Source organism: Ruditapes philippinarum, unplaced genomic scaffold (assembly GCF_026571515.1).
Source record: "Ruditapes philippinarum isolate M1 unplaced genomic scaffold, ASM2657151v2 ctg550_1_1_1_1, whole genome shotgun sequence".
NCBI lineage: Eukaryota > Metazoa > Mollusca > Bivalvia > Venerida > Veneridae > Ruditapes > Ruditapes philippinarum.
The window spans coordinates 2697-579412 of NW_026854566.1; the positions used below are offsets into that span (position 1 = coordinate 2697).

Below are 576716 nucleotides of genomic sequence, written 5' to 3' on the forward strand. Positions count from 1 at the left end.
AAAAGAAGAAAATGTATATAGCGTTTGTAGATTTTAAAAAGGCGTTCGATGTGGTATACAGAAATGGTATATGGTTCAAGTTAATTTCTTATGGTGCATCATCAAAAATTGTAAATATGCTTAAAGTCATGTATGAGAATGTAAAAGCATGTGTCAAAGTAAATGGCTGTTTAACTGATTATTTCGACACATACATGGGAGTAAAGCAAGGAGAACCATTATCTCCTCTATTATTTCTGTTTTTTATTAATGATATGCGAATTCAACTTAGCGAAGACACTTTAGATACATTTACTGTTGACGAATTACAGATATTTCTATTGCTATTTGCTGACGATACTGCTTTATTTTCTTACTCTGTGGATGGTTTACAGCATTTGTTAAACAAACTACATCAATACTGTGCAAAGTGGGGTATTATGGTAAATACGAACAAAACTGTAGTAATGCTTTTTAAAAATGGAAATAGGAATGAAAATGTTGATGTATTTTATAATAATGAGAAATTGAATTTTGTTAAATCATTTACATATCTTGGTGTTACTCTATCTTCAAATGGTAAATTTTATCAAACACAGAAAGCCTTATCAAAGCAGGCAAACAAAGCACTATATTCATTAAATGCGCTGTTTGACAAAGTGCAAATGGATATTTCTGAAAAGATAAAATTGTTTGATGCTATGGTATTACCAATTTTAAATTATGGTTCTGAAATTTGGGGCCTTCATAAAGCTCCAGATATTGAGCGTATTCATATCAAGTTTTTAAAGCAAATATTAAATGTCCGACAACAAACTGTAAATGCAACCGTTTATGGTGAACTAGGTAGATTTCCTTTGTATGTGTATAGAAAAATAAGAATTTTGAAATATTGGCAAAGGTTGAAGAATAATCGAGATTCTTTGATTTAAAAAGTGTATGAAATGGTAGATGTTAATGGTATTATTGTGAATAGATGGTCTTTGGAAGTTAAAGAACTATTAGATGATCTTGGCTTCTCGTATATGTGGAACTACGTTGATATCTCAAATGGTCAATTGCAACAATTAATACAAAGAGTAAAAGATCAATATATTCAAATGTGGTATAATAGTATACATAGTATGTCAAAATTAGATACATATTGCTTATTTAAAAACGAATTTTCCTCAGAGAAATATCTTATATGTATTAATAATATAAATTACAGGAATGCATTGCGTAGATTTAGATGTTCTGCACATGACTTGTTGATTGAAGAAGGCAGACATCGGAATATTGATAGAACAATAGAAAATGCACTAAATGTAACATGAATGTGATTGAAAACGAAATACCATTTCTTGATGGTATGTCCATATTATAGATCAATAAGAATGGAAAATCTGCCAAAATATTACAATTCTTGGCCAAGTATACAGAAATTTTAAAAATTTGATGAAATGTGAAAATAAATGTAATTCTTAACAAACTTGCAAAATATATCTATCTGGCAAATTGCAAACGTGGAAATGTACAATTAAACGATGAATTATAGTAACGTTAACGATATATTATACTTTTATACAAATTATATAAAGTACACATTTGTAAATATGTATTCGTCAAGTCGTTACAATATGTACTTACTGTCTTAACTGTATAATTGTCATAAAAATAATTATTTTATTTTCTCAATAATTGTCTACATGAACTAAATTCTTAAAATACAAATAAACATGTCAATCACCCTGTTTATGAAACACGTATGTACTAATAATTTACATATTAAATGTATATCCTGTACTATAGATTGTATATATATTTTGTTAACAGCTTTTCGAATGTCTTTTTAATATGTTTGTGTGATAAATTATGTTATACTTTTCTCATAATTATGTTACTCTTTACCGCCATACATTGTTACAACGTATTGGCGATGAACATGTATATATGTTTGTGCCAAATAAAATGTTTGTTCTGTTCTGTTCTGTATAACTTCCTGTACTGAGACAATGACACTCGGAAATTTCTGTAATTGATGTACATTATCGAGTTTACCCGAACATTATATGATTCTGTAGAACTTGTCTTAAATGAATAGTCAGATGTATATGTTTGTGTAGGAAAGAGAATGACAGAAGGAAATTTATTTTTCTTTTCCAAAATACTCCTAACTTCTGCATACGATCACTTTTTATGCTCACGTTATATATGTTAACGTACATTTAATAATGATAACTATGTTATTATATTATTATGTCTAAAGGCATTAAGGCTTAAAGTTATTTTATTTTGATTTACTTAAACACCATGTTTGGAAAAAAGAGCGTTGTTTTCTAAAGTAGAAGTTTTGAGCCTGTGGCAATTTTTTTCGCATGATTCACATAACTGTCTTCAGCATAATACATACAGTACTAATACTGTACATAAGTACCTGAGTTCCTTTATCATATGTCGAAGACTATTTTCGTTGTATATTTTATTTTCTGTTAAATATTACATACAAAACCCCATGCCGAAGTATTCACGTACGTGAACTTATTCGGTTATGTAAAACGGTAAACATTTAATTCCGGTTTAAATAATATCTGTGTGACTTGCTGGTTTATCAATAAAACGACAAAATTTCGGAAGATGACATCATGAAAACCATGTACACCATATTTTTTACCGCGTTTACACCGATAGTTGTTCGTCTTTTTGATGGATAATTCTATTCTTAGAGGATTAAATGGTTTCTTCCATTCTTTTACATGTAACAAAATGAAAGCATGACATTTGTAGAAAGAAAGTCATATTTTAGATCGAAAATTGCCCGATAACAACATGGTGATATATTAATATATATTAATGATATATTCTTTTCATGTACAATGTGCTAAACAATCTCAGTTTTATAATGTATTTTACAAATCAGACAAATGTCAGACATGAATATTATTGTGTTAGATGAGACTCCTGCTTAGGATTATATCACCCCTCTGCCTTTTATGAATGAACCGGTATAATTTATTCCAGCACTTTTAAGTGTTGACATTTGAGTGGGACTAAAAAAAAAGGATTGGAGCACCACACTAAATACCGTATTCCGGTACATACCGGGCAAGGCGCTTGAATCATAAAATACTAAAATCTTGCCTTTTTACCCAACGGAATGAACTGAAATAGGCCTTATTCATCTTTTCACACCGATTCATATATGATAATGAATGAAAAATGTAAAAATCGGCGAAAAAAAACGATATTTGTCTATTTAGCGATCATGATTTCTGCAAGCGTCTAGAGGTATTGCTCCAATCCTGTATTGAGTTAAATCCTTGACATTTGAGTACCGCTAAAACCGGTGCTAGAGGCAGTGAGGGATGTTGGATTTTTAAAGTTATCCCTCATGTACATATTCAATCAAACAGAGTGTGAAATTTTCATGCAATTATGTGATTTTAATGCTTCCGAGACTTTTTTTCAGATATGTATGTATCACCACAGCAGATGTCACAGCTTTCCACAGCTTCATAGTACTACATGTGCCGTGTGGCAGCCGTAATTAGTTGCCTCGTACTTCAGTGTTGTTATATTTTTGTCTAGTCCTTAATCATTGATTTCCAGCGCTTTTAAGTGGCAGAAGTAACTGTTTCCGGGTAGTTTATCACTGCGAAAAAGACATGGATATACGGAAGTGTACGGAATTCCGTTTATCATTGATATACGTGTAAGAATACGGGAAACTTAAAATACGGAGATGTACGGGACCGTATATTATATCAGTCCGTATATGACTAGTATACGAACTCCGTACATTCGTAATATACGGGAATTTTGATGTACGAAGTCCGTATTTTACTAATATACGGAATTTTTATGACAAGTCCGTATATTACTAAAAATACGAAATTCCGTATTCGTGCAAATACGGATTCTGTATAAAGAAATAGCGAATGATAGCGTCAGTGCACAGAACGTGTAAGACATCCACATGTAGCATGCAGAAGCGGTATTCTAGCTCAATACCGTTGGGTAATAGCGAATACTTGACAATTGCAATTGACGATTAGATAGTACGTTTTTGTATTTTGCATCTATGGTGAATCATGTTATTTTGTAATTTCTTTTTCATTATCATTATAATATTTTATGATGATGAGCCAAACATGAGAAAATGATAAATTTAAAATTGTAATGTTCAAAACATGAATTAATTATATTGAAATCGTGAATCTGTGAAGCTGAAATCGTGAAAGTTAAAAAAATTGTGAAATCACCAAGATAAATTCGGGATTGTCCACACAGCATTTAAATTTTACTTTAATATATCTCCTACAAAAAATAGGCTATACATAATATAATACTTGTACTTTCATATGTAAATAAAATCAACAATGATATCTCATTCATTCATTCATTCATTCATTCATTCATTCATTCATTCATTCATTCATTCATTCATTCATTCATTCATTCATTCATTCATTCATTCATTCATTCATTCATTCATTCATTCTTTCATTCATTCATTCATTCATTCATTCATTCATTCATTCATCCATCCATCATTCATTCACTGAATCAATCAATCAACCAATCATTCATTCATCTATTTATTCAATTTTTCATTCATTCATTCATTCATTCATTCATTCATTCATTCATTCATTCATTCATTCATTCATTCATCCATCCATCCATCCATCCATCCATCATTCATTCATTCATTCATTCATTCATTCATTCATTCATTCATTCACTCACTCACTGAATCAATCAACCAATCATTCATTCATTTATTCATACATTCATTCATCACTCATTTATTCTTATATTTATTTATTTATTTATTTATTTATTTATTTATTTATTTATTTATTTATTTATTTATTTACTTAATCTCTTATTTCAGGAAACATAAAAATTTGCGTTTTTGTACACATGTTTTGCATAAAAATCTTATGAAGTTCCGAATTTCCAAATTTTGATTCTTTCCGCGCGGTCTCATTTATGACATAATATTGTGTAATAGCCACGTGCTGTATTGCGATAATCGAAGCCAATACTGATAAAGCCGGATATTGATCCGGATATTGATCATAAACGCAGCAGGGTATAACGAGTGTCGCTTTTCTCTGATTACGTAAGTCAGCGCAATTGGTGTTGAATGTCTTAACGGTAATTTTTACTGTTTATTTCTAATGTAATTCATGTACGAAATAAAGGAATTAAATTGTGATCTCATAATAGAGTCTCTATGTGATTTTGTTGATCCAGATATTATAAAGACTCGAACCTGACATGTTAAAATAAAACAGACATAGCTGCTGTATTCTTTCAAATGTTTTTGCAGCGTCGTGTTGTTGTTATCCTTTTATCTGGCGGAATTCGTCATTTAAACAAGACACAATTAAGATTTATCTTAAAGTAAATTTTGAAGTACCCTGCTGCCAGGTACAATTATATTTAAGTTAACAAGCTAGAATCAGATGGATGTCACTGGGGAGTATGTACATGCATTGTTGATTGATGATGTCAAATTATTCGAAATAACATTTCTTGAAAAATATCATCATCATCTCCCGAGTTTTCTCGTCTCCCATCAGCCGTGTTTCTGCATAAACGGTGACTTGAACAGGACAGGGGAACATGGCCGTGCTATGTAAATTAACATTTGTACCCTGATTAAAATAAAATTATGTATCTTTGAAACAGTTTTTGTATGAGTAAATTTCTGTTAAAAAAAAATATCGTAGTTTGTTTTAAAAAATCATGTTAAGAACATACTAAATTATATATTGATAGTAAAATCACTTTTTAAATTGGACTTTCGAATTTTTACCTATACTCAAAATATTCTTAAACTGATAAAGTTTAATTTCAATTATGAAATCCGCAGATAATGTGAATGGATCTTTATATTTCAATTTTTTAATTTATTTTAATGACATGTGTAAGCTTATTTTACAAATCTAATTTTACAACATATCAAATATACCCGGCCCAATGGGCCTATAAATCACCTCCAATAAACATAAAATATTTACATAAAGTCATAAGTGATTATATGAGCCCTGCTATGACAAAACCAACATAATGGGTTTGCGACTAGCATGGATTCAGAACAGCCTGCGCCTCCGCGCAGTCTGATCAGGATCTATGCTGTTCGCTGTCAGTTTCTCTACTTGTAATAGGGTTGGTAAGATCACAGCATGGATCCTGATCAGACTGCGCGGATGCGCAGGCTGGTCTGGATCCATGCTGGTCTCAAACCCATTATGTTGGTTTTGTCATGACGCGGCTCATTATAAACAAACTCATTTGTAAAAATCATAGATATAACGTAATTTAGAAGTATTGTATATAATCATTGTGTAATAAATAGTTCATAAGATATGTGATTTATCCTATAACTGTATCTATAAATGCTTTGTCGTATTTCACAGTGTGAGAGAAATGTGAAGTCTGACCGAAACTTGAACCGGGGACTCTGATTGAGCTATTCGGCCGCTTACAATTCTTTTCCTGAACAGTGGCATAATCCCCTGCTTTATTAAAATTCACAGATTTACAGCAATATGCGAACTAAAACTCTTAAGCTATATGCAGCCATGGTGCTATCTGACCATTTTCTCCTCTTAATAGTGAACAGTTCTGAACCGTGACACATATGTCAATATTGTTCATGTACTAAAGTCAATAATAATTACAATTTTCAATGAGTATTTCATGTAATTGTATCACGTGAATCCTATCAACCAATCAGAAATAGCGCGGGCGAAATGAAAAAAGAAAAAAAAAACGCGATTGGAAATGGATGGTTAATAAAATTCAGAATATTGCAAAACAAGGTCGGTTAAAAGTTATTTTTTATCGTTGTTATATCACTATGCGATCAATAAAATAGTTGCATTTTGTGAACAACAGCTTATTTCAGGGTTAAACTGATTTGTTTTTAGAAAACTTTAACACTTTTTAATCTGTTTCGCTATTCAATATGGCCGCCGGATTAGATAATTAAAGCAGGATTATATCCCCAAATTTAGACTCTGAGGATACGAGTTTGATTTTGATTTCTAAACTGTATCTTGTTTAATAAATAATTTGTTTGAAAAATGCAAAAACCAAATAAAGAAAAGGTTATTTCTAAAATACGTTAATCATAACTTCCCTTAGGGTAAAAAAGACACCACGTTAAAAATTACGACATTTAAACATCGAAGATGTCAAGGTATTACAGCCCCTGGACATGGTAGTACAAAAGGATTAATCAGTGTGTGTGACACGACCTATGTATGCTTGATTGGTCAACTGATTGGACTTTATAATAATCTTGAGCGATCTCAATTATCACTTAAAATCAGGGGTGCGAGTCAATGCGCAATCAAGCAAGCTGAAAAGACACACTCAGATTCTATTTGTTTTAATAGTACTTTATGAACTAGATAGCCGAAAAATAGGTTATTTTTTATCTATTCAATTAGGGTATTTTGAAAGACCCTGATTCAAAATAATAACAACAATTATGAGATTTAACAGATAAGCATATTTTAAAAGAAAATTGTTTAGTACTTCTAAAAAATATGTTTATAAATTTTTAGATAAAGTTGTCTTTCTCAGTCTTGAGTTTTCAACGAGCAGAATACTTGTTTTATATTCACAGTTTTTATTTTTATACAAATCCCCATTATTTGATGCAAATATAAGTCACTTTAAAGACTCCGCTCTTTTCATTTTTATTCACTTTTTTTTTAAGTTTCTGTACACATGTTTCTATATATTTCTTATTTATATTAACTATATATAAATTAATACAAATCTGAAACAAAAATAGCAAACAAATATTTCTTTTTTCATTTATATCATCATACATTTAGATGAATAAAAAAAAGAAAATATTTGTCAGAATTTTTTATTTACATTAATACAAAGAATGACAGATAAATACCCTTGATGTCAAAAGATATGCTTATATTTACATTGATACGAAGCTTAGTGTCGGTGTAAGAATTTTAAAACTCGTGCATATAAAATATAGCAACGAACCAGAAGTTTTAAAACGGTTTTGTTTGTATTGTTTTAGCATAATTAGTAATTAGCAAGATCGAGTTTACTCGCAATTCAGGACAGACAACTCTTTTTTCATTCGATATTCTTGGTTATTTATCTACGTTGTTCAGGATAGCACAGATTTTAAATTGTATATACATGAACTGAGTTTTCAACATTTATATTGGATTTTTTATTGGACAAATAATTAAAATTTAAATATTTGTTTCTTATTATAATCAAAACATTTTATTTAGTTTTTAAGATAAACATTACGCATAAGGTGATATCGCATGGGTCAGTCACAAACACGCGCCTGTTTGAGGAAACAGTTATTAAATATTTCGTTATACATAAATTAACTGTATAGAGCCTTTGTACATCACAATTTTTTTCGTCATTCCACATTTTGACTTATATTTCACATAAAGCGATATGGTAACACACGCACGCACGAACACACAAACATACATAACATTTTAGAGTCTGGCATTTTCCCCGAAATCTGGACAAGAGGTTGTATAATACCATTACATAAAAAGGGAAATAAAGAAAATGTACAAAATTACAGAGGAATAACTTTATTAAGCCATCTTGGTAAATTGTTTACTAGTATTTTAAATCAAAGAATAACTAAATGGTGTGATGAAAATAATATTATCTCTGATGCGCAGTTTGGTTTTAAAAAAGGTAGTTCGACTACAGAAGCTGTTTTTATATTGCATTCTATAATTGAAAAATATTTGAACCAGAAAAAAAGATTGTATTGTGCTTTTATTGATTTAAAACGCTGTTTTGATTCTATATACAGGAATGCACTTTGGTTTAAGATGTATTATGCTGGTTTAAATGGTAAATTATTAAGAATAATAAGAAGTATGTACAGCTCTGTTAAATCTTGTGTTAAGTCCTGTGGTAACTATTCTGATTTTTTCGATATTTCGATTGGATTACGTCAAGGAGAGATAATCTCCCCAGTTATGTTTTCCTTGTTTATTGAAGATCTAGAACTCTATTTGCAAAATAACTTAAATTCTGGTATAGATCTTCAAGACATTTGCCTAATTTTACTTTTATTTGCTGATGATATGGTATTAATTGATGAAAATCCTCTAGATCTCCAAAATTCATTAAATAAGCTTCATGAATACTGTAATAAATGGGGATTAGAAGTTAATGTTAACAAAACCAAAATCGTTGTTTTTCGTAAGAGGGGTGGTTTAAGAGCAGGAGAAAACTGGTTATATGGTCAAGATAATATAGAAATCGTAAATGATTTTAATTATCTAGGTGTCACATTGAATTATACAGGAAATTTTAACTTAAATACTCAAACTTTGTATGGTAAAAGTTTAAAAGCCCTAAATAATTAAGTGGCAAATTTGAAAAAATATGAAACAAAACCAAAAATAGCCCTACAGTTGTTCGACTCTTTTATTGGTTCTATTTTAATGTATGCAAGTGAAGTATGGGGTTTTCACAAATCAAAAAAGTTAGAAAATATTCATTTGAAATTTTGTAAAACTATTCTTGGTGTTAGAAAATCTACTAGTAACGTAGCTGTGTATGGTGAACTTGGAAGATATCCGTTGTATATAAACAGATATGTCCGAATTGTAAAATTTGGTTTAAGATAATAAGTTCAAGTAATATTATTATAACTACAATTGTTAACTCATGTATGTCTGATATAAATATAGGGTATACAAACTGGTTTGCAAATGTACGAAGTCTTTTAGAAAAATACGGTTTTTTTTGATGTATGGTTAAACCCTTTAAGCGTTAATCAAAATTGTTTTATTGTCGTTTTTAAACAGAAGATTAATAGATGAATATTTACAAGAATGGAGAGCTAGTATTAATTGTAATGATGTATTATTTTTATATAAATCAGTAAAGGACAGTTTTGAAATGTCACCTTATTTAGAAAATATTGTATCAAGAAAACTAAGAATAGCTTTGACAAAACTGCGTATTTCAGCTCATAATCTTAGAATACAGACAGGTAGATATTCACGTGAAAGAGTAGAGCGTAATTTAAGATATTGTTTAATTTGCAATACAAATGAAATTGAGGACGAGTTCCATTTTTGTGTTTAAGTGTCCTGCATATGAAAATTTAAGAAATATATATATTAAGAATTATTATAGAAATAGACCAAGTATGTATAAGTTTACTCAATTATTAAAAAGTGATAAAAATAAAGAAACAATTATGCTTTGTACATATATTAATGAAGCTTTCAAATTAAGATATCAGATTATTAATGCTTAATATGTATTTCAACCTACTTTTATGTATACCTAAACAGATCCAACTAATGAAAGTTTTATTGTGTATACTACTGTGTGATGTAATATCCATTATGCTTTAATATTTGTGTCATCTCTATTTTGTTTTGTCCATCCAATATAATTATTACGTTTACTTTCATGTCATTGTATTTTTCATGTCATTATATATGTATGCTTGTATATATGTTAATCACGAGAAACTTGTAGTTTAAGTGAAATAAACGTTCTTCTTCTTCTTCTTCTTCTTCATAACTACACATGCACATAAAAGTGAACACGTTCCTACAGTATTAACACTCGCACATGTGATCACTTATGAAATATTTTCAATGTGATCTTTATCAGTTTATGATGAAGTTATATTATGATTTTTTCAGGACAGTGTACAGCGTGTTTAAATCTTCCAGAAATGCAGCTGTGCCCTCTTAACAGCAATTATAGATGAAGCAAAGTATGGTAGCAAGTAATATAGATGTAAGTTAACGTATATAAATTGTTGTATTTTGTGAATAAAATAAGACAATTACACGGACGTACTGTCTGTAAAGAAGAGTTACACATACTGATATATTCCCATCCGTACTGACATCATGTATTTTAATCTTACCAAGGAAAAGTCAAATTTCCTTAATTACACGCATTTATTTTGACATGAATAAATGTGGTTAGTTATAGATACATTTGTTCTCTTTTATATCTTGTTGGTGGAATGATGTCATAAAATGATGTCAATTAAGGCATATAAGCATTTTGCTTCGCATTTGAAAATGCTAAAACATCCTTGCTTTTAATATGCAAAATCAAATATATAAAAATATATACAACTCCAACACACACAATTGTTTGATATTGATGCGCTGTGCATGCGACTTTATTATATTAAATTAGTTTTCTTTCTAAACATATTACTGTATCAAAAAAATATGTGTTTTCTTCTTTAGTTTAATCACTTTTATATATGTTAATGATAGTAATTTTTTTATTTACTACGTGCGTAAGCGATAAGTACGCCGCTTTGATAATGTGAGAGTGACTTAACATTTTCTTTTGTGCATGTACACTAAAGTTAACAACCTTTGTCTGACTAGGTAAAACAGGGTTTTCAGAAGCGAATATAATGTAAGATAAGAAACAGAATTGAAATGTCTTGATGGCAAAGCTAGTAAAGTCATTCGAATGTCATACACATTAAATTTTATCACGAGTTCGAGCCTCAAAAGTTGTCTCACCTTTTTATGCGTTTTTCTTACCATATATTTTTTAAATTTTACATTAGAAAAATGGAATTGGAATAGAAAGGTAGTTTTGTTATGATATTTAATAATTTAGATATACATGCACGGATGATAGTGATTTTATCCTGTATAGTGTGTAGTATGTAGAAGTCATAGTACTTTTGCAGTGCAGGAGTATTTCGCGCAAACGTAACTATAGTTAAACAGTCTGTGTACAGTATCATGCATTCCGTATAAATTTGCACCAACTTGCTAAAATAGGCTAAATACAGCTCCATTTAAAACAAAATGATAAGTTAATAGAAAATAGCACAGCATTTATAATCTTTGCAATAAAAAATACAAAAACTGTCTTACTTGATTGATAATTATAAAGCAATACTTTTGGGAAAAAGGTGCAATTCGAGCCTAGCTGTATTGCAGATATTTACCACAACTTTACCTACTGCATTACGCTGAGAGTTGGTAAATTTGTTGATAATTTAATTTATATAGCTAGCCTGTTTGAAGATAATAAACACAATATGATAGCTGTTTTAAACCTGGATGGTGGACTTGACCACCTCGTAATTAATTATTATACTAAACGCACAGTACTTGTGCGCACGTGAAACATATCATGATATGGCGTTGATACGTAAATGTTTCACGTGCGCACGTAATACTGTCGCATTCGCATGTATTAACTAAAATATTTCCTATGTTATTTTATGCAGTTGTCACATATGATACGTATATTTCTGAATTTGATTTCATACAATCAGATTAGTGCTATAGGCAAGGGAGGATATTTTGATTTATAATTTTTGTGGGAATTATCACTTTATTTTTAGTGATGGCACACTGTAAGAGATTCTTTTGTCAACTAACCTAGTTAAAACAGTCTTAACAATAAAAAAATATTAATATACACTATGTATATTTGAAGGTATTCATTCGTTGCTGTGAAGTTGTGATGAGATAGTTTTTGAAACAATTGAAACTGAAACAAACAATAATCCAAATTTGTTAAGATTTACTTTTTTATATAAATGGGAAGTATAGCTGGGTATCCCGCCTTTTACTTAACTGGATATCATTGTGCAAACACGGATCTACATTTGAGTAGCAAAATATCTGTACATTTTAAACCATTTTTTTTTTCAAACGAATTGACTCCTACTAACGATACTAATATACATCGTAAAACGATCAAAAAAATTATGTCAGCACTTTTTCCCAATGCAATGTTATTTTGTTTACATATATTTTTAATAAATAAAATACTCTTTTACATAGAACAAAGATACCATTATAATTTATATTACAAGTGTGAAATAATATATTCGTAAGAGTTTCATAACAAAAAACATATAACTTATCATCCGTCAAAGATTAATCATTTCATTTAAATCCTGTGTTAATGGTTGCTTATAAATGACATCTTTATTCGAATGATATAAGATAATTTTGAAATTTGCGTAAGAAAAAAAATTGTATATATGTATACGCTTAAAAAAATGCTTGTGTATAGACTTTTTGAAAGTTGTGAAAACTATTTTATGACACTATTTAAACAGGATTATAAACTCTCTTTTTCAGATACACACGAGTATACACACATGCCGAAGAAGATTGTAATATCTGGAGAAAACATTTCCTACGTCACGAAAATACACACTGTCACACTGGCCTATAAGATGATTGATATATTAAAAGTGCTTTTAAGAACAGTGTTTGAATGACGAATTTCTGAAAATACGGATTTTTAATTTTAATGCTTACTATTAAAACTTTCTGTAATTATCAATTTGTGCCATGGACTCATTTTCCTAAAATAACATGTGAATGTTAACACAAGCAAATAATATGAATGTTCTTTTAAAATGTTTTATGGATGTAATATTAAGTGGCTCATATGAATCATTGTTAAGATAAATCGAAAGAACTTCAATTTAGCATAGTTTGTTCTAGATTTAAAACAACATGCAATTCATAAAGTTACGGCTTGAAAATATCGAGAAATGTACATGTATAATTCGATCTCTAAAGAAAATATCGCGGTGCGGATGTTCTACACCGTGATACGTATTTCATGACTCTGTATTGCAACATACCGGTATATCGCCGTTCCGTTGCAACGCTACATTAATGTGTCCCTCTGGAATAAGTATGACTATTGTAGCGAAGACATGTTTATTTGGTTATATATATGTATACATATTGAATATATGTTTATGAAATAATAAATATTAAAAGTGACTCGATTGGTTTTTACTTTATTATTTGAAAATACTCCAATTGTGAAGATATAGTTCATAAGCATATGACTTTACAGTTCCAATTCACAATGTGTAATCAAACATGTTTTATTGTACAAGCCTGCATTTCGGTCATGTTTACGTGTTACTTATATGTAAAATGCATGCTTTTGATAGTATCTGTACCTTCTTTTATCTCGATAATACAGTTCTGTATACCTGTGTACAACTAAAAAATGCAATTCCGTATATCCCCTGTATATAATTGAAAATACGATTCCGTATATCACCTGTATATGTAGAAAATACGATTCGTATATCTTCTGTATTATGTAGAAAATACGATTCCGTATATCATCTGTATATGTGGAAAATACGATTCCGTATATTATCTGTATATGTGGGAAAATACGAGTCTGTATATCATCTGTATATGTAGAATATACGGTTCCGTATATCCTCTGTATACGTAGAAAATACGAGTCCGTATATCCTCTGTATATGTAGAAAATACGGTCTCGTATATCCTTGGTATATTTATAGTATACTAGGGATAACAACCTTGATAAAGTCCGTATACGGGATTTTATTCTCCGTATACTTCAAACATACGAACAAATATACGTACATGTATATGGTGCAAATACGGAATTCCGTATATGCCTGATGCATATACGGACTTCCCGTATACTCGGTGTTCCCTATACGGACTCGTATACTTGGTCCGTATATTCGACAAATACATCCCGTACACGCCCGTATATGTCAAAAATACGGGACCGTATATTCCCATATATCAGTATATTTTTCGCAGTGTATCGGGAAACCCGGCGGAGTCCCCAAGAAGCTAGTATATTCCGGGCCTTACCTGCATTTGCCAACTTTGCTTCGTGTACATGCCACTACATGCATACATGTTTTACTTACTAGTTTTGACAATATACTTTAATGTTTCTCCAGTTGATTGTGAACCATATAATTAATAAAAGGTAAGTTGATTAGATGGGATAATCCTTCTTTTGCTGTTTACAATTATTAATTTTAAGGGTAGCGCATACACAGCTCTAATTACCGTCTTCATTTGCTTGTTAAAATTCGTATATGAACTTAAGTGTTTACCTTGTGTTCACTTTTAAAATTATAATTTCTGAACAGTATTTTATAAGATTTTTAACTTAATGTTAAAAAGGAATATAAAATTGTAGACTGCTAGGTTTTATAGTACGACGGCAAAACATTTCTACAATTTATAAAATGCAGCTTTAAAATGAATATCTTTAAAGATCCTGAATGTCATTAAGGATTGTAACAATATTTAAATGAAATCTTATTTATGTATCAAATTATTCTCCTAAATGAATTTCCAAAAATGTCGGATAATATGTTTAATAATGTAATACAAAATGCTAATACGCATTAAAGATAATCATTAAAATATATTTATTCATTTCTTATTGAATCATTTTGCTCAGACTTTATCGAACATAAAATTTCTAATTACCCCCCTTTATTTTCATTAAATGTAAATTCGGAATTCATGGTGTTAAGAACTTACAATGTTGATAAATCTTTACTTGAGCGTCATATTTATGATTTAAAAATGAGTTTCAGGATCTTTAAACAAAGACGCGATTGCAGAAATGAATAACTGGATAGGAACAAACCACTCGAATGCCTGTATTACTATAACTAAATAAACTTTGAAACAAAAAACATTGGATGATTTTGTGTGTTCATTTACTCAAAAAAATTTTATGATATATTTTGATATAGCTGTTTGTCATTGTTTGTTACTGTTCGTGTTTATTACCATGCTGAATATACAATACAGATGTAATCGGTTATCAGATAGGATCACGTGTGGACATTATGCTGTTAGTCACTTGGCTTCTTGATCATCTTGCTGTCTCCAAGGATTTTTAATTATTCATAACATCTAGAGCATGATAGAATATTTAAGATGTTCAAAACATATTCCATAATTACATAGGTGGTTTAACCACCTTACCAACGAAAGTCACAATTAATTTACCAGAGCACATTTCAGCCACCCACATTTTCTTGGACAGGCTGTCAAGCAGCTTTGCAGTACTACATGTAGTTGCATTCACTCTAAATTGCAACGTGCTGATAACTTCAGTACATGCTAGGGCAAAGGTACTATTCGAAATATGGTACGATCAATCACAGTGAAAATGACTTTCACCATCCGAGATTCGAACCCCGGGTATCCAGATTTACTTCGAGCCGAACGGTACGGATACTCTCAATTTCAAGCATGCGCATGTTTTTTATATTGACTTGGACTGCCTTCACCCTCTATGTCTTCATTATCTTTGCAGACGTTGGAATATGTAAGTATAATAATTATTGAATCAATCGTTGCTTACATTTTCAATATGTGAATCAACGAAATTATATGACCAGAGAACCACCGCAAAAAATATTTATCGTATCTTTCCTACATTAAATATACAATTGAAAATTCAAAAATCTGGAGACAAAGTGATCCCTCGGAAGCATTAATCACAACAAAATGTCACGAGAACTTCAGACTCGGTTTGATTGAGTCTGTACATGAGGGATAATGAATATGTGCAACATCCCTCATCCCCCCCCCTGGCACCGGCTTGAGCGGTACTCTATTCTTAGTCACAGGGGGTCTACACGGGGCGCGAAGCTAGATTTAAAGAAATAAAACGGTGCGGTCACAGGACGAAAACACGCTTATTAGCAAGGGCGCAGGCGAAGTTTAATAGATAAAACTTTGCCTCTGCTAATAAGAGTGTTTTCGTCAAACGACCCCGCCAAGCGAAAAGTCGATAAATAACAAGTTAAAATGGTGGGGCGCGTAGCGAAAACACTAGCGGGCGCTAATATGTGTGTTTTCGCTGTGCGCCCCGCCGTTTTATTCTTAAATCTTGTCTCGCTCATTAAACTTCGCCCCGCGCTCTTGCTAAATTAGCGTGTTTTCGTCCCGCGACCCCCGCCGTTTTAACTTGTTAATTCTAGCTTGGTGGGGTCGCGGCGAAAACACGAATGGCACAAATCAACCATCATAGTTTTACCTACGATACGAAAATGTCACAATCAAATAATCAATAAAGTATTATGCAGAAACTGTGAATATTATGAAAGAAACCCTAACATAAGTATCTAGTCAGTGAATCTAATGTTTGCTTATCAAACTGTTAGGGTCTTTTTCGGGATTAAAAGAATACGCACGATTTCATCGTTCTCTGTTTCTGAGGCGCTTGAACAAGTGTGCAGTCTCGTGCAACTTGGCCGAAATTTATTTTATGAAATCCCAATAAAAGTACATGTGTTTGTCATATATTTAATATTTGTTTCAGATATAAATGTTGTTATCCAGTTGAGAACTTATTCTTAAACTGATTAGATTTGATAGAATTAATGTACTGTGCCGCTATGATAATGTGAGATTGACGTTGCAATTTTTGTGTACAATCTTTGTCTGAATAGGTAAAACAGGGTATTTCGAAATTGAATATGATTCAAAATCAGAAAATAGAATTTGAAAAGTCTCAAAGTTGTTTAAAGTCACTAGGATGCCATACAAATTAAATTGTATCATGAGTTCGAGCCACACAAGTTGTCAAACCTTTTTTTCCTTTTTCTTTCCCTATTTTTATTTTTACATGAGATGCAAATTAATTGGAATATAAAGGCAGATTTGTTATAATTTCGAATAATTTATATATACCGGAAATAATAATTTTTATTCTGTGCAGTGTGTATTATTATATACAAGTACAATGTAGTACTTTTGCAGTGCACAAGTTTTTCGTGCCAACTTAACTATAGTTGAAACAATTTATGTACATGTATGCATTCCGTATCAGGTTGCACCAACTTGCTAGATATAGCAACATTTTTTAAAACAAAAGTGAAATGAGAAGTTAATAGAAAAAATAACACAGCGCTAATAATCTTTACAAGAAAAAAAGAAATTCTTAATCGATTGATAATTATACAAAACAATTTGGGACCGAACCTGGCTGTCTTGCATATGATATGTAACTAAAAATTTACCACACAACTTTACCTACTGTGTTACGCCGCCAGTTGGTAAATTTGTCGATATTTTAATTTATATGGCAAGCCTGCTTGACTTAAGATAATAAACACAACATGATAACTGTTTTACACCGTTAAAGTGGACTTGACCACCGTGCCACTAAATAATTATCCGAAACGCACAGTAGATTCAAATATATCAATACAGGTGATTAGCTACGGTATACGCACATTTATACAGATAAGTAATTTATTTCGACATGCATTTTCATCACGAACACTATTAAATAAACGATATAAAATCAAACATGTGTTATGCTTTCATCTAGAAGATGCGTATGATTTTTTCGATTTTCCTCACATTCAAACAACAGTTCAACAGTACCGGTATTAGGTTTCATATGCTGTTACACTTACAGAGAGTGAAATCCGGGAGTTTTTCAACAACCCCCACCCCCTCATTGTTGGGAACATGATTTTGTTTTCAAAATAAGATCATAGGGCATGATGCTATCGACTTTGTACTACGTACAGCGACAGATGCTTGTGTGTTTTCCCAAGAAAAACGTTGATAAAGTGGTAACAACGTACAGACTGTGACCTATGCATATTACTATGGAATACCGTTAGGGCCATCGTAGTTATACTTTATAATCCAGAGGGCAACAATAAGACAGTGCGATAGAACAACGAGGACAATACAACAGTGCGATGCCGACAATGCGATGCCGAAAGTGCGATAATGCAATGGCGACAATACGATAGTGCGATGGTACTAGAAATTTACATCTATACATAATTTTATCTATATAATTATCTAAAATAAGAGGTCAGCAATTTTCAGTAGTTTAACTAGTCAGCAGTTTTTCGCATGACGAACATGAATCAATCTTGAAGAGCACATCTATCTTGCTCTTGCTACATATCCATTTAATCGAATATCCAACTACCAATACCTACCAATTTTACGCTCCTTGCACTATACACCGTTAATTTTCATCAATATATAAGATGGGGCATTTTTTGAATACTTAGTAAACCGAGCGCCCGAACTATTTCTAAAAGACAGTAAATAAATATGATGAGGATCAAACATTGCTATACTAGACTTTGTGTCCACATATTATATATATATATATATGCAATGTAGTTCTCAAAAACAGCTTAAAACTTGCGATGTAAAAGAAAGAAATATTTTGTTACAAGTATCAAACAAATTACAACGCATTTCAAAGTTTAAAAGTAGCGTTGGCTTATAGAATTGTCAATACATGTACGCAAAATGAATATTGATTTTAATCAATTAAAATGCTATTTTTAGCGATGTCAGGATATACAGTAAAATACATACAGATATACAGTACGATTGCGATAGCAACCGATCAGAAAATACCACAGAGCTTGCAGCCCTTTGATTATAACTTGGGGACAATACTCCGCCTTTCAAGGAATGGCACTTCTGTGTCACATTGAAGGTTCCATGATACCCGCGGTTTGAATACATCTGCGGATGTTTCTAAAATCAAATTTTCACCCTTTCATGTTAAAATGCTGAATTCTGCTTTAGACGGTGCCAGGGGGCGTAGACGGTAGTTTGCACTTGACATTACCGTCCATAAACAGGGTCAATCAATCCAAGTCTGCAAACATTTTCAAGTTTGAAGTGTTTGGCCTTGAGGGATGACCATTTCTGTGCTTTCATAACGCGCCGATTAATACGTGCAAATTCATTTTTCTTTTTTACATTTGAAGACAATTATTGATTGATCGAAAAAAAAATCTGGAAACATAGTGATCCACCGGAAGCATTAATCACAACAAAATTACATGAAATTTGCAGACTCAGTTTGATTGAGTCAATACATGAGGGAAAATGAACAAGTGCAACATCCCTTCACGCCTAGATATTTATAGCACAGAAAACAATAAAATAAGATAATTAAAATCGGAAATTTTACATTATATACTTTTAACAAGTAAATTATTAACTGTGAAACGGGTGCCCTTTTGATTAACTATACTCACAACTTTTCACAGTAAATTGGCAATAGTCGATGTCACGCGTTATACAAACATATAAACACCGGGTCAAGTAAAGGTCAATGGTTTAATTTACGATCTTGATTGAAATTTGAAAGTACAAAAAATACAACATTTCTTCTGTTTTTCGAATGTTCGTATTCGTTTTTCGATGTTCGATTTCGAATATTCAAATATATTTCCCGCGGGCCCGTATATTAATTCTTGAATCAATCGTTGCTTACATTTTTCAATATGTATAACGAATCAACGAAAATTACATGACGAGGGAACCACCGCAAACATACTTTCTTTTTTCCTTGTTGGTTTTGTTTATCATATTTTACAGAAAAAAATTATTAACAAATTATCGACGGGAAAATATGGGGACAGGGAACATATTCGAATGATGGACCCGATCAATTGTTTTTAATAACTCAGACATGTGTTTTTGAAGGTACTGGAAACTTCTGATATTTTCTCTGTCATTGTAATTCTTTCTCGTTTGTGTGTAGGAAAACGAGCAGTATTTTGTTGTTTTTTTTTACCCGAAACTAATGGCATTTTTGGTAGCTTTGTATGTATTTGTGACTCTCCGAATGGAGGTTGAAAAAGTTTTAAAAATCAAGCTTTTAACAGTTGGCGCCAAAACAAAATAAATTTTGTTTGTTTGAAAAAATTTCTAAACGCATGACAGACACTTTGTCATTTTTGAAAATGCCATAGCTTGCACGGCGTGGTAAGTGATATTTTTTTTAAGGAATCGGGCGGATTCTAGAGTATGCTGCACCTTCATGAAGATTGCCCATATTGGTATATTTTAGGTGTGATTTTGGATGGGTGAGGGTAAATATAAATTGCTGTCAGTCATTTTTTAAGGAGAAATGCATTCAAACTATTATTTTCTTCAATGTATGTCATAAATCATTGAATAATGCTGTGCAACTGGTTATCTGCCTGTGAAACAGATTTTGAAATATTTTGAATTGTGTTTCTAGCCACACAGAATTACAAAATTGTTCATTTTTAGGTCCCCAGCCCCCTTCGTGTTTTGATTTAATGCAAATTGATGAGTACTCTTTAAGGGGCGGTAACTTTTCCATTTTTCGCTTCAACTAGAACATTTCCCCTTTCTTAAATTGAAGTTAATATCCTAAACAAATGATAGTTTAGCGCAGGATTGATTCCGTATGATTTTGATGATGGCCACTTAATTCTTACACTCCTGCCAATCCTGGTAAATATAGTACCATCAGAATAAAATTGAAAATTAAAACATTCCACAGACCATTTTTTAATGACACTAAAACATTTTATAAAAATTGACTATATTTTCCTTTGGATAGATCTAGCAATTTAATAATTAAAAAAAAAATTCAAAGAAAAAAAAATGTTTTTTATTGATAATATTTTGCCATGGCAAACTTTTTTGTAATTGCCATGGACTTGCCATGGTAAATTTTTGCCATTGAATTGCCATTGCAAATTTTTGCCATGGAATTACCATGGCAAATTTGCCATGGCAGAAATTTGCCATGGCATTTCTATGGCAAAAATTTGCCATGGCAAAATGAAAAAATTAGAGATTGCAATAAAAACATAACAATAGCACCAATAACATGTCATAGGATAAGTTTTAGAATGTTTTGAGATGTTTTAGAAAAATAATTGCCATGGCAAATTTGCCATGGTAAAAGTAGGAAAAATCTTGCCATGGCAATTCTAATTTGCCATGTCAAATTATTTGCCATGGCAAAATGCCGAAATACCATGGCAAAACACACTTTGCCATGGCAAATGCAAACTTTCAATGCATTTTTACAAAAAAGTATTAAAGATAGAAAAACATAAGATATTAACTTTTAAACCATTTAGTAAATATGACAATTTAAGATAGTTTTCATTTTTTTAAAGTGCGTAAAAATAGGGGTTGAATTTGCCAAAAACTGGCGCGGCAAAAAGAAACCGGCAGCTATTTTAAACTAAAGGGAAGAACAACCTTAATGTGTAGATGGTAGTAAAGGAAGGAATTTTTGCTGCAACCAAATTTAACAGAATTATGGCCCTTTGTTGATTTTTTCACTATATACCATATAGAAATTTTGTGAATGCAACTTCTTTTAAACCGGATGGCAGATTTTGCAAAAACTTCCAGGGATGAACAACCTTAATGTGTAGATGGTAGTAAAGCAAGGAATTTTTGCTGCGACCAAATTTAAGAGAATTATGGCTCTTTGTTGATTTTTTCACTGTATACTATGTAGAAATTTTGTGAACGCAACTCGTCTTAAACCGGATGGCAGATTTTGCTTAAACTTCCAGGGATGAGCAACTTTAATGTGTAGATGGTAGTAAAGGAAGAAATTTTTGCTGCGACCAAATTTAAGAGAATTAAGGCCTTTTGTTGATTTTAAGTTTTCAACTTGTGGCACATGTAGTCCAAAAAATATTTGACCTAGAGTCATAAGATTGACAGAACAGTGGCGTGTGGGGGCATCCGTGTCCTATGGACACATTTCTAGTTTCTTTATCTTATTGATACATGCATAACAAATATGTTATCTGTATTATGCTAGAATAATCAGCAGAAATAGTTTGCATTTCAAATACCCCAGGCAAGTGATTGCTTTTCAAAGATTCGGCCAATGAAACAGTTACTTCAAACCAAACAGTTATACATGTATTTGGTTAATCGTCATTAAATGAAGGCAGTTGTTATTGAACGCCGCCTTTCCTAGTTGATCTTGTTTATCATATCATATGGTAACACGACCGGAATATTTACAGCCCCGAAAGACTGCCGTATCTCTTCACCACGCAGATGCATGTTTGAGCCTGTTAATGGACGGTGCTGTTGTGCTAAGTTCAAACTACCGTTCATGACCACTAGCACCGGGGAATTAGTTTTTGTTTTTATTCATATAAAAGATCACAAGTGTGATTTTAATGAAGTTTTAATTAAATTGTGTAAAACTAACAATTGTTAGTTTAAACAATTACTGTGTTCGAACCGTGTGGCCAGCACTGTTGGAAGTAAAATGTTTTTCTTTATATTTGATACAAACAAACCTGGAAACAAAGTGATCCCTCGGAAGCATTAATCACAACAAATTACTAGAGAATTGCAGATTCGGTTTGATTGAGTCTGTACATAAGATATAATGTAAAGTGTAACATCCCTCACGCCCCCTAGCACCGACTTGAGCGGTACTCAATTCTCAACACTTAATATTGCTTGCAGAAAAAAATAACAACACTTTTTACAGCCACCACACAGCACTTGCCACCTACTGTTGTGAAGTATAAAAATCTGGAAGCAAATTGATCCCTCAATATCAGATAACTGTCTGCATTGGGCGATATTAGCAAATGATGTTGCAATGAAAAGGGGATATTTTTGGGATGGTACTTATTACAAATGCTATACAGCGGACGCGGTGGCGCTATTAAAGGCCGGGATAATTTTTGTAATGTATGATTTGAAATACAAATAAGTCATTTATTTTCAGAAATTTATATAACTTTAAATATTTAAAAGTGAGGTTTCTATGAATCCTTCATAAACTGGGTGATTGTGACAAAATAACTAAGCTTGTGAGTATGAATTGTGTAATAGTTAAGAAATACTGAGAGAAAGGAAGAGAAGGGTTTTGAAAATGTTCAAAATAACTATACAACATCAAACAAACTCAGAGTATCATTTCAAAAATTTTTAAATTATATTTTGTTTTGCCATCATTTCTTTGTTTTAATAGCATATTTTATTTTAAATGTATAATCGGAAGAAGAATTGTACATGCGTGTCACGCTTTAACTTGGACAATCGATGAACATGCTCAATTAAACGGAGCATATCACATAAAACTTACTCCGAAATTAAGAATATCCGGCTAATCTGTAGTTACAATCAAACGTTTACAGCTACAGACCAACAGGTTGTCTAATCTGCTGTGACAGGTAGTGCACCGTGGAGCTGTAACGATAAAGTTTGTTTGTCTGGGTAAAAAAACCTGCATGTGTCGAGTTCCGGATAATAAATGATATTTATGGGTGTTATAAAGGTCTTCCAAGAAAACTCTATTTTCATAGAGAGATTAAAAAGAATATCCGCGTTCTATGAATTTGTAAGGTTGTTCCTATAACTCCGTGTCCAAAATTAAATCGTCGGTTAACTTGTTTATTAACTTGGAAACAGTTTGTAAATAGATCTAATTGGTGATTTAACAATTTGCTGTTTTAAGTCTACTCACGTTTCCCCTTGTTATAAGATTATAAACACACGTATGTGTTTATAAGATCGTGCGAAGAAATTACATTAATAACATTCAAATGTAATTGATGCGTTAAATTCAATCAAAGTTTTTCCGTATTTTAAACTCCACTACCCCCAAAAATATCAACAAAAAGGCAGGTTTTAAAGGAAATTCTCTGAGGTCTAAAAGCCCCAAAACATTAAATTTGTTTTTTAACAGTGAATTGATCAATAAATGAAAGGTAAGTTATACGTTGAAGGTGTTGAGTATCAGACATAACAACAAACCATGAACTAATTTTATTTGGAAGTTATTGGCAGGTGTCGGTATTACATATATTAATATAGCAGATAACAAAATGTTTTCGCACAAACTATTATCATTCGTCATATAAATGTTCACTTTGTCTAAATCACTTTGATGTTTATTCATTTGTTTTCATGCAACTTTACATAAGAGTAGCCAAATGATACATTTCTTGTTGTTTTTTTTATCAATATTAGAACTACTTTATATGGAAAGACCAATCCACTTTAAAACAAACATTCATTAAATGGTCTTTAAACTATTTTTTAAAGAAACTCAGACGAGCCCCTTTAAACGTTTTTATCCATTATTAACAGTACTCTGTTGTCTCTGTTTTATACATATATTAGACAATGTGTGGACACGGTTATTTTTGTTTTCCGTTGAACTACAACTTGTTCTGTTCTTCATCATGGTGTAAATATATTTTCGGGATCATAGATTATAAAACAATTTAGTCCTGAACACAGAATACTTTTGTGTTCGGTTATTGTACTGTGCGGCGGAGGGGGAAGTCGTGAAATATTCTCATCTTTCAATATCTTTTGCCGGGTCTACTTTTTTTACATACATGTATTAGTTTCCTCGTTCATTTCAAAATATTTTTATTTTTAAAAAGTTTTATTTTAATTTAATGAAAATTAGCATGAATTTGAAGGCATTCTGCTTTTAAATTTTGATACCTATATACGGGTTATTTGTTTTTCGAAGACAGTTAAGTTTGTCTCTCGCTTACTATGTTTGTATTTTTACAAAGGAAAGTTTACAAAGGCAATCACGCTCTATTTTTGTTATAGATAAAAATATCTATTGCAAAGAAAAAACTTAAGGCTTTAACAGCCTGGCTTGTGAATTAATTTCCGATGAAAAAAGTAAAATTCTCAACCTCTGAGACAGATAACACTTGAACGAGATCGACGGCCAAAAATTTTTTTACTTGAGAAATATTTCTGATATCGTAATTTGATATCTCAAATTATATATTTTAATGAGCTGAAAAATTAGAATAGAGAAAAACTTTTTATTTCAGTTGGTATGTCTAAATACAGCTTTCAACAAAGAAAATACATTTTGTCTTCTTTTTTATCTTTTATTGAATTTTCTTCTTTTAAATTGTTAGAAAGAATGAATTTGAAATTCAAACTACTTTACAGCAAATTTCGTAACGAAATATATTGACAAACAGTACGTTATAGTACGTTTCAATTTCATTTAATTTAAAATTAAATTGGGCAAAATTGTGAAATCTACCAAGAATTCAGCGAAAAATATCTGATATATTCACATTGTGAAATTACTTAAACAATTGTACGAGTTTGATTTAATCTAAACATGTCAAGAGAAACACAGTGGCTGTTTCATTTTAAGTTTAAGAAGGTCGAATTCATTTAATTTAAAAGAGCATGTGTTTTTATTTATGTTAAAATTACATTAAATTCAAAATTGCGCTCGCTTTAGCGTAAATATAGTGTTTGATTATTCAAACATAACTCGATATCAGATGAAATTTAACATTTCACATTTTATGACATTTGCTATAATTATATGTTCTCAATATCTCCCTCTTACAGTATGTAAATGTGCTTATGGTAAGAAAAACTTTCTATTTCCATATGTACATGTTTATATACAATTTACACTCAACTTAAGGCCAACTCATTTACTATTCTACCGCGCGAAATGTCTTTAGTTTATTCTTTGTTCTCGCATTTGATTGAATAAAATATTCCACCTGGAAGCTTAAAACCTTAGAAATATCCTCGACTGCATCAGTGGACCAATTTCCCTTCTTCTCCAAAGACAATACACTTACAAGAGATAGATAAAGTATATAAAGGGATGCAACCAATACATTAAATTGTGTATAGATGAGACACGGTTACTCTTCCTACTGGTAAACTTCCACTCAACAAGTGACTTTGGCTATCAGAAGGCCCCTGTCTTTGAGTATAATAATATTATGCATGGTCGTAAAGGTAATACATGTAATGATATGCACATTGCGAAGATGCCATTCGACTTGATTCAGTGACATTTCCAAAAAAAGAATAAAGGTGTTATAATGAATTTTTGTTATTATCTAGACACAATTTAAGTCATTGTAACATGACGAATTATCAATTAATAGAGAAAAAAATTATTGGAATCAAGACGTCTTCTGGTATAAGTAGTTACTGGTATAAGTTGTTATTTTCTTAACTATTAAAACCTCTTGAATATTTTATCCGATTTAATCATATTCAGTTTTATAGTATATGAATTGAAAGAACGAAAAACAATTCTTAACTTTTCAAAATAAGCAATTGAAAAGAAATTTATGAAATCCTTTTTCAAGTTTTTAACATGAACGAACAACATAATTCGGAAGGCATGAGGCTTTTTAGCAATGTAAAATTGATGAAAAAGTTAGCCTACAAAATCATGATAACGAAGAACAGCACTGTCTGTTTAGAATCTGTTTCTTTGAAATTTCTGTTGTTGATAAACGCAAAATTGACGTCAAAATCTTTTCCGCCATCCGTTGGTGCTGTTTCAAAATAATAAATTATTACATTAGCACTATTTCTAAATATGTAAAACAAAAACAGGTTATATTTAATGTGATAAACGTTGATGTGATTTAGAAAAGTAGCACAAACACCAGAAAAATTAAGCAACCATCAGAGGGATGGTTAATAATGTATCTATATACAAAAAGAAAGTATATGTTTACTTACATGAATCTTTTTCATTCATAAATGAAATTCGTCCGAGAAAACAAATGTATTCAGGTTTACATGTACATGTCCCAAAGTAAACAAAAGATGGCAAATAACATGATCTTATTAATCCCGACCCACAGCATGAAATCAATCATTTACATTGTCTGCCGCTGTAACCGTCTGTTGCAAGGTATAAAATGCATGAATATGAATTTCCATTTAAACAAAACTCAATATAATGGGTCAATATAATGACTTATTGTTATAAACAATGATAGATCAAACACCAGTAATTGTATTATGATTATCTGAATTTGACGTTAACACGATAAATAAAATTTCTAAGTTGCATGAATGCTGAAAGAAAACAAAAGCAAACTGAAAACAAACACATAACTTGTAATGCAAACGATGAAAATAAGATGAAGAAAGAACCTTTTAACGTAAACTATTTTACTGGCCGGAATTGTATTCAAATATAGCAAAGATGTTAAACAAAAAGTGTCAGTTACCGTCGTAGAGGCATCTGTGGTCGAGTGGTTAAGATTGTTAACTTTAAGCAACTTGTACCTCACCGCTATGAGTTTGAGACATGAAATGGACTTTGGATTCTTTCATGTGAGAGAGTTATGCAGTTATTGGCGTGGCTAGTTTGTGTAGTGGAACGTTGCCTTGCCTTGTTGATCATTTTTCTCATTTTTTACAATGATTTTATCAACACTCAATTTCATTGAAGCCAAACTTAATATAATGAAATAATAATGAATAAACATTTTAGAGGATGACATTACTAGCATTTTGTGATAACTGATAGTTAAAAAAGCATTGAAATCTAAATCAAATATGATAACTTGCGAAACAACCCTTCTACAAATTATTTCATTACAAGTATCCTAGCATAAAAGACTCCTGCCTTTGAATATCGCAGTAGTTCCTTCGAAAGAGGCAAAACATAAACATGTTTCAACGTTTAGTTACCTTACTGTTTATCACTGCAGTGCTGTCGGAACCAGAATGTTCCAGATTCCACTATGAGGAACAAACTTTAAACAAAATGATTCGACAGGAAATAGCCATGGAAAAACTGCAGGCGGATATGGCGGCAACGCAGCAGCAAGTGTTTGACACCCTGGGAAAGCTGACAGAAACAACACAGCAGCTTAGTGACGACTGGAATAATGAAAAGATAAAATTGGAACGTGAAACAAACGACTTCATGGAGGGAACCAATAAAAGCATTCAGAATGAAATGGCAAAGTTGAAACGTGTGACCAACGAAATGACAGAGGAAACAAATAGAAGTATTCGAAACTTTGCTGCTGATTTAGAAAAACTGAAAGGTAAAATTATCCTTAACTTAGTTGACATTATTTTTAAGCTGATGGTAAAAGAGATAGTGATTGTATACAGTGTTGTATTCATCAACAAGTGTTCCTTCAATTAAAAGAAAAATAGTTTTTCAACAAATTTTATTTAAGTTAGTAAAAATAATGAGTATTAAAGATGAATATAAACTTTGTTTAATCTATTGATATCATATATTTCAATTTAAACATGATTTTGTCACCCACCACATGTTGTTTACAAACATTTAAATTACATTTATCTAGGGCCCACAGTCGCATTCAGAAGTAAGGACCTTGTTGACCTTACACCAAGTTCTGGGGAAACGCTTGTGTTTAAGACGACGACGTTGAACGAAGGTCTCGGGTATGATAACAAGAGTGGGATATTTACAGCACCTGTAGCGGGAACATATACGTTTTCTGTGCAGTTTTGTGTTAGGTATGGGAAAGAAATGTATTTTGCTATAGTTGCGGATGGTGTTGAAATAAAGAAAGGGTGGTTCTATGAAGAGAAATATAATAAATGTTATGCTACAGACACTGTTGCCGAACTTCAAAAAAATTCAAAAGTTTACATAAAGTGTTCTGTCAGAAGTAGCTTATTAGTATTTTCAAGTGACTACTGGAATACATTTTCCGGTGTACTGGTGAAATCGTAAAATTTCAATTTGAAAAAAGAACTTAACGTTACATGTATTTTATATATATATATATTGTTTTTTGTTTCTTTCACCTGATGTATATGTTATATGTTGATGCTGCACATCAAAGACGCCGCCAAATGATGTTAACAGTCAATCAGCATTGAAAATCGTTCTCCATTACAGTTGAATATCCGAAGCACAAATCAATTTTGTCTCCATGTTCTTGGTATATGCTCTTTGTTAAATAATTAAGATGCATATTTTTGTGAAAAAGTAGAACCTACTGCATAAATTCACAAAGTAATGCTATGTCTGAAATTCTGAAATGTTTGTTGCCACAAAGATTGAAACTTCTGGTCGGAGCAAAATAAATTGGAAAATAAATAAAATTGAAATGATTGATATACTTAAAATAAATCTAAGACAATGTCCTATGCTTAATGAGGGTCCTTGGTGTTAAGACATAGAAATCAGCTGTCGCTGTCGAGTACAAACCCCAGACATGTCATCAATGTCCCTAAATGGTTGATAGTAATGCTATGATAATTAATGACAAAGTAATGATAATTTACCCCCATGCAATTAGGAGTATTAGCCAAAGATACGATTTTTATCTAAAGGTAAGGCACTGTACGGCGGCCAATGTTTACCTTTACGAACACTAACCTGAGACAATATGAAAAGGAGGTTAACTCTTTTCAATTTTTTTATTTCATGATTTTTCTTGTATTTTGAATGTAGCAAAAATAATATAACTTAGGATCGAGTATTACAAAGAAGTTTCCATTTATTTAGGGTATGATATATCAAAAACATACACAAAATATGTACACCGACAAGCTGACTCATTTACATGATTTTAGTTCAATTTGTGACAAAACCGTTGAAGCCATTTAAACACTTCACTCTCGAGACCCCTTTCTGAAGTTCAACAGTACCGGTGTAGAATAAGAAAACACGGTCGTGGCCTGAGTAAGTCTCAAACCCACAACCCTGTGTTGAATAGCAAACAACTTACCCACTAGGCATTTGCTTTCTTTTCTATTTTAATTCAAACAAAAAACGGAAATGCATGCATATTTGATCAGACATATAATTAAATATTAGCTAAACACATACCTTATTTGTTAATAAAGGTCATCTTGACATGAAGTAGCCCCTGTTGCCAAGCCATTACACTATACAGGATAATCTTTACATATATTCAATAGGAAGTATAAAGAAGTAGTGAATATTTCACGAATTAAAGCGCTCTAAGAGATGCAACTTATATTGTCAACTGTTTAGGAATGAAACGCGTTTATTTCCCTTGTATTATCTTACCGGTTTATTTTATTATTACACAAACTCACAAAAGAATGTAGTTCGTTTCAGGACGGAATCTTCAAATCTTCTATGAATAACATACTAAAATGAATGGTTCAATACACTGCTTATCTGTTCATTTCACTTGTTGCTCTTTTGTAGATAATGTAAATGGTATTCTTGCATGTTTGCAATATCCTTTTTATTTAACAAATTTCACGTTTTATCGTCTATAAAGCATAACTTTGATAATTACACTGTATTTCACTGACATAAATCTAATTTTAATAATAATGTTTATTCATTTTAACAAAAATGCTTTTAAAATTTTAAAGAACTTAAGTAGAACAACATTCTTCTCAAATTTTTCAGGTATGACCATCCTTATGCGATACCTTCCTAAAACAGATTATTTACCACTAGATATCATTGTGTAAATGAGGCACAAGTTTCATATAATGGTATCGATGAAGAAACATTTCATTTACCTATGAAGGTATTTATTATTCACTGTAATTATTACAAAATGAATCTTATGTTGTTTACTTGCTGTAAACTTAAAATGGAAATAAAAGTTTGAAAACCTTGTAGAAATATAATTTACAGGTATTCAACATTTTTTCTTATTTTAAACATTCTAAAGATAACCATTGATAATGTTCTTATAACATTTTCATTTTGTTATGTTAATAGTTCAGTAAATTTAGATATATTTTATCTTTTCCTAAAATATATATTTATAAGCTGCTTTCCCAAAGCATTGTACATTGGACAGTCTAACTATACATGAAATCAATTAAGAGCAAATATTACATTTACTTTCTAAATATAAGGAATTGCTTCAGGTTTATGCCATCTACCAGTTCCTACTTTTTTATGTGAAGAAGTCCTGAAACAAGAAAAAGATTTCCTAAGCCATTGACAGATATGATCGAAAGCCAAAATCACAAAACAATACACAACTTGCTCTTGCTCTTGGAGAAGCTCATAGTGCTGTATGCCAATTTTGTGTTAATCTTTATTTTACTACTGCTAAACTATATTTACATCTCCAACATATAGATTAATCCATACGGTTGACTTATTTTGTACTACGAGGTATAGTCAAAAAGTTCCCGGGCTCTTACGATAACTTTGTTATTTTGTGTATGTTTATATAATGACATATATCAAATTTAGAGAAATCGCTGCATGAATATATAAGAGTCAGTGCTTTTCATAAATGTAACACATATTTAACATCCCGTTAATGTTACACACTATGTCACGTACGGAGCACTTCGGCGACGCCGACGACGCTAACGACGTTCAGGTGACGTTCATATTTTAGAAACAACTTACCGTCACGTTCATGCTTTTTCAAAATAGTCCCCATTGTGTTCAATACACTTACTGTGCCGCTGTACCCACTTCCGGTAAATGTCTGCATACCACTCTGGAGTGTAACTTCTTATTGCGGACCTCACGGCATATTTGATCTCATCTTCTGTATCAAAACTCCGACCCCTCAAATCTGCTTTCAGTCTAGGGAAAACACAAAAGTCTAAGGGGGCGAGATCGGGGCTATAAGGGGGATGACGTAGCCGCTCATATCCTAAGAAGTCAATAGTAAGGAGTGTCTCGTCTGCGCGGTGTGCTGGAGCGTTATCTTGATGAAAAATGAAATTTTCGACGTCGCACCCTGCTCGCTTTTTCCTGATAGCGTTCGTTAGATCCCCCCGCACAACCTGTTAATAACAAATTCATTTTATGTGAAACTACCACAAATGCGGCAAATTATAAAAATAATAGTTTCTTTCACTTTTTGTTATATTTTATATACTTTTCACCTTACATATAAATAAACATAGAAATTTAGTAAAAACATTTCATGCAACATAATTAATGCTTACCTTTTGATAGTACTCTTTGTTGACTGTCGCCGATCTTGGCACCGCATGTTGCAACAGCATACCCTGGCTATCCATGAAGAAAATATACATAACTTTCTTTGCCGGCTTGCATGTTTTCGCCTTCTTGGGGGGGAGGTGATGAAGGTCGCTTCCACACCATCGACTCTCGTTTACTCTCCGGGACGTAAAAGTTCACCCACGTCTCATCCGTAGTGATAATACGCCTTAGGAATCGTTCGCCGTCTCTATCACATCGCCGTAAAAATTCTCGGGAAGCGTCTACACGGGTTGCTTTGTTTTCATCTGTAAGTAACCTAGGTACCCAGCGGGCGCATACCTTATTTATGTTTAAATCCTTCGTCACTATCTTATGTTTGTTTATTTGTTTGTTTCATTTTACGCCTTTTCCCAACAGTATTTCAGTCATATAGGCAGGTAGTTTCCTAACCATCGTTCCTTGAGAGTTACACCAGTACTAGACTACCTTCCTCCGCACTAAACTACCAAAACATCTCCCGGGGATCGAACCCACGCCAGAGAGGTAACTGGATTAGAAGTCATCGACTCAAACCCCTCGACCACGGAGGCGGTTCACTATCTTATGTACAGTTCTATGACAAAGCCCGGCGGTATATAATCAATCGACTTTCTCCGATCTTTGGCGATGACGTCCTTCACATCTTGGATTAAGCGCTGATCGTTACCCGGTCTTCCGCTTCGTGCACTATCGGTAATTTCCGTCTGACCTTCCCTAAAACGCTTGTGCCAGTCAAACACAAGTGTCCTAGAACAATTATGAACACCCTCCTTCTGATTCAAAAACTTCCAGGTATCAGTCGGAGTCATTCCAGACATCGCACAGAATTTTATAACTGCCCGCTGCTCCGTACGTTTTTCTGAGGTAGACATTTTTTCGTATAGAAATTTTCACGTGGCTTGAATAATCGTGCACAAAATGAATGGCGATACGTCATCCGATCACGCTGATTTTTTGCAGTTGTTTACTAGCAACGTTCAGCTGACGTAACGTACAAAAGTCACGCCGTTCCGGCGCCAGTATTTTGAGACATTCATGAAAGAGTATTATTCACTTCTAGAAAATCAAATTAATTCTGAAATGCCCCGTACACGGGTTGTGGGCATGTTTCATGTGAAAAATAATTTCCAAATATTTACTAAATTGATTTTTTTTCATACATGTTGCTACTCAAATTAGTTAAAAATATCTTCATGGTAAATTTCATGACAAGCGGACGTCAATAATCTTTTTAAACAGACCAGTCCGGGAACTTTTTGACTATACCTCGTACTTGGCTTAATAATTTGTAACCAGTATTTTATATCGTTAACAGGTCTCATTGCGTTAAAAGATTTTTTCCTACTTCTCCATTGATGAAATTATTTTGTGTTTGTCTTTTAACTCCCAACAACTTCTTACCATATTTTAAATTTATATTTTCCAAAACATGACTATCATGTTATACCCATAGTTCAAATCCAGAACTGACATAGATTACATTGTAATTTGTAAAGCCTAAAATTACTTAAACAAAATAAAACTATAATAATTACAATTATACTTTTTACGGCCTCATAACATTTTACTGCGAAAACACGTGTGAAACTTGTGACGGGTAATGCACCGTGAAGCTATAGTTTGTTTGTACCTACGGATTAGTTGTGAAAAAAACACATTTGCCAAGTTCCGGATGACATTTATTATTTAAGGGTCTTATAAGGGTCTTCCGGGAAAACTCTATTTTTAAAAAAAGATTAAAAATTATCCGCGTTCTTTGAATTTGTAAGGTCGTTCCTATATCCCTGTGTCCAAAATTCAATCTTCGATATACTTGTTTTCTAACCTTTTCATATGCACTTGAAAGGACAGTTTGTAAATAGATCTAATTTGTGATTTAACACATCGATGTTTCTCCTTGAAATTAGATAATAAACACATGTCTTTTGAAGATCATGTAAGAAAATTACATTAAACACATTCAAATGAAATTGATGCGTGAAATTCAATCAAAACTTTTCCGAATTTTACCCCCCCCCCCCCCCCCAGATAAAAGAAGAAAATAATCAACAAAAAGCAGATTTTAAAGGAACTCCTTCGAGGTCTAAAACCCCCAAAACATTAATTTTGAATTTTTTAACAGATATCAAATGTTAAACTTAATTAAAGTGGGATGGTCAATAAATGAAAGGTGTATTATAAGTTAAAAGTGTTGAGTATCAGACATAACAACAAACCATGAACTAATTTTATTTGGATCTTATTGGCAAATGTGAGATACATTATCCTATATTACATATATCTATATAGCAGATATTAAAACGTTCTTAAACCAAATACTATAATTCATTATTCATTAGATAAATGTTCATTCTAGATCACTAAGAACTTTTTTCATGCAACTTTAATAAGAGTATCCAAGTGATACATTCCTATTGTTTTATCAATATTTGAAATATGTTTACTATGTATGATAAATATGACCATTGGAGACCACTCCACTAGAAAACAAACCTTAATTAAATGGTTTTCAAACTATTTTTTTTAATTATGTTAAAGGAACTCAGGCGAGTCCCTTTAAGTGTTTTGTGTCCATTGTAAACCTCTATTTTAAACGTAGAATAGACAAAACAAGCGATGTGCAGACACGTTATTTTAGTTTTCCGTTGACCTACAACTTGCGGTGTCCTTCATCTCGGTGTAAATACATTTTTCAAGTCCTTATGGATTATTGATTTTAAAACATTTTAGTAATAAACACAGATTACTTCTTAGGTAGGCACTAGAGAGGGGCTTAAGATATTCTCATATATATCTTTTGCCGGGTCTACTAATCTTTTTAATATTATTTGTTTTTGTTTTTCATTGCTTTTAGGTTACCTCCGCGTTTCTAGTGTTTTCAATCTGTTCAATAATACGTAATTGAACAGTGGATATATGCATTTCTGAAATAGTTTACCCGTTTTACAGTGGAAGAATAGATATATCAAAAGAATGATTTGTGATAAAAAAAAAGTTGTTGATTATTTGATTTGTCATAGAAACAACCAGTTATAAACAAGGTTTAAAGTGGCATGCCTTCAGATGAGCCTAAAAAATAAGACTTTAAGAAACATTTTAAAAAGCAAGTTATAATTAACATGTTATAAGCGATTAATGGTTGGTTTTACAGTATTTATCACCATGTTTCAGCTGCGTGACTAACGTAATAAGGGCTATTTGCGGACATTTTTTGCCTCTTTTTGCTAATTAACATGGGTAGTAAATGCCATTTGCAATGAGTAAATTATGTTATTCGTTCACTTCACAATATTTTTTATTTTAAATTAGTTTTTTTAATTGCATGAAAATTAGTTGAATCTGTAGGCATGCTGCTTTAAATGCTGCTACATTCTGAAGTTTTCGAGGATAGTAAATTTTGTTTCTCGCTTTTCATGTTTGTATTTTACATAGGGAATCACTCTTTATAACAAAGATATCTATTACAAAAACAACAAACTTAGGGCCTTGACAGCTTTGCTTTTGAATTAACTGTCAATGAAGTCAGTAAAGATTTCAAACTCAGGGACTGTTAACTCGAAAACGAGCTTGATGACCAACAATTGATTTTTCTTTAAATATTTCTGTTATCGTGTTTTAAAATCATGCAAAGTTTAAATAAATTGTTTTCTTCAGCTTCTTTCATTCTCATTTGAAGTAACTAGTCTAAGAGCATTTGCCAAAATTTTTTTTTTCTTGAACAAAGCGGTGGGTCGAGGACTTTTGCAATTTAATCTCTCAAGAGCTGAGAAATAAAATGAATATTTTATCACAGTAGGCCGGTCTTACTACGGTTGCAACAAAAGAAAAACAATTGATTAATACTATTGAAAAATTACCAGAAAAAGAGACCTATCTACATTAACGCTTTTTGTTTCCTTGTACTAGAATAGCAACGGAAATTGCAGAATTGAAATTGGAGCGTAGCACCGGTGGTGTTCATGGTAGGAGTTGAGTTGCGGCGCGTAATCTTCTCGCTTCAAACTGTCATTAAAACATTTAGAAATGGTATCATAACAACTTCAGCATGGAATTTCAAATCCTATTTATGCTAAATATGAATCATTAAAACTTTATTTTCTTTTTCTTGATATTTTTTAGAAATAATAAATTGAAAATTCAAAGTACTTTACACCAAATATCGTATCAATATATACACTTTATTGAAGAAGTGTACATTTACAGTACGTTTCAATTTCTTTTTATTAAGAAATAAATCGGGCAAAATTGTGAAATCCATCAAAAACATGAACTTAGAATTCAAAGAAATAATCTAATATATTCATTTTGTGAAATTACTTAAACCATTGTACGGGTTTGATTTAATCTTAACATGTCAAAAGAACCACAGTGGCTGTTTTATTTTTTGTTTGAGGAGGTTGAATTCATTAAACGAGCATGTGTTTTATTTACGTTAAAATAACATTAAATTCAACAGTGCGTCCGCTTTAGTGTAAATCGTTTTTTACTATTTTAACATAACGCGATATCAGATGGAATTTAACATTTCACAATTTATGAGATTTTTTATAATTTTATGTTGTCAATATCTCCCTGTTTCAGGATGTAAATGTGCTTATGGTAAGATAAACATTCCGTTTGTACATGTATATATATGCTTAACACTCCACTTAAGTCCAGCTCAATTACGAATTTATTGCGCAAAATGCCTTTAGTTCATTCTATGATCTCGCTTTTGACTGAATGTGGAAATATTCCACCAAGAAGCTTAAAACATTAGAAGTAGCCTCGTCTACATCGGTATGACAATGTCCCTATAATCACGTTCTTCATCTCCAAAGACAATACAAATATAAGTACGAAACACGAGGCTATCTGATTTGTACGAGGAGCGTAGCCCCCGAGTGTAAATCAGATTACCGAGTGTTTTGGTGTTCTTTCTCTTTTGTATCATAGTCAAACATAACAACACGTTCCAGAATATGTTGCCAGAATATGAAACCCCGAAAAAAGTAACCAGTGAACGAGCATCTAAATATGATATTTCTGCCGCTTTCCCTTTCTCTGCCGTCACAATTAGTAAACTGATACCTGCACTCCAGTTAATGCACTGTGCATGTATATGTATACGATTAAACTCTGACACTTTTCCAACAGAAAGGTCCCCAAACTATGATACAAGATATAGTTAATCTATATAAAGGGATACAACGAACACATTAAACTGTGCAAAAATTAGACACGGTTACTTCCCCTCCTTGTATGCTTTCAGTTTATTTTCAACTCCACAAGTGACATGAAATATAACAAGGTCCCTGTCATTAAGTATACTATCATTTTGCATTGTCGTATGGGTAATAATAATATACACATAGTTAAGATTCTTTAAGATAACAATTTACAAACAGGTGTCATAATAATGTAAACAAATATTAAGTTATTATTTTTGTAATAGTAATATGTTGTACACATGATTTACTCAGTGACAGAGATATATAATATAAAAAATGATATTTTGATATTTTGTTCACTCTGCTGTTGTAGAATGTCATGCCAATTTATGAAATCCTTCGTCTTTAAAGTTTTTAAGATGAACGAACAGCATAATTCACTAGACATGAAGCTTTTAACCACTTGAAATTGATGAAAAATATAGCCTACAAAACCATGATAACAAATAACAGCACTGTCTGATTAGAACCTGTTTCTTTGAAAGTTTCTGTTGTTGATTAACGCAAAATTGACGTCAAATTTATCTTTTGCGCCATCCTTTGGTGAAATTTCAAAATAATAAAATGATAACATTAACACTATTTCAAAATATGTAACACAAGAACAAGTTCTATATAATGTGATAAACGTTGATGTGATTTAGAAAAGTAGCTCGAAAAAAAGAAAAAAAGCAGCCATCAAGGGGATGGTTAATAATATATTGATATACAAAGAGAAAGTATTATGTTCACTAACATGAAACTTTTCATTCACAGATGGACTTTCATCTGAGAAACACCATATTCAGGTCTTCATGTATTTGTTCCACAGAAAACAATAGATGGCAAATAACCTGATACTAACAAGCCCTGCACACGGCAAGAAATCAATCATTTACATTTTATGCCAGAAATAAAAAGAACGTAGTAATCGTCTTTTGCAAAGTATAAACTTCGTGAATATGAATAAAACAAACAAGAATAAAGATCAACAAGGCAAAGGCAACGTTCACAGGACGCAGCCCCCGACACATCCAAGTAGGACACCGAGAAAACACCAAACAAAAACATGGTCTATTATAACAAAAATACAATATAATGGTATAATGGGTCATAATAATGATTAATCAATATAAACAATAATGAATTAAAGACCTCAAACATCATAAACTATCATGACTATCTGAATCTTGCCTTAACAATATAAATAAAATTTCTAAATTGCAGAATACTGCAAAAGAAACATATAACTCGCAATGCAAAAGATGTAAATTATGATGAACAATAATCTTTAAACGTAAACCACTCTACAGGCCAGCAAGGATTTTTTTAATTTTTCACTAAAGGTGTGTCAATTATCGTCTAAGGGTCATTCGTGGTCGAATCGTTAAGGTTGTTGACTTGCAGTTGTTGACAACTTGCACCTCTTCGCTGTGAGTTTGAGTCATGAAATGGACTTTGGATTCTTCCAAGTTGTGCAATTATTTGCGGTGAACGTTGCCCTGTCTTGTTGATCTTTGTTCTCATCGTTTACAATGATGTTATCAACACACAATGTCATTATAGCCAAACTTAATATTATGAAACAGTCATCAATAAATGTATGAAAGGAACAAATAAATTACAAGCATTATGTGATAACTGACAGGAAAGACTGGGATAAATCAGAACATGTTATTTTAGGCTAACAATTATTAAGATAAAAAACATTGAACAGTCTAAGTACTAAAATAATGAACCGATCTAAATAAGATTAAATAACTTGCGAAACAACCCTTCTACAAATTATTTCATTACAAATATCTCATAAAAGACTCACTACAATGACGACAGAGGAGACAACATATAATTATGTTTCAAAGATTAAATGCATTACTGTTTATCAGTGCAGTGCTATCTGAACCAGAATGTTCAAGATTCCACTACGAGGAACAGACTTTAAACAAAATGATTCGACAGGAAATAGCCATTGAAAAACTACAGGCGAATATGGCGGAAACTCAGCAGCAAGTGCTTGATGCCCTAGGAAACCTGACAGAAACAACCCAGCAGCTTCGAGATTTGAATAATGAAAGGACAAAATTGAAACGTGTTACTGACGAGCTGACGGAAGAAGCCAATAAAAATATTCGAAACTATGCTGCTAAAATAGAAAAACTGAAAGGTAAAACTACTTAAATTATAATTGACCTAGAATTAGCATTATTTGTAAGCTGCTGGAAAAAAGATAGTGATTAATTGTATTTAATACCTTAAATTAAAGAAAGACAATTTTTGAATTGTGATATTCAATGAAATTTTAACTTGTTCCTGCCAGGATGCTAAGTACCAAGTTCAATCCCAGTTTAGTCAGTTAGTCAGAGAATAAGTAAAAATAATGATACATGAAGATGACAAATGAAAACAAACTTTTTTTAATCTATTGATAACATATATTTTAATTTAAACATGCTTTTGTCACCCACCACATTTTGTTTACAAACATTTAAATTACATTTATCTAGGACCCACAGTCACATTCAGATGTAAGGACCTTGTTAATTTAACACCGAATGCTGGAGAAACACTTGTGTTTAAGACAACGACGTTGAACAAAGGTCTCGGTTATGATAACAAGAGCGGGATATTCACAGCACCAGTCGCGGGAACATATACGTTTTCTGTGCATTTTTGTGTTGCTGGTGGGAAAAATATGTATTATGCAATAGTTGCAGATGGTGTTGAAATAAAGAAAGGATGGTTCTGTGATTTGAAATGGAATACATGTTACACTACAGACACTGTTACCGTACTTCATAAAGATTCAAAAGTTTACGTAAAGTATTCTCACAGCAGTAGTTTATTAGTAACTACGAGTATCTACTGGAATACATTTTCAGGTGTACTGGTGAAATCATAAAACTTCAAGTTGGAAAAGAAATTTTACGCAAGCAATGTTTATTTTCTTTTTTTTTCACATGATGTGTATGTTATTTCATTAACATTGATTTCATTCTATATCATAGACATAAATCAAGTGTCATATAAAAAATAATACATTTTCAGTTCAGTTTTGAGAAAAATGCATATACGCACTCGTTTATTCTTTTCAGAAAAATTGTATAAAAAACTTATGACCTTTATTTGATATCAATGTCCTGACTGTAAAATCACATTGTTATTCTTTTCTTGTATAATTAAGAGAGACTTTCAATAACAAAAATGTATCTGTGTGCTAAATAAGGATCCATACGCCGTAAAGGCATGGAAAGAAGCTGTCGCTACAGAGTACAATCGCGTCATATCCCTAAAGTGATAATTTTTGAAGCACGAAATTATGATAATTTACCTCCGTGCAATTTCCACAAAGATATGAATTTTCATTCAAAAGTAAGTCACTGTAAGGCGACCAATGTGTACCGTAGTGACTAATTCATGGGGGTTAACCCTTTTTTTATTCTGTTCATTTCATGATTTCTGTTGGGTTTTGAATTTAGCAATGTATTTAGCAAGGTATTTTATTCAAATCTTTTCAAAATTGTTTGAAAAAAAAAACAACTTAAATTGAGAATATAGTTGAAAAAAATCGATCAATAGAAGGTCTTTGGAGACCAGTGACCGTCGAAGACCGGAGACGGTCGATTAGAAAGTCACCCGTCATATCATTCATAATATATGGCTTGTTAATACACTCTGTAGGTGTTTTTTATTAAGTGAAATAAAACAATGATTTCTTTTTTAACATACCATTGTGTGAATAAATCCATGCAAAATTTAAAGTAGGCATACAGGTTGCAGATGCCAGTACAAATGTTTTAATTTTATAGATTTTCGTTATTATAAATATTTTTTTTTGTTAAATTTTAGAAAGACATGAAAGGAACTTTGAAAATTTTATTTTCAAACACATTAAGTTTTTCCATCAAATAATGAAAGAAAATTAGAGACACCGTAGTAGTATACACATATTAGGAATCAGCCCGGTTAATTTTCGTATTCTTTGTTCTATAGTAAATCAGTCACATTTGAGGCTTTATTCTGGATTCCACTGTTCTTGATGAATTATTTACTGTCTTCAACTTTGAACATTAGCTTTAAGTCCAATGAGGCCCAAAATATAATAGGTTAGCCATCTACTTTTTCAGAAATCTTCATTCTGTTGTAACACTGTTTAAATTCACCACTTTAAAAACTCATGACTGCTGGTGGGTAATACATGTACATCTTTAATCCTGCCGCCAACAAATGAGTTCCTGGAGAATACACAAAAAACTTTTAAAGGCATCATATAACACACAAAAACTACACATATGCAATAGTTAAACTTTTATTATGACCAATCTAACTAGAGATGACTTAAATTGGGCCACTTCAAAATTATAAAGAACTTCTAGGCTACGGGTTGGGTCTAATTCCGTACCGGGTTGAGACCATTAGTGTTATGTACATAATTAGGTGCTTTTGGTCATTCTGAAATAAAATGTAAAGGATAGTTCAAACAAATCTAAAATAAAATGTAAAGGATAACTCTGAAATAAAATGTAAGGGACTATAGGTTGTATAATGTAAAGGGTAGTTTTAAAATAAAAAAAATGTATAGGCATGAGAATATTTTTTTAACTTTTAGTTTAATTTGTAAATGATTACAAAATATTTAAAGACAGATATAAAAGTAAAGGAGACATCTAAAGAAAAAGCTATCGTACTTTGAAAAACAATATGTTATAATTAAATTTCAATGTTTACAAAATAGGTACTTTCTTAGCTACAATAATTAATTATTATGTCATTGTAATGCAAGCATTGCTAACATTACATCTTGTATTTAAAACTTAGAAAAAGCATAATTTTGCATGTTTATCTTCGGCTTAGTATCTTTTTGAAAGATTCTTTTTGTTTTATTACTACACCAACTCACAAAAGAATGGGTTTGGTTTTAGGGGGAATATTCAAATCTTCTGTAAATTATAACGAACTAAAATGAATGGTAGATAGACTGCTTAATCTGTTCATTTTACTTGTTGTTCTTTTGTAGATAAGGTAAAGTGTAATCCTGCACGTTTGTAATATATTGTTTATGGCCCCGAAGGGAGGCATAATAAAATCGAACTGTCTGTCTGTCCGTCTGTCTGTCAGTGCGTCCCGACTTTATTTGTATCCGGACTGTAACTTTGTAATACATGTACATTGAAGGATTTTAAAATAACTATGTATAAATGTCAACCACATCATGACGATGTGTCGCGTCCAAGAACCAAGTCCATACCTCAAAGGTCAAGGTCACACTAACATTTTGAAGTTTCATATTATCGCAATTAGAGTTAATAGTTACACACATTCGTGTCCGGACTGTAACTTTGTCATGCATTAAAGGATTTTAAAATTACTGTCTAGGTATAAATGTCTACCACATCAAGACGATGTGTCACGTCCATGAATTAGTCCCTACCTCAAAGATCAAGGTCACACTAACATTTAGAAGTGTCACTTTATCACAATAAAAGTTTATAAGTACACGCATGTGTGTCCGGACTGTAACTTTGTCAGTCATCAAAGGATTTTAGAATAACTTGGCATAAATGTCTACCACATCAAGACGATGTGTTACATCAAAGAATCATGTCCCTACCTTCAAGGTCAAGGTCACACTTATAGTTTGAAGGTACTCATTCTCTCGAGAAGAGTTTGAATATACACATTCATGTCAAGACTATAACTGCATGGAAGGATTTTAAAATAACGTGGCATAAATGTCTACCACATCAAGACGATGTGTCGCGTTAAAGAATCATGTCACTACCTTCAATGTCAAGGTCACTGTTATAGCTTGAAGGTACTCATTCTCTCGAGAAGAGTTTATAGAAACACATTCATGTCCAGCCTGTAACTGCATAAAAAGAATTTTCAAATAATTGGCACAAATGTCTACCACATCCAAACAATATGTCGCGGTCAAGGCTCATATCACTATGTCCGTCCGTGCGTCCCCACTTACACAACAATCATGTCCAGACCGTAACTGTGTCATGCATTGAGGGATTTTGAAATAACTTGGCACAAATGTTAATCACATAACAACGTTTGTCGCGTCTAAAAACCACGGCCCTTCTTCAAAGGTCAAGGTCACACTTATATTTAAAAGGTTCACATTATCACAAGTAGAGATTATAGGTACACACATGCATGTCCGTACTTTAACTTTGTCATATATATGGGATTTTAAAATAGACTGGCACAAATGTCTACCACATCAAGACGATGTGTTGCATCCAAGAACCACGTCCCTACCTTTAAGGTCAAGGTTACTACTACATTCTGAAGTTTTGCTTAATCACAATAAGAGTTTATAAGTACACTCATCTGTGTCCGGGCTGTAACTGTGTCATGCATCAAAGGATTTTAGCATATCTTGGAATAAATGTCTACCACATCAAGACGATGTGTTGCGTAAAACACCATGTCCCTACTGACAAAGCATGAAGCTTTTTCGGGGAACATTCGTTACTTGCGTGACAGCTTTAAATACTCTTGCATAATTTTGACATCAATAATGTTTATTCATTTTAATAATTATGCTTTCAAGATAAGTTTCATAAGATATCAACATTTTTAAGATTTTAAGTAGAACAACATTCTTCCAAATGTATTACAGGTATGACCATACTAATGCGATAAATCCTAAACAGAATTTCAGTTTAACATCATTGTGTAAATGAGGCACAAGTTCAAATGAAGAAACATTACATTTAACTATTAAGGTATTTATTATTCACTACAATTATTTTAAAATGAATCTTATGGTGTTTACTTGCTGTAAAACTTAAAATGGAAATGAAAGTTTGAAAACCTTGCAAATATAATTTATAAGTATTCAATATTTGTCCTTAACTCTAACATTTTAAAGATAACCATTGATAATTTTCTTAAAACATTTTCATTTTGCGATGTTAACAATTAAATAAATTTAGGTATATTTCATCTTTTCCAAAACTATTCATTTATAAGCTGTTTTCTCAAAACAGTGTACATTAGACATTCTAAAAATACACGAAATTCAATTGAGATCAACTATTGCATTGTCTTTAATTACAAGGAATTGCTTCAGATTTGTGCCATCTACCAGTTTCTTCTTTTAATATATGCCAAAAAGATCTGAAACGTGATAAAGATTTCCTAAACTATTCAATATTAGCCATTGACAGATATTATTTAAAACCAAAATCACAAAAAAGTACATAACTTTTTTGCTCTGGATGAAGCACAAAGTGTATACCAATTTTGTATAAATTATGTTAATCTTTGTTTTACTACTGCTAAAATATATTAGCATCTCCAACATTTCCAACACCCAGATTAATCTATACATCATTGAAACCTAGGATTGTAACTAAAACGTTTCAGACATAGACGATACCATTGAATTGGGTTTAAGTTCTAAATCTCTACACATAAGATAATTCTATGATAAACAAGATCAACAAGGATAAGCGGCGTTCAATGAACGCAAATGACAAAAACACTTTGACATATATTTTACTACTTGACTGAACAACCTTTTTCCAGTATTTTATAACGTTAACAGCTCTCATTGTTTTAAAAGATTTTAACCTAGTTATCAATCGATAAAATTATTATTATTATATCTCCTAACCACTTTTTACAATATTTTAAATGTATATTTTCTAACGCATGACTATCAAGTAATATCCATATGTGTGATCCAGAACTGACATATATTACTTTGTATTAGTAAAGTCTGAAACAACTAAAACAAGATATGATTATAACACTAGCACCTTTTTATGACCTAATAGCACGTTACTGTGAAACACGATTGTTCGCGGAATTCAGCGAAGTAACATCGGGCGTACTTATACATGCATATAGTACTATTGTCATCAAAGTTTATTCTAACAATCTCATTTGAGTAATCAAAATCATCAAAATAACTTTTGATATAGGCCCAGCACGTGAAACATCTTCGAATCATTGATGATTGTTTCTTACATATTAAGAACTATATGTGTATTATGCAGAAGCAAATCAGAGTTAGTAATTTGGCTTATTTCGCTCAAGATGACCAGTCTCTCGAGAATCTGCTATAACGAAAGCTGCTTAGTAATACCATAAAAAGTTAAACAAATGATTATTTACTCTGCACCATCGAAAAATGTGTATTTCTTTTATTGCCCCTCATCTGTGTGCAAGAGACATTTGATTCATTCATTTATCTTAGGTGCCCATTTGTGCCAAAAATAACTCATTGCAAGTAATCCAGTAAAGCTGGAAAGACCCTATATGGATTTTAAAGTATTGGTGCGATGTAAAACCCTACCAAAAAAGGCAAAAACTATTATATATAAAAGCTTCTGATATTTTACCTGACTGTGTGTATGAATGGTGTAATAGTTAAGAAATACTGAGAGAAAAGAAGGGAAAAGGTTTGAAAATTTTCAATATAACTATACAATTTCATACTAGCATACAAAATTCAGTCAATATTTGATTTTTAAATGTATAATCGGAAGAAGACTTGTAAGGGGATGTCACGCTATAGCTTGTGACCATCAATGAACAGGCTCAATTAAATGGAGCATCTCATTAGAATAGTTTTTTCTCTCAACTTATCCATAGGTACAATCAAACGTTTACAGTTACAGCTCGGAAAATAAGCCCAACAGGTTGAGTAATTTATTGTGGCGTGTAATGCATAATGAAGCTATAACGGTAAAAGTTTGTTTGTACCTACGGATTAACTGGATAAAACACATTGGCCGAGTTACGGATATATCTTTTATTTATGGGTCTAATAAGGGTCTTCTGAGGAAACTCTATTTTTAGAGAGATTAAAAGATTATCCGCGTTCTATGAAATTGTGAAATTTTGTTCCTATAACTCTATGTGTAACATTCAATCTTCGATATACTTGTTTTCTAACCTTTCCATATGCACTTGGAAGAACATTTTGTAAATATATCTAATTGGTGATTTAACATTTTACTATTTTAAGTCTACTCATAGTTACCCTTGAAATTAGATAAAAACACATGTGTTTTGAAGAACATGTGAAGAAATTACATTAAAATGGATTCAATGTAATTGATGCATGAAATTCAATAAAAACTTTTCCGAATTTTAAACCCCCCCCTCCCCCCCCCCCAAAAAAGGGGAGAGAAAAAATCAACAAGAGAGCAGGTTTTAAAGAAACTCCTCTGAGATCTAACAGTCCCGAAATATAAATTTTGATTTTTTTAAACAGATATCAAATTTTCCCTTAAAGTAAATTGGTCAATAAATGAAAGGTGCGCTTTATATTGAAAGTGTTGAGTATCAGACATAAAAACAATCCGTGAACTAATTTTATTTGGAACTTATTGGCAAGTGTGAGATACATGGTCCGGTATTACATAAATTCATATAGCAGATAATAAAACGTTTTTAAACAAAATACTATTATTCATCAGATAAATGGTCATTCTAAATTATTAAGAACTTTATCATCAACTTTTTTCATGCAACTTTAATAAGAGTATCCAAGTGATACATTCCTATTGTTTTATCAATATTTGAAATATGTATACTATGTATGATAAATGTGACCATTGGAGACCACTCCACTATAAAACAAACCTAAATTAAATGGTCTTCAAATTTTTAAATAATGTTAAAGGAACTCAGGCGAGTCCCTTTTAGTGTTTAATGTCCATTGTAAACTTCTATTTTAAACATAGAATAGACAAAACAAGCGATGTGCAGACACGTTATTTTAGTTTATCATTGACCTACAACTTGCGGTGTCCTACATCTTGATGTAAATACATTTTTCAAGTTCTTCTGGATCATTGATTTTAAAACATTTTAGTAATAAACACAGATTACTTCTTGGGTAGCTAGAGAGGGGCTTAAGATATTCTCATATATATCTTTTGCCGGGTCTACTAATCTTTTTAATAGTATTTGTTTTTGTTTTTCATTGCTTTTAGGTTACCTTCGCGTTTCCAGTGCTTTTAATCTATTCAATTATACGTAATTGAACAGTGGATATATGCATTTCTGTTCAAAATAGATTTCCCGTTAAACAGTGGAAGAATAGATATATCAAAAGAATAATTTGTGATAAAAAAAGTTCTTGATTATTTGATTTGTCATAGAAACAATCAGTTAAACAAGGTTTAAAGTGGCATGCCTTCAGATAAGCTTAGAAAAAGACTTTAAAGGGATAAGGGATATTCCGGCACAATAATGAATATTAAAATGATCCAATGTACTCAAATAAAGCGTAAAGGACTTTTCTTGAAGTTTCAGCATGAATTTCTGTTTAAATTCTATATATTTTGGGTTTGAAGCATAAATATATCTATATATGTTGTACAAAATTTTGACGCCAATAAAATCATCAAGTAGTTTTTAAACAAGTCAAGTTACTTGAACAAACCCTTGAAGTTACATAGACAGATAATGTGGATATTGTATGATTGAAACAAGACTAAGTCATTCATTTGACATGATTTTTAACGTTTCCAGAGTTCACTTCGACAACTATTGTGAAATGGTAGCGCTCTAACCTGACCCACGCGTCAAGTTATTCTTTATATGGAAAATGTTTTGTTCCTTTGACTGTCTAATATATTCATTTTTAGGGCATTTACAGAATAATGAATTAAAAATTCAAAACTAAGAAATGAAACTTTTGTCTTAAAGAAACATTTTAAAAAATAATATCAAGTTATAATTAACATGTTATAAGCGATGAATAGTTGGTTTTATAGTATTTATCACCAGGTTTCAGCTGCGTGACTAACACAATAATTGCTATTTTCGAACATTATTTCCTCTTTTTTGCTATTTTGCATGGGTAGTAAATGTCATTTGCAATGTGTAAAGTACTTTATTTGTTCACTACACAATGTTTTTACTTTGAATTACTTTTGTTTTAATTGCATGAACATTAGTTGAATATGTAGGGATGCTGCTTTAAATGCTGCTATCTTCTGAAGTTTTCGAGGACAGTAAATTTTGTTTCTCGCTTACTATGTTTGCAGAGGCAATCTCTTTATAACAAAGATATCTATTACAAAAACAACAATCTTAAGGCCATCTTAGCTTTGTTTGTGAATTAACTGCAAATGAAATCAGTAAAGGATTCAATCTCAGGGACAGTTTACTCGAAAACGAGCTTGATGACCAAGAATTGATTTTTCTTGAAATATTTCGGTTATCATGTTTTAAAATCATGCAAAGTTTAAATAAATTGTATTCTACAACTTCTTTCATTATTATTTGACGTAACTAGAGCATTTGCTATTAAGTATGTGTTCAACGAAGCGGAGGGACGAAGACTTTTGCAATTTAATCTCTCTAAACATATTTTAATGAGCTGAGAAAAAAAACAGTAGGAATGTCTAACTACGGTTGCAACTAAAGAAAAAACAATTGATAAAAATTATCGAAAATTCGCCAGAATAAAATACCTATCTACATTAATACTGTTTTTTTCGTCTTCTTACAAGTACAAGAGAAGCACCAGAAATTGCAAAACTGAAATTGGAACGAAGCACTGGTGGTGTTCAAGTTAGGAATTGAGTTGCGGCGCGTAATGATTTCGCTTCGTACTGTCATTAAAACATTTAGAAATGGTATCATAACAACTTCAGCATGAATGATGCAAAATATGAATTATTAAAACTTAATTTTTCATTTTCTTAATTTTTTTAGAAACAATAAATTGAAAATTCAAAGTACTTTACAGCAAAACTCGTAACGAAATATACACTGTATTGAAGAAGTGTACATTACAGTACGCTTCAATGTAATTTTATTAAGAAAAAAATAGGGCAAAATTGTGAAATCCATCTAAAACATGAACTCAGAATTCTATGAAATAATCTAATATATTCAATTTGTGAAATTACTTAAACAATTGTACGGGTTTGATTTAATCTAAACAGTCGAATGAACTGCAGTGTCTGTTTTATTTTAAGTTTAAGGAGGTTGAATACATTAAAAGAGCATTTTTTACGTTTAAATTACATTATATTCAACATTGCGTCCGCTTTAGCGTAAATATAGTAGTGTTTGATTATTCAAACATCACTCGATATCAGATGAAATTTAACATTTCACATTTTATGACATTTATTATAATGTTACGTTGTCGATATCTCTCCCTGTTTCAGGATGTAAATATATATAGATATATATATGGAATATTCCACCAAAAAGCTAAAACCCGTAGAAGTATCCTTGATTACATCAGAGTGACAATTTCCCTATAATACACGCTTTTCATCTCCAAAGACAACAATTTTATGAGCGATAGTAAAGTATATAAAGGGATGCAACCAATACATTAAACTGTGTAAAGATGAGACACGGTGACTCTTTCTTCTGGTAAGCTTTCACTTAACAAGTGGCTTTGGCTTTCAGAATGCCCCTGTCTTGGAGTAAACTATTTTTATGGATTGTCATAAAGGTAAAACATGTAATGATATGCACAATGCGAAGATGCCATTCGACTTGATTCAGTGTCATTTTACAAAAAAAAGAATACAGGTGTTATAATGAATTTATTATTTAGACAAATTTTAAGTCATTCATTTTGTAAAATATTGTACACATTGGAATTACCGTTTAATAAAGAAAACAAATGGAAACAAGACGTCTTTTGGTATAAGTAGATACTGATATAAGTTGGTATTTTCTTAACTATTAAAACATCTTGAATATTTAATCCGATTGATCATATTCTGCTTTTAAATTGCAAAGTATATAAATTGAAAGGACGATAAACAATTCTTAGCTTTTCAAAATAAGCAATTGAAAAGACATTTATGAAATCCTTTTTCAAGTTTCTATCTTGAACTTACAACATAATTCGATAGGCATGAGGCTTTATTAACCATGTGAAATTGATGAAAAAGTTAGCCGACAAAATCATGATAACGAAGAACAGCACTGTCTGTTTAGAATCTGTTTCTTTGAAATTTCTGTTGTTGATTAACGCAAAATTGACGTCAAATTTATCTTTTCCGCCATCAGTTGGTGTTGTTCCAAAATAATAAATGATAACATTAGCACTATTTCAAAATATGTAAAACAAGAACAGGTTATACCTAATGTGATAAACATTGATGTGATCTAGGAAAGTAGCATAAAAACAGAAAAATTTAGCAGCCACCAGAGGGATGGTTAATAATATATCTATATACAAAAAGAAAGTATATGTTTACTTACATGATACTTTATCATACATAAATGAAATTCGTCCGAGAAAAGAACACCTTATCTAGGTAAACATGTATTCATACGAAAGTAAACAATACATGGCATATAACAGGGTCCTATTAATCTCGGCCCACAGCATGCAATCAATCATTTACATTGTATGCCGCTGTAATCGTCTGTTGCAAGGTATAAACTGTATGAATATGAATGTCCATTATAACAAAACTCAATATAATGGGTCAATATAATGACTTATTGTTATAAACAATAATAGCCCAAACACCATTAATTGTGTTATGACTATCTGAATTTGACGTCAACACGATAAATGTAATTTCTGAAAGAAAACAAAAACAAACTGAAAACAAACACATAACTCGTAATGCAAACGATGAAAAATAAGATGAACAAAGAATCTTTTAACGTACACTAGTTTACTGGCCGGTATTGTATTCAAATATAGCAAAGATGTTTAATTCAAGGTGTGTCAGTTACCGTCGTAGAGGCATCTGTGGTCGAGTGGTTAAGATTGTTAACTTTAAACAACTTGTACCCCACCGCTATGAGTTTGAGACATGAAATGGACTTTGGATTCTTTCATGTGATAAAGTTATGCAGTTATTGGCGTGGCTAGTTTGTGTCGTTGAACGTTGCTTTGCCTTGTTGATCATTTTTCTCATTTTTTACAATGATTTTATCAACACTCAATTTCATTGAAGCCTAACTTAATATAATGAAATAATAATGAATAAACATATAAGAGGATGACATTACTAGCATTTTGTGATAACTGATAGTTAAAAAAGCATTGAATGATTCTAAATTACTCAAAGAATGAACAAATCTAAATCAAATATGATAACTTGTGAAACAACCCTTCTACAAATTATTTCATTACAAGTATCCTAGCATAAAAGACTCCTGCCTTTGAAGATCGCAGTTGTTCCTTCGAAAGAGGCAAAACATAAACATGTTTCAACGTTTAGTTACCTTACTGTTTATCACTGCAGTGCTGTCGGAACCAGAATGTTCCAGATTCCACTATGAGGAACAAACTTTAAACAAAATGATTCGACAGGAAATAGCCATGGAAAAACTGCAGGCGGATATGGCGGCAACGCAGCAGCAAGTGCTTGACACCCTGGGAAAGCTGACAGAAACAACACAGCAGCTTAGTGACGACTGGAATAATGAAAAGATAAAATTGGAACGTGAAACAAACGACTTCATGGAGGGAACCAATAAAAGCATTCAGAATGAAATGGCAAAGTTGAAACGTGTGACCAACGAAATGACAGAGGAAACAAATAGAAGTATTCGAAACTTTGCTGCTGATTTAGAAAAACTGAAAGGTAAAATTATCCTTAACTTAGTTGACATTATTTTTAAGCTGATGGTAAAAGAGATAGTGATTGTATACAGTGTTGTATTCATCAACAAGTGTTCCTTCAATTAAAATAAAAAATAGTTTTTCAACAAATTGTACTTGTTAAGGAGTTAGTAAAAATAATGAATATTAAAGATGAATATAAACTTTGTTTAATCTATTGATAACATATATTTCAATTTAAACATGCTTTTGTCACCCACAACATATTGTTTACAAACATTTAAATTACATTTATCTAGGACCCACAGTCGCATTCAGAAGTAATGACCTTGTTGACCATTCACCAAGTTCTGGGGAAACGCTTGTGTTTAAGACGACGACGTTGAACGAAGGTCTCGGGTATGATAACAAGAGCGGGATATTTACAGCACCTGTAGCGGGAACATATACGTTTTCTGTGCAGCTTTGTGTTGATGGTGGGAAAGATATGTATTATGCAATAGTTGCGGATGGTGTTGATATAAAGAAAGGATGGTTCTGTGATGAGAAATGGAAGACATGTTACACTACAGACACTGTTGCCGTACTTCAAAAAGATTCAAAAGTTAACGTAAAGTGTTCTGCCGGTAGTAGTACATTAAGAGCTACAGGTAACTACTGGAATACGTTTTCAGGTGTACTGGTGCAATTATAAACCTTCAATTTGAAAATGGAACGTTATGCTAACATGTATTTTATGTTAATATTCTTGTTTGTGTTTCTTTCGCATTAAGTATATGTTATTACCTTGATTTCAATGTATCCTCAAGGTACTTTATACCGGGAGGTACTTTGTACCAGGAATGTCCAGATATTACAAATAATACTTACATAAAAAGTTTCTTTTGTATGCAAGTGTTTTTTCACATTGATTTATGCAAAATATGGCATTTATTGAAGAAAATTACGGTGAAGTTTTAATAATTCTATTCACATAAATGTGTTTTACGCATAAAAGCCAATAGTATTACTAACGATTTGGAACCATCATGACATTTTGAATGTGTGTGCAAATGCTTATCAAAAATTGTTACCCTTTTACTGTGTGATAAATCTTGAATAGAACTTTAGTATCATTAGCAGCAATTTACCATTGACACAATGTTTTTTTTTTACTTTTTACTGATTGTTTAAAAGTCATTCCTGGCTTTAATTACTTAGAACAAAGATGGCTGCAATTCATACTAGGTAATTAACAGAATTATCTTTTTGGTGTATAGTTAAAATTCCTTTTGGATAATTGTTATTTATATAAAAAATGGTAGCTTCTACAGCAAATAACTATTTTATCTTAGATTTTTTCTGTATTATATGATGGTGGGCCTAATAAGGCTTACACTTACCGGTAGATAGTACAACCAGGATATGTCAATTATATTGCATTTTATTTACGCAAATGAAGAATATAATGCGGTGTCAGATCAGTTTGGAGAAAAATTGATACACGCATTGTTTATATCGTATAATAAACATATGACCTTGAACTTGTATCAATGTAATAAAACATGATTCAAATATAGAAGTTACACAAAATGCTATTGGTGTTGAAATGATTATGTAAAATCACATTGTGATCATATTGTGGTAAAATTTATTCATAATGAGGGTCCATCCGCCGTTAAGGCATAGAAAGCACCTCTCGCTGCCGAGTACAAACCCCGGACATGTAATCAGTCATGCCTTTAAAGGGTTAATTGTAAAGCACGAAGTAATAATAATTTAACTCAATGCAATTTTCAAGGAGTATTAGCCAAAGATATGAGTTTTCATCCAAAAGTAAGTCACTGTACGGTGCACCTAAATGAACAGTAACCTGAGAAGTATTAAAAGGAGATAACCCTTTTTATTTCATGATTTCTGTCGGGTTTTGAATTTAGCTAAGCAATACAACAAGGGCCGAGTATTACAGAAAGAGTTCCATTTATTTCGTGTATGGAACATCAAAAGCACATACTTATTATATTAAAAGACAAGCTGACACATTGTCTTGACTTTAGGTCGAATTGTGTGACAAAACCCTGAAGCCAATTTTAACCACACACTCTCCAGACCGTTTCCTGTAACTCAACAGTACCGTTGAAGTATAAAGAACACAGTCGTGACCTGAGTAAGTCTCGAACCCACAACACTGTTTTGATAAGCAGCACCGTTAAAAGCTAATCATTCGCTTTCTTTAAATATTTAACGGAAAAACATGCATATTTTGTCAGACATATAATCAAATGTTAGCTAGACACATGCCTAATTAATAAAGGCCATCTTGACATTACATAGCCCCTGCTGCCAACTCTTCCAAATAAACAAGAAGGTGTTAACTTAGATATTCAATAGGAATAATAAACGACTACGAGAAAATATTTCGTTTCAAACATCCCTATAGGCTATCTGCTGTCCATGGGCATTGTCCCTACCAAATAAAATAAACCACTCAAGTTATCGTATAAACAATGTTAACAGACCCACACCGTATCATCGGCGGCAGTGATGGCAGATCACTGCAGTGATGGCAGATATCTGAAAATTACCGATCGATACAGGTAGGTTATGAATTTGATTGGTTTGATTATATTACACAAATACGGCCCATTTCTTTGGTCCATTGAATGGAGATACAGTAAGGTAATTTTGGACTCGTTTTTTCCCTGTTTTAAGACTATTTTGAGCAGGTAAAAAGTGACAGCCTCGGAAAAATCCGTGAAAATGTCAGTTTTTTGTTCAAAATATCTCAAGTTTTAAGTAAATGACAGGATTTCCTGTTATCAATATAGACGTTCATCCATTGGGGTCACGCAAGCCAAATATCTACCCCGTGAGTCTTTTCTTGAAAGTTTTACAGACGCTCAATCTTGTCCGGTCGAAGAAAAAATGCTGCCGTTGTAGGCAGATACATATTATAAATGCTGCCGTCGATGGCAGAAATACCATGAAAGTGGCTAACATTCTGACAGAAAATCAAGTTCAGTCTTTTATCAATTCCTCTTTTCTTTGCGTCCTTTTAGTCGGAATTGAGACGTTAAACTATCATTTCTAATATTTTCTCAAGATAGAAAAGTTATTAATGCGGTATGTGCATCGAAAAAACAGCTTTTTAGCAACATGTAGTTACAATACAAGTACGACAAAATTGCACTATAAATAGAGAAATGAACATGAAAAACTTCATTTTTCTATATTCATGCATGTGTGCTTGATCTGTTGTGTCTGTCAGTAACATGCATACAATACTATATGTATCTTAAGTTTAGCAGCGCACTCCCTTTTTAAGACATAACGCCAATTGCATATTACAGCAAGTTGTGGATATTCATTTGCTAGCATATGACATTATTTTCTCGAGGTAATAATGTTCATCGCTTTATGACAAATAAAGGCTGAAATTTACTTAATCGGCGCAGATTGTAAGTTATTAAATTGATGTAATAAAGGGGAGACTATTAACCTCGCAACTGGCATCAGTGTATCATAAAACAATGTATGTTAATGTAAAATGGAAAGATAATATTATTGACAGTTCAAATATTTTCCTATATTATCTTATCAAGTTCATGAAAAACACGACAACGTGGATTCATGTCTTTAAAGTTTCATGTTTGTAATAGTGTTGTAGTTTGCCTTTGAATTACATTTACCATGCATGCTAAACTATTAACAACAGTTCTAACATCACATGCTCCCATTTTAACAATATATTTTTTCATTCATTTTAGTTGTAACCATGACAACTTATAAAGATGAACCTTTCAATGATTAAGACGAGGCAATGGCTCCATTAGATGGCTCGTTTCTTGCCGAATCTTTAAAGGAGACTGTTAATAGTGAGATATTTGACTTTGACACTTGTGGCAGAGGTAATAAGACCAAAGTCTTACTGAAAAGACATCTAAGAAAACATTCCAGCAAGGAAACATTTGAATGCACAAGATGTACACAGTATTGGAGCCATTGCCTCACTGTAGATTTATTTTTCACTACAGCGAAACATATTTTCCGTATTTTTGAATGGTGTCTTGTCGGACTACTTTCATTCCTAATTCAGGTAATATACAAAATTAAAGGAGAAGTCTTATGAATTGAAAGGTCAAAAAAGAGAAAAAGTATACAACAAACCAAAAATTCTAGCTTTTTTCCTATAAATACAGGATTTATTTTCATCTTGTGATATGAATCATCGAAAGGTTCATCTTTATAAGTTGTCATGGTTACAACTAAAATGAATGAAAAAATATAGAGTTAAATGGGAGCACGTGATGTTAGAACTGTTGTTAATAGTTTAGCATACTAAATGTAATTCAAAGGCAAACTACAACACTATTACAAACATGAAAATTTAAAGAAATGAATCCACGTTGTCGTGTTTTTCATGAACTTGATAATATAGGAAAATATTTGAACTGTCAATAATATTATCTTTCCATTTTACATTAACATACATTGTTTTATGATACACTGATGCCAGTTGCGAGGTTAATAGTCTCCCCTTTATTACATCAATTTAATAACTTACAATCTGCGCCGATTAAGTAAATTTCAGCCTTTATTTGTCATAAAGCGATGAACATTATTACCTCGAGAAAATAATGTCATATATCCACAACTTGCTGTAATATGCAATTGGCGTTATGTCTTAAAAAGGGAGTGCGCTGCTAAACTTAAGATACATATAGTATTGTATGCATGTTACTGACAGACACAACAGATCAAGCACACATTTTGTTTAGTTTATTTCATTTCTCTATTTATAGTGCAATTTTGTCGTACTTGTATTGTAACTACATGTTGCTAAAAAGCTTTTTTTTCGATGCACATACCGCATTAATAACTTTTCTATCTTGAGAAAATATTAGAAACGATAGTTTAACGTCTCAATTCCGACTAAAAGGTCGCAAAGAAAAGAGGAATTGATAAAAGATTGAACTTGATTTTCTGTCAGAATGTTAGCCACTTTCATGGTATTTCTGCCATCGACGGCAGCATTTATAATATGTATCTGCCTACAACGGCAGCATTTTTTCTTCGACCGGACAAGATTGAGCGTCTGTAAAACTTTCAAGAAAAGACTCACGGGGTAGATATTTGGCTTGCGTGACCCCAATGGATGAACGTCTATATTGATAACAGGAAATCCTGCCATTTACTTAAAACTTGAGATATTTTGAACAGAAAACAGACATTTTCACGGATTTTTCCGAGGCTGTCACTTTTAACCTGCTCAAAATAGTCTTAAAACAGGAAAAAACGAGTCCAAAATTACCTTACAGTATCTCCATTCAATGGACAATAGTTTTATAGCAAAGAAATGGGCCGTATTTGTGTAATATAATAAAACCAACCAAATTCATAACCTACCTGTATCGATCGGTAATTTTCAGATATCTGCCATCACTGCAGAGATCTGCCATCACTGCCGCCGGTAATACGGTGTGAGACCGTTGTATGTACAAACTGACCAATTCTAAAAATAATTATCCCCACAAAAGGCGATAACTTGGTCAAAATTAATGTCTGATTTATGGGCCTTAGAAGGTGCTGTTATAATATAATTCTAAAGACATGTATTAAGTTTTAAGTGAACACTACAGTATTTTTAAAGATTAATGTTGCATTTAAAACTTTAAACATAACTTTTTCTTAGTTTAAAAATTCATAGTGTAATCTTATTGGTTAATTATCTCGTAAGCACGACTTAGATATCTCGTTCCCACGACATAGTATCTCGTTGCCACGATATAGTATCTCGTGGCAACGACATAGTATCTCGTTCCCACGATTTAACTATATCGTGGCCACGACGTAGTAACTCGTGGCCACGTCATAGTATATCGTGACCACGACTTAATGATCTCGTGGCAACCCTGAAGCCAATTTTAACCACACACTCTCCAGACCGTTTCCTGTTTGTTTGTTTGTTTGTTTGTTTCATTTTACGCCTTTTCCTGTAACTCAACAGTACCGTTAAAAACACAGTCGTGGCCACGTCATAGTATATCGTGACCACGACTTAATGATCTCGTGGCAACGACTTAGTAACTCGTGGCCACGTCATAGTATCTCGTTCCCACGACTTAACTATCTCTTGGCTTCGACTTAGTATCTCGTGCGCACGAGATAAATAAAAAAACACATGTTACCTTTGAACCATCGTAATACACAAACTTACAACGGATTGGATTTCGCTTCAAGGGGAATATTCAAATCTTATGTAACTAACATACTAAAATGACTGGTAAAATACTCTACTTTACCTGTATTCCTGCACGTTTGTTATTTTAGTTAAACTGCTTTTAAGAATAGTTTCGTAAAGTATCAGTATTTTAAAGACTTTAACAAGAACAATATTTTCGTAAATGTTTTAAGGTATGACAATCCTAATACGATACCTCCTTACTGAAGAGTATTTGTTTTAGGCAACGACGAGGAATCGAATACGAGCGTCAAACTTTACTTCTATTTCTCTTTGTTTTATTTCTTAATTCTTGTCTACTATTCACTTTCTTCATACAGTATTGCAAACTTTTTATTCAGAAATATTTATTGTCCTTGCATTTAAGTGTAAAAATGTAAAAAAGTAGCTTAGCAATAGTATGATTGTTCATCGCGGTATTATTTCGTAAATGTTCAGTTACTATAAAACAAATGTGATGACACAATATTAGATGATTAAGTCTTAATATTCCTGCTTGAATAATATTGAATCAACTTTAGGATATGCTGCCTGCTTTTTATATTTGTCTTTTGACGTCATATCTGTGTATTGCAGGCTTCACAACCTCTTATCCCCTTTCAAAATTTCATTTTATTTAGTTCCGCCCTTTGTTTTCTCGTTTAGGGCACACGATTTCTTTTACTTGGGGACCATTTGCCGCTTTTCATGGAATGGCACGAGTGTCACATTAAAGGTTCCATGATAACCGCCGTATGAATACATCTGCGGATGTTCTTAAATTCAAAATTTCACCATAACCACATTACATGTTGAATTCAGCTTAAGCCGGTGCTAGGGGGCATGGACGGTAACTTGCACTTTCTATTACCCTCCATGAAAAGGCTAAATCAAACCAAGCCTGCAACATTTTGAATTTTGTCTTTTGGGCTTTCTTTAGGGATTCTTATTTCTCTCTATTTTATCGCCACATCAGCGTTGTTTGTGCCGTTTGGAGCCTGAAAATCTCGCCCGTACATTCAATCAGGGATGTTATATTTCCAATCCTTAAAGATCGTTCAGCACGACATTATTGTTGTGTTTGTGGTACTTTAAGGTTTTACTTTTTGGCATTTTTCTAGTTGGGTTGTTCCAATATTCCTACTTGAATAATGATGAATCACCCTTAAGATATTTTGCCTGCTTTTTAAATTTGTCTTTTGGCGTCATATCTGTGATATGCAGACGATGCCATTTCAAAATTCAATTCTATTTAGTTCCACCCATGTTTTCTCGTTTAGGGCACACGCTTTTGTTTACTTGGGGACCATACAACGCTTTTAATAGAATGACACGAAAGTGTCTCATTCAAGGTTCCATGATAACCGCCGTATGAACGCATCTGCGGATGTTTCAAATTCAAAATTTCTGTTGAATTCTGGTTAAGCCGGTGCTAGGGGGCGTGGACGGTTAATTGCTCTTTCCATTACCGTCCATGAACAGTCTCAATCAAACCGAGCCTGCAACTTTAAATTTTGTCTTGTTGGGCTTTCTTTAGGAATTCTTATTTCTCTATATTGTGTGATTTCTTACTCCCCCCCCCCCCTGTCAATTTGATCAAAATACCTTTAATTCAGTGTATCTAAAACAAACCTAATATCTTTTTACTTAAAAGTATGTGGTATGTTAAGGCAGTTTACTCCAAATGCTTTGCCTAGCATTACTTTAAAAAGTATTAAAAGGCACACCTTAGAAATAGAATATTTTTAATTTTTTAATTCTAATAATTGAATAATAGACTTGGGGTATGTGGGATGTTAACAATTGAGAAAAGGAGCGCTGAACGTACAGAAATGTGTCGCGTAAAGCTTAAAGGTATCAAAAAGGAAACAGATATGTATTTTAACGTCGATATAAAACATTATTTCACTGTAATATATCAATCGCCAACAGAGCAATAGAAAACTAAAGATAGTTTAAATGACAAATAAGTTTATTTGTATAATATGTTGTTATAAATAACTAGAACTGCGCGAGTCGGATGTGTCGCCTTGTGAACAATATAGTTTAGGAGAAATGGCCAAGACAAAAATGAAATATGAACATTAACAAAGGGCATTAACTCAAAAAATAAGAAGAAGTGCATAGCAGCAGTTTCTGTGCACTGCACTTGTTATCAATAAGATCTATCATTCTATGAAGTTTCCAGTCCATATTTTTTTTATAATTTATGAGAAATGGCCTGGACAAAAATAAAGTATGAAAATTAATAAAGGGTAATGACTCAAAAATAAGAAATGCAGAGTACCGGTTCTTGTACACTGCACTTTTCTAATTGAGATCTATCATCCTATGAAGTTTCATGTCCATAGCTTTCATACTTGGGGAGAAATTACCTGGACAAAAATAAAGTATGAAAATTAACAAAGGGCAATAACTCAAAAAATAAGAAATGCAGATTACCGGTTCTTGTGCACTGCACTTCTTTTTAATGAGATCTATCATCCTATGAAGTTTCAAGTCCATAGCTTTTATACATAAGGAGAAATGACCCGGACAAAAATAAAGTATGCAAATTAACAAAGGGCAATAACTCAAAAATTAGGAAGTGCAGAGTACCGGTTCTTGTGCACTGCACTTTTTCTTAATGAGATTTTTTTATCATATGAAGTTTCAAGTCTATAGCTGTTATAGTTGAAGAGAAATGGTCCGGACAAAAGTATGAAACTTTACAAAGGGAAATAACTCAAAAATTAAGAAGTGCAGAGTACCGGTCCTTGTGCACTGCACTTCGGGTTATTGAAAGAATCATGCATACAAAGTTTGTAGTCAATCCGACGTATAGTGACTGAGTTATGCTCCGGACAAGCTTTAGGGGACGCCGACAACGACGCCGACACCGCAGACGCCGCCGACACCGCAGACAAAAGTAACCCGTATATGTCGCCTTTTCAAGGCCACACAAAAATGCTACATTTCTGAGGAATGATGGGCCATTAAATATTCTAGAACTACTACAGCATTGATTTGGGTGTATTGGGTTCAAATTGTCAAATTGGGCGACATATTTTCATCTTTATTTTATAGCTTAGATTCCTGTTTAGAAAGAAAAAAATGTTAAAATATTTATTATATAATTATTTAAAGTATCTTTAGCTAAATAATGCTAAAATTACAAACACAATTGGTTGCTGATAGTGAGTAGTGAGAAAAATGACAAAGATACATGTATTTAATATTTAAAGAAAAAAGCGTTGTATTGTAGGCATTGTAAATGAAATAAGTAAATTTTTCAAACTCAGGAGCAGATAACTCGAAAATGAGCTTGGTCACCCATACTTGTTTTCGCTTGAAATATTTCTTTTTCATGTTTTAAAATCATGCAAAGTTTTGATAAATTCTAATGTACGTTGGTTTATTCTAAGTAACTATAGCATATACGCCATTGAATTTGTGATAAGTTTGTTGGCGGATCGAAGACTTTTGCAATTTAATCTCTCAAAATATTTTCTAAAACGCCCGAAATACACTTTCTATAACTGTAGGCAGGTTTCATCCAAGAGATAGATAAAGGATATAAAGGGATGTAACTGTGCATCAATGAGAAACTGTTACTTCCCCTTCTGGTAAGCTTTCAGTTTATTTTCCTCTCCAAAGTGACTTTGATTATCAGAAGGTCCCGGTCATGGAGTATACTTTCATTATGCATTGTCGCATGGCAAATAATATTATAAACATTTTTAAGATGCTTTAAGATGACATTTTACAAAAAAGGTTACAGGTGTCCTAATTATGTAAACACATTTTAGATTATTATTTTGTAATAGTAAAATATTGTACACATAATTTACTCTGTGGCAGAGAAATATAATATAAAAATTGGAAAGTAAAGACTTCTGATATCAGTTGGTATTCTACCCCATGGTCTTAAATGAAGTGTCAAAATTGACAGAATTATTAATAGTTTTTGAAATAAGCAACTGATGAAATAATGAAATTGTTCAATAACAATCTATCTCTCCTAAAGTTTTTTTTTTCTTTATTTCCTTTACCCTGCTGTTATATAATGTCGTGGCAATATATGAAAGCATTCGTCTTTAAAAAATTTAACATGAACGAACAACATAATTCAATAGACATGAAGCTTTTTCTTCACCAAGTGAAATTTATGAAAAAGTTAGCCTACAAAATCATGGTAACGAAGAACATCACTGTCTGATTAGAATCTGTTTCTTTGAAAGTTTCTGTTGTTTATTAACGCCAAATTGACGTCAAATTTATCTTTTGCGCCATCCTTTGGTGCAATTTAAAAAAAACAATGATAACAGTAACACTATTTCAAAATATGTAACACAAGAACAGGTTCTATCTAATGTGATAAACGTTGATTTGATTAAGGAAAGTAGCATGTAAACAGAAAAAAAGCAGCCATCAAGGGGATGGTTAATAATCTATTGATATACAAAGAGAAAGTATATGTTTACTTACGTGAAACTTTTCAGTCACAAATGGATTTTCATCTAAGAAACACCATATTCAGGTCTACATGTATTTGTACCAAAGAATAAAAAATAGATGGCAAATAGCTTAATACTAACAAGCCCTGCCCACGGCATGAAATCAATCATTTACATTTTATGCCAGAAATAGAAAGAACGCTGTAATCGTCTTTTGCAAAGGATAAACTTTGTGAATATGAATGTCTATTGTAACAAAACTACAATATAATGGTATAATGGGTCATTATAATGATTAATTGTTATAAACAATAATGAATCAAATACCTCAACATCATTAACTATCATGACTATCTGAATCTTGCCCCTACAAGATAAATAAAATTTCAAAGTTGCAGGAATACTGCAAAAGAAACATATAACTCGCAATGCAAAAGATGTAAATCATGATGAACAATAATCTTTTAACGTAAACAGCTCAACATGCCAGCAAAGATTTCAACTTTTTAGGTAAAGTTGTCTCAATTATCGTCTTGGGGTCATTCGTGGTCGAATGGTTAAGGTTGTTGACCTGCAGTTGTTAACAACTTGCACCTCTTCGCTGTGAGTCATGAAATGGACTTTGGATTCTTCCGTGTGAGAAAGTTGTGCAATTATTTGCGTGGCTAGTATGTGTCGGTGAACGTTGCCCTGTCTTCTTGATCTTTGTTCTCATTTTTTACAATGATGTTATCAGCACACAATGTCATTATAGCCAAACTTAATATTATGAAACAGTAATCAATAAATGTATGAACGGAACAAATAAATTACAAGCATTATGTGATAACTGATAGGAAAGAATGGGATAAAATCAGAACATGTTATTTTAGGCTAACAATTATTAAGATAAAAAAACATTGAACAGTCTAAGTCCTCAAAGAATGAACCGATCTAGAATAGTTTAATAACTTGCGAAACAACCCTTCTACAAATTATTTCATTACAAAAATATCTCATAAAAGACTCCCGCATTTGAATTTCTCACTTTATCGAGGACAGGGGAGGCAAAATATAAACATGTTTCAACGTTTAGTTGCTTTACTATTTATTACTGCAGTGCTATCGGAACCAGAATGTTCTAGATTCCATTATGAGGAACAAACTTTAAACAAAATGATTCGACAGGAAATAGCCATGGAGAAACTGCAGGCGGATATGGCGGCAACTCAGCAGCAAGTGCTTGACGCCCTTGGAAAGTTAACGTAAACAACTAAGCAGCTTAGTGACGACTGGAATAATGAAAAGGTAAAACTGGAGCATGTTGCAAATGTGTCGGCGGAGGAAACCAATAAAAGTGTTAGAACCTTTGCTGCTACTGAAATTGAAAAACTTAAAGGTAACTCATTTAAAGTCATACTGCACTTTCAAATTAATCATTTTTTGCTAATATCATTGTTACTGAGAGCTCTTTTGGTTCAGAAAACAGTTACAATCACCCGTAGTATAAAATGTTTCCTTTTAAAATTTGTCTTTGACAGCTGCCAGTGATATACAGACTTTATAATCTATGGTTCTCTTCCAAAATTTATTTAATTTAGTTCAACTTACTATTTTGTTTCGTTATGGCTACTCTTAAACCTGTGAACAGTATGTCGGATTTCATGTTATGACACGAAATACACACTGAAGATTGATTATTGTCATATGAACACATCTGTAGATCTATCTGATTAAAACTTTGATAAAAAAAAATGGCATTGGTACAGAGTGTGAACGGTAGCTTCTACTCTATAAACATGCTCAATCTAATAGGCTAATAGAGAGAAATAACCAATTCATAAAAAAATCCGAAACGGCAAAACTTAAAAAATTGCAAGCTCGGTTTGGTTAAGCCTGTTCATGGACGTACGAGTTCTTAATGTTTTTAACTTATGCCGTGTTGAGCGACCTTTTATAATAAAAAAACATTGTATTGGAAGCATAAAGCGTTTATTTAATCTTCTGTTTCTGTTAATCAAACTATCATGATAACATTTTATTTTTGTTATTGTCCTTTTGTTGCGTTCTAGTTTCATTTCAAAAAGAAGGTCGAATTCACAAAGTAGGAACTAATTCGTTGGAATAATATCATTCGTTAAATTATACAAATCCTATAATTAAAGCGTCTTGGTAATATTACGTGCCTTAAAACATATATTGATACAAACCAGAAGACGACAAATGAGCGATGGTGGCAGACAAATTTTGAGATGTAATGACAATGAGATATTATTTTAACATAATGTCATTTGGTCATCCATTAAAAGTACGTTATACAAGAATTACAATCTAAGGTATCAGTTGTGGTAAAAGATTTAGATCCATTAAAAACAGTTAAATGCAGTTCTTCATACATCAAAAGTACTTTATGAAATGTTTTAGACAAAATTACAAATTGCACCAACAAGAATGAAAAAAATAGCAAAAATAAATAGTCACTGTACTTTTCCCTCTATGCGATCTATCCATTTATGAAGTTTCATATTCATATGTCTAATATAGCGGACCAAAAAACGAAAAGTGAAAAATACAAAAGAGTACTAAAGTTTCTCACAGAAGTTTTCGGTTTTTTTGGTCCAGTCAGTGTGACGGTGTGACGCCGGAAGGAGGACCGGACAGACAGCCAAAAGGAAGGAAAATTGTCCGGAATAACTTCAAATCTACCTCTCACGGCTTTCTGTAAGAAAAAGAAAGAAAAATGAAAAAAATGAAAAGTAAAATAAGATAACGGGTATATGTAACGCTTTTTAAGTGCTTGTTGCAATTTTGTCCGTAAATAATCTTCTTTTACATTCTTATACTTTCTTTTAACCTAGGGCCCTCGGTTGTATTTAGAAGTAAGGACATAGCAGACTTATCATCGACTGCAGGTGAAACGTTTGTGTTTAAGACGACGTCTTTGAACCAAGGTCTCGGCTATAGTAACAAGACAGGGATACTCACAGCACCTGTAGCAGGAACATATATGTTTTCAATTCAGTTATGTGTAACAGTAAATAAAGAACTGTTTTACGCACTGGTTGTTGATAATGAAAATGTAAGAATAGGATCGTTCGGTGACCACAGTTGGACTACTTGTTACAATACAAACACCATTGTTGTTCTAACAAAAGGATCAAATGTACACGTACAATGCTTTACATCTCCATGTCGATTATACAGTTCCAGTAAATACTGGAATATATTTTCCGGTGTACTGCTGAACTCATAGACCATCATTTAGAAGGCGGAACATGACGTTTTCATGTATTATATATCTATTCGGAATTATTATTATAGTATTTCGAAGTTTTATCAAAAATAGTTATGACAGTTTTAGTCAGTGTATCGAAATATGAACAGAAAACATTAATTGTCCCCCGCCTTTTCGAAGAAAAAAGGGGGATATAGAAATAGGCTCCGTCCGTCTGTCCGTCTGTCCGTCCGTCCGTCTGTCCGAGCAGACGAGAGCTACATTATGAGGTTTAGGTTTATGTACAGGCACTCTGTATGGGGTTCATTCCGTAGAGACATGTATTATGTGGATAAAAATGCTCTTATGGGGTTAAAAAATTTGCTCTTGTGGGGTTAAGAGATCAAAGGAATAACCCCACAAACACGTCTGCTAAGTACGTCCGTCTGTCCGTCCGTCACACTTTCGTGTCCGGTCCATAACTTTGTCATTTATGAAAGGAATTTGAAATAACTTGGCACAAATGTTTAGTATAATAAGACGATGTGTCATGCGCAACAACCAGACCCCTACCTCCAGGGTCAATGTCACACTTGCTCATTCAAGGTCAAAATTGCCTATTTGAGGGTATATGTCGTGTCCGGTCCATAACTTTCTTATCTATGAAGGGATTTTGTAAATACTTGCCATAATTGTTTACAATAATCAGACGATGTGTCATGCGCAAAAACCAGTCACCTACCTTCAAGGTCAAGGTCACACTTGGAGGTCAAATATTAACATAGTCTGTTACAGGGTATATTTCGTGTCCGGTCCATAACTTTCTTATCTATGAAGGGATTTTGTAAATACTTGCCATCATTGTTCACAATTATCAGACGATGTGTCATGCGGAAAAAGCAGTCACCTACCTTCAAGGTCAAGGTCACACTTGGAGGTCAAATATTAACATAGTCTGTTACAGGGTATATTTCGTGTCCGGTCCATAACTTTCTTATCTATGAAGGGTTTTTGTAAATACTTGCCATAATTGTTCATAATAATCAGACGATGCGTCATGCGCAAAAACCAGTTGCCTACTTCAACGTCAAGGTCACACTTGGAGGTCAAATATTAACATAGTCTGTTACAGGGTATATTTCGTGTCCGGTCCATAACTTTGTTATTTATCAAAGGAATTTGAGATAACTTGGCACAAATGTTTGTTATAATAAGACGATGTGTCACGCGCAAAAACCAGACCCGTACCTTCAGGGTCAAGGTCGTACTTGTTCATTCAAGGTCAACATTGTCTATTTGAGGGTATATGTCGTGTCCAGTCCATAACTTTCTTATCTATGAAGGACTTTTGTAAATACTTGCCATAATTGTTAACAATAATCAGATGATGTGTCATGCGCAAAAACCGGTCACCTACCTCCAAGGTCAAGGTCACACTTGGAGGTCAAATACTTACATAGTCTGTTACAGGGTATATTTTGTGTCAGGTCTATAATTTTTTCATAGATCAAAGGATTGTGAAAATACTTCGCACAAATAGTCACTATAATAAGAGGATGTGTCATGCGCAACACCTGCATCCCTACCTCCAAGGTCAAGGTCACACTTAGAGGTCAAAAATTAACATAGTCTGTTATAGGGTATATTTTGTGTTGAATCTAGAACTTCTTCATAGTTCAAGGGATTTTGAAATAACTTGGCACAAATAGTCACAATAATAACACCTGCTCCCCTACCTCCAAGGTCAAGTTCACACTTAGAGGTCAAAGCTTAACATGATAGATTTTTAAATTCCGTGTTTCATTTTATTTTTTTAACAAATTTATTGTTACATTTGCAGATCTAGCATTGATCATAATTTTGGACTGAATGTCCTGAGATCCATACCTCAATCTTTTGAAATAGCACAATTTTATGCTTCATATAAAACTCCCGGGGCGGGGGACGTTGGTAACTCTGTTACAAATTCTTGTTTTATATATATATATATATATATATATATATATATATATATATATATATATATATATATATATATATATATATATATATATATATACAGTCACATTCCTCCATTTACGGGGCATCGGTCTATTTGAGACCATACTTGTGGGGTTTATATTTAATGTGGGGCATACATAAGGCCTCGCAACTCTGGCATGTTTAAAACGATGTAATAAATGACTGGTAAAATACTCATAATGCATTTGTTGATTTCACTTGTTGTTGTTGTTGTTGTTTTTCGTAGATAATGAATATTGTATTCCTGTACATTTGTAATATCGTTTTTCATTGAACAAACTTTCACATTTATATCATCTTAAATTTAACGAATGTTGCTTAATATATACATAAATAATATTTATCTATTTTAGTTAAAATGCTTTTAAGAATAGTTTTGTAAAATATCAAAACATTAAAGACTTTAACTAGAACAATATTCTCGTAAATGTTTTAAAGGTATAACAATCCTAACATGATACCTCCTTACTAAAGAGTATTTGTTTTAGGCAACGACGGGGAATCGAATACAACGAGCGTCAAACTTTACTTCTATTTCTCTTTGTTTTATTTCTTTATTATTGTCTACATTATAAAATTTCTTCAAACAGTATTGGAAACTTTGTTTTATTCAGAAATATTTATTGTCCTTGCATTTAAGTGTAAAAAAGTAGGAAAAAGTAGCTAAGCAACAGAATGATTGTTCATCGCGGTATTTTCCCGTAAATGTTCAGTTATTATAAAAGCAAACGTGATGCCACAATATAAGATGATTTAGTCTTGTGTGATTTCTTAACCCTCATCCTGTCAATTGGATCAAAATACCTTTAATTAAATTTATCTAAAACAACCCTCATTTATTTTTACTTAAAACTATGGGGTATGTTAAGGCTGTTTCCTCCAAATGCTTGGCCTAGCTCTACTTTAAAAAGTATTTAAAGGCACATTATGCCTTAGAAATCGAATATTTTTAATTCTTTAGAAATGGAACACATGTTTTATATAATGATTGAATAATGACTTGGAGTATTGGGGATGTTAACAACTGAGAAAAGGAGCTACAGTTATGAGTCGCTTAAAGATAGCAAAAAGTAAACAAATGAGCATTTTGACTTCCATACAAAACATTAATTCACTAAAACATGCCTATTGCCGAAAGAGCAATTGAAAACTAAAAATAGTTTAAATGACAAATGGTTATAATTTGTAACAAGTTTTTTTTTAATAGAAAGAAAACATTTCTGAGTCATGATGTGTCATTAAATATTCTAGAAAAACTACAGCATTGAAATGGGAGTCGTGGGTTCAAACACTTACTGGACGACAGTTTTTCTTCATTTTTTATAACTTATATTCCTGTTTAGAAAGAAACAATGATACATTTTTAATTATATAATTATTAAAAGTATCTATAGCTAAATAATGCTTAAATAACGAACACACTTGGTAGCAGATATTTTCAAAGTATAATAAATAAAAACAAAAAGATTAAATATTTAATTTGACAAGATCAATATACTTTTGCTTTGGGGAAAATTATAAAGAAAACATCTAGATTTCGTAGATATTAGTGGTATTGTCAATAAGTCACACTTACTAGGGAAATTATCAAACACGTGTTTAAAATGGATGGGTAGGGAGACAAAGACAATTGACAAAGATATGTATTATAAAGAAAAAAGCGTAAGGTCTTGCATGTGAATTAATTGCGAATAAAAAAGTAAAATTTTCAAACTCAAAAGCAGATAACTCGAAAACGAGCTTGGTGACCAACAACTGTTTTCGCTTGAAATATTTCTGTTATCATGCAAAATGTTTATAAATTCTATTGTACGGTGTATTTTTTCTAAGTGACTGTAGCATATACGCCATCGAATTTGTGACAAGTTTGAAAGCGGTTCGAAGACTTTTGCAATCACTTTTAATCACTTAAAACATTTTTTAAAACGTCGAGAAAATAAAATGAATTTGAAATGAATGACACAGTAGGCAGGTTTCACCTAGAGATGGATAAAGTATATAAAGGGATGTATACATTAAAATGTGCATAAATGAGACACGGTTACTTCCCCTCCTTGTATGCTTTCAGTTTATTTTCCACTCAACAAGTGACATCAAGTATCAGAAGGTCCCTGTCATAGAGTATAATATCATTTTACATTGTCGTATGGGTAATTAGAATATATACATTGTTAGGATGCTTTAGATTAAATTTTACAAAAAGATAACAGGTGCCATAATTATGTAAGTTTTTCTTTTTGTAATAGTAACATATTGTACACATGATTTACTCAGTGACGAAGAAATATAATATACAATTGGAAATAAAACGTCTTCTGATTAAAGTTGGTATTTTACACCATGGTCTTAAACGAAGTATAATAATTGACAGGATGATAAATAATTCTTAGGTTTTTTTAAATAAGCAACTGATGAGCTAAGGAAATTAGTAAAGAACAATCTATCTCTGCCAAAGTTTATTTCGTTCACTCTGCTGTTTTAGAATGTCATACCAATTTATGAAATTTTTCGTCTTTAAAGTTTTGAACATGAACGAAAAACATAATTCAGTAGGCATGAAGCTTTTTCTTAACCACGTGAAATTGATGAAAAAGTAGGCCTTCAAAAGCATGATAACGAATAACAGCACTGGCTGATTAGAACCTGTTTCTTTAAAAGTTTGTGTTGTTGATTAACGCAAAATTGACGTCAAATTTATCCTTCCGCCATCCTTTGGTGCAATTTCAAAATAATAAATGATTACATTAACACTATTACATAATATGTAACACACGAACAGGTTCTATCTAATGTGATAAACGTTGATGTGATTTGGAAAAGTAGCACGAAAACAGAACAAATAAGCACCTATCAGGGGGTGGTTAATAATATATCTATATACAAAAGGAATGTATATGTTTACTTACATGAAACTTTTCATTCACAAATGAAATTCGCCAGGGGAATAAGCACCCCATTCAGCTCTACATGTATTCGTTAGAAATTAAACAATATATAGCAAATAACTTGATCCTATAAGGCCGACCCACAGCATCAATTATTTACATTGTTTGCCAGATATAAAAGATGGCTGTAATCGTCTCTTGGAAAGGATAAACTGCATGGTTATAGCAAAACCCATAAAATGGGTCACTATTAGATAAATGGTATAAAATATAATGGACCAATCACCTTAAACATCATAAATTATCATGACTATCTGAATCTGACCCAAAAAGATCAATTAAATTTCTAAGTTGCAGGAATGCTTAAAGAAAACAAAAGCAATCTGATAACAAACACATAACTTGTAATTCAAACGATGTAAAATTAAATAAATCAGATTCTTAAAACGTAGACTATTATTACTGGCCGGTATTGTATTCAAATATAACAAAGATGTTAAACTAAGGATGTGTCACAGTTACTGTCGTAGAGGAATCCGTGATCGAGTGGTTAAAATTGTTGATTTAAATCAACTTGCACCTCACCGCGGTGAGTTTGAGTCATGACATAGACTTTCATGTGAAACAGTTTTGCAGTTATTGGTATGGCTAGACTGTGTTGGTAAACGTCACCTTGTCTTGTTGATCTTTGTTCTCATTCTTTTACCATGATTGTATCAATACACAATTTTATTTAAGACAAACTTAATATATATTTTGAAAGAATAATCAATAAATTTAAGAAAGGAACAGATAATATACAAATACATTACTAGCATTTTGTGACAACTGATATAAAATCAGAAAAACATTATTTTACGCTTACAATTAATAATTAAAAAGTATGTTATGATTATTACTTCTTAAAAAATGAAACAACCCAAATCAGATATTATAACTTGCGAAACAACCCTTCTTCAAATTATTTCATTACAGGTTTCTTATAAAAGAATCCAAGATTTGAACTCATCTCATTCGTTTCTTCGAAAGTGGCAAAATATAAACATGTTTCAACGTTTAGTTGCTTTAATGTTTATCACTGCAGTAATATCAGAACCAGAATGTTCTAAATTTCACTATGAGGAGCAAACTTTAAATAAAATGATTCGGCAGGAAATAGCCATGGAGAAACTGCAGGCGGACATGGCAGCAACTCAGCAACAAGTGCTTGACACTCTTGGAAAGCTGACAGAAACAACCCAGCAGTTAAAAGACGACTGGAATAATGAAAAGACAAATTTGAAACGTGTAACTAACGAGTTGATGCGAGAAACCAATAAAAGTGTTAGGAATTTTGCTGCTGAAATGGAAAAACTGAAAGGTAAAACTACTTAGAAATAGACTTTACTTAGAATTTACATTATTTGTAAGCTGCCGGAAAAAGATATTATTTAGTAACTAAACTTTCAATTTAAAGAAAAATAGTTTTTTATTAAGATTTTTAATTAAATATTTACTTGTACTTGTCAGGATGCTTTGTACCAAGTTTAATCCTATGTAAAGTGTAAGTAAAAGTAATTATATATGAACACAAACCTTGTTAAATATATAAATATTGTCCCACAATATTGACCTGGCACATTTGCATTTGACCCTATTGTTGGTAAAGTCCGTAAAACTTACGATATATTTTTATATCTTTATGAATGTATATTACTTCTTAATTAAGAATCGCTCAAAGCGCAGACGATAAAGTTTAAGAATATAGACGTCACCTCGTAGGTTTCGCAACATTTATTTTTTTTTATTTCAAAATTGCTATTCTCAGTGAAAAATGTTTGTTTATGTTTTATCTGTGTAGTACTTTTTAATAATTGCATATATAACGTGTATGCGCTTAAGCATGTACGATTGCATATCAAAAGGCTAACCGTGGAAAGATATGCGTTCTAAAGGAAAACATCAGATTGTCAGTACGTCTGAGTATAAACGGAAACATCCTTAACACCTTTATCAACACATAAGAACATCAGTATGGGCAATACGACTGACATTGCCTGTGAAACCGACAAGTCGATTTGTATTGTAAACGAGCTATACTTTTTTTTATTAAAGATCATGTAATTTAAATAAAATATAATATAAGTGTATAAAACAACTTCTTTAAATACACTGTATACTCTAAATCCAGTTGTACAACGATTTAAAATAATTCTCGCAAATAAATAGGAAAAAAATATATATTTTCATAACGTGTTGTTGGTTATGGATCGAACCAGAGACCTTCAGATCTAACTATATCAATATATTCGTTAGATAGCAGCTTTTATCCAAGACGTTGAACGAAGGTCTCGGGTATGATAACAAGAGCGGGATATTCACAGCACCTGTAGCGGGAACATATACGTTTTCTGTGCAGTTTTGCTGGTGGGAAAGATATGTATTATGCAATAGTTGCGGATGGTGTAGAAATAAAGAAAGGAGTTTTCTATGATGAGAAATATGATAAATGTTACGCTACAGACACTGTTGCCGTACTTCAAAAAGATTCAAAAGTTTATGTGAAGTGTTCTTACAGCAGTAGTTCATTAACAACTGGAAGTAACTACTGGAATACATTTGCAGGTGTACTGGTGAAATCATAAAAGTTCAATTTGAAAAAGAAACTTTACGCTCACATGTTTTTTTATGTTTATATGTTTGTTTTTGTTTCTTTCCATGAAAGAATATGTTTTTCATTACATTGATTACATTGTAATATCTCCTGACATAATCAAATGGCATTTCCTTTAGTAAACGTAAATCAAAGAAAATAATACATTTTTCATTTTCAGTTTGGAGAAGATTAATTTTTACGCCTCGGAGTTTTTTTTTTCCAAATTTAATGGTATAATTAATTTATTAAATGTTCAATATAAATAAATAACATGAATTCTTTAAAAAAAAATTGCGCAGTACAACTTAAGGTATGGGAAACTGGTATAAAATATTTTTTTTATCTTTTTATGGTAAAATTTAGTTAGACTTTCAATAGAAAAAATGTCCCTGTGTATAATCCTGTAATAAATGTATAAATGAGGGTCCATCCGCCGTTTAAGGCATAGAAAGCACTCTCGCTACAGAGTACAAACCTCGGACAATGTCATCAAGTCATCTCCCACAAGAGATCATTTTAAATCACAAAGTAATGATAATGTACCTCCATGCAATTTCTACGGAGCCAAAGATATGATTTTTTATCCCAAGTAAGTCACTGTACTAGTGTGTATGGCGGCAAATGTGTATCTTAATGATCAGTCGCGTGAGACTGTATGAAAAGGAGATCTTTTCAAAGCCTTTTTAATCTTGCTTTGGGGATTTGAATTAAGAAGAACAATACAACTAAGGCCCGAGTATTACAAACATGTTTCCATCTATTTCGGAGATGGTACATCAAAAACATACACACATTTTGTACACAGACAAGCTGACTCATTTACTTGATTGTAATTCCATTTGTGACAAAATCTTGAAGGAAATTTAAACCACTCACTCTCGAGGCCGATTCCTGTAACTCAACAGTGGTGAAGTATTAAAAAACACAGTCGTGGCCTGAGTAGGTATCGAATAGGGCTGTGCATTGCCATTTTTTTCTGTCACGATATTTGTTTTTCAAAACGATGCGATTTTTACGTATGTAAATTCATTTCTTTGAAAAAAATCGAAAGCATTTTGCCCATTTTTTATGTTGCGAAAGCATACGTATCACGGGTTTTCTTTACTTTTTTTCTTAAAATATATAAAAAATTGGCCATTTGTTTTCAGCATTTAAATTTCGAAAATAATATTTAAAAATATTACAAAACAAAAAAAAAAACTCTTTAACTTTTTGTTATAATTTGGGTTTTCCCCCATTTTTTTATCTTTTTAAAAATTTACTTTTCTGATTACTTGAGGGTTAAAAGGGAAATTTTAAATTTAAAACCCTAAAAAGCAAAATTTTATAATTTTACTTTTCCCATTTTTAAAAGCTAAACCCACTACTTTTTAAAAATGGCAGTTTAACAATTTTTAGTCTTTTTAATACACCCCAAAAAAGATTTTTTTTGTTGGAAAAAAAAAAAGGAACAAGTGATCTATACAATTAGGTCAACAACTGTGAAAATGACAGTTTATAAGTTTCAGTCTCAGTTTTCTCGAAAGATTTGTGCTCAACCCCAGAGTAATTTGCAAACACTCCACGTCCTGTCTTCCACATTATACAACACTGTCTGATGGTTCCCCAAAAACTACAATGTTCCCAAAACTGTGACTGATATGACCAGGGAGGATTGACTGTAATTTCCCCGTTTACATATTTTGCAGTCTTCATGTTTTCTGTTTGTTGTTTGTTTTGCTTTTGTTGTTTTTTTTTTATGGGAAAAATGATGTCAACGGAAATGAAAGTATAAAATTACGTGACGAGATATCACATGGGGAATTATCCGGGGGGGAACCTACCCCAACCCTGGGGGGTTGAGAAGCAAAGGAACAACTTAACCCAAAAACCCGGCAAAAATTCGGCTTTCCCCCTTTTAAAACAACCCGGTTTTAAAAAAAAAAATTTTTTTTTTTTTTTATCAGGAAAATAAATTAAATGTTAGCTAGACACTGGCCCAATTTGTTAATAAAGGTCATCTTGACATAACTAGGCCCCCGCTGCCAACTTTTCTTCCAAATATACGGAAAGGTGGGTTTAAAATAATTATAATTTAATTTAAAAAGAAAAGAAAAAAATTTAAAGCCTCTAAGGGGTCAACTATATTTGGGAAAAAAGTGTAATAATAAAAAACGGGTTTTTCCCCTTATATTATTTTGAAGTTAAAAATTATAATTTTTTTTTATTACATCAGTTTCCCAAACTTTTCAACGAATTGGGATTTTGCCCTTTAGGGGGAAAAAATTCAAATCTGCTGAAACTAAAAATATAAAAAAGACTTTGGGAAAAAAACTGTAAATTTATCGGTTCATTTTTACTTGTTGTTGGTCGGGTTGGGCTTCAAACCAAATTGCCCCCCACCGCTTTTGGGTTCGAACCCGACAGGGACTTTTGGGTTTTTTCGTGGGGAGGAAGCATTCCAGCTACTTAGGAAAGTCGGTGGTTTTTCTCAGGTGCCCGTTCGTGCCTGAAATAATGCACGGAAGGGCACCTGAGGTCTTCCTCCACCAGTAAAGCTGGAACGTCGCCACATGACCTATACTGTGTCGGTGTGACGTAAAACCCAGTCAAACAAACAAAACAAACACTTGTTATTGTTGTTGTTGTTGTTTTGCGTAGATAATGGAAATCGTATTCCTGCACGTTGGTAATATCCTTTTTTTCATTGACCAAATTACACCTTTTATCATCTATAAATTTAATGACTGGATCAAGAATATGTATTTATTTTAATCACATTGCTTTAAATAACAGTTTCGTTAGATATCAAAATGTTAAAGACATTAACTAGAACAATATTCTCATAAATGCAACGAAGAGGAATCGAATACAACGAGCGTCTAACTTTTTTTTATTCTCTTTATTTTATTTCTTTATTCTTGTCTATATTATTGAATTTTCAAACAGTATTTTATTCAGAAATATTTATGGTCCTTGCATTTAAGTGAAACAAAGTAGAAAAAGTAGCTTAACAACAGAACGATTGTTCATCGCGGTATTTTCCCGTAATTGTTCAGTTACTATAAATTATTTTAAAAGCAAACGTGATGCCATAATATTAGATGATTTAGTCTTGTGTGATTTCTTAACCCTCATCCTGTCAATTGAATCAAAATACCTTTAATTAAATGTATCTAGAACAACCCTCATTTATTTTTACTTAAAACTATGGGTTATGTTAAGGCTGATTACTCCAAATGCTTGGCCTAGCTCTACTTTAAAAAGTATTTAAAGGCACATTATGCCTTAGAAATCGAATATTTTTAATTCTTTAGAAATGGAACACATGTTTTATATAATGATTGAATAATGTCTTGGAGTATTGGGGATGATAACAATTGAGAAAAGGAGCGCTGAACTACAGCAATGTGTCGCGTAAAGGTAGCAAAAAGGAAGAAAAATAGTATTTTGACTTCCATACAAAACATTATTCACTATAATATACCAGTTGCAAACAGAGCAATAGAAAACTAAAGATAGTTTAAATGACATTTGGGAATATTTTTGTAACAAGTTTTTTTTTAAATAGAAATGAAGCATTTCTGAGACATGATGTGTCATAAAATATTCTAAAATTACTCATTGAAATGGGACTCGTGGGTTCAAACACCTACTGGGCGACATTTTTTCTTCATTTTTATATCTTATATTCCTGTTAAGAAAGAAAAAAAATGATTAAATTTTTTAATTATATAATTATTAAATGTATCTATAGTTAAATAATGCTAAAATAACAAACACACTTGGTAGCAGTCATTTTCAAAGTATAATAGATAAAAACAAAAAGATTAGATGTTTAATTTGACAAGATCAATGGGGAAAATTATAAAAAAGCCTCTAGATTAAGTAGATATTAGTGGTATTGTCAATAAGTCACACTTACTAGGGAAATCATCAAACACGTGTTTAAAATGGATGGGTAGGGAGACAAAGACAATTGACAAAGATATGTATTATAAAGAAAAAAGCGTAAGGTTTTGCTTGTGAATTAATTGCGAATGAAATAAGTAAAATTTTCAAACTCAAGAGCAGATAACTCGAAAACGAGCTTGGTGACCAACAACTGGTTTCGCTTGAAATAATTCTGTTATCATGTTTTAAATCATGCAAAATGTTGATAAATTTTATTGTACGGTGTATTTTTTCTAAGTGACTGTAGCATATACGCCATTGAATTTGTGACAAGTTTGAAGGCGGTTCGAAGACTTTTGCAATAAATTTTAATCACTCAAAACATTTTTTAATACGCCGAGAAAATAAAATGAATTTGAAATGAATGAAACAGTAGACAGGTTTCTGAAAGGATATAAAGGGATGTAACCAATACATTAAACTGTGCATAAATGAGACACGGTTACTTCCCCTCCTTGTATGCTTTCAGTTTATTTTCCACTCAACAAGTGACATCAAGCATCTTAAGGTCCCTGTCTCGGGGTATAATATCATTTTACAAACTTGGTAGCAGTTATTTTGCTTTATTTTTAAGTATAATAGATAAAAACAAAAAGATTAAATGTTTAATTTGACAAGATCAATATACTTTTGCTTTGGGGAAAATTATAAAAAAACATCTAGATTAAGTAGATATTAGTGGTATTGTCAATAAGTCACAGTTACTAGGAAAATTATCAAACACGTGTTTAAAATGGATGGGTAGGGAGACAAAGACAAATGACAAAAATATTTATTATATAAAAAAAGCGTAAGGCCTTGCTTGTGAATTAATTGCGAATAAAAAAGTAAAATTTTCAAACTCAAAAGCAGATAACTCGAAAACGAGCTTGGTGACCAACAACTGTTTTCGCTTGAAATATTTCTGTTATTATGTTTTAAATCATGCAAAATGTTGATAAATTCTATTGTACGGTGTATTTTGTAACTGTAGCATATACGCCATCGAATTTGTGACAAGTTTGAAGGCGGTTCGAAGACTTTTGCAATAAATTTTTATCACTCGAAACATTTTTTAAAACGCCGAGAAAATAAAATGAATTTGAAATGAATGAAACAGTAGATAGGTTTCACCTAGAGATGGATAAAGTATGTAAAGGGATGTAGCCAATACATTAAAATGTGCATAAATGAGACACGGTTACTTCCCCTCCTTGTATGCTTTCAGTTTATTTTTCACTCAACAAGTGACATCAAGTATCAGAAGGTCCCTGTCATCGAGTATAATATCATTTAACATTGTCGTATGGGTAATTATAATATATATTACATTGTTAAAATGCTTTAGATTACATTTTACAAACAGATAACAGGTGTCATAATTATGTAAGTAATTCTTTTTGTAATAGTAGCATAGTGGTACACATGATTTACTCAGTGACGAAGAATATAAATAATAAAAGTTGGGAAATGAAACGTCTTCTGATTTAAGTTGGTATTTTACACCATGGTCTTAAACGAAGTATAAAAATTTACAGGATGATAAATAATTCTTAGGTTTCTTAAATAAGCAACTGATGAGCTAAGGAAATTAGTAAAGAACAATTTATCTCTGCCAAAGTTTATTTCGTTCACTTTGCTGTTTTAGAATGTCATAACAATTTATAAAATTGTTCGTCTTTAAAGTTTTGAACATGATAGAAAAACATAATTCAGTAGTCATGAAGCTTTTTCTTAACCACGTGAAATTGATGAAAAAGTTAGCCTTCAAAAGCATGATAACGAATAACAGCACTGTCTGATTAAAACCTGTTTCTTTAAAAGTTTCTGTTGTTGATTAACGCAAAATTGACGTCAAAGTTATCCTTTCGCCATCCTTTGGTGCAATTTCAAAATAATAAATGATTACATTAAAACTATTACATAATATGTAACACACGAACAGGTTCTATCTAATGAGATAAACGTTGATGTGTTTTAGAAAAGTAGCACGAAAACAGAACAAATAAGCAGCCACCAGGGGGTGGTTAATAATATATCTATATACAAAAGGAAAGTATATGTTTACTTACGTGAAACTTTTCATTCACAAATGGATTTTTATCTGGGAAACACCATATTTAGGTCTACATGTATTTGTACCAAAGAAAAAAAATAGATGGCAAATAACTTAATACTAACAAGCCCTGCACACGGCATGAAATCAATCATTTACATTTTATGCCAGAAATAAAAAGAACGCTGTAATCGGCTTTTGCAAAGGATAAACTTCGTGAATATGAATGTCTATTGTAACAAAAATACAATATAATGGTAAAATGGGTCATTATAATGATTAATTGTTATAAACAATAACACGGGGGAGAATCACGCCGTTCGTTTCCCAAACAAACAAGATGGCGGATGCAGCCAAAAAGTAAGTCCATGTGAGAAAGTCGTGCAATTATTTGCGTGGCTAGTATGTGTCGGTGAACGTTGCCCTGTCTTGTTGATCTTTGTTCTCATTGTTTACAATGATGTTATCAACACACAATGTCATTATAGCCAAACTTAATATTATGAAACAGTAATCAATAAATGTATGAAAGGAACAAATGAATTACAAGCATTATGTGATAACTGATAGGAAAGAATGGGATAAAATCAGAACATGTTATTTTAGGCTAACATTTATTATAAAAAACATTGAACAGTTTAAGTCCTGAATGAATGAACCGATCTAAAATAGATTTAATAACTTGAGAAACAACCCTTCTACAAATTATTTCATTACAAATATCTCATTAAAGACTCCCGCATTTGAATTTCTCACTTTATCGACGACAGGGAAGGCAAAATATAAACATGTTTCAACGTTTAGTTGCTTTACTATTTATTACTGCAGTGCTATCGGAACCAGAATGTTCTAGATTCCATTATGAGGAACAAACTTTAAACAGAATGATTCGACAGGAAATAGCCATGGAAAAACTGCAGGCGGATATGGCGGCAACTCAGCAGCAAGTGCTTGACGCCCTTGGAAAGTTAACAGAAACAACCAAGCAGCTTAGAGAAGAAAAGATAAAATTGGAGCATGTTGCAAATGTGTCGGCGGAGGGAACCAATAAAAGTGTTCGAAACTTTTCTGCTGCAGAAATTGAAAAACTTAAAGGTAAAACTTTTTAAAGTTACAATTTGCTTCAGTTGCAAACTTCAGATAAAAGAGATAGACATGCATTGCATTCAACAACAAGTCTTTATTGCTTAAAATGTTTTAAAGAAAGATATTTAAACTACATCTATATTTACTTGTGCTTGTCAGAAACTATCGATGGAACCTGTGGTACACATTCACTTTTTATTTAAGGCACATAAAAATATTTAATTTTTTTTTCTTCAAAATCTTAAGAAGTTAAGATAGGTAGTAAAGTAACACATTTATTTTACGGTTCCTCGTAACACACGTAAATGCAAGTCAAACTTTTTGACTTTTTGTCACTTTACAAATTTAATAAAAAATAATTAGATTGGTAAATGTAAAATTACGATTTTCATAATTTTACGTGATTTTTTATGTCATTGTTCTAAAACGCCCTGGTTGAATGATATTGTAAACTAGCTGTAAATAAACAATCGACAACGTATCATTCTGTTTGACACTAACCGTCTTGCCAATCCACTTACAAGTGAACATGCAATACCAAGTGTTTTATAATATGTAATACATGGGTAATTAATTTTTATCATTAACACCTTTCTGTTTCAATTTAAATTACTAACACAGAAGTCGTAAAATGATACCTTAAACAGAGAACTTTTGTATACTGTTTTTTTATCAACGAATTATTAGTCCCGCATATTTTCGTATATCTGTTATGAATAGTAATTCACGTTTTGAGTAATAACCACTTTAAGTATTCCCAAAATTACTGTTTAAGTCTACTAAAGCATTAAAGTATAATATATTGTAGTCATCGTTATTGCGATTTCGCCCTACGCAGATAAGCATGCGAGAAATGCGGCATGCATCTCTATTGAAAACCCGTTTGGTAAAAAGGTCTATAATACATTTAATACGTCGATGGTCAATATACTAATTACCAAGTTTAATCTCATCCTGAATTAACTTTTAGAGAATCAATAAATAATGATAAATGAAAAGTAAAGATGGACAAAAATTTAAAATCTATTTGTGACATATATTTCAATTTACTTATATTTTTCTCCGCATATTGTTCACACACGTAGTATTATATTTTTCAGGACCCACAGTCGCATTCAGAAGTAAGGACCTTGTTGATAAAACACCAAGTGCTGGGGACACACTTGTGTTTAAGACGACGACGTTGAACGAAGGTCTCGGTTATGATAACAAGAGCGGGATATTTACAGCACCAGTAGCGGGAACATATACGTTTTCAGTACAGTTATATGTTCACCCTGAGCATAATATGTACTATGCAATAATTGCGGACAGTGTAGAGATCAACAAAGGGTTGTTCGCTGATAAAGCATACATGAAAAGTTACACCGCAGAGACTGTTGCTGTTCTCCAAAAAGATTCAAAAGTTTACATGAAATGTTCTAGTGGTTCAGGAAATTTATTAACCTCAGATGCTGCATGGAATACATTTTCAGGTGTACTGGTTCACTTATAAACCTTTAATTTGAAAAAGGGATTAATGCATTTTATGTTACACCCCCCCCCCCCCCCACAAATGTAATTTCATTGACATTGATTTCAAGGTATATCTTTACGTAAAGTTACGTTCTATGGCATTTCATTTACGTAAATGACTAAATTACACTTTGTCAGTTTGATACACGTTTAAGTTTAATACACGCACTACTCAAGCCTTTTCAAACAAATCGTATTATAATAGCAGACTGAGGGGGCTTAAATTCATATCAATGTAATAAATAACATTTATTTTTGAAGTGTAAACATAGAAAAGACGCAATATACTATTGGTATTGAAAACTGTACAATCCCGTTGTGTTCCTATTAATGTCAAATTAGGAGATAGTTGTAATAACAGAGATGTCTTTTTAATTTAACGCATATGTATAATGAAAGAACAAAGAATGAAACATTTAAATAACAAATTAGCCAAACGCCCCCTTTTTAGGAGAATAAATCATGATTTACAGCAAACACAACACGTTTTCTGAAAGGTGCAATCATCCTAACTTCTTTGGTGTACGATTTGTTTCGAAATAAAACAAATTGTCTATCTATTTCAGATAGCACAATCTTATTTAAATACCTTTTACATTTTTATGCATAAATCACAATTTAATCTCGTATGTGTATGTATGACGTGCATGCTGATATTTTATTGACAACATACCTGTATATAATGAAATAAAGTTTTGTTTTCTAATTTCTATTTCTTAATTATTATTTTCAACAATTAAGTGAAAATCAATATGTTCACTAAATAACTTGTACTTTTTATTGATACCTTCCTAATATTCAAAACATGATGTGTCGTCTTATTTTATTTGATGGTTGGGGCTACTGTAAACTAATTGCAAAGAGGTATAAAATTCTATATGTAAGAGTCGATTCCTCGATCGCACTAAAAACAACGCTATTGTACAAAAATTGCAGACTTCGTTGGATTAAGTATGTCCCAGATAGCTAATCTCACAAAATCCTTCATGTCTCCTTGTATATCTTGTTGCGTGTTGCGAAGTGTCTATGATTTCTGAAAGGTTTCGAATTCAACATTAAAAATATAACTTAAGACAGAACTTAATATGCACTCTAAGGGATAAAACTCGTATTGTAAACTATGTATTAAGAACACACGGGTATTCCCCTTGTGTTATTAAAAGTGAGATTCATAATCAGTTTATTAATCACGATAACAATACTAACTTTACATTTAATAGTATAAGGTTTTCTTTATAGAGAAGAAAATCAAATAAACCAGCTTGTTATTGGTTTATGACTAATTCTCATTTCGTAAATAAATACGTTATTTTTTTATTTCTTAGGATTTACTATATGAACTTGTCTGAGTTTTTAAAGATTACATACAATATATGAAAATGGCAGTCACAGTATAAAAATAACACCTGGATTGTGGGTAACAGTAAAAATATCATCCCGAGGAAAATACACCCGAGGCGTGGTGGTCATAGTAACTCTAGTGATGCGCTATTGTGGTAAACTTCGAAAATAACAATGAACCGAGAAGAAAAAGGGCGGCCATTTAATCATTTTTATTCAGAAAATAGACCACGTGACCAGATTTTATACTCAGTCTGTTAAAAAGTAATGTTACCCCTGTAACAGTATAAATTTCTTGGTCACGTGGTACACTTGTATAAACACCCAGACGCCTATGGGAAATTAACATTACGAAAAAAGTGAGGGGAAATAATATGATATATTGTTTTATCTGTTCATTTTACTTTTTTTATTTAAAAAAATAAATAAAACTTATTCTTCACGTTTTTACTATTTTTTTTTTTCTTTTTTCTTTTTAAATTTAAACTATTTGCCGTAAAACTTTACCTCATTTTTTTCGGGGTCCCTATAATTCCCAGGTATTATGCATATTATTAAACAGTTTCAAGTGCCTCCTTGACCTCATGCACCTGCCAGTACTTTAACTATGCATTTTTATCGAAATGCTACATATACGATAGAGAAAACTTTTTAGTTTATTCAAATTAAGAGCAAAGGAAATGATTTCCCCATTTTACTTTTAGTAGACAATTGTCTTTGTTAAACAACCATTGAGATATTTGATAAATGTCATAGGGTGAATCTTCACTTTCAGACGGGGCTAGGTATAGATATACTACAAAATAAAAATAACTATTGTTTTTGCTTTTGAAACTGTTAAAATGTAACTGCCTTGGAAATATTAGAACACAACTTCATTCACTTGGCAGCAGATAGGTGTTAATTCCCATGTTGTGTACATAAACATTAAATTGAATAAACTACGATGTAATTGACATGTCTTTGCTACAATATTCAGCGTAATCTCCCGAATTCTATTTTTCTAACTTGTGTTATCTGTGTTGAACAGTTAAGTACCACCGAAATATAAGGCACCGGTATATCACTATGGCATTAATAATTCTAATTTAATCAAAATCTAAAATAGCGTGATTTCGTAAGATATATGTTATAAAGTATGACTGATAAGAATTTTATAGATTTTATGTAAATCAACATTCTCCTTAATGTTTAAAGTATGACCATTCTAATGCGATACCTCCATACTGAAAGTATTCGTTTTATTAATAAGTAAGGTTACAACACAACGAGTAATCGAATAAGATATCATTGTTTTTCTTCATAAATAGAGGACACTGAGTAGAAAAAGAGTAGAAAAGGGTAGCTAAGCAACAAAATGATTGTTCATCGCGGTATTATTTCGTTAATGTTCAGTTACTATAAAATCAAACATGAAATGACCACAACTGAAATTTTAGATTTAATTTGGGCAATGGTACAAACCACCTGTAGTCAACCTGCAACAGCTGGAACAAGTTCGGCACCACGAAATTTTCTTCAAACTCGCATTAGACGCCTTACTGGTAGTACGGAGAGAAATATTGAGGCTACCATCCGGGCACATGGCGGTTACACACGTTATAAAAAAATGTCTATAAAATGTCATTTTAGATTACGTAATTGTCAGCATTTATCAAAATCATCCACCAGAAAATATTTTGTAAATGCTCCAACACTATACTTATAAACACATTTGTTTATGCTTTAATAATTTGGTTAAGAATAAACTGAACTCATACATTTACTGGTCGATGTTTACTTGATTGGTATCGCAACTTATCAAAAATTAAATATTTTTTAGCTCAAATTTAAATCCCTCATTTTTCAAAGACAAAAGGGTTTTAATACAAAACCAATTTTTAAATTTTTTCCCGGGGGGTGCTTTTAAATTTTTTTCCCGGTGTCTTTAAATAAAAATTTTTAAAAACCCCAAATAATTTTTTTATATTTTTTGTGGTATTTTTCATTTAGCACACTAACCAGGAAATTGATCAAAGAGAAAATAACAAAGATATTTATTTCTATAAAGAAAAGCCTAAGGGCATTGACGACATTGGTTGTGAACTTATTGCTCTTGAAAAGAGTCGGGGGTAGTTAACTCAAATGATTTGGAGCGAAGTACCAGCGGTGCTTAGTTCTCTTGCGTAATTTTCTCGCTAAGTTATGTCATTAAAACATTTAGAACCGGTGGATTAACAACTATAGCATGACAAAATGCTTTAATTCTCCACCCCTTTACACGACATGTAAAACTTTTTTCTGTTAGAAACAATAAATTGAAAATTTTAAGTACTTTACAGCAAATAATAACGTAACGAAATATATTGACGAAGTGTTCGTTTCAATTTCATTTTATTAAGAATTAAATGGGGCAAACTGTGAAATCCACCTATAACATGTTCTCAGTAATAAAGTAATCTAATATATTCATTTTGTAAAATTACCTGAACAATTGTAGAGGATAGATATAATCAAAACTTTTCAAAAGAACTACAGTGTCTGTTTTATTTTAAGTTAAAGGTTGTATTCCTTAAAAACGTGTTTTTATGGAAGTTAAATTTACATTATATTAAACATTGCGTCCGCTTTAGCGCGAATCTTTTTTGACTCGGTATTAGATGAACTTTCTCATTTCACATATTATGGCATTTGATGTAATTTTATGTTGTAAGATATCCCTGTTTCAGTACGTTAATGAGCTGATTGTGTAACACTTGTGATAAGATAATCATTATTTATGCGCATTTATATATACGCTTAACACTATTTAAGGCCCACTCAATTTACGAATCTACCCAAGCGAAATGTATTTAGTTTATTCTTTGTTCTCGTTCTTGACTGTATGAAATAAATTAAATACTTCACCAAGAAGCTTAAAACCATAGAAGTATCCTCGACTACATCAGTGTGACAATTTCCCCTATAATACACGCTCTTCATCAGTCAGTCATGTCCAAAGACAATAAAATTAAAGTATTGTTAAAGGGATGCAACCAATACATTAAATTATGCATAGATGAGACACGGTTACTCCCCCTTCTGGTAAGCTTCCACTCAACAAGTGGCTTTGGCTATCAGAGTCCACTGTCTTGGAGTATAATAATATTATGCATGGTCGTAAAGGTAATACATGTAATGATATGTACATTGCGAAGATGCCATTCGATTTCATTCAGTGCGATTTTACAAAAAGAATACAGGTGTTTTAATGAATTTATTATTTAAATAAATTTTAAGTCATTTTTTTTGTAAAATATTGTACACATGACTAATTACCGTTTACTAGTAAGAGAAAAAAAATGGAAACAAGACGTCTTCAGGTATAAGTAAATACTGATATAAGATGTTATTTTCTTAGCTTGAATTTTTTTATCCGATTTATCATATTCAGTTTTATTGTATATAAATTGAAAGAACGATAAACAATTCTTAATAAGCAGTTCAAAAGACATTTATGAAATCCTTTTTCAAGTTTATAACATGAACATAATTCGGTAGGCATGAGGCTTTTTTTAACAATGTAAAATTGTTGAAAAAGTTAGCCTACAAAATTATGATAACGAAGAACAGCACTGTCTGTTTAGAATCTGTTTCTTTGAAAGTTTCTGTTGTTGATTAACGCAAAATTGACGTCAAATTTATCTTTTCGCAATCCTTTGGTGCTGTTTCAAAATAATAAATGATTACATTAGCACTATTTCAAAATATGTAAAACAAGAACAGGTTCTATCTTATGTGATAAACGTTGATTTGATTTAGGAAAGTAACACGGAATCAGAAAAATAAGCAGCCACCAAGGTGGTGGTTAATAATATATCTATATACACAAGAAAGTATATGTTAACTTATATGAAACTTTTTCATTCATAAATGAAATTCGTCCGAGGAAAAGGCACCGTATTCAGGTTTACATGCACAAAAGTAAACAATAGATGGCAAACAACATGATCCTATTAAGCCCGGCCACAGCATGGAATCTATCATTAACATTGTCTGCCGCTGTAATCGTCTGTTGCATAGTATAAACTGCATGAATATGAATGTCCATTATAACAAAACTCAATATAATGGGTCAATATAATGATTAATTGTTATAAACAATGATAGATCAAACACCATCAATTGTGTTATGATTATCTGAATTTGACGTCAAGTTGCAGGAAAGCTAAAAGAAAACAAAAGCAAACTGAAATCAAACACATAACTCGTAATGCAAACGATGAAAAATAAGATGAACAAAGAATCTTTTAACATAAACTATTTTACTGGCCGGTATTGTATTCAAATATAGCAAAGTTGTTAAACCAAAGGTGTGTCAGTAACCGTCGTAGTGGTTCATGTTGTTCACTGAAGCCAAACTTAATATAATGAAACAATAATAAATAAACATATTAGAGGATAAGATGATACAAAGACATTACTAGCATTTTGTGATAACTGATAGTTGAAAAAGCATTGAATGATTCTAAATACCTCAAAGAACAACTCTAAATCAGATATGATAACTTGCGAAGAAACCCTTCTACAAATTATTTCATTACAAGTATCCTAGTATAAAAGACTCCTGCCTTTGAAGATCGCATTTGTTTCTTCGAAAGAGGCAAAACATAAACATGTTACTGTTTATCACTGCAGTGCTGTCGGAACCAGAATGTTCAAGATTCCACTATGAGGAACAAACTTTAAACAAAATGATTTGACAGGAAATAGCCATGGAAAAACTGCAAGCGGATATGGCGGCAACTCAGCAGCAAGTGCTTGACACCCTGGGAAAGCTGACAGAAACAACCCAACAGCTTAGTGACGACTGGAATAATGAAAAGATAAAGTTGGAACGTGAAACAAACGACTTTATGGAGGAAACCAATAAAAGCATTCAGAATGAAATGGCAAAGTTGAAACGTGTGACCAACGAAATGACAGGGGAAACAAATAGAAGTATTCGAAACTTTGCTGCTGATTTAGAAAAAACTGAAAGGTAAAATTATATTTAACTTAGTTGACATTATTTTTAAGCTGATAGTAAAAGAGATAGTGATTGTATTTAGTGTTGCATTCATCAACAAGTGTTCCTTCAATTAAAATAAAAAATAGTTTTTCAACAAATTGTACTTGTTAAGGAGTTAGTAAAAATAATGAATATTAAAGATGAATATAAACTTTGTTTAATCTATTGATAACATATATTTCAATTTAAACATGCTTTTGTCACCCACCACATGTTGTTTACAAACATTTAAATTACATTTATCTAGGGCCCACAGTCGCATTCAGAAGTAATGACCTTGTTGACCATTCACCAAGTTCTGGGGAAACGCTTGTGTTTAAGACGACGACGTTGAACGAAGGTCTCGGGTATGATAACAAGAGTGGGATATTTACAGCACCTGTAGCGGGAACATATACGTTTTCTGTGCAGCTTTGTGTTGATGGTGGAAAAGATATGTATTATGCAATAGTTGCGGATGGTGTTGATATAAAGAAAGGATTTTTCTGTGATAAGGATTGGGATGCATGTTACACTACAGACACTGTTGCCGTACTTCACAAAGATTCAAAAGTTTACGTAAAGTGTTCTTACAGCAGTAATGTTTTAGTAACTTCGAATAACTACTGGAATACATTTTCAGGTGTACTGGTGAAATCATGAAACTTCAATTTGAAAAAGGAACTTTACGCTAACATTTATTTTATGTTTATTTTCTTGTTTTTTTTTTTTGTTTCTTTCACTTGATGTATATGTGATTTCATTTCCGTGTATTGCATTGTATATCACTGACATAAATCAATTGGAGAATAAATAAAGAAAATAATACATTTTCAGTTCAGTTTGGTGAAAATAGGAAATACGCATATACGCAATCGTTTTTTCTTTTCAGATAAATCGTATAATAAAGTAATGACCTTAATTACATATCTGTTCGATGTAATAGATAACATGATTCTAAACAAAGAAATTGTGCAATACACTATTGGTATAGAAAACTGTACAATCACGTTGTTGTCTTTTTATGATACAATTTAGAGACACTTTCGATATAAAAATGTCTCTATGTGTATATGTACGATGCTTTATGAGGGTCCTCGAAGTAAAGACATAGAAAGCAACCCTCTCTGCCGAGTACAAACCCGGAAATATTATCAGTCATGCCCTTAAAGGTTGAATATTAAAACATGGAGTAAGGATAGCCAAATATATGAATTTCTATCCAAAAGAAATTCATTGTAAGGCGGTCAATGTGTACCTAAATGAACAGTAATGTGAGACAAGATGAAAAGGAGGTAACCCTTTCTAATCTTTTTATTTCATGATTTCTCTTGGATCTTGAATTTAGCGAATTAATACAACTTAGGACCGAGTAATTCAAAGAGGATTTACATTTATTTCGGGTATAATACATCAAAAACACATAATTATATAAATAGACAAGCTGTCTCATTTACTTGATGTTAGGTCGATTGGTGACGTAACCTTTAAGCTAATTGCTGTAACTCAACAGTACCGGTGTAGTATAAGAAAACACGGTACTGGTCTGAGTGAGTCTCAACCCCACAACCCTGTGTTGAGAAAGTAAAAAACTTGCCCGCTAGGCATTTGGTTTCTTTTTTAACAATAAAACGGAAATAAAGGTATATTTTAACAGACATATAAGTAAATGCTAGCTAGATATATGCCTTATTAAAATTTTGTTAATAAAGCCCATCCTGACATAATTTAACCCCTGCTGCCAACTCTTTCAAATATACATGATGGTGTTTGCATATATATTCAAATGGAAGAAAATATTTCGTTCTAAAAAGCGCTCTACAACTCATATTGTAAACTGTGTAGTATTAAAACACGGTTATTCCCCTTGTGTTTTATATAATCGATTTGTTTCATCAATACACAAACTTAAGATATATTTAAATCTTCTGTAAAAAACGCAACTTCAATGACTGGTACAATAGACTACTATCTGTTCCTTTTACTTGTTGTTGTTGTTGTTGTTTCGTAGATATTGAAAATTGTAATCCTGCAAGTTCGTTTTTTTTTTTCATTGAACAATTTTACGTGTTTTCATTTATAAATCTAACGACTGTTTCAAAATTTATTCATCAAGAATATTTATTTATTTTAGTTGTAATGCTTTTAAGAAAAGCTTCGTGAGATATCAAAATTTTAAAGAACTTTACTTGAACAAAATTATCTTTAATGTTTAAGGTATGACCATCCTAATGCAATACTTACTTACTGAAGAGTATTCGTTTTAAGTAAAGTTACGACACAGACTTACTATTAACAGAATCCATAATAACTGCCGTATGAACACGTCTGTGGATGTTTCTGAATTCAAAATGTCACAATTTTCGTGGATGTTGAATTCTGTTTAAGCCGGCCGGTACTAGGGGCGTGGACGGTAACTTCATTTTCCAGTACCGTCTATGAACAGGCTCAATCAAACCGAGCATGGAACATTTTCAATTTTGCCTTGTTGGGCTTTCTTCAGGGATTCTGTTTTTTTCTATATTCTTGTCTCTATATGCATTATTGAATTTCTTCCAACAGTATTGGAATTTTTTTTTTATTCAGAAACGTTTATGGTCCTTGCATATACGTGTAAAAAAGAGTAGAAAAAAGTAGCTTAGCAACAAAATGGTTGTTCTTCGCGGTATTTTTTCCGTAAATGATCAGTTATTGTGAAGGCAAATATGATGACACAATATTAGATTTCTTAACCGTCCTGCCTCTGGCAATTGGATCAAACATATTTAATTAAATGTATCTAAAACAACCCTCATTTCTATTTACTTAATACATGTTTTATGTGGTATTTTAAGGCAGTTTACTCCAAATGCATTACCTCCACTTTGAAAAGTATTCAAAGGCACATTATGCCTAAGAAATCCAATATTTGTTTAATTCTTTAGAAATAGCAAACATATTTTAATAATGTTTTAATAACAGACTTGGAGTATGTTCGATGTTTAACCAACTTGAAGAAAGGAGCGCTGCACGTGCAGTAAAGGTAGCAAAAAGTAAACAAAGAAGTTGTTTGACTTCCATACAAAATACTAATTCGCTATGAATACGCCAATTACCAACAGAGCAATGGGGATAAAAAAGATAGTTTATATGGCAAATAAGTATATTTTTGGAAACTGTTACAAGATACCAAAATAAGAAATTTATAAGGAATTAAAAACATGATGCATTGGGCATGATGACCTTTAAAGATTCTAAAACTACTACAACATTGAAAATGCGGGACGTGGATTCAAACACCATTTGGGACAAAAGGAATTCTTCATTTTTTATATCTTAGACCCTTTTTGGAAACGAGTGTTAAAATTTTAACTATATAATTATTAAAGGTATTCTAGCTTAATAATTCGAAAATTACGAATTATCAAATTATATTTGACAAGTTAAATATACTTAAGCTTTGGCTAGATAAAGTAGATCTTAGTGGCATTGTCAATTAGGCACACTAATCAGGAAAATGGTCAGTGTTTAAAATTTGTTGGATAGGGTGTATATATTTTTTTGCATTTTTTGAAACATTTTGACTACAAACAATTATTTAGCTTCAGTTTTATGTTAGAAGAATAGCATAATTTGTTTCATAACAATACTTCAAAGAAATACATGTTTTATAACAATGATAATACAGATTACTGATAGTTTTCTTATTTCTGAAAAAATAGTCCAATAAATGTTCAAGATTTGTGTAGAAAAATGTTCAAAAGCGTTCAAAACAGTACGGTAAATATTGTAAATTTTGTTCAAATTTTGCATAAGGTTTCCATGGAAAGAAATACAAGTTTTGTTGTTTATGTTTGTGTTCCGGATAGTGCCCATTTGTGCTATATTACACCAATTTAGTTCTGTTTTCTTTTTTATCCCAAGATTATAATCCTTTTACAAAACTTTCATGGTGGTTAAAAGTACAATATAAATAACAGTAAGTGAAATAATAAATAAATATAAAATTTAAATATAGAAATATTATGTCCCAGATTTCAGATTCTATCGAACACCAAAATGTCGAATTGTGTTAATTCTCAGCTTTAAAAATGTAATAAAAAAATCATCAATATTTTAAACAATTTTATATTCATTAAATATCGGTCCAGTAAACAATAAACGCATTCAAAACAATAGCGTGGAAGTAAAAATAAAACTCTTGAAACACTGCCCATTAGTGTGATCATACTTTAGTTTTTTATTCGTCTGTTATTACCGTGTACTTATAAATCATGAAATGATCAATATCATTGCAAGTTTACTATTTCGTTGTATTTACTTTTCTTTTCTTTGGGTTTATTTACACTATTATAAAGCACCGCCGAAAATAGAGTAGTTTCTATTTTTAAACGACTTTGTTAAAGAGACGGTCGATTAAATAAATAAAACTCGAAAGAGCCGTATATTTATCAAAAACTGACAAGTTTTGTAAGCATTTTATCATAACAATAGAATTATAAAATTCTGATGACAAAATGTACAAGTATATCTTAAAATAGAGTGATTCAAGATACCCCAGAGTTTTTATGTGTGTACACATTAAATTATTTTAGTCTTGTACAAAGAGAAACGTAATATTAATATAAAAGAAAATGTTAATGTTAGACCAAGGCGGTTTAGAAGTTAACAATAAATTATTCTTAAATATTAATCTTACTTATGTATCTCTAAATCTCTATTAACAAAATAGAATGGTGAGTGAAACTGACTTCTGTACCTAAAACTTAAGTGAAGTTGAAATAAAACATTTATTTAATGTGTAACATTTATTTCGTATAAAATACAGTTTAATGCAACAGAAGTTCAAAACAATGCCAATTATTAGAATACTTCTATATAACAGAATAGATATAATATTTTGCAATGTTGGTTAAGTAACACCGAAACATAAGAAAAAATATACTATAATTTTATCTTATTGTTTTACACGTGTGTTGTTAATGACACTTGTACATCTTCAATATATATTTCGCATTTTTTTAAGAAAACACATCAAACGAATTTTATTAACAAGAATTATATATTTTTTAAACAAGGCAGTTACTTGTTGAAACCACAATCGGATTAAATGAGATTTTTTTCAATGACTCGTTGAAATGCTATAAAGAATTACATATTATTCACTTAAAGTCACTTTTGTATAGATCTCTTTTTTTACTAAAATCGATATTTGTCACATCTATAGAAAGGCGTTATTGATGTATTTAAAATGTTACAAAGTTGTATTCTTACAAAGCAGGAGTGTAAATACACGGGCTTCTTGTTAGAGCGATAGAGTGTTTGCTCGTTCGAGATATGTTATTAATTCTTTCCCATAGTAGTTAGAGGCCCTGCTATTGTAATGGTATATAAATTATATTTTGTATTAGCTACGCTTGAAACAATTTTATTATCATGACCTTGCGGGTATTTTGGTGAAAAGATTTCCAAATATTTTTTTTAATACAAGTATAGCGGTATAAACTATTATCATAATTGTTATAATTGTTATGTTGTTATGAATATCATTATATTTATCATTATATCTATAATTGTCATCATAGTGATAATCATCATCATCCTCATCATTACCACCACCATCATTACCACCACCACCATCACCACCATCATCATCATCATCATCATCATCATCATCATCATCATCATCCTCATCATTATCATTACCATCATCATCACCACCACCACCATCATTACCACCACCACCATCACCACCATCATCATCATCATCATCATCATCATCATCATCATTATCATTACCATCATCATCACCACCACCATCATCATTATCATTACCATCATCATCACCACCACCATCATCATTATCATTATCATTACCATCATCATCACCACCACCATCATCATTATCATTATCATTACCATCATCATCACCACCACCATCATCATTATCATTATCATTACCATCATCATCACCACCACCATCATCATTATCATTATCATTACCATCATCATCACCACCACCATCATCATTATCATTACCATCATCACCACCACCACCACCATCATCATCATTATCATTACCATCATCATCACCACCACCATCATCATCATCATTATCATTATTATTAACATGAAATTATTATACAAAAATGTCACAGGTTACATGAATGATAAGACAGAAAAATGGAGGCATTTAATGCAATACTTAATGCAAGTATCTATCAAATATGTCCCACTTGGAATAAATGAAAATAGTTTGACATACGCCGTTTCTAAACGATAAATCATAATTTTTACGATATTTCTGATTTATCTATCTTCAAATCAAGTTTCGTACAAATACACATGAAAATTCGGTCAATTTATTTTTACCCCAAGGATGGGCATATCCGATAAGTATTTCCCTCACTACTTAAAAAATGGGCCTAAGTAACGCGCGCGTTCTCATGCAAATGCAGACGATGTCCTCTCGTCTGATACTGCACGCGCATGTCTGCTGCACAGAAGCTGTCTTATTTCATTAACAAATAAACTATTTCTCTAATATTATTCCATCAGTTGCGTTCGAGGTAAGGAACGATTCTCTATTGTGGGAAATGCCTGAATTCATCACGATATATCAAAATTGGTATATAATAAGGCAATTAACATTATTGTAAAAATACCAACAATAAATACTACAGCTAAAATACGGGAACTTGTTTCAACAAACAGAACTGATAATCAGCTATAAATTAAAAATTTAAAAAGTGACGGTATATAAATTGATTTAACTAATACCAGTTTTGTATTCTATTCTTTAATGTAAACTTGACAAGTCGATATGGAAAAGTGATATTTACTAACTTCAGTATATTTGCAAAAGGCAGGCAAATATTATTTCAATAAGTGTTTGAATCATCTATTATATTTAAAGCGGAAATACCTTCAATTATATTTAACTGTGTGTACTAAAATAGCCAGCAATTGAACATGTATTGTATAAAAGGTTGAAATTTGAGAAAGTTAGAGAGTAAATACGATAGCCTTCTAGGTTGTATGCATTATACATTTTGAATGATGCAAATAAAGACATTTAAAAAAGTGTATGAATGATAAAAAAACAATTAGTAAATTATTCAATTAATGGAATAGAATCTAGTACTATGACATATAGATTTTCAAGCCGACGATATTTTTTCTTTTGAGAATATAAGATGAAAGGATAACTACTCAAAGGACAAAATTATTTAAAAAAAATACAACGTGTTTGAAAATAGAAAAAATCAAGAAAAGAAGTAAATAAATTGTTTTAAAGAGAAAAAGATCTTTAGACAGACTGGAATCTTTTTACCATTTTCCTGCATTTATAAAAGGAATAACTTTCCCTCAAAACAGAGAAAGGTAAATGACTTTAGATTTGATAATTATTTTGTTAGTTTTTATGAATAGATGATATTTGAAATTTACCCGACCCCATTTTTATATACTAGGGACCTAACTGCTTTAAATAGGGGAACTTCCATTTTCGTTGAATAAATAAATAAAAACGTGGAAAATGTTGAGACTAATTACCTGATTAATGTAGGTGTGAAGGTTTATAGCATATATTTTCATTAAGAAACAAATGGACGGACAGATAAACAGACAGATATCTTTTATTCATAATCTAGTTCTGGAGTAGATGCACGAGAGAATAACGTGATTTAATCATTTTAAGAAATGTAGGTGCATGTACACGTACGGCAGTTTGCATGCAGCTTTAAACACAAATATAAATTGCATAAAAAAAGGTTTACAAGTTATTTATTCCAAAGGGAATTTCTAAAAATGTGAAAATGTGAAATTGTCCATTTTGAATAGGTGATCATCAAACAAAGCTACGTTTATATGTACACATTATAATTTTGAAAGAAGTTAACACTTTAATGGCCAAATTATGTTACATGCATATTCATTTCAATGATTTTGCTATCACTTCCTTATATTCATTTATTAAACAAAATTTTGAATAAAAAAGTGCCTCTGTATAGAAACAATCAAGGATATCGTTTAAGGGCCTGAACAATGCTCTTTTTATATAAAAAAATTGGAAATTCTTTTTCGAGATTTGTGTAGCATTTGATTCAGTTTTGAACCAAAAAAAAATGCTTACAAAATTCCAAATATTACCAATCCTATTCAAAGTATATTTCTTTTTTATATTAAAAACATTTTGTATATTTATTTTTCATTGTAAGTACAATATGTAAGAATGTCAAATTTTCAAGAATGTTTCAGGCTTTGAAACCCGAGTAGAGCTCATTTGCTAACTATAATAAGTTAAATAATGTTACATGGCAAAAAAACAAAAACCTTGCAAATTGCTGTAGAAAAAAATATTTTAATTATCGATACTTACTATTCTGCTAATAAAATTTTTCATTTTATTTGAAGCGAGAAACTTTATTTCCCATTTTAAAAGGGCGTTCGTGGCCGAGTGGTTAAAGCCGTGACTTCAAATTACTTGCCACTCACAGCTATAGGTTCAAATCTCGTCAAGGATTACAGATTCTTTTATGTGAGGAAACTATCAAGCTATCTTACGGAAAGTAGGTGGTTTTACTGAGGAGTCCGTTTGTGCCTTAAATAAAGCACGGAAGCACATCTGAGGTTTTCCTCCACCAGTAAAGCTTGAAAACTGCCGTATGACCTATACTGTGTTGGTGGGACGTAAAACTCAACCAAAAAACCCATGCCATTTTTATTGGTAATCCCTAGGTTGAGGTTCAAATCAAATTGCATACGCAATATCGTTTGTTGATTTAATTATATTACATGTGCTAGTTTGGACATAAAATGACCATAGAGTTATCAACACAAAATACAGAATGAATAAGTCCTTACTATTTTTATTTTTTTTTTGTAAATAAGTTAGATTTTCCAAAAGTTTATTGAAACAGTATTTGTATCGGAATATTGAAATTGTAATAGTAAGAATTATAAAGTAAAGTTTGTATTTCAAACCAACATAATATGTGTATCGAAGCGACGTTGTACTGCTTCTAAGTTAAGATCCCTGTAATGGAATCGGGGTTTTCCGTGCCACATCGGCATAATACGTAACTTATCGTTACATGGGGATCCTTTCGCCCGTTTCCGTAAACAGATTTTTTTTTCTCTAAATGAATAGAATTATGATCCGGACATTTTTATCAAATATATGGGTTTTTTGTTGTTTGTTTGTTTTTGTTGTTGTTTTTTTTTTAAATGAAAATGAAATGAACAAAAATGAATGTTGTTCATAACGGATAATTCGTAAGAACTCCGTTGCTGTGAAACCAGTTACATGTATCTTACATAAACACAATAGCATGCTTTACTTGCGCACACAGATGATGTTCTGTCCATTATAGAATAATATGGAGATGTTGGCAGTGATCTAGTATAAGATATATATTGTTAGTACTGGTACAGAACCGTAACTGAATGGATAAAATACTGTTGATTATATTATAACGGACAAAATAAAATAATCAAAACGTATTTATCATATAAATAGACATGTGATAAGTATTAAATAAAGAAAATGACAGTTAAATAGGATACTGTTAAAAGTCCGAACAGGATGGGTTTTTTTTAATCAGACTACAAGGAGATGAGAATGATAGGGTTAAATCCGAATATGAATTTGTTTTTAGTTATAATTTGCTGTTGTTTTTATATCAGAATATAATTTGGGGTGGCGGAGGTAAATCAGTATTTGCTTGATTTATTTTAATCCTATTTTTTGTACATACCAATATAAATGGTTTAAATCTCAATATAAATGGTTTCAATCCAAATATAAATGGTTTTCAATTCCAATATACAATTTAAATGGTTTCAGAGGTTTCAATCCAAGTATAAATGGTTTAAATTTCAATATGGTTTTCGATTTCAATTCCAATATAGACGGTTTCAATGGTTTCAATCCCTATGTAAATGGTAATGGTTTTCGATTCCAATATGAATGTTTATAATTCCAATATTCAGATGTGGTTATACAAAAAAAACAACATTGTTCAATGAAAACAAAATAAGACAGTTATGCCGAAAGACCGTCAAAGAATAGTCTAAAATCTTGTATCGTGAGTGAATGTTATTAGTTTTAGTGGGGAAATTGATCTCGTAAATGTTATAGCGGAAATGCTCAGCATCACGTGTACTTTTATATTGCTTCAATGTTTCACGTAAATTTAAACGAGTTAATTTTAAAATTATTTTTTGCCGCGTTTTTTTCTCATTTAAAGTGCGATTTGAAGGTCAGCACGTATTTGCTTGGTAATAAGTTCTCACGGGTAAGTCATTTAAAAGTATGACTTCAAATTTTAGCGTGTATTTTGCTGACCTAACAGTTATTTATTGAGTAACATTATTTTTGTCAAATCACGTTGCAATATTTTTTTCAAATTTCTGCTAAGCCTAACTTTGGTTAATGTGTACTAACTAAATGAAATTTACTTAACCAGTCGTCTATCCAGTATAACTATAAGCAGTTTAGAAAAATACTTTGGTTTTGGTTGAAAAATAATGTTGATCATTAAATAGGTTAATGTTTAATAATACGTCTTAACAAAAATAATTGGTCGGGTGTATGCGGCCCGCTTAACCATTTTTTTTTTATTAAACACTAACCTATACATGATGTTGTTGTTTTTTAATTTGATCACTTATTTCATCAAATAACACAGTTCTGAACCAGACAAGCCTGCAAGTCGATGCAGTCTATCTAGGCTATACGTAGCTCAGATTTTTCAATTTTGATATCTGAAATCCCTTAAATTTTGAATTCCAAATTCCAAAGCGCTCATTCTTTAGTGCGAGTTCAAGTGTTTCAATAAGCTCATAGCTTCCAACACAATCAAACTAAAATAAATCATTATAAACTAAACTACAGCATGGCTTATCCATTTCACCAATTCAACATAAAATGGACTATGTCACTTAGATAACTTTATTATGACAAGTGATAGCCTTACAAATTAATTTCTTCATGATAATTACAAGTTGGGCAAATAACCCGACACTGTTCAAGTTATAAATAATTATCTATAATTATTCTGATTCTTAAATTTCATTTAAAGTCATCCCGAAGGTACGATGTGTTTTATTCAATGAAATGTACGATGATATCTTATAGTTTCATAAAACATCGCGTACTATCAAAAACAAGTTAATCTATTTTAGTTCGCGTACCGTAATATTTTTAAATATCATTCAATTTCAACAAAGAAAGAATAATCAATTTGTTAACGTCGAAATATAATACCAGTCTGTGCCAGATACTATTCATAATCTCTATATAACCCTTTTAGATAAAAAAAAAAATAAAAAAATTATTTTTTTCAAATTGTACGATATCAAAATTTCACATTCTTCAATGATATTGCAAGATATTTCAGTCCAATTTATGAAATATGGATGAGGAGATGGAAAGCACGTTTTTCAGTAAGAATATAAACGCATGCATGGTATTCGTTAAGAACATATTATGATTTAAGTTTCCTGATTCACTCTTCCTTTTCACGGCCTCAATGTTCGTATTGAGTTGAAACTCTTAATCGAAATAACAACAAATCAATCAATAAATAAATAGTTCCATTAAACAATCTAGCAGTCAATTAGTAATTAAAAAATAATATTTATAATTAAAACTTTACAAAGCTTAAGTATGAAATTGAGTAATGAATATTATTAGTGTTAGCGCCTCAAGACTTTTGTTTATTATTTATATATCACCACCCATTTAGTTTTTATTAGAATCTTTTCCCCAGATTTTCAAATATTTGCCGACCAATTAAGACAAAAACAACTTATTGCTACGAGTATGTCAATTTCAGTCCTAGTTTAGAACTTAAGATAAACATTTTGTATTAGGTTACGTAGTAATTCTTGGCGAATGACGCTTCTACTGTCGTTAACTTCCGTCTAGAAAATGCTGATCAAAGCCAAGTTTTTTTTTTCGCTCTTTTGGTTGTTTCTTTGAATACTTTTCTTTTCCTTTCTTGTATAACTTATAAACACTGAGCAAGAATCATTTCAACTTTTGAAATATCCGGTTTTCGAAAATGATAGTCTGTATATGGAGCATTCTTCCATTTTATTAATTTTGATTTGTTTTTGTTTGGCTTTGTTAATGTTGTATCGATTTGTCTTGTACCTTTTGTAACCATACACCTTTTTACGATCAAATACAATATTTGATACATATTTTGCTTAATCGCAGAAGGTCATGATCTTTAAACGATTTTATAATTTATTCGTCAACAAAAAATAGGGTAACCATATTATCAATTAATACAGCAATCAAAGTATTAGAACAGAAATAGTTTTTGAAAATGAATACCTTAAAATTAAACACAGAAAGACTCCTGTTTCTAATTTAATCTTGTTTCCCCCTCAAAACATAGAATAAGTTCCAAATCAAGCTATTATGTTGCAAAAAGTGAGTTTATTATTTGGAAAGTAAAATTATCTTGTTGATAAAGGCATATCCTCTGTCAGAATGATTGGTGTTTTTTATATCAAATGTTTAATTTTCGGCTAAAATTACCACTACGGTATGCTCGGAAGAATGCTAAGCATTACGGAGTTCTCACTACAGACTAGTGTGCTTAACGCTGATGTTTGTTGTCGAAAGATATAAAATGGCATACCCTAAATATAATTCACTAGATTGAAAAAAATACCATATGTTTTTCTCTCATCTTTTTACTTTCACAGAATATTAATTTGAAAAGTATTGGTAGTGTTCGGTTTAACATTGTTATTTATTTTTATTTATTCACCGGCGGATAGGCACCCGACTAACCGGACCGGATTTTCACTTGATTGGAAAAATACCATATGTTTCTCTCCCATCTTTTTTGTCTTTCACAGAACGTTAATTTGAAAAGTATTGGTAGTGTTCGGTTTAACATTGTTATTTATTTTTATTTATTCACCGGCTGATAGGCACCCGACTAACCGGTCTGGATACGGTCTCGGCATCACAGACTTTTAACGTCAGTTTTACCGTCTTTTCTGCCAGTAACCGCTAGTTTCTTTGAAGTATGTCACATTATCATAGGATATAAGTAAGTGTTGAAGAACGATTGGCGTAAGATATTATGTTTTTTTTTATCTAAATATCACAGAAAACATGTGCCTCGCCAAGAACGTCAACTCATGAGCACTACATATTTACACTTAGATATTTATTTCTGCGGTGGTATTATAAGAGCCGAAGAAAATAATAAAATTATATGTAATAAAAATTATTACAAAAAGGGTTTTCAAAAGGGATAGTGTTTCCAAAAATCCTTTTATGCTTCCTGCTCAATCCGTTACATTTATTTTATGTACTTTATTACGTAAATGAAAAGGTTACAAATATTGTTTAAACTAAATTCGGAATTCTATTTCGTGCGCATTGTTTTTCACTTGCAGAATATTAAATGAAAATTATATTCTTATAAAGGTATGATTCACCTTCAGACTAGGTCGCGTCATGGTCACTGATTGATAGACAAAAAGAAAGGACACACCATTAAGCTTTCCTTCCTGCGTCTCTTCATTGTCAACTGAACTTTTGTAATATGAACGAAAATGAATATATAATAGTACACAAACCGTCTCTATCTTTTATTTCAAGATTGTAAAAAAATTAATTCTTGGGTAACGGTTTTGTTTTTTCCAAAACTCTTGTAAGTTATCACTGATCGAGCGAGCGGTTCCAAGCCACCTTTTAGATATTCTTTCTTGTTGGCATGATTTCGCATGGCTCGTTTATCACCAGAGGAAACAAATTTCACTGGTTAACTGCCATACGATGATTTATAAATCCAAAACAGTTTTTTTTAAACTTTTTCATGACATATCTCCGTGAAGTTCAGGTCAAATTAAATCCTCTTTTTGTTTTATAAGAAATAAATCAATTTTTATTGCCAACCCTCTGTCATTGTGTTTCCGTAACATTTTTCCTCTTTCTCTTTGTGTTTCATCTTGTTTGTCTTAATTTTTTTGTTTGTTTATGTTCTCTTTGTTCTAATTTTACATGTATGCTTTAGGTTCAAAAGTTCCTTGGTTAAAATTTTGTTCGTTTGGGTTTTTACTTTTCTCATTTGTTTTCTTTAGTTCTCATCCTGTGTCATGTGTTGTCATTTTGTGTCCTTATTTCTCAATTCGTATGAATTTAATTTTATATCTTTGGTGTACATTTCATAACTTTGGGGCAAAAGTTGTGCATTTTGCTCTCATTTTTTGTTATGATAAAAATATGTGGGACATATTTATATATCAGACATACGATACGATAAAAGATAACACCGCTATTCGTAATTTTGGGAGATTGTCTTATTTGCCTTCAATTCAGAGACAATTCTAGCTCGCCGGCAAAAATATTTCTCAAAAAAAAACTACATAAAAACAACAATAAAATCCGAAGTTAGTATTTGTGTAGAGGAAGATTATATGTGCGACTTTATTTTTTATCGACAAATCTAAATTGTTGACTTAAAAACATCATACGTGGTGGTGTTGGTAGTTTTTACTCCGGATCACGGAGCCACATTGAATTAACCAGAAGTTAGTTCAGCCACTGCATCGTTCCTTGGCAGGCTGTCAAGCAAATTACCAGTATTATAGTTACCCTCACTTTCGCAAGGAACATGGCAGAGCGGCGGTGCGAGTAAATGTAGAAAAGATTTCATAATCAATTAAAACGAAAGTGAAGGGGGCGGCGACCTAGTGGTTGAGGCGTTTGCCCTACTCGGGTCACAACTATGTTTCTTCATATGATACCAGCGTTGGTTGGTTCCAGGAAGCAGACTCGAAAGTGATTAATATAAGTTACATGCAAGAATTTGTTCAAAAATGGAGCTTAAATAATTATGTTTAAACCAACGAATGTGACCTGCACCGTCCGGGAATCAATCCCGAGTCATTTTATACATGCCTTAATACTTGTTGTTCTTCGGTCAAAAAAAGGACTTGCACTTAAATAATTATACCCTGTTGTGATATAACAAAATATTCTAGTAAAGGTTTTACATGCAAGTTTTGTCTTCAGCTTCGATATGCACATCGTTTTATTTTGAAAAACAAACATATCTACAAAGACGTATTGTCAAGTAGTTACAATTTCTTTCGTTGGTTACGAAGATACAAAACGGAAACGAAAGTGCTTAAGGACGAACAGAAAACCAGGTGCGTAACATAATAAGCCGAAATTATTCTTAGCGAATAACAATCGAATAGTTTTACAGTAAATGTATGAAACTTACGATTATCTAAGTTGCAATAAATTACACTGATATTTCTGGTGTAATTAAATAAAGAAATAATTTAATTGATGCATTACCAGGTGTTAATGGTAAACATTTTCAAGATAAATCTTTGCAACATAATGTTACAGACATGACTAGGTAGAGAAATAGCAAGGTTAATACAAACCTGATTTAAAATAGGACATGTAGGAAGACCTGCAGGAGTAATATTTGAAGAATAACGTGTTGCCTACTATGTCATATGTAATAGTCACGCGATGGTATGAGCGCATTTTTAGAAGAATTAAGTGCATTTAGATCGCATTGGTTAGCCAGCACAATTTTACCTCATACAATCCAAACATTAGAACATATCCTGGAAATGGGTACACGAACGTTTTACTACGCGCCATTTAGCTAGGTACTAGTATGTCGCCATTTTGACAACATCATCTTTAACGATCCTAAAGCGCGATTTGAAGTACGTCGTATTATTGAAAGATGATTACTCCATCTTCTAACTTAACCCATTACGTGATATACACGCCTTTTAACGTTTTTTTTCACCCCCCCCCCCCTTTTGTTGTCTCTTATGGTGAAAAATTGCCTTATTTATTTAGGTCCCAACACTTGTTTTTGTTTGAGAAATGTTGTTAAAAAAAGTGACCACTTTTTCGGCGCGGCCCCCCAACCAAGAAAATTTTGGACTTGTGAGAGGCTATAAATGACCCCAGATTGATCATAACGTAACGTGTAACCAACGCTGAAAAGCATCTGACTCTATCTCAATCCATTGAGAAGTTGCAGCACTTTGAAATCAATTTTGATGGAAAAAATCAACGCAAAATAGTGATTTTTGGCAATTTTGAGATGTCCCCTCGCTGCCATGGTAACAGAAAATTTAAGCCTGAGCATGTTGTTGCAAGGGCAATGGTCCACTCAACATTTGTGCCAAGTTTGATTAGTGTTGAAGCAGTTTTTATAGTATTATAGCAATTTGAACTTGTAACGGGAGACTTTTCAATGAAAACAGCCATTTTTCACAAAATGCTCATAAAGTAATGGGTTAAGGACCAAAAACAGGCAGCGTGTTCCCATCGCCCTGAAATTGTTGAAACTGTACAGTAAAGTCAACCACAATTTTTTCTAAAACCGATACATGGGTATCTTAATGCCAGCTTACCAGAAAATGCTGTAACAAAATACTGGTCACAAATCACGCAAGCAAACGTTTTGTAGCCAACAGAAATGTAAGTGTAAAGAAGATTATTTTGTTGTTTTTTTATTCAGTTGTTAGGAGTGTTACTAACAAAGAATATTGTAATATTGTAGGATTAAAGAGAGGGTTAAAAAGAGGCGCCATTACATTTGTATGCAAGGCAATATATTCATACCTAAATTCACCAAGCAAATATGAAAAAATTGTCTGATTAAATCTGTATTTTACCTCCTGCTGGATCTTGTAATCCGGAGTAAACGAATGTGATTGACGCAAACATGCGACATTTATATCACCATGTTTAAATAGCCTGCCGCTTCTCAATATTTGTAAGTATTACAGTATCAAGTACAACGTATGTCAAGGGAAGAAGATCCTATTACATTTACGTTAAGATTATGTCCAGTTTACCATTAAAACAGCTGTGAATCTCTGTGTTAAGAAATACAAAAATAACATTTCATTTTCCACTCCCTGGTAATCGCAGACATAAAAGCACTTCCAGTATTCATTATAAAAAAATGTTTGAATTGAATTAGCGATGCATAGAATAATTGTTTTTTTTTTGTAATTCTGTTGTTGTTGTTGTTGTAGTTTGTGTGTGTTTTTTGTTGTGTTTTGGGAACGGCGGTTATTCCACCACAGTATCATAATAAATCACAAGAAAAGCATTGATGCAAAGCATCAAAGGGCGACGCCAAAAGAATTTAATCCAGGTTTGCACCTAAATACTTAACAAAAGATGTGTACTTTATAGCAGTACCATTTCATGTGATCTGGAGGCTAGGCCCAGTTTAAGTTGAAACTTAAACCAAAAAGAAAAGACTCTGTCTTGCCAAGATGCAAAGACAATTTATAGTCAATTAACTAATCTTACGATTTATTTTACCAAATACAAGGATACCTGAGTCATCATCATATAATCACAGGCACGAGTATCGGACCTGGGAAGAAAAAGTATGACCAGATTGATAAAAAAACTGTGTTCATCTTAAAATTGTCAAAAACCAAAAAAAAAAAAAATGTAAATAATGACCCCCTTTAAAAATATACTATTAATTTAAAGTATATTTTTAAAGGGGGTCATTATTTACATTTTTTTGATTTGTGACAATTTTAAGATGAACACTAGTTTTTTTTATCAATCTGGTCATATTTTTTCTTCGCAGGTCTGATACTTGTGCCTGTGCATATAATAAAAGCTTATTGCTTAGGTTGCAGACATGTCATTGACATATATTAGACATAAAAGAGGACCTAAAATGAACATCAGGGGGACACCATAGGTACTCAGAGCAGTAGTAGAAGGAGTACCAGCCACATCAACCAGCTGCTATCAGAGATAAGACTTGATCCATGTAAGAATGTCATTACATATGGCAGATGCTTGAAGTTCCATGAAGAAGAAGAAAAAGAACTTCTTCATGTGCAGTATAGTGTGATCAACTGTATCAAATGCTTTTTGTAGATCTAAAAGTATCATGCAATACTGCCTTTGTCCATTTCAAATAAAATACAATCTATTAAATGAATCAAACATGTGTCAGTTGAAAAACCACTTCTAAACCCTGACTTAAACTGCCTGACCATGACTCGAACCCATGACTTTCAGAAGACCAACTGAGCTATCCGGCCGGCTACACATTTTCTCTTGAATAATGAAATAGTTCTAAACCACAACATATTTCCCCACTCTATTGGTTTTATGACCTTGAATTTCTGATGTTTACAGTGCATAGTGAATTAAACTCATGGTTATATGCAGTCACTGGATGAGAAAAACTTTCAGCTTGACCAGAACTCAAACCTGTGACCCACAGAATAATGTACCGCGGCTGTAAGCGATTGAACTATCTGGCCGCTTACACATTTTCTGGCCTGAATAGTGAACAGTTCTAAACCGTGACAGATATTTAGATTTTTAAATTAACAGATAATTAATTCTTAATTAATAAATAAGAAATAAAAACCTTACATACTCATAGTCAAAATTAAAATAACAATTTATATATTATGTATAATTATTTTTACTAAAAAGGGCTTAGACAGTAAACTATTAGTTGTGCCATTATTTATAACAGGTCAATTAATTTGAAAGTGAACATAACTGTGCTAATACATGTACAATATTTATTTTTTGTACGGATAAAAAACTAACCCTTTTTCTATGATAAGAAATTTTATGAAGGCTGATTTGTATTTTGCATCAAGGGCACTGGGCGAAAAATTGAAAATGCAACAAACACACCACTTTGTGTCTGGCACCCGGTTACTTTTTTATACTTTGTTGGTTTTCATGTGGCAAAAATCACCCGCTATAAAATTTAGTGTACAAATTTATTCAAGGGCAAGTAACAAGACTACTCTATGAAAAGTCTGTTGTCGGGTTGACTCAGTAGACCTAAGCTTGGAAATTGAGACCGGTGTCCCTCCATTACAAATAGATAAGACAGAAGTTGTCCTTTTCAATCTATGCACATGTTAGAAAAAAATTAGAATAACCATTCAAAATATGATTTTTTGAGACTTTATCAATTATATTGCTTGATCCAAGTTTCAGGACATTTTCAATCAATACATGTATTATCATTTATAACTTTAAATGAAAGTTTCATCCCTTTAATCATAATGACATAACTGTAACTCTTTAAATTCAGAAATATTATAAGTCTCATCATATCAATATACTAAGATATACATGTATGCACATAACATTAATAATTCCCAGTTTCTATTAAATAAATATGAAATCCTAACATTAACATTGGTACTAATGGATGGAATTCAAAATCTAGTAGAATATATAAACTCTGTTATAGATACTATTATTAGCCAGCTAACACTGGGTATAAACAACTATAACCTGTAGACTGATCAATACATGTATTATCATTTATAAATTTAAATGCAAGTCTCATCCATCATAACTGTAAGTCTTTAAATACAGAAATGCACATTATATCCATATACTATGATACACTAGTATGCACATTACATTAATAATTCTCAGGTTCCATTAAAAAAAATATTACATCCTATTAACAGGAATTCATAATCTTGTAGAAAGAAAACAATTATGATATTGTATAGTATAAAAGTAAAAAAAATCTCAAATAGTCTATATCATGTGATACAGATTAAGTTGTGTTAGTGTCTAAACATTAAATGCATATCTCTTACAGTAACAAATACTGTCCCTCTTTTAACCTTCCATTAGACTTTACTATACAATGTATAACTAACTGCATATAATGTAATCAAGTGTTTAAAATGAGCACCTATATGTATAGCTTAAATATTCTACCTTTCATTTTTACCAAAGGTTATTTTAGTAACAATTCATATACAAACACATAGAAAATAATAATTTCACATAGTGATTAGAAGATGCCTCTAGCAGAATACCTATAGGTATGTACATGTACCAACTGAACAAACTAGAAAAATCTGGTCTAGGGTATATCAAGCCAGTAAAAATATATATCAATATTCACTCATCAGGGCCTCTCTGCTTTTGATGACCTTACAACTGGTAAATTTTATAAAAAAAACAAAAAATAGTAAGTAATACTAAATATAGAGTAGACAGAAAAGAACAAATAATTTAGTAAACATGAGTTACTTCCCCTTAAAAGAGAGAAAACCTGAAACCCAAAAGAACACCCTAAACATTAAAATTACGAAATGTTGCAGGCTCAGTCAGTTTTATTAAGCCATGCAAATTAATGGTAAAGTATTCATAAAAAAATAGATGACCATCAGTTATTGCAGAAAATCGGATAGCTTTCAACATCCGGATACTGGTACACTTTGTAAAAACAAACATTCTGTGCAACAGATCAACGTAATATGGATAAAATCAATAGGATAATCGTTAACAACAGTCCATTACCTATCTTTATACTCATTTGCAGGTGAACTTTCTTCTTGTAAGAACATTTTGAAAATATATAAATGAATTAACGAATGGATACGGCATCAATGTAGACCACAACGATATTCGAAATCCGGGTTTTAGTATTGTCAATAAAACTAAGGGACAAGCTGTTAAACTGAGCCTGCAATTTCGTGAAAATAATATCACAATGCACATGCTTTTTATATAAAGTTATTAAATACAAATATAACGACATATTTGTTTACTTGATTTTTACGAATCAAAATAAATCTAATTAACTCAACATGAAATTAACTGCTAATAATAACAGCTCCTTCCATAGGCAAAAATAAAAAGCATTCCATATAAGACGACGCCGCTCACCGGCGTCGCCAATAATACTTTTTGAAGGTTTAAATGATTTTTAAATGTGCAAATCGTTCCCTGCCTGATTCTAAATAATTAAACATACACAATTATTTTGAGTGTGTGACCATGCTCTAATGTATCTAGACAGACAGACAGACAGACAGACAGACAGTGTATGTATAATGTCAGCTGTTATAATATGAATTCCTTCTAGATTTGGCATGACGAAGATAAAAATGTGTTTACGTGGATTCATCAGCTTTAGCTACATTTTAAGAAAATGTAGATTTTCTCAATTTTTGGTTTTATTTTTGCATTTCATTTCAGTATGTTTTCAATTATTTTCATTTGGACCTCTAAATTCTATAAATTTAACTATAGATAATTGTTTTGAAAATGATATTTACGTTATATACGCTCAAAAATATCATGCATTTGAGCCGCGTCACGACATAATCAAGGTAATGCGTTTGCGACCAGCATGGATCCAGACCAGCCTGCGCATTCGCGCAGTCTGATCAGGATCCATGTTGTTCGCTGTCAGTTTCTCTACTTGTTATAGAGTTTGTAAGCGAACAGCATGGATCCTGATCAGACTGCGCTGATGCCGGGTTTGGACGGACCCAGCGGGTCGAAAACCCTTTATTTTGGTTTTTTGTCGGGGCGGGGGCCCAAATTTTTATTCCATAATACGATTTGTCGTAAAATTTTTTTAAAATAACAAAATCAAATTTAAAAACAGTAGTAAATTACAGGGCATCCAAATGGAAGATAGTGTAGCATCTCTAAATAGAATATTTTCTATAAAATAATTTGTTTTAGTAAATTTTTCCCCCCCCTCAAAATTTTTCTTGCATCCCAAACCCAAAGACTTTTTAAATTAACATTTTTTTTACCTCAATTTTTTCCAAATTTTACAATAAAAAAAATTGATAAAATTGGTTACTGAAACGGAAAAAAAAAGGGCTTATTTATATTTTTTAAAATTGTGGCTGTTTTCCCTTTTGAGTAAAATTGTTTTGATGGGCGCTAATGGGTAACCCAGCAGGTGGCATTGTTTAGATTGTTTTTGTAGTGGGCGGCGTCCTGTAGGCGTCGCGTTCTCATTTTGGTTTAGCAAAATAAGTTCAATACTTTCGAACTATTGCACAGTAGTTTGCTTTTGACGTCTTTATGGACAACCTATGTCTTTACCTGTCGACTTTGAAGTGAAATAAAATTATTTATTTTGTTATATTCTTTTTTTGAGAAACTGAAAAAAGTTCACACACAAATATTTTATGCGGTTTTATGCGGACATGATTAAGCATTTTTGAATGATGGCAGAAAAACTTTCGGTACTAAAGAACATGACAAATATTTTTTAAGTTGATAATTAGTGGCGGAATGAATGAATGGTTAAGACTTCGGGAGGGTATTCGTGGATTAAAACCTCGTCAGAGGCAAACCGATGGTTCCTTTAGCAAGAAACTTAAAATTATTGCTCAGTACTGGTTTGACCCAGGAAAAGATTCGAGAGTGAATCTATAAGCTTATAGCTTACTTCTCATTCGAACTAAAATAAATGCTGTATACTAAATACTTGATTAAACACTTTAAGTGTTGTTGAATACGATTAATCTCTAAGCCATTAGCATGAATCAGATAATGCTTAGAAAAAAAACTGATAGGGTATAGTATCGTTCATTGATACACATGCATCATTTCAGGAAATTCCGGTTGATGTTCTCATTCAGAGTCGAAAAGGTTGTCAATTGCATAGAATATACTATATTATTGCCCTATACTAGGAGTTTCTGCGAGCTCAGGTATTTTCTAGAAGTCTAAAGGACAATACGGAGGCTATCAAATTACTTCTTGCAAGAATATAGTTATTTATATACTCGATTAACAAAACAAATAACCTCAAAAGAATGGTTTTGTTTAAGGACTCCTTTTGTTGTAGGATATCTGAAAACAACTTAACAACCAGTCGATATTTAAAATTGCAGTGCATTGAAAGATAACAAATCGTGCAAAACTCTTTCTTTACAAAATGGTATTTCAAATTTTTAGCCATTTTTTTATTTTGACCACGAGCAACGGAAAAGAAACTTTAACAAGATTCATACTCATTTCATTACATTTATAGAATGTTTGAGCTGCAAATATATTCAGCCATTCGTCAATCAAACTTTCACAATATGAATAGTTTGCTTTTTAAAGGCCATTTTATAACAGTCACTTTTGTAATTGAACTGATTTTTCTTTTTGTGAGATGAAAGTTTTAATGCATAACAATTGCCAACTGTTAAGCTTTATATTTATATTAAAATATTTTCCAAGACAGATTCTTCACTATCTTTTTGTGCCCCCACTTTAGTGGCGGGCATTTAGATTTACCCTTGTCCGTCCGTCCGTCCGTCCGTCCTTCCGTCCGTCCGTCCGTCCGTTCACTTTTGTGTCGCACGTAACTCAAAAAGTATTTGACCTAGAGTCATGAAACATTACAGGAATGTTGATCAGCATGTGTAGTTGTGCACCTGGGTATTTTCGTCTGGATATTTTAAGTATTTTCAGAGTTATTGCCCTTGACTTAGTAAAATTTAGCAATTTTCAACTTGGGTCGCACGTAACTCAAAAAGTATTTCACCTAGAGTCATGAAACTGTACAGGAATGTTGATCAGCATGTGTAGTTGTGCACCTGGGTATTTTTGTCTAGATATTTTTAGTATTTTCAGAGTTATTGCCCTTGACTTAGTAAAATTTTGCAATTTTCAACTTGTGTCGCACGTAACTCAAAACGTATTTCACCTAGAGTCATGAAACTTCACAGGAATATTGATCAGCATGTGCAGTTGTGCACCAGGTATTTTTGTCTTTATTTATATAGTATTTTTAGAGTTATGGCCCTTGACTTAGACATTTTTTGCAGTTTTCAACTTGTGTCGCAAGTTACTCAAAAAGGATTTGACATAGAGTCATTAAACCTTATGGGCAGGTTGCTCAGCATATTTAGATTTGCACCTGGGGTTTCGCTTGTGGATTTATCCAGTATTTGTAGAGTTATTTCCCTTGACTTAGTAAAAAGATTGACAGAACAGTGGCGCGGTGGGGGCACCCGTGTCCTATGGACACATTTCTAGTTTGTAATTAATTAAACGCTGCAGTTTAAACAACATAATTATAGTGTTCTATATTTATATGAATTAAAGAACGCTTGTCAGAAAAATTATTATTTGTTGAAAATATATTAAGGCAAAACCATCAGTAAATCAACTTGCAGTACATAAAATAGTGTGGAGACGTTGGCAGTGAAGTAGTAGATGATATTGTTAGTACTGGTACAGAATCTGTGTCTAATATCGTAACTGTATGGATAGAGTACTGTTTATTATAAATTATGCATAAACGTCAACGGACAAAATAATGTGTACATCTTAGCATTTTCTAAAAATATAGATACAGTATAGATAAGTATTTAATGAAGAAAAATGACGGAGTTAAATAGGATACTGCTTAAATGATGTTTTTTTTTTAATCAGACTACCAGGTGATGAGAGTTATAGGATTATATTCGAATATGAACTTGTTTTTAGTTATAATACGCTGTTGTTTTTAAGTCAGAATATAATTGGAGGTGGTGGACGTAAATCAGTATTTGCTTGATTTATTTTAATCCTATTTTGTTTGTACATACCAATATAACTGGTTTAAAGCTCAATATAAATGATTCCAATCCAAATATAAATGTTTTTTTAATTCCAATATACAATGTAAATGGTTTCAGAGGTTTCAATCCAAGTATAAATGGTTTAAATTTCAATATGGTTTTCGATTTCAATTCCAATATAGACGGTTTCAATGGTGTCAATCCCTATGTAAATGGTAATGGTTTTCGATTCCAATACGAATGTTTTTAATATTAGTATAAAATATTTTAAATCAGATGTTGTAATAGAAAAAAAAGCATTGTTCAAAACAAAATAAGACATGGTGTTATGCAGAAACGACCGTCAAAGAATATTCTAAAATCTTGTATCGTGGGTGAGTGTTATTAGTTTTGGTGGGGAAATTGATCTCGTAAATGTAATAGCGGAAATGCTCAGCATCACGTGCACTTTTGTATTGCTTCAACGTTTCACGTAAATTTAAACGAGTTAATTTTAAAATTATTTTTGTCGCGTTTTTCTCATTTAAAGTGCGATTTGAAGGTCAGCACGTATTTGCTTTGTAATCAATTCTCACGGGTTACTGACTTAAAAGTTTGACTTCAAATTTTAGCGTGTATTTTGCTGACCTTACAGTTATATGATGTTGTGTTGGTTTTTCCTTTTTAAATTAAACATTTATTTCATCAAATAACACTGTTCTGAAATCAGAACATTCCCTTTTTCTTCTCTTTTTTCAGGTAAAAATATTGCTTCCGATAAATTAAAGACATGTAGTTGGAATGTTGCTAGCCTATCTATATTTTAATATCTACATTTTAATATCTATATTTCGATATCGAATATTCTCAGACTCGAATTTACTGTATACTGACAAAAAAGGCTTTCAGATAACTTTGCATGCGAATTTTGTTTAAAAAACATTTAATTTTGGGGGAAAAATAGAATAGGGCATAACAATGTTTTACTAAATATCCAAAAACTTTAATTCGTATGAAAATTGAATGCAAAGCGAGTTTTGAGCAAACAACAAAAACTGTTAAAACAGCATTTTAATTACGCATAAAGCCACCGACGAATGTATAGCCATCCCGGATAACGCACATACCTATCCAAGAGCTATATTCGTTAAGTATAAATCGTCACCTGAGAGCAATAACGTAATAAGTCCTTCTAAATTTTAATAGCAGTTAATAAGTTATTGCACTAAGGTGACGAAATGATGATTATGATGATTGGAATGATGAAAATGATGTACTGACGACGATGATGATAATGTACAATAATTATTGAAACACCTGTTTGTTATATATGAAAAAAATACAATTATATGCTAAAAATGAAGATAGATAGATACTTTTAGATAGACTAAAAATAAAAATTAATAATTTTGAAGTCCAGCTTGAACAAACCGGAAAGTAACTAGATTTTGTCACCAGACTTGAACCAGACAAGCCTGCAAGTCGGTGCAGCCTGTCCAGGCTCTTAGTAGCTCACATTTTTTAATTTTGATATCTCAAAATCCTTAAATTTTGAGTTCCAAATCCAGAGCGCTTGTTCTTTAGTAATGGTTGGTTCCTAGAACGGATTCGAGTGTTTCAATAAGCTCATAGCTTCCAACACAATCGAAATAAAATCAATCATTATAAACTAAACTAGAGCATGGCTTATCCATTTCACCAATTCAACATAAAATGGACTATGTCTCTTAGATAACTTTATTATGACAAGTGATATCCGTACAAATTAATTTCTTCATGATAATTACAAGTTGGGCAAATAACCCGACACTGTTCAAGTTATAAATAATTATCTATAATTATTCTGATTCTTAAATTTCATTTAAAGTCATCCCGAAGTTACGATGTGTTTTATTCAATGAAATGTACGATGATATCTTATCGTTTTATAAAACATCGCGTACTATCAAAAACCAGTTAATCTATTTTAGTCCGCGTACCGTAATATTTTTAAATATCATTCAATTTCAACAAAGAAGGAATAATCAATTTGTTAACGTCGAAATATAATACCAGTCTGTGCCAGATACTATTCATAATCTCTATATTACACTATTAAATAATAAAAAAAAAACGTTTTATTTTTTTTTCAAATTGTACGATATCAAAATTTTACATTCTTCGATGATATTGCAAGATATTTCAGTCCAATTTATGAAATATGGATGGGGAGATGGAAAGCACGTTTTACAGTTAGAATATAAACGCATGCATGGTATTCGTGAAGAACATATTATGATTTTAGTTTCCTGATTCACTTTTCCTTTCCACGGCCCCGATGTTCGGTATTGAATTGAAACTCTTAATCGACATACCAACAAACAAGTAAATAAATAAATAAATAAATAAATAGTTCCATCAATCAATCGAGCAGTCAATTAATAATTTAAAAAAATAATTAAAACATTACAAGGCTTAAGTATGATAGCGATAAGGGTAATGGAGTAATGAATATTATTGTTAGAGCCTCAAGACGTGTTTATTATTTATAAATCTCTACCCATTTAGGATTAAAAGAATCTTTTCCCCAGAGTTTCAAATATTTCCGACAAGTAAAGACAATGCTACGAGTATGTTACTCATTTTGTTCAATTTCATTCCGAGTTTAGATTAAAATTTTGTAAAAGGTTACGTAGTAATTCTTGGCAGTAATTCTTGGCGAATGACGATTCTACTGTCGTTAACCTCCGTCTAGAAAATGCTGATCAAAGCAAAGTTTTTTCTCGCTCTTTTCGTTGTTGCTATGAACGTTTTTTTTTTCTTTTCTGGTATAATTTATATATACTGAGCAAGAAACATTTCAACTTTTGAAAATATCCGGTTTTTAGAAAATGAAAGTCTGTATATGGAGCATTCTTCCATTTTATTTATTTTGATTTGTTTTTGTTTGGCTTTGTTAATGTTGCATCGGATTGTCTTGTACCTTTTGTAACCATACATTTTTTTACGATCAAATACAATATTTGAGTTGAATAGATGTATACACGAATACATATAAACAAATGTTGTAAATACCTATTTTGCTTAATCTCAGAAGGTCATGATCTTTAAACGATTTTATAATTTATTAGTCAAAAACAAAATAGGGTAACACTATTATCAATTTAAACAGCAATCAAAGTATCAGAATAGAAATAGTTTTTGAAAATGAATACCTTAAAATTAAACACAAAAAGACTCCTGTTTCTCATTTAATCTTGTTTCCCCTCAAAACATAGAATAAGTTCCAAATCAAGCTATTATGTTGCAAAAAGTGAGTTTATTATTTGGAAAGTAAAATTATCTTGTTGATAAAGGCATATTCTCTGTCAGAATGATTGGTGTTTTTTATATCAAATGTTTAATTTTCGGCTAAAATTACCACTACGGTATGCTCGGGAGAATTCTAAGCATTACGGCGTTCTTACTACAGACTAGTGTGCTTAACGCTGATGTTTGTTGTCGAAAGATATAAAAATGGCATACCCTAAATATAATTCACTAGATTGAAAAAAATACCATATGTTTTGCTCTCATCTTTTTACTTTCACAGAATATTAATTTGAAAAGTATTGGTAGTGTAAAAAGTGTTCGGTCTAACATTGTCATTTAGTCATTCACCGGCGGATAGGCATCTGACTAACCGGTCTGGATACGGTCTTAGTATCACAGACTTTTAATGGCAGTTTTACCTTCTTTAATGCCAGTAACTACTAGTTAAGTATGTCTCATAATCATATGATATAAGTAAGTGTCGAAGAACGATTGGCGTAAGATATTATGGGTTTTTTTTGTTTTTTTTTCTTCAGAAAACATGTGCCTCGCCAAGAACGTCAACTCATGAGCACTACATATTTACACTTAGATATTTATTTCTGTGGTGGTATTATAGGAGCCGAAGAAAATAATAAAATTACATTTGATACAAATTATTACAAACAGGGTTTTCAAAAGGGGTAGTGTTTCAAAAATGCTTTTAAGTTTCCTGCTCAATCCGTTACATTTATTTTATGTACTTCATTAAATAAATGAAAAGATTACAAATATTGTTTAAACTAAATTCGAAATTATTTTTCGTGCGCATTTTTTTCACTTGCGGAATATTAAAAGGAAACTATATTCTTATAAAGGTATGATTCAACTTCAAACTAGGTCGCGTCATGTGATAGACAAAAAGAAAGGACAAACCATTAAGCTTTCCTTCCTGCGTCTCTTCATTGTCAACTGTACTTTTTTAATATGAACGAAAATGAATATAAAATAGTACACAAACCGTCTCTATCTTTTATTTCAAGATTGTAAAAAGATTTTAATTCTTGGATACCGGTTAAGTTTTTCCAAAACTCTTACTTATCACTGATCGAGCGAGCAGTTCCAAGCCACCTTTTAGATATTTTTTCTTGTTGGCATGATTTTGCATTGCGCATGGCTTGTTTATCACCAGAGGAAACATATTTAACTGGTTAACTGCCATACGATGATTTATAAATCCAAAACAGTTTTGTAAGACTTTTTCATGACATATCTCTGTGAAGTTCAGGTCAAATTAAATCCTCTTTTTGCTTTATAAGAAATAAATCAATTTTTATTGCCAACCCTCTGTCATTATGTTTCCGTAACATTTCTCGTCTTTCTCTTTGTGTTTCATCTTTTTTGTCTTAATATTTTGTTTGTTTATGTTCTCTTTGTTCTTATTTTACATGTATGCTTTAGGTTCAAAATTTGTTCCTTGGTTACAATTTTGTTCGTTTGCGTTTTTACTTTTCTCATTTGTTTTCTTTAGTTCTCATCCTGTGTCATGTGTTTTTTAAATTTTTTCCGCCCTTAACGTATGAATTTAATTTTATATCTTTAGTTTACATTTCATGACTTTGGGGCAAAAGTTGTGCCTTTTGCTCTAATTGTTTGTTATGATAAAAATATGTGGGACATATTTATATCAGACATACGATACGATAAAAGATAACACCGCTATTGATTTTGGGAGGTTGTCTTATTTGCCTTCGATTCAGAGACAAATCTAGCTCGCCGGCAAAAATATTTCTAAAAAAAAACTACATAAAAAACAACAATAAAATCCGAAGTTAGTTTTAATGTAGAGGAAGATTATATGTGCGACTTTATTTTTATCGACAAATCTAAATTGTTGAATTAAAAACATCATACGTGGTGGTGGTGGTAGTTTTTACTCCGGATCACGGAGCCACATTGAATTAATCAGAGCACAGTTCAGCCACTGCATCGTTCCTGGTCAGGCTGTCAAGCAGTTTACCAGTACTACATTGTACTAAGGAACATGCCAGAGCGCAGGGCGAGTGAACGTAGAAAAGATTTCATAATCAATCATAACGAAAGTGAATGGGGCGGCGACCTAGGGGTTGAGGCGTTTGCCTCACAACCCAGAGATTTGAGCCATACTCGGGTCACAACAATGTTTCTTCATATGATTCCAGCATTGGTTGGTTCCAGGAAGCAGACTCGAAAGTGATTAATATAAGTTGCAAGAACTTGTTCCGAAATGGAGCTTAAAAAATTATGTTTAAACCAACGAAAGTGACCTGCACCGTCCGGGAATCAAACCCGGGCCATATAATATATGCCTTAATACTTGTTGTTCTTCGGTCAAGAAAAGGACTTGTACTTAAATAATTATACCCTGTTGTGATATAACAAAATATTCTTGTAAAAGGCTTACGCTCGAACATGCAAGTTCTGTCTTCAGCTTCGATATGCACATCGTTTTATTATGAAAATCAAACATATCTACAAAGAAGTATCGGTTCAAAGGGTAATGAGCATCACAAACATTTTGAAGTTCTTATATTATGGCCTTAAAGGGACTCCACTGAGGTTTAAAAGCCAAAAAACATAACATTAGAATTTCTTACATAAATGAACTTGGGCGCTTTAAACAGAAATATATGCAAAGATAGTTAAGAAATATACTTTAAAATAAATCGAAAATCATAGTTTTATGCTTTTCTTAGCCTATGTTGAGTGAAAGCGTTTAAACGCTTTTCACTTTGGGTCATTTTTTTACAATTTGAATAATTATTTTGGAAATTTAAAACGAAGTGCGCGAATGATCTGAAAGTTTGCACAAAGATTCGTGGTCTACACACTACATCAAATGGTACATTTATCTGGAAAAAAATATTTTCAGTCCGATCATGTCAAAAAACCTCAGTGGAGTCCCTATAGATAGATAGTCTAAATCTGCGATGCGCTCCGCACTTTGACTCATTATAGTAATAACTCCTGTCAAGAAGTTTCAATTTCTTTTGTCGGTTACAAAGAACATAATAAGCCGAAATTATTTTGAGCGAATAACAATCGAATAGTTTCACTGTAAATGTATAAAAATTACGATTATCTAAATTGCAATAAATTATATAGATTTAATTGTGTAATAAAATATCCAAAAAAAATTAATTGATGCATTACCAGGTGTTAATGGTAAACATTTTCAAGATAAATCTTTGCAACATTATGTTACAGGCATGACTAGGTAGAGAAATAGCAAGGTAAATAAAAACCTGATTTAGAATAAGAAGACCTGCAGATAAAGTATTTGACGAATAACAAGTTGCCTATGAACAATCCTTTTATGTCATATTCAATAGTCACGAGATGGTATGGGTGCATTTTAGTAAGTTTAACTGCACCAAGGTCACATGCGTTAGCAAAGATTACAGCATATCCTGGTAATGTGTACACGTACGTTTGACTACGCGGCATTTAGCTAGGTATGTCGGCATGTTGACAAGATAATCTTTAACGATCCTAAAGCGCAATTTGAAGTACGTCGTGTTATTGAAAGATGATTACTCCATTATCTAACTTAATGACCAAATACAGGCAGCGTGTTCCCATCGCCCTGAAATTGTTGAAACTGTACAGTAAAGTCAAACACATGTTTTCTAAAACCGATATATGGGTTGGGTGTCTTAATGCCATCTTACCAGAAAATGCTGAAACAAAATACTGGTCACAAATCACGCAAGCAAACGTTTTGTAGCCAAAATAAATGTAAATGTAAAGAAGGTTATTTGTGTTGTTTCTTTATTCATTTGTTAAGAGTATTACTGACAAAGTATTTTATAATATTGTAGGAATAAAGAGAGGGTTAAAAAGAGGCGCCAATACATTTGTATGCAAGGCCATATATTCACACCTTAATTCACCAAGCAAATATGAAAAACTTGTCTGATTAAATCTGTATTTTATCTTCTGCTGGATCTTGTTATCCGGAGTAAACGAATGTGATTGACGCAAACATGCGACATTAATATCACCATTTTTAAATAGCCTGCGTGAAAAATTTAACCTCACTTCTCAATATTTGTAAGTATTGCGGTATCAAGTACAACGTATGTCAAGGGAAGAAGATCCTATTACATTTACGTTAAGATTATGTCCAGTTTACCATTAAAACAGCTGTGAATCTCTGTGTTGAGAAATACAAAAATAACATTTCGTTTTCCACTCCCTGGTAAACGCAGACATAAAAGCACTTCCAGTATTCATTATAAAAAAGTTGTATGAATTGAATTAGCGCTGCATAGAATAATTGTTTTTTTTGTAATTCTGTTGTTGTTGTTGTTGTTGTTGTAGTTTGTGTGTGTTTTTGTTATGTTTCGGGAACGGCGGTTATTCCATCACAATATCATAATATATCATAAAACTTTTTGATGTGCAAATCGGTCTCTGTCTGATTCTAAATAATTTAATATACAAAGTTATTTTGAGCGAGTGACCAAGCTAAAATGTATGCTTTCAAACTCTGTTAGACAGACAGACAGACAGTGTATGTATAATGTCAGTTGTTACAATATGAATTCCTTCTAGATTTGGCATGTCGAAGATAGAAAATGTGTTAACGTGAATTCATCAGCTTTAGTAAACTTTAAGAAAATGTAGATTTTCTCAATTATTTATTTATTTTTGCATTTCATTTCAGTATGTTTTCAGTTATTTTCAGTTGGATCTCTAAAGTTTAAAAGTTTAACTTTAGACATTTGTTTTGAAAATGAAACTGTATGTTCTGATATTTACGTTATATACACTCAAAAATAGCACTTCATTTGATTTCAAGAAGGGCTTATTGAAATATGAGCCGTGTCACGACAAAACCAACATAATGGGTTTGCGACCAGCATGGATCCAGACCAGCCTGCGCATCCGCGCAGTCTGATCAGGATCATTGCTGTTCGCTATCAATTTCTCCACTTGTTATTGAGTTTGTAAGCGAACAGCATGGATCCTGATCAGACTGCGCAGATGCGCAGGCTGGTCTGGATCCATGCTGGTCGCAAACCTATTATGTTGGTTTTGTCGTGACGCGGCTCAAATATCATTCTCATGAATGAAGATTCACGTGCGTGAATTTCCTTAAAATAAACAAATCTAATATGAAAACAGTAGATAAATCTATCAGGGCATATCAAATGGAAGATAGTGTAGCCTCTCTCAATAGTAATATTATATCTATAAACATAATTTGTTTATTCAGTCAATATTTCCCTCCTCAGAAATATTTCTTACATGCCACCCGAAGAGCGTTTTACAAACTTAACATATTTTTTACCACAAATTATCTCGAATTTCAAGAATAGAAAAAAATGTTTCGAAGTTGGTTAATGTTACGGAAATAAATATGCTTCATTTATGATATTTCCAATTGTAGGCTGCTTTGCCCTTGAGTATTCAATTGTTTTTTATCGGAGCTAATGGGTACCCAGCAGGTGGCATTGTTTAGCTTGTTTTTGTTTTGTAGTGGGCGGCGTCCTGTAGGCTTTCTCATTTTGGATCAGAAAAATCAGTTCAATATTCTCGAACTATCGCACAGTAGTTTTCTCTTCATGTCTTTATGGACAACCTAGGCCTTTATCTGTTGTCGTGTAAAGTATTAAAAAAAATATTTTGTTTTTTTTTCGTGAAACTGAAAATAAAGTTCACACACGTATACTTTATGCATGCTTAAAAGATGGCAGAAAGACTTTCAGTACTGCGTTTTTTTCAAACCCGTTAGGGGCAAACCGATGGTTCCTTTAGCAAGAAACTTAAATTATTGCTCGGTTTTGAGAGTGAGTCTATAAGCTTATAGCTTCCTTTACAATCGAACTAAAATAAATGATGTATACTAAATACTTGATTAAACACTTTAAGTGTTGTTGAGTAGGATCAATCCTAGCAATTAGCATGAATCAGATAATGCTTAGAAAAAATGATAGGGTATAGTATCGTTCATTGATACACATGCAACATTTCAGTAAATTCCGGTTGATGTTCTCATTCAGAGTCGAAAAGGTTGTCAATTGCATAGAATATACTATAAAATTGCCCTTTACCAGGAATTTCTGCGAGCTCATGTATTTTCTAGAAGCCTACAGGATAAAACGGGGGCTATCATATTACTTTTTGCAAGAATAAAACTATTTATATACTCGATTCAAAAGAATGGTTTTGTTTAAGGACGCGTTTTGTTGTCGGATATCTGAAAACAACTTAACAACCAGTCGATATTGAAAATTGCTGTGCAATAAAAGATAACAAATCGTGCAAAACTCTTTCTTTGTAAAAGGGTATTTCAAATATTTAGCCATTTTTTATTTTGATCACTAGCAACGGAAAAGAAACTTCAACAAGATTCATACTCATTTCATGAACTTTTATAGAATGTATAAAATATTTTCAACCATTCATCAATCCAACTTTCACAACATAAATACTTTGCCTTTTTTAAAGTCCATTTTATAACAGTCACTTTTGAAATTGAACTGATTTTTCTTTTTGTAAAATGAAAGTATTGATAAATAACAATTACTCACAGTTTAGCTTTATATTTATATTAAAAATATTTTCCAAGACAGAATCTTCACTATCTTTTTTGTAATTAATTAAACGCTGCAGATTAAACAACATAATTATAGTGTTATATATTTATATGAATTAAAGAACGCTTGTCAGACAAATTATTATTAGTTGAAAATATATTAAGGCAAAACCATCAGTAAATCAACTTGCAGTGCATTTTAGTTCAACATATGAAGTTTCCTATAAATATTGTTCAAGTGTAAATCTTGACTTCCAAATTACTTATTGCTTTGTGGGTGGTTATGGCTACGCTACAACTACGATCCTTTTTCTACATGAAATATATTTAAAACGATTCAAAAGTGTATAGGCATAATAACCTTATACATTTAATTTATTATTTTTGTTTATACAATATCAAAATGCCTTTGATGTTATTATTATTTTAATGTTCAGCTCATCGCAATGGTTGTTTTTGCAGTTTTATTTACCACGCTGAGGTTGTTAACAGTTCTCGCACTGTTTTAAAACAAAATAATTTGCTATGATTTGTTCATAAGTAAAATCTAAAATATACCATTAAAACAATTCATTTCTTTATAATAAAAAAATACGGATATAAATATAAGACAATCATGGTAATCCCAAACACAATAAAACATATTGAGATTTTGTAAATAAAGTTTTTCTTATGTCGTAAAACATATCGTAAATCTGTCTTTCCTAGCGTTAATTATACATAATTCCCAGACTTTTTGAAAGATCTTTGGATAATTGCCATCGACATATAAAACAGCATGTTGATTAATTGCTATTTTTGGTTTTTGTTTCAACAGAATCGTTATTTTCCCTCAATACTATTTGTCCTTATCTACACTTTCAAATAACAAATTTGAGTTGTTGGTAAATATTTTTGTATATTAAATAACAATAAGAAAATAATTACATGTAATTCAATTCTTTTGGGTGAAAATTTATGTTACAAGTATTTGCTGTAATGCTTCCAACCTTGAGATGGGATTATATATGGTCAATAATTAGTACTAAGATTAAATAAGTATTTTAGTTATTAGCTGTTACAGTAAAGAAAATGTAAAATGTGAAAAGATTAATTTTCTGGACTTTCTCAAAGAAGTGTCTTTTCCTTTGCAAGTTCTCAGTATCTCAAATATTTTTTGCCATTAACTAATGTACTTGTACTTGTATGTTCAATGACCACTTAATGACCAATAACAGGAGTCAGATTTCCCACTCCCCCGAAGTATTCTTAAAATCTTAAACAAAAATAGAAAAGCTGACGATTTCAAGAATTCATATTGCTATGATTCGAATAACTTTACTACTTTTAATACACAGATTACACTATTTGATACTCGGTAATGCTATTAAATTGTGACGTAATTCTTATTAGGTATTTTTGTTCCTGTAGTTACATAGATGTTATACGCTGTGAAGAAAACATAGAAAAGCCAACAAGAGATAATTGCAATAAGAACTTGTTACGAATAAAACGCTCTTGACATATTTTGAATTAATGCAAAGCATTTAATACAATTCGAATACAATAAAGAATAAATAAAGAACTGCTTGATATAATGAGATGTGATATGATAGTTGTTTAAGATATTTATGTAGAAGTTAAATTTCATAATAATGATACCTTTATTTTATTTTATTTTTACAATATACTACAGTAATAAAGCTAATAACTGATAGACATTCGTAATGACTATTTATGCAAAGCAGTGTCATAAATCTACTTGAAATTATATATTTACAGGTGCCAATAATAAGGAATTTGAAGAAGTCTATCGCACATTGTTAATTTTTCACGAAATTTTGCACGTTATTTTGACACGCCTATCAATCAACGTCAATAAGTACGTTAATTATAAGTACATGGAAATGTATCATTATTGTAGTAAGTAAGGACATTCAGTGCATTTTAGTTTCGATATGTTGTTATTAGAACCTCTTATTTAGAGATAATATCAAATGACTTTATAAAAATAAAGAAGTTTTAACTGTTCGAGGACGTTTTTTTTTAAGTCTATTAAAGCCTATAATTATTTGTCACTTTCAATAATAACTTTAAGTATATTAAGTACCTAAGTTACATGAATTGCATCATTATTGTGATAAGTAAGAAATGCTTTTAGTTTTGATATGTGGTTATTGGAACCTATTTTGAAAACATGTAAAATGGCTTTGTTAAAATAAAGAAGTGTTCTTTGCTGTCATGGTTTTGGGTTATTGACGGTATTTTCCATTTCTAATAGTATCTTTTTTTTTCGATTATATTTATATGCGTAATTCGATTTCTAATTAAAAAAAAATCTTTAAGAGGTGGAGGAAGCTTCAGATGTCCCCTCGTGAATAATTATTGGCACGAGCAGGCACCGAAGAAGAATTATCGATATCGATCTTCCGAAAACTAGCTTGTTACCTCACATGAAAAATCCAAAGCCCCTCATGTGGTCCTAATCTAGAGCGGTGAGGGGTAATTGAATTGTAGTCGGCGACCGTTACCACTTGGAAACGAAGGCTCCTCCGTCAAATTCAAGCCATGATAGTGTTTCTTTTAGGTAAAAATCGATTTCAATTCTTTAATATCAGGTAGTTAATAAAATATTTAAACAAATTGAAAAACAAAACGTGCATTATTAAATTAGGCTAAAGCCATGTATATTAAGCATTGCAATTATGTGAACTATATATCAACAAGTAAAATGGTTTCCTGCGGGGAACATTTTTCATGATATAAAGATATTTCATTTAACTATTTTCAACACCGTTTTGGCAGAGGGGAATAAATAAACGTTTATATCAGGAATATAGTTGACAATAATCGAGCAACATAGAAGAAGGTCTTTCGAAACTGGTGACCGTTGATGACCGGAGAAGGTCGAACATAAAACAATTATTTCTTTTTAAGAAAATGATTAAATAGGCCTACCATATTATGAATAATTAAAAGCAAAAAAAAATAATAAAGTAAACACACAAGTTTACGCAGAAAATAATTCTATCTATTATGGCAGATGCCACTACGAATATTTTAATTTTGTAGATTTTCAGTATAAACAATTTATTGTTTGTAAAATTTGAGATACATATATTGAGCTTTGCCTTTATTTTAGTCATGAGTATTTGGTTGGAGGCTGCTTCTTGAATTGAACCATTGTAACAGATACAGTTGTATTAACATACAAATAGGTCTTATGATACTATAGGACTGCGATGTCTAGTCATGAATAAATCACACTTTCTTGTTTATTGCTTTACACCCAATATTATTACTATTTAGGTAAAACACACATACACATTATATCAAGGGTATAGTGTTTGGATGAACTTTCGGATGTGTGTAGGATCTGCATATATCTGGGCGTTTCTCGGAACACTGTAAACTTGTACACTGCTGTAACATTTAAATCTTACAACCAGCAATAACAACACAAACTACACAGAATTTCAACTAAAATAAATACAGTCTGGTTGTCTCAACACTTCACATTATTTTTATTTTTTTTTTTTTTTTAAAAAAGAAGAAAAAATACTTGGTTTTATTTTTAAGTAACTTTGTAGATATGTCCAGTATGTTAGATTTGTTGTAAAGTTATGTATAGTCTCTTATAACTCATCTATGAGTGGCATTTATGTACAATGTCGTAGGTTTTATATTTGTATTATTTTAATATTGTACATGATGATGAGACTTTAATAAACTATCTTATCTTATCTTATCTTATATTAAAGAAACAATGATAATTTTCAAATAAATCATTCAAGTTTTTCCACCTTAAACGGTAAAATAATTATAGAAAATTAGAAATATCACGTAATAGGTTTTTGTTCTTAATTAGGTTTAATTCTGACTAATTCCTTAGAGGTAATTCCGTAAAGTAACGACAAACGGTATTTAGCCAGGTTATCGAAAAGGTCAATTAACCAATCGTGTACGGTTTACAGATCACATGCTCCTCCATGTACCGAAAACTGGTCACGTGCTCCTCCATGCCTCAAAAGTAAAACGCGTACCAATACCCTGCGGTCTCCGGACCGCAGGGAATGAATTAGCGTATGCTTATGTGAAGAAATTAATTTATGTTGTTGTTTTTTTCTTATAAATTAAAAGATTTATTTTAAACTAACGGAGAAACAATTTCAAACGCATGCACGTTTATATCTTTTGTAATTTAAAACCTTTTATCTCTTAGTAATTTTAAACCTTTTATCTTATGTCTGTTGTCTTTGGATAACTTTATTTGAGTGATTGTTTATATTTAATTGTCAATAGCTGCGAAAACGGTAGTATTGAAATACAAACATGGTCTTATCCTATCTTGATTTTTTATATTATTTCTCTAAAAAAAAAGGTGCCAAAATTTGATTTTGTAATATTCGTTTTTTAATATCATTTGCACAACACGAATATCACTGAGTTAGTTTCCTTAAAATAAACAAACTCAATATGAAAACAGTAGATAAGTCTCATCAAGACGTATCAAATGATAGAAAGATTACTAGACTCTCTTAGTTACTGTAGTAAGATTATATAAATAAACATATTGTGTTTATTCTGTAGATATTTCCCTCTATAATTTGATATAACATAAACCATCGGATGGTTCATTAATAAAACAACTGTCTGTTTTGGTTTCTTTTTATCTCAAACATTTAACATAATTTTAATAATTTTATTGTGAATAATTTTTGTTGTGATAAGTAAGCAAACGCAGTGCATGCTAACTATTTGAAGGAGTTTAGATAAGTATGTCAAATTAATACTTTTAATTGCTTATTAGGAGTATCACTAATTGTTTTTGTAATTTTTTTTGACATTTATCAGATATGTTTATTATATAGCTACATGCAACTCTTTTAGAAAATAACTATAACAATTTTCAACAATCAACAAACCTCAATTCTGAGTATGACTTGCTGGAAGCAAAAGTAATAACATTTTGTCACGGGAGTAGGGCCAGGCTATCTTAGGAATATGTGCAGTCTTTATATCAAACCTTACTGTTGGTAAATAAATATTGTACTTTGTCAATGAAAACCTATCTAAATTTCATAAACTCAGTCTAATCAAAATTAAAATTTGGACAAATCCTTTGAAGAGATACAGTAGGTTCAGGTTTAAAATGTTGGTTAATACAAGCATTTATAACTTATCATCAGCATAAGTCAGACTTGTCTAGACACTTTGCAACAAATAGCATAATAAGTAAAAGATATTACGATTGATGTGTTATTCCTCTACTGCATTATTCAATATTGTCTTGCATAGTGAGTCTTTTAGAAACAGATATGATAGTTTCAAAATTGATTTGCAGACTCAATCAGCATAACGTCACATTTTCAAAACATTCAAAAATATTCTTTAAAAGGAATAACAAAGATGTGAATTCAAGCATTGTTTATATCGTTTGTTTTGTGCTACTGGCTTTAATGATTTTTTCTTGTTATGTTCGGTACTATCAATAAAAAAAATTCCATAATCAATGACTTGTATTGTATTTGGGAAATATTAATTGTTTTACAGTTTATTTAATTTGATGAAAATACAAACAATTAAAAAAACGAAAATCCTCAACCGTTCGTTTTTGTAGGTTATATTATTTGTCTTGACAGTAAATTATAGCACTTCATTCTTTGCAGAAAAAAAATATATTCTGCAACCTGTATATAACTGACACTTGTTTTCGAGTGAATCTTATAAGCATCTTCAAGAAAAATTATATTTGTCACTATAGACAAAGAAGAAGAAAACCGGTGATAGCTTGCCAATAAACACTGGTTATGGACTACTTGTATATGCGGCTGTTATTTTTTCACCCTCGATTATACAGTTTACAAAGCCTTATAAAAAGCATTATTATTTATATTTTTCATAATTTTTTTTTTCATATAATACCGAAATAATATCTCACATACACTAACGCTACATATTTGATCCATATCAATAAATAAATATTTTGAGAAAACGGCGCCAATCCGGAAGCAGCCTAATGACGTCATCCTAAGTATACAACTCATTCATAAAGGCTGACGTCATTTTATACATACATGAATGATAAATGGGGCACTGATGTAAACACAATACAATCCATTCCATTGTTGTTGAAAACTTGATTAAATAATATTTTTCTTAATATTTCTTTTGTTTAATAATTTCTATATCTTTGCAACAGTAGGGTGCGAAAATCGGACACCGTTATACGAAAATCGGTACCGGAAGTTATATCCGCTTGATAAAATAATTCTTTAAAAGCATTTTCACCTAAATCACCAATCTTTCCTTTGAATGTCGCTAAAATTAATATGCAACAATCTATATTATATTCATAAATGATAAATACATGTGCAGCATTTTGTTACAGATATTATAACAGTAAAATGAAAATTATGCCACCATTATTCATGGGTTTCCTGGGAACCGCACAGTTTCATCATACTTATCTGTATTTAAAATGTCTCTTGGTGCTATATAATCACATATGTCCGCCCCTTATGTTTATGTAACATTAAAATAATAAGAATCTGATATATTATCGAGTTTAAAACTATTCACTAGAATGTCCTTCATTTATCTTTAGATGATTTTCTGCAAATATTTATAAGTATTTCGGATAAATGTCAAAATACTGGTTGTGTTTACATATTCCACTAGTATGAGCTCATGATGCATCGTAAGTATTGGTTGTCAGTCTGCAATGCTCGTTCGCATTCCTAGTAAGTTTTGTTAACAAAATAATGTGGTATAGAGCTTAATATCACATTCTCATTCGCGACCAATAGTTTTAAAATCCTTAGAAATGCATGTGCCTATAAACGATATAAAATGATATTTATTATATGAATACAAAGCAAATTGTATATTTTATTGATTTTTTTTTTTGGGGGATAATTTTTACTCATTTTATCGTTAAAGGAAGTGTTCCTTTTGCGGAAATACGTCTTACATTTTTTTTAATCTACTATTTTCTTTTTCATAAGGTTGAATTCCACAGTTTCAAGATGTATTCACCTATATTTTCTTCCATACGAGGAATTTCAATTGAAAACCACTGAACCTATTCTTGTATAGGTTATTGATCATACGCACCTTATTTGTGAAATCTTATTTTTAATATAATTTTAGTGATGAGTATTTGAGCGTTTTTGAATACAAACAGGTATCAAAACATACTACATTGCTACTGACATGAGCTGTTGTACAAACCGTCTGAAATCGCGATTATGTAATGACATTCTGTAATTGCACAAATATTTCGTTCTTACAAACGTCTAAAGTATAATACGGATACTATCAGATTTCTTTATCTCTAGAATTAAATTAGATACAACTCGTAGTAGAGTGCTCTTAAAAAGGACCTTATTTGTTTTCGAAATTGGGAATAACTTTAAACTCATCCATTATGTACCGATATCTTTGTGAAGCAACAATGGATAAAATATCGTCAAAGACAAATGAAAACCATCTAACAATATGCAAGAGTATTGAAAATTGTCTGATGAAATTGACTTCTTTTTCTTTGCAAGAGACAAACAAGACACTCAAGTACCGGCTTATTTCATTTATGGAAAAAAGTAATAGGCCTGCAAATATTTTCAACAACTAATCAAAGAAAGATTAACATGTTTTTTTTTTTTTTTTTTTTTTTTTTTTTTTTTTTTTTTTTTTTTTTTTTTTGTCTCACTCTATCCTAGATCAAATTTGGCGAGAAATAAGGCCATATTGCAAATTTATTTTCTATATTCAGTAAGCAATATATTTTTATTATTTTATTATTTCACAATTTTTTTTCCAAATTTGAATATCTATGGGCTTTTTTGTGAATATCTAAAGAGTAAATATTATTCTATAGAAATATTTATAGGTGAATATTAAAGAAAGCTATATATCCTGTCATTTATACATAACATGTGTTATAAATACATGACAATTTATTAATGCATTACATATTTGAAACATTTTCAGTATTAAAGCTATCACAAAAAAAATCAGTGTAGTTTTGTAAATGTCAAGGTTTAAGATGTTGTTTTTGATGTCTTCTGGCTGCCCTACATGTGTGATTTGGATTGTATCGGGGGCTAAGTTCTGTGAACGTTGCTTTATTTTGTTGGTCTTTATTTTCATTTTTTAAAGCTTTATACCTTCTTTGATTAATTTCATGGGTAAAATATGGAATATACCATTCAATTTATTTTGACCATACAATAATAAATAGATTTAGTAACAGCTTTTGTCAATGCTTGAAAAATGATTGTTTTCATTGTCAGTAAATTAAGGTCTAGAAACAGATAAATGAATGAAAAGTGCGATTACCTAACTGACAATTAATAACACCATTCAGACTTCGCGAAGCGCTTTATTCTAATGCCATGAAATATCGTAATTCTATTAAAGTGATCTTTTCCAAGTTATAATTATATACTATTCCCTTACATTAAGTACAACTTTGGATGCTTTCCATGCACATGTAAAACACCATTGCGAATAATTGCTATTGACTTCATTGCTACGATTCTACGTATGGCGCAATTTTTTTATTATACACATATATTCCATACTATATCATTATGAATTGCAGAAACGGTATCCTCTCCTTGTAGAACATTGTTTCAGCAAATGTTTTTAATGTGTCAATTACCGTACTAGTGTTTCAAATAAATTTTACATTTATAAAGTTTATTAATCTATGAAAAAAGCTCTAAAGAATGTGCAGACTATGCAAGTTTAAGGCGCTCTGTTTAAAGAGTAATGGTGTTAGTAATGTAGTTATCTTGTCAGGTCTCAGGGCCTTGGATATTATTTTGACCAATATCTGTTTTAAAACAGTTAAAGTGAGTCGTTTGACTTCAAACCTTCAAACAGCAGCTAAATGTTACACACACATATAAAGTGTTTCAAGTTCCATATCGCAACATGAATTCAAGTACAACTTTTAATTTCAACGATCTGCTAATGACAGTTTTATCTGACATACAGAGCTTCCATGCGTAAATTATTAGCAAATCTAATCCGAAAGACATATTTATGAATTAACAGTACAATAGTCTAACTAATATTCATTCATATAAAAATATAACAACTGGCTCGGTCAGTGCTTGCATTTTGTTTTGATCTGATAAACAGACTCAATATGAAAACAGTAGATCAAGTCGGATCAAAGCATATCGAATGGAAGTTAGATTTCATACCATAATTGTTACAATATATAAAAAACATAATGTGTTTATTCAGTACATATTTCCCTCTAAAAATAGATTTTATCACCCCATACAAATCTTTGTTAAAAAAAGATCATCTAGTTTGCTTCTGCTGATCTCAAAAGTTTTACTTAAATGTCAAATTAACAAAGACTAAATAAAGTCAACGTTACGTTTTTGGAGGATTTTAGATAGATATAAACAATACTATAAACTCGGATAAAACATATATGTTTAACTTAATGTTTCAAATAAATACTTCAAAGGCTTATTATGAATCTTGCTTACAATATCTTTAACTTTGTTTGACATTTAGCAGTAGCATGCATATGTTTTATACAGCTACACGTAACTCCAGAAAGGGAAATATTACAATTTTTAGGAATGATTAACTTGAATTACTGTAACCTTCATTCTGGAAATAACTTGCTTAGGAGTGTTTGGATTTTGTCAGGAAATAGACCAAGTCCAGCCTAAATATATATCTTCACTGCCTTGCTAGGCTCTATACTGTTTAAATTTTGACAATCAGCTCCTTTAAAATATAATTTGACTGTTTCAAATTCAAAGCTGGACAAACCCATTGTACAGATTCAGCATGTGAAGGTTTAAAATGTAAGTTACACTAAAAGCTTGTAATTTATAATCAAGATAAATCAGACATGTCTAGAAACTTAGAACAAATAACATAACAAGAATGAGATATCACAGTTCATATGTCATTCCTCTATTTCATATGTAACATTGTCTTGATGTAATATCCTCAGAGTTAGTTACAAAGTTGATTTGCAAACTCATTCAGCATATATTATCAATTTCAAACATTCGTCTTTAGAAGGAATATATAATAATTATTTCATTATTCATTTTTTGTGTTGTCCTATAGTTTTCTGCATTAAAATGTCAAATGACTTATATTATTGGAAAATGAATTATTCCTTTTACTAAAATAATAAAAATCAAATACCCGTATATTCCTTTTTATCAAATTGACTTGTGAATATTTCATTTATGATTCATTTGACGGTGGCAGAATGTTTACACATGAATAATAGATAATTAATATGATTTTGTTAAAGTAGAATTTTAAACCCAATTACTTTTAACTTGTAATTTTTATGTTATATCAATGAAAAGATCATTTCCGCAAAGTGATGAATATTTAAAAGCTAAATTAATGAAGATTTCTGGAACATAGAACTCCTCAACCTTTTTTGTAGGTTAGTTGTCTTAAGAATGAGTTTTAACCAAAATTATATCAATCACTTTTTACTGTAATCTGTACAACACAGATATTTGGTTTTCAATGAATCTTAATTGATGCACGAAGTAAGCGTCTTAAAGAAAAATACATTTTGTATTAAATACTGCGAATGCACAACGATCTGTAACATTTATCAAAGATTTTATCTGCACATCTCATTAAAAAAGTTCGTATCTATTGCATCATGTAAAGAATTATACAGAAGATATCCTAATAGTATCTGCTTTGAATTCCCTCTATCTTTTTTTAGTAAAAAGTAAATGTATAGTCAGTTTAGAGAACTTATCAGAATAACTTTAAGAAAGACCTTATTTTATTAACGAATAATTGTTGATATTGATATATGCGGGGCAGCAATAGCTACAATATCGTCAAATACACATCAAATTGGTTTGTTATTATGCAAGAGAGAACAACAGATTGTTTGTTGTCATTAATTATTTTATATTTCCTTAGCAAGAGACATACAAGACACTCAGGCACCGAAGTTAAACCTTATTTAGTGCCATTAATTGACGAGAATAATAGCCCTGCAAGTATTTTTGGCCAATTTGCAACTTTCTTAAATACAAAAAGAAACACTTTGTAACACTGAGTTAGCAATATGCAAAAATTATTCCTAACAATAAAATTCTCACCTCAACCATCAATCCTTCCTTCGAATGTCGCTTAACTTTATTTGACTTGTGTAAGACGTAACAATCTTATGGATAAACATAAATTATATAAAGGTTTATAATCAATTTGTAAGACGTTTGTTACACATATCCAACATTTCGCTACAGACAAAATATCAGTATAATGGCATTTTTGCCATCATAACTTCATGTTTTGCGCGGAATCGCACAGAACTTGTGCCTTTCTTCAAATGTCTCTTGATTCTACATCGTCCGACTCTATGTTTATATAACATTAAAATTATAAGAATCTGATATATTTTATAAGTCAAATCTTTTCACTTGAATGTCCTTCATTTGTTTTAATAAATGACATTCTGCAAATGTATAAAAGAATTTAGGATAATTGTCAAAATACTGGTTGTGTCTATATTTTCCACCAGAATGTGTTCTCGATACATGGTAAGTATTCGTTGTCAGTCCGCAATGCTCTTTCGCATTCTCAGTAAGTTTAAAAGAAAATAATTTGTTATCAAACTTAATATCACATGCGCATTCTTGTTTTTTTTTTTTTTTTTTTTTTTTTTTTTTTCTTGACGAAATCATTACTGTAACAGATATCATACTTATTAAACGGATAGCTCTTTAATCCTTAGAAATGAATGAGGATCTATAAGATATAAAATATATGAAAACATGTCAAATTGTTTATTTTATTTATAATTTTATTTACATTTTACTCAATTTATAGTCAAAAGAAGTGTTTCTTTTGCTTACTTATGTATTGAAAATTTGTAAAAAATGTGTATTTTTACTTTTCATAAGGTTGAATTGAACGGTTGCGAGATCTTTTCATCTGTTTTTTTTTACATTTGTACCAAGAAATTTCAATTGAAAGGTACTTAACCTATTCTTCTATAGCGTTATTTTAATGCGTAAATTATTTTGAAATCTTATTTGTAATATTATTTTAGCGATGAGCATTTGAGCATAATTGTATTTAATCAGGCGTCAAAACATACCACAAGGCACTTGGCATCAGCTGTTGTAAAATCTTTTTTAAAAATTGTGAAAATGTTATGACCTTTCTGAAATTCCACATATTTTTCTATCTTACAAACGTATAAAGTATAATACAGATGCTATCATATTCCTTTATTTCTATAATAAAATTAAATACAACTGGTAATAAAGAGCTCTTAAAAAGCTTTAAGAAGGACCTTATATTTTTCGAAATTGAGAATAGCTTTAAACTCATCCATAATGTACCGATATCTTTGTGAAGCAACAATGGATGAAATATCGTCAAAGACAAATGAAAACCAACTAACATGCAAGAGTATTGAAAATTGTCTGATGTAATTCACTCCTTTTTTCTTTGCAAGAGACAAACAAGACACTCAAGTACCGGCTTATTTCATTTATGGAAAAATGTAATAGGCATGTAAATATTCAACAATTAATCAAAAAAAGATTGCTTTTTGTCTTACTCTATCTTAGACCAAATTTGGTGAGAAATAAGGCTATATTGCAAAATACTGGAAACTGTTTTCAAAAGATCCTTATATAAATACACATTGCTGTCCTACTTGGGTGACTTGATTGTGTCGGAGGCTACGTTCTGTGAACGTTGCTTTGCCTTATTTATCTTTATTTTCATTTTTTAAAAGCTTTATACCTACTTTGATTTCTTTCATTCAATTTGGTAAAATCTGGAATATACCATTCAATTTCTTTTTACAATACAAGTATAAATAGATTAAGTGACAGCTTTTGTCAATGCATGAACATTTTCTGTTTTCATTGTCAGTATATCAGGGTCTAGAAACAGATAGATGAATGCAAATCGCGATAAGCGAACAGACAATAAACACCAGTCAGACCTTGCAAAAAGCTTTTTTCTAACGCCATAAAATATCGTAAATGTGTTAAAGAAGTTATAACTATAAACTATTGTCGTACATTAAGTACATCGTTGGATGCTTTCCATGCACATATAAAACAACATTGAAAATAATTGCTATTGGCGTTATTGCTACGATTCTTCTGTTTGCGCAAAAATGTTGATTTACTTCAATACTATATCAAAATGCATTGTAGAAAAGGTAGCTACTCCTTATTGGACACTGTTTCAGCAAAAGCACATCAAAATCAGTTCAAACGTTTTCATGTAGGTTAAAAATGTTTTAAATGACTAGTACATGTATGTAATATTATCCATGAAATCTTGATAGGGAAAACATATGTAAATTACTATTTGTTTCAATATTTTCAAATAAAGTTAATGAATCTGTGGAATGCTCTAAAGTATGTGCAGACTAAGGAAAATTTTAGCCTCGGTGTTTTAAGAGTTATGATTTTGATAATGTAGTTGTTTTGTCAGGTCTAAGAACCTTGGATAAATCTGTTGACCAATATCTGTTTAAAAAACAAAGTTTACCGTTCGACTCTTTCTTCAAACAGCAGCAAAAAGTAAAATACATATCTAACAAAAAATTGTTTCAAATGGCAATGTTTATTAAAATGCAACTCTTACATTTCAACTTTCTGCTAATGACAGTTTTATCTGATATAAATAGTGCTTCCATGCGTAAATTATCAGCAAATCAAATCCTGAATAGATATTTATGAATGAACATTACAATTATCTAATGTTTATCACGATTTTACTTTTGAAATGTGGTTATTGGAACCTTTTTTATGAAAATGTAAAATGGCTTTGTTGAATTTAAAAAAGTATTCTTAATTAGCATGTTTATTTTTCTGTTTTGTTTGTGTGTTTTTTTGTTTCTTTTTGTGTTTTTTTTTGTGTTTTTTTTATTGTTTTATGTTTTCTTTTTGTTATTGGCGATAGCTTTTTTCACTTCCGTCGTTTTGTTTCGGATAGCATGTGTAAAAATTCTTTTTCCCATCAGAACACAAAAAAATAAGAGTTGAAGGTATTTAGAAATATTTTTCGCTTACACTGCTTTAACATCACATTATGCCTGAGCGTATATTACATGGTTATCACCTAAAGACAATACTGCTAAACGTGATAACTTTTGGAAACTATTATATGACAGTTAAAAAAAGCTGTTGCAAAAAAATCATAATGGGCCTTAAAAAGGTGGAGTCGACACAATTTTTGTCAGCAAAAGCGTTTTCAGACAAAGTAGAATACATTTATACCTGTAAATAAATTGAAGCTTGCAAGAACCTTTAAAGTAAAGCATTTTCCATAAGGTCTTTTTAACATTGGCTTTTTAATGTTTGTTTATTTCTTTGTTTTGTTAGATTTTCAGTCACACTAACACATTTAAATTTTAAAACGACTTTCCAGCTTAATTAATAGAGGAAGGCCTCAGATGTCCTCTCGTGAATTATTTTGAACACGAGAAGGCATCTAAGGAGAATAACGATCAGTCTTATGTAAACTAGCTTCAAAATTTCCTCATGTTCAAAAACCAAGGCACCTCAAAGATTTCGAATCTACAGCGGTGGGGGCAAATGATTTGTTGTCGACGGCCTTAACCTTTCTGCAACGTAGACCCTTGGTTATTTACGTCTTTCAAATTCAAGTCACGACAGTGTTTCGTTTAGGTAATAATTGTGTTTATTTATTTAACACAATATATAATAACTGTACTAGTTTTCAATTGTTTAGTTTTATGTAGCGAGTCAAATATTTGAAAAAGTTGTAAAACAAATAAGTATCTTATTTTATTGGACTAAAGTCATGTATATTCAGAATTGCAATTATACAAATACGATATTAATGAACATGCGTATGCTTTTGTAAAGAAATAAAAAAAAAAATATTCAATAAATAATTTTTAAAATAACGAAGACTACACTTTCAAACGCATTTACGTATTTCACTCATGGAAACTTTTTATTTTATGCCATCGTGTAACATTATTTGAGTAATTGTTTATATTTGGTTGCCAATATATGCGAGAATGGCTGCATTGAAATATCAACGTGGTCTAAGCTTATCTTGATTTTTTTTTTAATTTATACTTGGAAAAAGGTGCCAAAATTTGATTATGTAACATTCGTTTTTTATATCGTTTGCACAACACGAAAATATCTCGGTGAGTTTCATTAAAATAAACAAACTCAATATGAAAACAGTAGATAAGTCGCATCAAGGCATATCGAAAATAAGATAGATTACTAGACTCTTTTAATAGTAACATTATATAAATCAACATATTGTGTTTATTCAATTGATGTTTCATTTTAACAATAGGTATTAACAAATACAACTGAATAATTCTTTTATAAAATAAATCGCCCTGTGTTGGTTCTATTTATCTAAAAATAACTCAAATGTCAGGTTAAGAAAAAATAAATTAACACAACGTTGGCTAACGTTATTAAAGGATTTAATATAGGTAAAGACACTTCTGTAGACTCAGATAAAACAAATTATCGGCAATAATTGTCCATTTCTGTTGAAAAAGTAAAAATCTTAAATGCTTATTTTGAATCTATTGTGAACACATATGTACGTTATACTGCTATATGTAAATCTGCGCAAATTCAAACAGGGAAAGCTCTTACAATTTATGAATGTAACCTAACTCCTGAAACTTAACTTGCTGAAAGCGAAAGTGATTAAATTTTGTCAACATATAGAGCCAGGTTAGCCTGAATTATGGCTCTATACTGTTGGTAGTTTAATAAATGTTTGTATTTTGTCACTGACATCCCTTACAATTTAAATAAACTGATCAAAATTCCAAGCTGGGAATACCCATTGCACGGCAACAGCAGGTTACGGTTTAAAATGCTGGTACATATAAGCACAATCGTAAATCAGACCTGTCTAGACACTTTGCTACATATAGCATTATAAGTATAAGATATCATGGTTGATATGTTATTCCTCTACTGCATTATTCAATATTGACATTATGCTGCATCGTGCATTATTTCGAGTCAGAGATGGTAGTTACAAAATTGATTTGCAAACTCAATCAGCATAAAGTATCATTTTAAGTAAATCTTCTTTGAGAGAAATATATGAGATGTGAATTTACGCACTATTTTGTTGTTTGTTTAATTGTATATTGCTATTGACTTTAGTCAAATGACCTATTGTCAAATGAACTAGAATAAGAGGAAACACATATATACCTATTTCCATAATGTATCAAAAGGACCTTTGAATTACCTTACTTTTTCGCGTTTTATTTCCTTTATGTTGCAGTTGACTGCAAATGTTATGTTTATTTTTGCTTTGTTAAATTGGAAAAAAATTGTACTGTATACCCGCTGAATAAACTCGCTAAAGTTACTATAAATGGAAAACAAGTTTCCGTAATATTTTATTTTGAAAATCTAAATTGAATAATTATTATTTCCTAGTGATAAAAATACAGAAGATTAAGTAAAAGAAGATTTGTGGCACATAGAACACCTCAACTTTTTGTTATTGTTGTTTTAGGTTGTCTTGCCAATTCCATATAACGGTTAGCGTATATTGTTTCCAAATGACATCAGTAAGTATATACTGCACCCAGTACAAGACCATAACTTGTTTTTCCATTAAATCAAAATTGATGTAGGAAATAAGCATCTTCAAGAAAGTCATTTGTTCAAACTTCTGTGAATTTACAGTGACCTGTCAGATATATAATAGATTTTGTATGGTGTATCTATTGCAATAATCTAAAGTATATTACTGCGGCTATCAGGTTTCTTGTATCAGGAATTCAGTTAATTATATACTCCATATTGAGAACTTTCAGGATTGTCCTTATTTTATTTACAAGAAACAATAACAATCGTGTAAACATCGTCAAAGACGCATTAAAAAGGATTATTATTATGCAAGAGAGAATTGCAAATGATTAAATGTCATTAATTATTTTATATCTTCTTAGCAAGAGACAAACAAGAATCTCAGGCACCGGCTTAAGCAGATTTTACTCTTATTTAATTTCATTAATGGAATATAAAGATAGGCCTGCAAGTAATTTCAACAATCAATTTATGCCATATTTGCAACATCTTAAGTATAGATTTAAAAAAAAAAAACATTTCATTATATTAAGTTTGCTATTTTATAACATCCATTCTTAGATCTATAGTATCCGTCTTTCTTTTCTTTGAATGTCGCTGAATCTTATTTGGCGTGTGTTAGTCGTAACATTCTAATAGATATCCATAAATGATACATAGACTTATAAACAATGTCAATACGTTAGTAATATATTTGCAACACCTTTGTATTTGTATTTATAATTCCTCGTAATATTTTCTATGCAAACGTTGGCATTTCAAGCCTATCCCAAGTCGACAGAGAAAGAATACACTTTTGTTCGGTTTGGATCGATGAATGTAAAAAATGGTCTTTGGAGTATAAATGGAGATAACCTCTATTCCTTACTAAAATTCCTCTTCTTTTTTCAAAAACAAACAATCGATAATTTTGTCATAGAACCAGAAAAAAGGACAGAATTACAGAATTTTTACTCCACAAATTACAACTATTTAATATCTTCTTCATATTTCCCTCTTATCTACAATCTCTAAGCTATAAAAACAAAGCCCTGTTGCTATGCACATAAAAATGACACAGACACATGCTAAATAAATACATGCAACCCAAATCTACATTTTCAATTAAATTAATGAAAGATAAACTTTTAATACAATAAAACAATTTCAAAAATTTTAATATAACCTCGCGGTACGCTTAAAGCCATCCGGGTGGGGAAATTTTATCAGGCCAATTTCCTGATAAACATATTTTCTTTATTCTCTTTTAGTTTAAGTATTGACTGGCAGAAGTTCAAGCTTCTCGATGTTTTACCTGTACGAGTTTCATTCATTAATAATGCTTCATTTAAACGCTGACTCCACAAATTTCTCCTATTACTAATAATAAATCTACATACAAACTGGACATCTTAACCATTGGTCAAGTAATAAAAATGTTTCTCCAAATAAGGATTCATGTTTCACTACGATTAGGAAAAAAACCGTATAAATTTAGCCCGCATCCCGCAAACCGCAGTTTCGGATAGCAGACTTCAATACATGTATTTTGTTCTTATTTCAGAATTTATGTCAGTTTTCTCTAAGAATCAGATCCCGAGTTATTTCAAAGGTCGGTTATAAAATAAACTCAAATAAAAAAGAACAAGCACAACAATATGGAGTGCATTATTGAAATTACAAACAACAAAAAATTTAAGCAAACAGAAAACCGGCCTAATATAAGTATAGCCATTTTTGGCGTCATTGTTTTACGTTTTTGCGCGGATTCGCATATTTTCTCAAAATGTCTCTTGCTGCTATATAGACAGAAATGTCCATCTTATTGTTAATGTAACATTATAATGAAAGGGAATGTCTTTTGTCTTACCTTGAGAATTCCTGAGAAAAAAAAACATAAAAATATGTCAGATAAATTTAAAAATATAGATCATTGCTTATATATTCCCCCAGTGAGAGTTCATGATACGTCATCAGCATTTCGTAGTCTGTGAAAAAGTACATGTCTATATTACAGGCTAGAAAATCAAACAACTGTTATTTCAATGAGTTCAAGTTTACGTGTAATCACTGGATACCACCTTCTGTTGTGAAGCCCATTGTATATTGTGAATATATAATGACCTTTCTGTAATACAGATATTTTCTACCTAGTAAAATGCAGAAGCTATCCTTAAATTGTAGTCATCAAAAATACAGTTATTAAGAACTTTTGAAAAAAAGGTTAAAGAAGAACCTCGTTTGTTCTTTGAAGATTTGATAAGAACATAACAGTTATCCGTTAAAATGTGCGGATATTGTTCGAGAGCAACAATGGATAAATATCACCAAAGAGACATGAAATACCACTAACATTATGCAAAAGCACCGAAAAATGTCTGTCATTGATTTCTTTCCCTTTGCAAGAGACAAATAAGATACTCAGACATCTGATTATACAGCGTTCAGCCTTATTTTATTTCATTAACCGAATAGAGTAATAGGCCTTCAAAATATATTCAACAATTTATAAAAGTACATTTTTGTCTAACTTTGTCTGAATCCAATTTTGTCTGGTAAAACGCTATATTGTGAAATGTTAGACATTGTTACTCTAAAGATCTTTTATAAAAGCATACAATGACTTCTTTTTATTGTGTTAATTTTTTTATTTTATGTTCAATATTTATTATTTATATTAATCACCTTTTTTGCATATTTCGGAATAGAATTTCAGTCTTTTTATGTAAGTCAATGGTAAAGGCAACCATATATTCTGTGTCTTTAATGAAATTAATGATAAACAAAAGTAAGAATATATGTGTGTTATAAATACATTTCATTATGGTTATGCAATACATGTTTTTTAAAATCTTTCTTTGATTTCATGATAACATTAATAAGATGATCACAAGAAACTTCAATGCAGTTTTGTAAATGTTGAGGTAAAATAAAACAATTGTTTAATAATCCCTTTAATTTAATTCCATTCCATGTTAAAATCTTCGATCAAACATTCGATTTCTTTTCACTTTACAGTACTTAATATATTTTGTCGATATGTAAAGGTTTATTGTTTTTAATTGTAAGCAAATCAATGTCTGGAAGCGATTATCTGGCAATAATCCACATTCATAATATGAGAATAAGATTTTTCTAGCGCTATAATATATTGTTAATCTATTTTGGGTGATATATTTGCAAGTACTTATTATAAACTTTTCCTACACATTTGGTACATCTTTGCACATATAAAACAAAAATTGTGTTTAATTGTTATAGGCTTTATTGCTTTATTACGATTCTGTTTCCACAGAAATGTTGATTTACTTCTCAATACCATGATATATCACAGAAACCGTAACTACTCTTTCTTTGTGGAAGATTGTGTCAGCAAAAGCGTATGAAGTTCATTTCAAACGTTTTGCTGCAGCTAAGAGATGTATAGATTCCAGACATTCGAACCCATTAAGTCGCAAATTATAATCACGCAGGGATAAATGGTGGCTGCAATTCTGATGCCTTAACCCTTGATAGCAACCCCTCAGCCACAAGAGTTAACACATTTTGAGGCTTCCTTTAACCTGCTTCCTGTAACCTATCAAGATAATATTAAGAAATCATCAAGAAAATAAGTATATAACTATAAATATATTGAAACATAATTCATATTCAGGAATATTTCTCCTGAAAAAAGTTCCATACATAGTTTGATTTTTATTTAACCATAACAAATACCAAGAGCAAAGAATTACTCAGCACAAGAATTAATTTAAATGATTTCTTACAGTGAAGATATAGTTAAATTTTCGTAGAGCAATGAATAACAACTGAATGCGTTTTAGAAAAAAGGCCATATAGATGCGTTCTTATAGAATAACTTAATGTGTTTATTAAGTAAAGAAATAATTGCAAGATTTGTTCACCTATATCTATTAAATGTTTACCATTGGAAGGAGTTTCAATTGAAAACCACTGAATCTATTCTTCTATAGGTTATTGATGGTACGCCTATTATTTCGGAAATCAAATTTGTGATAAAATTTTAGCGATGAGCATTTGAGCATTATTGTATTCAAACAGGCGTCAAAACATACCACAAGGCACTTGACATCAGCTGTTTTAAAAATCCTTTTATAATTTTGAATATGTAATGACCTATCTTTAATTGCACATATTTTTTCTATGTTACAAACGTTTAAAGTATAATTAAATTAAATACAGCTCGAAATAAAGAGCTCATAAAAAGCTAAAGAAGGACACTATTTGTTTTCGAAATTGGGAATGACTTTAAACTCATCCATTATGTGCCGAAATCTTTGTGAAGCAACAAAGGATAAAATATCGTCAAAGACAAATGAAAAACAACTAACTTTATGCAAGAGTATTGAAAATTGTCTGATGTAACTGGTTTCTTTTTCCTTTGCAAGAGACAAACAAGACACTCAAGTACCTGCTTATACAGCATTATGCCTTTTTTTCATTAATGGAAAAAAGTAATCGGCCTGTAAATATTTTCAACAATTAATCAAAAGAAAGATTATCATGTTTTTTGTCTTACTCTATCCTAGACCAAATTTGGCAAGATATAAGGCATATTGCAAAATACTGGAAACTGTTTTCAAGAGATCCTTTGATAAATATACATTACATTGACTCCTTAATGAATATTGAGTTTATTAATTTAATTTCTATATTCAGTAAACAATATATTTTAATCATTATTTTACATTTTTTTATTCCAAATCTGAATATCAATGTTTTTGCAAATATCTAGAGAGTTATATCATTCTATAGAAATATTTATAGGTGAATAATAAAGAGAGCTATATATCCTGCCTCATACGAGTATATATTTTTTGAAAATGTTTTATTTCATGATTTCAGTTTTAAAGCTGCATTCCCAATGAGTCAAAATATTTCAATAAAATCAAACTTGAGCAAAATGTACTAACATGTAAGGAAAAGTAAAGAGTTTCAAGATTCAAGAAATATTTTACATATTATGTGCAATTTATGACTGATTTTTCAGTACTTACAACTATATTCGTTAGACTATTTATGCATATTTTAACCAATGTTTTGATTATTTACGTGGTTTGTAAGTGTCACTGATAATGTGTAAATGCCTTCCTTTTGGTTACTTCACAATTCAAATTCATGAAGGTTAAAAATGTTTTAAATGCCTAGTATGTGATGTTATCCGTAAAATCTTTATAGGGAAAACATGTGTAATTTACGTTATTTTCAATATTTTTAAATAATGTTAATGAATCTGTGAGAAAGCTTTCATTATGTGCTGACTAAGCAAAAATTTAGGCACGGTGTTTTAAGAGTCATGATGTTGATAATGTAGTTGTTTTGTCAAGTCTAAGAACCTTGTCAATATCTGTTTAAAACAGTTAAAGTGTACCGTTCGACTCTTTCTTAAAACAGCAGCCAATAATAAAACACACATGTAAAAAAATGTTTCAAATGGCAATATTAATTTAGATGCAACTTTTACTTATCAACAATCTGCTACTGCAGTAATGACAATTTTATCTGACATATAGAGTTTCCATGCGTAAATTATCATCAAATCAAATCCTGAACACATATTTATGAATGCACAAATCAATTATCTTATGTTAATCACGAGTTTACTTTTGATATGTAGTTATTGAAACCTATTTTAGGAAAATGTAAAATGGCTTTATTGAATAAAAAAGTGTTCTTAATTAGCGTGTCAACAGCGATTTTTGTCAGCAAAAGCGTTTTCAGACAAACTGGTAGCTTGTAAGAACCTTTGGCGTAGAGCATTTTGCCTTATGTGTCTATAACAGAGGTTTTTTCAATGTTTGATTGTTTTGTTAGATTTTCAATCACACTAACACATTGAAATTTTATTACGACTTTCCAGCCTAATTAATAGAGGAAGACCTCAGATGTCCTCTCGTAAATTATTTTAAAAACAGCACGAGAGGCATCTAAATAGAATAACGACCAATCTTATGTAAACTAGCTTCAAAGTTTCCTCATATTCTAAAACCAAAGAACTTCACAGATTTCGAATCTACAGCGATGGGGGCAAATGATTTGTTGTCGGCGGCCTTGACTACTCTGCAACATAGGCCCTTGGTTTTGGACGTGTTTCATATTCAAGCCACGACAGTGTGTCGTTTAGGTAAAAATTGTGTTCATTTAACATGTTTTAAAATAACTGTAGTAGTTTCAATTGTCTAGTTTCAGGTAGTGAGTCAAATATTTGAAGAAGTTGTAAAACAAATACGAACATTATTTTATTGGACTAGAGTCATGTATATTCAAAATTGCAATTATACAAACACGATATTTATGAACATACGCATGCTTTTGTGAAGACATTAATTATGATTTTCTTTCTGAGGGGAGGAGGTTCTATTTCATGAAATAAATAATTTTTATTAAAATAACGAAGACAACACTTTCAAACGCATTTACGTTTTTAACTCATGGAAATCTTCTATTTTATGCCATTGCGTAACATTATTTGAGTAATTGTTTATATTTGGTTGCCAATATCTGCGAGAATGGCTGCATTGAAATACCAATACCATTGAAAAAAAGTGCCAGAATTTGATTTTGTAACATTCGTTTTTTATATCATTTACACAACACGAAAATATCTCGGTGAGTTTCATTAAAATAAACAAACTCAATATGAAAACAGTAGATAAGTCGCATCAAGACATATCAAATGGAAGATAGATTACTAGACTCTTTTTATAGTATTATTATATAAATAAACATATTGTGTTTATTCAATTGATGTTTCACCTTAACAACAGGTATTAACATATACAACTGAATAATTCTTTGATAAAAAAATCGCCCTGTTTTTGGTTCTATTTATCTGAAAAAAATACTCAAATATCATGTTTAGAAACAATAAATTAATACAACTTTGGCTTACGTAATTGAAGGATTTTATATAGGTATAGACACTTCTGTAGACTCATATAAAACGAATTATTCAAATATTATTCAGTCGTCGGCATAAATGGCCCATTTTTGTTGACAAAGTAAAAATTTGAATCTATTGTGAACACATATGTGCGTTATACTGCTAAATGTTAATCTGCGTTCGTTTAAACAGAAAAGCTCTTACAATTTATGAATGTAACCTAAATCCTGAATTTTAACTTGCTGGAAGCGTAAATGATTAAACGTTGTTAACATATAGAGCCGGGTTAGCCAAACTGTTGGTAGATTAATAAATGTTTGTATTTTGACACTGACATCCCTTACAATTTATATAAACTGATCAAAATTCCAAGCTGGGAAAACCCATTGCACGTAAACAGCAGGTTAAGGTTTAAAATAATGGTAATTATAAGCGCAATCGTAAATCAGACCTGTCTAGACACTTTGCTACATATAGCATTATAAGTATAAGATATCATGGTTGATATGTTATTCCTCTACTGCATTATTCAATATTGACATTATGCTGCATCGTGCATTATTTCGAGTCAGAGATGGTAGTTACAAAATTGATTTGCAAACTCAATCAGCATAAAGTATCATTTTAAGTAAATTGTCTTTGAGAGGAATATATGAGAGGTGAATTCACGCACTATTTGGTTGTTTGTTTGTTTGTATATTGCTATTGACTTTAGTCAAATGACCTATTGTCAAATGAACTAAAATAAGAAGAAACACATATATACCTATTTCCCTAATGTATCAAAAGGACCTTTGAATTACCTTACTATTTCGCATTTTATTTCCTTTATGATGCAGTTGACGGTTACTGGGTGTTTGCAAATGTTATGTTTATTTTTGCTTTGTTGAATTGGAAGGAATTGTACTGTATACCCGCTGAATAAACTCGCTAAAGTTACTATAAATGGAAAACACGGTTCAGAAATATTTTACTTTGAAAATCTAAATTGTATAATTACCATTTCCTAGTGATAAAATATAAAAGATTAAGTAAAAGAAGATATGTGGAACATTACACACCTAAACTTTTTGTTATTGTTGTTTTAGGTTGTTAGTCTTGCCAATTCCTTGTAACAGTTAGCGTACATTGTTTCCAAATGATATTAATAAGTATATACTGCACCCAGTACAAGACCATAACTTGTTTTCCATTGAATCTAAATTGATGTAGGATCTTCAAGAAGCAGTCATTTGTTCAAAATTCTGTGAATTTACAGTGACCTGTCAGATATATAAAAGATTTTATATGGTGTATATATTGCAATAATCTAAAGTATATTACAGCGGCTATCAGGTTTCTTGTATCAGGAATTCAGTTAATTATATACTCCATATTGAGAACTTTCAGGATTGTCCTTATTTTATTTACAAGAAAAAATAACAATCGTGTAAACATCGTCAAAGACGCATTAAAAGGACTGTAATTATACAAGAGAGAATTGCAAATGGTTTGATGTCATTAATTGTTTTATATTTCCTTAGCAAGAGACAAACAAGACAATCAGGCACCGGCTAAACCAGATTTAACTCCTATTTAATTTCATTAATGGATTAGAAAAAAAGGCCTACAAGTAATTTCAACAATTTATTCATGCCATATTTGCAACATCTTAAACATAGATTTTTTAAAAAAAACCTTTCATTCTGTTGAATTTGCTATCATGTAAAATCCATTCTCATATCTAAAGCATCCGTCTTTCTTACCTTTGAATGTCGCTAAATCTAATTTGGCGTGTGTTACACGTAACATTCTAATAGATATCCATAAATGAGTAATAGACTTATAAACAATGTCAATACATTTGAAACATATATGCAGCACCTTTGTATTTGTATTTATATGTCCTCGTAATATTTCCTATGCAAACGTTGGCATTTCAAGCCTTTCCCAAGGTGACAGAGAAAGAATACACTTTTGTTCGGTTTGGATCGATGAACGTAAAAACCAAAACGTATCATTTTGTCTTTGGGGTATAAATGGAGATAATCTCTTTTCCTTACTAAAATTCCTCTTCTATTTTCAAAAACAATCATGCTTGCTGTTGCTAGGCAAATAAAAATAACACAGACACATTCTAAATAATTACATGCAACCTAAATCTACATTTTCAATTAAATTAATAAAAGATAAACTTTAAATGCAATAAAACAATTTCAAAAATTTAAATAAAACCTCGCGGTCTCGGTTAAAGCCATCCGGATGGGGAAATTTTATCAGGCCAATTTCCTGATAAACATATTTTCTTTCTTCTCTTTTAGTATAAGTAATGATTGGCAGAAGTTCAAGCTTCTCGATGTTTTACCTGCACAAGTTTCATTCATAAATAATGCTTCATTTAGACGCTGACTCCACAAATTTCTCCTATTACTTATAATAAATCGACATAAAAACTGGACATAATAATCATTGGTCAAGTAATACAAATGTTTCCCCAAATAAGGATTCATGTTTCACAAAGATTCGGAAAAAAAATTATAAATTTTGCCCGCATCCCGCAAACCGCAGTTTCGGATAGCGGACTTCAATATTTTGTTCTTATTTCAAAATATATATCAGCCTTCTCTAAGAATCAGATCCCGAATTATTCCCAAGGTCGGTTATAAAATAAACTCAAATAAAAACAAAAATTAAAACAAGCAGAAAACTAGCCTAATACGAGTATAAGTATAGCCATTTTTGGCGTCATTGTTTTACGTTTTTGCGCGGATTCGCATATTTTCTCAAAATGTCTCTTGATGCTATATAGACAAAAATGTCCATCTTATTGTTAATGTAACATTACAATGAAAAGGAATGTCTTTTGTCTTACCTTGAGACTTCCTGAGAAAATAACATAAAAATATGTCGGATAAATTTAAAAATATAGATCATTGCTTTATATATTCCTCCAGTGAGAGTTCATGATACGTCATTAGCATTTCGTAGTCTATGAACAAGTAATGAATATATTATAGGCTTGAAAAACAAACAACCGTTATTTCAATGATTTCAAGTTTACGTGTAATCACTGGTTACCACCTTCTGTTGTGAAGCCCATTTTAAATTGTGAATCTGTAGTACAGATATTTTCTACCTTACAACCATGTTATAGTAAAATACAGACGCTATCCTTAAATTTAAGTAATCATAAAAGCCGTTATTTAGAACTTTTATAAAAGGTTAAAAAAATAACCTCATTTGTTCTTTGAAGATATTATGGCAACATAACACTTAACCATTAAACATGTGCCGATATTGTTTTGGAGCAGCAATGGATAAAACATCGCCAAAGAGATATTAAATACCACTAACATTATGCAAGAGCACTGAAAAATGTCTGTCATTGATTTCTTTCCCTTTGCAAGAGACAAATAAGATACTCAGACAACTGCTTATACAGCGTTCAGGCTTATTTTATTTCATTAACCGAATGGAGTAATAGGCCTGCAAAATATATTCAACTATTTATCAAAGGAACTTTTTGTCTAACTTTGTCTGAATCCAACTTTGTCTGGTAATAAAGCTATATTGTAAAATATTAGACATTGTTACTCAAACGATCTTTTATAAAAGCATACAATGACTTCTTTTTATTGTGTTAATTGGTTTTATTCTATGTTCAATATATATTATTTATTTTAATCACTTTTTTGCATCTTTCGGAATAGAATATCAGTCTTTTAATGTAAGTCAATAGTAAACTTAAGGCAACCATATATGCTGTGTCTTTAAGAAATTAATGATAAACAAAAGTAAGAATATATGTGTGTTATAAATACATTTCATTATGGTTATGCAATACATGTTTTTTAAAAGCTTTCTTTGATTTCATGATAACATTAATAAGATGATCACAAGAAACTTCCATGCAGTTTTGTAAATTTTAAGGTAAAATAAAACAGTTGTTTAATAATCTTTTTAATTTGATTTCATTCCATGTTAAAATCAAACATTCGATTTCTTTTGAGTGTAAAGTACTAAATATATTTTGTCGATATGTAAAGATTTATTGTTTTTAATTGTAAGCAAATCAATGTCTGGAAGCGATTATCTGGCAATAATCCACATTCAGAATTTGAGAATAAGATTTTTCTAGCGCTATGATATATTGTAAATCTATTTTAGGTGATATATTTGCAAGTACTCATTATAAACTTTTCCTATACATTTGGTACATCTTTGGATACTTTCCATGCACATATAAAACAAAAATTGTGATTAATTGCTATAGGCTTTATTGCTTTATTACGATTCTGTTTCCACAGAAATGTTGATTTACTTCTCAATACCATTATATATCACAGATACCGTAACTACTCTTTCTTTGTGGGCGATTGTGTCAGCAAAAGCGTATGAAGATCATTTCAAACGTTTTGCTGCAGCTAAAAGATGTATAGATTCCAGACATTCGAACCCATTAAGTCGCAACTTATGATCACGCAACTTATCAAGAAAATATTAAGAAAACCTCAAGAAAATAAGTATATAACTATAAATATATTGAAACATAATTCATATTCAGGAATATTTCTCCTGAAAAAAGTTGCATACATAGTTTGATTTTTATATTTAACCATAACAAATACTAAGAGAATTACTTGATTTTCTAAGCACAAGAATTAATTTAAATGATTTCTTAGAGCGAAGATATAGTTAAAAAATTCGTGGAGCAATGAATAACAACTGAATGTGTTTTAGAAAAAAGGCCATATAAATGCGTTCTTATAGAATAACTTAATGTGTTTATTAACTAAAGAAATATTATTCAACAAAAGAAGTAGCATAACAACACTCCAAAACTTAAGTAATATAATACTATGTAAACAGTTATTTCTATTTCATACAAATCTTGTCGCAAACGAATGAAAGTAGAAATCTGTTTGAATAAACTTCATTGTATACATAACTAAAATGGCGAAATCTATTTAAAAGCAAGTAATTGTGTATAAGGTACAAAATGGTCATAATTGATATCTGACTTAAAATTATCAAACGTCCCGTAGATTACAGACTTTTGCGACAAATTCAAAAAATAAAAAAGCAAACATGTATAAAATTATCAAATAGTAGTAAGTCATCAACTTGAAATGTAATATTGTTAAGGACTTTTATCAGTTCAATTTGAAGTTGTGTTGCAGTAACAGCATTAAGAACAGTTTGTGAAGCAGTAATATTTCAAAATAACCGCTTAAATTGTCAAGTTTAACAATAACAAACTGCAATAATCGTATTTTAATAAGTTGTCTTTTGACATTATGTTTCTTACAGCATTTTCTTTAAGACATAAACTTAAAGCCTCTTAACATGTTTACTTGTCTTTTTTATATCGAACGTTAATTGTCCCTGAATATTAAAGGCAAATAATTTAGATATTTAAAAAACCAACGTTTATCCAGAAGCCCCAGTCATAGTATATGTATTTTCGTGCTTCCCGTACTTTGATATGGTTGGCTGCGACCCCTAACGGTTATGACGTTTGGTGACACACTATACCAGAAATAGATTTTTAAAAAAAACTATTGTTGTCAAATAACTATACTTGTCAGGTTCGCGATTTTATTGATTTTACGAGACTATGAGCATGCGAGATGTGTTATTGTTTCTCACGCTAATCAGCATAACCGATATTGGAATGCCGAGGTATTTACCGATGATTTTGTAACATTATAAGGTAAACTAATTCGTTTGTCACAGCATCTTTGGCTCCCCTTTTTTGTTTTACGTAATTCACCAAACATTAATACGTATAAAGGCTTTAAACTAGCACGAATGTCGTGTCCTTTGCAATTAATGTATATTTTATGGGTCTATTTATTTTGTAGCTTTTTTCCTCCTTATAAGTGGATAAAAGCAAAATTGCATAAATCTCAATGTCCCTTATCTATTTTATTTAGAATGTGATGAACTCATCATTAAATTGTCTAGCCGGGGTTCTTTTAAATAAGACATATCTTTTTGGTGCCATGTCGTTTTAAAACCATGGAATTTTTTTAACAAGAAAAAGTAAGTTTGTTAAAAACGAAACAACAATTTGTTGTCGCTTTATGTATTTTCGCATATGTCTTAAGCAAACAAAAAGCGGACAGTTAAGAAAATATGGCAACACATCCGACACAAAATGGGGTGTGTTTATGTATGTTATTTGTCGTGCCTTGAAATAGTTGCCTTTTCGCATAAATTCGGGTTTGCTTTTTTGCTTTTTAGTATTTATCTTTTCGAATAATTGTGTTTATGCTTTTTTGCAATGATGCTTTCCCGCATTTTGCATGTGCACATGTGCCAAATGCCAATGTATGTTAAGAAAATGACTTTAATTGTAACGTGCTTACTAACTGCAATAGTTTGAAAAAGAATTAACATGTTTTCTATACAATATTATGTTATTACATAATGTAAGCTCTCTCCATTGGTACTGATGTGTGCTCGTACAATCCGAACGCAAAAATGCCATATAAATAAAAGGAGAGAGCAACATTGCTTCTATTCGACAATGTCTCATAGCAAAAATGCGCGAAAAGCAACAATGTGATAGTGTGGAATTTGAACAATATGAATTAAATCATGAAGTGACAACAAATTTTAACTGAGACAAAGATTGAATTCAAAAATACGTCACATTTTATGTGTCTTATTGTCGACGTATTTGCCGTCCTTTTGTATATTCGATATTAAAATACATTGAACAAAAACTCGAAGAATTGAAGACAGGATAATGTTTAATTCTCTACGTTTCTTCGCATTTACGGAATATGTGGCGAAATAATGTATTATTTTGGCGTAATGCAGCCACCATCGTTATAATGAGACAGTTGTACGCATTATGCAATAAAAATTTCACGATGTTTTAAATTAGAGTTCTGTCTGGGTTTATTTGTTTGTTTGTTTGCTTGATTGTTTTTAGAGAAAAGAGAATATCATACAGCGGCTTATAAAGAGCACTTATATAAAAAACAAATACAAATGAAATATAAATAGCTTAAAAAGAACAGTTAAATTTAAATAGGTATTAGTTTAAATCATTCAAGTTTCTGTATATTGTCTTTTAGAGTATTCGACGTTTATATTACAGCAATAAATTGAAATAACATTTTAAACTATCTCACGAGTAAAAATAAACACACACTCACACATAACTTATACGATTGATATTTTACTAATATATTCAATTAGTTTTTGCACTAAGTATTTTATTATTCTTTACAGTATATAGTGATTTATGTTTGGAGTTATATACGACCAATAACCGATGTTTCAATTACTTTCCTTGCGATGATAACACTTAGTCTTGTGCTTCGTCGGTTTTTGAATAAGGTTACGTATGGACAATCTTTAGTGGTTGAACAAATAGCGTTATCATCATCATTTTTTTGTACTAAATCACTACGTTTTATGAAGAAAGCAAATGGAATTCAAAACCTAGTACAAAAAATTAACGTCTTATCTGATAAAAGCTGTCTAATTTTTCAATTAATCAGCTTTAAACAAGGAGAATTGTTTCCTCATGATTTATTTTCATTTCATTTTAGATGGGATTCATATAATTATTAAACAATATTGTTAAGATTAATTGAAATTTTGACTTCTAATTAGTGTATCTTTTAGAGTAAATCGCTTTGATCATTTGGTGGTGTAAGGTAGGTAAATAAACCAATAAATGTAATTAATACATCGAATCTGTTAAGTGTTATAATCGGATACCTACGCGCAGTTTACAAAAGGAACTTTTTATTTGCGCATATTTGCTAAAATATTTTATTTATTTAATTTGAATGAGAAAAAAGATTTGGAAAGTCATTATGAGATTGTAAATCTGACAATAAGCATCAAGGTCAAACACGCTTCACGTACTTTATCCCTACAAAAGGGAAATAAGGCTGTAAAAGGACATTTGTCATATTTAAAAACATTTTTTTCATTTTTAAAGACGATAAATTGTTTGTTTTTTATCAATGTCGTGTATTCAGGTTCAGATGTATCTATGTAAAAAACAACTAAGATTTCCGTCGCAAGTACATGAGCTTTTACAGCTTTGATCATCTGTATACCTCTTAAGACGGTGCTTACAGGCATGAGAGATGTTGCACTTTTACATTATCTCTCATGAATAGACTCGATCAAACCCAGTCTGCAATTTTCATAGTATAATGTAAAAAAATTGTTTTTGTTGCCTTCGAGGGATTACCCTTTTTCTACTTAATTAAGCGCATTGTTCCTTATTCTGTGAGTAAAATCTTGTTATAATGACTCAGCTACTTGAAAGACATGCTGATGAAATGATCCTTGTACTATCTCTGGCTCTCGCATGTATCCGAGCAGTTAAAAGAACTGTTACGGGGGAATCTTTATGCTTTTGCATAGATCAGAACGATAAAGTTATCAACTTTTATGGGGTGTGTTTTTATGAAAATGAATCTATCGACTTTTGATTTAAAGAGGGTCGTTCTAAAAGATCATGTTACCTAATATAACACAAATGCTCGGAAGTTCAAGGATCCGAATTTGAAAGTGATTAATATGACTTGCGAAAAGAAAAATTCATAAATGAATGTGTCAAATCTAAATATGACACATTTTTCCCTTTTAAACTTTACGCCAAGCCTGTCTATTATGCTTTAATGAGGAGCGGAACATTTCGTCAAATTCATATGAAACGTGTTATCTGCTACATGTAAATTATGCTAATTTGAATCAGTAACTATGAAATAAGGTTATTTTCAAAAGGAACAAAGGATCACTGACATGGTAACACTGTTTCATAGCATTCGAAATGTACTACAAGAACGCCAGAATTTTACAAAACGATTATTGAGCGTGCTTACATTTGGCGATACATAACGTTTTGAAAATGCAACACTTTCTTTTTCAACTGTAATAAAATGTTTAATCGGCAAACATACTAAAGTAATTTTTAAAATATTTGATGTTTACTGTCCGTTTAGGATAATTATTAAATGATGTAGCGGTCAAGTCCACTATTACGGTGTAAAACAATATCATATTGTGTTTATTATCTTTAGGCACGCAGGCTTGATATATGAATTAAAATATCAACAAATTAATCAACTGTCAGCGTAACGTAGTAGGTAACGTTGTCAGTTATTTTTCTAGTTAAATATCAATGCAGGACAGGCTCAGATTGTACTTTTTTCTCAAAAAAAATTCTATATATAAACAATCAAATACTGTCAACTGACCCCATTCTTACATAAATTTATACAGCAAAATTGTTTTTATTAACTTTTCGAAATATGATTATTGTGTATTATGTAAGTAAACTAAGCTAGAAGACAACACAATATTGACTTGCCTTGCGATTCAACAATAAGTTCTTACTTTAGCCTACAATTTTAAGATCGATTAAAAGCTTAAATTGAATTACAATGACATGTTAATATAACCGGACTACCATTAAGATATCATGTTTCTTTAGACTGATGAAAGATTATACAGTTGTTAAAGAGATAAGACAATCAACATCAATTTTCGAAGTTTGATTGTTCATTGTTGGGTTTCTATGTACGGAAATGTAGGTTACAATGTAATGATTTAAGAGTGCTTTGTAAAAATAGGTGTCAAGATGATCTTTTTCAGCTTTAATCATATATTCACGATCCGAAAATAATATCAATGCTTCGAAAAGAAATTAGCATCAATCATTGTAAAAGATAAAACATAGATAAGAGGTGCTGTGTTTACTTAAGGCAAAGTATTTAAGTCAAGTCATTGTAGGATTACTTTGCCATGGTCTAACAAAAAGACAGTATATTTGATTAGTCACATATTATCTTTAGAAAAATGTAAATATATGAACAATGAAAAGTGTATAGGCAAATACCTTTTCATTGGCATATTGAATTCTTATGAATGCGATGTTGTACTTTTAATATAAAAGGTTTCTTTGTCGTGTATATTCAATCCAGTACTCTTTTTACACAACAATCCTCATTTCCTATTGGACATTTGTTTTTGACTTGTATTTCACCTTAAATCTTGAGAATTTTGTCAATTTAAGAAATTAAAAATGTATTCGTAACTATATTATTATTGTTAAACTGCAAGTTTTGTTTTCGAAAGTATTACTGCATACTTATAATAGTGGAGAAAATGCTGCCAAAGGGTTCGTAGTATCCAATCTATCTAACGATAAAATATGACCCTCTTTGCAACAATAGTACAAATCATCCCTGAATTGAATACCTGACATGTTATTTAAGCCGTATCCGCTTTTCTTTGAACAATAAAGTATATAACAAAATACTTATTAATAAAACCATTAAATATGCCTCGGGCATCTTATCCTAGCACTATTTTAAACTGTTGATCAATAAATTGCAGAACTATGTGAAAATATTAATGAAATAAATGTGGAATGGAGAAAGAGAATATCTGAAGCTTAAATTGATTTAAAAGTTGTGGTTTGTGTACCAGAAGATACTGAAAAAGTCTATGGTGTTGGAGTTATAAATGAGATTACATGCTAAGATTAATGCAACCAAATTTATTTTCGACTATTTGTAGGAGAAATCCGTATTAATTACTGTATGGCAAGGACTCCAGATCAGATGCGTAAAAATATTAACATTGAGTAGAATGTCAGATTGTATTGATGTATTTATGTATGTTGTGCAGTCATGTAGTTTTTCCTAGTTTTCAAGTTACTTGTTCAATACTCCATTTCCAAATAGAAAATACACTCATGTTACGCAATCTTTAAGTATCGTTAGGAGAGTTAATGAGTGGTTTCTATGAAGCACCATCAATATTCCGGTCTACTGACTACCATACATTATCAGTCTGCCTTATATTATAACATTATTTACCTACCAAATGAGAATTTATGTGAAAGAATGCCTTTTGTATTGTAAGACATAAGCAGTGTGCAGGTTTTGAATGAAAACGAATGCTGTTTTTTTAATATTTGCGTATGATTTAAATGATAAAACCACATAACGCATAATAACTTTGTGGTTGGTTTACCTGCGTGTGCACCATTGAAAGAAAAAATATAATAATGAGAGACTTTATAAGTTTTTTTAATATCATTTTAAGGAATCAGTATCAAAAGAAAACAACTATCATATAAATGTTATTTTTGTAGAATAGGAATGAAATATCAAACTGAGCCTGCAACATTTTAAATTTTTCTTTTTTGGGCATACCTTAGGGAATCCAATTTTTCTCTATTCTGCATATAATTGTAGATACAAACTGCATTAACTTTGTCTGTATAATGGAAATTCACTTGAAAACGTGAAACCGTCAGGTGAAACATTTAAAAAATTAGTCCATAAAACACTTTTTCTTGTTAAATGTGCTATATAATGTCAAATTCATTTTAGGTTACACTTTTGTCAAAATACTACTGTAATGAATACATTTTCTTAATAAAAACAGGTTTGATCAATTTGCACATGTTTTGTTTCATTATTTGCATATATTTTTAATGTTTTTCTTTTATAATTTCAATGAATTTAATGAATTGCAAAGTATTGGAATAGATTAAATACGTCACTTGTTTTCTGTATTTTATTTTCTTTAACAAAAGGATTTGTAATATTGTATTGATATTTCTTCCATAAATAGAGTACAACTTTATGGGATTCGTATCAAAATATTTACACAGATCCAACCTATGACGTCATTTGGTATATTTGTTTTTTTCCAAATCAGACACTACATTTTTATAATAACAAGTATATTTCCCTCATCCTGTAAATTCTGTGTAATGCCCGCCCTTATTAAAGAAGTATTATATTTTAGTATGAACTGCTTCAATTTAACCTTAATCCAAAGTGGCTTGAACTTTTATAGTTTTTATTACAACTGTATATGAAATATTTTTTAAAGAACACAAATAAATTTTAACAATTAAATTGTCTATACTCATACTGTTACAAAATAGTTATAAAAGCAGTGATAACTTTCTATTTTACGCAAGACATTACGACTGGATTATTTATTGATTGATTGAAAAGAAAGTAAGTGATTTATTTAAAACATTTCTGCATTGGACATACGATGTACCAACTTTTCAATGTATCATTTCAGCATGAAAAGTGTCTTATCAAATACTGAAAATCAAACAATTATGCAAATAATGATAAAAGCTGTTCAATTAATATGGACGTTGCATCTTCGCGGACTAATAATATTGAATTGTAAGAACTACTTATTACATAGTAGACACCCTTCTAAAATATGTTATACAATACCAATGTAAATATGCTTGTTTTAGTCGGGAAAAGTATTTTTCACTTAGTTTGCCAATATAATTTTAATTATCAAAACACATATTTTATTTGAACAAAAACATCTTATTTTGAAGCAGATAGGCACTCCTAATGGCAAATTTTAAAACTCTTTAATTGGTTTAAGCATATTAAATTTGAATATCATTACCATAACTCGTATATAACCCGACATTATGGCATCCTTATTGATGTATAATTTGTTAACGTAATTAATTGCAAAGCGGTTATGTCCTACAGTTTACTAGCAATTAACGTTTCAAATGCTTAATTGTTTGGATTTATCGCAATAGGGAATAATTCCAATTAGCACATAACCGTATTCATTATCGGTTACTTAAGATCATATTGAACAACATTTGTTGCTATGTTTTGAGACAGTAGCCATCTATTGAAATGTTTATTTACGTCAGAGCTTTTGCGTACATTGGTATGACAAACATTCATTCGATACAGTAATATTATCCTTTGGGGAATGACTGATTCTGCTTAGCATTTTTACACAAATGCACGAATATTCGGACACAATATATTGTCAAAAATGCAACCATGTATTACAAGCTTTACAAGCTCAACTTGGATTCGGAAAGAAGATAGAAGTATCGTGTAAACATTTCATTAACTTAAAACTAAATTGTTCAAAACAACATCTTTATGAAAATTGCAGAGTCTTGTATTGAAGATCGATTTTTTCTTTTTCAGACTGTCAATTATTTGGATATACCATACTGTATTAGCTACCAGGTAAGTCCAATAAAGTTTCTTCAGTTCGATATATCCCTTCATTACATTATACAAAGAAATGTTGAAATAACGTTAAGCCTATCAACATCTTCATTTTACAAGCAAATTGATAGTTTACTTTATCCCATACAATATATTTGTGTATCTATCTACTAGTATTCATTATGCTTTTATCAACTATACTCTGCGTTTCATGGAATAGAACAAACGTGTCACATTTAAAGTTCCATGAAAAAAGCGATGTATGCATAAATGTGCAGAAGTTTTCAAATGAAAAACAAATCGCCTTACAAGTGTTTAAATGTTTAAAAGTCTGCTTAAACCGGTGCTATTGGAAGTAGACAGTAGCCGGCATTTTTATCTACAGTCCATGTACAGGCTCCAACCGAGCCTAAAAATTTTGTTTTTCAATTTTGCAGTCCTAGATGTTCTTTATGGATTCCTTTTTATTTTCAAATCAGGAGAACTATTATTGAACAATTCTTTTATAACGAGTAATTAACATGGACAATGTTATAGACTTCAATTTATTCCAATTGAGTTGATTTATATACGACAGTGGTCTGTGTAAACTATAATGTGCGCCCTTAAACACAGGCTTGGCAAAATTCAATATTATACAGGAGAAAAATGTATAAACTATTTCACACTAGCTTGACAATATTTATCCTATTGTTCAACACAATATTTTAGTTCTATAGGCAGGTGTAACTTGCTTTAAAGAACGTCACTAAAGCCACATCAATATAAAACCCAATGTTTGAATAAACTTAGGAACTGTTGATTTAATATATTTATTATATGTCCTTAAATTAACGGAAAAGGTCATTCTTGTGGTCTTCAAAATTGTTTTATTATTTATAATAAGCTAATAAATATAGAAAAGGTTTTTGCGCTTCTCACTAGTAAATAGGACGTGTATGTGTTCTACAGGTCACTTCGACAGTGTTTAAGCTTAGGTACACAACGATTGTAAAAACCAGTAAACTAAAAATTCTTTTTCCCATGCTTGCTATTGTTGATAAACTTAAAATGTCTACCTCACGATACACAATATCTTGACAATTTCTTTTCTAAAAATAAAAAACTTACTTTGTTTGTTTACCAAGTTTTTAAATCTTCTATTTGATGTTCTCCTTCATTTACCTAATGTTGATCCTTTCTGTATTTTATTTTTATTCACATGTGTGAACGTGTGTGCGTGTGTGTGCGATTTGGTGCGCGTGCGTGAGTGCATGTGTGTTAAGTACCGTTATGGTTGGAGGTAAACAGCATTCTATCTGATTGACTAAGGAATGGTATTCATAAAGGTGATGTATTTTGACTATAATGGTAAGCATGCTTGCTTAGAGTTCTGTGTTTATTTTATCCGTGCTATTCTCTTCCATTTGGCGTGTGAATGTGTTTTGCCTCTCCTCGACAGATGATTATTATTATCATCTAAACGCCAAACGGTCTTGTTGAGAGGTGTTATATCGTATATGGGCAAAATATGGAATTTCAAAATACATTTGAGCCGCGTCATGACAAAACCAACATAGTGCGTTTGCGACCAGCATGGATACAGACCAGCCTGCGCGTCCGCGCAGTCTGATCAGGATCCATGCTGTTCGCTATCAGTTTCTCTACTTGTTATAGGGTTTGTAAGCGAACAACAACGATCCTGATCAGACTGCGCGGATGCGCAGGCTGGTCTGGATCCATGCTGGTCGCAAACCCATTATGTTGGTTTTGTCGTGACACGGCTCATTTACAGAATTAAACACTTCCAAACTCGCTGCTTCATTTAATGAATATATATATTTTTCAAACGATGAGTAAAAACGTATTTGTTATAATATATTTAACATGTGTACACTGATGTGTATTTACAAGGATGTTTATTTATATGATTGTTTATCTACACTGATAACGGGCAATTGCATCATTTAATCAGTTCTTGTTCGTAATATCAAATCATTGGTTATAAACTGATTCAATATTTTATTTGCTTTTGTTTAACAAGTGAAAGCTATTTTGTGTGAAATAAGCACCGTCAGCTTGCTCTTTGATCTCGAGGCAGTGTGTTTTCTAAAACCTGTTTTCAAACAACATTTATGGTTATAAAGTATGATATATAGTGTAATTAGTTGATCATATTTATGTTATTGAATAAGCAACCAGATATCTTTTGTAAATAAATACAATGGATCATCTTGAAATGTTTCCTAATCGTCTACCGTTTGAAATAAGATATTAATGGAAGCTGCTGAGTTCTTTTCAATTTTATTCAGGTAAAACAGAAAAGTGATTGATGGAATTATCTATTTATATGTGTGTAATTCCTTTTCTTGGATTGATCGTTGAACAACTTTTCAATAAATTAAACCAATCGCACTCAGCACTTTATCTGGAATATAAATATGTATGTTTTTAAAATGGATTTTCATTAGTCAGTCGCAAAATTTACATTATTGCAACTGCAAATTGATTATATTTAAACGCAAGCAAACTTGTGACTATTTCAAATTTCCTTTTAAAGACTCACGTGGTATATGACATGAGGGATTAGTTTGTTTCCAGATTGTATCAACGGAATGGTTTACTATTAAACCATTGCCTAGCGTCTCAGTTTTATGCATTTTCAACCGGTTTTTCAAAAGTCTTATTTTATCTGTAGTTGGTTAAATGAAAACAATCTTTCCTTCAATAAATTGTTTTTTCCAATTGTTCACAACTTTATATTTACTATTTCATTAAATGTTATTCATATTAAAAGGTGCATAAAAATGGAACTTTAATCAGAAAATATATTTCCATTTGTTTCTATTTTTCCCAAGACCCCACTTTGAATGATATGAAGAAATGTTTCTCAAGTTATTTCGTTGTGTTTTTTTTTTTTATTTCTCACCTCCCCCACCTTCCCCTGTCCAAAGACCCCTTTCCCGGCTACATTTTTCCTTTTGTTTGGTATTTTTATTAATTTTTATATATTATTTATATCCCTTGTAGGTTTCTATGATTTCCTATTTTGGATTATCTATTTTCTATTTTGAATTATCTATTATAACTACCCGTCCGTGATTTTCCCTCTCCTGTTTTTATTCGGATACAGCTGAGCTCCTTACTGATCGCCTGATGTTGCTGTTTTGTGCAGGAAAAACCGTTTATTGAATGACCCCATTCTTTGTTGATCTTTGTTTTCATTTATTGAATTGGTATGACAATAAATAAAATGCTACAATATATTTTAATGTGATTTTTTTAAATCGTCAAGTTTGAAGAAAAAAATATATGTATATTTCATTTTGTTCATTCAAAATGACCGTGTTAATTCCATTTCATTTTAGGAAGGTTTTAAATGTAACACACAGTTGTGTTTTACCCTTTTATTATAAAAATATATTTGTAATATTCATTGTTTAAAATGCATCGACGTTATTGATGGGTATTGCTCTGTCAATAAGAACAAACTTTTGTACCACGTTCATTTTAATGCTTTTTCAACAAGATGTAGTTTTCTCCCGTAACAATCGGATATTCAAAAACTCATACTATTCGTTTCATGGGATTTCACCGTTCTTTTCAACAATTTAACAAGTTCTCTCGTTTTAATAACTTTATCATTACCACACGTTATCTTGGAAACGCCAATTTCTATTTGTTAGTCAAATATTTGACCGGTATAACAATTTCAATGACAATGTATCTCGGAATATTATCAAAAATGCTTGCTCATCCATCTAACATGTTTTCCAATTTCTCGCAGCTCACATGTAATCCAATTTCTCCCAGATAGAAAATATTGTTTTTCATTTGTTTAAGTGAGTATGTGTTGAGATATCAATAGATTGCTATATGCTACATAATTATGTAAAACTTATGTCTATTATTGAGTTTCACCAATTATTTTTTGTTTTGTTTTGGGTTTGTTTGTTTGTTTTTACTGTTGTTGTTTTGTTTTGTTTTTCATAAAAAACACATACATTTTTTACTTGGGGGACTATATGCCGCTATTTATTGACTAGCACTAACGTGTCATATTGAAGATGCCATGATAACCGCCATCTGACACATCTGCGTATGTTTCAAAATTTAATTATTTTCCAGTTCATGTTCTGCTTGAGCCGGTACTAGGGAGTGGGGACGGTAGCTTTCAATTTCTAATACTGTCCATAAAAAGGCTCAATCAAACCGAACCTGCAACATTTTCAATTTATTTTTCCGCTTTCTTTAAGGTTTCTTTTTTCTCTATTTTGAAATGCCGCAATTAAAATAACTAAAACTAACAAACCATCCATCCGTTTGATTTATAGTGAAAAGCAATCTTCTCCCTTTTTACTTCTATCTGTGTATATATTACCAATAAGCGTAGAATTTAATTTGTCGGCAGGCTTTCTATCTTATGCTGTGCCATCGGCATTATTAGTAATGTAATTTGCATCCCTGTGTTTTGTAGACAGTGTCCTACAGCCTTTATACAATTATTTTGTATGAAGAAGCTGCGTTATTGAATTTTTATATTTCCTCGTGAATGAGTTTCAGTCTTTATGAATTTATTTCATTCCCTTAAAATATGTTTTCGTTGGCAAAGACCGAGAGTATAAACTTTTTAATTTTTTGTTAGAGTTTTTGACATTTAATGAGCAAAAATGGAAATCTTTAAGAACGTCGAAAATTAAATATGTTGTAGCCTCGGTTTTTTTAGCCAGCCTGTTGGACAGAAGTGGTAATTGCAAGCTACTATCAATGCTACCTAGCACCGACAGAATCGAGCATTCAGACAGGAAAATGGCGAATTTCGGCTTAAGAAACATCCGCAGGTGTGTGGATCTAAAGATGTGTGATAGCTGACCGAGACTGATTTCTTTCTCTTTCTCGGGTCTTCCTTATAACATTCCAAAGCATGCACATTATATCTAATAATGATCAAGAAAATGAAAATAAATCTGATAATATTAAACAAGATCAACAAGGAAAGGCGGCGTTCAATGAACGCAACCCCCACACGACCAAACAACAAGAAGTTCAACCAGACGAGACGACGTTCACAGATAATTCCGGTAGGTCTATCCTAAATATGTATTCAAATGATTCTCATAAGTTCAAGAAAATAATAGTGAATGTTTGGTTACAATATAAATATTTGTTTTATAAGTTTTTCCTTCCAATAAGAATGACAAAATAGAGAGAAATAGAATCCTTGAACTAAGTTTATGGGGCACTTCAATAAACAAAACTAGATGCCCCAGAAGTTACAATGCTATTCCCAAGACATTTGACCATTTGTGCCAGAGGTCCATTTTCCAAACACATTTGTTTATTATAAACGAAGACTGGTCATTCTTAATATAAACATATCGTGATGGACTCCAGAAGTGAAGTGATTTATTAGAAATGTAATAAATCAAACAATTTGCGTTTATTTATATTGCTTGCTACTTGACATCATATACATTTGTTTCACTGACCTATTTCCTTTCATTTATGTACAATTTCTTGAACGATCGATTCAAGAAAGGATTTCTATATCGCTCAATTTACCAGCAATAACAAAACCTGAAATAAAACCAGACATATGCCACCAGATTTTATATGTCCATATATTAGATTATACTCACCAGTTTGTTGAAATCGTAGACACCACAGCACACTTCAGAATATTCTAGAAAAAAAAATTAAATGTCTTGTATCGCTGATGGTTTCATTGATGATATTACCCTTTGTGACTGAAGGATTGCCTCTAATGGTGAAACCATCAAAATGGCAGTCATAGTTTATCCCTGCATGATCATAAGAGGCGACTAAATAGGTTCTAACAACTGGAGTCCGTGCATCTTTTAGCTCCAGCACGTCAGCTGGCTATAACCCCTGGTGTTGCTTTAAGTTTGCAAAACCCGAGGTTAGCCAAATTCAACTTTCTAGTTTTGGCGCCATATGATCTTAAATGTGTTGCATCGTAAAACAAAACAAAACAAATCATTGATGCTGTCATACTGAAACTTTTTAATGATGTTTGAATAAAATATTTACAGCCCTCCTGTTTCTCTGTTAGCTGAATCCTAACTTCCAGTCATTTATTGCAATGATTTATTTGTTATTTGAGTCAAGATTCGCAATAAATCACCAAGAGCTGTTGACACGTTTAGGTTTTCTTGTATTTTATATTTATTTTCAAAATAAACAAATAATTATCCTAAAAGGTTTCGTATGGTGGCTGATTTCTGCCATTCGTGTTTTCGCCCCGCGGCCCCGCCATTTTAATTTGTTATTTCTCAACTTTTTGCTTATTTTGCTTATTAGCGTGTTTTCGCTCCGCAACCCCGCCATTTAAACTTGTTAATTCTCGACTTTTCGCTTGGCGGGGTCCTGGGACGAAAAAACGCTAATTAGCGGGGGCGCGGGGCAAAGATTTATTTCATTAAACTTCGCCCCGCGCCCCCGCCGTTTTATTTCTTAATTCTCGCTCCACGCCCGCGCGGGTCGAAGTTTTATTTTGTTAAACTTCGCCGCGCGCCCCGCTTATTAGCGTGTTTTCGCTCCGCGACCCCGCCATTTAAACTTGTTAATTCTCGACTTTTCGCTTGGCGGGGTCGCGGGACGAAAACACGCTAATTAGCGGGGGCGCGGGGCGAAGTTTTATTTTATTTAGCTTCGCCCCGCGCCCCCGCCGTTTTATTTCTTAATTCTCGCTCCACGCCCGCGCGGGGCGAAGTTTTATTTTGTTAAACTTCGCCGCGCGCCCCCGCTTATTAGCGTGTTTTCGCTCCGCGACCCCGCCATTTAAACTTGTTAATTCTCGACTTTTCGCTTGGCGGGGTCGCGGGACGAAAACACGCTAATTAGCGGGAACGCGGGGCGAAGTTTTATTTATTAAACTTTGCCGCGTGCCCCTGCTTATTAGCGTGTTTTCGCTCCGCGACTAGACTCGGATGCTGGATGTGATATTATATTATACTGGAAAAATAAGTGTATGTTGAAAAGTGAAACATTTATTTTTTTCAATGAAATATGCATTTGCTTTTACCTCCCGTTTGTAATATTTTCTTTGCAAGACTGGAGAAATATGTAAGTACAACACTATTAGTATTTTATCTAAAGAAAAACGTGTTGAGTTTGGCAAAATACTGATTATTCTCTAGAAGAAATACATATTTTATATTAAATTTCGTTAAAAGGGAACGCATACAGATTTATTTCGTTTGTTTATTATATGTTGTGTTTTGATTTTACAAATTTTCTATAATAAGTGATGAAAACAAATAACATGTTTGGACAACAGAGTCGGTTAATGTCATCAAATTCTCAATGATTTTGATGTATTAATTTAGCTGTTTGTAAGACAACTATAAAGAAACCGGCAAATGTACTTTACAAACGCGACCGATCAATAGCTGCACTGTTAGCTACTCATTCATTATGAGTACTATAAATTTCCATAAAAAAAGAATGGTTTTCTCATGGTTGAAAAAAACGGTCAATGTCATTTATTATATTAAGTATGGCAAGGCTAAAAGTAATTAGCTTTGGAATGGTTCAAAATGATTAATAATCAACAATCCTATAAAACGTATAAAATCATATTTTATTTTATTTTTCCATGATCAGTTAGCTAGATATTGAATGATTTATAATCAGCTTCGCATGTTTAACTTGTAATTATAATGATTTATTATAAACAATGTAAACTATTTACATATCTGGTCAAATGGTTGTGTGTTACTGGGGATAATTTGTAAACATTCACCGGCGTTTTATACCGTTTTATAGAGATAGTTCATGTATTGTGCATAAACTAACAGAGGCTCCCTTTTTGCTAGATTTTTTTTTATCAGACAAAACTGAATCCTTAGCCTGCTGGCGGCATCTGTTTCTACCCATAAAACATGTGCTGACTAAGATCATACTGCACTTTTCGCTTTTTACATGAGTGCACCTCTCGCTATTTACATAAGAGCACTTTTTGCTTTTTGAAATTTTCAAAGTTACCCTTAAAAATAATTTATGTTCTTGTCCAGCATTTCCGTAATAAAATTTGGCATCGCAAGTGTGATAAAATTACAAAAGTGTGGTTTTACGGCTGCATTTATTTTGACTCATAAACTATATCGTGCGCTTAAGTGATCAAGAATATTAATAAAAAATATTTGAAAAAATATAAATATCTTAAACATTGACAAAATTAAATCAAGAATTTTAAAAAGATTTATACAGAAATATTTAAACAATTTATAAATCTTGGACGGTTAATCAAGAATTTTTAATACGAAAAAAGGATGCCACAACTTAATAGTTAATTTTCCTGAATATGAGATTTGCTTGTATTGTTTATCTGGTCATTTGGAATCATTCGTTCCAAACATTTTTAATTCCATTTTATTTAGAGACTCCGTGCCTTTGTGATTTTCCAAACCTAAATAATATGCTTTTCCCATTATGGTAAGACGTAAACCAAATTGTATCTGAAACAGTTAAGAGAAGCAATCCAATTTCTTGTTTTGGAAGCTATGGATAGAAATGAAAACAAAATCAACGAAACTAAAAAGGTGTCTGTGTTAATTTGATACATGGCATGTTGTAGACGAATAGAGTGCTGGCAAACCTTCATCAAATTCTATTTAAGATAAACATATATTGTTCACAAGATATACAGCTTTCCTCGTCATAGACTCCAATTGTTTAATGGTAGAAACGAAAGTTACTGTAAGATATTTTATTCTTAACAATAACAGGTACGAGAGATGAACCGCTTCCAATACAGTGGAGGTAAATTGTTAACTAATCACAGACCTACCGTAGAGTTACTTATACAGTGGCTAGCTCTTGATGTCTCAATACAAGTAACTAAATTCAGATACGCTGCTGCTGGTAGCATATTGCTGATTGTTTTATAAAAAATATTTATTTGAAAATGATTGCATTGGATTGGATAAATTGACTGGCTAGAATAGAATGGAGTTTCTAGTAAAATGTAAACTATCGCAGATCTGTCATAAAATGAGATTGTGACATTAATTCTCTGAAAAGTATTACAAAAACACACTGTAAGCAAAGGTGCTGCTGAGGCAGTGCATATGGTGACAAATATCTAATCATAAAAATAGTGCAATGATAATGAATGGATTAAGTGACAGGCGGCATCTAAAATTCGACTTTTGTTTGTTTTAAATTTGACTTTTGAATACACAATTTGACTATAGGAATGTTCAATAACATGAAATAAAGTTTTAATCGATCTCTAAATATAAATATATTTATTATGGCATGGAATAACAATAAATTTGAACGGAAATAACAATATCTCCTATGGGTTAGTATAGTTATATTATCATTAATACATGTTTACTACCTGATAAAATGTAAATAATGTTATACATGGGTAATGTACTATAATAATATTGTTTAGATTAGTTTTATTCTAGCATTTTATTCTCTGTTTAAAGGGACTCCACTGATGTTTAAAAGCCAAACAAAACATAAAATTTAAATTTCTTACAAATATCAGCTGAGGCACTTAAAACAGAAATTTTTTCCCCTCCAAATAAACAAAAGACATATACCCAGAAATAAATTGAAATTTGTACTTTTGTGCTATTTTCATCCGATTAAAGTGAAAACGTTGCTACGTTTTTCATTTTTTGGTCGTTTTTCACAGTTATAATAATTATTCTGGGAAAATGGAATGAGCGAGTGATATGACATTTCGCACACAAGTTTTTGTGTTAGACATATCTGAAATGATATATTTTAGTAGAGTCCCTTTAAGTTAAATAATTATTTTCTATAGGATCCAAATTTCTGTTGTTGGAGACTAACATCGACTGCATAGTCGTTATTATTGTTATTAGTATAATAACGTAACACAAACGAATATGTGTTTACATAAATAAAAATATAAAAAAGATAATAAATAATAATAATTTTATAAAAAAGATGAGAACTTGGTCAGTTTAATATATAACATAGGCATTTTGAAGTCATAAAGTAAAAACAAAAGGACATCCATGCTGTTGAAGGTATTAACGCACAATTAAATGAAATGCTAAATTTCGAGCTGAAATAAAAAAAGAATTAAAATGTTTGTACATAATCATTGTTATGTTAAACAATTTATTATTTTAACTTTTGTATTTTTTTCTTTTGTTTGTTTATTATATGCATAACTTATGAAATGTATGTTATTGATTGGAATACATGGTGCATCAACTTTAAAGCATCAGTAAAATTTAAAATCGTATAACTATATAAATTCATATTTCGTTTTTTTTCTTTATATTTCTTAATTTGTGAAAAAAATAATCTGTTTGGTGATTGGAAATGCACATTTGCGGCAAACACAACAAATAATAAATGACAGTTATAACATATTTTTCTGTTTGCTATTGCACATAATATATAACACATTGTTACCCAAAATTCGACGGCAGTTTTGTGATTAAGTTTAGCTGTATACTAGACAAATAATGGTAATAATCAGAAGGATATCTTTCCATGCTGTTGCCCTTGCTTTTGAAGTATCCTAATTATGTTATTCAATACTCATAATAAGAATGAATCGCATCAGGATTAAGGTGGTGGTACATATCGTGGGGTATATTGAAAATTCATAATTATATCATGCCCTAAATCACTCTACAAGTGTCGCATTTTGATAACATTGACATTATATTTGATTTATCTCTTCATTTCTTACATTCTTAAGCATATTTTAATACTGATAAGTATTGGATGTCATCAATGCAAGTCTCTCTTTTTTTGTAAAAGCACTGTGTACTATTTCTTTCTTTAATGGAATTGTAAAATTGTGCGCACTTTGATAGTTTTATTGCAAAATCATCCATTCTTATAACACCAATATTGTGCTCTTAACATGTTTTATTTATAGAATGAACGCGGATACTTCAAACCTGATGCTGGCAATATAGTGGTACTATTTAATTCTTTAATCAGGGAATATTGTTGTAATGAATCAGTATAAAACCCTTGTACTCGATAGTTTTATTATTAACAAATAAAGATTTATTGTCTTTGTATTGAACTTTAGTTACAAATGGTTTTAAAAACAACACATTGAATCATGCCAATAAAATATAATTGTAAACAGAGAGTCAGATACAGATTACAAACAAACAGATCCTATATCAAATGATCATAAACCACAATTTATAGTGCTTGTTTTATATTCCATATGACATTCATCGCAATTGAGATTGTTTGCAAGTATTTATTTTTTTCTAAATTCTTTAAGGTGTCTAGAAATAAATGCCGTTACTAAATACAAGCATTGTTTTACAGCATCTTGATTATAAACATTGCTTGTAGCAATTATGAAATGTACTGCTTTTAAATAATTATGTAAATTTCATTTTTTTTTCTAGCATTGATTTACATGGATCGACTGAAACAATTTAAATTATTTTCATTTTTCCACTAAAATATAAGTTTAAAAGCTGACAATTAAGTATTGATTATTTCACCCAATAAGTATGTTTATAATTTGGTACTATGCGGACATTAATAAACAATACAATCGTAGTTAATTGATTTTAAAAAAAATGAGTTCGAATGTTTGTTGTGAAGACTTCCTCAAGAATGTCTTAAATATATACTGATGAAAATATTTTAGATTTGAACAAATTTCTAAATAAATAAGTATGCGAAACATAAAGAAATGAATGAGCGTTGAAAACTTTACTGTTGTTTTTTTTAATTAAACGAGTAGATTAAGGAGAGTTGTATACCAGTACCAAAAAGAAAAGAATTGTCTCCTTGTCAAAAAGGAGCCGCTGTTCTTTCACCTCTAGGTAGGGAGGAAAGGGGAGTTAAACAGGTTAAATGGTTTTGATCTTGTTTGGAAATGATTATGTCAATGAAAAAATTCAGACTTGTCATTTAGACAGGAAATGTATTGGTGATACATCTGTCATGGTCGGTGATGTATTTGTACGAATGATTATAGCTGCTTGGGTGATGAAGGCATGACCGATGTAACATGGTGTTAGTATTACTTCTTGTAACAGTTTTACTTGTAGAAAATTACCTCTGAGTTGTGGAGTCGTTATAAATATACTGCATTGTACTCATTGGTGAGTTATGTAACATTCTAAAGTCTGGTTTTCAGAGTTGTTCTAGCTGGTATATTATCTTTTGTTTTTTGTATAACATAACCTCATTTGTGCCATCATTTGCTTCAATAAATGATATATCTGGTGACACTTTTAAAAGGCTCTCAAATAGGTTTTCAGTGGCAAGTCTAAAAATGTTTCTAATGTTTCTACTTTTCAGTGTTTTGTTAAGAAATGCAATATTTCCTATAAATGTTATATATTTCATGTCTATTGCTAGCTTTTAACAATTATCAACACAGTTTTATCACGCTATGGTGTCATTAACTAAATCTGTCTGCAGCTAGTAGCAGTGGCGCAAAAACCAAGATAAAATACTCAAAGCAATGTTAATCATTTAGCCAATTGTCACGTTTATAGGATACCTAAATTATATAATGAGTTAACATGACAAAAATGATTTTGCAGCAGAGATCAACAGAACGTTGGCTAAGGTGGGGGGGGGGGGCGTGGACGGTAGTTTACACTTTCCAGTGCCGTCCACGGACATTCTCAATCAAACAGAGAAAAACTAAAACCTTAAAGAAAAACACGAGTGTGCAACATTTTCAATTTTGCCGTTTTATTTTTTCATACGGCTTCTATTCCACTCTGTTTAAATTATTTTCTTTTTAATCTGAAAAAGAATATTTTTAGTTCAACATAGATCACCTATTTACACAAGTTTCACTATATTAGCTTTTCTGCAATTATACCTTTCTAAATGGCCTACTTTTCTGTCTTTATCACTATCAGATTTGTTATTTCATTTTGACTTTCATGAATCAATTTATTTTAATAGCTAATATTTGATATGTCACGATAATTTATTGTTTAATTGTCTGCTTTTCGTGACCGTGATGCGACAATAATGTCCTTATTTACATATACAATTCTCTAGATAGTCTGTTACATAGAGGTTTGAGAAATGTTAGGAGATAATGAAATATATTCATTCAATTATTCAAATAAAAGTTCATCTACTTAAAATATAAAAACACATTGTACCAAAACAAATTAAAGTGGGATGGTGGATTTGAATGTCATATCGATTTATATTAATAAACTACGTTAATTTCTCTGGAATAGAAGAAACGTATAAACAGGTTAACACTTAAACCAGGCTAAATACTTCTATTTCTGTATTTTAATATGGGCAAAACTATATCATCCTAAGGAAGAATTTTCACAAAAGAAATACTAAATTAATAGCGATCAATGCAGACCATGATCAGACGCCACAGATGTGCCGGCTGATCTTAGTCTGCACTGGTTTTATGAGTAGATTCATTTTTATTTAATCAAAATGTTTAAAAATCATATATACCAATTGAGTACTTTACGACTCTATAACGGATTTCTTGATACTGTAAAAAGGTTTTATTTGAATATGCTATGTATATTATAGGAACTTACTTCAAGATCGTGCAAATATGATTTTTTAATATCTCCAAGTATTGCAATATTTAAATTTATATCACAAAATGTTAACATACGCTCACACTAATTGCAAAATATTACATGGTTAAGATTTTTTATATGTAGCTACATATGTAATTAAAAATTCCATATATAATTTTTCTTTCTTCTAGTTATTTCTATAATGTCATTCCCAAGTTGACAAACTAAATCAGGTTTGTTATCTAGATATTGGATTGAAGCTTTGGGAATATACTATTAATTACATTATGTTTTCAAGATAAAAGTAGCTTCTTTGCTTTTGAGAACAAGGTTATTTGTACTTTAAAGTATGACCATTTGTTAATGTCAAAGCAAGTGCTAGGGACATTAGGTGAATTACTTTGAACCCAAGCGAAGATTAAATGAACGGGAAATTTAAATTCATGACTTTTTGCTAATATTCATATACATTGATATCATGATTGACGATGATTGTGTTAATTTGTAACAGACATATTGTAGACGACTATCTGTATTCAAATGTTATTTAATATAAACACAGTGAATTGTTCACAAAATATATAGCTATCCCCCTCAATGATTATTATCTTGCGTACACAGAGGCGGTAGATTGTTAACTTCTCAAAGAACTGCCGCAGTGACTCCTTGTTATTTCAATACAAGTCATGAAATATTGCTTCTCAAACTATGCTTACTGTAGTGTTTTACAAATTCAAGAATTGAGTACTCAAAAACAGTTGGCATGTGGCGCGTAACGGCTCCGGCCTCAGCTTATGTTCCTTTTTTTATCTATTTCAGTATACTTATCCTGTCCATTCATGATAATTTATTCGGGGTACCTTTGAATGATAAAAGATAAATGTAAACAAGTCATATTCCTATAAAGTTGGTTAATTTTTAACTTGATTGACATTTTTTTAATATTTTATGTGAGAAATGTTTTCGTTTCTGACATTGATTTTATCAATGCAATTCAATATTGCATAGTCTTTGTTTTTAATAAAGCGCTGTATTCTAAATCATTTTGCACATTATACCATTTGATAGTTTTAATGTATAATAATTCATTCTAATAACACTGATATTGTGCCCTTAACACATTTATTTATAGAATAAACGCGGATACTTCAAACTAGATGCCGAGTGAAAAGTGGCACTTCTAAATTCTTTAATCAGGGAATATTCTTGTAATGCATTAGTATAAAACTATTGTACTTGATAGTTTATTACAAACAAATGAAGATTAATTGTTCTTTTATTGAATTCTAGTTACAGATGGTTTATAAACAAAGCATTGAATGATGCCAATAACCGTAGTTGTAAACATCAGCAAATTACAGGTCCTATTTCAAACAAACTTCATTCGCAATATTTAGAGCATTCCCCATTTTTTTCAGATGATATATAGGCAATTTGTCATATATATGATTTTTGTCTGCATTGTGAAATCTTATGTTGATTATTTATTATGATGACTTAGTTAAGGAAACAACAATATGTTTCAATGACGGGCATAACATATTTGCGGCATACGCAACCAATTGAAAGTGACAATAATAACACATATTTTCTGTTAACTGATGTTGCATATAGCATGCAAAACTCTTATTACAAAAACTCAGTGGTATTTTTGCGATTTAGACAAATGTATTCTAGACAAATAGCAATGTGAGAGTGAAATACATATTACAGCAATAAAGATCTTGATCAAAAAATCATATGTCTGTAGTGTATGTAATCATATTGAATATGACATTCATTTAAATACATTCTTGATTATTTACATGTTTGTTTCTACATTTACAAATATACTGTATTTAGTGTATTTCAAAATAATTCGGTTCAACGAAAGAATTGTTTACAACAAGTTTAATGTTGAAGATGAGACACAAACATTTGTATGTGAAACAGTTACAAGATCCAGTGTTTCAAATAAGCTAAATCCTGTATATAGCTTTTTTTTCTTCAGCCATTAGAATTAAGCATTTTAGAGCCATTAAAACCATTTATTAACGATGTTTTCCAAGAGGAAAAATTCGGTCATGGTAGTTCAGGACAGCTGTTTTAATTGTTTCCATCTTTTATACACAGCTATTTAAACACGATATGCTTTGTTTATTTTTTCTATCGTTTTTCAAAACAGCCGTGCAAAGAAAAACGAATTGTTTTCTTTTTTTCTTATTCTGTTAGAGTACATAATGACATTGAAGGATAAAATATTTTATTCACTTTATAAGTTTAACATTGTTTAATAATACCATTATAATTATCCAATTAAGATATCATATTTCAATTAAATGTTATTATATTTTTCTGTTGAATGAAATGCAGACTTCCTTTAGAATGTATCAAGAATATAACTTCGTGACAATTTTTAAGACTTTGAGAAATAACTGAAAGAATTAAACGTGCACGAACGAATGATATATTTTAGCTAGTATACTGTGCATTCCCAATCGCATTTGAATAGACAAGCTTTAACATGGAGAAGTGGGTGGCGGAATAGAAACTTTGTATGTCAAAACCAGACGAAAAAGGACTTTGTATGCTAATCTTATATTTCATTTGTGATGTCTTATGAAGGGAAGGTGAAGTATAAAGGATTATAGCAATCTAAAATCATTACAATAGCTCACTCCACTAAGGCAAAAAAGTCTAAAATCATACAAATTGGAAATGCTTACAAAAATCAACTGACGGCTCTTTAAACGGAAAACATATGCAACAGATAATCAAGAAATATACTCAAATTGAAATTCAACTTTAAGTTCTATTATTAACCCCATTTAAGCTGAAAGCTTTTAAACGCTTTTTTCACTCTTGGATATTCTGAGAAAACCAGAGTGAACGAATGATGTTCAGGTTGTCATCAAATGGTACACAAATCTCGAAAAAAATGTCCAATACTGTCATGGTAAAATTTTTCAGTGAAGTCTTGTTTAATTAGACGCAAAGTATATCAAATGGCAAAAGTGTTATGAAAGTGTGTACTAAGGTTTCATGGCTTCGAATGAATCATTCGCAACCGATGTAACATTGTATTTCATTGAGTTTTGTAAGTGTTTTACTTGTATAAAGTAATAAGAGTTGCGGGGTGGGTGGTGGTGAAGAAGTGTGTAGGGTTTCATGGCTGTTTTGGGATGAATATGTCGCGACCGATTTAACATTATATTTTATTGTGTTTTGTAAGTGTTATGCTTGTAGTTGAGTTGCGGAGTGGTTGCAGTTTTATTTCTTCTTAGTGATTGCTATGTCGTTTGAAGTCCTACTGTCTCTTTTTATATATTTTAATTGGCTATTTATCGTTTTTTTAACTTGTACACGATACAATGAATATAAACTAACACGACAATTCCTTAACATTTACTTGCAATTCGTTTACAATTTAAGTTTCTCAGCGTCAGTTATGCTGAAATACCTTATCACATCTTTGTATTCATACTATTGTGTTCGAGGACTTTATCCCATGATCAGCGGAAATGGCCGAAAAAATTGCGAGTGCAAACTTCATATTGCAAACATATATTGAAAACATAACCTTTGATCAATTCAAATCACCAAGACAATTATACGAGCTAGTCAAATAATAAGTTTTGTTTTCTTTTTTATCACAAAGATAATTGTGTTAAATGCTTATAATGTTCACGAATTGCATTGAACCAACTGCCGTAAGAAAAAAATCAATGATTGTTATGAAATGGTTCTGCTTATGACATAGATAAAACTTATTAGAAATTAATTAGTAATCCCTTTGACTAACAGTTGTAATGATCTTTAAGCAAAGGTCGAAGGAATTGAAAATATCTGTATATTTGCTTATACTTCGCTCGCAAAACAATTGTTTTGAATATTTGTTCACTCTTGCTAAAAGACATTTTTGCATTAGCATTGCTACATACAGCAAAATTAATGAATATATAATGAAATATAAATGATAATTCATAATCTGAATGCATTATAAATGACAATTCATTATCTGAATTACTAATGATAATGCTCTGTCGTTGAAAAGGACATTTCCATTTGTTTTGTGTTTTCATATGTTTATAAAATTTACGTCATTTTTAATCATAATCAACGGTGCTATGTTTATCAAAGTAGTATTTCGAGAGAATTTAACTGACAGATAGCAAAACTGTTTGAAAAAGCAAATTTCGGTATTCACCATCTGGAACATGTTTAAAGATGCAATGTAAACTGACGGAACTCACGTGAAACCCAGGTTTTCACGAATTACTTCATCTTCACTTCAATCAGGTGTTAAAATCTATCTGTTTACATTAATTTTGTATATAGTAAGATATGTAGCCACGCTGATTGCTGTAGATTTATAAATTGTCAGTTCCTTTTTCTCATTCTATTTTCCTCTGCTGTAGAGTATAAGAAGATAAAGGTTATCTATGAATGTTAAGACACTTAATCGCATATAATATTCATACAACTGTTACCTTATCATCCAAAACTTTATGAATTTATATACATTTTCTGTTGTTGAATGACTTCAGTGTTGATATATTTTTCTGGTCATTTTAATACCTTATTGTGTTGAAGATTGAATACTGTTTAAAATGATTTGATTTGAAATGGGTACATTTTCCATAACTATTTCAAAACTATTTGATAAAAAACAATAGGAATATTCTTATAAAATATTGCTTGACAAAAATGATGATTAAATTCTAAATGATTTTGAATAAAACATTTATACGGTTGATAATAATATTTTGTTCCAGAACATTTTATTATCTTTTTTATTAATAGATGTTATATTGGATCACGTTACCTCTTACTTGCCAACACCAACTATGTATAATTCTTTCATGTTTTTTTTGTTACGTCTGATACTATGTACTATCAATGTAGTAATTTATTCTGCAAAGTCAGTCATTAATCGCACATATCATATAAATTATTACTGATATCTTGAATCTATTATTACTCTTCTTTAATTATCAGTTCATTTTTCTAAAGTTTTTTTTTCTTGATTTTTTTGGCTCATCTGGAGACATGCAGCTCGAAGTTAATGTATATTGCAAGTCCAATTTTAACAAAAATATTCCGTGTTGTTTTGTCATATTTTATTTAACTCTTTGATTGTGTTTGATTGTATGAGTTTTGTTAAGGGATGCGGATTTTGTTGTTGTTGTTGCCTTTGTTGTTGTTGTTTTTCGACATTACTGAATAGGCATATTTTAAGGTATCTGTATTTATTTGCCACAGACGTGTTGCAGACAAATAGAGTGGCAACTCTTAATCAACTTTAATTAAACAAAAACATACAAGATGTATTACCTTCCTCGCAGTCGATCAGTCAATTGCCTATGCTTAGAATCCTTACAAAATCTAATTCTTGAGTACCAGGTAAGCTAGGAAAACGTCTAATACCGCGGAAGTTAATTAATTACAGACCTTCCGTAGATAGATTGAGTGACAACTTGTTATCTCCGTAACTAATTATAGATCCACAGTGTAAGCAAAATAAACTACGTGAATACAATGATGAATAGGGGCTATAGTTTTTTTGTAACTTTTATGTTATTGCGCAATTAAGGTTAATATTATTGTGTATCATTGTAAGTGTTTATTTTTTTGTAATTCTACTGAGCCTTTATGATATATTTTATTTATTTTAATTGTGGTTATGTTAGTATGCTGTAACGGTTTTACTTATTTGTGTGTGTTAATATGGATATATCATCGTCAGATAAGGGGTTATACATAAATCATTGTCTTATAAGGGCTTTTGTTCATTTTATGAGAAGATATATTGCTGTTGTGTCAACAAAGATTATGTTTTTGTAGTCTAACTATACACTGCAAAAACTGGAACGATATTTTCACTGATAAATTACGCCTCGCATGAGGATCAGATTAGCGAGGCCTGGGATTACTAATCATATTCTATTCCTATTGTGCCACGCGGGCTGGTATCAATATTTTAAATAACCTGTTTGTCTTTGCAAAATAGAAAAAGTAATAATGAAAATACAGTTGTTTTTTTTATCAAATACAAATGTTAAAAGCTAAATTTTCGTGCTGATTTTCTTATCAAAGCTACCTCGTTTGTAATTTTGAAAAAGCAGCAAATATAAATTGCTAATATGTATGTATAGTTAACTTTTACTTTTTGTTGCAATCATGTTGTTTGATAGAGCGAAATGTTGCCTTTCAAAATATTATCATGTTTTTTATTGTCATTTTTTGTCTCAAAAAGGCACAAGTGATTAAAAGATTTGTTTGGATTTGTGAGCTTATTTATGATAGTTACCTCAAAAATTGAGATCAAATGTATTAACTGTATTTCTGAAATGTTTCGGCACACATTTAAAAAACAATAGCTCCCGTTTATCTCGTATTTTATTCATATGACATATAAAATATACAATTATTGTACAATTTGTCAAATTAAACGCAAAGTAAGGTACGAAAATAGTACCAAGATAATGGTTTCGATCAGTATTTTATCCCATAATTGTCAACTGTTTATCACATTTTTTTACTTATTAAGCTTTTTATTTTTAGATATTGTCTACAGAAAACCATATTTGGAATCCTAATACAAATCAAACCTTGCCATACTCTCAGCTTTGTTGCAAAGCAAATCTTTTCGTTCCAATAATTCTCGTAAGTTTTCGTATTTATTGAAGGAACACGGCCCACTTCAAACCTTATGTTGCCAGATAAGTGCGTCTCATTGAACCTCACACTTGCTTGTACTCGACACTTTTATTATTAAAAAACTTAAGATTTATTGTTATGATCACAATTCAATTCTAGATACAGTACTAACAAACTTAACGTTTCCAATAAAAGATTCAGTTGTAAACTCATTCAAGCAAATATTTTTATTCACGTCCTTGTATAAATATATAGAATACAAAACAAAATAGATCTGAATTGCAATATATTGTATCATTTGCTTACATTGTCGACATTATTTAAAGATATTTTTTAAAAAAAATAATATATTGTAAATTTAAGCAAACAGTGCGAATTATGTCATATTCAAATAAACGGTCGTGAATTGTAATGTATTGTATAAAATGTGTTCACATTATTTGTTTGTTTATTGTGTTGTTTTTTGTTTGTTTTTTGTGTTTTGTTGTTTTATTTTTCATTCTTTCTTTTTGCTTTGCTTTTTAGACTCTACCTATGTAACCAACATCAGTCTGTGCAGCCGTGCCGTGCTTTTCATGGTCTGGACTGTTTGCTTTTCAGTCAGTATGTTTTGAATTATTGAGATTAAATAACATTGGACAAGTCTATTTAAGATATTAAGCATGATAACGATTGAAACGATTGAGTTGTCTTATGAGTGAACAAGTCTTAAATTGTAATAAATGGGTGGCAATGATTTACATAAAGTTATTGCCCACCCGCTTAGTTCAAAAGGAGAGATTAAAATTAATACTCCAGGAGTCTTTAGTTCGATCCTCGAGCGAGGCGTAATGTGTCCGTGACAATTGATCTCTGAGATTGAGTCTTTTGATTTTTGATTTTGATTCTGAGATTGAGATTGCATTTGTCTTAGAAATCATCTAGGATACGTTGTCGAGTACTTGCGGAGAATTACTGGTTAGTAATTTAGTTGATCTCTGAGATTGAGTCTTTTGATTTTTGATTTTTGATTTTGATTCTGAGATTGAGATTGCATTTGTCTTAGAAATCATCTAGGATACGTTGTCGAGTACTTGCGGAGAATTACTGGTTAGTAATTTAGAAAAACCAGTTCAGTAGATCAACCACCGATATACCATGAAAATCTTTGTTACATTCGGCGTAAAATGCAGAAAAAAAATTATAGTACTTGACTTTTGGTGAAAACTGTTGCAGTATCTCAACGTTGTTTGCATCATTTAAAAATATTTTTTAATATAGAGATCAGTTGTAAATCCCTGCAAAGTGTGATAAATTTCCTTCCTGATTTGTCATTTTGGATATTTTCAAAACGTCTTCATATTAATTCAGATTTATTTATAACAATATCAAGTGTTATTGTAGAATTTAATTACTGTACAAAGGAAGTCCAGCGCAATATATCATAAAATTATTGATGTGTGTTTTTTTTCTTCAATTGGAGTATCGGATATGTAATTTCGATAAATCAAATATCAAATCTTCGAAACTCTAATGTATAAAGTGTATGCTGTAGTGCTGAAATAAAACACGATTGACTTTTTGTTTTCGTTATCGTCTTATAATGATATACATTTCATATTTCATAAAAGCCGTTAAAGTGGGGAAAAAGTATAATTTGCTCTATTACTTTTTATAGATTAAAGATTCTTTACTACATATTAATATTTTCAATAAATTCAATGTTGTCCGTTGTTTTTATTTTATGAACACATTCAATAGAAAAGCCGAGTCTTATACTTTTAAAATTGCCCCTTAGGGATCTGAGTAATCTTTTTTTCTAGAGTTTCTGGAAGTTGTTTTTGGTCAACAATTGCTGTATTGTACCATATCCTCGACTTTCAAGCAATCCATATGCCTAAGCCAAATAGCATTTGTAAAGCCAAATGTTAACGCGGTGAAAATTGTCCGCTTTTTTAAACTTGGTATAACAATATGCTGGGGTATTTGACGCATTGGCTGCGATGTCTTAACAAATTATACTTGGTAGGGGAAATGAATTGTTTGATTATGGATCATTCAAATGTAAAATGTATAAAGCGAGAACAGACGTAGAAAAAAGAAAAGGAAAAAGTTCCAAGACTGGCTTTTTGAAAATAATTTTAACCGGCATGAGGTTCAATATGCATGAGTTTAAGACGGTGTAACCAGTGTAAGTTTATTATACCTATCTCTTCTGTGATTATACAGGTCGAGACCTGTATTTTGCCATATTTTGTGGTTTTGATTTGACAAAATTTGCAAGATAACATTTCAATGCTTTATCATTGCTTTCATATTCCTTTCTTGTTGATTTATATTGCTTTACACAGGACCAAAGGGCATATAAATATTCATACCTTTAAAAAGAAATACGCTTAAAATTTAGATGTTTGACAGATACTAGAATTAAGACTTAAATATAAGTATAATAAAGTATAATTTATGAATTAAAATCAAAAGTAAAACATATTGTATATGTCAAATGTTTAAGTACTGCTTGATATAAGACTTAGATATAATATGAAACACCATTTATCAACGATTTCATATTTTCATTCTCAATATTAAATTATTGTTTTGCGCATGCAACTTTAATTGCACCCGAAATTTGTCTACTAAAAGAATCTACTATCCAAAAGATACGTATACGTTTAGAAAAGAAATCTAATATAATTCAGCTTTTTTTTGTTCGTGACATTTGCAATCATTCATTTTACATTAGTAAAAACATCTTATTGGAAAAACTATATGTTTCCTCTTGAAGACTTGAGTCTGCATTATAAGAACACTTCAGCCAAGATTAACACAGAAAATGGATAACAGTATTATACACTGATAGAGATAAGGAAACGATTTGTAACAGTTACTTAAAATACGTCTGAAATCTCGGCACAATTAATCTCTTTTGATACTTGCACAAGAAGAGAAAAAATGAAATTAACACATTATTGGTTCTGACAAAACCTCATTTGATTAGTCTGTTCCCATCAGCAAGTATGTATACAATTTACATAAGCAGGCCGATTATACCACCTGACGTAGAGAAGAAGATGAAAAAATGCACGACTGTGAAAGCATGAGATTCACATGAGTTTTAAATGTTTACATTTCCACTGCTTACATGATTCATCAGATACAGAGATGAATAAAGTTGTTATTGCTGCTATCGGAATTTGCTCTTCATACCCAGAAATCAAAATACCTTTCTATCAAAAAGTCCATGTTTGTTGTCTTTGAAATTTTAAACACAATACTTTATCTAGCACAGTGCTTGTTAATCTGTCTTTTGTATGTTTTTTTTCACAGGTAAAAGGTGTTATTCCTGTTAGATAACCATTTTCTTAGCAAGTGTGACCTACTTCTAATCAAATATAATGTTTAAATAAATTTTCGAGATCAATGGACCTTTTCAGGTTTAACAATTTTATTTAAATTAGCTGACTGGCTATCCAAATGCTACCCTTGGTTAAAACATGGTCACTGGTTGACTTTGTTTACACCATCGAACACATGGTTTTGTTTATGATATTGTACCTAACAATGAATAGAAAAGGCGGAGCTAAACTTTTCACAGATAAATAACGCCTCGCCCGGGTTCGAATCAGCGAACCCTGGAATACTAATCCGATACCAACCCTATTGAGCTACGCGAGCTGGACACAACATTATAAATTAACTAATTGTGTGTGCAAAATAGAAAATGGCAAAATCTCGATTTATCATGGTTACGTGTTTTAACTGATCCAAGCTATCTTGTTTGCAGAAAATATGAGTTACTTATACGTATGTATAATAAACATTTATCTATCCCAGAGAACTTAAGCGAAAATGAAATAAACGCAAAATTTTTTATTGATGATTGTTTGCTAATATACATACACATTGATATCATGTATTGACTGTGTAAATTCGTAACAGACAAATTGTAGACGACTATCTGTATTCAAATATCATTGAATATAAACACAGTGAATTGTTAACAATATATATAGCTATCCTCCTCATTGATTATGTACTGGCTTACACAGAGGCGGTAGACTGTTAACTTCTAAAAGAACTGCCGAAGTGACTACATGTTATTTCAATACTAGTCATAAGGTATTGCTTCTGAAACTTTGCTTACTGTAGTATATAACAAATAAAATAATTGAGTACTCAAAAACAGTTTGCAACCGGCGCGGCGTCATCGGACCTCGCCTTATGTTCGTTTTTTATCTATTTCAGTAAACTTATCCTGTCTGTCCATTTATGATAATTTGTTCGGGATACTACTGAATAATTATAGATAAATGTAAAATTTATTATAGTCTTATACATTGAACCGATTTGTCAGAAAGGGTTAATTTTTAACTGGATTGACTTTTTTATACGAGTATTTTATGTGATAAATATTTTCGTTTCTGACAGTCTGAAGAAGTTTCTCAATTTTATGATCTATTGAATTTCATCAATGCAGTTCAATAATTTTACAATTTTAATAAAGCACTGTATTCTAACACGTTTTGCACATTGTACCATTTGATTTAATGTATAATAATTCATTCTAATAACACTGATATTGTGGCCTTACCACATCTATTTATAGAATGAACGCGGATACTTCAAACTTGATTCCGAGTGAAAAGTGGCACTTCTAAATTCTTTAATCAGGGAATATTCTTATAATGCATCAGTATAAAACTCTTGTACTCGAACGTTTTATTACAAACAAATGAAGATTTATCGTCTTTTTATTGAATTCTAGTTACAGATGGTTTTTAGTTGATAGTTTATTACAAACAAATGAAGATTAATTTTTCTTTTATTGAATTCTAGTTACAAATGGTTTTATAAACAAAGCATTGAATGATGCCAATAACCGTAGTTGTAAATATCAGCAAATTACAGGTCCTATTTCAAACAAACTTCATTCGCAATATTCAGAGCATGCACCATTTTTTTATATGATATATACGCAATTTGTCATATATATGATTTTTGTCTGCATTGTGAGATCATATGTTGATTATTTATTATGATGACTTAGTTAAGGAAACAACAATATGTTTCAATGACGGGCATGACATATTTGCGGCATACGCAACAAATTGAACGTGGCAGTAATAACACATATTTTCTGTTAACTGAGGCTGCATATAACATGCAAAACATTATACCAAAAACTCAGTGGTATCTTTGCGATTTAGACAAAAATGTGTTCTTGACAAATGGCAATGTGAGAGTGAAATACATATAACAGCAATAAAGATTCTGATCAAATGAATATGTCTGTAGTGTATGTAATCATATTAAATATGACATTCATTTAAATTCATTCTTGATTATTTACATGTTTGTTTCTAAATTTTTTTCAATATAGTGTATTTAGTGTATTTAAAAATAATTCGGTTAAACAAAAGAATTGTTGACAGCAAGTTTAATGTTGAAGATGATACACAAATATTTGTATGTTATTCAGTTACTTAATACAGAGTTTCCAATACGTCAAATCGTATATTTAGCTTTTTATATTTTTCTTCAGTCATTAAAATATCTTTGTAGATCCATAACTACTATTCAATTGACGAAGCTTTCCAAGAGGAAAAATTCGATCATGATAGTTCAGGACAGCTGTTTTTACTGTATCCATCTTTTCTATACAGCTATTTAAACACGATATGCTTTGTTTCTTTTTTCTATCTTTTTCAAAGCAGCTGTGCAAAGAAAAGAATTGTTTTTGTTAGTTTCGTTACTATGTTAGCGTACATGATGACATTCAAGAGATATTATTTTCACTTTATATCTTCAACATAGTGAGATAGTACCAGGACAAAACTCCAATGAAGATATGATAGTTCAATTAAATGTTGTTGAGATGCAGACTTCCTTTAGAATGTGTCGTGTATATATTTTTATTACAAATTATAAAATAGGAAAAAACCAAGAGCAACAAGGAAAGGTGGCATTCAATGAACGCAGGATCACCGAGAAACATCCCAGCAAGACACATAACAGGACATTTCGATAAAAATCGATTAAACTTTCATTAATGAATGTATTCCAAATTGCATTTGAATAGACAAGCTTTAACATGGAGAAGTGGGTGGCGAAAGAGAAACTTTGTACGTCAAAACCAGACGAACAAGGATAATCTGATATTTCACTTGTGATTTCATTTGAAGGGAAGTGAAATATAAAGGACTATAGCAATCTAAAATCATTACAGCAGCCTATAATCATACAAATTGGAAATTCTTACAAAAATCAACTGAAGGCACTTAAAACGAAAAAAATAATTATGCAACAAATAATCAAGAAATATACTCTGAGTTAAATTGAAATTCGACTTTAAGTGCTGTAATTAACCACATTTAAGTTGAAAGATTTAAAACGCTTTTCATTCTTGGATATTTTTACATATAATAAAATAAATAATTCTCGAAAAACCGGAGTGAAAGAATGATGTTCAGATTGTCATCAAATGGTACACAAATCTCGAATAAAATGTCCAATACTGTTATGTCAAATTTTTCAGTGAAGTTAATAAGACACAAAGTCTATGAAATGGCATAAGTGTTTGAACTAAGGTTTCATGGATGAATCAATCCCGACCGATTTAACATTGTATTTTCTTGTGTTGTAAGTATTATACTTTTAAAAAGTAATAAGAGTTGCGGAGTGGGTGGTGGTGAAGATGTGTGTAGGGTTTCATGGCTGTTTTTGGCTACGAATACGATTTTTGGCTATGGATAAGTCGCGACCGATTAAATCTTGCATTTCATTGTGTTTTGTAAGTGTTATGCTTGAAGTGAGTTAATGGAATTGCAGAGTGGTTACAGTTTTATTCCTTGTTAATAATTGCTATGTCGTTTGAAATTCTACTGTCTGTTTGTCTTTTTTATATTTTACTTGGCTATTTATCGTTTTTTGAACTTGTACACGATACAATGAACATAAACTAACTCGACCAATCCAAGCATTTACATGCAATTTGATTCTCGTATTATTCGTATTGCAAACATACATACAAAGTGAACATTTCATTAAAATCAATTACAAAGATACAAGAAAATACAACAATAAGTATATTTCTTTCTTCTTTTTTATTCACAAATTTAATTGTGTTCAATGCTTATATCATTCACGAATTACATTGAACCAACTGCTGTAAGACAAAAAATAGAAATTAAAAGCAATATTTGATATGAAGTGTTTCTGCTAAAGGCATAGATAAAACATGTTAATTAATAAACAGTCTCTTCGATTAAGAGTTTGAAATGCCCTTTAAGCAAATTTCGCAGGAGTTGCAAATATCTGTATATATGCTAATACTTCGCTAGCAAAACTACAGTATTAAATATTTGTTCACTCTTGCTTAAAGACATTTTTGTATCAGCATTGCTACATACAACGAAATCAATGAATAGATAATGAAAGAAATAAATAAAATTAAATAAAAATGCATTATCTCATTGCAAATAATGATGCTCTGTCGATGAAAAGGGCATTTCCATTTGTTTTCAAATGTTTATAACATTTACGTCATTCTTAACTATTATCAACGGTGCTAAGTTTATTACAGTATTTCGAGAAAATTTAACCGACAGATAGCAAAACTGTTTGAAAAAGCAAATTTCGGTATTCACCATCTGGAACATGTTGAAAGAAGCAATGTAAACTAACGGAACTCACGTGAAACCCGGGTTTTCACGAATTACTTCATCTTCACTTCAATCAGGTGTTAAAATCTGTCTGTTTATATAAATTTTGTATATATGTAGTCACGCTGATTGCTACAGATTTATAAATTGTCAGTTCTCTTTTTCTTATTCTATTTTCCTCTGCTGTAGAGTATAAGAAAAATTAAGGTTATCTATGAATGTTAAGACACTCACTCGCATATAATATTCATACACCTGTTACCTTATCATCCATGTTCCAAAACTTTATTAATTCATATACAGTTTTCTGTTGTTGAAAGACTTAAAATGATTTGGTCTGCAATGGGCACATTTTCAATAAGTATTTCTAATATTGAAAATAATCAATAGGAATGTATCATTTAGACATTCTTAAATAATTTTAAATATTGCTTTTTTATTTTATTTTTATTATCTGCTATACTATTATATGTAATATATGGGAGTCCGCCGTCTATGGTTTATTAACTGATACTGACTACGGTGAAAACTGATAATAGCTTAAATGCTGAAAGATTTAATATTGGATAAATTGGATACTCTTTACTTGCCAACACCAACTATGTATAATTCCTTCATGTTTTCTTGTTACGTCTGATACTATGTAATATCAATTTAGTTATTTATTCTGAAAAGTCAGTCATTAATCGCACATAACATTTAACTTATTTCTGAAAACTTGAATCTTTTACTTTTCTGAAATCATCAGTACATTTTTGTTAAGTTTGATTTTCTTGTTTTTTTTTTATTGGCTCATCTGGAGACATGCAGCTCGAAGTAAATGTATATTGCAAGTCGAATCTGAACAAAAATATTCTGTGTTGTTTTATTATTATTGTATTTAAAACTCTGTGATTGTATTTGTTTGAGTTCTGTTAAGGAGTTCGGGTTTTTTTGTTGCCTTTTTTGCTGTTGCTGTTTTATTTTGTTTTTGTTCGGCATTACTGAATAGGCATATTTTAAGGTATTTGTATTATTTGCCACAGACGTGTTGTAGACAAATAGAGTGGCAACTCTTAATCAACTTTAATTAAACAAAAACATACAAGATGTATTACCTTCCTCGCAGTCGATCAGTCAATTGTCTATGCTTAGAATCCTTACAAAATCTAATTCTTGAGTACCAGGTAAGAAAGGAAAACGTCTTATACCGTGGAAGTTAATTAATTACAGACCTTCCGTAGATAGATTGAGTGACATCTTGTTATCTCAGTAACTAAATTTAGATCCACATTGTAAGCAAAATAAACTACGTGATACAATGATTCAGACGCTTATAGGGGCTATTGTTTTTGTTGATTTCTTTTTGTTACTTTTTTATTATTGGTCTAGTAAGGGTAATGTTATTATGTATATTTCTTATTGTGATTTTTTGTCATGTTATTAGCATTAATGGTACATTATATTCTGCTATTTGTAGATATGTTAATGCGCTGTAACGGGTTATTTTTTTGTGTTAGCATGGATATATCATCGTCTGAGGTTATACATGTATCATTGTCTTATACGGGGTTATATTTTATTTTATTAGGAGTTATATTGTTGTTGTGTCAATAAAATTTATGTTATTTTTGTTGCAGCCATATCTTTTGATGGAGGGAAATGTTGCCTTTCAAAAACTTTTTTATTATCATTTATTGTCTCAGAAAGGCAAAGGTGATAAAAACAATTTGTTTAAATTTGTGAGCTTATGTATGATAGCTACCTCAAAAGATGACATCAAATGTATTAACTGTTTTCCTGAAATGTTGCGGCACACATTTAAAAAAAACAATAGGGCCGTTGATCTCGTATTTTATTCATTTGGCATATAAAATATACAATTATTGTAAAATTTTGCTAGTTTTCTTGTCAAATTACGCAGCAAGGTACGAAAATAAAACCAAGACAACGGTTTCGATCAGTATTTTATTTCATTATCACGTTTATAAACATATTAAGCTTTCTTGGTTTAGGTATTGTATACAGAACCATATTTGGAATCTTAATACAAATCAAACATTGCGATGCTCTCAGCTTTGTTACAAAGCAAAGCTATTCGTTTCAATAAATCTCATAAGTTTTATTATTTATTGAAGGAACACGACCACTTCAAACCTTATGTTGCCAGATAAGTGCATCTCAATGAACGTCACACTTGTTTGTACTCGACATTTCTATTATTAATAAAATGAAGATTTATTGTTATAATCGCAATCTAATTCTAGATGTAGTACAGATAAACTTTACGTTTCCAATAAAAGACTCAGTTGCAAACATATTCAAGCAATATTTTGATAAACGTCCTTATATAAATATATAGAATACGAAAGAAAAATAGATCATTTTCTTACTTTGCTGACATTATTTAAAGTTTTTTTAAATGTATGAAATTCTAAACATACAATGCGAATAATGTCTTATTAAATACATGTATAACAACAAATGGACTTATATAGTAACATATCGTATAAAATGTGCTCTCATTGTTTACTGTTTTTTGTTGTGTTTTTTTGTTGTGTTTTCTTTGTTGTTTTTGTGTTGTTTTTTTTTTTTTTTGTTGTTTTTTTTTTCATTCTAATTGCTTTGCTTTTTGGAATCTACCTATGTAACCAACATCAGCCGGTACAGCCGTGCCGTGCTAATCATGGTCTGCAATGTTCGCTATTCAGTCAGTATGTCTGAAAATGATGAATCATTTTGTCCAGATTTAAAGTAATGGACAAATTTATTTAAGATATTAAGCATGATAACGATTGAGATGTCTTATGAGTGTACGAGTCTTAAACTAAAATTAATGGGTGACAATGATTTATATAAAGTTATTGCCCACCCGCTTATTTCAAAAGTAGAGCTTAAAACTGATACTCCTGGGGTATTTGGTTCGATCACCGAGCGAAGCGTATTATTTCCGTGGCAATTGGTGTCTGACATTGAGTCTAATGGACATTTGTCTTAGAAATCATCTAGGATTTATTGTCGAGTGCTTGTGGAGAATTACTGGAAAGCCAGTTAAGTAGATCGATCACTGAGATATGACGAACAACTTTGTTACTTTCGGAGTAAAATCCAGAAAAACAAATGAACAAATAAAGTAATGGTAGAACCTGACATTAAGTAAAAATCTGTTGCAAATAACGTTGCTTGCTTCATTCAAAAATATTTTTTTAATAGAGAGATCAGTTGTTAATCCTTGCAAAGTGTTATAAATTTCATTCCTGATTTGTCATTTTGGATATTTTTCAAAGCGTCTTCATATTTCAGATTTATTTATTTGCAAAGCAAGTGCTATTGTAAAATTTAATTACTGTAAAACAGAAGTTCAGCGCAATATGTCATGAATTATTAATCTTTGTTTTTCATTCAATTGGAGCGACGATATGTTCTTTAATTTAACGTGTAAACTATAGTGCTGAAATAAAAGAATGAATCTTTGTTTACTGATATCCTCTAATAATTATTTACATATACGTATTTCTAAACAGCCTTTAGAAACAGAGGAAAAGGTACAATTTGCTCTCTAACTTTATAAATTTAAGATACTTTTCATAAATTCGATATTGTCCAGTGATTTTTTTTTCTAAACACATTCAATACAAATCGAGTCTTTTAATGTATTTCGATTGCTCCAGAGGGATCTGAGTAATCTTTCTTTTTTTTAGAATTTCTAGAAGATTTTTGTTCTTAGCCAAATTTAACAACTGCTGTATTGTATAATTTCCTTGATGTTCAAGCAATCCATATGCCTAAAACAAATAGCATTTTATAAAGCCAACTTTTAATGCGGGTGAAAACTGTCCGCTTTTAAACCTGGTATTACAATACAATGTTAGGGTATTCAAGGCATTGGCTGCGCTGTCTTAACTTGTCATACTTGGTCGGGGAAATGAATTGTTTGATTTCTTATCGTTCAAATATAAAATTTATAAAACGAGAAAGAATGTAGTAGAAAGAAAAGGAAAAGTTTTCAAGGCTGGCTTTTTGAAAATAGCTTGACCGGCTTTAGAATGAATATGCATGGGGTAAAGACGTTGTAACCAGCATAAGCTAATCCATGATCTCTCTTCTATGGTTATAAAGTCAAGACATTACTTTGCTTTATTTTGTTGTTTTGATTTGATGAAATTGCAAGATTGCATTTCAGTGCTTACCATTGTTTTCTAATTGACTAAGTTATACTTTATAAATGCTTCCTTATTGCTTTATTACTGCGTTAATATTATTTTCTTATTAATTTATATGGCTATACACATGACTTAAGGGCAAATAAATATGTATACATTTTAAGAAAAGATACATTAAAGATTTCGATGTTTCGACTGACCCTAAAATTGTGTCATAACTGTAAAAATAATTAAAGATAAAAAGCAAAACAGATTGTACATCTTTAAAATGTCAAAGAACTGTTTTTATGAACAGAAATACTGTTTGGTGTTTTATTCTATTTGAAAATCAATTACAGCTTTTTTATTTAACTTGTCTAATAACAGTGCTGGAGCCGACACTTGCTTTTCAGGAATAAAAAGTACTACAGGCCACTTAGTCATAATTTAAAAAAGGACTAGACTAGACAGGACCTAGATATAATTTGGAACAACTTTTTCAACCATTTCATATTTTCATTCTTAAAATCATATATTTATTATGCCTTCTTCATCTCATTATGTAACTTTCACTGCTTCCATAATTTGTCTACCAAAGGAATCTACTATTCTAACGAAAACACTGTTTACGTATAGTGAAAAACTACCAATGCGACTCAGTTTTTGTTTGTGACATTTGCAATCAGTCATTTTAGATTAGTAAAAAAGATTCTTAGTGGAAAAAACACTATGTTTCCTCTAGAAGACTTGTGTCTGCATTAGAAGAACACTTCAGCCAAGGTTAACACAGAAAATGGATAACAGTATTATACACTGATAGAGATAAGGAAACGATTTGTAACAGTCACTGAAAATACGTCTGAAATCTCGGCACAATTAATCTCTTTTGATACTTGCACAAGAAGAGAAAAAATGAAATTAACACATTATTTGTTCCGACAAAAACTCATTTTGATTAGTCTGTTGCCATCAGCAAGTATGTACACAATTTACATAAGCAGGCCGATTATACCACCTGACGTAGAGAAGAAGGTGAAAAAATGCACAACCGTGAAAGCACGAGATTCACATGAGTTTTAAATGTTTACATTTCCACTGCTTACATGATTCATCTCATACAGAGATGAATAAAGTTGTTATTGCTGCTATCGGAATTTGCTCTTCATACCTAGAAATGAAAATGCCTTTCTATTAAAAAGTCCATCTTTGTTGAAATTTTGAACAAAATACTTTATCTTGCACAGTGTTTGTTAATCTGTCTTTTTTATTTCACAGGTAACAGGTGTTATTGCTGTTAGATATACTGCAGATGGTCGTGAAATGTAATCAAGATATCAACAAAACTAAATAATGGTGAGTTCTTAGATGTCATTATAAATGAGTGTAGTATGTTGAATTGTCATGACTTACATGTTTTATCTTGTTTGAATCTTGTAATAATAAGCAGTGTATGATTTACAGTTAATTTACCAGTCTTGGTATGACGTAAAACATTACACATGAGAAACATGCAGAATTATTCTCAGACATTTTGAATAAAAAATTACAAAATGTAGCTTCTGATGATATAAAGTATATACTTAGCTTAACTAGACTAATTTATTCTATACGTTACTTAGTATTTACTTAGCTTGACTAGACTTGACTAGACTAAATTGATTCAAGTTCTAACTTAAGTTGTTATTATTGATTGCCATCTTGTCTATGTTGTCAAAGCGTCTCCTGAAATTGGATTTATGGACAGACATAAGCAGGTGATAAGTGTTAAACAATGACTGTATTTGTAAATTTTGAGAATGCAGTGTACCCTATTCTTGTAAATGTTTAGACACGTTTAAGGTCCGTTTATTTATAATGTCTTTATATTATCTTTTACAATTCTTAGTTTTACGTAAATAACATACATAACATAATAATATAATGATGTTGTTGTATTAGTAGATATTTTTAACTATTTATTTACGAAGGCTTAAACGTAAATACCTTTCTGGAAAAGGCGATGATTTTTTAAACATGGTAGCGTTTTGTTGAGTCATTTATAAATGGAATTGTTAAAACAAATTAAGAGGTGGGTCTAAAAATATGCAAAGAACAAATGGAGAGAGAGAAAAAAGCAAACAAAATATATGTTTTGGCACAAACTACGGTAAGATAAAGAAAAAGAGGTAAAAGCAAGAAAGGCTGCTTTTTTAAAATACTTCAAATATATTATCAATCAGTACTAAACATTAATAAAAATTGGTCCCACTCATTGCTGAAATCGTCGAGATTGTTTGGTATTTTCTTTTTTGTTTGACAACTCTATATATTATATTTAGCAAAGTAGAGAATATATAACATAATCTTTTTGTGAATGAAAAAAATGACGAAAATGTGTCTTGATTTTATGAATACCAATTTCAACTTACCAATTAAAGAATTCATTCCAAAGATTTGTGTTTGTTGAAAAGTCCAAAATATATATATTCTATACTATCTGAAATCACAAAGGCTAGATATAGACTAAGGTATATTAATCAACTTTGACATCAAAATTGTTAAAGGAGCTTCACTCCACTAAGGTCCGAAAGCTTGAAAAGCATATAATTTGAAAATGTAACACAGATAAACTAGGACATTGAAAACAGAAAAATATAAAAAGGATAATGAAGAAATTACTTGAAATTTATTTGAAAATTGATGTTTATTTCGATTCATATTCCGATTTGAGCTTAAGGCGATTAATTATTTCAGGTAATTTTGAAGAATGAAAATGTAAATTGATAAAAAAAACGGAGTGATAGATCTGAAATACGAACAAAGTGACTTGCATGTGTCTACATGAATTGAAATTAAAAAATATTTTTAAAAAAATCCTGTCGCGTTATGTCAAAAAACCATGAGTTGAGGTCCTTGAAGATAACTACTATTTAGTTCAATAATTATAAGTAAAAGTTGTAAAGGCATTATATTGCTAGTTTCCATACAGTTGAAAAAGATATTGACGTGGAGATAACCTTCGTGATTTTGTTACAATAAAGATGAAAGAAAAATGAAAAAAAGGATGATTCAAGAATAACTTGCAGAAAGATTTAAAAAGCCGGTGCACTCTTTCACATATTCTGCACTTTGTTTTAATAGCTCACAAATGACCTTTCTTGTTATATCCTGTACGTACTGTATTTTATAATATTTCCTGTTCAATATTGAAATTATCAATAAGGAAAAAAATTATTGAATATTAGCTATATTTAGAATTTTATCTGATATTGTTACCATATTAGAATTTAATCTGATATGATTTTGTATCCTACTTGTCACTTTGACACACTGATTTAGTATCACTTAGATTAGAAACTAGGTAATACTTCATTTATTACAAAAGGGTCAGGTTCAACTGAACAGATATGAAATATTACGACAGGGGAAGAAAAATGACTTTTTAATATCTGAATTTATCTATTGTGATGAAATAAAAAGCCTTTTTGAAAATGTGTATACTTATCCCAACATTATTTTTATTAAAGACGAGTAAAGATTACAAAAGTATTTTTTTCTTTACTTGTTAACAGTTTTGTTATTGCTATTGTATTTCATATATTATATAAAAACAATTATTTCTTTATATGATATGTAAATACAAATATGTACGTTTTGTAGGAGTCTATTCAAAAGAAAGGACGCACTTTTTCTTTTTTGTTTTCACTTATACTTCTGTGTCACGGTGAGAAATAGGACCTTAAACTATATCTGATAAAATTCAAAATATTGTATTCGAGATGCTCAGATTTTATACTATATGTTTGTTTAGTTGTGAAATAGTTAAAATAAACCATTAGGTCGGCCGAAAGAACAAAACTGAAAATGTTGCAGAGTTCGGTTTGATTGGGCTTGTTTATGGACTGCAGTGGCAAATGCTAGCTATCGTTCGCATCCTCTAGCACACGCTGAAGCAAACATCAACATTTAAACATAAAAATAATGTTAAATTAGGCTTTATTTTGTAATGCTAAACTAAAACGTTTACCAATATATAAAATTTACCTTCAAAGCTATCGAAAAATTTTGATAGGTAATATTTTTGGTATTGAAGTATTTGTGTTTTAAGAACTAATTTGTCTAATCGTGTATAACAATAGGCATACTGTTCATAGTAGTATGATGATATAATACGTGTCAAGATGGAAGGAACACATACATACTTACATATGCTATCTTCTAGTATATAGTTAAATAGAGATAAGAGAAATATTAGTCATAAACTTGTCAATAGTCACGTGATAAACAAAGTTTAAAGTGACTAATGATTGCTTAGTGGTTATCAGGTGAAGACAATAACATTTAAATGGATTGAGTATTGAATTGAAATCATCGGTTTTATATATATATAATAATTTAATCAGTGTTTTAACTACAAGGTACTGTTTCACAGAGGGTCAAAGTGATAACAACAAAGATTAAATTGAATAACAATTAAAGCGATAGATCACTTAAAAAGTAAATCAATGTCAATAATAAGGCAAACATAATCACACAACAATAAGTGGGGCTTAGCAATGTGAATAGATAAAAGGAAGAACAACAATTGGTAAGGGAGTTTAATGTGTATTGTTTGGACATAACTGATTTATGAATTTAAAGGTAAAACTTACCAATCTTTTACAATAGTAACAATCTATAATAGTTGTTTTTGACATATTTTTGTACTGTTTACTCCTTAGCATACAGGTTTGCCCTGCTTTGAATTTGAAGCAATCTATCTAGAGTTTAAGACAGTACAATATTAAAACACTTAAAATGAACTATCAACAGTATAGTGTCTGTTTAGACTGCCAGCGATTCGTCCAATTTGTGTATGACATCTGTGCACTGTCCAATGGAATCTAGTATTGTACATGTATCCAACAAAATATAGTTTTTATGATTGAATGCTTCATTTACAAATATACTTAATTATATACTAATGATAAAAACTTATTATTAATCTCTCAAGATGCATGTATCAGATAAAAGAAATATTTTTTTATTATTTATGTATTTCTGCCTGTTCAAAGTTAATATTATGCCATTTTCAATATTCTAAGAATTTGATTTAAACAACTGTTCATCGGTAAACAGAAATAAATTACTGCCAAAACTAACAATAAAAAGTCAGTAAGTAATAAAATAATGATGTATTTGTCTGACTGCCTTTTAAGTTAAAATTATTGCAGTGTTTTTATCTCCATTATGGAGTTATATTGAACAAAATGAATACGTATATTTCACTTCACTTGTTTATCACCTTCTATTATCTGTAATGACTGTAATACTAAACCACAATACCATCCTTAATGTGTTGTAATAAGAAAGTCTGATAGTTGTAACATTTATTATATTTAACATTACAACTGTGAATCGATGTTCATCTCCAAGGCAATTTATCTTGTTGAATTATATGTCTATAAAAGGACTTTAGCATGTTATTTAAATTCAAATGATTCAGATTGCATGTTTAATGGAGTATGAGAAATGTGCATTGTGAACGAAGTACGAGAATTAAGCATCCCTTAAAGCCAATAAACAGAATTACAAATGTTTTATCTTGGTGTGTTGCTTAAAATGAATTAAACTGATACGCAACTCCATTGTTGTCGTCACTAAATTCCGTGCCTTGTGTTTTGCATGCGAAGTTAATAACGTTTGTGATTCAAATATTATGCTTCTAAAGTAACCAAATCGATGATATTGAATTTCTTTGAAAAACGTTAATCATTCAATTTTTCGTAAAAGACGAATAATTTTTACTTTGACTACTTTAATATTGTTAGACCTGGCTTATATTTATGTTTTTAGGATCTCTATTTGGCCTAATGGTTAAACTCGCTGACATGAAAATTAATGTTGTTCCTTTTCCATTGCTACTTTAGTTTTGCCAGTAATGTTGAGTTCTTTTTTATTTTAATTTTCAAGCAGAATAACTTAGTATACTTTAAGTATTATTTTTTTAACTTTTACCTTAACGATGTCAGCAACAGCTGAAACGAATATGTCTTTTCATTTCCTCTAGCATGCACTTTAATTATAGAAATAACCAAATCATCTATTTTTCCGGTGGGGGGACAATGACCTTAATTTATTATCAGAAGTCACGAAACAATTTGAAAACAACGCTTTAAAAGTGCCTCTTTAAAATAGTTATTGCATTCTTGCAAAAAGTACGTTCTCTTGGTTAAGAATATTACCTCAAAACACGAAACTTCTAAGAATAATAATACAATACAAATGCATGCTTTTAAAAGTTGGAGAATCATGTGTAAGAATAAACATGATAAGAATAAAGATGTTTACAAAATACCGTATTAGGGCGTACATCGAAATACCGCACTGTATACCCAATTAGGGCCAATAACAAAATTATGCAATGTGCATACAGCTAGGACCTTTAGCGAAATACAAACGAGTTATGAGAATTTGAGAACATGTAGTGTTTTTACGTTCATTTCAGAGTGTCGCAATTGTGAGCCTTGAAGATCAGAACAGAATAAGAATTGAGAAATATCAGGAGTGTCAGACCCTCATATCTCTGGAGGCATCGAATAAAAGCGGTAAGTAAGAATCATTTCCAGATAGCCATTTCACCACAGTATAACTCCATACTGAAAACAGTATGAACTTGTTACTTTTGTAATCATAAATCATTACCTTTTTTGTATCTTTTAATAGATTCCGAAAAAGTACTCATACAGATTAATTATATTCCGCTTCCTTTGTTCTTTGACCATTGGTATTAGTATAGCGAGTAAGTGTTTGTATGGAACTCAAAAATGTTTTCTCTTAAAGATTATTTTTCTCTTCTTCTTGTTTATTCTTCTTTTTCGTTTTCTTCTTGCTTTTAACTTTTTAATCATCATTTAAGAATATGGAAGAGATTTTAATCACTTTGTTTATTTAAGAATTGCAAAGAGACAGTATATTTATTATCAGCAAGGAACCAACGTTGTTACAACTTTTAAATAATCGAAATGATTTCCCAGAAGGGTTTTTACTTTGAATTTATTGATAACACTTGTTGATAGTTACAGTACCTATCTTCTAAACATATGCATTGAACGTTAATGAAATTTCTATTCTAAGGTAAAAATAAATATTATTTTTATGGAAACAAAGCAAAATATAAATTAAACAAGTAAAATAGATGTTCCAACAACTTAGTATTAGATTTTATATACGGGAATTATTTTAGCTATAGCTGATATTTTAGTGATATCCTAATTGGTATATTTAATCTTTTTTCAATAGAGGGGTAACTGGGGGATCTTTTCTACCATGGCCAATGTTACCCTATTTACAACAACAACAACAACATAAACTTTATTAAGCTCAAGCCATGATAACAAGCCTGTGAGCATACAGCGAATGACACAAAGAAAAATACCTTGTGGGGTCACGTGACAGATTGTTTGCTTAACGGGGTTGACAATAGTGATAGTGTGTTACTCCATTTATTATTTTGAAAAGGACTATAAATTTTTGTCCGGGAATGTTCCATTTTTGGATATTGGGTGGCTAAAACTAATTTAATAGTCTACACTTTTTAATAGTTATTTGAATTTTGAACACTATAAACACCATTTTATATTGTTTTTAAATGAAACAGAGTTTAATTGTATTTGTGCAGCCTGAAGTATATCACTGCATCGAAACCGCGCTATACCCAAAAGGTAGTGTAATCGTCCGCTGTGTAAAAGCCAGGTAACTTCGCGTAAAATGTGTTAAGTAATATAAATAATTTGATAAATGATTATCAACGAATGCTTAGTTAAAATATTCAAAAGATGGATATATACTGTTTTGAAACATCTGGAAGTATTCACCATTTGATCATAAAAGTATCAGTTTAGCTAATTTAGCAGAAGACCGAGAAATGCATAATGCTATTAATGTGGATGCCCCTTAAAACAAGCAAAACGTAACAAAGCAAAAATTAATACATATCTGTGTCAATGTAATACTTGATAAAGAGCACAAAGTAACTATGTTGAGGATTTTTAATGTTTGAATAGTCTTATCATTAGCATTATTGACATAATGTTAGTTTACAGAGCTTTTTCTTGGTGAATAACAAAAGGTCAAATAGCTTTACCTTAATACCATTTTTTCATATTTAATTTAAATAGTTAAACATATGAATGTATTTTGAATTTGTCGTCTGCATAATTATTTTTATTTCTTTTGTTAAAGTACTTTTATTGATAATTCATTCTAAGAACGTGACCGCGACTCAGCAATATTTGATATAACATAAACAATTATTTAGTCGCATATGAAATTCATTGAGTCTGTCTTTAAATTAATTTTATTATTCAGAAACATGACGTATTTATAAACAAGATTTATTTCCTAAATTGCCACAGATTAAATTTTAAAAAATCAGTTAGAAACAATGTTTTGAACGAGACAATTTATTCTAAATTAGAAACATTATATACAAAAACACCCACGATGTTTTTCACAGACCTACGAAATGAGAACATGATAGTGCATTAAGGCAATGGACTGAGGACATACTAAATAATTGAATAATTCTATTTGATAATTTGCTGTTTAGTGTGTCTAATTCATTTGAATTTTTTAATTCTATATAAAGAGATATTCTACATTGAAATTTAATTCATATATATAAAGATTTACCCTAAATATCAAATAAAGCATGTAATATGTGGACGATATGTTGTAAAAATGTATTTATTTCATATGTGGATATATTTCTCAACTTAATATCATTAAACGCCGGAATGTTTTCTGAAGAAAATTTTCATTGTAAATCGGTTAGTTTAATTTGATTAACATTTTGGACCATTGTATTATTTCCCAGGACAAAAATAATAATTTGTTTATTGAGAATTTGTCAAAAAATAAACAATCCCATAGTTTTTATTGTGTCTATACCTATTGTCTGTTTTCGAAAATGTTAAATCAACAACCACTTACTCGTGTTACTTGTATATTAAAAATATTTTAAATTATTGACGTAACTCTTTGTTCATACTAGTATGAATTACATGATGTTCATGTTTGTCAATGTAATAGATGATGTAATAGATATTAAAAATGTTTTTCCTTTTTGTTTTTGATTGTATTCATATTGCGTATATATGGTGGATTGAAATAAAATATTGTTGAAACTAATATTCCTCTCAAATAAGAAATTAACGTGGTAAGCATTGGTGTGATACAAAATATAGAAAAAATAACTTTTTGAACTCTCTAGGTTAACAATACACTTTGTTTTTGAAGTTATAAATTTTCGGAATATTTATGATAATAAGTAGTTTTGATAATTATAATTGATAAATAGAACAATTATCATTAGCATAACTATGTTAAATTGATGTTTTTCGTTGGCATGGTAAAGGTCATACCATAATTTTTATTCAGAATTTATATTCTGTCAAATATTAAGGTAAACACAGAATCGAACATTTTTTATTAGCGTATTCATCATGTTTTTATCAAAAGCACATCAAATAACCCTTTCATTGTTGCAAAACTGTAAAATAGAACTGAATAAATGACCACCTATCTTTATATGTTAAGCAATCATGATGAAAGCGATATGCTTCTTGAAACTTATTGAATGTTGTATTGAATATTTAGGAAAAAAAGATATGGTGAGTAGCAATTTAAGAAAGAACAAAACAAAATTGCTTCTTACCATATCTTTTTTTCTAAATATTCAATACAACATTCAATAAGTTCCTTTGTGACAGCACTTGTATTCCAAAACTTAATAAACTATCCTCCATGTCCAAATATTTGCGCTGCTATATGAAATATTAATAACATTTTAATTGTAGCTATAGTCAAGTGATATTTGTCTCAAGAAGTAAGCAAACTGTGTCTATGTTTAACGTATGGTAATTCTAGTTGTGTAAAGAACAAACTTTTGTACACATCTACTCGAGAACAAAATTGTGTACATATCTACTTGTCAAATTTAATGATTTTACGCGTTATCTACATATAATTTGATTTTTCTGGCATTAAATGACTATTTATAATTTACATTGTATAATTATTGCCATTATCTTGCAAAAAGAAAAACGATAATTATCATTATTATAATACATGGCGCAATTTTATGTTATTAGTATTGTTTGGGCCATTTATATTGAAATTGTAGTATTATTTTTTACAGAACACTTTTTTACTGTGCCAGATTAGGATCGATGAGATGTCCTTTAAAATAACTAAGGATTCTACAATCAAGAATTTTCTTTTACATTTTCGTGTGTTTACTTGCAACCAACGCCTTAAAGTGTATGCAATTCTCTGAAAATCAGATTCATTCATAATTTGTAAGAAATATATCACTGAAAAGCTTTGTTTGTTTTACACTTGATATATTTGATTTGTAATCAGGAATGTAAATACCAAACCAAAATTAGCATTCAAATCTAAACAAGGCGCATATTACGTGTCTTGATTATTGCTAAGATTTACACTTAATGAACTTTATTTATGGCGTTAAACTAAACTACGTTAAACTAATGTTTAATGACCTTTGTAAGGTACTGCCCTCTCTCATCTTTCTCATAATGAATTATTATGAAATTACAACGATAACTCCCTTCTAGACACAACTGACAGAAATTAAATGTTTTTGACTCCTCAATTTTATACAGCAATGATCTTAATTCAAATCGATGAAATATTTTTCATTCAGATTTCAGTTTTTTTTCTGCACACTAATCTATTTTGACCAAAGTTGAAGGGCAAGCGGTTTTTTACATACAAATAAAGTTATAATTTATATATCTATCTGTATCCTGCCGAAATGGATTAGAGATTTTATACCATCTGCATTTTTCATTGGACATCAGAGATGTTGACATGACTGTTTCATTTGCTCCATCATAAAATGTCGTCGCTATAGAATATACTTTGTAGTTAAGAGATCTCTTTATCTAGAAAGATCAAGTTAACGTCTTAGTAAACAATGCCGGTTTATTCAGCTTCATGCTAATTTCGTTAATGTAAAGTGACATTTCTTGTGGGAATGTGTCATTTGTTTTAGTCTTGTTATATTACAAAATTGAAACATTACATTTGTATTGCAAATCTTCTGGATATAAGGGTTTTACTTTTAGTGCATTACGTATAAAGATAGTTTGCTGCACATTTGTAACTGCTTGCCAGCTCTTGCCTGAAATAATGGCACGGAATGGCACCTAAGGTCTTCCTCCACAAGTAAAGCTGGAACGTCACTATACGAGGTATACTGTGTCGGTGCGACATATATCACAATCAAACAAACGAACGAAATTGTAACCGCTTATTTCTGAACTGAAAAGAATCATATTATATATATATGCATGACGTCTTCTATGTATATAGATAAAATTTAATATCATGCAATATCGTTGAAGTAATGTAGGCTCGGATCGTGAAGTGAATTTCCATTTTGTCACATGACACATATGATGTTAGTCTAGCTTAGATTTTTTAATCAACATTTAACGTATGAAAGTGATTTTAATCACTTTGTTTGTTTAATGCGATGTATTTCAAAGAGGGGTTGTTTATATTATCAGCAAAGAACCAATGTTGTTAAAACGTTAATTGTAAACTTTGAAATAATTAAAATGATTTCCCTGGAGTGTTATTTTTACTTGAAAGTTTATTTTTGACACTTGTTTATATTTACTAGATATGAATGGATATGCATTCAATATGACATTGGAGGATGAGCTATAAACTATTTAAGCATAAACAGTTATACTCTATCGTAGCAAGAGTCCCGATGCTTGAAGTTATATTCATGCATTAAAACTGCACATGCATATGTGCATTAACAGAGAAAAGGGTATTCATTAACGGATGAAATCACGAGAGCACACACTGTTATTACACGTTTTATAATAGTGTGGCCCATGCATTAAAAGATAATTGACTGCATTGATAGTTTTCCAAACATTACTGTCATATGACATCGCATGCGCATGTAAAAGGAATAACGAAACAGGTTTCTTTACGAAACAAAAAAGACAAATAACGAAAAGGTTAATATTAACTGTTTTCTGTCATTTAAGGAAAGCCTGCTGAACCTCGACTTGCGTCACCGATCTTCTGCAAATGCGAGAATAAAGATTCAGTAGCTCTTACATGTGGTTAATTATAATGATTTTGGATGTACTGCTTTTTATATTAGAAAATTCTTCATAATTATGTTGATGAAGAAAAATGTTTTTTCTTCAAAAGCTTATCAAGACGGTCATGCTTAGGAGAAAAATAAGTTAAACAGTATTGCCATCTAGTATAATTGTTTAAGTTTAACTTTTTAGTTTAAGTTGACATGTGTTAATGTCATTTTTACTTCGTATTAAACGTGTTAATCTAATTGTTTTTTTTATATCATGACATAAGGTTCTTTTGCACAATTATAATACATATTAGCGGTGTTATTTTAAATCCAACAAAAGAAATCAAGAGAAAGCGCAGACATCGTATAAGTGATTATATTGTTTTCTGTGTCAAAATAGTTTTTGATGTCGAAAGAATTGATTATAAATGAAAAAAAAAAAAGATTTCTTAATGTTTTCATTGTATCAATATAGCATATACGAGATGGTGTATTAACTTATAAAATCATAAAAGTCGCAAACAATCATTCATTTTTTCATTATTCAAACCTATGTTCGATTTGTCGTCTGCACGATTATCAAGGATGTATGTATTTCTGTTATTTATTTGTCCTTAGTGTAATTTATTTGTCCTTAGTGTAATTTATTTGTCCTAAGGCACTAAGTTCATTGTCTTTAAGCTCGTGTTGTTGACTTTTAAATGAGTTAGTAGGTTTTCTCTCAGGAGAAAACATCGTTGGCGGTTTTTATATATAATGTTTCTAATTTTGAATAATTTGTCTCATAAAAACCCTTTTTCTTAACAGATTTATTCGAAATTTAATCTTCGATAATACGGTAAATTCATCTTTGTTGACTGCAGGTTTCAGCAGGGAAAAACATTAAGTTACACACTCAATTAACTTAAAATGCCACAAAAATAAATGTTTATTTTGCATCATTTTGCAGTTATCTGAGATTACATTAATAGTTCAATAAACTCCACTTTTGACGATATTTCATGGACATCGTTCTATCCAGATATCGTAATATCCAAGAAACAACCAATTTGACAACAAGAGTCTGGACCGTAGCAATAGCATCGTTATAAACGATATCGTTATAAATGAAGTTTACTGTATTTTGTCTTACTATTTAATCATAAAAAGTGTCTGTTCTAAACTTAATCGTTGTTTAAAGTACAAAACCTTTTGTCTCTTTTTAATTTTGAAATTAATGATACGTTATAATACTTCTTTTGGCTGATATAAGCTCACAAAGTCTGAATTCTGGCTGATTTGATTAGGCATTTGCCTTAATAAAGATTTAATTGAAGGTTTTTAAAGGGTTTTTTGTAATGTGTGTGTATCAAAAATATTTCATTATGACTTATACCTTTACCGATTTTGATACTTTATTAGAGATAAGTAATAACCCATATAAATAAACAATTAACGAAAAAATATGAACGATAAATGCAAATAAATACTGATGCCATGGTATGTAACATTTTTTTTAAGAATACCACATCAAACAACAGAGCATGTTACAGGATTTAAGGGCCCAGTTACACAGACGGTCGGTCCCCAATCGGTCATTTAATTTTAAATTTACTCGCTGTTATGATCGGTTGTCATGCGTGATTTTATTTCTGGTTTTCTGTGTACACGGCCTTCGGTGACAGAAAGCAAACTCAAACGGGAATGGGTCGATGATTAAATTCTGAAATACTTTTGGTTTTTATCGTTTGTAAATCGGAGCTAAATCGGGCGTAACGCTGATTAATCGGTGTTTGATAGCTAGTAATCAATGGTTCAACACTTTCCGTCAGATTCATATTTGGTTATCTTTGTCCGATCGGCGATATCGGTGATTAAGAGCTTGCATATCTCGTGATATAGGTTGCTGTCGGTTATTTGTAAAATATTTTCACCGATCGAGAATTTTAAACATGTTTATTAATCCCAATCGGTAATTTTTCATTGATGAAACTTATCTTTCCCAAATAGCAGTTGATAGGTGGAAAACAGGTGACCAATAGGTGATATCGGTGTTAAATACGTTGTCATCGGTTCACTCCATAATTTGGCTAAAAAAACTACCGATCAATCACCAATGGCTCTGTGTAACTGGGGTGTAAGTTCATATTTATGTTTTCAGTATATTCATTTTGATCTTGATTAACAGTTTGAAATAGTTCAAAAAAATAGTTAATTAACTGATTATCGCATGTTCGGATGGAGTTTGTTTATACATTTTCAAGGACAATGCAAACAACATAGAAGAAAAGATTTTTTTTCAATTCTTAAAAAGTTTTCTGCATTTTCTGTGTTGCGAAATTGACCAATAGGCAACAAGTTTTAATATGTATACAGGTAGGTCAAAACCTTATCCAAGTGTCATTTTGTATCCTTTGAGACCGTTGACTATACTAATACTTTTAGTTTTTTATGATTGAACACAGCTTAAACCGGTGCTGGCGTGTGAAAGATGTATCGCTTCACAATGTCTTTCATGAATGGACTTAAGAAAACTGAATTTCCGAGTTGTACTATTTTATTTTTTTTTTCAAGGAAATAAGAATCTTTCATTAATGAATTGAATTGTCCCACTGTATTTAAATGATTGCATTTCAGTTCTTTATCTTCTCAGAATTATGTTATCAAAAATCAGTTAATTGTATTACATATTTTGGTCCCTTATAGATTTTCATAGAATCAAAAATTATTTGATACAAAACAGACTGTTAATAAAGAAATTAACAACCAAAATATAATCCCACTTAGTTATCATATTCTCTTTATCTTCTTCGAAAATTGATAATTTAAAGTCATCACTCTAAATCAAAATCTAATTGGAACAGCTATAATTTGAATGGGTTCGTCATTCTCTTTCTCTCAAGTAATTTTACCATTTTTAAAATTAAATACATTACATGTGTATATTAAGGAAGATATTTTTTTCATTTATGATTGATATGATCACAAAAATAAAATGATAAAACAATTTAATAGTACTGGAATATAGTTATGCTTTTATGCACATTAATACAATTTATAGTTATTGCCGTTATGATCAAGGCATTATTAATCAGCATTGTTTGAAAACATGTAGGAAACAGCAGTATTGTTTTTTACAAATAGCTTCGACAATTTAAGGCTAATAAAATACTGATCCTTTACTAAGATCTTTTTCAATTAGGCACTTCATATATTTATGTGACAATGTATAAACTTGTAATTAAAGTACTTATATGCAGTGCTTTACAATTAAGATAAATGGAAATGTCAAGGAAAACATTTGTTTAAGACTTGATCTATTTATTTCGTAATGGAAAATGTAAAACACCAAACTTTACTTAACATATAACTTAACTACATATGGTACTTAACATATAACTTAACTACAAAATTTCATCTATGTGTATCCGTTACATAACTTATATATTACATTTCTTGATCACAACAAGATTTTGATGGGCATAGTGTCACTTTAAAATACATGTATGCAATGTGTATATATGGTCACAAACAAGTTTTGTAAATATACAAAAAGTACCATAATTCAAAACTCTATCGGGACATTTTCCGAATATTTGACATCATGACGCCTTTTCTAAAGAAAAGTTATATAAACCGATATATAAAATATATGTATATGTTATGTTATGTTATGTCATATTATATTGTACATGTATGATTCTATATTTATTATATTATATATTTATTAAACTTTCAGTTGAAGAAATGCTATGTAAGCATTGAAAGCGCTGCCGAAAATATTGAAAATATGGAGTTTGTTATTTCTTTATATTATCATTTTATTTATAATATACATATGTTTAAACTTTTTCTCACAATTCTTATAGCACAAAACCATCACTACGTACGTATTTAAAATATGAAACTTTAAAACAGATATAACAAACAAAATTGCATCTATGTTTATCCGTTACAAATTGCATAGCAAAAACTGCAACCATTCTATTTACCATTCACAAAACAAATCTGCACTCATCCATTGAGCTAGATGACGGTAAGAATAACAAATACGTCTTTTCAAAAGATAATCTCCAGCTTTTAACTTGTTTCAACCGTTGCGTGAAACCTGTCCGATTTGCTATCAAATTTGACTTTAGCATTGTTTTAAAATTAAATTTTGTTTAAGTAGAAAGGAAATAGTTTCTCTGTTTCAACGTAAGTTAATCCTACATATGTTAGATACAATATTGTGTAACGATAGATTCTCGCGACCAAGCGTAAAGGGCACAAAAACAGCATTTATTCCGTACATTAAATATCTGCAGAAGCCTTTGGACTTATTTAATCTCTTGCACTGTGGATGCGTCCTCATGTTCTTGCAGATGTTGATATACAATAAAAGATGCCTTCACCCTCTTATGTATGATTCTAATTCTCTGACATTTTATGACCTTTTATAATATATATTATTATTTTGCAATTATCATCAAGGCATTATTAAACCGACGCAATTTTGTGTAATCAGCATCGTTTAAACATAATAGTGGTATTGTTTGTAGAAATTACTTTGCCACATAAAGGCTAATAAATTATTGGTTTTCTTTCAATCAGGCATTTCATATATTATTAATTTATGTGTATATGTGTTTATACTTTTAATTCAAATACTTATATGCAATGCTCTACAATTATGAGATAAATGCTGATTACAAAAGAAAATATCACGACAGAAAACATTTATTTGTTTTAGACTTGATATATTCATTTGTTAAATATCAAACAAGCACAAGACAAAATTAAGCGTATATTGCATACCCTGGTAATAATTAAATTTTACACTTAATGAAACATTATAAATAGCATCAAACATTTAAATCATGTTTTTTAATCATTTTTTTCCTGAATGTATTTATTCTAATAAATTGCAATTTCCATCGATATTTTAGGACTATAAAATAAATTTCAAGATCATTTATATGTAATATTTTCAAAAGGCTTTAAATTAATACAAACAATTTTCCAAACAAAACCCATCCCTTGTTTTAGCATAAAATGGTTGTCTTCGCTAGGGAATATAGTTCATTTTATTCATAATATATACAAAACAATTAAAAACACATAAGTCTACATCAATCAAAGTAATGTTTTATTTTAAATTGCCCCATGATTCAACTTCATGTTTAAGTTCCATAACATTAAGTAATATTTCTATTTTTATTTTTTTTATTAGACAATCGTGACATTAATATTATGCTTGAACACAGCTGCTTTCTTTGTTTCAGCAAAACATATTTACATTCGATGAAGACATATTATAATTTATTTTGTATATAATGATATTTAAATAAATACAAAACATTTTTCTAGATAAATCAAGTTACTGTTCTTATACGCATTGCCTGTTGATTCAACTTCATGATGACTTCATTAATGTCTGGATTCCAGATATTTGCTTTGTGTACATAGCATTTCATGTCAGTTTAGAGAGCTAAAAAATGATGCACATTTATGAACATACTCAGTAAAGCCGAGTCTGTCAATAACTTGATTTATGTCATTGCTCTGGAGCGATCTCCCTTAATGCTGCACATTTGTAACGACGGTTCTCATTTGATATTCATGGCGATTATATTATAAATAAACATGGCTGCAGTAAATCTAATATGTAATTTTTATTTAAATCAAAGAAAGCATTTAAGCTGTGTAATAAATTTGTTATAATATTTTTTACCGTTTATATGATTATGTATAAACAGTTGTTGGCTATTATTTAACCGTTTTCAGATCATAAAGTCAAATACTCTTGACAGTTAGAATGTAACATATCGTAAGACAGAGCCAGGAGCAGTGAAAATTGTTGTATTTGTCATTTAGGTTTCGTTAGCAAGAGAATAAATTTCCTTCAATAACGACACACGTACTATTGTTTCTGCAATTTTAAAAGCAAATAAAATAGTCTGCAATTCGTACATGCATTCTTTACAGAAATTGTCTCCGATTCATTTTCGTTTTCATTGCTCCGGGGATCCGTTTTTTATTTTATTATATGAAACAAAACCTTAAAGAAAATATGTAGCTTTATTAGAAGAAGAAAGATTTATTTGAAAGATATATGTATGTCTAGTAAAACTTTCCGAAAAAATAAATTTCTTATTTTAAACACGTTAAACTTGCCTGAAGTAGACATAATGCCTCAGTGAAAAAGTACCATACTCGCATTATTTTTATTTTTCAGACAAAGCCTATAAGAATTCAAGTTCCTGAAATGAATGAAATGAATGAGAGCATTTGTTTTTGGTTGTTATATTAAAATGTAAACAAAATCTTTAAAGACTATTACGTGCACAAACGTTTTGGTCTTTGGTCATTTATTTTGCCCATTTAATCGATTTATTAACGTTTAATAAAACTGCATTACATCTTAATAATATAATTTAAACACAATGACCGTAAATCAAAATCACCTTGAAAGTAATTTGTTTCTATAAAGAACAAAAAAAACTTCTTCTTTTCTTCTCCAATTTTAGTATGTTTTCTGCCTATCAAGTGATATTATTGCATACGCATTTCCTTAGAAGGGAGCGCAATTGTCCGCCAACTTATTTTGTCTTATAAATTGACTTGATTAATAAAAAGTGATCTTTTCTACTGAAATAGTCTTGTTGCTTAAGTCTTGATGTATTTTCATGTATTCTTCAAACGTCTGTATATAAATGATATGGTTAATCCTCATTCAATTCCGAGTGTTTTTGTTGTTTTACTGATGGTCAACGACCAAGGTTTAATTATGTACGATTATATGTGTATTTTATATAATCTTCCACACAATTTATATAAGCATTTCAATTAATATATCATCTATAAATAATAATTGCAAGATGATTACTACACATTGTCTCCACATTCAATTTAGATTTATTGAAAGACTCGAAAAAATTTTAAAGGTCTTTATTTTATTTTAAGTGTTCTTTGACGATTTTCACATCCCTTATGTGCTCTACCTCGGGGGTTTTGTTAATTGTAGCTCTGAAATGCTAATTTCTCAAAATTTTATGTTGCTATATCAGTAACAAAGAGCTTGAATTTATGTTTCGAGCCAAGTTTATCTTGAATAATCCTTACTGCATTACTGGCACCCTCATTATCTTTGTGTTGGACGTGTACAGTTTATTCCTTTATTTATGTCCTAAAATATGCATCATATTTTTTTTTACTTACCTCTAAACTAGCACATGTTATGACGTGCAAAAATTTATTTCATTCTAATATCTTCAAAATCTTCCTAGCAAAGTAGTGACCGAAATATTTGAAATGTATCTAGTAATTTATCTAGTATGTGTCTGCAGAAAAAATAGTTGATTTACTATAATTGTTGGCAAGAGCCATTCACATTTTAAATTACTGATAAGAAATGAAAGTTCGACGGCGTCCTTTTATGTTTTTTTTTTTAAGTTCGGATGAAAGTAAATGTTATCTAAATGTTAAAAGCATAAGCATTTTATAAAGATATAGTTTTCTCTTTTTTTGTATTTGTCAAAGTTTCTCTCATCATTTCCTTATGACGGAACAAAAAAGCAAACAAATTGAATTTAGGTTGTCTTTATTAGATGTGATAGGGTCATTGTTCTTTTTAAATTCTTTAAAACGAGTCACGGTGCATTCTTATTTCATAATCACATTTTCAGAACTATTTAAGGATTCGATTTTTTTGTTTTGTAAACAACAACAATTATTTGGGATGTAAATATATAACGTGTGAGCGTCAGACAAGTTTCTAATAGAATTTAGTCTAAACTTAAGTTTGCAGTCATGTACATATTATACGACATGTGTACATATACTGAATCTTCTCATCCCTTCTAGATGGTATAAAAAGCGATATGTTTCGAATAAAATGAATAACTTTCAGTTTAAGTTCATTTCCCATTAAAAACGTGATTTCATCGATAATAGAGGAATGAAATGTTGCACAATTAATTTTCCTTGACAAACAGACACAATCAATTCTATTCTGCGATTGTAATTGTTTAATTATTTGATTGCACCGTTGTCTGGGAAGTTGCTGTTTACTCAAAAGTGTGTTTTGTTAATTGATGCGTTTAAGTTTATAATCTTGTCCTTCGGATTATTGATATTGCAATGAAGAACCAAGTAATCTTTCAGACTGTGCTTCTGGGCATTCGGTAATTTCACAATTTCATATTTAAGTGATGTTTTACTTAGTTTATTTCTAATCAAATAAACGATATTCAAACGGTAAATAAAATTATCTTCTTTGGAAATGATACTATAATAATTACGAATGTTAAAGGTTAAAATACATGATCTGTTATTACTTTTAAAGTCAGATAGGTATATCTGTAAAATCTTTCTTTTGATAGGAAAAGAACAAAGCTGTATTGGAAAGATATCTTTTATTAAAAACATGCCCCACTAAACTCAATTTGTCACACGTTGAATATAAGGTTTAAGCACGTTTATATACATTCATGAGCTCAGAGTTTTTATAATATTTTCTGTGTTAAATACAATGTGTTTTATACAATGTGTTAAACAAGCAGACGAATAAAAAAATATTTACAATTTATTTAAGAATTTCCAGGTAATAATACCATTGTCTGACTCAAAACTTCAGATCTCTAGAGTACTAAATATCTATTTCTGAAATTTCAAAAAGACATTGTTCCTTGCATTATACAACAAAATACAACCGACCATAAAATGTAAATTTTGAATATGCACAAACATTTATATCTATCAGACATTCATTTATATAAATGTTCTATTTATATAAATGTTCTGTACAAAAAGGACTGATGATAATTATTTTGTAATGAAAAGATATTTTAAATAAGACAGATATAGCGATTGCATTAAATAAATAATGGGTTGTATTTATATAATCGTTTGTAAATATGTATATTCAGAATACAAATGAGGCTCTCTTGCATTGTTATAAATCTAATTGTTTTTGACATTATTTGTATGAAAACAAGATCTATAAAACTGAGTCTGTGTACCTTTCAGTGAAAGCGGTTCGGTTATTAAAACTTCAGATTGATTTTAGTTCTGCTTTTTATATATTGAATTGTTGGTAAGCGGTGCTAAAAAAGAAATACTTTCAAAATTGTAGTTTCAAATAGAAACCTTTGTTTATTGAAAAAAAGAAAACATAATGGTTGCATTTTATTAATCAGCTAAACTTTCTTTTCAGTATAAAATATCCATACATTATCTAGGTATATATCTGTCTAATTATCACTGTTTTTATACAAATTATGGTAACAATTAAGTCTATCTCATAGATATCTCATTCTATTAAAAATGACATATTCGCGTTACTGAAATCAGATCAAATGTGCAAAAACCACAGAAAAGATGTAAGTTACAAATTGCACCCACACAAAAATTACGAAGAATTCCATGAAAACTGTCATCGATCAATCGAGGCTAATGAGCTATGAAAAATACTAAATGAATGTTTTTGTGTGTTTATCTGAGTAAGTCTGTGTTCGAATTAGAATTATACTATATACTGAGAGTTATTTTTGCATACATTACAAATCTTGCTTAATGGTATCATAAAATGACAAATACATATTTTCCCACTCTTTTTTATTCAATATTGTAATAAAATCAAAAGCACGCACCTTTAATAAAGTGTAGTGTTTCCTGTCGGAAACAGACAGAACCTAGTCGTAATATTGATAATAAATTATACATTACAATACCTAGAAATCCCAGAAGGTAGGCACTTTTGCACAATGTTAACACTTACTGTCATGAAGATTTAATATTCTATGTATTTTATTAAATTTAAATCATATCAAAATTAGGATAAAGTTTTACACATAAATAGACGGGAAACCTACGTATACGGGTTTGCTGATTTGCTTGTTTATGAGCAGAATTGTTTCGTGTTTGAAAACTTTAATAGTTTTAAATAATTATTGAACAATTCATCGTTTAGTTATCGTTGTTATTGTTTATATAGATTATACTTACTTTTATAACGATTATAAGAGAGATTAAGCAAGTGATTGTTAATTGTTAACATTAGTTAATTTAATCAAGTCGATGTGCAATGATCAAGGCTTCAACTATTATGTCGACTTCGTTAATGAACTGTGACAGTAATCTTTTCTTTTCCTAGTCTTTGAATATTTGCTTATATCAGTAAACATTACATCACAATGTGAAGATACAAAACTGATGTTTTACTTCATAGTCTTTGTGACTTTTACAAAAATACTGGCTTAGGAATTTTGCATTTTAGTTCTTGTATCAAAAGTAGAAAGTACATATATTTGATATTGTCCCGCTAAATAGAATTTGACAAACATAATCACCGTTAATATTTTGTTATGTGTAACTTATCCAAAAAATTTTGGATTTTTTTCCAAATAAGTATCACCTAGTAATGAAAAGAAACTTATCCAAAAAAGGGAAACTTATCCAAAATAAGTGCAACATATCAAAAAGGGAAACTTATCCAAAAAAAAGGAAACTTATCCAAAAAGGGGAAACTTACCCAAAAAAGGGAAACTTACCCAAAAGAGTGCATGTACATTGCATGAACTAGTTTCGTATAGCAATGTTTGAAATAAGGTTATTATTTCATCAATGAAAAATAGAACTGATTCAGAAATTCAGAAACGTCTTCATTCATTTTACTTATAATTACGAAATACAAGAAAAATACACTTAAATTGTATATAATTTTCAAATAAATCCCTATCACCTTTTTATATGTAATCGTTTTATATGCATATTTGATTTTTAACATAAAAACATGTGCGGACAAATATTCCCATAAAGTATAATTACTGTGCGGCGAGATAATATTACATTCCGCATGCTCATAGCCTCGAAGTCAGTTAATGGCACCTTACCAGCGATCCTGACTAACAATTGGAATACAATCTTTTTTATTTTCTTAGCGTGTCTCCTTACTTCATAACTGTCATGGGTCGAGGCCACATGCCCATATCAAAGTACGCAAGGCACGAAAACACAAAGACGAAAAGGGATTTATGAATAAACGTTCTGTTTACTTTGCATTTGATGTTACAATGTATGTGACAATATATGTATGTGTATATATTAAAATCTAAAACATATGAATATGAATAAACGTTGTATATATATACACAACCTTTATATATATTCATATGTTTTAGGTTTGTTTTATATTTTGATTGATATTTACAGTTTTGTATAATGTTTAAGCGTGTTTATTCATTATAACATTTCACATGTCTGTTTAAACAGCAAACAGAAGAAAAACTATGATATCAAATGTGTGGATGATATATTTGTCATTCAACGAGATTTTTGAAAAAAATATACTATTCTTCAAAAACGATAACTTATCAGAAATTCAAATTTTAGGCAAGTATTTAATGATTTAATGAAACATTAGTCGTAACTGAATCTAGTGCACGTTATAATCAGAATTATGAAGCTCAAAACGAGAAAAGGGAAAATTGCGAAATACAACTGTAAGAGATATTTACAAATACATTAAATCTTAGTTTATTAGAGAAATAATATTCAGTTGCAAAGTAAAGCGGAATGCACTTAAGTCATTGTTAATGTTTTGTTCGGAATTTGACAGATCAATTCTTTATAAAGTAATAAAATATGCATAATCGACTTAATTCAGAGAAATATAACTGCGCAAGCGTATTTCGTCATTTTAATTCGATAAACATTTTTGAAAGATTTTTTTCCGTATTGCAAATGGGTGAAATATCTTAGAGACAGATAGGACAGTTTCTAAAGTGAATTTATTTCATTTATGTTTATTTGAATTAATGAGTCGGTTTAGTTGATAAGAGCAAAGAAAGAAATAGAAATGTACTTCGGCATGAACATATATTATTAGACATGATCTTGACTTGAACATAACAGTTATTACAGCAAAGACATAAAAAGAATGTAATTTGGCATGAACATATAATTCAACATGATCTTGTCTTAAACATAACAGTAATTATATAAATATGATATACATTAAATACAGCAGAAATAAAAATACAAATATACAAATGTAACAATCATTATTATCGATTATATAAATTATTCATGTTTTCCTTTATGACACTAAATGATTTATTACAAAATATTGCTTCTTTATTCAAAGTGTTTTTACAACATGTATGAAAAGTTCAATGAGTTTTTACATGACAGACTGTATATCATCACCTGGTTAGGTTGTAATATATTTTCTAACAAATTAAAACAAAATTGTGTTCATCTTCTATACCATAAAGGTTGCCAAAACGTACATTTCTTTCAAATCGGACAATTCTCTGTCAGTCTCTGTATTTAAATAGTGCAAAGACAACCTTTCTTCAGCTTTTGATCTGCTTCATTTAGAAAAATACATTTTAGTTGTTTGATATTTCAAATTTATAAGTCTTGGTCTAAATATTGGAATAAAGTTATGAAATATCATTAAATACTATTTCTTGGAGTAATAGGTTAACTTTGGAACCCAAATTATTTACATTTGTATTCGTTCATGTTTCATAATAAACATTATGCTTTTTAAGTGAAATTTACAAATCCTTGTCTTATTAACAATCAGTTTCACCATACAAAGCATCATTGCATAAAGACAAGAAAAAGATCATCTGAAAGTTCAGCAAATCTTAGTGTTATTGTTCTGAATATTTGTCTGATAAAATTTATTTTATTGCATATTGATAATTTTATGTAATAAATTAAATGTAAAGTACATTAAGGTTTCTCATTTATGGACAGCAAATATGTCTCTGCATTTCCAGGCAGGCTTTCTCCGTTATGACATTTTATTTAATAAATAAGGTATAAAGAAAACCAATGTTTCTCAACGATGGAAAACAAATAAAAGTGTCTGTATTTCTGGGAAAACTATATATCTTTTGTTGGAATATGTACCATTTGAAATGATACTGATTCAGATATCAAAGAGAAATCTAACATAAGCCATTTATTTTCAGTTCATAAGATTCTGAAGTAAAAATGATTCTTTTCTGTTATAGTCTAGGAACCAAAATTGACATGTAAATTTATAACCGAGAAAGACAAATTTTATTGGAAGGAATTCGTAAATGAAAATGAATTAGATTGCGTGACAAAACATATACAGTTTGTATGGTTAAAATTACATAGAAATATACAGTAATATATTAAAAAATATTATTCGTGATACGAAAATCGAAAAATATAAGATATTTAGAGTCACGTTTTTATTGAAAGGTATGTTTTTTCTTGCCATAAACATATGAACGATTTCTTACTCGATAAAAATATTTAACGATCAGACTCATAAAAGCTTGATATACCGTTATACACTTATGTTTCTTCTGTTCAAACGATTGTTTTAATTTTGACAAAGAATTTTTTTTTTCTAAAATATCTGTATACAAAAATGTCTGTATGTTTCCTTTAGAATCAATGCTAGGTACATATGCAAGAAATCAATTATTTATAAATGGTCACAACCATTACTTAAATTAACAGCCTGTTATTTTGTTCCGGGACATTTTATTATGTATAATTAAAATATTCATGTACAGAGACATTTTATGTTACAATTCTTTCGAGCAACATTCATAATTGTACTGTTTATACTAGTAATTATTGTTTTAAATATTTCATTACATATAGCTTTATAACCTTTAAAAATGTTGTGCTGTCGTCAACAAGACAAGAAAAAATGTGTATGAATTTATCTATCTATTTATAGTTTCAAGTTATGCTTTATTAGATGAAGATATATAGGAGTTAGAACTATCTATATATATAGTTTTAGGCTTTAGTGTATGGTTGACTTCTTTAATGCAGCTATAACATTATTTCTATGAGTTTTAGTTACTACTTTTTTATTTCAGTTATCGAATCATCGGATAATGCCAAAATAGCATTATGCCTTTGGGATCAAGCATCAAAAGAGTGTTTTGTCTATCTTTTGTTTATTTTGTCCTATTTTTTTACAAATCAAAAGATGACATTTTTCTACTAGCAAATGAAAACTTTCAGTAGCCACTTTCTATATTACTTCAATCACTTTGATGTCTTCTCTCAACAGATTCTCGGTTCTTGTACCATTGACCTTCCGGTGATCATATTGAAATACTTGACCTTCTAACTCGGATTAATACTTTTCATATTAACTTGCAATTTTGTTGTTGTTGTTTTCAGACAATGGCTGCGAACGTGTTTGGGATAGTCTCTTGTGTTGGCCACCTACTGAAAATGGAACTGTGGCATCCATGCCTTGTCCAAACTATGTAAATGGGTTTAAAATAAGTGGTAAGTATCAATATATGCTTTGTTTATACATTGTATATTACTTCTGTTATTTTCACTATAGAGGATAATGTACATTAACCTCATTCAAGTAATTAAGCAATTTTAATTATGACCGCATTGTTTGTATACTGTTCTCGTATTATTATATACATGTTTCTCTTTGTTAAGCTTTTGCAAGGTACATACATGTAGTGCTACAGAATATCCCTTTTCCGCAATTCGATGGGGTAATTTTTTATACAAATGTAATCAATAAATCAAATCCAATATATTTAAGCTGAACTTAAGTTCTGCATGGCATTTCAGGTACTATTCAAGGTATTTTAGCGTTTAAAGAGCACGTCCTACGTATTTTTTCCTCGATAACTTCAATGTATCCTTAAAACCAATTGTTGCCCTTGACAATAATATTTAGGAAGAAAAATTGTACCGTTAACATTACAAAATTGTAATTAGATTTAGTGGGCACGACTGAGGCTTAATGTTCCTTCAAACATCTAGTATAAATAAGGGTATGAATAGTCAATCATTAGAAAAATAGATACATTTGTACATTGAACTGATATCAAATTGTAAATTTACTTCTCTTTGAAAAGTCCAACATTTAAAAGTATATTAAAAGCAAATATATGCTTTATTGAAAATAAGGTGATATCAATAATTTTAAATTTATTTAGAAAATAGCTTTTTTTTCTTAAGATTGCGATGAATCATATACATCGGCTGCCGTGCGGCATAAACAGAGTGTAAGATACTCAGTATTCTAGGACTTCACAGCTCTAAAATTTTGTAGGTCTTTCTAGGTCTTTGTAGGTTATTTCCTTGTCAGTCATGTGTATTTCTATGTTGTCCTCGACCGCTTTTGAGGCTATTTGAAGTAAATATATAAAATCTACTACAAAAGACAACATAAATTATATATGCATTTCTACAGGGCTGGCAACAAGAACATGTGACAGCACGGGTGAATGGTGGGTCAATCCGTTAACGAACGGCACCTGGACGAACTTTACTCTTTGCGCAGATAGAAATTCTGACAACCTGTACGATGTTCCGAAGATTATTGCGGTATGATGTAATTAATGATGTGTGGTAGAAATTGCCTTTTTGAAGCAAAATGAATTTAATCTTGAGCATAACTTTAACACAGACATATTTTAACAATAATTTTCACTTATTCTTACTAAATATAAAACTGTTTAGAACTATCAAAAATCTCATTAGTGTTTCTAAAAAGTAAATAAAAATCAACCGTAGTTTTGCTTTTTCGCTTGTTCTTTCGTTTGTTCGTTCGTTTATGTGTGATTTTTAGTGTTCTAAATTACAACCATGAAATACAATTATTATTTAAGTAATAGTGAGACAAAACTCTAACAATTTAAGCTGCTAAAAAGAGACTAAGCCGTTGTTCTACACGCAGTTTATCAAAGAAAGAAAGAATAAATGATTAGATAAACATGACAAATAATGAGGCTTAATTTTCATATCTAGGCATTCTTATTTTGGCGAAGAGTAGGCCACATACTTTAAGTTAAACATTCGCCTCTTAAGCAATCTTTAAACCTATTACTCCATTATGTTGCTCTACATTAATTAAATTTTCTAAATGCATTGCAATAATAAAATGCATTTAAATAAGACTTACGGTCATCAATGTTTGTAATATTTAACATCATCCACATATATTTGTTAAAGTAATATGCCATTTCATAGTATTTGTAGATAGTGCCCATTATTAAGACATTTCAACAGCTTAACTAATTGGCATTTTAGCATTAATTTTGACATGTTATCTGCTTTAAGAGGCTTACAATTGCAATACTAAATAAATGCTACAAATTACGAATATCTGCGGACTAATGGCGGAGGTTTAGCATATGACAAATCTAAGATAGAAATGGACAATATATATTAGTCTAAGCACGCACATTTCTAATTTGATCTCAGATTTATCATGTAACGCGGGGTAATTTCCTTTAAGCGGATACAAAGGACATATTTGGTTTATACAGAATTTATTTTAGTTCGATTGTGCAGGAAGCTATAAGCTTATAAACGCACTTTCGAATCCGTTCCTGGAACCAACCAGTACTGAGCAATGAGTGTAAAGTTTCTTGCTCAAGGAAACAACGACTTGCCCCTGTCAGGGTTTGAACCCATGCGGCTAGCGATCATTAGATTACTAGTCCGAAGCGTTAACCACTCGGCCATGCCGCCACAAAGGAAATATTTGTGCTCGTTATATTTATAAAATAATTGACTGGTGTTTTTATTCAGTAGTTTCCGTTAAATTACGGATTTCCGCTTGCTCCTCGGTGGTGTTCGAGATTGTCCGATATTTATTTTATTTTTTGTTTCAGTATGAATGTTTTTTGTTTTAAAATAGAAGACAAACGAAATGGTATGGTATCCATAAATCGATCTAGTTGGAGAGATGATTTTGTGGGAGATTGATTACATTAAAAGCAATCTATATGACATATGAGAAGTGTATGAGGTTAAAAATATTTCCGTTCTAGATCGGTTGTTCTCGTGTATTTTCGTAATTTAAAGAAACGTGATATAGTACATTTATTTGACATACAATTAAGTGTGCGACAATTATGTCAAGACGAAACAATCAATAATAAGGACAGTTATGTTACTATATACCTCTAAATTAAATGCTTCAATATGAAATGCCTTCTATTCATCATCATCATTAAAAGAAACAGCATCATCAACAACAGCATCGCCATCTTCATCATCATCATCATCATCATCATATTCATCATTTAATTCATTTTGACACACACATTATTATGTAAACAGATTGGATTAAGTTTGTAATTTTCTACTTTAGATGTTAGCATCAGATATATAACAATATCTCTTTTTTGTCGTCACTATTTCCGAGAGATCTTTCTTTTTTAACTACTATGAGTGGTAAGTGCTGCGGCAGCACTTTTATTCGGAGAAAAGAATGTATACTGATTGAGACGGTGCTAGGGGTTGGTGTGAGAGATGTAGCTATTGGCATTGCGTTTCTTGAACTGTGTCTACAAAAGTGCATTCAGTTTTTATTGTTCTCGATGGGTCTACTACCTTATCAAAATATTTTAACATAATGATTGTTACACATTCTAATATATCACATTTATCATTCATAGTTTACTAAAGACATTTTGAACTTACATTATGGTGGATATAAACAGATTTTGACATCATGATGAATGTATATATGACGTATTTCAGGCACATATGGGTCGTATTCAACTAATGTACAACATTGGATACGGGATCTCACTTGTCTCCCTTCTTCTGGCAGTCGCAATCATGATCTACTTCAAGTAAGATACAAAATATTTATTCTTTTATAAATTTACATTTGTTTGTGTTTATAGAGATGAGGGTTATGTTTAAATATTGAATTCTGTTTAAACAGATGCTAAGGACAGTAGCTTGCAAAATTGCAGTTACCACTTCTGTCCAGAAAAAGGCTAAATCAAACTTAGACTGCAGAAATTTTAATTTTGCTGTTTTATGCGTTTTTAGGATAATCCGCTTTTGCCTATCTTATCTAAAAGATTTTTTATTCATTTCCTTTTTTTCCAATGTCTGTTTGCGTATATTATTCTGCATAGAAACTCGTGTGCCTTGATGTGAAGAGATTTCCAACTGCTTACGGAGTGTTGATGATTTTTTAAGTGTCTGCCTGTGCCTGTTAATTGACATTTGAAATCTTCTACGACCACGAAAGTGTCGCCAGCTGGTGTTTATTTTACTTAAACCTAACTCTGTTGATGTCAACTAACTCTACCGATGCGACAAGTGCAGGCCAAGATCAGTCGGCATATCTGTGCTTTCTGGGTATTGCTTGCATTGTTTGCTATTCAGTCAGAATTTATCTGAAAATTTCCTTACAAATGGTGAATTGTTTTGTCCAGACTGAAAGATTAACATTTCCATTTAATATATTTAATATGGTAAGGGTAAAATATGAAAAACAATGAAGGGAGGCATTCAATAAACGCATCCCAAAACGAAAGACCACCGACAACGAGCCCAGCACAACATGGGATTCCGAACACATAACGTAGTATAAGAATGTTTAGAATAACAACAATGCGAAACTGAACAACACATAGTCCTGAGAATTTTTGCCCAATACTTCACTTGTATTTTTATTTATTTCTTGTCCTTCGTGGTCATTGATTATAGCATATTTAGTGGAATTAAGCTTGCTTACGGAACGTGGGTGGTCTTCTTATCATGTGCTCGTTCTTACCTGAAATAATGCACGGAGTTAATTTCCTCCACTAGTAAAATTGGTAAGTCTATTGTATTGGTGCGTCGTGACACCAAACCAGAATATGTGAAGTCTGTTAGCCGAAATCTAATAAAACAGTACCTTTAGTTTTAATTGTTGAAATACAAGTGATTTCATCTGGGACGGAGAAACCTCTGTATAAATTCATAACAATAGTTACTTATTCCATAGGAAGTTGCATGTGAAGAAGAGAAATATAACGTACTAAATCGATCTCAGTAGTTTGCCTATTTTATGTTACATTAGTTCTTTTAAATCCCAACTTTCTATTTCATTTTCAGTACAAATTATTGAAATACCGTTTTCTATTATGCTTAACTTTGTTGCAAAATCACTTGTCCGGGCATCAGGTGCTTTAAAACATTCAATTAGCTATCTTCTCATGTAAAGGAAATGTAAATTATAAAACTTATTTTAAAAAATCCATCAGAAAATATCCCTTTATGTGTGTTAATCCAAATTTTATAATATCTGACATTGATACAAAAAAATGATATATCTGTTTTCTACGAAAGAACCTACAAAATATAGAATATAATGTCTCAAAAGTACTTGATTTTACACCCATAAAAGGATATTTTTTCAGATTAATTTATTTTATAAAATAAGTGTCCTTTTGTACGCAGAAATTGATGTAAATTGTGAAAAGTGTCGTCAAGGTATCCAAATAAATGTATAGAGATTATTATTTTTTAGTTTGGAATATCAAATCACTTTATTATAGCTGTAGATAAAATGTCTGTTTGTTATATAACACAAGTGCTCAGCTCATCTCTTTGTAATGAAACATAAGACAAAAGTAATACTATAATAATTATTTGTAAATGTTATTATATAAATGTACATTTCTTGCTGGATTTGCTTTTCAACAAACACAAAAGTTTCTTTCCAAAAATACAGTATGTACATGCGTAAATGGTAGTATATTTTATTGGTTATAAAGACTTTTGATATGATATATCATTGCCTATCGGCTCGGGTTATATATACAAGCAACTGTTAATAATCACATAACCTCTCAGGAATCTTTACAACGAATTTATAATACAGCAAACTCCCGTTTCGGAGACAGAAGTGGGCTTTCTTTGTAAATTGACAGCAGCAGTATATATAAAACTATATAAACCTCATGATTGTCAAATGAAAAGCGACGTTACAAAATTGCAGTTATTGTCTTATAAACTAAAATGGTCAAAAATATTAACTGCTGTAAATATATACCATAAAATTACATGTTTCAAAGAATCAAAGTTTGATACTTCAATATGCTTTTTAACAATTTCAGACGTCTTCATTGTCCCAGAAACACCATTCACATCAATTTGTTCGTCTCGTTCATCTTCCGTGCTATCATTTCATTCGTCAAAGAGAACGCTCTTGTCAATCAAGTCGGCTTTAGTTTTGATGTAGAAGTCGCAACAAATGGCAATGTACGTTTCTTGGAAGACAGTTCGGTACGTATTGTCCACAGTTGATTTAACGTCGTAGAAATATTGTGTTGTCTGCATTGGTATTTTCTAGATTAAAACCTCATTTTATACTGGTTTTATATTGCTACATTAATTTTTAAAGGGTTTTCGTGACTTGTACTAAAACGACATTATCAATACATGTACAATAAACACGTAAAAGAGACAAAATCATAAGATAACATCCCACGGGAAATTAATTACTTCGAAAAAGGTTAGATAATTTCAGAAAATCAAAGAAATATACGTAATTAATGCTTGACTGTTAGAAATTTCTATAGATCTATCTTATTTCCTTAAATGTCCACTTACCGTCTGCTCTTGTCATCTGCTGCTAATTACATTGCTTTTAAGTTTCACCGGAACAACATCGGACAGATCGTATTAGGGATTACGTAATGACCTCAATTAGTCAGATGTTTTAAACGAGACTGGGGATTACTGTTTCTGTTTTTTCTGTTCTATGTCATAGACAACCATAAAAGCAATTTGGCTTCATTTTCATTTGAATATATGAATGTATCTTTGCAAATTTGTTTTCCCTGTGTGTTACATAATGGTTTACTTAAAAGGTTATTTAATCATGAATGTGTATGTATAACAACAATATCTTATGGCTTGGGCGGATGACATCACTGAATACGTCATTGAAGGATATGATGGTCTATTCAGACATGATGTATCAGTTGCGTTTAGGAAAACCCAGCGAAGCAGAGTTACTATAAAATTCAATATCTGATATTTATTCGGAAAACATTGAGAAAGAAAGATGTTCCTCACAGCTTTTGTTTACATTTACACTAATTTCGAAATATGTGACGCGGAAAGTGACGGAACTGAACAAAAAATTCCAAATTACCCTGTAATATTAATAACTCAGATTATAACTGCCTGGCGCAAACATTATCTTTATGGGGTCAAAGTCAGACTATTTCATTATTTCAGGAAAACATGTAAAATAAAATAGGATCCAAAACTCGAATACTTTGCTTGAAATTCGGTAAATTTAGGTTATGAGATTCATGGTTCCTGTCAAAATAATCAGGTCAATGAATTAAAAAAAAACAGACAAAAATAAAAGAATTTCAGCTGCCTCGCTTACGTCTTAGCAAAAGGGAAGACAATCTTTAAGCGGATTTCCGGCAGGCCATTAACCCTACCAACGACCATAAACATCTCTCACATGTTATTGCGCACTGCAATAAAAACACAAAAGTTGGTTTTTATTTCGATTGAAATTGTCGGCCAATGTTTTAGAAAGAAATTCAGAAACAGGTTAAGGACAAGCAAAAAAAATATTTTAGACTTGTAACTATAAAACCTTTCTGAAATAATGAGTCAACGGCCTCTGTATAAATTCGACGTCAATAAAAGAAGCATGTTTCAAATTTCAAAAGGTGTTGAAATGGCAAAACAATTTTTAAAGAAAAATATACGTTTTGGTAAAACGTCATGTATTTATTCTCTCTTTTCTAATATAGGACATGTTTGCTCAGCCTGATAAAGGCATATTGTTATGTTTTTAGTTAATGAATATGTCAGGCTAAAAATAGCAAAAAAGTGAGCGTTATTGTAAATTAGGAGTAAACATATGGTAAATTGCGAGTGAAAGCTATCAGTAACCAAGGTTAAAGTTATTGTAAATTGCGGATTAATGTTATTGTAAATTGCGAGTCAATATAATTGTAAATTGCGAACATTATTGTAAGTTGCGAGTACATGTAAACATTATTGTAAATTGAGAATAATATTAATATTACATTGTATTTGATTAAAGCCATAATTATATTTATTATTTCGTTTCTTTTTTATTCAGCACTGGCAATGCAAAACGTTCTTTTCGATGTTTAATTACATTCTTGGTGCCAACTACATGTGGATCTTTACAGAAGGGATATATCTACACATGCTGATTACAGTTGCAATGTTCTCGGAAAAATCTGGAATTAAAAAGCTCGTCTTGTTTGGATGGGGTAAGTGTGACATCGTGGCCTTGATTTTTTTGCTTCTTGTGATGATCTTCGTGAAACTCAAATCAATCATCCAAGGTTATTGCCCCATGTCCCGACGTTTCAAGTGGTGAACGCATGCACAGATCCTATCAATTCTTTTCTATTTTTATATCAATAGTTTCATGTTTGAGTATGAAGTATTTGCATGTCAATGTTGGACACAATTGTAAACGTCGTCTCTAAGGAAGTATTTTCAAACAAGAGGTTTAAAAATGATATTAAAAATGACCCCCAACGTACCGTAAGACATTATGTTTTTTCGTTTTTCTGCAGTGTCATTCCTATATCTGTTTAATCTATTATACTTCAAAGCAGTGTTATTGATTATATCTGATCTATTTAAAAATTAACAATGCATTGGGTTTCTCTTCGTACTTTAGTCAGAGTTTCGATAAAAAGTGTTGTCTGAAAGCCAGTCTGGTTTTTTGTTCAAATTTGATTGGACGATTCAAATAACAATTTCAAATTGACCAATCAAAAAGCGTCGAGCATGCAGACTGGGGTTTTTATGCTTCATAATCTCTTTTTTTTTCAGGCACGCCGATTTTGTTTGTAATACCATGGGTTATAGTACGTGCAACTTTAGAAGACGTGTTGTAAGTTTTTTTTAATATTGATTTTCAGATCGACTTATTTTTACTATAGATTTTTAACTATCTGCAAATAGTGTCAGTCCTTCACTCCACGTCGGGTTGTTTACATTGCAATGTAATTCAATACATCTTGTTTGCTTTTATTGTAACGTTTGCTTAATATAGCAAATATATTTACTGAATGTAGTAATTTCTTCTGGGAAAAAGAGAAGCATACATTTAAGATATTGTTTATTTGATGTGATATTGTTTAAACACTATTTTCCTACTATTTTCACATGCTTACATAACAAACAACCATAATAATGATTTACTCTGAGTGGTGTCCAAAGTCATAAATTAGGTACAAATTATTATTGCAGAGAAAAAATAAAGGAGTCGATTATAGACTTGCTAGGAAAGGTTCTAATGTCATGATTTGTTACAAACGCGCACGAATCTTTTGTTTAGTCAGAATATAATCTACTATTGTTTGATAAAAACGGCAATGTAGCGTGACACAGTCACATAGTCACTGTGCGGGAGGGGGGGGGAGAAGCAGGGGACCTTAATTTAAACTATTTTCTTAGTTCTATGTGGCAAATACACAATTCCAAATATTTCAAAATCTTTTACACATGAAGTGAACTAGTTGCTGAGCATTATTCTAGAATACATTTCCTACACATAAACAAGAAAGAATTACAATGAAAGAGATATGAAAATTGTTTAGCCAGAATCTTCGTCACATCAATACATTTTGCCGGGGCTAGTGTTCGAATATGTCCCCTTGCATTGATTTTAAATGTGTATAATCATCATTTTTACGACACGACTTTGGCTTGAATATTCGTTATGTTCAATGGCGCCTAGTACAAGATATACAGTTACTGTCAAGGTGTTAAACACGCAGACACATTACATTATTGGCCGCCGTACAGTGTCACCTACTTTTGGCTCATAATTCATATCTTTGGCTAATACTCCGTGGAAATTGCATGGAGATAAATTATCACCACTTTGTGCCTCAAAATTATCCCTTATGTTACTATTAAAAGGTCAGCACATTTAGGAAATCTTTTGACAGAAAAAAAACCTTACTGATTTAATGTTTGAAATTAATTAATACTATTTGGGAAAAAAGTCTAACCCTCCATTTCCTTTTCTAACATTTTAAAGCGCAGCTGGTACGGCCTTTGAATAATTAATTTTAAGCAAATTTGAAATAATTAATTTTATTATATAAGCGAATCTGTGTTGTTATTTGTCTTGATATAAGTCATTCATTACAACTGAAACACACACTTCAGATGCACAAATATCACAATCTTCTTGACATAACCGAACTGAAAATAAGATAAGTATAATTTTAATGTGTCTTTTTTAACATTTACAGATGTTGGAATACGCATCCTACACATGGGTACTTCTGGATGATCCGAGGTCCAATGGTTGTGGCCATGGTTGTAAGTACTCGAACACCCGTCGATTTATCAATTCAAGTAATACTTTATCCATATACTCTGCACATGAAAAGCCTTATAAGTAATTTTAATATTCTAACGAGTAATGGCGGCGTGACGAAGTGGTTAACGCATCGGACTAGTAATCTAAGGCTGGCCACGTGGGTTCAAACCCTGTCAGCCGTTGTTTCCGTGAGCAAGAAACTTCACAGTGGTTGGTTCCAAGGACGGATTCGAGAATGTTTCAATAATCTCACACTCGAACTAAAATCAATTCGCATAAACTAAATGAGTATTTGCGTTTGTCAAATTAGTAATGTGTTTGTCCAAAAGAATACCAGCATATCTTACATTTGACTATTTATAACGTCATATTTCCTGTTATGTATGTGATAAAGTTATTCGTCTCCAAAATAAAAAAGACATGATACTAAAGTAATTGATTTGGAAATCAAAGCTGAAGTTAAAGCACTAAACCGAGTTATAAGTCTGAAGGGATTATAACAAGTTGGTCAAGAAGGGAATTTTCTCTATATTAAACAAACTCTTTTGACACAATGTATCGTCATGTCACTCAAAATTGTTAAAATGTATATTTCTTTAATTTCATCATTTTTTCCGTAAATTTTTTAACATTAACACTAAAATTGTCATAATATAATGCGCTTCTAATATAATTTTGTAAAACTTCGGCAAATTTCGTAACTTTCCGTATCATACACACTAACACATTTAAGGTCATGTGGCGCCGAAACAGGGAAGATGATTTTGGCTTACCTTAGGTGTTACAAATTTAAAGCAACACCAAGGGCAAATCCTGTGTTAGAGATGTTAAATATTCTTAACAAATATTTATGTTTTAAATGAATATAAGTAGCGAAAATTAAATTCAGACGGAAATTAACGTCGATTGCCGAATTCAGATGAATACTAACTGTCAGACTAAAAGTAAAGAAAATTGCCGACTTTATAGAGCTTTTGGTGTATGATATACGTTTTTTAATCTTAAACATTCTTCATATTTTTCAGGTCAACTTTTTCATATTTCTCAACATTATAAGAGTTTTATTCACCAAGCTGAACGCATTTAAAACCCCGGATGTTAAAAGGTACCGGTATAGGTATGTAGTTGAATGCAATTCTAACATTTAGCGCTACTAAACTTCGTTTTCGAATCTTAGATATCTACTTAGGCGATAGCTTTTACTACTGTTAGAAACGTTTCTTTTTTCATTGAGAAGATGTGGCAGATTGTTGTGCTTTTTCCGGCTTTATTGCGCAAGAGCAAGAGTTAGAAATACGTTAAACATGATCTTATCTTCGACGTTGCTTGTTTGTAGTTATATTTTAAATGTTACAAAATAAACTGTAAATAAAATGTATATACAATGTTATATAAATAGCTGAAAAATATCTAATTGTACAAGATTTCATCAACATCTTTCGATTATTAGTTCGAACCTCATGCTACTGTTGGTTTTGCCTTCTTTACGACTTTCATATAGAGGGCAGTTATTTATGGACAATTCGTTTAAAAAAACGAAGATCAAAACCTTTCAGTTAGATCAGCGGAAAATTCTTTTGATTTCCTGAATTTAATATCATTTCATTGACGTGACAAAATTTAATGTTGTCTAAAGCCCAAGTTGTGGAAATATAATGGTCGAAATGTCCGCCATGTTTTTTACTTAAATCCTGCTATGTTCAAACGTTGCTAACTCTATCCCCAAAATAAAAAAATTGAAGTAGGACCATTACATTATGATTATATATTACTGCTCATCCAGCTTAACGTTGCCACATATGTTTTGTTGTTATAAGTTATAAATATTTGTCTTGGATCATTCTTAAGAAATATCAAAGGCAGATTTTACATCTATAAGCAGATAAGATAAGAGAAGAGAAAAAATTTGGTAAGATATAAAAAAAAATGTTATGAACGTGATTTTCACAAAAAGCATGTGCAACAGCTTGCCTCACAATACATGTTTTATAATTTTTAACATAATATTTGATTATATATTTGCATGAAAATTATATTATCTTACAAGATGATTTATATCATTTATTTTTAATCAATATTTTTTGCTTTTGATAATTATTGCCACACTCTTTACTCCTTGGTAATTTAATACCAAAAGCATGTGAGAAAAGTATGTCTGTCTAACAATATATGGGCTTTATGTAATACTTGCACGAGATTAGAATGGGTGTCACAATAATTAGGTCACGAGAATTAGGTCACAAGAATTAGGTCACGAGAATTAGGTCACGAAACATGTAATAATTTCACGTCCCGTAAGTATTTTCGAGCGCATGATTTTGTTTTGGCATTTTGAGACTAAGGATATAAGTATGATATTAATATTTTTACAAGTAATTTGTCTATAAACACTCTTGAAATATGACCAAACATGTGTTGGATAGTGTTTTAGATAGTAGATAGATAATAGGGCATGTGGAAAGCTTTATGTAAAATTGTATCTTGATAAATCATTTAGCTAGTTTTATATTTTCTTTAAAAATATGCGGTAAAATGAGACAAACAGTCAGTTACAAATAGTTTATTAGATTTCCAATTGAAAACAAATAGTAATGATATAACTATTTTGATGTCTGGGTGGATTTTTACCGACAAGATAAATAGATTTCTAACATGTAAAAGAAAATCCGCTTCTGTTGCGAGATTCGAACCAATACAGGTCTGGGGCAATTACTTTAATCAGCGACACTAAATCATTGTAAGCAACAGATGCCGTTTTAATATTTTCGAAGAAAAAAAATGTTTTAAAATAAATGATGAAAAAAAATACACTGTCGACTTCTCTGTTATAAAATTAGATCATTTTGCTCCATGAATTCCAAAAATAGTCAAAAAAAAGAAAACCCAGAGGATCGCCCAGCACAACAAAATTGAAAATGTTGCAGACTCGTTTTTGTTCACGGACGGACGTGTTACGTACCAGAAAACTCCTGCTCAGTGGTGCCCCTTTGCTTCGCTACACATCCAATCAAATCTGAGGCACTAGCTCAGTCGGTATAGAAGAATATCTAATCCATAGAATGACAGGGCAAACTTTATTCGAATTTGTTCCCCAAAATATTGCATTTAAATGTTTAATTTGTATAGATATAAATTTAGATAACATGGGAAATTATTTTTATGATTTATTTCTGCAGGAAATTGGCCAAGTCAACGTTAGTCCTTATTCCTTTATTTGGGGTCCATTACATCGTGTTCATTGGCCTACCAGATGACGTTGATGAAACTACCGAATTAGTGAAACTATACTGGGAAATGTTCTTCAATTCTTTCCAGGTTATTTTATTATCATTAGTTATAGTAGTTCCATTATGATCATAATTGTTATAGTTATCGATATCATTATTATTATTTTGTTATTATTATTATTATTATTATTATTATTATTATTATTATTATTGTCATTATCATTATCATTATTATTATCATTATTAGTAGTAGTAGTAGTAGTAGTGTTATTATTATTATTATCATTATTATTATTATTATTGCTATCATTGCCATCATCATTATTATTATTATATTATATTTAGTATTATTATCATCATTATAATAATAATTATTATTATTTTTATTATCATCATTATTATTATCATCATCATCATTTTAAGTAGGGCTTAATGTTATATTTACAAAATTTATAATCCAAATTGTCATCATTTTCTTTGTTATGGAACTTATATTTCAAAAACAGTATGATCACATTTATCATTAAAAAAATATATTTCATGTAGATCTATACCTTGTAAATATAACATTATTTTTTTTAAAATCAGTTCTTCAAAAGATGTCCAAATCCGTCTTTATTCAACCAGATATTATAATTTTTTAATCAGTAAGTGTCCAGAACACGGACATAGTAAAGATTGTCTACAGCATACCGACCAATATTATATGACATCATAAACACAATACAGCTGGTAATTAATGGTAATAGACTCATCACTTAAACCAATTCTAGCAACAACCGCATCGACTATCTCTAGAAAAAAATAATCTAGCTTTAAAGAACACCTTAAAGACAAGAAAGTATTTTCAATAATTGGCGGACAATTCTCTTTTTATATTTTTTTTCAGGGTTTCCTAGTCAGTCTGTTGTTCTGTTTTCTAAACGGAGAGGTAAAGAAGCACATCCATTTCAGACTTTTGTAATTCGTTAACATGTTCTTCAAAAAATCCCAGATAGTTTTTTCTAAAGTTATTGAGATGGTTTTGTATGTAGGCTATACCATACAGCGCAAACTGTCTTTATATGGTCCATTAGTTGTCGGTATAGCTGAGTTACGGACGGTGAGCGACAATTTTTGCCGTAAATTGAACGTGTGGAAATCTGTTTAGTCTGAAATCAGAATACAATCTTGCCATGTGTTATAGATGTACTCAAGTTTGAAAATAACTGGATAACTATTGTATCCTGCAGTCAGTAGACTTCGTGTCTTTCTATCAAAAGACTTGATAAACGTAGAATTTTCATTATAGTTTCGGTGGCTACTACATATTATAATTTATTTAATCACGGACAATTTAGAAGTAAAGTTTTAGCCTAATTTGAACACAGAGCATTTCTACATCATAAAAACAACAACTTTCAATTCGTTCTTCTTTCATGGAGTGTAAAAAGCACAAGATGTAAATTGAGCTCTTTAACACAGTACGTTTCTGTATAAATACCAGTTTTATATATATTATATAGACAGCAGCTATTTTATTACGTGTTCATGCGAACAAAAATCGACAGTTCTGATTCTATTTTAAAGGTACAAACAGAAATAAAGAAGAAATGGAAACGTTACATAATAAAGCGCGGTGGAAGTGGATTCAGACGGGCGGGACGAGAAACTATGACGTCATATGTCTCACGCGCGCGCGGTTCTGTTGCGTCAACAAGTGCCACAATGGAAAAAGACATACCAAATGGCAAAACACGGAACAACACAGATAAAAATACTCTTAACGGGGGCTCGTCTTCAGATAATTCAGTACATAATGAACAAAATGGACTTGTTATAGGCGACCATGAAGCCCACCCGATGATTGAAATAACTCCACCTGCCGCGCAGCATTACAGAAACGAAGATTCGCCATTAATGTTTAACAATAATGAAAACATAAAACATGAAGAGCCACTAACCAAAGATTGAATAGATATGCTCTCATATAAATAAAGGTATTCATCTTCCCGGAACTGATGCCGATTACACAGTTACGTCAGTTCCTGTTTATATTTTTCTTATCTGTGATAGACACACGTGTTTAAACGTGAATTTGGTAACAAAGATATTATCTTATGATTTATATACATAGAGTCAGTGATGATTTCACCAAAATGTGGCATCATGAATAGTAGATAAACCTACAGAAGATAGGTGGCGTAATTAAGAGGTGCATATTTTGGCGCTAAAATTACGGCCACATAAAAAAGTGCATAGATCTGTCTTCGAGCTTTGAACAAAGGTTGCTTAACAATGATAGCACAAACGGACTTTCAAGTCATGATGAGATGATATAACAATATGCTAACGTACTCGAATGAATATAGAAATACCACACATCCTAAGTAAATCTAAAATATAAATTTTGTCTTTTTGTGTGTTATTAATTAAAAATGAAGTAGCAAGTAATGCTGTACAGTAATTGTTATATATGATAGCGTTCACGGATTTTATAGTAGCATTGCACTGTGTTCTATGTTTTTATAGATCTTATACAGAGATGATTTAAATTGTAAACAGATGTTTCTTAATTGTAAAGGTGCCCGTGATGTTACCGTAGTAAATTGCGGTAAATGGTTTAAAAAAAAAGTTCACCAAAAATACACCTTTACCGTACATATACAGAAGTATGATAATGTGCACGGATCAAAACTGGTATGGTTATCTAGTTATCCACTTCAATTTATTGGGCGTATTTCTGGCAATGTAAATAGAAAGAAATAGTGTAGATAACTATAATTCTTCTTTGGCGGGATAAAAGATTAATAATTTTGTGATTTAATTTTATTGAATTCACAAAATTTATTACCTAGGATCTAAAACACCATTTCTTTACTGCTATTAAGTAAATGAGGTCGTCGCTGTTAATGGTGGTCCGTTGGGATCATCGTTCTTTCAACACACGGATAGGTGTTTCTATGTTACGATTGTACGATGGCCCAAATGAAACACCATACTTTACACTACTATCTTAGCGTGTACGAAGACAAAAGTTTGATGGACTAAATAATACTCTATATATTATAATCATTGTTGTTAATTTATGAACATTGTGTATATAAATATGTATTATTTATGGTTTTACATTTCAGAATTTTATAAATAAATAAAATTATTGAAAATTCTTATATGTTTTTCACTTGAATTCCTTAATATGAAGCCCTACCAGGAAATATCCTTTTTGATATCATTTATATTTACGTTTCGACACAGGATGTCCAATTGTGACAGATTCGGTGCTTTTCTCACAGATGCTTCAATATACAAATTTTTTTTTTTTTCCAAATCCAGTAAAAGAAATTTACTGTCTAATCTCGAGAAAAAGGTAAATATTATATACAAGTAATTTTAGTCAACAATTTTATTCAGAAGAGCTGATATAAAGATAATGGTCTTAAGCGACGGGTGCTCGTCAAGAGGTATTTAGGTTACAAAGTACTAAACTTAGATATTTCAGTACTTCCGGTCTAGACTTGAGATAATGGCAGGAAATCATGAATCCCCGTTATTTCCATAGTCCCCTGACTGTTAGCTGTTAGGCTTGTACATAAAAACATTGCAATGGAAGCTTTTTTCTGTACTTTTATATTTCAACAAGCTGATAGGTTGTGTTAAAGGGACTCCATTGAGTGTTTTTGCCATGAAGGGACATGAAACATATTTCAAAGATTTATGTACCATTTGATGTAAGTCTAGACCAATATCTTGTTTACAAATAGTCTGATCATTCCTTTACCCAATTTGCCTGACTAATCGTTTTTATTGTGCCAAATGACCCAAAAATGAAAAGCTTCGTAACGCCTTTCACTCAAATCGTGCTAAGAATTGAACAAAAACTCGGTATTCAATTTAATAATGAGTATATTTTTAAATTATTCTTTGTAGATGTTTCGATAAGAAGCGTTTTAAATTATCTATTTATGTAAAAAAATCAAAGTTTATGTGTTTAGGCTTTTAACCTCTTCGGAGCTCCTTTAAACTGTCACTTAGTAGAGAACACATTCCATAAAAAAATCTAATTCCCATTTATATGGCCAGCAAAATACCAATATGAAAATAGGCGAGTGAATATAAATTGGGACTATGTGTAAAAGGTTTGTGAAAATAGTGTGCTTAATATAAAGTTTCATTTACATGTAGTATTTTCTGTCGATTATTCAGTATGTATAATTCTCGCGGTATTTATATATATTTGAGCCGTGTCAAGACAAAACCAACATAGTGCGTTTGCGACCAGCATGGATCCAGACCAGCCTGCGCATCCGCGCAGTCTGATCAGGATCCATGCTGTTCGCTTACCAACTCTATTACAAGTAGAGAAACTGATAGCGAACAGCATGGATCCTGATCAGATGGGCAGGCTGGTCTGGATCCATGCTGGTCGCAAACCCACAATGTTGGTTTTGTCGTGACGCGGCTCATTTATGTCAAGTCACACCGCCACTGTGAACATCATACGGCTACTTTCTAATTTCAATACTGGAGAACAAAATTCTGATGACATTACGGGCATTCTTTTGACAAAAGCGGGCACCTGTGTAGAACCACAAACTTTACATTAGCAACTGGATACTTTCGAATCAACACTGGTGTAGTGCCAGTTGAAGGACAAAGAAATTGACACTCGGCAAACTTCACCAGTCACCCCAACAGGTAGATTTATATCCAAACTTTTACCTCAGTATAGTCTTAATTCATAACAAAACATTAATTTTACACATTTTATTTTTTAAACATAGACTCAGTGTGGCAATACCACGTGACCGTGACGTCATTTTTGGCATTATTTCCAAGAGAAAAACCGCTCGCTTCAAACAAGAAAATAGCCGTAAGTATTTTATTTCTGCACCAATTTCTATGGGAAATGCACCAGTCTACGGGAAAAAATATTAGCTTTCCGCGGAATATTAGATCTCAATCAGTAGATGAGCCATTTTATCAAACACTTTGCCTAACCTTAGAAGTTGTTTGTATACGAGCGGACTGCAGTTGCAAGCAACTTTGTTTTTTGCATTACCTGATCTATACGATGATTTAAAGACCACTTTAACATCAACCGGGAATATCGAAGGCAAAATCCTGCCTAAATATTTCTATTTTGTTACAATTTATTGCGTAAATCTTACATTTTCTTCAATTTTCAATTCTGGCACCAGTTCCAAGCCAAAATAAACGGACTACAGTTTAAAGCAGTTTTCAGAATTGACTGAAAATACGAAGCAGCGTGCATACTTTTACTTTTACATTATTATGTTAACCACCGAAACCAATTTTTATTAACCAAACGACGTTTATTCTTAAAAGCGTATGCGTTTTTCTTTTTAAAATTTTACTTGCCGCGCTTTATCTAACTTTGATGGTCGTAAAATTGGCCTCTGTTCAATGAAATTTATTTGCTCGTTCGTAATTACACAGGCATGATTGTGCAAGCAATACCAGTTACTTGTTTCGCACTCATGAATGGAGTCAAATCAAACAAATTCAGGGCTCCGTTTACATATAGAGAGGATATTAAATGAATGTAAGTTAAATACTGAATTTATTGCAGCAGTTGAATAAAATTATATTATGCTAGCCTTTGGTGAGCATAATATCATTTTATTCAACGAGTTCAATAAATTCAGTAATGAACTTACACGAATTTAATATTCTATTTATGACACACCCAAAATAAAGACCGGTTAAAGTGAAATAGAGTCATTTTTCACTGGCGCGCCTATATAGTATAACGCTGACATTTAGCGCGTCTTTACACTATGTTTGTATAACGCTAATGACGTCACGTCAAAATATATGCACGGCCGTGCAATTACATTTTTACGGAGTCGCAAAATCGGCACGGGTGTGTGATAAATTTAAATATTTAGGCACACAGTTTGAAGTTGTTTAAATCTCTTTCTTATCTTATGCAATATATCGTGTTTTCTCCTATTTCAGAATGGCTGACAACACATTTGTATGCTCTCAATGCGGGAAAGGTTTCAAGTATAAAAGAAATCTAAGAACTCATGAACGTGGACATTCTGGGACGCTACCTTTCACATGCTGTGGAAAGGGATTTGCTTCATCGCGAGAGTTGGAAAGCCACAGGTAATTCTTTCAGTGTTATTTTTGCAAAGAGTTACTTTAACCTTCAATTATACATATACATGTACTAGGAAAAACTGCAACAGTGCTTTTGTACGTTAGATTCAAGTTTTTTTATAACGTTTACGTTGTTAATGAAGATTAATATAAAGGAAGTTTCATATCATGAAGTGGATAAAATCTCGTTCCGCCAGAATATCGTGAATATTTACATGAGTACATACTGCTATAAAATGGAATTAACACATTTTTTTTAGAAACTGCCATAATTAATAGTGTTTCAGAAACTAAACTTGATAAATTATGTGACACCGTTTCCCACATATTATTAGAGTGTGTATATGTAGCACTTCAATTGTAAAGGTAAATACATTATTATGGTCAAATTTTCCGTTGGTTTTTTTTCTCTTCAGTTGTACACATTTAAATTTTATTTTATAGATACTCTGTCCATGATGAAACCAAAAAGTTCGTCTGCAAGACATGTGGAAAAGACTTTGCCAGGGCCCAGACACTTGCTTTACACGAATCTAGGGAAGCAAGAAATAAAATGTGTACGTGTGATGTGTGTGGTCACAATGCAGTCACCAAAGATGACCTAAAGGTTCATCTGGTCACACACAGTGAAGACAGAAGACACGGGTGTCATGTGTGCGGATAGAGATATAAACACAGTAGTTCTGTGTATAAACATGTAAAGAAGACGCATAATACTGATCAAAATAACAATTAGCTCTCGAAACAATGTCAACAATAGTAGGATTGTTTAATTGAATAAATTGTTGACTTGTTAAGTCGTAAGTTGCTTGGTAATAATGTAACGGTAATTTTCAATAATAATAAGTCAGCTAATTTCTGCAAATAAATTTGGACAATGAGGGCATCATTTTTATATCTATACTATTCTACTTCACCATTAAATCATTTTCAAAAATGTTATTGTCGATAATCATTTTTATTTTCATTTTTAAGTTTTATTTCAAAAAATTTGACTGTGATAATTGAGTGTATTTTTGTCAAATCATTATGCTATTTACTTTTTTGTTCACTTCTCATGACGTCCGTGGGCCTCTTTTCATATATGCTAAATAAACATAGAGTCATGAGTAATGCAGTATATTTCATGTTTTAATGTTCGTGTCTTTTGTAAGTATAGAATCACTCAATCATTGTAATCATTATTTTATTTGTGTATTGTTTTTTTCCCATATTTTTCAAGAAATTTGACTGTGATCATTACTGTGATTTTAAAGTACTTATGTTATTTATGTTGTTTATTAATTACAATGTATGTAAATAAACATATTAAAATACTAAAGCTGGCTGGTTTCATATTACTAAAGTATCAGGTATACGAGACACAAATTTCAACAAGAAGATTCTGATGATATTGAAAAATAAAATTGTTCTACACAAAGAATAAAGCCTTAATGATAATGAAAGTCCATAGTGATCAATTAAAATCACAATGTAATATCATTTAGTTCTACTCATTCAAATCAGACAAAAACTATGGCTGCGAGAGTTTATGATATTTTTGTATACGGTTCATACAAGGATAGCACAATTAAGAGCATAATGACTCGATATATACACAATCTAACGAATCATACGTTATGCCGTAAAAAAAGTATGACATGTAAACTTTCAATGCTTGCGCGTCATGTGACGTCAATAAATCAAATGACGCCATGGAAATCTCTTCTATACTCAATGTAGTTCAACATATCTTTTATCATTTTTATAATGTCAGACTTATCGATCAAATGCTTGTAATTTATCACTCGGGCATATAGGCCTTGATTATATTCCTGTTTATTTGACATTTAAACGTGAAAATTTAATAATGACTAAAATTTCGTTTTTTTTTAATAAGCAAAAAATTTTTAAATTACTTTTGCTGCTGGGGGCTGTAAAAATTAACCCAGAAAAATTTTGATATAATTTTATTACAACTTATATTAAAATATAAATCTAAAACAATATGCACGTTCTGTAAAGAATCAACAAGCAATCATTTTAACATATTTCAACTCATCTTTGTGTGCATGTTTGGTATATCACGACTCTGTTATCAGTTATTTCTTAATTAAAATATTAATTATACAATCTCCACTGTCCCAAAGTCTCTACTGTCTAAGAAAAAACAACAGAATATTTTGATTATATCTTTAAAATGAAGTATGGTGCACTATATCCGTTGAACAAGAAACTTATTTTGTAACTTGAATGTTAATTCGTATAACATGTCTTTTTTAAGCTTGATGTAGTTTTGACAATTGTTCATGTTATATCGTTCATGTCGAGTCCGAGCCTAAAAGTTGGCAGCAATTTGCTTTCGTTTCGCCTTGCATTCTCAAATCGGACAGGTAATGTCCCTCTCGCAACCGCATTTCGGTTCCCATCCTGCCTTGCCTCTTTTACTTTTGATTTTAACCTCCGCCTTCCAGGGTCATCAAATTGGTGATATCTGAAAAAAGCAACAACACAGAGAACAGTTAATATAATAAATATATATACATGTATTTTGAAATTTTATGGTAACGTCGGAAAATATATTGATGCTGTCAAAGTTTGCTGAAAATGTCGTCTGCCTTTAGAATACTTAGATTATAAGATTATAAGATTTCTCAAAATCAGAAAAAGTAATTTCTGTTGGTCAAATGTATATCCATTGTACTGCCTTTTCAAAGTTCATTGTAATGCTGAAACACCTTAAATAAAATTATTGTTAATTATTACCGCACGTTAGAAGCTTTGCTGTCAGCATTGACATCGTCCGGGTTCATTTCAAGTGATGGTTCTGAATTATACTGTCCTACTAGTTGGTATACATTTTTTCTTGAAGTCCGGTACGAGAACGTTCTGAAAGAAGAGAATGGGGAATTCATGACCCAAGAATTCATTAGGACGACACTATCTATTCATTGAGTATGTATGTATGTATGTATGTATGTATGTGTGTATGTGTGTGCGTGCGTGCGTGCGTGCGTGCGTGCGTGCGTGCGTGTGTGTGTGTGTGTGTGTGTGTGTGTGTGTATGTATGAGAAAATAACTGAGAACATTAAAACAATATAGATTTTAAAGATTGAATGAACCTTTAAGTTGCCATACCTCTTTGGATCCAATCGCATGTGCAGCTTCTCAATCGTCATGTCCATGAATTTTCCGAATTCATCGCATGTGATCGTGCCCTGTCCCCTTCGGTCAGACAAAGTTACTTCAGAAAAGAAAGTTTCTCCCATCATGCTGGAGAAGGCTCGTACATGGTAAGTTTTACTTCTGACAATGTGGTACAAAGTTCTCTTTGCATCAATACTAGCGATAATGGCCTCCCATATTTGTGTTGGCCAACCTTGGACATACATACCAGGTGGTGGAAATGAAGAAAAATCTATATGTCCAATTAATCTCGATCGTAAAGCTGAACGGAGGCTTATTCGATTTTCGGCTGAAATACCCGGTTCATCTTCCGCTCGCCACCAGTTTCTAATGTCCCGACAAAGCCTTGCTTCACTTACGTCTCCATTTTTAAGCATTTCGTTTTCAACAGCTTCGCTAAAATGCGTATTTGCCACAGATACTGTCATGGGTTCAGTAATACAATCCATCATGCCAATAGATAACGACGTCTTCTTCGATTTTGCTACTTTTCGCCAAGCCTGATTGCTGAATCCATCTAGACCCCCTTTTGCACTTTTTCTTCTCGTTCTGGTAAGAAAATGGGAGGAATCGATACAACTAACCTCCAGCTGACATCTACTTCTGCTAAAAGATGGGTAATAGAACTGTTCATCTATGTCTTTGTCAGCAACCGGAAATTGCCGTTTTGGCTCACTTAGTTGCTGTTGCCATTGCTTATATTCGTCTTCCCAGATATATTCTGCGTAAATAATGTTTAAATCTTTCTTAGTTAAGGATTTATTAAGTTGCTTAAGAGCAAGTTCTGATAATCGTTTAGGTTGATTATGTGTTTTTGTTTTTGTCATTCTTGTTTTATCTGATAGTTTGTAATGTAAACCTAACAACTTGCATATTTGTCCGACTTTCGCCTCTTTCCTGTCGCTATCTTTCAATTTCAGTTTATGTGTTCTGTTGATGTACCGTACTATGATGCGTAATTCGCAGTCACGCAGCTTTCTTAGAGATTTATCATCAACGAAATACGAGGAAATGTCTCTGGATGATAAATTATCCCATGATTGATTTGCGTTAACAAGTTTATCGACTCGAAATAATGCCAACAATGAAGTATTGTCTGCTTCATTCCACTGAATAATTTTTTCTTCAGTTGACGGTTGAATTGCTACTTCTTTCTCAAAATCAATATGAGTCACTTCTGAATCATCTTTGTCTTCTATTTCTTCTGCATTTATTTCCGTGTCTTCTCCTATAAGTACCGGATTCAGTACATTTGATGCTATCAGATGTTGTTCGTTTCTGTGCATTTTCCTTTCTTCTTTGTGTTGCCACACTGACTGAAATTTTAGGTAAACGCACTCCATTATTAGTACATATAATTGATTTTGATTCCGACTGATCCTCTGCGTGAACTTCATTTAGGCGTATAACTACTTTGTTCAGGTCAAAAAACTCAGTAATTATATCACGCTTTGACTTCTTTTCAACCTTATTCCAAACATCCTTTTGAAGTTGTAATGTCGTCAGTGGGGCTTCATTTTCATCTCTTATTGCAATACAATGCCACTGGCCATCGAACGATAACGCAGGTACATACAAACCTTTTTCTTTACAACTGTTCATAACACATTCGACAATTTTTCTCATTGTACTTGTATCGAGTGATCCACCTTTAGGAAACCAACAGACAGGCACACTATGAGCCCTGTCTTCTTCCCACTTTCTATCTAGGTCACAGCAAAGGAACACGACTGCCTCTGTTGCTGGTATTCGTTGCAATTCATAGAAATCGTCATAACACTTTATCAGCTGATTTAACAGAACCTCACATCTTTGAACCGAGTATATCCCATTGTCATAGCTGTTTTCCGTATCTGGTTGATGTTTTAAAGATTGGAACACACCAATAAACTCCACCATATCTTCTGAACTACAAGCCTTATGAATTTCAGCAGAGAGCAGTCTGCTTTCTTCCGACAGCTTCGTTGGTCTTTTAGGCTTATCTACATCATACAATTCCACAGCCGCCTTAAATGCCCTTTGGAATAGAGTAGGGTTTCTTTTAATTCTAAAGCATGTTGAAATGTCCGGACGCCAGCTTAAATAGAGAAGTTCTGGTACATTCAATGCCTCAATTTCACTTAAGCATTGTAACAAATACCTTCGTGGAAAACTTGTGTGGACATCGTAAATTGGACATTTCAATTCAATACCACACGTAGTACAATCTTCTCTCTCTGTTGTTCTAACGCTGCCGTCTGGAGAAATTATCATAAATGGTTTTGTGCGTACAGAATCTAGTTCGATGAACCCTTCTTCGTACATTTTTAGACCTGGACACATCATGGGTAACACTTTACCGACCATGGTAGCAGCGGCGTTGATCTCGTTTTCAGTTCCGTGTAACATTGCAGAGCTGCATTTTGTTGATCTTTCCTTCTCAGGAAGTCCAACCACTTTAACGTCAAAGTGTTCTTTTTGACTAGTTAAACCATCTAAGCCTAGTGCATTGTACATCGAGCTTCCAGTAATTTTAACTTGTTTTCTTCGATCAAACCACTGTTCAGATCTTTGTTTTATTTGACGAGTTGTTGGATTTTCTGATTGTTGTTTTATGTCCGTTTCACAATAGTGTTCACTTTTATGCAAGTCTATATCCGTCTTTGTTACCACATTAGGTGATTTTCTAAGGCTGCTAATAAAAATAAGCAGTTCATTAATTAACGCCATACTCTCTCTTATGAATGTGTCTTTATCATATATGAATGCTATCGTTGCACTTATTGCATATACAAACTTGCCATTTTTCCAATCATCCTTTCCTCCCTTTTCAATAAGTTTCTCTTTGGCGTATTCTTTTTTATTCTTCAAATCTCTAGATGCGCATATGTTTAAGGACACTATTTTATATTTGACTTGATAAAGTGTCAGAAATTTCTTTTCGTTCATCATCCGTTAATTCTGTGCATATGTTATCAACTGTGTTCATTTCAGAGAATTTGCACAACAATCTATTTACTGGCATTTTCCTCTCTTCCAAAATACATTTTCGTTCGCATAGCGACAGATCCTGCTCAAATCCAAGTAAAATCAACGTCGCCTGACGTTTCCTTTAATCCTCTTTTAAGCTTCTTGCCATAAATGTTAGACAGTATGAAGCATTTGAATTCGAGGCTGCAAGGCTTTCCAACATATCTGTAAATATTCCAGGCTGTCTGCCGTTACTGTCTGTTGAAATGTCATATGGAGTGTAAGATGTTAGAATGTCCTTCCCCCGGCACAGCAAAGTTAATCTCTGAAATCGTAGGATATAAATGCTTCTCTCGGTTGGCCCGTCACACAGAATTTTCCGGGTTTTTTTTTCCCGACATAAGTATAAATGACCCCAATAACGATATCCAATTTTCCAAAAAATTTTTGGGATTTTTGAATATTTATTTCAGCGTACTATCTAAAACATTTAAACCTTTTTAGCCATAAATGTAAGGTTTTTTTCATAGAAATTTGTTTTGCTTCCCAGTTAAAAGAATTAAGGAATTTTTATCCCTTCCCATGCATTATTCAATCAAACCGGTTAATAGCTTTTTAATTTCTTCAACCAAGGAAGTAATTTTTTCTGTGTTTTTTTAACATCGAATACCGTCACATAGTTTCTTTTCTAAAAACTTGTTCGAGTTTCAAGTCATCTTCACCAAAATAATCTCTATTTATTTGATCATTCAAAGCTATGTTTTTTGCCGGGATATTTGCAACCGATGTATATAATGTTCTCCTAGTTCTTTTTGGAAAAGGTGATTTAGACGGCGTTATCTCTGATTCAGATCGTGATTTGGACGATATTCTTTTCACACTTGACCTCTTTGGCGTCGAGAACTTAACATTTGATGGCGATCGAACAGATGTAAAGGTTTTCGTTGCCGTTCGGGGTGTTTTGGGGGAATACAACTTGTTGACACATGAGGAAAATTTGACTCTATTATATATCTCATCTTCTGTGCAGATCCACTGGCGGGAAAATTTGATCTTTCTGGTTTCAGTTTTGAAACGATTTCGCCTGTACCGCTTGCCAAGCGTGAGTTTTGACTTCGGTTTTGTCATCACATGTTAGTACGGCATTTCCCAGTATGTCAACTTCAGTACGATTGCAGCATACTGAAATATAAAATATTGTACTGTAAATATTGTATATCTAGCCATAAACTAACTTTAAAAGAAACAAGTCGTATATAAAACTTTTGTAGACAGACATACTTTAAGATCCAATACGCCCCAAAATACATACGTTCATTTCATTTCTCAAACGACATTTTATTGTTTGTGCTCTTTGATTTTTTTCTAAAACTTTATAACTAAAAAACTTACTGAAGTATATACTGCTTCTGATTATTTTTCGTTATAAGTACAGCATACATGTAGTAATATAATAGTTTGTATGGAAGTCTAAATACTTCTTCTTTACATTTGGCTACCTTTATTATGAATGATCTCACATGCAAATCTATTTTAATAAGAAAACGTATCTGACATGTTTAAAACTATTCTTTTCACGATTTAAAATGCTTCACCCCCCTTTCTTAAGAAGATAAATGTTTATTTCTGACGCAAATTATGCCTTTAATTTGATGAAATTCTTTACTGTTTCAGATTTTTCTATGTGATATACTGTTATAAATTATTTTTATAATTTACTGAAAAGAAATATAAACATAGAGAAAAATTGAAATGACTTGTGCAATAATAGATTTTGCTTCCATACACAAATAGATTTTCTATAATTTGTACCATCACAAAAGAGCAAATATAATCTTTGTACATAACTTTCAAAGTTAGTAAAATTTTAAAAAGAAAAACGCATACGCTTTTGAGAAAAAACATCGTTTGGTTAATAAAAATTGGTTTCGGTGGTTAACATAATAATAGGAAGAGAAAGTATGCACGCTGCTTCGTATTTTCAGTCAATTCTGAAAACTGCTTTAAACTGTAGTCCGTTTATTTTGGCTTGGAACTGGTGCCAGAATTGAAAATTGAAGAAAATGTAAGATTTACGCAATAAATTGTAACAAAATAGAAATATTTAGGCAGGACTTTGCCTTCGATATTCCCGGTTGATGTTAAAGTGGTCTTTAAATCATCGTATAGTTCAGGTAATGCAAAAAACAAAGTTGCTTGCAACTGCAGTCCGCTCGTATACAAACAACTTCTAAAGTGTTTGATAAAATGGCTCATCTACTGATTGAGATCTAATATTCCGCGGAAAGCTAATATTTTTTCCCGTAGACTGGTGCATTTCCCATAGAAATTGGTGCAGAAATAAAATACTTACGGCTATTTTCTTGTTTGAAGCGAGCGGTTTTTCTCTTGGAAATGATGCCAAAAATGACGTCACGGTCACGTGGTATTGCCACACTGAGACTGTCACATGACGTAAGTAACTATCAAATACAATAACATACAACAGCCATTCGGTCACGTGATATATCCGTACACCAATGAACACAAGTTGTAAATATATCTTAACTATTGTCATATATTTTTCTGGTTTAAATACCTTCATTTGCGACAATTACTTTACAAAGCAACTTAAGTTCTTCAAGATATTGTCAGAATTATATGCTACAATACATATACTAACTTTAGACATCATTTCTATGAACTCTAATTAACGTCAGTGTGTTGTTCTCATCTATAATGAAAAAACGAGGTAATAAAATAAGATAACAAGATGTTATTCAAATGAAATTGTCTTTTATGCACTGGATGACACATAATCAACGCAGAAGTATATATTAAATGTCATGTGGTACTTCATCCTGGTTGTCGGTCACATTTATCCTTCCATCAAGTACTCAGTACTTACAGGCACATTACACACCGGAGAAACTGAAAAATTAGAATATCAACAAAATAATAAACATGTACATATATATCTTTTTAAATACTCGTATATTCATAAAATATGTGAAACACACAAAAATGCTGCTTTGCGGGAGGATCTTTTAAAGAGAAGAACCGTGTACCAGATTTCAGGCAAGGGCGGGGGCTCATACCAATTTTCGGATCCATAACGGTCTAAACTTTGAAATCAATAAGTTACACAACATTAACACCATCCTTGTTTTTATATTATTTTCGTTCCTTTCTTTCTTTTTTTCTTTTTCTATTTTTCTTCCTTTCTTTCTTTCTTTCTTTCTTTCTTTCTTTCTTTCTTTCTTTTTCATTCATTCATTCATTCATTCATTCATTCATTCATTCATTATTAATTCATTCATTCATTCATTCTTTCTTTCTGTCTTTCTTTCTTTTTTTCTTTCTTTCTTTCTTTCTTTCTTTCTTTCTTTCTTTATTCATTCATTCATTCATTCATTCTTTGAATGACGTAACTCGGGCTGTCAAAAAAAACTGCAAAATACATCAAGAGTTGTCTGTTCATAGGACAACAAGTGGGGTTTTACATTTCAAAAATAAGGCTACCCACGGCCGAACCATTTACATTTATCAGTTATGTCATGTTAAATGTTAATCAACCATGTGTATCCGACGCTGACATTACAGTTGTTAACAATCTGCTGGTCATTTAGTTTGTTAACACTCTACTGGTCACACTTTTGTCCCAATTGTCACACAACATCGTAAGAATGTGTGTGACAGGTTTTGCTCGAGTTTGAACATGGATCACCTTGGTTGAAAATCAGAAGTAGGTCACAGTAGCCAAAAAATAGAAAAAATGTTTTAGCTCAATGGTTCATCTAAAGTTAAGAAGTTGGTAACACAACCTGATTATGGAAAACCCCTTGTTAACTTGCTATCCAATATAAATGGATTTCTTGGAAAGGTTGTTCATGAAGACTATATGTAACAATTATTGAATAATGAAAATATTACAGTACATTTGAATTGTTTTGATTATAGATTTCATTTTTATTAATAAACGATAAAGTAATGCATTTGAAAATTAATGTGTAGAGATTAATACAACACACCGGAATATATTTAATAATGCATCAAAGTACAGTACATAGATGTACTATAATTTGGTAATTAAGTCTTGTAGGATGATTCAATTAATTGATTTTGTATAGAGTTCAAGCCAGATCATGTATTTTATCAGATAGCATCACTGGAAACTCAATATGACTGTTTCAATATTCTAGTCTGAAGTCCATTTAACGGGTGTTTCAAAAAAATGATTTCTTTATTGCTCATCTACATTGTATCAGCTTGCCTAGCAATACACAGATGGAACATTACATCTTCCTTGTCTCATAAATAACTTTGGAAGAAAAAAGCCTTGGTGCATGTGAGTCACTTGTTAGGGACATTGACCTTGGTCAGAAGATGACCCCTATTGTTTCCGAGGTCAGTAGGTTAAAATCAACATGGCTTTGATGACAAAAATGGATTATATTATCAAGCAATGTATACTTCAGTACTTTCAGTGCTTTGATTTATAACGTGTTCATGCGAACAAAATTCGACAGTTCTGAATCTATTTTAAAGGTACAAACAGAAATAAAGAAGAAATGGAAACGTTACATAATAAAGCGCGGTGGAAGTGGATTCAGACGGGCGGGACGAGAAACTATGACGTCATGTGTCTCACGCGCGCGCGGTTCTGTTGCGTCAACAAGTGCCACAATGGAAAAAGACATACCAAATGGCAAAACGCGGAACAAAACAGATAAAAATACTCTTAACGGGGGCTCGTCTTCTGATAATTCAGTACATATGGAACAAAATGGACTTGTTATAGGCGACCATGAAGCCCATCCAATGATTGAAATAACTCCACCTACCGCGCTGCATTACAGAAACGAAGATTCGCCATTAATGTTTAACAATAATGAAAACATAAAACATGAAGAGCCACGAACCAAAGATTGAATAGTTATGCTCTCATATAAATAAAGGTATTCATCTTCCCGGAACTGATGTCGATTACACAGTTACGTCAGTTCCGGTTTATATTTTTCTTATCTGTGATAGACACACGTGTTTAAACGTGAATTTGGTAACAAAGATATTATCTTATGATTTATATACATAGAGTCAGTGATGATTTCACCAAATGTGGCATTGTAAATAGAAGATAAACCTACAGAAGATAAGTGGCGTAATTAAGAGGTGCATATTTTGGCGCTAAAATTTAGGCCACATAAAAAGTGAATCTGTCTTCGAGTTTCGACCAAATGTTGCTTAATAATGATAACACAAACGGATTTTCAAGATATGATAACATGATATAACAGTATGCTAACGTACTCAAATGAATAAAGAAATTTTACACATCCTACAAAGTCAATGTAAAATATAAATTTTGTCTTTTCTGTGTGTTATTTATTGCAAATGAAGTAGCAAGTAATGCTGTTCAGTAATTGTTATATATGATAGCGTTCACGGATTTTATAGTAGCATTGCACAGTGTTCTATGTTTTTATAAATCTATACAGAGATGATTTAACATTGTATAATAAATTGTAAAGGCGCCCGTGATGTTACCGTAGTAAATTGCGGTAAATGATTATAGAAAAGTTCACAAAAATATTTACCTTTACCTTAGATATACAGATTGAAGTATGATAACGTGCACGGATCAAAACTAGAATGGTTATCTAGTTATCCACTTCAATTTATTGAGCGTATTTTTGGCAATGTAAATAGAAAGAAATAGTGTAGATAACTGTAATCCTTCTTTGGCGGGATAAAAGATTAATTAATTGGTGATTTAATTTTATTTAATTTACAAAATTTATTACTTAGGATCTAAAACACCATTTCTAAACTGCTTTTAAGTTAATGAGGACGTCGCTGTTACGGTGGTCCGTTGGGATCATCGTTCTTTCACCACACGGATATGTGTTTCTATGATACGATTGTACGATGGCCCAAATGGAACACCATAGTTTACACTACTATCTTAGCGTGTAGGAAGACAAAAGTTTGATGGATTAAATAATATACATTATAATCATTGTTGTTAATTTATGAACATTGTGTATATAAATATGTATTATTTATGGTTTTACATTTCAGAATTTTATAAATAAATAAAATTATTGAACATTCTAATATGTTTTTCACTTGTATTCATTAATATGAAGCTCCACCAGGAAATATCCTTTTTGACATCATTTATATAAAAAAAAAATTACGTTTCGACACAGGATGTTCGTTTGTGACAGATTCGGTGCTTTTCACACAGATGCTTCAAAATACAAAATTAAGTTGTTTTTGTTTGTTTGTTTTTTAATCTAGTAAAAGCAATTTTCTGTCTAATCTCGAGAAAAAGGTAGATATAGTATACAAGTATTTTTAGTCAACACTTTTATTGATAAGAGCTGATATAAAGATAATGGTCTTAGTTACAAAGTACTTACATTAGATATTTCAGTACTTCCGGTCTAGACTTGAGATAATGGCAGGAAATCATGAATCCCCGTTATTTCTTAAGTCACCTGACTGTAATCTGTTTAGCTTGTACATAAAAGCATTTTAATGAAAGCTTTTTTGTACACAAACCTATACGTTGTGTTAAAGGGACTCACTCCATTGAGAAGTTTTGCCATGATGAGACTGGAAACATATTTCCAAGATTTGTGTATTATTTGATGTAGGATTGGACCAATAACTTGTTTGCAAATTTTCTGATCATTCCTTTACCCTTATTGTCCAGACTTATCATTTTAACTGTGCAAAAGAACCAAAAAATGAAAAGCGTTGCAACACTTTTCACTCAAATCGTGCTAAGAATTGCACAAAAACTCGATATTCAATTTAATAATGAGTATACATGTATTTTCAATTTTTTCTTTGTTGGTTTCTCGATTTTAAGTGTTTTAAACTTATACATGTACAATTATGTAAAAATTTCAAATAGAGAAAAACGAAATTCCTAAAGAAAGCCAAACACGGCACAATTGTAATATGTTGCAGGCTCGGTTTGATTGAGCCAGTTCATGGACGGTACTGGAAATTGCAAGTTACTGTCCACGGGCCCTAGCACCGGCTTAAGCAGAATTCAACATTTAAACACAAAAATAGTGAAATTTTTAATTAAGATACATCCGCAGATGTGTTCATACGGCGGTTATCATGGAACCTTCAATGTGACACAGTAGTGTCATTCCATAAAAAGCGGCGTATGGTCCCCAAGTAAAAGAAGTAGGCTTTTAACCTCGGTGGAGCCCCTTTAAAATGTCACTTAGTAGAGAACACATTCCATAAAAAATCTAATTCCCATTACATGGCCAGCCAAATACCAATAAGAAATAAGGCGAGTGAATATAAATTGGGACTATGTGTAAAAGGTTTGTGAAAATAGTGTGCTTAATATAAAGTTTCATTTTACATGTAGTATTTTCTGTCGATTAATCATGATGTATGTATAATTCTCGCGGTATTTTTTATATATATATTTGAGCTGTGTCACGACAAAACCAACATAGTGCGTTTGCAACCAGCATGGATCCAGACCAGCCTGCGCATCCGCGCAGTCTGATCAGGATCCATGCTGTTCGCTTACCAACTCTATTACAAGTAGAGAAACTGATAGCGAACAGCATGCATGGATCCTGATCAGACTGCGTTGGTTTTGTCGTGATGCGGCTCATTTATGTTTTGTCTGAATGTCAAGTCACACCGCCACTGTGAAGATCATACGGCTACTTTCTAATTTCAATACTGGAGAATAAACTTCTGATGGCATTACGGACATTGTTTTGACAAGAGCGGGTAGAACCACAGACTTGACATAAGCAACTGGATACTTTCGAATCAACACTGGTGTAGTGCCAGTTGAAGGACAAAGAAATTGACACTCGGCAAACTTCACCAGTCACCCCAACAGGTAGATTTATATCTCAACTTTAACCTCAGTATAGTCTTAATTCATAACAAAACATTAATTTTACACATTTTATTTTTTAAACATAGACTGTCACATGACGTAAGTAACTATCAAATACAATAACATACATTTTAAATGACAACAGCCATTCGGTCACGTGATATATCCGTACACCAATGAACACAAGTTGTAAATATATCTTATCTATCCTGGTTTAAATACCTTTATTTAACGATAAATACTTTACAAAGTAACTTAAGTTCTTCAAAATATTCTCAAAATTATATGCTACAATAAATACACTAACTTTAGACAGCATTTCTATGAACTCTAATTAACGTCAGTGTGTTGTTCTCATCTAAAATGAAAAAATGAGGTAATAAAATAAGATAACAAGATGTTATTCAAATGAAATTGTCTTTTATGCACTGGATGACACATAATCAACGCAGAAGTCTATATTAAATGTCATGTGGTACTTCATCCTGGTTGTCGGTCACATTTATCCTTCCATCAAGTACCCAGTACTTACAGGCACATTACACACCGGAGAAACTGAAAAATTAGAATATCAACAAAATAATAAACATGTACATATATATCTTTTTAAATACTCGTATATTCATAAAATATGTGAAACAAACAAAAATGCTTTTCAGGCACGGGCGGGGGCCTGGGAAAAGCTGCCGCCTATCTGATAGCTTTTTTTCACAATAAAAGAGTATATAGTCATGGCACATACCAATTTTCGGATCCATAACGGTCTAAACTTTGAAATCAATAAGTTACACAACATAAACACCATCCTTGTTTTTATATTATTTTCGTTCCTTTCTTTCTTTCTTTCTCTATTTTTCTTCCTTTCTTTCTGTCTTTATTTCTTTCTTTTTTTCATTCATTCATTCATTTTTCTTTTTCTTTCTTTCTTTCTTTCTCTCTCTCTTTTCTTTCTTCATTCATTCATTCATTTATTCATTCTTTGAATTACGTTACTCGGACTGACAAAAAAAACTGCAAACGCTTAAATATTGTTAAAAGTTTAATCTAGCAAACATCTAGAGGAATTCTGCTTTGAAAGGATGAATTTGTAAAGAAAAAAAGAAAGAAAAACACTAAATTTATTGATAAAAACACGATCTCTCATTTAAAGCAAAAGAAAAAAATATCACCAGTAAACGGGAGTGCCTAATTAAAAAATAACGTCATTGACGCCATGCATGATGACGTAATAGTCTACGTAAATTTTATATTAGAAAGGAAATCGAAGAAATGCTGCCAGTTGCTTTGTGCTATTTTTTTAAGTTCTACATGGTATTTGCTAATCAGAATCAAATTTATTTCAATTTTAAAGTTGTCTCATAATTAGGAAGGTATTAAAATAAAATAAGGATTGTACATAAAGCTAAAATCTATATATAACAATAGAATGCGACGAGCAGCTGCGTTCTAAAGTATCAAGGGACCTAATTAGAAAGCACTTTAAAGAGCACGTGACTTAAGATATCTGTTATAGCTGCTATTTGTATTTCCGTTAATTTAAATGACAGAAAAAACAGTTTCTGAGACATAAATTCAAACCTGATAGACAAACAGTCTGTCGCAAAAAAGACAGGTAATAAAAAAGATAAAATTTATTACAATTTAACAAAAACTTAAGAGGTTAACCGGAAGAAATGGCTCCGGTATGTTATATCATTTTTATGTTTGCAGTATATTTATGGTGACATTCCTAGGTTAAAAAATGTCTGAAATTCTAAATTTGTTGTCAACATTTACCTAAATGAACTCTAGTACTCTTATACCTCTTTTTTGAAACACTTGCTGCAAGTTATCATGCACATTAAATATAAGTTTCAGTACAGTTTTGGACAATTGACCATAAAACAGAAACAAGTCATTTTTGGAATCAGGCAATTATCCCTGAAACTTTAGCACTAAGCTGGGTGAAAGTAGCCGACAGTTATTGAAAAACTAAAATAACTAGAACTGTGTCCAAAGGACACGGATGCCCCCACTGACAACATATATATGGTATATAGTGAAAAAATCAACAAAGGGCCATAATTCTGTTAAATTTGGTCGCAGCAAAAATTCCTTCCATTACTTCCATCTACACATTAAGGTTGTTCATCACTGGAAGTTTAAGCAAAATCTGCCATCTTGTTTAAGAGGAGTTGCCTTCACAAAATTTCTATATGGTATATAGTGAAAAAATCAACAAAGGGCCATAATTCTGTTAAATTTGGTCGCAGAAAAAATTCCTTCCTTTACTACCATCTACACATTAAGGTTGTTCATCCCTGGAAGTTTAAGCAAAATCTGCCATCCGGTTTAAGAGGAGTTGCGTTCACAAAATTTCTATATGGTATATAGTGAAAAAATCAACAAAGGGCCATAATTCTGTTAAATTTGGTGGCAACAAACATTCCTTCCTTTTCTACCATCTACACATTAAGGTTGTTCATCCCTGGAAGTTTAAGCAAAATCTGCCATCCGGTTTAAGAGGAGTTGCGTTCACAAAATTTCTACATAGTATATAATGAAAAAATCAACAAAGGGCCATAATTCTGTTAAATTTGGTCGCAGCGAAAATTCCTTCCTCGACACCCCCCCCCCCCCCCCCCCCCCAAAAAAAAAAAAAAACAAAACAAAACACACACACTTTTTTTTTCGTAACCAAACCCATTCAAAGGAATAAGAAACGACATCTACTTTCAATTCGACGATTACTGTTTTGTTACAAAGAGAGTTTCCAACAGTTGAATGAAGAAGTATTCTTATTTTATCATGAAACACTGCACCTAGTCCGCCATTACCATAATTGAATTACTGCAAAACACTTAGAATAATGCATGTGATTTAATGAGTTTCAACATGCAAACCTTTTCGAATTTGAAATTCAAAGAAATTTCACTGGTTCCTTATTTCATTCGCCAAATAAAAACATTTTGAGATTCAGAATATAGTGAATTTACATTTACCCAAGCATCAATTTGCATAAGGATTTGCCATGGTTGTTTATGATCAACACATAAAGCATGAAATAAATGCCGCATATATTAGCTTTATTTATCCTTAAAGTCAAAATGTAACAAGATTTTGGGACCTTAGAAATGATGCCCGTATGAATTAAGTATTACGTCACTTACATCGTCATATTGGTAGGTGCACGTGCCAGTTTCTTGTCCGCCGTGGCACACACGGTCTCGTTTCCGGAAAGCATCTGCATAAAAAACCACAGAAATTGTCAAATTATAATGAATAACACTTAGGAAAAACTGACTAAAATAGTTTGTTTTATTTTTGATTCTTTGGAAATATTTTACAGTAAATAAATCTATGGAAAATCGTGCCAGCTGCTGTTGAGGACGATTCTCAATAAAGATATAGGTCTACTATGCTCATGCTTTATTTCATATTTTAAGCACAGAAATTTACTGAAATCTATAAAAATTCTTACTGAATATGTCTAATTTGAATAAAAGAATGAATAAACTATGCATGGGAAGCTGCGTTCCCTATTACAGGACAAGTAAATTTGGTCCTTCTTAAAAAAAACGGCCAATTTTAATGACACTTATATATATTCATATTGTGACCATCTGTCTTGTTTAAAGTTTAAACACCACATACCTTCTTTGTGCGAAGTCAAAACATGTTTTTTTATAGCTACAAACATACTCTGTAGCAATTATCAAAATTTTCCAATATAAAATGTTCAATATTCCCCAGGGGCGAGTAATCTATGATACACTAAAGAAAACGTAATGATCTAGTTGTCTCCCTGGAGTAATATTACGTTGGTTCGGTATACTACTAAAATATGTCTCTCGGGGTAAAAATGGATATTAGCAATCTGAGAACTGAAATAACACACTTAACTTATCTATAAATAGTAGATCTTGTGATACCATAAAGTCAGAAATAAACTTGTGTAATGTCAAGAAAAGGGTCTATGTAATGGTTACATACCACTACATACCACGCACGTCATGTAAACAATAATATTTCTTTTTATACCAAATTGAAATGATTCCGTAGAACTTGCTTACCTGTATATGCACGTAATCGCACGCAAAGCGACACAAAATCATCAAAAGCAATTAACGTTCGGACTTGACCATTGACAACGTGGGCTCTCGAGTAACGTTTGAGTAACGTTGTCATGACATCAGGGTTGATACGGTAACCTGAAACATGGAAGTAAAGTTTTGTGTAATGGTAAGGACATTTTATCAAGGACGACATAAAAAATAAACTAATAGTATAGAAAAACTATTGAAAAGTTGCTAGCGACACAGTTTGTCAGTGAATACATTCATTGAAAGCTTCATTGAGATGTCCTCTTTATGTGCTTTTCATTCGCTTTCTGTGTTTTCTTGCACTTTCTGTGTTTTCTTGCGCTTTCTTTGTCTTCTTGTATTTTTTATGCCTTCTTGCGATAGCTATTATCAATTTAATCTTAGTAGAAAAGAATAATGTTGGATCCTTCAAAGAGCTCCGCTGCGTTTTTTCCCACCAGTATATCCGTAAAGTTTAACGAAGTTCCATACAGCTGGTGGCTAGTTTTTTATTATTTTGATATTAAAAGTTGCAAAAATTTATCAAGTTTAAGGGACTCCACTGAAGTTTGACATAATTTATGGAAATGATTTTATGTTACATTTAATGTAGGTCTAAACCATAAACTTGACGTGTTCATTCGGTCACTCCGTTTTTTCCCTAGAATTATTATTCTGATTGTGAAACATGAGCCAAAATTGAAAAACGTTACAACGCTTTTCACTCGTTCGAGTCCTGAGAATAGCACAAAAACATGACGATCTGCCATTTAGACTGTAACATTTGAAATTTACCCTGAAATGATGAATGGTTTTGTCCCGATTGTAAGATGGACAAGTTCATTTAGAATATTTAGCAGGGTCACCCCCCCCCCCACCACACACACACACACCTTTTTTTCCTAATCTTTATTTTGCAATGATCTGTGAGATAACAACAACAAATCGAAAGGAGATAAAAATACATACCGAATTGTTGTATAACATTACCAAGCTCGTGTGACTCTATATAACCCGACCCGTCGGTGTCATGCCGTCTGAACATGTTGTGCCAGGCAAGCAAGCATTTCTGTAGCTCCATAAACTCCGCCCACTGCATAAATCCGTCGGGGTTACGCTTATCTTTGGTTAAGGGGTTTTTTGTATAATATCAAAAAATATATCTATTATATTCTTATAAATGAAACATGATGAAATAAAATGGGTATTATCATTTTCCGTATTTTCACTGTAAAAAGATATTTTTCATTGCATTGAAACATATATTTTCCATATTTTCACTGACTACTTTCTTCTAAATTCGGCCAATACACAAAATTTTAGGTGAAGTCTTTCAAAGTGAAATGTCAAAAATGGAAAAATGTATACATGTTTAACAAACAGAAAATTCAAGTTTTTTTCTATAAATAAAGGATTTATTTCATCTTGTGGTGTAAAAATGATCATATTTCACTCGTGGCTACCGTCACTCATGAACTATTTATTTTTATACCACTTGAATTTTTATACCACTCGATGAAAAAAAATCGTATTAAAAACTTGAATATCCTCTATGTATATAAGCACATATATGTCTTTTTTTACACATGAACCAGCGATATTTGGTCATAATTTCATATTATTTTTATGGAACATCTAAAGGTACTTTAGATTAATATATACAACAATGTGGTACTTTCCATTATCAAAACTCAGGTATAGAGCAACTGGAATTGTTGGACCCTGTCATGGTCATATTTATATACATGTAGACTATATTGGTACGGTATTATTAACTATAACTTATTTTTGGTTTGAATTTAGGTTGCACCAACACTGTATATGTCATATGACGACTTTTCTGTTTTAATGGTGGAGGAATACATCAGTAGCCCCTCTGTGTTTTATTCCAGACATGAACGGGCACTTTAATAGGACCGCCGATATTCAGTAAGCTAGCTGGATAGCTTTCTCACATGAAAGAATCCAAAGTCCCTAGAGGATTTCTAAACTACAGAGGTGAGATGTCAACAACCTTAACCACTTGGCTATGGACGCCCGATATCTTTTGGTAACACAAAAGATATCAAGGCAACACACTATATAGAGAATCTTAAAAAAAAATATTATGTAAGGATACATCCAACATTGCCATCAACACACTGCACAGTTCTCGACTCCATGTGACTGTGAATTAAAAGAAAACATACAAACTGTTGAAATCAAATACAAATGTATAGTGCTACTGGTTGCATATAAGCATAGACAAGTGAAAGATCGATCATTGGGCAGTTGCGATTTCTGATCTGGTATTTTCTGTAAACTTAAATTTTATTTATCACCCCAACTTTTTTTTTTTAACATTTAATACATTTTTTATCTTTTTCCGAGAAAATTTTTTTTTTAAATGAACATTAAAAATAAAAATTTAAAAAATTTCAGTTTTTTCAAAATGGGAAAAAAAAAACAAATAAATTTTTTTTTAAAAAACCCCTTAATTTTTTTCCCTTTTAAGGAGTTTTTTTTTCCATAAATTTTTTTTTAAGGGAATTAAAAAAGTAATTTAAAACTTTTTATAATAGGTTTTTATTAAATTTGGTTTAAACTTTTAATTTTTAAACAAATTATTTTTGGGGTTTATTTTTGCCGAAAACCCTTAAAAAAAAATTCCTTTTTTTAAATGGGTTTAAAGGTTCTACACTTAAAAACATTTTTAATGTTTATAATTTTGAAATTCATCTTTAAAAATAACCTTTTTAAACTTTTTTTTAAATTTTCCTTTACTTCCAAAAAAAGTCCTTTTTTTAATAAAATTTTGAAATTCCTTTATTTTTCCTTTTAAAAAAACCTAGTTTAAAGGGGGCCCTTTTCCCCAAAATTTTTTTTGGGGTTTTTAAATTTTCCCTTTTATTTAATTTTTTAAAATTTTTGTTTTTTTTTCCTTTAATTCCAAAATTTTTTTTTGAGGGGGTTTTATTAAAATTTCCCAATTTCAACTTACCTTAAAACAAAATTTAAAAAAAGGTTTTTTTTTTAAAAACAAAATTTAAATTTTTATTTTCACATTTTAAATTTAAAAAAAAAATTTTTAAATAAAAACTTATTTTTTATCCTTTTTCCCCCTCTGGTGGGGTACTAATTTTTTAAAAAAAATTTTTTTAAATTTTTATTTAGATCTTTAAATAATTTAAACCTCCAAATTTTTTCCCAAAAAAATAAACACTTTTTACCTTTTAAAATAAACGATGAGTCCCATTTTTTTTTTTTATGCCTGAAAAATTGATAAATTAAGACCAAAGTGTGTCGAATCTAATAGTTTACAAAAATTTTTTGTTTTTTTATTTGTGAAAAGAACACCCCCAAAAAGATATCGCATTTGCATAAAAAAAAAAAATTTTCAAAAATCAATTTTAAAAAAAGGGAATTGGTTGTTTGTTCACAAACGCCTCTTATTTAAAGGGGCTTCACTGAGGTCCAAAGCCTAAAATCTAACATTTGAATTATTTACATAGATCAGTGTATTTTAAAAAGACAGATATGCAATAGATAATTAAAATATATATTTAGATATTTAGAAGTAATTTTTGTGCTACTTTAGACAATTTGAGCGAGAGGCGTTACAACGCTTTTCTATTTTGGTCATTTTTCAAAGTAACAATACTTATTGTGAGCAAATGATCTAAATTTTGCACACAAGTTATTACCATAGACCTACATCAAATGGAACATTAATCTCGAAAAAGTATTATCAGTCATAAAACCTCAGTTGAGTCCCTTTAATAACCATGGGTGTACGGATTATTAGAAAAGTAGAGAAATTGTAAGAGATTTCTTGTACACTGGTACTAGTCAATTTACATGTACTTACGATATAAAGCTCGACTTTTGTTGACATTATATAGTATGTGTGCATAAACAAAGTTATAATATATACGACGAGTTATATGAGTTTTAAACAATGCGGTTTCTAAGAAAGGAAGACAAGTGAAATATTTACATTATCTTACCGTATTAGCTTGACTTTTGTTGACATAATGTGCAAAGATGTTGGCTAACTCCTGCTCTTCACTCATTTGGTAAGCCTGGAAAAAAAACATTCACTCATTTGATAAGCCTGGAAAAAAAAACATTCACTCATTTGATAAGCCTGAAAAAAAAAACATTCACTCATTTGATAAGCCTGGGGGGGAAAAACATTCACTCATTTGATAAGCCTGGGAAAAAAACATTCACTCATTTGATAAGCCTGGAAAAAAAAAACAAGTCATGAATCCCAGAATTCCTGTGTCTGTGTGTTTGATTTGTTTATATTCTTGACACCGGAATGAGTTATTTGGGTGACGAGTATACTTCATTTAAAACTCTTTACCAAATTTCTTTGAAGAAATAAATTTATAAAGCTGTATATATTATATCAGCGGCATTTTTACGTATATGAAATATTTCCATTTCCCTACTATGTTATATAAGACATATATCTTATATATGAGACGAAAATTGGCTAGGATAAATGTTTTAAAAAATCTCATACAAAGTTAAAAGTACTTGTTCATAGATAAAGTAATTTATAACGAGTAAACCTTTTTTAAAAACACTTATACCCTTATATCTCTTATAAGATTAAAATAACTGTTTAATAAATCAAACATACATGTATTTAATATGGTACAAATTGATTATGTACTTATACCCTTATCTTGCAAATATTATAATACTTATACAAGTATTGCATTCACTGAAAAGTAAATACTATTAAGTTGCATAGAGGAGTAGGATTTTGTTGAACTTTGATATCAATATGCCATTGATAAATATGTAAATGTAATATAAAAAAGCCGCGTGTATTAGAATATACACGTGTGTTATACGATGAAGTTCAAATTGCAAAACATTTATTGATAAAAGAAGAAACTTAATACTCATATACCTATAACAGAAAAGATCATTTGTTTTTGTTTACAGTTTAATAATTCCTTGCATTCCATGAATGTAATATAAAGTAATGTAGATATTTAACAACGCTAAGCTCTCTTTATAGCATTTGAAGAAATAAATTAATAAAATATTTAGTCTTGCTACCTAGCTGAACTGGTCATCCATATCAAAACGATCAACGATCAATATTAAAACGATACATTTACAATAAAAATCAATTATCAAGCATTTAGTCAAGTCAAATATTAAAATATAGCTTTGCAATTTTTATTTGGAATGCTCAAACATTTAAACATTTCACTCTGTCGACTTAAGTTTGAATCTTATTTGTGAACCCACCAAACATGTAACAAACTGATTTGTTAGATGCGTTCCGGGTCCCGTATTCACCAAGATAAAAGGATCAGCAAGGTCAAATTTAAAAACTCAAACACGCTCAATTGTTCATCCTCATAGATTAAATATCTAATATTAACTTGATAAAATTGCACTTGAAATACCAAGTTTAGTTTATGATTTTTTAAAAGAAATTTGATTATTATTGTTGGCATCAATCAATGGGTATTTTACAGTTGATCCAAATATTGTTTTTGATCTTAAAAATGATCCTTATTTTAATTCGATTGTTTTTGTATTTATTTGCTTAAAATTCGTCGGTTTTATTCTATCTAAAGTAGGGTTGTTTATTTGCATATCAGCAATTTTTCGTTTCTGTTACATTTTATTGCAAAATACGATCAATTTTAATACGATCAATTTTAGTCTTATAAGCCATAAAAATAAAATCAGCCTAGATGTTTAACTAGGCCTACACAAGTCACGCATCGATCGTACAGGTCCACAACTACTGACATGTCGTATATACACCATACATGAAGCTGTATAAAAAAATCTACAATTTAACTGTTTAACAGACGGATTATATTTTACACATGAATTATATATAAATAGCAATATTGAATAGTTTATCTGATAAAGAATAAAGTGGTGTGAATCACTCTGATTGCCATGTACAAGTTATTACGTACCTGCCACGCATTAGTTTGAAACACATTTTGTTGATAGAAATTTCCGTAATTTCCGTAGTGTTGACTTTGTCCCTGTCCGGTGTATTGTGGGTGATTTTGTTGATAATGCTGCACCTGTTGTTGGTGACATGGTGCCCCATGTGACTGAAAATTCCACGCCATTGTTAGTTTATTCTTTATCACATACAACTGATTGTTGACATTCGTTAATTGGACATGTACATTCGTCCTTATCTCCTCACATAGATATCCGAGGTTGACCGCATGGTTTATTTACATCGTGACGTCATATCACTATGGATTAAGTAAGGGAGAGCACTGGTTTAACTAGATCAAAGTATATGAGGCCGACTATTCGCCGGTCTCCTATCGGTAATTCCCGGTCTCTCCCGGTCTATTTTGACCGGGCTTTACAAGAGACCGGCGAGTAGTATCACAAGTTTATTGTCCGGTCTCTCCCGGTTTTGGAGAAGATATTTTATTTGATATCGTAACAAATAGATAAGTTTTTTTTCAAAAATAAATGTTTGTCTTACAATAATTAATTATCACAGATCAACTCTCAAATTTATCTATTACTATTATTATTATTATTAATATTATTCATAAACATAGAATTCTAAAAAAACGAAGCATGTTTCATTTTATTTATATGAGATTAAAACAAAACTTATTACAATAATTGAATAAAAGGTACATTTTTATGGTATTTTTATGACACAATCAACTTTGAAACATTTTATTAAATTTGTTATTCGTGTTTATTAAAGATTCTGAGGAATTACTCTAAGTTACAAATTAGATTGTATGAATTATTAAAATCATACACGGTTACACATTTCAAATTATGTATTTACGTAAAAAAAGACAAACATCATAATAATTGAAAAAGGTAAGGTGATGCAGTACCATTATTATAGAATACAATTTTATATCATGTAAGTTTTAATTAATATGCTTTTGAACATTTATATCTTTGATTAAATTAAATAAATAAAAACAACAACAAAAAACGTATTATTAAAACAATTAATTGGAAACAAAATACATTATATACGAAAAATAACATATTTTATATCAACACCCTTTTTCATTTAGAAAGATCGACCCATTTTTACAAATAATTATTAGAAGACCAGCACTGACCGGGCCAGTAAATATGATACTATTCGCTTGTCTCCAGTAAATCCCGGTCAAAATAGACCGGGAGAGACCGGAGACCTGAAGCGACCGGACCCGAGAATAGTTGTTTACATAGCTTATAAACAGGGCTGGGAATCAAAACTGCGTCGTATCCTACAAAATGTAAACAAACGCCGCCATCTTGGAACGAAAAACGTATGTTTTTGTTTATAACTTTTATTGTTGGAAATGACTGAAAACAAGATATATGTATTAACACGCTACACTATTTTCCGCTTCGTTTGGTATATGTTGCTTGCACAACTGTTTTGTAAAACAAAAGTTATAGCGAACTTGCAACTCGAAGCGGGGCATAATTTTTATGAAAATGTGTGGATACGACGCAGTTCATATTGCTTTATCTATCGTTTTTTCCTTCAAATCAATTATATATTTGTTTCAGAGTTAACCATAAACTTCGAAATATAATTTTGCATCATTTACTAAAATTTCATTAAAAAGAAATGTTTATTTTCCAAGAAAATAATGATTTTTACGAAATGATACGACGCAGTTGAAAATAAAATATGATACGACGCAGTTGTATTTTTGGCAGTCTTTTCAACAGGGATAATTTTGGCAATACATTTCTATTTTATGGAATAATCACTTGCGCTAGATAAAAAACCCAGATCATTTGCGGTGTATAGCAATGTTCTGTTGCTTTTGATTATTTAGAATACAATGTGTCATGTCCATTATACCATTTAATTTGAAAGTTTACTAAACATGAACATGTTACCTTGTTGATCATAATATCTGAAATAATTTCTTATATTTTCCTGTATTATCCCTAATTTTTTTCGCAAAAACAATGTAGAAATCTATTTACTTGAATTCATTTTGGCTAGCTACGCTCTAAGTTAACTGTGGTTCTGCATGTTCTGGGCAATGACTGCTTTTTTGTGGTTTCTTTTCAAACGTTCACTCTACACATTAGCTTTACTAGGGGTGAGGACCTCAGGTGCATTATTTCAGGCAAAATGTCGTACCTGCAACACCATCGACATTTTGAAACAAGCTTGATAGGTTTTCCACAAGGAAGAATAAAAAGTCCTTGGTGGTTTTCGAATTCATAGCAGTTCAGTTCAAGTGATTTGAATTCAGTAAACATAAACAACTCGGCCTCGGTCGGACACACCTGTCTGATTTGTTTTTTCAACAAAATCTGTTAACGTCAGCTGTACAAATAAGTAGCTTTTTTATTAACTTCTGGCTCGAAGTTTTAAGATTATAAATATTTGAATTAATTATAAAGAGAATAAAATTTAAATTTCTTATTTCGGTATGACTAGCAGAGAAATTTTCAATGTAAACAGGGGGTAATCCTCTGTGAAGTCATTTTCTGAAAACTTTTGTTTTAAGTTTTCAGGCAATTCATTATCAAATAAAAATCACACTTGAGTATGAAGGTATGTTAAGATGTCATGTCTCTAGTCTGTTGAAAATTCGATACGATAATTTGACCTAAATTTTCTGTTCAATATTGTGAAAACTTAATATTTCTTCAATACTGTTGAAAGATCATGTCTGCCTATATCTGCATCAAATTTATCGGTGCATAGCGTGAAATACCTTTGCAAAACGGACACCATTTTTACAAAATAATTTGTAGTTGTATCATATGTAACTCGATTTTGAAAATTTAAAGTTTTTTGACGGAGAAGAATGATAATCATAAGTGCAAATATAGAAAATACATTCCGTAGACCTTTCCCCATCGGCGATAAAGAAACGCAATACGGCAAAATCAGGGGTAAAGTTCCGCGGCACTGAACATAAAATGACTAAACGGAACGCATAACCTACTTGCAAAAATATATTGTAGCTTAACCATTTATAATATAATTTTAACAATTTAATGTTCAGTTTCAAATAATAAAGCTCATTTGTTCTCACCGATTATTAAGAAAATGAAGACAATAAAATCGGCACGTAAAAGACATACGTAATAACGGAATTGACGGAAACTATTGCTAATTACAAGTAACAAATAAAATGATAAAATGGTTTAAAGCAGTTTTCTTTCAGATTCATTGATGTCAGTGTAATCTTACAAGATACATTATATCCTGTTGTATCATAACCGGTTTTTATTACTTTGACATTGAAACCTCTTATACTTGAAATATACAGCAGCTAGTCATATCCACAGCATTAAAGTGGATGGGTCTACAACGGGGACATTTCAAATATGACAAGAGCCATCCCCGGGAGGAGGCAACGCTCAACTTTTTTTTCCTAAAGCAAACAAATAAATGAGTAAATCTTAAAAAAGAGAATTATAGAAAAAAAAGTAAAGTATGTCACTAGGTCCAAATCTAGATAATCTGATAACAAAGTTCAATGTCACATCTGAAACTGTGCTGATGGTCCATATTCATAGCTGCACATCAAAGGACAAGAAAGTAGGCCACTAGGTCAAAATCTAGGTCAGCTGATATCGAAGTTCAATTTAACATCTTGAACTGTGCACATGGTCCAAATTTCATACATTGTAGCTGTACATCATAGGACAAGAAAGTAGGTCACTAGGTCAAAATCTAAATCGGCTATTATCAAAGATCAATTTTCTAAGACCTAAAACTGTGCATGTGGGCCAAATTTCATAGCTGTACATCAAAGACCAAGAAAGTAGGTCGATTACAAGGTCAAAATCTAAATCAGCTTATAACAAAGTCTAAAACTGTGAACATGGTCTAAATTAATTTCATAGCTGTACATCAAAGAAAGAGAGAAGGCCACTAGTTCAAAATCTAGGTCAGCTGATATCGTAGTTCAATTTTACATCTAAAACTGTAAACATGGTCCAAATTTCAAAGCTGTACATTAAAGGAATAGAAATTAGGTCACTAGGCCAAAAGCTAGGTCAGCTGATATCAAAGACTTAAATTTTACATCTTAAACTGTGCACATGGTCCATTTTTCATAGTTAAAGGATAAAATAAGCAAATTTCAATAAATCACATCTGAATTATTCAATATGTTTGTTTTGTAGGATATAAATCAAATATGTGCATAAGAAAATTATGACAATTTAACCAAAATTTAATAATTTGACCTTGACTGTCATATCATTTTAAGGTCAAGGTCAGTTCAACTTTTAAGAAGGATCTTGTCCAAAAGGTTGTTTCGCCGAAATGTGAAGATAATCTAAGTTGATTTACTAAGTTTAAACAGTCCATGATAACAAAAATCAGTAAAGATTAAAAAATTCAACCTTTAAGGTCAAGGTCATTAATGAATCAATGACATGAGGGTCATATCCTAAAGAATTTTGTGTTATAATATGATATTAATAACAAAGTTATTATAATTAAGTCACTTACAGCAAAAAAATGAAAATTTCATTAATTTGACCTTCAAGGTCATGGTCATTTATAAGTGGAGGTCAAGGTCTGTCTGAAGATGTGAACTTGAAGGTCCACCCTAAAAGATTATTATGTTCAAGTTTGAAGATAATCCATTCAAAAATAACAAAGCTATAGCCACAAGCAAAATTTAAGACATTTAACCTTGAAGGTCAAGGTCCTTCATGAATGAATGTCAAGGTTAGTCTGGTTTACTTGTTTTGTCCCAAGGGTTGTTGTGGCCAAGTATGAAGACAATATACCTAGAACTTCAAAAGTTATGATCAAGGTTAAACTTTGTGGATGGCAAAGGCAACGCTGACATGACTGAAACAATTATTACCTCCATTTTTTAATTATTTTGTTTCAAAAATAGAAACAATAGAAATGTATCATTTGGATATTCTTATAAAATGATGCTTGAAAAAAAAATGTTGATAAAGTTCTAAGTGATTTAGTTTGACATTAATTTTATATGATGTATATAAATATTTTCTTCTAGAACATTTTATCATCTGCTATATAAATATAGTCATATTGGATGCCAACACAATTCATACATAATTATTTTCAGGTTTGAAGTTATGTCTGAGTATACACATTGTGAGAAAACGGGCCTTTCCATTGTCAGACTTAAAGTGGTTCTAACCAGCTAACCAGTCCTTGTACTGTCTATTTATGCCCCAGTTAGGGTTTTATTGACAAATACCTTCATTGCGCATTGTTTATTTACACACAGTGCAAACCAAAAAATCAGAACAAAGATCTACTATGAAGCAACCTTCATAGTACGCAGCTCCCGACACAACCCAGCTACACTAGCAGGGCAACCAGAAGGATACAGAACATGATAGTGAAAATACATTTGAAACAGTGTGTGATGGTGGAAGAACCAATGAGTTGATACCCAAGCATATTCAGCCTAAATATAGAACAGAATTATTCATAGCTGAGCTAGAACATTCTAGTTTGTCCAAATGATTCTGATCTTTAAATGCATTAACATGCTTTTTAATGATACTTTGTAATGATACTTTCAAACTTTCTGACATCTTTTTTTAAATTCCATGATTTTACAAGACAAAATCCCCTTAAATCCATTTTGCACGATTTTACTACTCAATAAATATACATTATTTTTCCAGGTCTGTATAAACAATGTGTACAATTTACAGACACAGATAACTTCACGGGTGTCTTTGTCCTTGATGTCATATTCAGTAAGTCGAAACGTTGTTTATTTTTCAAATAAAAAATTACATTATTTAAATTGAAGAAATGATTTCTATATTCAAACTATCATTTGTTCAACTCAGTAAGGCTATTTTTATAAATAATTTATTATCATATTTCTTGCAAGCTTCTTCACCACATCACATCACTAAACGGCCCCTTGTGGCTGAGGGGTTGCCTTTAATGGTTGAGACACAAGGATTGCAGTCAGCATTTTCCCCTGCTGATCGTAAGAGGTTACAGAATTGGTTGGAATAACTGGAGTCTTAGCTCTAGCAGATTTCACCTCTTGTGTTTATTTGAAGTATGTAACGCCTGAGGTTAGCTTAAATCATCTTTCCTGCTTTGGCACAATATGGCCAAAACTGTGTTGGTGCGCCGTAAAACCAAACAGACAACCAAACACAGCACCTCATTTATAATCATAAATAAAACTTCATTTATTTGTTTCATGGATAGTTTATTGAACTAGGTAAAAATTGAAATCACAAAAACACAACACAACTTCAGGTATAAAAAGTTAATATTGATTGTACACATATAACATAGAATGTGATAAATACACATGTAAAACTCATTTAGCTGATTGGAATAGAAAATGTGCATTTCTAAACTAAACAAAAATGATTGAAGTTTATGCGAGATTATATTCTTTCATTTTGTCCTTGCTTGTCCAGTTTTCACAGTGTTGAGAGGTCATATTGTCACACTAATGTGCATTAACGGGTTATAACTCTATATAATTCAATAGGAGTTAACCTAATATGTACATTAAGCTGACGATATGAATCCCTCCATACAATATCATAAGAATGAGTGTCCAACTACTGGCTCTGTGTTCACAAAGAAAAATATCCACGTCTGTTATCAAAAATCTTGATTTCTTTGTTTCTTTATTAAATAAAATAAAACTTGCATTTTGTCATATTTGGTGAAATACAAGTTAATGCAATTTAATTGTGTTTTTAAACACTCTTGCCTGTTACCCCGCGAAAAAATCAGGGGCCTCAGTGTGTTTTGGTTGTTATTTTTGCATTCAGTCTGCACATATTTTTATATTTTAAATTTTTATATAAAGATTTATTTTAAATTTTGAAATTTTAATTAAATATGACAGTCCTGATAGAAATTTAATTGTAATTTTTAAATAATGAATTTTAATCACAACCCTTAAAACTTTGGTATAAGGGGCCCTGAGGGAACCCCCCCACCTTTTGAAACCTAATGAAAAAGCCCGAAAAACCCCTAACTTTTTTGTAAAAAATTTAAAGGGCCTAAGACAACAATAAAATTTTTTAACAAGTGAAAAGGGATAGAGGGAATCCCATAACCTTTTGTAAACCAAGCTAAAAAGGGGCCTAGAGAGAGACCATAGCCTTTTTATAACCAAGTTGAAAAGGGGCCTAGAGAGAACCCAAAATCTTTTGTAACCAAGCTGAAAGTAGGCCTAGAGAACCAACAAAGCTGAAAAGTGGCCTAGAGAGAACCAACAACCTATCTGTAAACCAAGCTGAAAAGGGGCTTATAGAGAGCCCACAACCTTCCTTTAACCCAGCTTAAAATAGAACATTTTAGAGAAAAAAACCTGGTTTAAAAAGGGGCTTAAAACCCCAAAGTGAGGAGGAAATGGGAAAATAACATCATAGATAAAAATACACCAAAACTTCCACAACCCTTTTACAAATTTTTTTAAACCTTAAAAATTGTTCCCAAAATTTTCTAAAACATTTTCACAAACATGGTCACCATCATGTTTACAAACAAAACTCTAAAACATTTCAAAACACGGATAAAACACATTTAAAAATTTCAGCCAAAAACCCGGATTTAAAACATTTCCCTTTCCAAACACTGGATAAAAACCAAACATTCCCCTGTCAACAAAATATCCTCTTTAAAATTTCAGCCCCCAAAAATGGTAACCCCATATGTTAAAAAAAAATCTCTAAAAATTTCCAAAAACGGGTCGCCCCCATATGTTCAAAAAAAAAAATGGGAAACCCGAATTATTTGTAAAAAAAATATTTAACCAAAAAAATGCTATTTATAAAAAAGTTTAAACACATGAAAAACCCTGGAATTGTAATTTTTAAAAAAAAATTAATGCCCAAACAAAAAAATCCGAATTCAACAAAAAACCCAAAATAAAAAAACTGTTTTTTTAAGGTGGCAACCCTTAAGGCAGCTAGAAGTAAATTTCCCCCATTTTTGTGAAATTGCAGGCAGCTTAAAAAACCTTACCCCCTGCATTTTTAAATGGACTTGTCTATCTTTGATTGGCTATCCCATCAAAAATTCAAAAATTTTTTTTTCAAATTTTCAAAAACGAAATAAATAAAAGCCTTAAAATTTGACTCCATAACACTGGAAAAAAGGTTTTACTTTCCCCCAGTAGTTTCCATCAATTTTAGACCTTAAAACCCCTAAAAATAATCAACTGACACTTCTAAAGTTAAAGATGGGCTAGTCCATTATAAAAAGACAGCAATATAACAGGGTTAAATAATAAGGGTTGACCATCGTGTATGTAAATAATTGTGTCCATAGGACACAAATGTCCTCACATTCCAATGTTTGTCAGAAAAAAAATCTGTACAATTACTGATGCATATAAACATAGCAGTTATGCTTAAAAAAAACTTATAAAAGTTTAAATGTGCTACATTTTGCTAAATCATGGGCCATAATTATGCTATCCTCCATTAAATTTGAAGCAAGATGTGCTTGAATACACATGATGATAACTATTCCTGTAAAGCTTCATTTCTTTAGCTTTATATATTTGGAGTTGTGTATGACACAATAATTCTATTTGCTTTAAGACAATAATGCCCATCCAAGTGTAAATGGCAAGTCAACAAGCAAAATAAAAAAAACGTGACATTATGCCATATTTGTATTCAATTATATATTTTACTATGAAAATATAATTAATAAATCCATGTGACCAATGGAAGTGTCTATAAATATGGTTCAGAATTTATCAGTAACGTCTGATTCTCAAAAAGAGTGGGACAGTCTTTTTATAATTTGGGTTGGGTTTTTTATATTGAATCATTTACATTTTTCATTATCAATTAATTGGTATAAAATCACCTTTATAATTTAATAGACAATCTTTTGAAAGGTAACTCTAATTAAAATGAACGTAAAAGCCAAAACTAGAACTCCGCGAGTCGGATGTGTCGCCTTGTGAACAATGTAGTTTAGGGGAAATGGCCAGGACAAAAATGAAATATGAAAAATAACAAAGGGCAATAACTAAAAAAATAATAAGTGCAGAGCAGCAGTTTCTGTACACTGCACTTCTTATCAATAAGATCTATCATTCTATGATGTTTCAAGTCCATAGCTTTCATACTGAGGAGAAATGACCAGGACAAAAATAAAGTAAGAAAATCAACAAAGGGCAATAACTCAAAAATAAGAAATGCAGAGTATCAGTTCTTATGCACTGCACTTCTTTTTAATGAGATCTATCATCCTATGAAGTTTCAAGTCCATAGCTTTTTTAGTTGAAGAGAAATGTCCTGGACAAAAATTAAGTATGAAAATTAACAAAGGGCCATAACTCAAAAATTAAGAAATGCAGAGTACCGATTCTTGTGCACTGCACTTCTTAATAATGAGATCTATCATCCTATGAAGTTTCAAGTCCATAGCTTTTATACTTTAGGAGAAATGGCCCGGACAAAATTAAAGTATGAAAATAAACAAAGGGCAATAACTCAAAAAAAAAGAAATGCAGAGTACCAGTTCTTGTGCACTGCACTTCTTCTTAATGAGACCTATCATCCTATGAAGTTTCAAGTCCATGGCTTTTATACATTAGGAGAAATGGCCCGGACAAAAATAAAGTATGAAAATTAACAAAGGGCAATAACTCAAAAATTAGGAAGTGCAGAGTACTGATTCTTGTGCACTGCACTTCTTAATAATGAGATCTATCATCCTATGAAGTTTCAAGTCCATAGCTTTTTTAGTTGAAGAGAAATGGCCCGGACAAAATTAAAGTATGAAAATTAACAAAGGGCAATAACTCAAAAATTAGGAACTGCAGAGTACCGGTCCTTGTGCACTGCACTTCGGGTTATTGAAAGAAGCATGCATACCAAGTTTGAAGTCAATCAGACTTATAGTGACTGAGTTATGCTCCGGACAAGCTTTAGGGGACGCCGACGACGACGCCGACAATGACGCCGACACAGACGCCGCCGCCGACACCGCCGACAAAAGTAACCCCTATATGTCACCTTTTCAAGGCGACACAAAAATGAGCATAATGTCACTTTAGTCAAGGGCCATAACTCTACTGATCTCAGTGTGCGTCAATTACTCCGGAGCATATGTGCACACACTGGTAACTTTCTCTTTGCAAATTTCATGGCTTCAGCAATTACATTAAAATATAAAATTAAAGCAAAAATATAACAAGATATGTTTGTAAAACATGTATGCCCCCTGTCGGCAGCCAATTAGTCATGTGATCAGGTTATTATGCATGACTTCTGACCCAGTGAACAAACAATTAATAAGGGTTATCTAGTATCTACTGGTCATGACTAGTCACAAGGTAATAATTATTGTGACCCTTTAGGTTGTGTGCAGCAATTTAAGTTATTACAAATCTTACCAAATAATATATGCATAAATTTTATGAATCATGTAGGCCTCATTAATGACAGCCAAGTTGTTATATTACATAAGACCTTCAAATGTGTATACCAAAAGCATTTTTAGTTTAATATAAAAATATCAACCAAGGCAACTTGAGTAGTTGAGTGAGTAGTTGAGTTATTGGTCAGAAACTGTCATTAAGTACAAGGTCAATATTCTAGGCCTAAGCGTTCTTTAGTTATTGATCGGAAACCGTTTTTACCTACAAGGTCAATGTGACCTTGACCTTGGTACCCTTGACCCCAAAATCAATAGGGGTCATCTGCTGGCAATGACCAATCATCATACCAAGTATGAAGTTTCTAGGCCTGAGTGTTCTCTAGTTATTGATCGGAAACCGTTTTTACCTACAAGGTGAATGTGACCTTGACCTTTGACCCCTTGACCCAAAATCAATAGGGGTCATCTGCTGGTCATGACCAATCACCATGCCAAGTTTGAAGTTCCTAGGCCTAAGCGTTCTTTAGTTATTGATCAGAAACTGTTTTTACTTACAAGGTCAATGTGACCTTGACCTTTGACCCCTGGACCCAAAACTCAATAGGGGTCATCTGCTGGTCACTCCCAATCATCATACAAAGTTTGAAGTTCCTAGGCCTAACCGTTTTTAGTTAATTGATCGGAACCCGTTTTTATCTACAAAGTCAATGTGACCTTGACCTTTGACCCCAAAATCAATAGGGGTCATCTGCTGATCATGACCAATCACCATACCAAGTTTGAAGTTCCTAGGCCTAAGGGTTCTTAAGTTATTGATCGGAAACCGTTTTTACCTACAAGGTCAATGTGACCTTGACCTTTGACCCCTTGACCCCAAAATCAATAGGGGTCATCTGCTGGTCATGACCAATCACCATACCAAGTTTGAAGTTCCTAGGCCTAAGGGTTCTTAAGTTATTGATCGGAAACCATTTTTACCGACAAGGTCAATGTGACCTTGACCTTTGACCCCTTGACCCCAAAATCAATAGGGGTCATCTACTGATAATGACCAATCGCCATACCAAGTTTGAAGTTCCTACGCCTAAGGGTTCTTAAGTTATTGATCGGAAACCATTTTTACCTACAAGGTCAATGTGACCTTGACCTTTGACCCCTTGACCCCAAAATCAATAGGGGTCATCTACTGATCATGACCAATCACCATACCAAGTTTGAAGTTCCTAGGCCTAAGGGTTCTTAAGTTATTGATCGGAAACCGTTTTTGCTTACAAGGTCAATGTGACCTTGACCTTTGACCCCTTGACCCCAAAATCAATAGGGGTCATCTACTGATCATGACCAATCACCATACCAAGTTTGAAGTTCCTAGGCCTAAGGGTTCTTTAGTTATTGATCGGAAACCGTTTTTGCTTACAAGGTCAATGTGACCTTGACCTTTGACCCCTTGACCCCAAAATCAATAGGGGTCATCTACTGATCATGACCAATCACCATACCAAGTTTGAAGTTCCTAGGCCTAAGGGTTCTTTAGTAATCACTCGGAAACCATTTGGTCTACGGACCGACGGACCGACAAGTGCAAAGCAATATACCCCCTCTTCTTCGAAGTGGGGGCATAATAATAAAATAAACTCTATAATATATAATTAATACATAATTGTCCCGTAAATTTTTGAAAATAAAAAAATACTGACAGATTTTTTAATGAGTTTGATTAAGACTAAATCACATAAAAAAGACTAAGACAAACTAAGACTAAGACTAAGTCACAAAAAAATGTACACTGATTGATTAAGAAAATAAAACTTTAAACAATCAGGATGTATGGAATGTTTTGCAAGACAATTATAAACATTATTCAATTACACAATTCACCATTTATACACGAAAGATACAAAAAGAAAACGGGACAAAATTTGAATTTAGTTACTTATTCATATACAGTACAAAGCATTCAATAAATAAAGCATTACATTTCATGCTAATAAATAAAAAAATGTAAATATTTGGATTTCATATATAAACCATTGAGTTATTTTTTCTTTAAAAAAGCCTGAGATAATCTATATATAAACAGATATATTAGTATGTTATTTAGTAAACAATCAACAGATAACGCAATAAACATTATACCAGAAGAAAGCAGTAAAAGCAGACTTTTGTAAAAAATGTACACAATAAGCATTTGTTCATTTGTGTTTCTTAAATTGCCTGATTACAATGCCATTACTAAATTAGTGGCTTCCATCCCCATCTTAGTCATACAGTTATAGCAGTGAAGATTATGGTGCATTTATAAAGATATGGAACAATAGCTATACATGTTTATTATCAGGTACATATATATGAGGCAATACAGAGCAAATTTTATATTCAAATTTTTTTTGTTATTGTTTTTTTTGGTTTTTTTTTTTTTAAATTGCTTATGAAATCTAGACATTCAATACAATTGTTTGGGGGCACAAGCCCCTGATGGTAATTGAAACAAGATTGCATTTGAGTAAAATGCTATGCCACCGCATTAATACAACACTAAATAGTGGTGTAGGAACAGATTTTTTTTGTTTCTTTACAATTGAAGATTGTCATAATGCATAGATCCCTGACCTATCTAATTCTTATTATCAGATTAGTGGTTAAATATATTGTTATTCCAATAAAAGATCAGAGTAGGAATATACCAATGCACTTGAGTCTAGTGAATTCGGTGGTGAAGGTCATATTTCACACAGCTTAAATTTCACGACTACATCAAAGGACAACACAGAAAGACACTTTGTCAAAATCTAGGTCAGCTGATATCAAAGTTCACTTTACATCTTAATCTGTGCACATGGTTTCATAGCTGTACATCAAAGGACAAGAAAGTAGGTCACATCATCAAAATCTAGGTCACCTGATATCAAAGTTCAATTTTACAACTAAAACTGTGCACATGGTCAAAATTTCATAGCTGTACATCAAAGGACAAGAAAGTAGGTCACTGTCCCCTTGGGGCAAGGCCAAGGGTTTCATTCAAAACAATCTTGATACAGGTCCACCAAACAACATTTTAAGTCAAATATCTAAGCTGTAGCTTTCTTCCCATTTTTACTCTATACATTTAAGGAAAACCTATGGCCCCCAGGGCAGGACAATTTTGACACTAGAGGCAAAATTTGAACAACTTTGGTAGAGTACCTTTAGATGATATCATTTAACAAAATTTAATATTAAAGCTCTAAGCCTTGTACCTTCAGACAATAAGATTTTTTTATTTTTTACTATATGTATATATTGAAAATCAATGACCCCCAGGACAGGGGCAATTTTGACCCCAGGGCTATAATTTGAACAGTCTTGCTAGAGATTCTCTTCACAATGTTCATGCAAAATATCTAAACTCTAGCATTTGTCAATTGCTAGAAGAATTTTTTTTAAAGTTTTTACTATAAGTTTTTACTCTATACATATAAGGAAAACCAATGACCCCCGGGGCGGGGCCATTTTTGACCCCAGGGCTATAATTTGAACAATCTGGGTAGAGGTCTACCAGACAATGCCTTATGCAAAATATCTAAGCTCTAGGCCTTTTGGGTCTTTACAAGAAGATATTTTAAGTTTTTACTATATGTACATATAGTGAAAATCAATGACCCCCGGGCAGGGCCAATTTTGACCCCAGGGCTATAATTTGAACAATCTTGTTAGAGATTCACTTCACAATGTTCATGCAAAATATCTAACCTCTAGCATTTTTCAATTGCTAGAAAAAGTTTTTTTTTAAGTTTTTACTATAAGTTTTTACTCTATACATATAAGGAAAACAAATGACCCCCGGGGCAGGGTCGTTTTTGTCCCCAGGGCTATAATTTGAACAATCTGGGTAGAATTCTACCAGACAATGCCTTATGCAAAATATCTAAGCTCTAGGCCTTTTGAGTCTTTACAAGAAGGTATTTTAAAAGTTTTTACTATATGTACATAATTTATAGTGAAAATCAATGACCCCCAGGGCGGGGCCAATTTTGACCCCAGGGCTATAATTTGAACAATCTTGGTAGAGGTCTACCAGACAATGCCTTATGCAAAATATCTAAGCTCTAGGCCTTTTGGGTCTTTACAAGAAGGTATTTTAAGTTTTTACTATATGTGCATATAGTGAAAATCAATGACCCCCGGGGCGGGGCCAATTTTGACCCCAGGGCTATAATTTGAACAATCTTGGAAGAGGTCTACCAGACAATGCCTTATGCAAAATATCTAAGCTCTAGGCTTTTTTGGTCTTTACAAGAAGATTTTTTAAATTTATTCTTACAATTTCTTTTGGTTGCCATGGCAACCAGATTTCTGCATGGAATGAAATTCTTTGAACAACTTTGGAAGTCCTTCACCCAAGGATCAATCCTGCCAAGTTTGGTTGAAATTGGACAAGTGGTTTTTCACAAGAAGATTTTTTAAGTTCACTATATAATCTATATAACACACAAACAAACAAACACACACACACACACAGGTGAATCGCTATATGCCACAGCAGCGCAGATGCTGCGGTGGAATAAAAATCAGCTTACTACCGATTGAACGCATCTCTATCTACGCCGGACAAAATAGTTCCAAGACTTTGTCTTGTTTTAACCTGGCATACATAAGTTTGCTCCCTTAGTTCATGCATTGAACTGGTGTAAAAAGGGCAATAACTCTTTTAACAATCTAATTTATGTGAAAAACAAATGATATACACACTGAATTATGGCACTTCATTCCTGAAAAGATTTACTGAAACATACACAGGTGATATGGAATAAATTATAAAATCAAAACAAAACTGACAAAACAGTCATTAATCTAATAATGTGACCATTAGGGGTCAAAAATGTTGGGGAAAAAATGCAAAAAAAACCAAAAACTTTTAACTTTCAACTATCTCAAAGATACAAAAGTTAACTTTAAAGACTGCAAAATACAGCTACTGATTGGTTGGTTTGGATATAAAATTTGAATTTGACCAATGACAGAGCAACATACTCATGCAAAATTTAAATTTGACCAATGGCAGATGAGCAGATCTGTTTCCTCTACAGTCTGAACAAATAGTCATTTAAGTTACTATTACAGCTGTACACCTCCAGATGAACCAAAATATTTTTTTTTAAAAATCAAACTTGAAAAAAAGTACAGAGATTTTAAGAAAAGTAAAATGATTCAAAATAAAAGTAATAATTTCCATGTTATGTGCGATTTATGACTAAATTTGCAGATTTTTATCCAATAATTGCATGCAAGTTGTTTTCAAATTTTGCAGGAATGTATGTAATGCACTACTTCAAATAACTTAAACATCACTCTTTGTCATCATATAACAATTAAACAAAATATGGCAAAAAGTTCAAAATCTACACCTTATTTGATGAATATGTACCAAAGATAACAATGTTAAATCCTCAAGTTCTAAAATGGACATTACAGTACACAATAGGCATATATAAATATATGATATATAGATAAAATATTGAGCATTATAATATCAATGGATAGAAAAAAATGTAAATAAGTATGATTATTTGTAAAAATAAACTTACACTGATTTTGAGAGTGTGTTAAACAGAGATTGTCCCTCTTAGTGGAACAGGAATGATCATTTTTCATCTTGAATTAACAAAATTCATACACAAAATGCTATAAATGAAATGGACATAAGATTTCTGCTTTTGATGATTAAAAAATCATAACATTTTAAAGATAATTAAACAAACAAAGGACAAAATCCCAGAGAGAGTGTTATATAGGATTGTGATAGTAACCGGTATCAAAACATCAAAAGTAATTTATTTTGTTCCATAGATAATCAGGGCTGTATTTCATAGAAAGTCCTAAGTGTATCCAAAGTGCTAGGACATTAGACCAACTTTAGGACTAACTCACATGTAAGACTGTTACAATAAACATTTCTATCTTTTGTAAAGGACATTATACTTAGATCAAATTCTGCTGAGAAAAGTTCAGAAATACAATGGTTCATGCTTAAACCTGCAATGTGTATATATTCATCAGCATAGCCATTCAGAAACTGAAGTAGTCATAACATAGGAGTCACAAATTAGAACATTTTCTTTGAATTGAAGTGCCAAATTGTCGCAGATTTGATCTTAAGAGTGATTTCAGACTAAAGACTGTCTATGAAATACAAACCTTAGCAGGACAACAAAAAATACACGGCTGTTATGTTATTATTCAACTTGCTTTTAAATATTTGGTTGTCAGTCTGGAAAATTAACAGCACTAACTATATAGTGTCATTTCTTAACTAACAAAAAAATAGACTTAGATGCCATTTAAATAAATAAATAAACAAGAGGGCACATTTAGAACCTCTAAATGATAAGATATAGCCATAAAGTAGTAATAACTAGAACTGTGTCCAAAGGACACGGATGCCCCCACTGACAACATATATATGGTATATAGTGAAAAAATCAACAAAGGGCAATAATTCTGTTAAATTTGGTCGCAGCAAAAATTCCTTCCTTTACTACCATCTACACATTAAGGTTGTTCATCCCAGGAAGTTTAATCAAAATCTGCCATCCGGTTTAAGAGGAGTTGCGTTCACAAAATTTCTACATAGTATATAGTGAAAAAATCAACAAAGGGCCATAATTCTGTTAAATTTGGTCGCAGCAAAAATTCCTTCCTTTACTCCCATCTACACATTAAGGTTGTTCATCCCTGGAAGTTTAAGCAAAATCTGCCATCCGGTTTAAGAGGAGTTGCGTTCACAAAATTTCTACATAGTATATAGTGAAAAAATGAACAAAGGGCCATAATTCTGTTAAATTTGGTCGCAGCAAAAATTCCTTCCTTTACTACCATCTACACATTAGGGTTGTTCATCCCTGGAAGTTTAAGCAAAATCTGCCATCCGGTTTAAGAGGAGTTGCGTTCACAAGATTTCGGGACGTACAGACGGACGGACAGACGTACGGACTGACGGACAAGTGCAACGCTATATGCTCCCACATTGTGGGGGCATAAAAAGCAAACTTTTAAGCATTTCTTTAAATAAAGTAGGAGATAAACAAAAGTTTATGAGATAGTATTTAAAGTATTGGCCCTCACAGCATTCCATTAAACTTATCATCAGCCAATATAGGGACTATATGCGGGCCAGTATAAAATCCTGCCATGAAATATTTGGGTGATATACATTATGGAATGTTGTACTCATGCTAATTTTATGTAATTACTTTTGACACATTTTTTATATTAAACAATTTGCTTAAAGCTTCATCATACAAAACAAACATACAAAAAAAGCTTTAAATGTTCAGTAAATATACTGTATAATACATTATGGAATGTTGAATGTTGTACTCTTACCTTTTTTTAGTAATTATTTTTTTTATACAATACAAATGGCTTAAAGCTATATCATACAAAATATAAAAAAGCTTTAAATGTTCACTAAATATAAATTATGGAATGTTCTACTCAACTCAACAGGTCCCGGGTTCGAACCCCATCAGGGGCACTGCTAATTTCCTTGAGCAAGACATTTACCTGCGATTGCTTCACTTCAACCAGGTGTAAATGGGTACCTGCGAGGGTGGTATATTTCCGTTGCGCCAGAGTGTTGGCTGCACAAAGCGGAGTTAAAAGACTCCCCAGGGAGATTGATAGATAGATACCAGTAGCCCGATGACCATGGGTAATAGCTGTAAAGTCGGTGAACGTGCGTAAGCATGAAACTTAGACTATAAAATGCAATTACTTTACACTTTGTAATTAGTATTTTTATACAATACAATTTGTTAAAGCTATATCATGCAAAACAAACAAGAAAAGCTTTATAAAGGCACAATTACATAAAGAATAGCCTGTAACTATAAAACATTACATCATTGACTAATCAAAAACAATATGTTAAATAATATATATATAAAAATAATGATAGCATTTTGATATTGACACTGAATTTCACAATTAACACAACAACATGAATTTCTGGCAAATCAACAACAACAAAAACAAAACACTAAATTGATATATGACATCATAAAACAAGAGAGCTCTGGAGGGCCTATGTTGCTCACAAGAATAAATATCAGGTTAGTTTATGCTACAATCTTATTTGGTACAAAATAGACTGGCTGGAGACCCATATATTTCTCATACAAAAAAATCAATACTTAAGAAAAAGACCATTTAAATTTTAAAGCTGGTACAAGCAAAGTTATGTGAAGGTCCATCCATTATTTAACAGTCAATCAATTTATGACCCATCAAAAAATGTTTTGTGGAGAAATTATTTTCAGTATGTTTTTTTCTATTCTTTTCTTTATTTTCAATTATGTTGGCCTCTAAAAACACAAACACACACAAAATACAAGGCAAATAAAATTATCAATCTAGTTAATAAGAATCAAGCAATGGTGATGGAGGTAAAATTTTGCAATAAAATTTGATCATTACTTTCAGAGGTATTGACTAATGCTGATGACGAGAAACCCATCTAGTCCTTCTTATCCAAAACCTTCAGATTTCACAGGTGTGCAGAAAAATGCCAAAAAGTATCTTATTTTACCAAAAAGTAAACAAAAGTACAAACATAGCATATATACAATGTACCTGTAGTAATGAATATATTTTCTTTTTTTTTTTTTAAACACAATTCAAATTGAGAAAATAACAAATTTCTAAAACTCAGACTCATTTTGTATCTGATACTTGATTGGCAAATTTAATCTCAACATTAAGAATTATTACAATATGATTATGTAGGTCAATTATATCACCATAAATATTCCATCATAATATTATAAAAATCATTTTGTAGTCATTAACCTAGAAAATTAATAGTTGGAAATTTTCATTGAAAAATAAAAACCACAATAAAACATCAACATGCACATGTTAAAAAAGTAAAGAATAACCTTCATGTACGGTATCTTACCTTTCGATTTAAAGAAAGAATTACAGAAAAATTTAATCAGGAGATGCAAAATTACTTAAAAAAATCAAAGAACAATGGTTGATAAACAAGGACATCCTTGAGTAAAATTGTTCAAAACATATTTACATGAATACTGGTTTTACAAAAGCAAACACACGTACTTGTTCTAATTTCCTTAAGATATCATGTAAAGCTAACATTTCATTCTGTATATGTGATGCTGGCCTCGAAAAATCAGATTCCAGCTCACAAAATACAAGAATTGGTACAAACTGAATGCTACATTACAATACACCAGCTTGGACAAGATCAAACAATTGAGATTCTATTAATACGAAGATTAAATTCTTCTCTTTTTTTGTTGTTGTTGTTTACCTTTAAATTACAATTACACAATCAACATCACACATTGATCACACACTTATAGTGATGGAATACCACTTGTAAAATTTTTTTCTTTGCATATACAAATGAAAAAATATTTGCTTCAATTTTCAGAGTTCGGTAAAATTCGGTTTCTTTTACCCTCTATTTGCAGTTATCTTTGCCCCCCTCCTCATCGTCTGTATCGTCATCGCCACTAACTTAGTCACTATCCTCTTCAGAGTCACTTCGCACGTCTCCTAGCTGGAGAAAAAAATTCACAGTCAAAATCTGTTATTCAGGTTGATAATAAATAAATACAATCTTTTTTAGTAAACAATTAGTAAGGGTAAACAACTTATTAGTATTAGTAGCACATGTATTATAAACACTTTTTTTGTAATAGAATTTTTTTTTTATAAAGCACAATCTGTTCTAACAATAGAACAACTGACAACCATAATATTGTACACGCTATTGTTTGAATTTTAAATATTTTTTTTATTATATTTTTTTTTCTCAGTTATTAGGCCTCTATTGCTATTAGTGTTGGATATAAATCTATCAAGCATTATCATAGGAAATACAGGACATAATATTATACTCACACACATACATACATAAACAAAATATATATATGCACCTCTTTCCTGTTACCTTGGTGAAGATATCATAATTATCAAGGATTTAGAAAATTATCAGCCAAAAAGGAAAGCAGAAGCAAACAATTTGATCTTTGACCTCCAACCTTGACCTTGAAAGTGAGAATGTTGGTCTTGTTGGAAACATATTGTCTGACTGTGGAGAGGACATAATGCCAAATATTTTGACAATTCATTCAAGTTGTAACAAAGTTAAAGGCTGACACAATTTGACCTTTGACTTTCAAGTATGACCTTGACATCTGCTTCTTACACATCCACTGATTGTAGTGAAGGTATATGCCAACTAGTAAGACAATTCATCAAGTAGATCTAATGTTATAAGCCAAAAAGAATTCCAATTTTGTGTGACTTTCACTTCAAAGTGCGAACAAGGGCCTTGCACAGCCGCAATAGTCTGTTTTGAAGACATATGCCAAATATAAAGGATTTCACCTTCAACCTCCCGTCCATCCTTGATCTTGATTGTAATGACTTGGGTCTTGCTCAAGACTACTTATGGTAAAATTGGGTATCAACTTTTTTTGAATTATGCATGCAGAAGTTAATGACTTAACTGCACTTAAGACAATATGACAAATATCTTTAGTTCCTTCCCTTGATGAGACCTTGACCTTTGAGCTAGTGACCTGGATCTTGCAGGTCACACATGATTATGTGTACAAATTTATATTGAAATCCCATTATGCACAATGTGCTACATATCTATTGAAAAATTATTTTAGAATCCATTCATAAATAACAAAGTTATAGGCCTAATAGCTTAGACAAGCAGCTGACAGATGGGCGGACGGTATCAAGTCATTACTTTGATCTTTGATCTGTAAGCAACCCATTTGTAGCCCATAAGCAACATTTCTTCCTAATAAGTACAGTTTGTATGGAATGAACAATGATATCCATCCCATAATGTCATTTAAGTCTGTGCAGTTGGATAGACATTCTAACAAGACAATACTTATGTGGCTACTCAACTGTTCTCTCAATTGTTTTTTTGGCCACATAAAGAAAACTGTCACATAAAAGACTAATATGGAATGAGTGACATCAAAGAGAAAGTACAGTTACCTTTTGTTCATCTAAGCCACTTAAGTATCCAAATGTTAGCTTGCACGGACAAACAGACGGACGTTTCAAAAACTATAATTATGTCAGTCATCTTGGGCATAAAAAGCAACATAAAGTACTGACATTTCATATACTGACATTCCACAACAGCAATATGCACAAATATCTACATTGTATTAACATACAATCATGTAAATTATCTTTTAGTATTACAACTTTTATGTGCAGACTAATATTTTAAGAAGTTAGTGCTTTCATATCAGTATAATATAAAATCACAAATACAACAAAATTAAGCAAATTTACATTATTTACAGATGTACAACACTGAATAGTAACCGTTAAAATTCAATTAAACACAACAAAAACACTGAATGCTGATTCACACTTAAATAAATATTACTTTAAGATTCTAAAACTGAAGGATCAGTTACTTTCAAAACACATTTCCTGAAGGCTGAATCAATTTTAAGATCATTTTACTGAAGTGAGTGCTCACTTTTTAGTTTTTAATATACAGAGAATTTAAATCGACTAATTTATTATAAAGACCAAGCAATCACTAACAACCTTAAATCTTGATGGCTGATTTTTTTGTTTGTTAATCTGAGTGTTATCAGAGTTGATAACAAGATAAAAGTAAATAAATGAAAAAAAAAAAAAATTAAAATTTTTTAATGCTCATTATCAATCTCTAAATTCAAATATTATTGCTGAAAGTCTACAGTATGTAATTAACCATTAAGTTGTTGTTAAAACAATACAAGTATGAGTGATGGCTGTTGAGGGTTAAATATGCATTGTTTTGACTGCATAAACATCTTCAGAAGCAGGAGGGCGCATTTAAAGCCCAAGTCTGCAGTATAGTGATTCAAATAGTTGGAGTGTATCTGCAGATGTTAATGCACAAATAACGTGCATTTGCTCTATTCTTGCATAAAAGTATAAATAGAATTAAGTAATTCCATGTTGTTGTTTTTTGTTATAAAGTATAAAGAAACCATTTTGTAATGCCTTACAAGTGCTAGCGTGATGTTATTTGACAGTTATGTTTTGATAACAAACTTCTGGGGCTGTCATCGAGAAAGCTATTTTCAACAATTGCCCTGAGCCTAGAATATTTAAAAACATGGAATAATGGCATGTGCTTATGTGTTTTTAATTGCTAATGCAAGTTTTCTTCTCTATTGATGTATACATGTCTGCATATTTTTCATGCAAGAATTTACCTTCAGTATTGCTATCTTTAGACAATTGGTGGCAGCTGATTTGTTTGGTTGTAAATACACGTCTAAATATAATAGATGCTATCCATAACTCAGGAAATGTGGGGTTTTCTAAACTAATCCCCTCCGACTACAAACAAACTTTTACTATTAAAGCTTCCTGGTGCACTAGCTGTCACAATCAATTAATCAATCTGTTTTGCTTAATTTCGAAGCCATGACCGTAAAAGTTTGTTTTAACCACAAGTAAGCTGGGGAAAATACAAAATATTCTGAAGTCCAGACCAAGAATACCACTTCAGAGAAATTGTTTCAGAACAAATATGAAAGAATTATGAAAATTGTTGAAGATAATATACGACAGTGCAGAATTCAAACATGTTTGCAATGTAACCGATAGACAACACTCATGTTGACCTAATTCCCAACAATAGTTTTTTATCCAAATACTTGGAAGAACAGTTACCATAAATATATACATAAATAGAAAACTGAGCAAGGACAGTAAACTTTGATTTTGAATAACTAGAAAACTGAACTGAACTATGACAGTAAATTTAGATTTTTAAATAACTAGAAAACTGAACTGAACTATGACAGTAAACTTTGATTTTGAATAACTAGAAAACTGAACTGAACTATGACAGTAAACTTTGATTTTTAAATAACTAGAAAACTGAACTGAACTATGACAGTAAACTTTGATTTTGAATAACTAGAAAACTGAACTGAACTATGACAGTAAATTTAGATTTTTAAATAACTAGAAAACTGAACTGAACTATGACAGTAAACTTTGATTTTGAATAACTAGAAAACTGAACTGAACTATGACAGTAAACTTTGATTTTTAAATAACTAGAAAACTGAACTGAACTATGACAGTAAACTTTGATTTTGAATAACTAGAAAACTGAACTGAACTATGACAGTAAATTTAGATTTTTAAATAACTAGAAAACTGAACTGAACTATGACAGTAAACTTTGATTTTGAATAACTAGAAAACTGAACTGAACTATGACAGTAAACTTTGATTTTGAATAACTAGAAAAACTGAACTGAACTATGACAGTAAAGTAAACTTTGATTGCAGAGCTAAATTGTGAAAACTGAACAGAATTAAGCCTGTAAACAAAGCAAAGAAAGTTAGTGGGCCAAACAATTCTCTTCATTGATCTATAGTTTAATCAAGAATAAACTTTTGAATTTTTACTAGTTACAAAAGATAGCAGAGAAAAATGCTTAAATGTCAAATAAACCTTTATATATATGAAATATGAAATCTTAATCTATAAAATCTTTAAAAGGTATTATTCATTAAAAAAAATTTACAATTTCTCTCCTTTTTTTTTTTGTTTTTTTAATTGGTTGGGCTGGGTTTTTCACTTCAAACCAACACAGTATAGGTCATTTGTTTACTTTCCAACTTCACTGATGAAAGAAGACCTAAGGTGCCCCTTCATGGAATTATTTCAGGCACAAATGAGCACCTGAATAGAACCATCAATGATATTAGCTAGCTTGATAGATGTGCCTCCATACAAAGTCCCTGTCCGGATACGGACCCATAGAGTTGAGGGGCAAGTGGTTAGAAGTTGACAACTTTAACCACTTGACCATAGACGTGAAAAAAAGAGTGTGAAATTTTTTAAGGTAAAACCCATTACTTAAACTTAAATACGGGAGAAAGAGATCTTTTTAGTATAGTTGCTATTAAAGAACACACAAACTATAAGCATTACACTACTCAAACACAAAAATTCATATTGATGTGTTCAAAACATTAACTAAGACATTGAGCAAAAATATATGGACAAAACAATATAACAATCAGGAACTACATGTGACCAGTCTATTGTTCTAACATTTCACTGTATTGTGACAAAAAAAATCTATACAATTATTGTACGCATTGTGCAATATTATTAACAAAGCGTTTATGCTTTATTTTTTTTAGTTACCCAAGACAAAAGTCCAAAATGCTAAATTTTGCTTAATCAGGGGCAATAACTAAGCTACATCTCCAATAAAATTCCTACAAATTACTTAAGTAAATTTACATGATGACTTATATTCTTAATAAGTTTCAGAGCTCTAGCTGAGCTATAATTTTTGAGTAAACAAAAACATGCATGTATAAAATGCTATTTTTTGCATGCCTTATCAAGGAAAATAACTCTGATCTCTTTTATATTCAAAACAAAATTGTACAAAACTTGCAAGCATAAATTTAATGCATTTTTTCTCAAATTATTAAGTTAGAGATCCATGGTAAAAAATTTAACTCTATTGTTTGTTTTGTTTATGTAATTAAATCATAAAGTATCTCTCTATTTGCTCTTCTCAATGAACAGTGCTCACTTATGTGATCAAAATGTAAAAAGAGTTTTAATTTACAGAAGTAAAAAGTAAAGGTCCAAAATGGAAAGACTAACTACAGGAATTGAGGGGGTTCTCCCAGCATCATCTTTACTCAGTAGGTCACATGTTTTATTATTATTATTGTTTTTAACATTGCTGTGTTCAACATTCAAATTCTTAACCACTTATAGAGGTGCAACAATATAATTGTTTTATGCGGTAAACGGTGCAAAAACTGGTAAAAATCAGTAGAATTTTGATTCACGTCCCCTTTTTGAAAATTGCTAAATAGCAAGGCATTAACCTTTGTCGTAAAATTATGACCCCTCTGGTAAACATTACTGGATCATCACTCGATATATCATCACCTTAGTGCAGTAAAGAATTAACTCCTTTTGAAATTCAATAGGAGTTAACCCATTACTGCACTTACGCAACAATATTATAGGTATAATGTAGATTTGCCTGTTTCATTGCACCTCTAACCACATAAAGTCTTCTTAACATTTTTCAATAGAAAATGAAATAGTAATTATAACCAGTCAGGTAATAAAACTTATAAACCAATTCCTAGGTAAGAATTACACACAAAATTTAAGCTTGCTATTTTGTACCACAATTGTGCAAACTTATAAAAAAATTGCTATGTTGACATGAAATTTCAAAATGAATGAGCTCAGTTGCTAAGCGAATTAACATAAAAAATGTTAACTTTTTATTACATTTATTTAATTCAGCCATAAGCATTTATGAGCAAGATGCCAAATTGCCTGATGAATTACATAATTAAAAGCAATTGTATGCAAGACTTTCAACTTTACTTAACACACATAATATGCCCATTCACAGTGGCATGTTTACACAATAATGCATAATTCATAAAGGTCAAATGTTATAATAATAAGTATAATTACATGACAATTTATTATATCATAAGTAATAAATTTCACAAAGCTATGATTCAGGAAACTCTAGTTACTGTAAAGAATTTTGTAAGCATTATTGTGACCTTGACCTATGACCTCCACCAAGTTTACCGAGCCCATGCATATTCCCACTCAAGTTATTTATCAAAAAATAGATTAACACAAAATATCACTATGACCTTGACCTTTGACCTAATGACCTCAAAATAAATAAAGATCATCTGCTGGCTCATAACTGGCAACATCCCACACTAGTTTACCAAACCTGTGAAGGCTTATTCCTTCCCATTTATTGATCATGTAAAACAAATTTGGCCATCCTGTGATAACCTTGTGCAATGACCCTACCAAGTTTAACATATTTATTCTCATTTCTTCTCAAGTTATTGATTAGACAAGGAGTTTCAACAGTGTCACTGTGACCTTCACCTTTGACAATATGACCTAAAAACCTACTGGCTATGAACAATATCCCTACCAAGAAACATAAACAACAGCTTATTCTTTTTAAAGATGTGTTCGGGAGTTTTCATATAGACATATAGGCAAAATTAAACTGTTCAATAGAATTTCTTTAAACTTGGCATGTTGTTAAAATATGTTAACAGAAACATTTTAAGGGTCACTAGCTGTTCTCAAGATATTTTTAGAGTGCTTAGCTATCGAAAGAGAAAAAAAGACGGAAAACTAATAGTTTCACATCCAGATTATGCAACTTTTTTACCATTAATTTTGATAAAAAAAAAATGTTATGTTAAGAGAATTGTTTAAAGCCCAAAATAGTAAAGAATAAAGACTGACTGAAGCACGTTAACACAATATAAATAATTGAACTATAATTACACAATACTCTATGATACCTTATCATTGTAAACCTTCTGGAAAGCAATACGGGCTATCATTACACTCCAGATAACATGAAGTATCTGTAATACTATAAGGAGCCCATTGAAGAAATAATAACAAGGAAACGGTGTGAGATGATCATTTACCTCAACACTTGTCGAATATAACACTCTGTAAGAAAACAAATCGTAAACATGGCATTACAAAACTTTTTTATTTTTGATTTTTTTTTTTAAAAATCTAAATCCACGATGTAAATCAACGTAAGACCTGTAAAATAAGAAAAGGGTTTTCTTCTACCTGTTACTTAACTTAAGATCTACACCAACAAGCGTTTCTGTATTGAACGAAGATCAGCAAAGCAAAATTAAATCAGTTTTTAATAGTAAAAAAGCAAAAACAAAACAAAATGCTCGCACACAGATTTTTTACTTCCTTTATCAGGAAAGAGAAACTAAAAGATGAAGGCAATACTGTTCTTACCTGGAAAAGAAATTTTGGGGGGAAAAAAAACAAAAATATTGCTTTCAATCTTTTATCTATACATTTAAATTAAAAATCTACTGTTTTGTGTGAAATCTACCACTGTCAAACTCTAGTGGGTTAAAAAATTTCAAAACCAATCAAATCATTTATAAGCATTTCAAATCAATTTTGGCAATATAAGTGCTAATATAAGTCCAATAAAACAAACACTTGCTGGGGTAACTATTTGCACATATTTATATCCCATCCATATACTATGTAATATACATATGGCAATAAATATATGGCTTTTGCTTGTTACCTTGTTTTTATAGACACTTCTGTACGCGATTCTAGCTATCATGTACGTCCAAATGAGATGAAGTATTTGAAGTGTGACGAGTAGCACAACAAATAATATATGAGCTACCCATTTACCAACTATTTCATATGCTTCAAATGTAGCTGAATACAATGCTCTGCAAGTAAATAAAACAAAATTAACAAAATGTGTCCATTTGTAATAAAGAAACAGTCAAACCTGAGGCCAAGACACTGCTGAATAAAAATTTACATGTAGAATAATGTGTCATTAAACAAGCATGCCTCCAGGTAAGTTTTTTTAAATAAAAATAAATTTACTAGTAGTTTAAAGAGTGTATAAATATAAACAATCCATATGCTGTGAAAATTTGACAGAATTATTTCTATTTTTAACCTAAATGGGCAATACTATCAGAGTAAAAAATTCCTACACACAAAATTTATTTGAAAAATTACAGGAATTTTCTATAAAAATAAGATAATAGACAACATATAATAAAATTTAATTACTGAATGTTCGTGTTTGTGTGGCTTGTCTGATTATTTTAGGAATTTTCTATGGTTGGCATTGTCTCTGATACAAGTCTATTACATTGTAACTATTTTAGATTTAGCATTTTGATATCAAAATCCCGTTGTTAAATAATGGAAAGTTCTAAATTCAAACAAAGACAAGTCCATTATATAAATTTAGTAGGGGGTAAGGATTAATAATTCAATACACAAGTGAATGTTAGTTGTCAAAACCCAAAACTATATGCTTTGTAACTCAAATAATTATGCCAAGCTTTGCGGGTATACATATTGGTGTTTGGTGAACAGCCATCTCCTGAAATATCAACAACTTGTAAAGGAAAATATTCATTTTTCTTGATGCCTGTGAAGTTTACAGCAAACTAAAAGTCACAGATTAGCAAATCTTTCTATCTTGCAACGAAATTAAGAAAAAAAATACCCCCCCCCCTGCCTTTAGCTCTTGCTGCATAATTTAAGCAGGCTGATATACATATATACCTATAATATCTAACGGGTACAGGGTTTCTTTATATCAAATAACGGTCTAAATATATAAAAGTTTTTGTCCGTGCATGCATACAAAAATCCTGGTGTGGTTGTTTTTTTTTCAGCAGTACCAATGCAAACTCAACAAGAGCACCGCTAGGCGGAGCATTATATGCCCGAAAGTGGTATTTTTTTTTAGTAAGGATGAAGCATTTGTAAGACATGGGAATTCGCTTTTCATCCGCCGTAGGTTGATTAATACTTAAGTTATTAATAATGACCTTAACTTTTGACCTTGTGACCCCAAAATCAATAGGGGTCTTCTACCATATATGGACAATCATCCTAAGAAGTTTGAATATTGTGGGCCAATTGGAACTTTAATTATGCTCTAGAAACTGTTTTCAGTATTAAGGTAAAAGTGACTTTGACCTTTGACCTTGTGACCCCAAAATCAATAGGGGTCTTCTACCTAATATGGACAATCATCCTATGAAGTTTGAACATTGTGGGTCAATTGGAACTTAAGTTATGCTCAAGAAACTGTTTTTGGTTTTAAGGTACTTGTGACCTTGACCTTTCACCTAGTGACCCCAAAATCAATAGGGGTCTTTTGCCCAATATGGACAATCATCCTATGAAGTTTAAATATTGAGGGCCAAATTGAACTTAAGTTATGCTCAAGAAACTGTTTTCAGTTTTAAGGATATAGTGACCTTGACCCTTGACCTTTTGACCCCAAAATCAATAGGGATCTTCTACCCAATATGGACAATCATCCTATGAAGTTTGAACACTGTGGGCCAGATGGAACTTAAGTTATGCTCTGGAAACTGTTTTCAGTATCAAGGTAATATTGACCTTGACCTTTGACCCTGTGAACCCAAAATCAATAGGGGTCTTCTACCCAATAAGGACAATCATCCTATGAAGTTTGAACATTGTGGGTCAATTGGAACTTAAGTTATGCTCCGGAAACTATTTTCAGTATCAAGGTCATAGTGACCTTAACCTTTGACCTTTTGACCCCAAAATCAATAGGGGTCTTCTACCCAATATGGACAATCATCCTATGAAGTTTGAACATTGTGGGTCAATTGGAACTTAAGTTATGCTCCGGAAACAATTTTCAGTATTAAGGTCATAGTGACCTTGACCTTTGACCTTTTGACCCCAAAATCAATGGGGGTCTTCTACCCAATATGGACAATCATCCTATGAAGTTTGAACATTGTGGGTCGAATGGAATATAAGTTTTGCTCCGGAAACTGTTTTCAGTTTTAAGGTCATAGTGACCTTGACCTTTGACCTTTTGACCCCAAAATCAATAGGGGTCTTCTACCCAATTTGTACAATCATCCTATGAAGTTTGAACATTGTGGGTCGATTGGAACTTAAGTTATGCTCCAGAAACTGTTTTCAGTATCAAGATAATAGTGACCTTGACCTTTGAACTTGTGACCCCAAAATCAATAGGGGTCTTCTATCCAATATGGACAATCATTCTATGAAGTTTGAACATTGTGGGTCGAATGGAACTTAAGTTGTGCTCCGGAAACTGTTTTCAGTTTTAAGGTCAAAGTGACCTTTGACCTTTTGACCCCAAAATCAATAGGGGTCTTCTTCCCAATATGGACAATCATTCTATGAAGTTTGAACATTGTGGGCCAAATGGAACTTCAGTTATGCTTTGGAAACCAAATTGCTAACGGACTGACGGACGGACGATCGGACAGACAGACAGACGGACGCCAGGGGGTATAACATAATATGCCCTTTCGGGCATATAATAATAAACAATCTCTCAGGACTCAATTTGACTTTCTATATGTAATGATAAAAACAGTAAAACTTCAATGGCTAAAAACTTCAATCAGTAAAACATTAATCGTGGATTGATAGCAAAACTGTAGTAAGTCCTTCCTGATATTTTTGTTTATAAGTTACTGCAGTTTTGCAGTCAACCCTTAATTAAGAAATCTCTGAACTCAATGTTTGGTTCAGAATATTTTGCCTGTCTTGTACGAGTAACCTTTATACGAGTAGAAATATCTAGTATACACTCAATGTGGAGGATCCCTCATACACAGCTGCTGGTGGTCTCCTAAGCTTTATTGTAAAATACAACATGTTTTTATTAAAATTTATAGCCTTTACCTATCTAAAATGATTTTTTAATAAATAGACAACTGGTAACCGTACAAATAGCATTTCTTATTAGTAAATATGCCTTTATAATATAAATATAATATCAATATATACAATCCCAAAACTATATACTTATTGTTTAGCTATACCAAGTTGACCAAAATGCTGTATTATTTCTTTTTTATAAAGAAAATTTAAAGCAAAGAAAAATTCATTTTAATTAGAGAAACAATCAAACATGTACTGAAAAATAGATACAGGTACCGAAAGAAGAAAAACATCAAAAGCAACCATTCTGTTTAATTGTTGTAATAAACTATCTTTTCAAACACTTAGATCAAAATGGTTTAGCATAGAAAACCTATGTATTGATTGACAATATTGACTTGAGACAGTTTACTTTTCAGGAGGATTCTAGTAAGTTTTCGTAAATCATTACAATTTTCCGCATAGGTTTTTTATGATAGTAAGTTCCTATTACTTTTATCCATGGCCTAATGGCTTAGTGGTTAGTACAATGAAACTACGATTTGGTAGTTGCAACAAAATGAATTCAAACGCCTTTTTTTTTAAAAATATTTCTCAAAATTATACATACACCACAAATGGATAAATCATTTGATTAATACCTGGTGTATTTTTGTTAACTTTATACATGTAACTATGATAAATTCAAATTTTTTATTAATTTAACTTTGAGCGATTTCAAAATTTAAATGCTCTGCTGGAAAAACATAATGGTCAAATTTTGAAAAATATGACAATAATTATAATCTAAAATAACATTTCATCAAGATTACAGGCTTTATCTCATATTTCAAAACTGAAAGTCTTACACCTGTTACTGGGACAAGTAAGGCAGATGCTGTTGGTAATTTTAGGTTATACAATATCCCATTGTGCCATACTTTGAATGATTTACCTCAAAGTCTGAGAAATACCTGAACTCGGGTCAATATTGCCAAACAATCAATATCGCCACACAATACAAACTTTGAAATATATATATATATATATCTATCTACATGTATATATCTCCAAAACCAACTTGTCACTTAGGCCATCCTTAAAAAATATGTTGGTTTACATTTTAATGTCTTACAGAAGCACCCCTTAAGAATAATGAATTCTTTTATGAGAACTGAAAAACTGTTCAAAATAAAGTTTGACCTCGCCAAATTCACAAAGATCATTATTTTACACAAAATGTGCTTGACCAAACATTAAACTACTTGCACGAGGTACAACTGATAATCAAAATAATAATCAAAAGATTTGACATTTTTAAAGAAGCCAGTATTTTATTCTGAAACCAATAATTTTTTAAGGATGGCAAAGTCTAATGTGACAGGCAACTTGCATATCTTAAATTCCTGTAGAAACAAGTAAAATATATATCTGTCGAAAAAAAAAGAAAGAAATTGTTCAATATGGAAACTAAGCAAATTCAATAATCAACTTATGTGACTGTCAATGACTTTTTTTATAGTATTAATCCAAAATTCATGTCTATTCACACGAGCAGACAGTGACACAGCTTCCTTAAGGCTGTGTACTGACCTCTAAAAAAATTTCTTTGACATGTTTGCTCCTAAACCCCTTATATATTGGCCTACATATGAATTTAGACCAAGCTACACCCCTGGCAATTCTATCTAATTAGCATTAACATAATTTTTTTACACATACTATTCTACAATATCAAGTTCAGATGCCTAGTATTATGTAACTACAAATATCACATCAAGGACTGATCGCAAAACTGTTGTAAGTCCATCTTTATTTCATAAATGTTACTGCAGTTTTGCAGTCAACCCTTATTACACTAGATTATTTTGTTAGATTTTAAATGGACTGAGGTTTGTTTTAGACATAACAGGACTGGAATTATTTGTTTGAGATCTGTCTACAATTTGATGTAAATCTGTACCAATAACTTGCATGCAAATTTTCAGATTATTTGTTCAATCAATTTTTCTAGAATAATCAATTTAATTGTGAGAACTGATCCAAAAATTAAAAGCATTTAAATTATTTTAACTCGAGGTTATGAATGACACAAAAAGAGATGCATAGACTCCAGTAATTTAAACCAATTTAGATGCCTCTTATAATCACACAGGGATTAACGGTGGCTGCAATTCCAGCCAATGCTTCAACACTTAAAGGCAATACATCATAAGGGGACCGGAATACTGAATGTCTGAGAGATTAATTACCAGAATCTGAACATCATACTGTACAATAACATATATAAAGGCAATAAAAATGTCATCTACTGCCACCATAGCATGCTTTTCCTGTTACAAGGAAATAACACATTTATGAACTGTTCGTGCTTATAATATATTAGTGAAATGGAAAGCATATATAGTGAAATCATAAGTGTTTGCCTTCATTTTAATTTAGAACGTCCAGGTTTTATAAATTTCTGTAATTATCCTCTTTTTGCAGTTTTGTCACTTTGGGTAAGTGAGGAAAACACGGAGAAGGCTATATCATCAATCACAAAGTTAAATAATTGTTCAAACAAGAGCGATCAGTAATCACATGTGTCGCCTCATGATGGCCAATTTCATGTTGGGACAAATTTTGTGACAGACGGACAGACAGACGGACAGTGCACAACTAGACTTGGTACTGATCATTCCTGTAAAGTTTGGTTAAAATTGCACCAGTAGTTTATGAGGAGTAGTCCCGACAAGCTTTTGTGTATCTGGCAACACAAAGAAAAAAACACCTTTTTATCAAAGGGCCATAACTCGGCCAAAATCATTCAACCGGAAAACCCGTGCAATATGCGCTAGGACTTGAGCTACAGATCAATCCTGTGAAGTTTCATTGAAATTGCATAATGGGTATAAGAGAAGTAGCATGGTTCATACCAAATTCTCAAATCAAAATTCAAGGACTTTTCAAGGTAAAATTGTCATTTTCAAGGCATTTTTTCCTGATTGATCTTATTTAAAATTATACTTTTACAACCATATCTGTGATAAACATTTTTATTGCAATTGATCTTAGTTAAAATTATACTTTTACAACCATATCTGTGATATAAAACATGTAAATAAAACATGTGTATTTCAATTTAAGGTTCAAATGACTAGAATTGCAAAACAGTGACTATATTTAGAAAATCAGCACAGTCAGTAGAATATATGAACACCAAAACTGTAACATATAGGTGATTGAGTAAATTCACACAACTCTATCTAGTTTTTCCTTTCTTTTTTGGATTTCTCTTCCAATTTCCTCAACTTCAAGTTTCTTTTCTTTGAAGCCCTTTCTTAGAATGTTTGATTCAGTCACAAATGTTATTTTTCCAGTTTTCTCAGCCTTTTCCAACAGTTTTTCAGATTTTTTTCTAGAATGGTGATATCAGTTTGAAGTCTTGCCTTCTTTTTCTTGAGATCTTCAATAGCATCAAGGTCAGACTTCCTCTTCAATTGCCTCTCAGCTGCCATCTTCTCTTCTCTTTGTTTATCTAAATACAGCTTGTATTGATGCAGCAGAGACTGATGCCATTAGCTGCTGAGTTAATGGCACTTCCAGGACACCACCAACATGTGTTACATGGTCGCAGATCATCCTCTGAGCTACAAGAGACTGTTGCTTTAAGTTCTCTACTGTCATCTCCTTGTTAATCGAGAACCCTCTCTCGACATCTGCTTGACCATGGCAGATCACCAAGACAATTTTCACCAAAGCCCTTAATTTATTTGAATTGAATTATATTTTATGAATTGTATGAGTGGTGATTACAAATTGTGTGTAATGTCCACATAACTTCAGCCTTTTTTGTATCAGCCTTTGAAATGAACGGAGATATTCCTGCTTGATTACTGGACACACAGGGGACATTTTCTTGATTACTAGAAGTGGGTGGGGGTGGTATTGTCATGTCATGCATAGTTTCCGTTGTGGATTGGGATTGCACAATGTTATTATTTGAATCAGATCTACTGCAATTTTCAGTTTTGACATTTATAGTTCCTTCCTGTCTGACAAATGCAAGACCACACTTCGTCAATGACGACTTGATGTCTAGATTTTTTAGGTGCTTTGCACCCCTCGCATGCGATGTTAATGCACTCTCTCCCATTTGCAAAAAATCGATGGTTGTTTTACCCAACTGTATTGTTGAAGCCATTTGAGCTGAAACGTACATTTCTTAGTGTATTTTCCCATTTTTTACTTCGCAATGGAAGCTGACATTTTGTACACAATTTGCGATGACGTCATACACAAGTGCTTGTTAAAATCCGTGCCAAAACCGTAATGCTGGCTAAACACTACTAAAACAGATCCAAATGGGCGCACTCGATCGGGGCTGCCTTCGTTCACATGTCCGATTTGTAGCGGAAAATTTGCCTGACCTTTACAGCGACAGGTTTTTATACCCTTTTGGATTTTCAAGGCATTATACCGAAATTCAAGGGGTTTACTGAAATTCAAAGGACAATTTTAGTGTTTTTCAAGGCAACCCTGAATTCAAGGACTTTTCAAGGTTGAAACCAAATTCAAGGACTTTTCAAGGCCCGTGCGAACCATGAGTAGTCCGGACAAACTTTAAAATTAAAAATTATTAAAGGGCCATAACTCTGACAAAAATCATTGAACCGGAAAATGCTGACAATGTGCACAACTAGACTTGGTACTGATCATTCCTGTAAAGTTTGGATGAAATTGCACCAGTAGTTTATGAGGAGTAGTCCGGACAAGCTTTTGTGTATCTGGCAACACACAGTAAAAAACACCTTTTTGTCAAAGGGCCATAACTCGGCCAAAAATCATTCAACCGGAAAACCCGTGCAAAATGCGCAAGGACTTGAGCTACAGATCAATCCTGTGAAGTTTCATTGAAATTGCATTAGTGGTATAAGAGAAGTAGTCCGGACAAACTTTAAAATTAAAAATTATTAAAGGGCCATAACTCTGACAAAAATCATTGAACCGGAAAATGCTGACAATATGCACAACAAGACTTGGTACTGATCATTCCTGTAAAGTTTGGATGAAATTGCACCAGTAGTTTATGAGGAGTAGTCCGGACAAGTTTTGTGACGGACGGACGGACAGACGGACAGACAGACAGACAGACGGACAGACAGACGACGGAGAAGTGATCCCTATATGTCGCCACTACTCCGTAGAGGCGACACAAAAATGGGGACAAAACTATAAAATTGTTAAATGGATGGGGAAATAATCATTAACTTGAAGAATGGCGGCAAATTTCTTTACCTCTTCCATGGAGTGTGGCAAATTTCTGTATCTCTTAAATGGATGTTTTTTTAGTCACACAAATAGTGTTACTGTTAATTAGGAAACCTAATGATAATGAAAAGTAAAATTATACTTACACTACAGGGTAGTAAATAAGCCTCGACAGTACCCAAACAACGATAAATACCCCAAGAAAGAATTCACATGCTTTCTTATGGCCACTGTATTTCATCATTTTAGCAGCCTGAAAAGCAAAACTAGAGTTGTTTCATAGGACAGCATACTCAACTTTTCTCAGTGCTTGATAACAAACAAGAACTTGGATGAAGTTCAAAATGGGCCAAAATTCTGTCAAAGCTTAAGTGTGTTAAGTATCCCATTCCCTTCAGTAGTCCTGGAGATACCAACAACTTGCTGCCCCCCCCCCCAAAAAAAAACTTAACCAAGGTGTGATGCAAACACCTGGGTGAGTACAATAGCTCTCACTAATTAAACAAATGACTGTCTTTCCAGACAGGTATATCCCACTGTCAGGTAATTAATAGTTTAGTGAATACTCGACACAGCCTCATTACTGCCTCAAACAGTTACCCTTGAGTCACAGAATTATTCTATTCTGTACCAGCAGAGATAAATTCTTAAACATGATGTTCAGAAATTACATACCGCCATTGGGAAGTCAGCAGCATCATGGGTAAGCAGTACTATACAACCTATTCGGACAAAGTTTGTAGCCCATGAAAAAGACATCAGTAATATAGTGGCAATATGGTGAACAATCATCTGATTGAAGTCCTGAAATAGACATGGAAAAAATGCTTTTAGTTTCATGTTATACCATTATTCTTGTAAAACTGATATGCAAATGTATTATGATGTTCTTGTGTTATACAGTCCGACCCTGGTTATTTGACAACCCTTTATTCGAATACCCGGCATTATCCGAAGTAGATCTGCGGTCCCATTTTATCTCTATATAAATCAATATAAATACGAGCGTATTATTCGAAATGCATAATCCGAATACCTCCTATTTTTCGAAGTAAAATTTCGGTCCTGATTATACAATTATGAAAGAATTTCACACCTATTATTCGAAGCCAGCCTAATAATTATTCGAAGCCAGACTAAGTGGCGTAGATCCACTCGCCTTGTGAAAATTATCAACAGTCATTCGTGTATTTAGACAATCGTGATAATAACTCTTTGTGTGTTTTTTAATCAACTTTAATTACCCATAATGAAAAGCAATGCACCGTGTCCGATTTTGTTACTGTTATTGCTTGAAGATGACATCAATAATTTCATACATACCGTTTATTTTAATTTTTCAAAACATTCAAAACATTTTTTTTTCATTAATTGTAACGCTACATGAGAGTCTTTTTGTTAATCTAAAATACAAGAGTTTAGCTGTAAATACCGCAGTGACAATACGGCCATTATCAAGGGTTTGCGCGAAACGAAATAATACATAATGTAGAATAAAATGCAAGTATTTATGTCAATACAATGATTTTTACGCATCTTTTCTTTAATATTTAATTTTCTCAATTGATTACAGGAAGTAAGTGTGCTGTAAACAGTAGTTTTGCTATGATTGGTCAAAGTGGAGTAGTTTTCATCTATCACAATATTCAGATTTCGATTATTCGAACTCATCGATTATTCAAAGTAAAATTTCAGTCCCAGGCACTTCGAATAAACAGGGTTGGACTGTATTTTAAGATGTTTGTTTGATTACAGAGGTTATAGAGCTTTACCTAAATATAAAACAATGAAAAACTTAATATATGTACAAAAGATGTCTGACAGTTCTGGTGCTGATGTAATAAATAAAAAGCAGGTTTTTTTATCCTTTTTTATATATCTTTAACTTTAAAAAATCGTCAAAATTTAAAATACATTCATAAAAATCAATAGTTTCACAATATATCACCACAAAAAGGCAAACACCAGAAGAGCAACCTATACGTATTGGGAAAAAAATTCTAAGGAGTTGTTCAGTTTCTTTTATGATTTTACACATGTTTATTTTTGTTTCTTTTTACAGAGCCCCAATACAGTATAGGTCATATGGCGCAGATACAGGAAAGATGATTTTAGCTAACCTGGGGGTGTTACAAACTTTATGCAATACAAGGGGTCTAAACTTCACCTGCTGGAGCCAAGAGATACATGGACTAACGCTTCGATAATTATTTAGTCACCTCTTACGATCACTATGGGTTAACAGTGGCGGTAATTCTGATGCCTCAACCCGTAAAGGTAACCCTTCAGCCACAAGGGGATCTACACACAGTATATAATACATGAAACACCACACATATAACATATGAATTGTAAATGTCTTGTTGGTCATAGAAACTTTCCACTTGCCTTTATTAACAGTAAGTACAAATGTAATCAACTCTGATGACGTTACCATCAGAATAGCATGCTTGTGAATTATTCCCTTTGTAATGTTACAATGCTGTTCCTTACCTTTCGCTTATGTTCAGTCAACATGGAAAAAACCAAACACCAGTAGAAAGAAAGCTCCACCATATAGTACCAGTAAATTTCTCGTGGGACATCCTGCATGAAAAAACATGGAAATATTACAGTAAGTTTATTTCATTTTACGCCTTTTTCCAACAGTATTTCAGTCATATAGGCGGGTAGTTTCCTCACCATTGATTATGGAGATTACAGTAAGTAATGTTACTATATATTATAGGTTAAACATAATCATAACTATAATGTTTTCTCTTTATCAAGCTATAACTTTAAAAATGGGTCAAAGACAGAAAAGGCCGGGTTGCATATGTGTACAAAATATGATGAGGCTGTGATGTTACTTAAATTTTCTACCACTGTCGGACCATTGATGTTGAAAATTTAACTTAGTTGGTAAACTTGAAAGAATGAGCATCAGACCTGAAATGGAATCCCACAACATGGGACCACAGTCATGTCAATGTTGTGAACCACATATCCAGAGGCTGTGGTAAGAAGTTGTTGAGAAAACTGTTACGAAAATTTCCTACTATCTATTTATCATTAATTATGTCAAAATTTAACTAAATCGGCAAACAAGAAGTGGATGAGCGACAGACCTGAAATCAAATCATCTGATAATGCTGTATACAAAATATCAAAAGGCTGTGATAAGAAGTTGCTGCGTTAACTGTTACGAAAAATTCCAACCATTAACCATAAATGTCAAAATCTAACTAAGTCGGCAAACAGGAAGTGGATGAGCAACAGACCTGAAATCGAATGCCAGCGTATGGGACCATATGTTAATGCTGTATACAAATATCAAAAGGCTATGATATATAGTTGCCAAGAAAACTGTAATGAAAATTTCCCATTGTTGACCATTAATGTTGAAAATTTAACTAAGTAGGCAAACAGGAAGTGGATGAGCGACAGACCTGAAATCGAATCCCACAGTATGGGACCATGTGTTCATGCTGTATACAAATATCAAAAGGCTGTGATAAGTAGTTGCCAAGAAAACTATGAAAATTTCCTACTATTGACCATTAATGCAGAAAATTTAACTAAGTAGGCAAACAGGAAGTATATGAGCGACAGACCTGAAATCGAATCCCACAGTATGGGACCATGTTTTGATGCTGTATACCAAATATCAAAAGGCTGTGATATGTAGTTGCTGAGAAAACTGTTACGAAAATTTTCTACTATTGACCATTAATGTTGAAAATTTAACTAAGTCGGCAAACAGGAAGTATATGAGCGACAGACCTGAAATTGAATCCCACAGTATGGGACCTTGTTTTGATGCTGTATACCAAATATCAAAAGACTGTGATAAGTAGTTGCTGAGAAAACTGTTACAAAAGTTTTTCCCCGCCCGCCAGCAGGCCGCCCAACAATCACCATACTATAACCCGGGTTTGCACCAGTGCCACCTGGCCAAAAATCAATGATTCACAGAGCTCTGTCATTATGTGTCAATTGTTTTTTCTGGTTATTATGTAGATTTTAACAAATATTTTGGTAATATCTTGGCGGTTGATCCACCTTATCAGTTTTCCTGGATAACTAACCAGTAATTTCCAATCTCTCCACAAGTTACTGACAACTTATCCCACATGATTTCTGGATGAGCGGTAAGAGGCATATGAATATTATACCATTGGACTTAATATTCAAGATCAATGTAAGCATGCTCCCAATAACTGGCTATTAGGTTGTTGAAATCTTAACCATTATCATGACTTTACTATACTATGCATATATATTACAGATGGGATCTAAAATATATTTCAAAACAGTAAACAAAATCATTGTTCTTACCAATGTTGGCCATCCCTTCCAGCAATACTTTGTTTCCCAAAACCATTTTTTCTGTAAAATGAAAGAAACAAGTATCTTGTTAAGTTAACACTCATGACAACTGCAGAAAACAAGTAAGCAAGTAACGGGAAAAGTGCACAGTTCACATTTGGAATTCTAACCCAACTCTTCAGCATCAATAGCCACTTATCTTCTGTTCAGTACCTCTTATTTTACTATTAACTTCCTAACTATAACAATTCAAAAAAGAAAATTCAATGATATAAATTAAGCATAGAAATGGCGAATGTATATCAGAATCTTAGACAAGCTGCCAGTACAGAACGGAATATCTGGCTTGAGGGGTAACTGTTTACGTTGTTAACAAGGCTCTACTGAGTTTGAGCTTAGGAGTTAACTGAGAGCTAGATATTTCTGTGTTGGTGCTTGGTTCTTTTTCTTGCATTTGACATGTACATATAAATGAATCTCAGAAAGAAATAACTTAAATTAATATTTTCATTATGCACTTTTTTCTGACAGGAGCGTATGAATTTACAACAATGTGGATTGTTAGCTGAATGGTACTTTTTGTTTCCTACCAAAAAATAATGGGAAAACATTTTTCAATAGAATGTTACTGCGGATTATTTAAAGGTTCCTCATTTCTAAAAAAGGGTCCTCATAACATCCTATCATGAGTTCAGAAAAGAGGCAATAACTTGATTTCCATACGGTAAACTTTGTTTAAATTGTGCATACAGCTGTACTTTAAGGTATATATCTGACCTATGATGTCAAGTTTTTAGTTACTTATAGTGCCCATTAGGGTCGCAATACCTCAAGTAATTTGAAGTCACCTACTACACCAAGGGTTCTTTAAGAATTTAGGTAATGTCTTGAAGCCTGACATAAACAGTCAGGACAGAGTGCTTGTCTATTTTCAGAACTTGATAGTAAAACAAGAGTCTTGAAAATGTAGTAGTTCAAACTGACCATAATACTGTCAAAATCCATGTTTGAGTTATGGTTCTTGGATAGGGACCTCCTATTATGCTCAAATAAGTGTGTGAAGTTTCAACCCCTTCCCTGTATTAGTTTTGGAGATATCAACATGCAAACAAAATCTTAACCAAAGTGCAATGCTGAAGCCTGGGGGAGTGCTAACCTCCCTATTCTTCAAATAGCTGAGCTAAAAATTAAAAAAATATATATACTTACATTCCATAACACAACAAGGCCATATATAAATATTCCAAGGTAGAATGTAAAATGCCATCTGAAATAGTTAAATATCTTGAGTTATTGGTAAATAAAATCACAGAAATATCACAGAATTATCATTTACTTGTAACTATTCTCAGGAAACTTTCCCAAAAATAATGAGAATATATATTATAAAAGTTAGACTTTTAGGCAAGGGCTATTGCTAATGTTGCAATACTAGTAACTTGTAGCCCAACCAATTTACACTATACTTTAATATATGTACATTTGTTTTTGTGTTATTCATATTTTACCAGTATTATTGCAATATAATATTGTTAAACTAAACCATCACAGAAATTTAAATCTTGAACAAGTTTGATAATTATATTCTCATGCCTTTATATCATGACAACAAATTATGATAACTTGATAAAAATTTTAAATACTTCAGTTCCAAGTGAAACAGCTGCAACTTATATTTAAATATTTCTGATTATTTGCACAGCACTGCAACCTTATCTTCTGGCTGGGTTTAAAGTCATTTATTCATTTATACATCTTAATTTGCCTTTGGGCCATCCTTAAAAAAATGTTCGTTTTCAGTAACGCGACCAACTCACAAAATTTGCCCCTACTCAAAATTTTTTTTTCATGGTCTGGATAAATTTTTTTTTTTTGAATCAGAAAATTATGCCTTGTGCTTTGTTTTCGTTCTTGTAAAGGTTAATGGAAGAAATAAAATGTAGGTCTTGTTAAATTAGAATTCAGTTATCAATTTATTAATTGTTACCAGATTAGCAAAGCATATATTGTCCAGCATTTTGAAATTCCATGTTTATTTGGGAGTACAGTTCAATAAAAAAAAAAAATCGACCTACCTACCCACCTTGAAAATTCTGGGTCGGGTTACTGCAAACAAACATTTTTTTAAGGATGGCCTTATTATGACAAAAACTTGAGTCTTATTTACACCAGTTTAGTAAGTGTCCTGTGTTATAACCAATACCACATTAAGACTTTCAACAGTGATGCTGAATAGCAACATTGAAGATAAATTAAACTTAACAGCCAATCAATGTCCTATTTCATGCACACCTAGACAAAGCAGTACCACTAAGGCACAACCTTCTCCCTAACCTAATTACTTTTCATATTAAAGAATCAGTAGTCTACCTCCAAGACAAGACTTGAACCAAGAGCAGAATTGGCAAGTGATTTTCGGTCTGGTCTTTTACATTTTTGACTATAATATAAATGTATGACAAGTTAAAACATGTTTTTACATACCCACACTCCCTGAATTTAGTGATATCTTTTATAACAGACTTTGCCTTTCTGTTCCGCAACCATCTTTCTACTTCACGTACTGTCATATCTGTCTGCTTTGAGATCGACTGAAATTTTTTAAAAATCATTCATTCACAGTGTAATCTTTTATCTCTTTGCATATTATAGAGGCTGAATACAGGCTTCTGCTTTTTTTAAAAACTCTTTTTTATAAAGACTACATTCATAGACTACATACTTGACATTCCTTAGTGATAATAAGTCTGATTGCACTAAAACTAAAGCAAAAATAATCATGTGTCTAGAATTTTATTAACAAAACTTACCTCTAGATTATTATTTGAAGTTATTCCATTTTTCTGAAAGTAATTTTCAAGAACTGCATTAGGCTTAAGATGGTCAGCAGAATTTTGTTTCTTAACACCACACCAGTAACCAATAGGTGTCATTAAATACCTGAAACATACAAAATAATCATTGCAGCATAAAAATAATTTGGAGTTGTCTATAAGCACACTTATAAAACTAACTTATTCTCAGTAATTGTTACTGGAATAAGATTGCGGAAAAAAATAGAATGTTTAAAATCATGACAGGGCTCTAATCACAGGCAATTGGCTCTTTTGTCTCCAGTTGAAAATCAAGAACCAAATAACTATCCAGTCCCCATTGACTCTTTATAATCAATACAATGTATATCACTTGCCATGGTTCATTTCCCAACAAACATACAGATATGAAAATAGAATCTACATACACATTGTATCTTTTTTTCATATATACTTTGGCAAGTAAAGATTATATATAGTCAAGTTAAGTTAACAGGTGCTGGATAGAAAGTAGTCTGCAAATTAAGCAAATCCCAATAGCCAATGACTAGAAAAATTTGGGTTAGCTCCATAAAACTATTCAAGTAGCTAGTCTGACTGGCCTGTGATATATTAGCAGTAATGTATTTAAAAAATGAAAATAACCTGATTGGGTTTTCTGAAATGCTTTAATGCAGTAACTTTTCACACAAATGTCGTTAAAAACAGTCTTTTTAAAAAGTAATTGTCTCATACCAAGACACGTTATAAATGTCTCAGATTTATAATTTTAGTTAAATTAAACTTCTTTTCATCATTTTTACTGTATTAATCTTAACATCAAATGGGAGTAATTCTTTCATATTTATGCAGAGCAACAGATAAGGTGCGTATTTGCGTATTTACCCAATTAATTTTATAAAATACGCAATTGATTTTTAAAGAATGTGTATCAAAACCCGTTAAGAAAAATAAAATACGCAATTGTCTTAAAAACCCGTGCGTATTGTCATTTTCATCACCGCAAAATTAATCTGTCGTACGCTCGTAGTTTTGGACAAATTATATCGATATGCATGCTATCCGAATATTCCCGAATCAATGCTAACTAATCAACGGTCTCCGGTCTTCGACGGTCCCCGGTCTCCAAAGACCTACTAAGCCATATCAATAAAGCATGAGTCCGTCGATTTGTTTACTCAGGTCGACGGTCTTAACAGGCCGGCGGAGACCGTTGATTTTGCGGAGACCGTCAATAAGTAGGTCCCAGCTGTATCAATAGACGCTTTGAAAGCAATATGGCGTCGTACAAAAGGGAAAATGATTTTAAACAAAACAGTCGTAAATACATTTAATAAAAAAAATCAGTCGGAAAACGAACTTGTTAAAATTACTATGAAATATAACATGAGCATTTTATATAAAAAATAAAACATTTGTGAAAAGTTCTAGTAAATTGTTAATCCTATTTTCTTTTTAAAACAGTTTAAATTTTATTGATACTGAAACCATAAAATTCATATCTTCATAATTGAATACCCAATTAATCTTGAAATCATAGGGTATCGAGTTTTGGAATACCCAATTAAATGGAGCCAATACCCAATTCCAAAGGAAATGATGGAGTAATACCCAATTCACTTTAAAAGCTTATCTGTTGCTCTGTTTATGTAAATAAATAAGCACTTACAAATTTAAACATTCACCCGCTTGCATTTGAGAGTTAAAGTTTGTGTGGGGCTAGTAAAAAATTAATCAAACTGGCCCAATAGCGCATGTGCAGTGGTCCCCCTTTACGTTCATCCGTGGAAAGGTTGAACTCCACAAGTTTATATGTTTCTGTTTTCAGTACAAAATACCTGCATTTACTTATTAACAATCTGGTTTACATGTACACTTAACATGTTATGCTTTAATCATCAATCATAAGAGCTTTCCGCATCATATGTAGCACCTAATTTCATATTATAAATGAAGTTATTTGGGGGAAAAAATCAAACAGCAGACGCCATTTTAATCGTAATACTAACTGTCAACCAAAAACTGGAAACTGACCTAATGACTAAGTATAAAACTTTGTTTTTGATTTTTACAAATTGTGTTTGTCAAAATGCAAAGGCGAGTGCAGTTTTTGAACTTTGAAGGGCGAGTAAATTTGGAGGGTCACTCTCCGTGCAATTAGAACTTTCTCAAGTGTGTTTCATTTTTTGAAGTATCCCATAATGAGCGGCATATACATTGTTTTATGTTTAGTTTATTTTGGTGTGGATGCAGAGAATACGAGATGTTGATACTATGAGTTTATTTCTAAAACTGTTTAACAATATGTAGTCAATTGGTCAGTACACTAAGTAGGCGGAGACTAACAATCAAGTTTAAAGGTACTGCATGCAATATATATTTCATGTAGAATTAAATATGAAAAATCTCCCTTCTTTTAAAAAAAACAACAAGAAATGTCTAAAGAATCTCAAGGCAAATGATGTTGAAATCACTTGTAACTGATTTCTCTTAATGTCTGTTTTATTGCCGTGATAATGTTCTCATTTCTTATGTTTTGATTTGCAAGGGTTTTTACAGGCATGAATCATCATGTCATACTGATACTCACTGTTCAAAAATATATCTCACGCCCCATAGTATAATTCCAAGTGGTATTGACCATAACATATCGTTTCTATTTGGAAGGTAGATATTGCTTCCAGGTACATTTTCCATATCCTTCCATGTATACCCTTCTGGAAACCAAAAGGTTTCGCTCCAAATAAATTGTTCGATGGAATTCATTTTTGCTTTAGTCAGTGTAAATCAGACGCTTTTCTCCTTAAGCGTCCTTAGTGATATATTGGTTTTTGGCCCTGTTAAAAGTGGATGAAGCGGGGTACCAATATTTTAATGTGATAAAATCGGTTTCTCGTTGTACTTTCAGGCACGGAAAATAGACGGGACAAGACAAGACATTGTCAAAATGATTCTTAATGAACAGTGATTGGCACTTAACTTATGCTTTGTGAATAATTTTTAACAAATTGCAACCGTTTACTAGACATCTGCACATGTTCTTTGACAGCTCTCGTCTTTTGTCGGAAAACTCTTCTGGATAATGCTATTAATGACAATGATAATATCCCACATAGATCTATATCCCAGTAATACTGTTCCATTGTAATATATGAGTGAAATCGTGGCATTGGAATAATAATTAAAATGAGACATTTAATGATAAATCAATCAATCAGTCAATCAATCAAGCAATCAATCAAAAGGCTGGGTTGGCTGTTATTTCTTTTATTACATTTAGCTAGTCTTGGGTTTGTTTTTTTTAAGATTATGTGAATTTTATCTTTTTCTTTATTAAGTTCATTTATTTTGTCATTTATTTAATGCTGCTAAACAAACTGTATGAAAGATATTGGTTTCCAAGCAGTTTTCGGCCCTAAATGGCACCTTTTAACATATAAAATCTTACAAAGTTAGGTACCTGTCCAGCATAACCATGTTTGCAATGTTGCTCTTTTACTTTACTCTTTAATTAGAATATAGGCATTTTCTTACTTTATTCAAATTTTCATAGCAGTTTTTCGGACCTTTTTATTTTAATTATAGCCAGAACCAGTAAGGAATATTAAGATGATTTAATCAAAGAATTAAATAGAGGGTGTCAGCCGAAAATGGTAGCGTTCGGTAACAAATGTGTTAATATCAGAGACATATAGATATCTACAGTTGAGTTCACACTAAACTTCCCACCCTTGTGCACTTCTAGTGCACTAGAGCTGAACTAGAAGTGCACACCGTCCATGGAGTCTGGCAGCGTGAAGTCTATTGCACACTGTCCTGTCACAAATTCTAGTGTCTGTAGCATTTCTGATGTTATTAGCCAACATGCGACAGGATATAAATCAATTTCGCCGTGACGTCACAACAATATAACGGTATTCTGCCAACGTTGATTTTCGAACCCGGGTTCGATTCCCGGACGGCGCAGGTCACTTTCGTTGTTATTGATCATGAAATCCTTTCTACGGTCATTCGCACTGTACCTCTGCTCTGGCATGTACAGAAGTTTCAGTTCCTTGCGAAAGTGAAGGCAACTAGTACTGGTAAACTGCTTGACAGCCTGCCCAGGAACGATGCGGTGGTTGAACTGTGCTCTGGTAAATTCAGTGTGGCTTACTGCCGTGATCCGGAGTGAAAACTACCAACACCACCACTACTGTTGAATTTCGTGGGCACGCCGAACGTGGCATATCTTTACATCCGGCGACTCGTTCGTGAATTTCAGAAATTGTCGTACAACTTCCCGTGCGGTTATACAAGCATTTAGCATGCTTATAGCCATAAGACCTCGAGGTAACGTCATTCCTGGAGCACGTTCAATTGAATAATTTCCAAATTTAAAAGTGGTTATGGTATAAGATTGACACTATATTTATTTGGACTTAACTGCGTTCTAGAACAGATTTTTTGTTGAGTTTTACGCACCAACACTGCAAAGGTCACGTGGCGACTCTCCAGCTTAATTTGTGCAAGAAGGCCTCCGGTGTCTCTCCTGGCACGAACGGGCATCTGATAGAACCACCGACGTTTCATAAGCTAGGTGGATAGTTTCCTCATGACAGAATCCAAAGTCGCCGGTGGAGTTCGACAATACAGCAATGAGAGAGCAAATGGTTTGAAGCCAATGACCTTAACCAATCGGCCACTTTTAGTTCTGATTGAAATGGGTTTTTTCTCTCGATGTTGCGCCAAACATGTTTTATTGTTGCCTTTTTTCCGAAAGATTTTTGCATTATACATGAATGAGAATTTTTGTAAGTTTTATACAAATATATAAATTGGACGTAAAGATTTTAATATATGGTTTTTGTTGCCAGACACAGCCAGGAATAATCACATGAAAAGCAATTATTTAAGAAACGGTATTTTTATAATTGATAAATCATGTTTAAATTATAAACCGCTCACATACGTTATAACTTTTTTCTTCAAATATTGGTCAATTAATTATCATTAAGTGTAGAAATTTCATTGTATAAATTTATCCTTGACAACTGATCTCAGACCTCGATTCTTATCATTGGTTTCATGACAGCTGAAGAAGAGGAAGACAAAACTTAAATGTTTCATCTTTATCTCCCAGTGCCACTGCATATGTGTGCTCAATTATTTTCTTTTTATAAAGTCCATTAAATTTAACTTAGTCATACAAGTATACAAAATATGTCTTGTGAAGAGTGTACTCTAGTATGTAACACTTTTCACATAATAATACACATGTATGTCAATTAAACTTCTCATTGTTCTGTCTGTCTGTTTTCAAACACATTAAAATATAAAAACGAAGATACGAAGACAAAAAAAGTATTTATAAATAAATATATTTTTATTTTAAATTTAGTTTTTTTTTTATAAAAGAAGTAGAAAATCAGTTAATTAAGCATTCTAAGCTTTTTCATTTATCATGCATTTCTTACTGTTCTTTATATAATCATAAATATCAAAGGGAGGTAACTGCTAAAATATTTGTTATGTTAAGTTTACGTCAGTTGTTCCCCTTCGTTTGTCACACTACTAATTTTCATTATTTTTTGTAGAATTTATTGACAGGCATTACCGAATTCAAGTTATAAAATTTCTCTTTTTTTTGTCTTCTGTCCTTATTATAATTAACGTGTTTAGTCTAAGCTTAGTCAAAGTTTATTTTCGCGATATAATGCTAACAGTAAATTTTCTTGTCAAATGCTTTGACTAGTTAAAAAGTAGCTCAAAATAAACAAATTTTAGGTGATTATGAGCAATTTTGTAAAAACGCGACCTTTTCACCATGAAACTATACCTGAATTGAAGAGGGCACGGAAATTAAATGTAAGATCATGCTGGAAAAGAAGAGGAAAAGCAAGAAAAAAGAAGATTTTTGTTTTTATTTTGAAGGATTTGTAAGTGTTAATGTATGATAGATTCTTTAATTTTAACTATACCTCTCACTAAAAGACACAATCATGCATAATCTGCATTTCTCACATATCTATTTTTCTTTCCATTGACATCAAAATTAATGACTCGCGATCATAAAAGTATTGCTAATGAGATGCAATCAAGGTTTATCCTGATAACAAAAAAAAAAAACTTGCGTTTTTTTACGAAATCTAAAAATGCACTTAAAAACGCTTGTAAAGAAATTCTTAGAAATCATAAAAATTTAATGCTATGTGAAATGATTATTGATAGGATACCTCGGCTAAAAAACACATTGCATGTACATGAAACAAACAGAATGAATCGTCTCTCAAAAGTTTTCAAGAATGTTAATGTATATATATATAATAGATCTCCTAAATAATACTAAGCAATAAATAAGTATATCTGAATTTTAGTCAGACTGGGACAATAAAGTGTTTTGTAAATGCATAGCATGAAAACGAATCCTCACTGTATATTACGTCAATAAAACAAATGACGTCAGGAAAATTATTTGTACGCTTAATGTAGCTGAAACATGTTTTTATTAACTGTTTTTTACAGTTAGCATGTTAGAATGGAAAGAGATATTAAAATTTCTTGCATAGGATAATAATGATTATCGTTCAAATGTTTTGTAAATAATCACTCAGGCCTTTTGGCCTGTCCAGATACTTATTCCTGCGCATTTGAACTCGAATCGTGCATTAGTCTAGAACAATGCACGTGTTACGGGTCAATTTATTTGTTATATTAATTGTTCATTTTGCCGTGCACTGTTGGTCAATTAGGCGCGAAAAAGTATACTTAATGTCCGCGCATGCGTCAGTTGTCGTTTGTCACCGTGGCGTCTGTTATCGTCTGCTATTGACGTACGTGTATTGTATTGTACCAAATAGTTCCGTCAGGTACGCTTAGCGAAAATTCAAGAAAAACGTGCAAAACAATGCAACTATGTCCGTATCGCGTGCAATTTTGTAATTTGTTTTTGTATGTCCAATTATGATTTACGTTATATAAAAAATAAAAGAAGTTTTACATTGGTTTTTAACATTTCCCTTTTTTCCAAATTCCCGCAAACATTTCTTCTCCAAATCAACTTAATTGTCTTTATTCTCTTACAAGTATAAGTATACTAAGTCTTCTTAATATTACATCAATGCTATCTGTTTATCTAATAATTCTTTTAATAGAAAATATCTTATTATTAAGTTATTAAAACGCCAAGGTAAAATTATTTTCATTTCATTCATTTACTTTAAATGATTTTTATTTGCAACGCTCTGAAATCGTTGTATTGTTGTATTTATGTATGTTTGATTAACTTTTATTTCATGCTTTACAGTGTTTTACTATAATATATCAGATGATTATATAGATTTGCATGTAAGATTGAAATATAATTTCACTGAGTGAACACCAGATGCAATATTTTAGTGAAAATATAATAGCTGGTGTTTAACAAAATTCTTTATTTTGCTTTAAATGATTTTAGTATTTTACTGATTGCTAACTCGCATCTCTTGGACGTCAATACATCATGACGTATATAATTTTGAATAATTTTTAATTTCTCTAATTGCTTACATTAAATGATTTGTGTACATCACTTCTTCTAAAAAATTTACCTGACGATTTTTCCTGCCGTTATTCATTAGTTATATTCTCTTTTCATCCGCATTCAGATATAGTCCGGCTACAGTGAAAATTATATTTTATAAATTTCACTAGTGGTTTATCAGAATATAATCATCTGATATATTACAATAAAACACTGGAAAGCATGAAATAAATTCTGATAAACAAATAGTGAAATTTATAAAGTATAATTTTCACTGTAGCCGGACTATATATCTGAATGCGGATGAAAAGAATATCATAACTAAATGGAATAACAGGCCAAATTTAATGCCGTCATACCTAAATTTTGCTTCTTTTAGAAAAGAAAGTGGACGTCATCAACATCATGTTAAAAATGTAACAAAATAAGAGAAAGTTTAACAGAACTATATTTCAAAATTGATGATGTGGCGTCATGATGTGATGACGTCATAAAGGAGAATGCACGACGTTACGCGGCAAAATCAGTTAAATATATTTAAAATCACTTTAAAAGCATGAAATAAAAAGAAAATTTATTTGTTTTACATTGAAATACAAGATTGAAATATATTTCATTCGTGAACACCAGCTATGATATTTTCACTCGTGGCTACGCCAATCGTGAAAATATTGCATTTTCTTCATAATATGATATCATATTCAATCAATTTTACAAACCTACGCCAAAAGTTGTAGCAATTCTACACTGTTACATTGGTGGCCAATTAATGTGGTCTAAAAGCCACTGTGTTTGTAACACAGGCAAAGTTGATATCTATTAATTAATCACTTAGCTGAAATTTATTTTCAAAGTTTATTTACAAGATAAGAACAGGTAAAGATACATAAAATAGCAACTCATCTACATACTGCATGATGTAGCTCAAGATCTAATGGTTTTTATTATAAAAAATATAGCACATGTCTCTCAAAAAATGAAATAGTGTTCAAATACTTTTTTTTAATATTTAATGAGTTGATCAAAATGAGTAGACCCGATTCAGACATCAAAATATGCCGCACAATCCGTGGATTATTAACCGTAGCAATTCACAGGTGCTCGTCCAGTTTTGGGAAAAAATTGTGTAGCGATTCTTGCGTCCCGTCAATTTCCTTGCCATTTCCTGTCTATACTGTACTGTAGTGACCAACGCGTCAAGACTCAAGTAATCAACTGTTAAAAAAAACAATATAAACTTCTGCTTTAAATTGTGTTGGTGCGCCGTAAAACAAAAATAACAAATTGTGTTTAGTAGAGCACATTTAACTGATTGTTTAAAAGTGGAGTTATTCGAGCCAGAAATACACCTCTTGTTATTTCCAAAACGAGGCTACCTGTATTCATGCGGAAGTCCTTTGGTATTTCCATTAGTGCGTAAACAAGAGAGTGACCCAGATTGGATGGGAGTTTAAAAAGTTCTGTTCCTACGAGATTCATTTTCTTAACGGAGTACACACATATTTCCTATTGTGTTCAAAAAATATGAAATATATTTCATTCGTGAACACCAGCTATGATATTTTCACTCGTGGCTACGCCAATCGTGAAAATATTGCATTTTCTTCATAATATGATATCATATTCAATCAATTTTACAAACCTACGCCAAAAGTTGTAGTAATTCTACACTGTTACATTGGTGGCCAATTAATGTGGTCTAAAAGCCACTGTGTTTGTAACACAGGCAAAGTTGATATCTATTAATTAATCACTTAGCTGAAATTTATTTTCAAAGTTTATTTACAAGATAAGAACAGGTAAAGATACATAAAATAGCAACTCATCTACATACTGCATGATGTAGCTCAAGATCTAATGGTTTTTATTATAAAAAATATAGCACATGTCTCTCAAAAAATGAAAAAGTGTTCAAATACTTTTTTTTAATATTTAATGAGTTGATCAAAATGAGTAGACCCGATTCAGACATCAAAGTATGCCGCACAATCCGTGGTTTATTAACCGTAGCAATTCACAGGTGCTCGTCCAGTTTTGGAAAAAAATTGTGTAGCGATTCTTGCGTCCCGTCAATTTCCTTGCCATTTCCTGTTTATAGTGACCAACGCGTCAAGACTCAAGTACAGTAATTAACTGTTAAAAAAAACAATAAACTTCTGCTTTAAATTTTGTTGGTGCGCCGTAAAACAAAAATAACAAATTGTGTTTAGTAGAGCACATTTAACTGATTGTTTAAAAGTGGAGTTATTCGAGCCAGAAATACACCTCTTGTTATTTCCAAAACGAGGCTACCTGTATTCATGCGGAAGTCCTTTGGTATTTCCATTAGTGCGTAAACAAGAGAGTGACCCAGATTGGATGGGAGTTTAAAAAGTTCTGTTCCTACGAGATTCATTTTCTTAACGGAGTACACACATATTTCCTATTGTGTTTGTTGATTTTATTATACTGAATATTATAACATTCATGGCTTACTGTGTTTGATTTCGTGTTACTATTCTTTGGGATTATCACCTGTGTACAGTCAGGAAGTATTTGCTGACAAGAGTTACCGTTATTTGTTTATTTTTTTTCAAAATAGATTTTGTTTTTACATATTATTCAGTTATTTCTGTTCAGTAATTCAATATTGGATAATGTCTAACTTGGCAGAAAAACCCTAGAATATTTATTTTCAAGCAAACTGGAATCTGGATTAAACAAATAAAATTGTAAAAGTAAAGGAGTAAAAACTAAAAAGGTGGAATAATTTTCAGAACAGCATAAGAATCCCTAAGTTTAGTTCACATCTGGAATAAAGATGTGAATTTGTAAAAACCATGCCCATGAAGGTGACTGTTTGCTTCGATAAAGTTAAAGTGCTAGTTCCTTGTGGTGATGGTGAACTGCTGGTCCGTGAATTAATAGAGAAGGCTATAACACGGTACAAGAAAGCAATAGGAAAAGTAAGTATCTGATACAGAATTGAATTAACTATATTAGATTTATTTGTTTGGAACTTTGGATTAAAGCTTACAAAATTTAATGTTACCAAATATATTAAATATAAAAAAGTACCAACATTCCATTAAAATTTCAAAAACATAACATAAAGTACAGGGTCTGCTAGTCCAACAAATTGTGCGCTTTAGGGCTTTTTATTATATAGATAATGGTCACCCTTCGTAAAAGACAGACATCTTTGTAATATCAGATTGTAAAATCGGTCAGTCAGACCGTCTGGCAGTCTCAATATTGAGACTAAGGGTTAGGGTCTGCCAGTTGTAACCTAGAACTCCTTAATTCTGCGTGTCTTGTGACGCTTTATTTTGTGGTTCTTGAGCCGCTTTTATTTTGTGGTTCTTGAGCCACTTTATTTTGTGGTTCTTGAGCCGCTTTTTTTTTGGTGGTTCTTGAGCCGCTTTATTTTGAGGTTCTTGATACCTTCTTATACCGAGCTCCGTTTTGCTAGGTCAATGCATTGATTTTGTTTTGGCACCCAAACTTGCATTGCTTGAGCTTTTAGTGGGACTTTTAATATCTGAATTGCCTGATGGTTTCGATACATCTCTGCAAGATAGGGCTTTATAGACTAGCCCAATACTCCAACTAATTATAAGTTGCAAATTGAGATATTCTTCTATTTTGTGTTTGGGCAATATCTCCCCTCTACAAAAATATCATGGAATCTAGCTTTGGCATGTCAAAATATTTTGACTACCGAAGATGAAAAAGCTGAATTCTTGGCTGATCACTGTGTGGAGGGCAGTGGTTACAATTAACTTGTGAATAATATTTAGTTTTGTTTATTTAGGACTGGTATCACAATATTCATAATATGTAAGCCTTGTAAGGAGATACATGATGCCTCAATTTGATCATTAACTCACCAAGTATTCTTACACTTAACTACTTATGTTATCTAAAATGGAAATTAAAGTCGAAAAAGTACCATATACAGTTATTGTTTCAGAATGGAACTATACTTCTGAAGTTCTGATAGGATTGGGAAATAAAGTATTGTACTCTAAAGTCCAAATTAATCTCAAAACTCAAAATAAAAAAAGCCCTTAAAGTTACAAATTTAGGACATTAAAATTTTCAAGAGTTGTAATAGACTATAGTGCTATGGCACTTTAATAGTGTAATTGTTACTTTTATCAGGGTTTGCTCAGATTGTAAACACAGCTTAGTAAATATTTGTTTATGTCTGGACATATAAACAGTTATCATTTTATGATAATTTGCTCTAATAAATCCTCATGTTTACCTATAAATTGATGAATGCTGGACATATTTATACACAAGGAAAGTTTTACAAGGTTGTAAATATAATTTTATAGTATATACAGGCAGGTGATAAGTTGAACTATTATTATCTTTAATAGAATTTTAAATGAAAGTTTTGGAAAGTGTCACTATGAGCTTAAGCTATATTACCTGTAGTTATAGTAATTGTATTACACATAGTTTTATTACTAATTTTAATGTACATATGGCACATGTTGCATACATGTAGAAGAATTATTTTTTATCATACAAAAGAATAAGAAAAGTAATCATTCAGTTACTCTTAGAATTATATACATGTATAATATAAAATAAACATGTCTGTGACTCATTTGATTAAACTGTAGTTCCGATTACATAAGAATTCATGGAATCTCTATAATTACTTGGAATTAAAAACATATAGTACTTAAAAAATTATATGCTCTGCAAGCAGCAGTTTAAAATCACAATAATTTCTTGGAACCTTAAACACACATAATTATATAAGAAATCTAATGTTCCGTAGTTCAACTTTAATATTTCAATGTTTACTTCTAATGTACCAGCAAAATGGTTGTAAACTTTATACAATGTAATTTTATGTATACATATTTTTATATACAACAACTGTTTTGATAACAAGCTCTTTAAATGCTATTTGATTGCACAACCAAATAAAATCTAAACTACAATTCATGCAGATTTTTTTCTCAAAAAAAAATGTTGTTTACAGTCAGTTTTATATTTAAAGTACATCAGGGCTTCCATGAAAAAATAAGTTCCAAAATTTGGGATTCAGAGACCGCAAAATGTTTGACATTCTAAATCACATAATATAGGTAACAAAGGAAAAAGTTTTTATTTATATTTTCAAAGTCACTTGTAAGCCAAAATCAGGTGTAAATGACTCCTAAAGGTTCACTAATACATCATAAATTTATGAATGTTAAACTTTAAACTTAAATATTATAGTATTGATATTATATAAGTACAAAATATGATATGCAGGCTTGTGACAGATGTACAGTTAAACTTGTTAAATTTTACACAGATACATTGTATGAAAACGAACAGGAAAATAAAACATTAAAGTTTTGATATATTTATGAGTATTGTATCAAAAAATGTGAGAGATTTGATATTAGTTATTAGTTTGTTTATATATTTAGGTTGTGGAAGACGAGCATTCCATGTCAGTGATTTACGTGTCATATTGACATATTTTATTGACAGCCATCTGTTGATATTGGTTTTACGCATTATCAGTTTATTAAAAAAGTTTTATTTTTCTTGTTAAATACAAATGTAGTTGGGCTTTTGAATAGTTATTTTTTGGGTTATACATGTACTTCAATACATGACTGTAGTAATTTTAAGTATTTTTTTCTCATTGATGAAAGTACAAGTTAATAAGGTATAGTTGGTAGGTTAAATGCTTATTTTGGGTTATACTTCAGTAAATGTAGTAATTTTAATAGTTAAATATTTTAATAAGTGTTTTTTTTTCTCTCATTGATGAGATTGAGAGAACAAGTTAGTTAGTTGTAAGTTGTTTAAATGCTTAATTTGGGTTATATTTCTTCAGTAGTTATTCTAAAAGTAATTATAAGCGGCTCAATATGAAACACAGTGAAGCATGTTACAAAAAAATGAAAAATATCTGGAATATTCATCAACTGCAGATTTTGTCAGTTCATATAAAATTGGTTGCTAATATCACACAAATGTCAAAATTTTTAAACTTGCATAAATTCGTACATTGTTATATATACATGTAAGTTCTAAATAAATCAGAAATAATTTTAGAAAGATAATATATATATATAGTTGCTTTGAGATACTTACCTGAAAATTAGGATATCTATATATACATGTATGACTATACAAATTTTTATCAATATTCAGAGGTCAAAGCAATTTACAATCCAATTTAAATTATATTAATAAGTAACTTAATGTTTTATTTAGCTTTACTTTCAATCAGATGAAATGACAAAATTTATTAACTTGATTGATATATGTGGCCAAAAAAAACTACAAAAGTTTTCAAACTGGGTTAATAATTAAAGGAAATTTTATGACATATTATTGTCACCAATTGTGTATAATTTTAGTAGTTTATGACTGTCAATAAAACATTGTGTAGGAGTATAATGTTTATATAGTTATGTAGCATTACCACATACCTATGTAATAATGTAGTTGCCTAAATCTTCATGTGTCAGAGTTAGCTGCATTATAAAGATTTAATTTGATTACACAACACAAACATTATGAATTCTGACATAGACGATAAGAAAAATGACAAGATTTCATGTTAAAATTTTTACCCAACCAAGTGATTTGCCGTTGGTGTAAAAATAATTTTAAGTTTTTTTTTCAAAGCTCTTTTTATCATCTTTGTCACATTTGCCATTACAATTGTTACAATATACCAATACAGTTTTTTGTAACAGTACATGTATACATGTACATGTAGATCAACTATCATTTAGTTTTGGATATTGTGGGGCTTCTGTATTTAGAGAGACTGAGTACAGAAGAGTTTTGACTTTGAGACATTCTGACAAACTTTCGTTCATCTTGTGTTGTTGGGCAGACAACCAAAATCAAATGGCTAAGATTCACTGTCCATTTGAAATTGTTTCCTGCAGTGCGTGAAAAACCGTGTGTGAATGACAATGTCCCATGCAATTTTTGGTGCAAAAAATATAACCAAAACATTGACCTGCTACAGGTTCAGCCTGAAAGTGCAGACTGGCAGAGAAATTTTGACTTCCTACCAGTGCATTTTATTGATGTTGCCAACAGTATAGAACCTAATGTCATGTACATGTAAGCAAGCCAATTTGTCACTACATGTACAAAAAGATTTTTTTCCATTCTGTCACATAATGTCAGTATCACCAAAGCATAATGTATTGTTAAATTAATTATTCATTCCAAGTTGAAAACCAGATCACACTGTCTGAATGACAGTGTTAGATCTGAAGTCAATTATTTTCTTGAGAACAGCAAAAATTTTTGCAAGTTCATTCAATCATAAATTAAATTTATGCTAACTGATTAAACATAAATACATCCCCTTCAGGTGATTTCAAATTAAAGTAATAAAATTTAGTAACGGTTTGAACACAAATTTCAATGTTTGATGTAAATTTGAATTACGAAAATTTGTGAATTTTATGTACATACATTAACTTTTAAGTTCGAATGACAATTGATTTAAGCCATGGGGCAGTAGATTTAAAATCTGATAAATCAATATACACAATTGAACTTTGATGATGACCCCAAAATGTACATGACTCATCACTCAAACAGTGTAAAGATTTGAATAACATTTCAAGTGGGGAAAATGACCAGGTTTCAGATAATGGTGAAATAATTATAGGATTGCCCATTGTTTAGGGTAATAGAAATGTTCAATACATTTAACTTTGGCTGAATCATGTTATATTTAAGTTTTGATGTTTGTGATGAAGAAAGATATAAAGTTTACCCAAACCTACTTAAGCTGTCATAAAAATGTTTTCCAGTTACTCCCAGCCACACCCCCTCATAGAAATTTTGTGTGTACGGTTACCTTGATTAACATATTGTTTACGATTATAATTCATGAGTCAGCCACTTGCCCCTCACCATTGTGGGTTTGATTTGCACCAGGGACATTGAATTTCTTTTGTGAGTGGAAACTTTCGTGACTGGAAATTATTTTGCCTTGGCTTAGGCTTGTAGAATGTGGGTGGTTCCATCCAGGCTACTCATGCTAGAAATAAGTTATAACTCCCAGACATGACATGTTAACAAATAAACATAGGACAGAACATATTTAGAAGTTTTAACCTAAAATGATTTTTTTTCCAAAAGTCCATTCAAGATTATTTAGGGTAGAAAGGGTTAAATAAAACCCCTCCAAGATGAGTCAGCAGTTGTTATCTTTAAGAAGACATGCATGAAGAGCTGGAGGGACCGTAGAACCATCTTCAAAATAACAGCTGTCATGTTTTATTATGATAAAAATGATACATTCATATTGAAAGATAACATCTACATCTTCTAGATTGATAAAAAAATGTTGCAAAAGGATGCAATAATTGACACATACAAAGTGATGTCACAGTATTGGTCAACTTTACAGTACAATATTTTAAAAGACTAACGCTTAGTTTTTAAGAAAGTTGCTATTTGTAGGTTCAGAGCAATTAAAACTTGGTACTTTGAATATAAAAAATTCTGGAAAAAAACTTAAATTAATCAGCTGACTGTGACTGTGTATACAAAACTTAGTCTCATTTGTAGTATTACAATTACGCTATTAAATAATTAAGGCAGCATCAAAGGCAAACCATCTTATTAATCGCAAGAATATAAAAAAATCGGTTCTGAAGATAATATTATTATCTATATGAATGCAAGTAAAAAGTGAAATTATCAGGATAAATGTTTAAGTACACTATGTTTTGACCTGCAGTTTCCCCAATAATTTAAAGCTCTATATGTGACGTCCAGATTATTGCTTGTTTTAATATGCTTTCTCAAGGCTTTAATGGCCATTTGCCACCTGAGCTACTTGAGCCATTTGCCACCTGAGCTATTTGAGCTTTTTACCACCTGAGCCATACATGTGGTACATGTATATTTGGAAATTAATGATGCAGAATTTGTTCATGTACAATGTAGCTTAAAATGAAGCTTTTTTGAGTAAAAAAAAGTTCATCAATAAAGTTTTAAAATATATGGCTGTTGAAGAGTTTAACATGATTTCTCAAGGAAATTCTGAAAAAAAAATTTCCAGTCTGAACTCTTTAGTGCAGTATTGATGCTAATAAATGTATGCAGTTCTTGTAAAAAAAGTTCTTTCTAAGAGATTGTAAATGGTTCCATGTGCTGTTTTTCTGATTATATTTAATTAAAGAGCTTACCTGTGTTTAGATAAAGTCTTATCTGTTGATGAAATGTTCTTTTTTCCCCACTGATTTCTTGGTAGTTATACTGGTATAAACTTGAATGGATACATCAGATAGAAGACATATGGTTCGTGTTTTAAAAGATTTTATCAAATTTCTGCAGCTATTTTTATGTAACCAATTAACTATTATAAGAAGCATGGATTTGATTTTAAAGTTTAAGTGTTAAAAAAAAATCTTGAATGAAATATAAAATTGTTTATTCCCCTCCCAATTACCTGGTTCCTCATTAACCAGGTAATTTCATTTTGACATTTTCTTATGTAGATAAAAGCATTATTAACTTATATTCAAACAGTCATTATAATGTTTTGTTTATTTTTTGAATATGAAAAATGCATTAACATATATATACATGAACAAATATAGTAAAACTGTAAATTTCCCATGGGTATGATTGTGTCAGCTAGTCAGACATCTTTTACCGGGTTGGTGTTCAAACCAAGTCAATGAAGTACCGGTATATGCTATGCCTATGGACTCGTGTTGATCTAAACTGAAACATAATCTATCAATATAAATCATGGATATTGTTTGAAGAATAATGATTTGCATGTAAAATTTATCTGATATTTGATAATACATGTTATTGTACACATGCAAAAAACATACACATTTATCTGATACTTGCATGATAACATGTAAAAGGCAAATTTATCTGATATATGACAATAGTTTTTAATTCACATGTAAAAACCAAATTTATCTGATTTATCAAACAATATTCTTGTAAAGAGCATTTTATCTGATATATTTTATGATATACACATAAAACAGAATTTATCTAATAATTAGTGAAGTGCTACATGTATAATAATGTTTTTATTTAATAAACTTATTCATAACATTTTGCAGGGTGTTTCTGAAGCAATTTGAAGCATTTTGCATACAGTGCAACTTTTAGATGGAAGCACTCTATTCTACAATTCATTGTTATACATGTAGATGGAGGCTTACTTAATGATGTCAAATAATCATTCTTTTTGTTTTGTTTATTACAGTCGACAGATTATTGGGTCAGCGTACACACTGTAAGGACCGTCAATGAAGACTCGATCCTTGATCCTGATGATACACTGTGTGATGTGGTCGATGATAGGGAACAGGTATTATAGTTTTAATCTGTATAATTATGTATAGTGTAATATGTTTATTAATATAGTGCAATCTTAGGTGACAGTGCATTCTTGGATGACTTTTCTAAGAAGGCACTAGGCCAGACATTGGTAACAAACCTCTCAATCTACTCCCAGGTTTGCAAACACTTGGGGAGGGATAAAAAGGGATATTTTAACTCATGTCACTGTGTTGGAGGGGCATGGGTATAGTCTGGGTGAGCTCCAGCATAGGGGGGGTTGTTGAGGATGGAATGGAAAGATCAGTTATTGTTTTCCTCATTTCATCTATCCTTACAAAGTACTCAAATACCAATACTGGCTTATCTTCAGGAATAAGCAGATTTTTTTCTCCACCCGATTGTTTTTTGAATTCAAAGACTTCAATTTCATACATTCAAAGAACATGGTAATTTCTATTTGTTACAAAAAAGTGAATACATGTGTAACATTCACTTTTTACTGGCAGTATGTATTGATATATATATCTCATAAAGTAGGTAAATAATTTGGAAATTAACAAAATGTGTATGTAGGGACATTTAATGAAGGTTTTTACTATCGCCCCTTACCATTTTACCGTGCTACCGCTTACTGTTTTATTGAAGTTTAAGTGTGTACAGTACCAGATGTTTAAATATCTGACAGATCAATGATTCAATAAAGAAATACCTCCTTCTTTAAAGGCCTTCTTTAACTATCTCAGTTATACACCTTGTACTTATTCCTTGTTTAAATACCTCTTAGTGTCTCTCTTGTTGTTTAAAGCCCTGCTACAGTTGAAATCTTTGTTTAAATGCCCTGCTTTAATTAAAGTCTTTGTTTATAGGCACTGCTACATTCATACTCCTTGTACATGAAAAACGTTTTTTTAATGTTTTACTCTGATATTTAACTTGCATTTTAAATGGGAAATCTTTGCCAGGAGGGGAATTTTAGACAATTATTAATTTTGGGAGGAGGGGTGGGGGGAGATAGTTTTTAGGCTTGGGGAAGTAGCCAGGCACTGGCTACCGCAAAGAAAGGTAAAATTTAAAAAGGTCATGTACTTACAGAAATTATGCAAAATTATGGTTGTGGTCAATACTTTCCACTAATGCAAAATTTTACAATTTGTCAAAAGAGTACACAATTGGTAGAAAATTCATTTAAAAGAAGTCAGTATAAAGGGCAATGCAAGTTGAAATGTACTTCAACTTTTTACCTATCATAACTGTTTTTGTTTTAGTGTTTAGTAGATGTATAAAATAATGAAGTTGTCGTAAGTTACTCTTACTTTTAATAAGCAAATGTTGGTAAAATTACCAACCCCACCCTGAGATCTGTCAAAAATGACATTTGGTGAAGATTTATTCAGTTTTCAGATATGGCATTAAGTCAGAAGCAAATTTCCTGTCAGTTAAATAGAATTACCAGTTATATATATAAAATTGTCAGATATATAGAATTGTCAGTCACTTTACCAAGCTGGTACACAGAACTATCAGTACAATGTAACTTGATAACTGAATTTCTCTGGCATTATCATTCCCCGGCACAATAGTATCTATTTACACTACATGTATATTGTTCTCCCCACCACATTAAATCTAATTTCAATTAGTGTAATTCTGTTAGTGGAAATCTATTGGTATTGAATACCAATTTCAAGTGGTGGTGTGGCCCAGTGGTTACCATTTCAGGCAAGTAACTTAAGTATTGCTGGTGATGTGGGTTCAATTCTTATGTTCAGATTGTAAACATGAGACTGTAAACTCATTGCTAAATAATGGTTTGTTCCAAGAATGGATTCAAGGCTGTTTCAATAAGCTTATAGCTTCCAACATAATCAAACAGAGATAAATTTGTATAAATTGAATAGAGATGTTGGTTGGAATTTCCAGAACTGTTATGGTGTTGTTATTTTTTTTACCTTTTTTACATGTTTATGTATCTTATTCTTTATAGAAATATTCAGTTTTGAATCTGCATGTCACACTATGACTGCATTATAGAAAAGTCAATTTTCCTTCAATTTATAAATTTCTTTGAAACTTGTATAAATTTCCATTGACAAAAAATGTGTATAATATGTTTATATAGAGAGAAAAGCATACTGTCTTATTACAGCAACAGCCTGACTGTGTAAATAATGAATAGAATTGTTTTGGATAGGTTTTAAAATGAGTGTTGAACATGCAATTTCTAGGTTAATTGTTAGTTTAAAGAAAATTGAATTGAAGTACCGTACTTACTGCGATATATGTAGTGCATTTATATTATTTTTCTAGTGCATTAGGTAACAAGTGGTTTTAAGATCCACTGTGAATTTTAAATTGTCAAGGTCATTGGGGTGTCTGTGGATGAGTGGTACTAAGGTTGATGACTTCACACCACTTGCCTTTCACTGCTGCAGGTTGGAGCCGTGCAAGCGTTTTTTATTCTTTCATGTGCATGAAACTGTTGCTGTAAAAATCTATTAAAACAAGTCCCAGGTCTGGAATGAACCTGTATTGCATTGTCAATTATGTCAGTGAAAAACATTCACTTTTGGCCATTGCTTGAAAAGAACTTCTTCATTTTTCTGAATCATCTTTTCCTTGTGCAGTATTTTTTTTCGTTACAGCTTATAGCGGATTTTGAGGAACAGGGTGGTCCCCGTTCTCATCATAATGGTGGGGATGGGCAAAGTGTTAGTTCGACGGGAACCGGGAGTCCCGATATATTTGCTGCGGAATTAGCCAATCACAAACCTAATCATCATCGAGGGTACTCTTTCGACAGCCAGAATGATGTGATTGTTACAGACATAGATATAAGTTCAGGTAAAAATCTTGTCTTGTATAGAATAGTGAGTGATATAGTTTGATATAGATAATATAAAACCCTTGTGACAGCATTGAAATTTCTAAATGTAAAATTATTTAAAATAGACATTGAATTCAGGTCATGTAAGACATTGATGGCAGTTCAAATGAACATGCAGACATAAATATTAGTCAATGACACACTTTTCTTAGAATTTATTCTGAGTGAAAGAAACTTCACTAATGTCCAAAAGCATAAAATGGTAAACTTTAAATTTCCTTCTTGGATCAACTTTCATATTTTATTTTTGGAGGGGCATCTGTAGATTCAAGCTGCACCAGCATCTTTGTATTTTCTCATGTGAGAAAGCTATCAAGCAAGCTTATTCAAGGTTCATGGTTCTACAGGGTGGCTGTCTGTGTCTGAAATATTGCACAAAGGTGTACCTATGGTCTTCTTCCGCCAGTAGAAACTGGAATGTCGCCATATGACCACTGTGTGAGTGCAACATAAAACCATACTAAAAATAAAGAGAGAAATGTTTTGGGGGAAATCAAGTTAGAAATCTCAAGTTAGTGAACAGTTTAGAGCCTTATGTCAGACTGCATGGATGTGCAGGCTAGCCTGTATTTTTTCATCATTACATTATAATGTATTTTGTTCAGGTTCTGGTCTAACTGTTCGTAGAGGGAGTGAACCTGCCCTTAATGTACTGGAAGATGAAAACGTCACACCTTCAAAACAGAACAAACACAATAATAGAAGCTTTGATGACAATGCTGGACACAAGAAACAAGTAAGTTATTACAGGGGAAATGTCAGGAAATTGTTAACACTAGCCCTGCTTTCCACAGGAAATGGCAGGGATTGTGACCCTGGATTATAAGACCCTGTGCCCAGTACTCCAGGAAATCGTATATACTGTATGGATGACCTACAGTCAGATGGTCCTAATCAGCAACGTAATTTTCCCCTCTTATAAATGAAATCACAGTACCATTTTGTGCTAGTCTATACAATTCAATGTGTACCATGTTTTTCGATTGCCTTTCTATATTGGGAGCCTATTAATTTTTTACCCTTGTACCTTTCTTGCAAAAACAAATTTGCTTATCCACTGTGCTCTAGAGGGCTCCAATATTAACAGTCAAACAAATCTTAGGTCTTAAGCAAAACAAAATCACTTGGAAAGCTTCTGACACATTTTTTGTACTCTTAGTCAAAAATGATAGTTTGCCAAAAAAACCTCCAGTGTTAGATATTATCTAGACATGCTGTCCTTAAAATAAGAATTTTAACTTGGGGTGAATTATCATGATGTAAGACAAGAGTGAGATAAATTTTCTATGAAATGTGATAAACAAATGAGATATAAATAAATCTGTCAGACAGTGAAGAAAACATAACATTTCCTTCTCTCTTTTTAACCCAATGAAATCTAATCATATTTTGATAGGAACCTTTTACTTTAGGCTAGAAAATCCATGGGTGGTAGAGATAGTTTTGTGCATTTTCACTTTGGCAGAAAAAGAAACGTAACTTTATCATATTGAAAAGGAAATATAGTTTAGCACTTGCATCTATTCATCATAAAGAATGATTAACATACTTCAAGAATAGAAAATTTCCTTATCTCTGGCACTATCCTCCATGAAAGATAAATATAATTACAGTTGAGCGTACCATACCATATAACACATCTCTTTTATAAACTTACTTTGTCATTTCATGTTAAATTGCTGCAAAATGATAAAGTCATTAGGAAAGAAGGTAAAAACTCATACCCCTCTCACTATCCCCTTGTTGCTGCAAACCCACCAGAATAAAGAGATGGAGTATTTACTGTAAATGGTGTTTTATAGGATTCTTACAGCCTGCATTTACAAACATTTGGTTTGCATACAGATGGCTTATGTCTGTTTAATATTATAATCATGCTCAAAGAATTAATCCTTACCTCATTTAATGTCTTAAATGGACTTGTCCATCTTTCTATCTAGACAAAACATTTTGAGGACAAACTTTAAAGCTAGAACTGACTGAGTAGCGAACAATGCAGACCATGATCAAACAGCACAGGCTAAAGGTTAAACAAATGAGACTATGAATCATATTTCCACAGCAATGTGAGATGATGTTTTAAATAAAAAAATAATAGGAATTGAAACAATAAAAAACAACAACAAAAATGGTTAACCTTCATGTGACAGTGCTGTTAACATTACAATGTTGCCCAGTCTAAACAAAGCATTCCACATGCTGTTGTCAGATCAGAAACAGTCTAGTGTGTAGCCATAGGGGACATTTTGAACATTCCTGCTGTGAATTATTTATCAGGCTACCACTGTCTTCAATGTAATTAGAATAAAATAGGACAAAAAAGTCCTCCTCAATTTCCAGCATGAAATTGATATTGGACAACAAAGTGTCTGCATTTGGGATGATTCTGTATTATTTCCGACATCAGAGGCTCTTGGGAAAACTGTCTTATGTGGTTCTTAATTTTCAATGTGATACGTAAGAATTGCAACAAGTTCTGGAATTATCGAGTTAATACATTTATATATTGCCATGGGCAGTATTTCTGTTTGACCGATTGATGGATGTCATTGTAGCAACTGGTTTTAGAGTTGATTTCAATCAATGAACAAGATTTGGATAAATCTATAAAATTTTCTACTTTCTTTTTACTTCTCTTTGGGTTTCATTTTCTGACACTTTTAAGGCATACTCATTACGGTTGGGATTAACCTTAATGCCCCTTGCATGCATAACATGTATTTCCGGCATAAGTTCATAATTATAGGCTAGTATACAGTAGGTAATAAATTCTCAGTACTTTACCTAAAAATTTTGATCGGTTAGTTATTATAAAAAAAAAACACAACAAAACCCTCCCCCCCCCCCAAAAAAAAAAAAAACAAAAAAAAAAAAAAACAAGACAAAAGGTTACTTTGAGAAGAAAGAATGGAAGATGAAAGGGTGGGGGGGAGGGGTAACTAGTCCACTTGTGTTGAGAAAGTGAAGTTTTTTTTATATTTTTACTTCAAAAGTAAAAATATACTTGCTGTTAGAATGTCTTACAAAAAAGTGAAATAAAGACGAAAATTTTTACTTAACAGTACATCTTAAGCAGGCAAAAACAAATTATTTTTCCTTCTTTAGAGAGTGCAAACATGACTTAAATAATATTATTTTAAAAATGGTTTAAGAGCATGTTAAATGTTTTATGATATGATATCATCTGAGCATAGTAGCACTGAATGTGAAATTATTTGTCATGGCAAAATGTAAGCAAAATAGTATTTGTACAATCATACAAAATAGTAATTTTCACTATAACTGTATTAATTGTTAAAGGTATCAGGTCGACTAAATGGGCTCAAATTATTGGAGACTATGCATCTCTTAGCTCCAGCAGGTGAGGTAGTTTTGACCCCTGGTGTTGCTTTAACTTTGTAACACCCGAGGTAAGCTAAAATCATCTATTCTGTTTCGGCACCATATGACCTAAACTATGTTGGTGATCTGAAAAACCAAACAAAATAAAAAAAAGATAAACTTCCTACATCCTGTTACTGCACTTTTAAATGATTACTAGTATATGCAGTCATTGTATTCTAGTGAGAATTGTTCTAACATAATCAAAGATCAAGTCACTGTGTAAAGTATGGCAGTTGATTCACAGAGAAGAATATATTTTCTACTTGCACTAGGAGGGCCAATTACTCATCATCAGCATTGTGTTTTCTACATCAGAATAGGTTGACTTAATTTGATTGGCATCGGTATGGTAAAAAAATAATTATCCAGTGATGGAAGATCAGAAATGTGGCCTTAGAAATGTTTGTTATGTTGTTGTTCTCTTATGAATGAGGCTAGGCAAAAAAATATGATAATTTAACTGTTTTTTTTTGGCAATTTGCAATGGTTTTTTTTTTTTGGTGCCAATTCATATAATTGTGAGAACACTGGGAACTATTGTTATTTATAAATTACAGGTGCTTTTCATTTCATAATTATAAAAAATATGTAATGTTTCCCTAGTACTAGTATGTAAAAATATCTTCTATTACCCTATCACCACTATTTTTGTTTAGTGGACTTTCCCTGCTTTTATTATTGAATGGTATGTTGCTATTCTTAGTGGTTTTAGTATAAAAATGCTAAAGTTAAGCAGAAATTTGTGTAGGATCAGGCAAGACTGTGCAAGTGTGTGGGCGGGCCTGACATTTTACTACTAGCCTCTGCCAACAGGGGGCTCACAATGACTATGTTTCGAGTGTAAATGGTGCTATTATTATAAAACTTAATAATATTTTTAAGACTGCATGCTTCCAGACGAGCCAATATGTTTCAAGAACATCAAACTTGAGAAAAATGTACTAAGATTTTAAGGAAAAGAAAAAAGATTCAAGATTCAAGTAATTATTCACATGTTATAATTGTTATTAATGACTGATTTTGCAATATTTATCACCATATTTTTAGTGCATGACTAATGCAGTAACTGAGTATTTTTTGCATAATTTGACCTCCTTTTGGTAATTTACATGGATTATATATGTAAATCACTTCACAATATTTTACTTTTATTAAATACATTCATGAATTTTAGCGTGAATCTTGGGAGATGCTGCTTTAATATAGAGATCCCTCACAATGACTAAGCATTTATTCAATATTGTAAGATATGCAAATAACAAAAAAGAAATAATATGACAATGCATAGCTTGTCAATATGATGCCTTTTCTTCCTAACTTGGGTGAAGGGAGAAATCTCATGCCCCAGTCTATTTATGTTTAATGGTTAGGGATAAATTCTTTGTTGTCAGATTGCTCTTTAAACAATTCTTCCAAGAGACACACCAAATGATTAAAAATTAGGCTGTTCCAGATTGCATTTCAAAGACTGTGGGATTTTCTTTTAAACAATGGAATAAATTCTGTGCAGAACTAAATGAGTTTTGTCAAAAACCTGGTAGAAGTGCAATTGAGTAAACATATTAACCAGAAAATTCCATTAGTTTTAATTAACTGGCCGCTTAATTATGGGGGTAATTCATCCCCACCATCTGATTGTCTCAGTTCAAGAGGGGACCGTCTGTAGCATGTTGTCATGGCAATTTTAGATTTAGGGGATAGAAAAAGGATTGGAAATAATTGGGGATGGCCTTTAGGGAATTATAATTTTGGTACAGAATGTGACAGAAATATCATGCATTTTATTGGAATTCTGTGGTTTTACCAGGCTATTAGAATGATATTGGCTGGATATTGAATACCAATTTATTTAATATGGAGGGAAAAATTAGCCATTTAAAGAATTGTTGTAAGAGTATAAAATGAACTATTTTCACTCCAATGCTACGGGTAGGAGGTATTTGACCGTATTTCCCCTGATTAATTTGAGTGAAAAATTATACATTTATAATAAAGTCTATGTTTATGATCCCTTTTTCGCATTTACTGTATTAAAGAAGTCATGTTAAAAACAGAATAGGATGTCAACAATATAAGTTTTGCCCTGAAAAGTTAAAACTTGGAAGTTAAGCAATAGTGAAATATAGATCTATATTCAATTCACATTTTATGTACAGGGTGATAAATAGATAATTCATTGAGACAAATTTCACCATGCTTGAAACGCAAGATGAGTGTTTTTATTCCATCTTAAAACCTTCAGTATATACATGTATAAGATGTAACTTTTCACCTATTTCGTCACATTTGACTGACTTTTACAGGATTAGTTATACAGTTTACCTGTTAGTAAAATACATGAGATGTCATGTAAAATACATGAGGTCTCTTGGGTCTCTTGAGGTCAACTAGGATGTTGAAGGTCTTAACGCTTACCCTGCCGGAACCAAAAGTGATTAGTCTCTGCCGCTGGCATAGAGCCAGGCCAGCCTGCACATCCATGACATCTGACCAGGCTCGATACTGTTGGCTGATTACCTTGAAATATTCATCTTGACATCCCTAAATTTGATAATGAACAGTTCCAAAAATGGAAGCTGGACAAGTCCATTTAAGAAATTCAGGAGGTTATTTAGTAGCCAAATGATAATGGCTTCCTTATTGGTGGTACTCAGTGCCGTTGCTATGTTGAGGCACAATTACTATGTATTTTCAACATTAATTTGTTCAAACATGAACATTAGGAACATTCTTGGTGGTTAGTATTCTTCTACCAAAAACTCTTCTAAATGCAGGATTTTGCTGCTAGCCACCACCTACCCCTTTTTTTCTGCCATAATTTTTTTTAATGAATGACAAAATAACAAGGAAAAATTGAGCATATCGGATTTTATCTAATATTTATGAAAAAGAGTTGAGCAAGGAGAGAATACCCCCTTTAAAACTTAGGCCATCATCATTACATTATTTATTCATAACAACGTTTTTTACCGGCAGCCGGTATACGTTTAAATGTTTAAACCAATATGTTTTAAGTATTCATTTTGAAGCTGAAGATACGATGCGGAGTATTAACAAAAACATCGTGAAACTTGAGAAGTCACGTCTTTTGTGACCAAGTAATAATATATTTTAAACGCTTCACGTTTTTAATGAAAAATAAATTTTAATCTTTGACTTCCGCAAGCGTTTTGCGATAGTAATGAATTTAATCACGCAATATTTGATTACGGTATAGTCTTGTGCGGTTTTCCGGTCTGCGTTCTTGAAGGATTGCTTGTGCCAGTGACTTATAACTTGATAAGTAGGGGAAAACTGATGTAACTTATATTTTATACATCAGTTGAGCTACAACACTCTGCTGTTGAATGCTTCAAATTTTAAATTTTATCAAACCTGTCCAAGATTATGGTAAGAGATGAAAATGAATTGTCTACTCAGCTATTATATTGGGCATCTCATATTTTTGTCTCCCCAGGATTTGTTTACAAGTTTTAATGAATCATCGTAGAACAGCAGCTGGCCTTTGCATGATTTACTTGTCAATTAGGCAGATAATATACAAATTTGGCTAAAAAAGAATGTTTTGCAATCATTTTGAAAAAAAGAAGAAAGAGAAATAATAAAATATTAAAAAGTAATGAAATAAATAAATAACAAAGTAACATTTTGTTTATATAAGTTGACTTTCTGGTTTAAAGCTTAATATAAATTACTAAATACAAAAATGCTGGTTTACAATATATAATATAATATCAACAATTAATGGTGCACTTAAAAAAAAATCACCCTTTTGCTCTTTTCTCATCTATGTAAAATGGCATTGGAGTTTAAATCTTAATTTCAAGATCATTAAAATGTCAGTTTAGATATGTAGTTAATGTTGTAACAGATGATGTATTAATTTTTTGACATCATGTCCTCCATCAGATATTATCAACATGCTCATAGTTTTAATGACACGATACATACCAAGTTTAAGATAATGTTTCTTGTGTGTAAAAGGATGGGGGTGGGGGTGGGGGAGGGGGTCTTATGGGGGCTATAAGTTAAGGTTGCTGTTTAATAATCACTCAGGACAGTCACTGGTATGGTTTGAATGTTGTTCAGGACATCATGTGAGGAAGGTACCCACTTGCTTTAAGTTGGTTGATTTAAAGGCCTATGACTCATTAGCTTTGCACTATGTTTGCACTATGTAGTGAACTGCCTCCATGGTCGAGGGGTTAGAGTCGATGACTTCTAATCCAGTTACCTCTCTGGCGTGGGTTCGATCCCCAGGAGATGCTTTGGTAGTTTAGCACGGAGGAAGGTAGTCTAGTACTGGTGTAACTCTCCAGGAACGATGGTTAGGAAACTACCCGCCTATATGACTGAAATACTGTTGGAAAAAGGCGTTAAATGAAACAAACAAACAAACTATGTAGTGATGTCATTATATTCACTGCACAGTCAGGTGCAATAAATCTAATGAAGACTTCTTTTTTGACAAATACCAGTACTTGCTACGCTTCACCATTTATGCCTCATGCATTATCATTTGATATAACCATATCCTATATTTAGGTATTTATATTTAGCTAAATTAGTTGAAAGTGTCTAAAAATAGATCTGATAAAGTTCACGTTTTAACAAAGATTTTTGTTTATGCTATTTTTGATCATTTTTGGCTGGCCACAAAGTGTTTCAAGTTTCAAGCAAAATGAATCTGATACTGTCCACAAGTTGTTGTAAATGAAACACCCCATTAACTCACCAAACAATAGAGAAAATATTAACCCTTATGTCCTAAGGTCATGGTCTGCTTGGTTGCTATTTAGTCAGTACTTATTTTGAAATTATCCCTAAAAAATGATGAATGGTTTCACCCAGAGTTCAAAAGGTTCATTTAAGATAATTAGGGTGGAAAGGCTTTAAATGACACTATACATGTATATCCAAGGCAATGCCAGTTGACCAAACTGTATACTATTGGCTCCTGATATTTTTTTTTTTATTCCTTAAGATAACAATAGACTCATTCAAGTTGCAAAGCAAGTGAGGCAAATAAAAGTCAAAGTGGGGGAGTGGGGGGAGGGTGTAATGTGTAGTTTTCAGATGAAAAAGGAAAAAGCTTCATGCTCATTTCATATGAAACATTTAATGTGTAGTCAAAATGAGCATGTTTTGTGTCTTGTTAATCAATATGGGGGAAGATAAATGGCCCATTTGCTGGCGGTATGGTCTGGTCTGACCATTAGGGTTAATGTATGATAATGGTCATCTAAGGTTACAGGGCTAAACTGAGGTCAGTCAGCTGAACAATAGGCTTGGGAGAAAGGAAATGAAAATGATAAAATAAAGAATAACGAGATAAGGGAAGGGAGATAATTCTTGAGTGTGTTTAGTTTGCAGGATTGTTGCATTGATAACATAATAAAGTCATGAGTGTGTACTGTATAGTTTGTTTGATTGTCAAGTCACCATTGAATCTTGTTTGTTTGTTTCATTTTACACTTTTTCCCAACAGTATTTCAGTCATATACGCACTATTGAATCTATTTTGGCATTTTGGCAAATTCTGTATGAATTAACTTCACATGGATCACCTTTGTAATTTTCCTCTGACTTCTTTCCAATGTACTGTCACCACAAAAATTGCAACTTGATGAGTGTTTGTTGCTCTGTTTTATTAGTATCAGACTGATATGACTGTCTTGTAACATTGTTTTTAGTTCAACACTATCACTTTATTTTGAAGTTTTTGTCAATGTTTTAAGTTTAACCCATAGCTTGTTTGTCCAACTAATTGTATTAATTGTGATGAGATATTGTGCTATCTTGTGTATAGGATTCTGTTCCCCAGAGCAAAACTATCTCAGAAGCTAACTTTGGTAACTATGTCAATATATTTTGACTTAATAGCCTGTTTGTTGCTATTTTATTCTACCCATGGCAACCAGTGCAGACCTGTAACATTGGTAATTATTTTGAAATTTTCTTATAAAAATATTGAAAGGTTTTGTCCATATTGAAAGATGGACAAGTCTATTTAAGTATTTTAGCAGGGGAAGCATTCAGTAGTTTTCTTCCATTGATTGTCTTCTAATAGATTTAAGCACTCACACAGTTGTCTCCCTCATACTGACTGAGAAAAAGTCTTAAAATTTAGTAAATGCCACTCTTTTGAGTGCTAGAGGCAGTACTGGCATCCTGGTTGTTCTAGTTTTTCTTAGTTTTATATAAGTGCTCCTTAATGTCTTATATGCTAGTTCACTAGTAGTCTGTGTTTTTTCATCTTCTTAGTTAATGGTTAAATTGACATGGTGTTACTTTCAGCTGAGCACGAATTATAGATCCTATGTCATGACCGTAATGAACCCCCAAAAAATATATATGTTTTTTTGACTGTCAAAGATGATTACATTTACTAAAACGTGAAAGTTAATTTTAAAAAAACAGTGTATATATAGTGTATTATATACTGTCACAGTAAACAGGTATACTTTTACACACCTATAGATATCTCAAGTAACCTTTAAACCATAAACTTTTACTATAACACTGTCATTTGATAGTGTCGCCTCTTTAATAATGTGTTTATGCAAAAAAAATGTTGACATATAAACAAATGGAGTTTTACAGATGTTATAACACCTTTACGTCTTTACAAGTCGGCAGGAGATACTTAGATATATTGTATTAATTAGGTTCAAGTTGTATGAATATTGCTAAAAATAAACAGTTTTTGGGGGTGGGGATTGTATATTTTTTAATTGTGAAAGACATAAATAAAAATAAAAGTGTACAGCGGTTAATTGGCCTATTAAGATATAGTTACTACAGGCTTGTTTATTTATGTTAATCATTGAAATGTTACCCCGACCTATTACGGCTAGTGTAACTGTAGATAAGCTGAGCTATTAATTATGTCTGACTGTCATATTAATATACATTGTAGATAAAAATCCCTGCGTGTATATTAGGTCCATAGAAAAAAGAAGTGTGAATGATATTAATTTAATGTATATTATGCTATCTTACGATTAAAAACCCACTTAAGCCTGAAGTTTTTGTCTTAATGTCTACATTATCTGTGATATAAATTGGATATTATTAAGGCAACGGGGATAATGTTTCCTTGAGTGATTTTTTTGTATGTTTCGAGAATGATTGGATTCAGTAACGCCATAGAAATTATCATAGTTTATGAAATCTAATACATTTTAATAGATTTTAATTGTTAAACTTTGGTTATTTTATTTTAACAAACCATGTTGTAAAGCGTTGATTGAGAAATTAAGTGTTGATGGTACTTTATATTTCGTTAATTTGTTTGCATGTAAGACTAATTAAACTTAAATAATTATAAATTGAAATATTGTTAGGATACGATAAGTACAGTGAACTTGAAAATGAAAATTTGGAAACGCAGTCTGTATCATGGTATGTGTACTATTTCAAAAAGGTGAACTTGGTGTGTTATTTCGAGGTCAAACATAAAAAGATGATGTGGCGTAAATGAAGGAAAGATGCTTATGTAAATATTTATACGAAAAATTTTATATATGTGGATGTAATAAAAATAGCACACTTGTTATTGTGTCTTTCAAGGAAGTTGGTCCATTATATACGCTATATTACGCACCACAAAATTTTATCCAAGATGTAAATCATTAAGTGTGGGGTATATCTGTAACTTTTTTCTGAAAATGCATTTCAACTAGGACACTAAATGTATGTTGGTTTTATAATCTGAAAAGGAAGTATGAAAAGCAAGTATACAAAAGATGTATTTATGAAATTTGTTCAAACGGAGATATAAGTTGATTGATGGGTTGATGGATTTAGAATGCATACTAGAAGTAAGTCGCAATAATTTCCATTAGTACTGAATTGAACCAAATTTTAACATGTTCGTAATTTTAATTTTAACTGTGACGTTGTCATGTGAAATTTTGACACCTTTGAAATATTTTTTTTTTTTACCTATCTGGAAAGAAAGACCCCATATGATGATTTTGTTACTTAGGTGTAAAGATATTTGTTATTTTAGTTCTTATCTTAATGAGAAAGGTTGAGTATATTATATAAGATCAAAATCTACAGTATGTTTATGTTAATTATATTATCTTAGGTTCATCTTAATTATGAAAGTGAATAGTAGTCACTCTAGGGTATGAAAACATGACATTTTTTGTTGGCATAACACACAGGCACGAGTATTGGACCTGGGAAGAACAAATATGACCAGATTGATAAAAAAAAACCTGTGTTCATCTTAAAAGTGTCAAAAAAAAAAAAAAAAAAAAAAATGTAAATAATGACCCCCTTTAAAAATATACTTATGTTTGTATCATGTATGATGCACTGAGAGAAATAAAGAATTTGAATTTTCAGTACAAAGTACAATGGTTTGTACTGGTGCATTAACTACAATTTAGTAATTGTTTGTTTAAAACATGACTGATGTTGTAAATGTAGTTTTAACCTGGTTAATTTAGCCCAACAAATCCATCAAGTTAATATTCAAAAAAAGACCCACCGCTGGTAAATCAACATTTTACTTTCTTATTTCCCTAACTGATTAGCATGCTGGTTAGCCATTAATATCACTGAGACTTTTATAATTGGTTTTAATAGCCTATCTTAGTTCAAATCATTGATCTAAGGTTACAAGCAAAAATTTGATATCTTTCTTCCTTATAAATTACCAATGAGCGTCCTGCAATGAGCATATATATGTATGTATTTATTAATGAAATATGTAGATTTCATAGAGAGGGTCAGTGCAAAGCTATTAATTGTAACAGAAGGCCATATAAGTTATAGGTCATTAAATTGTGATTTTGAAATTTTTCAAAAGAGTGTATAAAGTTAACTGCAGGTTAAACACCACCAGTCTTGGTTAAATAGACTAGTAAAAATGACATTTGACATGTCATATGGAGTAAATTTGACAGAAACTATTTGTGTGGTATGCATAATAGTAAAAAAAGGCCACAATAAAGTTATTTCTGTCTGTGTCAGTATTAGTCAATGATTTTTTCTGTTTATACATGTTTAACTGCGTTACATTTGAATTTCTATTCAATGGTGGAATCAGAAATATATTTTAGTAAATCATTTGTGACTTAATCATTATAATTGATAGATCCTTACTCTGACCTTTAATTTGAATAACAATAGATTTAACCACAAACATGGACATGTGTTCTTTGGCTATCAAATATGTAGTGGTGAAATTCTTATTGTATCAACTAATCTGATCAGGTCAGGGATCTATGCTTTGTATCTAAGTGAATTATTTTAATACATAAAGACCAAAATTCCAGTTAAGTGCAGCCTAAATGGCTAAATATTATAAATTTTAACTTTATAGATTATACATAGATGAAGAATTAAATGAATGTAAGTTTTCCCCATACCTCATTAAGATGACCCTTGGCTTTAGTGGTAAAAGTGTCTACCACTAGCCTCTTAGATTAAGTGTTTGAATCCGTCCTAGGTGTTGATTATACTTTGTCAAGATGCTTTTGACTGGTACTAGGTCAAGTCAAGGGGACAGGGGCAAAATTTTCATTATGTAAAGCTCACAGCTTTTGTTACATAAGATTGTGGTATAAATGAAAAATTGGTTATTATAACATAATTGCTTTCACCACAAATCTATTAATAAATGATTTTCTTTAAATCTTACAGCTTTCATTAGAATCTAGGTTAAAATTAGTTACTATAAGTTCATGTTATTCATCACAATTCAAGGTAAAATTGGTCATCATAAGTTTATGTTTCATCATAAATCACTGTAAAATTGGTTATCATAAGATCATGACTTTCATTATTAATTAAGGTAAAATTGGCTTAAATTAGTTTTGATTTTCTTCATAATCAAGGTAAAAGTGGTCAACATAAGTTTATGGCTTTAATCATGTCATCATAAGTGGAAAGGAGAATTATTTGCTAAATTAATAGGACATTTTATTTATCTTTTCAGGATAGTACAAGTTCTATGAATGATGGCAGTCACAAACCAATTATCAAAGGAACGTTTGGGCAAAAGGAACGTGAGAAGACGCCCCCGTTCAGCAGGTTTGCACGGGATTCATGGCGTCAGTCACTCGGAAATCAACCCAACATGTTCAAATGGCTTGAGGCTCAAGAAAGGCAGGAAGACAGAATTAAACAGGTATAATATTTCCTTGTTTGTAGCCAAAAAAAATTTCTGTATTTTTATTGTTTGACTATTTGAAGAATTGGGAGAGCTCAGTTTTACTCTATGACCCAGGCTTAAGTGAAGGCGTCACACTTTTGATGAGTTTTTGCCTGCAAGTTTAAAGTATCTAAAAAACTACTGAGAGAATGAGTTGAAACTTCACACACTTATTTGAAAGCATAATTGGGGGTCATTATCTTAACCCATAACTCTATCAGGGATTTTGTCAGAATTATAGCCCTTTTTGAAAATTCTACTAATCCAGGCTCTTGTTACTGAGAAAAGTTGAGCATGCTGAGTCCTTCCTACTGACAGGTCTTGATAGTCAGCCCGAAGTTTTAAAGGTAATTATGGGAACTTTCCATTGTTCTTGTCAGGATTTGAACCAGTGTTGATAGGCAAGTGATATCTAGTCAGCATTATTGAAAGAAGTAATTCTGATCGAGTCAGATTCATCTGATTATGTTATGAAATACACAGTCTATAATTCTCTATTTTAATATATTTTCTTGTATTCTAGCATCCAGAGCGGCCAGGCCCAGTAGGTGGCAGCACTAACCATGAGGATGAAGTAGAGGGACCAGTCAAACCTCCCCTGCCTCCAGCTAAAAAGTATGTGTTATATCTGATTAAACCATTTAAAATGAAGTATCTAGTCTGACTCTGGCAATAACCTCTAAGAAATTAAAGTAGATCCTTTGGGTGGAGGTGTACATAGATTCATTGACAAAAATATCTTACTTCAAAGACTTCAATTCCTAAAGCGATATATTATGATTTTATAAGACAGAACATTTATTCTTTTATCTTTCAAGAATTTATTGTTGATTCTACAGCTTTTAAGATGGAAATACTGTATTGTTGTAAAGTATGACTGGGTTCTGCATTGTTTTGTCTTCTTCAATATGCCTGCCAGCTGTCAGAGGAATTAAAACCAAAATCAAAATTTGTTAACAAAATCATTCTATTGCATAATTATTATAATTATGGATTTGTTTGTTTAGTTTGAGTAATACATTGTATTTTATCTTAAAGTTGAGTGGACTTCTAAATTATGGAACTTTTAATTTAAGCTGAAGCTGATGGCCTTTGTTGTAGATTTAATACTCACTCTCCTAAAATTTATATAATAGACTTGTCAATCTTTGTATTTGGAACAGTTCATTAGTAATTTAAGGGAATTTAGTATTGAAATAAAAAAAAATAGTTCAAGAGTTTAGTCATAATCTGAGAATGAGTGAATGTACAAGTCCACCTTGTCATCAATTAAAAAATGTCAGGAAAATAGAGAAATGATGTAAGTAAACGGCAATGTTGCAAATGAATAGCATTAAACAATACGCTTGCTAGAAAGAACCGTGGAGGTGGCATAGATATGCTTAATAACAGTTATTATCAAAATTAATATTCATAGACATGTCACAATACAATATTGTTAACAGCTGATATAAAGAAAAGATAGCAAATGTTCATTATTCTATAAAGTTTGTATTTTTGTGTGTATTACAGGGAAGTTGGTATAGTGCTATGTTTAAAGAACGATGGTACGCCACTTGGTATACATGTTGTACCAGACTTCAATGAGGCGGGAAAGTATGTTTATTGTTGGTCTATTTCCCTTTCAGATCTTATAGAAATTAAGAATTAGAAATTTAATTCCCTTATAATTATTTATAACATGGGGCTACATTGTCTTGAGAACAAACATTTGATACATTTTTAGCACCCCATGACGACTTTGTTGTTATGGTGAGCCTTTTTGGACCCCTCTGTTGTCTTTGCATCATTCATCAACATTTTGATTGCATATGAGTTATGTTACCTGGATTTTTTGGTTTGACAACTGTACATTGACTTGGCCGTAGTTTATATTCTATCTAGTAGTCAAAGCCTCAGTGGAGAGCTATTTACCTCTATCAAGGTTCTTTTACAATAACATATATGTATATTTACCAGTATATACACAAATATAGAATAATATGTTCAAAGTTAATATTTTGTTAGAAATTTGTTTTTTCTTTGGGACAAACCTGACAATAATTTTCCTTTGTTGATTTGTGGTTTTTTAATATAGATCATTTGTTTTAATCAGATAATGGTCAATATTGTGTTTTTAGTGACAGATTTTCTGTGTTTGATCTTTATTTTGTTGTTCGGCCTCAAGCACATTGTTTACTATAGTGATAACTAGTTGGACAGATAAATTCATAACTTTGATGAATAATGTTAGTCATTAGTTTTTCCTTTGATTTTGCTTTGATGTAAATGTATTTGAGTAAACATAAACAATAAACAGTGTTTTTATAAACAATAGTAAATCATTCCATGACTATTATACCATTATCCCAGAGCCATTGTATATCAAACAAAAAACTATATGAGAGCTTTGTTTGAAAGAGATAGTAAAATTTATAAAAAGATTATGTTCCTCACAGTTGAAGAGGTAATAGATGTTGTTTAAGAGATAGTTAAACACTTAAGGGGCACATTAAGCCTTATTATCACATACCCGGGCCTTTTTTGTGACTCCTTAAAAATGGTATTGCACATCCATGGATATATTTTGAAGTTGCGTTGTTTGCATTACACAAACATAGTGTAAAGACATGCTAAATGTAAGCTTTAGACTATAGGCGCTGCAATAACAAAAATGGATTATTTTAACTGTAAACAGTCCTTGTGTTAGGTATGTGATAAATAAAATATTATGTTCGTGCATATTCATTACTTAATTTATCAACTCGTTGAATAAAATAATATTATAGTATGTCGGATGATGAGAAGACTAAATACATTTTGTTTTCTTGTATTACAGAGAGAGTGGACTAATGGTACAAGGTATAGAGCCAGGTGGTCGCATTCATCAAGATGGCCGCCTCAAAGAACACGATAGAATTATAGAAATTAATAACATAGATCTTCATAACATCACGTTCCCAAAGTTTGTACCCTTTCTTTTCTTATTTAGTCATCATATTCTCTTGAATGTTTTAGAAAATTTTATGCTTTATTCACCCATTTTTACACTATGGTGTTTCAAGTTAGAGTATATTGGTCATATGATTGTGCACCATTATCAAATTGGAATATGGGGACCTCTTTGACTGACTTACAACCACATGCTCCTCAGTGTTGTGGGTTCAAATCCAGCAAGGGTCTTTGGATTTATTCATATGAAGAAACTATCCAACTTAATGTCAGTGATTCTACTCAAAGGCCTGCTGGTGCCTGAAATTATGCTAGAAATGGAATCAAGGATTGTTCTTCAAAAGTTAAAGGAGCTCTCCTGAATTAAGAAAAAAAAACACCCTAAAAACATACAAATTGAAATTGTTACAAAAGTCTAGATAAGCGCTTTAAATACAAAAATCTGCAAATGATAAAAAGAAGAAAAAATATGATTTGAATATCAATTGTTCATGCAATTCTTAGCACGATTGCTACGCTTTTCATATTTGGGTAATTTTGCACAATTAAAATATTTATAGTGGAAAAACAGGGTGAGGGAATGATGTGAAAAGTTGCACACATATTATTAGACCATACCTACATCAAATGGTGTACAAATATCAGGAAAATATTTCCAGTCCCATCATGTGGAAAAACCTCAGTGGAGTCCTTCTAATATCAAACCAAACCATATAAATCAAAGGCTTTATTACCCACACTTTACATGCAAACAGTAAATTATTTATATTTTAAAACTCTTATTATTTCAGAGCTCAAGAAATATTTCGAAATGCAATGAAAACAGAAGAGGTCAAGTTAAAAGTTGTGAAACATTCTGTTCATGCTGTACCGAAAAAGGTGCCACCTGCAATACTTCCGAAGCCGAGAGGTCACTCGCCCACAAAACCTAGTCCACTTACCTTGCCACCACAGAATCTGGATATAAACTCTCCGATCACAAGTCCTGAAGAAACTAGCACACCACTCAACAAATCCAGTGAACATAACTCTGACACAAATACTGACAAGTCAGTACATGTAAATCATAGCAAACAGAATTCAATAACAAGTTCTAAAGACAGTACCTCGTCAAATAACACATCTTCTCCGTCGAAAAGAGCTCCACCTCCAGCACCCCCACAACGCCACCCCTCCACCACTTTGTCTTCAAATAGTGCACATGAAAATGATACAGACTCTAAAGCTAATGTAGGAACTGCTGAAAAAAGTAAATCAAGGTCATCATCACCATCACCAAGTGCTTCGGGAACTTTAACAAAAAAGCGTGAAGCAATTATCGCACCAACAAATACTAAAAAGATAGGAAAAAGATATGACATAGAGTTAGTGAAAGGCCCTGTGGGCCTCGGATTTAGCATAACCACACGGGACAATCAAACTGGGGGACCATCCCCTATCTATATAAAGAATATCTTGCCAAAAGGAGCTGCTGTTACAGATGGAAGATTAAAAGCCGGGGACCGTCTTCTGGAGGTATTTGATATTTAACATATTCCATTTCATTTATGAATGTGGCAGAAATTTCTTATTTCATTTCCTTATTGCAGTAATGGGTTAACTTCTGTCATATTATACAAAAAGTTAACCTGTTGCTGCAATAAGGTGACAATTTGTTGATATTTATTTACAATTATTTTCTTTGCATTAAAATTTATTTAAGAAGGAAAAAAAGTTATATGAAAACAGCAATGAATACTGTATGTGTAGAAATATTCGCGGGCTTCAAATTTTCGCGATCTTCGCGGTGACATTCGATCCGGGAATTCATGTTCAGCGCGAATATTTCTACGCCAATAATTTCTTAATAGTCATATTTTCGCGCCTCTATAGAACAATGTTTATCAGTGTGTTCACGGCTGCCATAGGTTTGGTATCCGTGGCGCTTTCAAAGAGTGATTTTACTGTTGTATAAACTGTACATGTAATATTCAGCTCTGTATATAAATCAGTTTGCTAGTGTATTATTGTTTGACTGATATGATTATCGGATTCTTTTATAACTATATACATGTTTGAACAATACCATTGTAGTTTTATTTCATAGTCTGAGTCATAAACGTCTTGACATCCGACCAGATTATATTTTGTTTTGCTAAACAAACAATACAAACAACACAAACTTAAACGATTTTAACTGATGAAAACATGGAAAACAAAACACAATTACTCAGTCAACATTTTAACAAAATCGATGAAAGATTATGGTCTTATTCAGTGCTGTTTAAAACTGTGAAAAATCACGCACGTAAACGGACATTATTTTGTTTGCCATAATTTGTCCACTAGATAAATTGAATGTCTTTGTTATGTACAATAGCGTATTGTTTGACACCAGGTGTTGAAAATAACTATGAAGTCCAACAATGGTTACAGTAAAAAGTAGTTTGAATGGAATAAGGCTGCTTGCGAAAACCATTGCCTAGTCATGTACTTTTAAACCTGATGGGTGTACGCGAATTTATGATTTTTGGCAGTCACCTCCGCGAATTCAAAATAGCGCGAATATTTGTATATACCCCCAAATTGGACCTTTCCGCGAAAATTTGCTTCCGCGAATTTAAATACACATACAGTATTTGATTTAAGTTTGACAGTGGTTCATAGTTTAAGTTTGAAGCCTGTTTATACCACTCCCATGTTCATATGTTTCATCAGTGAAACATGGTGGGTACTAGAATAGTTATAAGCAGTGTTATATTTAAGACTTTAACTTAACTATACATTGAAACAACATTGATTGTTCATAGTTCAATGGTGGAAAGTAGCATTAAGGTAACAAGAGTAAAAGTAAAAGCATTAAATTTTGTAAGCTTTACATTAACATTGTTTTTGTTAGGTGAACGGTATAGAAATGACGGGGAAAACTCAGGGAGACGCTGTTTCAATTCTACGCAATACAACACTAGGAAGTACAGTACACATTGCGGTGTCACGTCAAGAGCTAGAAGAAGAAGAAGATGAAGAAGAAGAGGATGACCGATTTAAAGTTCCGCGAGAATTGGTGCGTATATACTTTCATATTACTAATGACCCATTAACAGGCTATAATATGTAATAGCCCAGAACACTGTAACAATTCCCTGTATGTTTTCAGTTATTTCAGTAATAATACTAAATGCTTAGAGTTTTTTTAAATATTTAAAGAAAGGTAGAATAAAGAATTGAAATTGTAAATTAACCAAGAATATATATTTTATTATTATTTCTATAATAAGCCTGTTAATATGTTTATGCCGAGTCCCTAACTCCTAACAGCTTATTCTTGCTGACAGCTCTGTCTTTAGTGCTTTGTTATTTCTTTTTAAAACATGATAATCAATATATTTGAAATAGTATGTAGTGATTTTTGATCTGTTCAAAACCTTTTTTTTTTTCATTCTTATATAATTATGTGTATATATATATAAAGAATGCTTGCTAGCTAGCATGTGTGTGTAGATTTTCTGTAGCCTAGATGCTGCAAGCATGATATGAGTTGCATGTTTGTACATGTAGTTTCTGCCGACCAAATATGTCAGTTTGTGTATTTTTCTTTAAAGATTAAACAAACGCATTTATATCCCAGTACTGTTTTGTCACATCCAAAATGCATTTAAATCCCAGTACTGTTTTGTCACATCCAAAATGCATTTAAGTCCCAGTACTGTTTTGTCACATCCAAAATGCATTTAAGTCCCAGTACTGTTTTGTCACATCCAAAATGCATTTAAGTCCCAGTACTTATTTATTGCATCAATGATGAATTTACATCTCAGTACTGTTTCATCACATCTAAAAGCATTTCCATTTAGAGCTACATATACAGTCCTAGTAAAGTACTTGCAGTTCTTGACCAAAAGTCAAGATTAAAGTCTAGTTAGGTCTTCTTTTTTTAAAAATTTCCAACAGTTCAAGACTACCACATGGATTTTGTGTGTCCAAGTTGAGATAGAGGTAAAAAATTGTCTCTTTGACTTTGGATTTGGTCTAGAAAATATTGAGCTAAACTTGAACTTGAGCTGGTTCCATGTGAGTCTGTAAGAATCTACCTAAGACCAAACTTAATTGTTTCTTGTCAAATTAGTAGCTATGAGCTTAATTTTAGATCAGTGTGCATAAAACAATCCTTAGACAAATAATTATTTTCTTTTGTTTCTGCATGGTTTGATTTTAAGTGCTTATGTTGTAGTTTGCATAGAATTTGATGCTGTATGTCTGTCTAGTTGTGATGTAAAAATAGGCTGAAATGTCATTGTGTATTTTAATTAGATCATCAACTAAAATGTATGATTGTTTAAAATTCAAAACAGAAGGTTATATTTGATGGGTAAATAACCTACAATGTAATATTATCTTCAAGAAAACCTGGGTTGTAAAGTAAATATGTAGCGTTTAGGTGGGGTTGTTACTTTAAAAGGGAATGGATATTGAAATTCCTGGAATGTTTGAAGTATTACGACTAAGAAAAAAGAAAACATTTTCTGCAATGTAGTTGGAGTCAACCACCATATAATTTTTAAATGCGAAACAATATTTTAAAAACATGATGGATTAACTGTTAATAAAGATTGAAAAAAAGAACAACATACAAATAAGTTGAACTAAATTTCATAGGATTCATTGCCACTAATTTTATCAAGAATGGCGGGTGATTTTGATATCAGTTGAGTGTAAATATAGAGGTGTCTTTGGCTATGTGATTAAAAGTTGTTGACTGCTAAGTATTTGCTCTTCATTGCTGCAGGTTTAAAATGTTTTACCAAGTCTGGATTCATTTATATGAGAAAGCTATCCAGTTAGTCAACCTGCGTAACAAGAAGGGTTACTCAAGGTCTTCCTCCACCACTAAAGTAAGAATGTCACTATATGACGTTAAAAAAGTCCATGTGACTGAAAAACCTGAGAAAGAAATAGAGAAAAGGAAATAAATTTTTAAATTATCTCTTAAAATCCCCCAAAAGTAATTGAATATCCGCTTTTATTGTTGGATTAATTAGTTTAATTATGCATAGTCATGAGTTGTTGTTTTGTACTAGATATTGAGTCATTCTAACCTCTCTCTGTCTCTTCTATAATATTGTTCACCCTATGAGTAAATTGATAAAACATTGTCCGTCTAGTTACATGTCAATAACTGGGGGATTTTGCCAATTAGGGAGATTACTATCGCATGCGTGTTATATCACATGCCTTATTATAAGGAAGGTTGAATTCAGATTAATTTTATTAAAAACACCAGTACGGGATAGTATGAGGAAGCAGACATTTTGTGCAGTCCAAAATTATCTTGAAGATTTTGCCACAACCATGCTAGTTAGATAAATATTGTTGAACAATTTCAGATTTATTTTTTGCCACAATTATAGGCACTAAAGCTATGTATAGTAGAAAGTAAGTGCATGCTAATTGTTATCCTACAGCTCAGTATTTCTTCCTGTGATACAAGTACTGGTCAGCCATGATACCAGTACTGGTTTTAGCTGTAGTCATTAACTGAATATTTGTTTCCTATTACTGGTCAGTCCAGGAAGCAGATCCAGGATGGTATAACCCTTACACTGCTAAATATCCTTTAATAAATGGACCTGTCACCAGTCAGGTATAGGTCATTCGGGACATCTGTGCCATCTGATCTTGGTATACCTTGTTCCATATTCAGTCAGTACATATTTTGAAATGTTTCCTAAATATGAAGAAACAGTTTTGTCCAGATTGAAAGACGGACAATTAACTCCATTCAAGATATATGCTTCCTTTGCCGAAATAAATCTATCTAGATATTTAGTAATGTAAGGGTTCAAAATTACTTTCACTGTACCGTACCTAAAGCCAAAAGAAACATTCTAGTTGTAACTAACATTGTATCCATGGAATCTACTTCTCTAGAATGAAATTATTCAATTAAGGATATTGCATGTGGAGTACCATCCATGTGCAGCTATGCCATTATCGGAAATTAAGAGTCAATTTATAGTTATTAAATATACTAGGACTGGTGTAAACTCAGCTATGTTATTGGGGAAAATGCAATATATGTGTTAGTAGGTCATAGAAAACCTGTGATGGGACAGTTCTATTCTACATTTATTGGCGACGCCGGTGAGCGGCGTCGTCTTTTATGGAATGCTTTTTATTTTTGCCTATGGAAGGAGCTGATATTATTAGCAGTTAATTTCATGTTGTGTTAATTATATTTATTTTGATTCGTAAAAATCAAGTAAACAAATATGTTGTTATATTTGTATTTAATAACTTTATATAAAAAGCATGTGCATTGTGATATTATTTTCACGAAATTGCAGGCTCTGATTAAAAGCTTGTCCCTTTGTTTTATTGACAATACTAAAACCCGGATTTCGAATATCGTTGTGGTCTACATTGATGCTCATTCATTTATACATTTCAAAACTTTCCTACAAGAAGAAAGTTCACCTGCAAATGAGTATTAGGATAGGTAATGGACTGTTGTAAACGATTATCCTATTGATTTTATCCATATTACATTTTTCTGTTGAACAGAATGGTTGTTTTTACAAAGTGTACCAGTATCCGGATGTTGACAGCTATCCGTTTTTCTGCAATTACTGCTGTCACATGGCCATCTACTTTTTTATGAATACTTTACCATTAATTTGCATGGCATAATTAAAATGAGCCTGCAATATTTCTTAATTTTGATGTTTAGGGTGTTCTTTTGGGTTTCATGTTTTCTTTATTTCAAGGGGAAGTAACTCATGTTTACTAAATTATTTGTTCTTTTCTGTCTATCTTAGGTATTACTTACAATTTTTGTTTTATAAAATTTACCAGTTGTAAGGTCATCAAAAGCATAGAGGCCCTGATGAAAGAATATTGATAAATATATACTTTTACTGGCTTTATATACCCAATATTTCATATTTATTTAATAGAAACTTGGAATTATTAATGTTATGTGCATACATTTATATCTTAGTATATTCACAGTATATAAACGATTTGAACCCCAACCGGATCTTGTGAGAAGATTTCAGTGTCAGCCATATTCTGCCACTTCACTTGTTTACGATATTGGTAATTATATTGATACTGATGAATGTTAGGTTAGTAAATCTATATTTGTATTGTAAGACAGAAATTTTATTAAACGTCTAAGTTATGCAAAACATAAACATTAGCACGAAGGCTATAAAATAACAGAAACTCACGAACAACTTTCAGGTGATCAACACTGAACACGAACAAAAATCTGTCTTATTCCAAGGTCGATTTAGTTAAACGTTAAATTCTGATATCGAACAACTAAAGTAATCAATAACAAACGATAATTTAGTCATATGCATAACATATTGCTGTATCTTGAACATAAATTTAAGAGTTTTAGCAAGGAGGTCATTTCCGTAAACTGAACGTTACTTGCTGGTGATTGTGAACCCTACTTGTGAGTTTACGAATTTTATCTGTACCCTGACTTGTGAGTATTTTTAAAGATTATTGGAGTTTATTACGATTTTGTATCAATTAATGCGAGAAAAGATAATGATTGTAATAGAATTTTAGTATATAAGGTGGGATCTATGGTATTTACCGAGAAATGGTTTAACTGATACTATTGTTAATCATTTGTGTAATAAAATATATAATGTTCTGTATATTTCTCTTTCGGATCACCATGGAAGAATACAACTGTATATACTGTTCAGTAAAGACTACGAATTTCAATGCCATCATTGACCACATAATTATTCCCCATCCCGACTGCAACTTGAAAATAAGAATAAATAATGATCAGAATAAAATTTCCTACTTAAAGAATTTCAGCGTCATCGCCAATAACGTAAACGAAAAAAAAGAAGTTTATAACATCAATAGCTGAAACACTGACAATTAAAATTTCCCGAATATTCTCCGTTTAAAAAATTGCCATAATTGTGTCGACGCCTATGAAAGATATACATGTACAAGAATGAAAGTCGTACATATCAGAAATAGAAAGTCAACGAATTTCTGAGTTTAAAAAGCAGAATGAAATCAACGGTAGGTGTAATTAAAGCTTTCAACATGTTGAAATAAGTTATCTGCAACAAATCTTGTAATGATATTTCGAGGTTTATTGATACGTGACGTTATATAACGGTCAGTCAAAACTAACAACAATGTGGTTGAACTAGATATAAGAAATTTATAGTACATTTGTAATAATTTAGCTTTATATATTTTCCAAAGAAAAATGAATGGTAAGTGAAGATAAGGTTTGCTAGTTATTCATTCCTATCAAGAAATAATTGACTTTCTGATTCGTATAACCAGCAACTTCATGCTGGTATTTTCGTCCATTCATATGTAGTTTTGGTTACTTACATAGAACTAAGACATGTACCATGCTCTTGTGACACAATAACTTCATATTCTGCACAATAAAATTTGGAACATATGACAAAACACAATTAAAATCATCAAAAGTGACTCTCAAGTAATGGTTCAGTGAAAACACAAGTAGGGTACAGATCAATAAAATTGTTTTAGCAAGACGGGTACAGTTGTCAGAATGTTCGCCTCTATTATTTACTATGTTTTATCAATATTCAAAGATATTTTCACAAGTGTCTGTCCGGTAGTATGAGGAAAAGACAATAAAGTTAAAATTCAGATATAAGTTATAGTAAAGCAAAATCATTTTAGGCATAAATTTGCTTGTGTAATCGGCGTGTGTTGACATAAACAAAACAAGAAACGAAGAGCACAGCGTTTTATGCATATATATTTTATGAAGAAGGTTATGGATGTATATACAAGCAAAGATAAATTATTTCTTAATTTGATTCAACTGTTAACATACCGTAACATATTAAATTCAAGCCGATCTTTAATAGTTTAATGTGCCATCCTGCCCGATTGTACGTTTAGATGCTGAGATCTTCTCACAAGATCCGGTTGGGGTTCAAATCGTTTATATACTGTGATATTGGTATGATGAGACTTATAATATTTCTGAATTTAAAGAGTTGCAGTTATGTCATTATTATTAAAGGGATGAGACTTTCATTTAAAGTTATAAATGATAATACATGTATTGATTGAAAATGTCCTGACACTTGGATCAAGCAATATAATTGATAAAGCCTCAAAAAATCATGTTCTGAATAGTTATTCTAATTTTTTTCTAACATGTGCATAGTTTGAAAAGGACAGCTTCTGCCTTATCTATTTGTAATGGAGGGACACCGGTCTCAACCTCCAGGTCTCCTGAGTCAACCCGACAACAGACTTTTCATAGAGTAGATTGTTACTTGCCCTTGAATAAATTTGTACACTAAATTTTATAGTGGGTGATTTAATGTGCCACATGAAAACCAACAAAGTACAAAAAGTAACCGGGCGCCAGATGAAAACATGAAAATACAATCTACCACAAAGTGGTTCGTTTGTTGCATTTTCATGTTTTCGCCCGGTGCCCTTGATGTAAAATGCAAATCAGCCTTCATAAAATTTCTTATCATAGATATTGTACATGTATTAGCACAGTTATATTCACTTTCAAATTGACCTGTTATAAATAATGGCATAACCAATAACTGTCTTAGCCCTTTTTATGCCCCCGCCATGTAATGGCCGGGGCATATAGTGTTACCCTGTTCCGTCCTTCCGTCATTCCGTCCTTCCGTCATTCCGTCATTCTGTCATTCCGTCATCATCAGTTTCCGTTCATTATCTTAGTAACCGTTGCACATATTCATCTCAAATTTGACATATGGATATGTCATGAGAAAATACAGGTCAAGTTCGAATTTGGTCATGGTTCGATGATTTTTGGCAGAGTTATGCCCCTTTTACTTTGAAAATAATATGAAATTTTCAGTTTCCGTTCATTATCTCCCCAACGGTACAACACATTCAACTCAAATTTGACATATGGATATGTCATGAGAAAATACAGGTCAAGTTCGAATTTGGTCATGGTTCGATGATTTTTGGCAGAGTTATGCCCCTTTTACTTTGAAAGTAATATGAAATTTTCAGTTTCCGTTCATTATCTCCCCAACGGTACAACACATTCAACTCAAATTTGACATATGGATATGTCATGAGAAAATACAGGTCAAGTTCGAATTTGGTCATGGTTCGATGATTTTGGCAGAGTTATGCCCCTTTTACTTTGAAAATAATATGAAATTTTCAGTTTCCGTTCATTATCTCCCCAACCGTACAACACATTCAACTCAAATATGACATATGGATATGTCATGAGAAAATACTGGTCAAGTTCGAATTTGGTCATGATTCGATGATTTTTGGCAGAGTTATGCCCCTTTTACTTTGAAAATAATATGAAATTTTCAGTTTCTGTTCATTATCTCCCCAACGGTACAACACATTCAACTCAAATTTGACATATGGATATGTCATGAGAAAATACAGGTCAAGTTTGAATTTGGTCATGGTTCGATGATTTTGGCAGAGTTATGCTCCTTTTACTTTGAAAATAATATGAAATTTTCAGTTTCTGTTTATTATCTCCCCAACAGTACAACACATTCAACTCAAATTTGACATATGGATATTTTTTTGGAATGCCAAGGTCAAGTTCGAATTTGGTGATGGTTCAATAATTTTTGGCAGAGTAATGCCCTTTTCACTTTGAAAAAAATATGAAATTTACAGTTTCTGTTCATTATCTACCCAACAGTGTTACATATTCAACTCAAATTTGAAATATGGATATGTCAAATGAATGGGCAGGTCAAGTTGGAATTTGGTCATGGTTCGATGATTTTTTGGCAGAGTTATGTCCCTTTCACTTTGAAAATAATATAGATACATCTTAGGAATAGGCAGTTTAAGTTTGAATTTGGTCGTGGTTCAATGATTTTGGATAAACTTATCTTTCTTGAATATTGGAAAAAATTTTGAACATTCAGATTCAGCACTCATACTTTTGTGGAAATGTATGTAGCCATTATTTTGGCTACAAATATGAAATATGCTATTTTCAAAAGGTTAAGACTGAATAATTTCAGTGCTTTGAACATTGTATGAAAATGGTTTGTGTTAACATTGAAAAGTTTTAAGGGCTTTGAACTTAAAATGAAAAAAATAATTTGTGCAAACAAATTTGGAACTAAATATAATAACATCTGAAATTTTGGCTGCATGCGGGGGCATCCGTGGCATGATGACACATTTCTAGTTAGTAAAAATAATTAAACAATAATAATTATATAAATTGTTATTTTAATTAAGACTATGAGTATGTAAGGTTTTTTTTTTTTTATTTATTAATTAAGAATTAATTATCTGTTAATTTAAAAATCTAAATATCTGTCACGGTTTAGAACTGTTCACTATTTAGGGGAGAAAATGTGTAAGCGGCCAGATAGCTCAATCGCTACAGCCACGGTACATTATTCTGTGAGTCACAGGTTTGAGTTCTGGTCAAGCTGAAAGCTTTTCTCATCCTGTTACTGCAAATGTTACCATTAGTTTAATTTACTATGCTCTGTAAACATCAGAAATTCAAGTACATGAATCAATATAGTGGGGAAAAAGGTTTAGGTTTAGAACTGTTTCATTATTAAAGAGAAAATGTGTAGCCGGCCGGATAGCTCAGTTGGTCTTCTGAAAGTCATGGGTTCGAGTCATGGTCAGGCAGTTTCAGTCAGGGTTTAGAAGTGGTTTTTCAACTGACACATGTTTGATTCATTAAATAGATTGCATTTAATTTGAAATGGACAAAGGCAGTATTGCGTGATACTTTTAAATCTACAAAAAGCATTTGGTACAGTTGATCACACTATACTGCACATGAAGAAGTTCTTTTTTCTTCTTCTTCATGGAACTTCAAGCATCTGCCATATGTAATGACATTCTTGCATGGTTCAAGTCTTATCTCTGATAGCAGCTGGTGAATGTGGCTGGTACTCTTCTCTCTGAATACCTATGGTGTCCCCCTGATGTTCATTTTAGGTCCTCTTTTATATCTAATATATGTCAATGACATGTCTGCAACCCTAAGCAATAAGCTTTTATTATATGCACAGGCACAAGTATAAAAAAATAAGAAAAATATACTTAAAGTTAATAGTATATTTTTAAAGGGGGTCATTATTTACATTTTTTTTTTGTTTTTTGACACTTTTAAGATGAACACAGATTTTTTTATTAATCTGGTCATATTTTTTCTTCCCAGGTGTGATACTTGTGCCTGTCATTATATGATGATGACTCAGGTATCCTTGTATCTGGTAAAGTAAATCTTAAGATTGGTTTATTGACTATAAATTGTCTTTGCATCTTGGCAAGACAGAGTCTATTCTTTTTGGTTTAAGTTTCAACATAAACTGGGCCAAGCCTCCAGGTCACATGAAATGGTACTGCTGTAAAGTACACATCTTTTGTTAAGTATTTAGGTGCAAACCTGGATCAAATTCTTTTGGCGTCGCCCTTTGATGCTTTGCATCAATGCTTTTCTTGTATATATTGTGATTTCCCATCAATTATTAGCTCTACTTTTGCAGAAAAATTGGAGCTATTGTTATGACCCACTTGTTGGCATAGCTGTTGGCTTTGGTTGAACTTTTTGGTTAAGTTTTTGTCTGTGATCATCAACAATACTAGTAAAGCTTTTACGTTAAGAGTTTTTATAAGAATGCATTTTGATGAGCTCAACCTAGCAGATCCATTTTAGGTCAAAGGTCAAGGTCATTTTGAAAACATAAAACTAGCCATTAAATTAAAAGGCATTCACTTAAACCTTTTGCATTGCTTAATTTCTGATCCTTTCAAGAATGAAACTACTGATAAAAATTTAATAAAACAAACACGGCAAAAAAGATTGATTAAAAAATTGATTTTGTCTTATTATTTCTATTAACGTACAAGTCTTTTTGTATTACCTTACATGTATCTGTATACATAGATGTGTCTAAATTATTTTTGTTTTGCTGTGTAGCTCACTCTTTGCTCTGCAGTGTGAATTTCTGTGTTGTTGTGTGTTGTGTGTGTGCACGCCTTTTCTTGCGCTTTCAGCATGATTCTAATACCAGTGACCTTGAACCTGCCAGAAATGACCTTGATCTTCATCGTGACCTTTTCCAGCCTACAGACAAAGCTGAAGACGATGGTACATTGGCCGTGATGAAAAACAAGGAACTGATCGAGTTTAACATACCATTGAACGACACTGGTTCTGCTGGGCTTGGTGTAAGTGTGAAGGGGAAAACCCTCACGACGGAGGAAGGGACACGGGATCTGGGAATCTTTGTTAAAGCTGTGATACATGGAGGTGCTGCTTCTAAGGTAATAGAGCGCTATTGGATACAAGATAGGTTTTAACCAGATAGTTATGAGCATATTGGTCCTAAATTGATTAAACATTTTGATTCATTAAAATATTGGCCTTTTATTGGACTGAAAGTTTATGCCTAGATTATGGTCATTCAGAATTCTTTTAAATAGAATTGTCTCAAATATCATAAAATAAATGAAGAGAAATTAAACACATGTCAATAGAATTTAGCAAGAGAAAATTTGAATGATCTCATTTGTTTAATTGGATAAAAATGAAATGACTTGGCTGAAGAAAACAAACAAGGAAAAGTACCTCTGTGTGACTTTACATCACAATAAAATTTGCACATGACTTACATGCACGTGTGTTTTAATGATATAACACGGGTATCAAAATTGGGCACTGGCACCACACAAATAGTAACAGATTAAACATTCTTACTTGATGAAAACGGGGACCAGTATTATTTTGTATACAACCATTAAACACAGAACCAGTTATAATTTATCTTTTTCAAAGTGGGAAACAGTATTAATCTATCTTTATAAAACAGGGAACCAGTATTAAGGTAGATTTCAAAATTATTGTGAATGCAGAAGAGCTTTTTTTTAAGTAGGCCATTATAAAGGAGCTTATAATTAACAGCAAAATTGTGCTTCAACTTCTCTGCTTGCAATTATATGTAATCAGGCTTTCTTTCTAAAGGAAAACATGAATATTTTATGGAACAAGATTTATGATGATTGCAAAAATAATTGTTACAATTACATGTACCTTTAAATCGTGATAAAGCAGATGCTTTAGCTTAGCTAATAGGATAACCTTTAAGGTGGAGATTTTGGTGAGGGAGCTGCTGAGGTTGAATGTAAGAAGAGAAATTTAGGCCATTTTTGTTTATTTTTGACATGAAAAAAGAGAGATAATCATTAAAGGGAGATAATATGCATACCTGGGTTGCTTCGTTTGGGCAATGTGAAGTCTTCTGATCTCAGATCACTAAGGTTGAATGTAAAAGAGAAAATTAGGCCATTTCTGTTCATTTTTGAAAGGGAGATGACTATTAAAGGGAAATAATTTGCATACCAGGTTTGCTTTATTAGGAGCAATGTAAGATCTTCTGATCTCATATCAACAAGTTTTTCTGAGATAATAATGCTGATAATGAAATCTTTTACTTTTATATCAAAAGAATTTTATACAGAAAGGCTGGTAAATGGTCAGTACTGGTTAAGAATTTGGAAAGCACACTTCATGTTAAAAAAATAATAGATACTAAACCAGTGAAAAAGCAAGATTTAAAAAAAAAAATAAAAAAATAAAAAAAACCCTCAAAATAGTTATCAAGGTTTGCTAGTGTAGTAATTTTATTTTATTTAGAAATATTTAAGTAGAAATGGGAATATCCTGCTCTTTTTTTGACAATTTCATAATATGAGTAGGTATATTATAAGTTTTGAACCAGTTAAAAAAAAATTGATAATAATGTGAATTTTCTTTTTAACATTATGTAATTTAAGTGTTACCTTTCTTAGTTTAGAAATATATATACCGGTAATTAAATATTCTCCTCTTTTAATGAGAGATACAGGAAATACTTAATGTAGGACATTTGTTGCACCTTTTGCACTATTGTTTGGGTGGAGTTATTAATATGGATGTTGTTTTCACAAACAAATGATGTTCAGGTATAATTTGAATGATCATTTCTTATGTCTGAATGTTCATTATTTTCAGGACGGTCGTTTACAAGTTAACGATCAACTTTTAGAAGTGAACAGTGCCTCCCTTATACAACATTCAAACACCGAGGCCATGGACATATTACGCAATGCTATGCAAGTAGAAGGACCCGTACCTGGATGTATAAACATTAAGGTCGCCCGAAGAATCGGGGCACCTTCGCCCTCCCCGTTCACCTCCCCGGGCTCTGAAGAGGCGGAATGGGTGAGCGGAGAGAAAGAACTGAATAACAATGATTCAATGGACACAAGTGATCCAATGTTTGGAGACGCAAATAAAACTCCGGATAAATTTAAAAATGGAGACATACCAAGTAATTTCAAGTCTCCAAACCTGTTTCTGGATCGGATTATGGCAGGGAATGGACTTAGAAATGAATCTTACACTAGAGCGACTCATGAAAGTTACGCAGAAAGTCCGGAACCTTATCGTAACAAAGGAAATCTCATTGACCTGTCAAAGCAGGTAAATTGTTGTTTAGGTTTTTGAAAGATTTTTATTTGTTTTTGTAGTAATTGATAAAAGTATTATTGATGTAATACTAGCATATGCTGGCAGAATGCATCATGTTTCTTATTAATTTATATGAACAGTGAATGGGATTTCTTATGAGGACAGACTATAGGTGTTTGATAGTCCTTAAATTTTGCCGCCACATTATAACATGCATTAAAAGGCTACCTGGTTCAGCTGGAAAGCTTCATTGATCTTTTCTGGCATCACAACCAGTAAAATAAAAAAAATACTTTTTTGTGTCGCCTCTACGGAGTAGTGGCGACATATAGGGATCACTTCTCCGTCGTCTGTCTGTCCGTCTGTCTGTCTGAGCCAACATTTGATTATTATGAGCTTCATTCCGTAGTTAAATAAAGAACATAAACTCATAAAATTTAAAATTAAGAGCTATTTTTTGTTTTTATGAGCTTATTTTGCTTATGGACGTTGGTCCAGGTGGTGTTTATGAGCTCATTTGCCTCATAAACATCAAATTTTGGTACGTCTGTCCGTCCGTCCGTCACAAAACTTGTCCGGACTTCTCCTCATAAACTACTGGTGCAATTTCATCCAAACATTACAGGAATGATCAGTACCAAGTCTAGTTGTGCATATTGTCAGGATTTTCCGGTTCAATGATTTTTGTCAGAGTTATGGCCCTTTAATAATTTTTAATTTTAAAGTTTGTCCGGACTACTTCTCTTATACCACTAATGCAATTTCAATGAAACTTTACAGGATTGATCTGTAGCTCAAGTCCTTGCGCATATTGCAAGGGTTTTCCGGTTGAATGATTTTTGGCCGAGTTATGGCCCTTTGATAAAAAGGTTTCTTTTTCTGTGTGTTGCCAGATACACAAAAGCTTGTCCGGACTACTCCTCATAAACTACTGGTGCAATTTCATCCAAACTTTACAGGAATTATCAGTACAAAGTGGTTAGTCTAGTTGTGCACTGTCCGTCTGTCTGTCCGTCTGTCACAAAATTTGTCCCAACATGAAATTGGCCATCATGAGGCGACACATGTGATTACTGATCGCTCTTGTTGTTACACAGTGTACTTTCTGATACTAAAATTTGATTTTGTTAAAATAACATATTTACAGCGACCGAGACCACACTCTACCCTCGGTATAGAGCGAAGGCCGTTGTCAAGGTCAAACAGCTCCAGCTCTGAAGATGCGAACAAGGAACCAGCCTGGATAAAAGGCCCAGACTGGACCCGGCATGCTAGTCAAACCAGCGAAGAAAGTGAACTGTAAGCTTTTAAATCAGTCAAGTATTTCATTCATTGATGTAGTTAAGTGGACCAGAAAATGAAGTACCAGAAAGTTTTTATTGTCTAGAATATAGAGAAATAATTATGTCCCAATTATGTTTATTTGAAATATGAACAAAGTAGGTCATTGTTTGTTTCAATGTAATTGTATTAAAGATTTGTAAGTTTATATTTCCCTATATGTTATTTTAAGGAGTCCAGGGCCAGATGGTTTTAGCCGAGATGGTTTTGGCAGACAGAGTATGTCTGAGAAACGTAAAGGTCACGGTGATCCACGGAGCAGCGAGATCTATCAGAAAGTCAGGGGACTGAAAGAACTTAATAAAGGTATGGTACTTTTGCGTAAAATTTTTATGGCGGCACTGTGGTAAAACTTCAACTCATTGTGTCAGCATGAAACTGGTAACATTATAAAGAATGATATTTAACTATTTTATGCTGAGTCAATGATTAAAGTTCATAATGTGCCGACCACATCTAAACAATAATTATTTAAACATATTCAATATTATATGCCTTAAAGGTCCTTTCCGTGCATATTCTGATCATTTACTATGAATATGTTTATTAAACCCATGTAATTTATTATTTTTCCCCTATATACTTTACTCCTTAAAGGGTCTATATTATGATATCATGCACTAATATAATCATTATATATGTATATGGAAACCACAGAGCAATACTTACTTAATTATACAACCATGGGTAACAACTAAAATTGCTGACACTGCTGCCTTTAAAAATGAAATATCTGGGATATAATTTTCTGCATGACATGCATAACTGTAATAGATATAAAGCTATATTTGTATATAAAGATAATTCTAATGCTCTAATGCACATTCTTGTCCTTGGTACACATGCACTAAAAATATGCATCAATCAAGTACACTGTTAACTCCATGTATACGAATGCATAAAATGTATAAAATCCATCCTTGCCTTGTAAAAGGAAAGTAAAAAAATAAAACTTGTCAAAGTGTAGTATAAATGAATAGGTTTTCATTTATATCTATGTTTTGGCAGTACTGGTTGGACAAATATGCCAAAAAAAGTTTGAGATAACAATAATTTATCTAAATATATTTTAGATGATATTATCATTGTGCCATGTGGAGGTCTCAATTATCAATTTACTAACAATTAATATACAGGTCAGATTACATAACTTACAGTCTTATCTGGGCCTGTTATAGGCTATATGGGCCTGAATTGGTGGTTAAGGCCCATAATTATCAATGGATTTAAGTTACTTTAATAGCTCTAAACTGATGGTTAACAAGTTGAAGGAAAAAAATCAAGAAAGATATACCAGTGTTATAACTAACTAACTGCCCAAAAACCTGGAAATCCCATTCCCAAAAGACAGCCTTTTACTGTCTCTTGCCGCACCCCCACCCCCCCTAAATACACCCCCACCCCCCTAAATACACCCCCATGACAATGATCAGGGATATTAAAGAAGCATTTGGAATAATTTATAGCATGTATGCTTTATTGCTGATACAATTGTAAAGGTCAATATGTAACTTAAATTCTCTCTCTTATATGTATATATATACTTGTATATATTATTATTAAATTTATTTAAAGAATTACTATGAATATTTTTTGACCATGCATTCACAGACAGTATGATTACATCGGTACAGAGGTCTAAATCATTTCACACAGGTAGCTTGAAATATTTGTCATTTTCTCAGTGGCAAGAATTATCTAGAAATAGCCGGGTTTTTGTCACGAGAAAATGATCAGATAAAAAATGCCTTTAATTTCAGTTCTGTGCGTTATTAACAACAAAATCATTTTTTTGATGGTAGTTAGACAAATATGTGTGTTTTAAGTATAAGAAAGAAATTGGCTGTTTTAAAAGTTTTTTTTTAGTCTTTATGTTCGATAAATGCTATTTTGAACAACAACAAAAAAATGACAATGTATTTTCCTGCAACCGTGTTAACTTAACGAACAATTTAATAAAAGCAGTTTTGACCGTCCACTAGTTTGAATAGAAAGAACAACAAAAAAATGACGCAAAACTGTGTTAACTTTTAACTGACAACATCATTTTGAGTTAAAATTAAACGTTTTGAGTTTTAAAAAAAAAACAACAACAAAAAAAACAACAAACAAAAAACACAGCCAGTTTCTGTCCTGTCAAGAAAGTGTTATAATTAACTTGCTTAAAGAATGCTTTATAATTTATTTCATTTCACTCATCTTTCTTTATATGACTGCATTGTCATGACTGTGCCTGCATCCATATTTTAGTTTGTACTCCGTATTTATTCCAATAAACACACCCTATCCTTTACAAATCTAGGCTATTGTATTTTTGCTTTAATTATTGTAAACATAATAGATTTAATGGGTATCAAATTTGGGATTTGGGTTAGTGGCAAATTCTTTAAGTGATGTCATGACTAGATAAATAAATAAAAAATAGATTTTATTCTATCACAATGTAATATAGGGGCTTGTTCATTAATATACGATAAAAGAAAAAGTTGTTATCAGGAATTTGTCAAATGGTATAGAGGAAGGGTGGTTTTAAAGGAATAAATATGGTATTTGCAGTTACTTTGATCAAACTGAGCATGATAGTCTCCCTCTAAAAATAATCATAAAAGAGATTGTTTCTGCAAAATATTTCAAAGTCATCATAATTATTACAATGAATCATCATCATCATCATCATCATCATGTCCTTATCGAGGTAATCATTATCCTCCTTTTTATCATCATTATAATTATAATCAACATAATTATCCAAAAACACAATCATTGTTACCAATGTTGTATGGTTATCATCATCATATATCATTATCATCACCATTTTCATCAATATCATCATCACCATATATCATCATCATCATCATCATTATAATCATCATCATCATCACCAATGCATTATTTAAAAAAAAAACAATGACATCAATATTACTTAATGTTATCATTAACATAATTTTCACCTTTAGAATAGAGAAGCATTTACCATCATTTAATTTTATCTGTAAATATCACGTTTGAATCACCAGGCTTACAGCGGTCCATCCAGCAAAGTGGAAGTTACGGTCGACTGGTACGAGCCGGCTCCGCGGACTCTCTGCTCAGTCGCTCAAACAGCAACATAAATAGTCCCCGAGCTCTTGTGCATGAAAAATATGGCTTGTGTATGTATGAAGGCTTGAACCCCAAAACCTTGTTGTTGTCGTAGTAACTGGTTGATGTCATAACTGTAGTAACAAACTTTAATGCATGCATGGTTTTAGATTTTTTTATATGTTACGAGATAAAATGCATTGGTCAAAAGATTTTTAAAGTATACATGCATACTTTTATGGCATAGTTTTTCAATAATCTTTGAATGAGGATTATAAATATTTTTATTTTTTAATATAGCTTTATGTTCTATTGATATGTTCATAAAGAGGACATTTGAGGAAACTATTTTCTTCCTACAAAGTGTTATAAAACGTTTTAATTAAAGAATTATGACCAGTGCATTTTGTAGACAGTATTTCCTTGTTGTTTTAACATTTCAGTTATAAAATGGGGTAAAGTTTACTTTAATTATTTATCTTAGTTTTTATCTTAGTGATATAATATGTTAAATGTTGTCATTTTTATATCATTTTTGCCATTTTAACTTCCTTGATTTTCACATTCATGATCTCATATTCTACCATAGAAAATATCACAAAATATTTGATTTAATAAATCAGTATGTTATGGATTTTCCATGCAAGTCGAGGCTTAATTCTGCTTTAGAAAACTAAAAGTAAAGAATAGAAAGGGGCGATTGGTGATAGGTTCAGATTTTGTGCTGTAGGTTATTGGTTCAGATGAGAAATTTAGTAAACTACCCTGAGCAAGATATGTTAAAGATATGCAAATAAAATTTTGAAACCACCTTTAAAGCTGAATTTATTCACTTTTAACCCTTTTTCCTTAATTGCTAGAACTGTTGTAATGATTAAAGGGATATTATAGGACTTGACCCAATTATTCCTGGGTTTTAAGTCGGGTTACAGGCCTCTCAGTCAGGATATGATTGAAATACAAAATGTTGTGATAAATTAAGCTTAAATTTTTCAAAGCAAAACAGCCTGATTCATGTTAAAATGCCTCAGACAGACTCTAAAAAGCCTAAAGAAATCAACGTATGATCGTCTTAGTGCAATAATGGGTGAACTCCTATAAAGTCATAATAGGGATTACCCAGTTACTGCATTAAAGTGATGATTTAAGTCAACTGCAGCAGGGATATAGTGGTCCTTCAGACTTCCTTTTTTAGACATCTAGATAGTAAATTGTATTACAATTAAATATGCATATAATTATGTTGGTGTTATAAAGCTTAATATGTCAGCATGTACGTGACATCATTGATGGTGAAGGGATTTAGTTAGAACTTGACTCATATCATCTTTATACCCCCGCACAACAAAGTTGTAAGGGGGGTATACTGGAATCAGATTGTCTGTCTGGCCGTCCGGCGTCCGTCGCTTTTTTCTTGTCCGCCCAATAACTAAAGATTCCTTTGACCCACAGTCTTCATATTTGGCATGGAGGTTAGTCGTGATTAGTAGATGACCCCTATTGATTTTGAGGTCACCAGGTCAAAGGTCAAGGTCACAGGGGCCTTGACTTCAAAAATCTTGTCCGCCCAGTAACTTAAGATTCCTTTGACCCACAGTCTTCATATTTGGCATGGAGGTTAGTCATGATAAGTAGATGACCCCTATTGATTTTGAGGTCAAAGGTCAAGGTCACAGGTGCCTTGACTTCAAAAAATTTGTCCGCCCAATAACTTAAGATTCCTTTGACCCACAGTCTTCATATTTGACATGGAGGTTAGTCATGATAAGTAGATGACCCCTATCAATTTTGAGGTCACCAGGTCAAAGGTCAAGGTCACAGGGGCCTTGACATCAAAAGCTTGTCCGCCCAATAACTTAAGATTCCTATGACCCACAGTCTTCATATTTGGCATGGAGGTTAGTCGTGATAAGTAGATGACCCCTATCGATTTTGAGGTCACGGGGTCAAAGGTCAAGGTCACAGGGGCCTTGACTTCAAAAAGCTTGTCCGCCCAATAACTAAAGATTCCTATGACCAACAGTCTTCATATTTGGCATGGAGGTTAGTCGTGATTAATAGATGACCCCTATCGATTTTGAGGTCACCAGGCCAAAGGCCAAGGCCACAGGGGCCTTGACTTCAAAAAGCTTGTCCGCCCAATAACTTAAGATTCCTTTGACCCACAGTCTTCATATTTGGCATGGAGGTTAGTCATGATTAGAAGATGACCCCTATTGATTTTGAGGTCAAAGGTCAAGGTCACAGGGGCCTTGACTTCAAAAAGCTTGTCCGCCCAATAACTTAAGGTTTCTATGACCCACAGTCTTCATATTTGGCATGGAGGTTAGTCTTGATTAGTAAATGATCCGTATTGATTTTGAGGTCACTGGGTCAAAGGTCAAGGTCACAGGGACCTTGTCAAAATAAAGCTTTTCCCCTCAATTGCTTCAGAATGCCTGTCCAGAATGATTTGATTTTGACATTTTCACATTTGAAGCATGTAGAATACATAACTTAGCAATGCACTGGCTAAGTAACCTCAGATTTGGCAGGGAGGTTGTCCTTGAGTTCTAAATGGCCACTGTTGATTCTGACAAAGTGGAATGCGGGGGTATTCACGCCATGATAGTGGCAGTTCTAGTTTATATCATTTATAAATAGATCTACGATATAATATGTTGTTATTTGAATTGTCATATATTTACATAGCAAACACATTTTCTATGAACACCATGATAATCTTGTATAGATCTACCTTAATATACCATTACAACAATTGAACTTCTATTATATTGCTTAAATGTAAAATTGTAAAACTTAACTAGATAGTTAAAAATGTTTCAGTTCTTAATCATATCATATGTTACAAGTTATAGAATTTTGAGTTTAAAACATATTCTCCCTGTCATTGTGATGCCATTTTGAGTGAAAACTCAAAATTTTGAATACAAAGTAATCAAGGTTGTCATACACACTTATTTTTTAATAATATTTTTGTAGGCACTTTGTTCTCATATTGTGAAACATTGATGTTTTTTTTCTCATGTAACTTAGCACATTTAAATTTGAAATAGACACATTTTGTTTATATTAATACTACATTTAATTATGCCCCCTTTTGAAAAAAAGGGGGTATATTGCTTTGCACTTGTCGGTCCGTCGGTCTGTCGGTCCGTCGGTCCGTAGACCAAATGGTTTCTGAGTGATAACTAAAGAACCCTTAGGCCTAGGAACTTCAAACTTGGTATGGTGATTGGTCATGACAAGTAGATGACCCCTATTGATTTTGGGGTCAAGGGGTCAAAGGTCAAGGTCACATTGACCTTGTAAGCAAAAACGGTTTCCGATCAATAACTAAAGAACCTTAAGGCCTAGGAACTTCAAACTTGGTATGGTGATTTGTCATGATCAGTAGATGACCCCTATTGATTTTGGGGTCAAGGGATCAAAGGTCAAGGTCACATTGACCTTGTAAGCAAAAACGGTTTCCGATCAATAACTAAAGAACCTTAAGGCCTAGGAACTTCAGACTTGGTATGGTGATTTGTCATGATCAGTAGATGACCCCTATTGATTTTGGGGTCAAGGGGTCAAAGGTCAAGGTCACATTGACCTTGTAAGCAAAAACGGTTTCCGATCAATAAGTAAAGAACCCTAAGGCCTAGGAACTTCAAACTTGGTATGGTGATTTGTCATGATCAGTAGATGACCCCTAACGATTTTGGGGTCAAGGGGTCAAAGGTCAAGGTCACATTGACCTCTTGGGTAAAAACGGTTTCCGATCAATAACAAAAGAACCCTTAGGCCTAGGAACTTCAAACTTGGTATGGTGATTGGTCATGATCAGTAGATGACCCCTATTGATTTTGGAGTTAAGGGGTTAAAGGTCAAGGTCACATTGACCTTGTAGGTAAAAACGGTTTCCGATCAATAACGAAAGAACCCTTAGGCCTAGGGACTACAAACTTGATATGGTGATTGGTCATGATCAGTAGATGACCCCCTATTGATTTTGGGGTCAAGGGGTCAAAGGTCAAGGTCACATTGACCTCTTAGGTAAAAACAGTTTCGGATCAATAAATAAAGAACCCTTAGGCCTAGGAACTTCAAAACTTGGTATGGTGATTGGTCATGATCAGTAGATGACCCCTATTGATTTTGGGGTCAAGGGGTCAAAAGGTCAAGGTCACATTGACCTCTTAGGTAAAAGCAGTTTCGATCAATAACTAAAGAACCCTTAGGCCTAGGAACTTCAAACCTGGTATGGTGATTGGTCATGACCAGCAGATGACCCTACTGATTTTGGGGTTAAGGGTCAAAGGGAAAGGTCACATTGACCTTGTAGGTAAAAAATGCTTTCCGATCAATAACTTAAGAACCCTTAGGCCTAGGAACTTCAAACTTGGTATGGTGATTGGTCATGACCAGCAGATGACCTATTGTTTTTAGGGTCAAGGGGTCAAAGGTCATGTAACATTGACCTTGTAGGTAAAAACGGTTTCTGATCAATTAACTAAAAACGCTTAGGCCTAGGAACTTCAAACTTTGTAATGATGATTGGTGGTGACCAGCAGATGACCCCTATTGAGTTTTTTGGGTCAAGGGGTCAAAGGTCAAGGTCACATCGACCTTGTAAGTAAAAACGGTTTCTGATCAATAACTTAAGAACGCTTAGGCCTAGGAACTTCAAAACTTGGTATGGTGATTTTTTTCATGACCAGCAGATTACCCTTTCGATTTTGGGATCAAGGGGTCAAAGGTCAAGGTCCCATTGACCTTGTAAGTAAAAACGGTTCCTGATCAATAACTAAAGAACACTTGGCCTAGGAACTTCAAACTTGGCATAGTGATTGGTCATGATCAGCAGATGACCCCTATTGATTTTGGGGTCAAAAGGTCAAGGTCACATTGACCTTGTATGTTAAAAAGGTTTCAGATCATTAATAAAAGAACCCTTAGGCCCTAGGAACTTCAAACTTGGCATGGTGATTAGTCATGACCAGCAAATGACCCCTATTGATTTTGGGGTCAAGGGGTCAAAGGTCAAGGTCACATTGACCTTGTAAGTAAAAACGGTTTCTGATCAATTAAGTAAAAACGCTTAGGCTAGGAACTTCAAACTTTGTATGATGATTTGTCTTGACCAGCAGATGACCCCTATTGAGTTTTTGGGTCAAAGGGGTCAAAGGTCAAGGTCATGACCAGTAGATACTTGATAACCCTTATTAATTGTTTGATCACTGGGTCAGAAGTCATGCATAATTACCTTATCACATGAATAATTGGCTGCTGATAGGGGGCATACATGTTTTACAAACATATCTTGTTTTACAAGTAATTATAATTTTTCAAAAAATCTTGATTAATAATTGAATTTGTAAGTAAGTCTACAATGTCTAGATTTAGGATGAAGATTTTCAATCAAGTGGTAAATTTTCTACAAAATTATTTATTCATAGTTTGTTTTTTTGTTGTTTTTTTTTATTACATGCAACAATAGAGTTTTAAATTCAATTCTCTTTATCTCAATTTTGACCTACCAACCTATATTTGAAGTATGAACTCAACTGTACAATAATTTAGTTTGCTAATGCATTAATATTATGAGTAACTTAAATTTAACACATTTAAATAGCTTTCCTGCAATGTCATTTGATTAAAGAAAATTTCATCTTTCATTACAAATATTTTCAGCTAACATTCGAGGCCCTGCTCCCCCGACCAATCTGAAGAGGTTTAGCTCCCTGGAGAACCCTCTCTACAATGGCCCCGACCCTGACCTGAACATGGGGGGGGGGAATAATACTGGCAAGTTTCATGAATGAATAAATGAGATGAGGTAGCTGGCTGCCACGTATGGCGCGGAGACGGGGTGGGAACGAGAGTTTCAGGGCAGCTGTGGACCGATCGTACGACCCAGTTCCAAAACTTGAAATGGATCCCTGTAAGTTTTGATTATTCAGATAATTATTTGCTTCAGAATTTGAGTTGGTGTTAAGATTCGGTTTATATTTGATCAAAATGGAAAAATTTGCTATACATTCTTCCAAGCTTTGATGATGTAGTCAGCTGTTTGGATATTTGCCATGAGCCATAATAGCTGTGACATAAGGTCCATGCCTAGCACCATTTACTTTAATTCTATTCAGGTGCCAGTTTTGAAACTTCCTCCACTAGTTAAAGTGGAAAGTCGCCATATGACAAATACTGTGTTGGTGCGAAGTAAAACCCAACCAAAAAAGAAAACAAAAAAAAACCCCTTAAATTCTAGATCATGTTTATGTTATATTTGAAACCATTTTAAGTTTAATTCACTACATCTTCAATGTACAGTTCATTGTAACCGTTATAGTAAGGGTTAGGTACATTTACATAATTGATTAAAAGTTGACTAAAACATTGAAACTACTCATGATGATGACCTTTTATGCCTAATTTATTGATTTTTTTAAAAATATTTATATAGAAATATATAAAATATATCCGTGTACATGTACCTTTATTTCTATAGATACAACCCGTTACAACAACTTTGTTAATTATTCAAATCCCCCTGGATCATTGTTCTGTATCATTGTGTTATTTTAGATGGAGAGTTAAAATTGCTACTTAAGCCGGATTCTTTCAGTGTTTGAATTTAAATATTCATAAATTTATAATCATAATAGATTAAGCATGAGTAAGACATATCCCATTTATTAAACATTTATGATTTTTCGACCAATCAGATGATGGAGAACCAAATGTACCAACAACTGCTTTACGGAGAACACATTCTGGTAATATAATGCGCTCCCTCTCTTCTATTCAATTACGGCATGGTGTAATATGCAAGTCGCTTGATCATATATTTCGTCTCTCCCAAGGTACCCATGACCGGGTCAAACTAAGTTCAGTTCAGTTCAAGTTCTGTTCTCACATAACTCTGTTCCGTTCAGTTCTGTTCTCACATTGTTTATTTTTCAGTTTTTTAACAGTTAATTATTTTAAGTTGCATTAAAATTGTTTAGTGTAGGTGTGGTAGTCCATTTATTCAGAAAAGTAAGCACTTAAATTTGCTTGTTTACATTTTTAAACTTTGATTGTTGACTTTTTGATAAATTGCCTAAGTTTAACTTGAATTTGCAAACAGTATTGTTATTTAAAGTTTGCACAATAAGGCCAGTATAGGGTAGTGGCCTAGTAATTTAGGTATCCACCTGTCAACGATTAAGCCCGATTTGGGTCACTACCATGTTTCCACATGTGTCACTAGTACTGGTTTGTTCCAGGAAGCAAATTTGAGAGTGGCTCATCTAATTCAAAATGATTTTTTCACAATTTTAAACTAGGCTCATTGAGCCTTCTTTTAATGGAAGTTTGGGAGTCATTTGCTCCTGATTTTGACTTGTAACTTCCAAAATATAACTCTTTTACTTCTTTACCTATACAATGTGACTTCCACTGTCAGACATTTTGTAGTCTCAGACTTCCAAATTTAGAATCTTAATGGAAGCCTTGCATCAGTACAGAGAATGGTAGGCCTACAGATTTTATAATTGTTTGTGCAAGGCCTAAATATTTCTTGATCACAGTTTCTTGGTTGATGATAATATTTTGATGCCATCTCATGATGTATGAAGCAATCATCTTATCAACTGTTTCAAATGATTTTTATAAAAATAAAAGAAAAAAATAGCAAAAAATATGGATGAATGGACTATCAAAAAAAGACATTTAATATTTTCTTAAATCTCAGTATTCAGACATAATAATATACTTGAAGTTATATAATAACATTTTGTTAGTCTACTTTGGGAGTTAAATGTCATATTTTAACTGAGACTCCAATAGCCCCCAAAAATGATCAAACCACTTAACAACATTTTGAGAATGTGAATGTCTGATGTTGAAATTCATGCATTTTAAATTTCATTGTAAAATGGTTGTATATTATAACATATACGGTAAAAACAGCTAGATTTTCTATGTGTTATTTTCATTAAACATAAGCAACCCTTTTAAATGCCCTCACAGATTTTAAATTTTAATGAAATACATGTAAATTATTGCAAGGATGAAATCAAGATAATTTTTTTTTGTCTGAATATTGAAATGTTAAGTTTATTTGTTCAGTCAAGCATGGTTGTTGATTTAGAATTAGCATATTTTGATGATGATAACAGAAGATAAACGCATGTCAATTTGCTAGTTTATATTTTTGTGAATTACCCATAATTGTCAAGTTTGCATGAATGAATGACTAAGTTGTGTCCCTTTTTCTTTTAAAATATTTTAATTTCTGTTTGTAATTGTTTTTTAATTGGAAAAAAAGTTAAAAAAACTTTTTAAAGCAATCTTTAAGTGACTATTATTCAAAACTTTGAGCATTTGTTTTTACACATTATAAAACTACCTTTTGATATTTTGTTGATGGAGATGTCTTGATGATAATATTTACCATCTTATGGGGGGGGGAAGAAGAAAAAAACCAACAACAAAAAACACCAAAAGCACCCATTGAGTTCTTATGAAGCAGACATCTCTCCAAGACATTAAAAAAACATGAACAAAAATGGTAACTTAATAAGGATGAGGTCAAATCTAGAATTTCCTACAACATTATTTTTATTACCTTCAATTTTGTAAATTTCTATATTTAAAAAAAAAAAAGAAAACAACTTTTAAATGCTGAGCTAGCACTTGATATTTATTTTACATTTTTTAAAAAAGATCATGCAAAAAAAAAAATCCTAACAAAGTCATAGAAAGAACAGAAAGTGAAAAATTCACAAACATTTGTTATAAATTCATCATAAGCTCATACATAAGTTTAAAGGCCTAAAATTGTGCAGTTATATCACTGGACAGAAAGACAATTATAGTCCTCACAGTAAAGAACAGAAAGATGATAGAATTCCAGTAAATTAATAACAGAAACAATTATTACGTATTAGTCATGGAGAGAGAATCATTATTTCGTGATATGCCTATAGTTTACTCACTGTTACGAATACAAGATATTTTGATGGAGGGTGCACCATTGATAATCTAGAAATAAGATTCTTTGAAGAGCGGACAAAATGAATAACATGTTCTTCTTTTTTCTGTTACAGTAATCATGAAAGTAATACCTGTACCATAGTTGATTAAATAACTGCAGATTTTTTGTAACTATCTGTTTGTATTGAAGCTATAATGTAGCATAGCAACATTTGTTATAAAATGTTTTAAAAACTTCATTATTGAAATGTTATACCAAGAATACAGTCTGAAAATATGTAGATTCATTGGTTAAATCTGAATTACAGTCTGAAAATTGTCCTATGAACATGCACATTAATATTTTCTACATGTGTGACCTTGACCCATATTCTGAAGGTCAAATATGGTACAGTGCTTTATGAATATTAAGTTAGATTTAGGATGCACTACAGTTATCTACAGTTATTAATTATGAAAACATGCTCATTTCTGCTCTCACATTATTTAAATTATTGTGATTAGAAATACTTGCTAGCAGAATGCAAACTTAATTAAATTGGATAAAAAAGTATTTGTTGAAGAAATAAGTTTGGGGATTTTGACTGATAAAATGGCACAGATGAACATGTTTTCATTTAATAATGCACCTGGATTTTAACAAATATTAATGAATTAACAACAAAAGGTAACAGTATGTAAGATATATGATTATTCTAATGTATAATTATCTATGATATTTTAAGATTTTATTTCAATATCTTTTTAAAATGCTTTTCAGATAACAATTTTGTCTAGTATTTAGTTTTGTCTATTAGTAGAATTGATACAAATGTGGAAATTTCTGATTTTCATCAATTTTAAATGGATCTTCATCTGTTTTCCATCTATATGTGTAGATAGGGAAGAATTTGTTAATTTTGAGTTAGATTGTTTTACAGAATTGGATGATATTTGACTTGTTCAATGATTTGTCTTTAATTACATGACCAGAAAATTTGCTTTGATATATGTATTTATGAAGTGATTTTATAGCCTGAAGCCAGTATCTAGCTACTATCTCAGCATAACTTCATGCAAATGAATGTGTTTTTTTTTTTTTTTTTTTTATCAAGTAAAAAGGCAGTTTATATAAGGATAAAGAAAGTATTTAAAAGTAAAGAAAAATCACATGAACGTGTTGAAGTAAAAATTTACTGTTCTGCCATTGTTTCTCATTTATATACAAGACAATTGTTACATAAGCCCCCCCCCCACTCTTTATTTCAAAGTATACAGGTTAAGAGCAGCTAAGTTGTACCTGCACTAAAATCCACTGTCTGACTGTTCCTACTAAACAGGACCTTTACTTAGTGGTCAAAGGTCCTGATAAGCCTGGTCATGGTTATATTATACAATTTAATTGCTCATGTAATTAAAGACAAATCATAGTATATAGATATTCTTTGTGTTATTTTTATTATACTGCTTATTTTATTATTATATTATTTTACAATAACCAAAAATATATTTTATATAAATATCACATTGACATTTACAGTGGAAGAAGAAGGTAGTGAAGGTGGGTCAATAGGTCGTGACCCCATTAATTCAGCAAGGTCATCCACTAGTGAAGTGTTCACTGAAGATGGTAAAAAGAAAGGGGGGAAGAAAAATAAAGATGCACGGAAATCAGGTGGCCTTTTGAAAGGCTTTTTCAAGTAAGTGTTGTAACATTGATTATAATTATATAAAGGGAGAGTTGTCATTATCATTTTCCTTTCTTGGGCTTACAAAGTATTTTAAGTTTTCAAAGACCTATAGATATTGAGAATAGTCAAGTGCACTTATTACAAACATCTCTTGTTTTATAATAATTTATACACTGTTAATTATGTGGACTTCTTTTTCGAGGAAAATTTAAGAAAGTAGAATGAAAATCAGGCATATTTTGGAAATACATGTTTAACATGAATTTAAGATACAATCATTGTTGTTGATAGGTTTGGCAAGGGAAGGAAGACTCCAGTAGATGAGCTGGGTAAAGGGTCAAAGTCTGGAGACCACAAGGACAACCCCGATGGAGAGACTCGCGCTCATAGAGAACACATAGAGCATGAGGAACAGAGATGGAGGCAGGCACAGGCCGAGCAGGAAAGGTGAGATATTTATATAGCTGATAAAGAGTAGATATTGTATCCTCTTATAAATTATTTTATTAAAAGACTAACATGATAAAAATATACTTTAAAAAATTACCACTAGTCCTTGGTTCTAGCAAATTAAGTATGTGATTTCCAAATAGCGGGCAATAACCTGTTATCAATATTTTACTATAGGGCACAACATGAGTACAGATATTTACAGGAGCAACAGAAAGCCCGGCAGATGAACCAACAGGACCAGCCTCTATCTCAAGGTCATGCGTTCAATCCTCCGGAACCCCATAGTATGGGACACTCGGCACCAGTGACCAGTGGCTCTGACCTTCACAGAGGTATACATGTAGAAAATCAGTTATAGGAAAAGAACAATATTTCCATAAATTGTTCTTTTACATGAAAACATTGTCCTAAGCAGCAATTCTTTCCTGAGATGTTGAGTTATTAAAAAAAAGCTGAGTCATGCATTTAAAAAAGCTAAATATATGCCATTAGTATCTTGCAACAATGTAAATGTTTAAGAAATTATAGGCTAAAATAAATGTTGAATTAGGTGAAAAAGAAAAAGTATTTAATGATGTTTCTGAAGTAAGAGCAAAAGAAACAAAAGTAAAAAAAACTTATTCTATTTTTGACAAGTTATATCATTGTTATGTGAAAAGTGGCAAATGTATTTTTATTTCTTTCCAAAAAATGTTTAACTTCTCATGATCAACAGATAATGCAGTGTCACGTGCGGAGCGTATTCAGCAGTTACGTGCGGACCATCAGCGTCGGCACCAGGCGAGACAAGGGCATTACCCACAGGAAGATAAAGAAGAAGAATACGAACGTATGATACAAGAGGAGGAGAAGAGGGTGCGTTATTTTCTCAGATATGTTTAATCAATCCAAAGCTTGGGGAAACTAATCAAACTTTGGCACTTTTTGTGTTGTTTTTTCGTCTTTGGAAAGAATTAATATTTGATTGCTCCATGTCATATCTAAGAGTATAAAAATGCCTATATGATTTTTAAAGTGATTTGTAAAAGATTTTTTTTTGGCTCCCTGATATTTTTCCATCCAGATCATAAGGTTGCAGGTTTTCTTCCTGAGGGTCACAGTCTGTATTTTATTTCCTTTCATCAAAATTTGACCTTTGGATGGTGTTTCAGGGTCACATAAGCTGAAAATAAAAACATAGGCTAAAAATAGATTATTGGCTAAAAATAGATTTTGCTACTTTTCATCACAGTAAGGGTATGTAAAGACATCAACATCATGGAGCATACATTAGTATGACTAATATCTTTGTTACAATATAGTGATTAATGTGTTACAGTAACACCATTTTAGTGTTGTGACTAGCTTTAATGTGTCAATGCCTTGATTACAGTCATCTTTACAATATCTTTTATTTCATGAGTTTTAATTTACATTATATATTATCATGCTGTTGCTTGAGTCTGTGCAAAAAATTTAATTTTCCATCCTGCTTTTACTACCCTTCCTTGTTTTGTTTTGCTTTTCACTGTATACAGCTTTGTTTAATGTGACATTATTTGCATGTTTTATGCTTTTAGCTAAAAATAGAAATAGTAATGCTAAAAATAGCTTGCATGTGCTTTAAATAGAAATTTTGTTGCTAAATATAGAACATCTGTCTTGATGGCTTATAATAGTTATATTTTCATTTTGCTAATTGTATGTACATATAGAAGGATAAGCTATTTTAACTATTTTCATCCAATTTTTATATAGTTTGCTTAACATTGTGATGAAAATGTATTAACATATGAACCGTGTCACGACAAAACCAACATAATGGGTTTGCGACCAGCATGGATCCAGACCAGCCTGCGCATCTGCGCAGTCTGATCAGGATCCATACTGTTCGCTTACAAACCCTATTACAAGTAAAGAAACTGATAGCGAACAGCATGGATCCTGATCAGACTGCGCGGAAGCGCAGGCTGGTCTGGATCCATGCTGGTCGCAAACGCACTATGTTGGTTTTGTCGTGACATGGCTCATTATTATTATATATTTTTTTGAAAGGAAAATTCATGGTCCCTTGAAACTTGAAATACAAAGCGCCACCTGAACTTGTTTGAATCAATTTTCTAGACAATTATGAAAAAAGAATGAAATTCATTTGGTGATTATATTTGTAAACATAACATTATTACAGTCAATAAACTACTATTACAGTCATTAAACCATTTTTACAGTTAAAAACCATTATCACAAAACACTAGAATTACATTAAAAAATCAAAGTATAGTCAGTTTACTGGTATTACTGCATAAAACTATTATCACACTCAATAAACTATTATTAGAATAAAAAAATCATTATTACAGTCAAAACATAAGTACAGTCAATAGACCAGTATTACAGTCAATAAACCATGCTCACAGTCAATTAGACGTGATTACAGTCAGTTAACCATTAAAGTGAAACTATATTTTTGTTTCAAAAGCAGTTACTGTGCATATTATACATCAATTTTTGATTAGCATATTCAGAGAAAGTGCATTTTTATAGATTGATAAATACTTTTTTATACGCCCATTTGAAAAACAGGTTACACTATAAATTTACACAATTGAATAACCAAAAATGTTTTAACATGAATAACTTGTGTGGTTGAGAATTGTAATTTTGCTGTGAGCCACTTAGTTCTGGGAACGTATTTAACGAGTGACAAACTAACTTAACTTATAAAAATTTATGATACATGTACATTGCTTAAAATTTTTATTGAGTTATAACTTTATCAAAGTTAATTCATCATTACTTTTTGGTTGTGTTTCCTTGACAAAAATACTTAAAAAAGGTTGTTAGGTCAAGGCTTTTTCTTTATACTATTCAAACTTAGAATTTAAATTTCTAGTGTGGTTTTAGATGTAATAAAAATTTTATAGTGGCATGTTTGAGGCTAGATCTCATAGTGAAAAATACGAGTGATAAATTATTTGCCTTTGGTATTTTCATTTTGACTTTTAACTATTCTAGTTTAATTGATACAATCATGTTGTTTTGTTTTTGTGGAGAAAAAAAAGATGCTAAAATATGATGGGTTTGTTTACGAAATTCGAAATTCGTGCATCAATACTGTCTGGTGATAATAAATCAACACAATATATCTCTAGAATATAGCCGGATCTGTCTGCACATCCCTTTCGTTAATCACTTATAACAGACTGTAATTTGTTGGCGACATTGTATTCTGAACCTGGACTTCCTTTAACTATACAATGTATATAACAGCAGTTAGCCTGTGTGTGGATCACATACTTGCTCTGAGATATTTACCATCCACTTCCTGTCTAATATATTACATGTATATATAACCAGAACTCCTCCTATCTAACCTAACTTTATATATATATACTCTCTGCTTTTTCTAACCCGTACAGGCTAGCAGATTTACTAGTGACCAAGACTATTTCTTTTATCAGAAATTTGGGCAGAGTGCAATTCCCAGTCAAATAGAACAGCAAGGTCAGAGGTCACGACCTTCAAGTAGAAATCAGAATGAAAGGTCAGTATGAATATAATTATATGTCCAAAGTAGAGCTGATAGACTTATTATAAAATCATCAGAAGTAAAAAACAGTAAGCATTTCATGTACATGATGTTAAGAAAAAAATGTACTTATATTCTTTTGTCATTGAGTATTAAAGCAGCAGGCCTCTAGATAATTGTGATTTACCAAGTCATTTTGGTTTGTTGACGTGTGAATCACTTATCTGCTACAGTTACGGTTTGAATTTTACCCAAATGTAAATTGTTTTTTGCTTATGCATTTGGCTTTCAGATGATTTGTGTCTACCCAGGAGGCCATCTTTACCTTATCTTTCTTCAGCATTATATCTAAACACATAAATACTAGCAGTGATGTTGAATTGCTTATATAATCAGTATAGAATTAGGCTTGCCTGTACATCTGTGCAGTGTGACCTCACTCTATACCCTTGGCAGCTCAATTTTATAACTGAATCATTTTCTAAATTAAGAGGCTTAAGTAAAGCAAGATAATGGTCAAAAGTCAACTTATGGTTAATAGACAGGTGAAACTTGAATACAGATAGATTTATAATCAATTTCTTTATGCTTATGTGCATTTAAATGTACCTTTTAAATGGAATAATGATTTAAATGTCTTGTATTCTTTTTTCAGACCAAACAGTAGACTAGGATCAGCAGATTTCGTTCAGGGTACCAGTAATTATCAGGATTACAGAGACATGCAGCCGGGAAACAGGCACATTAGTGACTCAAATATATCTAAATATAGTAATTTTTATCGTCCCCCATCTCGGGGGCAAACATCATTGACTGATATGAATTATCAGCATCAGACTAATCAACATCATCAACAAAATCAGCCGCAGCATACGTTAGGGATACTTCCGCGAGGCCCCACCCCATCACATGATAAACAACAGCAGTACCCTTTTAGTAATCAAAGGGGTCAAACTCCTACTAATGAGTATGACCGTAATGTTAACTCACACCATGCAAACGGAAATTATCAAGTGTTTCATCGAATTCAAGCGCCACAAAATGTTTCTGTAGGAGAAAGGCGAAATTATGCAGACTATGATGAAATTCGAAGGGGTAATATGAATGTGAATAGAACTAACTTGACCTCAAATAGAGATCATGTGACTAGACAGGAAGTGCCGCCACCTAGTGGTGGAAATTATAGTAACTCATCATATGCATACAGAGATCCTGTTTTTACGTCAGTGGCGGGAAAACGGCCAGTGAAATCATTATCGCAACAACCAAATTCAGCAAAAGTGTGACAGATTGTGGAAGATCTTTATATGCCATAGACAGATTGATTTATTTACACAGAAATTACCGGAGTGAAAACAGAACTCTTCATTATATCATAACTTAATTCTCTTTTCCAGAAATTATAATATGTAATGAAGAAAATTTCTAAATACCTTGAAAAGGGGATTTAATACATTGTATATGTAGATTTTTTTTAAAACTAACCTTCAGGTGTTACATATTATTCATTTACAAAAGGTACAAATTAAACAAACACTGTCCAAAATATTGAGACAAAGTTCAATTTATAACAAAAATAGAGAATGTCTTTTGTTTTTAGTGATATTTATGTTACTTGAAATATTTGTATATTTACATTATGAAATTATTCAAGACTAGATCTGCATGATTCTTTATGATGTTTTTTTTTTTATGTCTCCCCAAAATTTTTGATGAAGCTTATAGTTGCCGGTTTGTCCTCCTTGCTTACTTACTCTCTTACTTATTTACCTTTTCTCATAGCACCCTCATTTATTAACAGAAATCTTAAATATTTGGTCCATTTGCACCCTTACACAGTTCAACTGGATTTCAGGTCATTTAGTCAAGGCCACTGATTCTTAAAATAGATTTTCCTTTGTTTCTCATAGTATGGTATGTTCTTAACGTTGTGAAATTCACACCAGGGAGCATGTACCTGTGTTACCAATGTTTTTGTTCCATTTTTAAGTACAAATATGTATCAAAGATACTTGTGTAAAACTGTCAATTATTAGCTTAGTTGTGAAGATATAGGCAAACCTGTCTGAGGAGAACAGTTGTTTGAAATCAAGAATTGGCATTTGTTAAAAGGTTGCCGTTCAGAACAAAAATAATCTAAAATGATAAGCTTTTCAATTAAACCCAGCCTGCAGCATTTTCAATTTTGCAGTGTTGGGCTTTCTTTAGGAATTCTGTTCTCTATTTTGATACAAGATACAAATTTTGTGGTATTTTGTAGACATCTTTTGTACAGGTTAAAAGTGTTTAAAGATAGGACCCAGCAATTTTAGAAAATTTTATTGCATAGATATTCAGATATTTTAGAAGTATATTCAAGACATTATCTTTTTACCTTCTGAAAAATTAGAAATTTTATACAAACAATTATAAGTTTGTCAAGAAAATACATAAGCATGGGAGAAGTGGTGTACATAATATACTTTACAAAATGTGTGGACACAAAATGTTTATATTTAAGATGTATTATCCCTGAATTTTTGGCTCCTTTAAAGACTTCTATTCATGGACCAGTGCAACCTGTGAATTTATTTTCTCGAAATTACAGATTTACCATTGATGAAATTATATGCCTTACAGACTGCTTAATTAAGTTTTGCCTTTGTCAGCTTTGTGCTTACTAGGGACCAGAATGCATGTATATTAGTAAGGCCAGCCTCTTTGTCCATGAAGTCTAGCAGTTAACCAGCTTGCCAGTCATGATTCTACCCATACTAACAGTGCAGAACTGTTCACTATTCAGTCAGTACATTTTTTGAAAAAAATTTCGATATAAATTATACTATAGTAAATGGTTTTATCCAGATTTAAAGATGGACAAGTCCATTTAAGATATTTAGTGTGGTTAAGTTTAAACTGACTACTGATGGCTGCTATATTTTATCGTTTTACTATCACAACTCCCCCCTCCACATTCACAGTAGACAGTTCTAAATTTAATGCTGAACAAGCGTTAATATACATGTAAATTTAATATGGTAAAATAGCCTGGCTAAAATTAAATGTACTTTCCTGTACAAAGGTAGACTATTATACATCTATAATATAAGTATAAAGGTATTGAGTGAAAGAATTCATACCAGTATAGTACAGACTTATAATTATACATACATTGTAGTTATCTTGTTAAATATTTCAGACTTATATTATGCAAGACTTTGTCAATTAGGTTGTGATAATATATTTTCTACATTTTACCCAGAATACTATTTTTTTTCATCTTTGCCTTGCAAGATGCCTTCTGATATATACACCTGTGGTTGTGACTTCCTGTTGTCTGTGCTTATATTTATTATTTCTTTTCTACACCCAAGATTTTACTGAATATTTACTAAAAAACAGGCTGTGATCTGATTTTGTAAATGTTGAAATTGTATACCAGTCAAAAATTGAAAACATCTGATTGGTTATTTTTGATCTATTAGTTCAAATTGACCAATGGAAGAGCAGTATTTTTACATTGGTTTTTATTTTGCTGTATGTTAAAAAGTATTACATTTTAGAGACCAGCCAATAATGAGTATTTTGGAAACTCTTGAAGGAAATCGGGTTTTTGAATGACAAACATGCTTTCAATTTGATGAGTGTTTTTTTATTCACAATGGTCACAGTACTGCACCATTTGACTGGTTTACAGTTTCATGATATCAGTCAGGTTTTTCAGAGCTTATACACAGTGCCTAAAATCTGTTTCATTGCATTTTAAATTTCTTTATATCTTTTAATGTAAAATTAACCTTTAACCCTTTCCCCCATGAGCATATTGTGAAAAATGGCCATTTTCACTGAAAAGCCTCCTCTTACAAGTTCAAACTATGAAAAATGCTTTAATACTAATCAAACTTGGCACAAATGTTGACTGGACCATTGCCTTTGTAACGACATGCTCAGTCTTAAATTTGCTGTTACCATGGCAACGAGGGGACATCTCAAAATTGCCAAAAATCACTATTTTGCCTCGATTTTTTCCATCAAAATTTATTTCAAAATGCTGCAACTTCTCAAGGGATTGAGATAGAGTCAAAGGCTTTTCAGCGTTGGTTACACGTTACCTTATGATCGACCTGGGGTCATTTTAAGCCTCTCATAATTCCAAAATTTTCTTGGCATTGAGGGGGACTCCAACTCCTTCAAACCCCCCAAACAGAAGGGGGCACATCCCCCTTCTGGCAACCCCCTGATGTATCTTTTGGATGGGGGGCGGCGCCGAAAAAGTGCTCATTTTTTTAAGCAACATTTCTCAAACGAAAACATGTGTTTGGGGCCCAAATAGGACATTTTTTCACTATTTCAGGCCTAAAAAAAGGGGGGGGGGGGTAGAAAATGCATTGTTTCGCGTATATATGAGGTAAAGGGTTAAATATGCAGTAACTAATAGAATGGATTATAAAGCTTTGAAAACAAAAGAAACCGTTATTATTGAATATTTAATGAAATTTGAAAAAAAAATAATGTAAATTTCATATTTAAAATGAAGAACTTAAAACATGTAGATTTCATTGAATGAAAGTATACAATTTTGTGAATTTTGTTCTCAGTTAAAGTGCCTAAGTTGACCTTAGCACAATGTTTTTCTTGAAGTATTTTATACATTCATATCATATACCATATGTTTCTGTTTTAAGTTCACTTTTGTGCAATTTGTGAAAGAAAAAAAGGTTGTGCCTTTGGTCTTGTGATGATTTTTTTTTATCTCTTTTTAACAAAGTGTATTAATTTCACTGGATATTATTTATGTTTTTGCCATGGACAGTATATGTATATGTGTGTTCTCCATGGAATATTAAATATAGGAGGGTCATGGATATCAGCTTTGTTTTTGTGAATATGTATCCAAGTTTTATCAGAATGTGTGTCTTGGTGTCCATGGATATGTATATCTATTGTTTCCATGAATAAGTTTCCTCATTTCCATCATGTGCATCTGTATTTCTATCAATATGGTCATTCTTGTGAAAAATGTTATTATTGCAACTTCAAAGTGTCTTACAGACCATTTGTTGTATACCTGTTTCTTTTTAGTATAAAAAATAATGATAATGAATAAACCTAGATGTAGACCCTGTCTATTTTCCACACAAAATTATTTTATAAATTTTAAAATTTTTTGTTAAAACAAAAATTTATTTTATATTTTTTCTAAATTTGTAGAAATATTTAATAAAGTTTTTTCCAGACTGCTTATTGAATTACTTACTCGGAAATTGCATGGTCTTCATCTTCGATATCATGTTTACACACAGTACATTTTTTTACCAATATCATTTATGAAAGTGCTGGAGGACTTGTTACATAAAAATGCACAAAATACTTACAAACCATTTACAATATGATACTGAAGAGTTTTAATATGGCAAACGATATCACCAGTGAACTGCAAGCACATTTTATGCATGAATATTTGTTTTAAAATGTTTTCTCATCGGACCAATTTACAGGACACAAAAAACCCCTATTATTCTTGCTGTTGTTAGTTTTACTGTCATTCAACCCATTTTCTGTACATTAACATTTTCAATGCAAAATTACTAATAATTTTTTCTGTGGAAGTGAGTATGTTATAGTTGCACTTGGTGATCTTTATTTTATTCTAAAAATAACCTTTTCACTTTCTTAAAATAGCTATAAAATAAACAGACAGTGGCCTTTAAAATTCTAAAAATAGTATCCATATTCTTGAAGGTGATCAGCCATTTTTGGTTTCCAATAATCATTTGGTGACCAATTAAGTTAATATTGTTTTTTTTCCTCTCCCATTTATCTATGGGATAGAGATTTAAATGATATCTTTTTTAATGAATCACTTATGAATATTTCCCAATTATGAAATGAAAACATGTTATCTTCATATCATAATGTTGGATATATTCGGATTTATTTCAGGGTAAGAATTTCTTATAATTCTTCGCAAATTTTGGGGACTGAGAATTTTAAAATCTTCCTGGCTTGCTGACATTATGGATGTTATATAAAAATTACAGATAAAATTGTTTGCAACAAGCCCACTAATTGTATTGTTCATTCCCTTTGTACTTTATTTCTGATCAGCTAACTTAAATGTCAATGTCAAGGTCTGATTGGCCAATTTATGTCAATGTTACATGTCTAATTGACCAACTTAAATGTCAATGTTTTATGTCTGATTCGCCAACTTAAATGTCAATCGGCCAACTTAAATGTCGATGTTAAAGGTTTTAATAATTCACTCACTTTCTCACACATACAGAGCAAAGTGCTTTGAGCATGATATTTGTTTAAGTGTCTTTGTATCTTATCTAATAATTAAAGCATATATTTTATATTTTTGTATAGCCATCCATTATATTTTAAGATTAAAAATATAGTTGAAATCTGTTTGTGTCTTTGTTATCTTTATTTTCCTTGTGATTTATTAATTTCCTCAAACATTTTGTGGGTTGAACCCCACTATTTAAAGGAGCAAGCAGGTAGGAAAAAGACCTTATTTACAATTAGCTATGTTATTTTTGGATGTTTTGTTTTCATACCTGTGCATAATTACCCTTTTGATAATACCTTTAAGAAGGTAGTGAACTTTACCTCAATATTCAAGGTGATATTATTAATTTTTGCAAAAACTGGCCACAACTTTGTTATTAATGGAATAATTTGATACTTTATCATGCAACTACTATGGTAACTGCCCGATAACACTTGCCTGATAATTATTTTTGATATCAGGTCAGTAACCTGATATCAAAAATAAGCCCCACCCATTTTAACGGACTTTTTTCAATTGCTTATATTCTCATTTTTACCAGCATGTGAATTCTACAATGTAATCTCATACCCTTACAAGTCTTGAATCAAGGTGTGATATTTAGGCCTATTATTTCGATTTCAATTACGAATAAATTAGATAGCGAATAGTTTTAGCTCCAACTAAATGAAGTGACGTCATAATTTATATTGCAAATGACATCATCGATGTTCACGTCATACTATACATGTAATCATAACAAACAGGCTAGACGATTTTCATTGAGATCTTGTAAATGTTTACTTTATTTCGCCGGATTATTATTCAATAAGTGAACAAATTGTTTCGTTTAAAAAATAAGACGCATGTTTGTGTAGCTTGTGTTTGATTGCCGATTTGACTTTTCTTTGATTGAAATTATCGCGTGAACTTTTGAATTTGACAATTCAAGACAAAAATTGCAGTAAAGTTTAGTTTATGTGATTCTAAGTGGATTTTTGGATCGATGTTTAAATTAAAGGTAAGAATTTTATCGTATTAGGCCTACAATCTGTTGTATCTTTTATCCGAGTCGAAAGAAAAAATGGCCGCCAATAACAAATTCTAAGTTTCAGGGGCGGAGGAATTTTTTTCAAGAATTATTTCTTTGAACAAAAATCCCCCTTTTTAACGAAATTCGCTATTTAAAAGTAGATTATTCTTTTATTTTGACAGTTGTTATGTGTTACATGATAAATAGAAAAACATGCTACTGTCTTTTGATATCAATTTTATCAGGCTCGGCTGATATGGGCAGAAAGGGCTCGGCAAGCCTCGCCCTTTCTAGCCCATATCAGCCTCGCCTGATAAAATTGATATCAAAAGACAGTAGCATGTTATTCTCTATTTAACAACACTGATGTTTTGATACAAGAGCAATGTATGACCTTGACCTTTAAATGAATGTGACAAGGTCAAATGATGGGATTTTGCATAGTCTCATAAGATTTTCAATTATATGATTCATACTTTAACAAAACCATTTTTATGACAACACCAACATGTTGAATTTTTCTAATTTGACTTGACCTTAAAATGGCATTCATTGGCAAGGTCATACAATGATAATAATATTTTAACCTAAATTTATTTATGGATTTGATAAATACTGAAGTAGCCAAGACGGCCCCTGACTTATTACTGGGAAATTTACCCAGCTACCTTGGCATAATACAACATAACAAAAAGTTTAATTATATGAAAGAAAACAAACACAGAAGCTCACGAAGGTATGTATTTATTTAAGTGCTGCTACACGGTTATGTTATTTTGATCAACTATAGATGTTTATAACTCATTAACAATTAACATATATATATACAAGTACTATGTACCTATAACAGTGTGTATACAATAAACAACAGGCAGACAGACACAATGTAATATTTCCTACACATATTTATATACTTCTTGCGAAGAATGAATATTTTATTATTAAATATTCATTTGTAATTATTAAATAAATGTTTCCCAAATTTACATGAATAAATAATATTACAGTAAGATATTAAGTTTACTTAAACTAAAACATTATTACTAACCTAAAATTTAATGTCATACGGAAGACAAAAATGATTTACAAAAAAAACTACAATTTTTTTTTCTGTTTACAATATTTAATGAAGGTGAATTCTAGTCATTTTCAATTACTGTTTTATTACATACATGTATCAAATAAGGACAACTATGTTCAGCAAATATCAAATTTAAGGTAAAACCAGAAGTGATATATATAATTTAATGTTTAACTATAAATAGAACTATTCTGTGAGATTAAAATTATAATGGTGTTGCATTAACGATTATAATAACATGACTGTGATGTTCCATATGAGATTCTAGTGTCTAGCATACCAGTCAATTATAACCACTCCCCACCCACCCCCTTGGTAACCACAGACCATCCACCCCTGGTAGGGATGCAAAGCAAGTAAGCCAAGCTTTAACCTATTTGTTTTGCCTGGCACTGCTGGGCCAATGTGGTAGATTTGCTTTGGTGCTGTAATGGCCAGTGATATGCACAAATTGCAGCACATGGGTTTCAGCGAGTGAAGAATCATCCATCCGACTGTCTTGCAGGTCAGGGCCTTCACCACTGGTTTGAAAATCCAAAACATTAAAAAGTCCAAATAGTCCAAGGGGGGGAGGGGGGTACGGTTACATAAAGTTGAAAATGCATAATTAACTCTTTTAATCAAAATATTGAAAAAATCTTAGTTTTAAAAAAACTCTTTGTATTCAATTATTTTGTAACAAAATTCCCGTCTTTTATATTCATCAATACTTCATGTAACTGATTTCGCATTCATTTCGGAAATATTTCTTACCAACTCTTTTAATTTAAATTTCATTTCATTCAAATCTTCATCAGGAAGACCTCAGGGGCTTATTTAACTTAAAAGAATAATCAGGTACCTGAGTAGTCTTGCTTACAATCTGGATGGATATCTCATCAAATGGACATTTGAATTTGAACAGTGGTAAACAGCAAAAGATTTTAAGTTGGAGAACATAAACCATAAAGGGACTTACTAAAGAGACAATTGGAATGTTCCAAAATGCAAAAAAAATATATATATAAAGAAACCTTTTAAATCAAACCTTTTTATAGCATAAAACATAAAACAAATATCCAAAACAAATGTAAATAATATACAAGAAAATAAATAACACTTGATACAATGTCATGTTGTTTCAATAAATAATATAGTAATCAAAACTGAGCAGAAAATAAGTAATTGTGCCTTTATATTTTCTTAAATCCTACTATTAGAGTTACAGGGATGCACTTTTGATATCATAAAAAAACAACAACAAGTGTTAAGGTTTGTTTACCCTAACCACTTGGAAAAAATACTCCAAATTCACTGCCTTTTCTTATTGAAATAAAGGGAGAGCACTAATTAAAATATTTACCAAACCCTCCAAATTCACACCAAGCTCAATTTAACACTTAGAATGCACATTTGGGAAAATTAGTAAAAACAAAAACCCCTCCTATATTCAATGCCTTTCAACATATTAATCGGCATACTTGAATATATTTTTACAATTTTATTTGAAGGAAACTTAAAATCATAAAATATTTGTCAACAGGCATCACACATTTTCAACATTCTGTTTTCTAAAGTTCTACTTAATTTTCCCCATATAAACATATCAAACAAGAAAAAAAACGTAATTGCTTAATGTAAATTGCACCAAAAAAAGCCACCCCTCAACATACAAATTGCATACTTTGTAAGTAAAAGAACGTCATGTAATTATGCCAAAAATAACAAAAGACCTATTGCATCTGCCAATAGATATGTAATATATGATATCTAAATAAACAATTATTCATGTAAATACATGTATGTTATAACTAGAAAATTTAAACAACATAAAATGATAACTAAGTATATGTATAGTATAATTTAAACATCTATCACATGACATCATTTGTTTTCAATGTTTTTGATATTTATGAAGAAATTTTTATAGGTTATATGACCCTATATAAATGGTTGTTTGTATATATGACTTGAGCCAAATGGCCACTGCTATATTGCAAATAAGCGTTTATATATGACCATATAACCCATCACGAAATTTTTTATCCAATTAATAATACTACAAATTTCTTTAATTATAGAAAAAAAAATGGAATTACTTCATAAATGGCCTGCAGTCATGTATACAGATTATATAAATGTCAGTTATTGACAAACTTGCAGTATTATAAAACAAAGTAATTTAACAATTATATATTTCTTTAACCCTTAGCCTCCTTGCGGCAACAAATGTCGTCAAAACCACCAGTGCAGAACCAAGACCAGCAAGAACTTCCATTCTGTCTGATCATAGTCTGCACTGTTCACTACTCAGTTAGTACATATTTTTCTTATTTTCCCTAAAATGTTACATGACTATGTCCAGATTGAAAGGTGGACAAAGGCCATTTCAGAAATTATGGGTGGGAAGTGTTTAATATAACATCTCACGACAATCATCAAAGTACAGCTATCACAATACAGACATTTTCTGGCTTTATTTTATGTCATCAACACATGTGTTGTTGTTTAAAATTAAGTTATTTAAACTTAGTATTCATACTACAGTCTTCTCCCTTATAATGCTTTTCTAGATTCATTTAATGCAAGTTTCAATAAAACAACTATATGTTAGGTCCTATGTATATACTTGCTTTATGCTTACATTGGTATCAGGCCAACTGAATTGTAAAAAAAATCTCCTTTAAATGAATATAAATTCAAATATAAAGTCAAATACCTAATTCTCATAAATTTAACTTTTCAACTGTATAGTACATATATATTGACGTAATATCTGATTCTTTTCAAAATATTCTATATTTTACTAAAAGCATTTCACTAAGATGCTTCTCTTGTTTTTTATTTCGTTCTAGAAAAGTATTCTAAACTTAAATTAAATTAATCTTTGAACGTCAGAGATCATTTTTTTCTTAAAATGCCCATTATATACAGACCAATAAATCATTGATTATCATTATTTATTGACCAGGTAAAATAACAACCAAAATCTACAAGTTCTACAACCACAGTATACCATCATAGGTAATCCATTAATATTAACAACAGTTTATTAAAACTTCTACAAGCACTAAATGTGATCATATTATGTATGGCCTCTAATGTAAATACTGTCCCAATCATAGTTTAACCAGATAAACAATGATGGACAGTGCTTTATTGTGCAACTTGATCGCCGCCACCAAACTGCTCTGGCATAACATAAGAGATATCGTCCCATGGATGTCTGTACAGACCTTGTTTCAACCTCTTCTGGTCTAGGAAATGACCTAAAAATGTAAAATTTTATCATGTTATCACATGACAAAAAGTATTATTTTCATTATATATAGAGGATATTGAATAAGTGTAAGTTCAATACTGAATTTATTGAGTTGAATAAAATTATATTATGACAAATATAATATTCTATTAATCACATAACTTGAGAAGTACTGTTTTTTCACTTAAAACAATCTTTTTTTTCTCCCTCTAGTATAACGCTTATATCTAACATTCTGTGACCACTAATGGTTATTGACAATCAACAGGTCATTAAAGACCAAAGGTCGCAAATGACCAAAAAGAGTTCTATATCCATTAAAGAGTTATACATAACAATGTAAAGAAATTTGTTACTTACCAATAAATCCCATACTTCTACCAAGTACAAACAGTCCATTCAATGCTCCTATCTCTATAAACTCTTGTGCTTCCTCTCTGAAAATTGTATTATAATATCCATATAACAGAGGTAGTATACTTTCTTCAGTCATCGAATTTAGCACTGGCCCGGTGGCTCATGGCCAGTGAAAAATAGTTTGGGCCAGTGAAAATTTTAAGAAAATTTAGTTAAATATACTGGCATGCGAGCAGTTCCTGTACAGAAGCAGTACCCGTATTTTTCATTTAAACGCTTGATTTTTACATGCATTCTTCAAAAATTCATTTCAAATCAAGCAGATACATAAACGAGACAAAATCTAAGTGTCAGTTCGGCAGTACGTATAAAAAGTCTCATTTTAAATCACTTTCACCTGTGCGTTGTCAAAACGTGACCTTGTTTTATCTGGGGGAATTCCGTCTCTGCGCGCATGCGCAAACATACTTACACGTGAGGCATGTTAAAAGGTTTTCCACTAATACCACCTGTTTACAGATAAGAAGGCAATGTGATGAAAACTTGTTTAATTATCAGAATTTTGACCAATATTACTATATAAAATAATTTTATGGCTTTGATGCGTAAAATATCATGCATACAAGCATGCCATCGCATGTGAATGCGTTGGGGGTAACTGTACCGGGTAATAGATACACGCGTTTAGTCTACTTTCTATTTTCTGAATTACATCTATTTATCTCTTAGAAAATGGTCTGTTCAACAATGATAAATGAAAAATAGGTCCGATATAAAAAAATTGTATAAATATAATGGGTTAAATTTTATGTACGGGAACTACTTCTCTTTATACAAAATAATGGATATTTTCGGTACCCCATACGAGGCCTCATAACTAAGGGTTATTCTATGTTTAGAACATGATGGAATTTCCATGATTTGTGTGACGAGCCGAATATTGATGTGTAACATTTAAATTTTGGTGAGTGAGCGTAATAAAAAATAATGATTAAGTAACTACGATTTTTGTACGGAAACTGCTCGCATGCCAGTATAGTAGAATAAATTCAAAACTGGAATTCGGGCTAGTCTTAAATTCATTGACTGTTTCTCACTATCAGCCCTTGCAACATCATAGATTATTATGTCATAAAGGTACCTTTTAGCAGTTTGGTCTAACCTTAAATAATCATATTAGGGGTCACACAGCCAATTTCCAGTTTTTATGGAAAAGGATTACAAGGTTTACTTGTCAAGGAAGAACACATGTATCCCCTTGGGCATTATTTCAGGCACAAGCGGGCACTATACAGTCATTGACAAAGATCAAAGCATGCAGTCTACAATTGATATGTCAAGATATGAGCTTGTTTTAAGACTATAAAATACAGTATAACATAATTATACAAACCTGGTGAAACAGCCACAATTCCTTAACAGATCTACAAATGCCACGCCAATAAATCCATCCACATTCAATATGAGGTTTGGTTTCTGTGAATACAAAAATAAAACAATGTTCTTTAAAATAAAAAAAAAACAACACAAAACAACCTTGTTTAAATTGTGCTAAAGTTTCAAAATCTACATTACAGATTAAGATAAATATTACTATTACAAATTTAGGTCATACAAGGTCATGGAGAAATTTTTGCGTGACCGGGGATTGAACCAGCAACCTCTGGAATACAAATCTGATGTTCTCCCTATTAAGCTAAGCAGACGGACCTTTCCAGAATCAACTCGCGCAATGCAATATATCAGAATAGCCAATGTATGCAATATTTTTATTATATTTTATATATTTATATTTCTTTGTCCTTGCATATAACACATTTAAAATAGGCCAATAGAAATCCTTACCTTCGATGTTGTTATTTTCTCCACTTCAATGGCATAATCTAATATTGGTGTAGACGGGAAATTTTTCTGTGCATATTCTTTTAAAATTACTACTCTCATATCAGGGTTGTTTATCTGTAATAATAAATAATATAAAATACAAATAAGCCCTGTCAGTGCTAGCAAAAATAACAACTTGTCTATGTGGCTAAAAATATGTGTCCCCTGACAATTAAATACAACGGCTTTTGTCTGCCTGGTCAAACTCATGGAATAAGAATTTTTGTCCTATTCACAAATTTCATGAAAGGGCTTTTGTCCCCTCTGTCAAAAATGCATAAATTTCAATTGACAACTATTGTTCATGCAACCTATTTCTTAATGGAAGGGCTAATTTCTCCTCTGTCTGGCCAGCTTTTTTTTTTTTTCAAAATAAGTACATGTACTGACTGTATGCAAACAGTGCAGGGCATAATCACTGACGTGCTAGCTGATTTTGATCTGCACTAGTGACATGGGTAGATCAGCAGACAAGGGATTGATCCAAACAATATCTTATTTCCAACTTGTACAACATGAATATACATGTATACAATAACACAATGAAAAATTTCTTGGATTTGGGAAACAATTAAAATTCCTTTCCACAAAAGACTCAAGGTTAAAAACTTATTTAAACAACTTACAGATTTAACTCTATGTCCTATACCCATTATAAGTTTTCCCTTCTTCCTCATAGAGTTAACAAAGTCCATGGGTATCATACCAGAGTCCACGGCATCACTGAACTGTTTAGCTGCTGCATCCAAAGCACCACCGAATCTGTCACCCTTAAATATCCATTGTAATAATGTTTCTAATAGTAATCAATAATGGTAATACAGACTTTTTTTTGGTGGGGGGTTGGGGAGGGGGGTTTACGTGGTACCAACACAGTAAAGGTCATATAGTGACGTTCCACCTTTCTGTGAATTATTTCAGACACAAACGGGCAAGTAGAACCACTAATGTTCTGTAAGCTTCACATAAAAGAATCCAAAGTCCTTGTTGAGATTCAAACCACAGCAAGGAGGGGCAAGAGGTTTGAAATCAACGACTTTAACCTGATTTTTCTTTGCAGAAATCATGACACTTTTAGATTAATGGTGATATTTTAAAAATAAATGTGATATTTTGAAACAATTCTTGTGATATTTTATTTAAAGAAATTGTTATAAATGTAGAGAAATTGTGATATTTTATTCAATAACCAAAATATATTTATTTTAGAGAACTCATGATTATTCTAGTGTACTAATGAGTAATGATGCTTTTTTACAATAATTATGATATTTTTTACAACAATCATGATGATTTTTTAGTAGCCTTGATATTTGCCTTAGTAATCATGATGCTTTTAAGGTATTTTTCAAATATTTCACACAATCATCAAAACTGAGGGATTCAAAACAGTTTACACAATGGAGCAATTTTAATTAAAGTAATTGAATGAACATACAATAGTAAGAAGACCAGATGTTAGACAGGAGATGAGATCTTTGCCAGCACGAGCGCAGACTATTGTGTTGTGAGCACCAGACACCGCAGGTCCATGGTCTGCAGTTACCATTAAACACATCTCTATAAACTTTGTGGCATATCGTGGAAGCCTACAAGAATAAAATGGTTAAAGTTTAAATCACTCAATCATTTGCCTATGTTAACAGTATAGAGCAAAACCGACCTGTATTTTCATACGATTCTACTCAATATGAATTGAAAACTGCTTAATATTAACACTTTTTTTAAATTTTATCATAATGTAATCAAAATCTTTCACAACTGAACAGTTCCAAATTCAAAGCAACATAAGTCCATTACTTTAAGCATGTTAGAATGGAACTACATGTCCATTACGTTAAGCATATAATTATATAATTAAAATAATATGCCATTTTTTTCTTGCCCTGAAGTACAATATATGCATGGTTTATTGTTCAAATACTTCGTAATAAACCACTAAAGTCTTATAGCCTTCATGATTATACTATCCAGCCTTCATGATTATATTAATTCACAGCTTTACTCAAACCGAGAATTATTTGATAACAATGACCTCACAATTGAGACCCCTTTATTTAGTACAAGAGGGCCCAGAGGGCCCTGGATCGCTCACCTGAGAAATAGGTTAAACGGTCAAAGTGGAGCCCCTTTTCACCCCAGCATAAATAGCTAAAATTAAAACATCATGAAAAACACCAGATTTACACCAGGTTTACAGTAAATATAAAAACAAGAACTGTCAGAGGACAGTAACGCTCGACTATTCGAAGATGTCACAAGGGTGTTTCATTGAGTATAATAATGCTTTCCTATATGAATACATAAAATTGTCCAAAAAGGTACAAAGGCTTGTTATTAAGATGTTTTATTGAGTTAATCACTGCTTTATTATTATGAATGCATAAAATTGTTCCAAAAAAGGCACAAACCCTTCAGTAAGTTTTGGAGATAACAGCTTACAAGCAAAAACTTACAAAAAAGCTTACAAGAAAAAGGGGCATAATTATGAAGAAGAAACAAGAGGGCTATGATGGCCCTGAGGTCGCTCACCTGTATATAGCCCCCCCCCCCCCCGGCCAATTTTTACCCAAGGGCTTTTATTTGAACAGACTTGGTAGACACCCATAAGAAGATGTTTCATGCTAAACATCTAAGTTCTAGCTCATTGGGTTTTTTAAAGAAAATATTTTAAGTTTTTACTATACACATATAATTAAAAACAATGACACCCCTGGGGCAGGGCCAGTTTTGACCCCCGGGCTTTTATTTGAACAAACTTTGTAGATATTTACTTAAAGATGTTTCATGTATAAAATCTAAACTCAAGCTATTTGGGTTTTTTCAAAGAAGATTTTTAAGTTTTTGCTATAATACACATATAAGGAAAATCAATGACCCCCGGGGCGGGGCCAATTTTGACCCCAGGGCTTTTATTTGAACATACTTGGTAGACACCCATTAGAACATGTTTCATGCTAAATATCTTAGCTCTAGCTCTTTGAGTTTTTTAAAAGAAATTTTTTTTTGGTTTTTACTATATGCATATAGGGAAAATCAATGACCCCCTGGGGCGGGGCCAATTTTGACCCCAGGGCTTTTATTTGAACAAACTTGGTAGACACTCATTAGAAGATGTTTTATGCCAAATATCTAAGCTCTAGCTCTTAAGGTTCTTTAAAAGAAGATTTTTTAAGTTTTTACTATATGCATATAGGGAAAATCTATGACCCTCTGGGACGGGGCCAATTTTGACCCCAGGGCTTTTATTTGAACAAACTTGGTAGACATTCACTAGAAGATGTTTCATGCTAAATTTCTTAGCTCTAGCTCTTTGGGTTCTTTAAAAGAAGATTTTTTAAAGTTTTTACTAAATGCATATAGGGAAAATCAATGACCCCCTGGGGCTGGGCCAATTTTGACCCCAGGGCTTTTATTTGTACAAACTTGGTAGACATTCACTAGAAGATGTTTCATGCCAAATATCTAAGCTCTAGCTTTTACAGTTCTTTAAAAGAAGAATTTTTAAGTTTTACTATATGCATATAGGGAAAATCTATGACCCCCTGGGACGGGGCCAATTTTGACCCCAGGGCTTTTATTTGAACAAACTTGGTAGGCATTCACTAGAAGATGTTTCATGCTAAATATCTTAGCTCTAGCTCTTTGGGTTCTTTAAAAGAAGATTTTTTAAGTTTTTACTATATGCATATAGGGAAAATCAATGACCCCCTGGGGCGGGGCCAATTTTGACCCCAGGGCTTTTATTTGAACAAACTTGGTAGACATTCACTAGAAGATGTTTCATGCCAAATATCTAAGCTCTAGCTTTTACAGTTCTTTAAAAAAAAAAATTTTAAGTTTTACTATATGCATATAGGGAAAATCAATGACCCCCTGGGGCGGGGCCAATTTTGACCCCAGGGCTTTTATTTGAACAAACTTAGTAGACACTCACTAGAAGATGTTTCATGCTAAATATCTTAGCTCTAGCTCTTTGGGTTCTTTAAAAGAAGATTTTTTAAGTTTTTACTATATGCATATAGGGAAAATCTATGACCCCTTGGGACGGGGCCAATTTTGACCCCAGGGCTTTTATTTGAACAAACTTGGTAGACATTCATTAGAAGATGTTTCATGCCAAATATCTAAGCTCTAGCTCTTAAGGTTCTTTAAAAGAAGATATTTAAAGATTTTTCTTTCTGTTGCATGATGGCAACCAGAGTTCTGCATGAAATGGAAATCTTTGAATAATCTTGATAGAGCTTCATACAAAGAGTATTCCTGCCAAGTTTCATTAACATTGGCCTTGCGGTATCATAGAAGATGTCCTTAGAATATTTCAAATGTGGACGGACGACAGACGACGGACGCCATTTGGTTGGCCATCCTAAAAGCTCACCTGCACTTTGTGCAAGGTGAGCTAAAAAACCACTTACTTAAAGAGATTAACCTGACAATGTTGTAACTTAATAAATTGAAAACCATGTTTCATTATATGACATCAATACTGATTATTAAACACATTAGCAGCAAATATAAAACTCATTCAAAATAATCTGGATTAGGAAGGAAAAACCCATATTTGCAGAGTTCCGGAGTAACTCAAGTACTGCTATCATTATATCTATTTTTAGTGACTAACCTTCGTTGGAACCAGAGCAGACTAAGTACACCACCTATACCCATATCTTCTTTAAATATATCAGTTATAGGTATACCAGCATACAATAACTCATGTCCTCTTTCATCACATATACTTGTCATAAATGATGCAGGTTTACGTATTAAACCTAATTCCTGAAAAAAACAATCAAGTTTGATTACTTGTACATGTATTACTGTTATCTATTACAACAGCTGTTGGTAGGACAGCCTGCTCATCTATTCTCAGTGCCTGAAAATAATACAAGAGACTGGATAATGTAGAATTTTCTAAATTCAAAAGGGGCCATAATTATGTCAAAATCCAAGTCAGAGTTATCAGCCTTGAACATTTACCTCCTATTATGCTGTCAAATAGGTATGTAAAGTATTAACCAACTCCCTTCATTAGTTTTTGAGAGCTACCAACTTGTACCTTAAAACTTAACCACAGTGTCACCCATATGTCCTATTTCCCTATTCTTCAAAATAGTCGAGCTAAAAAAGGTTATGAGCCTTTTTTTAAATGCAATAAATTATCAGGGGCAATTGCGAAGTAATGAAGTGGAAGACTTACCCTTGCCCATGCAAAATCCATTGGAACTGTGGGTGGTGCCTGATCTGGTTTAGGAACTATAGTACCATCTTCTACCAAGCCATCATATACTTGTCTATAATAAAAAAAAAAAAAATTTTAACCAGAATGTTAAGCATGGGATATCAAGCATTACTATAACTGCTTAAACAAAGGCATGTATTTTGTATGCTACAAAATATTTCCCTTTATTTTTATTTAAGCTAAACTGCTTTAATTGAAATCAGTTGAGTGTCACGTCACTATGGCTAATCATTTATGATATCATGACCAGCATGAATTTAACAATATTAATTTTGATAAAAACAATAATATATTTTGGCTTGTTTGTGCTATAATTTTTCAATTAAACACTTGTATTTGTGTGAATCAATAAACGCAATCTATTTTTTTGTATTTATTTTATTTTTGTTAAATTTGTTGGCTTTTTCTAGCTCCTTAGTGAATAAAGAAGTATGAAGTATAAACTCTACAGCTATAGAACTGTACTCGCATAAACAACAACAAGAAATGCCCATACAATATTATAATATTCTCAACTATTCTTCACAATAAGAAAAGGGGAATAACTGTGAGAGTAACTTAAGAGTTGTGGGACCTGTGCCCAACAAGTTAGATGATCACAGAAAACAATCCCATGTGAAGTTTCAACCCATTCCCTTCAGTACTCTAACGTGCACGCAAAAAAGTTAACCAAAGTGTGGCACCAACACTGGGATAAGTGCAACAGTTCTTCCTATTCTTCTAATAATTAAGCTAAAACACAGTAAAGCATTTTTTTCTGTTACTTACTTAATTAAATGTCCTAATTCATCAAAACTTTTTGGTACATGTGCGCCTGCATCTTCTAGTGCCTTATTTTTTGCGACAGCAGTTTCTGCGTCAGCGTTGGCACATGAACCAGCATGGCCGAACTGTACATCAGATGTGAACATTTTAGCACATGTACCTATACACCAAGCCACTACAGGTTTTGTTACTCTGTTTTCAGACATAGCCTGTGTCAATCTATACTCCTCTACACCACCTACCTAGAAATAATAGAAAACAACCAAGTTATGTTTGAATATACCAAAAAGAAAATTTAAGTTTAAGTCAAATTTACACTGTAAGGTCATAGGAGGGCTTTCCTGCTTTACTGCTGGAGAACTCAGTAAGTCCTTGTAACTACAGATACCAAACCAACAGTGGTTAGGAGCTAGCAATTCTAAGTCCATGACTTTAACCATAGAGCCAGAGGCCCCCTTTATACATAATATGAAACACCATAATCATATCACTCAACATTTTCATCTAAATTGTGAAGATTACAAACAGTTTCCAACAAATCCACTTGTCAAACACACAGCTACTGCACAATGTGCTATTAAAAGTAAAATCTTAAGTTTTTGACAAAAAATTGAATGTATCATTATGGTAAAATTTAAATATTTATATATTATAAACTTACTTCACCAAGTAGAACTATCATTTTAACATCTGGATCATCTTGATATCTTAGTATGTGATCCATAAATGTTGTACCTGGGTATCTGAAACAAGAAACATTTACAGCATTTATGACAATCCGATTGTAAAATAGGTAACAAGGCAACAACTGGCCAACTTGATTGCTACTTAAAACATTTTATAGACGATTTCTGCATTTCAGAAACTATGTCATTAAGAGAAAATATTTCCTAAGGTGAAACATAGAAGTAAATAAACATATATTTATTGTGATATAAAACATTCTAGTCTTTTATAAATTGGTACTGGGGCTCATCAGCTATTGGCTAGATTTTCAAGGTTAAAAACCTTAACTTTACCCTTTACAAAACCATTCACTTATGATGAAAATCTAGATCAACCAAACACATGAATTATCGGAGGTCATCTTTGATATTGTTATTTGTTCTAAACGAATTTCCCAATTATTGAGTTAGATATTTTCCTACCTGTCTCCTCCAATGGCCACACCTTCATAGACACCATCTGTATTGAGGGCTATAATATTGTTGAGTTCATTAGACATACCCCCTGATCTTGATACATAGGCTACACTACCAGGACGGTACAGTTTGGAGGAGAGAATGTTGTCTAACATACCACCAGTGTTACCTATCTTAAAACAGCCAGGTTTAACACCACCTACCTGTAATAAAAACAAGTACATTTTTTCAAACTTATGCAAATAGTTTCGTACCTACAGTTCATCCTAGATAACTATAAAACATAAGTAAAAGTTTTTTAAAATACTTTGTTTCAAATACTCATAAAAAAAAATCTGAAGAACACAAAATGTTGAAAGCTAAAGAAAAGCATTTCTTTTTATTGAACTGATTATATATATTTTCTGATTATTTATATTTTTATATATATTTTCAGATACATGTATTAATAAAAAAGATAAAAGTGACAGCCAGTTTACACAAAACCAGTTTATACTTGTGTTTGTATTGTTTTTACGCTGATTGTTAAAAACACATTTGGTCATATCTCAGGAGGCCGGTCCTTTCCTGTTTAACTAATCAGTAATTACCAAATTTCTCTTAAAGTGACTGACAATTATTCTCAAATATTACTGAATCAGCTGTGAGAGACAAATTACCATTAGATTCAATATCATTAGATCAATTGTAACAGAGAAATTACCAATAACCCATGGATCAAACATGTGACCCAAGCTTACAGAGCACTTATTTTTTACAATCACTTACAAAACACTACAAAATAAATTTCTTTTTTCATAAATTCTCTTCAGAAAAAAAAGATATAAAAGGTATACATACTGTAGCTGGTCCTATAATGCTGACACCTTTCTCATTGGCAGTTTTTATCAACTTTCTAGTGAGATTCTCTGGGATGCCTTCTGCTATAATTGCTATGGTCCTAATCTGAAATACACACAAATATTTTATTCAAACTATGTTTCTTTCACTATTGCATATTTTCTCAGTTTCAAAGCATTTTCACAAATAAATGGTGGTGAATTCAGTTGAATTTATCATAGGATTTTTGTTGGATTATAAGTCACCGACATTAGTTTTTATGCCAACTTTCCAGCTTACTGGTGGAGGAAGACCTCAGGTGCCCTTCATGCATTATTTCAGGCACAACCAGCACATGAGTAGAACCACCAAACAAGGTGTATAGTTTCCTCACATGAAAGAATCCAAAAGTCCTTGCAGGATTCCAACCTATAAAAGGAAACCAGTCAACAGCCGAAAGCTCTCAGAAATTTGCTTAAAACTATCTATCAATCACCTAAATTGCTGTTCAATAACATCAAAAAGGAGACAATTCAAACTTTGTATAGTTTTCATAATATATATTAAAAGGAAGAAAATTGAAACTTTGTGTATGATTATAATATAATCAAAGGGGGACAATTCAAACTTTTAGCATAATTTAATATATTTAAAGGAAGACTGTTTAAGCTTTTTGTATTAGATTACCTGTGGGAATGTTAATGTTTCAGCTGTACTCTCGTAAGCTGATCTTAACGAGGCGAAGCTTACAAGTACATCAGCCTGGGGATGTTTCTTCATACAGTCGGCCATGTTTTTATAAACTGGTACCAGCACCTCTTTGTGACCCCAGTAAAATTTCTGTTTATGGTCACCTCTGAAAAAGAAATAAGAACTCTAAGAAGCCTAACTTAGCATCAAGTTACTGACAGGGTGTTCCGGTCTGAACAACTACATGAATGAATGAATGAATTAATGAATAAATTAATGAATGAAAAAGCTGGTTTAATTAATATTATTTCTAAACTTTTGAAATTGTAAATCGAGTGTAGAAAATTTCTTTAATGTGTGAATAATGTTTATTATTGCAATTGATTGATATTCTTAGTACAAATTGTTAACAGGGACATTACATAAACCTTTAAATCGTTAATGTATTTCAATGACATGTAACTCGAGCATTTGACAACAGATTGGTATCTCCTTGAACAAACAAACTGTCTTGCTAAAAGAAAACAAAACACTTTCATAAAAGTAATGAATAAACCATCAAACTGACAAATCTGGTATTTGATGCCAAAAATTTTCTATAAATAATGGGTGATCCATTGACTATAGTATTTTAGGTAACTTACGTGAATGGATAAATCATGGCGACCACAGACGGCTCTTTACGTGAACAAACATAGTCAAAATCCATCATTCCTTGCACAGCTCTCTGCTGCATGCCCCAAATGATTGCTTTAGTTCCCCTAGTAAACAGAGGTCTCGAGCTCATGCTCTCACTGAGGGCCACTATATCAGGAGGAGGGACTGAGCTGGACTGTTTAGTGAGATCGGCTGAGGATTCACGCCTACTTGGGACAGGTGAGGGCTGAAATTGTCAAAAGAAAGTGAAGTTATATTCAAATTCTACTAATTTGTTTATATAGCGAAATATATATGAAAAACAACAATATAACACCACCTTTGTGCAATAACCCATTTACTCCTACGTGTATTAAATTTTAATTGTGTCCACCCAAACTTGCACAAATACAGCAAACATCTCTCATCTAAATGTAAATATGGAAAATAAAAAAGACATTCTATTGCTATAATATGGTTATAACTATGAATATAACCAGTAGATAACATACAGTACATAACTTGTCCAAAATTCTCCAGAAGTTAGCAATACTTAGAGCAAAGTAAAAAGGAAATCAAATTAAGGTTTTGGTGCAAGAATGGCAGTCACACACACACATGGAAATAATGGGGAGCAAGATACAACAATTTGCACTAATTTATATGTTTTATCATTATGTTTATTTATCATTCTACAAATACTACTTGTATTACATGTGTAACTTACAAATACAAGTAGTATTAACTTAAAATTAACAACTGTGCATGTAATAAATATTTGATATTTCTTGTGGGTTTAAGCAAGTTTGATCACACATGGCAATTCATCTATGCCTCAAAGTGATATTGGTCAAAGTCAGACCAAGATAACTCTTATAATAATCCTAATTTAAAGAAACATATTACTAATACAAAAGAAAACAATAGACCAGGCAAAACGATTTTATTAGTGATAAGAATGCATCAAACAGCTGCATGCAAAGTCAAATGATATCCACAATTATGAAGGCAACAATTATATCATGCATTGTATAGACTATAAACTAGAAATGTGTCTACAGATGAACAGCTTGACAGACATACAAGGGCAAATCTAAATATCTCCCCCTCTAGGATACCTAAATAACACAAAAAATACTAAAACTATAAACTAGTTTTCAAAGCTTTCGTGCAAGAGATACAAAGTTGACAATACAGTGATATATATAAATACTCGGTGAAAATCACTCACAGTGCTCATAAATGTATAACACAAACTTATTATATTAGGTACAAGAATATTGATGATTTGAAGCAAGACAAATTGATCTTAATTATATCCCAATTAGTTCTAGCCGCAATGATGATTTGCCCATTTATGCCAGCAGTACACAGCTGAGCCAGCCTGTTCATCTGTGCTAGCATTATAAAACCTTTACAAGATCATTAAATAGTCAGCAGGTGAGGTTAAAAAAGAAAATCTTTTTTTGGTTGTGTCTTACAATATAGGTCATATGGAGACTTTCCAGCTTTAATGAGAAGGAATACCTAAGGTGCCCCTCTGTGCATTATTTCAGGCACAAACAGGCACCTGAGTGAAAACAGGCACCTGAGTTAAAGAAGAAATGATCCTTAAAAGTCTTGCTTAAATGCTCAAAATACAAAAGCTCAAAATCATATCACAACATACACCATTACCTGTGCACCCTGTAAAATTGAAAAAAATAGCAAATTATTTTTATTCCTTTAGTATGAAAACCTTATCATTTCTTTCATTTTATTTCATCTTATGATAATGATTTAGAAAAAAATAATTTGGCAAACATAGGGTTAAGATGTGACATCCATACAGGGGATGTGACACAAGTACCCAAAAACAAGACATCCATATTTCATATGTGACATCAGCAGCCAAACATTTTACATCAGTAGTTGAAATGTGACACCAATTACCCTAAATATGACATTAATATTTGAGATTTGACATTAGTTAATGAAAATATACCATCAAAATGTGGAGTGTGATAACAGTAACCCAAACAAGTGCTGTCGGTAGGACAGCAACACTCGACTATTCTTAGTGCTTGATAGTAAAAAAAAATGCTTGATACAATTACCTCCTCCTGTTTACAGGTTGGGGTCATGATGGTGAACAAGTGTGCAAAGTTTCAAAGCCATATATTAATGGACTTTGAAAATATTTGAACTATTACAAAAACTTTAACATAAATTCTAAGTCGAAAAAGGGGCATAATTCTGTCAAAATGCTTGATAGAGTTACCTCCTCCTGTCTACAGATTGGGGTCATGATGGTGAACAAGTGTGCAAAGTTTCAAAGCCATATGTCAATGGACTTTGAAAATATTTGAACTATTACAAAAACTTTAACTTAAATTCTAAGTCGAAAAAGGGGCATAATTCTGTCAAAATGCTTGATAGAGTTACCTCCTCCTGTCTACAGAATTGGGTCATGATGGTGAACAAGTGTGCAAAGTTTCAAAGCCATATGTCAATGGACTTTGAAAATATTTGAACTATTACAAAAACTTTAACATAAGTGGTTACGCCGACGCTCGGGTGACTACAATAGCTCTACTTATTCTTATTGAATAGTCGAGCTAAAAATGACATCAATACTTAAGATGTGACACTATTAATCCAATGTGTGATATCAATGCTACTGATGTGACATCAGAATTAAAGATGTAATATCAATGCTTGAAATGGTATGTCAGCAATCAGAACTGTGACATCAATGCTCAAGTTGTCTCACCAGTAACCTAAATATGACATCTACTCCATTCCCACTTAATCAGACATCAGAAATTTAATTTTTGACCAAAAAAAAACAATGACTTAGACTACAGCTGAGCTGTAAGCCTTATATTTAATTTCAACAAAATTCATTATTTTTATCAATTAATACACCTAAACTAAAATAATGGAAGAAACGTTTGACGTGTATTCTCTCCTTCTCTTGATTTCCTTGTTGTATTTTATTGTCTGTATGTTAGTCAATGATTTCAAATATAAAAAGACATTTTATAATATTTTTTAAGTAATTAAAACTCATTCTTTTCTTTTTCACAGTGCTTTAATTATCGCCATTTCACTGCAAGTAAAACATCCTAGCAATAAGAACACATTTAATTATCTTGTGTTCTAAGTTCTCCTGTTGTTGATGAAATCCTTCAATTTGGGTAAAATACTTAAAGAACTAGAAATGTGTCATCATGCCACGGATGCCCCCGCATGCAGCCAAAATTTCAGATGTTATTATATTTAGTTCCAAATTTGTTTGCACAAATTATTGTTTTCATTTTAAGTTCAAAGCCCTTAAAACTTTTCAATGTTAACACAAACCATTTTCATACAATGTTCAAGGCACTGAAATTATTCAGTCTTATCCTTTTGAAAATAGCATATTTCATATTTGTAGCCAAAATAATGGCTACATACATTTCCACAAAAGTATGTCAGTGCTGAAACTGAAAGTTCAAAATTTTATCCAATATTCAAGAAAGATAAGTTTGTCCAAAATCATTGAAACCACGACCAAATTCAAACTTAAACTGTCTATTCCTAAGATGTATCTATATTATTTTCAAAGTGAAAGGGACATAACTCTGCCAAAAAATCATCGAACCATGACCAAATTCCAACTTGACCTGCCCATTCCTTTGACATATCCATATGTCAAATTTGAGTTGAATATGTAACACTGTTGGGTAGATAATGAACAGAAACTGTAAATTTCATATTTTTTTTCAAAGTGAAAAGGGCATTACTCTGCCAAAAATTATTGAAACCATGACCAAATTCTAACTTGACCTTGGCATTCCAAAAAAAATATCAATATGTCAAATTTGAGTTGAATGTGTTGTACTGTTGGGGAGATAATAAACAGAAACTGAAAATTTCATATTATTTTCAAAGTAAAAGGAGCATAACTCTGCCAAAATTCATCGAACCATGACCAAATTCAAACTTGGCCTGTATTTTCTCATGACATATCCATATGTCAAATTTGAGTTGAATGTGTTGTACCGTTGGGGAGATAATGAACGGAAACTGAAAATTTCATATTATTTTCAAAGTAAAAGGGGCATAACTCTGCCAAAAATCATCGAATCATGACCTAATTCGAACTTGACCTGTATTTTCTCATGACATATCCATATGTCAAATTTGAGTTGAATGTGTTGTACGGTTGGGGAGATAATGAACGGAAACTGAAAATTTCATATTATTTTCAAAGTAAAAGGGGCATAACTCTGCCAAAAATCGTTGAACCATGACCAAATTCGAACTTGACCTGTATTTTCTCATGACATATCCATATGTCAAATTTGAATTGAATGTGTTGTACCGTTGGGGAGATAATGAACGGAAACTGAAAATTTCATATTATTTTCAAAGTAAAAGGGGCATAACTCTGCCAAAAATCATCGAACCATGACCAAATTCGAACTTGACCTGTATTTTTTCATGACATATCCATATGTCAAATTTGAGTTGAATATGTGCAACCGTTACTAAGATAATGAACGGAAACTGATGATGACGGAATGACAGAATGACAGAATGACGGAATGACGGAAGGACGGAATGACGGAAGGACGGAATGACGGAAGGACGGAATGACGGAAGGACGGAACAGGGTAACACTATATGCCCCGGCCATTACATGGCGGGGGCATAAAGAAAGAAACCAAGTTGTCAAAAGCAATATGTTACATACCCCTCCAGTAGCTGTTGGCAGAAGGAAGTTGGCAGTGGTTGGCATGGGTTTTGGATCAGTGGGTATATCTCTCTTGCCCAGCGCCATACTGACTATAGCTGTCATGTGGGTCTCGGGTCCAAACACATGAATAGGTACACCTAGTGTGTCACCTGAAAAAATGGAGATTTTTAAAAATGATTAAGTATTTTCAATATTATATTTTCAGTTTATGTTTGTTTTCCAGGTCACAAGTTTACATGTTGATTCATTTGTTGATTTTTCTGTTCATGGTTTATATTCCGTTTTAAGTGTTTCTATTCATAATTGTTCACGTGTTGTTGTTTTTTTGCGGATCAATTTGACATTGTCAGTTGTTTTGTTTATTGGTTTTTGAGGCAAAACAAAACAGCTAAGATTTGTTTTTTCATTTCAGCACTATTCAGTTTTGGAAGGTCATTGATTCTATTCTATTTAAAATCATGGCCTGAAATAATACATGGAAGGGGGCACAAGGGGTCATCATAAACAACAACAGCTGAAGTTTAAACATTACTTACTTTAGTCGGATTATGAAGAACACTTTAACTTATTTAAACCTCTTTCTAGTCCACTTACTGGAACATGGCTGTGACCAAATCAGGACTCAAACCCATGACCCATGAGTTGAGAAGCCAAAACCTTTACCACTAGGCCATCACTTCTTTAAAAGCTCAAATTTCACTCTCTTGAAATTAAACATTCATCAGTGATCACATGTATCACCTCATGATAGCCAATTGCATGTTGCAGCTACTGTGTAGCAGAAGACACAAAAATCATTCATAGGCCAAAACGCTGCTCTGTAGCAGACGACACAAAAATGGGTTCAGATCACAGGCAAAGATCACTTACCAAGTTCTCTCATAATCCTAAGACCTTCCTGGTAGTTAGGCCCCGCTCTTCTTACATATATAACAACATTGCCTTCTATTAATTTCTGCTGGAATTCTCGTAATGCTCTCACAATACCCTAAAAATATAGAACTACAACATGTATGACAATCTTAAATGACCTTATATCAATGGTATCAAAATGTAAACAAAAGATGTTATTATATTACAAAACAGAAAGAATTAACATAGGGTTAATTTTCAATTCTGATTTTGTATGTTATTAGTAGAAAAGTGAGAAAAATTTGTACACAAAATGTAATTCTGACAAATCAACCAGGTCATTAGTATCTGGCAACTAAATACAAGTGATTATCAACCCTAATTTTAAAATGTGTGTTTAAATTACAAACATCTTATACTAAAACAGGGTGAATGAATCAAGGAAAATGTTTAATTTCTTTGTAAGCTCTTTATCACTATTATCCATCTGCCACCTACATACTACCGCTCTGTCGTACAACAGTTCTTTAAAACAACAAATTAACTTTTGTCTTGCTTATATTTACACATTGGATATTGGCATAATTCATTTGAACATACTGGTATAATTGTATCCAGCCAACATTAATGTATTGGCATTATAGTACCTAGCCAACTTTTAAACACATTGTACTAGGCCTATATTTACATTTTGAACAATTATAACTAGCCAACATAACCATCATTTTCATACTGGGACATAATTGTCACACAAAGAAAAACTTGTGTTTTATCCATGAATAAAATTAACCTTTTAGTCAGAGCTAGGAAGGGTCAGCTTGTCTAAAATGTTATCTTACAAAACTTGTAAACTGAACCATTGTGAAATCTGATTTTTATATTGTACAAATTATCCACATAGAGTTTAATTAATAGCTTTCTTCTGGAAACAACATTGAACAAAAGCACAGAAACATAGTTTTTTATCATCTAACAAAGCCACGCCCCTTGTTATCTATACACACACCTTTTTTAAAAACAATTTCCTGTCCTTATTTTTACCTTGGAAAAATTTTCAGGAAAATATTTCTCATGAAACTAGAAAACTTTATTGTACATTAATTTTAATTTAATGATATTTGTATATTACCAAAACAGAAATAGCTCCATATGTATTACAAACTTTCTGAAAATACAAACCTGTTCACTGTGAGTGTATATAAGGAAGCTTTTAAAATTGATATAAGATGGAACATTTTGTAACACATCAACTTTTACAATGCTTAACTTGATGCCTGCTGATGCCACTTATAAAACTCATTTGACTTGTGCAGAACACAATCATTCACAACATCTGTGTTGTCTGATCATGGTCTGCACTGTTTGCTACTCAATCAATACTAATAATTATTTTGAAAATATGCCTAAAGATGATGAACGAAAGATGGATAAGTTAATGAAGTTCAGAGATTTTATCTAAAACAAACCTGACAACACACAAATTAACCCTTTTTATGCTAAATCCTCCCTATAAATGATGAATATCTGTCAAGAATGTGAGATGGACAAGTCCATTTATGATATTATGGGTGGTAAGGGTTAATGTTTATAATGATCTTGTCTTATTTTAAATTTGGAACAGTCCATTAGCCAATGTGAAATGGGAGGGGGTGGGGGGTGACATAAATGTGTTGGTGGCTGGCCTCACTCAATATTGAAAGCTTAAGCATGTCACTACTGGCTGAAATAATTGAAGAGTACATCAATTATTTAGATTATTCTCCTTACACTTTGTTAGATAACGAATAACACAATGCACCCATATACTAATTCAACAATGTACATGTACTTTAAAACCATGAGGTATCATAAACAAAGTTGTAGGGCAACTCGCTTGACTATTTCTCAAAGCCTGATAGTAAAACAAGAGCCAGGATAATACAGAAATTTGAAAGTTCAAAAAGGCCAATAATTCTGTCAAAATCCATGTTAGAGTTATGGACCTTCAACAGTGCCCTCCTTTAGTGCTCTCTTAAATAAGTGTGTGAAGTTTCAGTTGTTTTTGAGATACCAACTTGCATGCAAAATTTTTACTACAGTGTAACGCCGAAACCAAAACCGGTGCCTTAGTGAGTATCAATAGCTCTCACTATTCTTTTTGTTGTCGAGCTAATAACTGCATGAATAGGTTACACTTACAATCAAGAGTTTTTCATTATTTCAATTATCAGGCAATATGACAGACAAGTTGTCTTGAGATAATTGACTGCAAAATCAATATATATAATTGGTGGGGCACTAATTTTCATGGTTAAGGTTGATCCACGAATTTCAGATACAACAAATTTTTTGTTTTTTCTTAAGATTTTACTTTTTTGGGGGGCAAAAAACCAGATAATTCATGAATTACAAAACCCCACCAACATGTCCCTTTTTACAAAACCATGAAATTTCATGCCAACTAAATTAAGTGAATTGACAGTATTCAATACTGCCAAGATTTTCATTTTTCTTTCATTTTGTATTGCTAAGTTAACAGAGTTACTTTATTAAGTATTCCACACAATGAAGTTATAATCACTCAAAACTGCTCTCATTTTTAATTCAAAACAGTCATTCAATATAGTTTCTAAACTACATAGCTTCAATAACAGAAATATTGTAGATGCGTTTCTCAATATAAATTCACTTTAAAACAATAAAAACTTACCTTAAATGTTGCAGCAACATTTGTGAAGTTTGCAATACCTCCCCCAATAATCAAAATCTTCCCTGAAAAATAATTTATCTTATATTCAAATTTTAAACTATATGTTATTTATATACTTATAAATTAAATATTAAGAAATATATATTTAATTCATATTTTCATTTTCTGTATTTTTACTGTAAAAATTAATTTTTTGATTGTAGTCAAAATATTCTGTTTCTTTTAAGGTATCTTCCATGACTACTTTCTTCTAAATTTAGCCCATACACAAAATTAATAGGGAAACCTTTCAAATCATAAGATCAAAAAAGAGAAAAGGTACAATGTATATAACAAACAGAAAATTCAAGTTAACTACAGAAAAAACTTAAATATCCTCTATCTATCTAAATTGTCTTTTCTGCACTGTAAAGGTTAGGTATAGCAACTTTCCAAGGAATATGTTTCAAGGCACATTTGGGTAGTATGTAGACTTGTGTGCAAATTCCAGATCAATCACTCACCCTGTTGTCCCAGAATCATAATTAATCTTGCAAAATATTGATTTTTTTGTTTTTTCCTCTTTTTTTGTTGATATTGCTGTAAAATATTAAAATACCATTTGGGTGTTTCTCCTGGGTCATCAGGGACAGTAAAGTTTTAGCATATTCGTATGTCTGCTGTTCACTGGGAGCTCCTGAATATTCCCCATAGTTTGCTAGTTCATTGGCTCCGTCCAGGTCACATATTGTATCTCTAAAAATTTATACGAAAACGGAATGAGGACAGGATAAAATCATGAAGAGTCTAGTTTGTGTACAGCTTTTATAAAATTGTGAACAAAAAATACATACTCTTATTGAATTCATATCACGTAAATAAAAACCCAACAGTTTCTATCAATTACGCTTGAACACTTTCTCATTGGTTCAGATGAGAGTTTATAACACCTGCTGTACTTAACTGCATTCAGCTATGCAGTCTTGAAAATGTCCTATCACAAATATTAGTATATACATTTTAAATGAAAATCAGAGATAGAAACAACGCCAGTAGAATTTAAAATATCTATATCATAAACATGTTTCAACTTGACACTACTTCACAGCAATGAATATATAATAAACAATGAAAATGACTTTTAGAACATCTAAAGGAAGCATATACATTGATTGGCACAACACAACGTATACTTACGCATAAATTACTGAAGCTCCGCCTCCTGCCACCATTGTCCATATTCTTCCTGCTTTGTTCAGAATTGTTAACTTTAGAGACGCCCCACTTTTCGCATCTAATTCTGCTATATATGCTTCCTGGAAAAAAATATGTTTAATTTTTTTTATATAACTAAACATTAACCAATAAAGGTGATAATAAATCCTATGCAACAAGATAAAAGTAAACAAACATAAAAAGGTCAATGACAATACATAGTTCATCATTTATTTCCACCTTTCGCTTAAGACAGTAGCTTCATAAGAATAGTTACTCAAAATAGTTAGTAAATAAGAGAGTAAATAAGATGCCCTGTTCATTAGTACTGTCTTTGCAAAGTCAATACCAGTGATTGAAATGTATAAAACTTATGATAATGGACTGTAAAAGATGTTATTTAAGTATTTTGTTATCAAATTTCGTAAAACTAATATTAGAATCTTCCAGATTTAAATCCATACAAGTTCATAGAACAGAATTAATGAGCATGCTTTAAACTTGAGCAATTTAGTAACTCAAATGTCTATAGAAAACATCTTCATGGTTTGTTTCAAGAATCCATGTCTCTTTAATGTTGCCTTTAACCAACAAATGCTCAATTAATATCACCACCTTCATTTTCTAAATCAGTATCACTTCCTCACATGAAAAAGTAAACAATGCCTATCAAAATTTTAACCCTCACAGGTTAGGGGCATGTATTTCCAAGTAAGACACCTTCATAACTTTCATGATCGATGTCGTCCACAATAAATACTATATTCCTATGTTACCTGAAAACGCGCACTGATCATTCTTACCTCTGGGAGAGCATCTCTACCAAATGGAGGAGGGAACTCAATATCTCCCCACTGTGCTTTACAAAGATATTCTGCACATTGGTCAATCTTAGCTGCCAGATCCAGCACATAAACATTGCCACCTGTCACCACTGTACACAAATAAAAAGAGAAAAAAAACATAAAGTTTTAACCCTGCACATGCTGTATTTCTATAGTTTCTATTTTTAGAACTTTTTAGTCTGAGTTTTGAGGATATCACAATGAAAATTTTGAAGTTTATCAATCAACAGTATAAAGCCTGGTCTGATTGCAAACACCTAGCACAATACTGATGGCAAAGGCTAATCATGCAAATATTTTACTGCCTACACAGAACTAGTATTGTATTTTTGCAATATACAATCACAATGTTATTTTTTTTTAGATTTTTGGGGATTTCTTTTCAACTAAATTTAAAATTGACAGTAGCAGTACTTCACAGAAAATATTAAATTAAAAGCTAGCGAATTTCATTTTTTATTAATAACTAAGAAGAATGCAGATTGTTTGTCACTCAAGGGGACTTAAGTATATTTTAAACAGTAAACAATTTTTTTTTTTTTTAAATTAGATGGGAATAAACACAATATATATTGAACAAGTCTGAAGGCAACTCCATTTTTACAACAGGTCACTAAACATAATCCTGTTTTCATATTTACAGATGATGAGTCGACATATTTGACCATCTGTCTTTAAACATTGCATTGTATATGTTCAAACAATGACATAAAAATCTATAGTCCGATACCAGGCAATCACAAGCTGTCACTGTAAGCATCTAAAATTCGTTCTCTTATAGTCTATTTCAATAATAAAACATCATCATTTCTCTAAATCTGTCTTTATGCATAGATCCCTGATCTGTCTAATTCTAATGATCATATTAGTGGATACAATAAGAATTATACCAAAACATATTTGTTCACAAAAGGGCACATGTCAATGTTGGTGGTTAAATCTATTGTTATTCAAATGAAAGGTCAGAATATGAAATAAGCACATAAAGTAGAAATATAACCTTCTGTGGCAAGCTGAACAGTATCTTATACTTCAAAAACAAAACTTTTTATAATACAAGAGCTGTCTGTAGGACAGCACGCTCGACTATTCTATGTGCTTGATAGTAAAAGAGCCTTGATAATGTTAATTTTTTTAAGTTCACAAAAGGGCTAATTTTTTTTTATAAATTCATGTTATAGGCCTTAGAGAGAGTCTAATTATACAGTATTGGCTTGACTATTCGGAAGGTAATGTCACAAGGGTGTTTTATTGAGTATAATAATACTAATTACCTATGAATACATAAATTTGACAGAAAAGGTACAAAGGCTTTTTATTAAGATGTTTTATCAAGTAAATCACTGCTTTATTATTATGAATGCATAAAATTGTCCCAAAAAAGGCACAAACCCTTCAGTAGTTATTGAGATAACAGCTTACAAGCAAAACTTTACCATAAATTTCTAAGTTGAAAAAGGGGAGAAAAATCAGCCTAAATGCAAGATAGAATTATGGATCTTTGTCAGTGACCTACAATTATGACCCTAAATGCATATGTGAAGTTTAAATAAATATCTTTAATAGTTATTGAGATATGTAAAACTTGCATGTAAACATTAAACAAGAGACTAAGTAGAAAAGGGATATGAATCAGCCTCCAATTATGACCCTAAGTGCATGTGTAAAGTTTCAAGTAAATATCTTTGAAGACCTTTAAACCAAAATTTCTAAGTTTCAAAGGGGCAAATAATTCTGCAAATATTGCAGGCAGAGTTATGCAATTTTGCAAACTGATGTACATTGTTACTATAAAAAAAGTATTTTAAATTTCAATTGAATATCTCAAGCAATAAATTGAGATATTTGACTTAACAAAAACACTTTAACCAAAATTTCTAAGTTCCAAAGGGGCATAATTCTGTCAATATTGTAGGCAGAGTTATCCAACTTGTCAATCTGATGATGTACCTTGTTACTATAAATAAGTATTGTAAGTTTCAATTGAATATCTCGAGCAATAATTGAGATATTTGAATTTACAAAAAACTTAAACCAAAATTTCTAAGTTAAAAAGGGGCATAATTCTGTCAATATTGTAGGCAGAGTTATCCAACTTGTCAATCTGATGTACCTTGTTACTATAAAAGTATTGTAAGTTTCAATTGAATATCTCAAGCAATAATTGAGATATTTGAATTTACAAAAAACTTAAACCAAAATTTCTAAGTTAAAAAGGGGCATAATTCTGTCAATATTGTAGGCAGAGTTATCCAACTTGTCAATCTGATGTACCTTGTTACTATAAATAAGTATTGTAAGTTTCAATTGAATATCTCAAGTAATAATTGAGATATTTGACTTTACAAAAAACTTTAACCAAAATTTCTAAGTTAAAAAGGGGCATAATTCTGTCAATATTGTAGGCAGAGTTATCCAACTTGTCAATCTGATGTACCTTGTTACTATAAATAAGTATTGTAAGTTTCAATTGAATATCTCAAGTAATAATTGAGATATTTGACTTTACAAAAAACTTTAACCAAAATTTCTAAGTTAAAAAGGGGCATAATTCTGTCAATATTGTAGGCAGAGTTATCCAACTTGTCAATCTGATGTACCTTGTTACTATAAATAAGTATTGTAAGTTTCAATTGAATATCTCAAGTAATAATTGAGATATTTGACTTTACAAAAAACTTTAACCAACACAGACGCCGACGCGGACGCTGACGCCGACGCTGACGCCGACGCCGGGGCGACTACAATAGCTCTCATATTCTTCGAATAGTCGAGCTAAAAATGGATTAAATAGACAGCCATAATAGATAATCAAATACAATACAGTGGCAATGTGGTGGAGTGGATAACATGTCGGACAAGTAATCTTAGAATCTCTAGCTGCATAGGTTCGAACCCTGTTAGGGACAAGCCGTTGTTTCTCTGAACAAGGAACTTTACATTCACTGCTTACTCCTGGTGCATGGAACAGATTCGAGAGTGCAAAGTTTATAGCTCCCTACAAGTGAACTAAAATAAATTCTGTATGCACTAAATTCTAAATACAGTTCTCACCTAGTGGGTTTATCTCCATGTATGTGAAAAAAAGATCCTTGTAGACTTTATACAGGCTTGTGATAAAAGTAGTCAATATTCTGAAAGCAAGAAATATACTTTAAATAAGGTGTTGTTAATATTATAAACATAATCATCACATTTTAACCCATTACTTCATGAGCATTTTGTGAAAAATGGCTGTTTTCATTGAAAAGTCTCCCGTTACAAGTTAAAATTGCTATAATACTATAAAAACTGCTTCAACACTAATCAAACTTGGCACAGATGTTGACTGGACCATTGCCCTTGCAACAACATGCTCAGGCTTAAATTTTCTGTTACCATGGCAACGAGGGGACATCTCAAAATTGCCAAAAATCACTATTTTGCGTTGATTTTTTCCATCAAAATTGATTTCAAAGTGCTGCAACTTCTCAATGGATTGAGATAGAGTCAAATGCTTTTCAGCGTTGGTTACACGTTACCTTATGATCAATCTGGGGTCATTTACAGCCCATCACAAGTCCAAAATTTTCTTGGCGATGAGGGGGACTCCGCCCCCCTTCAAACCCCCCAAACAGAAGGGGGCACATCCCCCTTCTGGCAACCCCCTCATGTATCTTTATGTTGGGGGGCGCGCGCCGAAAAAGAGGTCACTTTTTTTAACAACATTTCTCAAACAAAAACAAGTGTTGGGGGCCTAAATAAGGCATTTTTTCATCATTTGAGACAACAAAAAGGGGGGGGGGGTGAAAAAGGCGTTAAAAGGCGTGTAAATATGAAGTAATGGGTTAACAGAAAATGATGAAAATACTTGAAATTACCTTAATCGTGTTTTTCATGTTTAAACATGGCTGTCATATAAATTTGAAGAAAAATTGTTGTTTTGTAGATTTTTTTATTTTTTTCATTAACCCATTACTTCATGAGCATTTTTGTGAAAAATGGGCTGTTTTTCATTGAAAAGTCTCCCGTTACAAGTTCAAATTGCTATAATACTATAAAAACTGCTTCAACACTGATCAAACTTGGCACAAATGTTGACTGGACCATTGCCCTTGCAACAAACATGCTCAGGCTTAAATTTTCTGTTACCATGGCAACGAGGGGACATCTCAAAATTGCCAAAAATCACTATTTTGCGTTGATTTTTTCCATCAAAATTGATTTCAAAGTGCTGCAACTTCTCAATGGATTGAGATAGAGTCAAATGCTTTTCAGCGTTGGTTACACGTTACCTTATGATCAATCTGGGGTCATTTACAGCCTCTCACAAGTCCAAAATTTTCTTGGCGATGAGGGGGACTCCGCCCCCCTTCAAACCCCCCAAACAGAAGGGGGCACATCCCCCTTCTGGCAACCCCCTCATGTATCCTTTTGTTGGGGGGCCGCGCCGAAAAAGAGGTCACTTTTTTTAACAACATTTCTCAAACAAAAACAAGTGTTGGGGGCCTAAATAAGGCATTTTTTCATCATTTGAGACAACAAAAAAGGGGGGGGGGGTGAAAAAGGCGTTAAAAGGCGTGTATATGAAGTAATGGGTTAACATGCAACACTTTCAAAGTTTCTGTTAAATCATATGTTGTTAACACAACTGCATGATTTAATTTTAAATTGCCTGACTTCTTAATTCAGTCCAGTGACAAATTTTGTTTTGCCAAAACAAAATTAAGTGCTGAAGAAGTATTTCAAAGCCTGCTGTTTCAACTCTTACTAAGCTTAATATTTTAAATTGACATGTGCATCTTTTAATCTGGACAAAAACAGACATCATTATTTTTGGAAAAAAAATAAGAACATGTACTTCTATACTTTAAGGGGCATCTTGGTCGAGTGGTTAAAGTTGCTGAATCCACTTGCCCCTCACTGCTCTGGGTCCAAGTCCCAATCAGGTTTTTGGATTCTTTCATGTGAGGAAGCTATCCAGCTAGCTTATAAAAACATTGGTGGTTCTATTCAGGTTTTTGTCCACCAGTAAAGCTGGAAAGTCACCAAATGACCTTATCTGTGTTGGTGTGCCAAAAACACTCAACCAATAAACAAGAGGGCCATGATGGCCCTGAGGTCGCTCACCTGTATATAGCCCCCCCGGGGCCAATATTACCCAAGGGCTTTTATTTGTTTATTTGAACAGACTTGGTAGACACCCATAAGAAGATGTTTCATGCTAAACATCTAAGTTCTAGCTCATTGGGTTTTTTTAAAAAGAAGATTTAAGTTTTTACTATACACATATAGTTAAAAACAATGACACCCCTGGGCAGGGCCAGTTTTGACCCCCCGGGCTTTTATTTGAACAAACTTTGTAGATATTTACTTAAAGATGTTTCATGCTTAATATCTAAACTCTAGCTATTTGGGTTTTTTCAAAGAAGATTTTTAAGTTTTTGCTATACACATATAAGGAAAATCAATGACCCCCGGGGCGGGGCCAGTTTTGACCCCAGGGCTTTTATTTGAACATACTTGGTAGCACCCATTAGAACATGTTTCATGCTAAATATCTTAGCTCTAGCTCTTTGGGTTCTTAAAAAGAAGATTTTTTTTAAGTTTTTACTATATGCATATAGGGAAAATCAATGACCTCCCGGGGCGGGGCCAATTTTGACCCCAGGGCTTTTATTTGAACAAACTTGGTAGACATTCACTAGAAGATGTTTCATGCCAAATATCTTAGCTCTAGCTCTTACGCGTTCTTTAAAAGAAGATTTTTTAAGTTTTTACTATATGCATATAGGAAAAATAAATGACCCCCCGGGGCGGGACCAATTTTGACCCCAGGGCTTTTATTTGAACAAACTTGGTAGACATTCACTAGAAGATGTTTCATGCCAAATATCTTAGCTCTAGCTCTTATGGGTTCTTTAAAAAAAAGATTTTTTAAGTTTTTACTATATGCATATAGGGAAAATTCTAATGACCCCCTGGGGCAGGGCCAATTTTGACCTCAGGGCTTTTATTTGAACAAACTTGGTAGACACTCATTAGAAGATGTTTCATGCATTTTATCTTAGCTCTAGCTCTTTGGGTTCTTTAAAAGAAGATTTTTTAAGATTTTACTATATGCATATAGGAAAAATAAATGACCCCCGGGGCGGGGCCAATTTTGACCCAGGGCTTTTTATTTGAACAAACTTGGTAGACACTCACTAGAAGATGTTTCATGCCAAATATCTTAGCTCTAGCTCTTTGGGTTCTTAAAAAAAGAAGATTTTTTTAAGTTTTTACTATATGCATATAGGGAAAAATCTATGACCCCTGGGGCAGGGCCAATTTTGACCCCAGGGCTTTTTATTTGAAACAAACTTGGTAGACACTCACTAGAAGATGTTTCAATGCCAAATATCTTAGCTCTAGCTCTTTGGGTTCTTTAAAAAAGAAGATTTTTTAAGTTTTTACTATATGCATATAGGGAAAATCAAATGACCCCCTGGGGCGGAAGCCGATTTTGAAACCCAGGGCTTTTATTTGAACAAACTTGGTAGACACTCATTAGAAGATGTTTCATATGCCAAATATCTAAGCTCTAGCACTTAGGGTTTTTTAAAAGAAGATATTTAAAGATTTTTCTTTCGGTTGCCATGGCAAACCAGAGTTCTGCATGGAATTAAATTTTTGAAAACAATTTTTAAAGGTGAGACCACCAAAGGAACATTCCTGTGAAAGTTTGGATGAAATTGCTCAGTGGTTTATGAGGAGATGTCATTTAAAGCAAAAGTTTACGGACGGAAACGACGGGACGGACGACGGACCGAACGAACGGAACCGACGCCGGACGAAAAGCGATCACAAAAGCTCACCCTGTCACTTTGTGACAGGTGAGCTAAAAAAAAATGCCATATAAGCAAACAGTGCATGACCATGTTTAAATGGCAATGAACGACTGATCTTCAATGTGTATTGTTACTTGGGTAAATTTAAGTGGTTTCAGCAGCCTGATTATAATATTCAAATATAACTCTGTGGTCTTTAATAATAACTTACTGTTTTGCTTCTGCTGGGGCGTTGGCAAGAAGTTTAGATTCTAAGTCGGCCACGTTTAACTCCTCACCCACTTTTACCTCCATCTTGACCGCCTTGGCATCCACGTCCCCAATATCGACCCCACCTTCATGATGGAAGAGTATTGTGTCACCAAAACGATGGGAATATATACATACATAAAACTCTTCTTTCTGAAAACAAATATAGTTTGCAATTTTTATAACAAATTAAGAATTGTTATGATGAAAGCTAATTATTCAGTTTTAAAAGAGCTATTTATATTTCTCAAAATGTAATGGAACTCATCCATTTAGCACTTTGTCTGCTGCCAGCAACAGATTCTAACCATGTGACCAGTGCAGACAAAGATCAGCCGACACATTGTTCTGTATGATCATGGTCTGAACTGTTCTCTATTCAGTCAGTACATATTTTGAAATTTTTCCTTAAAAATTATCTACTGAAAGATGGACAAGTCCATTTAAGATATGAAGCGACACAAGGGTGAGAAAAAACTTCATACAAACACTGCTCATTTCACATCTGGTTAATTTTATTAGTAAAGAAAAACTCAAGAGCCTCATAGGACAAGAGAAATAAACCTTAAACCTCCTCCTGTTAAAAATATAGGGGACTTACAACTAACATGAAGTGGACATACAATGTAGTCTACAGGCAAAAGTCCTCAACAAGATGTTCTTTTTATCACACACTTACCTGTTCATGGGCAATAAATGGCTCAATGATAAAATTCTTGAGTCTTCCAACGGCTCTTCCAATCTGAAATATAAATCAAACATATATCACGACAAGGTCTTCAAGAAACTAAACATATAGTCACCATAAATGGCAGTCCAGCTTCTAGATAAAAACTTTAGTATATACCATTAAACAGGAGCGCCTAAATCAATTGTTTGTATTACCCATTGTTGTCCCACAGCCTGTACGCCAAGTTTTCAAGAATTTACTGCATAATATCACAAGGACAAGTTAAGAAATACTTCCGGTAAAAATTGACAAGTAAGTCAAAATCAGAATTTGCTGGCCCTGTGCTATAAGATAACATGTCAAAATACTGGTGGCAATTTGCAGAGCCAATAATCCAATAACAAATCTATGTCACAAGTATATAAAGACAAACCCGGCTGAACATAAGCTATATCTAACAAGACTTTATAATAACAAGATATGTTTGTAAAACATGTATGCCCCCTATCAGCAGCCAATTAGTCATGTGATAAGGTTATTATGACTTCTGACCCAGTGATCAAACAATTAATAAGGGTTATCAAGTATCTACTGGTCATGACCTTAACCTTTGACCCCTTGACCCAAAACTCAATAGGGGACATCTGCTGGTCACGACCAATCATCATACAAAGTTTGAAGTTCCTAGGCCTAAGCGTTTTTAGTTAATTGATCGGAAACCGTTTTAACATACAAGGTCAATGTGACCTTGACCTTTGACCCCTTGACCCCAAAATCAATAGGTCATCTGCTGGTCATGACCAATCACCATACCATGTTTGAAGTTCCTAGGCCAAAGGGTTCTTAAGTTATTGATTTGAAAGCATTTTTACCTACAAGGTCAATGTGACCTTGCCCTTTGACCCCTTAACCCCAATATCAAAAGGGGTCATCTACTGGTCATGACCAATAATCATACCAAGTTTGAAGTTCCTAGGCCTAAGGGTTCTTTAGTTATTGATCGGAAACCGTTTTTACCTAAGAGGTCAATGTGACCTTTGACCCCTTGACCCCAAATCAATAGGGGTCATCTACTGATCATGACCAATCACCATATCAAGTTTGAAGTCCCTAGGCCTAAGGGTTCTTTCGTTATTGATCAGAAACTGTTTTTACCTACAAAGTCAATGTGACCTTGACCTTTGACCCCTTAACCCCAAAATCAATAGGGGTCATTTGCTGGTCATGACCAATCACCATACCAAGTTTGAAGTTCCTAGGCCTAAGGGTTCTTTCGTTATTGATCGGAAATCGTTTTTACCTACAAGGTCAATGTGACCTTGACCTTTGACCCCTTAACCCCAAAATCAATAGGGGTCATCTACTGATCATGACCAATCACCATACCAAGTTTGAAGTTCCTAGGCCTCAAAGTTCTTTAGTTATTGATCGGAAACCGTTTTTGCTTACAAGGTCAATGTGACCTTGACCTTTGACCCCTTGACCCCAAAATCAATAGGGATCATCTACTGATCATGACCAATCACCATATCAAGTTTGAAGTTCCTAGGCCTTAAGGTTCTTTAGTTATTGATCGGAAACCGTTTTTGCTTACAAGGTCAATGTGACCTTGACCTTTGACCCCTTGACCCCAAAATCAATAGGGGTCATCTACTGGTCATGACCAATCACCATACCAAGTTTGAAGTTCCTAGGCCTCAGGGTTCTTTAGTTATCACTCGGAAACCATTTGGTCTACGGACCCACGGACCAACGGACCGACAAGTGCAAAGCAATATACCCCCTTTTCTTCGAAATGGGGGCATAATAATGGCTAGTCAGTTTAAATATATTTTAAATATAAAGTGGACCAATCCAGATTTAAAGCATGGTCAATTCAATTATCTACTGGTTAATTGAAACTCAAGAACTCCACACTTAATATCTGAAAATATTTCATGTTTTTTTCTTGCAAAAGAAAAAGAACACACAAAAAATCTTCATTGACCCAGCAATTTAGAAACACACAGAATGATAAAATTCAGCCAATTTCCCAGCTACCTCGCATACTTAAATGGGAGTGGGGGCCTGTTTACTATCAACTTGTACATTACACAAATTTAGTCAGGTATATTTTAATTTTCTCTTATCTAATCTCATAAAAAAATGCATACATTTTATTTCATTCAAGTTTGCTGTCAGTATTAAATTATATATTAAGGAGTTAACCAGTTACTGCACTAAGGTGATAAAATATGGGAACTAACTTCCTGATAGGTAAACTTAATAATTATACTTGTGCTTTTGGAACACTAGAATATAAACATTTGATTTAAAATTTCACCAGAAACAGTATAAGGTCATATAGAAAGTGGGCCATCAAGGCCATTACAAGTCCTGTAGCTGTTAATTGTTTTCTTTATATTGAAACTACCAGTATAAAAAGGCAGACTTTAAAAGCTTAATTGGGCATTAAAGATCCTAAATAATTAATTATCAAATGATCAATTTTACCAATCATGTTTAAAGGAAACTGATAACCAGAGAAAACTAATTTTCTGATTTTCTTTTTAATTGATTTCCCATAATTCAACATTTCCGACACTAGTCTGATTTTGTTTCTAACTGTAGTAAATTAATGGGAAAACGAAGTCACTTCAGATTTCTTTGAACATGAATTGTGCAAAGAGATAGAAAATAAACGTCTTCTCACTAATCAAGCCGTATCCACGAAAATCAATGTACAGCCTCAACCAAATTATAGACCTCTTCTGTTATATTGATTTGCTATATAGACATTTATCTGGTAAAATCAGCAGTTTTAGCTAAATCCTTAAGACAGTCTGGTGTATTATTGAAAATGAACCTGTCTAAATCAAGCCTCCTTAGCAAAATTGACAATATGAAGTTGCCAATGTATACAACCTTACATGACATGAAGCCTCCTAAGCCTCCTAAGCAAAATTGACAGTAGTTACGGAGTTGTTTAAAAACTGAACACTAATTGGGAACAAAAATGTTTCAGCGGTCATGAAGTTTCAGATGGTAAGAGGTATGGTATTAGATCATAATACTCCTTATTCAAAAGTTGTGAGTTCGTATCCCACTTATTCAAAGACCAATACATAGATTTTTGTGTTTTTTTCCTATATAATGGGATGGGGGGGTCCAAATTTAAGCTTAATTAATATCTTGATTATAAACAATGAACACCAATGATTCACATCCAAATTTCAGCAGTCTTTTCCGCAAAAATTAAATGCCATGTTTTTTTTATCTGTACAAAAAGCTGTGTAAAAAATCTTACCATCAAATAAATCTACATAATTTGCAAATATAGCACTAACATGGGGAGCTATAACAATTAATTTATCAATTTATAGACACATATTGTGTGGATAATGTTTCTGTTATAGGACAATTATTAGCATTTTAACACTTGTATTGATCCAGTATTACTTTTGCCGTCAGTCATATCACATGTATATGTCATGTCGATACAATAAATTGACATAATAAATTACTGTGAAGGGCTTCTATGTAATTAAACAATGCTTGAAAATTATAAAAAAGATAAGAAACGTGTGCTCAACATTCGTCTTTTTCATATGATACTTACACTGTGCACTTGAGCCATTTTTACAATATACTATATGTCTACAAATTGAGCTGGTTGGGTAAATATAACTTTTGGAAAATAAATAGACTGTATTAGGAATTACTAACATTTTTGTCAGCTATTCAAAATGTCTCTATTTCAGCCTGTTTTTTTAAAAGCAAACAAATCAGTGTAACAGTTACTATGAAATCTATCACCTAGCTTAATACTGAACTTTACAACAGTGATAAATGAAGCGGTCAAGGTTGCATGCATGTCATATTGCACTACTATCGTGTACTTTACATTCTATTTACATTATGTTGTCACATCACGAGAAATGACAATGTCCAACATGAATATTTGATTAGGCACAATGACCATAATAATATGATGTACTAAATAAACATTAACATTGGCTGTAATCATGTACTGTACACGACGAAGTTTTAAAGTGACCACTGCAGACCACTGAAGGGCGTTTCTACGGAAATGAGCCTGATAATTGAAAACATTATCGTATCTTATTCTTCATTTAATATGAGGCAATAAATACAGTTCTTTTTTGCATCAAACCATTTGAAAATATTTTTCTTTTTAGAGCATGCAAATATGTATACATGTATATACATGCAGGCATTTTGATATTTAATCTGTTGTTTTTTTTTTGTTGTTTTCTTTTTATTCATCAAACTAATGTTTCACTAAAACATACAATTTTGATTAAAAAAAACCTTATTTTTGCTTTTTTAAATCATTATTTCATACTTACACTTTTCACGACTGTCCAGCTAAATTACTGAAGGAGAAAGAGCCCTGAGATACCCCTTCATACATAATGTATATTATTACTATCACAAGTAATAAAATAATTAAGCATTCAGCTAAATTTTGATTTTCTAAAAAACAAAAACAAAAAAAAACTTCAAATACCTATCATCCTATTTAAATTCTTTTGAATTCAAAAGATAAACAAAAAGAGAGTTTTAACAAGTGCCCAACTAAGCTACCAGTAGATTCAATTTCTCATACATTTATGTACAAAACATATATATTTGTAACTAAAAAACCTTTTGCCATTTTCACATGCAGAGAAAATTTCTTTCTCCTACACAGTATCAGAAAAAAATCTGAGAAATATGAAATTTTCTCCAAAATTGGTGACCTTTGCTTGTTACCAGTTTTTCTATAGGAAACAAGACTCTATAAAGACTAATCAATACCTTAGATTGATAGGGCCTATTTGAAAGAATTGATTGTTCTGGGAAACACCATATTTCAAGACATAAAAAGTTATAAAACTAGAAGGAAATATCTGCCTAACCAGACAAGGTATTTCCTATAATAGGAAGATGGTGTAGAAAATCAAGTCACTGTGTTCCCTGATATAAACACATCACATGCTCATTGAAAGGGAATTAAGCTAATAATATCTGGAGAGAGATATTCTTATAAACATTTCCAGAAATGGTACAATCAAATAACATTATGTTCACAATTCTTATGGCCACATCTGGCTGTAGTTAAAGGTTTTATAAGAATAGTGTCTCTGGGCTTTTTTTTAAACATATTAACACATATGATTTATAATGTATAAAAAAGGAAATATTTTCTAAACAGTAACCATGTAATTTGAAGAGAGACACATAAAAAGATGTTACATAACTTGATTATTGAATCACTCAAAGATAAAGTTTGAAGAATATTTTCTGATTCTTCAGGATATACATTGTAGGATCCTTTCTGAAAGCTACTAGTAAAGTAGTACTTTATTATATACAATGTTTCTATGCAGGGACACTATATAGTTAGTTAGCTACTCCCAAATACCTTACTAAAACATAAGATCTGATGTAATACTTTAACATGTGGTTCTATAATAACTGAAACTCCTATCTGCAATTTTTTACAGTGTAAAATACAGAACAAAGTATAGCGTGAGCTACATGTATATATTCAAGATTAAAACTGTATAAACATACTGTAAATTCTTTTCCAAGTTTGGGTTTGAGCCATTCTTTAACACCGTCAAGATCTGTACCGGCCTTGATTAAACCAAGTTTTCCTCTTCTCTTGATCAGCTGATCCGGTTTAACAACTAATTTCTGAAAAATAAAATAAATATAGGATATAAATAAGTCTAATTCCCTTTAAGACTAGAAATGTGTCATCATGCCACGGATGCCCCCGCTTGCAGCCAAAATTTCAGATGTTATAATATTTAGTTCCAAATTTGTTTGCACAAATAATTTTTTTCATTTTAAGTTCAAAGCCCTTAAAACTTTTCAATGTTAACACAAACCATTTTCATACAATGTTCAAGGCACTGAAATTATTCAGTCTAAACCTTTTGAAAATAGCATATTTCATATTTGTAGCCAAAATAATGGCTACATACATTTCAGTGCTGAAACTGAAAGTTCAAAATTTTTACAACATTCAAGAAAGATAAGTTTGTCCAAAATCATTGAACCACAACCAAATTCAAACTTAAACTGCTTATTCCTAAGATGTATCTATATTATTTTCAAAGTGAAAGGGACATAACTCTGCCAAAAAGTCATCGAACCATGACCAAATTTAAACTTGACCTGCCCATTCCTTTGACATATCCATATGTCAAATTTGAGTAGTTGGGTAGATAATGAACAGAAACTGTAAATTTCATATTATTTTCAAAGTGAAAGGGGCATAACTCTGCCAAAAATCATTGAACCATGACCAAATTCGAACTTGACCTGTATTTTCTCACGACATATCCATATGTCAAATTTGAGTTGAATGTGTTGTACTGTTGGGGAGATAATGAACGGAAACTGAAAATTTCATATTATTTTCAAAGTAAAAGGGGCATAACTCTGCCAAAAATCATCGAACCATGACCAAATTCGAACTTGACCTGTATTTTCTCATGACATATCCATATGTCAAGTTTGAGTTGAATGTGTTGTACCATTGGGGAGATAATGAACGGAAACTGAAAATTTCATATTATTTTAAAGTAAAAGGGGCATAACTCTGCCAAAAATCATCAAACCATGACCAAATTCGAACTTGACCTGTATTTTCTCACGACATATCCATATGTCAAATTTGAGTTGAATGTGTGCAACCGTTACTAAGATAATGAACGGAAACTGATGATGACGGAATGACAGAATGACGGAATGACGGAAGGACGGAATGACGGAAGGACGGAATGACGGAAGGACGGAACAGGGTAACACTATATGCCCCGGCCATTACATGGCGGGGGCATAAAAAGTCAAAGCTGACATAATACAGGCTCCCAAAAATGCTACAGTGATCCAAAGTAACACATGCACTTGTAATCGTAGGACAGGGTACATTGATTTTGTTTATATACTTTGATAAATACAATTATATAAACTTGGATATTACATTTCCTAACCTTTCTATGTAAAATTTCTAGAAATTTGTATTATGGTATACATGTATATTTATAATATATTCAAATTTCAAATTTTCGTAGACAAAATGTTTATATTTTATTAGAATATTATATTTGTGGCTGTGCGGCAATAAATAATAGTTTATTATTAGGCATGTCATAGACATGTTGAATTTATAGGGCAAAAAAAATAGTTTCTGGCCTCCATCTCATAAGACAGTACCATAGTATAAGAATCTTACACTGGCTGCTGGTACAGACCGGAATATCTAGCTCGAGGGTAACTGTTTACGGCGGTAACGAGGCTCTGCCGAGTGTCCGCTAAACAGTTACCCGAGAGCTAGATATTCCCGTCTGTACGGACAGCCGGTGTTCGATTCTTTTTCTTGCATATTACATGTAATTTATTTTCAGAATAGAAATTACGAAAACTGATATTCTCATTACGCACTTTTTTCTTATACTAGCGTATGAACTTACAACTGCATTCATAACGGGTAAGTGACGTCATCCTAAGAAAGCAATTCATTCATAAAAGGCAATGACGTCATTTAAAGCACGCGACTTGTCTTACATGGGGGCGTGTAAGACAGGGTTTTCTAGCACCGGTGTAAACGGTAGATAATCCTGTTTGATATGCAAGAAATACAGCATACAATGTACATGTAAACAGGACCTTCTTTTTTGAATATTTGTTTTTACTATCTTAAACTTTAACTTTCAGCTTTATATTTAAGCTTTTCAATACAGAGCAATTGGCCTAGTGGTTAAGATGTCTGCCTCCAAACTCCAGGAACTTGTATTCATGATTACTTATATGGCAAACATAGTTAGCTTTAACTCATTTTTTAAGTTAGTAATATAATTTAAATAGAAGTCGTCTGTAGAAATGAGCACACTGAAATTTTAATTCATTGGTGTGGAAGTACATGTATTACGCAATACAGGAAATAGTTCAAATAGAACATTTATTCAAAGGTGTTGTTTTCATACTTGTATATTTTTATGAATATGTTTTTTTCAGTACATGATCATTTTTTATAACATAGCTATACATGTAAATTCTTGTTGACTGAACTTGACTCAGCAGTTATTATAATCAAATCACATGAAAATTTATTTTACATGAGGAACACATTTTTTTCGGGAAGACTTCAGACAAAGTTTTTCCTTAGTCATGTGACAACAATAATCAAACAGTGGTAACTGAAGTAATTATTTCATGCATCCACGACTTAAAAACTCTATTCATTCATTACTGTAACACCCATTCATTAAAATTGTACACTAATATTAATACAAAAGTCATGTGACATGATGTAAAAACGCCGACGGTTCGAATATAGTAATCACGGTTAATATAATCCTACAGTTGTCAAATCACATGCAGTACATACACTATGCCACGTGAGTCCGGCACGCATGTCATATTAGGTAATACATAAACTGTGCGTGCTTTCTACCAGTGAGGTAATTAATTCTACCATCACTCATTAACATTAATGATAAAATATTTCTGTTTTATTGGATAATATAATCAAAAAATATGTAATCACTGTCATCCCACTTGAAATTCTTATTACGATTATTTATGAGGTTGAGCTAAAAAGAAAATTGAACAATGCTCTCAGTGATTTTTTTACCTCTGCATCCTGAGTCCAGGACTCATTGAATTTACTGTGGATGCAAAGTTTCAAATAATGTGCATCTTTTGGATGCATACTTTTTCTGAGTAGGGAGTCCTGTCTGACAGGAATTTGGTAGTAAATACCAAATTGTGTTCAAGTTATGTCAATCATATTCTAGGTCTGCAAATCTTCTACAGATAAGAAATAATAATGTGCTTTACTATAGATAAGCATAAAAATATTAAGGAAAATGAAGTTTTGATTAATCTCAAACTAAATTAATGGAAATAAACTTATTAAATTTATTTGACCGTTTTGAATAATTTCAGTATCAGAAGCATGGTAATTAATGTAGAAATCAAATTCATTTTTTCTTCATTCTATTGTTAATATACCTTTCATATCACTAACGCAATATTAAGCCTTGTAACTTGGATTAGTCGGCTAAATTTTGGGACTCATAGATTTATAGCCCAGCGAGTCCTAGGACCCACACTGATGAGTTTGTAAAAAAATCACTGTGCTCTATATAACTGGATAGTAAAATAGAATTTGGTCTGGTAAACATTATATTAATACATTGTATTTATACATTTATTTTCTGTCCAATAAACATTAAAATATAATTTCTGTTCATTTGTTTCACAAATTTCAGCAAATCAGCATATAGCTCTTACCAAACTAAATATTTTAAAAGGATGCGCCAGCAAAGTTCATTTCAGACATTCAAGAAGATAATTTATTTTGTTTGTTTGTTTGTTCTTCAGGTATCATCATTCTTAAAGGTGGGTGGAGAATTATGGAAAATTTTGATACACTCATTGTACATAAACACTCATTTATCAATTAAAAACCATTTAATGAACATGAAACTCTCATTCAGTAAAGATAAAAGCCGCAACTGCACTCAGATGACCTTAAACAACTGGGTACTTGAAGTTCAAAATTTTATCTTTAAACTATCTTAAACAAGCTGCTTGTATTGCAACACAAGTCCCCAACTAGCCACAGTTTGACAATAAAGTTCCGTTTTTTCTTGATAAATACATGTATAAACACAGGATTATCAATGTAAGATTTTCACAAAACTAATGAAATTTAGATTTTATTATCAAAGTGTTGTCAATTATTCATTTTATTTAAAACATCTGGTACGCAGACACTGGCAAGTACCGGCTTGTAATATTTTGCTTGATTAACAAGCCAGTCTGACAGTCTAGAACATTTTTACTAATTTCAGTTCAGTCCAAGGAATACCAATTCGGTCCAATGATTTCACCAAATGTACAGTCCAGTTATGTTAAAACTCTGTTCAGAAGGTCTGGCTAAGTCTTTACGGCAGTTAGATAACTATTTGTACTTGTGTTTTGTGTAAACAGATATAGAAGTCAATCATCATAAATGAATGATAATTTTAATTCTTGTAAACCAAATAATTTTATTATCAATAATATCAAAAAAATGATATGTAGACAATAATAGAATGTAATCTATTAATATTAAGGTATGATAACAAAAAATTATATAAAACATAAAATAGCTCTTTATTCTATAATTTTAGTCATGCAGGAATGATATAATTTTATCAGTAAATAGCCCATGAAATAACAAATAAAAAAAACTTGTATGTATAGAACAGAAACATTACACCTGGTATGCTATCATTTACAGTAATATCAATGGAAACATGATATCTTTGGCAAGGCACCATGTAAAAAATGAAAAGAAATATTTACTACTATCTAACAAGGAAGTCTTATATAAATTATATTATTACCTACAAATAGAATACAACTTATCCCATTTCCATGTATTACTTGTTTAAACATATAAAATTAATGGTCTCTCATTTTTGTCCCCCCATTTTTCCTCAACTGCATTCTTTTTCCTTGTTGGTGGAATTTCTATCCCTAGCTGCTGTTTGGTTTAAAGTGTGATATGGTTATGTATTCAGATTAAAATATGAGCCGCGTCACGACAAAATCAACATAATGGGTTTGCGACCAGCATGGATCCAGACCAGCCTGCGCATCCGCGCAGTCTAATCAGGATCCATGCTTTCGCTTACAAACCCTATAGCAAGTAGAGAAACTGATAGCGAAAAAGCATGGATCCTGATCAGACTGCGTGGATGCGCAGGCTGGTCTGGATCCATGCTGGTCGCAAACCCATTATGTTAGTTTTGTTATGACGCAGCTCATATCTTCTTTTAAAAAAAACATTTATTCCTTTAGGACGAGGTCACAAATTCAATCCAACCCATCTGTGGTCTCAGAGAAATTATAGTATTTTCTTTTGTCACAAAACAACTAAAATTCTTTTAAGGTTTTATAATACTTCATTTTTATTGTTAACCATTATATTTCAATTTGATGCTTTGCATAAAAAAATAATTTTGTACTTTGTATAAATTAACTAAAAGGTATTTCATAATAGATATTCAGGAGGTATTCCATGCAGGCTGCAGTGGATTTCCTCACTTAATTGGGAAGAGACCTTAGCCACTTGAATTTGGGAAAAATTAGAGCTAAAAATTGCTAATTTGGGAAGCAAAAAAAAGGTGGTGTATAAAGTTCAGATTTTTGGTGAAACTACACGATTTTCAAGAAAATTTCAATTGGGAAGCTCTTACAGGCAAGGTGAAAAATCACTGTGGCTGGACAAAGTTTATATAATGTACTAAACTGAAAAATAGTTTAACATAAGTAATATTCAATCTCGAGTTTGCATTTATTTAATCTTTAATGGAAGAGTTTTTTTATATTTGAGCCGTGTCACGACAAAACCAACATAGTGCGTTTGCGACCAGCATGGATCCAGACCAGCCTGCGCATCCGCGCAGTCTGATCAGGATCCATGCTGTTCGCTTACTAACCCTTTTACAAGTCGAGAAACTGATAGCGAACAGCATGGATCCTGATCAGACTGTGCGGAAGTTTGCATTTATTTAATCTTTAATGGATAGTTTTTTTTATATTTATTATAGGTATTGAATTTAGATATATATAGAAAGTAAATAATGTACAAGATTATTTTATATCTTGATAAACTTTTTATTTGTGTTTGTTTTACAGTTAAAACATTTAATAAAATAATAAATCAGTTATCTGCAATTTTTATTTTTACTATAAAAGCAGGCTATTTGTTTGAACAAGGGAATCTAAAATTTCATAAACACTGTACTTTCAAAGCAACAAATCAGTATTAAACACAAAATCAAAACTACAGTACAACTTCAAACTGTCTGTCCTTTCTACAATATAAAGGCACATAGATCTAACATAAATACAGTCAAACCTGTATCAAAGTAGTTCATTGCACATTCTAGTAGAAAGAGTTACAATAATTTGATCAAATATGTCACTAAATATGACAAAATTTCCAGCCGTCAACATTAACAAGTGAATTACAAAAGGCATATCATAAGGGAAGAGCGATAACTTAACCAGTCAACAACAGTCTATTTTCAATTAAGAATTTAATAAAATTAACAGAACATTACAAAATCTTTTAGTTAGTGGCAGAGTGGTTAAGGTTGTTGACTTAAAACCACTTGCCCTTCATTACTGTATGATCAAAACCTGCCAGGGACTTTGGATTCTTTCATGTGAGGAAGCTATCCAGCTGGCTTACACATATGGAATGTCAGGTGCCCATAAATCCCCGAAATAATGCACCCAATGTCTTCCTCCACCAGTAAAGCTTGAAAATCGTCTATCTACTACGGGATTAATGCAACATAAAATCCGACCAAATGAAAATCTTATAAGTTCATGCAGTAAATAATGATACAGACCTCAGTAAGTAGCCATGGGTTGTCATCCACTAGCTGCCCCCAATTCACATCTTCCCTTACAATAGCAAACTTGTTCTTTATTGAAGCACCCTCTAGTGTATCATTTAACAGTTGCTTTCCTTTAGCCTCATATATTGCCTTAGCAGACATGGTTTATTGCTGCAAAAAAATATTACACAGTGTATAAAAATGTTTCTAACAATTATACCAATGAAAAAAAAAACAACAACAACGATTGAAGCTCATATTCTTCTAATAAAACATCTTATCAAACATACAGTCTTTAAATTGATAATGATTTATCCTCTTCTGTATCGCCCCACTTAAGATTTGCCATTAACTACATCATGCTCTAAATCATTGACTTTCAAGAATGTTTGGGTTAAAAAATTCATGTATGTATTCTTTCAGTTTTTCCAGACATTAAAATATTTTAGAAAAAAAACATAATTAGTTAGCATACAGCGACTTTTGGGTAAGGACTGGTCCCTTAATTGGCAATTCGCAATGTGATGCTAAAATCAGGATTTTTTAAAAAATTAAGACAACAACATATTTGTTTTATTTAGTTAGTTAGTTATTTAAATCACATATTAGATCATTTAGATCAATGTAACAATGTTTGAATGACACTTAATAACGCATTTGATATTAATAATTCCTACACTACAGATGTACATGCATGATATAGAATGCTTACATATGTAGCATTGGAAATTTTTTGGTTTGGATTTGAAGAATGTCTTTATTTACTTTTTTAATTGGGAATGATTAAGTATAGTAACTATATACGAAACATGTACTGTATCCCTTAACAGCAAACTTATCTATTATTTACAACACTGGCATTTACAAATGGTACGTAATAAGTAACTATCAGACAGTTGTTGACGATAAGTTTTTTTTTATCTCCAAATAATACTGAAAAAATCCAAATATATTTAAAATTTTAGCTAAACCATATTATATAAACTTTTCAAACAAAAATGAATTTATTTTATAGATATAAAGGAATGGTAGCTATCTTTTTATGTTATTGTATTCTATGCTATTCTAGTCCTCTATCTATCTTCCATTAATGTCAAACCCCTTGCAGGGACGTAGACATGGCTCTTATTGAATAGACTCCTTGGTTCTTTTACATGCCCAGTGTAAAGCACTGATACATGCGAGGATTGCCGTACACCTCTAGTACTCTAGGTAGGTGGGAAACACTGAAGTGTCTCTGAAAAAGAGAAACTGTCAGTGGTCTAACCACAACTACAATTCTAAGGAAATATATTCTTATTATTGTAGTGGAATCAAAAATATCATTCATTCAGGGTTCTCACTAGGACTTGAAAACATGGAGTCCATGGACTCCCAAGTCTGAAAAAGTTGGAGTCCAAAAGTGCGTCGAATTAATATGTTTACAGATTAGTCATATAATGCTCACAATAGCATTGCTGATATTTGGAATCTTCAAGAGACCTTCAAAGTTTAAAGTTATTCAAAAACTCTGAACTACATAGTATAATTATTGTTTTGTTGTTAATATTTATTATGGAACAATAAAATTATAATGCATCAACACGTGGAAATCATTGTTTTTTTCACACCAAATCAAATTTTATTCTGCTTAAATTATAAGTCCACTCTAAAGACAAAAAGTTTATATTTGTAAAAAAAAAAAAGACGTAAATGTATATAGCGAAATGAATAGGAAAATCATGTACAGCTTCACACAGTGTGTAAGAAATTCATCCGATCGACCATTATTTTAGCAAATATCTTCAAAGGGGGCATGTTGAAGATCGATATTTAAAGATTTAATGTTGATTAAATAACAAATTAACAATTCATTAACATGTCTTGCTTGGAAACTGCAAATTTTTGTGCCCTTTGAGAAATTTTAGGGTTTCTGGCGAATGTGAAATAGCCGATGTTCGGGATCAATTTTCGATAGAATCTAAATATCAAAGAAAAGCATATTGTGTATTTTGGTTTGTTGTCCTGGTATTTCGGCACAATATCTTAATTCTTAATACTCTTATAGAACGTTTTGGCAAGAATGAGAACTAAAGCAAAATTTTGCATAGAAATGCTGAAATTATTCCACATAATTCATAATTACACTCATTTGTAAACTTGAGAAAACAGTCTTTAAACTTGCGACATAAATAGTCAATAGCTAATCCTTTTGTCGGAAAAATTTGCTAATTTCCAATCAACTGTTGATCAAAGATGATTTTCACCTTGTGTTATATCTGGTAAATATGTACAGCGCGTGTACAGTATACATTAGTCTGATCTCTATTGATGATAATAATCGAAAGCGTTATCGCTGATTGGCTTATAAATCGCTTCACTGGTCGATGTGCATAGGACCGCCTAACTACAGACTGACACGCGCTGACATATTTGTGTATTTGTGGTTGTAAACAATAAGTAAAGTTTATGCGTCCCCAGGCAAAATTAAGTGTACGCGGAATCCTTGCTCTATAATATTTGCGTCCAGCTGTAATAAACATGCGTACCGGGACACCGAAATAAGCATCCCCGAGAACCCTGTCATTTATAAACTTTTAATATAAAAACGAATTTACTTTAAATAAAACACTGCATTAATCAGGTCTAGGATTTCATGATATTTATGGACTGTCCGTAAGTTTATGGATAGTCTAGAAATTTAAAGATTTTTCAATCCATAAATTTACAGATATTCAATATGAAATTTGCTTTTTTAGTTTTACACTTAAATCCGCAGCTTTTGCATACATGTGAACCCTACCGATTTGGGCGGTAGACTACCGATTTTGGCCAACTAAGACCCCCTACCGCTCGGGGTTTACAAACTACCGATATTTCATTTCAAAAGCAATAAAAATTTTACAACACAAGCGTTTCGGTAATCATAATCAGTGTAAACATTTATTGACTGGTTTACCGATATCGATTCGTTTTACCCATCCACAGTCTGTCTATTTCACTAAAAATGTAACACAGTCTAATTACCTTGACCTTGGTATCGGCAAATTTGTTTGTATATTGTCAGTTTTTCACAGCTTGACATCGGGGTTTATAATTGCTGATAACAGTAATTAGGCACACGCGAGGGAGACTAAAATCTGGTAAGTACCGTTTATTGTTAAACAAATACACTGTCAATTAATGCCAATTATGTTATTTTGAATGAAAATTGTTAATTGTCATTGGGATTAACACGCATCCACGACAGGTGTCTACAAAATGTAATAAGCTGTAAGGCTATGATTTACATCTAATTGGAAGGATCAATTTAAACTGTTTTAAATTATGAAATGATGAATAATATATTAGGTATGATAATTGATATTTTTTTCTGTTTCAGGGATCAGAATATACCATGGAAGCAATGCATTGGGTATGGGTCTGACAACGCTAGTGTCATGGTTGGCCGTCACAACTCTGTCCTATCTCGTATTCGTGAGAAGCAACCTGATGTGTCTGATATGGGCTGTGTATGCCATTTAGCCAACACTTGTGTACAGTGAAGTCAAAAAACATGTATGACATATAAAGACAGTTCTAATTGTGTAAAGTGTGTAAGTGAAAGTTGAGTAAATTACATAAACATCAAAACACAAGTGCAGTGGAAAAAAAACATGTATGTTTTATAAAGAAAGTTTTTTAATAATAAAATTGGGTTGTTAATTAGTTATCATGCAAAATAAAATGTTTTTAAAGAATTTGTACTTAATGCTTTTAATTATTGTGTGTTAAGACCTTCCTGTACGCAAAAAGTCCGGTTTCCAAAAATCTCCCTCCCAACAGACTCAATCTACCTACTTTTAGGGTCAAATCTCCCTACTTGGCACCAGAAAAAGTTCACATGTATGCTTTTGACAAGTTGTTTTATTGATTGTTTAAATTTACAAAGGTATTAATGGGGAGATAACAAGTTGTTTTATTGATTGTTTAAATTTACAAAGGTATTAATGCGGAGAGTTTCATCTTTTGAAATTTTTGTTAAGGACGTTTTCGGGAGTTTTCATATAGACATATAGGCAAAATTAAAACTGTTCAATAGAATTTCTTTAAACTTGGCATGTTGTTAGAATATGATAACAGAAACATTTTAAACGGAAAAAAAATTGGGGTCACCGTTCTCATTTTCGAGTTATCTGCCCTTGAATTGGACTTTTTCGTTAAACTCAAGGGCAGATAATTTAAAATGAAGGGAAACAATACACTTTTTTTTCTTATTTTCATGAAGTTTACCTACGTTTTAGTCGATATGCAAAATTTCAAGAAGGAATTTAGAGTGGATAGTTTTTTTCTCTCACTTCTTCTTTTAACCTGTGCATTTTTTATTAAAAAATGGCGGATTTTTTTACGAACTTAAAGTAAATTGCATGTTATTATGTATTGTCCTCAACAATAAAAAGAAAAACATAATCCAGAAGTAAAAACAAGATTTCATTTAAGTATGTATAAGTTATCTGCCCTTGAAATGACCTCAAATAAGTAGAAAATTCTGATTCAGGGGCAGATAACTCAAAAACTAGAACGGTGACCCTAAATTTTTTTTGCTTAAAATGTTTCTGTTATCATATTTTAACAACATGCAAAGTTTAAAGAAATTCTATTGAACAGTTTTCATTTTGCCTATATTAAAATTAATGAAGTGAAAATTGGAAGTCATCAAATAGTTCTGAATCTTACCTTAATCATATAGTACATAACCTTATTAATTTTAACCTGCGGTTTTGAATTTAAATGTAACTTCTACTATTTTCTTACTTCATGTCTGTTATTTACAGATACAAAAATCTGTAAAATTATGGATCGTCCAAAAATTTACAGACTGTCCGTAAATATGAACTTCTAGACCGGTTAATATTTTCTAATGACTAAAATTCAGCTAGACAAACTTTGACGTATAATGTCATGATTTAAATGAAAATACACTTCACATTCAAGAAGTAAAAACAAATTTACAGTCTATTTTTCCTTCAAACTATCTAATACCGAACAGGCATTCGGTTAGATAAAATAAAATATCACCCCACCCACATCTGTCACGAATGTAAACAAACACTAAAATAATTGAAAAATGTTAAAATTCGGTAATAACATACCAAATTAATTTGCAAAAATTAAATCCTTAAATGCAACGACCAAATAACTATGCAGCTTCACTATCGTGTATCTTTACACTAACTAAAATCACGCAATTTTGTTAACAAATTTCACGCGATTTGACAAGAAATATCACGCGTGGATCGTACGATGAACTCTGACCTATGTGTCTGCTCGATTAATATTTTATTGGTTTGACACACTGAATTGTTCGTAAAGGGAAATAATTAAATAGGTTTCACAGAACTAAATTATAAAGTTGCCATCTATTATAAATGTATTCAAAGTATATATGCAATGATTTACAGGCACTAAGGCATTTCTACAGGCATTTATAATTTACAGCAAAATAAACTAAAATAAAATCCAGCATATAAATACATTTTGAAATTGAAATATATAGGGGTTTTATTTTAATATACTAGTAGAGTTGAAATATAGAGCTGATACTTAGATAAACTTTTGACCTAGATTTATTTCAGATCACTGCTTGCATTGAATTAAGAAAATCATATTGAACGTAGTAATACAAGTATGATGTACCATCTAGCAAAAAACATACGAGTATATGTGTAATGTAAGTCAACATTTTAAGGTATTACCACCCTAATGGACACTATAAGGAACTAAAAAATTGACATCATAGGTCAGATATACCTTAAAGTACACCTGTATGCAAAATTTAAACAAAGTTTACCGTACGGAAATCAAGTTATGGCCACTTTTCTGAACTCAAGCTAGGATGTTAGGAGGGCCCTAGCTTTTTTTAGAAATGAGGAACCTTTAAATAATCTGCAATAACATTCTAATAAAAAAATATTTTCCCATTATTTTTTGGTAAAAAACAAATAGTTCCATTCCGCTAACAATACACATAAGCAAAATTATGGTTTCTACTTGAAATTTATGAAAACTGTATAAAAATGTTACCCTACCCCACCCATTTTTAACACGTGTCTGACCATTTTCCTACTTAGGGAGCCTAATTTAAAAAATTCTTAAAATTTACCCAAATGAGTGCCTGTTTTCAAAGTTTCCCTAAATTTTTAAAGAAGTATATTGGTTAATCTCGTAAAATATAAAATACATTTACCGTCTAGTTTTGATTTTATTACACTTTGAAAATATCAGGTACCATATTTATTACTAGATTTAGCATAATTTATCCAATAAATACCTATATAAATTAAAAAAAAAAAAAAAAATTAAACACTTTTTTTCTTTCCAAATGGGTCATGAGAGATACATACATAATGTTAAAAGAAAAAAAGAAAGGAAAAAAAAAGTTGACCTTTGTGGGGATTGAACCCACGGCCCTCATTTTCAATGTAGTTAACAGTAGTTCAAGCCTATTTGAATACTCTTCAAAGCGGAGGTAATGCATTAGGATGGTAATACCTTAAAATACAATGTACTTAGACTAAATATCAGTTACTATAAACAGAACTGTAATACCGAACTTAGCAACTCTGTTATGTGTGTGCCGTAAAAACTGAAGTAAAAAACTCGTCTATTGGTTCTATTTAAGTGTTTTATGTCCATTTTATTTTCCAAAATGCGATTTTTATACCACTGCATTCGTTTCAAATTCCCCAACTCGTAAATGCCAAAATATTGTATGTTATGGCGCCATTCATGAAAATCCTTAGTACTAAACATTTTGTATTTTATAGGTTTACGTCAGAAATTTATGTAATTCTGGCCAATCAAGTTTCTATAACATATCGCATGATTGCTGTTTGAACGTACAGAAATTCCATATGTCCCTTGCTCGAAAATCTTGAAGTGCTGTATTATCTCCCAATATAGTCCGTCACTGAAAAAGTGAAAATAAAGCCATTTGTAATTACAACAAAAAAGCCCCCCTCCCCATCCCCCCCCCAAAAAAAAAACAACAACAACAACAAATTACAACAACATGAAAACAAATAAAACACAAGAAATACATTTTTTCAAACCCACAAACATTGAGAGCTATTTTTCGAACGAATTAGAAAATAGTTGTTAGAGCAACAACATACTGGCACGACGTAACGTTTACTTCCTATTTATCATTTGACGGAAGACACCCTTCTGTCCAAAAGTGCTAGTATTTTGAGTTTATTATTAATATTGTTATTCTAACACTCACGTGATTTTGCCACTATAGACAAAGAAGGGGAAAAAACCATCTATCACCTATTGCGTTTTGGCAATTTAATACTCCAGATATACATGTAGTTATTTAGTATTTATATATAAGTTAAAATAACACTTTCTCCATCATCACACAATGTTTCACATTCAGAGTTATTTTCATGAGGTAATACGCAAACTCACATGTTCATTATCATATCATTATAAAACGCATGTTTGCCCTTTATTCAGAATGAAAATAACATTCAATTATGAGGTTTAATGTGCCTGCATGGATGTATTCACCAAAAGCACAAGGGAGTCACGGAGAAAACATTGCTTCCACCCAGTAAATACATGTAGACTAACCATTGTGCAACAAAAAGTTAAATGCATACTTTTAAAATGATAACTCACATTATTAATACCCTCTCTGTTAAAATAATACATGAAAATGCATTTTCTTACGGCAATTACTGTTCGATTTAAATTTTAAAAAACGCAAAAAGGTTTCACACAAAAAAACGAGAACAGCTATTGCTGATTGGTTTCTTACCAGTCGTAGCTTTTCGGCTTTCTCCGTAAACTTCGTAAATAAGGTATGCTAACGCTAAATATCTTCAAATTGAACATCACTAAATATTTTCTTTCTGCCGCAAACACAAATAAAGAGATACATGTATTTCCTTTAAACACACTTAGATATCGACATATCACAACTTTTGTCCGAGACATTTCAACTTCATGTTTGAAAGAAATGAATATTATGCTTTTAATTGCTGCATAAGAGCGTGATTTTAAAAATATCTTACTAATTTGCAGTCAACAGACATAACACTATGCGGCATCTACAATATGTCCATACTACGTGTTTGGCTGTTTACAGGGGTTCTACAGCGATTTCTAGGGATCCCTATGGTGTCCTTGTCCAGGAAGCACAAAGAAGGCCGATACTCGTTTGTCTAGTGCATGTTAGAAATCACCGTTGCTCGTTGTACTGAGGCAATGAGTGGTAATTATTAAGGTTGCAAATCCGTTGTGACGGACCAACACTCTAAAGGCATGCAAACGTTCTAACGATTAAAGGTTAGTTCGACAAGAATGTGTCAACAAAGGTTTTGATAAGACGTAATATGGGTCTAGATTACTAAATATAAAAATATACGTAAACTGAAATTACATGTATATCACTTACAAATATTCAATATTGTCATAATTTAAAATAAACGTTTTCATGACTTGTGACGTTTTATATCGAGCCCTAACTAAATTTTAACCATTAATATTTGACGTTTACTTGAACTAAAATTACATCTCTAACATTTTAAGTATGCTAGAATCAGTTAATACAGTATTCGTAAATTGAAGATTAACAATTAACAATAATTTTACCCTTAAACTAAAGTTAGGGGATTTTGTTTGTTTAATTGGGTTTTACGTCACACCGACACATTATAGGCCATATGGCGTCGTTCCAGCTTTACTGGTAGAGGAAGACCTCTGGTGCCCTTCCGTGTATTATTTCAGGCACGAACGGGCACCTGAGTAGAACCATCAACGTTCCGTAAGCTAGCTGAATAGCTTCCTCACATGAAAGAATCCAAAGTCCCTGTCGGGATTCAAACGGCGGTGAGGGGCAAGTGGTTTGAAGTAAACGACCTTAACCACTCGGCCACGGACGCCCTAGGTAGGGGACCACTAACATTCAATCACTTACAGTAAAATGTGCGGAACTGAAATTCATTAAATCACAAAAAATTCACATTAACGTCAAACGAAACTAATATTTTCTCATTGAGGGTAAACTGAAACAAAATCACTAATATGTGATAGGAACTCCACTAAGGTCATAAAGCTTAAAAAACATGACATTTTAACTTTAAGCGTACACTGAAACTAAATCATTAAACGTAATTGAAACGGAACCACTTACGTTTCTACATTAAAAAAAATCATAAATATATTTACATTAAAGGAACTCCACTGAGGTCCAAAAGCCTAAAACATAAAATTTGAATTTCTTACATTTATTGACTTGGTCACATTTATTCCCAGAAAGTATGATCAAGATATTTGGCTGGCGAGTTACTTTTAGGAAACTATAACATGACATTTTATATAAGAAGCTTTTAAGAAAAAAATCATTTATGGAGCATAATGGGTCTTTAAGCGACGGCTGAAAATATTTATATCATTATAGGTCAACTTAAACTATGTCATTAATATTTATACGTAAACTAAGAAAAATATTTGCGTAAAACGTTACAAATGTTTTTGTTTTTCATTCAATGTTTGTCGCTCCTGTTACAAGTTCAAGTTTTAAAAGGATATGAGAGGTGAAATTAGATTTACTTTTGATTTATCACAGAGCATAAAGCACGGATCAGACATGTTTGTGCCGACTTGTAAACTTTTATTAAAAAGACCCGTACAAGTTACACCGATAAGAACGCCCAGATAACCCCTGATTTAGTAAAATATCAGAATTACTAGGGTACGTACAATAAGCGGGGATTTGTTATCTATTTATGTACTCTAGTCAGAATGGAAACCGATAAATACAAATATCAATGGCTTGTTTTGTAACGAAATTAACCCAACGAAAAAAAAGTGATGACATTGTATGGAGCTTTTGTAAACATTGTTCTTACTTTTTGCAAAAGCTAATGCATAGATGATATATGGAATAAGGATTTTAAAATGATGGGGCTCTAAGGCAAATGGAGATAAAGATAGGGAGTTAAAACAGGTGGGATATTATTTTACTTAGTTTTACTAAATTATAAATTTATTTAAGCCTTTTCTTATTCTTATGATTATTAATCTTTGGTCACATGCTATATCCACAGATGAAGCTCGGGTACTTGGCACACTGTATAGTTTTCTATACTGTCTATATAATATAGATTAATATGAATTACAATTATATATAGAATATATAAGCATTACAAATATAGAAAATAATGAAACAGCTTGTCAAGTGCTTTCTATATCATTTTCGATTATTGCATCCAATTATAAATCAATGAGTGTAAATGTAAACAAAGAGTTTTTAATATCATTTTTTAAGTCAATTTTAGATTTCTGATATGTAAACAATGAAGAAAATGAAGATAAAGTATGTTCTTTATAAAGGATTTATATTTGTTTTTAGAGATAATTCTAAAGATATCAGATTTAATGATGATAAATTTGACTCACTATTTGCACCATAGATAACTAAACAAAAGCAAATTGATAAAATATCTTTAGGTAGGACAGTGATTAATATAAAGTGAAATCTATATTTCACTGGAGGAAAGGTAAACTTTTTTTCTCCGATTAGAAGAAAAATATAAGGAGAAAATAGTGTTGAGCGAATATTTATTTGGATAACTACAGTCGTACATTATCGGGGAAAACTAAGTTTTAAACAAAGTGATATGACTAATATCTCATTGTTATATCGAAAATTATTACCACAGGTTATTATACATAAGATGAAAAAGTTTACGTCCAGTTATGATAACAAAGTAAACAAAGTTTTGACAGATTTGGGACTATGGTGGCTGGTTGCGGCCATTTCAAACCCGCGAGAAACTTTATCGTGTCGCAGGCAACTTACAATTCTGCAAGTGTTTTCGCGGGGGACTATAAACCTCGATATTTTATAACAATTGTTGGAAACAGTAAGGAACATTTTGACTCCAGTGGCCGTTAGTGTGCATGGTTAGATTACATTTTATCCCTCGTTTGTCTATAAAAGATCGAGAGACAGAAAGAAATCCGCGACATATTTGTGCAAGTATTGTAGAAATTCTAAAAAAGGTCGAGGGGAAAAATAAAGGCGGCGACTTTTTGTTCCCAAACAACGGTCTCATAAAATATCTCGGCGAGTGATAGCAATTTTCAGGCGCATGTTTTTTACAAGAGACATTTTCCATCATAAAAGTCAATGCTTAATGCTCAAACTCGACTTTATACAAGGTATACACCAAAACAAAATATCGCGGATTATTATGGACGCAATCGGCTTCCTAAAGTAGGCATATGATTGCGTGGACTAGGCACCTACTATATATATATGTAGACAGAAAATGTTGCTGTTTCCGTCGTTAAACTAGACTTTTAACGACAGAAGTGTGACATAAAAAATCAGTCGTTTCTAAAAGCCGCGACATTTTAAACAATTTCGACATATTATATCGCGGTTTAAAAAGTTTCCCGCGACATTTTTTAAACTGACGGTAAAATTCCTCGCTGTTTTAAAATGGACGCTTCCGGTCACCATACGGGACAAATAATACTCGGTACAGTTTTTATGTGTTTGATTGATATAAACTAATTAAAGCTAATAAACAGACGACATTTACGTAATACGGTACCATAAAAGGAAATGTCTAAAAAATAAAAAGTTTTCTGAATAGCACCATATGTTCTACCAATCATTTACGACAATTACCTTTACTGTTCCTGTACTATGTAGCCCTTTTAACTTGCAGTATTACAATATATTTATGACCATATTGCCTTCCGATGACAATTTACATCATTTCGATTTTTTCATGTACCACGTTTTTATAATCCCATTGACAAAAGTTTGGTGCACGTAAATTCCATGTAACAGATGGGCATTATAATGATTTTATACGCTGAAGATCAATGCCAACCATGTCTTTAACATGATGTTTATAATCTGTTTTAAGGAACTGCGAGAAAAACTAAATCAAAAAGATAAACGATTAATCAAACCATTTTTACTATATAGATAGATGAACTTCTTTTTCTATGTTTTCATTTAGGGAATTAAAAAAGTATTATATACGTGGCACAAAATTTCTCCTCCGAATAATAACGAGTGGGGAAGTTTAAAACGAGTACACCATGAGACTGATTATGTGATTTGTTTAATAAGATAAAATTAAATGATTGATACAATTATTTTTAAACAGGATCTGAAAGTGACTTTTCATCTCGTGTTTTTAAAGAACAGTTTTGGAAAGATAGCGGATTTTAATAATATGAATACAATGATGTAAAGTGATAATTATCTGGGCTTACAATATTAGGATGAATTTTGCCATGCAAATAACTGATTGAATGAAGGAACGCGTTTTATAATTGTTTACGGGTTCATGTTTATGTTGACCATTTTATTACGAATCATTCTGTTTTGAATTTTAAACAAAATCACCTCAACTTTGGTAAGAAAAGATTTGTTTCTTAATGAGAAAAATATCAATTTCAGGACTTTAATCGAACAATCGGATTTTATCAAACATGATTCCGTCGAGATATTTAAAGCGACTTTTCGCTAGGCTTATAGCTGCCGCGATTTTCTTCTCTTTGGTTATTTTTGTATTTAATTCTGTGATAGACGACGGGAATGATTCTAAAAGTGATTTACAAATTAATAATAAAGATAAAAAAGATTTAAGAGATTTTATAAAGGACCGTAAAATTAGTGAAAATATTGATAAAAATAAAGATATAAAAGACAAATCAGCTCATGAATCTCAAAGTATGAATGGTGCCATCGATGCTGATCATAAAGAAAGCAATGACGGTAAAAACGAAAACAACGAAGAGCAAAATGAACATATAGAAGACAATAAGAGAGTTAGACAGGAGGAAAGTAAAACTGAACATGGTGTTGAAGACGAGGGACAAGGAGATGAGGGGAAAGAAGACGAAGGCAAAAAGAAAACAACAGATCGTCGATCAAAAGATGCAAACCTTGAAGAAGCAAAAGCAGAAAAAGATGGCCGTGCTCAGATAGAGCCACCAAAAGATAAAAATCAACAGCCCCATCCGGATGGGCCAGGTACGTTTATACCATTGTTTTCTTTTGTTTATAAATTCATTCGTCTCTTAGACACGATCTGAGATACATAAAATTTTACTGTACGACATTTACTCATATACTGGTATCTGTCCAGGAAGAATCAGAATATGATAAATACTACCTCAGGGAACTGAGATCACTTACCTCTAAATGCCATCTCTTTCTTGATCCACGTGAAATCATTATAAGGGCCGAAGAGAGTATTTTGACATGTTGAAAATTAAGAAATTAATAAAGATGTTTTCATAGCAAGGTTATATTACAAAGCAATATAACACACTGCAATAGTACGTACGTCCTGTTTGTTTCGTTATCTTTTTGGGCATTTTGGTATATTTCCCATTAAGTGCATTTCTTCCTTTCAATATAGATAATTGGCCAGGGCACAAAGCTTAGCATTATATGATACGATTAAAACAGCTTTTACAGAACATTGTTCATCGCGACATTTTTTTTGTCTGTGTTATTTTGGTGCTGTCAATTTCTTTTATCAAACTTTCTTGATACGAATCACCATGGCTTCATGGATTTCTTTTTTTAACAGCTGTAGACATGATATGTATAAGTGTACCATTATTTGTTTATACATGTATATACAATCTAGAAACAAATGTATAGACTTTATATCCCTTGAATTCTCAAAAAATCATCATTTGGTTCGCCCGTCAAGTCTAGAATCATACTTTGAAGCCCATGGAATGGTACGCTAGTGCCATACGGAGGGCTCTATGATCACTACTTTATGGACACATTTGTTTCTATATTCTATATATAAACTAATAATGGTACAGCTTAATCATATCCTGAAAAATTGTAAAATTCGTCGTTTTGGGCAAACTGTAGGATAAGTTTTTAACTTTTGAACATTTTGCTATGACAAAGAAGCAGACATGAAAGAGAAGCGAAAGGGAAACGAAATATAATTAATGTAAATAACATCTTTAATGACTTCATTTGCACACTATGAACTTTGGATTTAAAACATAAAAATGGTTACTTTTACATAACTTTTCTGATTTTTATTTAGGAGAAAATGGACAAGGTGTTGAAATAGACGTTTCTAAACTTACCAAAGAACAGAAGAAGGATTACGACAAAGGTTGGGGTGATAACGCCTTCAACCGATACGCTAGTGACATGATTTCACTTCACAGAAGTCTTCCTGATGTTAGAGATCCAGAGTAAGTTATTAGGGGTAAATGTTTAAAATTAGGAAAGAAAATGGCATACATGTAGTTAGGTAAAAAGAATTTATTACTAAAGTACAGACCACTAACAGAATAACTGCCATTTAAGATTGCAAATGAGAATTTAAGAACACATTTTCGTAATATATTGAAGAAGAAACAATTTTTGTTAAAGAATGTATTACGACTTAACTTTGTTTTTAAATTAGATTTCAGCATTTTTTTATGCGCATTGCACTGCGATTACTGAAATTTTTAATAGGAACATTTGTTATTGTATATTTTGAACTTAATTGTAAACGCGTTATATTAATGTAAGAACTAGCGCCCTTAATTACTTAAATAGCATGTGCATGTAAATCTGTAATTAGGGTCTTTAAAATATGCCCAGACCATTCTATTTGAAAGACCCTGCTGTAATGAAATATCTGTCCGCCATTTTGTTTTTATTTTATTTGGAGTACAACAATGATGGTACCCGTTTATGTGTTTCCCTTTAACCAAAATATTAAAATTTCTATGTACATTATATTTGTAAGATCTAAATCGATGGATTTCTCGTTTTGAATTTAAAAAAAAGTTCAATATATACGCATTGTTCGTTACAGATGTAAGAAGCTCGATTACGGAAAGAACTTGCCAAGCGCATGCGTAATAGTTATATTCCACAACGAAGCTTGGAGTGTATTACTCCGCACAGTGCATAGTATTTTTGACAGGTCACCTGAAGAAAATCTGAAACAAATTATTCTGGTTGACGATTTCTCAGATTTTGGTACGTGTGTTTTTTTTTTTTAATTTTACCAGATTACATTTAAGTTTAATGACATTGCTTAAAGGGGGCACATCCCCCTTCTGGCAACCCCCTGATGTATCTTTTGGTTGGGGGGCCGCGCCGAAAAAGAGGTCACTTTTTTAACAACATTTCTCAAACAAAAACAAGTGTTTGGGGCCTAAATAAGGCATTTTTTCATCATTTGAGACACCAAAAAGGGGGGGGGGGTGAAAAAGGCGTTAAAAGGCGTGTATATGAAGTAATGGGTTAAGTTTAATGACATTGCTTAGTTATTATTATTTGGAATAGCTTCAAGACAAAGTATATACATATTTTTAAATCCATTATATTTTGCCATGGCATATTATTCCAAAGCCATATTACTATTGCAAATATTTTATTCAAATGTCATATTTTCACTGCACAAAACATCGAATTTGTCGCTTGAATGATACGAAAAGCACATGTATATGTCAGTAAGTAAAATATGTAATTTACCAGAGATGTAGTGATATCTATGTCTCTGATTTTATAAATGAGTAATATGTTAACATTGGATGTATATTAAGAAAATAATGTTTACGGGTTGATAAGTTATACCAGTATTTGAAAAAAAAACAACAACAAAAAACCAACAAAAACAGGAATTAATGTATATTAGCAAGTCTTTATTTGTTTCATCAATGACCTGTCATTATCATTTCATTGAGTATTATAGTCACTTATATCTAATTATTTTAGGTGTTGGGAAATACCATATCTTGGTGTGTTTTTAAATCATGTGCACTCTTCGTGATTTATACCAATATTTAATGGCAGAAAATATTCCTTATTTTCCTAGATCACTTGAAAGAACCCCTGCAGGAGTATGTTGACAAGATTGATAAACTTTCATTGGTCAGAGCAACTGAACGGTCTGGGCTTATTCGAGCGCGTATTATGGGTTTTGAACACTGCACCGCACAAGTTTCCGTGTTTTTAGACTCCCACTGTGAAGTAACCGAGGGTAAGACTTGCATACTTGATAGAATATAATATACACTATTACCCTAACTAAACAGGAAGGATAACTCGTATAGATTAATATGACTATTAATTGAAGTTGTTTCCCTTTATGATGTTCTGCAAGACGCTTTAAATGCCTTAATCCTGTACTTCGTCATATTTGGACTATAAAAGTACAATAATAAATCACGTTAAAATATTGTAAATATACATGTAATTCAGTTCTGAATATCCTTTTTGGCATTTAATCTCTATTTGTTTTATGTAATTATTTTTTTCCATTCTTATTTTTATATAGCGCTAGTACTTAAAGTATACATGTATACATATACATGTATATGTGTGCCTCTAGTTTAGATTAGTTTTCAAGAACTTTTTCATCATTATGTCTGTGTAACTAATCCACGGGGGAGGAACTGTTACACGGAAGATGGAGTTCTTATGATAACTTGTCAGGAGTTCTTCTGATAACTGTCAAATTTAATAAATTTCTTAAAGGTATCAATTTTTGCAATAGAGACGTAGACAATTCTATGACAACGAAGAATGTCTTTGGTAACAGATGTGGGTCACCTTAAGATTCAAGCCGGTGATCGACCTCATTACTTTTTTATTAAATACATGTACACTATAGCAAGATTTACATCCTTATTGAATTGTAAAAAAACGCTAAAACGTGCCGTTACTTAGCACAAGAAACACACTGGCAGTTAGAAAAACTCTGGGACATATTCAGAGTAATCAGAAGAACGATAGCACGTGTGCAAAAATCGCCATTTATTCATTTTGTTCCGAAATGACGGAAATTGCCGAAATGGTGCATTTTGCTTGAATATAAGTCTTCTTTTAAATTCATAAATGATTCTTATTTGTTCCTGTATGCCTAATAATGTCCTACACCTTAACCTTTGTCAAGACACAACTACCTATAGCTGCACAAGCCTAATTGTTCATATTTAAAAATATTTCTCGTGTAAATAACGAAGACCTATATATATCTTAAAATAACAATTTTATAGTGAATAATACTAAAATTAGGTAACATTTACTTACATGATTTACAGAAACATGCGTGGATTCAATTATTTTGAGATTTGGATATCAACTTTCTAAGCCAGTTTTCAGGGGTCCTACACTCTTATACCACACTTGAGGAAGATTAATTCCTATTGTTTTTTTTTCTTTGATGTCATGTTAATACACAGTTTATAAGCTTTTTCTCTTTCTTATAACAATTCTATTCTTAGAATTTAATAAATAATTATTTTTTATAAATAATTTATGACATCTTCCGCTTTGTTTTTTAAGCTTTGAAAATGACAATCCCAGAAGTCATTTTCAAGAGAAATGTCAAGGGTTCACTTAAAAGTTCAGCTTTCAGAAGATCAATCTCTTAAAGAATAGGAAATGAAGTCATTAATGAGAGATAGAGTTACTCTAAAATAACAGTTTGTCGAAACCCATTTCGCACAGTCTTTCATCTCTATAAATGTTTCTATATCTTCCTCTTTTTAAATCTAACATATGATTTGTTTTTTATTTTTTTTATTGAAATGGGTCATTTCGAACAGACTTTTAGTGTAGATACTTAGTTTCTTGCTTTCTAGGCTGGCTAGAACCTTTGCTATTTAGAATTCAGCAGAATGAGACTAACGTTCTGGTTCCCGTCATTGACACCATCAATGCCAGTACTTTTAAGTACCAGTATTCTCCCGGTTCACCGCTTGAGCCTCCAAATATCTACGTCGGTGGGTTTAAATGGACCCTGACATTCACTTGGCATTCTATACCTGAACGTGAAAAACAGAGGCTTGAAAGCATACGAACTTCACCTATCAGGTAAAATAACAAAATGGCGGATATGTTTACATCCGAAAACCTGCACTGTAACCGGAACAATCACAGGGGGCCACACAGTGTTTGGATGGTATATACTGCTTGATGTTGACCTTAAAATGAGATTTTAGTCATAACCTTATAATAATTATGTATATAAATATAGTCTATATTTATATACATATTATAAGGTTATGACTAAAATCTCATTTTAAGGTCAACATCAAGCAGTATATACCATCCAAACACTGTGTGGGCCCCCGTTGGGAACAATAATTTTGCTTATCCTAAATTTGTACAAATAGGGCTACTAAATTTCTGTATATCAATATACATGTACTCGTATACTGTATTATTCCTATTCATATTTTCCTTTTTCTTTCTTAAAATGTTTGACTTCTAGTGCATAGTTAATTAAGGAACATACTAAACAATATTAAACTTATCACGAAGTTCATGTATGTAAAAAGGGTGATACCCGAAAAATGGTGATACATGTTCAAGACAAATGAAATTTGCCGATGCTGTTGCTTACGAGGGTTATCTTAAAGGCGCATTATGCCTCAGAAACGCTTTTATTAATATATTTCTCAAAGGCTTTTTATTTTTGGTGTTCAATTCCAGTTTCCAAAATGATATTCATCGGCAAGTTACCTGAACCATCTTTTCTATCCGTCGCCTCTTGTACAATTATAGTGATGAAGTATGTTGTTTGGAAGGCAAAATACTACTTTGTTTACATTTCGCCACTTTTATGACAAATAATTTCACTTTCAGTACTATTAATTCAGACGGATAAACATCTTATAGATAATTATTTTATAAAACCCATGTTTTCTCTTTCTAGATAATAAAATATTTATTCGTTTCTAAGACATAATGTGCCTTTAAACACGGATTTTAACAGTATGAAAGCTATACAACAGCATCATTTTGTGTATATTATTCCATGGTTATGGGGCTTAGATCTTGTAGGTTCCTTGATACGTGTAGTTTGCACTTGCTGCTTTACCCATTTTATCTAGGCTTAGTAAACATTTCTATATTATCTGGTGCTCAGATCTGTTTTGCTTCTTCCTCCAATTCAATATAATAATGTTTTGAGTTTGCAAAATATATTCTCCATTATCTGTTCAATATAAACGGACATTATCTACTTCAATTCGACTGGGTTCAAAATGAAATGACAGCTAAAGTGATGGTTATTATCAATGTATTGTTTAATTGGTTTTGTTCCTTTTTATATTGTCCTATATAGGCTGGCTCCCTCCTTTGTTATACAGGATAAAGGAAAATTATACTAATGTGCTGGTTCCCGTCATAGATGTAATCGATGATAGTACATTTAAATACAATGGTGTGAGCGGTGGGGGAATCAGATCTGTATATGTCGGAGGCTTTGATTGGGGCCTCTTATTTAACTGGCATCCAATACCCGAAAAGGAATTAAAACGTATTGATAGTAAAGCTTATCTCCCCGTAAGGTAAGACGCCATTTGCATGCTGACAGCTTTAACATAACCAATTTATTCCAGAAAATAGGAATTTTAAAATTAAAATGAACATTCCGCTAATTTTCTTAATTAGTTATGGTTGAATGATATTTCACTGAATTTAGACGTTTTTTTTAAAGATAAGCTATTGTATTTGATATGAAATAATAATAATAACATAATAGATAAAAAATGGAAAATTAGGAAATTATTATTAACTTACCTGCTTTACTATAATCGTGTTTTAAATATTTTATAAAATTCATATTCCTTCAATCAATTAAACTATTATGCCACATGGTATTATCGAATTATTTAAATGACAATTTTTTGTAATAGATCTCCCACAATGGCCGGCGGATTGTTTGCAATTTCCAGCGAATACTTCCGGAAACTTGGCACCTACGACAGTGGTATGGATATCTGGGGCGGGGAAAATCTCGAGCTTTCGTTTAAAACGTGGATGTGTGGTGGAACTCTTGAGACAATCCCTTGCTCTCATGTCGGTCACGTGTTCAGAAAAAGAAGTCCTTACAAATGGGGAGTGCGCAATGCCCTTCAAAGAAACCTCGTGCGCTTGGCGGAAGTTTGGTTGGATGATTATAAAGAATACTACTATATGAGGATAAATCATAATTTGGTATGATCTGAATGTTTGAATAAGTGTTTTATTGGGGGACGTTAGAAAAATAGGAAAAAGAAATAACATTATCTGTTTGAACATTACCTTGAATGATCAGAATTTGCCTGTCAAACTAAGAACATGATTTTATTACATGAAATATCGACACTATGGGTGATTTTTTTCTAATGTTATAAGATGCTATTTCATATCTTATATTTGAATGCGGCTGCCTGGTGCTCATAACTAAATAGCATAAATAAATGGCAAAATGCTGTAGAATACATTTCATTGTAAGTTCAAGTGTACTTGATTATTAGAAGCATATTTATCATGATCATTTGCTTATACGTCGTGTAAAATTGTAACAAAAACTAATCAGCTTTACATAATTTATTTTCTTGCGTCATATTCCTGGCGTCATGAAAGAGAACACATGGCTGCACATCGCAAAAAAAAAAATAATTCATGAAACACAATTAAAATATCGAACTTTTGTTTATTTCAGAATATTTCACAAGTGAGCATTACCTATTGTATTTTCACTCATAAGGTTCTGTGTGAAATATAAATGTATATTTCGATCTCATTCAGACAAACACATAATATATTCGTTATACTCGTACATTTGCCAGGGGGACTTCGGAGATGTCAGTGAAAGAAAGGCACTAAGAGAAAAACTGCAATGTAAAAACTTTACATGGTATCTCGACAACATTTATCCCGAACTTTTCGTGCCGGGTAATTCTATTGGTTCAGGGGAGGTAAGTCCTTTACAGACATATTGTCTTCCTTGTCTGATTGACTACATACACGTAGTTTGTTTGTTTTCACTTGCCTCCAATATTACATTGAATATTAAATTTGTTTTCCAAACTGGTAGCCTTAATTTAGACGACTTTCACTGGAGCTCAAAATAAAGTTCAACAAAAAACACACCTGGCAGATGGCGAGGTTATAAGTTACTATAAACAAAAATCATAAACGATTGTTTCTTTAATGAATAATAAAAAAATTCTAGACAATAAAAAAGCTGCGTTATTGCTACGTCTTAATGTGCTAAAAATTCTAAATTTTAACATCTGCAGAACCTCTTGGACTTATTAAATACATTGCCTTTCAGGCTTTAAATGTGGCCTCGTGCTTTTGCAGGTGTAATAGCACGAAAAAATAATGCATTAACTCTCTGTAAAAAATAGACATGTGGAATCTTAATTCGAGTTTCCAAATTGATATCAAAATGTGTAAAAAGTTTATAATATTGATATATAAGAAATGTATAAAATGTAAGCGGCAAATGCAAGCTTCTTTAGATCTAAACGACATTTTGATGTTTTGTTATATAAAATTGTTTTGCAAATGTGAAATGTCTGTGCTTATTTTAGATTCGGAATAAAGATCGATCTATGTGTATAGACGCCAATACTGACACAGAAAGCGCAAGAAGCCAACCGGTGTCTGTTTACCCATGTCACGGCCAAGGCGGGAATCAGGTAAAGAAGAAGGATGAAATATTATTACATAATCAAAATTTTAAAATGAGCACATTGTGGTTTCCTCGTCTGTTTCATTCAAGTTAGCCAGGGCGTTTTCTTCTTTTTTCTCTTTATAAAGTCATGATACTAGTAGAATATGTGTTTTGTTACTTTGCCTTTCATTTTTAGTCATTTTGCAACTTTGTAATTATCAAAGCTCCCGCATTTTTTCAGTTCGTGATAAAGATATATATTTTAGCATAGTTAAACTCATGAGAATATTTATAAATGCACTTATCTTTTTCGTACATATTTATCTGTTTTATATTTTAAAAAAGTTTTGGTTGCTAAGCGCCGACAACGAGTTCAGACGTGACGAATACTGCTGGGATACACCAGACGGTGTACAGGTCAAAATATACGGTTGTCATGGGGGCAAAGGTCATCAAGAATTTTTTTATAGAAGCGTAAGTGAAAGAAAATCGTCAATAATATAAGTGACAAAATGGTTACATTAAAACTGAACCATTCTGAAACCAGTATATAAAATTATGTCTTACACATAAGGCAAATACTTCTTTTCATTTTATGCTTTAATTGAAACTAATTAAATCACTTGCTTTTAATATGACATTGAATCTATAAATCTGGTTTTCCATCTAATGGTAGCCTCGTTTTCAGACGGCTTTTGTAAGAGCTCAAGAAATAAATTCAATAATGAAAATAAGGTGGCGATAATATTACAATGCATAATGTATCTTTAGGTAGATCTATTGCTCGTAGTTGGTCGATGACTTAATTAAATTTACACATATTTTTTCAGGATGGCACCATATATAATCCAAATTTCCAGAAGTGTGTAGAGATGACATATGATTCTCAGGGTCTACAACTCGCTGTCTGTGATAATAAGCCACGCCAGATATGGCAAATGAGTAGAAACCCACCAAAAGGGCCTAAGAGAGGAAAACAAGCCTAAAATATATGACTTTTATATTCAAAACAGCTAATTTCATCATACATAAATATCATTTTATGATTCATATACATATTATTTAAAAGTCAGTATTAATAAAAGATTAGGACAAAGATCAACAAACCTACAAGTATTAAGTTGTTAATGGATATATGAACTGTTGTAAAATTGTCTTGTGACTTTATTGGCCTTGATTTTTGTTCACTTTGTTGTGTCAAAGAGAAATAAGAGTGTTTTTGAAGTTCATTGCTGAGCTTCACCGACCGAGCATATAATGTACATATTATTATCCTTTTTATGTTATAAAAAACAAATACAAAAAATATGGTAAAAAGTAGGAAAACATTACACGTAATTTCATTGCCTTTAGAAGTAATGCTTACTTCGCACAAAGTTAAAAGAAATGCTTTTAAGAGAGCCCTTTTCATAAACTTAGACGTTAGCCACCAGACCAAGCTTCAATGCATATTTTTATAATTTAAAAACAGTTATAAAGCGTCTGAAATCGTGCTGTTCACCACATGTGGTTATGACACTAAATATCAAATCTTTTCCTTGATTTTGACAAATAACTGACATGCCGAGTATATCTATAATTGGTTTCTTTTGAAATGCCCAAATTAGAACTTCCTTATCTAGATTATTCAGTAGCATATTCCATATTAAATTGTTTAATAGAGGAATTTCAATTAATTTGAAGTATTTTAACTAAACATCTTATCATTATCATCTCTCTATTTATTTTCAATTGTTATCTGCCGAGTTCGCCATAAAGTCGAACTAGATAAGTAGTACTATTAACTACATGTACATTTACTATAATTGCACTGTTTCCTAAAGAAAACAAATAAAAACAAATACACAAACATAATTTTTTCATACAGGCACTTTGACATCTTTTTTTCCAAGATAAAAAGAACCCTTTTTTTGTTAAACTGCAGACAGTGGAGATAAAGCTTTAAGCACTTTATATCTCTCCATCTCTTTTGAATGACTATCTACGAACATAAAAATGCAAATGCTACTTTAACATTGAAAAAAATAGGGGAAAAAAAACAACAAAAAAAAAAAAAAAAAAAAAAACCCAACAACAACAACAACAACAACAACAACAAAAAAGCAACAACAATCAACAAACCTTTTTCTAACGTTATTAGATAAGAAGAAATGGTCAATGATTATGTATAACATTAATTAGCGTGTTTTAATACAAATACAGATTTATTATCACACTGGTCAGATTTTTTTTTAATTGGTAAATTAGCTTCAGTGATACAGAACTCGTGCTACCTTTATAAAATAAGGAAAAAAAACAAAAACCAACAAGGAATGGCAGCATTTAATGAACGCATCGCATCACCCAACAAAACCTAGCAACGCGGGGCCACGAGCAACGAGCCTAGCAACGCGGGATCCCGGCAACAAAACCTTGCAACGCGGGACCACGAGCAACGAGCCCAGCAACGCGGGATCCCCGGCAACAAGACCTTGCAACGCGGGACCACGAGCAACAAGTCCTGCAAGGCACCAAAGAAAAGCTGGAGAAGGAGAAAAGGTTGACAAAGAACAATCAAGGGGTATTGTTAATTATAAATAATACAATAAACAAAATCACATAGAAGGTGCTAAATTGCTGAAGTATGAAAACTCAAACGTAAACTTCCAAACAAATTGTACAGTTTATGTTTATGACAAACCATTTTTTCTTTCACAAATACACGCCATTTTAGTTGTGCAGTTCATTGTTTTCCAGACGTAATCGTTCATACCAGTTATTGCAACGCAATCTTGTGCTGTATTTGGTTCACCGTCTGCAAAGTTCTTGTACAACAATTGTGTGTTATCTGACCAGATGAAGTCATCTGAACTCACTTTATTCAACCCAATCCATTTCATGATACTCACGTTAGGAATCATTTCAAACAGCATGTCAGATATTGCCTCGGTTTCAGCTTTAGTTGTAATTTTCACCAAATCTCCTTGCCCTTTTTGACAGAGTTTTCTGCATTCTTGCCACGTTGACCCGCTTTCATGGACTAACATAAGACAAGATGTTGCCGTTTTCCTTCCAAGTCCACAATTTCCCTTTTCGTAAAGATTCCACGAAGGCGCCATATGAAGGAAACTTGTGTAAAATTCAAACGGTGTAGTGTTAATTTCACATGTTCCATTGTCGTTCATGTTGAAGGAGGCACATCCGAAAGTTTCATTACAGATTGTAGCACACTGTACGAGAGTCCTGTTATAAAATGTTTTATTTACACTCGTACTGCGAATACCATCATACCATGTTCTGTATTTCTGGAAGTAAACTTTTTCTGCCGATATGGTTAGAGCAAATAGGACACAAATGATTCCAGAATAAAATACAAACTTTACAACATTCGACATTTGGACGCCGAAATTCGCATATAGAACCGTCGCCCTCATTGTCATGTCAGTTATAAAGTATAAAAAATGAAAAATGCTACGGAATTCGTTAATGGATTTTCTTAAAAATTTATCAGTCATTAGCTTCAGTCATTAGCTAAAACCTGAAGGGATGTACAAAAAGTCGGAAGATTAATTGAGAAATGAGGAAAACAAAATACAATATGTTTAATGTACATGTAACCAGTATACGCGGTTTGAACTAGAAATGACAAAGTGTAGTAAAGGCATAAGATGGAATCTAATTCGAGATGTACTGAAATTAAGATATGCAAATGAATTCCAGTGTGCATTGTTATTTTATATCTAGATGAAACCCAAAATTATTATCATTGTTGCCTACCATGTATAAAATCAGACACGTGATATATTGCCACTGATTTCAAAATGGATCTATCAAATTAAGTCAACACTTGAAAATGTTCAAACCAACACTGTTTGCAATGGTACTTTAGGTTATGAAATTATAATACTACTGTATTAATCTAGTGGGTTCCTTTACATCAGTTTAAGAACTAAACATGTCTAAATAATAGACGTAAAAGAGAACAAAGAAATTGATGTCTTTTGGAGAACAATAAAAATATTCTAAAAAAGCAAAGAAAAAAATTAAAATAGTGAAATTAAGAATATAATAAGAAAGCCAAAATATGATAAACAAGATCGACAAGGAAAGGTGGCGTTCAATGAACGCAGCCCCCACCCGACCCAGTAACAAGCGTCAGTGGCAAGGAGCCCAGGAGGACCCCAAACAAAACGACAATATTGAAAATGGTGCAGGCTCGGTGTGATTGAGCCTGTTCATGGACGGTACTGTAAAGTGCAAACAACCGTCTACGCCCCTAGCACCGGCTTAAGCAGAATTCAACATTAAAACATGAAATGGTAAAATTTTGAATTTAGAAACATCCGTATACGTAGACTTGTTCTGATAAAAGTCTTTTCATGAAATATAATGGGAAAAAAAAACCAACATGATCTGCTGTCTTGCCTTTGCACCGTTGCTTATGTGTGTCTTTCTAACTGATTCTGCTACCGGTATTTGATTGGAAGTTGGAAGGGGTTTCGTTCCAAGAGAGAAAGATCTCAATCTGGCCTTTGAACAAATATTTGATTTTGTCTGGGAATGAGTTATAAGAAGAAGCTCAACGTCTCTCAAGCTACCTAGCACCGTCTTTCTTCAACAAAAAATAACAATTGATACAGGGCAAAGAAATGATAATAGAGACGAAATGCGTATAACTTTTTAAACTGCCACAAAACACTCAACGGGTATGGCTGTAAATGCACAAATCAATTAAAACTGACATCAAAGAAAACAGAATCAGAATAACAAAGGTAAAAATTATTGTTTTGACGTTTCAATTGATCTTTAAATCATCTGAGAAAGCTATGCGGCAAATGATGTATGAAATTCATTGACCTGTGTGATCTTTATTAGTGAAAGACATTAGCGTCTTTGTTTCAAACATTTTTGTCTTAATTAGTCTATCAAACAGATTATATGAATTATTTTAAAAGCATTGTACTTTAGACAAGGGGATCACCAAAGATCGTTGACTTCAAACCACTGGTCTCACATCGTTGTGAATTCGAATCTCAACCGGGACTATTGATTCTTTCATGTAAGGATTTACCTAGTTTTACCGAAGGTAGGTGGGTATACTTGGATGCCAAATCGTGCTCAATATAATGCAAGAAGATGTACCTGAGGTCTTCCTCCACCAGTTAAAGGGAGACACAGGCAAAATTTTTATTTCTTAGTTTTGAATTTTTCATTCATTATTCTGTAAATGTCCTCAAAATGAATACACTAGACAGTAAAAGGAACAAAACGTTTTGCCATATATAGAATCAAATGGTGGTTTCCTAACTTGGCCCGCGTGGGTCAGGTTAGAACGCTAAAATTTCACAATAGTTGTCACAGTGAACTCTGGAAACGTTAACAAACATGTCAAATGAATGACTTAGACTTGTGTCAATCATACAATACAGATTTTGACTTAAATACACTTAAAGTCTGACTGATTTTGACATAGTAACACCACCACCAACGAAAAAAAATGGAAAACAATTCAAATATAGCAATTAGTATATATCTGCCATATTGAAACAGTGTGCATGCTTCGTAAGACAGTCTAAGAAAATATATTTACATAGAGATTTGTCATTGCATAGATAATCAAAGCACAGAAGGCGCTGAATTTGTTTGGGTCTCAGAATGTAAGAAAGGTACAGGTTGTGAGATTATATGTATAGTGCCACCAATGCTTTCCAGCGTTTTAATTGTAGTAAATTGGCTGTAAGACTGATTGCAACACTGATATTCAAACCAATGTTTATTTGACTTAAACAATTTGAAAAAAAAATGAGTTGCCTTTACTGGGATTTGAACTCCAGGCCTCTCGCTTTCTAAGCGAGCGTGAAAACCCTTCAGCCACGGTGAATTTATATGCCTTAACGGCCTGAAGAAAACCATATTATTCGATCTAAATTAGGGCTTGTAACGACTTTAACTGTTGTTTAACACAGATGTAAATAATCCTGGAGCTTAATATAAGCATGTATATTTATAAAGAATCAAAGGGCTGCAAGTTCTGTGGTATTTTCTGATCTTTGCAATCTAAATCGTATTGTATATCTGTATGTATTTTCCTGTATAAGTTTATTTTTATGTATTATAATTCATTTTGCAAGGCACCAGAATTTGATACATACGGAATTCTACATAACTAGAGTTGCATCAAAAAATCATTTATGTTCATTTTTTACGACAGCCACACTTTATCCTTGCATATCATGGCTACTTCCTTAACAAAGACACTTAAAAAAGAATTAAAAATTTTTTTTTTTTTCCTCGACTGGGATTTGAACTCCAGACCTCTCACTCACCAAGCGAGCGCGTTACCCCTACACTACGGAGAAGTTATACAAACAAGGTCTGAATAACATCAAATCATTCTAAATTTAGAACTTCCATTGCATTTCGGGTTTGTAATCCTTATTAATTTCGAGGTATTTTGTTCAGGATAAACCTGTTGTTTAAAATTGAAGTAAATAATTTAGCGAAAATCTTCTCGCCCAAACAGTCCGACATGTAGAATCTATATATTCCACTACTCGGTTTGTGTAGTATTCGGTAATCAATAGTATTTTCATTGATAAAATCATATTCATCCGCGTAATTTGTGATTGTGCATTTATTGACAATTCTATAAGCCAACGCTATTTTTAAACTTTGAATGCGTTGTAATTTGTTGGATACTTGTAACAAAATAAAAATATTTCTTTCTTTTAAATCGCTAGTTTAAAGCTGTTTTGAGAACTACTTGTTGTTTGGTTTGTCGTAAACTTCTGTGGCAGAGATTGAATGTCCGCTTTGTATTTACTTATTTTCGATCAGAAAATACAATAAAACAATATTAGAAATATTCGACCATTCGGGAATTCTTTGCTTGAATATCGATGTGCCTGTCTTTGACCATCTTTACGCAGTGATCTCCCCTGAATTTTTCGGCGTTAGTGTTACATATAAAGGGAAGTAACCGCTTCAAAAAAGTGGACTACTTTCGGCATTTGCAATTAACAGCATTAGACTATGAAATTTCGCTACCATTATTTGTTTGGTCTGACGACCCAAACAAATAAAAACGATAAAGCTTGCATAAATGTTGAATCTTCTCTATCAAACTTGGTAAATATATGTTTTTATTCCTTCATAATAATTAAGAAATGAAAATCATGTACAGAAATCTACTTTTGCACACAATTATAAAATCAAACTTTTCCGCAATTTTATATTATTACCCTTATGTTTTGTGTTTTCATCTGTCTGTTTTAGGAAAGAACTTATTAGTAACGCTGCTGTCATGCATTGTAACGCCAACATCTATTACAGATTCATGTTTCTCAAATATATGACATACAACTATGCAGCGCCACAAACTTCTTCTTCTGGGTCTACTTAATTCTACAGTAATGGCTAGCAATCATTTACTTCACATAATGGTCATGCATTGATGTAAGAAAAATAATGCAATGAAGTGTCCCGAGACGACCTACATGTAGCAACTGCTTAACACCTTAAAACAGAAACCTAAACATTAGACGAATCTAGATGATTTCATACTGTGCAATACAATTGTATTGTATTGTGTAAGTACCTAATTTCATACCCCAACCTATTTTCAAATCTTTCATTCATGAGCTGTTTATCTTTTACTAGAAGTGAGTATGATGTCATCAACTTGTGCGCATAAAAGCTTAGTGTCTGACAGACATGTGCACTGCTGTCAAATGAAACAACAAAAAATAATGAATATTTACATCATTTTTTTTTTACTCAGCGAAGTTTCAAAAAAACTGCTATTACCTTTGCATGTCATGTAATACACCATTAAATTATTGTGAAAATAAATATTAGAAACAAAGAAAACTTTTAAGCAGGTAACTGCAACCTGTAGGGTACTTCAATGTCATGTGATAGCTATATGGGCTAAACGAAACAGAAATTAACTAAGGTCAAAAACACTTTTTAGTACTATTAGAGACGCTGAGCTTGAGGTTATTAGCCTACATTAAATATTAATTTTCACTCACAAATCTAGACAACATGACGCAGGACTTTTTTGTTTGAGATAACATACTTATTACTTGTTAAAAATGAAATTTCCATTAACCCTTGTTCGTTCGGCAGAACGTCCTTTTACTTTCTTTAATTTCTTTTCTGGTTTTAGTACTTTTACTTTAGAAAAACCTTGTCTTATAGACAATTGTCTTGATATTCAGACAGAATTAAGATGTACGGTCACCTAGAAGTTATTAGGATTACGCTAAGGTTTTATCTCGGCATAATGCTGCCCTCACACATAAACCACGACCTTACTGCGACCTGAAAACTAGTTAGATAGCATTTTTCTTTCGAAAATCGTTGGTTTTCTTTCCAAATTTCTCTCGCAGACGGTCCGGGGCTCTGTAGTCTTGTGTTCAGTACGTTTTCTCTATGTCCTCAATACGACCCTTCTACGTCCATGGCGTTTCCACTGCGACTGTATTGCGTCCCCAAGGCGACCCCACGGCGATCATCGGCGACCCAGCTGCGACTGTGCTATGTTTTATGCGTCCTTAAGGCGACTCTACGACGACTATTGCGTTTGTCCGGTGACTGTCCTGCGACTGTACGACGACCCTACTACGTTCTTGCTACGTCTATAAAAACAACACTTTTTACCTTTAGTAGCGGCGCCAAAGGTTTCCGAGCAATTTTTTGTAATTTCATCGGTGACTCTACGGCGTCCTTAGTACGAGTGTACTACGTCTATTGCGTTTTTATTGCGTCCTTACTACGATGCTGCTGCGACTATGGCGACTCCACTGCGATCCCACGGCGACCTAACCAGGACTCAGCAAGAACGCAGAGTTTCTGCGACTGTTTTGTGCATGTTCAAAATAGTCGCCGACGGTCTGCGACCTTGTGCGTCCTTGGGTTCCTCGCTACGACCTCGCTGCGTTGCTGCTGCGTCCATGGCGACTGTGCTGCGTCCTGGGTCGTAGCAAGGTCGCAGTAAGGACGAAGTAAGGTCGCGAGGTATGTGTGAGGGCAGTATAACGGAATGGAAATATTTTTTCGAGATTAATGCTCCCTGTAATGTAGATATGAGCCGTATCACGATAAAACCAACATAATGGGTTTTGCGACCAGCATGGATCCAGACCAGCCTGCGCATCAGCGCATCTGATCAGGATCCATGCTGTTCGCTAACCAACTCTATTACAAGTAGAGAAACTGAAAGCGGACAGCATGGATCCTGATCAGACTGCGCGGAAGCGCAGGCTGGTCTGGATCCACGCACTATGTTGGGTATGTCGTGACGCGGCTCATATAGACCAGTACCTTGAGTGCAAAATTTCAGATCATTCGCTCACTTTGTTTTCTAAAATAGTTATTGTAATTGTGAAAAATTACCCAAAATTTAAAAAGCGTTGCAACACTTTCAAGTTTTAAACTCAAATTGGTCTAGGAATAGCACAAAATTTGATTTTCAATTTATATATATTTCTTAATTACCTTTTGAATATCTTTCTGTTATAAGTGCCACGTTACTTATTTATTAAGTTGGCGACTTAGATATTACGAGGTTGGAATGAAATGAGCATATATAAACTGAAAGAAGAAGCCCTGCAATACTAGTATATTGATGAACAGAACAGAACAGAACAGAAATTTTATTAAGACTTGTACAAAGTACATCATCTACAATACATTATATTCACATATATTTTAGCTGCATGAAAATTTACAAACAAAATCTGGATATCACATTTTACGTATTCAATAGTTTCATTATAAAATATAAGTAGATAAACTAATAAACAAACAAACAGCATGCATATAGCTATGAAAAAAGATGTGCATTTACTGTATACTTTTATAAATAAATAAGATTAATTATGAATATTTTTGGAATGGAAACAAATCATTTGGAGAATGAACATTGATTCAATTCAGACATTGTTAGTTAAAAGTGTATACCTAATGGAAAGAGCTTCTTTAACAAATTTTGATAAACGTACAAGCTGATTTTTATTTTTTGAGTTTAACAGTTGAGAAAATTTGTATACTGATGGATTTCTGTAATAGTAAGTTTTTAAGTGTTGTTTTCTTATAACGTCATAGCATTTACATATACAAATAAAATGGTATTCATCTTCAATATCTAAATTATTGCAACACAAGCAATATCTTTCTTCGCGAGGAATCCCATTTCTACTAAATCTACCTGTTTGAATTCTAAGCGGAAGACCATTCATTCTTAATCTACAAAAATAAAATCTAAAACACCTACGTAGTATATTAAGATAACATTCATATTCAAAACAAGATTTAACATTTCTATATATACATAAAACAGGACTTTTTTCAATATTACTGAACCATTCTTGCTTGAAGGAATCAATAAGGCGACATTTAAATTCTGATAGAAACATAACCTTGTCTATATTACAATTATCAAAAATGTATGAAAATCCATAGTTATTTAAAATATTTTTAACATTAGAAACCCAATTTGTATGCCCTTTATTGCTATCTTCAAGTGCTTGAGTATAAACTGTTTTTAATATTATATTGTCTGTATTTACAAGTTTTAACCAGAATTTAATAATTCTTACATATCTATGAATATATAATGGATATCTCCCAAGTTCACCATATACACTAGTATTACATGTATTTAATCTAACTTTTAACAACCTTTTACAAAATTTTAAATTTATTCTTTCAATTTCCTTAGATTTAGAATAACCCCAAATTTCACATGAATAATTCAGTATTGGTGAAACGAAGGCATCAAACAACTGACATAATGTTTTTGGACAAAGATCAAACTCTTTACATTTACATAACAGTATGTTCATTGATTTTAAAGCTTTTCCAATTAAATGTTCTTGATTTAGAATAAATTTACCAGTATAGTTAAAAATAGTACCTAGATAATTGAAATCATTAAGGTAGACCATGGGTAATGCATTACCTCCACTTTGAAGAGTATTCAAATAGGCTAAAATCACTTGCAAACTACATTGAAATTGAGGGGCGTGGGTTCAAACCCCAGAAGGGGCAACTTTTTTTTCTTTCTTTTTTTTTCTTTTTAACATTATTTATGTATCTCTCTGATCCCTTATGGAAGAAAAAAGGGTTTGATTTAAATTATATAATTATTGTAGGTATTTATTTGCTAAATAATGCCAAAATTTATAGCAAATATGACACCAGATATTTTCAAAATTTAATAAAATAAAAACCACACGGTAAAAGTATTTTATATTTCGCATGATCAACCAATATACCTTTAAAAAAATTTAGGCAAACTTTGAAGACAGTCCCTCATTATGGAAAATTTTAGGAATATTTTAAATAAGGCATTTTAGATAGGGAAATGGTAAAATTAGTGTTAAAGTTGGTGGGGTAGGGTAACATTTTTATACATATTCAGAACATTTTGTTTAGAAACAAACATTTTGCTTGTGTAATTTGTTATTTGAATGTTATTATTGTTTCTTAACAATGGGCAATAGAAAAACATTTTTTATAATGATGATATTACAGATTATTTAGAGTTTCCTCATTTCTGAAAATAAGCCCTTCTAATGGCAAAGTCTTAGTTCAGAAATATATCCATAACTCATAAACCACACGGTAAATTTTATTTAAATTTTGCATACAGGTGAACTTGAAGACATATAACCGTCCTATGTTGTCAATTTTAAAGTTCCTTATGGTTCCCATTACCCATGGTCTACCTTAACAGCTTCGATTGATGACGTGACATTGGTAAAATCTTCATACAATCAATTACTGTTTTGTTGTTTATTTATTTCTTTGTGACAGTGTCTATGTTTATAATACCATAGACAAACATAGACAAACCCAAGCATTTTGAACTTATCATATTTATCACAACAGGGTGTTGATTGTGCTTCAAACATTTGTCAATAATTATTGAACATATGACGGGTTAACTTTCACTCCCCTTTTCATATTGTTGACGGGTTACATATGGATTGTCTTTATGCCCAACCGGTGGCTTCTTTTAACGAGCGCGTTACGCCTGCACCACGGAGAAGTTTTATAAACGATGCCTGAATTAAATCTAGTCATTCTAAATTTAGAACTTCCATTGCATTCCGGGTTTGTAATCCTTACTAATTTCGAGGTATTTTGTTCAGGATAACCCTGTTGTTGAAAATTGAAGTAAATAATTTAGCGAAAATCTTCTCACCGAAACAGTCCGACATGTAAAATCTATATATTCCACTACTCGGCAGTCAGATTTATTTGTGTAGTATTCGGTAATCGACATCGCTAAAAATAGCATTTTCATTGATTAAAGTCAAATTCATCTGCGTAATTTGTGACTGTGCATTTATTGACAATTCTATAACACAACGCTACTTTTAAACTTTGAATGTGCTGTAATTTGTTGGATACTTGTAACAAAATAAAAATATTTCTTTCTTTTAAATCGCTAGTTTTAAGCTCTACTGAGAACTACTTGTTGTTAGGTTTGTCGTGAAATTCTGTGTCAGAGATTGAATGTCAGCTTTGTATTTACTGACCTTCGGTCAGAAAATACAAAAAGAAAATACTATATTATTATGATCAACAAATTACAGCTGCGATTTCGTGTTAATTTAACAACTAAGTCTGTCATTATGTTGTATACCCACCCGCGTGGGAATGCGAAGAAATGAAAAGGTCGATGCTTTTACTATATAATATTTAAATACCCAACCAGAAGTTTTACTGTACCAAATAGTGATTTTCAAGTTGTCCAAAGCCATATTAAATAAAGTTTATATGAATCTCTATCTCTTTTTAACCGTCATCTTAGTTGTCGAATTGGACACATTCCCATTTTAATAGGAGATGATGCTTCATTTTGTATAGTTTGTAATGCATATTTCAATATCAAACATTTCCTTCTTGAATGACATGATCATGCATAGGTTCGCAACAGATCGAGTTAATTCCCTCTCGGAATTTCTTTACTCACTTCCTTCTAAACATTAAAGGACTTCTTAGAAGAAACAAACTTGTACTTTAATATTTAATATTTACATTACTTACTTTATAAGTTTGTACTTATTTTGGAGGTTAATAATCATATGTTAATAAGTATATTGTTCGGAGCACTAATAATAATCAAATGAAAACATTTTTAAATTAAATGATGCTAGGGGCATGGACATAGCTGTGTGTTTTATTTAACCGGTACTGTTGGCCTAGTGGTTAAGGCGTCCGCCTTCGGATCGGGAGGTCGAAGGTTCGAGCCCACGGGGGGCGTTAATGCAAGGATGAATGTTTCTCGTGAGACTCGTTCCGAAATGGCCGCTTCGTGAGCCACTAGATAGTTAAAATGAATGGTTACCGAATTCTATTCGCCTAGCACCTGGCATAGCGATATGAGTTGGGAGGTACATGGTATGCAAGTATCATAAGTCAGAAATGGCTGGGCCTTTCAGTAGGGGTGTCACTATAATAAACAAGACCTTTCACACGACAACATCATCATCATAATCACCTCATCATCATCATCATCATCATCATCAACAACAAAGAAGACAAAATCATTTCATTGAAAAAAAAATCGAATGTAGTTGAAACTGAGTTGTACATTTATTTAAACAAATTTAACAGCTTTATGAACAATTGGCACATTGTGCTGAATCTATTTGCCACCTCCAAATCCGAATCCGCATCTGCATCTGGCATCGACGCAGTGCCATCCGAATCTACAGTCGGATCCACCACAGTCTGACTGAACTTTGCATCCGGTTGAACCTCCGGTTGATGATACTGAAATTGATAAGAAAATGGATTAGACTAGCACCCCATAACAGTTATATAATTTTATATAAAAGCGAGTCATTCATATAGTCAAAGTGTACAAATAAAGCAAATCATAGTATCACGTTTTCTGAAGATTCATGTTTTAAAAAGGAAAATATTGTCGAGTGAACAAAGAAAGTATTTTTTTTTTAAATAGCAAATGGCACATTTAACGAAAATTAACAACAAATAGGCCAGGAAAAGTTAAAAAGTGTCCTTACTGCGTTAGTCACGCAGTAGAAATATGGTGATGAATACTACATTACAAGAATTTTGAATATATTTACTTTTCTTAAAATTTTTGTACATTTTAATTTACAAAGTTGATTTTCTTGAAATATTTTCGTTCATCTGGAGGCATGTAGCTTTAAGCGCTTAAATCCTAGACTAATTACCTTGAACTTTAAAGAATGAATAATTTAAAAAAAAATGAGAAAATTGGGTTGGGTGACCAACACTTTCCTCGTTTATCTTGATGCGTATAGCTGTAAACACAGCTTAGACTTTTGAAAACTTGGTTTTCTTAAAGGCTTGATCAAATTAAATAAAATCACCATCTTGACAAACTAAGATTTTCAACTATGAAATTGGAAGATCTGTATCTAATATCCTTACCCTGGGTACATGTGCACTGTCTTAAATGACATTCTAGTTGGTAATTATTTTCTGGACATGTTACGTGATCACAGTCGCCAACAGATCTACATTCCTCGGCGCTTGTTAGAGCTAAAACAGAAGAAGATTTATTATATACTTATAAATGAAATATTGAGAAATATTGATGAAATAAAATGCGTATTTTCATTTTCCGTATTTTCACTGTAAAAATTTATTTTACACTGCAGTGAAACATATTTTCCGTATTTTCACTGGTGTCTTGCCGGACTACTTTCTTTTAAATTCTGCCAGTACACAAAATTTAAGGGAAAGTCTTTCAAATTCTATCGCATAAAAAGATTAAAAAAATGTATATAATAAACAGAAAATTCAAGTTTTGTGGCATGAAAATTACAAAAATTTCACTCGTGGCTACCGCCACTCATGAAATATTTATTTTCATACCACTCGATGAAAATAAATCATGTATTTATAGAAAAAACTTGAATATCCTCTATGTATTCTACTCATTTCTTTTGTGACAAAAGACAAGCCTTAGCAGTTGCAATCAGTGTAAAGTGGTGAATACAGTTTCAAAATTACAAATGTAAAAATGATGTAAAAGTACAACTAAAATTTTCGTAAGATATGGGAGAGAAACCAGATAAAAGTGATTCAAAGAAATTTATTTTAGTATCTTAGAGTAATATTAAATTAAAAAGAAGCAAGTGTTGTGAGATTTATAGCTGTTCGCTATCATTTTCTCTACTTGTTATAGAGTTTGTGAGCGAATAACATTGATCCTGATAAGACTGCGCGGATGCACAGACTGGTCTGGATCCAAGCTGGTCGCAAACGCATTATGTTGGTTGTGTCATAGCGAGGCTCATTAATGTAATATCAAAATAAGTAAAGTGAATTCAAATACAAGTAAAATGGTTTCCTGCGGGGAACATTTTTAATGATATAAAGATATTTCATTTAACTATTTTCAACATTGTTTAGGGGGATAAATAAACGTTTGTGTCAGGAATATAGCTAACAATAAACGATCAATATAGAAGAAGTTCTTTGGAAACTGGTAACCGTTGAAGACCGGAGAAGGCCGAACATAAACAATTATTTCTTTTTAAGAAAATGATTAAATATGCCTACCATTTTATGACTAATTCCGAGCAAAAAAATAATTTAAACACACAAGTTTACGCAGAAAATGTCTCTATTTATTATGCCAGATGCCACTACGAATATTTTAATTGTGTAGATTTTCAGTATTATAAACAATTTATTGTTTGTAAAATTTGAGATAAATATTAAAGAAACATTGAAATTTTCAAACACATCATTCAAGTTTTTCCACCTTAAACTGTAAAATAATTATAGAAAATTAGAAAAGAAATACAACGTAATCGTTTTTTGTTCTTAATTAGGGTCATTGCGGACTATGACCCTAGAGGTTAATCCGTAACGTACCGGCGCACGGTATTTAGCTAAGTTTTCGAAAAGGTCAATTAACCAATCATATACGGTTTACAGATCACATGCTCCTCCATGTACCGAAAACAGGTCACGTGCTCCTCCATGCCTCAAAAGTTAAACGCGTACCAATACCCTGCGGTCTCCAGACCGCAGGGAATAATGTTATGTTGTGAAAAGTAAAATTGACTATTTAAGGTAAAATAAAGTATAGTAAGGTAAATTCAAAGTGTAGGACATTTATAGAAGCAATAAATTGATCAACAAAGTTAAAATATGTTTCTACAAATATAACAAATTTTGACCATTTGAATACTATTAACTATATATAATATATATATACATGTATAAATGATTTTTGTCTCAATAGGAAGTTCAGTTACAGTCTCTATTTCAGAAACGATATCAACATATATGACGTATGCATAACTAGTCTTCATTCCTTGGAAGTAAAGGTATAAAAAGAGAATTTTTGAAGCATTAGATAAGCGCGTGACATTTGTCCTTCTATAATTTTCGTAAAATTTGGCAGTTCAAAATAAAATACGTATTTACTTTTGCCACGTGAAGACATCATATAACTACATGTATGACTAAATTATATTGTGTGATTGTTTGTAGTATTGAAGTAAATATTTAATTACTTGTAGTCACAAAATTAGTAAATAGAAACGGCGCGCTATGGTTTTATTTGTCTAATATTTTCCCTAGTATCTTCACGTTATCAACTCTCCACAATTTTGATAATACAATACTAGTATATGAATTTCTAAAAGTCGCACAATTTAACACATAAATAACTTTACAATGTTATTAAAGATATATACTTTGCTCGTCATTGAGTAAAATATTTTTGTCAAATATTCATAATTCTTACTGTTAGGTCTAATTTGAATAAAAGAATGAATACACTATGTATGGAAAGCTTCGTTCCCTATTTAAGATCAAGTAAAATTGGTTTTCCTTAAAAACTGCCCGTTTTTAATGACACTATGTATTCATATTGTGACTGCCTATAGTGTATAAAACTTAAAAAAAACATACATTGTAACATATCTACTTTGTGTAAAGTCAAAACATGTTTATTTTATATTTACATTTTCAAAGAGACTGTGAATCAATTAACAATATTTTCTAATATCAAACTTGAGCATAGTACATATATATCTTTAAAGAAAAATGTCACCTACCAAGAACGGCTACGAATACGGCGCAACAGAAAACAACCTTCATGATGATAGAATCAATTTGATACTGGTTTGTCTCAAATTATGATCGTAATTTTATAGGGAACATATCGTGAGTCTGTTACGAGACAAATTGACATATGGTCAAGTCACTCGGTCAAAAATTGCGTTATTACACGATGTCCAGATAAGTGGAATCAATTTTAGAAAGGAATTGTGATGTGAATGAAATCTTCGTGGGGTTGCACATTGTTTCAGCTTAATATAGAAAATCTAAGAACCGTCACGCTTCTATGTATTATTTGTTGTCAAGATTTTTGACAGGTTATAATTATGGATATAAGTTTATATAACCACAAAAGCTAGGCGAGTTATATGTCGCAAATGTCCGCTCATTCAGATCATATACATTATATAAAGTCTTCATAACGAACTTATAATACTTAACAATTCTTTTATTCAATGTAGAAAACAAATCAAAACTTTTTACCGGCAATGTAATATAATTAATGGTACATATTGTAGGATGAATAGCAATGTTACAAACGTGCGATATTACAAGTCTATTGAAAAAAAAAATGGTAAAAATTGTCAGGTAAACCATTAATTTTGCAAAGTTAACAATAAAATGGCTTTCATTCTTTTTTTGTTAAAAGGGGAAGAAATTAAATGTTTCGGCGAGCTTATCGAGGAGTTTTCTACGGAAGAGTATACTGACCCCCCTTATATATTTTATACGCCTGTTTAAAATACGACGATACATGATAACAACATAGTTCGTAATGGTTTTTTAAAAGTTATATATATGGTTCATATTGATCTTTTCTGTTTTAGGCTACTATACTGTTAAAGATACGTATTATAAACTTAAGTCTTTCTTAAGACCTTACCTTTATTTATAAGAAATATGTTTTTTCTTCTTTTCATTGAAATTCTACCTCAAGAAGCAGACGTTTTCTTGGAGTAAACGCTTTTATTTATTTGAAAACAGTATGTTTTCGAGCCATTATTTGTTTCACAGATATAGAGATGATATAATCATATATAATATATATATTCTTTACCTGAGTTTTAAGCTTAGATGATGTTTTATATGTTTCCTAAAGTAAGTTGATCGTTATGATAACACGCTTGCGGTACACGAGAACGTTGCCAGTATTATATATATAATTTTAATTTAACTTTTATATATTATTATTATATAAATGGTATTGAAACTTTGAGCAACTTATACTATACATATTTCTTACATCTTTTTCAATGATTATACATGTTTTTCTCATATATCAAAAAGAGAAAATGGCCATTTAATAATATAAAAATAGATATTAAATAGACTTATTATACCAAGAGAATTTAATTAAATTTATTAATTCATACATCTTTTTTCATGAGATTCATATGATAAAGGCTAAAGTGTACAACTACTGTATGTTAAGAAGAACATTCTGTTCTCTTAAATTTCCAAATATCATCGAAGAAACAATGCATATTTGTGATTTACGGTGTATAATAACAGATAAAACTCTGCAAGATATATTTTAGATATCATATAACTTGTCAATTTTTTTAAAGATATGTATCAAAGGTTTTTTTCTTGAAGGCATAAAAAATATATAAGGGGGGGGGGGGGTCAGTATACTCTTCCGTAGTTTTCTTTATTGTTTACGTATTTTGTCGACGGCAATTACATTTTTCCACCTAAATTCTTTTGATTTGACAATTATCTAAAAATAGCATAATGATTCAACCTTTACAAAAACTGAAGGCCCATTTATACAAGCTCAATAGTTTACATATCGGCGTATTTATCAATTTAAATCATATTTGTAAACATGAAACATTGTTTTACTTCACGAACATGATATAAAATTTGTCTTGAGAGAGGAGGGAAAATGTTAAACTTTGTTAAATTACCCAAAACACGAAGATACAATGTAAATTTGTTTATTGAGAGCGATTAGAAACATAAACATAAACATAAAAGTTGAGCGCGCACGTGTAACCTATCAAATTTGTAGTCATAAATCTTGAAAACTTCTTGTATCTTAAAGCTGAGATTGCTAAGATATAACTAAGATGTTCTTATTTCATTGTCTGGAATGACACCTTTAAAGCAGCATGCCTCCAGATTCATGCTAATTTTCATAAAAAATTTAAAAATTATATCTGAATGTATAATATATGATGTAACCAAAATGAAGCCATTTACACATTGTCCATGGCACTTACAATCCATGTAAATTACAAAAAAAACCTGGTCAAAATATGCATAAATAGCCCTTCCTGCGTTAGTAACGCAGTATAAATATAAGTGTAAATATAAAAAAAATCAGTCATCGACCGCACATAACATGTAAAATATTACTTGAATCTTGAATCATTTTACGTTTCCTAAAGTCGTTAGACTCATCTGGAGGCATGCAGCTTTAATGACCTCGTATATGCAAATGTGACTTTGAGTGTTGATGCATATTTTTTTGGTAAACTCCCTAGAACTCGCCTATCAGTTGAAAAGTAGCCCAAAGAATATTAAAACGGTCATTTCGAGTGGGATACGCTTTTCAAAGGAAAGTCTGCTGTTTATGGCATTCTTTATGAATAATGTGAAAACTGTGAACCATTTTGTGCAAAAGACTCAATGCAAGTATCTTTTGTTGAAAACAAAATGCATGCGACAAGTACACGTCCCTATGAATGTGACAGATATTCCAGCATGGGCAAATTTCATGAATGATAAATGGGGCAAAGTAGCCTTTCATGTAAACATGTTGGATCGTATTCCAGCCATACAATTACAACACCCACATCACCTATAAAAAACGTATATATTGTTTAACAAAATTTGCTTGATAAGCAAATATTTGTAACTGAGACAATGTTTGATGGTTTGTTTCTAATATAATTTTGCATTTTACCTATACGTATAGAGACTAGGCGTTTTAGGTTTTGCATTTCAATAAGGATTATGTTTCTCTTAACTATGTATTGTACTAGTATGTGCATTCTTTCATATTCATAATTCGGTGTTGTTTTGCCATAACCATTTCCCTCAAGTTCTTTGTCATATCATGTAAAGTTATATGATTAATGTAATTGATCATAAAAGGTTCAAATAGGTCCATTGGGCCGCGGGCAAAAATCTTTGTTTGTTTGTTTGTTTTGGGTTTTACGTCACATCGACACAGTATAGGTCATATCGCAACGTTCCAGCTTTACTGGTGGAGGAAGACCTCAGGTGCCCTTCCGTGCATTATTTCAGGCACGAACGGGCACCTGAGTAGAACCACCGACGTTCCGTAAGCTAGCTGGATAGCTTCCTCACATGAAAGAATCCAAAGTCCCTGTCGGGATTCGAACCCACAGCGGTGAGGGGCAAGTGGTTTGAAGTCAACGACCTTAACCACTCGGCCACGGACGCCCCTAAACTCTTTATCAAATTGTATTGTATTTTATAAATGTCCATTGCATATATCATTATCATGAACAATTATCTATCAATCTATCTATATAATTTGTTCTCTACTTGTTGTTATAATTGTATATTAGGTAAGTTAACGAGATGTGTACGATAGTTCGTAAATAACGAACTATTCGAGACAAACACAAAAAATGCTACAATGGTCTTACGTCAGTGTTACGAGACATCCACTCATTGATTTATTAAAATCTGCCAAAAATGACAAAAAATCTGTGACATGAAATGAAATGACATGAGCAATAAATGGAACAATCTAATTGAAGATATAATTATGCTGTTGTAGTAAAATTTGCTTGCTTAAGTGACTTAACAATAATGCTGCTGCTGCTGCTGATGATGATGATAACAATGAAAATGATGATGATAATAATGAAAATGATGATGATGATGATGATAATAATGAAAATGATGATAATGATGATGATGATGATGATAATAATGAAAATGATGATGATGATGATGATAATAATGAAAATGATGATGATGATGATGATAATAATGTAAATGATGATGATGCTGCTGATGATGATAATAATAATAATAATAATAATAATAATAATAATAATAATAATAATAATAATAATGAAAATTATGATGATGATGATGAAATAATAATAATAATATTAGTAATAATAATAATAAAAATAATAATAATAATTATAATAATGAAATGATGATGATAATAATGATGATGATAATAATATTGATAATGATTATGATGATGATGTTTTTGTTGTTGTTGATGATGATGATGATGATGATGATGATGATGATGTAGTTCGAGAAAACTCGCACCTAAAAAAAAGCCTTTGCTAACCTAGGATAAGCAAAACTTAAACATAATTGCACACCAACAAAAACAAAAAAACAACAAAAAACAAACAAACAAAAAAAGTTAAAACGGGAACGCTATGCCAATGAACAGACTATATTTAAATCCGCATGCCTACAGATGAGCTTAAAGGTTTCAAAAAAATCAAACTTGAGAAAAATGTATTAAGATTTTAAGGAAATTTAAAGGATTTAAGATTCATGTTATGTTTTACTGGTTTTGCAATGTTTATCCCCATATATATCTACTTTGTTACTAACGCACTAAGGGCTATTCTTGCATAATTTGACCCCTTTTTGTAATTTAAGTGGAATGTAATGCCGTTTGCAATGTGTTAATTACTTTCTTAGTTCACTTTGAAATAGTTCTTTTAAATACATTTTCATGAAAATCATCATGAATCTTAATTGAGGCATGTTTATTTTTTTCAAGATAAATCACAAGTTTAATATTTTTTGAAGCACACATTATCATGCGACTGATGAATGTTTTTGCAATTATAATTATGTAAAATATGTAAATAGATTGTCTCATACTTGACACGGTTTTAGACTCGTGGGAACGTGACGGCTGTTTGTCATTCAATTTCTCATTGAGTAGAAATCGTGATTTTTTAAATCTAAATATAGCAGTAAATATGCATAAATGCATATCCAAAATTTGTATTTCTAATTTTAGCGCTCAAGGACAACAAGCAGTTCGATATGAAATCAAAACAAAGAAGAAACAAATAAACTTGGCGTATCCTGCATACGGTTGAATTATATGCAATCCGGTGTTACATACCACATTTGAATAATGATAACCCTGCAAATTAAGGCCACTTCTTATGAGTTTTAATTGATAAAGTGGAAATAAAGAACCCCCAGTCTTTAACAAAAACACCCAGTATCACTCGAACTTACGCTTTCTGTGTTGAGAATTTTCACTGAAACGTTGGCTCCGCAGTTCAAGGTTGGTCTTGGTGTAGAACGGTCTGATCCAATATGGCATTGTCTGTTGCTTAACTGAGGTCAAGAAAATTACTTGGATTGAACCACGTAACCTCTTGGATATGTATAATATTCACTGTCTTTAATTTGAGACAGTCCGGGTGTATTTTAAAGCGGAACGTCTCCGTATAAATTAAATAAATAGTTTAAGTATCAAACTATAGACGAAATGTAATTTTAATCAAGATATTTACAATCACTGTGAAACTATAAATCTTTTATGTAAAATGTGATAATGTTTACTATTTTTTATCACAAAAAAGTACGACACTGTTACCATAGTACTAATGTTGAACTTATGTTGCATCATATTTTACAAGATTTTATAAATATTTCTCAATACATGTACTTCATTTATACGTATTTAGTGCTTTGTGTTTATTTTTAGTAGTTTTAGTTTCAAAGGAAATAAAAAGACATTGACATGTTATTTATAGATATATCCCCAATATTTGAACCTATAAATTTTTTAATGTGTAGCAGACGACGGAAAAAAACAAAAAAACAAAACAAAACAAACAAAAAACAACAAGAAAAAAGCATATATCAAAAAACAACATGAACATGAACAAATTTGATTATTAAAATTATTTAACCAGGTAGCAAACAGAATGTACGCTTGCCCTACTTTTAAAGATATATATTGGTCAAGTATTAGGATCGGACTTAATCTTCCGGAAACTATGCAATAAAACACAAGGTGTGAGATCCTTTTACGTGTGATCACTATATATGGAAAGTTTAACAAGAAAAGTGAGAAACTGACAAAAACTTTGCTTGTAGAAATCACGTACTGTTATGACCGGATTTTCGATCTCTGACTTGAACAATATGAAAACAGATCACATAATAAGTATATCCCAAATGATAATATCAGACATATACAAGCAGACACAATTATGGACCAATATACAGTTAAACCTGTTTCAAAGACCACGTTCATATAAAGATCACCCTGTAAATAAAGACCACTCTTCAATTATCCTTCATTGATTAAATAGAACAGGGTTATCTCTAAATAAAGACCATTTGTCTACTAAGATGGTATTTGGTCCCTTTTTGTGTGGCCTTTGTCCACAAGTTTGTCTGCTATATATTTAATTTGAAAGTGTTGAGTTTGTCTATAGTATAAGAAAGTTTCGAAGCAGCCAAAAGTATAGGGAATAGCCTGGCATATGTCAATTATTACCACAGCTAAAGCGCGGCGAAATATGCCGCAATGCTATATTAATTTTAGATATATCATCAATTTTTGAACTATATATATTTACAGTACTAGTGTACGTATAAGCGGGCGAAAAGTGGAACACATTTTTAAATGTTTGAATTGCAAGAAAAATGAACACGATTTATCATCAGTAAAGTTATTGTTTGTTTTCTCTGTTGGGTTTTAAGTCACACAGACACTCTAAAGGCTATACATAGACTTCGTAGCCAGACTGGCGGGGTTCCTTGTTGCATTTTTGAATTGTTCCAGGCACGACCAGACTCTTAATTAAGTAGAACCACTGACCTTCCGTAATATAGCTGGAAACTTGTGTTCAAATCACAATCAAGACTTTAACATCCTTAAAAAAGACAAGATTTTTTTTATTAAATTAAAAGTTTTTTTCAATTAAATATATAATGCATTTTGTAAAAGGAATATTTTCGTATTGTTCCTGTAATATAATACAGATTCATTTTCTATTGTTGCTGTTGTTTGAGAATTAGATGTTTTTTGTGGTGTTGATTGAAAATTGCCAAAAAATCGTACATGTATATGCACAGAATTAATAAATAAAGACAATGATCGAACCATTGATTGTATTATTTTATATGTATTACGTAACATCTAGGAAACCATCTTTCAAGTGATGTTTATTAAAATAAAATCATAAAATTAATATTTAAATAAAATGAAAATATTTTTTTAGACTTAAATCTAACATTTACTTATTATTTATTCAGTAATTACAAATTTCTCCACAAGTGATCGACTACTAATCCCACATGATTTCTGAATCTGCCGTGAGAGACAAATGACTCAATGTCCGAGATCAGTTATCATGGAGAACTTTCGCCATGTCCGAGGGTCAAACCATCGACCCCTGGATTACAAATCGGTTACCCTCAACCCCCCCCCCCCAATTGAGCCAAGTACACGTGGACGGTTTGTGAATAGTGAAGCTTGGCTGAATTATATTTCATTGCATTTGTTCATAAATGCGAATTAATAAATTCGCTGACATTAAGAAAAACTTAGTATCACATGCTATGTACATGTATTTTAAAATCGTTTTTTTCAAGTCATGTTAACACTATGACCCTTCCAACATGTTTTACTACGTTATTATCCAAATCGTGACTGGATTTATAAAGGCACCGTACCCGTGACTCAGACATAATCAAAGTCAACAAAATAAAACCCCGTGATGTGTAACATAATACACCGACCATTTATACCCGAATCACGATTTTTTACGCTGCACATACTGTACGGTATATAAGGCGTACAGAGATACGGTCTCTTACAGAATATACCCGGAGCAGTTTCACAAGATCAGAGAAAAAGCGGGAAAAGGTAAGTGTTAATTTTCTTTCAAATTTAATGGTAAGCTTTAAATATTTGTTAGAAACAATTATAGTTTAAAAATTTAATCAAGTCGATAATGAATTCTGTTTATATTTTTATAAAGTTTGTTTAGTTTATGATTTTTTTATTATGACGAAATTGTCACTGAAGGCAACAATTAAAGATATGAAAAGATGTAAAAATATTTCACGCATCGAATTTTTTAAATAATAAAAAATGATTTTTTGTTTTGTTTTATAATTATATAAACAACATACCTCCCACGGTATGCAAATTTTCTTTTTAAACAACCTTATCAACGGACTTTATATTCCAACATATAACACACATAAAATTAAACAATTCTGAAATAAATAAATAAACAAACAGTTGTTATTGCAATTTTAATCATTGAATATGAACATTTTTGTCAGTATATAATGTTGTTATATATATACCGAAAGTTTAGTCGCAATGTTTTTGTTTTGTTCTTTCATTTAATTAAACTACACCGTTTCCAATACGTTTTATGAAATAAGAAATGTTCTCTACATAGTCAGAAAAAAATGAATCAAAACAGTGATTTAATTTAGCCGAGGTAATTTTCTTTTATCAAAAGAAGTAAAATACATGTAAAGTAAGATGAAATAAGTTGTAAAATGTTGCGCCATACCATGCTAACTTCAGTGTTGATATGTTTTTCTGGTCCTTCAAGATCATTGATTTTAGCACATTAGTGCTTGAGATTGTAGCCGGGACTTGGGACTTTGGGAGTGCACCCACGGTACTACGCAACCAAGACTAAAAGCACACTCATAGCAAATAACAGGTCAACCATTAAGGGAAGTAAGCTCGCAGAGCAGTGATGAGAAAATAATTTTTCCTTGCAGTTAAAATGCTGTTTTTTATCAACCAATCTCTTTCTACTTTCTTTTTTTCTTCAGACAAAGACAATGAAACTTACAATTCTATTCATAACACTGTGTGTAATCGCGGTTGCACTGGCTGCGCCTCGTGATAGACAACGAGGCCAAGGCGCCAGACGACAGAATGTTAAAAACGGTGAAGAGAAATCTGTAAGCCAAGATAGTTCACGCGGAGGAAGACGGGGGAATAAATTACGTAACGGAGGTGACGAAGATTCAGACAGTGATTCTAAAGATGAGAACGACTCTTCAGATAGTGAATCTAAAGACCAGAACGACGCAAGAAGACGCAAGGATAGAAATCAAAAACAAGGTGAATGTTGATTAAATGATTACATTGTTTTGATTTAGTCCACGATAGAAGATTCTTTACATAAACATTTATATAAATAAGTTTAAGGAAGTGCTTGTGAAAAAATTAGATAAACAAAGAATGAATAAAATGTATAAATAAATGAAAAATTAAAAATCTTTTTTCCTATTCCGCTCTAGACTGTGAAATGCATGAAACATAGATAAAATTCTTTTTAATATTTTATTTGCAAGAGTCACCTCATCAATAACATACATAATTGACATCTTAATATATCTTTTTTCAATAAATAAGTATGGCTTTTCAGAAGCAACGCTTTGGAAATACTTGTGTATTAGAACCTTATTACTTGACTGAATATTTTGTTCAAAAATAAAAGTGGCTCTTAGTTTGGTTAAATTATAATAATCAAATCACGCAAAACAAAACTAATAATGAAATACTAAGCGATGGAATTGATAATTTTATCCTGCATGCACATTCCCCGGTCATGAAGAATTTATATTGAGTATTAAGACACCATCTAGTTGTAAGATCTTCTTTTCGGTCCTTTCCGTTAGTCCCCAGATTACATATGAATAATCGTCGGGCTATTCTAATTAATAGAATGTCCAAAATGTCTTTATTCTTATAATTCACAAACACTTTGTACATAATTGAATTTAAACACGCACATTTTCATAGCGAAATTGTAATGATTGCTAAATAAAAGTTTCTTAAAACTAAGGTTGTATGAAAGTTATGTAAATTCTAGCCTTTAAACTGTATTTTTTTTTGAAGAAAATTCCAAAGCAGATGAAGAGTCAGCTGAAACTAAACGGCCAACAAGGAAGACAACTACTAAGGCGCCACCTGCCGGTGATGATGGTGCAGAGACCCCCAACGGTGATGATGGTCAAGAGACCCCCAACGGTGATGATGGTCAAGAGACACCCAACGGTGATGATGGTCAAGCGACACCCAACGGTGATGATGGTCAAGAGACCCCTAAAGGCGATGATGGTGCAGAGACCCCTACTGGCGGTGATGGTGCGGCACCAGGTACAGGAGGCGGAGATGGTAAAGTGCCACCATCCGGGGGAAACGACGACCAGGTTGTTCCACCTGAAAACAACGGCGAAGAGGCACCACTCAGAAAATAGAGGTCTAATAAATGAACAAATAACTGTAAAAGAAGATAATTGTCATCAAATCACATTACATGCATTGACAATGTACAAACAGTTAACCATACAATTCTTAGAAGATTTGGGTTTTATTTACACAGTATTATTGTAGATAACAAATTAGACTATTCTGATTTTAATAAATGATAACATCATGGTAATTGTAGTGTTCCTGTGTTTTGTTTTACAAAAGAGTTCTTCGCCTCAACAGTTGGTGTCGTACTTTATAATGTTGCCAAAAATTCAGCTGAGATGTTTATGTACAAATGTACCAGAAAGAGTGGGATGATTTGGTAAAGCATTATTCATCGTTGATAACCTAAATTTCGCTTCTTACTGGACAAACAGATTTCGGCCTCCTAGGCTGGAGAGCTTATGTTGTGAGTAAAATCCACTTTTCTCACTGCCGTGGGTTTGAGACCCTCAGAGCATTTTGATTCTCTAATTGTGAAGAAGCATTCCAGCTAGTTGGCTGTTGATTTTACAAAAAAAAAGATCACATATTTAATGTTTCAATGTCATATAAGCAAAATTCACATTAACAAAAAGGCATTTATTCTTACATTTCAATATATTTCAGTATGATTATTTTTAAGGGTGACCTCCTTTAAATGTCTTGTTCATAACCTCTATGTTGTTTTTTCCCTGTGTTGAAGCTGAGGTCTTCCCCACTAAATAAGTCGGAAATTGCTATGCTACTTTGAAAGTGCCTATGTAAGTCTGAAAATATGGACATGGAAGTAAATGTGGGAAAATATAAGTATTGTGAAGTTTGCACGAGTACGGACATGTAAATTTGTAGGACGTAATTTCTACATTCGTAGGTTAAAAATGCACATGCATTTCTTTTATAGAAATTGAAATTTAGTTTTTTTATTTGGTAATTGTCAGAAAAAGGAACATACACAATATAAGACGTGCTGAGGGTATAATCGGGATATAATTTATGTTCAAGGCATTATGATAAACCATTACGGGGACCACTGTCATTAAATAAACAAGAAACATGATGTCAGATTCCTGGCACATTACGACATTGACTGAATGACAGTATACGACGAGTACTTCTAGTACGGACGCAATGGAAGTTTCGTGTCGTATCACTGCGCAGATCAATTGGTAGCATTTTATTCAGCTCTTCTTAATTAAGGTATGCAGTGCACAGCTGACCATTCCTTCGCAGCCACTTTACGCGTGCATAACACCTCAATTGTGTGTATTTTGTAAACTCTCTCCACCAATATACTGATGTGCGCATGCGCTTGTACAAAAATAAATGCGAAAATTGTTTGTTTGTTTCATTTTACGCATTTTCCCCAACAGTATTTCAGTCACATAGGCGGGTAGTTTCCTAACCATCGTTCCTGGAGAGTTACACCAATAGACTACCTTCCTTCGCGTTTAACTACCAAAGCATCTCCCGGGGATCGAACCCACGACAGAGAGGTAACTGGATTAGAAGTCATCGACTCTAACCGGTAGTCTAAAGTTTGTTACGTCATGGGTTTATGAACGACATAAATATATATGTGCTCTAACTACGTTTATTATCTAAACTATATTCTATGATACATGTGTTTACATATCAGTGTCCGTGATGGTAGTATATTAAGATCTAGGGAACTCTCTATTATAAAGGAGCTGTACGCACCTAGAGTATCATGTTACAGTTTACTCATCATGCTACATCTTCCATCTTTTACAAAATTACTGTTATATTTAAACATAATTTTATCATAGGTATAACCGCATAGATTATTTGAATAACGCTTAAATAGATTCAAGGAAGAAAGACTTTATATTAGATGATGATTACAGTAACATATAGTTAATAAATGTTCATTATCATGAGTCGTTTACAACATGTACTAATCATGATTAATACTGTAAATTTGTTCATTACAAACAATCACTGTCTATTTACAAGTCTGTTACAGCACGTGGCTTCACCTTTCTGCCTGCGCGAGTGAAATAATTAGCATTATCCGGAGGATTCAAAACCACAGGCTGTTTATTGCTATCGGTACGCTCTGACCCTACGTTAATCATTCTGTCATTAACTGACATTTCAAGGCCAGAATTCAAAGCACCATGGGTCAATAAAGGCGATTCTTTAGATTTCAACAAATCTTTACGATTTCTGCGATATTGTTGTCCGTTTTCTGTTTCAACAATATAGGACCTATCGCTGTGATTTTTTATAACAACAGCGGGACTCCAGGACTTGTCTAGACGTTGAATTCTAGCGGAATCTCCAACATTTAAGGGAGACAGAGGTTTAGCATTTTTATCATAGTAATGCTTAGATTTGACCTTGGATTCTGCGATTTTTTGTTTGACAACATCAGGGGGCGGTACTTGTGGTATAAGGTTTTCCCTTAAAGTAGGAAGGATAGAACGAAGTTGTCGTGATTGGACTAACTGCGCTGGACTGAAATTTCCTATATCAGCGAGAGGAGTAGAACGATATTCTAAAAATCCTATTCTCGGATCAGAATTATCATCTTTTGCCTTTTTAAGTATACGTTTGGCAACTTTAACCATCGCCTCAGCCAAACCATTTGTTTGGTTATGATATGGACTACATTTTACATGTACAAAATCCCATGACCTTGAAAACTCCTCAAATTCTTGACTAGAAAAACATGGACCCCCATCAGTGACTATTTTCTCACATATGCACCAATGTGACATGATATCTTTCATGTGGGAAATAACAGTTGAACTTTTTATGTTCGAAAGTTCATGAACTATGGGATACCTAGAATAGTAATCGGACATGACCATGAAATTTTTCTCATTAAGTGAGAACAAGTCACACCCTGCAATTTGAAACGGATAGTCTGGGATTTCAGAGCTGATTAATGGCTCCTTTCTTAAAGAATGTTTATTGCACATTTATTAATATTCCGTCATTAGGAATGATTTACCTTTTTATATAATATTCTTTCCTTAGGAATTATAATTAAACTATTTAAAATATTCCGTCTTTAAGAATTATTATTTTTCCAGTTCTGACACCATGTTACGTCATGGGTTTATGAACGACATAAATATATATGTGCTCTAACTACGTTTATTATCTAAACTATATTCTATGATACATGTGTTTACATATCAGTGTCCGCGATGGTAGTATATTAAGATCTAGGGAACTCTCTATTATAAAGGAGCTGTACGCACCTAGAGTATCATGTTACAGTTTACTCATCATGCTACAAAGTTGCAGTCTAAAATAAATTTTAAATGGTAATCGAATACCTCCCCTGTATGAATAAGTTTCATATGGTGGCTTCTTAACACCATATCAATTTTTTAGCCACGAAATGTGAAAAATTAAATACACGAAGAAGTCCATTTTTTGGCTGCAAGACATTTGTTTTGGAAAAGTTGTTCCGGTTACGTGGTTTCCTGCTTACATTTGTTAGTGCATGTTTGAACGGGAAACTAGCTGCAATCGTGCCAATCGCAACTTTTCGGCCCTTTCCGTCACTCTTCGGATTAAGATAATAGCAGAGGTAGTTCCGATTGCAATCGTGACAATTCGGGCGATTCCGTCATGCTTCGGAATCAGACGAAGTAATATTACGGAAATCTAAGCTATTTTAGTTACTTCGGTAATCCCAGTTTGTTTATATATAAATAGGATTTCTATTTTTACTTGATTCTGTTTCAATTCTTTTTCAAGACGCAAAAGTTAGTTTCTTTTATAATTGGTTTCTGTCTTTATTAGTTTTATACAATGGTTACTGTAGTAGTATTCCGTCTCCAAAGGGCAGTCCTGCTTACCAAAAGATCGTGACCGAATCACGCAGAATATTAGTGCATGATCAAGTTATATTTAGATATACTGACAGAGTTTAAACGTCTTGGTGAGGTAATCTAAAAATAGCACATGCATATCATTAACCTTACCACGTGCTGATCTCCTGTGTTGTTTACTTGTCTCTAAAGCTGCTATATAAATGAAATTAGCATAACTCTCTCGAAAAAAGTGGAAATGAAATGTGCTCACTTGTTTTCCTTCAGTATGATAGATTGATCTCCACGTGAGAGCCAATATTTTTACGATTTATTATTTTCTCTATTAGTTTTACACAATAGAGAATAGATTTCGTTTTTACAAAAAAAGTTACTACTGTTATCGTCAGCATGTTCCCGTTCAGTTATAATCAGTGGACTTCTGGTCCCTATTTGGTCCAAATTTGCACGCATAACACTGGTGCTCAAACAAATGGGCACAGGTGCTCGTCCAGTCTTGGGCTTACCCTACCTATCCCTTTATAAAAGTGAAACTTTTTTTCGAGAAAAAAAAAACAACTAAATAAACCCTTTATGATTTACAAATACCGTAATTCAAAAAAAATGTGATAATAAATTGAAAAAAAAAAAAAAAAAAACAATTTTAAAGGGAAGGGATGATGGCACAACTGAGCAAGCCTTTCCTTTTAAAAGGAAACTTTATTTCTCTTTGTGTTGTCCATTTTAGCATTCTTAAGGTGAAAAGCAGCAGAAAAAGTTAGGCAAAAATACCAGATTTCTACCTTTTTCGCATTTTTTTAGTGTTGTTTCGCATTAACTTAAGTGTTGGTTCAATATCAATCACTTGTTTTAGAAAACGATATGATATTTGTTAGCTCATATCTAGAACAGGGCCTTTCAAATAGAATTCTATTTGAAAGACCCTGCATAGAATTTCTAGATATATCATACTCACGATGTTTAATCACGACCGGTTGTTGTTAATTAAATTAGTAGGGCGTAATTTTAAGAAAGATGTTGTGCCTGTTCATAACAAAATCACCAGCTTGAGCAGAAACTAAGCATTAAAATAAAAAAAGCCGAAGGACCCGAAAATGTAACCAAAATATTATTATTTTAAACTGTCATGCAGACCTATGCAAAAGAAATGCTGTGGATATTTGGGGTACACAATACTACGAACCTCTGGGTTGATCACACAGTGGGTCAGACATGCAGTGAATCTTTCAGTAAGCAATATTAGGAATCTTTGGGTAGGAATGTTGTAGAACTTTCAGTAAGCAATGCTGTGGATTTTTTGGTTAGGCAATGCTCTGGATCTTTGGCTAAACAATGTTGCAGTCTATTTTGGATAGGCAATGTTATGGAGCAATGTAGTGAATCTTTTGGTAAGGAATGTTGTAAATCTTTCGGTAAGCAACAATATGAATCTTTTTGGAAGAAATATCGTGGATCTTTGGGTAGGCAATGTTGTGGATATATGTGTAACATGAGCTGTCACAGGAGACAGCCAAGCTCGACTAATAAAATACTGGACACAGTAAGGAGGACAAAACTATGAAAGAAAAATCAATTATGTATAATAATGTATTAAGTTATAGTAAAAAAATAACATTTGTTAACATAAATTCCAAGATCAAGGGGAAATAATTCTAGAAATAGTCACGCTAGAGTTATGAACCTTGTCACACAACATGTGTGTTATGATAAGAAATATATATTTGAAGTTTGAAGTAGATACCTTAAAAAGTAAATAAGTTATAATATTTCTTAAAGAAAATCCTAAGTTCAAAGAGAGATAAATCTGTAAATATTGATTCAAGAGTTATGAACATTGTCACATAAAATGTAATTGATGATAAGAAATAAGTATTTGAAGTTTGAGGTAGATACCTTTAAAACTAAAAAAGTTATAGTAAAAAATAACATTTTTCTAGTAAAAAAATCTAAGTTGATGGGGAGATAATTCTTGCAATATTGGTGCTAGAGTTATGAACCTTGTCACATAAGATATGGATGATGATAAGGTACATATATTTGAAGTATGAAGTTGATCCCTTTAGAAATAAATAAGTTACAGTAAAAAATAATGTTTTTTAAGGAAAATTCTAAGTTCAAGGGGAGATAAATCTGAAAATATTGGTGCTAGAGTTATGAACCTTGTCACATAAGATGGGGATGATGATAAGGTACATATATTTGAAGTATGAGGGTGATCCCTTAAGAAATAAAGAAGTTACAGTAAAAAATAGTATTTTTTAAGGAAAATTCTAAGTTCAAGGGGAGATAAATCTGAAAATATTGGTGCTAGAGTTATGAACCTTGTCACATAAGATGGGGATGATGATAAGGTACATATATTTGAAGTATGAGGGTGATCCCTTAAGAAATAAATAAGTTACAGTAAAAAATAGTATTTTTTAAGGAAAATTCTAAGTTCAAGGGGAGATAAATCTGAAAATATTGGTGCTAGAGTTATGAACCTTGTCACATAAGATGTGGTTGATAATAAGAAACATATATTTGAAGTTGATACCTTAAGAAATGACAAAGTTAAAGTTATAGTGAAAAATATTTTACTGCACCAATACTTTAATCTGAAATATGGATGTGGACGCCGGGGCGAGTAGGACAGCTCTCCATATACTTCGTATAGTCGAGCTAAAAAGCGTTGTTGATATTTGGATAGGTAATGATGTAGATATTTGGGTGAGCAATGTTGTGGATCTTTGGGTAAAAAATATTGCGAATATTTGGGTAAACGATATTGTGGATCTATGAGTTAACCACGCTGTGGATCTTTGGGTAAGCAATGCATTGAATCTTTGGGTAAATCAGTTGATATTTGGGTAAACCAGTGTGGAGCTTTGGGTAAGCAAAGTTGAGGACCTTAAGGTAAACAATAACATGAATCTTTGGATAAACCAGGCTGTAAATGGTAAAAAATAAATAGGTAGCAATTATTAATAAAGACTTAGTGTATAGCAGACCTTTGGATAAGTGCTGTTCAACTTAGGGTAAGCTACATTGTGCACATTTGATTTCTGTGTAAGTCAGGTTGTGAATCTTTGGGTAACAGGTACAAGAAAAAGACATCATTTTTTAGATTATATTTACAGTAAATAAACTTTAATATAAAGTTTATCATCATAGTGCATTTATAATACAAGTGATCACATATATCAGTACATAATGAAAAAAACAACAACAACAATTGCATTAAATATAGATAAAAGGATGGTGAGGCAATGGAAAATTGGCTGTACAAAGCACGACATATTTGGTCCTAACAATGTCATAAGAAAATAAAACAATAGCTGTCAATAAGGCGTCAGTCATGCTCGACTATTCTCGGGACTTGAAAGTAAAACAAGAGCCTGGATAATGAAAATTTTTCCATGTTCCTAATTCTGTCTAATTCTAAGTAAAGGTTAGAGGCCTCCTATTATGCTCTCAAATAAGTGTGTGAAGTTTCAACCCATTTCCTTCAGTAGTTTTGGAGATACCAACTTGCACACAAAAACTTAAACAAAGTGTGATGCTGACACCTGGGTGAGTGCAATAGCTCTCCTTATTCTACGAATATTCTAGCTAAAAAAATAACACAGTTCAAATAGAAACCGCAGTGATGTGATTATCTTAATATAAATATGCACTTTCAAATTATCAATATTAACAGTTTTTGAAAGACGTCCAGATAGTCTCTATTTTTTCTATAAAAAGTCATGAAAATAATGCAATAATAAAATGTCATGATTTTCTCATCTCATGCCATCGAATAGAAATCATACAAATGGAATTGTAAATATGTTCTTAACGGGATATTTAGGCAAAATAATGACACAAATATTAAAATGATCTTATGTACTGAAATCACGCTAAAATGACATTTCTTGAAGTTTCAGCATGAATTTCTGTTTAAATTCTATATATTTTGGGTTTGAAGCGTAAATATATCTATATATGTTGAACAAAATTTAGACGCCAATAGAATCCCCAAATAGTTTTAAAACAAGTCAGGTGACTTGAACAAACCCTTGAAGTTACAATAACAGATATTGTGGATATTGTATGATTGAAACAAGTCTAAGTCATTCATTTGACATGTTTTTTAACGTTTCCAGAGTTCACTTTGACAACTGTTGTGAATTCTAGCGCTCTAACCTGACCCACGCGGGTCAAGTTAGGAAACCACCATTTTATTCTTAATATTGAGAAAAGTTTTGTTCCTTTGACTGTCTAATATATTCATTTTGAGGGCATTTACAGAATAATGAATGAAAAATTCAAAACTAAGAAATGAAAATTTTGCCTGTGTCTCCCTTTAAGCAATCACATCACAAAAACAATTGCAATGGAAGTATTTTAACAAATAATGACAAAGTTCTATGCTTATTGATAAACATTTACTTAATTGATATATATGTCAGACATATATGGTTAATAATTATAATATTGTATTTAAATAGAGGGATGTCAATTGTTTGTTTTGTTAGGTTTTTTAATAGCACAGACACTTTGTAAAGGTCATATGGCCACAGTCCAGCTATACTGGTGGAGGAAGACATCAGGTACAGTCTTGTCATATACAAAGCATGTGACAAATTTCAAATGTTTCTATTTATGTTTTATCATATACTCCCTGTTAAATCATGTAAATAAACAAGTTACTATATTCATTCAAATTGATGGTTACATATAAATGTCAAACAACAGTGCATATCCACGGCAAGATTATCATTTTAAGTTATATTATATTAAAATCTACATTGATAAATTGAAAATATAGATAAAAATACATGTTTACTTAGCCAATTAAAGTAGACAATCTAGAGGCAGCGGCATCTATATTTAAGCGATTTTGTAGATACAAACACAAGTTGATTACTTTATGATATATTTAAATCAAGACTGATTCTTTTGATAATGATATGAACAACACAAATAAATGTCTCTTGTCAATAAAATCTATAAATAGATCCAAAATGTACATGTTAAAAAGTCATGGCCTGAGACCTGTTTAGGATATAGGTGAATGTAAAGTAGACATAGAGTAAAAAATGAAACTGGGCAAAAAAAAGTATGTTACTATGATACAAATATAAACAGATGGCTGAAATGGAATAAATATTCATAAGTACAAATAAACATTTATAAGTAGTAGGAATAATTATTCATAAGTAGGAAGGAATAAATATTCATAAGTAGGAATAAATATTCATAAGTACCAATACATTTATATCCATAAGTAAGAATAAACATTCATAAGCAGGAATAAATATTCGTCAGTACAAATAAATATTCATGAGTAGTAAAAAATATTCATTTTATTAGTAGGAAAAAATATTCTAAGTACAAAAAAATGTTCATAAGTACGAATAATATTTATAAGTAGCACATATACAGCACCAAAAAAATACAGTAAAGTTATGTCTGACAAATCTAAACAACACCAAAGGCAATAAAAAGAATCAATGACAAAAAAAATATGTTTTCTATATATATATATATTGTTCAAAAACATTAAACACTACATGTAGTTGTTACTGAAAGAGTTAGCATCTAAGTAGAACACTATGTTTGTGCTTGTAATAAAACCTTATTCCTATTTTGTATTTAAGTAGCGTATTAGCCAAGATCTTACTAATCAAACAAACAAACATGTAAGGAGATCTTCAGAAATTTAATAATACTAATAATTTTATTTGAAATATTTCACTTAATAAAAATTCAAACTAAAACAAGAGGGCCATGATGGCCCTGAGGTCGCTCACCTGTATATAGCCCCCCCCACACCCATAAGAAGATGTTTCATGCTAAACATCTAAGCTCTAGCTCATTGGGCTTTTTAAAAAAGATTTTTTTAAGTTTTTACTATACACATATAGTTAAAAACAATGACACCCCTGGGGCGGGGCCAGTTTTGACCCCAGGGCTTTTATTTGAACAAACTTTGTAGACACTTACTAGAAGATGTTTCATGCTTAAGATCTAAACTCTAGCTATTTGGGTTTTTTTAAAAGAAGATTTTAAGTTTTTGCTATACACATATAAGGAAAATCAATGACCCCCGGGGCGGGGCCAATTTTGACCCCAGGCCTTTTATTTGAACAAACTTGGTAGACACCCATAAGAAGATGTTTCATGCTAAACATCTAAGCTCTAGCTCATTGGGCTTTTTAAAAGAAGATTTTTAAGTTTTTACTATACACATATAGTTAAAAACAATGACACCCCTGAGCGGGGCCAGTTTTGACCCCAGGGCTTTTATTTGAACATACTTGGTAGACACTTACTAGAAGATGTTTCATGTTTAATATCTAACCTAAGTTATTTGGTTTTTTTCAAAGAAGATTTTAAGTTTTTGCTATACACATATAAGGAAAATCAATGACCCCCGGGGCGGGGCTAATTTAGACCCCAGGGCTTTTATTTGAACAAACTTTGTAGACACTCACTAGAACATGTTTCATGCTTAATATCTAAACTCTAGCTATTTGGGTTTTTTCAAAGAGGATTTATAAGTTTTTGCTATACACATATAAGGAAAATCAATGACCCCCGGGGCAGGGCCAATTTAGACCCAAGGGCTTTTATTTGAACAAATTTGGTAGACACCTATTAGAACATGTTTGATGCTAAATATCTTAGCTCTAGCTCTTTGAATTCTTTAAAAGAAGATTTTTTAAGTTTTTACTATATGCATATAGGGAAAATCTATGACCCCCTGGGGCAGGGCCAATTTTGACCCCAGGGCTTTTATTTGAACAAACTTGGTAGGCACTCATTAGAACATGTTTCATGCTAAATATCTTAGCTCTAGCTCTTTGGGTTCTTTAAAAGAAGATTTTTTAAGTTTTTACTATATGCATATAGGGAAAATCAATGACCCCCTGGGGCGGGGCCAATTTTGACCCCAGGGCTTTTATTTGAACAAACTTGGTAGACACTCACTAGAAGATGTTTCATGCCAAATATCTAAGCTCTAGCTCTTAAGGTTTTTCAAAAGAAGATATTTAAAGTTTTTTCTTTCGGTTGCCATGGCAACCAGAGTTCTGCATGGAATTAAATTCTTTGAACAATTTTGAAAGGTGACCACCAAAGGAACATTCCTGTGAAGTTTGGATGAAATTGGCCTAGTGGTTTATGAGGAGATGTCATTTAAAGTAAAAGTTTACAGACGACGGACGGACGGACGTCGGACGAAAAGCGATCACAAAAGCTCACCCTGTCACTTTGTGACAGGTGAGCTAAAAAACCCACAAGTCATGGAGTTTCATGAATGAAAAAAAAATAGTACAACCTTAGATATATAGTGATCAAAATATTATACATCTGACAAGTAAAAATGTGATGTTTTTTTCTTATAGCAATTATTTTTTAACACATTACATGTAGCGGTAAATATATAAAAACACATTATATGTACCAGAGAAGATAAAACTATACACATATATAATCTTTCACATGGTGTATATGACCAACCTTTTTTGTATATGTCTTTATAAATAATGTCTATTGTCATTAATTATACAACAATATCTGTGTATTATTTCCAGCAAATTCAAGAGTTTAACTTTGCAGTGAAAAAATAATTATACAACTCATGAAAATAATAATAAAATGGATTCTTCGCAAACAAACAGCAAAACACCAAAAACTTTTTATATTATTAGTTATAAAGATCGTTGACAGGTTATATGGCCCTATATAAACGGCTTTTTGTAAATATAACCCGAGCCGTCAGGCGAGGGTTATATTGCAAACAGCCGTTTATATACGGCCATATAACCTGTCAACAATCTTTATAACGAATTTATAATACAGCAAGCATCATTTTGAGAGAAAACAAGTAAGATTTCTTCATGAATCGACAGCAGCCGTGTATATATAACTATATAAACGTCACGATTATCCAATGGAAAATGATGTTACAAACGTGCAGTATTATAATGATTTTTTTTAACACTTCTACATATACTGTGTATAACATACAAAAATTTATTTACACTTTGCATTAAACATATACTATGTATCGTAATTTGAATTTGCATTAAATTTAAACATTTATATGTTTAAAGTGTATTACTATCTGAATGTGCATTAAACATTTACAGATTGAATTGCATTAATTTAAATTAAAAACTAGAAATGTGTCCATAGGACACGGGTGCCCCCACTGCGCCACTGTTCTGTCAATCTTTTTACTAAGTCAAGGGCAATTACTCTACAAATACTGGATAAATCCACAAGCAAAACCCCAGGTGCAAATCTAAAATATGCTGAGCAACCTGCCTATAAGGTTAAATGACTATGTCAAATCCTTTTTGAGAAACTTGCGACACAAGTTGAAAATTGCAAAAATTTTCTAAGTGAAGGGCAATAACTCTAAAAATACTAAATAAATCCAGACGAAAATACCTGGTGCACAACTGCACATGCTAATCAATATTCCTGTAAAGTAACATGACTCTAGGTCAAATACTTTTTGAGTTACCTGCGACACATGTTGAAAATTGCAAAATTTTACTAAGTCATGGGCAATTACTCTGAAAATACTAAAAATATCCAGACGAAAATACCCAGGTGCACAACTACACATGCTGATCAACATTCCTGTAAAGTTTCATGACTCTAGGTCAAATACTTTTTGAGTTATGTGCGACACAAGTTGAAAATTCCAAAATTTTACTAAGTCAAGGGCAATTACTCTGAAAATACTAAATATATCCAGACGAAAATACCCAGGTGCACAACTACACATGCTGATCAACATTCCTGTAAAGTTTCATGACTCTAGGTCAAATACTTTTGGAGTTACGTGCGACACAAAAGTGAACGGACGGACGGAAGGACGGACGGAAGGACGGACGGACGGACGGACAAGGGTAAATCTAAATGCCAGCCACTAACGTGGGGGCACAAAAATTGCATGTTTGAAGTATATCAATATCTAAAATTGCATTAATTAAATTTAAACAGTCACACGTTGAAAGTGTATTATCATTTGAATTTGCATTAAATTTAAACATTTAATTGTTTGAAATATATCAATATCTAAAATTGCATTAATTAAAATTTAAACATTTACATGCTTAAAGTGTATTACACTCTGAATTTGCATTAAACAATTGCAGACATACAATGTATCATTATTTGAATTTGCATTAAACAAACACAGTGTATCTTAATTTGAATTTGCAGTAAATTTATGTAAACATTTACATGTTTAAAGTATATCGATATCTAAAATTGCATTAAATTTAAACATTTATATGTTTAAAGTGTATTACTATCTGAATGTGCATTTAACATTAATTTTAATTTGCATTAAACATACACAGTGTATCATAATTTGAATTTGCATTAAATTTAAACATTTACATGTTTAAAGTATATTGTTATCTAAAATTGCATTCATTAAATTTAAACATTTACATGTTTAAAGTGTATATCTAAATTTGCATTCAACATTTACAGACTTACAATGTATCATTATTTTAATTTGCATAAAACATTTTCAAAATTAAAAATAAATCATTATATTCAATTGCATATCAAATAATCTACGTATAAGTTACCATTACTGGTATGTTTATTTGCTTTGGTCATCTACAATTATATTTCATACTAACCATTGGCATGAACTAGTATCAAAACATCTACAATATATCACATTTACACATTTATCTAATTATTGCACTTTTCAATTTTAAATTGCCATACACAGCTTAATAAGCTACATATACAATCAAACCTGTGTTAAATACCACCTCCGAATAAAGACCATCCTGTAAATAAAGACCACTTTTTTATCAATTATTCAACAGAGTAAAACTTCAAATAAAGACCACATGTCTATAAAGGTCATGTATGGTCTGTCATTTGGATGGCTTCATTTCACAGGTTTCACTGTATACTGTATTTCAAACACTATTACATATACAAGCATCCCTGATTTCCGAATATATTATATCACATTCTGTCAATGCTGACAACAATAATAAAACTAAATGTAATTGTTCATTAGCACAAATATTACAAACACAGTGTAATAAGAGCTGTCAGTAAGACAGTATGCTTGACTATTCTCAGTGCTAAAAGGTAAAAATGGGGCATAACTCTGTAACAAGAGGGCCATGATGGCCCTGAGGTCGCTCACCTGTATATAGGCCCCCCACCCCCGGGCCAATTTTTACCCAAGGGCTTTTATTTGTTTATTTGAACAGACTTGGTAGACACCCATAAGAAGATGTTTCATGCAAAACATCTAAGTTCTAGCTCATTGACATTTTTAAAAGAAGATTTTTAAAGTTTTTACTATACACATATAGTTAAAAAACAATGTCACCCCTGGGGCAGGGCCAGTTTTGACCCCGGGCGTTTATTTTAACAAACTTTGTAGATATTTACTTAAAGATGTTTCATGCTTAATATCTAAACTCTAGCCATTTGGGTTTTTCCAAAGAAGATTTTAAAGTTTTTGCTATACACATATAAGGAAAATCAATGACCCCCCCCCCTGAGCGGGGCCAGTTTTGACCCCAGGGCTTTTATTTGAACATACTTGGTAGACACCCATTAGAACATGTTTCATGCTAAATATCTTAGCTCTAGCTCTTTGAGTTCTTTAAAAGAAATTTTTTTAAGTTTTTACTATATGCATATAGGGAAAATCTATGACCCCCTGGGGCGGGGTCAATTTTAACCCCAGGGCTTTTATTTGAACAAACTTGGTAGACATTAACTAGAAGATGTTTCATGCAAAATATCTAAGCTCTAGCTCTTATGGTTCTTTAAAAAAAGATTTTTTAAGTTTTTACTATATGCATATAGGGAAAATCAATGACCCCCGGGGCGGGCCAATTTTGACCCCAGGGCTTTAATTTGAACAAACTTGGTAGACACTCACTAGAAGATGTTTCATGCTTAATATCTTAGCTCTAGCTCTTTGGGTTCTTTAAAAGAAGATTTTTTAAGTTTTTACTATATGCATATAGGGAAAATCAATGACCCCCTGGGTCGGGGCCAATTTTGACCCCAGGGCTTTTATTTGAACAAACTTGGTAGACATTCACTAGAAGATGTTTCATGCCAAATATCTAAGCTCTAGCTCTTACGGTTCTTTAAAAGAAGAATTTTTTAAGTTTTTACTATATGCATATAGGGAAAATCAATGACCCCCAGGGGCGGGGCCAATTTTGACCCCAGGGCTTTTATTTGAACAAACTTGGTAGACACTCACTAGAAGATGTTTCATGCCAAATATCTAAGCTCTAGCTCTTATGGTTTTTTAAAAGAAGATATTTAAAGTTTTTTCTTTTGGTTGCCATGGCAACCAGAGTTCTGCATGGAATTAAATTCTTTGAACAATTTTTAAAGGTGACCACCAAAGGAACATTCCTGTGAAGTTTGGATGAAATTGGCTCAGTGGTTTATGAGGAGATGTCATTTAAAGCAAAAGTTTACGGACGGACGGACGGACGGACGCCGGACGAAAAGCGATCACAAAAGCTCACCCTGTCACTTTGTGACAGGTGAGCTAAAAAGATGACTAAAGAGTTTTGGATCTTGTGCCCATCATGTTAGATAATCACATAGAGAAAGTGTGTGTAGTTTTAACCCATTCTTTTTAATAGTTTTGGATATACCAACTTGCATGCAAAAACTTGACCATAGTGTGACGCTAACACTAGAGTGAGTTAAAAATCTCTCCCTATTCTTTGAATAGTAAAGCTTAAAATACAAACTGACAACATAATGCAACATCCACATATTCAATATCACATAAATAAGAAACACACGTTGTAGAAAGTAGAAAAATTACTAGTAACATATGAATATCTTATAATTTACCACTGGTTTTTTTTTCATTCAGTAATATAGATGAGAAGAAAATGATGATTATTAACATTTCTTTATAATGAACAAAATTCAAATATTTTTGAGATGACTAAATGTTTTGCTCTTGAATATATCATCCTTTTTTTAAAAGCCATTAAGTATCAAGAGTAAAAGTGTGTTTTGAAAGTCATTAAAGTATCATTATGCCCATCCAAGTGAAATGGTGAGTAAACCGGTAAAAGTCAAAATATTGTTACATTTTCAAAAATAGTTAAAGTAAGGATTTTCAATACAGTATTTTACATTCTTACAAAGAAAAGTAGGAATACATTTGTAGCATGTGTAGTAAAACTGTTATTCTTAGAAAAGTCTCAGGCAAATAGAATTCCATTCTAAAATAACAGTCCTGGCAGCAAAAAGATTAAAACAACATTAACATAACTAATTACCTTTACATTTATCATTACCAACAAGTATGTCATTCACACAAACAAACATACATACTAACAAACAATAACAGGAAAGTTCTGATATGAACTATAAATTTTCCATACAATTTTCATACCAAAATAACATGTCATGCACACAAACAAACAGACAGACATACCAACAGGAATGTAAAGAAATATTGAGCAAAAGTATACCACAAACATAACATATATGTATATAAGTCATGTAACTTACTGAAAATACATGTATTCATAACAAATAAAAATAATTAAAGTTAAAGTTATTTATAGACGATGGTTAATACTTTATAGGCAAACATTAAGCCAAGTTTTGTAAATCTTAAAATTAATTCAAGGCTTCTTGTTATTACTTTCACTTAAAAAAATAATATCAATGAAAGAATAGTGGGACTTTCTTTAGAAAACAAATACTGTCACTTACATAAGTATATACACCTTAGCTTACAAAAATTAAAAGAAAAAAAATGAAAGGGGCTGTAACTCTTACAAATTATTTGATCTTAATGATACTTAACAGTTACTGTTCTTTTTTTTCAACACTTATAATAATCTTTTTTAATTATATCTGAAATATGATAAAAACAAAACAGACAGACAGATAAAGAGACAAATAACTTTTCAATAATCATGTTTAAACATTGTCAAATTTGTAAACCCAAAACAACACCATAAAAACATTAACATTATAACATTCTTTTTAAATAATCAATTATTTTTTTCATTATTTTTTTCACTCAAACATTATTTCATTAGTATTGTTTTGTTACTTTTAACAGTTACAATTTAAGTGATATGAACAAAAATGTATTGAAAATAAAACTTCAAAATTCAAACTTAATGAATAATGTGTTAATAGTTGAAATTTAAAACTATTGCCAATTCAAGTGAAATTAAGAAGTGATCAAATATGACAGAATTTACTATTTTCAACACAAAATTATACCAAGTTAAAAGCAGAATAACACATTTCTGCATAGTTTGATATATTAAAGTCTTTTCTGTAAATATTAAGTGGTTTAAGCTTGGTTAAATCACAAAATTAAAAATTTGTACACTTTACATCGTTTTCTCATTATAAATACTAGTAGAACTGAAAAACAATCCAATCTTGAACTGTGTAGCTTTAAATGATGGAGTGTTCTTTAACTTATCTTAAATATGGTATCATTTACATGTATTTCAATGAATCAAGTATTGCATATAGTAGTCAAAGTTGTTCACAAGGCAGAAAAACAGAAAACAAAATTCCCTCTATGAAGATACTTCCAATTTTCCAAACTGGAATGGGTTGTTTTTCCGCTTCATTCTGACAAAACATGCAATGGTGGCAATGACAAAAATAAACAGCACACATCCAAGGGCAATTGCAACAATCCAACCTGAAACAACCAAAATTATGACAAAATAATTCTTTATTATTGTTGAGTTTAAAGGTACACTTACACTGTAAAAGTCATATGGTGACATTTCAGTTTTTACAAGTAGATAATAAATCTCAGGTTCCTGTCTAGCATTATTTCGGGCATGACCAAGCTCCTGAATAGAACCACCGGCCCTTGTTAAAGACGTTTTCGGTAGTTTTCTGTGCGCATCGTTATGCGCTTCCAAGAAAGATAATCACGGCTAATTACTCTTCAAATGAAGGTCAAGTTGAATAGTACTCGGATAAGTGTTTAAATTTCGGCTATAAGCAAATAATGAGTAAATAATACAGAATAGATATTTCTAAATGTTCAAAAGGAGATCGGTTCAAAAGAATAAGAGGTCGTTTAGACAACATCACATAAAGGATTTCTCCAAGCATTAGTACGACAGCATTGATGATAATTCTGCGCGCGTTACCCCACCCACTTGTGGTATAGTGACGAAAGTGCGTCGCGACTTGATTACTAGCAGACAACTGGGCAAAGAAGTTTAAAATGATATATTTTAAAAGTGTTGAATAAAAAAACAAAATTAATATCTAAAATTTTCTTTGTAAATTTCAGAATACTTGCTTACTGTTCGGGTATGTTAGTCGAGTGAAAAAAATAATATGGCCCTAGATATGTTTTAAAAAGATATTCAGTATCATTTACTTAATATAACATCAAAAGAAAAAGAAATTTTTATTACAACATGTTTTTGTTGTATATTTGACAATACATTTAGTATAACACTGATATTTCTTAAGAAAGCGTGGTAATTTTGACAGTTGGCATATGCGGTAACCATGGAAACTGCCCGTTTACAAAAAACTAACACGTCAACATATATATTTTATTTCTATTTTTGAATCCACCATCAAATGTTACTTGATATATCAATAATGTAGAAAATTCTATGAAAGAAATTTCTTGATAGCTTTAATTTTTTACAGAATTCATGTATATTTTTCTCATTTTTTGTTTAGTTAAAAAGCATGAAAACTTATTTTTTAAAGAAATAGGTTCCAATTATCGTTTGTTTTATACAGAACCCTAAGATAAAGCAAGCTTTGTATAAAATTATGTTTATTGTGAGTGTAATAAGCTATTTTATACATTATTATAACACAGTTTGGCTATTTTGACAATTTTGAGATATACGGTTACCATGGCAACTGCCATTTTTCAAAAAATCCAACACGCCAACATATATTTTTCTTTTTCTTTTTGAATTTGTCATTAAATTTTACACAACATATAAAAAAATTAGAAAATCCTATGAAACACTTTTTTCAATATCTCTAATTATTCTCAGAATTCATGTTTATTTTTCTCATTTTTTGTTTGGTTGTGGAACATGGAGAACTCATTTTTTAAAGAAATATGTTCAAATTATCATTTGTTTCATACAGAATCATTAGACAAGATTATCTTTGCATAAAACAATGCTCGTTGTGTGTTTTAAGCTATCTTATACATTTTCTATTCGTTATAACACAGTTAGGCTATTTTGACAGTTTTTAGATATACGGTTACCATGGAAACTGCCATTTTACAAGAAATCCAACACGTCAACATATATTTTTATTTTTAAATTTGTCATTAAATTTTACTCATCATACAAAAAATTAAAAAAATTCTATGAAAGGATTAATTTTTCATAAAACTGTAGAAAATGTCTTTAAGTTAGATTGGTAGCAAGATCTCATATTAACAGAAAGACAGAATAAATTAGAGTATTTTTGAAATATTGAAAAAGTATATTTTTTGTGTTTCTAGATAAGCTATTACAGCAACAGGACAGAAAACCCTTGCCAATCTAATGCAAATATTTCCAAATTATAAAACTGCATCACTAAAAAGTAACATTTAAACTTCAGAGTGGTGAGGAGCAAGAGGTTTGAAGTCAACCAACCATCTGAAGTACTCAGCCATGGATGCCGGCCAGATGTATCCAAGTTTTTGTTGTTGTTGTTGTTGTTGGGTTCTATGTCGCACCACCACAGTAAAGGTCATATGAAGACTTTCAGCGAAGACCTCAGGCCCTCTTCTGTGCATTATTTCAGACAGGAAGGTAGAACCACGCACTTCTGTAAGCTAGCTGTATAGCTTCTTCACATGAAAGAATCCAAAGTCCCTGTTGGGATTTGAATCTACAGCTGTTAGAGGCAAGTGGTTTGAAGTCAACGATCTTAAGCAAATACCCAAGTGATTCCAGCATAGCCTCTTCCTGTACATATAATATCATATATGTTTCAAGTAACATACCTGTGGTTAATGTAGATGAACCTGAAGGGGTATCACCTGGTGGTAAGCCACATTGCTTTAACCAGTCTGTTGGTACACCCCACTGTGTTAATCTTATAAAATCATCTAACGGACAGTCAGCCGTGCACTCTGAAGAATAAATTCATCTTAATCTACTGTTTAAGTGGTAAATTTTGCGACATGGAAATATTTGCAGGTCTTGTGAATAGAAATTATTCGCAAATATTTTAACGCACAAAAATCATTTCTTTTTAGGTGGACTTCTGTCTATTATCTGAAAACCCATTTTCATACAGCATCTTACAAGAATAAATTTGACGGTTCAGGTACTGAGATCAAATTTTTCTCATTGCTTGTTTGTTTAAGTTTTGTCTTACCAAATCACAAATGTTTTAATGAAACAATATACGTGTTAATAACACAATAGATTATTCATATAACAAAAGAAAGTTTCAAAATATGACAAAGAAATGTGTGATTAGGTCCTTTATCAAACTAACAACATAAATTTTAAACAATGAAATAGATAATACAGGTCTCAAACAATTGAATAGAATGACAATAATAATGGCAGTTCTTAACATGTACCTGCTTAAGTAAAGCTATCACAAAAACGTTATTAAATTCAAGAAATCATATTTTCACAAATATTTCCGCAAGCAAAAAGTCCACTTTTTGACATGCGCACAATTTTTGTGACACATAAAAATACACTTATAGAGTATAATAGTAAACATAACCAATCACTGGACATGGAATGGAACATGGAATTTTGTACATAGTGTACTGGTCAAAAAAAGATCTCTTGGAGAGCTGCTTTGAAAAATTATATCCAACACAAGCCATGTTACAAATGAAACCAGATTTTTAAGTTTGTTGCATATACATGTAACTTCAAATGTTGTCTTAGACATAAATCGTTAATTGAAAGAGCAATTCTTACTATTTGGGACAAATTGATACTTAAAGGAACAAGATAAGACAGAAATGTACATACTTGGTAGTGTCAGTTTATAAGCTGTGGAATTATCAGTGACATTTTTGTAGAATATGTTAACATAGTAATTGTTAGCTGGTTTCTCGTGAAGCTCCACAATAACTGTAGCTGTGTACATCGGGCTCTTCTTGTCATACAAGCCAAGGGCAGATAATAGTGCCGCTACTGTTGTGTCGTGCTAAAAGTAGAGCAGGTAACAGAAAATGAGGTATTTTGGCCAATATCATGTAAGGAAAAAACTCCTTGAAGGTCATAGTTCTGTTAAAAGTAATCAAATCACAGTATCCTGACAATATGCCCCAGGGGGCCTTGATGATATGCCCCAGGGGGTCTTGATGACATGCCCCAAGGTTTTTTTTTCCAGTCAATCTAACAACTTTATTTTTATATACACTTACTGCTGAGTACATAAACATCTTTGTTTTAAGAGTCTTCAGGGTTTTCTTATTGTTCATGTTCTTTATGAACTGGCTTAACAAGGGACCTGAAATCATAAAAATAAGTTGATTAAAGTGATTTTATATTCATCAAAATTAATTATTAGGTTTATTAGTTTTTAATGCAATATCACTAATGACTTCATAAACATGTGCCTTTAAAATTTGGAAATTATAATGTAAGTTTTTCCTGTTTTTTTTTTTATTTTTTTCATGCCAATTTTAATACATTTTTTAAGTCACATCTGAGGTGATCCCCCTTTGCCATTTTCCTACATTATCAACAAGAAATTTGTCCACATGTGACCAACTGCTAATCCCACATGTATTTCTGAATTAGTGGTGACAGGCAAATGACAATTAGACTCAATGTGTAAGATCAATCCTCTAGAAAAAATAAAAGTCCCTGAAAAACAATGATTCAAATTTAAGGTAGTCTTACAGTAATGCTGCTTTCCCGCCAAAAATATTTCTAACATCGGCCAATATCGTTGCAAATCGGTTATTTCTAAAATGTTATTTTTGCATAATCTGTAGCATTAGATTATTAACTATTACTATGCACTATTTTCCAGTTATAAATGGTTAAATAAATAATGTTCCGGAAATGTGAGATTTATTTGATGTTAGAATTTTTTTTTTGGCGGGAAAGCACATTGCATTAAGACTACCTTAAAATCAACACTTTTGAAAAAGTCATTTACAACAATCAGAGACAATGTAGAGATAAATTAATCAACATACCTCCTTTAAGCATACTCATTTCAGGTGTGTAAAACAAAAGCGTGAACTGATACGCCTCAAGCTCTCGTAATTTTTGAAATACTGTGTCATTGATCCATGAACTTACGTTCATACCATGAGCTTTCTGAAAGAATAAAAATGTAAAAAAAAAGTTTATAGTTTTCAACTCCTTAATCCTATTCTTCTTTTACTTAACATTTTATCTTCTGCATGAAATTAATTTCCAACGGGCAAAATGAAAAAAAAAATTGTATATGTGTTGTACTTTCTTTTAAAATTAATTGAAAATGTAGCAGACTTTGTTTAACTGAGCCTGTTCACGGACATTAGTGGTAATAGAAAGTTATCATGCATGCCCCATAGCACCACCAGCTTAATCAGAATTCAACAGTTAAACATAGGTTAAAAATTAAAACACATTTAAAAATAATTTTGAATGAAGAAACATCCACAGATGTGTTCATGCCAATTATTAAAGAATTTGCTTAAACCAGCTACTGCATTTCTTTTTTATTAAATATTAGTTCCAAATAATCATAAATACTCTGACACAGAAGTCATAAAATACCAAATATATCAACTCACCACTCATAAAATACCAAATATATCAACTCACCACTCATAAAATACCAAATATATCAACTCACCACTCATAGAATACCAAATATATCAACTCACTACTCATAGAATACCAAATTTATCAACTCACCACTCATAAAATACCAAATATATCAACTCACTACTCATAAAATATCAAAAATATTTATTCACCTCTCATAAAATACAAAATATATCAGCTCACCACTCATTAAATACCAAATATATCAACTCACCACTCATAAAATACCAAATATATCAACTCACTACTCATAGAATACCAAATTTATCAACTCACCACTCATAAAATACCAAATATATCAACTCACTACTCATAAAATATCAAAAATATTTATTCACCTCTCATAAAATACAAAATATATCAGCTCACCACTCATTAAATACCAAATATATCAACTCACCACTCATAAAATACCAAATATATCAACTCACCACTCATAGAATACCAAATTTATCAACTCACCACTCATAAAATACCAAATATATCAACTCACTACTCATAAAATATCAAAAATATTTATTCACCTCTCATAAAATACCAAATATATCAGCTCACCACTCATTAAATACCAAATATATCAACTCACCACTCATAAACTAACACAAATATCTACATGTACTAACCTCACAATATGTTGTGTCAGCTATCTGCCAGATATTACTAATGTTCTCATGATCAAACCCAGTCATTTTGCCAAGGAACTCATAAAATGGCTGCAAAAATAAAATCACACTGAGAACACATAAAATGCCTGAAAACTATATTAACAATGAGGAACTCATAAAATGGCTGAAAGACAGGAACTTATTAAAGGGCTGTAAAACTACATTAACAACGGGGAAAGTTGTTATTAGAATAAACGTTGCACCAAGGCAGTATATAGGTCATATAGGTGACTTTCCAACTTTATTGGTGGAGGAAGATCTCAGGTGTCTCTCCATGCATTATTTCAGGCACAAACTGGCACCTGAGTAGAACCACTGACATGTCTTCAAAGCAAGTCTTCATGATGGGTATTTATAAAAACCTTGTTTATGATGTTCATATACATAAACAATTGACTTATATATAATAATCATAAAACATAAAATTTCTAAAAAAATACTTTTTCCCAAAAATTATGTCATTAATGATGGTATTTTGTAAATAATGTCACAGAATAAAAACATATGACAAAGCTAATACCTTATTTTTAATCTCCTCCTCAGTGACAGCATGTGATGACAGCGTCTGCTGCAGCAGGTCATTGTATCGTGGGCAATACTCACCCATATTTAACATCTGAAACAAACTGTATCTTTATTAAATATTTTAATAAGATTTATTCATCAACAGTAAAATTATATTGGTTTCATTATAATTTGGATGATTCCCATAAGATGTTGTTACAATTAGACTGTCTCTGTTATTTAATACACATGAAAAATGTACGTAAACAGAATAAAATGTTCCGCATCAAAATATTACTTTGCTACTTTAAGTAAGGGTTTATCCATTTAGCAACAATTTTGTGCATGGGCCATTCGCTTTTAAGGTAATAAATTACCATATTTATTTCATCCACGCATTTTTGAAGTAAACTTTTTAAAATTCAAACAATAGTTTTTTTGAATCAGATGTACATAGCTTTATACACTTTAATTAATTCAGCTCATCTGCTGTATATACAAGTAGAATAACAGCAGCAGGGTGAGTAGAAAAATAATGTCTGTCTGTCAGATAGGATAAGTGGAAAATTAACATAGTAGAAGACCGCCTGAATGAATGTTTTAATATATTTACATTTCATATACATGATAAAGAAACAAGAGCTGTCATAGGAAGTGGGAGAGTAGGACAGCTCTCCATATACTTTGTATAGTCAAGCTAAAAACTGAAAACAAGCTGCAATTTGGGTATGCATAAAATGTGCACTGTATAAACTACGACCAGATGCATTTGATTTGTGTTCATGTGTGTGAAGTTTATACATGCCCCCAAAAAATATCACTTTGGTTTCCAGTTTTCTTTTGATAATCTTAACATATGAAATATGCTTATTCCAGTGGTTATAAACTTACCTGCATATTATTTTACAAATTTAAGCTGAAGAATTAATATTGAAAATAACATATCATCACCTTAGTGCAGTAATGTGTTAACTTCTACTTAATTTATATAAGAATTTAACCCGTTACTGCACTAAGGTGACAACATGAGTAGTAAAGCATGCAGGATGAGTAGAATTAAGCAGAAAATGTTTTTCGATCCCCAACTTTCAAATATATGCAACAATCAGAATTGAAACTGTAATTTTAACTCACATTATCCTCAGGTTTTGGTCTTGTAAAGACTGGTATTGGTTGCCATTTTATAGCTGGGTTAAATTGTTGATCAACATCAGGTGGATAAAGCCCTGCCAGGTTACTGTACGCACTCATCAGGCAGCGATCCTCATCAGAGCTATGTACCAGGATCTGAAAACGTAATAAACTTGACATATTTACTCTATCATGTGTCACAGTTTAGAACTGTTCAGTATTTGGGGGAGATGATGTGTAAGTGGCCGTAGAGCTCTGTTAATAGAGCCACGGTACTGCATCCCGAAATCCCAGGTTCAATTCCCATTGAATAATCCCCGATTAACCACCATCCGTTACATACATATAATTTCATATGATCTTCTGATATGTTAAGGAAACAATATAAAACAAGCCTTTGGCGAACTATTTAATCAGTATTGTTAAATTTATCAGACCCTTAAGGATCATTTATGCCAATACTTTATTTTGTTGAAGATAGCATGATCTGCTCAAAGCAGCCATCAGCTTTGATTTTTTGTTAGAAAAACAATTTTGTGTTGTTTCAAACTAAGTATTTCAATATTTTCATCTTAGAAAAGTGCATAATATCACTGTTAAGCCTTCTTCAAAACAGCATCCCAAGAATATTTATAACACGTCAGTGACATTTGTTTCTAAAAATAGAAATCATGTTCCCTTTACTACTTTATATATCGAGAGAAGATTGGCAGATCAGAGGTATGGGGGTGGGAGCCTTATTTTTTAGGTATTTTGTCATGGCAAATTTCATATCCAACCTGAAATATTTTGATTTGACAATAATATGAAATTATTTATCTAAAATAACATATAATTTTAGAAAAGCTAATGGCCACTTTAAGTGGCTTAAGATTAAGATTTTGCACTTTCCATTATGTTTCATTAAACAGACTCAATAAAATCTGAGTCTGAATTTTCTTCACTCATTGCTTTCAATGGTTCATCCACCATTTCCAAACTGTTTTTTAAAACATTACTGGGATGGGTGTTATTCAAAGTAACTTGAAATAACTACTGTAACAACTGTACAATTACTTCTAGCACATATTATTATAAAACTGCAAGGATATGACCCCCCCCCAAACAAAAGCATAATTACGTACCAGTAATTTGTCAACAATAGAGTTATTATTACACATACAGCATAAACAAAGATAGATATAATACAAAGATGGGTATACACTTATATGTAATTTCCTACATGCAGATAATCAATCAAGTTCTCTAAACAGTAAACTAACCTCCTCTCTCCTATATGTATTGTTCATGAAGCCTGTACTCATGTAGCGGTCCTTCAGCCACTGACCTAATCTGTACTGCTCCTGTTCTCCCAACTGTTACCATGAAAATAAAAATGAGCCGTGTCACGACAAAACCAACATAGTGCGTTTTGACCAGCATGGATCCAGACCAGCCTGCGCATCTGCCCAGTTTGATCAGGATCCCTGCTGTTCGCTTACAGACCCTATAACAAGTAAAGAAACTGCTAGCAAACAGCATGGATCCTGATCAGACTGCGGGGAAGCGCAGGCTGGTCTGGATCCATGCTGGTCGCAAACCCATTATGTTGGTTTTGTCATGACACGGCTCAAATAATGATTTCTTGATTTTCTGTAATTTTGAAATAAGGAAGGCAAGAGAGTTGTAATCTAGTCATCACTGGTTTGATCCTCATTCTTTCAAGATGACTGATTGCGAACAACGGTCAACCAGTTTTACAGTTTATTATCTCTTACTGCAGATGTAGGTTAACTTAATCAGTCACTTGTGGAGAAATTAGTGATCAAATAGTTACAAATGTATGAAGAAAAGCCAGTAAAGTGTACCAACAGCCATGATTATGACAATTTCAAACAAGAACTGTCGGTAGGACAGTCTGCATGACGATTTTCAGTGCTTCATAGTAAAACATTTAACAAGAGCCTGGATATTGCAGCATTTCTAAGTTCAAAAAGGACCATAATACTGTCAAAATCCATGCTATTTAGTTATGGGTTCTAAATAGTGACCTCCTATTGTGGTCTAAAATAAATGTGTAAAGTTTCAACCAATTACAAGCAAAAACTTAACCAAAATGTTGCACTAATGTCGTGGTGAGTACAATAGTTCTCCATATCAAATAAAAAACCAAACAAACATACAAGTCATTTGAAATCATGTATTTGTTAGAGTTATATTTTTGTCACTTCCTACTTGCTTTGCTGTAATACTTTGTATCTATTTGTTGAAATCATTAACTTAAGACATTTTTAATTACACATACAACATGCTTACACGTTTCCATGTATCTTAATATTAATTCTGCAACTTTTATGATAATATTCATCCAGTGTGTACACCATTTACCTTTGAAAGCCATCCTAATCCTTGTGGCCATTTATCCACCTGATTGATGTCTTTAGGGTAAATAACAACCGGACTTCGATCTCCATGCCTGTACACCTATAATATATGGAAAAGTCATCTTAATATTACTTGTTGGATTGGAAATTAAACCATTGAATCAACTAATGATATAATATTATAAGAGTCACAGTGATGTTGTGTCAGGAATGTTTGAATGATGAAATTATTCCATTAAATATTAGTTTATAAAAATTTGCTTTAGGGAAAATTACAAAATGTTATAAGCTATATTTGCTGCAAGCTATAAACTCACATGTATATTAAAAAAAATCTTTTGAATCTGTTTCTGGACCAAGCTGTACTAACAAATTAAAGTAAAGTTACATTTGCCAAAGATATGAGATTTTTATCCCTTTTTTATTTTCATCATTTACAAATTCTAGTCAAAATATATTGACCTGCCAAAGCTAGATCCCACGATATTTTCATTCTGGACAGAATCTCGCTTTTAGAGGCAAGATATTGCCCAGACACAAAAATAGTACAACATTTCGTTGCACAGCACAATAAGCTGGATTTATACAAATTCATAATAAAAAATAGGAATTGATACAAGAGATAAACAAATTTACTGGTTGAATGAATAAATGTTATCTATAAATGAACATTTTACGATTTGCAGGTAGATCTACCCAGTTTTGTTTATTACATGCCTTTTTGTACAAAATATTTTCAAGTTAAACATATTTAATAGCGAGCTCAAAATGCTGGCCCGAAGTGCCTGCTCGCAAAGCGAGCTTTACGTTAACGCGAGTACCTGCTAGATAGTGATGGTTTTGAAAACTTTCGTCCGAAGAACTGAATTGACACATCGCAACTTTTCGAATTACAAGACAACGATAAAAACCAAGATATTCTGATTGAAAATCGAAGTGCAGACTGGTGTCCTGCCCACAGTTGGAAACCATAATTGGACAGGGAACCAGAATAAACGAATGACAATTTTAAAACGGAAAATGTAAAATAAAAATGAACAATTATTTTATACTATTTCACGTTAAAAGTAAATCGAGCATGCTTCTAGGCTTTGCCTTTTTATATTATAATATTACTGACAGGTTTAACAGTCTCCAGTCATCGAATTTAGCACTGACCCTGAGCCCCATGGCCAGTGAAAATTAGTTTGGGCCAGTGTCAATTTTAAGAAAATTTAGTTAAATATATATCCTGGTTGTACTATCTACCGGGAATGTAAGCCTTACTAGGCCCACCATCATATAATACAAAAAAAACTAAAATAAAATAGTTATTTTCTGTAGGAGGTACCGTTTTTTTATGAAAATAACAATCATCCAAAAGAATTTTTAACTATACATCAAAAAGATAGTTCTGTTAATAACCTCATATGAGTGGCAGCCATTTTTGTTTTTTAGTACTTAATACTAGGAATGCCTTTTAAGCAATCAATAAAAAGTTAAAAACATATGTAAATGGTCCATTACTGTTAATGATACTAAAGTTCTATTCAATATTTATCAGTTATCACACAGTAAAAGGGTAACTATTTGATAAGCATTTGCACACACATTCAAAATATCATGATGGGTCCAAATCGTTAGCAATATTACTGGTTTTTATACGTAAAACACATTTATGTGAATAGGGTTATTACAGATATACTAAAACCCGTGACGGCATCATCACGGAAAATATAATTTACTGTCACGGGTTTTGTTATTTTGTTAAGTTAGATTATTTATTTAAATATAAGTTACTAAAGATTTTATTTGATTTTATGAATGATTATTTTAGTTTTATCTTTTAATTTACATTACTATCACGTTGCGATCACAACTTTATATCACAATAACGTCACGTGATTGACTTAGTAGAGATGTCAGTTAAGATGGTAGGAACATAGAATTAAACGTCATTGAGCACAGACTGATATCGGCCCTTCCTTTTAGACCAAGAGGTGGCGAAACGTGGATTTTTAAAGGGGACGGTCTAAAAGCACAGGATTGGCGAGCTGACGGACATCGTTGGATAAACCAAGGCACTGTGGGTCTTCCACGCAAAAATCCGCGGTTAAAGAAAAAATATTTTTATATACATACCGAGAATGGGGCATCAAAAGAATTTGTTAAATTTGTTTACCATGAACCTGAATGCATTAACGGTCCTTTTGTAATTCAGTACATCGGCAATGAACAAATCTCACAGCTGATGTCCCATGGAAATTCAAAAAACCAGAAACGCCCTTTTTTAAGATCAAAGCCAAGCAGTCTAGAAAAAAGGCTAAATAAAACAAAATCGGAGGATCCGAATTTAGTTTATAAGAAAGAAATTCATGACAACGACGAACAGCCAAGGGACTTAAAACAAATCCAAAATCTGCGACATAAAGGAAACACAGAACTTAGAATATCTCGTGATGCCTTATACAATCTGCATGCTTTAGCTAGAGACACAAGCAATTTCTCATGGTCGCGCAGGCATTGGTACCTACACTTTAAAACCTCAATACATTTCAGCTAAAATTGATCTCTCAGAAATTATCCAATTTACAGTTTCACAACCAGAAGATATTGTAAAATTAAATGGCATTCGTGAAAACCAATTTGTCTCTAATGCAGAAAATGATGCACATCCAGAACCAAATATCCCAAAAATTGATATTAACTTCTCACGCGCCAATGAACTTATAAAAAATGATAGAATCGTTTTCGCTCCAAGGAAAAATCCGTGACGACTCAGCCGTCACGGAAATTAGATTCACCCGTGACAGTACCAACTCAGGACCATGAGGAAAAATCCGTGACGTCTCAGCCTCCGGAAGAACCATCGTATACTATATATATTGAACAGGATATTGAACCAGGAGAGCCAGTACAGTCCAACACATCGGTAAGTGGACCAGAATGGCTAGATATTAGGCAGATTAAACTTAAGGACGAAGAAAAAAGTATCCTGTATTCACCAACAGAGTGGTTAAATGATCGGTTGATTGATGCGGCGATGTCTCTTCTAAAGACACAGTTCCCACATACATATATAGTATATGGGGGCTGGACAGTTGCCTAAATGCATCAACTCTAACGTTTACTCGTGCTTTTGGAAATTTCATTCAGATCGTCAACAGAATGCCAGAAGATGGTTTGTATGTTGTTTGCAATAAATGCAAAATATGGTACCATCCAGAATGTGAGGGTCTACAAAAAGATGACATTCCTGGTGATGACATTCCATATTTCTGTACAAAATGTACACACCCCCAAAAGAGAAACATACGACGAAAAAAACGCATGTAATGTGCAATGTATAATATATACTTTAAAACTTTAGTTTAAATTTAAAATAAATTTAATACTGTTATTTATCGTCACTTGTTTTACTCATTTCCCTTAATTCATCACATTTCATAATGTTATGTTTTCATTAAATGAAGAAAAAAAAAAGATAAAAAAGAATGATTATTTATCATTAGGATTAGTTGCATCGTCACGGATTTTAGCTACCCTTCATGACAGACGAATAACGGCGAATATAGTTTGTCACGGTATTTAGTGCCTTGCATTATATATCACGGTAAATTTAGTGTGTCACGGATTTTAGGTACATGTCACGGATTTATGTCGTCACGGAATTAGATATTGTCACGGGTTTTAGGTCATCCCGGGTTATCAAAACTTTGAATTTTCTTCAAAAAATGCTATATTTTGTATGAAATTAATGTGAAAAACACTTGCATACAAAAGAAAATTTTTATGTAGGTATTGTTTGTAATATCTGGACATTTCCGGTACAAAGTACCTCCTGGTATAAAGTACCTTGAGGATAGATCTAGTACTAGTAGTAGAATATTTAAAACCACAGGTGCTTGAAAGAAACTTTTTAAAGTTTTATATGGGCTATATACTATAATAAGATATTTTCATATACATATATAGACCAGTTATGTAAACTGTTTAACTTATATCACTCACTAAACTATTTGATTATGTGACTAGCGCCTGTGTTTAAAACTGGAATTCGGCCAGTAAATTCGAAATCTTAAATTCAATGACTGCAGCCAGAACAAATAATTTAATATTAAATACATTCACATGTGATTATAGACAAAAATGAATCTGTATGCTGATATTGTGCTGAGATGACACGCCTCTCCCGAGTTGATACGAGCTGTCATAGGGCCGAGTAACCATTTCCTGTCTTTTACCCACGAAAACTAATAATAATTTCCGTTTAACAGACAAATCAAGACATCTCTCCATTTAGAAAATTTCATGTGATATTGGCAGTCTTACCAAGTTGACAAGCCTTAATGTGGAGTCTGCAAACACAACAGAGACGAGTGAAATCGAAAGAAAAACTTGGAAATTTCCCATTTTGACTTTTCAACCGGTGTCTTGTAAAACTCACACAACTGTGATCACGTGAAGGTCTTCGTTACGACGTAATTAACCAAAGGTTGTTTATTTTATAAGAAGTGTTATCTGATTCATAGAAACAATAATTTTACTCATGTATATTTTAATTAAAACGTGTTTTTTCACACAGATTTATATTTCATCAGGTCATAGGTCCTGATCAAGCAATTTTATTATTTTTTTGAGGAACTGTCAAACAGATGGAGAGTCTGACCTCAACCTGACAGTGACAACATTTGTTAACTTACTTAACAGTGTTAAATGATGTAAGTGCATGTCTTGCATTCTAATGTCTTGGAGAGGCACAAGCCTGGCATCGGCAGAGGATTGAATATTTACTGCAAGACAGCTAGTTCGCTTGCATCTACATGTAATTCTTGAAGCTTGTGTTATGTTTAAGGTGACACAGCTTAGCTTGTTTGAAGTTAAATGCGGAAATCCTTACTGAAGCCGAGGCTAGTGACAAGTGGGGAGAAACGACAAGGAAGGGTACTAGGGTGTGTGAGCCCCTGGTATGTAGAGACAGCTTGAATTGTGACACCCTTTTCTGTCAACAGCCTTTATCAGGGCTAACCTCCTTCATTACTGTCACAGGTTACTGCACATTAAAAGTGCTCATTGACCGCTTTATAGTATCCTGCATTCAGCTAAAAATTGATCGCTTTGGTTGATACACTGGAAATTACACAGAGGTTATTCATCACCACTTTGTGCTTAAAAATTAACTCTTTTAAGGGCATGACTGGTGACATGTCCAGGTCTGGTACTTTGACAGTGAAAGCTGCTTGTTGTGCCTTCATGGGTGGAGCCTCATTTAACATAGACTATATATATACTTTGTAATGCACCAACTTTGATTTGAAATTGGGATTGATGCTTCTATGGTGACACTGTAGTCAGAGTATTTTGCCCTTACCATATAGATAGAGATTTTGTCCAGAGCATATCTCCTACACATATGGAGAGATTCTAATGAAACTTTAAACAAATGTTCACCACTATGAGAAGCAGTGTGATGTGCATGAACTAGGTCTCTTGTTCAAAGGTCAAGGTCACACTTAAAGGTCATTGGAAAACGCTTAGTGGTCAAAGTTCAGATAAAAATTTGAAAATGTGTATTCAGACCATTTGGTCATCATTTATTGAGGGACTGAAACAAAAATGGTCATTGTCATGACTACTGGTGTGAAACATGTAATTTAGGTTAATATATGCATGGTCAAGGTCATTAAAGATGATAAAATATAAAAATTATGTCCAGAGCATATCTCCTTCATGCATGGGATTCTTATGAAATTTAATAGAAATGTTCACCACTATGAGAAGCAGTGTCATGTGCATGAACCAGGTCTCTAGGTTAAAGGTTAAGGTCACATTTAGAGGTCATTGAAAAATGTTTGTTCGGAGGCGAACTTTTAACTCATCAGGGGGATTTTAATGTATTTTTTAGGAAATGTTCACCATTATGAGGCTTATTGCGCACATAATCCAGGTCCCTGCTACCAAAGTCAAGGTCACATAGAGAGGTCAAAATTTGTGTACGGGGACCATTTAGTCATCATTTATTGATGGATTGTAACACAAATGATAACTATCATGACTACAAGTGTGACATGTGTAATTTAGGTTAATATTTGCAAGGTCAAGGTCACTAGAGATGATAAAATATCCAGATATTTTCCAGAGCATATCTCCTATATGCATAGCTATAATGCCCACATCTCTGTCGAAAGCTTTTGTGACGGGTATATTTTGCGACAATGTTGCCCTTGTTCATCTTATATAACAGAGGTCTATAAAAGGCATCTCCCCACTGGAAATTTTCCTTAAAATCATGAAGTTTTACCCGCATTTTTATTTCCCAAAATTTTAGCGATTATTCTTCCGTAAATCAAGAGTAGCTTAAGGCCTCTTCCCATTTAAGTTAGAAAAACCCTTGCTAGGTTACATCTTCATTTAAGACAGTACAAGGGATTAAACAAGTATTGATAGATCCCTATTCCGACCTTTAATTTGAATAACAATATATTAAACCACAAACATGAACAAGTGCTCTTTTGTTAACAAATATGATTGTAGTGAAATACTTATTGTATCCACTAATCTGTTAATTAGAATTAGACAGGTCAGGGATCTATGCATTACTAGTGGGTATCTTGGGGTGCCTGTTGCAAAGTGGTTAAGGTTGTTCATAATGTAGACTTAAAATCATATGCCCGTCTACGCTGTGAGTTTGAATCCCATCAGGAATGTTCACACAATGAAGGGATCCAGATACTTTACAGACTATTTGTGGATCTAAATTTACTCAGGTGCAAGTTGGACCCTGAAATGATGCATGGAGAAGCACCAGAGGTCTCTATCAGAAAAGCAGGGAAGTCACCATAATATGATATTACAGTGTTGTTGGATCATAAAATCAAACCACAAAAAACTAATGGATGAAATTAATTTGGCATAATGTATTTTTTCAGGAAAGATAAAGTTATGCCTGGTACCAGCCATGTTATATCACTGTATAGACAGATGTTAAGAAAAGGGAGATCACTTCAATTCACTGACAAAAACTACTTTTACCACAGAATTAGAGATGAGTTTGAAAAGAACAAGCATCTGACCAAAGAAGCTGACATTTCATTTGCTATTCAGGTATGTAGTTAATGCCTAATATGAATTTGTACAGCTCTAGCCAGTGTCTTAGTGGACATCTTTGAATGTCTGCTTGGCTCAAGGTTGATTTTACATACATGTGCATGATTTGGCTAAAGTCAAGGTGAGAGCAGCTACGTGAATGTCTTGTTATAATTTCAAGATTTTTTACACAGTCTATATAACACCATTATAAATTTTACTATTAAACTGTGAGTTTTACAGTACTTTTAAAATTAAAAATGTTTTTTCACTATAAATTACTGCAAAATTCAGGTTCAAGATTTATTGAATCAGCCTTTTGGGACAACTAGGCTATACATTTATCCATAGAAATCTCTAAATAATGTAAATATGGCTTTTGGGACTGCATCAATAAATTACTTGAATATAATATTGATGATTTGTTATCAAGAACTTGATAAGTGTAGGTTTTTCCAAGCAAATCCCATGATACAAACAAATGTTTCTGTATTAAGTCTACTGGAATCTTTGTTATGAATCTCATATTCCAAGAAAATAAGGATAAATTATACACTAAAATATTTTTTGTTCTTCTATTTCAGAAAGCTGAAACTTTTCTGAAGAATAACAGGGTAGTATAGGATGCAGAGAATGTTTAAGAAGCATTTAATCAAAATGCTAACACCATTTAAGAGATAACCAGAAGATAAGTTTGTAAAAGTTGATTGAATACCAAAGTAGTAGACAAGAAAGAAGATAAAAACTTTGTTTAGGTTTTAATTACAGAATTTGTTTTGAACTAGAAGTAAGTGTAAAGACATAGTTTGGCATACAAGAGGACACTTGTAACAAGGTTTATAAAGAAAAGATGGAGAATGAAAATATGAACATTTCAGACAATGTAGCTATGGTGACAGCTGTCCAGGAAAATAATGTGGATCAAGTGAAACGGCTCATAGAAAGGGGACAGAATCAGTTCTGTCTTGATTCTGGGTTATGCTGGGCATCTAGACTAGGTTACCTCCCTTTAGTTGTCTTACTAGTGGAGGGAGGAGCAGATCCAAATTCTGAGGTTTGGGGTGGATTTTCTCCCCTGATTTGGGTAACTATTTTTTCTGGTGATACAGATGTAGTGCGATATTTGATTAACTCTGGAGCAGACGTAGATCACAGTTCTGCGAAAAGAAAACAGACTGCTATACATGCTGCTGTTATAAAAGGAGATTCAAGACTGGTTCAGTGTCTTATTGACTCGGGAGCCAGTCTAGACGTTCAAGATTATCTCTACAAAACGCCGCTTCTTCATGCCGTACAAAGAAACATTCACAATGTTGTGTAAACTTTGATTCTTAATAATTGTAATGTGAATTTACCTGGTTTTGTAAATGGCACAAGATTATCTCCCCTTTTAGTAGCTCTTCTTCAGAGTAATTTGGAGATCACAAAAATGCTTTTACTGGCAGGGGCAAAATTTGAACAAATGGCTATCTATCAAACATTCACATTGGCACATTTCTATAAAACTGTTGAGGAAAGTTTGAATCTTGAGGTGAGACCGATCTACCTTCAGCAACAATGTAGAGTTAGCATAAGAGAGCTTCTTAAACCCCATTTCCTGCAAAAACTGAAACAAATTGAGTTACCTCCCCTGTTACGTGAGTTTCTTAGCATGGATGAATTGAACAGAGTTTTCTGAAAGTTACTGAGCTCACCTTAGGGCAAAGTATTCAAGAATTAATTATTGTCATCATTTAATGTGTATTTATCTGTAAAGTTAAATTTCACCATTCTAGAGATGTGATTTATCTTCTTAGCATTTTAAAACTTGATCTAGAAATTAAAGGTCAAACCTGAAAAGATGCATCACCAATGTTAAAAAAAGCTAGGTCACTAGATCAAATCAAATCAAAGAAATAGTTTTGAACCATTCAGTACCATGTATGCTGACCTTGCTCTGTACTGTTGGTGAAGTCTTACTATCATCACCAATACCACTACTACCATAATTACAAATACCACCATTACTTATACTTCCATTACCAATACTACTTTTACCATTACAAATACCCACCGTACTAAATACCACCATTACTAAAACCAGCATTAGTAATAATAATACATTGTATTACCAATACCACCATTTCAAATACCACATTACAAATACCAGCATTATTAATACCAGTATTACTAATACTACCATTATCAACACCACCATCACTTATACCACCATTACCAATAATACCATTATCAATTCAACTGTTTTACCAACTACAAAAAAGTTTAATAAATAACAAATCTGAAACATAATATTTCAGGCACAGCTATTAATTAAGATATTCAGCCTGTGGTGTAAAATTATTAAGAATGTGTTAAATGCTTATGTTTATACAAAATCCAGCATTCATTACTAGAATTACTGTCTAACTGCTGTTAAATGAAATAATGTGAATGCCCAATTATTATGCATAGATATTAACTTGTGCATGAAATGAAATTTATAGAACCTCTTATATTAATTTTCTATGTCTAGGGGTCATGTGAATGATACCAGTAATAAACAGGGTTTTTCTCCTTGTATTTCATTAAGTTAGTGATATATTGGATATTCCTAACAGCATGTCTGACAGTGTAATAAACATACTTGAACCTTACTTAATGTGGTAACAAAATTTTAATATCCCTAGTCTGATGTTATTATTGAATGGGATAGGAATTCTGTGAAGTTTAATCAGTCAAAAGGAATATATTTTAGGTTTGATGAACAGTTATGGTCAATAAATGGAAATGAAGAAATAAAGATGGAGAAACATTCCAAAAATAGCATCCAACCATCCTGAAAAACCAGGTCTCCAGTGGTAAAGGTTGTTCACTTTTGGACAGTTGCCCCTGAATACTGTTAGTTTGAATCCTGTAAGGGTCTTTTAGATTGTTTTGTTAGAGGAATTTATCTGGTATATTTTACATTTTAACTAGGCATGGCTGGTCACATAATGCTTTTCTCCAGCAGTAAAATAGCTGCTGCATTGTTGAACATATCAATGGTTAACTACAAAACTGCAGTAACTTGTATTGAATAAAGAAGAACTTACAACTTTACCCTTCTGATGTAACCCTAAATCGAAACAGAGAAAAATGAGACATGTAAAACCATTATACTGCACACATACACTGCCCTGCATTTTTGAACAAATCTATTTATTTTTGAAACAAAATGTTAAAAAACTTTGTTGAAAGTATTTAAAATAAATTTGTGAAGGGTGTTCAAAAAAAAAGAAATGGAAGTAACATCACAATCTGCATTATACCAGTAAATGTCATAAAGTTTAGAGCATTGCAACTTTTGAATCATTCCAGGAAGACCAGTCTGATTTGTGTTATTATATTTTTGATAATTTTGTATCTTTAAAACATCTTTTGTGTATGTATACATTTTGAAATATTTTGTATCATTTGACTAGATTTTGTATAATTAAACCAGGTTTTGTATACATTTCAGTTATTTTGTATATATTCCAGGCAAATTTTGCAAGGTAAAAACAGGATGTACACAATTGGAACACATTTTGCTTTCATTTAATTACATGTTGTAAATGAAGTGTACCAAAACTTGTTTTGCATCATTAGTTGAAAACAACAACAATTTTTGCTTCTTTGTGATATTTTTTGTAACTTAAAGCAGATGCCTCCAGATTCATGCTAAGTTTCATGAAAATTATAAAAATGTATTCAAAAGTAAAATATTTTGAAGTGAACAAAGAAAATAATTTACACATTGCACACAGAACTTGCAATCCATGTAAATTACCAAAGAGATCAAAGTAAGCAAAAATAGTCCTTACTGTTTGAATAATGCAGTAACAATATGGTGATGAATACATTAAAATCTGTCATTAATCCCACAAACATATAAATTATGACTTGAATCTTAAATCTTTTTAATTTTCTCAAAATGTTATTACATTTTACTGACATATTTTCTCTCCAAATATTTTGGAAACATGCAGCTTTAGCTTGGGAGACATATGTTGTTTCATTAGAATTAATTTGTAAATCATTAGCTTTGAAAGGGACTCCACTGAGGTTGTTTGACATTCATTTGAATTTCTCAGTACTAGTATACATGTATTTCTTAATTATTTTTCTGTTTTAAGTTACCAAGGCGTAAACAATTCAAATTTTATGTTTCTAAGCTTTAGGACCCCAGTTTAAGCTGCTTAATTTGTGAAATGGATTTGCCCATATTTAAATTTGAAAACAGTCCATTCAAAGTTAAAGGGATTTCAATATCAAAATACAAGAATTGAATGTAACCAGTATAGAGCCTGGTCAGACTGCTTTGACTTGTTTGGATGGTCTGGCTTTATATTGGTGGCAAAGGGTAATATTTTCAGTTCCAGCAGGTTAAAGGGTTAAAAAGTATTGTTGTTGTGATCATTTTCAGCCATAAAGAAGCAGAACATATTTACTTTTTTTTTCAAAATTTAAAAAAAGTTCAGATGCATGTATCAAATTTCAATTTCCTTTTTAGAAGACTTTTAAAATATATAAGTACTGTATGTCAAATGTATATGCAGTAGCAAATTTTTAATTACGTTTGCATTAACACCTCATCTTGTAAGTAAGAATTTGTTTATAGAAAGAATATTGTTTTATTTACATTTGTAGTATGCTTTTGTAGACAAGTTTTTCTGCATCTTTTTGGAGATGTGTTGTTTAACATATTAATTGTTATATTGGTAATGATTATTTAAGTTAAATTAGTAGAAAATTATTAAGTGTTCAGTGAGAAATTGCTTGAAAGTGTTTTTTCAAGCGAAATATTTTTGCAATTTACTTCCCAAGAAATATGAAATATTTTTGCATAAAATCTAAATTTTGTTTGTATTTTCAAATTGATAGTTGAGTTTGTTTTATGTTATAACATATAATTTTATAAGTTAGAGAGTTGTTTTGTTAATGATATTTTATGTATAACACGAAATGCATGTATAACAGGAATGAAATTAAAATTATTGAAAAATAGTTTGACTTATACATCGGATTCGGTCCAGTTATTTGATTAGTTCTCAGCTCCACGCCCATGATTGTTAAAATCACAAATGCATGCTGTGGTAAAAGTCCTGCCCTTTCAAGGTATGTGCTATGGTATACACCCGTTCAAATTTCCTATAGTAAAATCTCTGAAAAGTCTCCCCTCCTGAAAGCTTATGGTTAATATTTGGCTGTTTTTAGCTCACCTGAGCTAGCTCGGGGTGAGCTTTTAGGATCGTTGAATGTCCGTCGTCCGTTGTCCGTCGTCCGTCCACACTTGTTCGTTAACACTCTAGTGGTCACATTTTTGACTCAACCATCACCAAACTTGGTCAGGATGCTTGTCTAGGTAATTGCTCGGATGAGCTAGGTCACAGGAGCTAAAAATAGAAAAACCTTGATAGCACTCTAGTGGTTACATTTTTGACTCAATTATCATCAAACTTGGCCAGGATGCTTGTCTAGGTAATTGCTCGGATGAGTTCGAACATGGGTTATCTCGGATGAAAAACTAGGTCATAGGAGCTAAAAATAGAAAAACTTTTATAGCACTCTAGTGGTCACATTTTTTACTCCATTATCATCAAACTTGGTCAGGATGCTTGTCTAAGTAATTGCTCAAATGAGTTCGAACATTGGCCATCTCGGATGAATAACTAGGTCACAGGAGCTAAAAATAGAAAAATCTTGTTAACACTCTAGTGGCTACTGTTTTGATCCAAATATCCTGGAAATCGGTCTGAAAGTTTGTTTTGATGATTTCTAGGTCAAGTTCTAATATGGGTCACCTGGGGTAAAAAACTAGGTCACACTGATCAAATATGAATAATCCTTGTTAACACTCGAGTGGTCACATTTTTGACTCACCTGTCATGAAACTTGCTCAGAATGCTTGTCTACGTAATTGTTCGGATGAGTTCGATGCGTCAGGTGAGCGATCTTGAGCCATCTTGGCCTTTTTGTTAAATTTACACATGAAAAATTGTGCTGTCTCAGACAAATATACTTCATATTTAATAAAAACAAATATGAAAAATAAACACGAAAGTGACCGAAATCAAAATTCATATTTATATTTAGGGACTACTTTCAGATGTTTTTCTCCGGCAGCCAATTGCTTTATTATTAGCTCACCAAAAACGAAATTCAGGGTGAGCTATTAGTATCAAAGGGGGATGCTCCGGCGTCCGTCAGTCCGTCGTCATGCGCAACAACCGTCTTCTTCTCTGAAACTCCAAGGCAGATTTACTTCAAATTTGGTCTGTAGCATTTTGTGACAGTCACACTTAAATAAATTTGCTCATGTCATTTCAATTGGCCCCTTTCAGGGGTCAACAGAGCTAAAAATAGAAAACCCTTTAAACATCTTCTACTACAGAACTAATTGATGGATGATCACCAAACTTTGTCTGTAGCATTCTTAGGTAGTCTTTTATCAGGTGTGCTCATATTAATTTGATTGGCCCCTTTTAGGGGTCTCTAGAGCTAAAAATAGAAAAACCTTTAGACAATTTCTTCTACAGAACTAATGGATGGATGATCACCAAACTTTGTCTGTAGCATGTTTGGGTTGTCTTTTATCAAGTTTGCTCATACTAATCTGAATGGCCCCTTTTTAGGGGCCTTCAAAGCTAAAAATAGAAATACGGTTAAACGTCTGCTTCTACAGAACTTATTGATGGATGATCACCAAAATCTGCCTGTAGCATTCTGAGGTAGTCTTTTATAATGTGTGCTCATATTAATTTGATTGGCCCCTTTTAAGGGCTGCTGAAGCTAAAAATAGAGATACATTTAAACATCTCCTTTTACAGAACTGATTGATGGATGATCACCAAACTTTGTCTGTCTTTAGCATTCTTAGGTAGTCTTTTATCAGGTGTGCTCATATTAATTTGATTGGCCCTTTTTAGGGGTCTCAAGAGCTAAAAATAGAAAAACCTTTAGACAATTTCTTCTACATAACTAATGGATGGATGATAGTTTGCTCATATTAATTTGATTGGCGCCTTCTAGGGGCCACTAAAGCTAAAAATAGAACAACCTTTGAACATCATTTCCTACTGAAATAATTGATAGATAATCACCAAACTTTTTTTGTAGCATTCTTAGGTAGTCTTTTATTAAGTTTGCTCATATTAATATGATGAGCCCCTTTTAGGGACCACTAAAGCTAAAAATAGAAAAAAACTTTGAAAAAAAGTTGTTTCTGGTGAGCGACTCTGGGCCATCATGGCCCTCTTGTTAATTTATTATAACAAGGGCTGTGAAAATAAGTGGAATTTTATCATATTTCCTGAAAATGTACTCCATAATTCACTCAAAAGAAAAAAGTAACCTCTTAAGTTTCGTATATTGTATGTAAATACACTTTTTAAATCATTCACTGAATAATAAGTCTACTATCGATAACAGCTGGATATTGTACTTCTTCATGTATCTGTACCCATTATGGATTCCTCCCAGAGGATGATTTATTTCAAAACAATGTGTTTATTTTCTCTTCTTTTCTCTTCCTTTATTGTAAATGCACCTGATATAACCCTCGTTTTTTGGTCCTTTGATTTAGGAAGCTGTCTATTTTACGACCCATTCCATTCTTTTCGCTGTCGACAAATTATCCCGTATTTGAAATTACCCGGTATGTGAAATTGAACAGTTATGGTGACATTGTGAAAATGCATTGTCATGCTTTAGAGACAGCCAATATTTCTCAAAGGGTTTTTATTTCGTAAAAACAAATCTCTTAAATTCAGTTCCCCGGATTTCGGCAACATTTATTTTAATAGGATTTTTTAAATTACATGGAACTTCTGAGAAGTTTATTTAATAGAAGAACATAAAAACGTTCATGAAAGCACTATAAATTTTCAATTGACATTGACATTTAGTTAAAGCACAATTAACGTTGTGTATTTATCGTTTATTGTTTTTGTACGGGCAAATTGCCATATTGCATTATGTTTTTCAGTCAATTCGAAAGTCAAAATATTTTTCCAGCCACAAGGACTGGGATCCTTAGATTTATTTCTGGCCCTGATGATTTTTCCCGGCCCGGAAAGGTATATTTGTAGGGTTAGGGGAGGGATATTGCCATAATTATAAACAAAAATATTTAGCAAATATGAATTATCAGACTCAACTATAAGATAATATGAAAAAATATACAAAAACATAATAAATAAAACATAAGCATAATTCACAAGAAAACGATACATCTTTCAAAGGTTTAATTTTGAAGATTGGAGAAAAAATATGTTTTGGTAAGGAAATTATCCAACACAAGATAGTGGCTTACATTACTTAGCAAAAACTGATTGTATCTTGCGGTGATTTTGGTTATCTGGGTCTTGAATACAAGCAAAAATGAAAAAAAGATCAACTTGGAAGTTTTGCATATTTTACATTGTTTTAGAAGGCCAAAAATTGTTTCAAACTGGCTGAAATTTTATCCGGACATGAGGACTGACTGTACTGAAATTAACCTCGGCCCTCCTGATTTTTAGCTGGCGAGGTCCGAGGACCGACAGACTTTTGCACAGACTGGTTTTTCTTTTTTAATTCTGTATCATTTATTTAAAACAATGCTATTCCCAAATTTCTTTGATATAAAATCACAAAAATAGCTTTGCAGCCACATTTCATATTTCAAATGTAAGCGATATAGTTTATTTTATTCTAAATTAAATAATTGATTGTTTTTTTTTCAAATTGACTTGATGCAACATCGGCTATAAAAACAAGACATCAAGCCTACGTCTATAAAACAGTCGAAACTAATTGCAGTACTGTAAATATACCGATGCAGATGCGTTATCCTTAATTATATATGCGTTTATCATTTATAATACAGTATTCATATAAGCCAAAATCAATCAAAATGATTGACCTTTGTATATAACTTATATCGTTAACTGCCAATGAACCGATAAGCGTTTGTATGTTTGCATTACGACATATTCAAAAGAGGATTTACAAAATTTATAAACTCTGACATTTATTTTAAGTTTGCATCTAAAAGACATCCATGTCTTCTAATCCTATCATTCTATGATAAGAGACTTTCCACATGAATCGTTTCAGACAGTATTTGTTTTTATTGACAATATTATTGTTGATATACAGTTTTATTTTACGATAGCAGAAATAAAGCTCGACATTTTTACGGCTACATAAATCAGTATAACTGCGACCATATTTTGCTGGTAAGGACATATTCTTGTCTTTAAGATATACAATACTTTGTCATAAAGACGATTCTGACGTCAATATGACGTATTAGTTTAGTCAGACGTAAGGTTATACTCAAAATGAATATTTATATACGGAACAATATTAACTTTCCTCGTAAAGCAATGTCGTAACCAATAAAACGTGTCAAACTGTAATGCAAGTGTCTGGAAATATTTATAGTTATTTTCATGCCATAAAACAGAAATAGTTTTTTTTTTTATAAAAACAGGATCTTATAACCTTTTGTGTGATATGTGACTTATTTCTTGAGTCCAATCCAGCATATATAATCTACAAAGGGGTGGATCCCCATATGGATCTCAAAATTGAGCATCGTTGAGCTCAGATGGAATTTTGACCGGCAATACCTGTATTTCGGGATCATTCTCAATAAATGTTTCAATAAGGGTTTGTTTGAATGTCAAGCATCGTTTGGTGGTAAGATTTGTGAAAACTCTGTATTTGGTGACCGTTTAGCGACATTTTCTTCATACGCATTGCATATTTTGGGCTCACCAGAGCCCACGACGGAAAAAAATATTTTTAGACTGCATAAAAATCCCAACAAAATGTGTAAATATAGAGGAAAACCAGGAGGGTAGAAACACATTTCGATATTCTGAAAAAAGCTTTGAATTTTATATAAATGTTTAAAACGGTGAAAACTCACCCTGTGACAGACCTATTTTCTCGTTAAAGCTCACATCTGGAGCAGCGGAAATTCACATAATATTATTTACCGATGCTCAATTTTAAGATCCATATGGGGTTGCATCTCCGTGATCTAGATTATAATGACTTTCGAACCAGGCCTATAAACAGAAAGGGCAGATAAGTCAATACGGAGATTGGTGAGCTTAAACTGTTTCTGGCAATAGGTATCATTTTTTATGATAATGGAAAGTTTCAATGCTGTTATGTTATGTCTGTTTATGCACATGTATGTATATATGTAATAATTATAAAATTCGCCTTAAATTTATGTTATTGTTAGAGATGGCGCAATATGAATAAATGTCCTACTTTGATTATTTGTAGTCTATTGACTAGATTAATTCATTTGGACGCTGAACCTAACATAATAATGAGGTTAAATATAGGTTTCTAAGCGTATTATAACATGAATAAATGATATTCCGTTGCAGTTTTCTTGCACGGGACATAACTCAGAATGTACAAGAGATATCAACTTCAAATTTTGTAATTAGATACATCTGAATGAGTAGAAAAACGGTGCATAAAAAAGCGTTAATTTTGGAGTTATTGCGATTTGTTCATTTTTACACTTTGAACTTTGTCCGGTACATATCAGGTATCAACATGGAACTTTGTAGATAGATAGATCTTTTTAAGTAGAAAATCAGAAATCTCAGGAAGAAAGAATGTATTGCCTGAAAACTCCACATCCAAACTTTAATTCATCTTATTGATGTAGGACAAATAATTCAAAAACAATTAAAAAAATCTATAAACTACTGCACTCTCCCTATGTGCAAAGTTGTTTACTAAAAAGCACGTTTTCGGGAGTATTCGGCACATGTGACAATATTTATTTTTTTATTATTTCAACAAATTGACACCCTAATTGGTATGGTAAAATATGTAAGCATGTCTTTCTGTAAGTCGTTATTTGAATCATAAATGCAAATGTGGTGGCATGACCGAGTGGTTAACGCGCCGGACTAGTAATCTAAGAATCGCTGTCTGCGTGGGTTCAAGCCCGGTCAGGGGCGAGCAAGAACCTCGACACTCATTGCTCAGTACTTGTTGGTTCCAGAAACGAATTCGAGAGTGTGTCTATAAGCTTTAGGCTTCCTACATAATCGAACTAAATTTCTGTATAAACCAAGTTAAGCTACAAGACGGTTATAAGAGAGAAGAATAGACAAATTGATTTGTGATTTGAACATTTATTTGAAAGAATTGATATTATATAATTTTGATAAGCAGATGTTATTATGTCATTTAATGATAAGATTTGTGTACAATTATCACAAAAGCATGGCAATGTTTGACACATATCGTCTGTTACAAGTACATAACAATTTCTCTATTCCATGACATGTGAAAATATATTACCACAGCAGACACATAATCTTAAGTAAAGATACCCATGATTGCACTCTGAAAGACAAATGCACATTGGTTTACTGAGAGGCTATAAAATATAGACATTAAACGACTTTGCTTAATAATGGCCGATTGCCTTGTCGCACCATGTGCTTTACCCACGCTAGATATTCTAAATGGAAATGTTCACTTTTTAATATGGACTTAGCCATTTTATTATTTAAGGGTAAAATTTAAAATATGTACTTAATAAATAGCGAAGCAGACTTTGATCAAATGGCAAGGGTGTGCCGGCTGATCTCAGTTTGCAATCATATAACCACCATGCTGGGAGTTAATTAAGGAACGTACAGTTGTTTAATATCCCATTCTTTTAAATATTATAGGCCCATTTATTAAAGAAATATTAAATGGAATAGCAACTGTAGATATTGTTTTTTTTATCAAAATGATCAGTAACAAGCAGAAAGGCGTATTTTAGTGTGTACTAAATGACTACTTTACAGAACACACCTGTATGGACAAAGAATGGCTTTGATCAAACTGGAAGCTGAGTTAAATAGTTTGAAATATGTGTACTGGGGTCCTACATATTTACCGGACAATCAGTTTACCGGACAAAAGCTGTTACTGCTGAATAGTGCTTTATTTTTTGCTTCGATTCAAAAATGATACAGTCTGAATTGTACACACACTTTCTATTTCAAAGTAAATAACAACAAAACCACTCTCAGGTAAATATTGTTGATTCAGTTCTTTATCTACTAACATTCCCTTTTGTTTACTAGTTATTTCATGACCTGGTCATGCGGGGGAATAACATTTTTAAATGATAAAAAGTAATTTTAAATTTAGTCTTAACAGTATCTCGTTGTTGTCTTTTACAAAGAAGTGCAAATTAAAAAAACATATAAGGAAACGGGTTACGCCCATGGGAGGAAACTCTACATGAAATGTAAATGAAATAGATTTTATGGCTTTTGGAACATGCTACAAAAGGAAACAGTATGAGAAAGAACAGAATTCCATTTGAATATTAAAATGTTTCATACGTTAAAGGATTATGAAGTATCAATACGTTAATTGAGTTAATAGTGTAAATTTCAATTACACCCTATATATTTGCCTCTTCATAACAGGCATGGCTGCCGTGTCTATTTCTAGTGACATACTAGGTTTTTTCAAATATCTTGACCTTGCCCTTCAATAGTCGTAGTTTCCTTGCGGATTATTTAAAGATTAATTTTAATTCACGACTTCAAAAATGTTTGAAACACAATGTCCGGTAAATTGAGTTGTTTACTCGATTTTTTTCCTCTTATAATGGCCTACTTTAAAGACACATTTCTACAGTCAAATGTTTAATTTCATGTTTGATAAAAGAATGTTAATGTGCATTAAAAACCCAAAATCATTTGGGTAAAATTCCATTCTATTTTAATATTTTAAATAAAGGTTACAGATAAAAAAAAACTTCATATTTTGTCCGGTAGTATGTAGGATCCCAGTAACGTTTTATAAATTTGGAAAACTGGTGAAAAAGCAAACAATAAGGCTACATCATATCAACCTGTTTCTATATTTTTGTAAACAGTTTGATTCGTATTAAATGCTTATCAGTAAACAAAATTATATCAGCAGTTCCATGGAATGTGAGATACAACTGAACGTGAAGGTATTCCATAAAATACCAAATTATATATTAATTATTATTAATTGATAGTTAAATACACAAACTTAAGTTGCACATTGACCATATAATGTAAATAAAATTTCTTTTCTTTTCAAAAAAGGGATACCTTAACAAAAATGACTGAAAATATGCCGCCATTATACTGTCAAGACAAAATTTCCTCCTCAAAAATGTTTTGTATTATTTTTCAAAGAAACATCATCAAAATAATTATCATCATAATATTTTCTTCTTTCGAGCCCTATCTCTTACTTCTGTGTCACGAAAAGGTACAAAGTTAAAAGTACACATCATTGGATAAACATCTATAAATCTTTCTGACGTGGATTCAAATAAAATAAAAAATGGTATTCCATGTATTATTAATTACATCATTAAATGCTGATGACAGACAATTGTACTCCCGCAAAAATTGTTTGCACCTATGTTTTTTTACTAAATCTAAGACAGAAAAAAACACAATGAATATATGACAGCAGACCCGCCAATCAGTTTTGTCAAGCCTTTCGCAGCAATACTTACACATGCACTATCTTAGCATTAAATTTTGATAAACCTGCGTTTGTCTTTAAAAAGTCATGACGTACAAAACAATCTTTCTTTCTCAAATGTATTCAAGGTACCCTTTAACTTTAATAGTTTTTAAGCTGCGTCCAACATTAACTGCATGACATTCAACCATATATATTTCATTGTATTTGTACATTGTAAAATTAATCGCCTACAAAATAAATCACCTACTGAAAAACATTCAGTTTGTAATAAATGCAAAATAATGCCTGATAATTCATGTTTATAGATAATACTTAAAAACACATTTGTTATTAACGAATATATACTATTACAAAGAATATGGTTTCGTGAGTACAAAATAAACACCATTAAAGTACCGATTGTAAAAGGATAGTATGTAATTAAAAAAGTATAAGATTAAACCTCATTAGACCAAGGCGTTGCTTAACAAATATGAATTTAGGTAATTAGAAGTATAAATTTTCATGCAATTAGCATTTTTATCAAACCATCAAATCAACGATAAAAGTTAAGGTTAATAAGACATTTGCATATCAAGGAACCAATAGATTACATGGCCAGATGTAAAGACTTATTCAATTAAGCAATTAATTGCAAAAATGATAGACTTGACAATATATTAAAACGTCCATATGTTATTTCATAGTAAGCTTAACATTTATTTAGTTCTTTACCATTCAAACGTTGAAATGTTCCCGAGTTGTGATATATGTTAAAAGTCAAACAAAAGTGAACTGAATGATATTGTTTAATTAACCCATATTTTAGAGTAATTGCTTTAAAAAATTGTCAGATAAATTGACAAAAAGTGTTAGAAAAGTTGAAATCAGGATAAAGACAAAATACATATCAACAAAGTTTGTGTGTGGATAACTTTATACGACTTATTTTAAGGTATGTGCTTACCTATGTCATAGTGAGTGTTATTCCACTGACCTGATAATTAATTTACTGATCTATATTTTTTTTTATTTTACTGACCTGATAATTATTTTACTTACCTGATGATTATTTTACTTACCTGATAATCATTTTACCCACATGATGATTATTTTATTGACATGATGATTATTTTACTGACCTCATTTATAATAAATTAATTTTCCCGATATTAATTTATTTTACTGACTTGGTGTTCGTAGTAATACAAATGTTGTAGTAACATTTTATTTTACAATAAACTTGCAACCATTTGGGCATCTTATGTGATAATTGCATTTTGTGCTTTTTAAAATTATTTAAATTTGGATAAACTGATTGTATGTTCATGTCGTTGAAGACATTCATATAAATGAACATTTTTCGTTTATTTTGAATACATCCGTGGAATTATTCAAAACTAAACTGTGTCTCATGAAGTTAATATTATTTATCATTTATAAATTTGAAAAGGGAACTCATTCAACTATTCCTCTAGCGATATGATAGAAATTTACGAAAACATTCATCTTTGTATTATCAAGTGAATGCCAAATTAATTTCTCTTACAAACCTGATTGCCAAGATTCACTGCCTAAGAATGTATCAAAATAAGACATTAACAAGATGATTTTATATTTACATGCACCAGGTGTAACTTTATCATTTGTGTTTATTTCTACATAGGTCTATATTTTTTAAACGCACTAAGTTTATTGTGTCTCCGTTTATTATTGAATCGTAATTGAAATGTAACAATGATCAAACATAGTTTTGTTTAAACAAACACATTAAGATTACGATATAGAAGCATGTACATGTATCAACTAATTGCTTTTTAATTACCTTTTAATTAGCCGAAGATATACTACTATATACTTATAAATTAAATAACACGACAAACATTTTTATCTGTTAAAAAAGAGACAAAATATATGATATTGTATCAAAAGTACCCGAAATGAAAATAAATATTTTAAAACCGTTTTACACTTTGATAACGTTTCGTTTTGCTTTTATACAAAAGTAATAGACCTACGTACATAAATCATTTATGTGCATCATCAAGCAATGTAATTGTTGTGTATCTATATTTTAAGTACATATTTTACTTTCTTTCTGCTAAATTCTTGACCCAAGAATACTAGCTGCATGTAGATATCAAAAATATCTTTAGTAATTATAAGAAAGATTAGAGGCGTATGTAGCATTAGGCAGAAAGGATCTGATGCATCTAACATGTTAGACATTATTATCTCCTTTTAATGTAACGGTTATTTAATGTAAGTGCTGTACGCTTCAAGGTCATTTTGATCTGATCTTTTAGGTATTAAGTGACTAATATGAACGAAACAATTGAAACTATTTATAGGAAGTTTAAAACCTCAAAGTTGAGCAAAAACATTTGCATTTGGCCATTGAGAGGCAAAGCATCTGTAATATTGGATAAAATAAGTGATGCTGACATTCATTTTAGAAAACACACAGTGTTACATATATTTCGCCTTTAAGGCCTGAGGAATCAAAATTACAGCAACCGTCCCTGAGTGATCGCACGATGCAACTAAATGGGTTCAAATCTAAGCATCTCTTAGCTCCGGCAGGTGATGTGGTTTTGACCGCGAGGTTAACCAAAATCATCATTCCTGTTTCGGCGCCACATGATCAAAATCGTGTTGAAGCGCAGTAAAACCAAACAAAGAACAAATATTTATTGTAATATATTCTATTTTTTCTTAATTGTACAATGTGCACAAGGAATAACATATTCACAATATTGGGATTATTGAAATTAACACTCTCCTTATCAAAACAGTGGTAGATGAACTTTCGATACGCGTTTGAAGGTCTCAGACATAACACCTTTTTGGCATTACATGTAATTGTTTCTGGTTTAGCTTAATCTTTTATTTGGTTCTTGAACGCTTATTTACTCTGCAAACTAAATTTAATTTTAACATTTATTAATATAATGTTTCAATTTAATAGCAATATCATGTTATTCGCTGGAATTGATCAACAACGGCAGCCGAAAATGTCATTTTTTGAGACAATTGAAAAGTTATAATTGGAATTTTGTTTATCAATCAATCATAGCCGTCTATTATAAATGGGTTAATTAAATTTCCAAAATGAATGTACTTTTGTCTACAGTTTGGCAATGCAAGATGAATAGTTATCGTAATTCCTCAAAATAATCGTCTTCAATAACTTGTAGATTAAAATAAAATGACCTGATGCGCTTTTCTTTATTGGGGCATGGACAATTTTTGATACATTTTTACCACTTAAAATGTAATGAGTGGTTATTTTTCCAGTTGAGATAATCTTTTATGAAATGATTTGATATTTTATTTGTCTGTAAAAAGCACGATCGTTTATGAGTATTTTTATTAACCAAGGTTAACGTTGCTGTTTTAAATGAATACGTGTAGTTATTTTCTTTAAGCATTATGATCTTTAATTTGATATTAATTTGTATATAGCTATACAACTGCTGTCAGTAGAAAACAAAATTGTGTTTCATTTTTGATTTTTTTTTTAAAATACCTGTTTAAAAATATGTTTGAATATTTCGTTTAGAGCAACTGGCGCATACACGAAATCAAACGAACTAAAAATAAAAACATGATAATAATTTGTTCCGTAACACTTTATTCTGTTTACAAACAATTTGTATGCGAGTAAATTAATTCTTGGCGATGAAAATGTATATATTTTTGCCAATAAAATATTTAACTTGTAAAATTTAATAACAAAGACAATCCATGTTTGACTTCTTTCGAGAATCTGCCATAACATTATGGATAAATAGATAAATCTTTATTATTTTTCATCAAGATATACAATTATACAACAACATGACATATAACAATATTTAATATTTTATAACATAGAAGTCAAACATGTCGAATTTTATACAGAGTCAGTTCATTGCAAAAAAAAAAATTTTGACATGCGGCGAGAGAAAAGGTTAATTCAGAAAAGACAAAATAAGAACAAAAATATGTTCCTTGATGCCTAATGGTGTGACATATTTGGAGGAGGAAAATATATATTAAGATCATAGATTTAAAAAATAGCGGATATAGAATTTAGTTGCAGCCATAAATTGTTTATTATTTTTGATAAATATTTTTTTAAAAGAACTTATTTAATAATATATGTCGTAGCTTTAAATTTAACTGTAAAAAAGAGGTTTGTGCAACTTGCACGGATTTCACGTTCTTGTGTCGTGGTATTTCAACACGTGTGAAATACAATTCGAAAACGTCTAAATTGTGTATATTACTTGTGGAGTAAACAAAATATTTTCGTAGAGGATTGATAACAATGTTAATGACGTGAGTACTACTGTTTGGATTCTGTATTAATCATAAACTCAAGTTGATTTAAGGATAACTGATCATAGATTATAAAGCAGTTGTAAAGTTATTGAAGAGTTGTCTCAGCAACGTTGTTCATTAGCTCACAGTACAATATACTTGATTATATTTGTTCTTGCATTGTGATATTATTTTAGATATTTTGTCTGGGGTATTTATAATATTTAATTATAATTATGAATAAGGGTGAGGAACTCATTTTTATATCGGAGAGGCATTTGAAGCATTTTCATTGAAGTCAACACACATATTGTTTCCCATCGCCTAATTTCAATTAAGTGGTCACTTATTGTTTTAGAATCTTATTTCCTTTCTATCTCGGTAGTATATTATATAAGTTATTTTCAAATCTAAATTTCTTTTTTTTAAAGAGCATGAATTTTAACCATTATTTGATATTGTCAATATGATTACCAACATGGAAACAACATGATTTTATTAAATTTATAGAAAACGTTCACGAGACATAGTTTCATGCCATTTAAGTTAAAGCAATGGTGAACCGTTGGGAATTTTGCTCGTATTAATGATGATTAATTTTCATACCTATGTTTATTATTTATTGATTTATTATCATATATGTATCACGTATGTAAACATAAGGGCAATGGAAGAGCACACACATTTTGCGATCACTTTCTATCTTCACCAAGGACACACACACATTATGTTCCCAATCAGTGCGTCATGCTAAGTTTCTTAATTCATGGAAGTCGAGAGTGTATCACTCAAGTTAAATTATATCTAATGTTAAGCACAGAAATAACATTTTTTGCCGTTATCAGCTTAACAGGACATAGATGTCCTTTCTAGTTTAAGTGTATTATTAATTCATTTGTATGACCGAAAATAAATTACAATGTCACATGTTATACATAAAGTTACTTACGGACAAATACTAACAAGAAAAGTAATTAATTTTCAGTAACTCAGGTCATTTAAATTATATGGACCACCAGATGCAAGGTGTTGTTGAGTTTCTCTCAATCAGAGATTGACTTATAAAATGAGTGTAAACGCATATGTATTAAAACAGTAATATTACAAAAGACAAAAAAATGTTACAGCACCTGAGACATTTATTATTTCAAGTATTTTATAAATAAACATTTAATTGTAATTGCTTTATAACTTGTAAATTTTTTCTACTGAATTTAAACATTGCTACTGAATTATCGTACAGATAACTGTAGAGTACAATTAATTGTACGACGATTATAATGCAAATAATATTATTACGTTTTGATGCCAATTGGATATTGTTAGGAAAAGTCATGATTCATAAGAATAAGAGTGGTGTAATGAAATAATTGCTTTAAACTACTTGAATCAGCGTATAACAAGGCAATGTATTGCATATTTATGATTGCAAGGCTTGTCATTAATTACAATATTACACCACATTAACCATAAAACTTCTTTTAGACAATAATGTTGCATAAATGTGTGGAAGTTATGCGAGTGTAAAACTGCTCTAATCAGCTAATTATACTTTTCTTAGTTTGACGGAAATCTACAATGTTTATCTATTCTTTGAACTATATTTTTATATTGAGATGTAAAGTTCAGCATATATTAAGATATTGTGTTGGATAAACAGTATGTCATAGAGTATAAACAACTGATTGTCATAAGATAATAAAGTAAAATAACATCAACAATTTTGAATTTGTGATAAATAAGTTGAGTGATAAACTCTGACTTGAGTGTGATCTAGTTACATAGAACGGGAACTTATAGAGGATATTCTTTTCATATTTATGTGCGTGTTGCGAGGTTTAGCAAATGACATATAAAACAAAGGTATGTGGAAACATATTTTAGTATGCTTGGGATATTGTCATTCAGTTATCGATTAATGTATAATTGTGAAAACGCTAGCGTTAAGCTCAACCATTTGTGCCAAAATACGCATAATGTGAACTCACATATATTAACAACAACACTGCTGGTTTAAGTAAAAGCTAATCTTTAAGTTGAAATGAATAAAACGGATTGTGTATGCAATTAATTTATTGTGTAGACATGCATTTGAAATGTATCAACTTGCATCTGAATTGCCTTGTGTTAATTACAAAACACACCAAGGAAGATATGACATGATAATTAAATTATGTTAATACATGTAAGGAAAATATGTTAATTTATGTAAGGAATCATAAAGAATATTATCTCATCTTTAGAATTTCTAAAATCTAGTGTTTTTACTCTAATAGCATGATTTTCTAATCATGTCTCTTATTGTTGGATCCACTTATTATATGATTTACAATCTCGTAAGTCGGCCCATTATAATTTCGCTCTATTTCTTGTAAGTAAATCAGTCACATTCGAGGTTTAATTCCAGATTCCACAGTCCATGTTGAGTTGAGTAATCAAGTTTAAAATTCAGCACTATCAAAGACCGAAATGCGATACCGTCTTCCTAATTCATAATCTTTTAATGTGTTGTGTAATTTCATCTGCTGTCACAAAGAATCTTTATCATTCTGCTTCACAATGCTGTCCTGAAAAATACACATAAAACAACTATTAAAGTCATCGAATATCAAACAAAAATACTCATATAAATACAATACAACACAATACAAAATTTTATTCAGCATAAAACATAAACATATGTTTAGAGCCAATACAAACTAAAAATGTTCAGCGACAGACATGACAAAAAAATGAAATTTTATCCGAAGAGAGTAGTTCAAATTACATAAACAATTCTCACAAACGGTCTAGATATACAAAAAATACTAAATATATTGTTACATATATATATTTAAAAAAAAAGTTCTAGTTATTAAGGAAAAAATAGAGTTAGTAGTAAAGATATTTAAATTTAGAGAGTGTATTATGAGATGCGGTTTTTCATTGCAAAATAAATATATTTTGCTAAGTTCAGTAGAACAGATTTAGATTTTGATGACATTAATTATTCGAATTTAGTGATATTTGGCCATCGACAATAATATTGTTTAAAAAATTTACTTCCTAAGTCACGGTGAAATGGACATACTAGCAAAAAATGGTACTCATTTTCAATGGTTTTCATATTGCACGATTTGCAGTCTCTGTTCATGTGGAGTATCATTATATCTTCCAGATTCTATAAAAAGATTATGTGATGAAGTTCTAAATCTTGACATAGCAATTCTATATTTCTTATCAGTAATCACTTTCAGATATTCTTCTAATTCAAATTCATATTTAAAGACACAATATGACTGTAAACGGTTGGAGTTATTGATATCAGAGTACCATTTTTGTAAAAAGTTATCAATAATTCTCTGTTTAATCAATGAAAAAGGAATATCGATTTCAAATTGATCATTCCATACATACAATAAACCATGTTCTTGTAGAATATTTTTTATCTGAAAAGCCCAATTTTTCCCATTATAATTATTTTAAATTGCGATCTGCATCTACTTTTAACATTAAATAGCTTCTTCTAACCAGAGCAGTATCATTCTGTTTTAAAATTTTTATGCAGTACTTATCATATTTATTTTTCGAATGAATAACAAAGGAATTCTTCCTAATTCTCCATAAAGTGTAGATAAATTTGTTGAATTTTTGACACCCAAAATGTGTCTTTAAAGCTTAGTGTGAATAGACACAATATCCTTAGCTTCATGTATACACGGATCCAAAATTTAGAATTGAGGATACTAGTGTATCGAATAACTTACACTTCTGATCCATTGGTAGTTCTACATCATCAAATATACGAAATAGATTATTCATAGCAAATGATGCATGTTGGGCGATGCATTTTTGCGTACGGTACCAATTACCATTTTTGAATAATGTAATACCTAGGTATTTAAAACAGGTTACTGTTTCTATAATATTATTATAAATTTTGAAGTTATACATGGTGTGCCTCCCATTTTCAAAGATCATCGCTTTTGTTTTTGAAATGTTAATTTTTAAACCCCATAAATTACAATAATTTTCCACATCAGTTAACATAGACTGTAAAGTTTCAGGCGTTTTAGCAAAATTGCCTGATCATCTGAATACAGAAGAATGAATAGTTTTAATTCATTTATAGTAAAAATGCCATCAAGATCAGTATTTATATTATCTAAAATGTCGTTCACAAAGAGCATGAAGAGCAAAGGTGAGCTTGAGTCACCTTGCTTCAAGCCCACGTCTGAGTTGAAGAATGCAGATGTATCTGACTTATACCTTGCACAAGACTTTACTGTTTTATACATTGATTTTATGGCCATAACAAATTTACAACTGACATTTTCTGACAAAAGTTTTTGCCACAAAAAGTTTCTTTCAATTTTGTCAAAACACTGTTGATAATCAATGAACACACAATATAGTTTTTCACCAGAATTTAAAACTTTAGATATTATAGAATTAAGGATAAATATGCAATCAATTATCGATTTTCCTTTTTGAAATCCGAATTGGCTTTGTGTAATCTTTTCGTGTTTTTCAGTCCATTTCGTTAAACGGTTAAGTAATAATTGTGAGTAAATTTTGCTATAACATTAATTAAAGTAATTCCACGATAGTTCTTTGCATCATTTTTATTGCCTTTTTTGAAAATTGGAGTTATAAATACAATTAGAATTTAACGAATCAAACTAGGGATGGCTTACAATGGTGTTCTTCAAACTTTTAAAGAACTATTTTCTAGACCACAGCCGAAGAGGTATTTCCATACCGGGGTGACACCTTAATAAGACTTCATTTTTTTCAATATACGTTCCAAATCTCTCAAAAGACAAACTTGGTGATAATATCTAAACATGTTATAAATTAAATGGAAGAAGAAAGTTTTTCAAGGCTTAGTTTTCCAATTTAATAGTTTCCTTAAATATGTGCTTTAACCATTAAGAAAAGTATATATATGGTTATTGTATATTCAGCGCACCCTCTGCGGAACGACCTCTTCTTAACACCTGTTTGCAATCGACTTACTGTTCTGCTTTCCAATTTCACAATATATTTAATTTCTCTAGAGCCACACCTCTTAGTAATAGATATAATGTATTTCCCATAAAGGGAGTTGCTGTACAAATGTTGTATATTATGTACATATTCGGAAATAAATATAATCAAATTTATAATGATTGTTTAATTGAAAAAGAAGTTAAATGTATTTTAAGTAATAACTGATTTGAATGTTCACCAACACAACATTGTGTAGAGGTTCAAGACGAGCATATAGTTTATATAAATTAATTATAACTTTCCTTGTAACAGACAAGTATTCGACCTATTTATGTCGGAGGTATGTCACTGTTGTAAATCTTTATCATGTAACAACAAACCGTAATGGATGTTTTGCATTTTTTCCCCTAAATATACGATACTGTGTTTTAGATTTCAGATAAATTTTACTTTATATAAGTCTTTCTGAAAGTTGAAAACATGGGATATTAACTACAAAAAAGATCTGTATGCTTCCATTAAAAGGAAGGCAAATAATAAACCAGCAATGCAATGAAATTAAGAAAATTGATCAGAAAACCTGCATATAGAGGTAAGATATCACTAAAATATCTCACAATATCTTAAAATTATAACTTCGAAAATAACAATTTTGTAGTCTAATAAATCGGACTTTTGACAATACGAAAGGAGAATTAATCACGTGTGATATGCATTTATCTTATGGAAGTAATTTTAAAACACACACAAAAAACAAAAACAAAAAAACAACATTTCCTGTTTCATATCACATCAATCATAAAAGTGAAAAGGGATTTTCAGTCAGTAAGCTTTTGCAGTGTTTTCTTTAAGGCGTTCTTTTCATCTGTGTTTGAAGAGCACATTAAAATTTCCTATTCAATAATCAGTGTGCTTTATACAGTGTTTGGAATTTAAATGAACATTTCCAAAATAGCTGCCAAATTTATTCCATGTCCGATATTGCTTTTATATAAGTACAAGTAGTGACAGAAATTTCAACACATTTTGCATCTTAAGTGAAATGTAACACTATTTCCTACAAAGTTTGGAATTTAAAGCTTCTTTGTGTGAGTTTCGTTATATTTTTCGTAGTTTTAAGTAAAGACATTAATAATGATGTTTCTCGAAAATATTTTGAAGTGAGAACTTGAATGAATAAAATAGTGACATATCAAAGACTAATGTGAAAAAAACCAATTATGATATCATGCGAGTTAAATAAAATAAATATTACATCAAAATCTAGTGTCTTTCATCAGATTTACAAAATTATAAGGACCAATATTTTGTTACGAAAGTCAAGAAATTTCGGTATATTTCGGCAACTTCCGCTTCTTATAAATTAAACAAGGAGGAAATGATATATACAATACACTAATGGCGAAATATTATTTCCAGATCTTTCATTAGTATCTTATTGGAATAGCATTCATTTTGCACGAAGAGTGTCTGATATGTAGTAAATTTCTATAAAAGAAAAGATAGAGGGTATGTTACGTAATAAATTTCAATGTTTCTATGTCAGAAATAAGGTGGAGATTGTATTTAGTCATTTTTTTGAGTGAAAGATATGTGAGCAAGTTTTTTGTTATGAAATCAATATGTAGAATAATAGAATGAACTTAAAAACTTAGTAAATTTCTAAAGCATCTGCTTCTCAATAAATTTTAGGAACATACTATTGGAACATGACGGCAAAATAATCGCAAAAGGCTTGAATAAGATATCACTAAAGAAATGCAAATAAACTAAAATGAAAATATCTATCTGTATACTTTATATAATTATTAAAGTTTTACAACAAGAAATGTAATTACTCTATCCATTAACACAAAAAATGGATTCAAATAATTCATTAACAAAGTAGAATACAAACACGTTTGTCATGTTTAACATGTTGTTTCTATTGCAATTGTTAACAGTTTTTGATGCTTCTCATAAAGTAAATAATGATTTATCAATACGGAAAAGAAACTAAAATTATATCTTTTCCTGCTTTATTCCTGTGTAATCTTCATAAAACACGTTTCATTACTTTGTCTCGTTATAATCTACGGATATGTCTCATATAAACAGTGTGTTCGAAAGTAATTATAGTCTTGCATTATCTAAATAGAGGATATTGAATGAGTGTAGGTTTTATACTTAATTTATTCAACGAGTATTGAATCTACACAAATATAAAATTTTATTTATCACATACACGGTTTACAGTACAAAAGAGTCATTTTTCATTTACGCGCCGGAAGTGTAACGCAAACACTATCGCGTTTTTACATAACGTAATTGACGTCACGAAGTGTGATTACACAAAATGTAATATTGTGTTTTTTTTTTAAATGGCTGTATCACACTCCTGCGCCATGGTTTATGTGATCATAAATGAATTATCGACACGAAGATAGATGCTTTTTTGTGGTCTTAATAACTTGAAAAATTGATATATTTATTTTTGAAAGGAAATTGATACTTAGCAGTCATTTGACTGTGATCAGAACTGTGTAACACAGTACTGATATAATTATGATATCAAAATTTTAAAAAATAATGTAAAAAAATTAAATAGTTACAATTCGCAAACTCCGGTTTTGTTCAGATGTTGGAAAGTGCACTATTTCTCGCGCCCCTTGGCATCGGCTCATGCCCTATAGCACCGGCTCATCGACATTAACTTTATTGAAATCAATGATCCCGAAGGACCAGAAAAATAAACAAAAACTAAGCTGAAACATGAGATATCTTTATAGTTGTTTCATACACTTACATAAACCTGCAGTTTGTGACAATAAATATGTCAGATTCCGTTGAATTTCGATGTTAAAATAATCCTTACACTTTCACAAAAAACCAAGTGATTGGCTTAAGCTACTTGGTCCATGAGTGTCAGTTATAAAAACGTTTTTACGTCTTTTAATTTTGTAGTTTTATTTTGTTTTTATTTTTATACTAAACATTTTAATTGCTTCCCCTTATAGCAATTCTAAACAGACCAAACAAGTACCACATAACAATGAGTTTGCATCACCGAAATAAAATCTTGGACTGCATTATTGACCTAAGATTACCTCTGCATTTCCGCAAAGATTGATTATTTTGTTTTTCCTCCTGCAGGAAAAACTATATTAAGGAGTCACATTGCTCGAAACTTGAATCGAATTTTAACTGGAAGGCACTTAAAGAGATGGTATGAAGCAACAGGTTCTCTTTAAAACTGGACAAATTGTCTGCTTTGAAGTGGTTAAAGAATATTATTTAGCCGATTGATACTTTTGGTTTAAGAGTTTTTTGTAAATGAAAAGTTTTGTGTGTTGAAAAGCATATTAATTATTTAATAAATTTAAGAATTTTGTTTGTTTGAATGATATGTGAATGAGATTCTAATTTATAGACAACATAAACTCTATTTTAAAGTCAGTACTTTGAAAAAAATATTATCAATAATTATCAATTATTATCAACAATTGATTGCACGTTTTAGACAAAAATCTAGAATTGTATCAACCTAGAGCATGTTATTTAAAAAAAAATTAAAACATAAATGAACATTACACCGTTGCATATTTTAGACAAAAAGCTAGAACTGAACGATGTTATTAACGAGTGTGTTTTCCAAAAAAAATTACAACATAAATAAACACAAACAACTAGAAATAAACGATGTCATTAACAATTTTATCAACCAGCAGTATGCCATTTAAAAAAAATCCAAACAGATAAATGAACAAAACACCATTGCATGTCTTCTGTCGTTTAGCTCATGATTAGATAAATCGATGATGGATTAAACGAAAAAAAAAAAAAACAACAACCAAAAATAATGATAATTAACCAAGCTTAACATTTTTTCCAAAAGGGGATATCACTGCGTATCTAGTTATTCATTTATCAATTATTATAAAAATATAAATGCCCATTTAAAAAGCGCTTATAAAAGTAGGCTGAATAAAATGTATCATAATAACATCATTATAATACAAACACTCACGGGGTCGAAATTCAGGTATATTAATAAAAAACGTTATTTCAATCTTGTGTTGTTATATCTTTCTGTTCCTTTAGGACAAATAATTCCATCACTTTCAGTGTGGATGTTAAAAGTGTTGAGGATTAAACCGGTGCAAGAATCATTACCGTTATCATTATTAATCACACGTATAACTTACATGTAAACGCTAGACTACATATAACCTACGTGTTAATGCTAGTCAACATACATGTATAATTTACATGTAAATGCTTGGCCATGTATTATTTACATGTAAACTATAGCCCAAATATAATTTACATGTAAACGCTAGCACACATATCACTTCACTTACATGTAAACGCTAGCACACATATAACTTACATATAAACGCTAGCCAACATATTATTTACAAGTAACGCAAGCCAAGATATAACTAACATGTAAGCGCCCTAAAATTGCACGACAATAACGAAATAAATGCTATATCCTATTCGATGAGTAAATTGATAAGCAATTTTAAGAATTACTCTTTAGCCAACACTTAAAATTATACAACACACCAAACAAAACAGTAAACACAATATTTTAAACGAGCAAGTGAGTGTTTGTATATCAATAACCTAATGAGCTAAATGATTGTTGTTCTACAGCCTGATTGTCTTAAGCTTTATCATATTGGCGTTTATACAAATATAATCTAAATTTGTAAATAATGCTGAAATAATCGGATGGTATTTTCAAATTTCCCAAAATAACAACTTCCGTGTGTTGTTTCTGATATTCTGCACTCTGAAACACGAAAATCTTGCCAGCAGATTCATCATTTACTTAAACTTCGAGTCGGTACCGTAATGCATTGTCAGACTACTTTTCTTATTCATGCAAACAGATACTTGTATTCTATTGTCATCGAAATGCTATGTAAATGTGTTTTTGAAAACGTTTGAAATATTTGATAAGTAAAAAAAATAATTATAAATGCTAGTATATTGAAGAAAGATGAAAATTGAAAACGATCCGCAACTTAGTCAAATTAACGACATTCGAAACGAAAAGTAACATAGAGTAGAAGGTTATATCTGATAGAAGTAGGAATAGGGACTTAATAGATTTAATGGTCGTGTTAATAAATGCACTTTATTGAAATTACTGACGTTTAAGATGAAAATTTAGATCAACATATGACCGCTTATAATGTTGTTACAGCAACTTGACCATGCTTTAAATAGTTTGACCATGCTATATACTATTGTCGTGGCAATAAAAACTACTCATTGGAAAATTAAAATATTGCTAATGAACAGTTGTTAATTAGATACTAAACTTGCCCCTCCTCGTAGAAGATTAGGAGGATTATAATTTCATGTCAAGAACTACTGAATTGTATCAGCTACTCCATAAAATAACACTTAAGTTAACATTTATTATACAGTTACTATTAAAAGCATTGCATGCGTATCAAAAAAGTTCGAAGATACTTAGAAATATTGTCTTTTGATCAAGAATGACAAAATTCATACAAATTGCACAGCTACATTATTAACTTGCCTTATAGGAACTTGTCATAAAAACAGTAAACATAACATCTGTTGCATAAAAACTAGGATGTAGTGAAACAATATATGCTGACTTTCAAAAGACTAATATAAAAAGCACCGTGCAAAATATTGATATGCTGGACCCCCTTCCAACGAGGGCTGAAGTTTTATATTTTTATAATGTAATGAATCATATGATGATTTTCCAGCCTGTTTGATTGATTGATTTATTACACCTTTACATTGATATAAATTTAAGTAATGTTCTTATTTGATGTAGATATCCAGTAACATTTATTCTTACATATTAAAGGAATGATGTTCTTAAACTCGAATCTTGCCAAAAATTAGATTGTTAAAGGAACTTTCGTGATAAAAAAGCCATACTTGTCATACTATTTGTCTTACTGACACACGTTACAGATGGTGTATTTAATGTAAACGTAACGATATTATATATAGAGGATATTGAATGAGTGTATGTTCAATACTGAATTTATTGCACGAGTTGAATAAAATTATATTATGCGAGCATAATATTATTTTATTCAACGAGTGCAATAAATTCAGTAATGAACTTACACGAATTTAATATTCTATTTATCACATACCAAAAATAAAGACCGTTTAAAGTGAAACAAGAGTCATTTTTCATTGACGCGCCTATAGTATAACGCTAACATTTAGCGCGTCTTTACACTATGATTGTATAACGCTAATGACGTCACGTCAAAATATATGCACGGCCGTGCAATACCATATTTACGGAGTCGCAAAATCGGCACGGGTGTGTGATAAATGTTTTTATTATACAATGTGAAAATCATGTTTTATGCAAAACAAAATGTTTCATCCACAATTCTGTAATTTATGAATATATAAATTACTACAGAAAGTATTATCTTCACAATAAATAACATATCCATAAAATATATGAAAGGTAACCTCCAGCTTCACATTATCATAAAATCTGGACATTTTTTCATTTAAGTTAATCTTTAAAAAACATATGTGTTGTTACACCGATTTAAATACAGTTTAAGTCATATCCCGGCGGTCACATGTGATCTACTTATTGTTCATACATATCAAAGTTGTCCTTGTCAAGTTCGTATGCAATAAAGCCTCCTCAATTTACGATATTCGCGTTGCAAATAAGTACGTACGTGAATCTATCTATATACATGTTTATTTAATTTGCCATGTAATAAAGTATTTAACTTACATTTTAAATTGTGTTAAGAAACAAGATTATCATTTATATTTAAGTAGATGTAAATTCAAATCGCAGAAAATTTATAATTTATAACATGCACGATTTTCTAGGACTTTCTTTCTTGGATCATAGATTACAATACCCTTAAAATGTGTTGAAGGCCTAGATACTGTTTAAGTCGGTGCTAAGGGTCACGAGCTGTCACACTTTCAATTATCTCTCATGAATCGGCTAAAAATACCAGAGCCTGCAATGTTTCACTTTAAAACTATGTTTTAATTGCTTTACGAACGATCTCCCCCTTTGCAAGTTTTTCTTTGGAAAGAAAAAAATGATAAAACTTTGGGTACAGAGAACGTTCAAGAAACGCTAATAAATAACTTATATATTTGTACAATTGTGAAAAGAAATAGTTATACCTTTTGCGCAAAAAAACGAAGTTTCACAAAATAGCTGTCATTGCAAATGAATTAAAACTTTGCAAATCGAAGTTATAGATCTTATTTGAATTTCAGCAAATACGTCTGTTTTATTGCTTTATCGGTCAACACGGCTTAATGAATCAAACATATTGTGATGGGTAAACTGAAATAAAGCATGTTTTTTGTGTTTATCAAGTGTTAACATTACGTATAGATTTCTATTATTTATAGATACTCTTAACCAACTTGTTATATATCATTTTTTAATAAAACACAGTGCAACTTTATTACGCTAACAATGATATAAATAGGTGTTTCTGTAGTTATTAGAATTACTTTTATCGCCATCAATAATAGTTATGTTTCTTGGTATTTTCCATTTCTTTGGATGATGACAATGAAATACCTGTACTTATATTTGCTATGCTGCCTCTCTTTAAAAATACATTATTTATTCAAATTGTATCAATCAAATTCTTTGCATATTTCTGAAAACATATTATGTTTATTTGAATTGTAATACGGTACAAAGTTGTGTTATTGATTTAAAACAAAACGACTAAGAGTTGTAACGTTTTCAATATATACTTCTGCTGTTTGTTATACATTCTTACCGTCAACTGTATAGAACCTGGTAGGACTGTACCGTTGCACAGGCTGGTCTGGCTCCTTGTTGCAAAGGCAAAGCAGCTTCCGTTCGAAATTAGAAGTCAATAAACAGCATATTTGCCTTTTGTAATTGAAAGTAGTTTATTTTGATTGGAAGTAAGGTTTTATATGAAACTGACTTATTAACAATATTTAACATCAGATTATGCCCGCGTTTAGAATTAGGAACTTAAGCATAAAACATGGGTTTTATCAAGTAACATAATATTAATTTCCTGCAAAAATTATCACCTATGAAGAGATAGTCACTCAAATTGTTAATCGGCTACTTTGCATGTTGCAATGTAAAATACGTCTTCTTTTGATCTTTTAAGTGCAGGTTTAAATTGCCCAATAAAACAATGGTTGACCAATAAAACCCTAAACATATATAAATTGAATGTATCCTAAAATTGTACTTTTATTCTGTTTCTTTCCATAAATTTGATATAACACAAATCTAATAAAAATAATAAAGTTACGAGCCTTCTTCAGCATGGATAAATGACGATTAAATGTGATGTGTTAAATTAACATTCTCAAAAATTGGCTCACGTGCATACTATTTTAAGTTGGGAGTAACTGAAATTGTTTGCTAATGAATTCTTTTCTTTTCTTCAGAAAATTTTAAGTTAAGATTCATGTTGCGTGACACGTGATCAAGTTAATGTGACAAGGCACTAATAGTCATGCTATCAAGTAATTAATTTTTTCTTTGAATGGACATGGTGTCTGTTGTTTGTTCATTGAAGCAATTAATTTGAAATAATTGGAATAATGGCGCATTCAATTACAGTTCATTAGATGCAATTTTGTTTTTGTATTTTATTTCAATACTAAACCAAGTTCATAGTTTATCTTGTTAAAAAGCACTGATGTGCTGGTATTAAAGCTCTCAGTATACTGTTGGCATACACCAGTTATTGCAAAGTGCGCTATCCATTTAAATGTTTCATCAAACGCCGAGAAAGTGTAACATATATTTCTGTATGCTTTAAAAAGCATGTCATTTTAAAATGGCCCACTAAATTTTCATAATTATGTCAAGTGTACGAAACGTTTTCACCACCAAATTTTATTGTATTATGTCGAATTTCAAAGGAAAGTTAATAATTTTACTCTGAATTAAATACTGGTAATTGATTGTTGCTCTAAACACGTTTGTGTAGAAATCGGTATTGTTTGTCTTGATGTAGCTTGGGGTATTTAACAACGGGAAACTAAGTCTACTCACTAAAGAACAATCGAAACAAATTTTGAACAGTACTACAAAAAGTTGATCTTTTCCTAAATTAGCTGATTTATTCTTAAATTATATATGTGTTGATCATTTATTATACAGTTTTCGTATATATTAGGCCTATCTCTTTCGATTTAAACAAGATTTTAAAGAATTATTGAATTTTAACAACAACAACAACAGCAACAGCAGCAGCAGCAATAACAACAACAACATCAATTCATGCAGTAAGGCAAAACAGAGTTAACAAATTAGAAATTATATTCACCAACGAACCATAAAATTATGTGAGTGATAAGCGTTTGTATTGTTTTGTATTACGAAACGAAATGTTCAAAAGAGGATAACAAAATTTATAAACCCTGACATTTATTTTTAGTTTGCATATAAAAGACGTAGATTCTAACCCTACCATTCTATGATAAGATATCTTATAAGATATATAATGTATGTCTCCAGACATTGCTTGTTTTTATTGACAATATTATTGTTGATATACAATTTCCCTTTACGATATCAGAAGTAAAGCACGATAGTTTTACGGCTCCATTAATCATTATAATTGCACACATATTTGGCTGGTAGAACATATTCTAGTCTTTAAGATATACAATACTTTGTCATAAAGATGATTCTGACGTCAATATGACGTATTAGTTTAGTCAGACGTAAGGTTATACTCAAAAATGAATATTTATATACGGAACAATATTCATTTTCCTCATAAAGCAATGTCGTAACCAATAAAACATGTCAAACTGTAACGCAAGTGTCTGGAAATATTTATAGTTATTTTCATGACATAAAACAGAAATAGGTTTGTTTATATAAACAGGATCTTATAACCTTTTGTGTGATATGTGACTTATTTCTTGATTCCAATCCAGCATATATAATCTACAAAGGGGTGGATCCCCATATGGATCTCAAAATTGAGCATCGTGGAGCTCAGATGGAATTTTGACCGACAGTACCTGTATTTCGAGATCATTCTCAATTAATGTTTCAATAAGGGTTTGTTTGAATGACAAGCATCGTTTGGTGGTAAGATTTTGTGAAAACTCTGTATTTAGAGACCGGGTAGCGACATTTTCTTCATACGCATTACATATTTTGGGCTCACCAGAGCCCACGACGGAAAGAATATTTGAAGACTGCATAAAACAAAATTGGTAAATATAGAGGAAAACCAGGAGGGTAGAATCACATTTCGATATTCTGAAAAAAAAAGCTTTGAATTTTATATAAATGTTTAAAATGGTGAAAACTCACCCTGTGACAGACCTATTTTCTCGTTAAAGCTCACATCTGGAGCAGCGGAAATTCACATATATTATTTACCGGACCCATATAGGGTTGCACCTCCGTGATCTAGATAATAATGACTTTAGAACCAGGCCTATAAACAGTAAAGGCAGATAAGTCAATACGGAGATTGGTGAGCTTAAACTGTTCTGGCAATAGGTTTCATTTTTTATGATAATGGAAAGTTTCAATGTTGTTATATTATTTTGTTTAAGCACATGTATGTACATGTATATATGTAAAAATCATAAAATTCGCCTTAAATTTATGTTATTGTAAGTGATGGTGCAATCTGAATAAATGTCCTACATTGATAATTTGTAGTTTATTGAATAGATTTAATTCATTTGGACGCTGGACCTAACATAATAGTGAGGTTTAATATAGGTTTCTAAGCGTATTATAACATAAATAAATGATATTCCGTTGCAGTTTTCTTGTACGGGACATAACTCAGAATAAACGAGTAATATCAACTTAAAATTTTGTAGTTATATACATCTGAATGAGTAGAAAAATGATGCATAAGAAATGCTTCAAAAACATTTGAAAAAAAATCTATATACTACTGCATTCTCTCTATGTGCAACGTTATTTATTCAAAAGCATGTTTTCTGTCGAGTGCGTGTCGGGGGTATTCGGCACATTTATTTTTATTATTTCAACAATTTGACACCCTTATTTGTATGGTAAAATATGTAAGCATCTCTTTCTGTAATTCGTTATTTGAATCATAATTGCAAATATCATTGTACCTCCATTACGTGTGGAAGCGTGACCGAGTGGTTAACGCTTAGTAATCTAAGAATCACTGTCTGCATGGGTTCAAGCCCTGTCAGGGGCGAGCAAGAACCTTTACACTCATTGCTCACTACTGGTTGGTTCTAGGAACGAATTCGATAGTGTGTCTTTAAGCTTTAAGCTTCCTACAAAATCGATCTAAAAAAATCTGTATAAACCAAGTGAAGCTACATGACAGTTATAAGAAAGAAGAATGGACAAATTGATAGAACATTTATTCGAAAGAAACCATAACTTTTATCTTATGATATGATATAATTTTGATGAACAGATGTTATTATGGCATTTAATGATAAGATTTGTGTAACATTATCACAAAATCATGGCACTGTTCTGACAAATATCGTCTGTTACAAGCACATAACAATTTCTCAATTCCATGACCTGTCAAAATATATTACCACAGCAGACACATAAACTTAAGTAAAGCTACCCATGATTGCACTTTGAATGACAAATGCACATTGGATTCGTGCGAGGCAATAAAATGCAGACGTTAAACGACTTTGCCTTATCACGGGCGATTGCCTTGTCGTGCTATGTGCTTTACCCAACCACGTTAGATATTCTGAATGGAAATGTCCACCTTTTGATATGGACCTAACCATTTTCTTATTTAAGGGAAAAATTAAAAAAATTACTTACTGAAAAGCGGACCAAGAGTATGTCAGCTGATCTCAGTTTTTCTATGGTTAAGAAACGTACAGTTGTTTCATTGTTCTAAATATCACAGACTCATTTAACGGCAGATATTAACAACTATATTAAATGAAAAATTAAAACTTTGTCCTGAAAACAGATGCATTTTCTTAGAAGAAAAAAAAAGAGACACAAAAAATGAAGATTTTGCCTTGATACTTAAAAGTTTGAAGTATTTAATTTATTGAAAAGTGTCAGTTTATCACACACACAGAAAAAAGATTATAACAAAAAAGGGGAAAAGAAATTAAGAGACAAAAAAATTCAATCCGAGTTGACATTAGAATTGCTTGGGTAAAGTGGTCATTATCATTTCGATATGCGTTTGTTTAAGCCTAAATATGTCTCTCCGAAACACTGAAAACAGGATACATGTATTATTTACCATAATTATATCTATTATATATGTGAACCATAAAGTTTTTCTAAGATTCATTGACCAATCATTTAAAATGGGTTACACAAAATTTTACGAACCATAAGACATTCACTTAGCAGCCATCTCCTACTTTAGCATTAATTTGTACCAATTCATAACGTACAATAGAATATCAGAATATCCGACAATAAAAGAAACATTATGCTTAAAACAGGAAATAATTGCCAAAAAGGGGAAGGTTTTACATAAAGGACGTTTCCAATTTTGATCAGAAAAATTTACGCTTTATAAAAATGTAAAGGGAAATTGAAGAAAATTTTGATAAAAAGGACTTTTTTAAAACACTTTTTTCATTTTAATATTCTCAACAACTTCTATGAGTATGAGTTTAAAACACATTTATTAAGTCATAAATGGAATTTACCAAAATGTTTTTATTTTATTTTAAATGCATGTGTGATCCTCTAGGACTATTTTTTTTCTGTTTCCTTATTAAGACGACCTTAGAGATATAAACATATCTGTGATCTGATATTTATTAAGTTTTCATTCTCTTTTTACTGTCAATTTATAACCATTTTTCCGGAACGTTCTTTAGGACGGGGTAATTTAAATCTGTAAAACTACTGAAAATTAATGAGGTAATACAACCGTTGTTTTCGAAATCTACAATGCAGGCATACAATAAAAGTCATTCTTAAATCTTTTGCGAAGGATTTAATATATAAAGACAATCCATGGATTTCTATCAATTATGTAAGAACCTTTATCAAATTGCACAAAAATGATTTAATATAATTGATAGGTGAAACTTATAGAACATTCTTGAGGATTACCTCCAGCACTAAAGGTATAGTACTATAATACATATAATAATGTTATACAGGACACATGATTCCCAAGTTATATATCAGCTAATAAAATCTACGATACCATGGTACTCTTACAGTTACACCTTGAGTTATAAACCTCCATATATTTCAATTATATTTCACTCAAATAGTAAAGAAAGAAAAAAGAAAGGATGAAACATCGGTGTGCATATGTTAATGACATACGCCCTGAGTTTGCCGAGGAATTGTCACGATGGATGTAACCATTGGCTCATGTTATTTACATTCTTAGATAACAAAAATGTTGATAGAAAAGAAGAAAGAACAAAAGCAATGCTTTCAAAATACTCTATCACTTTAAAATTTGCTGAGCAATTATGGATTATGGTGATAAGATCTCTCTCTGAGTTATTTGCCATTTGATTATTTATTCATAGTGATGAAATGATTATATATTGTATCAACAAATAACTAATTTTATCACAATACACTTTTGCCACTATTTTTGTCACTATTTCTTTATTAATATTAGGTCAACAATTACAAACAAAATTACTCTGACTTCAAAAGTATAGTTTTCAAGCTGCAAACCAAAAGTATTATCCAATTTTTATCTATATGACACTCAACTTGAGTATTTTTTTATTTTTGTAAATATTTTAAATATAATTTCATCACCTATTGAAAAGCATACAATTTGTAATGAATGCAAAATAATGCCTTTTTATTCATGTTTATAGATAATACTTTTAAAAAGAACATTACTTATTTAACGAATATATACAATTACAAACTATACGATTTTGTGAATATAGATTAATACCACTAAAGTACCAATTGTAAAAGGACAGTATGTAATTAAAAAAAGTATAAGATGAAACCTTATTAGACCAAAGCGTTGCTTAACAAATATGAATTTAGGTAATTAGAAGTATAAAATTTCATACAATTAGCATTTTTATCAAACCATCAAATCAACGATAAAAGTTAAGGTTAATTACACATTTGCATATCAAGGAATTAACTACTTGAACCAATAAATTACGTGGCCAGATGTAAAGACTTATTCAATTAAGCAATTAATTGCAAAAATGACAGAACTTGACAATATATTAAACCGTACATAAATTAATTTATGGTAAGCGACTGTGTATGAAGAAATGTGACACTTAACATTAACATAGTTCTTTAACATTTAAACACACACATTTAAACAAATGATTGCTGAGCTGTGATTTATGTTAAAAGACAAATAAAAGTGGGAAAAAATCAACGATATTTTAGAGTTAATGTGTTAAAAAAGCCAGATAAGTGGAAATCAGGTTAAAAAACATATTAATAAAGTTTACGTCTGGATAACTTTGAAAGACTTATTTTCAGGTAAGTGCTTACTTATGTCATAGTGAGTTTTTTGTTGTATTTTTTTAGATTATTTATATTGGATTTAGAAAGCACAAGAAACTGATCCATAAACTGTTTATCGGTTGACGGTAGTCGTTATCACAATGATATATTGTATGAGGCGTGAGTTCATTTCGTTGGAAACTTTCATATAAATGAATATTTACATGTTTATTTTGATTATATCTCTAAATAATTTTAAACTAATCTGTATTTTATAAACTTAATATAATTCATACATTTGAAAAGGGAACTCTGACAATCTTTAAATTCAACCATTTCTCTAGCATTTTGACTTTTTTTGTAGCATAGTAATAAAGATTAATGAAAACTTTATCTAATTATTATCATGTGAATGCCAAATCAATTTATCTTACACTCCTGATTGCCAACATTCACTGCTAAAGAATGTATCAAAATAAGACATAAACAAGATGATTTATATTTACATGCACCAGGTGTAACTTTAATTTCTATCTTTATCATTTGTAATTATTTATTAATATTTTTAATGTCCTACGCAGTTTATTGTGTCTTGAAGACATTAACTCCGTTTGTCATATTATTGATTCGTAATTTAAATGTTACAATGATCAACTACAGTTTTTTTTAAAACAAACAAACACATTAAGATTACGATATAGAAGCATGTACATGTATCAACTAATTGCTTTTTAATTACCTTTTAAGTAGCCGAAGATATACTACTATTTACTTATGAATTAAGTAACACGACTGATATTTTATCGGTTATAAAAGATACAGAATAATTATGTAAATTTGTATCAATACTAGCAGAAATGAAAATTATTATTTTAAAACCGTAACGTTTCGTTTTGTTATATATTGTTATCTTCTTTTAATCAATTACTTATTTCATGTGCTGTATGCCTTAAGGTCATTTTGATCTAATATTGTATAAATAAATGACTGATATGAACGAAGCAATTGAAATTCGTTTACTGGATTTTTAAAAGGTTAAAAGTTCATTGGTGTTCAGCAAAACCATTTGCCTTTGAACATTTATAAAAACAAAACAATATGTTTTGAAAGACTGACTGGCAAATCATCACTTACACTGGACGAAACAAGCGAAGCTGATATTCATGTCAAACACATGAAGTAAATAAATACATGCATTTAACAACGTTATGACAAAGAAAATGTAAATAGGGTATGAACATCTATTACTTAACACTAATTCACTTTTTTACAGAAAAGACCGGACAAATGCTTTCAAAGTGTTCGAATGTATATTATTTCAGGTGATCGATCTATTCAGGAAATATAAATATGTTAGTATCATTGAACGGGTTGGTGGATCTTGCTTAACAAAGTTATAAAAGATAAAATGTAAATAGGGTATAAAAATCTGTTACTTAACACTATTTTACTTTATTGTCAGAAAAGATCAAACAAATGCTTTCAAAGTGTGCGAATGTATATTATTTCAAGTGACTGTGGACGGATTGTTGGACCTTCTTTTTAATTTGCTTTCGATAATTTTGTTATTGTAATAAGTTTTTATTTCTCTTTATTCTTCGATGCACATACTAGTTCACATATTAAGAATTGTGATATAATATAGGTGGGATTTTTAAAATCAAATAATTGTACTCAGATTGCACACAATGCATTAAAATTTCAAAATTGAAGGTCTTGGCGCTTTCTGCATTTTGAGCTAAAATTTATACTTGGTTCTTGAACTCTTATATACTTTAAAACTATACTTTCTTTTGCATTTATCAATATAGTGTTTTATTTTAATAACAATACTATATTATTTTCTCGAATTGATTAACGACGGCAGCCGAAAAAGACATTTTGTTGAGACAATTGAAAAGTAATAATTGGAATTTTGTTTATCAGTCAATCATAGCCGTCTATTATAAATGGATTAATTAAATTTCCAAAATGAATGTACTTTTGTCTACAGGTTGGCAATACAAGACGAAAAGTAATCAAAATCCCTCAAATTGATTAAAATAACGAGTTGATTAGTGAAATAATTTGATATTTTATTTGTCAATAAATAAAATTATGAGTATTTTTAATATCCAAGGTTTACGTTGCTGTTTTAAATAATTACGTGCAGTTATGTTCTTGAAGCATTATGATCCTTAATATGATATTTATTGGATAAATCTATACAACTGCTGTCAGTAGTTAACAAAATTTTGTTTCTTTATTTTATAAAAAGAATTATTTTAAAATACCTGTAGAAAAATATGTTCGATATATTTCGTTTAGAGCAACTGGCGCATACACGAAAACAAACCATCTAAAAATAAAAACATGATAACAATTTGTATGCGAGTTAAAATAATTCTTGGCGATGAACATGTCTATATTTTTGCCAATAAAATATTTCACTTGTAAAAAATAACAAAGACAATCCATGTTTGACTTCTTTCGAGAATCTGCCGTAAGATTATGGATAAATAGATCTTTATTATTTTTCATCAGTATATACAATTGTAAAACAACATGACATAGAACAATATTTAATATTTTACAACAAAGTAGTCAAATATGGCGAAACTTATACGAAGTCGATTCATTGCAAATAAAATAATTTTGATATGCGGCGAGAGTAAATGTTAACTTAAAAGATGATTGAATAAAAAAATAACAAAAATAATGTTCCTTGATGCCTAATGGTATGACATATTAGGAGGGGAACATATGTAAAATGAATAAATTAAAACAAAGAAGGGTACAGATTTAACTTGCAGTTATAACATTGTTAATTATTTCTCATAGATTATTCTTTAAAAGTACTTATTTGTTATTTTATACCGTAGCTTTAAAATTAACTGTATTCTTAAATGACGTGTGCACTACTTGCACGGATTTCACGCTCTTGTGTCGTGGAATTTTACCACGTGTGAAATATGGTTTCTTTTACATTTTGACAATAAGGTCAGTGTTATGTGTATACTATTGATGGATTATCAAGACATTTTCGGAGAGGATTGGTAAACAATGTTAAAGTCGTGAGTACTAGTGCTACTATTTTTTGTATTTATTATAATCACAAGTGGATTGAAGAATAACTGATACATGATTATAAAAGTCATTGAAGAGTTGTCTCATCGACGCCGACGGTGTTCATACGCTCACAGTATTTGGTTTTATTTGGTCTTGTATAGTGGTAAACTTTTAGATAGTTTTGTCTAGAGTGTCTTTAATATTTACATAGAAGAAGGATGTGGAACACATCTCCTATATCGGCATTTAAGCATTTCCTTTCATTGAACGTGTCTGGTTTTCCATCGCCCGGTTGCAACTTGTAATTAATGATTTGGTGTCCCACATTTACATGATTTAGAATCTAAATTACTTTTAGATAGAGCATAATTTTCACCTTTATTTGATATTGTCAAATCTGATGACCAACATTGAAACAGCATGGTTTTACTTAATTTCATAAAAAATGTTCACGTGACATAGCATTTAAGGTAAAGCGATGGTGAACCTTTGAAATTTTGCTCTTATTATATAATGTTGATTAATTGTCATACTGGGCGTCCGTGGCCGAGTGGTTAATGTTGTTGACTTCAAACCACTTGCCCCTCACCGCTGTGGGTTCGAATCCCGACAGGGACTTTGGATTCTTCCATGTGAGGAATCTATCCAGCTAGCTTACGTCGGTGGTTCAATTCAGGTATCCGTTCGTGCCTGAAATAATGCACAGAAGGGCACCTGAGGTCTTCCTCCACCAGTAAAGCTGGAACGTCGCGATATGACCTATACTGTGTCGATGTGACGTAACCCACCCCCCAAAAAAAAAAAATCAAAAAAATTCATACCTATGTTTATCATTTATCGATTTATTATCATATATGTATGTAAACATAACGGCAATGGAAGAGTATATACCATTTGCGATCACATTTCTATCTTTACCAAGGATACACACATTATGTTCCCAATCCTTTCGTCGTGTTTTGTTTCTTAATATACGGATGTCAAGAGTGTGTCACTCAAGTTAAATTATATCTAATGTTTACGCATAAAAATAGCATTTTTTGCCGTATTTAGCTTAACAAGACATAGATGTCCTTTCTATTTTAAGTGTATTATTAATCCACTTTTACGACCAAAAATGAATTACAATGTCACATGCTATACATAAAGTTACATACGAACAAATACTAACAAGAAAAGTTATACATTTTTAGTAACTCAGTGTCATTTATGCGGAGCAGCAGAGGCAAGGTGTTGTTAAGGTATTACCATCCTAATGCATTACCTCCGCTTTGAAGAGTATTCAAATAGGCTAGAACTACTGTTAACTACATTGAAAATGAGGACCGTGGGTTCAATCCCAAGAAGGGTCAACTTTTTTATCTTTCTTTTTTTCTTTTAACATTATTTATGTATCTCTCATGTCCCATTTGGAAAGAAAAAATTGTTTAATTTTGATTTTCTAATTTATATAGGTATTTATTGGCTAAATTATGCTAAATCTAGTAATAAATATGGTACCTGATATTTTCAAGTGTAATAAAATCAAAACTAGATGGTAAAAGTATTTCCTATTTTACAAGATCAACCAATATACTTCTTTAAAATTTTAGGGAAACTTTGAAAACAGGCACTCATTTGGGTAAATTTTAAGGATTTTTTAAATTAGGCTCCCTAAGTATGAAAATGGTCACACACGTGGTAAAAATGGGTGGGGTAGGGTAACATTTTTATACAGATTTCATCAATTTTAAGTAGAAACCATACTTTTGTTTATGTGGATTGTTAGCTGAATGGTACAATTTGTTTCTTACCAAAAATTAATAGGAAAACATTTTTCATTAGAATGTTATTGCAGATTATTTAAAGGTTCTTCATTCCAAAAAAAGGCCCTAATAACATCCTAGCTTGTGATCAGAAAAGTGGCCATTACTTGATTTCCGTACGGTAAACTTTGTTTAAATTGTGCATACAGGTGTACTTTAAGGTATATATCTGACCTATGATGTCAATTTTTTAGTTCCTTATAGTGCCCATTAGGGTCGTAATACCTTAAGTTAATCACAGATCGACTTTCAAAATGAGCGTAAACGCATATTTAAGCAGTAATATATTACAAAAAAGGCTAAACAATGTTACAACACATGAGGCATATATTAATTTAATCATTTTCTAAAATTATAAAAACAAACCTTATGATTATGTATGGTGTAAAAAATGTATCAGTAAAAATCTGAATTACCTGTCCGCATCTCAAAATATTCACTCAAATAAAATTGTTTTATAACTAGTTAATTTTCTTAACGTATATGAATATTGTAATTGAATTATCTAACAGATAACTGTAGAAAACAATTAATTTCATGATGATTATAATGAAAATAATATTATAAAGTTTGGATGCCAATTCTAAACTGTTACAGCGAGGAAAATTCATGATTTATTAGAATAAGAGTGATTTAATAAAGAATTGCTATAAACTACTTGAATCACCGTATAACAAGGCAATGCAATGCATATTTATGATTGCAGGGCTGGTCATTAATAACAATATTACACCACGCTAATCATAAAACTACTTTCAAATAACATGTTGTATAAATGTGTGGAAGTTATGTACGTATAAAACTGCTCTAATCAGCTAATTATACTCTTTTTTAGTTTGACAGAAATCTAATTTTTGAACTACATTTTTATATTGAAATGTTATGTTCAAAATATATTTATATATTGTGTTGGATTAAAAGTATTACATAGAGTGTAAACAACTTATTGTCAAAAGGTAATGAAGTCAAATAACTCATCAACAACTTTGAACTTGTATAAAATAAGTTGAGTGATAATTTTCAATTTGTGTGTCATTTAAAGTATTTCCAGCTGCATAAAACGGAAACTTATAGACTATATATGTTTGCAAAATTATGTGTACGTTGCGATAGCTAGCAAATGAAAATGTTTAACAAAGGTATGTAGAAACATATTTTTATATGTTTGGGAGATTGTTGTTCGGTTCATAATTGTGAAAACGCTAGAGTTTAGCTTTGTAACGAGATTCAATCATTTATGTCAAAATGCACGTGTTGTGAACTCATATATAAACGACAATATTGCTGGATTTAGCAATAAAATTGTATTGAAGCTAACCTTTATGTTGAAATGAAGAAAAGATTTCGTATGCATTTATTGTATTGCGTAGACATGCATTTTAAATGTATAAACTTGTATTTGAATTGCCTTGTGTTAATTACAAATCACATCAAGGAAGATGTGAGATGAATATGAAAATATGTCAATTTCATGTAAGGAATTATAAAGAGTATTATCTCATCTTTACAATTTCTAAAATCTAGTGTTTTTAGTCTAATAGCAGGATTTTTGCAATCATGTCTCTTATTGTCGGACGCACTTATTAACTTCTTATTAACATTATTTACAATCTCGTAAGTTCGTCCATTATAATTTCGATCTATTTCTTATAAACTAAATCAGACACATTCGAGTTTAAATTCTAGAATCCTCAGTCCATGTTTAGTTATGGAATCAACTTTAAAATTCAGCACACAATACGATATCGTCTTCTTTATTCATAATCTTTCAATGTGTTGTGTCATTGTTGAATAAATCAAATTTAAAACTTTTATCTGCTGTCGCAAAGAATCTTTATCATTCTGCTTCACAATGCGATGCTGAAAAATACAGTATAACAACTTTAGTAGTCATCGAATATCACACAAAAATACTCAGATAAATGCACTTAGAATTAAACAAAACAAACTTGGGATGGCTTACAATGGTGTACTTCAAAATTTTAAAGACCTATTTTTAGACCACAAACGATGAGGTCTACTTCCATACCGTGGTGTCACCTTAATCGAACTTCATTTTTTTCCTCTCAATGTTTATGTTTCAAATCTGCCACAAAAAACCCAACAAACTTGCTAAAAATGCTTGTTATTTTAAGAAAAATTAAACATGTATTTGAAAATACACCATTGCATGTCGTTTGTCGTTTAGCTAACGATTAGATAAATCCATGATAATTTTAAACGAAACGATTAAATTTGTCTATCTTTAGACAGGGCAAACAATAGTTTTATAAAGTTTAAATAATGGTTTAAGAGCATCTTAGATGGTAATCAACTGAAAGAAAAAGGGATTTATGTAAAATTATCATTTGTCATAAAAGTACAAAATGTAAACAAGGCAGTATTTGGACTTCCATACAAAAAACTAAATCAATGTAACTGCACTGTCTGCCAAAATGCAACATAGGCAAAAGGTGGTACAGGTAATTGGCCAATCAGTAACATTTTAGAAACTAAAGCAGGACATCAAAAATAAAAACCTTAGAAAATAAAAAAATAATGAAGTTTTAGGGCATAATGGGCCTTTAACGATAAAAACATGAAGTCTTAAACTAAGCTTAACATTTTCCTAAAAGGGACATATCTGCGTATCTTGTTATTTATTTATAAATTATTATAACATATAACTTACATGTTAACGCTAGGTAACATATAACTTACATGTAAACGCTGGCCTACATATAACTTACATATAAATGCTAGCCCAATATTACTTACATATAAATGCTAGTCCTCATATTACTTACATGTAAACGCTATAATTTACATTGAGCATGTTATTATGGGTGGCGCGATAGCTCTGTTGGTTAGGCCACTGACTGTCACTCCTGAGGTTCCGGGTTTGATCCTGGGTAACACCCTAGGGATTTTTCAGAGACACTTTCAGTGTTTTTCCACCTACCTAGAGGTTTACTGGTAAGAAACCCAGGTAATCCTTGCATGTATTAGTGCTTTACACTGGGCATGTAGAAGAACCAAGGGATCTATTCAATAAGAGATAGGGACTGGTTCCCGGACTCCCTTGTATCTCATAGCTGTCTCTAGAGTCTGTTGAGGTAAGGACCCTACTGGAAATAATTGATTGCACTTTCGTATGTTATCCTTGACCGCCAGGTCGAAAGAAAATCAATCAATCAATCAACCATGGAAATGCAAGCCCTATAATGTCACGATAATCAAGATATAAATGAATATTCTATGACTTCATTGATAAGCAATTTCTGAAATTACTCTTGGCCCAAAACTTAAAATGATACAACACACAAAGCGGAAAAATATTATATTTTAAACGAGCATGCGAATGTTTATTTATATAAAGAATATAAATAGCTAATAAATGTGTATTGTTCTACAGTCCAATTGTGTTAACCTTCATCAAATTGGCATTTATACAATTCTTATCAATTGTTGTAAATTATACTGAATCAGATATAATCGGATGATATTTTCAATTTTCCCAAAATAACAACGTCCGTGTTGTACCAGAAATTCTGCACTCTGAAACACGAGCACCTTGCCAGCAAATTTATCATTAACCTGAACCTAAATCGGTACCGTATTGCACGTCAGAATACTTTTCTTATTCACACAAACATCAAATATTGAGGAGATACATGTATTCTATTGTTGTCGAAATGTTATAAATGATAACAGATTCATTAATATTTAAATATATTTTATTGAAATAAATGCTCACACAGCAGACGAATGTTCTTTTCCAACAATATAGCACAAGGCCAACTTTAACATCTTTACAGTTTGACCATGCTATATACAAAATGCCATATACTGTTGGGTTGGCTGACCAGTTAAAGTCACTCATCGGAATATCACAATAAAGCTAATGTAAGGTTGTTTATGGGAAAATGAACTTGTTCCTCTTAGAAAAGTAGGAGGATTATTATTTCATGCCAAGAGGGACTTAATTGTAGGAGCTAAGTTTATAAATTTGTAACTAACAGTTATTATAAAACAAGCATTGCAAGCGTACCAACTAAGTTTTAAGAAAGACAATATTAAAACAATATATATGGAACTGAAAACAGTAAATATAACATATGTTGCATGAAAAATAGTGTATAGTTTACAATAAATGTGCTATAAGTATAAAAAAAGCTCCGTCAAAACATTGATTTGCTGAACACCTTTAACGAGCGTTCTATATTATATATTTTTGTTATGTAATGAACCATATGCCATATGCTTATTTTCCAGTCTGTTTGATTGATTGTTTAAACCCTTATATTGATATGGATAATCATTTTAGCAATGCTCGTACTTGGTGCAAATATCCACCAGCATTTCCGAATATTCTTGTATATTGAACTAATGATGTACTTTCATGTTTGTACATTGAAACTCAAGTATTTCAAGAAAGCAAATTATTAAAGGAATTTCGTTCATTAAGCCACATTACTTGTCAGACTATTTGTCTTATTCACACATGGTTGAAAGATGGTAAAATATGATTGTGTTAGCTTTATGTTTATAAAACGATAGAATAGATGTTTTGATTACACAATGTGTAAATGATGTTTTGTACAAAACAAAATGCTTCATCCGTAATTTAATAATTTATAGAATAAATAAATCATCACTGTTAATATCATCTTCACAATAAATAACATATCCATAAAATTATTATATGAAAGTTATTCTCCATCTTCACTTGATCTTAAAATCTGGACATTTGTTCATTTCAACAGAAACGAAATCCTGAAAACATGTTTGTTTTATGTTTCGCCGATTTTAATACATTCTAGTCATGTCTCGGCGGTCAATCCACCTAAACGGTTTTTCTGAACAATTAACCAATATTTATCAATTACTTGACAAGTGATCATCACTTTCAAGTTTGTATGCACTAAAGCATACGCAATGGTATACACATAGTAACAATATTAATCACAAAACATACAGGATCTTTAAAGTTACTCATCGGAATATCACATTATTGCTAAAGTAAGGTTATTATTGGATACTAAACTACTGAACTTATCCCTCTTAGACAATTAGGATGATCATGATTCTAAGTCAGGAAGGGCTTAATTGTAGCAATTTCATCAATAACATTTTAGTAAAAAGTTATTATAAAACAGACATTGCAAGCGTACCGATATATTAGATATTGCATTTGAAAATCAAGGGAGATAAAATTAAAACAATTTGTATACAGTTAGATTGTTAACATGGCTTATACAAACATGTCATAAACACAGTAAATATAACATCTGTTGCACGAAAACTAGTGTATAGTATATGATAAATTTGCTAAGTATAAAAAAGTTTCGTCAAAACATTGATTTGCTGAACACCTGTAACGAGCGTTCTAGAATATATATTTTTATTATGTAATGAACCATGTGATGATTTTCCAGCCTGTTTGATTGATTGATTGTTAACACCCTTATATTGTTATGGATGATCATTTTAGCAATGCTCGTACTTGGTGCCTATATCCAGTAATATTTCCGAATTAATTTCAAACATGTGCAAAAATATTTCTTTGATCATATATTACAATACCCTTAAAATGTGTTGAAGGTCTAAATACTGTATCAGCCGGTGCTAGGAGACATAAGATGTCAGTTATCTCTCATGAACAGGCTAAAAATCTGAATATGCAATGTTTCACTTTAAACATTTTTTTCATTGCTCTTTCAAACGATCCCCCCTTTTGCAAGTTTTTCCTTGGAAAGAAGAAACAAAATGTGTGTTAACATTTGTTTCAGGTTCACTTTACGAGAACGTTAAAGATACTCTTAGAAATACTGATATGTTAAGCATTGAAAAACTCATATCTTTGTTAAATGTGAAAATTATATATAGTTATACTCCTTGCGTGAAAAAAAGTTTCAAAAAATAGCTGCCATTGCAAATGAGTTAGAACTGTATAAATTAAAGTAATAGATTTTAATTCAATTTCAGCAAATAGTATGTTTTCTTGCTTTATCGCTCAACACGCCTAAATAAATCAAACATATTCAGATATTGTGAAGAAAAAATATTTGTTAACTTTGAACAAAGCATGTTCTGGTGTTTATTAAGTGTTACCTTTACGTCTAGATTTTTATCATTTAGATTCCGTTACCAATTTGTAATATCTTTTTAAGAACAGAGCGTACATTTGTATTATGCTACTAACTATATAAATAAGTATTTCAGTTGTAATCAGAACGAATTGTATTGCCGTCAATAATATTTGTGTTTCTTGGCATGTTTCATTACTACGAATAATTGCACCGAAAAGCTTGTATTTGTCTTGTTGCCTGTCTATCAAAAAAACTTATTTTGTTTACTCACATTGTATCAATCAAATTCTTTGCATACTTTTAACATGATATAATGCATGACATGGTTTTTATTTATTTACAATTTTATACGAAGCAAAATCGTGATATTGATTTAAAACCAAACCCCAAGAATTGCAACGCTTTCAATATATATCTCTCCTGTTATACAGTTCTTCCTGCCAAATTTTAAAAAGTCAACCATGAAATCCCTGTTCTGTCTTCTGTAGTTGTCGTTTAATCTTTTATACACCGATTTTCAAAAATAGATTTGCAGATCTCGAACTGCTCATTCGCAATGTCTGGATTAACACGTGATGGAAGTTTGGTCAGTCAATAGTAAATAGCCTGGTTATATTAGAATGCACCGATGCGCAGGCTCACCTGTTGCAAAGGCTTAGCAATTTCGGTTGGAGATAATAATAATAAATCAATAAACAGCATATTTTCCTTTTGCAATAGAACAATTATTTTGTATTACTATTTATATTTTATATGATTTAATACATGTAATATGACACTGACTTATTTACAATATATATATCATTAAATAATACTTTAATTACAAATTAGGGAACTTAAGCATAAAACATGGTTCTTGTCTAGTGACATAATAACAGATTCCTGCAAAGAATGTTATCTTTGAAGAACTAGTCTTTTCAAGTAGTTAATCGGCTACCATGCCAGTTGCAATGCAATCTATATCTTCTTATAATCTCTTAAATGCCGGTTGTAAATGTCCCTTTGCTACAATGGCAGATTAATCAAACCTTCAAGATATATAAATTGAATGTACCCTTAAATTGTAATTTAATTATGTTTCTTTCCAAAAATTTAATTTGACACAACTTTAATATAAACAATAAATATACTTGTCTTCTAAAGTAGAAAAGGATAAATGACAATTAAATTTGATTTGTCAAATTGATATTCTCAAAATTGGTTCATCTGCACACTGATTTTGTCCATCAGCCACATTAGTAGAGAGTCTATAAGCTGTAATTGTTTGCTAATGAATTCGTTTCTTTTCTTCAGAGAATTTTAAGTTAAGATGCATGTTGCGTGACATGTTGATCAAATTAATGTGACAAGGTACTAATAGACATGCTATCAAATAATTAATTCTTTCTTTGAATGGACATTGTGTCTGTTGTTCGTTCATTAAAGCAATTTATTAGAAATAATTGGAATAATGGAGCATTCAATTGCAGTTCATTAGATGCAATTTTTGTTTTTGTATTTTATTTCGTAAATTGTTTTTATCACCGTTTTAAGGAAATCCTATTGTCTTGTCATCACCGTTAAACCGACATTCTACAAGTATGTCTTGTCATGCACCGTTTTCTTTTTGGAATATTTAATTTAAATTATTGTAGCTGATCAATGTTGAAAGTAATTTCTGTTATAAAAAATCATAAAAAAACTTATTAACATCTGAGTATCAAATACAATAGGTATTTTTCTCTTCTAATGAAAGCGTTTCTATAAAGAATGTGTTAGTTTCAGATCAAATTTACTGAATTTTCAACGATATTACGCAAATTAAACGTTCTTTGTCAAACAAAGATAACAACAAAACAATTAGATGGAAATTTATATGTCTAAAAGTCGACAATTTATTAAACTATATCAATGACTTTAGGACATTCTGGTGTTTTGCCATTTCCTTATATAACTTTTTCGGAAAATCTAAAAATATCAAAATTAAGTTCTTGAAACAGATCAGTCTTGTAAAATATTTTTTTTTGTAAAAAGAAAACATAAGAATTCAAATCATTCATGTATCAACTGCATCTTGTGTACATCTAATTTACATTGTACGTACATTGTATATTAAAAACGGTTTTAAAAGTAAAAATCATGTGAATTAACAGATACGCGTTTTACCTTATCTTTAAGGTAAAAGTACAATAAATTGTATAGTTTATTACACTAAAGAAACTAGTATAGTACACTAAAGAAACTTAGTGGTTTAAATTAGTTTTGTCCAATAGGATTGCAGTACTTGAATTGAATCGTAAAAGTAAATCGGCTATATATCAGTCAAGTAGATCGGCTGTTTATACAAATAATGTAACAATAAGTTGGCTGCGCCGTTCTTGACCAATAAAAGTTTGTAAATTCTTACTAATAAACAGTAACATATACATGATATTGAAATTTAAATAAAATCATAAGAGAGTTTAAGGGTAAACCCTTTGAAACAGCTTGACATTGTACTCCATGAATAAATAAATAAATAAATAATTATGAGTTAATCATTTAATAAGAATCTGAACAAATCTGAACAAAACATAATTACTTCACGATGAAAAGAATTTCATGTCTAGAATGAATAGTATTCTTAAACAAAAAAGGAGGAATTGTATATAAAACAGACACTCGTGTTTGGACAGATTTACAGACTTATCAAAATAGACATTGTGAAGAAACAGATAGTAGTACTGTCTAGGTAAACATCCTGTTTTCTTTTTGCATGGTTCTTACTAATTGTAAAATTGCACAATACATATTTTCTCTTTTTTTCCCTAGAAAAACGGAGCAAATTAAATGAAATTCTAAAACCGATGCTAAGAATATAGTATTTAAGTCAATGCAATACTACAGTTAAGGAATTGTCTGTAATGTATGCTGCAAGATTCAGGCATATAATCTTCCACAATATTTGAAATGACCTAAAGTTCAATATAAAAAAACAAAACAAAAAAAACTTGTTTAACTTCAATTTAATTTGAACTTATGAACGATGTTCATTTAAAACTAATAAACGCATTGAACTTTCTCGACTACAGTACGCTCACCGCGGGTTTTGATTTTTCCGCGATACCACCGCGGACGATTTTTTTTATCGCGGACAAACGCGGTGGTTCGTCCGCGATGAGAAGCCTAATTTCCCCGCGATCCCCGGTGTTCAGTTGTTTCCACCGCGGACAAAATTCTGACGACCGTTCTTCATTTATCGATAGAATCAGTCACCCGTTTCCCGCGGGGGAACGCCATGGTCAGTTGGTCAGTATAAATTAGCCTCCAAAAATAATAGACGTTTTATTATTTTTTAACGTCATCTTTTTTACACAATGACTTGAAAATTGACCACAATCGCATCCTTAATCTCCTTAAATGTTATTATACGTTAAATTATTTGAACGGAATTTGAAATAAAAATAATTACAGCTGTACCTGTTTTTGTTGTTGTTTTTAATATTTGTTAAACGTCCACAAAACTACTCGTCCACATACCAATATTTTTACAAATGAAATCGTCATTTATCACTGTCATCTTTACTTGTTCATTCCTTGTGGTTCTATAAGTATTATTGCTGTTAAATATATGGGAGCCATAAATATGATACTTAGTGAAAAAAGGACATTTGTGCTGATTTCTCAATGATGACTGACGCTACTGTACATGTCCTGTAAGAGGTCAATGAGTGTGAATACAAGACAGGACATAAATAAAATACATGTACATATATTAGAAACAAAAGAAAAAGATATCTAAACCATTTATAAGATTTTATTTTGTATGCAATTATATTCTTTAAAAACGGGTAGACTTGTTTGTTTGTGTTTTTTTAAAAAATAAAAATCCCGTCGAAAATGGACATGAGAAATATGCATGACACTTGCCAAAAAGTTTATGTACATGTATACTGTACATACCGTATATATATTTAACACAAATTCAAAAAGGTTCTCTTTGCCATCATGTCAGATATTGTCGGATATTGTATATTGTCAGATATTCTATATTGTCATATTTTCTATATTGTCAGATATTGTATGTGTGAAAAGGGGACATGTCGCCGCTACTTAATATGTATTTAAATAGTAGTATTATACATAAATGTTCATAATTCGTGTGTGCTACACAAAGAGAGTTCTTTAAATGCTTTAAATTTAATTTGCGTCTTTAGTAATTAGTTAGATATTACGAGTTTTCTTTAAGTTTCTATGGTGGTACCCTACTTCTCGTACACTGACCTGTGGTGACCACCAGACCGTCCAACAACCCACGGAGGGCCACGACCTCTTCCGTCAACTTTTGGTTTTGTCTAGCTAGGCTCTCCATACCTTTGAGTAAACGGTCCCGCTCTCTTGCTGCCTGTCTCGCATGCGCCTTCAAACAAAAGCTGGCATATAAATTGTTGTAGTATCTTTTTCATAAATGTCATATGCCGAATTTTTCATTATTTGACTCCAAGTTTCTCACTACCATGAAGTTGCGACGACAATGATTTATCTTGATGTCGAATACATATTATACATTACCCAACACAATAACTAGAATAAGAACAAGAAAAACACTGCATTTGTACATGTACTTCTATTACAACAAAAAAGAAAGAAAACAAACAAATTTTACATATAGTTACATGTATATGTACAGTACATGTTACAGTACATGTACGTACGTATACTGATGTTTAAATACAGTAATTAATTTTTAAAATTTAAGGTCTACCGCGTTGACCGGTGTTTTACCGCCGCGTTCCTCCGCAATTTACCACTGCGTTCAAATTTTCGTCCGCGGTAAAGCTCATCCGCGGGGTCACGCGGGTTTTGAAAAAACTCCGCTGAGCGTACTGTACGTACAAACTTGTAATTGCAAAAATGAATTAATGCCAGTTTTGAAAACTTTTCCGTGTATATGACCTATAAAAAACTGCTTTTGCTTTTTTCAAGTTTTGTACAGCTTTTTTAAATTTTCTGCTATATGATACAAAGATAAATGAATACGGTGTTCCGTTAGGGCCAGTGTGTTTTCTCTGAGAACAAAAAGCGCGAAGTACGACAGCACAAACGTGACTCTGAGACAGTACGGTGGCAAAGTGCGACATATGTCAACCAAATAAATGAATCTTAATGAGGTTTAATGATTAAACATTTTGTTTTCAAATTAAATATGTAATTATAATACACAATTTTACATTATATAAATTCCTAATTGTAAGAAAACTCATTAATTATCAACATGAGTTAGGATTTTAAACAAGTAGGGTAGTGACACAATGCAAGTATTTTGCATTTTAACAACGTGTTAGTTAAATCAAATATCATATTCGCTGGCAAATGGATTAAGGCAATTAAGAACTGAACAGGAGAGGTGTCTTTATATTCAGGTGTTATTTCGGCTGGATTAAAATTTGAGTCTTTTGTCATAATTGAATTCACTTAAGTTATATATTTCCATTTATTTAGCTGTTTTTAATTTGTCAATGTCATTTTGTTATATCTCCAACGTGGAAAACTATCAAAATCAATCTTAAATTAAATTAAATTTTGCCGTGACCTGAATTTGCTTTATTAAATACAGCAACCAAAACTACAAGTAAGCGTTTTTAAAAACTGAAAAATTGTTTTGAGCTAGGTGAAGATATGAAAATCAAACTGCATATGGATTGAGAATCTATGAAAATAAATAATCCTTGAAAATATGACGGACTGCGCTGTGACATCAAAGTCTTGTGGTTAGTTTCATTTTTATAAAAAATCAAATTGTATAAATATAATTGCCTGCTTCCTACAACAATTTGTTACCTACATATCCTATTTGTGTACATTTTAATCGACTTACTTCATCATTTTGTGTAAAAAGCACTTTATGAAGTAAACATACTACATGTAGTTGTGAGGTAAGAAACTGAAATTTCTTTTCACTATAATTAATCTTTTACACAATTTTGAGCTTGAATAATACAAGTTGGATTCTGTATTAATCTATTTTGTGTCATATAGGGCAAAATAAATAAATAAATAAATAAATGACCTTAGTCTCTTTTGTTAAAGTCGTTATAACACATATTATATAATACAATTTTTGTGGCTTATTTTTGTGAGAAAAGAGTCTTTTAGTTAAATTCATGATCACAGGTCTAGGTAGACTGGATTTTCCAAAGTCGTTATCTGCTAATTGATCTTGTTAAAAAGAATAGAAATAACGAAACTCCAGTTATATTTCTAAAGATGAGTTTCTACTATTAATAAGATTGACTGAATTAATTAGTTCATTAGAATTTGAAAGTGCTTTCACATTTCTTTTTTATCTATAGATTTACGTATATAAACAGTACAATTCGTTCGACAACCAGTTGATTTATTCATTCAAAACAATGTTGTGTTTTTTTCAATATAATAAAGTTGTCTTGAGGGAAATGAAATGACAAAAGAGTTGAAATCACAGATATGGTGTATCGGGTTTAGTGATGAGAGACAATGAGAAAAAACACTGTACCGACTTATCGATATATCATGCTGAAATTGAATTTAAAAATCCTGTTTTTGCTATATGGTCTCTTTTGAATTTTTTTGAATACATACTTTGAATATTTGTTACGTTTTAAACTATAAACACTACAGGTAATCACAGTATGATTTCAAAGTGTCATAGGAAGTAGCCTGATAAGTTTTTTATAAGAATAGACCAAATAAATTTGACATGTAACAGGGAATGTATTTTCCCAAACACTATTGGTACATTCATGTATTTAAATTAAACAAATTCAAGAAAAAAATACTAGATTTCAATAAATTTCTGAAATAAAAACCTTTTACCAAAAGATGACCATAGTATATCTTTAAGATGTATTTAATAATTTAATCCTTAACAATAAAAGTATTCGTTATTAAATACATGAAGCTATCACATGTTTGACTGAATGTTTGATAAAAAGTTTATATTTAATTTATTGTATCTTATTATTTCGTCTGTAAACATTAACAAAAGCAATATGCCAACACATAACATCTGGTTAGCTTTGAATTAATTGAATAGCTTCCAATTAATTGTAAGCATTCTTACCATTGAACAACGTCCTTATGGTTATAACTATTTCAAGGCCTTTTAGAAAATACTTTTATCTATTGAACTTTATATATATTTTACATGTATGTTTAATAAAAAAAAATCGATTTGAATAAAAACCAACTGAATGTACGCGTGTGGTTGTTCTTTTGGATTCATTTTACATGTATGTTTAATACAAGTCAACAAATGAAACTTTTATATGTGTGTATATTTCTTTCAATATTATCATGAAGTTATTTTTCTCCATTTCTCATTACAAAAAACAAATCAGAGAATGTAAAACAACATTTTTTTCAATATGGCTCTATTTTACATGTATATAGACCATTTTTATGATCAGTTCAGGTGATTATATTTTTGTTTACGATTTAAATAATTTATTTCTTTAACCAATAGTTATTTGATATCTTATTTGATAACAATTAAGATGATATTTTGAAGTTCAAATAGATATGTTTGATCTAAATATTCTATTTTGAGCCAATTGATAAGAAACTTTTATATATAAACAGATTAATACTTTTTGATTTGATATAAGCTCTTAATTGTATTTAAGTGTAAAATATTCACATTTTTTTATTTATTAGATGTCATTTCAGATATAACAAATTCAAACCACATGCACATAACCACTGTAGGTTCTGATACTTTTGATAACATGCCATTTCAGTTTTTTTAAAAACTTGTAGTTTTCTGAACCAAGGTCACCATTTGTGCTAGATATCAAGTTTAATTGTATTTGTCATTTTATTCTTAATTTAATTATTTTTAACAGAAATTGTTACTGATTTTAATCGGCTTCTTGGCGACCGAAGACGAGAAAAATTACAACATCCCAAGTCATCAAGTAAAATATAATGTTTGCTTTATTGCTGTTTCAATCAATGCCATTTTGTTCCGAACGTTTTACTTTTCAAAGAATTTAATCAGCGCTATTTTCTTATAAGGCGGTCTAATGAAAATTCTTTCGACATTACATTTATTTTCGTTTAAAACATATTAGGCATGTGAATGCCCCTGAAAGCTATAAAAAGCACGGAAACTACAAAGCGTTAATTTGTGTTATTTTGTTTTAAACGCATTGAACGAAATGGAAAACTTGACCTTTCTCAACTGGCATTTAAAACAAGAAAGGTGTTTTTCAAATGTGAATTTAATGCAATCTTTTCTTTGATTTATTTTTTTACTGTTAGAAATTGAGTATGAACAGCTTAAAGATTCTACGATTTAACTACCTGAAGCAAAAGTACTTCCTAGAAGAAAATATAAGTTCCACGTAAGGTTATCCAGATTGCATGAAATAAGTTTGCATGTCTCTGAAAACTCTGAAAGACGAAAACGTTTTCATTAGTATTTAAATTTTATGTCTTTGCTGTCAATTTGAGCTAAATAAGCTACGAGTATTCATTTAAAAAAGAATAATCATTACAATCATAGTGTTTGAGGAAAATTTAATAATGTCAATATTGAGTATTAAATTAAGAATCTGCTCTAACTCTGTTTTAAATGAAACATCATTGCAATTCCGGAGGATATTATCTTTTATTTACGCCAGTCATGTGGGTTATTCGTATATTTATCCACGCGAAGCATAGCATAAAAATAATCGAATACAATCGTGGCACAGTTTAATGTGTTTTTTAGCTTGTACTCTCACTATTTACACATACTATTACTTTAACCGTAAAACTATAATAACAAAAGCTTATTAAACTTCTTCTTCCAATGAGACTATGTAAAGATAAATTTGTACGGTGCCATACATCAGTGCCAACATTGATTTGATAGAACCTTGTTTTAAAAGCCATGAACTTTTTCGCTATTATTTAGTTATTTCCTTTAAAAACACCATTATACTGACAGTTTCAATTATAATTGTTACAGAAAAAATTAAAGCCGTACATTAAGTGGATTTGATGTTTTTCTTGTTGCAAAACGGAAATCTTTTATTTTCATAATAACTGTTTATTCCTTTACAATTTACTCTTTGTAACGAATTTTGACATTTGTCGGCATAACTTCAATTGAAGAAAAGCGTTTAAACGAGATTATTAGCAGATAAGAAAAAACATTTATCATTATCCTTTTACACATGTTTACTGAATTTAGTTAGTTGTCTCTTTTGCAAGGTGTTTGAAAGTAAATGGAACTTTTATTATCATTATAGTTGTATGTTAAGACGATATCCATGCTTTCTGCATAAGTTCTACCTTTAACAAAGTTCGTGTTATATTGGATTTTTGCTCTATCAAGATTTTAAAATTGAGCTGATATTATTTATTATTAATCTCTGTTATTCAACCTTTTAGAAAAAAACAACAAAAGAACAATTCTAAATATTTATATGCTTTATTTACGAACATTCACATCTGTTTTGAGGGCGATATTACAATAGCAGGAATAAGTCTATATATAAGCTTTCAAATTGGTTAAAAAAATTTATTTGTGCAATGCGAAAGATATATATGATTAAGGCCAGAGTATTTTATTTTCCCTCGGATGAAAGACTGTTTCGATAAAACTGCACACACTTTTTCTCATTAGTTGTCTGTGTGAGCACCATAGCAATTCCAGATAATTTAAACAATTTCAAATATTTGGTATGGCGGTAAATATTGCTAAGTGATTAATTATGATATATTCTAGTATGTTGAACCTTTTAATGAACGGATGGAATCTAGAAAACATGTTATATGATTGGATTTGCATGAGTGATGAAGCATCTGGTTTTATGCCAGAAGACTTTAGCTAGAATAAATAAGGATGAAATCTCTTCCAGACATCGTAGCAGTACCCACTTCTTTTCTTAATCAAATTACACCTACATGACAAGTTAAACACTTTTAAGCGTTTGGTATTTAAATTTGCAGAACAAGAATGCCGCAAAAACTCAACTCCAAAATATTTTGTAACCTTTAAGTTCTAGAACAAAAAGTATTTTGTATTTGTATCTATGGCAAATAAAGTATGAAAACTCATTCACCCTGTACATATTACCAGAGGCTCAAACATATGTAATATTTTATTAAGTGGTTTATTCTTTGAATATGATTAAATCATGATCATCTGTTGTTCAGCCGGACTTTGATGTTTTTAGTTTATGTACACATCTCATGAATTTTATTTCATGTAAGTAAACAGGCAATGTGATGTTTGACCCCGGTCAAGTTGCCAAATTATAATCAAAAGTAAATACTTATCAATTTTACAATTAAGATATTGATAATAAATAGTTTAGTACTTTAGGTTTAAAGACTAAGTATGATACATGGTTCTAAAACTTTAAGACAGTTTTTTATAAGTAAGAGCAGAATGTAATTGATAAATTTCAATGTAATAAACATTTTTTATACTGCTCATTTGTAACGCTCCTTTTGATTGGATAATCGTGACGTTTATATGAACTGTATTCACGGCTGCTGTTATTTTATGTAATCATTTAATTTTGTTCTCAAAAAAGAATTTTTCTCCATTTTTATTATTTATACAGAGCCATACAATCTGTTTAAATCTTTATAACGTATAATATATATGTAAAACCTTGCAAAGAAAGGTCAGTACGATTAATATTAAGTCTATAATTATAAACTGTGACGTATGGTTGTTATAATAAAAACACATTTAATTTTAGAATTTTTGAAATGAGAAACCGTTTGAAAATCATAACAATATAAATTGTTAAAGGCCCATTTGCCTCAGAATTACCATCATTTACATTTCTAAAAAACTGTTTTAGTTAAGTATCTTGTTACAGTTTTAAAAAATCATTTGACATATAGATGAACCATCGTTCACTTCTTTTTGTCGGTTGGTAATTGTTGTAATTATAATGAATAAGTATTTTGTATGAAAGTCAAACTATTACTTTGTTTTACATTTTGCTATCAGTACGACACATGAGTGCACTCTAAGCTGTTTTTTTATTAAGTTGTGAATCACCTTGCATGGTCTTAATCTATAGTTAAAATATTAACACATGTTTGACATTTCTAAAGAATAAAAAAATGTGTATTGCAGAGGCATACTGTGCCTTTAACTAGGATAATTATTTATGCCAATCATTACAACATATGTCAAACAAGAAACAAACCTTTTTCAAAAATAACCTCAGTCAGACACTTTGCAATTCACGTGTAATCATTTTATCTACAAAATATGTAGGTTAACTCGATAGAATATGATTACAAATGACAAATATTGTACCATTGTCTGTTATCAAGAGCCAATTCTGAATATATCTAGCGTTGGAACTAAGCCCTTTATCAATTTATGATTTATAACTAAACGAATGTCATAATTTATATTATAAAGGTAGAAATTGACAAAAATAAGCAAGATCTTCTTCTCTATTCTACTCTCGTACTCTCGTAGTCTCCTAATTGTCTGAAGGAAATATAAAGGTTTTGTGTAATGGAATACTATTAGCAGTGGTAGGCGTTAAATTAAACAGTTTCGTTGTCTGAAACCTACACAAAATATACAATACAATACAATACAATAATAGTTTATTCAGTGGATCTGTCACTTTATAATTGTCAAAATTTGGTGTAACGTTGAGACACTGTGGTCATTGTCAAATAGTTCGGATTACAAAATAGCTGGTCTTTTGAACTGCTCAAGAGATTTTCAGTTGAAAAAAGGTATTTTATTATTTCATTTCCGTTTGTTGTATATTAACATTTGACACTTCAATGTAATTTTATAATGTTTTTTTCAATAGTATTTACTAAAACATCTAATTTAGGCAATATAAGCAGTCAAATGCTTACATAATCTGGACATTTTGACCATGCTGCTCTTATATGTGCTTACATTTAGTATTATTCATCTTTTGCAAGTATTGACTGTCTTAAAACACAGACAAATTCCAAAAAAAATGTCAAGCAATGGCTTTATTGTTTATCATTATTTTTACAACGAAAGAAAATCTAGATAATAATCATAAGCTATAGTGCATGCTGCCATTTTGACTGTCTGTGAAGTTGAAAAAAAAATCATGTAATTTACTTGATACAATGTAATACTGTTCAAGCTCATTGGTATTTGCAATTCATAAATATCAAATAACCTTGAATATGTGTTGTTTATATTTTACTTATTTATTATAAATCGTTTCAAAATGATTGATTTTCATGGTTTTTCTTTCATAAATTTATTTTGTTTCAAACGATTTATAATAAATCGTTTAAAAATGATTGGACAACATTTGATATGTACGGAAGCCCTGGAGGGACATTTATTATTTAAAACTTATTACTTATTACCTATTATTTATAACATTTACTTATCACTTATTATTTACAGATTATTACTTATATTTAGTATTGAAACGCGCCATGTTTGGCAGGAAAAAGCTCTGTTTACATCAAAACAATTACCGGAAAAGATGAAGGAGAACCGTAAGAACATCATTTATTAAAGGCCATATATTACGGAAGCCCTGGAAGGAAAATAATTATTTATTACTTATTATTTATTATTTACTACTTAATATGTTTAACATCATTATCAATTATAATATATTACTTATTATTTATAACTTATTATTTATCACTTATTATTTATCACTTATTACTTATTTCAGTCGAATATGTCATTTAAAATCTGTATATGTTGTAGTCTGATTATATAATGTATGCATTAAATATGTTAAAACTAAATACTTCTTAAATTAATATGTAACTAAAACTAATTGACTGAAATAAGAAATAAATTGATAAATAGTAAGTTATAAATAATAAGTAAAAGATAATAATTGATAATTATATAAAACATATTAAGTAATAAATAATAAGTAATAAATAATAATCTTCCTTCTAGGGCTTCCGCATAACATGACCTTCTATAAATGATGTTCTCCTTCATCTTTTCCAGTAATTGTCTTTATGTAAACAGTTTTTTTCCTGCCAAACATGCCGTTGTTGAATACTAAATATAAGTTATAGTCTGTAAATAATATGTGATAAGTAATAAAAAATAGGTAATAAGTTATAATTTTTAAATAATAAATATGAAAGCAAAACTCACATTAGAGTTTAATGTAAGTAACACAATTTTAGTTAATATCAAAGACATTATCCTTCTCAGCGGCTTACTTTAATAGGCAAATCTGAACATTCTATCGATTTTCCATTTATGTCAATTTTAGATACATTAAATAAGTCAATTTGGTTTTATTAAAGATATGGCGTTTAAATGGTGTCATTTGTATCAAAGAAATTAAACGGAATAGCAATGAAGACCTTTTTCCTCCAAGGTGTTAAAAAGCATGCGTATGGTTATCATTAAGAAAAAATAAAGCATTTTAAAAATGTTTTTAAGTTAATGTTTTGATTTTTACCAATGAGTTTCAGACTTTTGAAAATGAATTGCATAAGGTTATAAATCCGATAATCATGTTAGATGTTTCTGCCAAAAGGGAATTTTAGAAAAAAAATGGCGTTTCCTTCGTAAGCTATTAATTAGAAAGTTCTAGCTATAATAGTGCTTTGCTGGTAGACATATTGATATGTCTAAAGATATATAAATATATATGGCTCCAGTTTTTTTACGCATTCAAGTACAGAAGATAAAACTTATCGTAGATTATTTCCTGTTTGCCTCTCATAATTGACATTGTTGAAAGACGGACAGAAGAAAAATTCTTAATATTTATGTTATATTTCAAATATTGACACCTGTTTAGAGAGCAAGCATATTTTTGTACAATGCAATTACAGAAACATTCCTAAATATAGCTTAAGCTTTCAAGTTAATATGAATTTGATTAAAAATATTATATTTCCCCTCTGATGATAGAATCTTCAATTTGCCTGTTTTGCATTATTGAAATTCTAGGTTAATTGGAATATTTCAACATTGTAGCTATAAATATGGAGGGAAAATATCTTTTTTGTTGATACATGAGTGATATATTATGATATTTTGGTAACTTGCATTTTGATGAAATGGAGCAAAAATGACGTAGAATTAAATTAGTATGATAAGTTTATAAGAATCCACCTGTGTTACTACAAACAGGATATTTTAGTAAAGTAAAAAGACCCTTTCAAAAAACAAAAATCCAAGTGATATATAATGTTATAGTTATATTTTTAGGTCCTTTGGGATCATTGATTCTAATACGTTTACGGAGTTGAGAAGTAAAAACTGCTGAAGCCGTTGCTAGGGAAGGGTTTCGGTTCGGCGGCTTGTGAAAAACATGCATGTACTTTATTTCTCATCAACAGACTTAATAAATCCGTTTCTGCAATTATTGACTTTTAGGTCGTATTTCGTGGCTCTCGAGGAATCTCACTTTCTATAACCTTTCTGCAAAATAGATGAGAATTGAGTGCTAGGGGCGTGAGGGATGTTGCACTTTTCATTATGCCTCATGTACAACCTCAATCAAATTGAGTCTGCAATTGTCATGTAATTTTGCTGTTTCTTATGCTTCGAGGGGTAACATTTTTTACCAGATATTTTATATTTCTGTGACAGATAAGTATGAACACAATGCACATGACAATTTTTCAGAAGCTCCTGCTCAGTTATATCTGAAAAAGAAACGGTATAATTATGCTTACCAATTCACGTTCTGTTGTATTATTTTCAATCATAAATCTCAAGTATTTTATTACAATCATACAGGTAAACAAATGATTTGCTGTTTGCACCGGTCAAGCTGACAAACTATTTTCAAATGTATGCTATTTTATCACTTATGAAATCAATGGGCTGATAGTATGTACAAAGATTATTTTCTTTCATAAATTGACTTTTAATACGGGACACAATGAAGATTGTTTTTAACCGCATTTATAAAGGGTAGTATAAATGTGTATCGTTTGTAAATATCCTGTAAACATAGTTGTTAAGCTATATTGACTATAAGCTAGATATTAAGAAAATAATGATTAATGACAAAAGAAAAATTTGATTGACTATATACAAGAAAATTGCGGTTATTAATGGATAAATTAATTATAACTTGCAATTATGTAAAACACTTTTCTTTATGGTACTGAAACTGTATGGGAAGTGCAATGTTTTCGATCACGGCATTTGTAGATTTAGAATATAATATACAATTATTGACTAGTAAGCCATTGAATATGATGTGATATTAACCGGTAGATGGCGAAGCACCGGTAAATAAGATTTTCTGCCAGTAAATACTAGTATCACATTATGTTCAATGATTCACTACTTAATTAATGTTATATTATATGAAGAGACAAAGATTAAGAACACACAATAAGTAAAGCCTTATAAGGGAAATACAAAACACAACTTTTGCTAATTTTCATTGAAAAGCAGGGAAAAAACCGCACCGTAAACAAGATGACGCCAGACGTTCAACGACTACGCAAACGCTGCGCAAAAACAAGTAATTAAATTTTATACACATCATTGCGGTGCAACTTCTAACTATAATAGGAAAGTAATTGGAGATATGACATAAAGAACAAAACGCAACGATTGTAATTAACAGTCAACGATGAATGGTCATTGAAAATGACTTTCAGTCAATTTTTTTAGATTGGTAAAATCCCATTCAGCCAGTGAATATGATACTTTAACCGGTGAATATAACTTTAATAAATAGTTTTGTTGATTTATGATTGGACCAATGAGATCGCAGCTGTATTTAGATCATATATAACACATGTTTAATAAGAGAATGGCAACTATTTTTTTAAAATTCTTGTTTCAGTCAGACTGTTGTAAACTTTTTCTTAGACTATTTTAAGATCAACCTTCCTTGTGTCTTTGAACGTGCTCGTCGGAAATTGGAGATGTTTATCTAATATCTAGAAGTTTCTATCTTATATCCATGAAATTCTATTGTGAAACAATATTACAAATAACATAAAATATCAAGAGTATTTTTTTTTTCTTAGAAATATCAATGTAAAATTCTAGGGTTAATATTAACATATAGTTTGTAACCAAACGTATGTTACTAGGTGACAGTTGACAAATTTTATACAAATATAGACTTTTTAGCTGGTGAATATGATGTAAACTATGAAAACATTATTATTGATCGAGGCGATAGCTGAGGTCAATATTAATGTTTCAGTACATATCACATCATATTCACCAACTAAAAAGTACCTATCTGTTTTATCATATAATAAGTAATTTATAAATAGTTTTCAAATGGCTTATTAAATCTGCCATTGCCTTCGACGGAAATCGACAGTTTTCAGCTTGTCTAATTTTTCCATAAATTGGCCCTTCCCTTTAAATGCTTATTCTTAGTGTTCTTTTAAATGTAAAGACTGTAACTAAAATAGACCAATTTGACTCTTAGTAAAGAGTCATCCAACATTTTTTTCCAGAATAATACATAACAACAAACTTGTCGTTACGTCACAGTCTCTCGTCTTTCTACGAATTTCCAGAAAATCTATTTTTAGAAAAAAACCCGGTGAATATTCTCTGATATTGACCTGTTATTTTTTTACAAAAAGTTGCTTGTTAGCCAATCAGGGAAAGGCATTTCATAGCTATTTATATTAAGTGAGGAAGATAATATACTTTCACTATAAAGATATATTTCATAGCTCATCATAATTCGATCTTATTTATACTTTTCTCATAATATCTCATTATAGATAACGAAATAAAAACACTATTAGGCATATAATAGTTTAGCTGTCTGAAACACATTGGTCTTTTAAATGCATAGTTACTTGACATTTTTGGTGAACATTATCGTTAAGTACGAATAAAAAAAAAAGGAAAAAAAAGAATCAGGTCTTCTTATGGTCAAGGGATTTTCAGTGTTTATAAAGTTTTTTTTTTTCACACATATGATTTTCCTTCGCCTTTATCACAAAATTATA

At 31.6% G+C, this 576716-nt stretch overlaps 17 protein-coding genes, 1 long non-coding RNA gene and 1 pseudogene across 28 annotated transcripts; 12 read left to right on the forward strand and 7 right to left on the reverse strand.

Annotated features, from left to right (window-relative positions):
* Positions 1-6719: 6719 nt before the first annotated feature.
* On the forward strand, positions 6720-13175 carry LOC132740471 (uncharacterized). Its single transcript, XR_009627163.1, has 3 exons — positions 6720-6794; positions 10665-10761; positions 13104-13175. It is a non-coding gene; the product is annotated as an uncharacterized LOC132740471 (long non-coding RNA).
* Positions 13176-28020: 14845 nt separating this feature from the next.
* On the forward strand, positions 28021-29121 carry LOC132740472 (uncharacterized). The gene is made up of 2 exons (XM_060728378.1): positions 28021-28420; positions 28691-29121. The coding sequence occupies exons 1-2, from the start codon at positions 28039-28041 to the stop codon at positions 29083-29085; spliced, it is 777 nt and encodes a 258-aa protein (XP_060584361.1). The 5' UTR covers positions 28021-28038; the 3' UTR covers positions 29086-29121.
* Positions 29122-31724: 2603 nt separating this feature from the next.
* Positions 31725-33176, reverse strand: LOC132740493 (histone-lysine N-methyltransferase SETMAR-like). Its single transcript, XM_060728407.1, has 3 exons — positions 32875-33176; positions 32356-32581; positions 31725-32102 (listed from the first exon to the last, which is right to left on the reverse strand). Exons 1-3 carry the CDS (start codon positions 33174-33176, stop codon positions 31725-31727), a joined length of 906 nt encoding a protein of 301 aa, XP_060584390.1.
* Positions 33177-39344: 6168 nt separating this feature from the next.
* LOC132740478 (uncharacterized) lies at positions 39345-40392 on the forward strand. The gene is made up of 2 exons (XM_060728385.1): positions 39345-39657; positions 39998-40392. The coding sequence occupies exons 1-2, from the start codon at positions 39345-39347 to the stop codon at positions 40390-40392; spliced, it is 708 nt and encodes a 235-aa protein (XP_060584368.1).
* An 11223-nt stretch (positions 40393-51615) lies between these two features.
* On the forward strand, positions 51616-52907 carry LOC132740473 (uncharacterized). 2 transcript variants are annotated; one of them, XM_060728381.1, is made up of 3 exons: positions 51616-51838; positions 51959-52048; positions 52326-52907. In XM_060728381.1, exons 1-3 carry the CDS (start codon positions 51667-51669, stop codon positions 52718-52720), a joined length of 657 nt encoding a protein of 218 aa, XP_060584364.1. In that variant the 5' UTR covers positions 51616-51666; the 3' UTR covers positions 52721-52907. The 2 variants fall into 2 exon arrangements, with proteins under 2 accessions (XP_060584364.1, XP_060584363.1); XM_060728380.1 differs by having other exon boundaries at positions 51616-52048; positions 52326-52906.
* Positions 52908-71792: 18885 nt separating this feature from the next.
* Positions 71793-82632, forward strand: LOC132740475 (uncharacterized). 2 transcript variants are annotated; one of them, XM_060728382.1, is made up of 2 exons: positions 71793-72121; positions 81551-82632. In XM_060728382.1, the coding sequence occupies exons 1-2, from the start codon at positions 71806-71808 to the stop codon at positions 81943-81945; spliced, it is 711 nt and encodes a 236-aa protein (XP_060584365.1). In that variant the 5' UTR covers positions 71793-71805; the 3' UTR covers positions 81946-82632. The 2 variants fall into 2 exon arrangements, with proteins under 2 accessions (XP_060584365.1, XP_060584366.1); XM_060728383.1 differs by lacking the exon at positions 71793-72121 and adding an exon at positions 80046-80459.
* A 5428-nt stretch (positions 82633-88060) lies between these two features.
* Positions 88061-88977, forward strand: LOC132740479 (collagen alpha-2(VIII) chain-like). The gene is made up of 2 exons (XM_060728386.1): positions 88061-88265; positions 88583-88977. The coding sequence occupies exons 1-2, from the start codon at positions 88061-88063 to the stop codon at positions 88975-88977; spliced, it is 600 nt and encodes a 199-aa protein (XP_060584369.1).
* Positions 88978-94746: 5769 nt separating this feature from the next.
* On the forward strand, positions 94747-233067 carry LOC132740484 (secretin receptor-like). 4 transcript variants are annotated; one of them, XM_060728391.1, is made up of 15 exons: positions 94747-95676; positions 158938-158979; positions 192139-192216; positions 197330-197429; positions 217118-217228; positions 218163-218296; positions 220463-220557; positions 222823-222991; positions 224823-224979; positions 225554-225614; positions 226987-227056; positions 228083-228174; positions 230234-230372; positions 231174-231215; positions 231854-233067. In XM_060728391.1, exons 3-15 carry the CDS (start codon positions 192214-192216, stop codon positions 232235-232237), a joined length of 1557 nt encoding a protein of 518 aa, XP_060584374.1. In that variant the 5' UTR covers positions 94747-95676; positions 158938-158979; positions 192139-192213; the 3' UTR covers positions 232238-233067. The 4 variants fall into 4 exon arrangements, with proteins under 4 accessions (XP_060584374.1, XP_060584375.1, XP_060584376.1 ...); XM_060728392.1 differs by lacking the exons at positions 94747-95676; positions 158938-158979 and adding an exon at positions 167813-168268; XM_060728393.1 differs by lacking the exons at positions 94747-95676; positions 158938-158979; positions 192139-192216 and adding an exon at positions 195388-195483 and having other exon boundaries at positions 228083-228162.
* A 2966-nt stretch (positions 233068-236033) lies between these two features.
* LOC132740476 (oocyte zinc finger protein XlCOF26-like) lies at positions 236034-237548 on the forward strand. Its single transcript, XM_060728384.1, has 2 exons — positions 236034-236398; positions 236837-237548. Exons 1-2 carry the CDS (start codon positions 236247-236249, stop codon positions 237054-237056), a joined length of 372 nt encoding a protein of 123 aa, XP_060584367.1. The 5' UTR covers positions 236034-236246; the 3' UTR covers positions 237057-237548.
* Positions 237549-250433: 12885 nt separating this feature from the next.
* On the reverse strand, positions 250434-260674 carry LOC132740481 (grancalcin-like). Its single transcript, XM_060728387.1, has 7 exons — positions 260383-260674; positions 258420-258501; positions 256560-256606; positions 255410-255557; positions 254432-254569; positions 253529-253602; positions 250434-250934 (listed from the first exon to the last, which is right to left on the reverse strand). Exons 1-7 carry the CDS (start codon positions 260542-260544, stop codon positions 250908-250910), a joined length of 678 nt encoding a protein of 225 aa, XP_060584370.1. The 5' UTR covers positions 260545-260674; the 3' UTR covers positions 250434-250907.
* Positions 260675-279647: 18973 nt separating this feature from the next.
* On the reverse strand, positions 279648-306229 carry LOC132740486 (ceramide synthase 2-like). 4 transcript variants are annotated; one of them, XM_060728396.1, is made up of 10 exons: positions 306025-306229; positions 303432-303561; positions 303106-303212; positions 301831-301888; positions 300631-300681; positions 298807-298899; positions 296989-297117; positions 296460-296566; positions 287169-287325; positions 279648-280326 (listed from the first exon to the last, which is right to left on the reverse strand). In XM_060728396.1, the coding sequence occupies exons 1-10, from the start codon at positions 306198-306200 to the stop codon at positions 280285-280287; spliced, it is 1050 nt and encodes a 349-aa protein (XP_060584379.1). In that variant the 5' UTR covers positions 306201-306229; the 3' UTR covers positions 279648-280284. The 4 variants fall into 4 exon arrangements, with proteins under 4 accessions (XP_060584379.1, XP_060584378.1, XP_060584380.1 ...); XM_060728395.1 differs by lacking the exon at positions 287169-287325 and adding an exon at positions 287942-288098 and having other exon boundaries at positions 279650-280326; XM_060728397.1 differs by lacking the exon at positions 279648-280326 and adding an exon at positions 287942-288098 and having other exon boundaries at positions 287159-287325.
* A 7031-nt stretch (positions 306230-313260) lies between these two features.
* On the forward strand, positions 313261-376769 carry LOC132740482 (partitioning defective 3 homolog). The gene is made up of 24 exons (XM_060728388.1): positions 313261-313880; positions 321158-321262; positions 323877-324075; positions 324724-324854; positions 337458-337649; positions 338197-338288; positions 339186-339269; positions 340492-340617; positions 341396-342119; positions 343483-343647; positions 353631-353900; positions 355627-356097; positions 357233-357384; positions 357599-357732; positions 360444-360578; positions 366184-366297; positions 366329-366433; positions 367218-367355; positions 370991-371150; positions 371433-371588; positions 371769-371926; positions 372310-372449; positions 374993-375117; positions 375758-376769. Exons 1-24 carry the CDS (start codon positions 313755-313757, stop codon positions 376386-376388), a joined length of 4833 nt encoding a protein of 1610 aa, XP_060584371.1. The 5' UTR covers positions 313261-313754; the 3' UTR covers positions 376389-376769.
* Positions 376770-386079: 9310 nt separating this feature from the next.
* LOC132740487 (ATP-citrate synthase-like) lies at positions 386080-433956 on the reverse strand. The gene is made up of 26 exons (XM_060728399.1): positions 433792-433956; positions 428693-428851; positions 421839-421961; positions 416289-416351; positions 415572-415762; positions 411606-411685; positions 408510-408640; positions 407689-407807; positions 407111-407247; positions 406513-406574; positions 403842-403959; positions 402969-403120; positions 398257-398495; positions 397610-397778; positions 396944-397048; positions 396110-396306; positions 395623-395704; positions 394965-395203; positions 394155-394248; positions 393579-393733; positions 390393-390543; positions 389581-389724; positions 388916-389029; positions 388464-388546; positions 387074-387150; positions 386080-386720 (listed from the first exon to the last, which is right to left on the reverse strand). Exons 2-26 carry the CDS (start codon positions 428840-428842, stop codon positions 386608-386610), a joined length of 3288 nt encoding a protein of 1095 aa, XP_060584382.1. The 5' UTR covers positions 428843-428851; positions 433792-433956; the 3' UTR covers positions 386080-386607.
* A 4441-nt stretch (positions 433957-438397) lies between these two features.
* LOC132740488 (polypeptide N-acetylgalactosaminyltransferase 5-like) lies at positions 438398-451366 on the forward strand. Of its 3 annotated transcripts, none has more exons than XM_060728400.1 (11): positions 438398-438656; positions 440839-441710; positions 442759-442912; positions 443527-443693; positions 444535-444699; positions 447793-448018; positions 448367-448667; positions 449285-449413; positions 450035-450142; positions 450463-450591; positions 450948-451366. In XM_060728400.1, exons 2-11 carry the CDS (start codon positions 441167-441169, stop codon positions 451101-451103), a joined length of 2079 nt encoding a protein of 692 aa, XP_060584383.1. In that variant the 5' UTR covers positions 438398-438656; positions 440839-441166; the 3' UTR covers positions 451104-451366. The 3 variants fall into 3 exon arrangements, with proteins under 3 accessions (XP_060584383.1, XP_060584385.1, XP_060584384.1); XM_060728402.1 differs by having other exon boundaries at positions 441135-441710; XM_060728401.1 differs by lacking the exon at positions 438398-438656 and having other exon boundaries at positions 440603-441710.
* Positions 451367-463694: 12328 nt separating this feature from the next.
* On the reverse strand, positions 463695-467256 carry LOC132740492 (serine protease inhibitor Cvsi-2-like). The gene is made up of 3 exons (XM_060728405.1): positions 467184-467256; positions 464536-464646; positions 463695-463887 (listed from the first exon to the last, which is right to left on the reverse strand). Exons 1-3 carry the CDS (start codon positions 467224-467226, stop codon positions 463760-463762), a joined length of 282 nt encoding a protein of 93 aa, XP_060584388.1. The 5' UTR covers positions 467227-467256; the 3' UTR covers positions 463695-463759.
* A 7661-nt stretch (positions 467257-474917) lies between these two features.
* Positions 474918-477605, forward strand: LOC132740489 (circumsporozoite protein-like). The gene is made up of 3 exons (XM_060728403.1): positions 474918-475048; positions 475984-476278; positions 477059-477605. Exons 2-3 carry the CDS (start codon positions 475993-475995, stop codon positions 477418-477420), a joined length of 648 nt encoding a protein of 215 aa, XP_060584386.1. The 5' UTR covers positions 474918-475048; positions 475984-475992; the 3' UTR covers positions 477421-477605.
* Positions 477606-479364: 1759 nt separating this feature from the next.
* Positions 479365-480342, reverse strand: LOC132740483 (uncharacterized protein K02A2.6-like). The gene has a single exon (XM_060728389.1). It carries the CDS (start codon positions 480340-480342, stop codon positions 479365-479367), a length of 978 nt encoding a protein of 325 aa, XP_060584372.1.
* Positions 480343-494418: 14076 nt separating this feature from the next.
* Positions 494419-509105, reverse strand: LOC132740490 (lysosomal acid phosphatase-like). Its single transcript, XM_060728404.1, has 11 exons — positions 508966-509105; positions 504659-504754; positions 503554-503646; positions 502295-502447; positions 501177-501272; positions 500615-500704; positions 499373-499496; positions 498590-498675; positions 498192-498369; positions 497195-497323; positions 494419-494899 (listed from the first exon to the last, which is right to left on the reverse strand). The coding sequence occupies exons 1-11, from the start codon at positions 509044-509046 to the stop codon at positions 494772-494774; spliced, it is 1254 nt and encodes a 417-aa protein (XP_060584387.1). The 5' UTR covers positions 509047-509105; the 3' UTR covers positions 494419-494771.
* A 3243-nt stretch (positions 509106-512348) lies between these two features.
* On the forward strand, positions 512349-516723 carry LOC132740491 (serine/threonine-protein phosphatase 6 regulatory ankyrin repeat subunit B-like; annotated as a pseudogene).
* Positions 516724-576716: the final 59993 nt, after the last annotated feature.

What these genes read in the sequence shown, in the direction of transcription:
- LOC132740472 (XM_060728378.1), top strand. Translation starts at nt 28,039, where the DNA reads ATGTTTCAACGTTTAGTTACCTTACTGTTTATCACTGCAGTGCTGTCG. An exon ending in TGATTTAGAAAAACTGAAAG is followed by an intron (nt 28,421 to 28,690) that starts GTAAAATTATCC and finishes ACATTTATCTAG; the next exon opens with GGCCCACAGTCGCATTCAGA.
- LOC132740493 (XM_060728407.1), bottom strand. Translation starts at nt 33,176, where the DNA reads ATGTCTACCTCAGAAAAACGTACGGAGCAGCGGGCAGTTATAAAATTC. An exon ending in CCGGGCTTTGTCATAGAACT is followed by an intron (nt 32,582 to 32,874) that starts GTACATAAGATA and finishes CTGGGTACCTAG; the next exon opens with GTTACTTACAGATGAAAACA. An exon ending in AAGCCGGCAAAGAAAGTTAT is followed by an intron (nt 32,103 to 32,355) that starts GTATATTTTCTT and finishes TGTTATTAACAG; the next exon opens with GTTGTGCGGGGGGATCTAAC.
- LOC132740478 (XM_060728385.1), top strand. Translation starts at nt 39,345, where the DNA reads ATGTTTCAAAGATTAAATGCATTACTGTTTATCAGTGCAGTGCTATCT. An exon ending in TAAAATAGAAAAACTGAAAG is followed by an intron (nt 39,658 to 39,997) that starts GTAAAACTACTT and finishes ACATTTATCTAG; the next exon opens with GACCCACAGTCACATTCAGA.
- LOC132740473 (XM_060728380.1), top strand. Translation starts at nt 51,667, where the DNA reads ATGTTTCAACGTTTAGTTACCTTACTGTTTATCACTGCAGTGCTGTCG. An exon ending in TGATTTAGAAAAACTGAAAG is followed by an intron (nt 52,049 to 52,325) that starts GTAAAATTATCC and finishes ACATTTATCTAG; the next exon opens with GACCCACAGTCGCATTCAGA.
- LOC132740475 (XM_060728382.1), top strand. Translation starts at nt 71,806, where the DNA reads ATGTTTCAACGTTTAGTTGCTTTAATGTTTATCACTGCAGTAATATCA. An exon ending in TGAAATGGAAAAACTGAAAG is followed by an intron (nt 72,122 to 81,550) that starts GTAAAACTACTT and finishes TATATTTTTCAG; the next exon opens with GACCCACAGTCGCATTCAGA.
- LOC132740479 (XM_060728386.1), top strand. Translation starts at nt 88,061, where the DNA reads ATGGCGGCAACTCAGCAGCAAGTGCTTGACACCCTGGGAAAGCTGACA. An exon ending in GACAGGGGAAACAAATAGAA is followed by an intron (nt 88,266 to 88,582) that starts GTATTCGAAACT and finishes ACATTTATCTAG; the next exon opens with GGCCCACAGTCGCATTCAGA.
- LOC132740484 (XM_060728390.1), top strand. An exon ending in ATGTTCCGAAGATTATTGCG is followed by an intron (nt 218,297 to 220,462) that starts GTATGATGTAAT and finishes GACGTATTTCAG; the next exon opens with GCACATATGGGTCGTATTCA. An exon ending in TCTGTTTTCTAAACGGAGAG is followed by an intron (nt 231,216 to 231,853) that starts GTAAAGAAGCAC and finishes TCTATTTTAAAG; the next exon opens with GTACAAACAGAAATAAAGAA.
- LOC132740476 (XM_060728384.1), top strand. Translation starts at nt 236,247, where the DNA reads ATGGCTGACAACACATTTGTATGCTCTCAATGCGGGAAAGGTTTCAAG. An exon ending in CGAGAGTTGGAAAGCCACAG is followed by an intron (nt 236,399 to 236,836) that starts GTAATTCTTTCA and finishes TTTATTTTATAG; the next exon opens with ATACTCTGTCCATGATGAAA.
- LOC132740481 (XM_060728387.1), bottom strand. Translation starts at nt 260,544, where the DNA reads ATGGCGTGGAATTTTCAGTCACATGGGGCACCATGTCACCAACAACAG. An exon ending in TCAAGCTAATACGGTAAGAT is followed by an intron (nt 256,607 to 258,419) that starts AATGTAAATATT and finishes TTTAATTCACAG; the next exon opens with TCACATGGAGTCGAGAACTG. An exon ending in GCGATTACGTGCATATACAG is followed by an intron (nt 253,603 to 254,431) that starts GTAAGCAAGTTC and finishes TTTTTTATGCAG; the next exon opens with ATGCTTTCCGGAAACGAGAC.
- LOC132740486 (XM_060728394.1), bottom strand. Translation starts at nt 306,200, where the DNA reads ATGAATTCCATCGAACAATTTATTTGGAGCGAAACCTTTTGGTTTCCA. An exon ending in ACTAAATTCAGGGAGTGTGG is followed by an intron (nt 301,889 to 303,105) that starts GTATGTAAAAAC and finishes TAACTATTTCAG; the next exon opens with ATGGCATTTTACATTCTACC. An exon ending in GCCTTGTTGTGTTATGGAAT is followed by an intron (nt 300,682 to 301,830) that starts GTAAGTATATAT and finishes TTCATTTTACAG; the next exon opens with AAAAAATGGTTTTGGGAAAC.
- LOC132740482 (XM_060728388.1), top strand. Translation starts at nt 313,755, where the DNA reads ATGCCCATGAAGGTGACTGTTTGCTTCGATAAAGTTAAAGTGCTAGTT. An exon ending in AGGAAGACAGAATTAAACAG is followed by an intron (nt 337,650 to 338,196) that starts GTATAATATTTC and finishes CTTGTATTCTAG; the next exon opens with CATCCAGAGCGGCCAGGCCC. An exon ending in ACCAGCGAAGAAAGTGAACT is followed by an intron (nt 357,385 to 357,598) that starts GTAAGCTTTTAA and finishes TGTTATTTTAAG; the next exon opens with GAGTCCAGGGCCAGATGGTT.
- LOC132740487 (XM_060728399.1), bottom strand. Translation starts at nt 428,842, where the DNA reads ATGTCTGCTAAGGCAATATATGAGGCTAAAGGAAAGCAACTGTTAAAT. An exon ending in AACTTGGAAAAGAATTTACA is followed by an intron (nt 416,352 to 421,838) that starts GTATGTTTATAC and finishes TTTATATTTCAG; the next exon opens with ATTGGAAGAGCCGTTGGAAG. An exon ending in GCCATGATTTATCCATTCAC is followed by an intron (nt 397,779 to 398,256) that starts GTAAGTTACCTA and finishes TTTCTTTTTCAG; the next exon opens with AGGTGACCATAAACAGAAAT.
- LOC132740488 (XM_060728400.1), top strand. Translation starts at nt 441,167, where the DNA reads ATGATTCCGTCGAGATATTTAAAGCGACTTTTCGCTAGGCTTATAGCT. An exon ending in CCTGATGTTAGAGATCCAGA is followed by an intron (nt 442,913 to 443,526) that starts GTAAGTTATTAG and finishes TGTTCGTTACAG; the next exon opens with ATGTAAGAAGCTCGATTACG. An exon ending in TGAGGATAAATCATAATTTG is followed by an intron (nt 448,668 to 449,284) that starts GTATGATCTGAA and finishes TACATTTGCCAG; the next exon opens with GGGGACTTCGGAGATGTCAG.
- LOC132740492 (XM_060728405.1), bottom strand. Translation starts at nt 467,226, where the DNA reads ATGAAGGTTGTTTTCTGTTGCGCCGTATTCGTAGCCGTTCTTG. An exon ending in CGTATTCGTAGCCGTTCTTG is followed by an intron (nt 464,647 to 467,183) that starts GTAGGTGACATT and finishes CTTCTGTTTTAG; the next exon opens with CTCTAACAAGCGCCGAGGAA. An exon ending in ACAGTGCACATGTACCCAGG is followed by an intron (nt 463,888 to 464,535) that starts GTAAGGATATTA and finishes TATCAATTTCAG; the next exon opens with TATCATCAACCGGAGGTTCA.
- LOC132740489 (XM_060728403.1), top strand. Translation starts at nt 475,993, where the DNA reads ATGAAACTTACAATTCTATTCATAACACTGTGTGTAATCGCGGTTGCA. An exon ending in GGATAGAAATCAAAAACAAG is followed by an intron (nt 476,279 to 477,058) that starts GTGAATGTTGAT and finishes TTTTTTTTGAAG; the next exon opens with AAAATTCCAAAGCAGATGAA.
- LOC132740483 (XM_060728389.1), bottom strand. Translation starts at nt 480,342, where the DNA reads ATGTGCAATAAACATTCTTTAAGAAAGGAGCCATTAATCAGCTCTGAA.
- LOC132740490 (XM_060728404.1), bottom strand. Translation starts at nt 509,046, where the DNA reads ATGGGAAATTTCCAAGTTTTTCTTTCGATTTCACTCGTCTCTGTTGTG. An exon ending in GATTAGGATGGCTTTCAAAG is followed by an intron (nt 503,647 to 504,658) that starts GTAAATGGTGTA and finishes TCATGGTAACAG; the next exon opens with TTGGGAGAACAGGAGCAGTA. An exon ending in AATGAGTATGCTTAAAGGAG is followed by an intron (nt 498,676 to 499,372) that starts GTATGTTGATTA and finishes TTATGATTTCAG; the next exon opens with GTCCCTTGTTAAGCCAGTTC.